This window comes from Myxocyprinus asiaticus, chromosome 28 (assembly GCF_019703515.2).
Source record: "Myxocyprinus asiaticus isolate MX2 ecotype Aquarium Trade chromosome 28, UBuf_Myxa_2, whole genome shotgun sequence".
NCBI lineage: Eukaryota > Metazoa > Chordata > Actinopteri > Cypriniformes > Catostomidae > Myxocyprinus > Myxocyprinus asiaticus.
In genome coordinates, this window is record NC_059371.1 from 32,058,146 (window position 1) to 32,634,861 (window position 576,716).

Consider the following 576,716-nt stretch of genomic DNA (forward strand, 5'->3'; position numbering starts at 1 on the left):
CACAGAATAAAAAAATGTTTAACCCGTTAAGCAGTCGTCACCTTGTTGAAAATTAACAGTCATTTTTTAGGCTACTTACTCAAAAGCATACATTTTTTGATGAGCAAAATTTACACGTGGTCCGGTGAAGACGTGTCTTGACTCACCTGTGGCGGCTATCCTGCGCTTGAAAAACCCTGCACAGCGGAGAAATAACGTACAAGCATGCACAGGTGTAAAGAAGACTCAAATGTGAAAACATCCATAGGGACTTTCAAATGTTTGGAAATCCGATTCCCGCGCCACCACCGAAGTGATTTCATAACTACTTTGCTATTAACAGTTGTTGCAACAATGTTTAGCGCCTCATTATTATACTGACTGGCATTTCTGGAAAGGTTGTTTTTAGGCTTTCAGATTGTATCCATAGAATCTAGACATATAAATCTGATGATATTTCAAATGTGTGTGTGCCCCATTTTTCGGATTGTTTCTATGACTCCGTCTAACTTCAAACTCTGCTTTGTCAATGGTTGCTGCTGCTCATGTTGCCTCAAATCACAAAATGAATTACTTTCTTTGCTAAAAAAGCTAGATGAATAGATCTAACTTCATAACGAATAGAAAAAAAAAGTTTTAAAGGTTGAAGTTACTTTTAACTTGACACGCCATCTGAAAAAAATGTTCATGCATCAAATTCTGAAAACTGAGACATGGAGCAACGGTCAAAGATGTCCTTCAATACATAGAAAAACAATTGAAAAATAGCGCAAACTGACGCAACCCCCCATCTCCATCATGAGGAGGTTATAATGCCTGGAATTTTCTATCTTTCGTCTTTCTTTTCTCTCTCTCTCTCCCTCTCTCTCTTTCTCTCAGTGGTTGTTTAAGGCACATATTGAACATGGGAGACTCTGTACAGCTCTTTTGGACATCATCAGTCTGATATCTGATTCCTTTGGCTTTCCGTCTCCCTGTAAAATCTCTATGTCTCTCCCTTTCGTTCTTTCTCCATCTCACACACACTCTCTTCGAGTGGCCTGTTCTGGAAATGATTACTCTGCCAGACCAATGAGCAGGCTTCTCTTTGATGGGTCATAGACAGAGGTCAGAGGTGAAATTCCTCTTCCCAGATGGTATTCGCTTGACATGCTTCACTGCAGAGCCTGGAGGTGTCGTGGGGATGGACTGTACGCGTGTCCTCGCACCTTAGTGGGCTATAGTGTGAGTGATTTTGTGTGTGTGCATGTGTTTGTGTGCTGAATGCAACAGTAAATCTTCTCCTGTGAGATTCTGTTGGGAGCGATAATGTTTTATGGTGCCTGTGGAAGAGTGTGTGAATGTGTCAGAGAGAAAAAGAGGCAGTTTTTGAGTATGTGTTTGAAAGTGTCATTGTGATGGAATGAGTAGTAGGTGTTCAGTCACAGTGGTGCTGGGGTGTGTGCCTTCACACCTCTCCTGACAGCCTGCATTTAACGTGTGTTTTCTGTGTGTATAGACTAGAGTCGTGTGCGCTTCACTGTTTTGAGGTGTTTTCTTTGCTGTCTCTTGTTGCCTCTCAAAGGAGCTTTTCATTGGATGCATTTTCTGACAGTCTGTTGGCAGAAAACATTTTCTAGGTAGTTTCTTATAAAAATACTAGTCACTAGACTGATTAGGCACCTTAAAGCACTCAAGGGTATATTCAGTGAGACTATTGTAATTCAAAATATGAATGTGTGGTGAATGCTAAATATGCTGCACAGTAGGATTATGTTCTCCTGTACTATATGTAATTAACATTTCTATTTGTAAAGTCAAATACTGTATACCACAATATTGCTTGTTGAAGGTAAAGCCTAGCGGCTAGCACACATGATCAAGAAATTTTGCACCTTGGTTTATTCTGAGATTTACTTCACATTTTATCATTAATAGTCAACATGGTCTCATAGGATCACGGGACTATACCCACATTTCTGCAAATTGATTTTTACGTGGCTCTTTGTAAGTATCGTGGCACTTTCCTGGTGAAATAAACACTAGAGATGCTACAACAATGACTTTTATTCCGTTTCACACAAATCAAGTGTAAAACGTCAGATTATCAGTTCATAAACACTTTTCGTCCTGTTCCTTACACATAGCTATGTCAACACATTAAAACACTTTTAACATATTTTGTGACTTGTAAGGCTATACATTTAAATGTTTGCATAACTGTGGCAGTGCGGAGGGCGGGGCCGGGTCGTGATTCCACACACCCGGCCCCTAATTAGGCAGACGGCAGTGCGAGAGAGAGAGAATTACAGGCAGCTAACCTGTATGTTTGGTTGTGTCTTTTTGTTTTAGTTAATCATTAAATATGTTTTATGTTGTTAAGCCGGTTCTCGCCTCCTCCTTTCCATTGAGAGTGTTACAGTAACCAACTCTATTTACAAGCTTAATCAAATGCGATTAAGTTGTGCGCTAGACCATAGTATGGAGTCCTGAAAAGCATGCAAGTCGATACCAAAAAATGTCATACAAGCACCACAAAATGATGTGGTTGCTTCAATAATTGCATGTTTCATCTCATATTTGCGTTTATGACACTATCGGATAGGTTTAGGATTAGGGTTTAGGGTAGGGAGGTAGTATTTGTTGCTTGTCAGAGCTTTTAACTTTAAAAACCTCATCTGTTTGGGAGTTTAACTCACTATTGGTGCCACACATTGAATGTATAATTTTATTAAACAAAAAAGTTGCCACAGTCATGCAAATTTCATGAGATCCAGCTACTAATAGTAATGCATGCCTTAGCAAATACAAAATTTACACTTTGTCACTGACACCAAAAATAGGTGGAGTCTGAATTACCATGACCCCTCCTATAAGCCTAAAGTGAAGCCACTCAACTTATTCATAAGGACAGAGACATAAGCACGTCTCTCCAAGCATCCGTAGCTGGAAATTTCTCAGTGGATGAGGGCTTTTGTGAGATGCGGCAGATGCTGTTTGGTATAAAGGCTTGGAAGAACGCTCCAGATGAATGCGAGAAGAATGAGTTGTGTTAAGAGCTGGAGAGCTGCCCAATGCAATATAGACATTTCTTCTTTTTCTCTTTATGAATGTGCTGCCATGACTGCTTCTGCTGAAATGAGATTGTGTTTATAATGTGTATGTGTGAGTGAATGTTTTATACCTGTAAGGGTGTATGCAGTGCTGTTTATTGAAGGGCAAGAGTGAGGGAGAGGAGGTTAATGGCTAGCTTTATTCTTTGTCCTTGGCAGACTTTTTTTTTTTTTTTGTGATGGCGCAAATTGTGTGTCTTTGACTGGGTCAGTGTATAATTACAAGAGTGAGCCTCTTGAGTTTGGTACTTACAGCGGCCGATGATACTTTCCCTTTCCCTTTCTCTCTCTCTCTCTTTCTCTCTCTCTCTCTCTCTCTCTCTCACACACACACACACACACACACATGTTGGTGCGGCTATCCTTATGAGGACTCTCCATAGACATAATGATTTTTATACTGTATGAACTATAGATTATATCCCCTAACCATACCCTTAAACCTAATAAGGACCGCTCAGCAGTTAACTGCCACTGATAGCTGTGTGTGTTAGCGCAATGATAGTGCACCGGTGTTTACTCATTTGATTGACTACAGGTTTGTTTGTTGAGTTCACGTGTGCATGTGTCAGTCTGAGTTTGTGCATGTGTGTTTGGACTCTCTGTTTGCCTACTGTCCATACTTAACCAGTTCTTAAAGTTTTATAGACTCCAGTGCCATTCTTTCCCCTTTTCCTGTTGAGTTCCCAATCCTGTCCAGATGAGCCAGCAGCACTGGCAGTGGGGGAAGTGCAAACAGGGATGGAACAATGGCCTGATCTTTGTGCCACTATATAGGCCACCAGACTGGAGTCATATCCAAAACTCTCTGCAGGGGAAAATACGCTAGCCCTCTCCAATAAACACTTGTAAGTTAACTGACGGAGTTAGCGCCTTGTGGGCTTCCAAGAATAGTGGAGAGGATGCATTGAAGAAGTGTGTAATTACTTTGATGTTAAAATACTTTTTCTGTTCCATCTTAATATGGAGAAACAACTATTTGTAAGCTATTTTAGGTTGATTTCTTCGAAAAGTGTTAACACTGTGGCTCTGTGATGCTATCAAAACATTCCATCCAGCCAAACATAGCAACACTGGTGCAGCCAATGGTGTGAGTTTGGGGGTGGAACTGTCTATATCTTGACCAATGGCAGATGGAGGGACTGTTCTAGAACTCTTTGAAAACAAATAGTATTTTTTACTCATTTAATGCTGATGCTTGTTGCACAAAAAATTACACACTTCACCATTCAATGTTTTTGTCTGGAAATGTAGTCAATATTGAAATGTTCAACTTTGTTCATGAAACCCTCGTTATTATTAAACAATTATAGAATTATATCTCATTACGGAGAGTATTTTACTGATATCAAGAGCCATGACTCACACATAATGAGCGTCAACATTAGCTGTAGTAAAGGAATAAGCTGGAGCTGCTCATTTGTTTGTTCATTGTTGTTTATGAGTGCACTGTATAGTGACGTTTTTATCATTTGCTTTATGCTTTTCAGATGCTTTTATCATGTGCTATCCTTTGCTTTTAAGCAACTTAAAAATGCTACAAACAGAATCGATTCATCATAAAATGCTTGAAATGATGGCTGGTGCATCAGTGGTGGAAACGTGACATAGAGCTGTTTGTCTAGACTGAAACTCCTTTTTCTCGCGAGATCCTTATCATGTATGCAACATGATTACACAGGAAGGCATGTTGTTTCTGAGAGTTGTGGTATCCTGTGATCGGCCACATTATGCCGACTGCTGCATGACTGAAAGGGTGTTGCATCAGCAGCCTGGGAGACCTGCATTCAGATCTTGCGTTTAAATCAGGAAGTAATCGCGTTCACATAATCTGTGTCGAACGCGAATCAAAGGTTGCATTTTTCCCTCTAACATTACATATTTACTCCACTGATGATGGTTAGATTAAGGTCTCGTGTTTGGGTTGTGTGGAACAGTATATAAAGTGTGCATTACTCTTCACTGTATTACGGCCTGTACAGCTGAGAACAACTCGCTTCATGACTCACTTTTGACATTACACCTGGAAAATGGAGCTTACATGTGCCCATACTCCCAACAGCATTTACCGCTTTGGCCACTGGGTGCAGTGTTTCACATTTTGTGAAGGACAGACCGATTTTAGCTAAAGGAAAGTCAACCTACTGTTTCCAATTTCACTGTGAAATCAATCTGCCCATATATACACAAAATTTCTCAGATGGAAGTGATGCCAAAAGTGATGCCAGAAGTGAGATGTATTTGTTTGTCCACAATCTGCTATGTCAAAGCTGTTTAAGTCTCCGCCTTGGATGGCAACAGCAATAAACTTCAATGACTGATCTCTTTCCATCTGACTTCCTGATCAAATCTGCGATATGCTGTATGCAAGGTGCACTGCTTTGTGCCTCAGGCTGATCAGTCTGCAGACTCAAAAAAGGATTAAGTCAGGGTTAGGTTTAGGGCTAATTGTCGACCTAAAATGTACTGTGTAAATACACAGTAACGTTTAATGCCAACAAATGAGATGTATATTAAAATTACTGAATTGAAATCAACCAAAAGTAATCACAGATTTATTAAAAACATTTAATTATTCATAAAGAAGTCTGTTCATAGATTTTTGGAAATGACACAAAGAGATGTAACACTTGCGATTTTTTCCATGCAATGAAAGTGAATGTTGACTGAAGCTTACATTCTGCTAAACATCTCCCTTTGTTTTCCATAGAAGAAAGCAAGTATTACGGGTTTGGAACGACATGAGAACGAGTAAATAATGACAGAATTTTCAGTTTTGAGTGTACTATTTCCTTAAGCGTGTTTGCTATTTTGGCGCATGCTAAACTAAAAGCAAAGGTCTTGCAAGTAGAGGACCCTCAAAACCACGCACTTGACATCTCGGCTTTTTGTTGCTCTTATATAGCTCAAATCTGCTCGTAGGTCATTATTGCTGGATTCCCGTGTGGTAAATGTGGAGCATAGCTGAAATACCTGCAGCACTCCCCCTCACCCACCGCTAATCAGTACCACATCTACACGCGCTTCCAGTTTTCCAGTGGATCCGACTCTGATCCTCCGCCCGCAGGGCTCTGACACGTTCTCACACCAACCTCAACCCTTGGCTGGGATCAGCGGGCTACCCGTCTGCCGCCAAGCCAATCGGTCACTGTCATGGCAACACATTCCTCAATTGAAAGGGGTGAGCAAAGACTTCTGTGGCTTTTTGCTGCAGTAGAGCAGCGAGCAATATTAATGGCCAAAGGAGCAGTCAGACAGCTGGCTTACTGAGGCTATTCATCATAATTGTCACACTCTGACTGATCAACTCCTTTGTAGGGCTCAGACACTCTCAGGACAAGGTGCCCTAATTGCTGACTTTAGGATCAGGTTTCTCGCTCCCCGGGCCTAATTTATAAGCATTATAAACCACAGACTTCTCTCATGTGGAAGATCCATAATAAGCTCTTTGGGAATTCTTTCACTTTGCTTAAATCTTGCGGTGCTCTTCTATAATGCTAGTTCGGTAAGAAGGTAGGGAACCAAAAAAGTATTAATTATTGTTTAAATAATACTGAAATTGAATGATTTTCGAGATATTCTGTTCAGTTAAAATTGAAGTGTTATTTTTTTGTATGATAAAATACTTTCTCCAATCATTGCTTAATATACATAAACCACTTGTAGGTGTTTCTAATATCTGTTTGGTTAATAATTACTGACAGGTTGACAGTACTGGCATATGACAATGTGTTGTTAAAGATACACAAGCAGAACATTGTTTTGTCCCAATAAATAATACTTTCTAAAAACAATATTGAAATATGTCATCAAAAAGTAGTGTTTTTCATTGTTTAGTATTAGTATATTTGTTCAGGATTTAGTTAGGACCAATTTATCAAATACAAAAAACATTAAAGGGACAGTTAAAGGTGAAGTGTGTAATTTCTGCCACTAGCCAAACTTGTTTTTACAGAGCCCCTTAGAGCAGTGGTTCTCAACCTTTTTGACTCCAAGGCCCCCCATTGTCAGAGGAAATATTAGATATTTATATTGTAAGATATATCTATTATAAGATATTTCCTTAAAACTTGTGATTCCAGAAATCTCTAGAACTGTATATTCTTCATAAAAAGCATGCTGTTGAAGAGAGTTATTACATTTTTAGCATTTTCAGTAAGTTTAATTATAATAATTATATAAAGATTATAATAATCTATCATATTTTAAATAATTTTAAGAGATCTTGAGGCCCCCCTGGAAGTGTGCTGAGGCCCCCTAGTGGGTCCCGACCCCCTGGTTGACAACCACTGCCTTAGAGGACAGGGAGGGAATTTATTTTCTGAAATAGTTTTGCGTTCCCTCACAATAAGTTTTCTGTTCCCTCGCAATTATTTTGTGTTCCCTCACAATAGCTTTATCCATCCCTTATGAAAATGAAAGGAATATTCTGGGTTCAACACAAGTTAAGCTAAAAAATTCTGCTTTTAAACCCTCTAAAAACTGGCCCCCACTTCCACTGTAAGTTCCCCTCTGTAACCAGCACAAAGGAGGGATGTGTCGAAATAAATTTTTGTGGTAATCAGCATTATGCCACAAATGCTGTCGATTGACATTATCTTGCATTGAACCCAGAATATTCCTTTAACCATGGTTTTACTACAGTAACCATAGTTGAACTATGGTATTTGTAGTAAACCCATAATAACCACAAAATATACCATGGTTTTACTACATTAACCATATTTTAACCGTGATATTCATAGTAAAGCCATTGTAATAAAACAGGAAAGCCAAAAGTATGGTAACAAAATTCATAAAAATGGTTACTTCAGTTTTATTTATTTCTTTGGTGGAATGATTATGATTTGTATTACCATGGTTTGGTTTTTTATTTTTTTGCAAAACTTAGTGTGAGGAAACCCAAAATATATTGTGAGGGAACGTAAAACTTTTGCGAGGAAACACAAAAGGATTTCAGAAATATATTCCCTCCCTGTCCTATAAGGGATTGTTGTGATTGTTTTCAAACAGGTTTCTCAAACACACCCTCCTCTGCAATTCGTTGGACAAACAGGTAGCCCCACCCCAAACTCACACCATTGGTTGATTGTATATGGCTATGTTGGGCTAGTCAAGATGCTCAAATAAACAGAGCGATGTTTTGATAGCGGCACAATGTTTATACTTTTCTGGGGGAATTAACCTACGAATAGCTTACATAAAGTTGACTATGTATGTTAGGCTTAAATGTAATAAAGGAATTTAACATTGAAATTATTTCCTTACAATTCCCATTCCTATAGGTTAACACGAGACCACCGCTATTAGCTTAAAGGGGAGAAAGTAAATAGTGCTGATTTAAATGTGTTCTTTCCTCTCTATCTCTTTCTTCCTCCATGAGCATATTTCATCAGCAGCTTGCATGCTTAATGAGGAATTTCATTTCTATTAAAGATGCAAATGTAGCCTTTAAAGGAGATTGAGATGCAGGGCCGAAGCTAGCATTCAGACGGCTTTATCTCACTGTTCTGTTCATTAGCCGAGTGTAATTGTGTTAGCACAAAAGCGTTCATCAGGAACACATATCTGACTAGAAAGGTCACACAGATGACACGGTGGAAGCGCGGTCACATGCATACACACCAAATCACACTTGGTTTCTTCTCGTGGTTGACTTCATGACTTTATCACATGATAAGTCTTTTAAAATGAAAGTGCTTGAGTGATGTTTGTTTGTGAGTCTGTTTGGGTGCAGCGTAATATGTGAACTTAGCAAAACTTAGCATAGCTCAGCACACAAATCCATGTACCCAAACATGCACGCTAGGGATGAGCAAAACTGTATGTTTTTTTTTTAAATTGATATGTTATGGGTTTTGTGTTGACAGTGATTATCTTGAAATTGATATTTAAGGTGGTTACAAATACTTTGTCTGGCTGTAGCGCTGGTGCTTTAAAGCAGCCGATTTTAGAGAGAATTTTACCATGCTAACAGTTCTGGTACACCGCTAGCAGGTTAAAAGCACAGCATGCTGTCAGCATGCTAAAACTCTAGATAATCTAGTCAACCTCACTAATCATCTAGTCAGTTGTTGGAAAACTAGTCGACCATGGCAGTGGCTCACATTATTGGTAGACTGTTAGCATGTTAAAAGCACAGCATGCAGTCAGCATGCTACAACGCTGTGAGAATTTGCGTCTCTTCATTCCCTGTATTAAATTCAGATAGTCAACCTCACTAATCGACTAGTCAGTTGGCAATGGGTTAAAGTACTGGTAGACTGTTGGCAAGCTTTAAATTTAAAGCACAGCCACTGTCAGCATGTTAAAACCTTCTCTGAAAAGTTCAAAATCTAGATAAACTAGTCAACCTCACAAATCAACTAGTCAGTTGTTGGACAACTACTGTAGTTGACCGTGTTGCCCATCCCTATTACACACTCACTTTGTGAGGGGAAAAAGGCCAGAGAATGGCCGTTGCCCAATGATGCAATCCTGATGGAATGTGTGCTAGTGAGGCCTGCAGAACATGAAACTCCATGAGCTCAGGAGCTTCTGTTATGGGATTTTAAGTCTTTATGCCCATTTTTCCTGTAGTTTAAAGTACATTGCCTCGATGAGCAGAGCATTTTACAATCTGATTCTGGCATGCCTGAGTATTAGCTTGGCACTTGCCACAGATAATTGTTGCTGGCTTAGAAATTACATCATAAATTGTAATTGTGAAATTTACGAAAAACACTTTGATTTGCATGCATATTTATCATAATTAAGTCTATTACACAACAGGTGAGAGCTAGCCAGTGAAAGAGGACAAAAAGCGATGGATGAACGTCTGCGAGGTGCATAAGGAAATAACGGAAATGCTTCCCAAGAGGGATAAAGGTTTTTTATTGATGACTGAACTTGCATGCTTTTATTGGCTCTGTGGGAGCTGTAGCCCAGACACTAAGGTGTGGTAATGGACTTGGATCTGTTAACACAACCAGAGATGGGACGAGATTTGTCTGTTTTGTCTGTGTGTGTTGTTTATGGGTGTTGTAGTTGGAAACTCTGTGATGTACACATTCCATTTAGTTACATTTGCATCAGTCATTGTACTGTACATGATTTTGAATGTGTGTGTTTGTGTGTATGTGGTACCACTAGGGCTGGGTAATATATATGAAGGTCATTAATTTGACAATTAAAGTTGTCCGAGGTGATGATAACTGAGAAATCGTGTCAAGTTTGTACAAATGCAGTCTTCCAGTCCATGTTGATTTCACAAATTTTTGAAAAACATTTATAGCATTTCCTACAATAAATTAAAATAATGACATTAAAAATGTAAAGTGGTGTAAAATGCGTAAAAATACTTTCTTTGCACCTTGAATACATGAGAGTGCACTTAATTATAAAAAAAAAAAAAAAAAAAAATTCAAAAATATTTCTCAAGGTGAACATATATATATAGGGATAATCCACGGCTAAATGAATCACCCGACGCGAAGTGCATTTAAAATCGTTTAACGCACACCTAGCCGTGGATTATCCCGCTTATACCATGGTCACTTGCCAGAATTGATCAGTTACAGCTGTCATGAATTGTTTTGCAGCGCAAATTTTGACTGGAAAAACAAAAAAATTACAGTTAATTTTATCTAAGGGTCTTTAGATCTACAGCTCTGCCTACTGAGACATAGAGAAAAAGTAGTGCGACCACACACTTAGTCAAAACTGTGAATTTAAATGCACAATCCAAAAATAATAATACCCACAGAACGTAAAGGGGTTGGCACTCCAGAGAAAATGCATTATTTAATTTTTATTCATTGTCATTTTAACATAAATGTGGAAAAACCAACACGACTGTATAAGTAGCACTTACTGTATGATAATGGGAAAACCATTCAACCATTCTAGTGGCTATAGGTGGCAGTTCAGCACATAACATACACAACACAGTACAGTTTAAATCCTATTGCATCACCTTGCTGGACAGCGAAAGACACATTTAATAGGTCATGATTTCCTTCTCTCACCCTCTGTGCAAAACAAGATGAATTCCATTATATTTGCTATGCCGATGAAAATGGTTAGGAAATGTTTTCAATTGCTATAGTTCACTCTGCTTGCGCTATAATGTTATGTTGCTAGGGTTACAAACAGCGCATTAATATCGAATGGTGATAAAAACTGACCCGAACTACCTGTACATTCAACGGTTTCAACCCAAGTATTCCAGCCAATATATATATATATATATATACACACACACATAGGATATTAACAAATATCGTGCTTTTGAGTCCAGAATATCAGGAAGTGTTGTCAAGGTTACACCACATGACCTGAACAAAATGTGCCTTTTCATAAAAATTTCAAACTATTGATATTTAATGATATATATAAAATAAAGAATTTTTTTTTTCTTGTTTGTCACAAACAGTCACGAGGGTCTAAAGGGGTGACACAAGGAGCAAATACAAAACTGGCCTACTGGTCTTTCATGGCTGATTAAAAAGTGCATTGAAATCATTGCGATACACATGATGTTGGTTCATTTTGTACTGAATATAATATTTGATGTATTGCCCAGCCCTAGTTACAACTATGTGCAAGTATATACACAGTGAAGTAGTTGGGTATGTGGTTGTTTGAGAGCATACGTGTATTTGTGTATATGGTTTAATTTGGATGACTTCACTACAGTCATACTTACTGACCATATGGTTCCTTACATTAACATTAACATCACTGAGGTATGTGTTAATATGCCATGACTAACTGCCTTTTAGTGTCCTGTGCATTTGCGTAAGACTGGTCACAGTTGTATCGTCAGGGGCGGGGTTAACGTGACTGCATCCACCCAAAGTGCTGCGGCAGCTACATTTGCAGCCATGCGAAAAGAGCCAGTGATTAGGCTTGATGGTTTTTTCCCTTGGAGTGTCTTGTCTTCCACAGTAGCTCACAATTTATGCCCATTGTGACTTTATGAGCACAGATTCCTTCTACTCTGATTTAAGATTTGTCTGCACTGCAGTAGTCTCTACTCAAGCTGTAAAACATACAAGAAAACAGACATTTTTTGGAAAAGATCTTGCAGTATGAAAGACCACCATCGTCACTTGCACTGTGCATTGTGTTTTTATAATTAGTGTTGTTCACTATTACTATTACTACTTGTTCACTATTATAAAGTAACCCAACCTGAATCATGCACAATAAGACTGGGGACATTTAGGGCCTATTAAGAAAATAAAAAGCATCAATTTTGATCTTATAATATCTTTAAAGTTAAATCTACAAAATAGTGATGACTTCTGCAAAGCAAATATAACAACAAACAAACAAAAAGGCTAGAAAGCACCTTAATTGTTAATCTAACACAGCCAGATCAGTCCTGCCCTGTTTAAATGACCACAGAAACCAGCACTCCACCTCCATTCAGGGCTTTAAACTCTACAGCACGCTCTCTCGTGCTAAGGGTGGGTATTGTTTAGGTTTGACTAATGGCCGTGCAGTGGGGAGGGCCCGGTGTCTGCAGGAGTACAGCACACTGAGGAGGTTATTGTGCAGAAAGCCTGTTGCACTGTGTATGTGCCAAAATCAGAGAACACTGTCCTCCATTTATAGCATCACTCCTTAGCGTGTGACCCACTGACACCATGACAGTCCCCACCCCCCCCCATTATCACCCCCTAAACGACCAACAACGCTCAACAATAGCCCAATATAAACAGGTGCACCTCGGCTAACATCCAATGAAATCCCGGTGGATAAAATCAGATCCTGCCCTCCATTATTTTACCCTGATGATTCTGTTTTACTTATTAAATGTGTTGCAAATGCGATTTAGTTTCTTGGACATTTTGGACACTCCAAAATGTGTACTTGGACTAAGCTAAGGAAATGCAGAAACCACAGTCCTTTAAACCAGGGGTTTTCCACAAATTTTTGATGCCAAGGACCCCCAAATATGATAACCACCTTCTTAAAATATAAAGGCATCAATATACAGTATTTTCATGTGTAAAGACCAATTTGTACAGTTTGAGAAAAATAGTAAGTATGATATTGTCAAGACAGTTATTATTATTATTTACAATTATTTTGTTGTTTGCAAAATTACATTAATAGGCTAAAGCCAAAAGAAAGTATTCAAATGTTATCTGGAAAAAAGTTACTTTTGTTTTAAATTGACATGAAGTCTTTTTTTGTCCAATATTATAGTAATGTCTGATGTATAAACCTGAAGAAATTTTCAACTCAAATGTTTTGAAAGCCGGATGAAAAATAAAAATAATTTTGGACAAAAAAACAAAAACAAAAACAAACAAAAAAATCGAATTGCGATTTATTTTGAAAAACAAACTTGCACTGTTATATCATCATTTCAGCAGAATGAAATAGGATGTCTTATGGCCTTGCCTAGCATAACAATAGTAATGTTCAAATATTTGTCCTGTGCACCATTTGCATGGATTTTATAACCTTAATCTAAGATCTTCATTTTATCTCATAAATTGGATTTACTATTCACATTTATTATAATATCCAGAATCTGTTTTCATGTTTGAATGCTTTGTAGTAGTTTTGGCAGGCATTGTTTGTAAAAAGAAGATGGAAAGAAGGGAATAAAAAGAAGGAAATAATGAAAGAAGGAGAGATAGGTGAATAGTGAAGGAAAGAAAGGAAGGAAATAAAGAAGAACATAATGGAGGAAAGAAGGAAGAAGGGATATAAATACAGAAGGAAAAGGATGAAAGAAGGAAGAAAATACTGAAGAATGAAGAGAAAAAGGAAGGAAAGAAAGAGAGAAAAAGGTGGAAACAAGGAGAGAAAAAATGAAACAATGAAAGAAAGAAGGGAAAAGAGAAAGGAAATAGAAAGACAGAAAGAAAGGAAGAGAAAAGAAAGAAAGAAAGAAATAAAAAACCCAGAAAGTAATAAGTAGAAAGAAAGAAAAAGGAAAAGAGAGAAAGAGAAAGAAAAAGAAAGAGAAAGAAAGCAAGAAAGAAAGAGAAAGAAAGTGAAAGAAAGAGAAAAAAAAAAGTAATTTATATGTGGGGGTCTGTGCGTGTGTGTGTGTTTGTTTGTGGATTAAGGCCCCTGTGTATTAATGTGTGTGTCTGATCTGCGTGCCTGTAATAAAAAGCAGATCCTGCAGAGGCTCGCTGGGTGGTTTAGTTGTGGCCATCACTGAGGCCTGCCTTCCTCCTACGCCACAATGCTCAGAGATGTGACCTCCATGTTAAAGAGGCGCTGTGTATAAATTTGCTTAAGTATGAGGTGCCGTTTTCATGGGCTGTGCTGTAATTTATGTGCCACAAGCAATAAATCACTGTGGACGCCTCGGTCCCGCCAGCCATTTCCTAAGCCAGGCAGGTTTTGCTGTACTGAAGGTGCAGTGCAACTCCCATACCTCTAACTGATTCATTCAATATCACCTTTCTCCTTGGTGTGGGCCTACGCATAAGGATGTTTGGAGCAAGTGGGTGGGACCTCCTAATTTGAGGCCCGAACTTGACACGTACCAGAGACCACGTGACCCAACCCTCTCTTTATAATTTTTCTCAAAATAATAGGAGGTAAGTGAGCATTGTAGACAACATTCATAACAGTATAGTAAGAGCAAATATACACAGGCAGTAAAAACACAGTACGGTGGCCTCTCAGCACACCAGAGCAGAGGGAAAAAAAACATTGGCTTACCATTTATCAAGCACAGAAATGTTGCCTGGTGCAGAACAATCTGGAATTGTGTGTAACAGTCACATGAAGTTCTCTCTGCAGCCTGAACTTTTCAGATTGTCAAATTTTTGTGACACATGCATGAGACAATGTGAAACCGGCAAAGATGTCCATCCAGCACATGTTCACAAAAGGAAACAATTGAACAACAGTGCAGTGCAAAACAGTGCAAAAACATGTTGGTTGTGAACAGCGTGTCATAAATGTGCGTCTGCGAAACAAGGTAGGCCAATTATTTTTTTCATTAGTTACAAACCCAAAACCAACCCGAAGTCATACTTGATAAACTTTCCTGAACCCGGCCTGAAATCCGACAGGTTAGGCTCAGGTCGGGTTGCAGACCTCTATGCAGTATTAGAAATCACAGCACGTGTATTATGCTGTAGTTTCAATTTCTTTGAATTCCTTTTTTTTTTTTTTTTTTTTTTGGCCAAAACAGTAAATGGTCCATTGAATGTGCATTTAAAACAACTTCTGCTTTCTCATTAGCATATCTGTGGCCCAGATAAGTCAAAACTCTGACAGATTTTATAGTCCTGTTATGGGTCAGGTGCAGCACTGTTGAAAGTGTAATTTGAAGTATGTTCTTGAGTTCTTTAGTTTTTTCCTTGATTATTTTTAGGCAATTTTTGTATGTTTCTTTACAGCAGGAATTGCTTTGACAATGTCCTGCTCTCACTGAGCTAAAAAGCATGTTGGAGTGCTTACTGTGAGTCAGTTTAACTGAGAAGAGCTCAGCTTTGATGATCAATATTAAGTATTTGAGAAATTTGGATAGATACTGTAGAAACTCAAAATAGCTGAAAATCGTACTTAATTCTTGTTTTCTGTTACCCTTTTTCCAACTGACTGTTTTTACATAACCTGCCCACATACAAGCATGCCACATTGTGGCCTTGTTTACAAAATTAATTAAGTGTCTTTATGCCATCACAAGCTTCCTTTGATGTGCCAGTCAGAACTTATTTAAATACTGGTAGAGAATATTGCTAGCAACTGTGAGGTTGTGGGTTTAATTCCAAGGGTTACTTGATTTCTCAGTCCCAGAACTGCCTTTTTTGGTGGAAACACCTGGAATGGGGCCAAACTGAATGCCTCAAGTTGCGATATTCTTTGGAAATATATATGTATGTGTTTGTTTGCATGTAGCTTGTGTATTTTTCCCAGTATGTATGCGTATCTGCTCTCTTGCGCAGTGGTTTCGTAGTCTTACGCATAACAGTCAGCCCACAGTGTGGCTCACAGCATTGAGCGGTGAATGAGACCCAGAGGCAGCCTCCTCGCTCAATAGTCTTGTGAAGTGAGATAAATGTCATCTGAGATACAATGATGCTTCTGTTTTAAACACTAGAGAAGGTCAGAGCAGCAGACAGTTTCTGCTGCTGGCTCAGTGAGCGGCCTGAGATTGCCCTTGTTTAAGTGGCTTTGCACTCCGAGGGTATCACTGGACACCCAAGGCTCCTCTACATCGTCCATGATCACATGAATGTCATTAGACTTTCAATTAGAAAGGATCTGATGGATAGTCTCCTCTTCCGCAGCCCTGTGGTAGAGTCAAGAGGGTATGTTATCGGTACTGTGGTATTTTAAAACCCGATCGCTTTCTCGCGGTTCAAGGAAAGTGCTCTTGTTTGATTCGGGGTCAGCTTGAATGGCTTCGCTGAGCAAGTGTGAGGAAATTAGAACATTTATTGCTGACACTTTCCAGCTTATGGCATTCCTCAAGGTGAATTGGTAAACTAGTCTACACTGTTATTGCATCTCTCCCTCATTCCTTACTTCCTCTACTCCTTCAGTCTCACTCTTACTCTTTCATTTTTGTGCCAGCTGAGCTGGCACAGATTGTGTGAAATATTTAAGGGCACAGCAGGTCTATCAGAGTGGAGTTTGCAGAGTGCACTGTTGTCTGCTAGCTTGACACACTCATTAAATGTTGTATAGGATTCCACCCAAGGCTCCACTATAAGATATTTATGTTTATGTATTATGAGTTCTTTTTCTCTTTGGCAGCCAGTACGCTTAAAACCCAGTCGAATCGATACACAATGTTCTATTCTGTTTTTCGTCAACACTCATGATGGTTTTTTCTTACCATTGCAGGGCGAGCGGCCATGGAGATTCAGATGATGGTGTAGACGACAGCTCCGTGCCAAGAGAGAGAGCAGCCGAGAGGACATTGTGTCATTAAGCCGCTCTCCTCATCACAGCCTAACAGACACTGTCCAGGTTGTTTCCGGGCCTCGGATCAGAAAGGTGAAGATCACCTTGCCTATCACTTCCTTTTCGAAAGATACAAAAAATGCTGCCGTATGGGAGGAGGCCCCTTCCCGCCTCTCTTTGCGAGGCCTTCCTCCTCCTCTTCTTCCTCTCTCTCCTTCCTCATCATGGGGGGCTTGAGGTCGACCTCTCTTCCTTCCGAACCTTCACCCCACCAGAGGGAGGGCTTACACACCTGGTCGTCCATAACAAAACGGGTGAAGTCTATGTCGGTGCTGTCAATTGGATCTACAAGCTTTCCAGCAACCTGACCATGCTTCGAAGCCATGTTACAGGTCCTGTGGTGGATAATGAAAAATGTTACCCACCACCTGGTGTTCAGTCCTGTCCTCACGAGTTGTCACAGACTAGCAACGTCAACAAGTTGTTGCTGCTGGATTCAGGCCAGAACAGGCTCATTGCATGCGGAAGCACCTCGCAGGGTATATGCCAGTTCCTTAGATTGGATGACCTCTTTAAACTGGGTGAGCCACATCACCGCAAAGAGCACTACCTTTCAAGTGTGTCTGAGGCAGGCACTATGTCAGGCGTGGTTATTAGCGGAACACAAGGTGAAGATAGTGGTAAATTATTTGTAGGTACGCCCATTGAGGGCAAATCTGAGTACTTCCCAACTCTCTCCAGTCGTAAGCTGATGGCCAATGAGGAGAATGCTGATATGTTCAGCTTTGTCTACCAGGATGAGTTTGTTTCTTCGCAGCTCAAGATTCCATCGGACACGCTATCAAAGTTCCCTACTTTTGACATCTACTATGTCTATGGCTTCAGCAGCGAGCAGTTCATCTACTATCTAACCCTCCAACTGGACACCCAACTCACCTCACCAGATGCCAGCGGTGAACAGTTCTTCACCTCCAAGATTGTCCGTCTATGTGTGGATGACCCCAAGTTCTACTCCTACGTGGAGTTTCCCATTGGCTGTACCAAGGATGGGGTGGAATACCGGCTGGTCCAAGACGCCTACCTCAGTCGACCCGGCGCCAAGCTAGCACGATTGTTGGGTATCTCTGAACAAGAGGAGGTGCTGTTTACCATTTTTGCTCAAGGCCAAAAGAACCGGGCCAAGCCACCGAAAGAATCAGCCCTTTGCTTGTTCACACTGCGTAAAATCAAGGAAAAGATTAAGGAAAGGATCCAATCCTGCTACCGTGGTGAGGGCAAACTGTCCCTGCCCTGGCTCCTAAACAAGGAATTGAACTGTATCAATTCAGTAAGTTTAACCTTACATTTGATCTTTTTTAATTGTTAAAATTAAAATGCAAAGTGTGTTGATGATTCTAGCCATGATATGCAAATTAATATTTCCTCAGGTACCTCACAGCACCAAACTCAGCCTTGTTGTTGATGTACAGTATGTAGAAGCAATCAATCAATTAAGTAACTACTAGAATGCATGTTATTTCTAGATCATTGGTGTGAAAACAGGTGGGAATGTCATGTTTATGTGCTTAGATGCAGGTCCTCAGAAGCTAGCCACTGTTTAACAGGGAAACCTCCACTCCCCAGTCACATTAACAAGCCACATCATTAGCCCATTCCATGGGATTAGCATCCTGCCATTCTATTGCTTCATGTGTTTCTTTTCTTAAGTTATAATTGATTTGAACTCTCAAATTTGTCATCTTGTTGTCACCAAAGTTCTCGTGGGACCTTTGTCCTTATGTCAGAACAATGTGGGCTGCCACAGAGAAGCTAGTGTGCAGTAGGCATGTGATGGTATCAAATTTCCATGTCACGATAATTGCTATCATGGTACACGGTATTATCACAGTATTGAATTACATTACAAAAACGGGTTGAGCGATTAAAAAAAACTTTATTGTTGTTCTCTTAATACAAAGTTTAATTTCTTTTTAATACCAAACTGGCCTTTAAATTAACAGATAACAAAGAACTTTGAAAAGAACCCTGCACATTTAAAAATCTACCATCAACACCATAGATACATAGCCAAATATAACATTTAGTTGATGTGTTAATATCTAAATGGTTATTATGCCATGGGGCCACTGATCATTACAGATCAGGACAGACCTTGTCTTGTTGAGACTATTGTTAAAGTAAGGCTAGACTAATTTTATCGAGCCAGCTACTAGGCTACAACAATAGTATGCATGTTTTTTTTTTTTTTTTTTTTTTCCGGATAGCAAGCCAGTTGCTAATATATAGCTAGGTGCTAGCTACAACTTTAATACAAGTTCACTCTCACTGTATGACAGCGTACGATTGCGTGGTATTCCAACTTGAAATTAATATTTAAATCATCATTGTGCCACATTGCCAGTTTCGCAGCCACTTTTCTCCCAAACGTTTTACACAAATGGAAACTATCTCCAACCAACAATCCCTCTGCTTTTTTATGGAACCAAAATACTTACACTCTATTGACTTAACCCTATTAGAATGTGGATAAAGGGTCGGCAGCATTCCTTCTTTAGCCACGATTCACTTCCACTCTGGTTTGTTTACATCAGAGTGTGCATGTGTCATTTGTGCCACGTACAAACAGTGTTGTGAATCTTGATTCGTTGATGAAAAAAAACAAAAACTACTGTGCAATCTGAAAAAAATATTGGCCAAAATGTTATCTAGGATTATTTACGGTAATTTGAAATGCCCATGATATCCATATCGTGCATGTTATTTACTGTGATATACCGTATAACCGAATACCGTCACATGCCTAGTGTGCAGACATATAGCTTATTGCTAATCGACAGCACTCTCAGCTGTAGTCTCCTCTCAGGCCCTCATAGGAAATAGCCAAGCCGGCAGTTTTACCGAACACAACACTCTAGCACAGAATGAGGGGATTATTCCCAGAGAACAGCCCAAATCCTCCTCCTATTGTATGTACAGCGTGTTCCTGGGTGATTCGACTGTACTCCGACGTACAAGAGAAAATGCATTTTGGCTGATGGAGCGAGTCAGAGATGGAGAATTGGAAGAGTAATAAAAGAACAGAAGGATGGAACTGGTAATTAAGGAAGAAAAGAAGATGAAAGGATGGTGGCAGATAACAACGAGATAGTGTGCAGAAGGTGTGCCGACTTTCCTTCTCGTGTTGTATTATGATATATTATGATAGTGTCTTAGTGATGCAGTTATCGTCTCACAATGCCAGTGCCGTGACATCTCATTTTGAAGTATTTTGTCATAACACTGGTGAATTATGAATTATTACATTTCACCGCCAACCTTTATTAAATGCCCCAAACGAGAAAATGTTATATTCACTTCAGTTTATAACAGCAATATTTGATCCTATCAGACATTCTCTGGCAAATACATCAAGACTCTAAAATTCATACCAGGCAGTAAGGCTCATTTTTCCATTCATCATATGCTGAACTGTAATCACCATCAGAATACATATCACAGTAGGAGAGACCTGCTTATATCCTGCTCTCATAAGCATTTTATGACTCCCTTTTTGGTTCTCCTTTTACTTTTTTCTTTTCAGGAATTTGTAAGTAATCTTAAAGGTGCACTAAGTATTTTTACAACAAAGAAATTAATATTACTTTTGACAGATATGTTTAAAATAATGTACACACTCATGAGATGAAGACTTGTTTTATTTTACATTAGGTGTGATCAGGAAGAAATTAAAGTCTTGCAATTTAACAATTAATAAACTGAAAAGATGATACTAATAAATGTGTCTATATTTGCATGCAATAGCGCACTTTGCAGCAATGCTAACAATGTAATGCACACAGATTTTTAAAAGCAAACTATCAGGACACAAACAATCAGGCTTACATACTGTAGCATACTAGCATTGAGTTTTGAATGGTCTTTTTACACGTTTCGGAATGCAACGATGTGTAAATGCAAGCTTGCGTAGCTAGCTAGAAGTGTTTTTGTTTACATACTTTGCATAGAATATGTTTCAGGGTTTACTCAGACTTCAACAGTCTTCAGCATAATTTAACCAAAACAATTGCCCTTAAAGTGCATTGTGGGTAGTGTCAGCCATATGCTCACTTCCTCATACAGAACTTGATAGCAGAAGCGACCACAGTGGTAGATTCTGTCGATGAATAACTGACATTGGCATTAACGATAATAACTGCTGCCATTATAATAGTGGGCCTGGAGCAATCTGCCTTGGTAATGATGACGGCACGGCTGACTGAATTGGATGAAAAGATAACGCTCCGAGGGTCCTCCACCGGCAAGGAGCTTCCAGCTTATGAATAATTCACCCTCACTCACCTTGTGTTATTCATTGATACCCCATCACAATCAGCACATGATCAAAAATCCCTCTGCCTCCGCGCTCTGCTTACAAGCAATTAATGTTGTCATTTTCCAATCACGAAGCACACTTTCATAATTCAGAATGCTTTGGGGGAGATGCACGCAGAGACAGACGGAAAGCCAACTGGAGTGGGAAATACGAGTAGAGATGCGGGCAGTCGGACAGACAGGCTTTGTCTCTTACAGACAGACAGTATAACTGCTTTTGACGTCTTTCTTCTTGCCCACCTGTCTCGTTGCTCATGGTAAAGCTATGCATATATGTAAATGAGACACTGTACATGATGGTACTTGATTACCATCTGTGATGGTGTGTTGCAGTCCATCAAGGACATGCCAGCAGAGCCAAACAATAATTACATACTGGCTTATCTATGGCCCACCTTATGCAGTGGCTGTCAGTGGTGCTTGGTGCTCTCTTTTACATTGTAATCCATTTCACTTGCCTCATTCTTAAAAATAAGATAGTATTTCCAAATCCAAATGTGACCCTGTTTGTTCCTTCCTTGGGGCACAAAAGGAGATATTTTGAAGAATGCACTGGTTGCTTTTTCCATGCTATCACAATAAATGGGGACTGGAGTGTTCATGCTTCAAAAAGGATGTAAAAGTGCCATAAAATGATCATAAAAATGGTCCATACTACTCTGCATTCCAAGTTTTCTTGTAAGCCATACAATACTTTTTATGTGGGAAACTGATTGAAATGTAACTTTGAGTTGATCTTAAGAACTGGATCCATCTGCTTCATTAAGTGAATCATCAAGATCCGATTTGGTTGATTCAGATCAACCGATTCCTTTAAATGATTCAACTCAAAAAACACAATGATTATGGGCAAATTATAACAGACTGTTCATTTTTGTTTAAACTATTTATTTAAGTCATTTAATACAGCAATATGATGTAGCAGCATTTTGAAGCACAATGCATTTGAGATCAGCATTTTGAGGCTGCTTTAAACTTTAAGACCTGACAGAATATGCACTTTGCTGCCAAATAGCCTATTTTGATGTTGACATGAGTCTTTTGGATACATTCAAACCTTATTGATCTGCAGGATGTAGACCTAATTCTACTAAAAGGTGTCTCTAGGTCTATTTCTATGTGGAACGCGTGCGCCAGACTCTCCTCCAACTCTTCACAATTTATGACTGCCATAACAACAGAGGAACTTTTAAAAGTTACAGGTCACCTTCTGTGCCAGATGCAAGCTGGGTTTCAATGATCTGAATTGTGCCCATAAAAAAACAAAATGGAAAAAAACAAAGAAAACAAATAAGCATTGCTAATGAGCTTTTCAATGTTCTCCGGTGATATTAAGGAGCACAACAATAGCACAGCAACACAATAACAACAATACACACAGGGTTGGAGAGTAATGGAATACATGTAATGGGATTACGTATTTCAAATACAAAATATAAGTAACTGTATTCCACTACAATTACAATTTAAATCATTGGTATTTAGAATACAGTTACAATCAAAAAGTATTTTGAGTACTGAAGAGATTACTTTGCATTTTATTGTCATTTGTTTCATTTAATATTTAGTCCTTTCAGATGGAAAACATTTATACATATATATGGTGCGATCCAAAGTGCATTTGAACAGCGGTGAAACACTTTCTTATGATGTGTTACATTCATACGTGCAGACAGAGAAGTAAGTTTGAAGTAAGTTTGGAGCACAAGAAATAGAAATAAACCTTGTGTAAATTGTCAGCTTTATGCTAAGCTAAAATGCTATTTCTAGCCATTTTACATGCACATGTTACCAGGCATGATCATATTTGTTTATCAAGAAAATTCACGTTGGATCATAATTTCTTTTTTTTTTCTAGTAAGTCCTTTGATATTAGGGCAAAAATCTTATTCTTGCTAATAATTTTTGTATTGTTTTCCTGTAAAAATATCTAAAAATCCTCGAACAAGATCAATTTGATTGATCTTTTTTTAGAAACAACACTGCATACGATATTTAGGTTTTTCAGAGAATGTATTTTTAACATGTGTCTTTTGTCTTACTGTACTGGCAGAGTTTTTATAGTCAAAACAAGTGAAAAAATCTACCAGTGCTGAAGAAGTAATCCAAAGTATTTAGAATACGTTACTGACTTTGAGTAATCTAACGGAATACGTTACAAATTACATTTCACAGCATGCATTCTGTAATCTGTAGTGGAATACATTTCAAAAGTAACCCTCCCAACCCTGAATACACACGTCTCGTTCATACATGTTTGTGAAATCACGACGTGCGAATTGTTCTCTCTGGTAAACATCGCACAATGCATCACTGTTGAGCGACTCTGTTTTCTCCATATTCTGATTTTAGCTGATTTTGTGAACGCCACTGAGACAAATCATTGTTTAACTGATGAACGAAAATACACCAGGACCAGCTCCTCACCCTTGGCTCTTTTGCATAATTGCATTTATCGCTTATCTCCATAGATCACTTGGCTGGTGATTTTGATTGCCAGCAGTTTTCCTTCTTGTGTCAAGTTCCCCTTTTTTCCGCAGACTGATGGCTGAAAGATTTTCTGTCTTGTCTTTTAATCTCAATTCTTATTGAAAACTTCCCTAATGAAAGACTTTGTGATTAAATCATGACATTGAATATCATTTGCTTGCTGTTAGTATTCAGTTTAGTTCTTCAGACTCCCTGAGGAGCTGCTCTTGTTAATGATAGAACAAGTCCATGGGAGCTCTTCACAGACAGGAAAAAAAAAGTGCTTTGGAACACAAGTTAAGGAACCCCTCCAGAGGTGTAACCATAAAGGAAGAAAATGCACAGTAAATATCCATTCATAACGTATGGATTACTAAATAGGGCTGGACAATCAAATGTTAATGCTACATTTGTGACAATTTGATTTGCTTCTTATTTGACCATTATGTTAAAGAGCAGTCTACATTAGACTAGTTTTGCGATCCCTCTTTTTGCACCATACGAGAGTGTGTGTTAACAGAGATGTTTTAATACTTGCTTTAATTCTGTTTAAACTCTATAAGTTTGATTATTGTCCATGAAGGAGTTCTGACTGTCCCAAACAATGAATCAATTTGTTTGCGTCATGACTTAGAGAAATTTTCACGAAGTCATCGTTTGGCATTTTTCATGTATTAAAAAGTTTTTGTAAAAATACATGTGGGTAAACATTTCTGTTTATTACATTGTATTGTTATACTGGTTCATAAAAATTAAAACGATTAAAATATCTATCTTCATTGTGCATTTATTGATAAACAATGTGGGAAAACCCACATTTATTTTTGTCTGTTTGGTCAATGATAGTTCCTTTGACTAAAGCCTTTTCAGAGCAAATACATAAATATCGAGACATAGATTGAATATCATCAAAAGGCTAAAACGTATCAAGTATAATTTTAATAGCTGTATTGCACTGTGTTCATGGAAACATGTTGAATGTACTTGCAGTGGTGCAGAAATTATGCAAAACTGCATGTTCTGATCCATTGTACCCTTAGCATAAGCTATTCAGATCAAATTTGGCCTTGAGAGAGGCCAAACAAAGTGTAGACAACAGTATGAGCTCACTGTGATGGTCATTTTAAATCAATAAGTCAGCCAGTTAACTGGGTGGTAAGAAAAACGACCCCTGCTCCCCCTCCTTCCCAGCCTTTCAGATGGTGACTGTGTGTGTAGGTTGCAAATCTCTTAACAGGTCAGGATTGGAGTGCTCCCCATCTAATTGTTGGTGTAATTATTTATTGATGTCTATTTGTGTGGGAGCCGTACAAAGTGTGTGTGTGGGATGGTAGGTGGTTGTGTTCAAGCATGAAGCCTATGAGTGTGTAGTTGTGTGCGGGGCTATTTGCCAGGCTGCGTGTGCAGCTGTATTTGTTGTTTCCTGTGGTGGTGGGCAATGGGATGAATCCAGAGAACATCAGTCTATTTCATTTTCCACAAAAGGCTTAAAAACAACCACATACAGAAGCTGGGATATACCTTCTCTGCAGAAAAGAGTGAATAACTTCATCCAGAATAAATTTCCATGCTGGTTCATGCAGGTTTTGGGCTGGTTGGCTGATCAGGAATTAGTCATGTTTAAAACTAAATATTTTCATGAATCACTGGTTGACTAATCAGTCTTAGGGAAGCCCTGATAATTACATGACTGTGGCGACATTTTCTGCTAAATGATATTACGTGGCTCCTTACACGCATCACGGCAGTTCCGAGGTGAAATGTCCAGCGAGTTAAATGTTTAATCAACAAACTAATCAACAAAACTGACCTTTCTACCCTAAACCTTAAAACTAAATCAAACCATCAGTGTCATTTAAAGCAAATGTGACATGAAAAACACTATTTCTGCAGCAACCACATCATTTTGTAATGCTTCTATAACACTTTTGACTCACGTTTCAACTCGGATGCATTTCTAGACTCGTACCCAAGTCCTTTGAATCGCAAGTGCAACGCTTCATCAGTTGAGCAACAGCACAATTAGATCACCCTCGAACAAACTTGTAAATGTATTTGGTTATGTAATGCAAACATTGAAATGTATCGCGTTACAAGTCATGCACTATAGTAAAAGTGTTTGAGTCATAAGATAGCATTGTGTGAGGGACATGTGTTTATGAACTGTTAATCTGCCCTTTTAATCGTGATTTGAGTGAAAGAAAAAAAAAGTCATTGTTGTTTTACCATCTCTAGTGTTCATTTCACCAAGAAACTGAAATGAGAAATACAACAAGCCACATCAAAAGAATTTAGCAAAAATATTCTTTCTATGAAACCAAATTGGTATCTTAGGGGGCATTGCATGATAAATAATGTGTTCTTGCTTTCAAAAAAGCTGGACGCTCTGTCCAAACAAAATGGAACAGAATGGAACAAAACTGAGACTTATTTTGAAAAACACAATGCTCAACAAAAAAAAAAAAAAAACAATTTAAAGTGTAAAAGTGTAGTTTTAAGTGTAGCGGTGGCACTTGAATTGGTATACATGTAAAGATGAAAATTTGAAAAGATTACAGTGACTTTGTTAGCACACTAATTCAAGCACTACTGTATATACGTATACAGTATACTGTATATAAAAGATCTAGATAAACTAGCTAACCCCTTATTGACTAGTTGGTTGTTGGACTGCTTGTTAACTAGTTGACCATCATTACCATACCTTTCAACCAATGCAGTGTTTCTAGTGAAGTTAAGCTACTTCACAAGGCTGGACATACCAGTTTACTGTGATTTAGCCAAGTTCATCTTTATTTGGGCACCACCAGCTGGAGTTGGGCGCCAATGAGGAGGCCGCCACCACACCACACTCAGCTTTCCACCCCCGCCCCCTGATAGGGGTGCCAATAGGCATCTCGCCTAGGGCGCCAAAATGGTCAGAAACAGTCCTGACTGGAACAACATCCAAATCAACCAATAAGAATGTAGGGGTGAGGGTAAAGGTCAGTCTCAGGGCTGGTGTTGGGTCTTGAACAACATTAATTTTTAATAATTTTTCATAGCTGTCAAGCTATCATTAACCTTTGATATTAGAGGTAGGTTAGGGTTACGTTTGTTTGACTGAAATGTTGTTCCAGGACCAACAAAAGATGTTAATCCAGGAGCATGTCATACATGGCAATACCACAGTTACTGGTCTTTTCAGCATGGTCTGAGAATTACAGTCATTCTTGATATTGTGCAGGAAATGTTCAGCCATAATCCTCTTCTTTCTACAGATGAAAACTTGCTTCATCATTATGAATTATGGCCAGCCACTTTTGGTAAGCAAATTTCAGTATATAACTAGCATGACCTGCAAAGAAAGATGGTGAACAACTTTTGAAAGTACAAAGCTATTTCTCATTCTTGACACCTCAGCCCAAGCTGGAGAGCTAAAGGGAGACTTGTAACACTCTGAAGAGGTCACAATTGCTTTTAGAACTTTATTTTGTTCCTTTCCCCCATAGTTAACCACTGTCCAAGACGTTTCTAGCAGGCTTTATAGCTGGAGTCCATTTGTAATGACAGGGTGTATGATTAGATGATAGAGCATTACTGGACAGTGAGGTCAGAGGTTCCAGGAAAATATCAAATGTTTTGCATGTGTAATGAGAGTTGGATGTCCCCTTTGGTCCTGTCACAATCTTGAAGGGTTTTTAGTGGGTGTATCCAGTGCAGCCAGTAAAAATGAGAAAAAATTTAACTCGCTAATGGAAAACAACAGTTACAGCTCCAAATGCCAAAATGAGACTACATTCTGATCGAGTGGGAGACACAGTTTACTTTATGATGGTTGGACTATTTGCAGTCTAAAAGCTTTGCTAATTGTGTGTTTGAATAGACGTTATTTGTGAGGCAAGTTCTTTCATCTGTTTTTGTTCGATTAAAGCACTGATATTGCTCCTGGGAGATATTTGTTGGTAACCATGATACAGTACATTTAGCAAATGAGCCTGTAGTTGCAAATGGATTCTTTCATTTATATTTTCCATTTCTCACCAAACAGATTTTGTTTGTTGTTTGGTTCTTCCATTTTCCCACCAAAGGGAGCGTGGGTTACCAGCTATATCTAGTCTATAAAATTAGGGCAGCTAGTATCACTGTGACAGCCGCCTCACCATGGTGATGTGCACGTAAAGGCATCAACTTATAAGACCTTGTGATGAAATAAATTCATGAAATAAGGAAAGGATAATGTGCAGTCAGCCGGTTGTTATCGCACAATAAACTCCAACAGGGTGATCAGGACCAGGGTGCATGTTTACTTTGTAAAACTGACCTTCTGACTCCTCATTTTTCAGCCTATTACAAGACTACTTGCCAAATAAATAAATAAATGCTCATTTATTAGCTTACTTGTAGAGATCGCACAGTGAGCTGAGAAGCAGGAGAGACAGCTCGCAGAACCCGGATGAGCGGTCTGATATGTCTAAATCCCTGGATTTGTGGTTGTTACAGAGCAATATCTGACCACTGGATGGTGCCATTGACCAATCAGAATCGAGTATTCCAGAGAGCCGTGTCATAATAGAATATAATGATTATAGTGAAGTATAGCTCTTATGTTACTGTGTTGTCGATTCTTCATGTTATAGACAGATTAATTTTGCGTTTTTCAGGGGCTATAGGATTTTCACAACAGCGCATTGTTACAAAGCTGGCCTATTCACAATGCGAGTTACGCAGCTGTGCATTCGCTTTATTGTCTGTGCAGATGTGCAAAATTTAGTACAAGCTCAGTTGTGATTTTGCTTCATTGTCTGTGCAGATGTAAGTGGTAATACATTTATGTTTTTCATTTATGAAAAAAAAGCAGATTAACCCCCTAAGCGCTTAAAGGAATAGTTCACACAAAAATGAAGATTTGCTGATAATTTACTCACCCTCAGGCCATCCAAGATGTATCTGAGTTTCTTTCTTCATCAAAACAGAATTTAAGACTTTAAGATTTCATTTCAGGCCTCCTCCTCTAAACAATGCAGGTGAATGTACTCATATGAATGTATGCATATTTAGGGTGCATCAAAATAATCCAGTCGACTCCAGTTGACAAATAAAGTTCTTCTGAACGCAGACGATTGATTATTTTTAGAAACAAAACAATACTTATATACTTTTTAACTACAAATGTTCACTTCAGTACATCTCTGTGACGTGTTCTCATAAGAGGGATGATGTAAGCTCGTTGGTAAAGTCACACGTCACGTGGAGGAGGAGTCAGGAAGTGCGTCATTGTTTACATTGTTTTTTTTATTATTATTATTTGGAAATTATTTTTATTTTATTTTATATTGTTTTGAAATGGTTTTGGACTGTTTTGGTTTATGAACAGCACAAGTTTCTCTTGTAAACAATGATGCACTTCCTGACTCCTCCTCCACGTGACGCGTGACCTTATCAACGAGTTTACGTCATTCCTCTCATGAGCGCATGTTACAGAGATGTACGGAAGTGAACATTTGTAGTTAAAAAGTATATAAGTATTGTTTTGTTTTAAAAAATAATCAATCGTTTGCGTTCAGAAGAACTTTATTTGTCGACTGGAGTTGACTGGATTATTTTGATGCATCCTAAATATGTATTTTGGACCGTCAAAAAATGGAGGACATTCACTTGCATTGTTTAGAGGAGGAGGCCTGAAATGAAATCCTAAAAGTCTTAAATTCTGTTTTGATGAAGAAAGAAACTCAGATACATCTTGGATGGCCTGAGGGTGAGTAAATTATCAGCAAATTTTCATTTTTGGGTGAACTATTCCTTTAAGTTTACCGTTGTTTCCTGCAGCTCAGATGGGGCAATCCTCAAGATACTATGACCATTGCCTGAGGCCATGTCCACACTAATAGATTTTCATTTGAAATAGCATCTTTTTCAAACACTCATTATGTGTTTGATAAACAAACATTATTTTTTTATTTTCAATGTAAAGTTAATCAAAACCTACTGTTGTTTGAGGGTGTGAGATCATGTTTGTTCTTCAGCCAGATCTTATGATGGGATTTATGGCCAGATCTTATAAATGTTCATTTAATACCCCTGACTATAATAATGTATATAAACGTATATTATTAACAGTGTTTTGTTTTTCATGTTAACATGTTGGTTACAATGAAAGTGTTAGCTAAGATAAATACAGAAAATGTTTGGCCCCCGTTGAGTTTTTATCTGGATAATCTGGCAACTGTAAGAAAGTAGTTGAAGAGCCCTGCCATATAGTATAAACCCCCAAATATATTTATTTACTTTTAAATAAACGTATGTTGTGAACAAAAGCAAAGTGTCAGAGTATAATTTATTTACCAAAATACTGAGTTAATACTAACAAGGGGAGTACCTGCACTTTTTTCTTCCACTTCAATGCATAGGTAATATCTTGCAGTGTTATTTATTTCTTGTCAGAGTTTTGTCAGTAATATGTTTTAAGTAGAATAGTTTTATTCTCATGATGTATATTTTTCAATCTTATCTTTGTTAAAAGAATAAAAAAAAAAAAAAATACCTCATACATTTTTGTAAGTAAATTCGTTTAGGAGATTAATACTGCTTTTGAACATGTATTCAGTGCGGCTGGAAACATCATAGCCCCAGTGAGGTCCTCTCAAAAATCGGACGATGTTTTTTTTTGTTTGTTTTTTTTTCTGTTGAAATGCTAAAAAAAATCAGACAATTTAAACGCTTTCTGTCAAGTAGCACTGAACCACCATTTAATTATTGTCCATCTGTTTACTGATATTTAGTCATGCTTAATATTGAAGTTTAGCTATATTAACAGATTTGGTCATTCTGGAATATATTTAGCTGTTGATGTTTAGCTACATGTTACAGTTGTGTAAGATAGGCTATTGGTGCAATAACAGACAGACATTTTAAAACCAATGCAAACTATTTTTTTATAGTTTTGTACAATTGTATTTTGGGTATTTAGTGATATTTAACAAAAGGTTTAATTTCAATTCCGTGTTCAATGACTCACTTTTTAAAGTAAAATAAACATGTAATTTGCGGCACCCCTCCCCTGCCCCCCAACCACCGTATAACACCATTTAACAGCAGAGATTGGCCCTTAACCACCACGGTGGTAAAAATTTGCCACTGCAACAGGCATAAGTATGTTAGCTTTTTTTGGTCCACATTACTTGCACTGTAAACCAAATGTGCTTTAGGTTCACATTCATTGAATATCAGATAAGTTTGGCTTGAACAAGTTACAAATTACTATACAAATTAAACCGGAGGGCAGAAAATCTAGATTTACAGTAACCCGACTGCCTCACACTCCACATAAAAGGGAGGTATTATTGTAGAATAATATAAATAATAATACATTATTTAAAGCTGAAGTGTGTAATTTTTATCAATGTTTAAATACTTTCTCCTATTTCAGCTTAAAGGAATATTCCGGGTTCAATACAAGTTAAGCTCAGATGATATCATTTGTGTCAGAATATCTTGAAAAATCAAAAAAATCTTGACTTGCCCCTCCTTTTCTTTGAAAACGCAAAAATGTGGGTTACAGCAAAGTCTTTCTAGCAAGTCAGTCCACTGTCGGCCATCTTTAGAACGGTCTCGGGAGGCTATTTCCAGTCATGCCAGTGCAGCTCCTATCTACTTGAATGGAGAAAGAACAAAATCTCAAATACGGTTGGTCAAGATTACGATCAAAGAACATGTTTCAAATCAGCAATAAAATCTGACAATACTGTTATCATAAATTGTGATTCTTAACCTCATATTACGCTAAAAGACGCAATATTCATGGCTTGTATAGTTAATGCGCATGCACATTCTAGAGTTGATTGGCTGGTGATGTTTGTATTTAAAAGGTGATTGGCTCTTTTAACTTTAAGGTGGGATTTCCTTTCACCATCTGTTGACCGTTGGGCGCTCAGAGCTGCTTGGTTGAGCGTTCCAATTTCTCCTATTCATTTTAATAGAAGTGACCTGTCTCTGCTAAATAATCTCTGGTTACAGTGATACACAATGGAAGTGAATGGGGCCAATCTGTAAATGTCAAAATAATCACTGTTTCAAAAGTATAGACTCAAGATTTAAACAATGTGTTAACATGATTTTAGTGTGATAAAATCGTCTACTAACCTTTTCTGTGTAAAGTTATAGCCAATTTTACAACTTTGTTGCCATGATGATGTAATGTCAACAAACACTAAAACTCTAAAATGACTGTAAAAAATGAAAGTTTAAACAACTTTATGGCTAAAGTAATAAACGAGTTTTAACAGAAGAATTAATGTAAATGCTTTTATAAAATTTTAAGCTTCACATTTCTGTGTTTAAACCCTCCAAAAGTTGCCCCCCATTCACTTCCATTGAAAATGCATCACTGTATCCTCGATTTTTGATTTTTTAAAGAAAAAGAGAAACGAGTCTAAATGATTTTTTGTGGTAATCAATATTATGCCACAAATTATGTCAATTGAGCTTAAACTGTATTAAATCCGGAATATTCCTTTAATATACAGTACATTGAAGACATTTGCGCAACCCCAAGTCATTTGTGCAACTTTTGAGCATCCTGACCGACCTACACGGGAACATTGACTCAACTAGTGGCGATGAGTTTGGGACAGGACCATCTGTATATTTGATCAATGGCAGACTGGGGAAGAATTCTGGAAAGCTGTTTGAAAACATGTTTGTGTTTGAAAATCTGTTTGGTGGCAATTTTGATGCAGAAATTGCACATTTAAGCATTAACAAATATTATGTTATCAAAAATAACATTTTAAGTTAAAAACCCCCCCACAAAAACAGTGTGCATTAAAAGTGAACACCAACACTACCACAACTAAAATGGACATAATATTTTGATGCAGAAATTGCACATTTAAGCTTTAACAAATATTATGTTATCAAAAATAACATTTTAAGTAAAAAAAAAAAAAAATGGACCAAAAAGTGATCTGAATCCACTTTCAAGTTCAGACACATTGTAAATGCAAAGATAACTAGGTTATTTTCATATTATAGTTCAAATAGCAACTGTTATATTCATCAAAATAACAGCAGTATGACTTTTTGACCAAATCGTGCAGCTCTACTGCTAGAATATTGTCTGTATGCTGCATAGCCTGCCAGAGGCCATTTTTAATGTCATCTCTTATATTGGTATCAGTCCGTTGAATAGCATGCTGAACATTCTGTTAAATTGATCAGGGCTATTTAGCATAGTGCTGTTAAAAACCCTTATGCAGTTTGTAACTTGGAAGCTTGCAGACACCCCATGCTGAGTCTTGGAGTGCCGTTTCCAGTCTTGCTCCTTGAACGGTCTTCAAACGGCAGACCCATATTCTCTCAACGTTATGTTGTCGTTATGGCCTTGTTGTGGAGGAGAACGGGCTCAGCGGGGCGTCTATGGCTACCATAGAGCTGCTGAATGGAAACTAATGAAATCACTCATTGCTTGTTCATGTGCTGAAACACACACACACAACAGAGGAGAGGTTGCACAGATCTCATTACTCTGTTGCTGTATGAGAATGCCTTGTGAACACATTTTTTCAGCAGGAATTGCAGCTTTGCAGCATGCCACTCTGGGGAGAAATGATGCGTCTGTGCTGTAATTGGATTAGTGTTTATGGGATGCTTAATTTTAGATTATGTAGATTATAATCTGATGCTTTTGCTGGGACAACAATGTTAAAAGCCTCAGATCGGCTTCATGATCTTATAGATCAGACTGCTGAGTGCAAAGGCACACACTTAAATTATGTAACTTTAAAATGTGTACAAATAACTATGGAAAACATTTCTGTTAGTTGAATAGCTTCTTATTCAGTTATCTGCACACTTATTTATGTTTTAATAAAGTATTTTCCCTTTTTCCCAATGCACTTATAAAAGTTTTAAAATATTAGTTTGCTTAAAAATGTAATATATATATATATATATATATATATATATATATATATATATATATATATATATATAATAGTTTTAACAACAGTATTTTATATTGTTATATATTAGATATTTTATATATTATTTATTTAATAAACATTTGTTGTCATTTTATAAGAAATGGTCTAATATTATTCTGATATAGTGTGCGATATAGTTCTTTGATGTAGTGTGCAATTTCATGAGCAAAATATGTTTTGGCGATAAACAAACAAACAACACATTTTTTATTTATATTTTTAAAAATAAACTAAGAATGTTTAATACGATGGAGAGCAACTGAGTTGGTGTCATGATTAAAATCAACACATAGGCTACTCAAATATATATTATAATTTATAATACAGTATATTATAGGTTTTAGTAAACTAAACATGTTTGGCAATCTAAAAAAATAATATGTAATGTGGCATTTAGAAAAAAGTGTCCTTCCTAGATTTTTTTTTTCTGTCACACTATTTCAGAGTTTTTTTAGCTTAGAAACATAAAAATAAAAATGACAAAACAGGGTGATAAACAAAACATTCAGTTATCACATAATTTTCTTGTTCGGTAGATGAAATAAAGCAGTAGGCCTTACATTTTTCATGTCTTGTTATTTGTATTAAGTCATTTAGCAGATGCTTTCTGGTCATCTAGCAGGTGCTTTCTTTTGTTCTTGATGGGGTTTTTTTTTTATGCTTAAACATTAACAACCCTCAGACAAACTGTGATAGCTCACATAATCACACTTGCGCACACACACATAGACCTACATAAACACATTGACTCACTCACATTGTGTGTAAGCTCATGTGTGTTTCAGCACAGGTTTAGGTTCACTGGAATCTTAAGGGGGAACGATCAGGCAGGAAGTGGCTCAGTAATGTTGAAAAATTGCCCTAAATTGCATTTCCTAGCCAGTACATACACTAAGACTAAGAGCAGCTGCTTTCAATAGAAGCTCTGAAAGGCCTGACGTCTGAGCGTGCCAAACATACGTGTGATCTGTGGTACAAGGATGCAAATCATGCAGCCTCATCAGGTTGTTTCTCATGAGAGACAGTACAGACTTTGGGATACTGTGCCAAACCTTTGTTCCGTTATTCTAATCTGAACCGCATGTGGAGGAGTAGAGCTTACTACTCTCAAATCGGCACAAAATGGGTAATGTTCCCCAAAATATATGACATACTGGGTGAATCTCATGAAGAAAATACCCAGGCCATATTTCACCCCAACAGGACGAAAGACGTAATATTGTAAATAACTGGATGGAAAACTATTACTGAAATGTGTTATGTTACTGCACAATGAATAGTGCAGGACCAATAGAGCAATCCTAATAGCCTGTTCTAAATGGAATTCACCAAGTAAAAGTTACTTAACATATTAAAACAGTCAGGACATTGTTGAAAATAATTAACAGGTAGGCTAAGGCAAATCTACGAGAGAAAAAAATGCGCTAAAAAGATGCACGAGTATTTCACGTCATGCATTAGCCATTGATCTAATATGACAGCTGTTCAGTAAAGAACGTTAACCAATAACAGTTACGATGTAAAAAAAAAGATAGCTATAGGATAGAAAAAATAGGCCTGTGATGTAGCCTACAATACACCTAATGTCACTGTCCTTTTCTACATATCGCCGTGCCATTTTGTGGCCCGTTCTGCATAACGTGGTGGCCCATTTCAGCTTATCGCGTCCCATTCGGCCCCGTTTCACGGCTGGCTTTCGGGAAAAGTCCCGGTTCTCCCGATGGCCAGTCCGCCCCTGGCCTGAGGTGAAATGAAACTTTGTATCTGCTCCAGATATCGTCTTTTTAAAATAATATTTGTATTATTAATTCTATTTAAAATGTGTAACATTAATATGACAGTAATTTAAGCGCAGCTTCTGTAAAAATATAAAGCCAAACGTAAATGTGTAAAAATGATGATCAGTTTAATGGAGAAAATATTAACCGACTAGTAATTCCAGTGTCGACTAGCAGCATCAGAACCGTTTAGTCAACCAGTCGGCTAGTCTCGCACATCCCTAATTGTAATACATTAATGAAACCCATCCTTTCTGGATACAATGATTTATTTGTGTTTATTTTTATGTTTTTTATTAAAATCAGCATAAATTTAAGCCAGTAAAACAAAACTACCATGATGCATTTAATATTTTACAATTTAAATAAATATCATTATTTGTTTGCTATATGGTTATGAGACTGAGATTTTTTTCTGTATTACAGTAAAGAGAATTTGTGTAGGAAATGTGCTGAATTGTCATGAATGTAATGCCACAGTGCAAATAATCTGTAGATTTCATGTTCTTTATTTAAAATATAGTTTCTTATTTTCTTTTTTGTATTTTGTGGGGGGTGAAATATAACTTGGACAAGTTTTTGACAGTTTCACCCAAATAAAATACAACTAAACCATTTGCTTGCATATGAAAGATTATTAGTTATTATTGTTATTATTGTTATTATTATTATTATTATTATTATTATTATTTTGCTATTTGCAGTTTCATTTTATATTGGAAGTTTGTGATTATTTAAAGATCAGTTGAAATGCATTTATCTCTTAGTCAAGTGTCAGACTTCAGTCTGGAGTTCAAAATCATGTGTGAGAACGAAAGAGAGAGTTCTGTGCATGTGTGTTGTGGTCTGTGCCAGATGCCATGGGGCCGAGCACAGGTCATGGGCAGCCTCATAATCGGGCCTCTGTGCACTGCTTGGAAATGTGTTTGCGTTTTGTGGAGCTGGTATGAGGAATGTGTACGTGTGAGTGTGGACAGGCTGTGTCTGGGGTGCGTGTGCAGTGTCAGGTCATTGGAGAGTGGATATAAACATCTGTCCCACAGCTTTAGCCTGCTGCTGGTTACATGACACAAGCACACATAGGGCAATAGAAGCACTCATAACACATTAGCACATGTGCTGAGCTAAGTTTCTTGAAATTTTGCACTTGCTTCCTTCAGTTTGCTCTTTGTTATTATACACAGCATAAAATTACACACGCCCATGGAGCATTTATGGTCTCATTGATGCATATCATGAAAATGGCACGAGCTTGCTAAAATGGCCAGTTCAAATTTGATTGGCTGTACGCAATTTCTGGAAGTCAGGTTTTTATAAAGGAAACAAAGTTGTTTGCAGGTTTCCAATCTGCTACATTGGGCACTTACGAAGAAGACTACGACTAGATTTTTTTAATTTTCGAAAGAAAATACGAGTGGTGTTTGCCCAGTTAAAGCTTGCCACTGCAATGCTTTATGTTGTGGGTGGTTGCCAAGGCTTTGCTATGCAGTTGTTAAGGTGTTCAGAGTGGTTTTAAGTGTGTTGCTATATGGTTTATAGGGTTGCAAAAATGGCTCGAATCTCTCTTATGTACAGTAAATTTGTGGTATTTTGTTAGCCCAATTTTTTTGACTGTTCTCTTAGAAAAATAGCCTAATAGCACCATTTTGCAAGATATTTCAGGTCCTTTACTGACCTGTAGTTTACTTCGAAACAGTTGCTAATGATGTTGATATCCTACCTGTGTCTGTTCTGCCGCTATCCAACAGAGAAAAGCAATCGCGCTAAAATTGCTTCAGGAATTAAATAACACCTTTACGTGCAATTATATTTTATATGTAGTTGCCAAACATGTTAATGTTCTTTAATGGAAAGCTAAATCTGTTTTTTGGTTATGAATCACAGTGACATGCTCACGGATTTCTTCTCCAAAGATCCATCTGGTATACTCTTTGTATACTGGTATACTCATAGGGAGATTGTCTGGTTCTTTGGTCTGTGGGGTCGGATTGCATATTCACAACAAATGAACCATTCCAGAGTTGAGTTGAGGTGGTCTTAGGCCGATTGCTTTGATGCAGATCTGGGTGGGATTGCAAGGTTCATATATACCTAAGCGAACCGAACTAAGGGGGAAAACAAATAAGCAGGGCTGTCACGATTATGAAATCGTGAATAATTGCAATTATGACGATTAATTGTGTCATTAAGGGCCTTCACGATTAACTGTCATATAAATTGTCATATTTTTTTTAACTGCATGTGCACTTTATACACCTTAAAAAATCATTTTTACATATTTAACTTAAAATAAATAAATCAAAAAATTAAATTATTTCCATTCAAGGCTTTAAATACGTATGAATGTCATGAAAAATAATGTTTTAAATATAAAAATCTTTCTTAATACTTAAAATATGTCTCTCTTTTTGGTCAACTTTAGGTTTGGTCAATTTTACATTTACACTTCAACTCATATATTTTATAATTTTTAAAATAAAAAATAAAATATAATTTTTATATATACACTGGCAGCCAAAAGTTTGAAATAATGTTCAGATTTTGCTCTTATGGAAAGAAATTGGTACTTTTATTCACCAAAGTGGCATTCAGCTGCTCACAGTGTATAGTCAGGACATTAATAATATGAATAATTACTATTACAATTTGAAAAAAAAATGTTCAGAACTTCTTAAACTACTTCAAAGAGTTCTCATCAAAAATCCTCCAAGTGCAGCAATGACAGCTTTGCAGATCCTTGGCATTCTAGCTGTCAGTTTGTCCAGACACTCAGGTGACATTTCACCCCACACTTCCTGTCTTGTCGGGCACTTCTCACGCACCTTACTGTCTAGCTGATCCCACAAAAGCTCAATGGGGTTCAGATCCATAACACTCTTTTCCAATTATCTGTTGTCCAATGTCTGTGTTTCTTTGCCCACTCTAACCTTTTCTTTTTATTTTTCTGTTTCAAAAGTGGCTTTTTCTTTGCAATTCTTCCCATAAGGCCTGCACCCCTGAGTCTTCTCTTTACTGTTGTACATGAAACTAGTGTTGAGTGGGTAGAATTCAATGAAGCTGTCAGCTGAGGACATGTGAGGCATCTATTTCTCAAACTAGACACTCTGATGTACTTATCCTCTTGTTTAGCTGTACATCTGGCCTTCCACATCTATTTCTGTCCATGTTAGAGCCAGTAGTCCTTTGTCTTTGAAGACTGTAGTGTACACCTTTGTATGAAATCTTTGACTGATGAGTTTATAGAGAACGCTGTTTCTTTTTGCTAAATGTCACAAAACCCGAAATGTGGTTGATGGTTACAATCAGTCTATTCCTGTCTAAGTAAGCAGTTCTTGTTTAGAATAAGCTGCAATGTTGACCAGACTTTAAGCCAATAGTCAAAAGTCTGGCTGTGCAGGATTACACCAGGCATACTACTGACTGACTTATTCAATCTATCTCCATTTCTTTCTCTCAACTCATTCTATAACCTTTCCCTTTAATCACAGTTTTAAGATCAGCACTTAAAGAGGTCTACACGTTTATTGCCCCAACATTTAAAATCAGCCCAGATCAGCGGTGCACATTTCCTCTCTGTTTTCGGATTATATTTTCCATTGCCTCCATGCAGTGAACACCTGTGCTCTCTACACGCCAGAGTCTCATGCAAGACGTTATAAAGCCAAACTATAAAGATCACAAGTGTCGTTTTAAGTGCCAGAGGATGGGATGTAGTGAGAGAGAGAAGGAAAGAAAGACTGGGAGAGGGAGAATTTTTTTTTTTTCGGAGGCAGGGAGAATTTCTTTTTTCCTCAATTGTTTTCCCAAGTATACATCAATAGTTTTACGTCCTTGACTGTCACGCCATGTCTTGCTATTTTTTTCAAACAGCAAGAACTGTTTACCCTCATCTCAAAAAGAACTTGTACCTTTAAAATTGTGTGTAGAGACAACTGTATTTTGTAAAATTTGTTGCTCATCTAGTTTTTAGCGCAAAAATGCGTTCGGTCTGAACTGCGTCTTACACTGAGTCCTACAGCAACGAGAAGCATTTACCGTTCATTCCCTGATCCTAACCCTATCATTCATAGCAGTATTAGTGCTTGTTCAAGAGTTTCAAAGTGAAAGTTAGCATCTATCCACGATACATTTAGCATCAAGCTCTACCAGTTAACCTACAGGAACGTCATATCATATTCCATAATCAAATGACAGGGTGATTAACCTACAAAAAGACATTAAGTCCGACTAAAGGACTTTGGATGGAGGGTCAATAGGATTGCTTAGTGGAATCATCTTTAGAAATAACACCATTATATAAAGCTTAACTATGGCCATGATAATATGACGTGTATTTTTAGATAAGCCTCAGATGCTGTGGGAATCTATGATGTTCGCCTGTCTAATGCTGTTAATGCCAGAGAGAGAGAGAGAGAGAGAGAGAGAGAGAGAGAGAGAGAGAGAGAGAGAAAGAGAGAATGGCAGAGAGTGCCTGAATCCTGGCTTGCTTTAGAGCGTGCACCATTAAGACCCAATTAGAGAGCCTCCATTGGCTGTTTGGAGGCAACAAAGGGCAAGCGGCTGAGCTGCAGCATCTCTGCCATCACTAATCAAAACTGGAGGCTGGCAGCCTGCCAACCCTCCACTCACCTCTCTCCCTCTCACTCTCGTTCTCTTAGGCCATGCATCCAAAGCTTTTGGCAGCCCCTCTTTATCTTTATTTATGTGCACCACGATCTACAAACACATTTAAGGACAAGCACACATATACACACACACATATCGACACAAACATATTTAAGGGAAACACCCATATGCACACACACAAACAAACACATGAATACATGCACACCTGCCTTGGTACGTATCTAAGTATACACACAAATAAGGATGAATGTTGAACACAACCTGGCATACACTTAATATACACTAAATAATGATCTTTCATTTTTGGGTGAACTATCCCTTTAATAGTTGGACTCCAGGGGTGATATACATTATAGCTAGGGGAACAGGTGTTTCACATCAGACATCTAACTATATTGTGTGTTCTAGCATGGCTGGAGCTCTGTATTGACCAATTAGCATCAAGATCCTATCCTATTCATAAACATCATTATGTAGTTTTAGGCCTTTCTCTCCTGTGTATGTTCTCTGAAATCACCTTGTCTGTCAGGTCTCTGTCTCCCTGCAACAGGCCTGCTGCATCACTAAGACACGCTGCCAAATTAACCCTTTGGGACTTGTCTTTGTCTATCGCATTCCCCTCTGCTAAACCCTGCCTCCCTGATTGATCCTCATGGGTATCATTGGACGGATGGAGAGGGAGGCAGGAAAAACAGAGAGATGGAGTGATAGAAGAGACAGGAGGATCGCGGCTGCTCAAGATCGATCAGATGGTGTAACGATAAGACATCAGGATTACATCTACTCTCAGCGGTGTGTGTGTAAGCGGAGGCAAGCTAGCATCCGACACATTCTTATTTTCCCACTGATCCGTGATGGTCTGCGTTTGGTCACTTGAAATCAGGACACATTAAGATTTGTGCTTATTTATCAGCAAAGCAGAATCAACCAGGAATTACACAGAAATGTGGATCATAGCTTGGCTCGACATAAGAGGTCCTTGTGTTTATCAGATGATACATTTCCATAACAGCCTCCTTGTTTTAAGTTTGGGATTTGATGTTTATTCTGTTTGGCTTAGAACTGGATTTAGAGGAGAGTCATTGCTTAATGGGATAGTTCACCCAAAAACAAAAGTTCTGTCCAGTTTCTTACCCTCATTTCGAATTGTCAATTTTGTGTGAAATATTTTAAAATTCAACTGGGACTGCTTTTTAAGGTTGGGCCATTTCCTTCCCCATGCTTATTGAAAATGCACTACCACAGAAGTCCATAGTTGGTCTCCTACATCACTGGGCACCGGCCAACATTTCTGGTTGCCCCCCTTGACGACAGCCCTGATTCTCATGCAACTCCTTACTGTCAAGCCTGTCAAAAGCGTTTTCAACCCCTTTCGATCTCAGCTGTCTTCCCCTTCACATTCTTAAAATATTAAAGATGACAGTCCCAATCCGGTCCAAGAAGCTGTGGTAGCACGGCGCTTGGCTTAAAAACATGTTAACATGTCTTTGTCTCTTAACACCCTGTTCTGAATCTAGAGACTTGTGGGAGGGAGTGATGAGATTCCTTCTTGGGTCAGCACACCCTTTAGTGTCACCTCCCTTCCACTACTATTGAAAACATTTATCCTGGATACACTCCTCCCTTGTGTAGCTAGTCCACCTTGCAGCCCTGTTTAGTCTCAATTGCAATGTTCGTCTCCTTTTTTCACCAAAATGAGACTGTAATTTGAGGACAAAAGAAAAGAAAAGAAGAAATTAGCAAGAAGCAGAAGGCGCCAGAAATGGAGAACCTCTGATAGATATGCATCATTAATGGTCGCGGTCACTGGACATGGGTGGCTTCCCTGTTATTTTCGTAGTTTAGGATGCAGAGTAGAAGGTGGGAGGGATACATTCCTGCAGCATTCGTCATTGCTTGGTTGACAATTTGTTTAAATGCATTTTAATTTATTGGGAAATCTGTTTACTTACGTAGGATTTCCCAAATGGTGTCTAAATGAATGTACAGGAGGCACTGCCATTCACCAGGTTGAATTAATTTACTCTGTACGTGCCATTAGCTGTAGATTGTCCCCACGACCTTGTCTTTTTCAGCATTTTTTAAGCTAGTGTAAGTGGTATTTCCAGGATCATTGGTTGGCTTACATTAAATGGCATTACCAGCATCATTAACTCTGCCATCATAGATAATGTTACCTCATCTAACTGAAATAACACCTAGTGGCAATAACTGCAAGCGGTGAGCAACAAACATTTTCTCCCCAAAGATTTTCCCTGCATGAAAAGCACACCTCTTACCTAAGTACAGACCTACTGTAATTATAGTACTGCAACCTGGCACACAATGGCTGGTATAACCTATATGGTCTCTAACCTTCATTTTCTATTTATCCAATCCCCTTCTGCTCATTCTATTTCTGGATGCAAACCTGGAAGAGCCCCCAGGGGTATAGGGAAGGACAGGCTCTCTTGTGTTGTAGGGCACAACTCTGGACTGCAATACTACAAGGCTGAGTATCCTTCCTGCTGCCTGGAACGGGTCATCCTTGGCAGTTTTGGCACCCCTGGCTGTGTGAGGAATGAGGGGCACTATTGGGGCAGAATAGTGGGGCAGTGGGGGTCATAACCACTTTTGTCTCTGCTAATGAGCCCAGTCTGTTGGCCAGAGCATGGAGGACGTCTCTCAGGACTCTTTGCGCTTTGTGTGGGACGTTTAGGGATTGTATGTTCGTAAGGCATTGAATGTGTTTTGAATTGTGAGGCATTATGTGCGTGTTTGTGTGACATTTGGTGTTGGCTGTGTCTACGTTAGCAGTATTTTTGTACAAAGGAAAAATGAGTTTAGAATTATTTTCCCTCAGGTACTCTATATTTTCAGTCAATTCCTCTACCAGCAGAAGCACTGGGACTCATCTTGCAATATGTCTGCATGAGGGTGAGCCTGTTTGAGTGTGGCTGATTCATTAGCTCAGAAAATGCAGTATATGGCCTTTAATGACCCAGAGGAATATTGAGGAATGGACTGTTATTGCAGAAGACGAAGACGAGTGAAAATGCCATATTGCCGCCATCGTAATGAAACTCTCACACTCACTAACTACTTCTTGAACTTGCATTTTTTTCTTCTCCCTTTCTTCACAGCCTTTGCAAATAGATGACAACTTTTGCGGCCAGGACTTTAACCAGCCTCTAGGGGGCACCACCACTATTGAGGGGATTCCTCTATTTCTGGACAAAGACGATGGAATGACCTCCGTGGCAGCATACGACTATCGTGGGCAAACTGTAGCCTTTACTGGCACTCGTAGTGGCAAGATGAAGAAGGTGAGTCGCATGGTACCGCTTTGCATGTGTTTCCATTGGGATACAATTGTATTTGTTTATTTCAGTTTGGACATGTGTATTCCTAAAATATTTGGAGTGATGTATTTGTTGGACATGTAATGTTGCATTGAAAAGGACAAAATTTAACATGTGAGTTTTAATATACAATGTTATATGTGTTATGGGATGGTTTGTTAAATCTTTTCATGAGAAAAATTAATTGTATAAAATGAAACGTCCTTTACAAAAAACTAGTTTGGCAGTATCATGGTACAGTGATAGCACCACATGGTAATACCATGGTACTTTGATATATACTGTGATATTGGATGATTAAAATTATGTGTCATGGTATTACATACAGTACATGATGCTTCAAGGTATCCTGTATAAATGAACATAATGGTATCACCATGATACTTTGTGTTACCTTTTTTTTGTTTTTTTTGGGAGATTACCTTTTAAAAAGTTGCCATGGGACCACCATAAAAATATACCATGGAAATACCATCTTTTGGGCTTGTTTTGAATACCATGGTGTTTTTGAAGTACTTTATAGTACCATTTTATATACCATGGTATATGAGTATGGTAATCAATTAGTACCATGATATTACCATCTGATAGCTACCATCTCTGATCTATGGTACCACCACAGTACTTTTCTGTAAGGGCATTTGTAAGAGTGTGTTGGAATCCTTTCTCGTGTCAGACAGAGGCTCATGTTCAAATTCTTGCAAGCGAAAGTTTCTGACTACATCCACACCCACACAAAACGTCTACACACACACACACACACACACACGTTGGTGCAGCTATCATTATGAGGACTCTCCATAGACGTAATGATTTTATACTGTATGAACTATAGATTCTATCCCCTAACCCTATCCCTAAACCTAACCCTCACAAAAAACGTTCTGCATTTTTACATTTTCAATAAAACATCGTTTAGTATGTTTTTTTTAAGCTATTTGAATTATGGGGACGCTAGAAATCCTCATAAACCACATTTATATCATAATACCCTTGTAATTACCAGTTTGTAACCTAAAAAAAGTCCTCGTAAACCACTTAAACCTGCCCACACACACACAAACACACACGTGCTAGTGCTGAAGTATGCAGTAACCCTGTCTCGTAGTCCTTGTATATGACCCCTGCCTTGACGTTTAAACCATTGGCTGGATATACAGTAGGTTGTACGCTGGGAGATTGGGTGGAGATGATGAGGGGAAATCAATGGATGTCGAGCGATGTCCCATGATCGGAATCACATTTCTTCTCTGAGAAGAAATCACATTTTCCCTTCCTGTTTCAGGCACCGAACTGGACAGCACTGCCTTTGTCATTAGACAGAAATCAATGGTCCATGTGCAAATAGAGTGTGTGTGTTAAGGTTCCTAATAAGGTAGAAGCTAGAAGGTGTATGTACATACAGTATGTTAGTAGCGTAGTCAAATGCACAGTAATAGAATGCTTAAGCATGTGTCAGTTAATTTAGAGACAATCATGTGTGTCTCCCTTACTAAATTTCAATGGGCAACTAGAGATTTACCGATATATGTTTTTTTTTTTACTGATAAGTGACCGATAACCGATATGCAGAACCGTTGTTTGTTTTTTTCATTTATGCTTTTTGAAACAATAACTAAGTCATTAGAATATGACAATAAAAACTATATTTATAATGAATTATAATAATAGTTTTTTTATACACAGTAATATAATTCAATATATTATTTATGCCATTATATTAATGCAATTTCTTTTGCAATCTAAATGGTAGAAATTTATTTTTAGCTTTACCTGCCCCTTTTTTCTGCTGTATCACCCCATTCACTACTCAGCAATCTCCTCTCTGAACTCGTCCGGGCTGGTTGTTTTACAGAGCTTTTGCCAAGCTCTGTCTGTGCTCTCATGGGATGAGTTATGCGAGGCAGACCAGCTCTGGGACTTGGATGTGTATTGGTCCAGGCAGTGCTGTTTTATTGCTATTCATTTAGTGCTAAAGTGTGGGCCTGGCCCTAATGAAATGTAAAGCTGTAGTCTATTGATGTTGGCTCATTGTAATTCTTCCAGTCTTCTGGTTGTGCTGTGAGGCCTTATTGATTCATCTGTATGAATATATAATCAGGGGTCTAAATCTTAGTGGCTGCAGACAGCTGGACGAGTATGTGTGTGTGTGTTAATGTTGTTTGTGAAGCAAAGACCCATGGCTGGCTGTTAGGCTGCAGCATGTGAGATTGTTTTGTTCGGTTGTAATGATGTTTTCAAGTTGTCTTCGTCAGTCTACATTTTTTATCTTTCTTTCTCAACAAATAATTTTTTTACACTTCAGGTATCATTTATGTATGCTTGACAGTTTTCAAGATGTTTATGGCTGTCGTGTGTGAAAATAAAATACAAATGATTATAACAGAAGTAGTGATAAACTGATATATTGTCCAGGCGATATTTTGCCATTATATTATTTGGCCGATACTTGGCCATTTTGAGATTATTGGTATTGTTTGAAAACAGAATTCTGATTCACTGAAGTTGTTCTGCCTTCTGTCTGTTTTCAGTATTTTAAGTGACTTTTCATTATGCAAGTACAGCAGTTTTGCATGAATCCTATTTGCTGTTGTTACAACCCCAAGATATTCTAGGGGTGTTGGGGAGTAACATTAAATGACATAAAAAAAATGTGCCAAACAAACGTATTAAACAAAACAAAGCACACTCTAGCTATACATAAACCCTCTAAACTGACTAGAAAACAAAAGAGTAAAAGAAAAGATCTTCAGCGTCCGAGGCACCCTGCTTAAACTACTCTTTCTAGCCAAACGTAAAACGTACAGCGGGTGGCACTCACTCCTAACCTAATGTGTCTAAACAGTTGCGAAAACCTGCATGTGTGCACAATGTATGTCACGTGACCTTCTTACCTGTCCACTTTCCTCAATGTAAGAAAAATAACGAAAATGATGAAACTATACACTGCGTGCCCAATTATTAGGCAAATTGTATTCCTCAGGATTAATTTTATTGTTGAACAAACACAATGCTCTCAGTCAATCCAAAATGTTACTGAACCTCAAACCTGAATGTTTAACAAAGAAAAAGTGAGTTTTGTCTTTCTCAGGGGAATATATAAGTGTGCACAATTATTAGGCAACTATTAGTGTGCACAATTATTAGGCAACTAAATTACAAAAATAATTTCTCCCAACTCAGTTGTTTATTCTCAATTTTTAGAGTAGGTGCAACAAATAAGTAACACAAAATGACAAGCATTTTTGGCCTTTCAAAAATATTCAGTGACCAATATAGCCACCCTTCTTTTCAATAACTGCCATGAGCCTTGATCTGTTCATGATCAACTTTCGCTGAAGCAGCAACCACAGCCTCCCAAATGCTGTTCAAAGAGGTGTATTGTCTTCCCTCACTGTAAATCTCACGTTTGAGAAGGGCCCACAAGTTCTCAGTAGGATTTAAGTCAGGTGAGGAAGGGGGCCAAGTCATTATTTGGGCATCTTTGAGGTCCTTGCTGGCTAGCCATGCAGTGGAATACTTGGATGCATGTGATAGAGCATTGTCCTGCATAAAGATCATGGCCTTCTTGAATGCTGAGGACTTCTTCCTGTACCACTGCTTGAAAAAAGTACTTTCCAGAAACTGGTAGTAGGTTTGAGAGTTGAGGTTCAGTCAATCTTCAGCTCGAAAAGGTCCAACTACCTCATCCTTAATGATAGCAGCCCATACCAGTACCCCTCCTCCACCTTGCTGGCACCTGACTCGAAGTGGTGCCCTGTGTCCATTAGTGATCCAGCCATGGGCCCATCCATCAAGAGTCACTCTCATTTCATCTGTCCATAAAACCTTTGAAAAATCTGTCTTCATGTATTTCTTTGCCCAATCTTGATGCTTCAACTTGTGAATATATTCAGTGGTGGTTGTGTTTCAGCCTTCTTGACCTTGGCCATGTCTCTGAGCACTTGGCATCTTGTACTTCTGGACATTCCAGGTAGTTTGCAGTTCTGGAATATGGTAGCACTGGAGGATAATGGGTTCCTGGTAGCTTCACGTTTAATTCTTCTCAAGTCTTTTGCAGTTAATTTGCGCCTTTTCTTCTCCATGCGTTTTTTGCGCCCCACTTGACTATTCGCAACAAAACGTTTGATTGTCCGGTGGTCACGCCTCAATAGTTGAGCTATTTCAAGAGTTTTGCATCCGTCTGAAAGGAATTTTACAATATTTGACTTTTAAGTATCAGTTAAATCTCTTTTTTGGCTCATTTTACCTGAGGTAATGAAGCTGCCTAATAATTATGCACACCTTGAGATAAGGTGTTAGTTACTTTTGCCACACCCTCCCTCATTACACAAATACATACCACCTGAAAAAGATTGAATCCAATAAGCATTCAAGTTTAAATGGTTTAGAGTTGGAAAATGTGCATGGAAATAATGATAAGATCAGAATACTCACTTGCCTAATAATTGGGCACACAGTGTATAACCAAGTAACAAATAACAATGAAAAGGGATAAGAAAAACAGGACAGAGAACATACAATATCAAACAAAAACAAATGGATTGAATTCTTTGCAACAACAAACTGATAGAGTACAGTAACACAGCTGGAGCTTGCACGAATGGGTTCTGGTGGGGTTTTAAAGTTGCCGGTCTATGGCAACTGGTGGAGGAGATGATGACGTCAGAGGGGACAGCGCTGTACGACACACACACACCTCATATAGACACACACAGGAGTGTTACACCTCCCACCCACAAGAACAAACATATACATTTGTACAACAGAGAGAGAGAGAGAGAGAGAGAGAGAGAGAGAGAGAGAGATAGAGAGAGAAATGAATAAAGTCAGTAAATAAACAAAGCAAAAAAACAATACACAAAACAACATTCTAAACCTGAGAAAGGGCATCAGCAACCACATTTTCAGCACCTTTCTTGTGTTTTATGTCTAGGTTGTAGTTTTGTACAACCAGAGACCAGGGCATAAGCCGCTGAATCTGGTTGGACATACGGCAGAGAAAGACTAATGGATTGTGATTTGTGTAAACAAGGACTGGGAGATTGCTGGAACCAACATAAACTTTAAAGTACTGTAATGCCAACAACAATGCAAGAGCCTCTTTTCGATAGTGAAATAGTTGACCTGATGTTTATTGAATTTACGGGAGAAGTAGCAAATGGGGTGATCAATACCAGTACCATCCTCCTGGAGAGGTACTGCAGCAACATCAACAGCACTCGCATCTACTTCTATTTTAAAAGGCAGTGCAAAATCCAGAGCGGCAAGAAAAGGAGCACTGCATAAGAGGTCTTTGACACTCTCAAAAGCATGCTGGCACTCTGCAGACAATATGAAAGGTTTAGACGGACTCAACAAGCTAGTGAGGGGGTGGACAACAATAGAGAAGTTACGACAGAAACTGCAGTAATAACAAGCCATGCTCAAAAATCTGCGCAACTCGCGCCTTGTGGTGGGAACAGGAAACTCTGTAGTGGCTATGACCTTGGCCTCCACAGGAACAACGTATGTAACCAAAGGCCATGACGGTATATTGCAGGAATTAATCTGGTGTTACAAAAACGGATATTTCTGAGGCACGCAGAGTTAATGGCACTTGCCAATAACCTTTCAACAAATCCAGCTTACTGACAAAAGGGGCAGAACCAAGGTTATCTGGTTACAGTCCTCCATATGAGGCAATGGAAAGCAATCAGGCACAGTAACAGTGTTAACTTTGCGATAATCCATGCAAAAACAGAACGTTCCACCTGGCTTGGGAACAAGAACACATGGGGAAGACCATGGACTACAACTTGGTATGGCTAAACTTTTTCTAGTAAGTACTCTACTTCTTTTTTCAAAATTGAACGCTTGTTAGCATTCACACGGTAAGCATGCTGCTTAATTGGAAGTGAGTTATTAACATTAATATCATGCTGTAATACCGACGTCTGTGTGGGGATGTCGTTAAAGAGAGTGGGGAAATATTGAATCAAATTTACAATATCCTGTCTTTGCTGACCAGATAAGTGGGTGAGATGTGGAGACAAATCTCTCAACATTTCTGAATTAGACAATCTAGCGCATTGCTGAGGGGCATTGCGCAGCACTAGACCATCCTCATCAGGACCAGCAATGGCAACAGTGACAGTAGATGCAATCTCATAGGCCATTGCAACAGAAGAGTCAATGGGCCCTGCAGTCAGCTCTGAAGTTTCTTCCTGTGGGTTTTCTCTGGCATGGTATGCTTTCAACATGATTATGTGACAAACACGAGACTGGCGATTTCTGTCAGGAGTGTCAATTAAATAGTCTGTCTCACTCATCTTTTTCTTCATAACATAGGGACCAGAAAAACAAGCAGACAAGGCTGAACCTTGAAGAGGTAGCAGTACAAGCACTTGGTCACCAGGCCGAAAAAGCGAGAGACAGCTTTCACGTCATACTGGCACTTCATGCCTCCCTGCGCGGCAGAAAGCGTTTTTTTTTTGCGAGAGAGCAAGTGTTGTGCAAACACTCTCAGAACTGGCTGACGTAGCTCATGGATTAATTTATCACATTAATCTTGAGACTCGAGTCAACTGCCAAAATTTGTTCTTTGAGGACTTTTAGGGGTCCTCTAACAGTGTGACCAAAAACGAGCTCAGCTGGACTGAACCCAAGAGACCCTTGAACGGTCTCACCTACTGCAAACAAAACTAGTGGAACACCTTCATCCCATGCATTACCTGTGTCCATACAGTACTTTTTTAACATAGACTTTAACGTCTGATGAAAGCATTCAAGTGCGCTTTGACTTTCAGGATGGTACACACTTGAAACTCTGTGGGTTATGGCAAGAGACTTGAGAACTTGGGTGAAGAGCTTAGATAGTATATTGGTGCACTGATCTGTTTGTACAGTTTTCAGCAGTCCAAATGTAGAGAAAAATTTAATCAGTACCTTGATAATTAACGAAACTGTAATTTTGTGAAGTGGGACTGATTCAGGGAACTGGGTAGCAGTACACATTACTGTCAGAAAAACTGATTACCCGTTTTTGTTTTAGTAATGGCCCAACACAGTCGACAATGACATACTCAAAGGGCTCTCCAATAACCGGAATGGGAGAGAGCGGAGCAGGTGAAATCACCTGATTCGGCTTTCCCATATACTGGCAGGTATGACATGTATGGCAAAACTGAGCAACATCTTTCTTTAACCCAGGCCAAAAGAAATGTCTAAGTATCCTATTATATGTTTTTGTGATACCTAGATGACCCGACAACACATGATCATGTGCTAAACACAGTACATGTGATATACCACATTCCAATCAACATCCGTAGCAGTATTTAAACATTAGCACATCAACAAGCCATTTTCCACAAAGTGACACTAATATAAAAGGTGGCGGATGGTGGCTCAACCACCAGAGCAACAGTAGAGACAACAGCGGTGCTTAGCTTTGCAGTAGAACCAGCAACTTTCATTTCCTTTAGCTCAAGCTGTTGCAACTTGACTTGCTTCTCAGCCTCAATCTCCAGCCTGCAGATTTTGAGACGCAGGTCCAACTCGGCCTGACGCTCTTGTGCCTTTTCTTGCGCCTCCATTTGAACACAGGCCAGGCAAACTTTCAGTTGCACCCCATCCTTAGACCAGGTGGAGACAGGAGAAAATTAATCGAAGGGCGGCAAGACAGCTTTAGCCTCGGACTCTGACTCAACCTCAGCACTAGTCTCACACTCCACCTCATCTGGTATGCCAACGCTGGAAGGCTGCTCGCCAGCAACAAGCATCAATGCCAGGCAACACAAGAACATTTTGCTCCACCAACCTTTCTAAAATAATACTCTTAATAGTTTCTTAAGAGCTTGCCTCGAAACAGGAATTTGATAATGATCAGCAATTAGCAACAAATCATCCTTTCTGCACTTGTCGAACTGTTCTAACAATGGATTACCAATAAATGCCTGTAAATCAAATAAGGCCATGCTTACTACCCTTTACTAAAAATGTATGTGCCAGACAACAAATGACAATAGACAAGGGATAATGCAGTGCAATACTGAGGTGGTTTATTATACAATTTGATGTGTGCAAGGTGAAAAGGTGGGGGTGATTTGAATGAATCCACTGTTGGGGTTCAAGGGAGTGAAAATCTCCATAAAAACTTCCCATGTTTTGCACATAAATATGCCGGCCTTCCTGATATCACCTGAAATCTCTGTATTCATGCCTTGGCTTGACTGTCTCTAAATTGGAGACAACAGCTAATAAAGAAAGATGAAAATATGCGTCAAGCGAGACCATATGCTTGCAAGCTGTTTTCCGCTCTGTCCTTACAGTACATCTGATTGAGAACTGTACATATCTGTGGCAATTGACTTCATTGCATGTGGCATAACTTTTTGGCCTGGCGGCAACCCTGAGACTACAGCACACATGGTGACTACCACTTAAGGTGCTCGCAAATAACCAACCAGCCATGTTCATGTGATGTCCACTTCCCTGCCTCTGTAGATCCAATCTGCATGTTGCAATGTATTTCGATGTGGCAAGAATATCTCCCTTGAAGAAGCTTAATGCTGGTGGAGTGCTGCAGGTCACTTATCATTTAGCACGTTAGCGTGGCTAATTAGCATGTTAGCGCAGCCACACGTGTACCCCCTCCACTGCCGAAATGTTACTTTAATTAAGAAGCATGATCTGATTTGAGCTAATTTGCGGAGTGAATGGTAATTACAGATAACATTTGGAAGCAATGAGCAAGAAGAAAGGCTGGTGGGGGGATTGCAACAGGATGTGATTTTCCTTGTGGAAATTTTGCCTGATTGAGAACGATTAATGATTGACAACATCTTGTAGTCCTCTGCGGGAATGACGGAAGTCGTGATTGGTAGCAGTGATTAGAGAGCATATGCCAAAGAACGGAACAAATCTGAAGTTTGTTGCGTGGTCAGTCACTCCATTATGAAGTGTCATGCTTGCTAGGGACAAATCGGAAGGAGACCAAGTGCAACATTTTATAATTGTGCTGTTCTTGAAAGTTGTAGATCTGTGACACAATAATTGTTGATTACATTGTCGCTGGGTAATTTTCTGATTGTGTCATGTGGCTCAATGGACTTGAGTCAGGGTAGACACATATGTTAAATTGAAAACAATGCTGTGAGGGATAGACATACAGTCAATGTTTCAATGTTTGTACTTGTGTTGTTTTGTGAAAATACATCAACATATGTGTTTTTGTTTGTCAAATTGAATATGGTATCTTCCCTGACCAGGATTTTTTTAATAGGCTATTTGCAGTTCTCACTGTTAGGGTAATGCTGTTCCTGTGCCAGTACAGGATCACTTTTCATTTGACTGTTTTTCACACACACATGCACGCACGCACACGCGCGCACACACACACACACACACACACACACACACATACATACAAACTTGTTTTTATATAATTGTGGGGACTCTCCATAGACTTTCATGCATTTTATGGATTTGATACAGATCTAACGATAATTTATATCCCCTAACCCTACCCCTAAACCTAAACCTCACAGAAACCTTTTTGCATTTTTTCATTTTTTTAAAAACATAGTTTAGTATGTTTAATAAGCCATTTCCCTCATGGGGACCACTGGCTGGGCCCGACAAGGTAGGTGATCTCAGGTTTTACTATCCTTGTGTTTTTTAAGCGATTTGAATTATGGGGACACTAGAAATGTCCTCATAAACCATATTTATAGCATAATACCCTTGTAATTACCAGTTTGTAACCTAAAAAAATGTCCTCGTAAACCACCCAAACCCGCCACACACACACACACACACAATTAGTGTCACATCCACCTTCTCTTTTATATCGGGCACTGTGCCTCATGCCTCTGTCTCTCTCTCTTCCTCTCTCTCAATCCATATATTTTCAGTGCTCTTGTCCAGGCACAAGTACAAGATCAGCTTGGTAATTTGCATACTCTATCTCTGTTCTGCCCTGACTGAGTTCCAAAACCTCCCCAAATAATTGCATTAAAGCTTCACATTTTTTTCCTTATCTGCATACTCTAACTTTGTTCCAAAAACTTGGGAGCTGCATACCTGGACAGCATTTTGAGTTATCAAGGGCATTCTTGACACAAAGGCTGTTCCAAACACTTGGCTGCAACAATATGCTACTTAGAAAGATAGCTTATTTTGGACAAATTGTAAGGCAGCAACACATATACTACAGAGAAGGTAATCCCAGAATGGATTGCGATGAGCTCTGTGAAAAAAAATAATCCAAGATGGCAGTGATTGAGTAGTATGGTGGTGGAGAAGTTCACCTTTCACTGCATGTTGAGAGTAAAAGTTTGGTTTGACTTGTTCTTTGTAATGTGTGTCTAAAGACAAGATCCAAGATCCATGTCTGTTTTAATACCCTTTCTGTTCTTTAGGCCACAGTCAGTTGTTGATCAAAAACAACAAAAAAATAACATTTTCTTCTAATCACACGATGCGGTAAAGAAGCCATTCAACTCCTCTCGTTAATATGCGCTCAACCTAAAAAGGTCTCTGAGATGCTCGCTTATCTGCCGGTATTCTTAAAGAGACAGTACAATTTTACCAATGGTTCTGCATATGAATGTAAACAATATACATGTCACAAAATATACAGTAAATAGGCTATGCACTATAATATATGCAATTTCAAGACATCATATTTATTGATGGAATAGATGGAATTTTTATAAACTTATTACACCCATTATTTGTGTGTGCTTTAATGCTTATTTGAGTATCCCACCATTAGCTTAGCTACATGCTAACATCAAACTCTTCAAGTGAGAAATTCAATTTGTGTGGTGTATGTGGTTGCTACCATGTGGAGTGTGCAAAATCAGTCACTTCTGAGGTTCCATTTTAGTCAGAGTGCTGCCTTAGAAGGCAGCTGACTATATAGACACCAGACAGCAGGGTAGCTTACTTGGATTGTGAATAGAGCTTCTGTCTTAGATGTATGTATGCATGCATATGAAGTCCTTGGCTCTGTGTGACCATTTTAAGCGCTGGCAGATGGGTTTGATTGAAAAAGCCCCTGGCTATGAAGCTCATTGGACATCTGTGTGAGGAAAGTACACTTTTAACCAGGTGCTTGCAGGTTTTTTTTTTTTTTTTTTTTTTTCAAAGTCCTGACTTTGTTCAGAAGTGCCCTTGAGAAGCACTTAACCTGTGAGTCCTGGGGGAAAATCTGTACCCATGAATGGGGCTAAAATTAGCCTGTAATAGATGTTGATAGTATATAATACAGCTCAAACTGGTCTGAGATGGTTTAAATTGTCTTAATTGGTTTAAACTGATCTTCCAGCCTGGCCAAGCTGGTCTTCGGCTAGTCAAGCTTGACTTTCAGCATGACCAGCTGAAAAGTATCTGCCAAAACTCCTCTAAAACCAGTCAACAGACCAGCCTGACCAAGCTGGCAGACCAGCTAAGATCAGCAAACCATTTAAGGATGGTTTAAGCTGGTTTCAGCTTAGTAGACTGTGGTTGCATAAATGCAGTTTCGATTGCAGTTTATACTCACTCCAAACAACTTGTGTTTATGTGGCTTTGTGTCTTTGAAAACTGGAGGCCAGTTATGCTGGACATTCTCTTATTTTCTGCCGCATTTTTTTTTATGTTGTGATGAGGTGGTCCTTTGACAACTGAGGATCCAGCACACAGACACAACATCCCACAGTAATGTACACTGTCAAGTATAGAGGGTCACTGATGTGTGCAGGCCGGTTGTGCACTCTGGACTGTGTGTGTGTATTTGTGTAATAGTTACAAGATGCCAGCAGAGAATGTGACCAGCAACATTCCTGGGATGCTGCTTGCCAGCTTTTGCCACAGCTGTGTCCAGTGCAACTGTGCGCAACCTCACCTGATACCAGGGAAAGACAGATGCCCGCCCAACGGCTAAAGCATGGCATCTCCGGCCACCCCTGATGTCACCCCCGCTGTCTGACAACTAGGGGTTATCGTAGTGCAGAATTTATTTATTTTTTCAATTATTTTCTATTTTGATCAATTTGAAATTATTATTTATTTTTTTTCACTCTGACTGTTGGCTTTAGTTTTGCCAGTACTATACTTATTAGTTTCAGTTTATTAATTTTTTTTCAGTGTATTTCTTTTTTTATTAATGTTTAATATGTAAACTGATTATCATTTAAATATATTTTAATGAAGTTGGGTTGTAAATGTTTCAGATTAAACTAAGGTGCACTTTTTGCTAGTGGCACCTAGTGGTGTGGATGCTGCATCATTCAAAATCATTAGTTTTCAGTTACAGATGCCATTGTAGAAATTCACTATTCACAATCAACCATGATTAATTTAATCCAAGTGTCCAATAAAAAGACAGTTACTGAGATTAAGCGAATAGTATTCAGCTGGTAATGAAATTCTAAAATGGCAGCCCCATGAGGGCGCCCCTCCCCCATGGAGAATAAAACAGCTTTTATAAGATTACTGATAAGACAAGAGTCTTATGTAAGTGGTCATGATTTTATACATATGTTTCAAAATTACAATCATCTCTTTAGGAGTAAACCATTTTTAATGGGGAAAAATACTGAGTGCACCTTTAAATTAATTTGTTGCCATTTGAATTGTATTTTAATTCATTTTGGAGTCATTACCAAATATTTTAGTTTATAGTTATGGTTTTTCTAGTTATGTTGTTCTTATTTTTATTTTTTTTATGCCACTTACCGAAAAAGATTTTTTTTTTTTTTATTAGTTTTTTGTTAACAATAGTAGCACTGTGACATTTGCATACATGACTCCATCCTGCACGCACAGCGAAGGGCCACAGCAGCTGCTTGCTGCTTTTCCTCTGATTGGATCCATCTGTCCATCCGTCACAACAGACATCATAATCTCATGGCAGACTGTGGTCAGTCACACGCATTAACACTGAACTCTTGATTCCTGAAGTGTGGCCTCATGCACTTGCCACACATGTAGGGGCCATGTTACAGTACACCCTGCATGACTTAGTAATATCTCGCAACTACATTTGCAGAGTGTCCATCAATCACAGAGTCAAAGACAGTTCAGTTTGACAGGTGATGGAAATAGTTGTTTATTCTTTTTATGTTAATAATAAATGCAAACGTGTGTAATTGCAAATTTTGCTGTTGGTGCCGTTTAATGAAAGCAGTAAGCCATTCAAGGCTGAGCATAACAGTGATTTGACCATGTTTAAGAACCCCTTAACAATGGTAAAATCACCACAGTTATTAATAATGCTTTAATAACTATCATCACAATTATTCACAACATTATGAACTCATTATATATTGCTTTAAACATACAGTGTAGACTCTGTGTGCTTATTCCAAAAAGTTCCTTGAGCCTAGATCTTGAATGATGGATGAATCTCTGTCTGTGCCCAGGTCTTGGCGTTCTGGAGGCCAGAACCTCTGTCACCAGGGCAGTTCTCCCCTTGGGCACCGTTGTTGTGGAAACTGAGTGTGTCATGCGTCTAATTTGCATATGTGGGGTGTCTGCCATCTCCTCTGTCTCTCTCTTTCTCTCTGTTTATGGAAGCACCTCACGCAAGCATCCAGCCAGCCTTCCTGAATTCTAATGTGCTCTCCTGTTTGTTACGTTTCATGATCAGAGGCGATACGTTTGGCCCCTTTGGGACCTCCTTTCAAGTGCTGTCTCACTGCTGACACTTGGTAGGAAAGTTCTTCCGTGTAACTTTAAAGATAATGACTTCTTAACGCTGGCAGACCCTTATTTTCTCCACAGAGCTGCTGCAAGTGATTATGGGAAAGTGCTCTCAGGTGGCATAACAAACACTGATCCACTGTGCCACCTTGTGTGAAGCTCACTGGAACTCCTTTTATTGTTCAACACCTAAAGATGGAAATGTCAAAACTTATATGCACATAGAGTGGCATCAAAGATTGTTTGGCACTTGAAGGATTCGAGACGAATTAAAATTTTTGGGTGAACTTTTAACTTTTAAAATTTAAAATGTCTGAATGTCTTTGCATTACATAACCAAATATCAAAAAATGTTTAATTTAGAAGACAGATAGCAGAAACACACTTGTCAAGCAAAGCATTTCAAACAAAGAAGTTTGTTAGGTTTCAAATGATAAGGCAATAGATATATTGTTTAAAATGAACACCTGTTAACTTCAGGGGAACTGACTTCATACATCCACTAAAATCACCTTGACACCAGTTGCTTAACAGTAATGGCACAAATGGCTAAAAAAAAGTGTAGTTAGTTCTGAGAAAGGGTCAACATCCATTTGTTTGCAGATGCTGCTTGATTTTATATGTTGTATCTAATATAGTGACATTCAGATAATTTTAGGGGTGACTTAGAATATGTCCACACTAACACATTTTCATTTTAAAATGCATATTTAATATAATGGTATAATAGATACAGTTGTGCTCAAAAGTTTGCACACCCTGGCAGAAATTGTGAAATTCTGGCATTGATTTTGAAAATATGACTGATCATGCAAAAAAAAAAAAAAAAAGAAAACTGTCTTTTATTTAAGGATAGTGATCACATGAAGCCATTTATTATCACATAGTTGTTTGGCTCCTTTTTAAATCATAATGATAACAGAAATCACCCAAATGGCCCTGATCAAAAGTTTACCTACCCTTGAATGTTTGGCCTTGTTACAGACACACAAGGTGACACACACAGTTTTAAATGGCAATTAAAGGTTAATTTCCCCACACCTGTGGCTTTTTAAATTGCAATTAGTGTCAGTGTATAAATAGTCAATGAGTTTGTTAGCTCTCACATGGATGCACTGAGCAGGCTAGATACTGAGCCATGGGGAGCAGAAAAGAACTGTCAAAAGACCTGCATAACAAGGTAATAGAACTTTATAAAGATGGAAAAGGATATAAAAAGATATCCAAAGCCTTGAAAATGCCAGTCAGTGCTGTTCAATCACTTATTAAGAAGTGGAAAATTTGGGGATCTCTTGATACCAAGCCAAGGTCACGTAGACCAAGAAAGATTTCAGCCACAACTGCCAGAAGAATTGTTCGGGATACAAAGAAAAACCCACAGGTAACCACAGGAGAAATACAGGCTGCTCTGGAAAAAGACGGTGTGGTTGTTTCAAGGAGCACAATACGACGATACTTGAACAAAAATGAGCTGCATGGTCGAGTTGCCAGAAAGAAGCCTTTACTGCGCCAGTGTCACAAAAAAGCCCGGTTACAATATGCCCGACAACACCTTGACACGCCTCACAGCTTCTGGCACACTGTAATTTGAAGTGACAAGACCAAAATAGAGCTTTATGGTCACAACCATAAGCGCTCTGATTGGAGAGGGGTCAACAAGGCCTATAGTGAAAAGAATACCATCCCCACTGTGAAGCATGGTGGTGGCTCACTGATGTTTTGGGGTGTGTGAGCTCAAAAGGCACGGTGAATATTGTGAAAATTGATGGCAAGATGAATGCAGCATGTTATCAGAAAATACTGGCAGACAATTTGCATTCTTCTTCACGAAAGCTGCGCATGGGACGCTCTTGGACTTTCCAGCATGACAGTGACCGTAAGCACAAGGCCATGTTGACCCTCCAGTGGTTACAGCAGAAAAAGGTGAAGGTTCTGGAGTGGCTGTCACAGTCTCCTGACCTTAATATCATCAAGCCACTCTGGGGAGATCACAAACGTGCGGTTCATGCAAGATGACCAAAGACTTTGCATGACCTGGAGGCATCTTGCCAAGACGAATGGGCAGCTATACCACCTTCAAGAATTTGGGGCCTCATAGACAACTATTACAAAAGACTGCACACTGTCATTGATGCTAAAGGGGGCAATACACAGTATTAAGAACTAAGGGTATGCAGACTTTTGAACAGGGGTCATTTCATTGTTTTCTTTGTTGCCATGTTTTGTTTTATGATTGTGCCATTCTGTTATAACCTAAAGTTGAAAATGAATCCCATAAGAAATAAAGGAAATGTGTTTTGCCTGCTCACTCATGTTTTCTTTAAAAATGGTACATATATTACCGATTCTCCAAGGGTATGCAAACTTTTGAGCACAACTGTATATGTTAGGGTATATGAAGGGAAGACCCGAGAGAGTGAGGATCAAAATGCAGAACTTTAATTGTAAACAACAGAAGAGGTTCAATGATGAAGGTAACATTCGAAAAAGAAGGTAATACAAACTCCACAGCAGTATGCTGGCTAGCAACGCACTACAAACAAACAAGAACCGACACAGGAACAAAGAACAATAGGGTATATATACACACATGAGCTGTGTCTCGTTTCGAAGGCTGCGTGCTAGGTAGGATGCGTCCTTTGAAGGCTGCAGTATACTGAGTGTCCTCCTTTAAACAAGCCTCGTTTAAATGAGACGGCCTTCGTAGGACAAACGGAAACGGAACATAACATGGTTGCTATGACAGCACGCCACTCTTTAACAAGCGCAAGTTTGCAAGTTTTCATTCGAAGGCTGCATTCGAAGTGTCCTACTCGCTTTTATGAAACGAGACAGCCTTGACAGCCATGGGCTAACAAGATGATGAGGAACACCTGAGATACAATCAGGAGGGAAACCAGGTAAACAGACATGACAGTGATTACAAAACACTTTCAAAATAAGAGTCCTTGGGGGAAAATATAAGAATGATGTGACAATATAATAGGTGTGGGTGAGAAATAGAACAATATTTAAGTCCTTTTTTACTCTAAATCTCCACTTTTTAGTCTTACGGATTAATTTTATGTTTCCTTTATGTGATTTTTTTGGAGCTACAAAGGTCTGATCACCATTCACTTGCATTGTATAAACCAACAGAGCTGAGATATTGTTCTAAAAAGCTTTGTTTGTGTTCAGCTGAAGAAAGAAAATCATACACATCTGGGAAGGCATGAGGGTGAGTAAATGATGAGAGAATCCCGTTTAGTTTCCAAAAGTGTCCTAAGATAGTATATTTCTTTTCTTTCAGTGTTATCTAAGTTTTTTTTTCACTCAAAAGGAATCAAACGGAAATGCTTTCATTATGAAATGCTTACCACACTAGCATATTTGTGGAAGATAACACCCTAGATATGTTGAAAATAGTCCTTAGAGCAATAAAAACGGGCCAGGCATGGCATAATGATTGGGAGTCTGTCTCTGCAGGTTTATTCTTCTTTAAAGTGGCCACCATCGTGTCACAAGGCCTATAGTGGCTAAACTGGAGCTTCTGGGATGAGATTAAGCCCTTTGAAGCTTCTTTGATGTTGAGATTTGTAGAGGGGGTTTGCTGTTAGCTAGCCACTCTGTAACAGTCAGTCCCATATTAAAAGGATATTTCACCCAACAGTGAAAATTCTGTAATGTACTCAGAAATGGCAATGTTTGCCAGAATGTCCAAGCTACCCTTTTCCCACACAACTGAAGTAACATTGTCTGGCGAGCTCTAAAAAACACCATAAAAGCTGTCCATATGACTCATTTTCTATATTATATGTGTTCTGGATATCTTTGTGTAAGGATAAGACCAAAATTTACATTATTTTGTTTTTTTGTAGCTCTCAAAATATAATTTTTGCACATTTAAATCTGGCATCAATGACATCAAACATCATCAAACACAAGGTTCTTGTCTGTCTTGTGACCAATTGTCATTGATATTGCATCTTGAGGTATAGAGTGCAACTGTCTGTTTTAGGAAGAAAAAATCCCATTCATTTTCTCCATAGGCAAATAAGTTTTTAATGATAACTTATAAATGTTTAAAGACAGACTTACCTTGGGCGTTGAGTTTGGTAATTGATGGTATATGCTTCTGTTCAAGCCATCAGTCTGCATTATTTTAACTTAATAATAATAATAATAATAAAATGCATTTAATAGCAGACTTTGTGGTAAATAACTACACTATCCATGACACTAAAAGGAAAATATCCACCAATCAGAGAATTGCTGCAAGAAAGCTCTGTAAGGACCACCCACTTCTATGATGCACTTTAAATAATGAAATAAAGTCGGTCTACCTACACTCTCAAACTACTTATATACAGTATTTGTATATATCTGAATATTTCTCAATAAACGTTTAATATATATTGTTTCTATACTTATAATCAATAAATTTAAATCAATAGTTTTATATTTTTCCATCGTTTTAAAAAAAGATTACGTCAATTGCAATGTTTCATAGGATTGTAGTTCATTTCTTCATTAATAACGTTAAGTACACAGTCTTGTACCTTTTTTTGTCAGATTTTCAAATACTAATTTACTTCAAATCAAAGTTTGCAATGTTGTGATTCACCTCAGATCTGGTTGGTTTGGTTCATGGCTTAAAACCCTTTTATGAAGGATTTTATGACATCCCTATTGAAAAAAATAATAAATTCTTCCAGGACCAAGATGGCTGAAAAAGCAGGCGGGCACATTTGCGCTCAATTGAGATCCAGTATAAGGAAAAGAGCAGCTTGAACAGTCTGCTAAATGTCTTTTATGTTTTACAAAAGAAAAAATACAGTACAAAATGGTTTGGAATGACATTTAAATTTTTGGGTGAACTGTCCCTTTAAAGCTCTACTCCAGATTTGGTTGGTTTGGTGGTCTTTACAAAGCCTGGTTACCAAAGATTCAATATTTTAAACTGAAAATACACAGTCACAAATTTTCTTTCCAATACTGTGGTTCCTTGAGATTCTAGTCGGAGCATCTTGAATTGCAAGACACTTTGAGTTGAGTTTTATCATATCAAAGATCTCGGTCTCTTGTGACCTCCGTGGCTTGGTTTCTCTTGAAGCCCTTGAGATGCTAATCACCTCACTGTAAGGGAGAGGGGGCCATTCCAGCCTAAGACAGGCTACTGGGGGCCTCAGCACTCCCAGACATAGTGATTATCAAGTAGGCATCAAGTCCCTCGAGAGGCCCCTGCAATCAGGCCGGAGAGGCCCTCTGACACGAACCCACACACAGACTCATACACTGACTTACATACACAACACATATGCATGCTCAATACCCACTCGCAATCTTGAATTAGGAGCTCTATAAGGGTGAGCCTTTCCATTTGAGTTTCAAAGTCAGAGGGGTGAAGAGGCAGTGGACACACACACACACACTTCACGCATTTAGCTTCTACAGAATTGTAAGTCTGTCAGAAAAGGAAGCTTGGGGAGATTGAGGCCACATCTGTAAGCGAAGCAGCACCGTACAATATTTCATTTGAATTTTCCTCTGCTGACTGATTAAAAAAAATAATTCTTTACAGGGATAGTTCACCCAAAAATGATTATCAATGAATAGAAGACTTGGAATATATTGCATGAGTTGTATGAACCACTTTATGATACTTATTGTGCTTTTGCATCTTTTTCAAAGCTTAAAGGAATAGTTCACCCAAAAATGAAAATTCTCACATCATTTATTCACCTTCATGCCATCCCAGATGTGTATGACTTTCTTTCTTGTGCTGAACACAAACGAAGATTTTTAAAAGAATATCTCAGCTCTGTGGGTCCATACAATGCAAGTGAATGGTGGCCAGAACCAGGTGGAGATTTATAGTAAAAAAGGCCTTACATCTCTTCCTACCAATATCTGATTTTACCCACACCTATGATATCACTTCTGAATACATAGATTTAGCCACTGGAGTCTTATGGGTTACTTTTATGCTACATTTATGTGCTTTTTGGAGTTTCAGAGTTCTGTTCACCATTCACTTGCATTGGATGGACCAAGCTGAGGTATTCTTCTAAAAATCTTTTTTATGTTCTGCTGAATAAAGGAAGTCATACATATCTGGGATGGCATGAGGGTGAGTAAATGATGAAATAAAAACAGAATTTAAATTTTTTTTGTGAACTATTCCTTTAAAACTGAGAGAGCATTAGAGAAGAATAATAGAGGCCAAAAGATGAAGATTTTGAGAGAAAAGGATTGAGGGAGAGAGAAAGCTGGAGGAAAATGGTGAAAACAAGGATCCATCTCCAAACCATCGCTGTGCCAAGATTCATTATGTCTTCATTGGAGAAAGATTACCGTGCATGATATCAGGACGTCCCTCTCAGCTCCTGAATGGATTGGATGACGGCCTCCTCCCTTGGCATAAGCCCCTGTCTTTCCTGGGCCTTTCTGCCCATTGTTGAGGAACAATCCCGGCTGCGGAAAGCCATGTGACTGGAGTGTAGTCTCCCCGTTTGGAGTGTACATGGAAAGGGCCCTGTGCTTTCATGGTCAGGCATCCCCATAATTAAAGTATACCGGCTTGGCAAGCATCCTGACAGGCATCAGTACAGTGTTTATATTTGTGTGTGTGTGTGTCTCATCCATGTTATCCACCACCATCCTCCCCTTCATCTCGGCCCTGTGCCATCTCCTCCCTCCCTTGTGGGCTACCCTGATCTTCTATGGCAGGCTGCGGTGTGTTTGTATGACTAGCTGGCTGGCTTCAGGCCCTAGAGGGAGTGTGGCTGGGGCCCACATTGCTCTACTGTGGCCCCTTGTGAGTGTGTGAAAAGGATTGGGTAGAGAAAAATGAAGTGTACTTTGAGATCCTCATTGGTTAGGACAGAGACAGATGTCCTACCATGCCTCCTTTACACCGCTAAGCCACTATAGACAGTAATGTTGTCCCTACCACACACATTGATAACCTAAAATTGAATAACCAAATTCATGGTCATGAATATAGGCTCTTTCTCATGTCCTCAACATATTGTCAGTTTTTATCTGTCTTTTTTTTTCTTTCTTTGGCTGATTGGCCATGCATTTGTGCAGTGATATTGCCAATGATAATAATGGCAATAGTAAAACCATGATATTCTTGTAAGTACTTAGGGATTCCACGGAAATACTGTGGTATATGAATAGGAGGTCATATTTGGGCTGGACGATACATAGAGTTTTTACAATACTGTTTATTGTACTGATTTAATTTAGCTGTCAATATAAAATTAACCATTATTGTGAAAATCGTGACATTGCAGCATGTTTAAATATAAAAAAAATGCACATTTTTCTGTTACTTTGGTGTGTGTGTGTGTAAATTGAATATTTATGGTATAGTCAGTATTATCTTTTTGTCAATATAAAGAAAATGTAACCAATAGTGTGAATATCATGACTTGTTGTCTCTCATTCAAACCTCATTAGCAAAATATGCTTATTTAGAAATGAATTGAATGTGGCATTTTAAAATTTTCTTAAAAAGCGTTGCATTTAAAAAAAAAAAATATGTAAAAATTGTACTGTCATTTTGGTCCATATACAGTATAAATCAAACATAAATGGCAAGTCGATATTCTTTTGTTGTCGATATAAAAAAATAAATAATTAACCAATCTTGTGAATATTGTGACTTAGTATCTCTCATTTCAACCTCAGTAGCAAAAAGCTGAAATTAATTCATTTAAAAATATTTTTGCAAAAATAAATGCAAAGTTTGCTGTCTATATAAACATTTTAATGTTATTTTGGTGCATATAAATAAATAGGTTTTTTACCATTCTTTATTTTGTGAAAACAATGTGGGAAAAGATGCCATGATTATTTTTATTTAGAGTTTTACTGTATTTTATTATGCTAAAAAAAAAAAAAAAAAAAAAAAAACTGTAATGGTATTATAGAGCACGTGTATAAAATTTGAGATATAAAAAAATATTAAGAATGTTTTTCGCTACATTGCCCAGCCCTACATATATTCATACTCTAAATTATTACTATTAATTATTGTAATAGTTAATGTTGTTATTATTATTACATTATTTATTATTATTATTATTACTGAAATTATTTTGGTGCATATAAATGAAATAATTATATATCAGTCTTTAGTGAAAATGCTGTATTGGAACTGTAAATACTATATATTTTCACTGTATTTTGCTACTTTGAGAAAAAAATGTATGTTGCCTTTTAATGAATTTCAGAGCAGATTGATACATATTGAGATTAAAATATCATGAGAGAATGCCTAGAATGCCCAGCCCTACATATAATTATATTTTACCATGGTATCAAAGTACCATAGTATTGCCTTCATCACTGTACCATGGTACACAGTAAAGTACTTTTTTTAAGGGTATCCATTTTGGGTTAAAGAGGTCAGTCATAAAGGGTAAGTCTCCTTATTAAGATTGCCACTATATACTCTTCTCTATTTATGGTCCCTTTCTTTTTGTGTATTGTATATCTGTGCAAGTGTGTTTGTATTGAGGTTAGGGGTTGTTTACATATCTATGGACCGTAGAGCTGTTTGAATATAAAGGGGCCCGCGTCTGTGTTGGTGACCATCTGAGCAGAGTGTGAGATATTTTGCCTTTGATATCACACAGGGGTCCTTTGTGCTCTAAAATGAGCGAGGTCAAAAGAAGGCCAAATATGACTACTTGTGTGTGTGTGTGTGTGTGTGTGTGTGTGTGTGTGTGTGAGACCATGTGAAATTATAATATGCAACACTTAGATCACATCCCTCTTTGTAAACATTGAACACCCTTCACTTGCTCTCTCCATGGGCCGCCTCTGCAGCCAATCATGGTTCAACTCATTCTCTTCCCTAACATGATCATAAACAATATCCCCTCCATCTTCATTCCAATCACACAGAGTCATGCAGTCTTTCCATTAATCAGCCCTCGGGGTTGGGGGAAGGAGGCTGGATCTTTAGGGAACATTTGGGTCTAAAACTCCTTTATTCAGTTCCAACACGGATTATGAACATTCATCACAACAAAGCGAATATTGTGAGGACTGAGTTCAACACATCCCAGATGACAAGAGTTATGCAGCAACCACGGCACACACACTTGCACAAATGCAATGAATACGGGGGGCAGGGCGTGACTGAGTGCAATGAAGTTTCATTACATTAAATGTCATCTTTATGTAACCTCATGGCACTGAGTTAATCAATTTAGCTTATTTCCAGCCACCGTGTGGGTTCGTGCCTGTGCCCAGATTCATCCAATGTAACTCTAGTACTCAATTGTCTTAAGAGGTGGGCGATTCTCTTGTGATATTTTGACTTTTTGACCTCGGTGTTCGTGACCCTGACTGTCTACACTTTCCTTGATGGTAATTGGGCTTATCTGTGGGACTAGATTCCATCATATAGACGCAATTCTTTTGACAAGGACTTATGGAGACATGTCTGTTTTAAATTGCGCATTTAAACATCTATTATAGTGATTTTTCTCTGAGAATTGGCTTTTTTCTTGAATCTGGCCTGCTGTGTGCCACGGCTATTAATGTACCTTTGATTTCACTGGTCTTGTTTTTATTGAAATATCTTTGTCATACAATATTTTTGTCTTGTTTTGTCAGTAAAAATAACTAAAACATATTTTAAACAATATACAGTACATTAACTTGAGAAGCAAAATGACATATTAGGTGTTGCTTTCAGAGAAATATAACAACATTTGTGAGTTTTATGCTTAAAGGTGCACTCAGTAATTTTTTACCCATTAAAAAGGTTTTACTCCTAAAGAAATTCATTGTAATTTTGAAACATATATATAAAATCATGAGCACTCACATGAGATGAGGACTCTAGTCATACCAGTAACCTTATAAAAGCTGTTTTATTCTACATGGGAGGGTCCGCACATGGGGGCTGACATTTTAGCATCCCATGATCAGTTGAATACTACTCCCTTAATCTCAATAACCATCTTGTTATTGAACACTTTCACTCTTGGATTAAATTAATCATGGCAGATTGTGAAGAGTGAATTTCTACAATGGCATCTGAAACTGAAAACTATTGATTTTGAATGATGCTGCATCCACACCACTAGGTGTCACTGTAAGTCCAAGATGACATGAGCAAAAAGTTACTGAGTGCACCTTTAAAACAAGAGAAAAAAAACCTGCAGATGAGGTAGTTTATTTTTCTTACCCTATTAGCTAATATTTTTTTTTATTTTTTGGGGGATTTCTCTAAAAACAAGACTAAATGTCATATACAAAAATCACTTTATGATGCGTGTCATCTTAACTATGTTAATAATTATACCAAAGCTATAAATGGTCAAATTAAAAATATGATAAACATTTTTCCCAATTATCTTGCAAGCTTACTTAGCCTACTAGCTTAGCATACTGCTAGCTGATTATCCTGCTAGGTAAATATGATGTTATCAATTAGCCTGCCGTTAAAATATTCGCCTCATGCAATTTTGCTTCTCAAATCAATTTTACTTGTTAAGGATGTTTAAAGGAAATTTTGACTGGAAACCAAGACAAAAATACTTATTACTTAAATTGTTATCACACGTTATATACTGCATATCCCTTATCCGCAATGCCTCAATAGACCACTATACTGAAACTCAGGCGGCAGCTTTGAGGTTTCTCTGACATTGACACTTCCTGTCTATCCTTCCTCCACTTCCTCTTTTGAAGTTTCGATTGTTTGGTGTGCACTCAGAGAGCCGTCTAGCATTAGCTTTCCTTTGATGAAAACAGCACACGGGGGTTAATCCAGCAGATTAATGCAGATTTCCTAGCACTGGAAATGAATAGATAACAGTTTGTGCTCTGATACATTTGAAAAGAGGGATTAAATGCCTTGCTTAAAGACTCTGAGATACATTAGGAGGTTAATTGTTTGCCGATAGCATATTTATCCAATCATTTGTTAGCAATCTGGACAATTGGGTTGAATTGCTATACGACTATCCTGTCCTGTGGACAAGCTTTTTTTTTTTTTTTTTTAAGCCAAGATTGGAGTTATTGACCAGAGTTTTATTGTGACAGTATTGGATATGACTCATCGAGCCAAGCCACTTTGTATGTCAAATAAACCTTTTTGGATGTATCCAAGCTCTATCCATCCAAAAAACCTAACACGACATTCTGGCCCTGTCTTAAATGCCATATGTCACAGCTGACGCAAATACTGCATTCCATTCAACTCGGAAAGTCTGATTTTCCTACTTCCTACTAGGAAAAGTGCATTAGAATGGCACTTGAAGTCAGAATTCCAACATGGAAATTTGTGTGGAAATTTTAAATTAGGATTTCGCCAAGATATAGGTGCCTGATGTCAAACAAGCATGTCTGCACCCAGGGATATATACAAACTAAGTGATAAACATTCACTTTTATTAAATAATATCAATAAATGAGTTCCTACAATAAAAGATATTGAAGCTTGTTTAACAAACGTCTGCAGAGAGTTTAAAACATGGTAAATTCTACTCTCTTTTGACTATTGTACACCTGCAGCAGAAATGCTAGTGTTGCAGCATTGTTTATCAATTGGTTTGCTAGGAGACGTCTCTGGTGACAGTCGAACCCCTGCTAAGCTAACGGGAACATTGCAGTTTTCTTTTCTTTTCAAGTAAGCATTTCAAGTAAGAATACCCCACATCTGACTTGAAGGGAACGCAGCATAAGTTACTTGGACCGCAAGGGCTGAGGTTGGCATTTGGGACAGGGCCTTAAAGGGATTGTTCACCCAGAATATGTAAATTATGTTATCGTTTACTCATCCTCAAGTTCCAAACCCATTTAACTTTCTTTCTTCTCTGAACATGAATAGCCTATATGATGACATAATTTTAATTTTTGGGGGTACTATCCCTTTAAGGGCTGTTTATATCCCCAAAAGCAACTGGAAAGTCATTTATTTTCAAAGAGAGGTGAACTTTATGCAAATGAGTTGCGGTGAGATGCCGCAACAACCAGTGGGAGTACAGAGAGGGATCTGCCTGCAATTTAATTGCTGTCAGTGTGAATTGGGCTTCAGTGTCACATTTGAAATCATCTTGACACTTGACATCTGCCCTTTCAATAACTTTTTCTTCAGTTTTTCTCACACTTTATAGTTCACTTGCTCAGGTTTGCACTTGTTTTTTTTTCTTTGACACTCTCATTCCTGTCATTTCTCATTCTCCTCCCCTTTCTCTCTCCTGTTCTTTTTCTCTCACTTCAATACAAGCCGCTAATTTATTTGGCTCTATTGACCTCTGCGCTGTGTCCTCTCCTCCCAGACAGAGAGGATGGAGATAGATGACAAGAACAAAATGGCCTCAGCTATAGATTCCTGAAATATAACGCCAGTCTTTTCCTCAGTCTGTCTGCCTCGTATTCGCACAACAGAAATCACATCCCAAACCTGTGTCAGGAAATTCACCAGGAAAAACCACAAAGACAGATGGTCGCTGTGTCAGTAGCTCTTGTTTTTGGCTTGTCTAATTAAGAGAGAGGCAGACCAAAAGTGAGGTTTCCCTTCCCCCAAGGCCATCTGGATGGACTGGGTACCTCACCTCTCAGAGCTGGCTTGGATGAAGATTCTGGTGTCTTGATTCTGTCCCCACTGGACCCTAGATCTAAAAGAACTCTGTGTCTAATTAGAAAACCTACAAAAATCACTTTATAATGCATACCATCTTAGCTATGTAAATAAGTCCATCAGTGTATTTTAAATTATATGTCATATATCATATTATATAACCTAAGCTATCAAAGGTTTGAATTAAACACTTAAACTTGTTTTTTATTTTATTTTTATTTTTATCAGTTATCTTGCATACGTCTAGCCTATACCTTGTTTGTTATCCACAATATTCTCAGTGAGTCCACTGTATTTTGCAAGGTGGGTGGAATTTTCTCTTCAGGATTCACTGCTGTGTTGTTCTTCATCAGTAATTCTGCTATTAAACAATTTTATTTATTTATTTTTTTTAATTAAGTTGAATAGCGTGGACTTGGGGTTTCAAAATAAGTATATACCATCAATTAACAACCCTGGAGCACACGGTAGGTCTGTCTTCAAAGGTTTAATTGTCTAAAAAAAAAAAAAAGAATGGGACTTTAACTTCCGGAACTAGACTGTAGCGCTCTATAACTGCCAAAATGTAACCTTTACAGGTCTTGGCTCTATGACCCTCTCTCCCCTTGTCCGCCAGCTAGTGCCTCTTTCCATCTTTTCCAACAAGCAGTAAAGCACTTGTCAGCAGCTGCAGAGTGACAGGGGCAAAGGACGCTTCAGGATGAATTGGCAAAAATATCCCCACAGGATGATAGCGTCTGCCGCAGCAGCAGGTGGCCTTCACCTTTAGGCCCGCTGCGGATGATCTTGCCAGGACTAGTGGTTCTTCCACCTTTCTAACCCTCACCTCCCTAACTGAGACCCCAGCAGTCACTTGGCTCGTCCTCCTCTGCCGCCCTTCCACCCTGCACGACGGACACGGATCCCAAATGTGTCTAACAGTGCTCATACTGATGGCTATATTAGTATCCTTGCCAAGGCCTGTAAATCTCCAAAATTGATTGCCAAGAGTCGTAACTGTGCAGGGACACCCAAGCAAACAAACATGTAAAATAGCCGTACTGATGAAATTGGCCATCTAAAATGGATTCATGGACAGTGTTGAGTGTAGCTCAGGAGGAAACTTTGTGGAAGCAATGGGGAAGTTTTTTTTTTCGTTGCTAAGTGCTAAAGGTGCTCTAAATCAGCACTGTCCAGCATTAACAAGCTTGGAATCTAAGAGATTCTCGTTCACTCCATCCCTCTTTTTCTGAAAGAGCCAGTGGCTTCCTGAGTGTGGCCTCTTTGTTTAACCTCTTAATTGGATCAAGTCATTGCTGACAGTTGGAGAAGGCTCAGTCAGTGTAGAATGGTACATCTGACACTAAACCCCTCGATGTCTGCTAGGCTTGGCAACAACTCTGAGGGTGCCTCAACCAGTCAGATCACCCTCTCCATCTTTTCTACGCCTCCTGCTCACTCACTATTAGGATCATCTCTCCATTCTAAACTGACTGTTTATGGAAGCTTTCCAAAGTTATTGACTTGTTCGCATTTAGATCTGTGGTTTGTTCCTGATGTGATCATGTGTTAGGGTTATGTTAGGGTTTAAATATGTGGCAAGCAATTTTTATAATTTGTTTAATTGGGTCTTATTTGTCTTGCTAAACAACTGATGTAAAACAATAGTTTTGGACTTTATACTGATACCTATTGGTGTGGATGCAAGTTTTCGGATACAATGCCAAAAATTCCTTAGTTACAGGCATGCTTTTCATGTATGATTAATTCATTTTGCAACAGAAATTGTCCAATAACATGGAGGTTACTGAGAAAGTGAGTGCGTGCATCAATATGCTGATAACTTCCAAAAAATAAGTTTATTAAAAAACTTTGACAATGCAAGAAAACTTTGTTTACATTACATTTTAAATATTTGGATTATTCTCTGCTTTTGCCATCAAAACGGGAACAGGAAAATGTGTACAATACATGCGCACATTGGATATGCCAGTAAGTTTGCTGTTAAATGCGTTTACATGCAATGTGAAATCGAGGTAATGGGCAAAAAAGTTTTTAAACTGTTTATGAGCTTACCCCGATAAAGGAATGCAGCTAAAGCATTTACATGACCTTACACGTTGTCGACTTTTTTTTTTTTTTGGAATGCACAATTCCCAATGTGCTTTTAAGTCGTCGTCGTCATGTAGTGATTCGCCTCAATCTGGGTGGCGGAGGACGAATCCCAGCTGCCTCCATGTCTGGGACTGTCAACCCACGCATCTTATCACGTGGCTTGTTGAGCTCGTTGCCACGGAGACATAGCGTGTGTGGAGACTTCACACCATCCACCACGGCATCCACGCTCAACTCACCACGCACCCCACCGAGAACGAACCACATTATAGCAACCATGAGGAGGTTACCCCATGTGACTCTACCCTCCCTAGCAACCGGGCAAATTTGGTAGCTTAGGAGACCTGGCTGGAGTCACTCAGCCATGAGTGGCCACCATGAGGATGGACCATCCTTATGTAGAAAAAGACAGCTTTTTGTGAAACATTTTAAATATATTTGTATTTCTTTAGGCGTGACATTTTAGTGGAAAATGTACTTGCTGCACCTTTAATGTGAAACTGCTCTTGATTTGACTGGTGCCAGCAGTGGAAGTGAACCTTGGATCTTAAAAGGATGCCTTTGGTTGTTTGCTCAATTGCTAATCACTGTTCCCAGGCAGCATTAATAAGAACTTCTTGGCCATTTCTGCAATAACTTTAATTTCTCTACCTCTCTCTCCACTTCTCTTGCTCTGTAATTCTTCATGTACAGTGCATTTTCCTTTTTTATAATTCTCTGTGATGCATTGACAACATAAATCCTTGGAGTTCAGTTTGGGCTCAAGTTCTTGTTGGCTCGTTGTGTTAAACGCACACACGTGTTTTATACACACCTTGCAGCATTCCTCATCCCAGCACGCGCCGAGTTTTACTCCACAGCGAAAGCTGTCGGGAGAACAAAAGAAAAGATGAAAAAAAAAGATCAAATTATCGTCTGCTATTAATTATAGCGAGCAGACAACCACAATAAAAGTGATAAATGTCTCTTTATCTTCATCTTAGCAGCACGGAAATAGAAGCGGTGTGTTAGCGTCTTCTTTGTGCTCTTTGGAAAACATGTTTAGCGTACTGACTGAGTAAATGAAGAGGGTTTATCGGATTAGGCATCGCTCTGATATGAATACTGTTATTTTATTTTTCACTCATTCTTTAAATGTGATTAGTGTTTACAATGCTGCCAAATAATTTGCAGCATACTACGACTGTGCATATTTGCATAATGTTGTGTTGATTTAATGCCACCAGCGGAGGCATTCATACTTTTGTCTGGTCCTTTCTCATCACTGTTTCCTTTTTTTTTTTTTTTTGCTTTGTTCTATTCATCTGTGTGCCTGTTGCTTTAAACATCTTTCTTTCTGACTTTTTTTTTTTAGTATTTGTCCACACACACACACACGCGCACACACACACACACACACACACACACACACACACACGCACACACGCACACACGTCTCTAAGAATGTGTCATTCCCAGCCTTTGATGTACATTAGATCAGTATGTTAGGCTTCAGCACAGAAATGTACTTAAACACAGGTTTACGTATATAATTACGCTTATGCATGTGTGAACTTACCTCATTTGTACTGCATAAGAGGGAGATAATAAGTAATTTAGGTGACACTGTAATACAAAGGCCCTTGCAGGGTTTGAACCTACAATCATTCAGTTTCCAGCCAATGTCTTTAACCACTATGCCACACCACATTCCTAGTTTGAGAGCATTCCCTACTTGATTTTAAGAAAAAAGAATACTACAAGTTCATGAGGGTGGATTGAAATAGTAAAGAAATATAAGAGAAAAGGGAGGGATTGGGGAGTCATCTAGTGTATCTACAGTATCATCTATCTATCTATCTATCTATCTACCTATCTATCATCTACGTATACAGTATACTGTATTTTTTCGAGATTAAATAAGGATTTAATGGTAATATCCTGCAATGAGTGCAACCAACTGTTTAGAGGCTATAAAATAAAGCTCAAGAATGGTACATGCTGTAAGTAAAATCAGTCATCAAAATATCATAATGTAATGTGGATGAAAAGGTGGATAACTGAAAAGGTAGATAACTGTTAGTGTTTTTAAAAAACATGTAATTAAGAAAGAATATACATTTTGAGTAGGAAAAAATAAGCCCTGAAATGGTCTGTTCCCAATATCTGCCCAAACACCACATCTATAGATCATTACTGAAATAGTAACCAATAAATTGTGCATCATGTTAGCGTATTGTATTATATGTTCACTGGACACCCTGCTTTGTTCTCACCCATCTAAACACACACACTGTTGTCCCTTGAATCTTACACTCAAAAAGGACAAAACTCCGCTCAGGGTCAAGATCCCAGCGGTGTCTGACTGAGTCACAAGATGTTACTGTTGCTTCAGTGGCTGACGCAAAGATGGGAAACACACACACACACACACACACACACACACACACACATATATATGTTGGTGCGGCTATCCTTATGAGGACTCTTCATAGACATAATGATTTTTATACTGTACGAACTATAGATTCTATCCTCTACCCCTAAACCTAACCCTCACAAAAAACTTTCTGCATTTTTACATTTTCAAAAAAACATTGTTTAGTATGATTTTTTTAAGCTATTTGAATTATGGGGACACTAGGAATTTCCTCATAAACCACATTTATAGCATAATACCCTTGTAATTACCAGTTTGTAACCTGAAAAAATGTCCTCGTAAACCACCCAAACCCGTACACACACACACATGCCAACAGAACGCCAGAGGGTCTTATTCCCATGAGCTATTTGGGGGGCAAGGGAGGGCTGTCTTGCCAGATTACTTTAATCAGATACCTCAGTCCTCTCCACATCAGTTAAAGGCCTCTAGCATGACCAAGTCAAGCACTCAAATATGAGTTATGTCTCTTTATCTCTCTCTTATTCTGTCTTTCTCTCTCAGTGGATGTGACACATTTCACCGTTTGTTTTTTTTGTTTGTTTTTTTCACAGAGGCTACAAAAGCTTTTCATCCTCTTTGGAAGGTGGTTACACCTTCTTGATTGTAACCTCACTGTATTTGCACCCAATTGATTTCTATTTACCTGTTGTGCTGTTAAATCTACAGAGATGGTCCACATCGAAACTTATTCTAGTCAGTAACTTGGCTAGTTAACTTGTTACTAATTGCCTCAAGCAATAAATGTGTTTCTACTAAGAAATCCACTGTGGGAGGGCAAACAGAGGAGCTGGATGGGACGGAAGTTTTTTTCCTTTCTGCTGATGATGCATAACTCCTCTCGCTTCTCCTCTTGGTTCATATTGTTATCATGATCTAGCATTCAATTTAAACAGGCCGTAGAGTATTTCCTTCCTTCCCTGGATGGTGTGGATTTCAAATGAAGGGAGAATTGACCTTGACAGAAGAGATAGGGAAGGAAATTATATTTATGTCTACATTGTGGCAAGAAGGGCAGGGATTGCTGGGGGATGGATAGGTGGCTTAGTTTTCATCCCTTTTGCAGATACCCCGAGCAGATCGATCACATACGGGCTCTGTTTGCTGGTGATGTATGGCCGGTATTTGGGATATAATGTGAAAGTCCCATTCTTAGTGCTGATGTCATTCTGTGCCTGGCCCTGCGTGTCTTGGTGGATCTTAGATGGCCACCATCTGTGATGTCATGTGTCTTCAGAACATAATTTTAAAATTGCCTTTATTGCTGGTGTGTCTTGAACAACACCCAGTATTGATGTCAACACTTTTCCCTCTACAATACAATAGTTGACTGAAGTCAGTTAAACAATTAGACAGTTCCTCTCCTCCATTTGCTTATTTTCCTTGCCTTGCCTTGCCTTGCCTTGCTTTTGCATTGCCTTGCTTTCCTTTCCCTCTTTCTCTTCCTTTATACCTTTTCCTCTTTCCTATGCATTTTCCTCTTCCTCTTTCCTCTCCCCTTTCCATCTTCCTCTTCCCCTTCCTTTTTCCTTTTCCTTTTCCTCTTTCCTTTCTTTGCCCCTCTTCCCTTTCCTTTTTATTTTACTTTCTATTCCTTTCCACTCCTTTTTCCTCTTCCCTTCCCTTCATTTTACATTTCCCTTTCATCTTAACTTTTCTTTTTTCTTTTCTTTTCTTTTCTTTTACTGTACCTTGCTTTACTTTTTGCTTTTCTTTTACTTTTCTTTTCTCCGTTCTCTTCTCTTCTCTTCTCTTCTCTTCTCTTCTCTTCTCTGCTCTGCTCTTCTCTGCTCTTCTCTTCTCTTCAAATATTTCCACTCAATTCCCCCTGCTTTGCTTTCATCCAAAGAATATGGTGATTGGCGGACAAGCAATGGGCCCTTTTCCATACTAACCCTGCATAACAGGGCTGGCCAGCACAGTGCCTGACTCACAGTGAGAAGCAGATATTTAGGTCGCTAGGTGGATCCTCTTCTTGAATGAATCCCTCTGGGTATGATTACGCCTAGTGTGGTGTCATTTGGCTGGACTTAAAGTTTCTGCTGATTGACCCACAGCTTGCTTGTAGTCTAGTGTTGTGTTATTTTTACAATGAGAGACTTGTTTTATGTTTGCAATTATGGTACTGTTGGTAAGTCCTATAGAGCCTTGAATAACACAAGATGCTTGGCTTTGGTTCAGCCTGCACCTTTTCAGGTTACATAACATCCCTTGAGACGTACACAGAACACATTCCCTGGCATTGATGAGAAGAGTGTGTTACGTGAGCAGTTTTTAAATTAATAAGTGGATGACTATCTGACATATCAGTAGCTGTTCTTTGCGTTCTATAGATCCTCTTCATCTGGGTTTTGAAATGATAAGCTTTAGAGTAAAATTCTTGTCAGCCAGTAAAACTAATTAAAATCCTTGGTAAACAGAGCTGTCAGGCACATCCTTTGGGATAGTAATATGAGGTCTGATTTTGCTCAAGCATCCTCTTTGATACACCCTCCTGACATTGTGACATATCATGATATCATAATTGGATCCCGATCCAATTGGATCCCTGTTTAACTTTAATAAAAGACAAATTTAATATGGCACAGTTCCAAGACATTTAAAGGTGAAGTGTGTAATATCTGCAAGGCAAGCGTCACCAAAATGATGTAATGATATAAAAAATTTAAAAATAATGTTTTCATCATGTTTCTCACGCACTCCCTTCATGTTCCATTAGTTGTACAAATTGATATTAACGCCCAAATCAATATTGATTGAGCAAATAATTTGATTGTTGATATGTCAGGCTGATTGGAATGTTTAAAAAAAAAAAAAAAAAAAAAATTGTTTTTAACTTAAAAAAAAAATCTTTCTTTTCTGTGACTGGCATAGACATAGAGGTAACAAGAATCCAAAATTAATAAAAACCCAGATGCAGTTTATTTTGCAACCAAAATCTCAATAATAACCAGAAAAATAATGAAGAATTAGTGTGCAACGCTGGACTTTTAGTTATAAACAAGCCTAAAATAAACCCTCTTGCGCTGTCCACAGGGAAGACATTTTCAGCGATCTATCGCAGCTGATTTTTGCCAATAACCGATAGTTCCAAAAGCAGATATTGGCACAGATTTATCATACAGGTATCTAAAGTATCAACAACATAGAGAATTGTGAGAAATGGAATTGTGATATATCAACATATGTATGTTTTCATCAGGAAGATGCAATTAGTTGGCAAAACACACGTTGGAATATTAGAACAACATTCAGCAGACATACTGGCCAAATTCATGTGCTTACTGGACAGGGGCAGAGGGAAGTCTATGGGGAAAACATGGAAAAATTTGGGGAAAATTTGGTAACAGGCCTGCATTTGGCTGGTCTGTTTTGCAGTGACTGTCGCCCTAAATGAGTTTCTGTGTCGCCCTTAAGTCCCAGGTGCCCAAGTGTGTGTCCACTCAACCATACCCAACTCCTGCATTCATTAAAATTACATTCCAGTCCTATTCCCTGCGGTCACACATACATGTGTGCACACACAGGTGCTTTTATGCATGGATATACATATGCATTCATTCAAATACATGTTATACATATATACTACTGTTTACACACTGTAGAAACCCAAACAACCACACTCACATGATTTAAAGGGCCATACTTGCTCAAAAACAGCTGTTTAAAAAAACAAACAAAAAACATACTAGTTTTCTTTGAGATTGTGTAAGACTTTCAAATTGGTCTCTAGTGGTAAGAACTAGCCAGAGAGCTCCGCTATGCTAACGCTCTGTCCCTGGAAGTTGTTATATCGCAATGGGAGGAGCCGTTTGCTAATTGCCTAGACCTTTTTGTAGACACAGGCAAAGGGAGGTAAGCTGTCTCCCCTCATTAGGTCCCCTGCCTGCAATGCCCTCCAAAAATAATTGAAAGACCCCAAACAGAAAGAGAATGTTGCTTTAATCTAATTTGCAGACAAACAATGGACCAGGGACTATGTTAAATTCATAAAATTGGCTTAATTCAATGATATTTAATGAGGTCATTTACACAGCCCTGGATAGCCTGAGATGCCATGCAGAGAGACACATACCCCACACACATAAACACACACTCATTAATTATTTTAATATGTACTCTATTTCAAATTCTTTCACACACACACACTGCCAAAGAGGCAGACCGGATGACAACATACAACAGCCCTCAGGAAACAGTTTAAACAGGGTCGGACTACTGTCCGTTTACATTTTCAAACACTGCAGAGAAAAATATCCTCGAGATACTTCGCTGCCTCACTGCAAATATAACATGCACTGACAGTCACTTTGTCCACAACAAGGCAAAAACATTCAAGCTGAAGTCTCAATATGACCCGATGTCACATCCGCAAGTGCCCACCAGAGCCACAGAATGTTCTTGCAGATTATTTGTGCATGTAAATATTATTGTACAATCCTCAGGCCATTGGAATGCATGGATGTTAGTACCAAAGTAATTTTTTAAGCAAGTCTGTTCACTTGGCGGCCATCTCTGTAATATCCCGGGGCAGCTATCTTCCTGTCATGAAAGTGCAACTCCTTTCTCTTTAATTGCGAAAAGAATGAAATCTCCAAACTATGTACTGAAATACTAATAAAATGGTATGACAAGTGTTGTTGTTTTAGCATTGGTTGGACAAACAGATAATCCCGCCCCAAATTCACGCCATTGGTTGCGCCAGTGTTGCTGTGTCGGGAGGAAGGGACGCTTGATTACCAAAACTGTACGTAAAATATAAAATAGAACACAAAGACTAAGTGATCTGCAATATGCACACCATTTAAATTAATCTGCCTGCATATCTTCACCAATAAAAAGGGAAATATATGTAAGCTAAATGATAAATGAGCAGATTGAAAATCTGATTAAAATTCTCCACCATTAAATATGTTATATAACAGGCTTGTTGTATCTGCTAATAATTTATATGCAAGGAATTTAGCTCAAGAAGGGAATTAGGCTTAGTTCGGGTAATATTGACAGAATTAATGTTTACGTCTTATCAGCGAGTTGATATGACGTACCTGTTAACCCTTTAGGGTAATACTATTCTCATGCCCATTGAAAATAATATCACAAATATGTTGAAATATTGTTTGAGCGTGTAGCGCAGATCTTAAAATTCAAGTGATTAATTTATTTATCGAAATAAACAAACAAACTTTATTGACTAAACTACAACATAAAACTAAACTAACACACCTCAGACAAACATGAACAGGTTAATGAATGAGTTTTGACAGAGAATGAATGGAAATAATCTGTAACAGGAAAATGAACTTTATGGAGTCTATAGACCTTGCCTTAAAACCACCAATACTTCATTTAGTATGCCGTGATTTGAGATCGGGTTGCTCAAATTATATATTAAAGAAACACCAGAACTTTCAGCGGAAGTCTGGAGGTTTGTACTTGCGTTACATTACGATGCTTAGCGTGTGAAGTTCTTTGAAGTCCTTTGGCTTGGTTCAGTTCAAGGAGGCCTTAGTTTGGTTCGATGGTCAGGAAGTTTCGATGAAGTTGGAGGGTCGATTTCGGCAGAAATCGTACTATACACATTGGATTTGATGATGGAAAATGATGATAACTCTCGGAACTCTGAGTTCCAAAGAGAGAGAGGTTACATTTTGGAGACGAGCAGGTGAGCGCTGAAAAGCACGGAAGAGAAGACGGAAGGAAGAAAGGGAGAGAGTGATGCTTGTACAGCAATGTTTAGATAGCACCAAAGTGTTTTCACTTTTTGTGGGAATCAATGCTACTAATGTCTTATTTATAAGCTGGGATAGGAGAAAGTATTTGAACACTGAAAAAAATTACACACTTCACCTTTAAGTACCTGCTGTAAATCTCAACCAGGACTCATTGCATTCCCATCTGCACAGTAACTTATGAGATTCTTCCTTCGCACTCATGTGGTTTCCTGTATTTGTAAGGTCACAGGCCATTCATCCATCTCCTGCTGCTTGCCAGTCAATAGTCGTAATAATCAATCACAGTGTTAATTGATGCTTCTCTTACAGCTGTTTAAGATGGATGGCACTGTGTGCAAGAAGAGTCACAATTTACTAGAGGTTGCGTCGCAATTACATGTGAGGTTGTATTCTTGTTTGCTATCATTGCACAGGCCTAAAAGTGCATTGCAACCTATTCTGAGTGCACATCAAATCCAAAAATTCACCAGGGCTCCGGGCAAGATGCCACATGTATTTAAATTTTGAGACAAGAAAAGCCCTAGTTGTGAAGTGTGATCTTTTTTTATTTGATCTAACATAGATTTCAAAAAATAAAATTGCTTATGTTCTTCATTTTTTCATCGCTTTGGATGGGAGTTTCGACTAAATGACGAAATGTAAATGGCTAAAAATTATGTTATATGTCAAAATTTTAAATATTAGTAATATAGTTAGTTATGGGTTTAGACACCATAGTGAACAAATGAACAAGTATGCCCTAATAAAGGTAAAAATGCACCTGAAATAGATTCCAGGGTGCAAAAATTGACCCTCAATAAAAAAGTTGTTTCTGACACTGGTGCACATTGATGTAGTTGCATCCATTTCAGATCAGCTGACTTTATTTGTGTTATCAGATGTTTGGGGGAGTAATTGTGACTTATTGTTGGCGCAGCCTTACCTATACTAAGATCAAGCTTTGCTTTCCTGTAGACTCTGGACAATTGATGTTTACAGTCTTCAGCCATTGTTGCATAAGATCAACTATTATCTTCTTGTAGTTGCATCATTTATTCTTGGTGCTACAGATGAGTTCAAAAGTCTGAATCAGCATTGAAAATCTGGAATTCGAAATATAATTTAAACCTGGAAATAAGCTAAAAATTAGAATTTTGACTAATAATTTATTTTTATTTATTTTAATTTATGATGCCTTAAAGATTTTGAAACCAAGTATATGTTGTTTTAAGGCCCCAAAACACAGTTCAAGCTAAAACAGGTTTATAATGCTCTTTGGGTATTTCAAAATGTTATTTTGAAGTCAGGAAACAGTTGAACAGTTTGACGGTGTACTCTGATTATATCTCTGGTATATAGTTTGTATTTATGATAAAATATTGTGTTTTGTGACAGAATGGACAACATATGTTAGATTAGATATGATGAAGTTGTTTCAGCTCATGTCTTGCGTCACATAAATTTTTGGCATTCTTTTGCCAGAGGAAACATGATCCAGACACTCATTCACTCCTGTGTAATTTATCTCAGTGGCTTACTGGAAACCAATTAGGGCCATTTATTGGATTATTTCACATCTTTGGTGTTAATTACAATGTTGCAAATCTGGAGGTTTGCACTGGGTCACTTTTTGTCTTGAGTTGGGACACAATAGGACAACTTTGGGCCTTCTCCGGGCTTGACCCAGCTGGCAGGAAGTACAGGCCTCAGTCTGTATGCAGAGCAGAGAGGCTTGGTATAACTATCCCAATAAGAGTCTAGTTTAATCCCTATCCTAATGCCACGTTCCAACTCGAAGAGTTGTGATTTCAAACTTCCTACTTGGAAAAGTGTAATAGAATGACACTTTGTGTTGGACTTCCAACTTGGAAACTGATGTGGAAATAAATAACTCGCATGGAGAAGAAAGGATTTCATTCTTTAGATTTTTGTGGCTTAATGCAAGGAATATTCCACGTTTGTATTGGCACATGGGTTTCTGAAGAAAAAAAAAAACAGAATGAATGGTCAATAGTGTGGTTAACATTCTTAACATTCTTCCTAACATCTTTTGTGTTCCCCAAAGAAAGCAGGTCAAGTAATAGGGATTTGGTACAACAAATGGGCAAGAAAAGAATTTTTGACTGAACTATCCCTTTAATTATTGCAACATACCCTTGTAATGCATCAATCAAACTAAATTGAATACTACTAAGACAATGTTAGTTTTTTTCTCACCTTCCCACAAATCAAGCCAAATATTATTACAGCGGGTCTCATCAAGTAATCGGTTTACAGAGCCGTTAGCGGCGTGGAATACTCCATCCCTGCTAGGGAAAGGTCAAGGAGCTTGTTACGGAGTGGAGTGCCTGCCGTTATCCCCCGTCAGGCAGGAATAATGGAAAGCTCCAGAACGCCGGTGCAAGAAATTAAGGGCACCGTCGAAAAAGTCATGAGACTCGCTCCATTCACCCTGTCACTCTTTAAATGGACTACTAGGTCTTTTTAATGGAGGAAGACCTGAGTCCGACCCCACTGGATGTGAGTAATGGGAATATAAGGTGCTCCCAGGATTCCAGGGCTGATTTTCATGCTGGCAGTTTGAGACGTTTCTGAATGAAGTTTGATTGACTAAGCATGATCCGTTGCGACCTTCGTCATATCAAATCTGGATAAGTCTTCTCAATTTTTGTGTTTTATATGAATCTTCTGTGTTATCTGCTGTAGCTTTCCTTTAGAAAAAAGTACCATGGTACAGTAAGAGGCTGTTAATAGGGAATGCATCCTTGAGTCTCAAAAGCTAGATGCAGCTCAGTGAATGTAACTGAATACAGGCATCTCGTGATACGAGTGTAAGTTTTTTGAAAGAAATATTTCTCCATTTATTTAAAAATAGCAAAAAAAACAAGGTTACAGTGAGACCAATTTTGGAGGGTTTAAAGGCAGAAATATGAAGCTTATAATTTTATAAAAGCACACATTAATTATGTTAACACTCTTGTATTATTTGACCTTTAAAGTTGTTTAAATCAATGTTTTTACGGTCATTTTAGGGTTTTAATGTTTACGGCGTTACGTTGTCATGGCAACAAAGCTGTAAAAGTTGTAAAGTTGTATTTTAATATTAACGGATTGGCCCCATTCACTGCCATACACAAGTGGAAATTAATTTTTGTGGTAATCACCATTATGCCACAAATGCCTTCTATTGGGCATTTCTATCTTTAACCATGTATTGAATCCAGAATATTACTTTAACTTGACACGGCATCTTCAAAATGCAGCTCTTTAAGATGCAGCACACCGGTCAAAGATGTCCATGTAACTAGGGTTGTCAACTTTCGCTACACAAATACAGCACGCTTCGGCATTTATAGCACTTTAATACAGGACATTTAGCTGTGGCGGGGTTTTCCCCTCGAGCAATTTGCTGTTTAAATATAGGAAAATACAGGCTTTGTATCCAATACTGTATCACAATGGGCGACACAACTGTGCCAGAGCACACCAGTTCATTTGTCAATAATGGATGGCACAAGGGAAAAGTCGTAAAAAAAAATGCAATTTCTTAATGCTTCCAAATCTCCACTATTATGTACAGTTGCCTATTTATTTTTTACTGTCAGAGTTTAACAGAGAAGATGGTCATAAATTAAAATTAGCCGTATTATTTATGTATTATTGCGTGGTGAGACGGATTATAAAATTTTAAATTATCCAGCCAAAGATTATTGCCCCCAAAAAGGCAATATACATTAATTACGCCAACACTGAAACTGAAATTTTCAGAGTTTGTATACTTCATTTTCTGTAAATCTTAGGATAGTTGAGCCAAATCCATCAGCCTGTTACCGTAAGGAGTTTTTCTGCTTGATATAACCCCTAAAGCTGGCTTTTTGTGGTGTAAAATAATGTAGTCAAGTTAATTCAGTTATGTTATGTATTTTTTACTTCAATCAAAAAAAGTTACCAGTAATTTAAATGTTAACACATAAAGCACATTTTTAGGTTAACTTTTTTCTTTCTTTTTTAAATGAGTCTAAAGGGGTCCCAGTCATAATTCAATTTTGACAAAATGTTGTTACTGTGTTTTGCCTTTGAAGGATAGTATTGTTGTTTAACAATATTTTTTTATTTGTATTTATTAATTTTTTACCAATTTTGTTTATACTGCATATGTAAAAATGTTTTGTCGGGTAGCTTGTGTTAGGTAAAAATGTGCTTCATATGGTTACATCTAAATTAACTGCTTTTTAAAAGTGAAAAATATAATTTAATATGACTAAATCAACCTGATAACTTTAAGTTGTATCAACAAAAGTCAGATCAGGTAGAAATATGTCCTCAATGTAAAAATTACCCCTTTTACAGTGTGGGCTATATGACATTTAAAGCTTTTTGGTAAATTAAATTAGTAAATTCCATTTTCTTTTTTTTACCCAATATTGGTTAGTACAGCAGCATAAAGTTGATTATTGACTCAACTATACTGTAAGAATATATATCTTACATACTTTATGATTGTCTTACACTAAACATTCTGTCCCCCTCACTTTTGAAATTATTGCTATGCCCCTGCAGCTAATATGGGACAGTTGGCAGCCATACTTGTCATTTTATTGTTTACATAGAGAAACAATAAAAAAGCTGTCCAGACGGATGCAAAAATATGTACATTGTAAACTGCCACTAATGGTGTCAAATTGTTATATCCAGTGGTTGACCAATATGGGTTTTTAAGTGACTGATATAATACAGATATATAATACAATTTAATGATAGCAAACACACAAAATTGTGAAATTAAATGGACACTTTTGTTTTATTATTATATTTACACAATTTACAATATATACTTAATTTTTGAAAACAGAAAATAATGCATTATCCAATGACAATGCTGTCAGTATATTTTGGACTTTACACAGCTGCGTTAATTGGCCAGGTGGGCAAGGCTATCGGTTGAGCCAATAATGTCAAAATGGCCAAATATTGGACGATAAATTGGCCTGGCTGATCTATAGCGGTATATCACTAGTAATACCATGGTACTGTTGTGTATACCATGGTATTGGATGACGACCATATTCACATACCATGATATTTCAATGGTACTCCAAAGAATATCATTTTTTTGCGCCACGTTAGCATGGAGAAATCATGGTGCGATTTTATAAAACCATTGTTGTAGCCTACCATAGTACTTTTTTAAAGTGTTTTGCATTCACTTTCCTGCTGTGGGAGCACATAAAGTATCTGTTTGTTGTTGGTGAGGTCTATTGTTTTTGTGATGAAGGTTCTCAGTTCTGTGAAACAGTGATAAAAGGAGTGGTACACTAGCAAGTGACGGAGACAAATATACAAAATTGCTAAGTGGTGGTTAGGAGGTGGAGAATAAATAAAAACGGTTACAAAATGAAAGACATTGGATGTCTTTTGTTTGTGTCAGCCTCAAGTGTTACGTTCTGACAGTCTGCATTGTTGTGTTGGCAGATAGAATCACGCGCTGGCTAATTGTCAGGTTTAATTAGCTAATTGGAGCTTGTTTTTACACTATGGCTAAATTGTTTTGCATCTCTTTACATCCGCCCCTGTGGAAGCTTTAAACGAGTTGGGGTACGAAAGATGGAGTAGGTTTTTTTCTGTCTTTTTTCCCCTTCCTCCAAGCATTTGTTGGTCTGTGTATGCATAACATCAATTAATTCTGTTTGAGTATTCATAAAGTAAGCAGGCAAGGAATGACAGACTAAAAAGGAGTTTTTTTTTAATGTGATTGCATTGTCAGTGGGATCGTCTCTTTCTTTTGTCTGCTGTTTGTCAGAATTTCATTAGCATTTCTGAGATGCCATACTGACAGGACGAGATGTGCATTGTTCTCTGAGGGGGCGACGACTGGGGTTGCGGCAGTTTGTAAGATGAACGAGAGAGTCCGGGGCTCATAAACGTCTACGAGTCTGCGTCTGTTATTCATTCCTGTGACATTTCCACACTGCTTCTTGCAAAGCCATCGGACATCACCCTCTGACATGCTGACCTAATCAACTTCCTGTTTCCTGAAAGACAGCTTCTTTTGGCTTGTCTTTGGTGAGACAGGGTAAGAAAGGTAATCATTGAAAGCGATAGAAAGAGTCCACCATTTTACATCTATGGAATATTTTAATATTTAATTAAATAAGCTTTTTTGCTCCTTTTATTGACAGAAAAATTAGATTAGGATTCAAACTTGAGTCTTCCAAATGAGTGCCAAGACTTAACATGTTGGAAGTACATGAAGTAACTTCTAGGCTCGGAATCTTGTATTGTAAAAGGATAGTTCACCCAAAAATGAAATCATCATATACTCAACCTCATGTCATCCCAGGTGTTTATGACTTTCTTTCTGCAGCAGAACACATTTGAAGAAAAGTAGATCTCAGCTCAGTAGGTCCTTAAAAAATGGATGGGGATCAAACTTTTGAAGCTCCAAAAATCTATATGACTCCAGCAGTTAAATTAATGTCTTCTAAAGTGACACAATCGCTTTTGGTGTGAAAAGGACCAATATTAAGTACTTTTTAACTATAAAGCATCGCTTCTGGTCAGCAGAAGTATGCGCGAGTAACATAATCGTGTTGGCATGTTCATACGAGAACTGATGCATATTAGTTGCATCAGTTGCATATCAATAATATTCGGACGTTTTGTTTGACATTTTAGTCGGAGGCGTGGCTGTGTTGTTTAAACGCGCTGTGAGACGCAGGCGAGGGAGACGAGCAGGCGCACTGGTCAAACTCCGTCGGCGGGGCTTTCGAACAACGCTGCCGAGCATTCATCTAGCGAATCTCCGCTCTCTCCCTAACTAAACAGACGAACTACATCTCCTCACCCACACAAACAAGGACTTTTCAACCTCTGCTGCCTTGTGCTTCACAGAAACCTGGCTGAGTGAAGCCATTCCGGACAGCGCATTACATTTGCCGGGCTTTCAGCTGTTCAGAGCGGATCACATCGCAGAGTTGACGGGGAAAACGAGAGGTGGTGGAACATGGTTTTACATCAGTGAAAGTTGGTGTACAGACGTAACAATGTTAAAGATGTGCTGTCCTAATTTGGAAGCGCTCTTTATTAACTGTAAGCCTTTCTACTCGCCACTGGAGTTTTCCTCGTTTATTCAGGTGAGTGTGTATATCGCGCCAAATACGTGTGTGAACACAGCGCTGCAACAGCTGGCTGATCAAATCACAGACACAGAACAACAATACCTGGTCTCAGTTATTATTATTCTTGGGGATTTTAACAAAGCAAACCTCATACGTGAACTGCCCAAATACAAACAGCACATTACATGCCCAACCAGAGAAATATCCTGGATCACTGCTACACAACAATAAAGGATGCATATCGCTCTGTCCCTAGAGCACACCTTGTACAATCAGGCCAGGAAAACACTGAATAAGGGAATCAGAGTAGCTAAAAGATGATACTTTGAGAAGCTGAAAAACAAGTTTTCAGCTAACGACCCTGCATCAGTGTGGAGTGGCATGAAACAACTTACGATTTACAGGACTCCTACCCCCAACCCTGTGGTGGACCAACAACTGGCTAACGACCTGAATGTGTTCTACTGTAGATTTGAAATGCCCAATCTCACACCCCACACCCACTCTGACCTTCACTTCACACAAACACCGACACCTCCTGCAACATCCCTCCTCTCCCCTCCTGCCACTCAACCTGCACTTAAGATCTGTGAAGATGATGTGAGCCACGTCATTCGAAAACAAAGGATAAGGAAAGCACAGGGCCCAGATGGCGTTTCACCTGCATGTCTTAGATCCTGTGCTAACCAGCTGGCCCCCATCTTCACACAGATCTTCAATAGATCACTGGAGCAGTGTGAAGTCCCATGCTGCTTCAAATGTTCCACTATCATCCCCATTTCAAAGAAACCAAAAATCATAGGACCTAACGACTACAGACCTGTCGCCCTGATGTCTGTGGTCATGAAGTCATTTGAGAGACTGGTTTTGGCCCACCTGATGGACATCACTGGACCCTTTCTAGATCCCCTTAAATATGCATATCGAGCAAACAGGTCTGTGGATGATGCAGTCAACATGGGATTGCATCATATCCTGCAACATCTGGACAGACCAGGGACATATGCAAGGATCCTTTTTGTGGACTTCAGTTCAGCTTTCAACACCATCATCCCAGCTATTCTTCGGACTTAATTACACCAACTCTCTGTTCCCACGTCTATCTGTCAGTGGATTACCAGCTTTCTGACAGACAGGCAGCAGCTTGTGAGACAGGGGAAATTCACTTCCAGCACCTGTACAATCAGCACTGGTGCCCCCCAGGGATGTGTGCTCTCCCCACTACTCTTCTCCCTCTACACCAACGACTGCATCGCCAAGGACCCCTCTGTCAAGCTCCTGAAATTTGCAGACGACACCACTGTCATCGGCCTCATCCGAGATGACAATGAGTCTGCATACAGAAGGAAGGTTAAACAGCTGGCTGTCTGGTGCAGTCAAAACAACCTTGAGTTGAACATGCTCAAAACAGTGGAAATGATTGTGGACTTTAGGAGGAATCCCCCAACACTGTCCCCCCTCACCATTCTAAACAGCACTGTGGCAGCAGTGGAGTCATTCAGGTTCCTGGGCACTACCATCTCACAGGACCTGAAGTGGGAGACCCACATTGACTCCATTGCGAAAAAGGCCCAGCAGAGGTTGTACTTCCTTCGCCAGCTGAGGAAGTTCAACCTGTCACAGGCACTGCTGATACATTTCTACTCAGCGGTCATTGAGTCTGTCCTCTGCACTTCAATAACTGTCTGGTTTGGTTCAGCTGCGAAATCAGACATCAGAAGACTACAAAGGACAGTTCGGACTGCTGAGAGGATTATTGGTTGCCCTCTGCCCCCCCTTCAAGAACTATACATTTCCAGAGTGAGGAAAAAGGCTGGAAAAATCACTCTGGACCCCACTCACCCTGCCCACTACCTTGTTGAACTGTTGCCTTCTGGCTGACGCTTCAGAGCTCTGAGCACCAGAACTGTCAGGCACAGGAACAGTTTTTTCCCCCAGGCTATCCATCTTATAAACAGTTAAAACTGCCCCTTTAAGCAATAATTAATGTGCAATACACAGCTTATTCTTTTTATATTATCCAACACATCCTACCTCTTCTGCCATTACATTCCCTTGCACTGTACATAACCGATTTGTATTTAGATTTGCACTACGTATGTGTATGTCTGTGTGTATGTATTTATGTATGTATATGTATGTATATATATTCATATATGTGTATATGTATGTATATGTATGTGTGTGTGTATGTATGTATGTATATATATGTATGTGTGTGTGTGTATATATATGTGTATATGTATGTGTATGTATATGTGTGTGTGTGTGTGTGTGTATATATATGTATGTATGTATGTATGTAAATATGTATTAAAATACACAATAGAATATATAGAATACACAATAGACATATATACTTGTATATATATATATATATACTTGTTGCTGTTTTTTGTATAGTTGTGTACTGGAGGCTCCTGTCACCAAGACAAATTCCTTGTATGTGTAAGCATACTTGGCAATAAAGCTCATTCTGATTCTGATTCTGATTCTGATTCTGATTCTGATATGCGACACACCTGTAAGAGCACCACTGTTTACAACTGAGTAGGAGTAACACTGTTCAGAAGCTTTGTTGGTTTTGGTTTAGATATTTATTTGTATCTGTTTCTTTACTCACAGTGGTGCGTTTGTGTGCTTATCCTGGATGTCTCAACCGAGAGAAGAATGTGAGATTATGTCCGTAACATGCTAACGTGAACACATCACACGAGAGACCGCGTGAACTCAGTGCTCTTGTGAATGCATATATATGACTGCTGACCGGAAGCAATGGCTTATCGTTAAAAAGTACTTAAATATTGATCTTTCTCACACCAAAAGGGATCGTTTCTCTTTCTAAGACATTAATTTAACTGCTGGAGTCGTATGGATGACTTTTATGCTGACTGTGATTTTTGGAGCTTCAAAAGTCTGATCACCATCCACTTGCATTTTATAGAGCTACTGATCTGAGATATATCCTATTTTCTTCCAATGTGTTCTGCTAAGAAAGAAAGTCATACACACCTGGGATGGTATGAGGGTGAGTAAATGATGAGAGTATTTTCATTTTTAGCTGAACTTTACCTTTAAGGATGAATTACAAAATCTGTTTGAAAGCACTCTTTATTTTTGCAGTTCCGTGTGGTTATGCTAGTGGCATCGGAATAACAAACTTTACCTTTAAAGGGATAGGTCGCCCCCAAAATGTAAAATGTCATCATTTAATCACCCTCATGTTGTTCCAAACCTGTATGACTTTCTTTTTTCCATGGAATATGAAAGATGTTAGGCAGAATTTTTGTCACCATTCACTTTCGTTGCTTTTTTCTTTTCTTCCTTAGAATGAAAGTGAATGGTGAATTTTTGTGTTACACAGGAAAAAAGAAAGTCATACAGGTTTAGATCAACATGAGGGTGAGTAAATGGTGACAGAATATTCATTTTTGGGTGAACTATTCCTTTAAGCAATTTACATGAAAAATCAACAATTTCTTCACACTCTTGTGAAAATTGTTAGACTATTGGCTTATTCGTCAACATGTTTATAACCCAAACCAACCACATCACTTCAAAGCAAAGTGGCATTTTAATGCGCTTTGCGGTCTGGGTTAACATTGTCCATGTGCATGACCTTTTTCACTCCCACTTGTATTAAATATCTGACATCTGTGGGCCGCTCTTAAACTTCAGTGGCTCCAGTACAAATGTCAGTAGGGGAGTTAGACGTCTCGCTGGGTGGTATCGGCCCCTTAAACTGCTCCATGTGGTCGGGAGGCTGTGTGCTGGAATGCAGGGCATGGTGTTGATAGTTTTGGCAGATTAGTCTGAGTCCCTAACCTGCATAAGACGACTGTGACTGGTGCTAATTAACGTACTGGTACTGCCAGGGGAGATCAAACACTGGCATTATTACTGTGCTTATACCCCAGATAATGCCAGGGAGGTTTATTGCCTCTATGGTTATAAATATTTTCTATTTTGTATTATTGTTTTTTATGACCTCAGATAATGATATTAAATTGAGATTAGTGGTATTAGGAGCAGCTGGCTCTTGTTTAGACATTTGAGGGGTAAGTTGAAGTTTGGGTCATCCGTTTCACTTCCTGTTTGTCATTGCGAACTAAATTAAGATCCTTGTGTGTGATATATGGAACATCCTAACCCAAACAAAAGTGGTACTAACGCTAGTCACTAAGTAATGTGCTACCCAAATCAATCAGATGTGTTTCACAAAGTTTGCATTTGTGTTGGGTACTTTCATGACTCATTTAAATCGAACTGCCAAAAGTTAGCAAATTTTACATAAACGTAGTTTAAAAAAAAGAAAAGCAAAATAATAAAAAATAGGTTACAGGATGATAACTAGATGCCATTTGCTGAATTAAACGTGTAATATATAAAAATCAAGTGATAACAATGTAACATACAACTGTTCTAAACGTTTATTGTTGCATAATGCACACTATTTCACCAACATGATCACATGTTGCTAACAAATATTCCGGTACCTTGATATCGACCCCATTCTGCCAAGTCACTGACAAACTCCCATCAGAAATCTTTGCATCAATTTAAATGTGTTGATCTTTTTCTGTGGCATGACTGATTTTTCTGCATTGCACGAGCAGCTTCAGAGACACGGGTTCTGGTCCTATGGAAACCAGGAAGTAAATGCAGTTTGGAGGTTGCATTTTCCTTCTAAGATTAAATTTTTACTCCACTGAAGGTTTATGGTTAATAAAATCATAATTCCTTTTGACTGTATTACATTATTTATAAAAAAAAAATATTTTAAATAAAAAAAAAAACTCTATTTACAACTCACTTTCTGCACCAATCTGTGGACATTTCACCTTTAAAATGGAGCTCACACATTCCCATACATTCAACAACACTTCCAGCTTTGGCAACTGGGGGCAGTGATTCGAATTTTAGTAAGCACAGACTGATTTCAGCTTAAGAACTTTCAACCTACTGTTGCCGAATTCACAGAGAGATCAGTCTGGTTTCACAGTATTCCTTTATGAACATTATTCCTCTTTCCTCCATTTTTGCTTCCATATTTCCCTCATTTTTTCCATTTATACCAGCATTTAAGAAACTGCTGATGTGCCTGGAAATGATGTCCCTGTCTGGAGAACTGTGGCAGCTGAGTGTGCTTGATATGTGTTTTATGATGACTTTGACTGTATACTGCACTCTGGCTGAGTTATGAGTGTGTAAGCATGCATGTGTGTGTGTGTGTGTGTATGGGTGGAGGGGTTCTGTAATGTTTAACAGTGAGAACTGAGATCCAAATAGACCTCACTGATCTTAGGACGCCAAAGGGAAAAGCCCTCTATGATGTCCCAGCAGTCCCATGGTGGAATATCCAGGGTTCCCACGGTTATGGAAAGCCTGGAAATACCAGGACATTTTTACATTGTGATTTTCATTCATTAGAAAGTTATGGAAATTAATAAAATAAGAAACAGCTGTGGAAAAATTAGGATATTTCTATAGTGAATATACAATTTTATGTTCACCTCAAAAATATTTCATCGGCCATAAATTGCTTTTTGACAGTGCAGTCTCTAGAAAGTGATTAAAAAAGTCCTTTTACTGTAATCACAAAAAATTACTTCAACTGGAAATGTTATGGAAATTGGTGAAAAAGTGTGGAAACCCATTATTTTATTTTTGGTCTTTTTTGCCACTTTTATTAATAAGAGGATAGAGGGAGGACAGGAAATTGTGGGGAAAAGGGGCAAACGGCATGGACATCTTGACTTGAACTCACATCATCCAGTTGGGCACCATGGCTCAAAGTTTCGATTAACCACTAGGCCACAGCACTAACAAAAAATAGGTCTTGTAGAGATTTTGCCTTGGGAGAAAGGTGGCTCAGGTTGTTCCTGTCAGGGTACTCAGCCTTACAGGATCCATATGGATAGGATTAGGGTGGGGGCAAGGTTAGGGCATCTGCTGCCTGACAGGAACAAACAGCGCCACCTTTGTACAATGGGTTAGAGATTGGCCACTTAAAATAACTTCCTGGATTTAACAGAAAATACAAAAAGCTTTGAAGAAAAGCAAGCGATTAGATGGCGTGTTTGAGATTTGTAGATTAGTTTGCATTATGCTCAAAAGTATTTTTGCCATTTCTGTGTCTGCAATTTTTAAGCAAAGAAAAAGTATGATGCTGATATCTGTGCATCTGTGGTTTAGGTTCGTATTAGTGTCAAGCAATAAGAGGAAGACCAGTGGCACTGGTCAGAGATCAGTTTGTCTTATTACAGAGCCTCATCTACAGGATGTCTCTTAAATTAAGAGCGCTGATCCCAGGTCAGGTGCCAGAAGCGGGTTTTGATCTTTGAGAGTATTGACGGATCATGGTGGAGTTTACCGAACAGATTAGCTTACAGTTCATGTGGGAAAAACAATGTCAGACCAATCAACAGCGCGGCCCAGATGTTGCCTTAAAGGTCAATCCACATGCGTGCTGTGCATGTGTGAATCTGTTGTGATATTCCAGATCCTCCTCATCCAAGTCCTGCTGTTCCATGTCACACTGGTCCCAGTTGTTTGGCGGCTTTGAGCTACGGCAGGAAATACCAGCACTGTACAGGCCTGTTGCCACCAGGACATGGTTTGGCTTAATGTGAAACTTTCATAGCTTAATGCAATTATTATTGTGGAACTTTACCATCAAATAAGGTGCATCAATGTTGCAAACCACTAGTAGAGAAGGTAAACCAGTAACACTTGTTGATCGGAGAACTTAAAAGATAGTTCACTCAAAAATGAAATTTCTCTCATTTACTCTCCATTTTGTAGAGTATATTTCAGCCTTAATACTGCCATTGCTGCAGACAAATTTGCCACGTAAATGAAGCTATTCACTTATCAATACCTTTCAACCTAACTCTCATTAAAATGCATCTATCACACTGGACACTGACCTTCTGTGGCATGCATTCCTCGCCCAGCACCCTGTACCTGTAGGTATTTTTGCAAGCATAGTGCTATCTACTCACTGCCATGGCATGGGTTCAAGGCTCATTGGCAGCCTCTCTCTGGCATGAGCATTGTGCTCAGGCCGGTCATCGAGGGCTGCTTTAAGTGTTTTTGGAGTGATTGTGGTTTGTGCTGGGAGAGTGCTAACAAGCAACTCCCAACTCCTCCTCCTCTTCCCTATTGCTCGCTCATTCCAACTGTGCTGTTGAGAGTCTTGAGTGAAGTGTGGAATGAACTGAGAACACTTTGAATGGATTCCTCCTCAAAGCATTCTTCTGAAGGGGCCATCAAGACATCCAAAGGGCTTAGGTTTGGATTAGTTTTAAGCCCCAGGTGAGGTAGTGTAGGTTCAAAGTAAGTCCAGTATGGGGGGTGACCTCTCAAAGGAATCGTTCATCAAAGTTGGGACAGCAGTGAGCACATTCTTTACAATGGTTCTTTTAGAGATGTGCAATGCTGTGTTTTCAAAGGGTCTTTCAAAGGGTCTTAAAGGGATAGCTGACCCAAAAATGAAACTTCTGTCATCATTTGCACACCCTCATTTTGTTCCAAACTTGTGTGACTTTCTTTAGTGGACCACAAAAGGTAAAATTTTGAAGAATCCCATGGCTAATCATTAAGATAAGTTTTGCGAATTGGATCATCTTGATTCATTTAAATAGGGCAGGTGCTAAGATCTTACAACTTAAGTTTCAGTTAATAGGATCATTTTTTTATGCACCTAGTAGCAAGTAATGGAGCTGAATCGATGAGCAGAACTGTATATTTGTAATGTTGGTTCTTGGATTGGAAGAGAGAACACAGGAATAACTTCAGACTTTTAATTGGAGATGCTGGAGAGGAAACAAGTATCATTCAAGGGAACAATCTAGGAAACAATGCTAGGAAAACCATAAAGTAACAACACAACATTGCAATACAAGAACTGACAAAGGAATGGACAAAACTAGAGGATATTCATACAAAAAGTTGCTAATGAGGGAATGGAGGACAGGTGAGGAAGACAAGGAACAGATGGTAATGATGAGGGCAGTGAATTCTGGGAGATGTAGTCCAGGAAAACACTTCAAAATAAGAGTCCTAGAAAAACATGAGGGAGACAGACTGTGACATAACCCCCCCCCCTTGCCCAAAGACAAATGAGGAGGGTAGGGTGACGCAGAAGGTGAAAGATCCAAGGAAGATGATCAGGAGGCCTGGGGGGTGGCTTCAGGGCTGGGAATGGATCTGGAGGCCTGGGAGGTGGCCACAGGGTAGGGACTGGGTTAGGAGGTCTGGGGAGGCAGCCACAGAGAAGGGATTGGGTCAGGAGGTTTGGGAGGCCACTTTAGGAAGGGAACAGAGTCCGGCGGTTGGGCCACAGGAAGTGGAGACTTATGCGGATCCAGAGGTGGAGCAGCTGGAATAGGAGTAGGAAGGTTAGGAGGTGGAGACCATGGTGAAGTAGGCTGAAACGTAGGAGGTGGAGATCCAGAAATTGAGGGCGGAGTCATGGGAGACACAGAGGGCGGAGCCAAGGAAGGTGGAGCTGTGAGTGGCTCGAGAGGCGAAGCCAAGGAAGGCGGAGTCGTGGAAGGTGGAGCCAGGAAAGGCAGAGCCGTAGAAGGCTCGAGGGAGAGGCCGTGGAAGGCGGAGCCGCAGAGGGCTTGGGGCTAAGAGCCGCGAATGACTGGGAACTGACTCCCGTGGTAGAGAGTACAGGCAGAGACTGGGGATCAACTTCGGCGGTCGAGAGCATGGGCAGAGACTGGGGAATGACCTCTGTGGTCGTGAGCACTGGCAGAGACAAAACGACCTCCGTGCTCCGAAGATGTCCTTTTCCTTCTCCCCCTCTTCCGGCCAGCAGGGAGCGTGGTTACGGGGACGGACGAGGCTACAGGCATGGGCGCTGGCTCGTTAACCGTGGCAGGCATGGGCACTGGCTTGTTAACCGTGGCAGGCATGGGCACTAGTTCGTTAACCGTGGCAGGCATGGGCACAGATTGTGGCCTGGGGTTCCCGCCATAATTCACAGTGTACGGGGGAAATGCAACCTCTGTTATCACAACCGCTGACTGCGGCGGGGAATCTACCACTGGAGGTTGGAAAGGATGAGTCCCCCCCAAAAAAAATATTTAGGGGGAATGTATGGAGAGGAGTTACCTTGGAGACAGGGGCCATGGCAGGCCTGAAGCAAGGAGGTGGCACGGAGTTCCTGCCACAACCCACAATGTGAGGGGAGAAAGCTGAGAGAGGGGTCACCTTCTCTGTCATACATGTCGATGCAGGTGAGGGGTAATGGAGGTTCAGCGTGGCTAGGATATAGTCCACAAAGGAAAGATTCTCCGCCTCCGGAAGCACTGTAGGTTTGCAAAAGTTTAATCCCATTCCTTAAATGGTTTTGAGGTATATGTCCGATATTGAGGTTGTAGCAGCGAGCTGGATGAACTTGGTTGAATATTTCAGGAGGGGAAGGTCCTGCCTGAACAGTTCCATGAATGCACCCGTAAGCTCCATGCCCTGTGATGTGTTTGTCGAGGTCTGGCTTTGAGAAGAGTGGGATCGCTGGAGTAGAGGAGAATGTTTGGAAGAACAGGTAAGTGAATCAGTATTCTTTATTGGTCAGTTCTTCTATAACGTTGGTTCTTGGAGTGGAAGAGAGGAGAACACTGGAATAACTTCAGACTCTTAATTGGAGATGCTGGAGTGGAAACAAATATCATTCAAGGGAACAATCTAGGAAACAACACTAGGAAAACCACAAAGTAACAACACAACTTTGCAATACAAGAACTGACAAAGGAATGGACAAAACTAGAGGATATTTATACAAAATATGCTAATGAGGGAATGGAGGACAGGTGAGGAAGATAAGGAACAGATGGTAATGATGAGGGCAGTGAATTCTGGGAGATGTAGTCCGGGGAAACACTTCAAAATAAGAGTCCTAGGAAAACATGAGGGAGACAGACTGTGACAATATTCTGCTTTTTTTAATTATGTGATAACACTTTGAAGTGAGGTTGTATTTATTAACATAAGTTAAATACAAATGAACAATTCTTTTTGAGCATTTAATAATCTTGGTAAATGTTCATTTCAACCTACTATTAATTTTTAAAGTTAAAAGTTAGTAAAAAAAAAAAAAAAAAAAAAAAACACTGCACACCTGATAGATTATAAGTTATTTCTGACTATAAATCCTCCAACTTTGACCAGCCCCAACCAGTAGGTGGCTAAATGTGAAAGTAAAAGTGTAGATTTACAGTTAAAAAGGACTTATATATTCATCTGTTTCTCACCCACACTGATAATACTGATTCTAAAGATATGGATTTAACCACTGGAGTTAATGTCTGTTTTTAACCTTCTGATGTCTGGTCACCATTCACTTGCTTTGTGAGAAGCTACAGAGCCGAAATGTTCTTTTAAAAATCTGTTTGTGTTCAGCAGAAGACAGAAAGTCATACACACAGGGGATGGCATGAGGGTGGGTAAATGATGAGAGAATTTTCATTTTTGGGTGAACTATCACTTTAGTACTTTTGGATGGACAGACATTCTGATCTACATATTTTCCATTATTTTTACGGTGTGAGTCATCAGTCTATTTTAATTTTTTTTTCTATATGGGTCTATTATTGTGGAATAATGTATTTCAGATAATCCCGCCCCTAATCGGCATGTAAAAACTAAATAAAATTTGGTTGGTTGTTGTACATGCCAGTCACAAGGTCTCTCCCTGTCTAAGTAACCGGTTCTGTGCCCTAAAAAGATGCAACGTGGATCAGACTTTTGCTGCAGGTCTAAAGTCTGGCTATGCCAGACTATGGTGAGCCATTTCTATTTCCTTTAGCCTTTTGCTAACAGAAACTGTCTTGAAGTGTCACTGGAAATGTCAGGGAGGAGCAAAACTGCCACGGGCGTCCTTCAAACCAACACTAATAATTGTAATTCTCATGTCCTTTAACATGAGCAGATCTTGAAAGCATCTGTTCACTAATGTCTCCCAGAATTAGCTCATCTAACTGCCTCTCGCCGGCCCGTCTCTGCCAGCAATATTTACACTGTTTGGTCTGTTTGGTCTCATTCAGCTATGAGGTGTTCAACCTCTGGGTGAACTGTATATTTCCTGTCCCCCCTGTGGCTGTGGACTGTCTTTCCCAACTCCAGTCACTTATTCAACTGCCTCCCTCTCTTTCTCTCTCTCACCCTAGCTCTCATTTCTGTCGCCTTGGTACTCTTCCTTGTTTCATAATGGTCCATTTGAGTTTATTGTTGACTGTAAAAACATGTTTTGTAGCATTGTTTGTCTAAGCATCATGTGCTACGTGGCCATGTTCTTCATTTTTGTAGCATGTTTTTTTTCTCTTCGCTGACAGTGTTAATCAAGATTTTTTTTCTTGCTCTCAAAAAAATTGTAGGTTAGTTTTAAATTTTCCATCTTCTCAGTGACGCTTTAAATGAATGTACCAGGTGCATTACCAGTTAAGCTCAGTCGTCAGCATTTGTGACATTATGTTAATTACCATAAAAAATGATTTTGACTCGTCCCTCATTTATAAAAAATAAAAAAAATAAAAATTTTGGTTAAAGTGAATGGGGCCGGTCCATAAATGTTTAAATACGCACTGTTCCAAAAGTATAGCCACAAGATTTAAACATTATATTAGAGTGATTAAAATTTCTGTTCTACATAATTTTAGTGTGAAAAAATCACATGTATAATGTTTATGTCTAGTGGCTATACATTTTAAAATGGTGTGTATTTTAATGTTTCACTTCAATGGAATTTGGTATATTTGACTTCAAACCAAGCATGAGTTGCCTTTATATGGCAAGATTAAATGTGCATAAGTGTGATTGAGATTTGAGAGCTTTGGCGAAGGGAAAGATTTTCAATTAAACGTTGTATGTTTCAGTCTGTTCCTCACACGTAACTCTTATATTGCATTAGAACACTTTGAATACTGTAGTGCACAAATCCTACGGACTACTTTTATTGTGCTTTTTGCCCTTTTAGGAGCTTGACAGCTCTCTTATTCGGTAAAGACCACGAAAATCCTGTTGTCCTTGATATGGTTCCTTTAAATATTACTTAGTGACCCTGATCATGCTTTATAAATGCATGACATCATGCTGTAGTGCTCACGCATATCATACAGATCTGTCGTTATGCTGCACACTGGCCTGCGGCCTCATTAAGCACAGTCTAACTGCGACGTGCACACAGATGCTGTTTCTTCAATAGCAACGCCGGTAGAATCAGTGATGGTGTCACAGACACTTCAAGCAGTGCCATCACAGCCACTGAGCCATGATATGACAAAACCAGCATGGAGGAAGCTCTGTTTGTGTCTTGCTCCAGGCAGAATGTGTGTGTACATGATTGTCAGCAAGTATAATTCTTTTAATGAAGACCTGTTGTGTTGCCCGTGCATCTCGGTAGAATGGAGTGTTGAGCTTGTATGGGTCGACCATTGTACACTGCAGAAATATATTCACTACACCAGACAGAGAGTAAACATTCAGATTTATTACCTCCTGTGCGATTAAGCCTTTTGGTTATTGCTTAAGCCTAAGAAACCGGGGTAATTTTAAATTGGGATGGAAATTTTACTCTGTTGACATATGCAAATGCACACTAGCATGCATACTCATCCCCATGTTTGAGGAATATCACTGATCCGTGCACAAGCAGCCCATCTGCAGGGTTGTAGCATTGACACCCTCAGTATTCTGCGGCTGCTGTACGTAACCCCATCCCAGTGTGCTGTATGCGTTCCCACCTCAGTAATTCTCAGTTATGTTCTGAATACCGAAAAATGCATCGCAATTCATACAGATGTTACTAGATGCTCATGAATTTCTGCTTTGGTATTTAGTGTGGCACTTGTGGTGGCTTTGATGTTAGGTTGTAGGTAAAACTAAATTTTAAAATTTTCTAAAGAAAATGTGAGTATTACATTTGATGTTGCTATGATGTTCTGGGTGGTTGCTAGTAGCTTACTGGCCCATCAAAAGAGCCCACCCCCAAGTCTCAATGATATAGATTGCAGCGGTCTGATTCCATAAGTAAACCCCATTTATTATTAATTTTTGTTTTTACCAAAGGGAATACACATTTAAAGACAGACCTTCCATGAGATCCGAGGTTGTTAATCGATGGTAAAGAAGCCACCAGTTTTCATTATTTTAACTTCCCATTTAATAGTGGAATTTGTGCTAAATAACTACACTTCCCGTGATCCTGAGAGGAAAAGATCTACCAATCAGAGAATCATGGCAAACAAACCACGGCAAAAGAGCTCTGCTGCGATCACTTACTAACACAAAGTTCTGCAAATTATGCAATCGAGTCGATCTTTCTACACTCTCAAACTACCTATATATTTGTATACATACTTATATATTTAATATTCTTTCAATATATTGATTCTTTATTTATAACCAACAACTTTAAATCAATAGAATTCTATTTTTCCAGCGTTTTTAATTTGATTGCTTCATTTATGGGATTGTAGTTCATTACTTCATTAAAGATGTGAAGTACACAGTTTTGAACCTTTTTTGCATAAAATCTAAGTTTTTAATGTTGTGATTCACCTCTAAGCTGGTTAGTTTGGTTCATGGCTTAGAATTCTTTAATGAAGGATTTTGCGAAAACCCTATGAAAAAAAACATTGTGGGCAAAAAAAATACCTTTGGAACATTTTGGTCCTTGGATGTCTCGGGTCCCTCCTTCAATGTAAGTTTTAGGGAATTTTTTCATCCATTTCATCATCTGCCAGACAAAAAGCGCAAGTCTGATTGTTTCGAAAACTAATGGCACACCTCTCCTTAAGAAGCCACATGATTTGAATCATTCATGTCAGTAGGACAAATGTGCATATTGAGTTATAAATAGTAGTTTAATACTTATGTTTAGGGGTTTGTTCAAATCCCTAATGCCAGTCATAATAACAGTAAACAGGCTACATACTCTTTTTTTTTACTGTGAAAATGTTGAGTTTGTCCTGTATCCTAAATATTAAATGATTGGACCTGTCACATGAGAGAAGGGATAAACATCATCTTGAATCAAAATGTCATAAAATACCTCTCTTGACATCAGTCGTTGATCCTTTGATGAGGATATGTGACTTGCATCAAAATCATTGTGTTAAAAGTGATAGTCTGCACTACAGCTGGGAAGATCAAGTGCCTCTCTTTGACTTTTCCATCCTTTCATTCTTCCCCTGAGAACGAGGGAGCTGATGAAGAGGGATAAGTGGAATGCCAAACATGAGGAACAATCTCTCTCTAGCATGACCACAAACAAAAAGCCTTCCGTACTGCGTGGCTAATGGGCTGTGCTGTATCTCAGTTGATCAAGACAAAGGCAGGGCTTGTCTTCGCGGGCTCAGACCTATGTCATTGCTACTACTTCGAAGCATTTGAATGTTTGTACAGTTGGTAACATCAATGGACCTTTTTGCAGACTGTAGTAGTGGTGCATTTCTACCTTAAATTAGCAGCTGAAATCTAGCAAATCTTTTAATATTATATATATATTGTTTAGTGTAAATTTTACAACATTATTCTATCCTTTATTTTTAATAATAATAATAATAATAATAATAATAATAAAAGTATTCACAAACACTGGGATGGGGTTTCAAAAACAGCTGCTGATGAAGTGACTGTAAATTTGGCATCTTTCTCTTTTCTGACTGCCGTAAATCCATCTTAATGTGTTTTGGAAAGTTGTGGTAATGTATTAGTGGATTTTTACCTTTGCTTTTGGAGGAAATGGGAATGTAACACTAATTCTTCTATGTACCTTGATAGAAGTTAACTGTGCTCTAGTTTACTTTTACGCTTCTAACACGGAAATGTGGAAATCAAGGGATGAGCAGTGATTTTTGTCCACGTAATCATGCACAAAGTCTGTAAATTATGTTTTGGTTTCATTATTTGTTCATAGACCTTTATAGAGTCTTTATAGAATAATTTAACATGGTGTGTTCATTTATTTTTTCATTAAAATTAGGGCTGTCAATCGATTAAAATGTTTAATTTTAATCGAATTAATTGCAGTTCATTGCATACATAAATATTTATTGTGAAAGCCCCTCAAATTACAATAATTCAATATATAATGATTAAATACTTATAAATAATTAAATATTTAAATAATTATAAATAAAATATATACAGTATATATTCAAAAAATAATAATACAGATAATTAAAATGCATTACAGTATTTTGGCACAAGTAAAGCATTAAAAAAGATAATACAAAAAGTGGCTTTAGAATGCAATATATTGTTTATTTCCATATTATTGAACATAAGCCTTTCATTGGCCTACAGTTCATAGCAATCCATTTTGCAATTGAATTTGTCAGTCAGTCTGAGATTTATTATAAGGGCTTGGTGCATCAATGTACACCTGACAGAGGCTTTTGGAGTGTCTCGGTTGCATCGCGTCATAAACGTACCTTTTTTATGTCATTGTGTCAAGTTAAACGAAGCTTGAAATTTAGAAAACACATCTTGAGACCCCTGTGTTCAGATTTGTGCTCCATCAAGCTGTGTTTGAACACACAAACGTGTTCTCATCTTGTGTTGTCTGCCCTTGGTAAATGCGGTTTGTTCTCTGTCTGTAGAAGCTGCGCGTTGCCTTTACAGGTGGTACTCCAAGTTTTAATTGCTCAGATATAAGGAATATTACTTATTACGGACCAGGGACATGATTAATTGTGTAAAACATTTTTACACTTTATTTTTTAGATAATTAATCTCACTGAATTTACACATTAAATCGACAGCCCTAATTAAAATACATAAAATACCTATCCCTGCTTAACATGCAGAGACAAAAACGCAAGCTGTTTATAGGTTGATTTCCTCAGAAAGTGTAAACATTGGCTCTGTTGCGCTATCAAAAGATTGCTCTGTTTGTTTAAACATTTCGCCCAGTCCAACATATCCACAGGTTTGACTCAACCAATGGCTTGAGTTTGGGGCAGGACTATCTATTTTGCCAACCAATTTCAGATTGGGAGAGATCTACAGTTCCGTTTGGTGACGCTAGTAGCACACATATTACACACTTCATTATTATTGTTCATTGCCATACATGGATAAGTACGACACGTATCCAGGCATTTATTTGTCAATTAAAAATTTCTGGGAATTTTTTTAACATTTCGTTAGCTGAACGATCAACACCCATGGATGCAACTCTATGACATATTGAATGGACTGTACTTCAAAGCCTCATTTTCACTGAGCATTAAGCATCGCTTTGAGCGCCACATTAAAGTGCTACAGAAAACGGCTTGTTTTGATTTTGGTGCTGGCATCACCCATGTAATAATGGATCATCTGTATTGTCCGGTAATCATTGGCTTATGTTTCAAAAGTTCAGCAGCAATTGGGCAAAGATGACATTTTTGAACCTTGAGTGCCGTGTTACCGGGGCGACACTGATGCTTCACTTTGTGAACCTTATACACAGTAGCACCATCTTTAATTTTTTTATGTGCATGATAACGAGGCTGAGGGATAGACTTAAAGTCTCTTTTTGGCCCAGCTTGTTTGAGTGCAGTTTTAGGTTATTCCCACGTGTCAGTTTCTCCAAGATTAATCGCGGCCCAGTGCGCATAGCCTCTGGCGGCCACCTCCTGGAGCTTCTTATAGCCATTCATATTCATTTACAACCTGTGTGTGGCACCGCAGGAGCGAAGCCAGATTGACACGAGTGCACAAAGCACACACACACACATGTACAAACACACTGCCATGTACAACTGGCAAGTTAGTGTAGCAGAACACACATACACACATACAGATCCCGAGATGTCTTGCCAAGTGTGGCAGCCGTTCAAGGCGAACGGTGAAAACAAACCGCAGGCTCTCAAGCGTCATCACCAATTTGTTTTGTACAAAAACCTTCCTCCATATTTTCTGTTAGATCTAGTATTAAAGGAATAGTTTACCAAAAAAATAAAAAATAATAATAATAATTTGTCTTCATTTACTACCAAACACATATGACTTTCTTTCTTCCATGGAAGTCAGAAGGAGCTATTTAGCACAATGTCCAAGCCATTCTTTTCCATTCAAAAGAGTATCTTAGACTTAAACACAAAATGAGTAAATTACAATTAGAATTGCATTTTTGGGTAAACTATCCCTTTTAATTTTCACCTGTGATGTAGTCGCAGGTCTTTAATGCTTGACTATAGATCATATGTTTCATTGGTGCGATGGACTTCTGAAGACATTTGTTTTGGGCGAACCCTCACGCTGGAGAACAAGAAAGATGAGGACGATGCGAGACTCTTGGCAGAGAGGTCTAGTTTTGCGGTTTTCTCTCGCTACAGGAGACCGGGATCAGGTTCCGCCTCAGATTAGATTAATGCCTGAGCTTCCTGTAATTGATGGATGGATTGATTCAGGCTCATTTGTGTCAGTGTAGCATACACTAAATGTATTGGCGAATGAGATGGGATTCAGTAGAAGCTGCTGTGGTTTCACATACACACACACACACACACACACACACACATAAACTTTATTGTATAGCACCATTATGATCTCATCCACCTGGTGGACAAGCCCCCAAAGACCATAGAGCCCATAATGCATTTGATTTAATCCATGTGTAAGTGGCCATTGAATGAATGAGCCACATCATTAGTGGTCTATCAGGTTACTTGGCTGCTTTCTTTACACTTGCACAATACATTGTAGGCCTTTGATGGTCTGGGTGGGTGTTTGCGATCTTCACTTTGTTAAGAGATACATGAGATGACCATACTGTTTGTGGAAAGCCTTTTATCCTCATGTGTTGGATAAATTAAGATGTGTAGAGGGTTTGTGGGTTGCCTCGATTGTGCATAGTTGATATAGAGGCGAGAAAAATGGGGTTGGGGGAATTGCTTTTTTTTTTTTTTTTTTTTTTGGCAGCCTCATGTCTGTTAGGACATTCCTCTCGCAAACCACAAAATGACTAGCTTTCCTTTCCTGCCTCTGTCCTTTTTTTTTTTTTTTTTCTTTTTTTTTCACTCACTGGTTGTGTTGCTCATGTTTTCCCAGGGATTGTGGCCCTCCTTGGATAGGGAGGTGGGGCATAGTTAGAGCATTGCGTGCACTTCTTATGGGTCGAAAGATGCATGTACCACTACATTCATGCATTTTGTTTGAGAACAAATTCATATTTGTAGCCATAAAAGAGGAAATTTGTTTGAATAATAGACTAAAAGGTTTATAAAGTATTGGTTTCAAGATGTTTAGCCTTCCTGTTTCCGTAGCTCAGCTGGTTGAGTATATAGCTAGGGTTGTGAGTTCAAATACCCAGGATCATAAGAGCTTATCAAATGTATATACACTGTAAAAAAAAATAAAAAATCTTACTTAGAATATTTTTGTTTTGTTTTTTTTCCAGTAAAAATTTCGAACACATCCTTAAAACAAGATGAATTTACTTATCGTGGTATATATCATATTGGACTTACACTGACACCTAGGGGAATGGATGTAGCAGCATTAAAAAACAATATTTTTCATTTACCAATGCCATTGTAGAAATTCACTATTCACAGTCAGCCATGATTCATTTAATACAGTACATGAGTGAAATTGTCCAATAACAGGGCGGTAACTGAGATTAAGTGAGTAGCATTTGGCTGGTCATGTGGTTCTAACATGAGGGGACCCTCACATGAGGGGACCCTCACATGAGTAGTCATGGTTTTATACATGTGTTTCAAAATTACAATTAATTTCTTTAGGAGTGAAACTTTTTATGAGTAAAAATTACTGAGTGCACATTTGAGAAGCAAAATCACAAGACATTTAGAGAAATTTAGAGAAACCTAACAAAATGTAGTCAGGATTATGCATAAAGCAAACAAAAACATTGGGGTTAGGAAAATGTTTCTCTTTGAATTAGGTTTTTCTTAATTTTGAATTATTATTATTTTATTTTTATTTCTTGTTTTTAACAAACCACACTAAATTTGGTTATATTTCTCTGGAAACAAAACTGAATATCTTATGTGATTTTGCTTCTGAATTAAATGCAACTAGTTTTAAGCATGTTTAGATATTTTTACTCGAAAATGAGAAAAATACTGAGTAAAAATGTTTTTTCAGTGTATCTTGGTTGCTATGGATAAAAGCATCTGGCCAGACAAGTAAAATTTGCATGGGTGTGAGTGAATGTTTTATCCTTCCAGTTCAACTTTCACTGAAGTCCCTCTTCGTTCCCCTCAGAGGCATGTTGCACCAAACCCCCTGGCCTGCTCCTCTCTGGATGTCAGGTGTGACATAAACAGCCATAACTCCGACTTCGCCTGGCCTGGACCCTTTCTCATCCTGTTCTACAATTTGAAGTGCAGACGACACCAGGAATGTGCATTGTGTAATTGTGTATGGCTGCTTTAAATGGCAATTTGAAGCTCTGGTGGCTCTGTAATTAGTGGCGCGGTCTCTCAGGAGCGGGCTTATCATTTCCTTTGTAATTACACATCTGAATACAGCGGTGTGCATGGATGCGGCAGGCCTCTCTTATCGCATGCTGATGCCCTGGCCGTGCGGAGTGAGTCTCATTGCTGCCGTATCTTGCCCTGCACCGCATGGCCATGACAAAGGTTGTTGAAGAGGAGGGGGTGGAAGAATGCAGGGGTAAGAATCGGCTGCGGCAGGGGTGATAGTGTTTACGGTCGTGCTCTTGGGTTAGAGATACGACTTTTGCCCTTGCAAGTGTTGGTTTATAGTGGTACTGGGGTAATCATTTTGCCATTTAGACGTGGCCAGATATGTTAAAAATTTTAATACAGTCTCTCAAATTAAAACATGACGTTTAGGTGGAGATGGTGAGTATTGTTTCCCTGGTTCAAGGTGGTCTTCAAGCCCTCACAGGCTTGACTAAGATGATCTCCCAAGGCAAAGCCAAGTTCAACCCTGGTAGTCCAGCTGATAAAGCATCTAGACCAGCCATAGACCATAAATGACCAGCTCGGACCAGCTAGAAACCATCTAATGCTGATACTGGCTAGATATTCCAGCAGGGTTTGTATTCCGACAGCTCATATACCTCAATCTTTAGTCTTTTCAAGGTGTCTCTTTTCACCTGCCAAATGCAGGTTATTTACGATCCCTGATCTTTGGCCTATGACCTCATCTAGCCTCAGCATTAACACAATTTATATACATCTTTATTAATTGACAAAATGCAACACTCTCTTGTCTGCATTTAACTTTTCTTTTAACCTACGTTTTCACCAACAGTACTCTTAAAAAAAATATCTCTCCCTGCCTGCAGAAATTGCTCATTTGTGGTGTCTTCAGTCACGTAAGAGCCCCTTTACATGCTGCAGTGAGTTAATGATTTAGTGTCCGTTGTAATACAGAATGAAGGCCTGGAGTAAAGAGAGAGAGAGAGAGAGAGAGAGAGAGAGAGAGAGAGAGAGAGAGAGAGAGAGAGAGAGAGAGAGAGAGAGAGAGAGAGAGAGAGAGAGTATATGAGAAAAAGAGAGACTAAAGAAATAGGTGTTTATGGGGAATGTGTGGATTAAAAGCCATAATGTTGATGGATTGTTTTAATTTGCTGCCCTGTGACCACAGAATGGAAGAGATGCTCTGAACTCCATTTCCTCTTACTCCCTCTACTGGTAGGAGGTGGCACTGCATCTAAACCAACTCGATTTCTAGAGGATTTGAAGCAATTAAACCCCCCAAAAATCCTTAAAATTGACCCCATGCATAAAATGTAAGTGAATTAATGTAATAATAGGATAGGGGAGGGTCCTGGGGAGGGTTTTATCATCTGTTTGATAGCTCTTTAAAACAAGCTATTTTGTGTACATAAAAGGTTAATGGCTTGGAGACATTGAGTGCTGGTGTCTCATTGTGTGCTTTTGACTGTATTTTTAAAACAGTTGGTCAAAAAGTAAAAGCTTTGTAATCCTTAAAGAAATGTACCATGCCAATCATAGTTTTGTCAGAGACATGATCTAGTGGGAAGCACATGTGTAGTGTTTTCATCATCATGTTCAGACAGATGAGTCCAGCGTGTGTCCCTATCATATTTCACTTTTCACACAATTCTGTCTCATTGCTCACTATCTCTGTTGATAATATGGTAAAAAGGGCGAAATTCCTGTGATTAAATCTGAAAGCTTCTTACGCTTACAAAACGTCCCATATTGATTTACTTTTATTTTAGCGTAATAGGAATATCTGTAACTAAGTTTGGCGAAAACCATGATTACCCATGGTAATTTTTGGTGAATATTATTGATGGTTACTCCTAACATTAGGGTTATTTGAAGCACTGATATTTCTTTATGCAAAATAGGACCTAAAAAATCCCATACCGATGAGATGTATCTGAGATATTTACACCTCATTAGTAAGTGGTTAGTGAACAAATATATGCTAAAGGATTATAGCAGCCTCTCTCCTATAATTAAAAGCATGTATGTGTGTTAGTGTGGCCAGCAGGACTACACTACATATGTACAGTATATGAGATCATCGCAGACCCTGCCTGACCTGTGATGCCTGTACATTAAGCAATTAGTGTCATGCTGCATTAGTGACCCTTTGTGTCCCGTGCTGTGCTAAGTGTCAGTAAGGGTTACGGGGAATACAGTAGATCCCATTCCCCAGAGATTCCATTCTGTCAGGTTGCTTCCTGTGTAGATATTGGCTAATATGACTGTAGTACTCACAGATTTACCACATTTTAGCGTATTCAGCTTTACCAGGTGAAGTATGGAATTTTTGTGCCACTTACTAAACCAAACGGAATAGCAAATTAATGACTCTTTTTTAAAGCCAGGTTCCTTGAACACTCTCCCCATCTGCAATTGGTCAGATAAACAGGTAGTCCCACCCCAAACTAACGCAATTGGTCACTCTGGACTTAGCTGATCTTTTTATATATGTGCCATATATACTCTATATGTATTTATACTGTATATATCAGCCTGATCTCACATAAAAATCGACAAGTGTGTGCCAATTTTTCTTTAGCCGAAATCGGTATACGTTGACCGAATTTGAAAACACTGCCTCCAGAGGCTAAAGCGGTTGGTTTTTCAGAGCATATAAACAAGTGTGACATCCATTTATATCCAGGAGAGGTCGCCAGTAGCCAGTTGTAAAAATAATTGTTTTCAGCTGAACAGTGTAAAACAGTGAAGAGAAATGCTTATTTTATTTAATCTACCCCCCAACGAAAACCCAAAATCTAACCTTAACCATTAGTAGAGACAAATGCAATGTTAGGGATACAAATGCAACCTCCTTATCATGCTTGTGATTGTTTATACAAACTTGATTACTTCCTCGATTGAATGGGGATTGAACTGTGGTCTCCCATGCAACTGACGCAACGTGCTGTCATGCCACGAGGGAAAGTAATTGTTGTTGAGCCATTCCAAATATGTCAGATGGGAGACAAGGCAAGTCAGTGAGTCGGCATACTGTTGCCAATCCTAGGGTACCGGAACTTTTGGAAACAGCATGTGTATATATATATATATATATATATATATATATATATATATATATATATATATATATATATATATATATATATATATATAAATATGCACCGATCAGCCACAACATTAAAACCACCTGCCTAATATTGTGTAGGTCCACCTCGTGCCACCAAAACAGCTCTGACCCGTTGAGGCATGGACTCCACAAGACCTCTGAAGGCATCCTGTGGTATATGGCACCAAGACGTTAGCAGCAGATCCCTTAAGTTGCGAGGTGGGGCCTCCATGGATCGAACTTGGTCAAGTGACTTGGAGGCCAAGTCAACACCTTGAAATCTTTGGCATGTTCCTCAAACCATTCCTGAACAATTTTTGCAGTGTGGCAGGGCGCAATATCCTGCTGAAAGAGGCCACTGCCATCAGGGAATACCGTTGCCATGAAGGGGAGTACGTGGTCTGCAACAATCTTTAGGTAGGTGGTACGTGTCAAAGTAACATCCACATGAATGCCAGGACCCAAGCTTTCCCAGAAGAACATTGCCCAGAGCATCACACTGCCTCCGCCGGCCTGCCTTCTTTACATGGTGCATCCTGCTGCCATCTCTTCCCCAGGTAAACGATGCACACGCACCTGGCCGTCCACATGATCTAAAAGAAAACATGATTCATCAGACCAGGCCACCTTCTTCTATTGCTCCATGGTCCAGTTCTGACACTCACATGCCAATTGTAGGCACATTTGGCAGTGGACAGGGATCAGCATGGGCACTCTGACCGGTTTGCGGCTACGCAACCCCATACGCTGCGATGCACTGTGTGTTCTGACACCTTTCTATCATGGCCAGCATTAAGTTTTTCAGCAATTTGTGCTACAATAGCTCTTCTGTGGGATCAGACCAGACGGGCTAGCCTTTGCTCGCATCAGTGAGCCTTGGGCGCCCATGACTCTGTTGCCGGTTCACCGGTTGTCCTTCCTTCGACCACTTTTGGTAGGTACTAACCACTGCATACCGGGAACACCCCACAAGACCTGCCATTTTGGAGATGCTCTGACCCAGTCGTCTAGCCATCACAATTTGGACCTTGTCAAAGTCGCTCAGATCCATACGCTTGCCCATATTTCCTGCTTCCAGCATGAAATTCAAGAACTGACTGTTCACTTGCTGCCTAATATATCCCACCCCTTGACAGGTGCCATTGCAATGAGATTGGAGACAATCATACAATTCAAGTGAATGGGTGCCAAAAATGTGACGTTCCAAAAATCACACAAGTCAGCATAAAAGTAACCCATACAACTCCAGTGGTTAAATCAATGTCTCCAGAAGTGATTTGATAGGTGTGGGTGAGAAACAGATCAATATTTAAGACCAATTTTACTATAAATTCTCCTCCTTGCTCAGTCAGGCTGCACTTTAAATTTTACTTTCACATCCTTCATGCATACACTCCCTACTGGGCAGGGGGAAGAATTTCAAGCAAAAATGGACTTAAATATTGATCTGTTTCTCACCTACACTTATAATATCACTTCAGAAAATATGGATTTACCCACTGGAGTTATGGATTACTTTTATGCTGCCTTTATTTGATTTTGGCACCCATTCACTTGTATTGCATGGACCTACAGAGCTGAAATATTCTTCTAAAAATCTTAATTTGTGTGCTGCAGAAGAAAGTCATACACATCTGGGATGGTATGAGGGTGAGTAAGTGATGAGAGAATTTTCATTTTTGGATGAACTATCCCTTTAATATATGTGTGTATGTGTGTGTGTGTGTGTGTGTGTGCTTGCGTGCGTGCGTGTGTGCGTGCATGCGTGTGTGTGTGTCTAAGTGAGAGAGAAAGAGTGAGAAAAAAATGAGAGTGAACACACTTGAATCTAGGTCAAGTTACAATATGTTGAGCTACAGTTTGCTGATGCCCATAGGAGACAGTATGTCGCAAGTGTTTCATCTCGTGTGTGTGTGTGTGTGTGTGTGTGTGTGTGTGTGTGTGTTTGTCAGTGTAAGTGATAGATGCCTGTGTGATCATGAGTTTCTGCTGTGTATCAGGGCTATCTGTTCATGTGTGTCTTTGTGCTTGTGTGTGTATGTGAACTTTGAGGATGCTGACACTGCATACTTTTTCATGTGCACACGAGCAATGAGTTTGTGAATCATTTCAGTTTGCAGCAAGTGCATTTTTGATGCAGCCCTTGGAGGAATGATTTTGTATGTGTATGTGTGTGTTTGTCTGTGTGATGTACAGTACTTACAGCAACCTTAAATCTTGAATGTTAAAGGGATAGCTTACCTAAAATTAAAATGACTTCCTTTCTTCCATGGAACACAAAAGGAGATGTTAGGCTGAATGTTCAGGACTGACAACCTCAGTCACCATTCACTTTCAATGTATGGATGAAAAGATGCAATGAAATTGAATGATGACTGAGGTTAATTGCCTAACATCTCCTTTTGTGTTCCATGGGAGAAATAAAGTCATGCAAGTTAAGAACAAAATGAGAACGAATTATTTAAATTTGGGGATACACTTTACTTTTAAGGTCCTAATGTTCCTAATTCATGTTTTCTAGAGTTTTTGTTAACTGTAAATTTCTTGAAAGACGTATTTTCAATGCATCACCCAAGTACACAGCAGAACAACCTATTGATCAAACAGTAACGTATGCCTATCCAGATTACAGCTTCATTATTTGTGCATCAAATTAAATTGTGTCTATAATCACATTCTTATTAAAAGCCATATGGTTTCCATCAGTTTTAATGTAGCATCTATTTCGCTAAGTCTATACAGCTAATATCCTCACTGCATTCGATTGTAAATACTTCCCTACTATATAGTATGCCAGTGGAGTAGTATGTCTGAAATACCCTGATGACCTACTATTTCTGGCCGGATTCTGTGCGGATCAGCTGGACACTTTACGATCCCATAATCCCTCGGGAGCTGAGGAGACATCATGTTCAAAACTCTGTTATAAATAAGTTCTACTGTATATAGCAAGAAAGTTGTGTCCTTGTGCTTAAATGGTGCTTGTTTAACAAAATCCGAGTAGATAATTTTCGCAATTGTTGTTATTACGTCATATATTCGGGTCACTGGTCAAAACCCTCATCCCTGGATGAAGTATGTCTAAAATCTGTACAAACTACTTGCATGCATACCTAAAGAACGTACTGTTTTACCAGCCGAGAAGGGCACCCTTCATCAAATACAGTACATACCGTGACAGTACGTGGTTTTTCCACAATCTTTCTTTTTATTAACTTTACCATTACCGCACCTAGAAAGTAAGCCTCTTTAAGTGTTTGACTTATAATTTATTTATGTAATTTCATGTCATCAATTTAAATGTATCATCTATGCTAAAGTCTACAGCTAACATCCTGTCTCCAACATCTATCTTCTTAGTAACTTTAGCATTACCAAGACAAGAAAACTGGCCTATTTAAGTTTTCCACTTTTAATTTGTTTTCACGCAAAGTGTTGTTTACATAAGGAGGTGACTGCCCCCTACATCGACATTAGTACAAATAAATGCCCATTAAGGGAGTGTTGAGTGGTCAAGTTGTTTGCTAGCAGGTTTGCTATAACGTTGTTCAATGAACAACAACTGCAGTACAGATGTGTGGCTTTCATTCTCCTCACTCCCCCTGTTTTTCTGTCTCTCTTTCCAATTTAGCATAGTCTCCCATTTGAGAACACTTTGTAATGAATCAACTGCTAACCCAAAAAGAATCACTAAATGTGACTTCACAACTACTCTGTAGATGTAATTGGGGGAAAAATAATGTTCATTCTGAAAATCAGTCCTGAGGTTTCCTCTTGCAAATGGAGAGGATGGTAAAATATCCACAGCACCTAGCGCTAACACCATTTAGCTGTTTAGCCACTGAGATGGCTCTGTGCAGTGCTGCATGCCTGTTTACGGCCTTCTGGTGTTTCACACTGCATAGAATGTTCTCTCAGGCTCCTCAGGATTGCATTTGGCATTGGTCAGTGCTGCAGAATGGCCATGTTGATAATGTTTCTGTGAAAAATATGTGCAGCTGAGTGGAATGCTATAAACGGATGGATGAGCGTCTTTGAAATGTGTTTGTTTCCTCCGAGGGGCTGCATGGAGAGTTAAGTGCCTCAATGTGCATTGACATTTACTGTAGAAGAGCAACCTAATTGGACACACACACTCACCCACCTCCAATACCATTACAGATAAACATTCTCAAATGTAATCTCTAATCCATTGGTGAAATGTATGAGACAAACAGAAGATTGAATGGCCCACTTTGGATCTATGACTTGTACTGGTATTAGTAATACTGAAATAAAGTATATATGAATATATAAGTGTAATTAATGTTCAGACATCTCCATCGACTGTGACATATTTTTCTCGTGGGAAAATTCAAGGCCGGATGGAAAATGTTCCTGGAAGTCAGTGAAAATGGATTGTAGTGCTGTTTTTTTTTTTTTTTACTGTCAATTCACTTTATAATAAATTGCTTTTTACACTTTCATAAACCTTATAGGCTAATCGATTCTGCTTTGTCCTGTTTTTTGTGAGTTGTATCATGAGTGTTTTTATTGGAATTTGCTCTGCAAGTAAATGGCCAATGAAATAAACCTTACCCAGTTTGGTTAGTAATTGGTTCCAAGCAAAAGGAACCAAATATCTGTGTGGAAACAAAGTTGGGAATAACTTTAAAACTGTAGTTTGAAAAGCTACAAGATATTAATAATTTCAAGTAGTTGAACTACAGTCCAAATACCCTTAAAAATGGTTAGCTACACTACAAGCTCCTAACAAAAGGTGCTAACTATATTGAAGTTAATGAAGACAGTACAATATTGCTTTAAATGTTAAATTATCTAATATATAATTTATTCAGAGCTGCATTTTCTGGCACAAAAAAAAAAAAAAAAAGGTTTATATTATATATTAGGTTATATATAAGGGTGCATATTCTTATTCTATAAACTATATAGTATTAGTATTATTTAGCACTAATTTATATAATATAGTATACATATTACAGAGTTGAAAATGTAGTAACAAACAGCGAATTGGAGAATCAGTTCATTTACTATCAGAACAAACTAATTCACTATCTACAATGAATTTACAGTAGCTATAATTCCCAACACTGAATCCAAAGCATGCTTCATGCACACATGAAGTGACCATGCATGCTGTATGCACCTGACTTGATAGTAATCAATTGATTATAATGTTTACCTTTTCCATCAGTGTTGAATTTTATCAGTGAAGGCAATTCTCTGCTTCAGAGAGTGAGCTCTTTCATGAAGATGGCTTCACTGGGATTATTTTGACCTGGTTCACCCTCTGTAGATTGTATCTTGCAGATCTCTCTCTAGTTTTCGAGCACCGGCTGGTTTGTCCCTGTGGAGCCTGGCCTCAAGTGATCCTCTTCTTCTGAGCTCAAACGCAGCATTTGCTGTGTGCTCAGGTATGTCAGATTGACTTGCAGGGGTGAGATTCTGAGAATGCCATGCTCTCTTTCTTTGCTTTGATTTGTCTAGTGCGCTTGCATCCTCATGAGAGAGTTTTTGTTTGGCTTTGTCAGTATTATTGCCTCACTCCATTGTTGAAGCTGGCATTTCGTTGACACTTGCTGAGAGCAGCCATTGAGGATTACAGGCCTGTGTCAAAGAGCATAGCTTGTTGCGTGCAGTGTGACTTATGGCATCAGCTGCAAATGTGATGCAGGTTTTGGAGAAATATTTTGAGAAAGAGTCTAAGTGCCTGGCTCTGTTTAATAGTACTGTTAGTGCCGTTAAAATGTAACTTGTTATGCTCCATTTGCAGTGCTGCCGCTGACCCATATTCCGTCTTTCATGCATTTTTGTTGTGTTTGCAATCATAGGGGTATTCACCCATAAATGAACATCTGTTCATGACACATTTACTTAGCTGTATAAGGAAGACTATTCTTGGAGAAATGCTGGCGCCGTGGCACTCATATCCTGACTAGGCACAGTGTGACTAGTTTCCAGCAAACATTCACAGCCAAAAAACATATTAATATACAACTATGTGGAGGGGGATTTTGGACCAATGAGATTTCATGGTGGATGGGGCTATACAGCGCAACGTCACAGAAATGAAGACCAAACAACCAGCATAAAGCATCTCTTGTAACTGCTGTAGCTGGTTAAAACAAAACTCTGATATTGATACATTTATATGGAATAGAAAATCCAGAAGTCAGTGATGTGATATTTTTTTTTATCTGTATCTATGAAATTATTCAAAAAATACATAAAAAAATATGATTCACACAAAACTTGAATACACTTCTACTCTGATAAACATGCTACAATTTCTCAGTTCAAAGTAACTTTTATATTATTTCAAAAATGTCTAGATGGTGTAACTGTCTGGAGACAATTAAAAATAAATACATAAAAGTCAAATAAATACATAAAAAACTGAAATTCTTGAAAAAAATTAATGTTGGCATTAGTTTGGAAAAAGCTTTTATTATTATTTGTTTTAAAAATAAGCAGTAAAACTGCATTTTTAATATTATTATTATTATTATTATTGATTTTTGAAAAACTTTTGTCCACCAAATCGAAGTCTGGGGGTGTAACCAACATGCAGGTAGTCATTTTGTTATCATGTAAGTATCAGACATTTTGTTTAGGTCAAATGGGAGTAACCCTTGTTATTCATGGCTCAAAAATGCTTATTTATTTAAATAAAATTGTGTACACTCATATGTATTCAAGGTGCAAGGAAACTTGATGGTTGCACCACTTGACATTTTTGAAGTCATTAAATAATTTTTTTCCAACTTAATTTGTATAGCTTTTTATGAACATTCTTGTGCATACAGTACTTACCATAATATTATTTTCTAAATAGAAAATGCTTTCAATATTTTTCCACCAAAAAAAAAAAAAAAAAAAAAAAAAAACAAAAACACAAAATAAATGAAGCCAACATGGACACAAATATTCCATTTCTAAAAACTTGATGCATGTGTTTAAAGCTGATTTTTTAAAAGATTTCACATATTTGTCATCTTGGACAACCTTACCTTTCAATGACTCTTTCAATGCTCCCAGTTTTATGCTATATTGTGTCACGCCTGGTTAGGACACCGTTATGTGCTGAACACAAGTTTGAATCTGGCTTGCAACATTTCCTAATCCCAATCCCCTCTCCTCTCCCAACCATTCCACTATTTGTTATGTGGAATTTGTTGCCACTATCTGTATTAATAAGTGTGTCAAAAAGTCCGAAAATGAAATAAAATGAAATGCTAAGAAAGCATATATTAACATCCATACTAATGTGTGTAAAGCTGCTGAGAAACCCCGCAGTGTAACTTAAACAATGCAGTCGCGACTTGATGAAGTTGTGGCATTTGCGTTCACAAATGAGCTGTTTGGAACCCCCATTTAGCATTCCGCGATGATGTATAGGCAGCCACAATCTTTAGTTAAAGGAATAATCGCCGGAGGCTTCCCTAATGACTATTGGTATAGTGGCGCTAAGCTCCATAGCATCCCATTTATTCGCTATTTTCGTCAGCGGTTTACTCTTGTCAAGAGGTTTAGAATGTATGAGAAGTGGCCTGGCAGTTCCAGCATGTGGAGCTTGTGACAAATGGAGATGACTTCGGAGTTGCTTTCATACTCACTGCAGGGCAAACTCTCATTTTTTCCACCTAGTTTTAACCGCACAGTCTGTCTTGCTTGACTGCCGGTGTGTGTCTGTTGTGTCAAGAGAACCTGAAGGAGGGCAGTCTGAGAGAGAAAGATAGAGAGAGAGAGGGAGAGGATGGCGGAAAGACGATAAGTAGGAAAATAGAAATGAAATTCGTTACAATGCTCTGAGGAGCCTCCGAACCCAGAGCCAAATCAGATATTGCTGGGGAAGTTGAACGAACCGTTGCAGTGGCAAGCTGGAATGGGCCTGAGCTGCTATCTGTTACACCAACTGTCATAATGAAACGTTTTTGACTTGGGTTGTGAAAACAGGAGCTTTGGGGCAACTGTCTTGAGACCTTCCTGATTGTCTCGTACTCCCACTGCAAGAGAGCTTTCAGGTTTAGAGCCTGCCTAGTACTCAGTACCCATGAGGTGATCTTGTTTTCCTCATAAAAACCCATCTGGGAAGATGAGTATATTTTGTCTGTAGAGCACAACAAAGTTCTCCCTCGATGTTCTGTCCTCCAAGTATCTTTGAGACTTTTGGATTCTGACTTGATGGCTCTAATACACGAGTTGTTTTTGCATCTCCAGATCTACCAGGAAGAGAATTAGGACAGCTGGACAGTTTAATTAGTGTGTCTAGCTCTGTGTAAAAGCATCTGATTGTTTGCAATGGTTTGGTTATTAAAGAGGGTATGAAGATCCACTGAAAATACAGACTTATTCACATAAAAAAAGTCTTTGTTGTTAAAGCCATGGCCAAGCTTAAGAATTTAAAGGAATAGTTCACACAAAATGAAAATTATAAATAAATGATTAGTAAATGATGACATGAATTTTTGGGTGAACTATCCCTTTAAGAATAGCTTCTTCATCAATTTGATGAAAAACAAAAGTGGACTTTTATATACAGTCTGACACAAGAACAATTGTACAAACTGTCAAGAGCAGATAACTTCACAGATGTTGTTTAAGGTTTCCATCTAGTGAGCTTGCTTCATGTTGTTTAACTCCATTTTGAAGACTTGTAGGTAAAAAAACAAACAAAAATTATGGAAAGTATATTGATTTCTTTGAACATCATTCTGATTTAAATCTACTTACTTTAATTCAAATTTGAATTGCAATTTAGTAACCAACTCGATTCAAATTCAGGAAATGAATTGAAATTTTAAAGACATTCTCAGTTAAATTCTAAATGGTGCATAATCTGGTTTTAGTACTGTTTCTATCAATAAAAATGGAATAAATAAATAAATAAATACTTAGAAAGAGTATTAGAACATAAATCTCTCTCCATCGATACTTCCGTATGGCCAAAAGAACCTATTTGTTATACATATTGTTATCTGCAATATTGAGCCTGTTTGCTTTCTTCAGTGCATAAGCTGTGTCTGCATGTCCCAAGGGTGCTCCTCAAGTCTCTTCGTCCAGGCTTGGTTGGTTTTCTGGGTTCTTCTTTGGGGACCAGCTGGGACGGACAGTGGTGGCAGCGTGTTGGGCCAGTGTAGGCCCAGTGTGGGACTTCCATCTCATTAATTAGCCAGTGATTGCGCTCAATCAGATGCAGATCTTTACTTCAAGGGCTGCATATCAAAGGCGGGAATCTGGCAGCTGCTTTATTATTCACATGGAGACCTAGTTATGTCAAGAGCATGCAAGTGGAGTTTGTAGCAGTGGCGGGGGTGAGTGGAGGAGGACATGCTCTACTCATGGAGAGCCTGAAAGATTAAAAAGGGTGGAGGCTGAGACATGCCTGCCGCTCTCCGGGGACTGAGCATTGACTCCCTCTCTTCCTTTATTATTTTCCCCCTTTCTCTCACGCTCACCGTCTCTTCCCTTATCACATAGTTGCTGAGATACGATGTAGTGCACTATGACAGAAAGACTGAACAGATGCAACATTGATCTGTGGTGTCTCCAGCTGGATTATAATAGACAAGGTGGGAAATAATACTCATAAGATATACAGTTTATAATGGATGGATAGGTAGATGGATAGATAGATACTGTGGATGGATGGACGGACGGACGGATGGACAGATAGATAGATAGATAGATAGATAGATAGATACGTAGATAGATGGGCAATCACCATCCACTGTGTCTGGTGGCAGAAAAAGTTAACTTCTGAGCGGTTTTATAGTGATGGTTTATTCAACCTTGAAAAGCATTTTAAAAAACCAGCCCTGTTCTTTAATGGCGGAGCCCACCAGGGAGTGGGCACTGGGACCCCGGGAGCTGCACAGTGGCATGCCATCATCATGCCCACTGGGACTGTCTGTCCACGCCTGCTTTTGGCTCACATCCTGCGGCGACAGCAGCAGCATGGCAGAGAAAGATGATTAATTTCACTAAGTAATCTGTCACGCTGATCAAGCCCAATGAGTTTCTGTGTACCAGGTTCTGTTCTTGCCGGCAAGACGCAGACTGTGAAGTCAGCAGGTGCCATGGGACGCCTTGGATGCCCTCCAGAAAAGGGTCAAAGAGACAGGCTGGAGACACTCGTGCTAAGTGGCTCTTCCTGCAAAACCAAGTTCTCAAGACCTTTGGAGGGTACAAGAACATTATGAGGGTGTACATTGATCGTGAGCGGTAGAGGTACACCTAATTTAAAGACTCCATGAAAATATTTTTTTTGTGTTTTTTTAGTCCAAATGTACTAGCTTTGGAGTTTATGTATATGATAGTGTACTCCTAAACATTGCCAAAATTCACTTTTAGCAGACAGCAGCATTTTAAATTTGCAGTCTTTCTCTTCTGGGAAAACAGCAAACAGATTGATGACTTATGCTGCACTGAACAGATTTTTATCCGGTCATGTGCTCTCTAGAATGAATGTGTCCCTCCCCCAAAATGACCTGCAACCAATTAGCAAGTAGCAAACCATGATTCATGGCTGTTACGTAACTAAAACCTAAATTAACTTAAGTTGTAACAGCTATCAAAAAAGGGACGAGTCCTTTTTTATGTTCAGCCCAAACTTCCTTGTTCAATGCATCAACACAGGAAAAAAAACTGTGCTCGTCAAATGATTTTCATGGGGTATTTAATATATAAAATGTATCCAAACTCATTCAGCAATTACACTTTTTTTCCTAGATTTGTGAAAAATGCTTGAAAATAATTTCACTCTACAATATTAGAGCATTTAATTGCAGCTCAAAAAACCCATTGAGAATATTTGGCCAGGAGATCAAACTCTCTTGATACCTCTACCAGAAGGAGGATACATCATCTGCACAATGTGGAATACCCTGCATGCTTTCAATACTGCATTTCAACTCAGCATCCTTTATTGATCCTTCTCCGCCATGTTGATGTCAAGTCGCGAAACGTCAGAGAGCGACCTCATGGCCGGCACATTATCTGTGGCTGAGAGGGCACTAATGAAATTGGTTTCAGGCTCATCTGGAAAGTGCCCTCCTGTTTGATTGAATTAGCCAAATGTCTCTGCTCCCCTTCCATGCTAGAGTAAAATGATTTTCAACAACAGAGTTGATGGGTCACCACAGTTCCTGGCTGAGAAATGCTGGGGTTTCGTGGCAAAACTCCTGTCAGTAAGCGAGTGCACTTACATGCAAAACAATTCACTGATACCTATAAAAAATCAGCTCATTCTGAAGATACGCCAACGAAACACTGTTAAAAGTATTTTTCTTTTAGTATTTTTGTCTTGTTTTATCTGAAGACTCATAATACAAGATACATTTAATTGATCCTTCGCTAAACCCCACCTTAAAAACGCTTCTGACCAATCCTGTCTTAGCAACTGTTGTTCCGCCAACATTACTCTGACATGCGTTTGCTCTTTTCCAATGATAGCCTATGGAAGTAATCCTGGCCGTTCTTAGGGCGGTCGCACCAGGTCCGGCAAGGATTGGTCCTACCATCCCCACCCCCCGGAGATCGCTACAGATGGGGAGATCGCTGTTGCGGGGGGGGGGGTCCTGGCCCACAAACACTACTGAAGGGGAAAGGAATGCACCCCCCCCCCCCCCCACACTGTTTTAAATCAAATTACTGTGTAATTTAACAATTTATTTACAAAAAACTTAAGATAAGTATGCTTTACAATGTCACTCTTCATACCAGCCCATTTAAAAATATTATCCATTCCGTTTATGAAAATATTTTTCCAAAAACTGTGTCTTCACTGCAATCTCCCATTCATTCCATTAGGGAGTTCTGGAGAGCTTGTCAGAATGAGCAACAGTAACCAAGGTGGGCGGAGCTTAGCGAAGGGTCAATTGTGAAGCAAAATGGCATAAGATAATAAGACTTGTTTTCAGAAAAATCTAACAAAATTTTGTGAATTTTATGCTTAAAACAAGAAAAATAATTACATTGGTGAAAGAAAACTTTATAAATATTGCTTTTACATGACCATGCATTTTTTTCGAATTATTAAGAATAGTCAATATAAGAAGCTTTTGCATGTAAATGCATAAGTGCATTTGGTCACTCGACCAAATCTCAGATGAGATTTCCTAGCCTGCGAAAGACACCCATACTCTTATTTTTTTCCCCTTAAGGCTTATATAACATAGAGCCACCGGCTCTTTAATATCTAGTGCAGTTTATAATTGTCCCGACTGTTTACGTCTTGAGGTCACATACAAATTCAGACATTTTTTATGGAGATATTGACAAGATTGAAAAGGCCAGACCTGTTTCAATTTGCTCTGAACTCGTCAAGACTGACCCTTCAATGAACCATGGTCCACCTTAATTATTGTTCATCCATATACCAGCATTAAGGAAGACTGCAGGGCTCTGTTTCTTAATTTATAGGTCTCTATTTCAGGTTATTACCCAATGTGCTCATTATACGCAGAGAGGAATGGCTACAGTAGGAGGCTAGAGGCAGTTACGTCTGTCCTAAGAGGACAGAAATTATTCTGCCATAATTGGACCATAAACATGAGAGATAATGTGAGGAGCAAGCACTGATCATATTCATCTAACATGACGGTTTGCGATTTTACATTTGTATTGGTATGAAAGAAGCAAGTGCAACACATAGAAAACTCATTGTATAGGATATTTGGCTGTTTTTAGTTTTCCTTGTTAAAGTGCAGATAATTGCAGAAACAACTATAAGTAAGCCATTTGTTGGGTGACTTCATAAAGAGTGTAAAACTTTCCAACTTATGCTCAACCAGTGGATTGGGTTTTGGGCGGGGATCGTTGATTGTACAAATAATGTGTGTGTGGTCGGGGGGGGGGGCGGGTAGCCTTGTTAAAGTTCGTTTGGATTCTGCAGCAGCCTGTATGGGGAATTTTATTTGTTTTTTGTTTGTTCTCCATTCTATCTCTCCTGACACCTCAATGAGGCTACGTGAGTCAGGGAGGCCAAAGATGCTGACAATTTTTCTGGCTGCTCATCCTCTTTCCTGTTAAGGAAAATGTGGACCATCTGCCAAGAATCTGCTATTTGAGGAGTCATTGCATAATTACGTCTATCTGCAAAGCTCTGAAAATGGGTGACTTTTGCTCAGCCTTGAAGAACAATTATTAGTAGTGATTTCTAAGGCAAGCAACACTATTAATTTTGCTCTTACATAGCGTTAGAGATTTTAACAAACCCTTAAGTATTAAACTTTGGCTTGCAGCTCATTTTGATATAGACCTTAGTGGTACCTCAAATCGTGCAGCTTGTTGAAGAAAAGTGTGATATACTATTCTAAGCAATCAGACTTAAGATGTTTGCCCAGTGAAAGATAAAACAGACAAAAATCTCCTTAGAACTGCATTGAAGGTGGGGCCTGAAATATATATCTAAGGACCAGAATATCATCGAGACTCTGCGGTTGACTCTTTTTGTTGGGCAAGTAAGCAACCACATAAGTTTCATACTACGGGGAAACTGCAACACAAGCAAGCAGGGCAAAAAATCAAAACATTGTTTACTGTCACGCATTGTTTGTAAAACTGCATGGACAAAGGGAAAGATCCTTCCTTTCTCTCAGCTTGCGTCCCACTGCAGAAATTTGGCATCTCTTGGAAAGGGTTCCAAAAGGACTGGGTGACAGAGAGGATGTGCAGTCCTTGAGCTGTTATCTGCCACTACTTCATAATGAGCCTCATCCCGTGGGAGCAGTGCTCAATGAAGTGATGGAGACAAAGACAGACAATAGACTCTAACTCCCAGACTGCTTTGCAGTCACATTACCCTCTGCTATCCACTGGGGTAAATGACTCATGTGCCTTTTGTTTATATTATTTTTTTAGTTCACCTAAGAATGAAAAATCTGTCATCATTTACTAGATCTTATTTTTTCCAAATACAAACCCATATCATTTACTTACTTTTGTGAAAAACAAACATTCTGAAGAATGTCCACACTGCTTTCTTCCCTACAATGAAAGTAGATAGTGACCAGGGGCTTCCAGAAAGGACAAGAAGTACCAAAAAAGTAGTCCATATGAGTCATTCACTGTATTCCGATTCTTCTGAAGCCACGTTATAGCTTTGTGTGAGGAACAAATGGAAAATATTGCCTTGAAAATCTTGCTCGACAGCCATGGTCACCATTCAATTTCATTGTATGAAAAAGAGCAAATTGGACATTCTGCTATAAATAACTAATCAGTGAGAGGCTTCCAAAATCATGTGGGTGAGTATATGAAGACATAATTTTCATTTTAGGGTGAACTATTCCTTTAGTGTGCCATTTCACATCAGGTCATATTGCACAGCTTTAAGTTTTGCTTGAAGAACTGCAGATTAAGTTCACTGCTACCTCTATTTCCAGAATTTCGTAGATGTAATTTTAGTAGTTCTCTTGATCCGCTGCAGGGTTTGACCCAAATAGGCTATAGGCCATGTAGACCTCTTTGAGGGAAACAAAACAGCATTACCAGCACTTGAGGTTTCGTAAGTGGGTCGTATTGTGCTACTCTGGTGTAATCTAGTGCTGCAGGCTCTCTCTTCATTAGCAATGGGGTGGTGTCAGAGGGCCCAGGTAATTCGCTCCCATGGCACTCGGAGAAGGGGATGGTCATTAATCAGTGGGACACGGCACCAAACCGAGCACATCATTAGGCCCTGAAACACGAAGGGATGCAGGGGTCACACTCCCCTGACCCTGCATCAATAAGGCTAGGGAGGTAGACTTAAAAGAAGGAGGGTATGGCTCTGGTTGATGCTTGGGAACGGCCTGAGAAAGCAGAAAGGTCCATTTGTTTAGCGAAGGTTGAGGCTGATGTTCTTTCATATAAGCATCATTGTGAAGGCTGCAGTTAAATGGTTGTATTATGTAATGCGGAAAAGCACTGACTGCTGTGAAGATGCAGACAGGGAATAGAATATTGAGCCCAAATGTGGCCCTGAGGAACTCATCATCCCCTGAACACATAGTTTCAGACCGTGAGGGATATTGAGAGACCATTCGTTCTTGTACAAAAAGTGCATAAATCCCCTGGCCTCCAGCATTTTAAAACCATTAATAATATGCTATATATTTTGTATGTGTCCGTAAAAGGAACTACAGTATATTGTTTTATGTTGCTGACATAACCTTACTGAATAAACCAAGTCATACCAGCCTCGAGTGGTCCAATTGGTCAACCAATTCAAGCTGCGTTTTGAAATATGGTTAACAAGCTCAAGCAGGTCCTTATTTGCTTAGCCAAGTTGGTACCAGAACAAAGCAGGTTGAGCAAGACCTCTCCAAATGGTAGTTCACCTTCTAAACCAGTTTGGACCTTCTAATGACCATTAATGACTATCTTCAACCTGCTTAATCCATCTAAACTAGTTTGGACCATGATCTAATGACCATTAATGTCCAGCTTTGAAGTGCTTTAACCATCTAAACTAATTTGGTTTGGACCATGTAATGACCATTATTTACCAGCTTCGACCTGCTTAAATAATCTAAACTAGTTTTGACCATCTAATGACCATTAATGACTAGCTTTAACCATCTAAAACAATCTAAACCAATTTGGACCATCTAATGACCATTAATGACAAACTTTAACCATCTTAAACAATCTAAACCAAATTGGACTGTAAGGCTGAGCAAAATGGTGAACTTTTGGATTATGCATTTTGATGTAGTTAAATTAGTTATCTCTCTCGCATCACAGAATGCCGTCATAATGTCACGATAAACTCTTTTCATACAAGTAGTGCCAGACTGGTGCGAAAGACCATTTCATATGCATATTAAGGACTGTAGCACCTCCTGTTATCAACACAGGATAATCCAATTTGGCAGAGCGGATAGGGTCACTCCTACCGCCAATCCCCTGTGAAAGCTGTGACCATGTGGCTACAGGACTAACCTTTGCCACTGTACTCAATGTAACACTACTTCTGTGTCCCGACTGAAAAACCTATCGTGTTTGGTCTCATTTAACAGCATACAAGCTGAATAGAAATGTGGTGATGTATATGGAAATGTTTGGACATTCTGTAACACTATTTGAAGATTTTCACTTGCTCATAGGTTTTGGGGAATATGGTAATATGCCTCTCCCCATTCAGACCTGTGACCATTTGCTTCTGCATAATGTGAATGTGCTAATATTTGCATTTCGAGTCGTAGTTCATCTCCATTGTCTCAGTGATCACCCCCCCACTCTGATCGCCTTATCTTTGAAATGTTAACGAATTCTTGCTCAGTGTATAAGAAAGATAACTTAAAGGTTTCTGGGAAGATGTTTGTAACTGAGCTCTCTGGCATGCCGTGGTGCATAATTTCATTTTTGGGTATGTTTCTCCCTCTTGTTGTTATATTTTAGATTTGTGTTGTTGATTGAATTACTTTGTTTGTATGAAACTTTGAGAATCTTTCTTTGCGAATGCTTATTAGGGGGCCAAGCACCGAAGGTTCTGGAACCCTATTGTATCCATTAAGATTTTCTTTATTTCTGCCCTAAAAGCGAATGGGCAGCAAAGACCGTAAGTCCTAGAGACACCAAACTTGGCAGGATCGTCCCAAACCCTGACCGCTACTCAGGCGCGTACACGCACACCCATCTGACTCTTGGTGGCGTTATAATAAACAATTTAACGTTTTGGCTCATATCTCCGCAACTGTGAGGGCTAAAATTATTTTTTCCTCTGATTCCTTGGGTCAGGCCCTACAAATAAATAAATCTCTGATTTAATTTTTGTCTATAATTTTTCCGGCATTTTGAATTTTTAAAATAATCTACTCAAACTCCTCCTAGACCGTTTGTCCGATTGGCACGGAATTTGATATACATAATCTACAGACCCCCCTAACAAAAAGTTGTTCAAAGAATTTCAATAAGTTAAATATAAAAAGATATTAGTGAAACAGTTCCTTCGGTTGAACGCGATTTGAGTAATTGATCAATATCTACTCAATGCAAACTTCAAACGTAACCAAACTTGGTATACATAGTGAGCAGGACATTTTAAAGATAAATACAAAGTTTCATACAGTTCTGCCACTAGGAGGTGCTAAAAAAAAAAAAAAACTGTCATAGCTTCGCAGCCGTATGAGTGACAAAGTTCAAATTAAATATGCATCTTCTTTGGTGACTAAATTTCAGGACCTAATAACTCATATTGGGAAGGGCCAATGTTTATGAAATTTACGATACACAAGTAGGGTGTCTACATGAATTGGTATAACAAATTTCGTGGCAATCGGCCATACGGTGGCGCTATAATTAGCGAATTCATGTTTTTGCTAATATCTCCAGAACCGTATAGGCTAGAAAAATTCTAAAGCTTTTCTGAATCCACCAGTGTCCCTAAATCATATGGTTACTTGAATTTCCATTGCCGCAACAAATGTTTTCTATGATCTAAAACCTTTTTCCGAACTCGTCCTAGACTGTTTGTCCGATTCACATGAAACTTGGTATACATCACCTTCAGACCCTCCTGACAAAAATTTTGATATGTCAAATAGTTCCAAAGATATAAACAAATGTGTTTTGGGGCATGGCCTATAATGACTAATTAGCCTGTATCTTGTGAGCGCAATTTTCAAACTTAACAAAAATGTGTACACATGGACAAGAGAACACTCTGAGGTAACATGCCAAGTTTCATTCATTTTTTTAAACTAGGGGGCACTATATCTTAAAAAATATATATATATTTTTTACAACTGTGCTCAAAGCAGTTGAATTGTCACACCAAAATAGCTGTGTCCACAGCATCCACAGGATCTTTTCTGTCAAATTAGATTATTTTGGGCATCTCGCCATACTTGATTGGCCCCTGATAATCACCACTTGCGGCTATATTTGTAAGCTTATGTTGATTCAAATCTTGATTCACTCATTAATCCCTGTAGTAGCGAGTTAATGACTGCATACATTCAGATTTCTTACAGCTTAACTCTGAACCTCTGCGTTCTACGTTCAGGCCCTTATGATTTGTAACACTGAACCTCTGAGATAGGTATTTCCTCTCCCTGGCTAATCACAGTGGCTCTGGCTCCCTATTTTCACACATTAATGCTATCTGACCGATCAAGTACGATTAAATATTTTTTAACAGTTTCTTACGAGGCATTTATCTTCATACAAATATATTTTATTAACAGTGAATCTTATTGGAGTCAGATTTATCTTAATGGAATCAGATAAATAACTTAAAGCACACCGTCCTTCAACTGCTCTTTGTTCCAATCATTGGTTCAAAATAGCAGTGTAGGGCTTCCATCCTTACAGACACAATGACCATTCATAACCAGCTTCGACCTGCTTAAATCATCTAAATAGTTTGGACCATCTAATGACTATTAATGGCCAGCTTTAACCATCTAAACTAATTTGAGCCATGTAATGACCATTAAGCAGCTTTGACTTGCTTAAATAATCTGAACTAGTTTTGATTGTCTAATGACCATTAATGACCTGCTCTAACCATCTAAAACAATCTAAACCAATTTGGACCATCTAATGACCATTAATGACCAGCTTTTAGGATCTAAAACAATCTAAACAAAATTGAACCATCTAATGACCATTCATAGCCAGCTTTGACCAGCTTTAACCATCTAAACCAATTTGGACCATCTAATGACCATTAATTACCAGCTTCAACCTGCTTAAATAATCTAAACTAGTTTGGACTGTCTAATGACAATTAATGACCACCTTCAACCATCTAAACCAGTTTGGACCATCTAATGACCATTAATTACCAGCTTCGACCTGCTTAAACCATCTAAGATGGTCCAACTGGTTTAATGACTACTAGTGACCAGCTTTGACCAGCTAAAACAATTGAAACCAGTTTAGACAATCTAATGACCATTAATGACTAGCTTCAACCATCTAAACCAGTTTGGACAATCTTAATGCATATTAATAACCAGCTAAAACCATCTTCACCAGTCTGGACCATGTAATGATAATTAATGACAGCTTCGACAAGCTTAAACCATCTACTGACCATTTATGACCAAATAAAACAATCTACACCAGTCTGGACCATGTAATGACCATTAATGACCAGCTTCGACCAGCTAAAACCATCTTAACCAGTTTGGACCATCTAATGACCAGCTTCGAACAACTAAAACCATCTAAACCAGTTTGGACCATCTAATGACCATCAATGAATAGCTTCAACAAGCTAAAGCCATCTAATCCGTCTAATAACCAACTAGAAAGCATATAAAACCAGCTATCTTCAGAAGCTTGTATTAACTGGATTTTTTTTGTCAGGGAAAAGTTCTTTGGACGAGTGTTTTGGTGAGTGTGTCTGTTTGGGTCGGGGGCATATGTTGTCTCCTTATAAATCATGCGGATATTGACTACTGGTGCATACAGATTTACAGATCTCAGATTTGTTTATTTACTCTCCATTTCAGCAGACTTCTTGATGTCTCTCCTTCAACCTGCCATGTCATACACTATTTCATTGCCGGTATTAATCATGTACTGTACCTTCTTTGTATGTTTCAGATCTTGGTGAACTCTATTAGCCAGCCTGCACTGCTGTATGAGAATGTGGTGGTGAGCGAAGGGAACACGATTCTGAGGGACATGCTCTTCAGCCCTGACCACCAATACATCTACACACTCACAGATAAAGAGGTAAGACTTTAGGGAGCATACTGTTTGACAGTGATGGTCGACATGTTTTATTTGTCTGGAAAGATCTAAAGGAGACCTACGGACATTCAGTTTGGTTTGGTCACGCACCTGATTCCCCATAGACTCCAAAGACAGAAGAAACACAATAAATGAAAGTCCAATTCAAGTTACACACTTATCCTAACGAGAGGTCCTTGAAGACTTTGTGATCATAAATTAGTGTTTCCTGGATCTCAAAGGAATATTCAGAGTTAAATACAAATTAAAATCTATCGACAGCATTTGTGGCATGATGCTGATCACCACAGAAAATAATTGTGACTTGTACCTCTGTTTGTACAAACAAAACAAAACCACTCATGTACAGAAATGCACTTGCAATGGAAGTCTGTAGGGTAGTTGTTGTACTATTGTAAGTGTATAACTGTCAGTACATTTGTTAAACACATTATTTTGTGAATAAAAACTACAAGTAGCACTGAGGTTGAGGGTTAGATTCCCAGGCAATGCACTGAGGAAAAAAAATTTAAATGGAAATTTCTGTTTCTCGTGTACAGTTTTTGGGGTGGTTTCACCTTGAATATACGTAAAAAATTCTGCTCCAATATACCTAAGAAATTAAATGTGTCAGTATGTGCATTTTTCCATGTGCTGATTTTTATTCTCATGGTGATTCACATGGTGAATTTGTTGGTGTGTGTCTGAGAGAAATCATGTGTGAAAAAGAGAGAACCAGAACCTCTTCTGAATGCCTGCATGTGATATTAGACATTGTGTCAGCCCCCTTCCCACTTTTCCACACGCACACAAAATGCGCCTCTGGTAATTCACCACTTATCAGAGAAAATTGAGGAAGGGCCTCTCTGATCTTTTCTGATGGAAAAGAAAGCATCCATATCCCCTCACCCCACTTTTCACTCAGACCGAGGGCTGGAGAATTCTCTCTCTTCTCTTTTTCTCCCTCCGTCCCGCTCATTCCTTTGTTTTGCTCTCACCTTTTTCTTCGCACTTTTGTGTTCTCCTCACTAAGGGCTGATTGGTGTGCTTCCTGTATTCCTCTCATTAAAGGGCATTTCCTTCATCACTGTAACCCCACTCACTCTCTGCCGGCCCACACCGCTTCTGATTAGAGCAGCTCACCACACCGTCAAGCTCAGAAAAAGACCTTAAACCACAATCAAACCCAGGTCCAAGGCATTTAGTCTTTTAATGTCAGAGATTAAGTGGAAGTAAATGTGACAGAATCCCTACAAACATCTGAATAATGTGTTTTTTTATTTTTTATTTTTATTTTATTTCTTCAGATATTTCACCTGAGGGAAATTTTTAGAGTCAGGATGAGGTTGGTGGCCAGAAATTTGAAGCTCAAAAAAGCACTTAAAGGCAGCATAAAAGTAATCCATATGACTTCAGTGGTTAAATCCATGTCTTTAGAAGCAACGTAATTGTGGGTTAGACAAGGATCAATATTTAAGTTCTTTTTTTTACTATTTTCTCTTCCACATTCTTCTTTTTTTGTTTTGGCAATTTGTATTCTTTGTTCATATCACCACCTACTGGGCAGGGAGGAGAATTTATAGTAAAAAAAGGACTCACCCACACCTATAATTGTGATGAGACAGGAGAGGAATGAGGATTTAAATGCAGCCTTTTTAATAAAATAAGGCAAACCAGGTAACTCAGAACATAATGAAACAAAACACAGGGAACAAAGCACAGCATAATACAGATGAAGACTGACAAAGAAACCAGGGGAAAACAAGGGCTTAAATACACAAGGGAAAATAAGGGAACAAGGAACATCTGGGGAAACAATCAGGGGAAAACCAATCATGAAAAGAAACTACAAAGGACTACAAAACTAACAGGGAACAGGAACAGGGAACTAAACCAGAATTTCAACATAAAATTCAATACAAAAAACAGGGAATATGTGACAATAATATTGCTTTTGAAGACATGGATTTAACCATTAAAGTTGTATGGATTGCTTATATTCTTCCTTTAAGTGCTTTTTTGAGCTTCAAAGATATTCTTCTAAAAATCTTTGCTTGTGTTTAGCAGAAGAAAGTCATACATGTCAGGGATTCATGAGGGTGAGTAAATGTTGAAAGAATTTTAATTTTTTGCATGAGCTATCCCTTTAAGGCTTTAAGACAGCTATTTTAAACTTTGTGCAAAGGAACTGGACTGTCCGATTTTGCCTCTGCTTTGAATTTATTCAGCGTAATGGTTCCTGTACCAACCACACACACAAAAACACACACACACACATCTGTCTAGACATGCAAAATACCTTCACCGCACCAACACTGTGATCTATCAGCAATGGGAGATAATTATATTTAATGTATCCACATCTTAAGAAGAAAGATGTTCTGTAATTGCTATAGATGTTTTTTTTGTAAACGGGCTGTCTGTAGATTGCATGTTGAGAGGGGGCAGACTTGATAACCTTTCAACACATTAACGTACCAGAGAGGAGCATTAGGGTAATGTTCTTTAGATTCTCCCTGTGTATTCGCTCAGCGCTCGGACTAATATTGATTTAAGTGAGGCTGTAAATGGATGTGCAAAATCATTTTATGGAGGGAATTTTTATTTTTTTATTTTTTTAACTATTATACAAATGAGGGGGAGGAAGGGCTTCTTGGACAGGAAGTTTGTACATAGCAAGAGCATCTTTCTCTCTCTCTCTTTCTCTCTCTCTCTCTCTATCTCTGGAGGATGAGTGCCATTGTAATGGAGATGAGAGTGGTGTTGCTGTGGTCAGCGTGTGTGTGAGAATAGAAAACCCTTAGGGTCTGATTATTGCCATGGAAAGACAGACAGACAAAAAAGAGACAGGGAATCTAAATGTTATCCGCATTCAGGATTCTTTTTATTGGCTTGTGTTGTTCCTTTCAATACAATCCCAACTACAACTTCCTCCCTTTAAACTCTGGTGCATTTTTGGGCTGCTACTTGCAGTTTTTCACACTCAAATTTAAAAGCTCACCATTCATACATACTGTGGACTAATTGCAAAAAAAAAAAAAAAAAATATATATATATATATATATTCCCCCTAAATATGTATGCATGTAATTCTGGTTCTGTTCACTCTATCTCCCTGCAAAAAGTCTTATTTATTTTGTTCTGGACATCTAAGATATAACATTGGATTATGCTCACAAGCAAGCTTATGGACAAGTAAAAAATTTTGAAAACTGCCTAAGGTAAGAGCAGATAACTGCCTAAGGCAAGTTTGTGGCTACTTGGGGCTTACAGCAGCGGTTATCGGCACATAAAAGAGATGTTTGTATTTGATGTCTTAAAGAAATCATATTTCACTTTGTGATTCTTTTGAAAATCTTTAGAACTGTGGTATTAGGGGGCCTGGGTAGCTCAGCGAGTATTGACGCTGACTACCACCCCTGGAGTCGTGAGTTCGAATCCAGGGTGTGCTGAGTGAATCCAGCCAGGTCTCCTAAGCAACCAAATTGGCCCGGTTGCTAGGGAGGGTAGAGTCACATGGGGTAACCTCCTCATGGTCGTGATTAGTGATTCTCGCTCTTGGTGGGGCGCGTGGTAAGTTGTGCGTGGATCGTGGAGAGTAGCATGAGCCTCCACATGCTGGTAGTCTCCGCAGTGTTATGCACAATGAGCAACGTGATAAGATGCGCAGATTGACTGTCTCAGAAGCGGAGGCAACTGTGTCTTGTCATCCAACACCCGGATCGAGGTGAGTAACCATGCCACCACGAGGACCTACTAAGTAGTGGGAATTGAGCATTCCAAATTGGGGAGAAAAGATATATATATATATATATATATATATATATATATATATATATATATATATATATATATATACAGGTGCATCTCAATAAATTAGAATGTTGTGGAAAAGTTCATTTATTTCAGTAATTCAACTCAAATTGTGAAACTCGTGTATTAAATAAATTAAATGTACACAGATTGAAGTAGTTTAAGTCTTTGGTTCTTTTAATTGTGATGATTTTGGCTCACATTTAACAAAAACCCACCAATTCACTATCTCAAAAAATTAGAATATGGTGACATGCCAATCAGCTAATCAACTCAAAACACCTGCAAAGGTTTCCTGAGCCTTCAAAATGGTCTCTCGGTTTGGTTCACTAGGCTACACAATCATGGGGAAGACTGCTGATCTGACAGTTGTCCAGAAGACAATCATTGACACCCTTCACAAGAAGGGTAAGCCACAAACATTCATTGCCAAAGAAGCTGGCTGTTCAAAGAGTGCTGTATCCAAGCATGTTAACAGAAAGTTGAGTGGAAGGAAAAAGTGTGGAAGAAAAAGATGCACAACCAACCGAGAGAACCGCAGCCTTATGAGGATTGTCAAGCAAAATGGATTCAAAAATTTGGGTGAACTTCACAAGGAATGGACTGAGGCTGGGGTCAAGGCATCAAGAGCCACCACACACAGACATGTCAAAGAATTTGGCTACAGTTGTCGTATTCCTCTTGTTAAGGCACTCCTGAACCACAGACAATGTCAGAGGCGTCTTACCTGGGCTAAGGAGAAGAAGAACTGGACTGTTGCCCAGTGGTCCAAAGTCCTCTTTTCAGATGAGAGCAAGTTTTGTATTTCATTTGGAAACCAAGGTCCTAGAGTCTGGAGGAAGGGTGGAGAAGCTCATAGCCCAAGTTGCTTGAAGTCCAGTGTTAAGTTTCCACAGTCTGTGATGATTTGGGGTGCAATGTCATCTGCTGGTGTTGGTCCATTGTGTTTTTTGAAAACCAAAGTCACTGCACCCATTTACCAAGAAATTTTGGAGTACTTCATGCTTCCTTCTGCTGACCAGCTTTTTAAAGATGCTGATTTCATTTTCCAGCAGGATTTGGCACCTGCCCACACTGCCAAAAGCACCAAAAGTTGGTTAAATGACCATGGTGTTGGTGTGCTTGACTGGCCAGCAAACTCACCAGACCTGAACCCCATAGAGAATCTATGGGGTATTGTCAAGAGGAAAATGAGAAACAAGAGACCAAAAAATGCAGAGGAGCTGAAGGCCACTGTCAAAGGAACCTGGGCTTCCATACCACCTCAGCAGTGCCACAAACTGATCACCTCCATGCCACGCCGAATTGAGGCAGTAATTAAAGCAAAAGGAGCCCCTACCAAGTATTGAGTACATATACAGTAAATGAACATACTTTCCAGAAGGCCAACAATTCACTAAAAATGTTTTTTTTTTATTGGTCTTATGATGTATTCTAATTTTTTGAGATAGTGAATTGGTGGGTTTTTGTTAAATATGAGCCAAAATCATCACAATTAAAAGAACCAAAGACTTAAACTACTTCAGTCTGTGTGCACTGAATTTATTTAATACACGAGTTTCACAATTTGAGTTGAATTACTGAAATAAATGAACTTTTCCACGACATTCTAATTTATTGAGATGCACCTGTGTATATATATATATAAAGAACTGTGGTATTAGACAAACGGTAGGCAATAAAATAAATGGTATAGTCTCATTCCTGAGAATGAGAGCTTTCATTTGATATCTGGCTTGTCTAGTTAAGTGCTATATGAAAAACTTTTAAATTCTTCTTATTATATCTACCACATTACCTCTAGGTGGCGCTTATTTGCTACACAGATGTTTTCAGGCCTTATTTTGTTATTTTATTTATTTTTTGGCATAAGGGTGAGTAAATGATGAGAGAATTTTCATTTTTGGGTGAACAATCCCTTTAAAGGGATTTGAAAGCAGCATAAAATACAAATGGATGCTATTTACTCTTTTTAAATGATAGTTCATCCAAAAGTTAAAATGGATAAAACCCTACATTATTTCCCATTCATTACCCAGTTTCACTCAAAAACATTACAAAAGTTACACGTGTTGTACACGCTGTTTCATGTTGTCTTTAAGTGCATATGTAAAAATGAATCATGTGTACACCTGCTTGCATTCTGGTGGTGCTAGTGGAGTGAGTTTGGATTTGGACAGGATGAGGTGTATGAGTTTCCCAGCTCTCTCTCTCTTCTCTCTCTCTCTCTCTCTCTCTTTCTCCAGTTGATGCACCCAAAGACCCAGAGGATTGAGCAAAAGAGAGAAATGGAAATTAAATGGTTTGAAGCAATTTGTTCTATCTTATTTCCTTCATCTATCTTTTCTCTTTATTTTCTTCCCTCTCTTTTAGTCCTCCTCCTATGGAGGAAAGAGTCAATGGGCGAGCTGCCCCCAGGGGTCATTTTCTTTCTTTCTCTCTCGTTTTCTGGTGCTCCCCCTCGCTTGGTCCCTGAGATATTGCCGGCTCTTTGAGAGCTGACAGCAGTCGCTGGAGATAGATTGTGATTGGATCACTCCGGCTTCCTTGAAGCTCTTTCATTAATTTTTCTCTCGCCACATTCACTTTTTCCCTGTTTATCATAATCGGAGGCATCTCGCCATCTCTCTTGTCAACAGCCGCAGCTAACAAGCCTCCTTTGCTGTCTCTAGCAAGAGTGACGTATTTTCCTCAGGTTTTATTGTGTTTGAGGGGGTGGACTACAAGCTCACAAAAGCGACGGCATTCTCTCATGTTATTGTTCCTTTATTTTGAATCTACCGAAACAGAAATATTCAAGACATTCCGTAAACACAATCACACCCTAATCCGGTATTCCGATCCACCTCACATTTTAATATGTTGGCTTCCGTACCTGGGGCTTACAGTGATATCATATGGCATTAGAGTGGAGACCAGGACCCTAATGTGCTCAGATATTGCTGTTTTTTTTCCTATTTTCGCAAAGATCTAAAGGTAAGATCCATGGCATATCGTTCACGTCAACCTGCTCCCCCCTTTCATTTCTTTCTCCATTTGTATCTCTTCATTGGATAATAGAAACGGCAGGTGGAGGCCTCATGTTGTGCCTCAAACATCAAAAACTCCATTTCATCGGCTTGACAGAACAATTTTCCATTTCCCATATTCACACACACTTAATTAAAAGTTGCTGATAGCCCCGGCATCTCTCTGTGCCGCTCTGGGCTGCACAGGAACACATAAAGCTGTCCCGTACTAAGCGAAAAGAAACTTCGCTTAGTAATAGCTTGAATTAAACAGCACTCGCTGCCGCACCATTGATACAGTTTACAAGGTTTATCTAAGGCACATTGAGGCTTGGAGAAATTTTAATCAATGGATTTGTCAGTTTTGCTTATTGCCCATATAGTTTGAAGATACATTGTTGTTTATTTTTGAAGATTGTGTATGATGTTTGGAGAATGTCACGAAACCTTTCAAAAATATTTGTATCCCTTTATTTTTTTTATTTTTTGTTGTTATTGTTACAAGCATAAATTTTACTGAACTTTGTTATATTTATCTATAAACAAACAAATATTTCAAGTAATTTTGCTTCTTAAGTAAATGTATCTTGTTTTAAGAATGTTTACTGTAGAAATTTACAAAAAGTACTCTGAGATTCTTCTTTTTTTATTTTTTACATCGCCATTTTACCCCAAAACAAAAGAAAGCAATAAGAAATTATATTTTGCTCTAACAAAATGAAGCAAATTTTCTTAAGAAAATGAAAAGAAAAATTAGGACCATTTAATCCCCCACCCACCCCAAACTCTCATTACTGTAAGGCAAAAAACAAAAAACAACAAAAAAAAAACATTATTGTAATGTGGGAAAAAATTTGATATAATTTAAATTAATTTAAATAATAGTATTTGTTGTATTGCCTTTATTTTATGCTGATTTAAATTACTGAAATAAGATGCATTACCATAATAGGAATTTGGAGAGAAGATGTGCTTTCTTCCTTTTGAAAGTTATGTTCCTTCCAATGCAAAAATCTTATTGATCCTAACAATAGATTTACTTTTCTTTATATAATTTTATATATAATAAATATAATTTTCATTTATTTGTTTTTGAGGTGAAATGTGACCTAGATTTGTATTTTAGACAATCACCCTTTTGGCATTCAACAGTGGCTATTGTCTTCATCAAGGATAAGAAATGCACAGTGTGTCCACAATGGGAGCATATGTGGGAGTGGGTATGTGTGTGTATTTATACATGCATAGCACCCCCTCTGTCAGAAGCTTTTGATCATATTGACAGTGCTTGCATTGTTTCTTCATATAGCTGCACCTCATGGCCTCTGTGTAACACAGTACAGTGAGGAAACTTTGTATGGGTCTCTCTCTCTCTCTCTCTCGCTCTCTCTCTATGAAGGTCAGTGTTCTTCTGTACAGTTCTATCAGAGGAATGAGAGGAAGTATCAGCTGGCTGTAATCTGATTTGTGTGGCGGACGTCTTAATATACTGTAGGCAACATGACAAGATGGAAGAAGAAAGTGCCAGCTCTTCAAATCAGTCCAATGTTTATGTGTGTGTGTAGTATAGAGGCAAATGTACTGTATATACTACCAGTCAAAAGTTTGGACACACTGAATTTGTTTCTCACTATAAAACTGTTTAAAACTGTAAACTAATAAAAATTGTGTTTATATCACACTTGTAATTGTGCTGTTGTACTTAAACTTATTTTGCTGTAAATTGCTTAAATAAGTTAAGTTTTGATTGTTCAACATTTTCACTACATAATTACCACACTTTCATTTGTTTTATTTAATAGATTTTATGACTTTCTATTATTCTAAAATGTGGAAAATGGTAATAATAAAGAATGAGTAGGTGTGTCCAAACATTTTATTGGTAGTGTATACGCAGGCAGGAAAAGAACACACAGCACACACACACACACACACACACACACACAAAAAGACTTAAAAATCTAACCTAGTCTCATTAAAAGTCGTAATAACAAACAAAATTGTTGTCGAGTTGCTCGGACAACTTTAAATGTACAAAAATGCCTGTATTGTATCGATTTGAAATGTATTTGTTGGTTTCTGTGGGAATAAAAGTCGTACCTTTTTGCACGAGCCAAGTCGTATGATCTCTTACCATTTCGCCATCTCTTACAAATTATTATGAGTTATCATGAGACAATGTTGAATCACATTTACACCTCACGACTGGACAAGGCCTTTTATGGCTTTCACACTCATATATCTCATTCTTTTGCTAGCTTATCTACTCTGTTAGCTACTTTTTTCCTATTTCATCATTTTTCAAGGCTTAATTTGTTCATTTTTCCCTTCTCACACTGATTTTTGTTAAGGATATCATCCAGACGTGACAGAGTGACCAAGTGAGCCATTCCAGATCCCAGATGTTGCCATGGTGATATCCATAGGGCTTGCATAAAAACCACACACTCAAAATCCTTGAATGTGTGCTGGTATTGATAAAGCCGGAGGTTTATTGAGCTAGTAGCTGGAGACTGTACTAACATGTAGCAGAGTGTTTGTGCTCAATAACAATCGTCTTTCTCTGCACCGTGAAGGCCATTTCTTCTCCTTGCATATTCGCCCTGCGAGCTAAAGGCACATGGGTGGAATTCCGAGTTATAATTAAAAGGATAGTTCAGCCTAAAATGGAAATTCTGTCATCATTTATGTTGTTCCAAACCGGTATTACTTAAATGGAACACGAGATGTTAGGAAGAATGACAGCCTCAGTCACCTTTCACTTTCATTGTCTGGAAAAAAATTATAGTGAATGGTGACAAACGCTGTCAGTCCCTAACAGTTTACCTAATCTCCCTTTGCGTTGCATATACAAAAGTAAGTCAAATAGGTTTTGAAAAAACATGAAGGTGAGTAAATGAAGACAGAATTTCCATTTTTGGCTGAACTATTCCTTTAACATTTGACAGACATTTATTGGAGGTAAAATAAAGGGAAGGAAAAGAAAGGAAAATTGAGCGCTTGAAACACCAAACATTAATTATGTTCTATTATTTGTTTATGATGTTAACAGTCAGTTGCTTTAAATAACCAGAGCAAAAGCTACAATTTAAAGCAATTATAGCATAATAAGTCTGTAACCAAAATGTATCTTAAAATATGAGCTGTAGATTATATCTGTGTCTAAGTTGGTGACAAATATGGCACATTTTAAACAGTAGGGATGTACAGTTCCGCTGAAGTGGGAGGGATATAAATGTCATTGTGGTAATAAGATGTACTATTCGTTATACTTTAGTAACAGTCAGTGCCTTATGCAGTATGTCTGATATAATAAAACTAACTTTTTTGGAGCGTTTTGCCAAGACAGAGAGAGACCACAGGAGATTTCTCAGGAGGTAGAGAAGGAATGGGATTGGGACACAAAGCAGACTGGATTTGAACCTGCCTCTCTCTCATTAACGACTAGGAAACGGCTCTGAGAAAGCAATAAGTGGGTCATCATGGTCAAATATTAGTTTTTTATTAACATTTTTTGTGAGAGGTCATGCGTTCAAGTAATTTAGCAAGAGAGATGCTGTTTATCACAGAAACCATGTCGGTGCTCTTGAGGGAAAATGCCTGAAGTGACCTTATTGCCCTGGCTCAGATTAACCAATGGACATGTACCCACAGGGTTTCCATCCAACTGATGGCTATACATAATTTATATCTGATATGGGCTACGTTCTTTGAGAAATTGAACCTGTATTAGCCAAGCTTAGCTTCTGCAGCAGGTCTTAACATGACTCTGGGCAACAAGTACTGTCACAGTGTATCCAAGAGACCACCTGCAAATGGTTTTGGCCACATGATCTCTCTTTCTTTCTCTCATTCCCTCTCTTTTTTTATCCACCGTCTCCCTCCAGGCTCTGTCTGGCTTCCTGGCCATGATCTATGGTTTCATCTGCCATTTCTTCTTTTGTGCATGGCCAAATGGTAGATAGATGAACAGGGAGAGCTCGGAAGGGGGGCGTTCAAGGAAGAGAAAAGGCCTCCTAGTTGAGAAAGTTTGCTTTTTCTAAATTAGGCTGTGTCATTTGGGGGGGGGGGGGGGGGGCAAAAGAATGACCTATTCATTTGGCGCATGTGTGTGTTTGCAGAGAAGGTGTGTTTGCTCTCTGAATTGTGTGTGTGTGTTTTGGGGATGGAAAAACAACCCATCGATCATCACAGCCTCCTTTGAGCATGACCAATTTTTGGCCCAAATTGCACAGATGGCACAATTACATGCGCTGGGTTCGTTCTCACCCCACGTCAAATAAAGAAAACACACTATCCTCAAAATTACATTTGCACAAACCCTCCTCTCGTATTCCTTTTCTCTCACTCACTCACTCACGCGCGCTCTGATTGAGATGTTTTTCATTGCGACCCAAATGCCTCGTTTGCAGATGTTATTCATATTTAATACACCCTTGGCTTCTCCACCGCCGCCTCCTCTTGTAGAGAGATGAATGGTTTCTCTTTCAGCTGTTTAAATGGAGAGGGATGAGAGCTTGAGCTCTCTCATATGAATGGTTGCTGTATAATAGTCTTTAGCCATGACTTTAAAACAAGGAGCAGAGGTAGGACACAATGGTCGCCCCTACAATTGGAATATCGGCTTAATTGAAATGTTACAGACACTAAACCCTCCCAACACCAAAGAAAAACTGCACTTTTTCATTCCGTCTTGGTCGACCCCAAAAATTAGTATCGCAAGACTCTATATCTGAGGTGTCAGAGTGTTGCATCAGTATCCTCATCAATCCATTTTTCTCTCTCTTTTTTTTTTTTCCTATTTTTGTCCTTGGCCTACAACCCTACCCTAAAAACACAAATCTTTGTTCCAAATTCTAGTGAGCTGCCTTGCTCTCTGCTGTCTACATAGGAAGCTACCTTCTAAGGCAACAGTCTAACTTGAAGTAAAACTCAATAGTGACTTCGGCCACATCCACCCTTATCTGTTTTCATTGAAAAACTCAGTTTTCAGTTTTCTAACTGAACATCCTTTTCCAAAGTATGCCATTATGAAGAGCATTTTTGAAAGTTTTTGGTGGAGGAAAATGCTGTTCCAATGAGAGGGGTAAATGTAGCAAAACCAATGCGTTTTCAAATGAAAACGTCTTAGTGTGGACATGGCCTAAAGTGAAACAGTCTTCACGGTTAACACTTTGTTAACTTTCACTTATACATGCCATAGCACTCCTCACGTAAATTTCACAGAAGTTTAAAATAATGGCTCATTCCAGTACAGCCTAATGTTAGCATGTTGATAAGCTTACAACTTTTAAAGCACAAAAATGCACAGCACAAACAAATATTTAATGAAATAATACATTTTTGATTGGGTGGAACTTTCTATCAGTGCATTTTAGTACTGAATAAAATATGTTTCTAATTGACACTAGCGTATCTGACATTGGCATTAGCATTAGCATGTTGTTAAGCTTTTAAAGCACAAAAATGTAAAGCAAAAAAAAAAAAAAAAATACTGAATTAAATAAATTTTGAGTGGGACTATTTAAAAAAAAAAAAAAAAAAAAAAAATATATATATATATATATATATATATATATATATATATATATATATATATATATATATATATATTTGTAATCGACTCTAGCTTGGGTGGAGCTATTTTCCATCAGTTCTTTTTAGTACTGAATAAAATTTGTAATTGATTCTAGCATGTCTGATGTTAGCATATTGCTAAGCTAACAACTTTTAAAGCACAGAAATACATAGCACAAAACAATAAATAAAAATTGAATCAAACAAATAATTACTTTGGTGGAACTATGTTCTATCAGTAGTTTTTAGTACTGAATAATATATGTTTGCAATCCACCATCTTGGATGAAAGTTTTCACTGATTTTGTCACAACATATGACGAGGAGGAGGGCGTGGCCGGGCTGTGATGGAGCACGGCTGGCACTGAATCAGCTGATCAGCGGGAGAGCGAGATAAGGGGCAGCCAGAGACGCCAGTTTGAGAGAGAGAGATGCACACGGCCGCGTTGTGTATGTCTGTGTCCGTTTATGTTATATGTTATTTTAAGTTAATTTATATCATTACAGTTATGTTGACTGTTCTGCCGGTTCCCACCTCCTCCTTGCCCATCCTTTACCTGTTCCAGTGGTGCCGAAACCCAGGAGGGATGCACTGTCGCAGAGTCCTCGCCGCTGCCATCCTCCAGGGTTGCAGCCGCGGCTGTCTGCCTGGGGACGGAGGGGTCACTGCCAGCCGCAGAGAGCCGGAGGAACCACGGCCGTCTGCCGAGAAGGGGAGGAGTGGTTCCGTCCATCAGGGGCCGGAGGACTCGCTGCCGCCCACTGGGGGAGGAGCGAGCTGGCATCCTCCAGAGGGTGGAGGAGCGGTTGAGGACCGGGCGACAGTGCGTCCGGGACCCGGCGAGCAAGTTCTTCTCTCTCTCTCTCTCCTTTCTCTCTCTCTCTCTGTGTGTCTCCGTTCGCCCTTTCCCTCTCCCCACGCCTCCCCTCGTCTCTCCCCCAGGTTCACAGGAGACGGGGTGGACCACCGGCTGACAGAACGGCCGGAAGGGCAGCGTCTCCCCGCCAGAGATGGGGGTGAGTTAGTCAGACCGGTGGCGCCCCGGCCTGAATCGGGCGGGAGAGGAGTGTGATGAGGAGGAGTGCATGGCCGGGCCGTGATGGAGCACGGCCGGCGCTGATTCAGCTGATCAGCGGGAGAGCGAGATAAGGGGCAGCTGGAGACGCCGGTTCAAGAGAGAGAGACCCACGCGGCCACGTTGTATGTTGACTGTTCTGCCGGTTCCCGCCTCCTCCTTGCCCATCCTTTACCTGTTACACCCTATCAGCAAAGGACACATATAATTGGGCCAAAACAAGGTATCTTTCAAGACAACTCAGTTTTTCTGCCTAGCCTGTTTGGAACAGCTTTGAACGTTGGGAGCTTGCCCATGCTATCTAAAAAAGCTGTCTAGGTTTGGAACAGAGCCACTGAGTCACCTGAGAGCTGATTAAATGTCAGTCAAGTGCTGTCATCATAATACCTGAATGACACTATATGAAAGCAGACGTGTGTAGGTGGTGTGCAATATTTCACTATGATTTCGGACAGCTGTTCTCTCTGCTTGACATTTGAAATGCTGATTGTGCTTTAGACTCCTGTAGCTCAACTGGTAGAACATGGTGCTAGCAATGCTAACATACCAATCAAATGTTCATCTTGGATGCACCGTAAATCGCTTTGGATAAAATCGCGTCAGCTGTGTTGGTGATAGTGAAATTAGCAACCTCTGTCCACATTGCTCAGATATTACATTGCACTCTGAAAGTAGGTTCATCATCAGATCTTTCTCTAATCTGTCTGCAGGTAAGCAGGGTGCCGGTGGAAAGCTGTGAGCAGTACAGCACCTGTAATGAATGTTTGGAATCTGGTGATCCACACTGCGGCTGGTGTGTCCTACACAGTGTGTGAGTATCTGCACATAGTGACCACACATCTGCTCATACACTCGCATGCTTGCTTTGCTAAATTGAGACATACTATAGACTTCTATTATTTTTATGTAAAGCTAATTATAATTAATTTTTTGTGCATTTTTAGAATAAAAAATTAACATGAAAGTATTTTTATTTTGTTTACACTCCTTCAAAAAAAAAAAAAAAAAAAAACAATTTGTTTATTTATTCATTATTTATTTAGTAATTTCTTTTTTTGTTCCCTAAAGTCCCCAGAGGGATGTTTGTCAAAATTAGCTCACACTTGGAGACAATTTCTTTTTCAAATGCCTGAACCCATGCCTCTGACCATGTGACCAACTCGACTGGTACTGTCAAATGAAATCGCTCACTCTCTATACTAAATTTGTTTTGGAAAAAAACATTGGTATACTGTTTATAATGCGCCAAAACTAAAACTATACTGAAAAACAGTATGGAATCATGTGCAACAGTCACATGAAGTCCTCTTTGCAACCTGAACTTCTTCTTTGTTAGACCTGCACTAAATAAATCTAGTCCAGCCAACATGTTCACAGAAAAAAAGAAGCTGTTCACACTGAACGTGTTTTAGCATGTGTCTGAAAAAAGGCACAGACGCATGCTAAAACACGTTCAGAGTGAACAGCTCCTAACTCGTAGTTATTACTATATATAGTAATAGTAAAAGTAGTTTTTAATAATAATGATAATAATAATAATAATGTATGTTTTCATTAACTACAAACCCGTACCCAACACAAACCCAAAGTTATACGGTTTGTTGGGTCCCGGCGGGCTCAGGTAGGGTAGAAGACCTCAAGTTCAACCTACAGATAAACTGTGCTTTGAGCTATGTTGTTGGTTTTAATAGTCCCATTGCTCCTACTGATTGATATTTCTGTGTGTGTGTTCAGTTGTTCTCGTAAGGACCGCTGTGAGAGAGCTGATGAGCCTCAGCGCTTTGCTTCCAAACTAGAGCAGTGTGTCAGTCTGACGGTCCAGCCCAACAATATTTCAGTCACCATGTCTGAAGTTCAGGTATGACTATATGAGTGTGTGTTTTTGTACAGTAAGTGAAATATTATCACAGTATTTGCACCTTCATGCTGTTAAAAGTGTTTGATAGGTCTCTGTTTTCTGACCTCTTTCGTGACCTCTGAGTCTTTCTGTCTATCTGTCATTTTTTAATTGCCATGTCTGTCTTTCTCTGTCTTTCTCTCTCTCTCTCTCTCTCTGTTATTTTCTCTGTCTTTACCTTTTTCCCATGTCTCTGTTTTTCTTTCTGACATTGTCTCTCATTCGGTCTTTGTGCTGTCCCACAGCTGGTTCTTCAAGCTCAGAATATCCCCAGTCTGGTGGCGGGTGTTAACTGCTCATTTGAAGACTACACTGAGACAGAGGGACACATCATGGGGGGACACATCTACTGTCTGTCCCCCTCCGCCCGGGAGATCGCTCCCATGACTCGCAACCAGGGTGAGACACTCACACATATACTTTCAAACACTTCTCCTGCTTGTTAGAGGCTGCCGAAGCTCACTGTATGTCTGCTGGCAGGTGACAAGCGAGTGGTGAATCTCTATCTGAAATCCAAGGAGACAGGGAAGAAGTTTGCCAGCGTGGATTTTGTCTTCTACAACTGCAGTGTCCATCAGTCGTAAGTCAACAAGTTCTTGTCTCACTAGAGAAAACCAGCTGCTGCCATATAACTCTCAACTCTTTCTCCTATATCTCTACATTTCTCTTTCTTTCCAACTCTGACAACTTGGAGTTTATTTACATTGGACAGCACTGTGTGTGTGTTTGTGTGTACATGTGTGGTTGTGTGTGTACATGTGTGTATGTTTACTGCTTTGCGAGAGAGTGATGTTATTTTTGTGTGCCGTTAACAGTTCTTCGCTGAGATCAGAGATGAGATCAGGCTGTTAATGTCACTTCATTAATGACTCTGAGCATCTCTGACTTCAGCCATACAGTTTAACTGCTCATGAGTTATTTTCCGGCAGTTCTTACATCACTCACTCACTCTCTCTATCTGTCTCCTGCATATTCCTGTGTTTAACTCTGAGGATGGCTGGGATAATGAAAAGGAAATATAGTGTTAAAAAACAGTTTAAAATGCAAATGCAGAGTTCTTATAAATGTAAATGTGCAAAGATGTAATCTAGACAAGTGACTATTCTGAAGAAGCTAACATTTTGCAGACAAGGTAATCTGCATACTTCCATTTGTATTTTTATAACGTATCAATGAATATCATTCAATATTAAAGAATGAATAGGTTTGCCAACCTTTTTATTTTACTTCTTTTTTTATTACAAAAATGCCTTGTCATTCACAAAATAAATTTTATATTTTATATTTAATACTGACCTTACTGACATTTAAATACAGTCTAATGAGGTAAATATTAATAATATTTTAAAACTAAAATGCTTCCCTGCATATTTTTTGTTTAATTTATATAAATAGTAATATAAAGGTACTACAATTATGCTATAATTCTAAAATGTGGAAAATAGTGATATTAAAGAATGAGTAGGTCCGTCCAACATTTTTACTTTAGTTTTTTACTTTAGCTTTTTTTTTTTTTTTTTTAGTTATTTTCATTTTTGAATCAAGTTTTTTTTTCTTGGAGTTATACCAATTTGACGACCTGAACAAACTTTGCCTTGTCATACAGTAAATAAGTCAACTAATCAATTGTTTTTAATATGTATTTAATTTATATTTAATAATGACCTTACTGACCTTTGAAAACTTTGAAAAGTTTAAACTGTTTGAGGATATTTTATTTATTAAAAATATAAGATATACATTTTTGATATAAAATAGTAGACTTGCCACTGTCATACATTGAAATGAAACAGTATATATATATATATACAGCTCTGGAAAAAAAATAAGAGACCACTGCAAAAATTTACTATTTATAGGTATATGTTTGAGTAAAATGAACATTTTTGTTTTATTCTAAAAAGTACTGACAAAATTTCTCCCAAATTCCAAATAAAAATACTGTCATTTAGAGCATTTGTTTGCAGAAAAGGACAACTGGTCAGAATAACAAAAAAGATGCAGTGTTTTCAGACCTCGAATAGGCTAATGCAAAGAAAACAATTTTGCAAGTCATTTTTAAACAACACAATGTAAAATTTTTAACTTAGGAAGAGTTTAGAAATCAATATTTGGTGGAACAACCCTGATTTTCAACCACAGCTTTCATGTGTCTTGGCATGTTCTGTACCAGTCTTTCACATCACTGTTGAGTGACTTAATGCCACTCCTGGCGCAAAAATTCAAGCAGCTCGGCTTTGTTTGATGGCTTGTGGCCATCCTTCTTCCTCTTGATCATATTCCAGAGGTTTCAATAGGGTTCAGATCTGGAGATTGGGCTGGCCATGACAGGGTCTTGATCCGGTGGTCCTCCATCCACACCTTGATTGACCTGGCTGTGTGGCATGGAGCATTGTCCTGCTGGAAAAACCAATCCTCAGAGTTGGGGAACATTGTCAGAGCAGAAGGAAGCAAGTTCCCTGTCTGTCACTCACTCGACGTTGTGTTGATGTACTGACACTAGGGGTTCGATCTTGAGAGCCCTAATCACCTTTGCTTAAAATAGAAAAAGCCAATGAAAATTGGGGAGTGGAATTTGCATGCCACTCTCCGCCCCGAACATATGAGTATAAAAGGAGATGGCGTGCATCTCTTATTCAGATTTTTTCTTCGGAGCCGAATGCTTGTGTATTTGTCCTCTCACCTCTTGCTATGCTGCTGGATTTTTTATGGCACATATCAGCGGTCACCCTCGCACAGTCGAGTGTTGTGCTTCCCCTGGGCACTTCGGCAGCCTGAGTCTGCGGGTGCTAAATGAGTATATTCAAAAGAGTATATTTTCTCTAAAAGAGCTTGCGCAAACCCTTAGCGTCTTTTTAAAGATGTCCTTCCACGTTTGCGCTACTGGATGTGGCCGTTATCTCTCCCCTCCGGATACCCATGAAATCTGCCTCAAGTGTCTGGGGCGCCAGTCTGGGCCAGACGATGTTGACCTGTGGCTCAACCTTGCAGAGATGCATGATGCCGAGAAAGTCCGCTTTCTTGTTATGCCCATCTCCCAAGGGGGGCTTTTTGGCGACACCGTCGAGGATTTTGCCCATCAGTTCTCGACGGTGAAGAAGCAGACTGAGGCGACTGTATCCTGCCGCGGCACAACCCGGCCGCCTTCAGGCCACCGAGGTCCCGCACCCTGTCTGCTTCTCGCCAAAGCCGTTCCCCTGCGGTGCCGGCCCCGGCTCCTGTACCATCGGAGCCTGCACGCCGGCCTCAGAGAAAAAGATCCTCCCATGGGAAGTCGGCTTCGAGGCAGTCCTGACATGGGCCACCCAGGGATGAGGCAACTTCTCCTGACCGGTCTGGACCGGGGCATCTCTCCAGCCCCACCATCACCCCGGGGCCAGCGCATGGTATTACATCGCCGAGTGCCCTCTGGGCCTCGGCACCCACATGGTCAATAAAAGAGCAGTTTCCTCATTCCCTGGGCCAGCACACTCGCAACGGCCAGGCGCTGGAAGTCTTTCCGGTCAATCAGGCAAACGCTAGTACCTCGTGTTCCCTCATTCTCCGTCGAGAGACAGCCGGTGAACAGGTAAGTGTGCTGGTCTCTGGGGCCGCTTGCCCACCCCAGTCACCGGCCACCATTGCGGGCTTATGGAGCAGCATGTCCCCCCTGGGCTGTCTTCCAGTTGGGGCGCCTGCTCTGCCTTGCTGCGAATCACCCTGCCCGGGCACGGTAAGTCCAGTCGTCCCCCTGGTGCCACTGTCGCGGAGGCTGGAGGCCTGGTTAGCACTCTCCAGCCCCTCGCGGTGGCTCGTAAGTACAGTTCACCTCAACTATGTGATCCAGTTCGCTAGAAGCCCGCCCCGGTTCAGTGGCATCCTCTCCACTACGAGTCCTCCGGGCGGAGGTTGCCACCCTCCTGGCGAAGGGAGCAATAGAGCCCGTCCCCATAGCCGAGTTGCGCAAGGGCTTCTTCAGCCCTTATTTTATCATGCCCAAGAGGGGGCATGCCCTGAACAAGGCCTTACACAGGCTTCTGTTCAGGATGTTAACGCAGAAACACATCCTGGCGTCAGTACGACATCAGGATTTGTTTGCGGCCATCGACCTGAAGGATGCGTGTTTTCACGTGTCGATCCCTCCTCGACACAGACCCTTTCTTCGGTTTGCCTTCAAGGGACGAGCATACCAGTACAAGGTCCTCCCCTTCAGTCTGTCCCTGTCTCCTCGCATCTTTACCAAGGTCACAGAGGCTGCCCTGGCACTGCTGAGGGAGAAGGGCATACACATTCTCAATTATCTCGATGACTGGCTAATCCTAGCTCACTCATGAGATCTATTGTGTATGCACAGGGACCTTGTGCTTCAGCACTTCGACTGACTCGGGCTTCAGGTCAACTGGGAGAAGAGCAAGCTCTCCCCTGTGCAGAGCATCTCTTTTCTCGGTATGGAGTTGGACTTGGTCACTCTCAGGGCATGTCTTACGACCGAACGTGCTCAGTCATTGCTGACCTGCCTGAAGGCCTTCAGGCAGAAGGTAGCGGCACCAGTGAAACAATTTCAGAGGCTCCTGGGGCATATGGCATCCTCGGCGGCAGTTCTCTCCCTCGGGTTGATGCATATGAGACCACTTCAGCACTGGCTACAGACTCAAGTCCCGAGGTGGGCATGGCCCCACGGCACTCAGTGTGTGACCATCACGCCACAGTGCTGTCAGACTTTCAGCCCTTGGTCGGACCTTGCATTTCTATGGGCAGGTGTTCCCCTAGAGCAGGTCTCAAGGCGCGTCGTGGTCATGACGGATGCCTCAAACTCGGGCTGGGGCGCCATGTGCAATGGGCAGGCAGTGTTGGGGCTCTGGACGGGGCCCCAACTCCAATGGCACATCAACTGCTTGGAGTTGCTGGCGGTATTTCTTGCCCTGAGGAGGCTCCGGCCATTGATTCAGGGCAAGTATGTGTTGGTCCGAACCGACAACACAGCGACCGTGGCATACATAAATCGCCAAGGTGGCGTATGCTCATGTCGCATGTCGCAACTCGCCCACCGCCTCCTCTTTTGGAGTCAGCAGACCTCGAAGTCTCTGCGAGCCACTCACCTTCCAGGCGTTCTCAACCATGCAGCGGATGCACTCTCATGGCAGGTAATGCTCCGCGGGGAGTGGAGACTCCACTTCAGCTGATTTGGGAGAGATTCGGGGAGGCACAGGTAGACCTGTTCGCCTCCTAAGACTCCTCTCACTGCCCCCTGTGGTACTCTCTGTCCGAGGCCCCCCTCAGCACGGATGCCTTGGTGCACAGCTGGCCTCGGGGCTATGCAAGTATGGGTTTACTCCTGTGTGCCTCATTGCACAGACTCTGTGCAAAGTCAGGGAGGATGAGCAGCAAGTCTTGTTCGTTGCGCCGTACTGGCCCAACCGGGACCAAGCAGGTCTTCCGCCAGTGGTGGTAGACACGATCACTCAGGCCAGGGCCCCCTCTAGGAGGCAGCTGTATGCCTTGAAGTGTGTCTTTTCGCTAACTGGTGTTCTTCCCGTGGGGAAGACCCACAGAGATGCGCTGTCGGGCCTGTGCTGTCTTTTCTTCAGTAAGGGCTGGAGAGATGGCTGTCTCCCTCTAACCTGAAAGTGTACGTGGCTGCCATAGCAGCTCACCACGATACACTGGATGGGAGACCCTCACGACAGCGTGACCTGAACAGGTTCCTCTAAGGCGCGAGGAGGTTGAATCCTCCTAGACCGCGTTTGATCCCCTCTTGAGATCTCTCTGTGGTCCTACCTGCCAGAGAGATCCCAAGAGGGGATCAAGCGTGGTACCCTACAACCCTACAGAAAGCCCCTTTGAGCCCCTGGAGCAGGCCGAGCTCAGCACTCTGTCCCTGAAGACAGCCCTCCTGGTGGCACTCACTTCCATCAAGAGGGTGGGGGACCTGCAGGCGCTCTCTGTTACCAGCGAATGCCTGGATTTCGGGCCGGCACACTCTCACGTGATCTTGAGACCCCGGCCCGGTTTCGTGCCCAAGGTTCCCACTACTCCTTTTCAGGACCAGGTGGTGAACCTGCAAGCACTCCCTTCAGAGGAGGAAGAACCGGCCTTGTCGTTGCTGTGTCCAGTTCATGCCCTGCGCATCTATCTGTACCACACGTAGAGCTTTAGATGCTCGGAGCAGCTCTTTGTCTGTTTTGGAGGACATCAGAAGAGGAAAGCTGTCTCCAAGCAGAGATTAGCCCATTGGATTGTGGATGCCATTTTCCTTGCATGCCAATCTCAGGACTTGCTGTGCCCCTTGGGAGTCCGGGCTCACTCCACTAGAGGTGTTGCGTCCTCCTGGGCACTGGCAAGGGGGACCTCTCTAGCAGACACATGCAGAGCTGCGGGTTGGGCTACACCAAATACCTTTGCGAGGCTTTATAACCTACGCATAGACCCGGTTTCAACCCGAGTGTTACGCGGTAACAGCAAGTAGACTGAGCGGCCGGTTGGGTGTACCGCTTGCATTGGGCTTTTCCCATTTTTTTAAAGGTGATAATGTGTGCTTTTTTGTCCACAACAGTTCCCTGTACCAGTGAACTCTGGACGCCTCTTTAATTCCTTAGCACTGTTTGGTGACGAACTCGGCGGATGAGTAACGCCACCAGGCCCAGTACTCGTGGTATTCCCCTTTTCAGGTGAGCCCGTGTGCTCGGGCTCAGTGCTCCATGCATGGTGATTCCCCCTTGGTAATCCCGTATGATGAGTTTCCTCTGTTCGGTTTCCCCCTTAGGTGAAACCTGTGTTTCCCCTCGTCAGAGCTTTCTCTGTCTCGGCCACTATACTGCATACCCTCTCTGTAGATAGGGTCCTCCTGTGGTATCATTCCACATGTGTACTTCCCCGTTGGTAATTCCATGTGAGGTATGCTCCACATGTTGACCTCCCTCCGGTAGGATGTGGTCTCCGTAGTGCTCTCCTTCCTGGAGAGTGAAGAGCACTTCCCAGCGTTATTCTAGAAAGTGCTCGGCGGGAGATTGCTTAACAACAAATTAAGAAAGGCACCGCCAGTAGCCTACTTGGGTAAGTGCCTCCTCTCCCCTTAACGGGATTAGGGAGACGCCTTGCCTAACTCGCTGTAAGGTCACGACGTGGTTGAGCACTCGCTGCGAGGCACGCAGCAGCTTGCCCATGTCCACTCTTCCGTGCCTCGTGACACGGTTCAGTGCCTGCGGTGTTTCCTATAGGAAACCCTAGTGACACTACATTGACACAACGTCAAGTGAGTGACAGACAGGGAATGTCTTGGTTACTGATGTAACCTCTGTTCCCTGATGGAGGGAACAAAACGTTGTGTCCCTCCTGCTGTGGTGCTGAACCGGCCGCTGACATGGCTGGGACTCTCTATCGGCTCCTCAGCTTAAATCTGAATGAGTGATGCATGCCATCTCCTTTTATACCTGTATGTCCGGGGCGGAGAGTGGCATGCAAATTCCACTTGCCAATTTTCATTGGCCTTTTTTTATTTTAAGCAAAGGTGATTGGGGCTCTCAAAATTGAACCCCTAGTGTCACTACATCGACACAACGTCTCGTTCCCTCCATCAGGGAACATAGGTTACATCAGTAACCAAGACGTTTTCTTCCAGGATAACCTTGTATGTGGCTTGATTCATGCGTCCTTCACAAAGACGAATCTGACCGATTCCAGCCTTGCAGATGCACCCCCAGTTAATCACCGATCATCCACCTGGTCATCTAATGGTTAGAAGGAGACCTGGAGAGGCGTTCAAGTCACAGTGTCTTGCACCCACTGTGAAATTTGGTGGTATTGTGTTGTTTAAAAATTAATATGAACTTGTTTTCTTTGCATTATTCGAGGTCTGAAAACATTGCATCTTTTTTGTTATTTTGACATGTTGTCATTTTCTGCAAATAAATGCTCTAACTGACAATATTTCTATTTGGAATTTGGGAGAATGTTGTCTGTACTTTATAAAATAGAACAAAAATGTTCATTTTACTCAAACACGTACCTATAAGTAGTAAATCCAGAGAAACTGATCATTTTGCAGTTGTATGCCTAAATGTTTGAAATTAGTTTTGAAGACAAATATATAATTGTGCCAACATAATAACTGATTTCATTACAGAACTAACATTTTATTTAAAAAAATAAGTTTTTGAAATGGATGATTTGGAGAGAATAATAAAGAAAAGTAGCCAATAACTGCCCTGCATAGATGATGGAAACTCCTTCAATACTGTCTAAAAGCATCATAGTGTGATACCTCATGAAGTTGGCTGAAAAAATGCCATGAGTACATTTCTGCAAATTCTAGATAAAGGGTGGCTACTTTGAAGATGCTAAAAAAAGAACATAGTTTAGATAGATTAGTCACAACATAAATTCCCATAGTTCCATATCTGTTATTCCATAGTTTTGATGACTATTCTAAAATGTGAAAAACTATATATGCTATACATATATGCTATATGCTTAGATTTGTATTTAATAATAATTAATACTTTTCTTAGTTTTTTTTTTAATTTTTTATCTTTTGCATCACAAGAGTTCTACCATTTGACAACCTGAACAAAACTTGCCTTCAGACTTTTTGAGACTTTTTTCTTCATTACGACCTTAGGACAATTACACCACCTAGATATCTATTTTAAATATATATATACTTTATACCCTCCAAAAATATAAAACTGATTTTATTGATAATGTCACAAGCTAGTTTCAAAGTTTGAAGTTCAAAAATACCAATGCCCATGCTCTTCCCTCCAGTCCACTTCTCCAATATCCATTATTTGTATTTATTTTTTCGGACTTTAGAAGACTTTTGGGATTTAAGTATTCACTACATTGAATGTATTTTGGAATAGAAATAATAGGAAAAAATTGCATCACGCCATTGGCTATCTTTGAAAACCGACCTGATTGCTCTACCAAGAGTACCCTGTTATTCTGTTGACCTTATTTTCAGTCTCTCAGTCTCTCTCTCTCTCTCTCTCTCTCTCTCTCATGGCTCTTGTTATCTCTGTCCACATTCATCTCCTCGCCCCTTCTTTTGTCCCTGCCCCTCTTTGGATGGACAACAGGTTGGACTCCAAGCGAGAGAGTGTCTCCAGATGTTCTCTGCTCTAGTGTCTCTTGTCTGCCAGCGCTCTTGTTCATTAAGTCAAGCTGTGTGCTCTTCTGTACCTCAGCGTGCTTTACATTAGCATAGGACTGTGCATCCCATTACCAACACAGCCACTTCAGCCAAAGGTGGACATGGTGAAGTGCTCACCTGGTGCTCCATGTGTACTGCCACACTTTGCTTTGTTTGTGTGACTGAAACACTTGTATTTAGCCCTTGTGATCACTGGGACTGTTAGAGTATGTGTACATACTAAGCTTTAATCTAAATTTTCAATCTAAATGGTAAAAGTGTGTGTATATAGGTGGGCCAGGTTTTGTGTACATTTTGGGGACCACATGAAAGCAGCCTAATAAACATACAAAAAATTACTGACCTAAAAACGGAAAAAGATTTTTGCGAGGCTTAGGGGATAGAACATATGTTTAGCTTAATATCAAAACAATAGAAGTCAATGGAAAGTCCCTACCATGATAGAGAAACAAAAGTGTGTGTGCGCTCGCAGAGGAGAGAGGTGTCTGCTTGGCACTGCAAATCACCCTGCTAGCTATTCACATGCAGCGTAACAATATTAGAGTTTAGCATGAGACAGGGGGAGGGGACGGCTTAATTGAGCATGCGAGGGGCCCTATGCATTTTTAACAAGAGGAGCGCTGTGAATGAGGAGGCGAAAAAATGGAAAAAGGCGGCATGATGGTGGCTTTTGTTGCACTGATAAAGTACTCGCGAGGCTGAAAGGTTAGCAGAAGCTCGGGCATTTTAATATGAAAGGAGCCCATGTGTGTGGCACAGGACACACACTTGAAAAGACAGTCTCATCTGTGAGTGCATATGTGTGTGTGGCCTAAGGGTTGGCACCATGCAGTAGTGACGTCTGTTAAGCTGGTTTCCTGTCTTGTGTGCTTCTTAATTTTCATTGTTGGGGACAGTGGGGTTCAAAAGTCCATATTGAAAATCTGGGATTCAAAATCGAATTTAAACATGTAAATAAACAAAAATTCAAAACAAAGAAACCTTATCCTGTAAAATGAACAGGAAATATTTGTATGTACAGTTGTGCTCAGAAGTTTGCAAACCTTGAAGAATTGGTAATATATGTACCATTTTTAAAGAAAACATGAGTGAGCAGGCAAAACACATTTCTTTTTTTCTTCTTATGGAATTCATATTCAACTGTGGGTTATATCAGAATGGAACAATCATAAAACGAAACATGGCAACAAAGAAAAAAATGAAATGACCCCTGTTCAAAAGTCTGCATACCCTTATATCTTAATACTGTGTATTGCCCCCTTTAGCATCAATGACAGTGTGCAGTCTTTTGTAATAGTTGTCTGTGAGGCCCCAAATTCTTGCAGGTGGTATAGCTGCCCATTCGTCTTGGCAAAATGCCTCCAGGTCATGCAAAGTCTTTGGTCGTCTTGCATGAACCGCACGTTTGAGATCTCCCCAGAGTGGCTCGATGATATTAAGGTCAGGAGACTGTGATGGCCACTCCAGAACCTTCACCTTTTTCTGCAAACCACTGGAGGGTCAACTTGGCCTTGTGCTTAGGGACATTGTCATGCTGGAAAGTCCAAGAGCATCCCATGCGCAGCTTTCGTGCAGAAGAATGCGAATTGTCTGCCAGTATTTTCTGATAACATGCTGCATTCATCTTGCCATCAATTTTCACAAGATTCCCCGTGCCTTCAGAGCTCACATACCCCCAAAACATCAGTGAGCCACCACCATGCTTCACAGTAGGGATGGTATTTTTTTCACTACAGGCCTTGTTGACCCCTCTCCAAACATAGCGCTTATGGTTGTGACCATAAAGTTCTATTTTGGTCACGTCACTCCAAATTACAGTGTGCCAGAAGCTGTGAGGCGTGTCAAGGTGTTGTCGGGCATATTGTAACCGGGCTTTTTTGTGGCATTGGCGCAGCAAAGGCTTCTTTCTGGCTACTCGACCATGCAGCTCATTTTTGTTCAAGTATCGTCGTATTGTGCTCCTTGAAACAACCACACCGTCTTTTTTCAGAGCAGCCTGTATTTCTCCTGAGGTTACATGTGGGTTTTTCTTTGTATCCCGAACAATTCTTCTGGCAGTTGTGGCTGAAATTTTTCTTGGTCTACCTGACCGTGGCTTGGTATCAAGAGATCCCCGAATTTTCCACTTCTTAATAAGTGATTGAACAGCACTGACTGGCATTTTCAAGGCTTTGGATATCTTTTTATATCCTTTTCCATCTTTATAAATTTCCATTACCTTGTTACGCAGGTCTTTTGACAGTTCTTTTCTGCTCCCCATGGCTCAGTATCTAGCCTGCTCAGTACATCCATGTGAGAGCTAACAAACTCATTGACTATTTATACACAGACACTAATTGCAATTTAAAAAGCCACAGGTGTGGGAAACTGTGAGTGTCACCTTGTGTGTCTGTAACAAGGCCAATCATTCAAGGGTATGTAAACTTTTGATCAGGGCCATTTGGGTGATTTCTGTTATCATTATGATTTAAAAAGGAGCCAAACAACTATGTAATAATAAGTGGCTTCATATGATCACTATCCTTAAATAAAAGACAGTTTTTTTTTTGCATGATGGGGCATATTTTCAAAATCAATGCCAAAATTTCACAGTTTCTGCCAGGGTATGCAAACTTTTGAGCACAACTATATATTGTATATATATATGACTAATCTAATATGCAATTTTGGGACATTGACCATGTTAACTTCTTTCGACAAAAGGTCAAATTTCTTTGCTTCTATTGAAGCAAACAAGATGCTCTTTGGAAAATTCTCAAATCATGCTGGGAGAACATGAATCATCAGGTTTCGGACATGCTTGAAGAAATTAATTTTAATTTTTCAATTCAACTTTTCACTTAAATCTTTATGTTGATAGCATAATTTGTAATGAACAAATAACTTAAATTAGACAAATGCAAAATAAAAGCATTTTCAGAAGAGGACTTCTGAAAGACTTTCAACCCCGCTGTACGTCAAATATAAAATGTACAGATTACATCTATCCTTGGATGTATTGAGTGTACTCTTTATAAACATATGTACCATAGTATATCATAGTATAGCATGGCATAGTATGATATAGTATGGCTTAGAATAGTAAGGTATGGCATGGTGTAGTATGGTATGGTGTAGTGTAGCACAAGCATTACTTTTCATAAACTGAAATATATCATATTCAGAATTAGGGGTGTGCAGCGGAGCTATTATCTGTATTCGGATTGAACCGGGTGTGGGTGGGGCTTAAACTGGAAGTGCGTCAAAACTAAATGAAATGCCCATTTTTAAGTATTACTCTTACATTTATAGTTTCTATTAATAAAATATGCCTTGTATATGCCTTTTCATAATAATAATAATAATAATAATATACAATTATATTAATAATAATAATTATATATACATATATATATATATATATATATATATACACACAGGTGCTGGTCATATAATTAGAATATCATCAAAAAGTTGATTTATTTCACTAATTCCATTCAAAAAGTGAAACTTGTATATTATATTCATTCATTACACACAGACTGATATATTTCAAATGTTTATTTCTTTTAATTTTGATGATTATAACTGACAACTAAGGAAAATCCCAAATTCAGTATCTCAGAAAATTAGAATATTACTTAAGACCAATACAAAGAAAGGATTTTTAGAAATCTTGGCCAACTGAAAAGTATGAACATGAAAAGTATGAGCATGTACAGCACTCAATACTTAGTTGGGGCTCCTTTTGCCTGAATTACTGCAGCAATGCGGCGTGGCATGGAGTCGATCAGTCTGTGGCACTGCTCAGGTGTTATGAGAGCCCAGGTTGCTCTGATAGTGGCCTTCAGCTCTTCTGCATTGTTGGGTCTGGCATATCGCATCTTCCTCTTCACAATACCCCATAGATTTTCTATGGGGTTAAGGTCAGGCGAGTTTGCTGGCCAATTAAGAACAGGGATACCATGGTCCTTGAACCAGATACTGGTTGCTTTGGCACTGTGTGCAGGTGCCAAGTCCTGTTGGAAAATGAAATCTGCATCTCCATAAAGTTGGTCAGCAGCAGGAAGCATGAAGTGCTCTAAAACTTCCTGGTATACGGCTGCGTTGACCTTGGACCTCAGAAAACACAGCGGACCAACACCAGCAGATGACATGGCACCCCAAACCATCACTGACTGTGGAAACTTTACACTGGACCTCAAGCAACGTGGATTGTGTGCCTCTCCTCTCTTCCTCCAGACTCTGGGACCCTGATTTCCAAAGGAAATGCAAAATTTACTTTCATCAGAGAACATAACTTTGGCCCGCTCAGCAGCAGTCCAGTCCTTTTTGTCTTTAGCCCAGGCGAGACGCTTCAGACGCTGTCTGTTGTTCAAGAGTGGCTTGACACAAGGAATGCGACAGCTGAAACCCATGTCTTGCATACGTCTGTGCGTAGTGGTTCTTGAAGCACTGACTCCAGCTGCAGTCCACTCTTTGTGAATCTCCCCCACATTTTTGAATGGGTTTTGTTTCACAATCCTCTCCAGGGTGCGGTTATCCCTATTGCTTGTACACTTTTTTTCTACCACATCTTTTCCTTCCCTTCACCTCTCTATTAATGTGCTTGGACACAGAGCTCTGTGAACAGCCAGCCTCTTTTGCAATGACCTTTTGTGTCTTGCCCTCCTTGTGCAACGTGTCAATGGTCGTCTTTTGGACAACTGTCAAGTCAGCAGTCTTCCCCATGATTGTGTAGCGTACAGAACTAGACTGAGAGACCATTTAAAGGCCTTTGCAGGTGTTTTGAGTTAATTAGCTGATTAGAGTGTGGCACCAGGTGTCTTCAATATTGAACCTTTTCACAATATTCTAATTTTCTGAGATACTGAATTTGGGATTTTCCTTAGTTGTCAGTTATAATCATCAAAATTAAAAGAAATAAACATTTGAAATATATCAGTCTGTGTGTAATGAATGAATATAATATACAAGTTTCACTTTTTGAATGGAATTAGTGAAATAAATCAACTTTTTGATGATATTCTAATTATATGACCAGCACATGTACAGTACTGTGTAAAAGTTTTAGGCACTTCAGTGTCTTCAAAAATAATTACATAAATAGTTTTCATTTATCACTTAATGTCATACAAAGTCCAGTAAACATAAAAAAGCTAAATCTATATTCAGTGTGACCACCTTTGCACCAATTCTCCTAGGTACACCTGGACACAGTTTCTCTTGGTTGTTGGCAGATAGGATGTTCCAAGCTTCTTGAAGAATTCGCCACATTTCTTCTATCTAGGCTGTCTCAATTGCTTCTGTCTCTTTATGTGATCCCAGACTGACACAATGTTCAGTGGGGGGCTTTGTGGGGGCCATGACATCTGTTGCAGGGCTCCCTGTTCTTCTATCCTAATCTTTTCTATTTGCAAAAGTAATGTTTGGGAGTCTAACATTTATATTTCCTATTGACACACTAAAGCTGAAGATATAAATAACCATCATAAGACAAATGCTTTTGTGAAACATCGTATGTGCCTAAGACAGTACTGTGCATATATTCTTACCAGATGAAGCTGAATTTGTAGGCTACATTAACTGTGGAATACGTTTCCAGCTGCATTAAACAGAATTTTCGTTTGTCTGTGCATGTATAACAACATTATTCTAAAGGCAAGAGGTGTCAAGCAAAGTGTGAAATGTCAAGTACACATTTTTGCAGTGAATAATAAATACAAATTCAAACATTAAAATAAATTAAAATAAAATCAATATAGCCTACAAACAGGTGAAAGTCCCATAAGTCTATCAGGATTTTTTACGATAGGATGCCATTATTTAGTTAAATAATAATAATAATAATAATAATAATAATATAATACTAAATATAATGTTAAATTTATATAGTGCCATACCAGAGTTCAAGAACACTTAACATTTTCAAATTTAGCACAGTTTAAAGAAGAAGAAGAAGAAAAGCATGTTTCAGTTTCTTCATTTTACATAAGGAGGAATATTACTGATAGATGAATACTCTATGGAGCATTTGAACCTTTATGGAGCATTTTAACCAGTTAATTACCTTAATCGTGGATGTGAATATAAATGTGGTCAAATTTAAGAGATGGATAGACAAACTCCGGCATGAAATCATCACTTCAGGTCAGGAATTTAACATTGCGCTCAGGTTTAGGCAATAAATACATGATAATCACGTATTACATTAACATAGACATTTCAAGAAGTGGAAAGTGTATATGATGTCGTATCTTAATGTTACACTTGATAAGCTCTAGACACGCACAATTAACAGAGACCGCAAATGGAGTCGAGACTGCGGCCATCCAATCTGAAATCACAATGTGCACATTTTCATTCATAAGGTTTACACTTTAGAAATATTGGCTGCATTTATAAATTAGTTATAATTTTGGATATGTTTATTTAAAATGTCGCTTTATCCTTGTGGTTTTTGGATAATCAGTCATATGAATATTTTTTAAATTATTCGGATGAATCCATTATTCATTTTGAAGTCATTATCCGTGACTTTCCGAGTAAGGTATTCGGCTTTGGGTACATCCCTATTCAGAATATTAAAGGGGCCTTGTCATGGAAACCAGGATTTACTTTTTTTAATGTACTGTGTTTTTGATGTACCATATAGACATACTTCTAACATTCACAAAGCAAAGCTCCCCCTCAGTTTACCTAAACTATTTATTTAAACTAAGCTGCAAAAATTGGGCATTTAAAATTGTCATGGTTATGGCATCACAACACTGAGCTCATTAACATATGACCGCCCACTTTACATATCAACGTCCATTGAGTATTCAGTAACTTAGCCCGCCCTGATGAACGATAATGTTATTTGCTGTTGTGCATAGTTTAGTCAATCATAACAGAGTACTTTTGAATATTGAAGTCTTAAAGGAATATTCCGGGTTAAAAACTATAATTAGCAGCATTTGTGGCATAATGTTGATTACCACATACAATAATTTTAACTTGTCCCTCATTTACTAAAAAAATCAAATCGTGGTTACAGTAAAGCACTTTCAATGGAAGTGGATGGGGCCAGTCATGACAACGAAGTTGTAATATTGGTTATAATTTTACACAAATAAGATCTTTAAATGCATATATTACACTTAAAACCATGTTAACACAAACAATGTTTACATCTTGTGGCAATAGTTTGGAAACAGTGTGTATTTTAATGGTTATGGTCTGGCTTTTTTTTTCTAGAATAAATGAGAGATGAGTCAAAATTATATTTTGTGGTAATCAACATTATGCCACAAATTCTGTTAACTGAGCGTAACTTGTACTAAACCAGAGACTATTTTGCAGAGATGGGCCACTTCTATTAAAATGAATGGGAGAAATTGGAACGCCCAACCGAACAGCTCTAGTGCTCAAAAGTCAACTGATGTAGAAAGGAAGTCCCGCCTTACAGGTAAAAAAGCTAATCACCTTTTAGATACAGACATCACCTATCAATCATCTCGAGAATGCAAATGCGTATTAGCTATACAAGCTGGGAAAAATTTTTTTTTTTCTTTTTCTTTTTCTTTTTTTTTACCTAATCTGAGGTAAAGATGCACAATTTATGATACCAGCATTGTCAGATTTTACTGCTGATTTGAAATGTGTTGTTTGATCGTAATCTTGACCAACCATTTTGGAGATTTTGGTCTTTCCCCATTAAAGTAGATAGGAGCTGCACTGTCATGACTGGAAATAACCTCCCGAGAGCGTTCCAAAGATGGCCAATAGTGGACTGACTTGCTAGAAAGACACTGACTAAACCCAGAACATTCCTTTAAAGGTACAGGAGACAAATAGCCTGTTTTAAGGAATATTCCAGATTCAATACAAGTTAAGCTCAATCGACAGCATTTGTGGTGTAATATTGATTTCCACAAAAAATTATTTTGACTCGTCCCTCGTTTTCTTTAACAAAAGCAAAAATCGAGGTTACAGTGAGGCAGTTACAATGGAAGTGAATGGGGCCAATTTTTGGAGGGTTTAAAGGCAGAAATGTGAAGCTGATAATAGTATAAAAAGCACTTAAAATAATTATTCTGTTAAAACGTTTTTTGAGCTGTAAAATTGTTTAGCTCGTCATTTTTACAGTCACTTTAGAGTTTAAGGGTTTAATGTGTTACGTCGTCATGGGAACAAAGTTGTAATATTATATATAACTTTACACAGAAAAATTATTTTATCACACAAAAATCATGTTATAGCATATTGCATATAGTTTACGTCTTGTGGCTATACTTTTAAAACAGTTATTATTTTTAATGTTTATGGAATGTCCCCATTTACTTCCATTGAATGTGCCTAAATGTAACCCAGATCTTTGCTTTTTTAAAAGAAAAGAAGGGTCGAATCAGAATACATTTTTGTGGTAATCAACATTATGCCTCAAATGCTGTCAATTGAGCTTAACTTGTATTGAACCCGGGATATTCAAAAATGGTCATGCAAACTAAATTATGGCTGTTTTTGCTGTGGTATACCTCCATTAAAATTCCTGAGGGGACCTCAGGAGCAAAAAATGCTACCAAAGTGTAGAATATGGCCCTTTTAAAAAATAAAATTCATAGATTGAGATTCCCAGAATAGTTTGTTTGTTTGTCATAGGATTCACATTAAGGAGGAATCCAAATGTGAATCCAAATGTGACATTCATTAGTGGATACATTCCTAAGCGCCTCTCTCTCTCTCTCTCTCTCTCTCTCTCTCTCTCTCTTCTCCTCTTCATTTCCCTCTCTTTCTTTCTCACCCCTTTTTCCCACCCTCTGCCTGTGTTTTGCTCTATCCTCCTCCCCCTTTCCTGGTCTGTTCTCCATTACATTTTGTTGTTTCATGCTTTCTCTAATTGTTTTCTGTTTTTTACATCCTCTTTTTCTCTTGCTTTTTCTCCAGAATCTCTTTATGTCTCTTCCTCGGGCACAGCTAGCCCTTTAATTCACACACTCTTTGTCTCATATAGTCAGGGCAGAATGAGGAGAAAGCTTTGTCATGCACCAGCAGTGGACACGAGCGTAAGCCTTTGAACATTTGGCACGGACAGGGGGAGAGTGGTAGAGTGCACTTCTCGCCTTTTTGTAATGCTGTTGCTGACCGCAGAAGCCCTTTCATGATATTTGAAAAGTGTTGGGTGTCTGAGGAGAATTTGGGTGTGGCGCACTATATGGAACCTGCAGAGACTGTCCTTAAAATACTGTGAAAGTGCTATTCTGTATGGTTTATACTTAATAATACATAAGCCCTAATAATACCCTGCAAAGCCAGAGCACAGTAACTAAATTGTAACGTTGTCTAAATTGATTTATTTCCAAAATTAGGTCTCTTAGACTATGATCTGTCCTGTGACAGATGAAGTTTGTCTCAGTTATGCTTAGAAAAAACCGTGAGAGGTTATTTTATAATCCACAATTTGCTCAACAATCAAACATTTTGAAGCCATTTTTCTCAGTTTCAGTGTTGTAGTTACAACATTTTGACTTTGTAGGGTACCATACTATACTATTACTATACTACAGTACACCATATCATACTGGGACATTCTATATTACACCATAATATGCAATATTATACTATCCTATACTGTCATTCTATACTATACTAAACTTGAAAGTTTATTAATAAATGTATGTTGTCCCCTGTGTAAGACCATTTAATTATACGTTATGTACAGTATATTGCATTAAATCATATTGCATAATGTACTGTGTACTACGATTAAGCAATATCACACGAGCAAGATTGCGATATGGCCCTACATCAGCACTGCTGTGATTCGGCCGCAGGCACAAGACCGCAGGCCGAGTGCCGAAGGTAATCACAGCAGTGCTGATTTAGGGCCATATAGCATGATTGCGAGTGTGATATTGCTTAATCATTGCAATTAATTAATTGCTTATATACAATAGTTCAATGAACAAGTAAATTTTAACGATCATAAAAACACATTTGTGCTTGGAACTACTTTCTTACGCGGCGGATCAGAATCTGCCGTTGCTGGTTCAAACCAAATGATGCGTCCAAGCCTTTGTTAGTAATTCAAAAATGTCACTTCAGAAATAGTATCGGGGCTTATGCTGTTTCTAACAAGTTATTGGATAAACAAGGATGGATATGTGTGTGAGAGAGAGAGAGAGAGAGAGAGAGAGAGAGAGAGAGACAGAGCGTGTGCGATCACCTGTTGCCACACCCTAGCAGAGATGCTGTCAGCTTTCTGAAGGTCAGCTTTCTCAGTGATAAAATAGCCGTTAAAGTGGTGTATTCCGCTCTATTTCGTGGTAGCTGGTGCGCAAGAGTCATTCACTATAGAAACCGCAATCTCCTCCGCCATTTTGAACAGTATTTTCTCTCCAATGTGGAAACTCCGGTAAGAGGTAAGTGCCTTGAGTTTGTGTAATCAATCAGTCTGTTGTGTCTCTCAGCTATGATGAGCCGTAATGCTGAAGTTGTTCATTTAAAGCTATTCCTAGCTTTAGTAGTGTAGCAGCGATCACGGAGCGCTGTTGTATGTAAACAGTGGCTGACGTGGATTCACTTCACGTCACCAACTGGCTCATATTACACACAAAAATTATCTTTTGCCACCACCTGCTGGCTAACATATGTAATGTAAAAAAAAAAATTGATGTAAAAAGAGACACATAGCCTACAGTAGCTCTTAACACATCTGCACTGCTCTTACACTTTAGTTTAGAACGGCACGAACACAAGCGGAGTGATACACACAGTGAAGAGTCCGAGTGCTGTTGGTGTCGGACCATCAGTGCTCATGGAACGTCTCTCGTCCAATCACTTTCGAGGACCGGAACTAACTGTTGTATGTTACATAATATTACATAATGTGTCATTAAGTGCTCTTACGTAATATGTAATAGATATATCTGTAAATTCTTAAATACTACATAAAACGGCATTTGCAACACTTTTAACTTGCATATTGTGATGTATTTCCGAGTGAAACGATATTCACCTGCAAATATTGTTGGGTGGGACTTAATTTTAAACAATGGGATTTGATTGAATCTTGAAAAGTAGGCTAATATTTTATTGTTTAATAATAGTTGCCACCACTCATGTAGTCTTGGTTACATCAGCTGAAAATAAATTTTGTTTCAAAGGCAGAGAAAATGAAAGATAATAAAAAGAACCTTTTTTTCTCCAGAATAGCATGCAGTGCAATTATGAATCATAAACTATCAGACAGGCTACATTTAATTTGAATACAAAGGGTTAATTGTGTTTTTATCTTTGTCTTTATATGTTCTCCTGTCCACTGGCTTTGAAAAAATTATGCAAACTCTGTTATTCTGTTTTGGAAGATGTTTCGACCACTTATGTCAAGCTCAAGTCATTTTAAAAGTTTGTGTTGAATACATGATAACAGATTGCTCCTATGCAGCTCCTCAGTTATGACTTTTTGAGACATGACTGTAAGACTAGAGTACAGATCAGCATCCTTGTCCTCCCCTACCAAACTGCAAAAAAACTTCCTCCGTAACCATAGCAACGGATCCAACCTACAGCTTTGTTTAAGTGCAACATGTTAAAAGTTGACAGATCAGTGACGTGTCTGGCATTCTTGTTTTTTTGTTTTTTTTTCACCTTGAGGTGCCAACTCAAAATGTGGGCACAGTTGTTAAATGTCGTGGACAATTCACAGCATAATTGATGTAAATGAGTCATGTTGTAGAGTGTTTCTATAGTGATTCAAATTTGAAACTTTGCACATTGGTCATTTTCTTGTGTGATAATCATAAATAATCACCCTTTTTCTCTCCCTTTTTCCCTTTGTAGGTGTCTCTCTTGTGTGAACGGCTCCTTTCCATGCCACTGGTGCAAATACCGCCACATGTGTACTCATAATGCCAACGACTGCTCCTTCCAGGAGGGCCGCGTCAACATGTCTGAGGTGTGTGCTTTCTAATGTTATAATACACATTTTTACACACAGCTTTCTGTGCATGGCCCTTTCTCATTTAATAGAAAATTGCTTTTCATGTTTTGCAACCCATCACCAACAAATACACACCCAAGCAAGCACACGTGCACACATGAGCAGTCATGTCCCATTTGTGAGCGTTGTTCTTTCGCGTTGGCTTTATGCGAGCAGCTGTTCTAAGGAGAGCAGGGCTGGATTAATGCAGTTATAAACGGCACTGACTGAATGACTATGCAAATTGAATCGTGTCCTACATTTACAAATGCTACATTTGCATAAAAAAAAATATCAATCAGATCTCCCTTTCGCATGAGCGCTGGAACTGCGCAAGTCTGCGTTACGTGTGTATAGTGTGTTATGATTACCGAAACATACACACACACACACACACACACACACACACACACACACACACACACACACACACACACATCAGTCCTCCGCACTGCCAAAGTCGTCTCCAGGGAGTATTTGTATCTCTAACTATGTTGAGTCAACCGGGGGGCTTCACATACTCTGCAGCTGTTAAACCACGCAATTTGTGCTGAAAGGGGCATTTGAGGGGAATGTACACAAATGTTTACCCTTTTCCACACACCCTTATCGCCCAGACACCTTTCTGCTGTGCTCAGATTTCCACTTGCTGGTGAAATAAATTGAGCATGGCAATCCCAGCTCAATCCAGTTACCATGTATGCATTCATATCATACCTGAGCTGGCATACACAGGCTAACTGGATGCCTTGAAGGAATGAGTCGTTTTCTTCTTCCATTTTTATTCATTCATAGATTTATGTATCATTTAACTACATGTCGAAATGTATATTGATAGTTTAAATTGATAATTTGTTTTTATTTACAGGCTTTGCTTTTGCTAAATAACCATATTGACATACTAAGATAATGTGTCAGGTCTTTATAATTTGTTCTAAGGGGCTGTTCAGACCAAATTTGTTTTTCTTCTAAAAAAAAAAGCTAGACACTGAGCAAAAAATAAACAGAACGCTGGTGTCTTGAGACATTTTACTTGACACTGTATCTTAAAATATGTGCTGCTCCTGTGCGAGACGCTGAAAAAACAGAAAGATGCCTAGCGCAATTTACGTAGAAAAGCAAATGAAAAATAGTGCAGATGATAACAAAAACACTTTTGATGTGAACAGCCCCTGAGAAGTTCTCAGAATACTTCAGCATGATCCAACTAGTTGCAAATAAATAGTTTGTTTATTTTAAGGAATATTCTGGGTTCAGTACAAGTTGAACTTAATTGATGGCATTTGGGGCATAATGCTAATTTCAAAAAATGTAATTTCGACTTGTCCCTGCTTGTCTTTAGAAAAAGCAAAAATCTGGGCTCCAGTGAGGCACTTACAATGGAAGTGAATAGGGCCAATCCATAAAAAGTAAAATACTAACAGTTTCAAAAGTATAGCCACAAGACGTTGACAATATGCTTGGTGACACGATTTAAGTGTAAAAAAATTGCTTGCTAACCTTTTCTATGTGAAGTTATTTCCAATTTTGCAACTTTGTTTCCATGACAACGCAAACCCTGTAATTCCGCAAAACGACGATTTAAACAACTTTACAGCTCAAATAATACACAAGTTTTAACAGAAGAATTCACTTCCATTCACTTCCATTGTAACCTTGATTTTTCTTTCTTTCTTTCTTTAAAGAAAAAGAGGGACGAATCAAAATAAATTTTTGTGGTAATCAGCGTTATGAAACAAATGCTTTCAATTCAGCTTAACTTGCACTGAACCCGCAGAATTCCTTTAAGAAATAATGTACAGTATGCCATGCTATAGTGTAAATGTAGTCTCGGCTACAGGGCGTTGTTAGGCACGGCGCACAGTAGACCTTACACATTATATATTTATATCAATATGGTTTAAAGCATACAGCCTGGAGTGCCTTATTGCTTTTATGAAACAGTAACTATGTACAGCAATAAAAATAGTTTTCATTAAAAACATTTATCAAGTGCAATCCTTCCGCCAGAAGTTATAGTTCCTGTTGTGTAAACTAAGGTTAATAGTTGGGCTAGGCAGGTGCTGCACAGTAATACACACAGTATACAGGTGAACAGGAATTTGGTGGCTTAACTGTTACTATAGTGTGTATTTTTAGCACGGATTAAATACTATGAACCAAATTTGAATCCAACTGAAAAACTTTTAATTGCAGGAAGCTGTAGAATGCAAAAAAATACTAGAATCTTGATTTGCATGTGTGATGAGGAGGAGGGCGGGGATTACCCCCAATCGGGCTAATCAGCCGAGGAGAGGGATAAGTTCAGTGGGACGTGGCAGTTCGAGAGAGAGAGAGAGCCACATGCAGCTGCCATGTGTGTGTTTGTGTTTTGTGTCTTTTTGTTTAATTCAATATTATTTTGAATGTTCAGCCGGTTCCCACCTCCTCCTTTCCCAACCTTAACCTTGTTACAGCATGACTTGTTTAGACAAAGCAAAACAGGTTTTTAACTGCTTTTACTTCTACTTTTCCTGCCACTGTTTCTTGATTGATGGAACAAACTTGAATCTATCTGTCTTCAAGAAGAATTAATACAAAATGTAACTTCCTGTACAATCAAGCATCACTGTGCCACTAAAGAAGCTCCCATGATGTGCTGAGACTAACAAGTGCTGGAAAAGATGCTCTTGGCATGGAGGCTGGTTGTTTGTGGTGTTTATTGGGTGGGGGTTGAGAGTGAGACAGTGGTGGGGTTTTAAGGGTGAAGGTGTGGGATTGAGGCAGGACAGTGAAGGAGATAGGTGTTTGAGATCTGCTGTCTTCAGATCGGGTGGTAATAACCAGTAGATTTCGAGATGGCTTGTCATTATTCTGAGTGGCTGAATCTTTGCCAGTCCACTTTGAAAAAAAGTGGTGTTTGCAAGGTAACAGTTGCTTCTAGGGATGGGCGATAGACCGGTTCAAATTATAAATGCCAACCGGTATAAATTTTCGAGTATGCAAAACACTGCTGCATTGGAACAGACTGTGCGTTCCAATCAGAGGTTGCACTGCGAATATTTGTTACTCGTTTTATTATTTTTATTAGTTTTTGAATTGTTGTTATGAATAAAAAATTGCATATTGTGAGGTATACCTGACGAAGGTCGCATGAACGAAACTTTGTATTAAATAAATGGTGCATTCGCAAGCAGCAGCATGTGTGGGATTTTGTTTCTTGTTTACTTATCTCAGATATTTTTCCTATGTACCTGTTGATAATTTATCAGGTGTGCTTGTTTTTGTTTTTTTCTGTTTTAAGAATATTGTTATATAAAATTGTGAAGTTTGTCAGGTTAGTGGCATCAAAGGTTTAAAAGATAGTCAAAGTTTGGTTTGAGGCACTTAGTAATACTGTAGGTGAACTAGGTATCTAAAAGCAGACATGGATATTGGGGATGTTTTTGAAATAATCACTTCTTTGTTCTTTTGAATGGACAGCAATTCTGATTGTTAAATTTACACACATTTCAATCAGTACAGCCAGTCATGTAGCTGTAATGCTGCGCTATTATTCAAATTATTATTATTATTTTTTTCCATGACAGACTATTATTGTGGTATCAACTGTTTTACATAAAAATTACCGCTAAACAGCACATAAAAAACTAAATGAACCATGGTTGGTTGCTTCATATGTCAGGCAATCAATCTTTTCCTGTTTAAGTGAGGGTTATTGGCCACAATAAGCTGCAAACTGGACATTTCCAAGATCTTTCCATGATCCTTCCAGCTGAACCTTAACTACTTGCTTAATGGCATCCACAAATGCAGTTACCACATTCCTCTTCCAAATGAATTTATCTCTGCCATTATTACAGCACAGCCTCTGAAGAAACTTACCTTAAAAAGTAATGAAACATCCTCACAGAGACATGAAAGATAAACTGCGCAGCCACCATGCGTAATAAGTCACATTTGCAAATCAAATGTATATAAATCAACATTTGCTTGACAGCGGATAAACAGGAACACATTAAATCTGACCAGGCGGAAAATTGCTTTAGTAAGCCACACTTGAGGAATCCACAAGGAGAAATAAACAAATATACATAGAAACAAACAAACAAATAGCGTGGCTAACACATTTGTTCCAGCAATGGTTATTTGTGAGCCCAGCTGTTGGCTGGTATCTGTAGTTACACTTGGACAGCAGTTTTGCCCTTTGCTAGTGCCATACTGTACCTGTCTATATGTTACATAGTTATGTGTGCAAACTTGTGCAGAGCTGAAATTTTGAGATCTCTCCTATATTCCAACATAGGTTTTGGAATAATGGTCAAGACACCAGGGAGGATGTGCAACATGGTGGAGTAGCCCAAAAAATATTTGGACATTTAAAGCACACTTGAAAATATCTGAACGTCTTTGCATTATATAGCAAAATATATAAACAAATAGCATTTATTTTAAATCACATACATTTCACAAATGTAAAGATATTATTATGGATGGATGGATGGATGGATGGATGGAAAGATGGAAAGAACTGACTTCAACTAAAAAAAAAATCACCTTTAAACATAGTGGTTAAAATTAACTGGGGAAAAATGGCTAAAAAAGTTACTTATTTTGTTATCTAATTCAATAACATTTAGACAGTTTTAACTGTGACTTAAGTATCAAAAAGTGTCCAGATATTTTTGGACACTCAGATTGCCCCAACACTGATTGCCAGCAAATGCACCACTGAGACTGGTTGTAAGCTGTTGACCCACCTTGGGAATCCAACACTGCCTTAGTATCTCTTTTGCTGTTTTCGGTAGCTTCCATATAACATTCATCCAACCCTATTAAGATACAACCATAAGCCCAGTCCATAAACGTAATGAATGGAGTTTGTTGTAAAGATGATGAAACAGGCGTTACGGCTGCGTTCTCTCGCTCATTTGAGACTCATTAGTGTGCGTCTCCAAAGAGACAAATGGGGGTTTTGATAAATAAGTCATGGGGTAGTGTATCACCAAGGAACTCCTCGATGCTCCCTTGGGAAGTGCATGATTCAGTAATGCTCTGCCTTCTGTTTGCTCTCATAAACAAAGATATGTCCCCTACAATAATAGCAGGAATAGCAAAGAACTGCTGGTGTATATACAGTACAGTATGTGATATCAAGACTTGTAGTGCAAATAGGGGTGACTTAAACCATAGTTTATAACTCTGATTTACACAGAGCTGTTGGCATTAAAATCTTTAGTAATAAAATAACAACAGTACTTTCTGCAAAAATGTTATCCATGGAATATCAAATACATTACACTGTAATAGTTGTCAGCAGGAAGACAGCCTACACAGAGACCAAAACACAAAGGTTTTTTTTTTTTTTCTTCTTGAAAGATGTGAGGATTCTCAGGTTCCACTGCCTCAATTATAATCAGCAGAACTAACATGCTGCTGATGCCAAATTTGGAAACTGAACAGTTTGGTTGAGCTGAGATTTATTTTATATTTATTTTTCATTAGTGCATCATTGTTTTTCAACTTCTTTTCCGCTTTGAGAGAGTAATTAAAAATTAAATACGTTTTTCATTTCATATCTTTAGATTGTCAAAAATGTCAGCTACTTTCGTTTTTAGATACATCATAATGTCTATGGTTGATCCATTAAGCTAGACAAGGATTTCAAACTTAGTAGAAATTTAAGCCTTGTCTGTGTAGTTGTAAATGTTTGTGAAGGTACTTATGAAATCTTACAAAACCAGTCAAGAACATGTCCACCAACATTTTGCATGTTTATATTATTTTTGAGATTATTTATTTATTTATTTATTTTGCATTACGGCTCACCGAAAGTGGGTTGGGGGTGCTTAATTGTCATGAAAAAAAAAATTATACAGTATTTATATACATGTATGTGTATGTATGTGTATATGTACGTGTGTGTGTATATATATATATATATATATATATATATATAAGTATTCAAACCCCTTCATTTTTTTCACATTTTGTTATGTTCCACAGGGTTCCCGCGGATCCTTAAAAAGTCTTAAAATGTCTTAAATTCAGTTTTCCAAAATTTAAGGTAATAAAAAGTCTTAAATATCTTAAATGATACAGCACAATTCTTAATTATCATTTAAAGAGGTCTTAAATTTGGGGGCGGAAAGATGGGAATCGTGATATGAACTAATGTGATTATCAAACTTCAAAAGAATACGATTTAATTAAATAAATGCATGCACTGCTTCTTTAAGAGTGTAAACGTGGCACTGTATTTTATCCATGCACGTGAGGGCTTGTGAGTGTTTCCAGCTGTTGCAGAGCAGTTTGCAATCTTTAAGCTATTTTGGAAATTTATGACAAGCTATCACTAATGATCACCTGTCAATGATGATGATATAATGTTGATGAAATATGACAATGTTTACTTTTAATTGTTTATATTGTAGTACATTATAGATTATTGTAGGAGTGCACATTTTATTTCCCTTATCAATTTGAGTGAACAGCTGGATGTAGTGAAGCACAAACATTTCAAAACAAGAGTCCCCGGTGTATTTCAGCTTTTAAACTTAAAAGTTCTGCACTATGAATCAAATCAAAGGAAAGCCCAAGAACATTTCTTATAGGCTTCCAATTTTAAAAACTATTGGCAGATTAATTGCCGTTCTTTCAACTCATTATCGTATCAGCAAAATCCAATATTGGTCAACCTCTAATTTGTATTTATTTATATAATGGTACATAAACCAATTTTAATGTGATATATATGTGGAAAACATGTCTTAAGTATTTTAAACTAGCATATATCCTACCCTGTTTTACTGATAAGCAATGTTAAGGCCATTTTGAATGTGTACCCCTGCCTGCTTAAGTAAGAGTCTGTGATAAATGATTTATTTTGAGATTATGTGGGTTTGTTTTGGTATGGTGATACGGTATTAATTTTATTTGTTCAGGTCTTGAAAAAGGACTTAAAAGGAGAGTCTTAGATTTGATTTAAAAAACTCTGTAGCAATGCTGTTGCTGGCTTAGGCTAAAATGCTTTAAATAATTTTTTCCCCACATCAATCTACACTCCATACCCCATAATGACAAATCAAAAAACAGATTTTCGATAAATTTGCAAATTTATTAAAAAGAAAAAAACTGAAATATCACATTGACATAAATCTTCAGACCCTTTGCTATGACACTTGAAATTTATCTCAGGTGCATTCCATTTCTCTAGATCATCTTTGAGATGTTTCTACACTTTGATTTGAGTCCACCTGTGACAAATTCAATTGACTGAATATGATTTGGAAAGGCACACACCTGTCTATATAAGGTCTCACAGCTGAAAATGCATATCAGAGCAAAAACCAAGCCATGAGGTCAAAGGAACTGCATGCAGAGCTCGGAGACAGGATTGTGTCAAGGTACAGATCTAGGAAAGGCTACAAAAAACATTCGGCTGCATTGAAGGTTCCCAAGAGCACAGTGGCCTCCATAATTCTTAAATGGAAGAAGTTTGGAACAACCAGTACACTTCCTAGAGCTGGCCGCCCATCCAAACTGTGCAATCGGGGGAAAAGGGCCTTGGTAAGAGAGGTGACAAAGAACCCGATGGTCACTCTGGTTGAGCTCCAGAGAACATGTGTGGAGATGGGAGAAACTTGCAGAAGGACAACCATCACTACAACACTCCACCAATCCGGGCTTTATGGCAGAGTGGCCAGATGGAATCCTCTCCTCAGTGCTAGACACATGAAAGCCCACTTGGAATTTGCAAAAAAGCACCTAAATGACTCGCAGACTGTGAGAAACTTGATTTTCTGGTCTGATGAAACAAAGATTGAACTGTTTGGCCTCAATTCCAAGTGTCATGTCTGGAGGAAACCAGGCGCTGCTCGTCACCTGCACAATGCCATCCCAACGATGAAGCATGTTGGTGATAGCATCATGCTGTGGGGGTGTTTTTCAGCGGCAGGGACTGGGGGACTGGTCAGGGCTGAAGGAAAGCTGAAAGCAGCAAAATACAGAGATATCCTTAATGAAAACCTGGTCCAGAGTGCTTAGGACCTTAGACTGGGTCAAAGGTTCACCTTCCAACAGAACAATGACCCTAAGCGCACAGCCAAGACAATGCAAGAGTGGCTTAGGGACAACTTTGTAAATGCCAGAGCCCGGAATTGAACCCAATCGAACATTTCTGGAGAGACCTGAAAATGACTGTCCACCAATGGTTCCCATCCAACCTGACAGAGCTTGAGAGGATCTGTAGAGAAGAATGGCAGAAAATCCCCAAATCCAGGTGTTCAAAGCTTGTCGCATCATTATTAAATTATTAAATTAAGTTACATTTTCAAAGTTATCAAATATCTGGTTTTTCCTTTGTCATTATGGGGTATGGAGTGTAGACTGATGTGAAAAAAATAAAATAGTTTCAAGCATTTTAGCATAAGGCTGCAACATAAGTAAATGTGAAAAAAATGAAGGTGTCTGAATACTTTATGAATGCACTGTACATATACATATACATGTATGTGTGTGTGTGTGTGTGTGTGTGTGTGTGTGTGTATGTGTGTGTATATATATATATATATATATATATATATATATATATATATATATATATATATACAGTACTGTGCAAAAGTATTAGGCACATAAGATGTTTCACTAAAACATTTTTCTTAAATTGTTTTTTTATATCTTCAGCTTTAGTGTGTCAATAGGAATTATACATTTTAGACTCCCAAACATTCCTTTTGCAAGTAGAGTAGAATAGAATAGAAGAGCAGGGAGCACTGCAACAGATGGTATGGCCCCCACAGAGCCCCCACTGAACATCAAGTCAGTCTAGGATTACATGAAGAGATAGATAGAAGAACTGTGGCAAATTCTCCAACAAACTTGGAACATCCTATCTGCCAACAACCAAAAAAAACTTGTGTCTATGTGTACCTAAGAGAATTGGTGCTGTTTTGAAGGCAAAGGTGGTCACACCAAATATTGATTTAGCTTTTTTATGTTTACTTGACTTTAAATGACGTTAATTGATGAATGACAACTATTGATGCTATTATTTTTAAAGAAATTCTCACTATGCTACATTTTTTCACAACTTTTGCACAGTATTGTGTGTATATATATATATATATATATATATGTATATACACACAGTATATATAAAACTCAGCAAAAATAGAAACGTCCCTTTTTCAGGACACTGTATTTTAAAGATAATTTTGTAAAAATACAAATAACTTTACAGATCTTTATTGTAAAGTGTTTATACAAAGTTTTCCATGCTTGTTCAATGAACCATAAACAATTAATGAACATGCACCTGTGGAACGGTCGTTAAGACACTAACAGCTTACAGACGGTAGGCAATTAAGGTCACAGTTATAAAAACTTAGGACACTAAAGAGAACTTTCTACTCTCTCTGAAAAACACCAAAAGAAAGATGCCCAGGGTCCCTGCTCATCTGCGTGAACATGCCTTAGGCATGCTGCATGGAGGCATGAGGACTGCAGATGTGGCCAGGGCAATAAACTCTAATGTCCGTACTGTGAGACGCCTAAGACAGTGCTACGGGGAGACAGGAAGGACAGCTGATCGTCCTCGCAGTGGCAGACCATGTGTAAAAACACCTGCACAGGATCGGTACATCCGAATATCACACCTGCGGGACAGGTACAGTATGGCAACAACAACTGCCCGAGTTACACCAGGAATGCACAATCCCTCCATCAGTGCTAAGACTGTCTGCAATAGGCTGAGAGAGGCTGGACTGAGAGCTTGTAGGCATGTTGTAAGGCAGGTCCTTACCAGACATCACTGGCAACAACGTCGCCTATGGGCACAAACCCACCTTCGCTGGACCAGACAAGACTGGCAAAAAGTGCTCTTCATTGGTGAGTCATGGTTTTGTCTCACCAGGGGTGATGGTCGGACTCGTGTTTATTGTCGAAGGAATGAGCATTACACTGAGGCCTGTACTCTGGAGCAGGATCGATTTGGAGGTGGAGGGTCCGTCATGGTCTGGGGCGGTGTGTCACAGCATCATCGGACTGAGCTTGTTGTCATTGCAGGGAATCTCAACGCTGTGCATTACAGGAAAGATATCCTCCTCCCTCATGTGGTACCCTTCCTGCAGGCTCATCCTGACATGACCCTACAGCATGACAATACCACCAGCCATACTGCTTGTTCTGTGATTTCCTGCAAGACAGGTATGTCAGTGTTCTGTCATGGCCAGCGAAGAACCCGAATCTCAATCACTTTGAGCACGTCTGGGACCTGTTGGATTGGAGGGTGAGGGCTAGGGCCATTCCCCCCAGAAATGTCTGGGAACTTGCAAGTTCCTTGGTGGAAGAGTTGGGTAACATCTCACAGCAAGAACTGGCAAATCTGGTGCAGTCCATGAGGAGGAGATGCACTGCAGTACTGCAGCTGGTGGCCATACTAGATACTGACTGTTACTTTTGATTTTGACCCCCTCTTTGTTCAGGGACACATTATTCCATTTCTGTTAGTCACATGTCTGTGAAACTTGTTCAGTTTATGTCTTAGTTGTTGAATCTTTTTATGTTCATACAAATATTGACACATGTTAAGTTTGCTGAAAATAAAATCAGTCGAAAGTGAGAGGACGTTTCTTGTTTTGCTGAGTTTATATATATTTCATGACAGTTAACCCCCCCCCCAACCTCCTTTCGGTGAGCCGTAATGCAAAAAATCTCATTTTCAATATAGTAGTTAAAAAAATAATAATGTTATGAAGTATGGATTGATTTGTTGTACTGCCTTTGATAAAAAAAAATTATGTAAAAAAAAAAAAAAAAAAAAAAAAAAAGCATTGTATTCTACTGTAAAAATGACTATTATACAGTAATAAGAATCTAAAGATCACCACTGAGAAAATGAAAACTCAAAAGTTAATTACCTTGATGCACTTCATTAATCAGAATTTGGGGAGTTGTGCTGAATGGTAATGGGGAAAAAAATCTTAATGGTCCTAACACATGCTTATTTATTTTTGACTTTTGACATGTTTTCTTAGGATTTTCACAGTCCTGACAGTTTAGATAAGAAACATTTTGAATAACCAGTATATTTATTACAAACATAGTGGACGACACAGTAGTTTTGTGGCAGACGTTAATTTAAACTTCAATTTGTATTAATGTTTGACGCGTCTTTATAATGTGATTCAAAGAGTGCTATTTGATTTTATAAAAACTTTTTTCATGGACACTCTAATACGTATTCCACACTTTTGGCACCAAACCGAAATATGCTTGCTCAGTTTAGATCTGTTCTTTGTTTTTTATTACATGTGGAGAGCAGAAGCTACTTATGGCCTCCAAACTTCATCCAGCTCTGATTTACCAGCTGTCTCATTTGGCTATCAGGTGTTACTTCTTCCCTGGCACTCTCTCTCTCTCTTCTCTCCCACTCACTCTCCCTCGCAAATCTCTGCCCAGCTCTTGCAAACACACTGCAAATTCTCTGTCTCCCTTGCCTCTAATCTGTCCACTGCTTGGGACAGCCCTGCACTGCAAACCACAGAAGGAAGAGTTCTGAGGAATGCCAGATCTCTGTTCAGTAGATCAGTATTCTGCCGTCTGTGCCAAGAACTTGTGGCTCACCCTTTGCCATTTCTGTCTCTTAAGAGACTCAATATCAAATGCCACCTTCATCCACCCAACGGCAAACCTTCTCGGGATAACAACAATGGCGGTTTACTGTAATTAATCATTTAATCAGAAAGGCAATTAGTAGAAACGTGGACCCTGGCGTGCACCCTCACCTTTGTTGTTTGATGCCAGTCCATCCCGCTGCGTTGCGAGCGGGTTTCAAAGCCCTGAAGTTCTCATTCTCTCTGGCACTGGGCCTCTCGTAGGGATCTAAGGCTGCCACTGATCTGTGTCTTTAATTATTCAGAGTGTATTAAATCTTAATTTCCAGATGCCTCCGTGTCTGTCTGCCTAATGGAGACCAAAGAAGAATTTTACATTCAGGAGACAAGAAAATGCTGTGAGCACTTGCAAATTATTGGGTAGCGCCCAAGGATACCAGGCCAGGACCGGGTTTCTTATGCTGTTTTAACTCAGTCCAATTTCAGGCTTTTCTTCTCACAAAATGGATTTTTGACTCCTTATTTGTATCGCTTTGCTTTATTTAATTTTATATTTTACATTTTATATACTTTTGTGCTTAGAAAGCCAAAACCTTGCTAACTTTTGCAGGTGAAGTCTATAATTTTTTGCCTCTAGTGGCAACAAACGGAATTGCAAAAATATTGACTGGCCAAAACTCATGACATTGGACTGGTCTAGATGCTCAAACAGAGTGATGTTTTGTTAGCACCATTGTCCCTTTTCAGTTTTTGGGTGTCAACTTAAAGATGGCTTACATATAGTTTTGTGTGGATATCAAGTTGGAATAGGAAAATATATTTTAACATTCAAAGCTATATAGTGATATACAGGGCATTTTTCTAATTTAATGAAATTTTTTTCATTATACAAATTATATTATAAGCATATCAGTTTGAGTAAAAAAGTTGCATTGAAATAAATCACATTAACAATTCCCCTTTTTACTTAAAAAAAACATGCACTCAAGCTAGCATGGACTTCAGAAGTTTATGCAAAAACCTGATGATCCATGTTATCCCAGGATGGTTTGAGAATGTTTCAAAGAGCATCTTATGTGCTTCAATGGAATCCAAAAAACCCTGACCTTTCATACAAAGGAGTCAACATGGTAAATCTCACAAGTTTGTTTATTTGACTAGTTTTTTTGTTTGTTTGTTTGTTTGTTTTTTTCATTTACATTTTTTTTTTCTTTTTTTTCCCCTCAAAATTCTAACAAGTTCTGCTTTCACATTTAAATTAGATTTTGAATCCGATAAATTTTATGTGGTCCCTTTTGGACTCCCCTGTATTTAGCGTGGCCGTTATCATTTTTAAATTGATTTTAGAATCTGTATTAATAAGAGTAATAAGTCTATAATTTTACTAACACATATTACTTTGGATTATGCCACATCTTCCTAGGTTTTGAGAGCTACTCTATTTTTAAGACATGTGGGCAGACACTCTAAAGCCCTTTTAGACTTCAAAGTCCCTTTCATTCGACATCAGGCTCCTAGAGTGGGTAGATCCACACGTTGTTTCTCCCTCACGGTTTGGACCATGCTAGTCAACAAGCTCCAGACTGCCTAATTAGATGGCAGCTCTGTTCCTCATCTGTTACCCTGATGAGACTTGCCAGAATAAGTAATTAAAACAGCAATATGGTAGGAAAGGATTTAAAGAATTTTGGTGATTCTGGCCTCAAATTGTTGATATCAACTGGTTAGAATTAAGAACAGGATTGTCAAATTTTTTAGCTGCTCATTTGATAGAGATAATGCATAAATTGGCAAATGAAGCTTTGCAATTGTTCTTACCAACTGAAAAATGGATATAATGTGGTTTAGTTCTGAGACTTGGTGGCTTATCTTGGTGCTTGAAGTACTTTTATCAAGGCTGGAAAACTGAAGAATTGAAAACATAAAAACCACTAAATCTGCTACATCAGCCCAGTGCTGGCCTAATAAAAATGACAGGGCATTTAGAATTTTTACAACACAGCTCTGGCTGCAAATATGCCTACAGTTCAACTTAGTGTGCTTAAGAGAATTCAGAGGGGACAGATATTGGGTTTTGTAAGGGTAACAAATCTTGAATGAGATCATATCTATCTCTAAGGAAATGTAGTCATTATACCAGGCTTTTTGTTTTGAATCTACAGTTCCCTTCCACTGTAAAGTGGTGCAAAACCAACTGACAGACTCCTGCTGGCCCAGAACTACCTCCTGGTTTACTGGACAGTCTTAGTAATCTTAAGGCTTCTTACGTGGTGTATCAAAGCAAGTCTTGGCTTCAATTGGTTAGATGAGCATCCATTCATCAAACACGTATGTCCTGGAAATGTACCTTTGAAGCTAAATCTGAATGTGTAGGTCTGGATCTTAGAAATGTAGAACTTAGAACCTTCATTCTTATAGCAGTATCTATAGAAATAAAGGAATGGTTTGCCAAAAATGAACATTTTGATGTCAGGTTTGATGTCAATGATGCTGAACGCCTTTGGTTCTCTTGTGTCATGTGACTGATCACTATGTGGCAAGTTTAAATATATAGAATTGCGAATGAGATATGAGATCCATGGCAGAGGAGGGAATTTTGGTTGGGGTCACCAAAAATCTCTGTTCAGAAATGAGGGAATATGAATGACCCAAGTGGGCTGCATTTGCTGTGTTTGCAGTGTGGGCTTTACTTTGAGTCTCTGCATCGCCCCACAGGTTCTTTTAAACTGAAGGGAAGGAGAGCGAGAAAGATAGAATGCAAGCGAGAGAGAGGAAGAAAAGATCAGTTGATATCATGTTTTGCTTGCAGTGGCATTGCTAGAGGCAGCATTTGAGCAAAACAAACAGCAGACTAGCAGAGCGCTGCTGCCAGCTAGCAGAGCCAAAAAACAGCCCTCCACTTTCCCTTAACACTGCTTCCCAAGTGTTGTGCTACACACTGCATCTCTCAGTGTTTCCTTGTACAACTCGCACCAAACATCAGGTTCTTATAATCCTGCATATATTTAAAGTGATAGTTCACCCAAAAATAAAAGGATTTGTCACCATTTCCTTACCCTCTTTCTTCTATGGAGTTCAAAAGGATTTTTTAGGCAGAATGTTCGACTCAGTCGCCATTAACTTTCATTTTATTAGGGAAAAAAAATGCAGTGTTAGTTAATGGTCACTGAAGCTGTCATTCTGCCTAACATCTCTTTCTGTGTTCCATAGAAGAGAGAAAATCAAATGGGTTTGGAACAACATGAGGGTGTGTAAATGATGACATAATCTTAATTTTTGGGTGAACTATCCCTTTAAAAACTAAATCAGCAACTGCGTCAGAATGCTTTGATATAGGTATAGTTGGAGCTGTGATAGTGTTTGGATTTAGAGCAGTTTATACTTTAGGTGTATCTCTCACTTGTTAACATGTGAGTTTGCTCGGAGTTCATTCCCGCCATGTGATTCATGGCTGTGGGGGCGCACACCACATGCTAACCTGGATTCCTGGCTTACTGGAGCCACAGTAGTTTCAAAGCAAATAAAGGCAGTACGAGGGAGAAAATGTGAAACACTTCAAAGCAATCCCAGCGGTACACCATTATTCCATTGTGCTCGGCAAGTGTGCCATCTGATCTGCTCTTTCAACTCTGTTTTGACACCTGTCAGGATGCGTAATAAATTAGTTTCCCATATTTTCACTCACACATTCTCCATTATTGCTTGAGCATTTGTGTTATCTAACAGCCTGATTGGAAATTCACTCTTTTGTCTGTCTCTATTTCTCTTTGTTTCTCTTTCTCCCTCTCTCTGTCTCTCTCCTTTTTATTCTGTTCTTTTCCACTTTTCTTTCATTTAAATTTTTTTCAGTTTCCTTTTCATTTCCTTTCCTTTCTTTTTCATTTTCCTGTCCTTTCCTTTTTATTCATTTCTTTTTTCTTTCCTTTTTTCCTCTTCCTCTTCCTAGTCATTTTCCTTTCATTTTATTCCCTTTTTCTTTTTCCTTTTCAGTTTTGATTTTCTTTACCTTTGCTTTTCCATTTAATTACCATGTCATTTCTTTCTTTTCCCTTTTCCTTTCCTTTCATTTTTTTCTTTTCCTTTTGCTTCTTCCTTTCCTTTCCATTTCTTTACCTTTTTTGCTTTTTATTCCTTTTCCTATTCCTTTTCACTCCTTTCTTTTCCCCTTTCCTCTCCTTTTTCCTTTCCTTTTCCTTTCCTGTTTTATTTTCCTTATCATTTCCTTTTACCCCTTTCCTTTCCTTTCTTTGTTTTGCCTTGCCATGCACTTAACTTTTACTTTACTTTTACTTTTATCTTCTTTTTCTCCCTCATATCCTTACAAGCACAAATGTACACACACATACACTGTAACCATTTTTCATGAGTGGAAGTGGACTCACATCCCTTCCAAAAGGCAGTTCTTATCAGATGGTCGGAGCATTTCATTAAATGCATAGTTTACAGCTATCTGTTCACCACCTGTGTGTTTTGATTGCCGAAATGAATGGCTGAGCCACAAGCATCTCTTAGCACCAGTCAGGTGGCTTAGCGTGACTGATACTACCTCTCTCCTCTCTGATTGGCTCTCGGGCTCTTTTATCATTTTGCCCTATGCCTTGCACAGTTGCTGAATAAACATTGTTAAATTGTATTCTGTCACATTTGTGGATTATTTTCCAAATCAAGGCAAACTAATCAGGTAATTATATTTCATGGCAGTTTAGTGAAAACAACCTGTCAAACTTAAAAACAAACTAAGTATAAAGAGATAGCAGAACTGATGATGATGAAGGAGCCCGAACCTTAATGTTTCACTGTGCAGACACACCCATTTTGTCTCTAAGTGACAAATATAACGCTAAATGATGCATATTCTAACATTTGAGTGCCCTTTTTGTATGTAATATACACAACTGTTATGTCACTAACAGAAAACAGTGTAAGCCTTCCATGGTACTACCATGATTGGCGAATATCACAAACCCTGACTAAAAGGTGTCTTTCACCAGATTTTCAGAAAATGACATTATTCTGTTACTGTAATATACTGTAGTAAGCTATTTACTTAATTATAGGCTACCTGTTTTTTTTGCAACATATAATTATTTGGACATGCATCATGGTAGTGCCATGGCATTCTTTGAAGTACCTTAAAGTACCATGTAAATGTGATTGTAGGTGAGTATGATAACCATCCAGTACCATGGCTAATGTCAAAGAACATAATTTTACCATCACTACACCATGGTACTTTTTATTTTTATTTTTTTTTATTTAGCATGCAGACACCATAGCAAGCAGATCATAACTGGATGTTACAAGCCATGTAAACAAGTTTCCTTTTAAACCTTTTGCTCTGGGCAATGAACCTAACATTTCGGGTTTGCAAATTGTGTTCTTGGGAAACTGATAAGGCTTCTCTGTGCTCGGCATACAGGTCTTTATTGACTCTGAACAAATTGCAGCTTTTCATTAGCAGTGAAACCTTCACCTTTGTGTACCACACAGTAATTGAACACTAACACTGGCTCGCTCCATTGAGAGGGGGGGAAACTGCATCACAGTCTATTTATTCAGTCACAACTGAATCGAGAGAGCGCAGCGCAGTATTAATAAGGCGACTGCCGCCCGAGGCAATTAAACTGGCAGCCCAATGGAACTCTGCAGAGTCACAGAGCTGCATGTGGCTTTCCCATCAGGTTTGTTTACAGAGCCCTCAGTGTGGCAATGCTAGCTCATATCTCTTGTAGATTTTAATAACGCCGCTGGTGTTCCGTACCCCTCCCGTTCAATTAGAACCAGAGGCACTGTAAATGGGAAATGAAGGTAACAAGTTTAGATGCCTTATCTGGCTCTGATGGGATGGACTGTGGTAAGATATAACCTGTGATTTTTCATATATCTTTTACAAAAAGTATTATAATTTTTCATAAAAGGTGCCATGGTAATATCACAGTATTTTTGGAGCACCATGGACTATGTAACCATGGTAAATATCAATGTACAATGAAATTACTGGTTAAATTGTACAGTAAAAAGTACAGTAAACGTACAAATGTACAGTAAACATGTCACCCTAAAATTAAAAGTATATTTTGCATAAAAAATAAGTCAATTTTTAGCACCATTAATATTTTGTGCAATGTGATTTTATTTCCATTAGGTTTAATGCAGTATATATACTGTATAACACTGTTTTATAGTCTTTATATATATATATATTTTTTTTTAATTTTTATTTCATTCAGCAGTTTAAAGTTTTTATACTGCCATGATGTATAAATATTAAAAAAATTAAAACATGCAATTGGATTTATTTATTTGTTTTTGCATTAAATCAGAATATGCTAAATTAAAATTAATGACAGTAATGTCACAATTATAAATGTCTTAAGGGTCCTAAAAAGAGGCTTCAGTTTTTTTGTTTTGTTTTTTTGTTTTTTTCTTTGGGGGGGGAAGTGGCCAAGATGTGTTAATTGAGAGGTATCATGAGATTCGAGACCTGTGTCTCTGCAGAATAAAAATAGGCGTTTACCAATCAGTGGGCATTTTCAAACCGAGATGGGCGATTTCAACTGCTTTACATGAATTGCCTACTACATTGAGATTCCCTACTTTCATTGGATAGTTTAGAAACGCCCATCCTGGTTTGGAAATGCCCACTGATTACTACATGAGATTACCCACTTTCATTGGATAGTTGAAAAATGCCCATCCCAGTTTGATAACACCAATAGACTGAGAAACATTACTGAACGCAATATTATTGTTCCACAGAGACCTATACTTCAGATTCACCTAATCATCTGATACATGGTACACTGTACCATGATACCATGTACCAAGTAGTTTTATAAAGCTTTTTTTTTTTTTTTTTTTTTTTAATCAAAGCATCAGAAGAAAGATTGATGCTTTGAGCTAGTAGCGTGCCTTCGATTATGGGCTGCAGAGCTCCAATGTTTTGGGTGCATTTCAACTTGTTCTTATGAAAAAGCATCAAAATAGTCATTTGTAATCTCTTTGTATGAATGTATTTATTCTAAAAGACTGGATTTGGTGTATTTAAATCTGAAGGCAGTTTTTGACAATAGGTCTTTCGGGGGTGAGGTCTCATGCCCATTGTTATGTTGCTGCTTTTCTAAAGTGCACAGTTGGCATCATAACTCGGGTGCAGATGCCAAGTTTTTAAAATAGCACACACCCCTAAAAAGCTTAATTGGATCTTGCTCTGTGCCCTGGTTTCTCAATCTGTTGGCATGACAATGGTGGCAATGGCCTTGAAGTCCTCCTAGCATCCTTAATATCCTCGGTTTCATTGCTTCTCATTTTAGCAGCATCACTGAAAGGGTTACAATATCTGAACAGTCACATTTTCTCAAGTAGTAGATCAAAAGTGTTTTTGATCTTCTTTTTGTTGCATCTCAGTGCTGTTATTTGAAGCTCTCGAAATTATAATGACAAGTCATTATGTTTTTCTGTGAAACACTGTTTCATACATTGTAAATGTGTGCAAACATGAATAAAACCTTTGTACCTCTGAACAAGCCTGACAAACAGAAACCCCATATGTTATGGTACAATCTACCAATCTACAATCTATCAAATCCTGTGGCTTGAGGAGAGGTGTGCTCTTTACTTTTCTAAGTGGATCAATTTTTTATTTTTATTTTTGCCTGACAGATGATAAAACCTGCAAAAAATAGTATTGACTTACATTGAAGGAAGCAAAATCTAGGGACCAGTCTACCTAGGGTGGGCTATTTTGAGTTGGACCAGTAAGCAACCACTTTCCAATGTCCTTGCAAGCAGCCACCAAGAATTCCCTTGGAATCATCTAGTAATTGACTAACATCCAGCCAGGACACTCTAGCAACAGCATAGCAATGTCTTGGAAACCACCCACAACACCCTAACAATCTAATGTGCAAAATTATATAGTTTTTCTTCATTTTGCAGGAGTGTCCTCAGATTATGCCGTCCACCCAGATCTACATCCCTGTTGGCATCATGAAGCCCATCACCCTGTTGGCCCGAAACCTTCCACAGCCCCAGTCTGGCCAGAGGAACTATGAGTGCATCTTCTATATTCAAGGGAAAGAGTACAGTGTCACGGCATTGCGCTTCAACAGCACTAGTATACAGTGTCAGAAGACCATGGTGAGTTCAAACCCTTGTTTTTTGGGTGTTCTTTTTTTTAATTCAAGAAAACCCCATTGGATTTTTTGGCTCCGTTATAGTTCTGGAGTCTTATGTAAGTACTAACTTTGTCTCAGATTTAAATAGACTAAAAATACATTCAAATGAGCCAGTTGTAGACATACAGTAAAGTTATAGAGCTATAAATGTAATCGGATAGCTCAGATAATATAGTCTTGGAACAGCTTGAGAAATGTTCGAAATCACTTACTTTTTCATTGCAGACTTTGTTATCTTAGAAAAACTGAGCACTGTTTGAGACATTGTTTTGATCTCTTTTGAAACTCTAGATTAGACATGTGGGATTGCTGAGGTATTTTTCTTAGAAACATTGGAGGTTGTAGACTTTAGTAAAAGTCTAATTGAGCGACAGCAAACTGATTTATTCTGATAAGCTAAGACCTCTTGGGATGCCCTGCTTTAAGGAACTGTGAGTTCCTTAAAGGTGTTCCTGTCACTCAGCCTCATGTTGTTCCAAACCCATATGTCTTTCTTTCATCCATGTGACATGAAATGACATGCTAGGCAGTATGTTCATCTGAGTCACCATTCACTTTTATTGCATCTTTTTTTTTTCCATACAGTGCAAGTGAATGGTGACTGAGGCTAACATTTTGTCTAACACCTTTTGTGTACCACAGAAGAAAGTAAGTCATACAGGTTTGGAACAACAAGAGGGTGTACTATCCCTTTAAGGGCCATTATTGGTGGAGAAAGTCAGAATGGCTGGGCATTTTCTTACAGCACTGATGACACGCTTTCTTCTGGCCAATCAACATCTTGTCTGGCTATCATAATTCCCACCAGGCACTGGGCAGAGACTGGTAGAGCATTAGGGCCTGACAAAAAACATTGTTCTTGTTATCTTTGTAACAAACTGCTTTGCGAAGGCTGTCATTAGTGACTGAGAGTGGAAGCTTGTGTAATCGAAGGCACCATTCTTAATTGACGGCCGTTTTAAGACGCTGCCTCTTTCTTCATTTTTCTCTTGTGTTGAAGTTCCTAGTGTATCTGAAGGGAAGCTAATTATATGGCTAAGAGTGTGCAGAGAGCTGTCTCGCTAAAGACTTTATCGACTGTTTGCTGTCGCAGCCATTTGAAATCGACAACGTTTGCAGCGTTGTTGACAAGAAGCTATTCCTCTGTCTCCACTAGAAGGATGCATCCGACAGAGTGACGTTAACTTTAACCATCAACGAGAGAGCAAAAAAACAGTCTGTGTATAAGCACTACCTCTCTTCTAATATTACAAGGCAGTGTGGATGCTTTTTGTATGGGGCATTACAGGTGTTGTTTTTGCCCAAACATGAGTTTTGAAAATCCTGACTATCCTAATTCTAATCCAACCTTGTAACCTGCTTTACCTTGTTCTTTCTCTTTTACAATTCTGGATATTAGTAGTTCATTTGTATCTTAGTTGAACTTCTGAAAATGGTGGTTTTTCCAAAGTTCATTCCTTTTGCATGGTCGCCTGCGGTTTATGTCTGTGACGGAACCATGCCGGGTTTGGTTCTGTGCTGCTGGGTATTCCGACAGTCTGTCACTCCTAATGAGAGCCGCAATTACAGCCATGTTAAGAACCACACTGCAATTACACCATTAAATGGCAACAATTATCAGTTACTTAGCGTGCAGTGATTTTAGCTTGAGTGCTGTGTAGCCCTGCATGAGAGTTCCATTACTAGAAGTAGGAGCATGTTTAGAATGACAGGCTTTGGCACAGATCAAGAGTCACTATTGTTTTAGTCATTCACTAAGTCACTCCTTAGAGATCAAATGACTGTTCATCAATAGGGTTGAATTGAATTGGTCCCGGAACATTCCCAACACTTCTGCATTAAAGCGGGTTGGCTAAGGTGCCAGACGGCAGGTCGGAGTTGAATCACCTGCTCAAGTCCTGCTGTTCTTTTCATTCATGCCACAGAAACCTTCTTCATCTGAGTGATTAATTACAGCGCAGACTAATGGTTTTTGTTGAATTCAAGGGTTTTGAATGATGTGCTTTGCCATAACACCACAGTTTTTCCAAAGTTAAATTTTTAGGTCATCGTCTGCAGTATTGGGGGAAATTCATTACATAATATGAGTAAACTAAAGTAACATTTTACTCTGAATTTGCACCGTAATACTGGATTTACTTTTTCAAAGAAGTGACACATTATTTTTCTGTTTATTTAATATATTTACTGAGGAATAAAAAAAAAGAAGAAGAAAAAAAAACTAGATGACTTCTCATAGAAAATACAAGGTTGTACAGTATGTTAACATTAGTTAATGCAATAGTTAACATGTATCAATGGACAATACTTTAACTGCTTTTATTAATCTTGGGTAATGATACTTTGTAATATGTTTTAATATTAAAAGTTGTAAATGTAAAGATTAATTTATGCATTACGAAGTAACATTAATCAAAACAATAAAACATTTAATATTTATAAATGAACACTAACCAAGATAAATAAATGCTGTGAAAAAGAATTGTTCATGTATAATGCATAATAGCTAATGGTTGTATACATTATAAGTTAATGTATACAACCTTATTGTAAAGTGTTATAAAAGTAACATAATTAGTTATTTTAATTTGGACTATGCAATAATGATAATTTTATAGTTTGATACCTAAAGCATTAACTTTTGTTAACATATACAACCTTATTGCAAATTTTTTACTAAAGTAACATAATTTGTTACGTTTAGGAGTAATGCAGTTATGTTAATTTAAAGTTCATGATACCTAATGCATTAACTAATTTCAACATATACAACCTAATTGTAAAATGTTACCAAACTAGTGTATTTTTTTACTTTTATATGGAGTAACACAATAATTTTCATTTATAGTTCACAATATCTACTGCATTAACTATTGTTAATGTACACAACCTTATTATAAAATGTTACAAAAGCGATGTAATTTGATACTTTTAAAAGCAATAATCCAATGTTTATTTAAAGTTCATGATGCCTATTGCATTACCTTATTTTAATGTATACAAAATTATTGTAAATCATTACCACCTTAACAGAATTATTTTACTTTTATTAGTAGTAATTTTTTATTACAGTTCATGATATCTAATATATTAACTATTGTTAACATTTACAAACTTACTGTAAAATTTTACCAATGTAACTTAATTAGTTTCTTTTATGAGTAACACAATGATGTTTATATATACTTCATGGGAGCTAATGTATTAATTAATGTTAATGTACACCATATTATTATGAAGTGTTACCAAAGTAGTATATGTTATTTTTATTAGGAGTAACGCAATAAAGTAGCACAATACTTTTAACAGTAAAGTTACCCAACACTGGTCATTAGCGGTCAGTTACATGCCAGGAAGATATAAGGAAACAGCTGGCAGGTGGGATCTCAGCTTAAAGCGGGCAGATGGTGTGTGCAGTATGATTAGGTGTGGGGAGCTGATTGTGTTTGCCTGAGATTGATCAATTCGATCCTTTGTCTCTCTGCTTAAGACAATGGAGAGACAGGTTAATAAAGCACCACTGAGTGTTGGGACGCAGAGGGAATCGGGTAGTCCTGACTCGATCGATTGAGTAAACAAAGGATATAAAGCTTGAGATGAGGTGTGGAGAGAAGGAAAAACATCACTGAGCATTAGCAGGTTGATACAGGGAAGAAGAACTTCTTATCCTCTGGTTTAAAATGTTATGCTGTCAAATTGAGGGCCAGCTACCTGCTAAGAACATACTACATGGTACAGATACCATAGGATACTATGGTGTAGACAGCTTTGTTTATTATAATGGAAGCGAATCATTTTTGTGTAGGGATGCACCGATCAGATACCTGGATATCAGTATTGGCTCCTTTACTGACCTTTTTTAATTTATAGGATATCGATCCAACAAGACTGACCCAAATCTGATACTGCGTGCTAATCATGGTCATTACTGTGAAGTTTCAAAAATGACACACACACACAAAAAAAAAAAAAAAAAAAAACTTTAAAAGCAACATTAAAGTAGTCCGTATTCCAAGTATCCTAAAACTATGCAATAGCTTTGTGAATGGAAAAAAGGCTGTGATTTAATTTAAATAAATACAAGTATAATATCCATGCACTATATGATTCAGAGTGAATGAGCGAGCGGCGCTGTCACTACACGCATTCATGCATGCGCAGGGATTATTATGTTCTATTTTCAGCACTCTCAGAAGAAAAAAACACTGGAATACTGGTTATGGAACGGTATCAGTAGAGAAAAGTGATATCGTGCATCCATAGTTTCAGTAGTTCGCAAGTTAATGTAATCCTATTTAGAGGATAGTGTAGACGTTTGTGGCTCGCTGTCCTGGGGGAAGGGCTTGAGGCTTGAGGCTTGACCTGAGCACAAATACCCCCCACCCCTGCATTAGTGCCGGGTTACCCCGGACGGAGGTGAGAATCCTAGCCACCCAGACCGAACATTAAGTCTCCCTCCAGGCTTGGTGAGTTCGAAAGATGGGTCCGTGCATTGAGCGGGCGGACCCCGAGGGACGGAGCACTGCTCCACTCGAGCAGGCGAGCCCAAACTGTGATCAAACGGGGGCTCTCACTGCATTCGACCGGGAGAGTCCTCCGAGCTTCGAACGGGAGAGCCCACGAAAAAATAAACATGAATAGCTCACTCAGCATTTGGAATGGGATAACCTCGCTGTGGTTTGAATGGGAGAGCCCTTGTGGAGAGCAGAGGCGTGAATCCTAGCTGCTAGGGCAGGTCACCCCGAGTATTGAAGTGGATCCTAGGCTCTTGTGATGACCTCAGCCTCTCCTCCTGGCAATGATGTGCCCTCATGGCATTTTGAACGGGAGAGTCCTCACTGCGCTTCGAACGGGGGAGCCCACGATACAAATACATGTGAGTTAGCTTGCATGGCACTCAAGTGGGAGAACCCCCACTGCGGTTTGAACGGGAGGGACCTTGAGTGCTTTAGGTGGGCCCGTCCTGCATTGTGGGATGGGGGCTTCCAGACTGGCCGGGGTGGACCCCTGCAGCGCCGAACGGTGGGGCCGGCATATTGGAAAATGAGAATGAAGCAAGCATCCCCCTGACCCCGGATGAGAACTTGTAACTAGTTAATCAGGGCTTGATGGGCCTTCCTGATATGAAGACGGTTGGTGCGGATGATTCAGAGATATGCGTTGGATGGCCAGTGGCCCCATAATCGTGTTTGGTGTTCGGGCAGGCCTTTGTGGGCTGCTATGGTTGCGGCACCAATGTGAAAGAAATGGCTTGAGTATAGTTTATCTGAGATGCCGGAATTGAGCAGGGCAGATCTGATTGTGTTGTTGTCTAGAATGTGGAGGTCCAAAATAGTGGGATGGATTCTTGGGTCGAATTTTGTCATGGTGGTAAATTTGGAGCAATGGAGGCAGTCAAAGAAGGCAAGGATGATGACATATGAGCAGTCACAGAGAGCTGTTTCACATGTATACAGTGCCGAAGCAGCCGGTTTGTGGAAGTAGCTTCACACGGCAGGCCACTCCGGGTTGAAAGTTTATAAGAGAACATATGAGCAGTCGTAAGGGGCTGTTTCACATGTATACGGTGCCGAAACAGCCAGTCTGTGGAAGCAACGTCACGTTATAAACTGCTTCAGGGAATGGAGCATAGAAAGAAAGAGTAAAAATGTAACACTTAACATGGTAGCAGTCAGTACTGCGAAAACAAATGAGCTGCTGTGACAGCTTCTGCTGAATGATGAGATTGGATGGAAGAGCTGTTCTGGTGAAGGCGAATGCTTTACTGCGAAGTTGCATCCGATGATCTGAGTCACTGCATTGGTCTGTTCGTGGGCAGTGGGCGGGGCCGAATGCCGGAAGATTCAATGCCATGTAGAGGTAAGCGGCTGTTCATATATGCTTACTCTAGCAATGTGATTGGTTAAATTAAATGACTTTGCTCCTCCTGAACCTTGTTTATAAAACAAATTTATGTCAGTCTTACCAGATGGAGTTGTTGTTTTGTGCAGACATTATCCCGCACTTAGGCCTCTGATGTAAGCTGTACCTTGTTCAAGACCAGCATATTTTAGGGGCCATCCCGAACATATTGTTCTAGACATGAACGGTCTTTACTGTGGAGAAAATGTGCAGAAAGTTTCCAGATTAGACACAGTAAAAAAGGGGCTAGAAAAATCTGCAGATCCCCCAACTGAGAACCAGCTCCAGCACTAGAACCATTTTTGTAAATAAGGGGTAAAAGAGGTAATCAAAAGAAGGAGAGAAATAAAAGGTTGAAAAAACGGAATAAAAGAAAAGGGACCCAATATCCCTTTCCTCTACAGAGCTCTCTCTCTCTCTGTCTGAGCGCCACAGTCTAGGACTCAAGAGATGAACAGAACAGGGTGATGGTATCAGACTCTGCTTTACAACATTACCTTCAGCTCAGATAAATGACCAGACACAGAGAATGAGAGACTGACAGAGGAAACACAATGATGGAGGGGAATGGAAGGGGCAGAGGAAGTAAAATCTCATCCAGTATCTTCTCTACAGTGGCTAGCAATTTGTGCTGCGAAATGAGGACTATCGGGAGAGTTTGATAGGATCCAATTAAAAGTCATTGCAGATAAAATGATGATGAATTGCAGCTGCAAAGCAGAGAGATGATTTGCTTCAGACTTGACACAGCAGATCCTTCCTAAACACTTTGGGGGTAAAAATGGATGATGAACAGGAAGTGAGCCGAGGTGGAGGAGGGTCATCATTTTGAATTAAGGGAAAAGGGAGGCAGTTTTCTTATGTGGTTGAATTGGGAAGTTTGATTTTACCAAACTGATTCATATATATATATATATATATATATATGGCAGAAGAGGTATGGTTTGTTGGATAAATATAAATAGACTAAGCTGTGTATTGCACATAATTATTGCTCAATGGGGCCGTTTTAACTGTTCATGAGATGGATAGCCTGAGGGACAAAACTGTTCCTGTGCCTGACGGTTTTGGTGTTCAGTGCTCTGTAGCGCCGTCCAGAAGGCAACAGTTCAAAAAGGTAGTTGGCTGGGTGAGTGGAGTCCAGAGTGATTTTTCCAGCCCTTTTCCTCACTCTGGAAGTGTACAGTTCTTGAAGGGAGGGCAGGGGGAAACCAATAATCCTCTCAGCAGTCCGAACTGTCCTTTTGTATGTCCAATTTCGTAGCTGCACCAAACCAGACAGTTACTGAAGTGCAGAGGACAGACTGAATGACTGCTGAGTAGAACTGTATCAGCAGCGCCTGTGGCAGGTTGAACTTCCTCAGCAGGCGAAGGAAGTACAACCTCTGCTGGGCCTTTTTCACAACGGAGTCAATGTGTGTCTCCCACTTCAGATCCTGTGAGATGGTAGTGCCCAGGAACCTGAATGACTCCACTGCTGCCACAGTGCTGTTTAGAATGGTGAGCGGGGTCAATGTTGGGGTGTTCCACCTAAAGTCCACAATCATCTCCACTGTTTTGAGCATGTTCAGCTCCAGGTTGTTTTGACTGCACCAGTGAGACAGCCGTTCAACCTCCCTTCTGTATACAGACTCATCGTCATCTTGGATGAGGCCGATGGCAGTTGTGTCATCTGCAGACTTCAGGAGCTTGACAGAGGGGTCCTTGGTGGTGCAGTCATTGGTATACAGGGAGAAGTGTAGTGGGGAGAGCACACATTCCTGGGGGGCACCAGTGCTGATTGTACATGTGCTGGAAGTGAATTTCCCCTGTCTCACTAGCTGCTGCCTGTTCATCAGAAAGTTGGTGATCCACTGACAGATAGACGTGGGAACAGAGAGTTGGTGTAATTTAGTCCGGAAAATAGCCGGGATGAACTGAAGTCTGCAGAAAGGATCCTTGTATATGTCCCTGGTCTGTCCAGATGTTGCAGGATATGATGCAATCCCATGTTAACTGCATCATCCACAGACCTGTTTGCTCGATAAGCAAATTGAAGGGGATCTAGAAAGGGTCCAGTGATGTCCTTCAGGTGGGCCAACGCCAGTCTCACAAATGATTTCATGACCACAGACGTCAGATCGACGGGTCTAGTCATTAAGTCCTGTGATTTTGGGTTTCTTTGGGACAGGAATGATGATGGAGTGTTTGAAGCAGCATGGAACTTCACACTGCTCCAGTGATCTATTGAAGATCAGTGTGAAGATTGAAGCTAGCTGGTTAGCACAGGATTTTAGACAAGTGGGTGAAACACAGTCTGGGCCCTGTGCTTTACTTGTCTTTTGTTTCTGGAAGACACAGCACACCTCCTCTTCACAGATCTTAAGTGCAGGTTGAGTAGCGGAAGGAGGAGGAGGGGGGTTGCAGGATGTGTTGATATTTTTGTGAAGTGAAGGTTAGAGCGGGTGTGGGGTGTGAAACTGGGCCTTTCAAATCTATAGTAAAACACATTCAAGTATTCAGCTGTTGGTTCCCTGCAGTGTTGGGGGATGGTATCTTGAAGTTATGTACGTGCAGCATAGTTCTAGCGGGAAGACTAGCAGCTGCACATCATCACACCATTAGCTAGGTAACTCCTAACCAATCTCATGTAAGCCATTGCTTTGTAAGTCTGCTCACAATCTATCACATTGCTGTTTCAGTGTGCTAACACAGCAACCTCCACCACCTCACTGCCACCAGTTGAGTCCCGTCCTGCACGGGGGTAGGCTTTTCGCCCCTGCCTCCTATCTCCGGCAGGATATGATGGTTCCGAGTACAACAACTTCAGACCGCCAGACGGGGTTTACGCCAAAGAGAGACATTACATTCCTGTTTTATATTCATCAAATAAATGTAATCTAAAACTTTACTCAAATCTGCAAGTCTTCCTGATAGATTTCAGGCCACTCCACACTGATGCAGGGTCCTTAGCTGAAAACTTGTTTTTCAGCTTATCAGAGTAGCTTCTATTAGCCACTCGTGTGTTCCTGGCCTGAATGTACAAGATTTTATCCCCACTTCTGTAAGCATCCTCTTTTGCCTGAGGAAGCTGCCTGAGTTTTGCTGTAAAGCACGGGTTGTCATTGTTGTATGTTAAATAAGTCCTAGTAGGAATGTACATGTCCTCACAGAAAGTGATATATGATGTCACAGTATCTGTGAGCTTGTCCAGATTGGTGTCTGCAGCCTCAAATACACTCCAATCTGTGCACTCAAAGCACGCTTGTAGTTCCAGCTAATTAACAATGACATTGAAGCTATCTCTCTGTTGAAACATAAGAAAATATATTGGATGTCTCCACTGCAGTGTTTATGTTAGGTATCTAAAATGGTTTGGAAGAAATGCTTGTGTGCCTTTTGTGTGTGTTTAAAAACCCTGATGTGTTATTTTTACCAAGGCGCACAGGTACGCTATCAAAATGACTAATTACATAAGATTGACCCACAAAAAAGGCAGCGTTTTTTCTTTCCTCCCTCCTCCCATTCCAGCAGCTGTTCTGTTTTGTTAACATCGGCACTTTCCAGCCCCATGGACCTGGAATCTCCTGCAGCACCCACACGTATCCATACGCTCCCTCCTTCCCCATATCCCCCTGATCAATGGGCTTGCCATCAGAGGACGAGCACAGGCTGGGGAGATGCCCGGTGTGGCTCTCTATTTCTGGGCCCATTTATTTTCCTCTGTGAGGGTAATTAAGCATTTTGTCCATGTTGGTGGAGAGAGAGAGAGCACATATAGAGCTTGTATGTTGCTGTATTCTCAGTCTCTCAGGCATGCACAGCAGCTTGCACCTTTAGTTGGTTTATTATAACTGTTAGTGGAGTTCTACTTTCTTTTCACATGTTTAGAATTAGTTTTGTGTGCTATCTGTTCTCTTGTAAGGTCACAGTAAATCTTAGCCTGCATTCTGCAAAGACGTTTTACTTTCAGTCTTTTATGGGCAAAGAGTTTTATATCATGAAAACAGTGTTCAACACAGTAATTAGTTATTAGTTTTCTTCAGTGTGGCCAGTCATAAGCCATCTTTATATTGCATTGGCAGGGCAAAATGCAAATTTGAAATGACACTGAAACATTCCAGTTTTTAATGTGCAATAGAGGTGGCACAAATATTTACACTGGAAACTCAATTGTGCAAAACAATGCTCCAATATTGATTATTTTCTAAACTTTCAAAAGTTGTTTATTATTCTTTTGCACAGCCGATAGAAAATGAGGCGCATACTGATTGTCATGGCAGCAGAAAAGTTGTGGGTGCGTCTGATGCGGCATTTCATTTTCACTGAACCAAAACCCAGCATTCTGAGGCCACGTCCATGCTAATACATTTACCATTTGATAATGCATTAATTCTGCTAGGTTTACACCTCTCATCCACACTAAAACGCTGTTTTCCTCCACTGAAAATGGAACGTTTTTGCTCTGTTACACCATGTTTTGAAAAGCTATGAAGTTTATTTAAAACAAACTTTTCAAACAAAAACGGATTAGTGTGGACATAGTCTAATTCTCATGACAACGAAAACGTTTACAGTGTTGCGGCATTAGGGGCTGTTCAGACTGCAACTAATAAAAAGTTAGATGCGACAAACAGAATGCAAGTGTCTCAATACGTAAGTTCTTTTAACTTGACTTGCTATCTGAAAAAATGCGGCACTCCTGCAGCAGATGCTGAAAAAATATTGTGATGTGCCGCAGTGGTCAAAAACGTCCGTCTAGCACGTTTGCATAGAAAAACAATTGAAAAATTGTGCTTACGGTGCAAAAATGTGTTCAGTATGAACCACCTCTTATATTTTAACATAGCTAAAACCCAATGTGTTGAATGTCATGACAACGGCAAAGTTTAAGTCGCATCATATTCTTCATTTTGTTTACACTGAACCAAAGCACCATCAGAGCAGCCTCTGATACTACAGCATGAGGCAGGTCAGAGCAGGCATATTTTAAATGGCTTTTATGTGGCATTGTGTCTTTACATATAATTTGGAGGCAGTACAGAGCCACTTTACCACAGCAGGCACTTTTCCCATGGACATTGAGATGTGCTGTATCACAGAGAGACAAAGATGTAGAGAAAGACACAGTGTAGTAGACATTGACATTTATCAACACCTGCCATGTCAGCTCATTGCCTGAGGCACTTTTTTTCATGTGTGTGGGCTGGTTTGGGTGGTTTATGAGGACATTTTTTTAAGGTAACAAACTGGTAATTACAAGTGTATTATGCTATAAATGTGGTTTATGAGGACATTTCTAGTGTCACCATAATTCAAATCGCTTAAAAAACATACTAAATTATGTTTTTTTTTTGAAATTGTAGAAAGTTTTTTGTGAGGGTTAGGTTTAGGGGTAGGGTTAGGGGATAGAATCTATAGCTCATACAGTATAAAAATTATTATGTCTATTGAGAGTCCTCATAAGGATAGCTGCACCAACATGTGTGTGTGTGTCTGTGTGTCTGTGTGTCTGTGTGTGTGTGTGTGTGTGTGTGTGTGTGTGTGTAAGGTTTGGTACGTATGGAATAAGTTAGTGGATCATGGTTATTCTTAATTAGGTCATGTGCATGTTTCTCCTCACCTTGTGTTTGAGGCCTCCATCATTCTCTCGGGAGCTCACACTTGCACATGCAATTAATTACCCTCCGCTACGTTTGTGTGATGACCACGGGCTGAATAATGAGCGTTATTATTCATCCAGTCTCAAGTAGAGGAGAGTTCTCCCCAAGCTCCCTTCCCTCACTAAGGGACGCCCATTGTTTTCAACCAGCTTTCCAATAAATTCTGCATATGTGATGAATGCTGTGTGACCTTTTGTAAGGAACAATACAATTTTTAGTTGTTTCCAGCCATTTTGTGACCTTAGTCACAGTGTTAGTGCGCTGATTAATATCATTAGATAAGCGTGTAAGCTTTTTTGACTGGGGCCAGTAAACAACCACCTAGCAATGCCTTAGCAACCATCCAGAACACCCTAGCAACTACATAGCAGTGTCCTTTAATCACCCACAACATCCTAGAATTCCAACTTTTGCATGGGCAAGCATCACTCACATTTTCTTCAGAAAATGTAAATATCTAGTCTTATAGTAATTAATACTTTGCAGTTAATGTAAGTAAATGTTAATTAGAAAAAAGAAAGATTTTTATTTCATTGTACACATTTTATTTTACAGAAAAACCCCTAAGTTACTATTTATTGATCCTTACAAAAGTACTTATTGAAGGTACCATGGTATGGTGATGGAGTCAGGTCATGGTAATGCAATGATACTTTGATATATACCACGTCACTGAATGGTTAACATGTTAATGTACAATTGCATTTACATAGCACTCCAAGGTACTTTAAATAATGACATGGTAAATGTAAAAAAAACCCAAAAAACAACAACAACATTGTATTGCCATGATACATCACTAACAAATAAAGTACCCAAAAAAAAACAGTGCTACTACCTTGTTTTTTGTGCATGGTACCACAATAATAAATGTTTTGACCTGTATCATGGTAATGAAATGTTTTTTGGACATGTACCATGATAATACTGTTTTTTTTTTATTTTATTTTTTTATATGTGTACCATGGTAGTACCATGTTTTTGGATATGTACTATGATAATACCATGTTTTTGGACCTGTACCATGGTAATACTATGTTTCTGGACATGTACCCTGATAATACCATGTTTCTGGACATGTACCATGGTAATGCAATGGTTTTTGGACATGTATCATGGAAAAATTCTGTTTTTGGACATGTACCATGGTAATGCAATAGTGTTTGGATATGTACCATGCTAATGGAATGTTTTTTGGACATGTACCATGGTAAGGAAATGTTTTTTGGACATGTACCATGGTAATACCATGTTTATCTGGACATGTTAGATGGTAATACTATGTTCTTTGGAAATGTACCATGGTAGTACCTTGTTTTTGTACATGTACCATGGTAATACCCTGTTTATTTGGACATGTAATGTACCATGGTAATACCATGTTTTTAGAAATGTACTATGGTAATGCCATGGCATTCTTTGATTTCTTTGGTACTTTTTTGCTAATGGAATTTTAGCAGAAAACTCTTCTCAAACAAACCTTTGGTCCTTACATAAAAGAGCTTGTTGTATTCAAACACCTTTCAGATAAATTCTGCATTTGTCTCAAATGCTGTGTGAATTATTGTGAAGAATAATGCACTCTTTGGTGGTTTCAGGTTATTTTGTGGTTACCAAAAGTCACGTTACCTTAGTCACATGATCTCAGCATGACGATTAGTATTGTATATGCTGACTGTCTGGCTGAGGTGAGCGTGTTGTGTAATGTCAAAGGCATGTTAATAGGGATATGAATAAATCATATCAGTGTTTTTGGATGGTCTTTAGAGAACAGGGACGGCTGTTGTTGAGATGTGCTGTATGTGTGGGTGGACTGCTGGAGCTCTTTAAAGTTTAATGGAGCTGGGACGCTGATGAGGAGACGTAGGCAGTACGAGTGTGAGAGTTCACATGTCTACTGCTTAGGGAACAATGTTTGTAAGTGTGGAGGCCATTTGTGGTTGGTGTGGAGGATGTGTCTGATCAAATTGGAGCTCTCATTGAGAGAGGCTGTCTGTGATTCATTGTCAAAGGAAAGGCCTTGTGACTAGAGGGTGTTCAGTGGTTTACCCTTGACCTTGTGCCTTCCAAAGAGTTATTATGTGACTCTTTGTCTTATGATCTGCAAATTAAATAATCTTTATAGGAATATATTCTTATTACTCCTTAATGGATTTTTTATTGTATTTGATCCTTTTTATGGTAGTTTCTTTTAGTATTTAAATAGTTGTTATTTTTAGAGCTGTTGAAGTTAACCCATTGATAATGCATTAATGCAATATTCTTTTAACGCCACTATTTTTTTTAATGCCGTTAAAACACATTCTTATGTGACCCTTTTAATAAACCATGCATTGACCGTCGTGAAAGCAGATGGTGGGAGACATTATGCTGAGACCTGTGCCAAGCGTTTTATCAATGTAGCAAAGCAGGGGAACATTTAGAATAAAGTAAGCACACAAAAAACACAGTTAGATGATTGCAGCGGCCATTTGAACACCTGCCTTGCACTACGCACCAAAGTTTTAGTGCTGGCCAATGTGTCCAGGAATGATAAAGTTTGCCAGATAAAAAATCCGCTCATCTCATCTTTAAGCACGCACATTTGAAGCTCTGTTAATTCAGGTATTACACTAAATTACTTTGAATTCTGCTCATAATATCATGTTTGTGCTTAGATTAAATGCAAGTATAATTAAGAGAAACGGTGTGTGTTTTAAGCACTTTCTTTTTCTTCTTTTACTTTTGTGCTATATCATGCAATAATACACTGACATAGGCCTAATGAGTAATGTGCCATCATTATACTTGAGTCTTTCCCACGAAATCCAAACATAAGCGGTCCAAAAAAAAAAGAAAAAAAAAGCATAATACGACCAGTTATAATGGTGATGTTTCTTGCTTGTCCACTTCTGATTGAATCACCCCAAATGGGTGTGAGCCATTCTTTTATGTTGTTTGTTTACATGTTATCATGAATTAACTCTCCTGCTGAGTTTGTGCATTAATTTCGTGACTTACCTGTTAATCAACCACTGCACTAAAGGAAGAGTTTTAAACTGGCATGCGAGACGGGAATATGCAGGCTGCTTTTGAACTTCACAAATTGTCGGACAAGTCCTCCATGGCAGCGCAGCAGAAATCATTTTTACATTTTTCGGACATTTCCAGCTAATGGAAACCCAGTCTCCAAGGTTCTGTCACAGTGTCTCTGCGTAATAGTGCGGTTGATAGTGCACAAGCCGCTGTAGAACAGCAGAAGATGCTGGAACCCTGCAGGTAATCTACACTGTCATTAGCCCATTTAATCCCACCGAACGGGGTGAAAGGGCTCTAAAAGGAGTTGTTGATGTATTTTACACAGAGCTGTCAATTGTAAATGACAGTACAGACTTTTTTCACATGAGTGGTGCAAATAGTCACAAGACCAGTGCTTGGTAATTCTACCGTGCTCCTCTAAGCATTATGTCTGTTAAAACACCATAAAAGAAGAAAATATGTCCTGTCATAATACACATACAACTATATATATATATATATATATATATATATATATATATATATATATATATATATATATATATATATACTGTATATTGTCTCTCTTCACTGGCTACCGGTTGATGCACATATCAAATTCAAGGCTCTGATGCTGGCATACAGAACAGTCATGGAGTCTGCTCCAGCATACCTAAAATAATTTCTGCAGAGCTACATTCCCACCAGAAGCCTGCGGTCAGCTAAGGAACGGCACCTTATTGTATCAACACAAAGAGGCACCAAAACATTTTCCCGGACTTTCGGTTTCATCATACCACATTGGTGGAATGACCTTCCCAACTCCATCCATGAAGCTGACTCACGGCTAAAAACACATCTTTTACATGAGCACTTAACCAGTCACAAAAAAAAAAAAAAACACAACATCTCATTCCCTCCATCAGGGAACAGAGGTTACATCAGTAACCAAGACATTCCCTGTCTGTCACTCATTCGACGTTGTAATTAATAATTATAATTAATAATTTTCTTTATTTATCACACATTATACATTTGCACATATACAGTGATATATTCTTCTTTTCACATATCCCAGCTAGGCTGGGGTCAGAGTGCAGGGTAAGCCATGATACAGCGCCCCTGGAGCAGATAGGGTCAAGGGCCTTGCTCAAGGGCCCAACAGTGGCATCTTGGGGGTGCTGGGGCTTGAACCCCCGACCTTCTGATCAGTAACCCAGAGCCTTAACCGCTGAGCTACCACTGCCCTCAATGTCGTGTCGATGTAGTGACACTAGGGGTTCCTATACGAAACTCCGCAGGTGCTGAACCATGTCACGAGGTATGGAGGAGTGGACATGGGCAGGCTGCTGCGTGCCTCATAGCAAGCGCTCGACCACGTCATGACCTTCCAGCGAGTTAGGTAATGCGTCTCCCTGGTCCCATTAAAGGTGGGAGGAGGCATTTACCCGAGGCGGTGGCCTCGCCTGATTTCGGTGAAGGCGGTGGCCTTTCCTGATTTCTGTATTAAGCAATATCCCGCCAAGCACCTGCTAGAATAGCGCTGGGGAAGTGCTATTCCCTCTCCAGGAGGGAGAGCACTACGGAGACCACATCCTACCGGAGGGAGGTTAGCATGTGGAGAATACCTCACATGGACATACCGACGGGGAAGTTCACATATGGAATGATGCCACGGGGGAGGACCCTATCTACGGAGAGGGTACACAGCAAAAGTGGCCGAGGCAGAGCAGAGCTCTGTCGAGGTGACACAGGGTTCACCTGTGAAACCGAAACCGAGGGGAAACCGAACAGTGGAAACGCATCATACGGGATTACCGAGGGGGGAATCACCACGTATGGAGCACTGAGCCCAAGTACGCGGGCTCACCTGAAAAGGGGCATACCATGAGTACTGGGCCTGGCGGCGTTACTCCTCCACCGATTTCGTCACCGAATAGTGCTTAGAAATTAGAGGCGTCCAGTGTTCACCAGTTGCGGGGAACTGTTGTGGACAAGATAGTGCACATTATCACCTTGAAAGGGGAAAGGCGCAAATGCAAGCGGTACACCTGACCGGCTGCCCGGCCTACCTGTTGTTACCCCATAACACTCGGGTCGAAACTGGTTCTATGCGCAGGTTTTTGAACCTCACAAAGGTATTGGGTGTAGCCCAACCCGCTGTTCTGCATATGTCTGTTAGAGAGGCACCCCTCGCCAGTGCCCAGGAGGGTGCAACACCTCTAGTGGAGTGCGCCCGGACTCCCAAAGGGCACGGCAGGTCTTGTAATTGATAGTCACATGCTGGGTGCCGTGGCACCATGCCCACCTTGGGACTCAAGTCTGTAGCCAGTGCTGGAGTGGTCTCATATGCATCAACCCGAGGGGGAGTACTGCCGCAGAGGGTGCCATATGCCCCAGGAGCCTCTGAAATTGTTTCAGTGGCACAGCTACCTTCCGCTTTAAGGTTTTCAGGCAGGCCAGCACCGTTCATAAGGCGTGCCATCATGGTGACCAAGTCCAACTCCATACCGAGAAAAGAGATGCTCTGCGCAGGGGAGAGCTTGCTCTTTTCCCAGTTGACCTGAAGCCCCAGTCGATCGAGATGCTGAAGCACAAGGTCCCTATGCACACACAGTAGATCTCGCGAGTGAGCTAGGATCAGCCAGTCATTGAGATAATTGAGGATTCGAATGCCCTTCTCCCTTAGTGGGCCCAGGGCAGCCTCTGTGACTTTGGTAAAGATGCTAGGAGACAGGGACAGACCAAAAGGGAGGACCTTGTACTGGTATGCTCGTCCCTCAAAGCCAAACCGAAGAAAGGGTCTGTGTCGAGGAAGGATCAATACGTGAAAGTACGCGTCCTTCAGGTCAATGGCCGCGAACCAATCCTGATGTCGTGCTGACACCAGGATGCACTTCTGCATCAACATTTTGAACGGAAGCCTGTGTAAGGCACGCAGACCAAGAATTGGGCGCAACACCCCCTCCCCCCCCGGGCATGATCAAATAAGGGCTGTAAAAGCCCTTGTGTGACTCGGCTAAGGGGACGGGCTCTATCGCTCTCTTCGCCAGAAGGGTGGTGACCTCCGCCCGAAGGACCGAAGCATCCTTGCCTCGCACTGCGGTGGAGAGGACACCACTGAACCTGGGTGGCCATCTGGTGAACTGGATCGCGTAGCCCGTGAAGCGTGTACGGGCAGAGAAAGGTGCCTTCCACGACTTCGTGAGCTCCTCGTGCACTTCCGGGAAGAAGGACACCGGGGCGGGGTGCAGCCGTGAGGTGTGTTCCATGCCCAGAAACCAATCATCCAGCCACGAATGCTCAGGGCAGGGCGGAGGGTTCCACTCAAGCCCGATGTTCGCAGCCGCCCAAGAAAGCGTGGCTGCCAGCTCAGCGTCTGCCTCATCCTGAGCTCTACCACCTGAGAGCGGAAGATCAGAAGATTCATCCGCTTCTGAAAGCAGAAGCCCACTCTCCGATGCTGCGACCAATAATTCATCCTCGTCACGAGCCCCGAACGAGACATTAAATCCGCCTTGAGACAGACCGCCTGCATCGCTCGTGAACTCTACCGGGCAGAACGAGTGTGCCGGAGGATGGGAGGACTGCAGGGACTGAGCTGGTGGAAACGCTCCCATATCCACATCCAGATCGCCTGCGGTGCTCGCCGACCCAGCCGCCTGAGTTTCAACCCAGGACGGACCGGGTCGGTAAGCAGCCACGGTGGTTCTCCGCTTCACGAAGAAGGAAGAGAGCCACGACCACAACGTTCTCATGGGCATGTTCTCACAGTGAGAACATGACCCCTCCACAAAAGCTGCCTTGGCGTGCTGCGACCCAAGCACTCGGGGCCATCCGGTGGGGAGAGATATCAGCCACACCCAGTAGCACAAAGGCGAAAGGACATCTTTAAAAAGACGCCAATCGCTTGTGCGAGCTCTTTTAGACAAAATATACTCTTTTGAATATGCTCTTTTTACACCTGTGGACTCAGCCGCGAAGCACCCAGGGGAAGCACAACACTCGACCGTGCGAGGGTGACCACTGATATGCTCCGTAAATCCAGCAGCAGATAGCAAGGTGATGGGACGAACACACACATGCGCTCGGCTCCGAAGAACAAATCTGAATGAGTGGTGCATTCAGTGGAGCATGCCATCTCCTTTTATACCCGTATGTCCGGGGCCGAGAGTGGCATGCAAATTCCACTCACCAATTTTCATTGGCCTTTTCTGAATAAAGCAAAGGTGATTGGGGCTCTCAAGAGCGAACCCCTAGTGTCACTACATCGACACAACGTCGAGTGAGTGACAGACAGGGAATCGCAATTAACTACAAGAAAACATGATTAATCGCGATTAAAAAATAAATAAATTTGTTTGACAGCGCTAGTTATTTTATAAAATTATATTTTGGTTTATAAAATAATTTTTTACATTCACTGGCACCTTTATTATCATTATTATTATTATTATTATTATTATTATTATTATTATTATGTAATGTCTAGTTTGTTGGATTTCATCCCTCTTTTAAGTACTTCATTATTACATATTATAAAACACTTCAATATTATATATTTTTTTTCCAATTTTGAATATTTTCTTTATGTTTAACCATCATTGGCATCTTTTATTATTATTATTGGTGTAGCTGTTGTTATTTTTTAAATTGTATTATTATTATTATTATTATTATTATTATTATTTTAGGTATTTCATTATTATATATTATAAAATATTTTTTATTTTATTAAATGCTTTTTTAAATTTTTAATATTTTTTTATTGTATTTTTTTACAATCACGGGCACCTCTATTATTATTTTTATTCTCTTTTTGTTTGTTTCTGTATTTTATTCATATGATTCAATATTAAATATTTTTTAAATATTTCTATTTTAAAAATTTTATATTATTATATTTTTACCATCATTGGCACATTTATTATTATTATTAATATTATCATCATTTTATTTTATTATTTCATATTATAAAATATTTTTATTTTATACTTTTGTTTTATATTTTTAACACAATGTTTTATTATTATTATTATTTTAATATTTTTTTTTTACAATACTGGCACCGTTATTGTTTTTTTTATTTTTTTTTTATGTCTTGTTGAATGTCTTTGTATTTTAGCCCTTTTATGGTATTTCATTGTTTCATATTATTAATATTTTTATTATGTTTTTACAATATTTTATATACCATCATTGGCACCTTAACAAATTATTATTATTATTATTATTATTTCATCATTTAATCACTTTCATGTTGTTTCAAACCCACATGACTTTTTCTTTCTTTTCAGTGCAAAAGGAGATGCTAGGCAGAATGTTAGTGAACAACAGTCTCAGTCAACATTCGCTCTCATTTTATGTAGAAAGAAAAATGCAATGAAAGTGAATGATGACTGCGGCTGTTAGTCCCTAACATTCTGCCTTTTGTGTTCCTTGGGGTAAGAAAATGGTGACAGAATTTAACTATAACACTGGCTGGTCTGGCGATAAACACTATGACATGTATTATGAAGGTAAAATAGTGCCTAAATGATTTGCATGAACAGAGTAAGATTGCAAGCGTAAAAATAAATTGCATGTGCATAGAATGTTTTGTAAAGGTGTAAATCAAGTTGCAAGCATAAGAAAAATATTATCAATACTTTAATGCTTTGCATAAGTGTAATTCATCTCTTGTGAATCTGTAATTGCATGTTAACACAAAGTAAATTTGGTGTGTATTCTTCTGACTTCCTTTTTTCACGCTTCCACTTTTGGCACTGTTTTTGCACCTAAAAAACATTGCAAACCTGCAAACAGTTAAGTGTAAATTAATGGCTTCCACTCTGTAATTTAGATTTTTAAGGTCTTTCTCACACCCTTTCTCTTTCGCTTGCCGTCTTCCTCCCCGTTTCTATCTCACTTCCTCTCTGTGCTCCATGACCCCTCCTTTCTTCCAGAAATGGGTAGGTGCACATAGACAAATCTATGAGCCTGTTCTGAGTCAGTAGCTTTGCTGATGAGACTGTTCCCCTTCTGTCACTCACTCGACGTGTTGTCGATGTAGAGACACTAGGGGTCGCACTTGGGAGCCCCAAACACCTCAGATCTTTGAGAAAAGGCCAATGAGAATTGGCAAGTGGAATTTGCATGCCACTCCCCCGGACATACGGGTATAAAAGGAGCTGGCTCGCAACCACTCATTCAGATTTTTTCTTCGGAGCCGAGCGGTTGTGTGTCAGCAAGCTGTCTTCCACTACCGGTCCATTCACCTCCCAAGAAGCATTTGCTGTTGGATATACGGTGCATTCCAGCGGCTTTTCTCTCCTTCTGCACAGATCTGTGCAGATTACGCCCCTGGGCGCTTCGACAGCGCTAAGAGAGTTTATATTCCTGCAAAGAGTATATTTTCTCTATTAGAGCAAACACATTGACGTGAACGTCTTTTTAAAGACGCATATTTTTCAAGATGCCTTTCTGTCTTTGTGTGATTCCTGGATGCGGTCACTATCTCTCTGCTTCCGATGGCCACGGGCGCTGCCTCACGTGTCTGGATCGTAATCACACTGAGGCAGCGTTCGTGGATGGTTCATGTTCTCATGGAGTCAGCGGCAACTGAGGTCACTGCAGACCACTCACATCCCAGGCAACCTCAACGCCACAGCAGAAGCACTGTTGTGGCAGGTGACGCTCAGAGGAGAGTGGAAACTCCACCCCCAGGTGGTCCAGCTGATTTGGAGTCGGTTCGACAAAGCACAAGTAGACCTATTTGCCTCCTGAGAAACCTCCCACTGCCCGCTCTGGTATTCTCCGACGGGGGCCCCCCTCAGCCCAGATGCACTGGCACACAGCTGGCCCCGGGGGCTGTGCAAGTATGTGTTCCCCCCAGTGAGCCTACTTGCACAGACCCTGTGCAAGGTCAGGGAGGACGAGGAGCAGGTCACCCTCGTGGTCCCGTTTTGGCCCAGCCAGACTTGGTTCTCAGACCTCACACTCCTTACGACAGCCCCTCCCTGGCGAATTCCCCTGAGGAAGGACCTTCTTTTTCAGGGACGGGGCACCATCTGGCACCCGCGCCAAGACCTCTGGAACCTCCACGTCTGGCCCTTGGACGGGACGTGGAAGACCTAAGTGGCCTACCACCAGCAGTGGTAGACACGATCACTCAGGCCAGAGCTTCCTCCACGAGGCAGCTTTATACCCTGAAGTGGTATCAGTTCGCGAATTGGTGTTCTTCCCGAGCTGAAGACCCTCAGAGATGTGCAGTTGGGTCAGTGCTTTCCTTCCTGCAGGAGAGGCTAGAGGAACGGCTGTCCCCCTCCACCTTGAAGGTGTATGTGGCCGCCATAGCGGCACACCACGATACAATGGACGGTAAGTCCTTAGGGAAGCACAACCTGATCATCAGGTTCCTGAGAGGCACCTGGAGGCTGAATCCTCCTAGGCCACGCCTGTTCCCCTCATGGGATCTCTCCATGGTCCTCCTGGGCCTTCGCGAAGCCCCCTTTGAGCCGCTAGAATCAGTCGAGTTGAAAGCCCTCTCCTTGAAGAAGGCCCTCCTGATTGTGCTCACCTCCATCAAGAGGGTCGGGGACCTGCAAGCGTTCTCTGTCAGCGATACCTGCCTGGAGTTCGAGCCGGGTGACTCTCACGTAATCCTGAGACCCCGGCCGGGCTATGTGCCCAAGGTTCCCACAACCCCCTTCAGGAATAAGGTGGTGAACCTGCAAGTGCTGCCCCAGGAGGAGGCAGTCCCAGCCCTGTCGTTGCTGTGTCCGGTGCGTACTTTGCACATCTACTTGGATCGCACGCAGAGCTTTAGACGCTCTGAGTAGCTCTTTGTCTGCTTTGGCGGACAGTGGAAAAGGAATGCTGTCTCCAAACAGAGGTTTGCCCACTGGATCGTGGATGCATACCAGACCCAGGCCATGCCCGCCCCTTCAGGAATACAAGCACACTCCACAAGGAGTCTGGCATCCTCGTGGGCACTGGCCCATGGCACCTCTCTAGCAGGCATCTGCAGGGAAGCGGGCTGGGCGACACCTAATACCTTCATGAGATTTTACAATCTCCGGGTTGAGCCAGTTTCGTCCCGTGTTCTGTCAGGTACGAACAGGTAAGTTCGGGAATACGGACAGCTGGCCGGTTGTATCGCTTGCGTATAGTGCATTTCCCCTCCAAAAAGGTTAAGATTTGCGCTTCTTTTCCCATGCGAGTTCACGAACCCATGAGCCCTGGATGTCCTTCCTCCCTAGCCCTGTGGCTTACGAATTCAGCAAAGGAATTCACAGCCGGAACCATTACATGTGCTAATATGCCCTTACTGTGGTAGGTGCTTCACAGGTGCCGGTTACTCCGGTAACCTCCTGTGGTGTATTTTCCGCAGTACAGTCTCCCTGTCGGCAGACCTGCGTCTACCTTCGACAGAGCCCTCTCTGTCCCGGTCGCTTTGTTTGAAGAGCTCCTCCCCTTTCAGGCAGGACCTACCACCGCGCCTCTTCCATGTGTGGCTCTGAGCCCACATGACGTGCTTTCCACATGTTACCTCCCCTCCGGGCAGGATGTGGTCTCTGCGGGGTCTTTTCCCCCTGAAAGAATAGGATAGGAAAAGAACACCTTCCCCGGCGCATATATTGAGCGTTAAAATGGCCCCAGCCGAATAACTGAATACTCTGTGGAGAGAAAACAAAGAGAGAGAAGGCCGCGGCTGGCGCTCCCATATCTAGTATGGCTGCTCCCATACTAGATACGTCTCCCCCCCCCCTCCCCCCCAGGGCTGTGGGGAACTATACGATGCTTTTTGGGGCGTTGGGGGAGGCTACGTGCAGACCGGTGCACCTGCTACTATGCACGCAGCAGCTTGCTTGCACCTGCACCGGCAGTCCACGTAACATGGTTCAGCTAGTTGTGGCATTTCGTATAGGGACCCCTAGTGTCGAGTGAGTGACAGAAGGGGAATGTCTCGGTTACTGTTGTAACCTCTGTTCCCTGATGGAGGGAACGAGACATTGTGCCCCCCTGCCACAATGCTGTACTACCCGCTGAAATGGCTGGGACACTGTCTCAGCTCCTCAGCACAAAACCTGAATGAGTGATTGCGAGCCAGCTCCTTTTATAACCGTATGTCCGGGGGAGTGGCATGCAAATTCCACTCGCCAATTCTCATTGGCCTTTTCTCAAAGATCTTAGATGTTTGGGGCTCCCAAGGGTGACCCCTAGTGTCACTACATCAACACAACATCTCGTTCCCTCCATCAGGGAACGGATGTTACGACAGTAACCGAGACGTTTCTCACAGTCCTAACAGTAGAATCTTGTCTGCTGGGTCCAAAATTGGCATTGCCAAGTGCCAAAGATGAGTCAAAATTGGCTTTGCCAAATAAAACGATACTCACCAGTGGCTGTTTTATTAGGAGATTAATACATATTTTAAAGGTGCTCTCAGGAATTTTTTCCTTATTAAAATATTTCCTTTTTTTTTTTTTTTTTTTTTTTTTTTTGGAAAAATATGTTTAAAAACATGTGCACTTACATGAGATAAAAAAAATGAAGTCCACTGGGGTGGTTAAGGTCACATGACCAGCTGAATACTACTCACTTTTTCTCTGTTACAGCCATTTTACTGTACTCTTTTGTTTGCTGAATAAATTAATCATGCTGAAAATAATGCAATTCTATATTCCCATCTCTAACTTTAAAGCTAAACTTTAACTTCTGCGTTATTCTGTACTCATGCAGTGAGGTGGAAGTCGAAGATGACTGCTATATCTGTTTGAGCAAGTTATGCAATGTAAACCAATAATAAAAAAATAAAAAAATCAAAGACTTACATACCATCTATCAAAGAAGACATCTGACATGACTTGCATGTCTATTTAAGTCTTTTTAAGTGCTAAATTGTCCATAAAAAAATGTATCTAGAAGTTTCCTCCAGATGTCATTGTTGTGAAATATATGTGGAATATTCCTCGCATTAAATCACCAAAGTTTTGGGTTTATTATGAACAACATCACGTTTTTGTGACAGGTGCAGTTTTACCAAGACTAGCTTGCCTGATGTTTTGATTGCCACTTGGGGGAAAAAATAGCGGCTTCTTTTGTAATGACAAAATTATTATTTTTTTTTTTTAAATAACAAAAAAGAGAAAATAATTTTCTCAAATCACTCGTCATTGTCAGGCGAATGTGGCAAAAAGTTCATTTTAGATTGCTTGTCTGTAAACGGGTTGTTCTGTAATTTTGCTGCTGTTTATCAGTGCTTGTAATGTTGTCTGTATGTATGTGTGTTTATGTGTGTGTGAATGAGAGGGGCTGTACTGAGGAGGCTGCTGTCAGGGTGGAGTGTTTTCACCTCCCCCCATATTGATCTGACAGTCTAACAATTGCGTGATGAGAATCCTGACTTGTCTCTGTCTCTCTCTGTCCATCTCACTCTGTTGCTCTCTCCTTTTCATTCGTCTCTGTCTCTATCTTTCTCTCTCTCAAGGATACACACTTAAATGGCATGATTTACATGGGGTGAGATAAGCTGGCATGTGACATTCATTCTTTGCCATTTCAGCAGGGTTGTGCAGGAGTTGCACACTGGAACACGGTTTACGTGAATTTCTCAGAACCCACTTTGTCTCAGTGGCCCCCAGAATGTCAGGATCAGTGCAGTAAATCACTGATGCACTACACAACAGCATGGTCATGTTGAATTGGCGTGATATCCTCTTAAGATTTTTGTGAGGGGTTTGTTTCTTGTTTTGTCTTGTGTAGCTATTTTTTTATTTTATTTTGGGCCTAAGACCTAGTGAGCTGCATTGCTGTCTACTGCCTAAGGGGCCGCTCAGGCCAAAAAAAGCTAAACGCAACACAACGAATAGAACAGGTGTCTTAAGACTTGTTTTTAAATATTTCAATTCTTTTTAATGCTCAACTTAGCACACCACACAAGTAGCGCTCCGCACAGGAGACTCGACTCCATTAGATTCCTATAGAGTTTGATGTTACCCAGATAGCACACATACATCTCTGAGATGTCTGTTTCAGAACTTTTCATTTGGAAAGTACACTGCCTGGCCAGAACAAAAGTCACATACACTAATATTTAGTTGGACCGCCTTTAGCTTTGATTACGGTGCGCATTTGTCATGGCATTGTTTTGACAACCTTACGCAACATCACAACATTTATTTCCATCCAGAGTTGCATAAATGTTTGGCCGAGATCTTGTATTAATGTAGGGAGAGTCTAATCACTCCGTAATGTCTTCTCCAGCACATCCCAAAGACTTTCAATGGGGTTAAGTTCAGGACTCTGTGGTGGCCAATTCATGTGTGAAAATGATTCCTCATGCTCCCTGAACCACTCTTTCACAATTTGAGCCTAATGAATACTGGCATTGTCGTCCTGGAATATGCCCATGCCATCAGGGAAGAAAAATTCCATAGATGGGATAATCTGGTCTTTCAGTACATTCAGGTAGTCAGCTGACTTCATTTTATTGCCGCATAATGTTGCTGAGCCTAGACCTGACCAATTGAAGCAACCCAAAATCATAACACTGCCTCCAAAGGCTTGTACAGTAGGCACTATGCATGACGGGCACGGTGCTTCCCTTCTTACTCTGACGCGCACATCACTTTGGAATAGGGTAAATCTGGAATCATCAGACCACATGACCTTTTTCCATTACTCCACAGTCCAATCTTTATGCTCCCTAGCAAACTGAAGTTGTTTTTTCTGATTAGCCTCACTAACAAATTGCTTTCGTGTGGCCACACAGCAGTTTAGTCCCAATCCTGTAAGTTCTCATCGCATTGTGCGTGTGGAAATGCCCTCACTTTCACTATTAATCATAGCCGTTTTTTTTTTTTACGATGTGACTTCACCAAGCGTTTTAGTGATCTCCAGTCGTGATCATTCAAGATTTTTTTCCAACCACATTTCTTCTGTGAAGCTGACAGTTCACCACTATCCTTCCAGGTTTTAATAATGCATTGGACAGTTCTTAGCCCAATTCCAGTGATTTCAGCAGTCTCCTTAATTGTTTTCTTTGCTTGATGCAGGCCAATAATTTGCCCCTTCTGAAACACAATAACTTATTTTTCATGACCACGGGATACGTCTTCTGACATGGTTGTTTAAGAAATGAGAAGCTACACACTGCATCAGTTAGGGTTAAAAGAATTGTTGCCAGCTGAAACATATTAATCACTGCAATAATGATCCAATCATAGGCTCTAAAGTATCTGCTTATTTAAATCCAAACAGTGAATTTTATTTTTTTATTTTTATTTTTTTGCCAGGCAGTGAATTAAAATATAATTAGCATCTGCTAAACATCTTTAAAAGATAATATTTACAAACATTTTAAATCACTAACATCTCAAAAATATCTGCTAAATGTCTTATTGACATCAGAGACATACTTATTGATCTACGTCTTGTAGATGTATTGCAGATGAGCAAACAACGTAGAAAATAAATTAAAAAAAATGTCTTCCAGATACAAACACACACATCAAATAGACATCTGGGTGATGTATGCATGCTATCAGGGTAGCATGCTGCAAAGCTTGCAACATTAAAATGCAAAGCACACACAACTATTGGATTGTTCTATGTTTGTTAGCATGATGCCTAGCTTATTAACATTAACATTCATAGCAAACACAAACATTTTTCATATTTAATTGAATTTATGCCATTTTTGTTAGCATGCTCCTAAGCTAGCAACATTAAACAAATATTGGATAAAATAGTCCATATTTAATTTAATTGTACTATATTTGTTAGCATGCTGCTAAGATAGAAACATTAACACCCATGGCACACACAAATATTGGAGTTCATATTTAATTGAATTTGTGCCATTTTCGTTAGCATGCTCTTAAGCAAGCAACATTAAAATACACAGCTCATACAAATATTGGGGAAAATAGCCCATATTTAATTGAATTGTACCATTTGTATTGATACTTTACAGTATTAAATGAATAGCCTACTGTATATTGTGTGGCAGCTTTTAAAATAAATTTTTGTGGTTAAGTCAGGAATTCTACATGATGGAGGTGGTATTGTACACACATTTTAAAGAACAACTTTGTTTGTGTCTCTACAGTATGACTATGAAGGAAATGACATCAGCGACCTGTCTGTGGACCTCTCGGTTGTGTGGAATGGAGATTTCGTCATTGACAACCCCTACAATATCCAGGGTAAAACTCACCTCTCACCATTTCCTGACACAAGGCACTTACTTCCCTGACTCTCTCTACTTCATCCCCTCTTCTAAAGTTACTCTTTCTGCAGTATCCACACCTTTCTCCAGTGCTTCTGTGAAGAGGAATAGGGGCTGTTTTATACCTGGCTGCTTGCCTTGCCAGGCTTTACTGCTCTTAATATAATTTAGTTTATCTGCTCCTCTCTCCTGTTACCACAGCTCACTGCTGCTAAACAATGAGAGACTACACGAAGCACTGCTTTAGAAAGAACGAAAAGGTAGTGTGGCATCAGAGAGTCTGGGTATGGCTTCTCATCCACAGCCCTTGATGGCTATCAGCCTCTCCAGACAACTTGAAATGGCCGTTTGGTTTCTGCTGAGCTTGAGTCCTGCTTCATTGAGATGGGAGGGGGGCGGTAAAGGACATGTAGTGTCAAACCATGTTTAGAAAGTAAAAGGGTCTATTTGCTGCTAATATTTCAAGTATCAGGCTGGTAAAGAGCTATTTAGTGAGAGTGGTGAGTGAAAGGTGACTCCGGAGGCCTCTTCGGTCCATCCTATAGATCGCCACACCTGGGCCACATCATGCTCTTGACACCTTGAGTGATGATGAGACATCCCATGCTTTCCCATTCATTTTCTATTTTTTCATCTCTCTGGCTGTTCAAAACCTGAAAAATGCTGCCTTTGCTGACATTCTACCATGGTAGGAAGGCATCAAGACACATGTTTTTGGGATGTTTGCCTCTATTGTAGATGAAAGTAGAATGTACAGTCATTGGCTGACTGGATAGCAAGACAGCAGGGGTTTTTTCTCTCTCTTTTTCAGCTCCTTTCTTTATAGCACAATAAATTTATCCATCTTCTCCACACTGCCAGAGAAAACCCCCAGCATTGCCCTGCTGTAAAGTGGAAATGTTAATGTAATTAAATCATTAATTTGGTTCAGTTTAATTAGCGCGGAGCTACTTTTAAGCTTAGCCATGGCTAATCAGATTAGCATGAGGCTGAGACGGATGGATATGCCGTATTCTTTGAAGTACAGCGGCAGTCTTGGACGCCCAGCCAACAGAACATTCACATAGTCCCCTCAAGTTCCAGGGACCCCAATAAATAAATAAATAAATAAATCAGCCATCTTTCACTTTACAGTGTGAATTTTACAAGTATCATTTGCTAATTGTTAACTGTCGCTGAGGTTATACCTTGTTTCACACCTCAACTCATTTTTAATCTCTCTTTCTGTAAATTTACAGTTAAAGAGAAATATTTAGGCTAAACTATTTAGAAATATTTTTTATACACTCTAATGTTGTGTTTTGCAGTTAGCTTCATTAGCAGTTAGCATTTGTTTGTTGTCTATTTGAATTGTTTAGGTGTTCGGCAGGTTGGCCTACTTTTTATAGACCTTCAGCTTCATCCAACATTCCTTTTTCATTCTAGCAAAATATTTGTTTTAATGTGGTACAGCTACCAAAAATTACTAAAAAAAATATCATGGTACTACCATGTTTTTTGAGACATGGTTTTGTTTTGGATGTACTGTTTTTTTTTTTCTTTTTTTTCTGGAAGTACACTGGAGTACTATACCATACAAATACTATAGTATCCCTGCTAAAGAAAAACAAAACATCTTAAACCTGTCTGTTGGCTGGTTTTAGAGGGGTTTTAGGCTGGCAAGTGTTTTTTTTTTTTTTCCCAGTAGAGATAAATGTGGTAATCATCCATTACCATATATATTTATATCAGTACCATGGTATTACTATCTGATACCATTAATCTACCATGGTACTGTAGAGTGTACTGAGCACAGTACTTTTTTGTAATAGACATAAAAGGAATAGTTCACCCAAAAATGAAAATTTTCGGGATTGGAACTGGAGAGAATATCCTTTTGTTAGAGTCGCCAAGACCGAAGGGTCTGATACTGTGTCTCTCTAGTAACTCAGATGATGAGCTGAGAAGCGTCCGACTACCGGCCCGAACACTTCAGGCCTTGAAAGTCTGGGGGCGGGGTGCTGACATGGTTCCCCTGGAGTACGGTGAGAAGTGGGGCTACCCTGGGTATGACGCACTTGGACATCGTCAGAGCCACGAAATCTCTGCTGAGTGTCAAGTCTGTTGGTGGGAATTTGACGGGAGCATGGCTGTGTAGGTGTGTATCAATGATGAGCAGGTGTAGTTGGCACCCTGAAATTTGGGGCACGTTGCACCTGTGTTAGTTGCTGGGTGGTCCCGGACAGCTTCACATGCTTTTCCAAAACTTCAGAGACGTTCAGACCAAAAAGATGTCCAGGAAAGGTGGGTAGGTCCCTCAAGGTCTTTTTGCAGTCCTCTGGTAATCTGGCCTGAGCAAGCCATACCTGCCGGCGAGCTGTTAGAAGTGTTGCAGTGAGAGAGCTCAATTCTCGTGTCATGTGACCCATGGCCAGCAAGGCTGTCTGCAAGAACTGTGTGACAGAGGGGTCCACTTTAACAGACTCTAAAGAGCTAGTGGCCACAAGGATCAGTTGGCAGATCGGCATGAGTGATATAGGCAACAGACTCGTATGCTTTCTTGAGAAAAGAATCCGTGTGGCCACACTGGGCACTAGGGCACCAGACGTTCCCTCCAATGCTTCATACGGAGACACCACCAAGGCGGCGACCGGCTGTTCAACTTCTGACACATTTTGCACCCCAGTGAACTTCGCCTCAGCCATAGAAGCTAAGGTATGTGCAGTTTTGGATTGCCTCTTGGCCGTCCCTGATCCTTTCAGGGCACTAGAAAATTATGCCACAAAGTCTTTACATGCAGGCATAGTAAAAATATCTGTAGGTAGAGACTTGCAAAAGAACACATTAGACTGAATAGGATGAGCAGGGTGCTCATCATGTCCGAGATGAGCCACTGCCATCTGAAGCAGTGTCAATATGTCATCCACCGGAGGTGGAACAGTCCCTGAAGAATGGCATGAGCCTCCAGAGCCACCCAAGTCAGATCCAGCTGGCACATCCTGTGGATCATAAGGCCCGGCAGATTCAGAGCCATGGTGCTGCTGAAACTGTGTATCAGAAGCACACATGGACATAGTGTCAAGGTGGGAGCTATGAGGAGGATAAGGAGAGGAGGTATCCTCTTTGTTTGATAAATGTGATTAAGCATCCTCAGTGGAGCCCGTAGTAGCTGTAGAGACATATATAAGCCTGCTGGTTGAAGTGACTGCAGGAGTCGCTTCATCTCCGCCATATCTGAGGAAAGGTCAGCAATCTTTTTTGACAACAGATGCTCTGCCAAACGACTGTCTTTAGAAGTGGATCTTTTCTTGTGCCAGCAGCTGCAGAGGCATGGCGCTTTTGAGGTCTCTGCTATGAAACCGTTTCCAGTTCTAGAAGATTAGCTTCCCGGTTGTGGTCCAGATCAGCCAAATGCAACTGTCTCTCAGACAAAAGCAGCAAGCTAAGGTGTGGGCACGGATCCGTAAGCGCTTCAGGCAGGTGTTGAAGTCCCAGGCATGATGAGCATGATCATGCCCATCATCAGGAAGGAGCTCATGAGGATAGAGTCTAAAATTCAGGGGATAGGCAGGAAAAAATGAGCTGTAAGCCATTTCAACTGTCAAGTAGCCCTTCAGATAGATCCACAAGGAATGATTGCTATATGCAAATGCATCACAACCTCCGGATGAACCACAAGGATCTGTGGAGGAAGGATACCAGAGTGACAGACAGAGAAGGACCAACAGGCGTAAAGAGAAAGAAAAATAAACACACAAAATTAGCGGGAAAAATGCGTGATAAATGCAAACATGGCAGCTCGAGTCCAACGGCTTATTAATTCAACAGATAGTTATACACTAACAAAGATACGGGCTAAAGGGGAACCTAGCCCGAAGCGCAGATGACACCCCCCAAGATAGAACCGAGAGGCACAGTGACACCGACGATATAAATGAGCTCCGTATGAATAAAAAAACTCACTGATCGAAGTCTGTAGAAAACAATCCAATCCAAACCAAAACCGTATCGTCACTGCTTGGGAGGATGAGTCTTCGCTGCTCCGAGAAAAATCTGTACTAGACGTTGAACACTATATGACCAAATCCAAAGGTGAAAAACAGAAGAGTCTGGATGCCGAGCTGCAGTGTCTTATATTCCCTCAGCTCGGTTTACGTCACTATGTGACTTCGTTGGTATACTTTTTTTTTTTTTTTTACCTATGTGGCTGTCAGGAGGAATGTAACAGAACTATATCTTCTGAAGTGATATGATGGCTTCAGGTGGGTGAGAAACGGATTTATATTTAATTCCTTTTTTTACTATAAATCTACACTTTTACTTTCACATTCTTATTTGATTGGCAATTCACAATCTTCATGCATATCGCCACCTACTGGGCAGAGAGGACAATTTGTAGTAAAAAAAAAAATACTGATCTGTTTCTCACCCACACCTTTCATATCGCTTCTGAATACATTAACTTAACCACTGGAGTCATATGGATTAGTTTTATGTTGCCTTTATGTCCTTTTTGGACCTTCAGATTTCTGGTCAGCATTCACTTGCATTGTGAGGACCAACAGAGCTGAGATATTCTTCTAAAAATCTTCATTTCTGTTCTGTAGAAGAAAGAAAGTCATACACATCTGGGGTGGCATGAGGATGATTAAATAATGAGAGAATTTTTATTCTTGGGTGAACCTTTAAAGCCACTCAAGGTTGTGTGTGACTTAGGCAGTTAGGGGGTGTTTGCTCAAGGCATAGGTAAATGACTATAACAAATTTCCTCGAGTGGCTTATTGCTTTTATGAAATGGTGCCAATAGGAATATGAGAAACATAATTAAATTTATTAACTACAATAATCACTATAAACGATTATTCTGCAGAGTAATATTGTTCATTAGTCTAACAGTAGGCTGTTCACAGTTGCTAAGCAACTTGGCGCATTAATGTAGAATTCAACTGATGTACAATTTTTGTCCCTATCTGTGCCTGCAGATAATGCAGATATTTATCTGTCTCTCTTGATCTCTCTTTCTGTCTTTAGCACACCTGTACAAGTGTTACGCCATGCGGGACAGCTGTGGCATGTGTTTAAAGGCAGACCCTCGCTTTGACTGTGGCTGGTGCATTCAGGAGAAGAAGTGTTCACTGAGACAGGAGTGTGCTCCTCCAGAGAGCACCTGGATGAACCCCAGCGCGGGAAACAGCCGCTGTGCACACCCCAAAATCACCAAGGTAACACCGACCCATTCCCATTTAGTCACACCCCATTTAAGTCTTTGTGAATGCATCTAACACACAATTCACAAGGCTGTAAAACACACTAATATTTTACTGTTTGAGCTTTTAGCAAATGTTGATTTAGTAGAGCTACCCATATGTGGTCTTCCACACTCTTTAAAATAATGGTTCTTTAATGGTTCTTTACAGTATTTCTTGTATAGCAAATAACTTATCCTTTGCTATTTATGGTTCTTGAGAAACTTTATGGTTTGTTGGTGATTAAAAAAAAGTTATTGATGTTATATCATAGGTTCTTCAGATAAGCATAAATGTCATCTGTTAACAGAGGAAAAGTTAACAGATGAGCGCAGTTCGCAGTGCTTGTGTACCTCATTTAGTAAGTCACTTTGGATAAAAGTGTCTGCTAAATGACTAAACGTAAATGACAATACCTTACCATTCCTCAGTTTCTATGACACTGACGCTCTCAAACTAAAACAATGGACCGTCATCCCTCTCTCTTACATATTCTGCAGTGACACTGCCAAACAAATCTGTTGCCGTGCTTTTATTGGTGTGCAGCAGTGGATTAATGCTAATATACTGCCGTGTGCCAGTGCCAGCAGCTAGCAGTCAGAGAGACAGCAGTGTCTCTCAGTAAGATTAGCTCCTGATACTGGGTAATTGCCAGTGGCACAGTTACTAATCCGTTAGCTCATGCCTGTCTCTCTCCTTACTTATCACTTTATAACCAGAGTAGAAAGCCTGAATGGAGGGAGAGACAGAGAAGGAAGACAAAGAGAAAGAATGTGATTGGTGTCCGCTTGTTTTTAGTTCCTTAACAGCTAGTTTGGAATCGGTTGACCAGGGACAAGTTTGAATAGTTTTCATAATGACCACATGCCCAAAGCCAGCCCTACAATGGCAAGTAATTGAGAAAAGTTTTTGTTTAGAAAAGGTCAAGGGTTTGAGGTGTATAGAGATATGAGGACTTCATTATTTGGTGATCTGGTGATGGCAAACATGGATGTAAAAACATGGCTTTTGATCTGAAAGACTGGATGTTGGACAGAAAAATCCTGAAAGCATTTATGTGCAATTACTTTTCTGAGCAACTGGACTTGCGATTTTCACCTAGCGGACAATAAAACGAGGTAAAATGTCCTCTTTACTTGTGTTGAAGAAGGGGTTGAATGTATATTTAGAGGTGAGAATATCATACATTGACTTTTAAGAACATTTACCCATCTGCAAATTGTCACAATGTTAGAATGTTAGCACAATTTGATTTCGAATGTATGTCAATTGCTATTTTTAAGACATTTTTCTAATGTTTGTGCAAAAATATGACCCTTCAAATAGAAGTTGATGCTTTCTAGATTATGTTCCCTTTAAAGGAATTGTTCAACAAAAATTAAACATTTCTCATCATTTACTCATCCTCATGCCATCCCAGATGTGTCTTTCTTTATTCTGCAGAACACAAATTAAGATTTTTAGAAGAATATCTCAGCTCTGTTGGTCCATTTAATGCAAGTGCATGGTGACCAGAACTTTGAAGCTCCAAAAAGCACATAAAGTCATCATAAAAGTCCATATGACTCCAGTGGTTAAATCCACTTTTTTTTTTTTTTTAAGAAGTGATATGATAGGTGTGGGTGAGAAACAGATCAGTTTTTATATTTATATACTATGTAATTACAACAACTACAGTAATTACTAGGTAGTAACCTTAAACCTAACCCCAACCCTGACCTTAACCCATATTAAGTACATGTAGTTACCTAATATTACTCAGTACTTTCTTGGGTAAGTACACTGTAAGTATACTAAAAGTACATGTACTGTAAAATAAAGTGCAACCTATTTTTTACTTTAAATTTCCACCTTTGACCAGCCCAGACTAGTAGGTGGAGATATGCATGAGGAATGTGAGTCGCCAAAAAACAAAAGATGAAAGTGGGAGTTAAAGTGAAAGTGGAGATTTATAATAAAAAAGGACTTAAATATTGATCTGTTTTTCACCCACACCTATTATATCACTTCTGAAGACATGGATTAAACCACTGGAGTCATAAGTATTACTATTATGCTGCCATTATGTGCTTGTTGGAGCTTCAAAGTTTAAGTCACCGTTCACTTGCATTGTATGGACCTACAGAGCTGAAATATTCTTCTAAAAATCTTAGTTAGTGTTCTGCAGAAAAAAGTCACACATCTGGAATAGCCTGAGAGTGAGTAAATGATGAGTGAATTTTCATTTTTGGGTGAACTATCCCTTTAACTGACATCTTGGTGTGATGTGTCAGTTAAAGGGATACATGTTAGAGGGACTACATGAGGGGTATGCACATAAGCTTGTGCTGACTTTCCTTTATTCGAGATTATATAAAGCTTTAACTCCCCATATAATATTTTAGCACAAGTATTGTTATTTTATACCTCTGCATTCTGGCATTTGCAAGGTCATTTGTGCACTTTATCCTTTCCTACCACTCTCATTCCCTTATTCCTCCTTCTTTCACATCAGAGCTGTGTGACTTTGTATATTAGCTGCTGGATAAGCTTCTAATTTCATTTGGAATAGACTCCTTCCTTAACTGGGATTATTCACATTCTCTCTCTTCTGAGAAACCCCTGGGTCTGAGTAGTAATTGAATTCGCTTTTTTCTGGCTTATTGTCTGCTGTTTTGCATCTCAGTTGAAATGGTTTGTTGATGTCAAAATTTTTACTCTTACTCTTGCCATCCGAGGGCCACACAGTTCCGCCTCACTTCCACCTGAAACAAATGGTGATGGAGACTAACATTCTATCTAACATCTCCTTTTGTGCTCCACTGAAGAAAAAAAGTCATAAGGGGTTAGAACAACTTTCAGGGTAAGTAAATGATAACAGAATTTTCAGGTGCAACTGCAGTTTCTTAGGCTGAGAATCCACTACCTTTAGCTTAGAATTATTATCTTTTTTTTGCCTTTCTCTTTCACACGCACTACCTTATCAGGCCTCTGTCAACAGTAAGCAGCCATGGTAAGCTTTGACACTGATAAAGAGGTAGTGGAAAAAAAATCTCTGCCTCTGATTGCATCATTCTACATGTGTTTTTCTCATGTAGGTAGCAAATAAAAATATAAACCTCAAATCCTTTAGGGAGATGGAAAAGGCAAATCTTTGACTACCACCCATCCTTAAGTCTGTCTGTGATTGGATGCCACCATGCTACATGTAAAACAACCCCTCTGAAACCAATTACAGACCACTTCTGCTTGTTGTTTCATCATTCTGTATTCTTTATTGGCATCGCTCTGTACAAAAAGCCAATTTTTGACTCTATGGTCTACATGAGGCTCTAAAATTGGCTTAGGGGAAGAGGGATTTGAGAACATATGCTACAAACTAGCAATATTGAAGTGAAAAAAAAAATAAAAAGAATCTGAGGGGAAAATGGAGGCAAATTAGGGCCCTGGAAAGCTACAGAACTAAACTGCCAGATACGAGGGAACTTTGACGCTTTTTCTGTTCTTCAGCAGATTTGTAGAGGCTCTATAAATAGGAGGTTTGTTGGGTGAAGTCCCAAGTGATGCTATTGTACCCCTAAGCAAGACAGTTAACCTCAATTACATCAGGAAGCATGAAGCTGTAGACCAGTGGTTCCCAAACTTTTTACAGTGGCGTACCCCTCCAAACATTCAACATCCTTTTGCGTACCCTCTTGCTAACGCATAGATAACATTCACAGAAGGTATTTTGAAAATATGTATATTTAACACAATTATCTTTGCAAAACAACTCCCTTATATTAAACATTTTATATTTGTACATGTTTTATACATGTTAAATGAATCATATACATATTGAATAAATGGCTTACCAATTGAGATGGGTATGCTAGATATGATATAATTGCATAACGTGAAAACTCCACCCTCATCGCATCGTGGTACGCAAGAATAGTATTTGGCTCTGTGCCTGGTATTGCGCATCATTGCAGGGACAGCATTGCCAGCTGACTTCGAGCATTGCCTGTAAGTATCTCTGCAATTGTGCAGTCAGCTCAAGGTGCTTTTTTATGTCACATATGACAGTGTTAGCAAAGTTGATCTCATCTTCTGAAAAAACTTCATGCAACATGCAAAAATGTAAAAACAGGTCTTTAGCATGCAAGCAAATGTGAGTGAAAATTACTGTGTGTGAATGTGAAAAATTATTTGGCCACACTGGATGTCTGACATCTGTCATCAAAGCTTATGAACTTATACAATCAGAATGAAAACTCCCTATGCATCTAACCTTAAATACAAATTATGTTTTAAACTGCGAAAAAAAACAACAAAAAAAAACAGACAAACTAAAATTGTGGACGACTGACATGTGTGAGTCTGGTAAAACAGTGAAGTATCAATTTTACTTGCTATCACTAAGCTACGTCACCTAGGAGTGTGCTGGGCTGGTGAAAAAAGATACTTGTCCACACGCACGACGCATGAGTAGGCCTAGATGCATTTTTTTTTTTTTTTTTTTACTACAAAAGATAGGGTTATTTCATTACATATTTATATGACCTTTATGACACAACCATTTTGGTGTTTCTACACTAGAGGGCTCACAGAATTATTTTTGCCAGTGAGAAATACATGAACTGGGTTTGAATGTTATTTTAGACTGTGATGAAATTAAAAGAACGGTAAATCTCAGAATTTTATTTGCGTACCCCCAGAGGTACGCATACCCCAGTTTGGGAAACAGTGCTGTAGACGTACAGAGAGGGGGTGCCAGACATAATGCCCCTTTTACATATCTGAGTGTTGTTCTTCCATGTACAGTAGATATGGGCAAAGCATAACGGGATGATCCGACAATCAAATGTATGCTTTAAAGGAATAGTTACCCCTAAAAACAGTCATTTTCTCACCCTCATGTTGTTCCGTGTAGAACACAAAAGGTGATTTTTTTTTTTTTTTTTTGTTATATCCTGACTACACTTCCATACAATGAAAGTGAATGAGAACTGTTCCTGTCAAGTTACAAACAGACAAAAAGGCATCATATAGATATCATAAAAGTGGTACATATGACTTATTGTGTTATTTTCAAGTCTTAAGCCATACGCTAGCTTTATGTGAGGAAGAGAAAGAAATGTAAATTATTATTCATGAATAATTTTTCCCTCCGTTTAAAGGAATATTCCGGGTTTAAGTTATGCTCAGCCGACAACATTTGTGGAATTTGTGACAACAAAAATTATTTTGACTAACACTTCATTTCTTTTCTTTAAAAAAAAAAAAAAGAAGCAAAAAATCCAGGTGACAGTAAGGCACTTTCAATGGAAGTAAATGGGGCAAATTTTTGGAGGGTTTAAAGGCAAAAATGTGAAGTTTAGAATTTTTTTAAAAGACAGATTAAAGGGGCCTGGGTAGCTCAGCGAGTATTGACAAAGATTACCACCCCTGGATCGCAAATTCAAATCCAGGGTGTGCTGAGTGACTCCAAATTGACCCGGTTGCTAGGGAGGGTAGAGTCTCATGGGGTAACCTCCTCGTGGTCACGATGATTGGTTCTCGCTCTCAATGGGGCGTGTGGTAAGTTGTGTGTGGATTCGCGGAGAATAGCATGAGCCTCCACATGCTGTGTGTCTCCGTGGTTTCATGCACAGTGAGCCTCGTGATAAGATGCGCAGATTGACGGTCTCAGAAACAGAGGCAACAGAGACTTGTCCTCTGCCACCCGGATTGAGGTGAGTAACCGTGCCACCACGAGGACCTAGTAAGTAGTGGGAATTGGACATGCCAAAATTGGGGAGAAAAAGGGGATAAAACAAAAATTGACTGATTAATTCTTCTGTTAAAACTTGTGTATTGTTTGAGATGTAAAGTTGTTTAATTTGTCGTTTTTGTGTTTACAGTGTTACGTTGTCTTGGCAAATTGTAAAAGTTATCAAATTGGATATAATGTTACACAGAAAAGGTTAGTAAGCGATTTAATCACACTAAAATCATGTTAACATGCATAGTGTTTACGTCTTGTTGTCATACTTTTGAAACGGTGAGTATTTTGAAGTTTACGGATTGGCCCCATTCCCTTTCATTGTAAGAGCCTCACCGTACCCAGATTTTTGCTTTTTTTTAAAAAAAAAGAAAAGAAAAGAAAAAAAGAAATTTTTGTGGTAATCAGCATTATGCCACAAATGCTGTCGATTGAGCTTAGCTTGTATTGGACCTGGAATATTCCTTTAAACTCTGAAATGGACTGCAAAAATGGCGCCTTGATGCCATTATTATCAAACAGGGTTGGTTTCTCACATGCCTTGTGACCGAACGCACCATCTTTGATTTGAGAGTTATATTTCGGTCAATTCCTCACACAAAGATATCAGATGGCCTCAGAAGACTTGGGATATAGCATGCACACAAGTCATAAAGACTACTTTTATAACATTTTTGTTGTTGTTGTTTTATTTTATTTTAATTTTTTAGACCTTGTTCACTTTCATTGTATGAATAAGAGGCGCCAGGATATTCCTCAAGTCAGCTTTTGTGTTCTATGGGAAAAAATAACATAATACTGGTTTGGAAAAACATGATGGTGAGTAGATGATTGTAGAATTCTCATTTTTGGGTGAACTATTCCTTTAAATCTGGGATCCTCAGCCATTGTGTTTCCGAAGTCTTTAGATGGGGTCTTTGGAAAGATTTGACCCAGTTTACACTTATACGTTTGCCAAAATTCTCTCATGTCCTCCAGCCAAGATAAAAGACCACCTTGCTAATGAGGATCAGGAGGATAATGGGAGACAGACAGACAGACAAGACATACAGTAGAAAAACACAAACAACAGAAGACATGGAACGTCAGGAAACTCTGGTTTGTGGGCAGATGGGATCTGGAAGACGAGGGTCTTCAGCAACCCCAATCTGCCCCTATTCTTTTCACCCCCCGTCTTTTCCAAATCCTCCCACTCTCCCTGTATTGTCATCCTACTACCCATTATCGAAGGGGAAATGGGGGAGACACACAAACAGTAATAATGTTGCCAGTGGAAATCGGCATGGTGCTTCTTGCATTCCAGTGCACTTTAATCGCAGTAATTGCATACATTTTTTAAATGTATCGTTACCCAGAGCTGATAATGAAAGGGAGATTTACTTAACTGTGTATAATTTAACAAGGTCCTGGGGGAGAACGTGTCTGGATATTAGCATTCTCCCATTTGCGTTGAGAGATTTTATTTTAATCTATCATTTTTTCCCTCTAAGGCTGATTTAATTAGAAATGTATAAATTGTTTTTTAACATAATAAAAGACATCTAATGAAGGTTAATTTTAGTGTAATCCCAGAGCGACAGTCTTGCTTCCAAATCCTGTGGTTTTCAGGTCAAGATGCATTGGTTTACATGGTTTGTCAATAAAGCTTGAGTTTGAAGTACTACTCAGGCTGTTTTACTGACAGTGCTGTCACTTTTTTCCATTTTAATTCTTAGATTCATTCTTCTGTTAAAAAATGTGTATTATTTGAGATGTAAAGTTGTTTAATTTGTCATTTTTGTGTTTATGGTTTTATGTTGTCATGGCAACAAGGTTGTAAAATTGGATACAGTGTTACACATAAAAGGTTAGTAAGCAATTTAATCACACTAAAATCATGTTAACATGCATAGTGTTTACATCTTGTTGCTATACTTTTGAAACAGTGAGTATTTTAAATTTACGGATTGGCCCCATTCACTTTCATTGTAAGTGCCTCACTGTAACCCAGATTTTTGCTTTAAAAAAAAAAGAAAAGAAAGAAAGAAAGAAAGTTTTGTGGTAATCAACATTATGCCACAAATGTTGTTGATTTAACTTTACTTGTATTGGACCTGGAATATTTCTTAAAACTCTGAAATGGACTGCAAAAAAAGTTACATTTCAGTCAATTCTTCTATCAAAGCTATCAAATGACTCCAGAAGACAAACGTGGCTGGTGTCTGCATCTAAGCCTCCATAATTTTACTGAACTCTACTGCAAGTTACATGTGATTACTTTATTCCCACATACAGTAGCCCAACTTTTGACTTGCGGCATTAATTATGGTACATATTGCACTGTATTCTGTTATAGCGTAATTCCTGTAAAGCTGCTTTGAAATAATGACTGTTGTGAAAAGCGCTATACAAATAAATTTGACTTGACTATTCTGGCCAGGTAGATTGTTAAAAATAAGTGTTTGTCCTTATTCCTGGAAGTTGAATAAAGCTAGCCAATCCAATTGCAGCTGGAAATTTCAGCCAGCTCTCATTTTTGTGTGCAATATACATCAGATGGACTGTGGGCTGTTTTCAGGCTAAGACTAGGGTTACTTTGGCCATGAACTACCAAAAACATAAGAAACTGCCTCAGCTATAGCAGAATATAAACAGACTTTGAAAGCAAACATTCTCATTTTCTATCTCATAACAGTTGAGAGTACAGTTAGGTATGCAAGATAATTTTTACCAAAGGTGTCCCCCAAGGCCCTGTGTTAGGTCTTCGCCATTGTGGCAGTGAGGCAGCCAAGGCCCAGCTCCAGGTTGCCGTGGAGACCTTATGGTCGGAAGATCAGGCATGGAGAGTACCTGTAATTACCTCATGATGGCTGTTACAAGGTGCCGTCCTGCTGTTTCCCCTGCACATCATTCACCATATTTGTTTTGTCATGCCACACCTGTCCTCGTTACGGAGAATAATCCGGCTAAATAAATCACATTATCCCACCGTCTTGCACCACGCAGCTCTCAAGCTCGGATCTGGGAGCCTAGGTAATAAGTTTCAATTAGAGGATGGATGGAGGGGGGGTTGGAGGGAGGTGTCTCACCAAACCCAGCATTAGGGGCTTCTGCTCCCCTGTGCAGAGGGGTGATTTGTCTCCATTAAAATGCACAGTGTCTGACTTGGTTTGGGAACTGTGAGAATAGTTAGCTAGAGGCTTCAATGCCAGAACTTCTCCACTGACCAGAAGTCTGTTATCTGGTCTTCAGATATCTCAAAGGTGTTTTTAAATGGAATTTAAAAAGATGTTCTTATAGCACAAAAGTTAGGAATTAATCTTAACGAGTGCTCTCATATTCCTACAATGACAAATATTTCAGACATTCTTTATGGCTAATGGAGTTTAAAAGTAAAAAAAAAAAAAAAAAAAAAACTGGTACATAAAATATATCCTGGTTAGCATGTTCAGAGTTAATTTAGTTAAAATGTTTAATTTAGTTTTTATTTCTATTTTATTTTCAGGTTGTCCATTCAATTTACTTTTGTTCTCATTAATGTTCACTTCACATGTTTTTCCAGTATATTCAGTTTTTATTTTAGTTTCAGTTTTAATAATTTTAATGGCTGCTAAAGTTTATACACTGATCAGCCACAACATTAAAACCACCGGCCTAATAGTGTGTAGGTCCCCCTCATGCCGCCAAAACAACATTATATCAGAATAGCATTCAAATCACTGAGATCACATTTTTTCCCCATTCTGATGGTTGATGTGAACATTAACTGAAGCTCCTGACCCATATCCGAATGATTTTATTCAATGAATTGCTGCCACACAATTGGCTGATTAGATAATCGCATGGATGATTGTTGGTGCCAGATGGGCTGGTTTGAGTATTTCTGTAATTGCTGATCTCCTGGGATTTTCACACACAACAGTCTCTAGAATTTACTCATAATGGTGCCAAAAACAAAAAACATAAAGTGATGGGCAGTTCTGTGGATGGAAACGCCTTGTTGATGAGAGAGGTCAACAGAGAATGGCCAGACTGGTTCAAACTGACAGATTCTACGGTAACTCAGATAACCCCTTTGTACACTTGTGGTGAGAAGAATATAATCTTAGAATGCTATTCTGAGATGCAGGTTGGTGCTGTTTTGGCGGCACGAGGAGGACCTACACAATATTAGGCAGGTGGTTTTAATGTTGTGGCTGATTGGTGTATGTTAACTTAGATATTTAGACAAATGTATTTAAAGCAATTAACATTTTACCTAATTTGATATTAAAAGTTAAAATTATGTTCTTTGTGTAAATTCTGCAGACTGATCAGAATTATATATTTTTTAACAAAGTTTCAAATATATATAAAAAAAAAAAATAAAAATAAAAAATATTTACAATTTATTAAACTAAAACAAAATTAATTTGTGGTAACTTTTTTTTTTTTTTTTTTTCAGTTGGATTTGGAGCCATGAAAATGTATTTTATTTTTTTATTTTTTTATTTTTTAGTTGATGATAATTGATAATGTTTACATTTTGTTTTCATTTACAGAAATACTACTCTGACACATTGACCCATGGCATTCATGCAGGCGATGCAAGTTTGAGTCCTGTTGCAACATCCCTGATCAAACTAACCTCTCTGTTTTCCCCGTTTCACAGCTGTTTCCTGAGACCGGTCCACGACAGGGTGGAACCAGGCTTACTATCACCGGAGAAAACTTGGGTCTGCAATTCAGAGACATCCAGACTGGCGTTCGTCTGGGAAAAGTGCCCTGTATTCCTATTGAAGAGGAATATGTTAGTGCAGAAAGGTGGGTAAAACTCTACTCGCATTTCTTTGGCTTTCCGATCGATCTTGGATTTCCAAGTTTCACTGTAAGTGCTATCAGACTCAACCCGCAAACCGTCCTATATCCTCACTATATTATTAATTAATCAATAACAGATTATTTACAGTAATAATATTTACTGGTGCTGTGTCATGTAAATATATAAATTTACCTTCCTTCCCTGTGGCCTTTAGTAACTGAGCAGTGCTTTTGACCAAAAACCCTTAAGAGAAGACTGACATTTATTTTTTACACAGGATTGTATGTCTACTGAATGACGCCACAGGATACCGTGTACAGGAAGCTCAGGTGGAGGTGTGCGTGCGAGACTGTGTGGCCGACTATAGAGCTCTCTCACCCAGGGCATTCACCTTTGTGGTAAGCATATATGAGTCTAGAGAAACTTTAACCTAGAGATACATTCCTGTCTTTTAATAACTGTAATGCAAATTCAATGCATGTAATTCCAAACCTGTTGTGAGGCAAACTCGTGTCTATAAATATATCAGCATTGAAATTTCAGCATTCGCTTTGTGAATAGTACATAGAATGAACTGTGGGAATAAAGAGAAAGCATTTTATTAAGTGGAGGTGCTGTGCAGAATTACAATTTATTGCTTTGTGGAATATGAAAACCTTGACAGGAACCACAAAACACAGTTAGGTCTCTTTCTGGTCAACTACTGTCATGGCCAAGAATCTTGCTGACCAAGTTAAAGTTAAACTGTCTACTTGTTTATTGCAAGTCTACTTGCTTAAAACATACCTTGGTCAATGGCAAAAACATTTAAAGAATGTTGAGTAAGGAGGTTGTTACCGCTGCATTAACGCAAAGAAGCATGTTAATTATGTACAACGGGGCTGCACAAATACAATGCACTGGCCATCCACTTGGTCTTATACTTGAAAACCACTTAAAATAGTGGTAAAATTAATACAATACACAGCGGTGTGGTCATGACTATATCTTTACTATAACATTTCCTACTTCAGACACCGTACTTCACACGTATCCAGCCCGCTCAGGGGCCTCTCTCAGGTGGAACCAGAATCACGATTGAGGGAAACCACCTCAATGCCGGCAGTTTTGTTTCGGTCAGCATTGGTCGTCACCCATGTCACTTTAAAAAGTGAGTACTATTTTGTCATTGTTCCAATTTGTTTGTCTATTTCTTTGGCTTTTCTGTTTGAGCCATGGCATAGTATTTAGCACACATGCTTGTGACATGTTGAGCCTTATATATAGTATATAGGAGGGACCTGAAACACATCTACAATATTTTTTGACCAGGATTAGTAAGCAACTACCTAGCAGCCACCCAATACACCACATCAGCTGCATACCAATGCATTGAACACAACTAAGCAACTGCATAGCAACATCCTGGCAACAACCCACAACCCCCTGGCACGAGCCAGCACATTTTCTTTCGAAAAAAAAAAAAATTTAGTTTATCTTTTTGGCAGCCTTATATCTGTCTTTTTATCCCTCAGTCTGTCTGGGTTTCTTTCTAACTGTTTTTCTGTCTGTAATAGAGTTTCTGTTTGTTTGATTGTTTTATATTTTTTCATTGGCCATGTGCCGGTCATTTTGATAGTTAGCCCGTTGGCTGTTTTGGTGCAACATTTGCCAATGCACAGCCTCTCTCTGTCTTTTTCTTTCTCTACCCTCTTATTCATCTGCCAAGTTGTCATTCTCTGTCTTTATCTGTTTCCTTCCAAAAAGCTATCTCTTGGGGCTTCTCACCTTAGTACATTTACCTGTCATTCCGTCAGTCAAAATAGCCAGACCCATTTTTTTTTCTACCCCTCGGCATGTATATACCACATAAAGAGACACATTGAAGGCAAGAACATCAGCCACGTTATGGCACAAACAGTCCTAGTTGATTGTGCACTTCCGTTTGTGGAGGGGGACGGTGAAAGATTATTCCTCGCATCCGCCTGTCTATCTGTAGCGCCAGACCACTCTGCATTGCAGCTGAGAATAAAAACACTGTCTCTGTGCCAAGTCTGAGACAGGAGAGAGGGGGAGAATGAGGATTACTGCAGTTCTCGTTGACTGATACATCAGCTACACCTGGTTTGAGGCCAGGGTTCACTCCAGATAGAAGATTCACCTCCTTTGAACCTCTGTGGTGTTTTTCAGTGGTTGTGTCCGAAACTTAAGGCATCTGCCTTTCAGCCTCGCTGCCCAGTCAGTCAGTGACTTAACAGCCAGCATTTTGTGTATGAAGGTACCTTGTAAGGAACTAGATTCAGACTGGCTTCCAAGACACCTTGTCACCAACTTATTGATTTAGAATAAATTCAAGAGTGCTTTAGCAATAAAAATGCATACATTTAGTGACTGCAATGCTTATTTCTCAGTAGAAGTGGTTAGAAGTAAAAAAAAAACAAAAACAAAAAAACAGTTGGCAATTTACGAAATAATGGTTTTACTGTTGATTTACATACAACTTTTTTCTGCTCATGTGTCATAAAAAAAGGGCCAATGTTTTTCAGTTAGCTTGCAAGCTATCCGGTTAGTCTACTGATTTAGCAACACACTAGCAGATTGGCTTAAGATAACACTGATTGGTCAGACACTTGTCTAGCATATACCCTACACAAGTTATTACAATCCTAAAAAAATGAGTTCAGTAGGGCAATTGACACAAAATGGTTTTACTATCGATTTACACACAAATTTGTTCTGCTCGTGTTTCATAAATAAGGCCCTATTTTTCATTTAGCTTGCAAGCTAACTGGTTAGCCTACTTGCTTACATACTGCTAATCAATTGGCCTGCTAACTTAGTATACTGCTGACTAGTTAGCCTGCTAGCTTAGCATATATCCTATGCAAGTTATTACAGTCGTAAAAAAAATAAATCAGTGGGGCAATTTACACAAAATGTTTTTGATATTTATTTACACACAAATTTGTTTTGCACGTGTTTTATGAGTAAGGCCCAATGTTTTTCAGTTAGCTTGCAAGATTAGTTATCCTAATAACTTAACATACCACTATCATATTAGCCTGCTAGCTTAGCATAACACTGACTAATTAGCCTGCTAGCCTAGCATAGTAATAACAGTTGTAATCACAGCAATTTTACTACTTCTTCAACTATGTGTAAGTGATAAATAAGCTTTCGAACTTATCCATTGTGTAATTAAGTCAAAAAATTCCCTTTTGCTTCAAATTATAAAAACAAAAAACAAATATGAATAAAATATACTATTAATTTATATTACTATTAATTATCCTATTAGAAACAAGCTACCATTAATACAAAAAGATAAACAGAAAGGCTATTCTGCGATAACGCAGGTATTGCAAAGTGCTACCTCTTTGGGTACAAGGGGGATATGATTCTGCAAGGTGATAAAATCATGCGTGACAGCGGTGCGATTAGGGCGTGCGTGAGTGTGTAAGTCTGTTTATATGCCCTCGTTTCTTTATTTTCCCTGTGTGCTTTGTGTCTTCCATTCATAATATCCCGTGAATTTGTATTACATTTATTCCACATGTCTGTAATACAAATTACACATTTAAAATGCAAAATCTTTGCAAATATCCCAAAGCAATTTTTGCATTTAATACGTTTCGTTGAATGTCCATATATTTTACCTTTGAGGAAATTCAGTAGCTTATCCTTTCCACTCGCTTCCATCTTATTTTGTTTGTGACAACTGCCTTGTCAAAATATGTGCAGCCTTCTGAGGATTTCTGGGGTGTGCATCTTAAAAAGGGTTCCCATGGCAACATGCTAAGGGAATGTGCATGGAGATTGTAGCCATGTCTCCAGTAAGGAAGTGAGAGAGAGAAGCAGACAGACAGAGATAGACAGACCCGAAGTCTTTGAAACTGTATTGTGTCCCATATGGCTGTTAACACACATCCTGAAGCTTCATCAAACATACTTAACTCTTATTGAGTACAGAATCTGTGTCACGTTGAAATATGAATTTGATGACACTTTAAAGACACACACGTTTGATTATGATGAGCATTGTAGTAAACATTCTTGTAACGCTTTTGTCATTTCCTCCATAACTGTAGACGGACTTCTAAAGAGATTGTGTGCGTGACCCCAGCCGGCATGAACTCTGGAAGCACTCCGGTCATGGTGGACATTGACTCCGCTGAGCTGAGGAATCCTGAGGTGAATTTTAATTACACAGAAGACCCCTCTGTCCTGAAGATAGACCCGGACTGGAGCATCGCAAGGTAGATGACCACACGACATCATAAAACTTTACTAAGTCAGAATTTGTGTGTTTGTATTAGTAACCATAACCATGACCAGTGGCAAATTCTCAGGGCCAGCAAAGCCTTCTCTGCTGGGCTAACATGCCAAAAAAATAAATATTTTTCATCCTTTCATTCTCAATCTCCTTTTTGCCTATGTATTTTTAATCGCTTTCCACTCTTAATTAATCTACAAACAAACAGAGAAAAACTAAAAGTTTATCCAGTCAGAATTTATTCCTTGATACTTACAAGTGAAGCGTGACAACTTTTTTACAAATCATATGCCCGAAGCTGAGCACCTTAGCCGAAGCAGCGCGTGAGTCTGAGCTCCATCCCCTCAGGCCTTCAGAATTTCTACAGAATCCCTCAACAGTGCAAATGAATGAGCAACTAAAGTCAGATTGTCAGATTCATCAGCCAATCAGATTGATTTATTTGTTCTTGGTGGGTGTGATCTTTAGGATATGTCCTGGTCGAGGCCTTCTAGCTGGCCTTGAGTGACACAATCACGCTTTAAGTGACATAATTTGAAAGCGAAGAGCGCGAGATCTTGCTGACGAGTCGACTGTCATTACTGCCACTATCGCCATTGAGAAAGAGATCCTTATGGATTTAAAAATATGAGATGTTCTGCATGACCGTGTGATTGCTTAATTTATTAAACAGGAAAGAAGGACTGATTTTCACTTCAAGCAAATTTGTAAGTGCTTTTTGCATTGTTATAGCAACATCAGGAGTTTTCTAAATGTGAATTAAGCTGCTTGAGAATTCAGTGTCGGATCAAGTTTTGTAAAGTAGTGCTGCGTTCCATTCAACTTGGAAAGTAGGATTTTACAATTTCTAGTAGGAAAAGTGCAACGGAATGCATATTGAAGTCAGAATTACAACTTGTAGGCTTGTGCAGAAATTCTCAACTCTGATTTCACCGAGATGCAGGGGCATGATGTCACACAAACATGTCGACACTCAGGGAGATATACAAAGTGAGAGATAAACATTCACTTTATTAAGTAATATTGATAAATGAGTTCGTTTCCACATTACATGATTTTAAAGCTTGTTTAGCAAACGCCTGCTGCAGAAACAGGTGTATAAAACATTATAATCTCTTTTGATAATTGTACACCTGAAGCACAAATGCTAGTGCTGCAGCATTGTTTATCAGTTGGGTTGCTAGGAGACATCTCTAATGAGAGTCAAACCCCTGCTAAGCTAACGGGAGCATTGCAGTTTTGTTTCCTTAAACGTCATCTTCCAAATTTCGGGGAATGGAATGCATTTATGGTCGGAGATATCAAGTAAGAATATCCCACTTCCAACTTGAATGGAACACAGCATAACCGTGTACCCTGACGAAATGAAATTTATTACAAGCAACATTTAAATCGCAAATATTATTAGATAGATTTTTCCAGGTATTATAGACCTCCTTGGTAGATTCATATGAAAAATTATGATTTTTGAATGTCTGTTTGGAAGAACAGCTGCAGTTAAAATTAGGCTTGCTTGAGCATTAAGTGTCATTTCAAGTTCTGACTTTCGTGCGTGGACATGTTTTTAAAATGTCAATTGGTATTATTAGTTAGCTGCGACATAATGTATGATGCCCAAAGGCATATAGTGTCTTATTCATTGTGAAACTGTGTTTTTTTAATGGCATGAATCACACTGAAGGCCTAGAATTTAATGCACGGCCTGCCACTGACCATGACACCAGAGAAGAATGAAAGATTGATGACAATGTTGGAACCATGGTTTAGCAGTAGGCACATGTGCTCAGTGGTGCTCATGTAGATGACACAAGTTCAAATTTCAGCTAAACGCATTGCATTATGGAAAAGAGTGATAACTTAAATCGTGCAACTTGTTGAGAAGAGGTGTGCTGTTGGGTGATTCTCACGAAACCTGTCAAGATAATATTCTGGTTATATTTAACACCAAATAATTTCATTTTCATTTAATGTATTTATTTATTTGTCAGGGACAATACACATTAATCAAACATCTCACTCATGTAGATGTGTCAGATTTAGCCAATACCTAATTTTCATCTGATGTCCCTAATCAGTGCAAACTAAACAAATCAATACAAACAAAAGCAATTAAATGATATTTTCCATAAAGAAAATGAAGCCTATATTCAGGACGATTAAATTGTTTTGCATAGTAACACTATTTTCAAGACATTTATATTACTGCAATGCGTCTGGATGTTTTTTTTTTTTTTTTTTACAGTTCACATTGTTTTCAATTATGTTTCTCATTACTGTAACAAATTTTTTTTTTTTTTTTTTACTGTATTACTGTAAAAAAAGATGACGTTGTACATTTTTAAAATTTTAATTATTTATTTAAATTTGTGAAAATAAAAGTCAGTACCAGTGGTGCACTAAGTTCTTCTATGATGGATAAATACTGTAAAATGTAAAAAAAACCGATATAATTGTTTGCACATTGCGGTAATGAATATATCATAATGACCATCTTTTTTTTCCACTGTGGTAATGAAAATTGGTGGGTAAAATGTGCGTAACTGTCATGAATTAATGTCACGATGTAAACAATCTTCATGGCGCTAAAACTTGGCTTCATTTTCTATATGCAAAATTACATTTCTTATTTTTGTTTTATTTTTATTTATTTTTTTATTTTTTATTTTGGAGTAAAAAAGGACCAGGACATTTTCTTGACAGCTTTCGTGAGAATCACCCTATTAACTTAAAAACTGTTTAATAAGATCAGATTTACAATTTGAATCTGATGGACGATAAAACAGGCGAAAAACCCATAGACTAGGGATCCGAGCAATAATTAGGGAAGAGAGTGTCATAGAGAATTGAGGGTGAGCTATTTTGACATGAGCAAAAAAGCAAACACCTTGCAACCCCCTTAGCAACCACCCAGAACACCCTAGCAACCGGATGCATAGAAAATGCTTTAAAACCACTCATAACACTTCAGCAACCACATAACAACATCCTTGCAACCTTAGCATAATTTCTAAAGAAAATGTAAAAAGTGTAGTTGTTTCTTGGGAAACATGGGGAAAGCTAGAACAACAAAGAAGTAATGGAAATCGATACCAAGTTATTTGTGTTACAGCTTCTGTTGACACATGAGAAAAACACATTAAGAGGGTGAAAAATGAGATTGTTTTTGGCATTGCTCCCTTCACACTGTGAGACGTCGCCACCTGCGAGCAGAGCTGCTGTCAGGACTTTTTTTTGCAGCTTTCCAGAGAGGAGCAGCGACTTGCACTAAAACATGTCTGGCCTGTTGGTGTCAAGGGTGAAACATCAACATCAAGTCTAAAAAAACACCATCACCGGTGTCAGATGAGGCAGGCGGGACAGAGCACTTATCACCTGCGACTCTACTACTCCTGCGGGCTGTGGAGTGAAGTCTTTAAAAGCCTGTAGCTGAAAAGATGCTCTCAACACTCCCTCTCTTTCTTTCTCTCTCTCACCATTACACTACCATAAAGCACAAAGGAGAAAAATGTAAAGTTATACTGCGAAGATATTGACTTTATGCACTATTTGATGTTACTTTTTGTTTGTATAACAATATTTGAAGATGAAATTGATGATTTTTGATAGAGAATTATGGTCTGGGTCACACAGTGTATTAACCAGGCTCAATATGGCAAAGCAACAATCTCTAAAATCCGATCTCTAAATCCGATCCGACAAGTGACAAGAAATTTGTAGTTCACTAGGTTTCTTTGTTGTAGCTTCATGCGGGGTAGCACCGCCCACAGTGAAATCTGATTAGTCCAAAATTCCACAGTAATACACATCAAATATGGTCTAGTTAGCTGTAATTTTGTCAATTTGTACTTCACTTTCAGTGTGAAAAATTACTTGACACTGGAAACTTCTGAAAGCAACTGGTTAGGAGAAAGTTTTAAGGGGTGTTCAAATTACAGTTATCTACCACAACAAAGCCTACTGGAAGTCATTAATTTTCAATGAGAGTTGCCAACCTGAGGCATCGTGACTGTTCCGAAACAATAAAGTTAAGCAGAGTTTTCATAAACTTTATGCAAAAGCACCCAACTACCTATGGGAGTGAAGACAGTGAAAATCATGAAAAAATCAAATCAATATCGGAAATGACTGCGTCTGTACAAAAGTTGCCCCCAGCTCAAACAGACATAACTAGAAGCCAAAAGTTGTGGCCCTAAAGCCTGTTAGTGCATGCTGAGGGAAGCTGTATTGATTTGAGCTGAAAATGCCCTTCAGGGCCACGGCACAGCAGGCGTCACATAGGCAAACAGGCAGAGACATCAGCAGTGGTATGGTTAAGGACTCAAACTCATAAACCGTCTATGTCAGCAAGCTTGTGAACACAAGTGGATTTTCTGAGGACTTGGGAATTGGAAACCTTAGGCAAATTAGTGTCTTTAGCCGATTCAGCATTTAGATAAGGCAGAAAACTGCAGCTAAAAGAACATACAGCAATGTCAAAGAGCAAGAAACTAGATGAATGCTGAGACCAAAAGATAGACTGAAAACAGTTAGGGCTTAGCTGATGTAATTTTTCCGATGGTAAAATTTTCTAGCATACCAGCTTAATATACAACTATAAAAAAGCCATTTATGCATTGATTTCACCTAAAAGTGTAACACTGCACCTCTGTCACATTTTCAAAACTAGTGGTCGACTGATATATTGCCAAGACTTGCAAGGCAGACAAATCGGCAGATATTTAGTATTTTTAAATTATTGACTTATCCAACCTAACACGGAAACAGTGGCTCAACCAATGGTGTGAGTTTGGGGCAGGACTATCAGTTTGTACAAACAATGGAAGATGGGGAGTTTTCGGGAATCTGTGTGAAAATGGCGATCATTACCGGGGCCTGGGTAGCTCTGTGAGTAAAGACGCTGACTACCACACCTGGAGTCACAAGTTCGAATCCAGGGTGTGCTGAGTGACTCCAGCCAGGTCTCCTAAGCAACCAAATTGGCCCGGTTGCTATGGAGGGTAGAGTCACATGGGGTAACCTCCTCGTGGTCGCTATAATGTGGTTCGCTCTTGGTGGGGCGCGTGGTGAGTTGTGCGTGGATGCCGGAGAATAGTGTGAAGCCTCCACATGCACTATGTCTCCACAGTAACACACTCAACAAGCTACGTGATAAGATGTGTGGATTGATGGTCTCAGATGCGGAGGCAACTGAGATTTGTCCTCCGCCAGCCGAATTGAGTCACTATGCCACCACGAGGACTTAGAGCGCATTGGGAATTGGGCATTCCAAATTAGGGGAGAAAAAGGGGAGAAAATCAAAAAAAAGAAAAAAGAAATAAAATGGCAATTATTTTTGTAATTCTGTTTGGTGACACTAATGGCACAGAAATTACACACTTAAGCTTAAAAGAATATGCAAGTACATGAATGCAAACACTTCTTGCCATGCAAAATTGATTTAACCTTGTGAGACCCCGAGTCCTTCTTCGCGGACATTGTGTTTTGGCTTCGCTAGACGCAACGCCTAATTTTAATTAATTTAAACCGACTGATCTCAGTTCAGAAGACTCTGGGCTGTCAGTAAAGGGTTAAACTTTCGACGTACATAGTCATGTGACATCACTAGTTTCATCCGATATGCCATTATTTAAATTTGAGCGATTTATCACGAAACAGCACGCTGTTAAACACAATGACCACTATAGTGGGTAATAGCGCTAATTTTTCATTACAAATCCTATATTTACTGTACATTTTCACATTGAGAAAAAAAAAAGGTTACTTTCAGAGGCTATTTGTGCTTTCACCAATACAAATTGTTCCAAAGCAGCTATATAGAAAATCAGCTGTAATGTCTGTAATGTCTCAAAAACATGAATAACCAACATCTATAGCTAGTTTACATGAATAATAACACCTCTGGTTTAATGACACAGACATTTGAAGGTAACTCTATTGCCCTCTTGTGTACGGAGGTTTGTTGCTGCAACAAAAGAATGCATGTTAAGTATGAACAGCTGAACCGCTTTGGACAAGCATCACATATGCATTTACACACTTGCGTAGGGAATGTTTCTGGCCTTATTGCACGACTTTTCTTGAAGGCAGAGAGGGTTGTATCTGACTCGGGTGAGAGATCCTTCTAGATAGAGGAAGGTCTATTTGAAGGCAGTGCCTTATTTCCTGTTCCCTGAAGCTTGTACCTGAGTTAAGAGGGATTTTTTCGCTGAGACATACAAAGAGATACAGTAAGAAACATTGAAAGGAGAGAAATTGAAAGAACTCCACACATGTATTGTGTTGCAGGCAAGCAGGTTCCCACAAATGTGGTAGGATGAGCCTGATGTACAGGAGTACACTAGCATAGTATAGGTGCTGACAAACATGGACTGAAAGTCACAGTCCCACAGAAACTACAATTTTGATTTCATGGGGTTTCTAAATAAGCATATCACCTTATCTCAGCATCTGTTACAACTTCCGTATGACTCTTTCATTTAATGGATGCCACATATGTAGAGGGAGAACTTGATTTTGAATGCCTCTTCACAAAAACCCTTTGTTTCTCATCGCCAAAGTGATGATGGGATATATTACCTCTGCTCTGTTCTGCATCCCTTTGGGATGAAAATCGTGATAGAATGATATTTCCTCAGATTTAAAGGTGGAATGTTGAGCTAGACTGTATCAGCGTGTTTGTGGCTATGTTCAGAATAACATACTAACAGACTTCTCTTACTATTGCTGCATTATATATCTTGAGATATTATATGATCGGATTTGCAAAAGTGAACATATTTTTACACAAAATTAGATTAAAAATGCAAAATAACCATTTTAATTTCCAATTAATTAAACGTGTGACATGATGAGGTCATGTGACAACAATATAGCATGCAATATAGCATACTTCTGTTTACTAGAACAGCTTACTACTGAAATGTTTATCATGGAATAATGCCAATTATAATAAATAAAAAAAAATAGCAGGCATTATACAGTCCATTCCATTCCAAACATAGCCAATGAGTGAAAGTGTCGCCCAAATCACCTGTTTTGACAATGGCTTCCTGTTTCTCTGTCCAGTGGTGGGACTCTGTTGACGATCAGTGGCACCAACCTGGCCACCATTAATGAGCCCAAGATCCGTGCCAAGTACGGTTCTGCTGAGTCTTTCCATGTATGTATCTTTTTCCCCGTCCATTTCTGAGATTTCTGCCTTCCACACCTCTGGCACTGTTCTTTTTCTGTGTGTTCCTGTTTTTATTTTATTTATTTATTTCAGTCAAAGGTTCTTCCTCTTTCTGTTGTAGATCATTTGAACTCCCTCCTTCAGTCTCTTCTCCTAAGGTTTCCATCAAAGGAAACATCTGAATGTCTGTTTTACAAAAGCTCCCATGCTTTTAGCTGTTTTTTCAGCATTTTATAAAAGAGCGCAAGATTAGAGTTTGATGTTAGCATGTTGCTAAGCGAACAAATTGAGATTTTAACAAGCATAAAAATACATAGCATACACAAATGTTGGGTAAAATAATTTTATTTATTTTTTTTATTACACAACTATTTTTTTATTATTTAAATTTTTATGCTGCCTTAGAATTTGTCCAAAACAAGGTATTTTAAGATGCTTTGTTCTTTTATGCTAACATCCTTTGCGCCCAAATTGCCTACGATGCCTTAAAATAATACCTCCGTAGGCAGCTCACTAGGGTTTTGGAACAGAAAATCTATCTCTCTCATTCTCTTTTTTGTACATATTTCTCTCTGTCTTACAGAGGTTTTTTTTTTTTTTTTTTTTTCAGTCAAAGGTTCTTCCTCTTTCTGTTGAAGAGGTTAGAGCTCCCCCTTCACTCTCTTCTCCTAAGGTTTCCATCAAAGGAAACATCTGAATGTCTGTTTTACAAAAGCTCCCATGCTTTTAGCTGGTTTTTTGTTGTTGTTTTTTTTTCAGCATTTTGCACAAAAGTGCAAGAGTAGAGTTTGATGTTAGCATGTTGCTAAACTAATGATTTGATAATCTTACAAGCATAAAAATACATAGCACACATAAATGTTGGGTAAAAAAATAAAAAAATAAATACACGTAACTTTTTTTTTATGCTGCCGTATAATTTGGCCAAGATAGGGTATCTTAAGATGCTTAGCTTTTTATACTAACAGACTTTGCGTCCAAAGTGTGCTTATGATACCTGAAAATAATGCTTTTGGTACAGAGAATCTATCGCTCTCATTATCTTTTTTTTTTTTTCATATTTCTCTCCATCTTACCTTTTATCTCTCTATCATCCTTTTTTTCTCAGAACTGCACAGTTTTTAACAACTCCATCATGGTCTGTTTGGCACCGTCGGTAGCCGACTCTGAGAGAGGGTTTGCGGAGACTGGCAGTGGACCGGACGAGATCGGCTTCTACATGGACAACGTCCACGCTCTCGTGGTTGTCAACGAGAGCTTCAGCTACTACCCAGACCCTGTCTTTGAGCCGCTCAGTCCTACAGGCATTTTGGAGCTCAAACCAACATCACCCCTCATTCTGAAGGTAAATCAGGAAGTGGTTGATGGATTTATGGGTATATAGGAAGTGAGGTTAGCGCCAGTGTAACCTAACCTAGTTAGTCCCTGCTGGTCAATGCAATAACTACACCATCTGTTTCCTTTAAGCATATTTCTCCATTGACAGCCATTCAGAATTAGCCATGTATTCCAACGAAATATTTTTTTTGGCAAGCAACATATACAGTGTATCAATAATATTTAATAAAGTATTGTGGTTGCACTTTATTTTACAGTATGTGTACATTCAGTATACTTACAGTGTATTTACCAAGGAAAGTACAGAGTAATATTAGGTAACTACATGTTATCTTCAGCCAACCAGTCAGGACGTGCATGACGTGCTGTGTTTTTAAGACACTGTGTCAAGTTAAAAGGACTTCAACTTTTAAAAATGCCTCTCAAGATACCTGAATTCTGTTCTGTTCATTGCGCTACATCTAGCGTTTCTTTAACGCAAGAACGCGTTCGGCCTGAATGACCCTTTAGACAACTTTTCTGACATACAGTAACTATGTACTCCTTGCCCTTCATTTCTAAACTTCAAAATGCTGATCACAGACACCAGCTGGTTTCACCAATTATGAAAGCCTCTCTTTTCTTTACACCCACTGAGGTGTGAGTCTAACCATGTCAAGTGATATTTCTTTGTTAAATGGAAATTTATTAACGAAACCTTTTTACTTAATGCCTGATCCCCCGCCCGGCTTATTGGGAGGGAGAGAAAACAACTCGGTGCATTAGCAAAGTGAAGGAATAATACGAAAATGCAATTTGGTGAAATAATCAGAGATATTCTGGAGATGCATCGCATTCTCCATGCAATTAATTTCTCATCTAATTTGATCTGGGGTTGGCGGTGCGGATGAGATGAGAGAGTGAGAGAGAAAGAGAAGAGCGAGCAGAATTTGCATTAAAAAGCATCATGCCGTGCCTCACTTAAATGTTGATGATGGAGAGATGGGGGTTGGAGTGTCAGTGCTTTATTGTTGTTCAGCAACATTCCTACTATTTTCTTCCTTCTGTCCATGTGGCCAGAGAATATTTCGGCCATTATTTTCCCTGTTTATCTCCATGGAGGAGATCAGTCGCGAGATACGTTCATATCTGTTAAAGCCTCTGGGTGTTCATATCTGTTAAAGCCTCTGGGGTTTGTCTTTTCTCTTTTAAATCAATATCTACATGACCTTTACATGTCCTAGGTTGTGTGATGCTAAATTTATCTCTGACAAGAAAAGACCATGACTATTATGTGTATATTCTGTGTTATCTCATTCCAGTGCCTTAAAGGAGTATTCTGGGTTATTTTTAATGCAATGTCCATGGATAGGATCTGTGGCATTCTGTCGATTGCCAATAATTTGTCGAAAGTACCTTTAAAATAATACGCTCATATTGGAAGCCTAGCAGTCAAGAGAGCAGCATCGCAAACAAACAATAAAGAAAATATTTAAAAATAACGCTTTAAAATAATCACGTAATAAAGGTAAATTATTAATAAATAGTAAAATAGCATGACACAAGTCATGTGAAAAGGACTTTAAAGTCAATGTGAAATCAGAATTGACACTATTTACTTTCCTAAAAGAAAAGTTCACCCAAAAATTAATGACATGAGGGTGAATTTACTCACCCTCATGATGTTCCAGATGTGAATGACTTTCCTTCTTCTGCAGAACACAAAGATTTTTCTCATATCTCAGCTCTGCAGCTCCATACAATGCAAGTGAATGGTGACCAGAACTTTGAAGCTCCAAAAAGCACATAAATGCAGCATAAAAGTAATCCATAAGACACCAGTGGTTAAATCCATGTCTTCAGAAGCGATAAAATAGGTGTGGGTGAGAAACAGATTAATATTTAAGTCCTTTTTTACTCTAAATCCACATTCTTCTTCTTTTGTTTTTTGGCGATTCACATTCTTCGTGCATATCGCCACCTACTGGTCGGGGCTGGTCAAAGGTGGATATTTATAGTAAAAAAGGGCTTAAATATTAATATATTATTAAATCTGTTTCTCACCCACACCTATCATATCACTTCTGAAGACATGGATTTAACCATTGGAGTTGTATGGATTACTTTTATGCTGCCTTTATGTACTTTTTGGAGCTTCAAAGTTCTAGCCACCATTTACTTGCACTGTATGGACCTGCAGAGCAGAGATATTTTTCCAAAAATCTTCATTTGTGTTCTGCAGAAGAAAGAAAGTCATACACATCTGGGATGGCATGAGGGTGGGTAAATTGAGAATTTTCATTTTTGGGTGAACTATTCCTTTAATGCACGGTCCTGGTCATATTGTGCTGTTATTCAAAGTTTATCTACGTTATCTTGCTCCGCCTCTGAAGCTTTACAACTCATGTCACGGATCCCCCTTACTTTTTAACCCCTGCCCTGCAACCACCGGGTTCGATTCTGGTATGTAAAGCCCACTTTACACACTACCATCACTTTCCAATCGATACAAATTTTGCACATTAAATATCCTGTTTCACGCAAAAATACGTTAGATAATGGAAGTGGGTTTCAAAATGCGTTTCACATTGACTTTTCTCATGTACTGTACAAACAATGAATGTCTTGGAATCTTATGTTTTCTGTTCAGTTCTATCTAAGGATATCTTTTCCTTTTATTTTAGGGTCGTAATCTGATTCCAGCAGCTCCAGGTAACTCCAGGCTTAACTACACTGTGTTTATCGGAGAGACACCATGTGTTCTTACACTTTCGGAAACCCAGTTGCTCTGCGAGTGGCCTAACCTCACTGGCCAACATAAAGTTACGGTACGTATATCACTGTATCTAGTTCACACCAGTGATGTGCAAATATTGAATATTCATGATTATTCAATATAATTTGTGATTCATTTGATGTTCGCTGATATTGGTATACACGACAACACTGTCAATATTGTGATGATTTAAAATACCTTTTTTGGCTTTTAGTTTCATAAAGACAATGTCATTCGACTAGTTGTGTGATCCTTCCTTCACAGTGTTAAAGATATTCTGTCATCATTTAAATGACCTCATGTTGTTCCAAACCTGTATGAATTTTCCTTCTCAGGAACACAAAAATCCTTTCCTTTCCACTCTTTTTGTGTTCCACTGAAGAAGGTCATATGGATTTGGAACAATATGAGATCGAGTAAATGATGACAGAATTTTAATTTATGGGTGAACTGTTGCTTTAAGACAGAGATAATAGTCTCTGATGTTAACTTCAGTTAAATTTCTGAGAATCAGTTTAAGCTGCCCATTTCAATGAATCGATTCAGAACTCTAATTGAACAATTTGTTTGCATCATGACTCAGAAATGGTCATAGAATTTTTCGCTGTAATGCCCAGCCCTAGTTCACACTGACCGACTGTCTAAAGGTTGAATATGCCATCTCACTTAAAAAAATCAACCTAACACCAACTGAATGCTTAAAAAAAAAATGTCTTGAAAGCACACTCTTTATCTTGACAGAGCGCATCATTCGTTGTGATGGCTCTTAAAGCGAAATGCTCCGAAAATAATATATTTACCATTGTATTTGTATTATTTTCATGCAAAGCTGCAGGTGTCACATTGAATTCAGAGAAATTGTATGGAATAGCTGTTTGTGCAGTCGTTTTTTAAAAGATGCTGGTTCAAAAATAGACATGTCTCTCTGCGTTGCCGTCCTCGTGTGGCATTTTGGGGCAATGTGAGGCGAGGCCAGGGAGAGGCAGACACAGCTGTGCTCTTGTCCCATGTACAGTGACCTACTTAGGGGTCGCCCAAGTAGGCGTTTGCTACATTGGATCACATCTGGGGGCAATCAGTGTGTGATTTTGTATGTGTGCACATGTTTCTGTTTTTGTGTTGGCCAGTGTGAGAATTAGTCTTTATTTAGTGTGTGTGAATGCATGTGTGTAGTGAATGTGAATGTGTCTGCTGTGTGCCTGGTCTGTCACACAGCTTTGTGTTGACTGCCATGACCCCTGTTAGAGCGAGTCTCTCTAGGAAAGTTTGTATGGCTTGGACCTTTGACCCGTGGAGGTCTCATGAGCCCCTGCAGATTTGAAGACAGATCACAATGCCTACAGTGCAGTGTACATACAGTATTACAATATGTGCACTAGAGTTCACTTGTAGTTTAGTCCTTAAATTAAAAGTTCACTCAAAAATGAAAATTTTGGCATCATTAACTCACCCTCATTTTTTTCCAAATTAATATGACTTTGTCTTCCATGGAACACAAAAGTAGATGTTAGGCAGAATGTTACTTTCTTTGCATATTTTTTCCTAAAATGTAAGTGAATGGTGACTGAAAATGTATATGTAAAAAATTATATATGTATGCATATACAGTATATATATATATATATATATATATATATACATTGGTGGTCAAAAATATTGGCACCTTTGGTGAATATGAGCAAAGAAGTCTGTGAAACAAATCTGCATCGTTTATCCTTTTGAACGTTCATTAGAAAAGTTCAAAAAAATCGAACCTTTAATTGAAGTAAAACAATTGAAAGAGGGAAATATCTCATTATTAAATATTTTTTTCTCCAAAACATGTTGGCCACAATTACTGGCACCCCTAGAAAATATTATGAGTAAAATATATCTGAAGTATATTTCCATTCATATTTTACATTTTTTAGTGCACCTGGGTGACTAGGAACAGGAAATTGTTCAGCCATGACTTCCTGTTTCACAAGGGTATAAATATGAGGTAACACACTGGCCATATTCCCTTAATCATCAATCACAGTGGGTTAGACTAAAGAATATAGTTCTGATGTGCAGCAAAAGGTTTTTGAGCTTCACAAAATGGGAAGTGGCTATAAGAAAATAGCCAAAGCATTGAAAATACCCATTTCCACCATCAGCGCAATAATTAAGAAGTTCCAAACTGGAGATCTTAAGAATCTGCCCGGAAAAGGACGTGTGTCTATACTGTCTCCACGCACAGTGAGGAGGATGGTTCAAGTGGCCAAAGAATCTCCGAGGATCATAGCTGGAGAATCGCAGAAATTAGTTCTTGGGGTCAGAAAGTCTAAAAAAAAAAAATATCAGACATCAACTATATCACCACAAGTTGTTTGGGAGGATTTCAAGAAAAAAATCCTCTGCTCTTATCCAACAGCAACCTCAAGCATATTCAGTTTGCCAGACACTACTGGAACTTCAAATGTGACCGGGTACTATGGTCAGATGAAACAAAAAAAGAGCTTTTTGGCAGCAAACACCAGAGATGGGTTTGGTGCATACAGAGATGAAGAAGTACCTAATGCCCATGGGTAAATGTGGTGCTGGATCTTTAATGTTGTGGGGCTGTTTTTCTTGTTCGTATACATAGCATCATGGACTCCCAACAGATAAAAAAATCAAAACCTGACTGCCTCTGCTAGAAAGCTTACAATGGGCCCTGGTTGGATCTTCCAGCAGAACAATGATCCAAAACAAACATCAAAATCAACACAAAAATGGTTCACTGACCACAAAATCAAGGTTCTGCCAAGGCAATCCCAGTCCCCTGAGCTGAACCCCATAGAAAATGTGTGGGGTGAACTGAAGAGGAGAGTCCACCAACATGGACCTCTGAATTTGAAGGATCTGTAGAGATTCTGTATCGAGGAATGGTCTCAGATCCCTTGCCAGGTGTTCTCCAACCTCATTAAGCATTATAAGAGAAGACTCAGAGCTGTTATCTTGGCAAAGGGAGGTTGCAAAAAGTATTGAATAAAAGGGTGCCAATAATTATGGCCAATGTGTTTTGGAGAAAAATATTTATTTAATAATGAGATATTTCCCGTTTCAATTGTTTTTCTTCAATTAAAGGTTAGATTTTTGTGATTTTGAATGAAAGATCAAAAGGATATTTTGATCTAAATGTTTTTTCAATCCCTTTACTTGTCCCACAAATGTGATGGGCTCATAAAGTTTTAAGTAAGGTGTTGTGTAAAGCTGGTGCTGCATTCTTAATGCAGAGGTTGATTCTTCACAAATGAATTACCACAACAAAATTATTAATGCTAATCACATATTTGTCAGTACCAAAACTTTCCTTACTGTTGGTTATTGACCCTTCACTAAGCTCCACCCCCCTTGACTACGGTTGCATGCTCTGACAAGCTCTTTCGTAGTGATGGGAAAATCGGATCATTTTACTTTATTACTCTCCTGGGGCATATGGCATCCTCAGCGGTTGGTCCGAGTCTCGTTTAGCAAAATGAACGAATCTTTATTCAAGTCATTTCGTTCATTTGAGCAGAATATATTTAAAATGTTACATTTTCAATAGACAAATTCCCCCCAACACGTCTACTTATGCAAACTTTGATTATAGTCCAAATAAGGAAAAATTTATAATGTAGCCAAGGACAAATTTTGAGAAACAGAAATAGTTAGTTCTTCTTGCCCGAGTCGTCCATTCTTTTGTCACGTGACAGCCGTATGTGCATAGCGTATATGGCTGTCACGTGACAAAAGAATGAATGACTCGGACCAGAAGACTCGAGAGGTAAACTAATCATTTCTGTTTCCTTTGTGAACAATGCATAGCGTATATGGCTGTCACGTGACAAAAGAATGAATGATTCGGACCAGAAGACTCGAGAGGTGAACTAATCATTTCTGTTTCCTGTGTGAACAATGCATAGCGTATACGGCTGTCACGTGACAAAAGAACAAACGACTCGGACCAAAAGAGTTGAAAGGTGAACTAATCATTTCTGTTTCCTGCACAGCGCCAATGCGGTTTTCACGTAACAAACGAACGGAGGTTGCGCAATGCACATGTGCAGCCAACATAAAATGAACTAATCACTCTCTGAGACTACTCGTTCTTCTGAGTCACATAAAAGATCGTTCATGAACGACCCATCACTGCTCTTCAGAACTCCCCATAGGAATGAATGGGAGATTGCGGTGAACAACGCGGTTTTTGGCCAAATATTCTCATTAACGGAATATATAATATTTTTATGTGGGTGGCTGGTATGAAGAGTGACATTGTAATGCATATTTATCTGACGTTTTTTGTAAGAGATATTGTTAAATTACACAGTAATTTGATTAAAAACTGTGGAGACTTTGAATCAGAATCAAGGCAAACGATTACAGTCACTTGTAAAGAGAAAAACGTAATTGAATAGCAATTCCACATGTAATATCATTAGCGTATATGAACAGAGCTGTGTATAACATCTCATAACACACTAATTTTGATGCTGCTAACTATTTATTTACAATCGCTTTAATTATGACTTGAATCAATTCATAAATTAATAAATGTTTAGTTGTTAGCTTTAATTTACCTTGTAGCAAATGTAGGTGTCGTTGCAGATGTTATATGTTCATTTGGGAATGACGGATGACACAGTTTAGTCCATAACATGCTCTTCTCCAGATTATTATTGTTTTTTTAAAGATTATATAAAAAAAAAAAAAAAAAAACACTGCGGGTATCCTCTCTGGGTAATTTGTCACTATTACGAATGACCCGGCAATAAAGTTTTATTTTTTAATTATTATTATTATTATTATTTGATTCTTTATTATTATTATTTTGATAAAAAAGTCAGAAGTACTCGATTAAAAGTACTCAATCACACATCACTTCCATAGGCTGCATTTGAAAATAGCAAACGTGTGTCAGAGTAATGGCAACAGTTGCTAAGACAGGATTGGTCAGAAGTGCTTTTAAGGCGGGGCTTAGCGAAGGGTTAGTTGATTCCGTTCTGTGCGGCATTGTTCCTGAAGTAGGGATGGGCGATACTACTTATTTTCTTTTCGATCCGATACCAAGTACTTTTAGGCCAATATCACCGATATCGATAAAAAATAGCGTTTTTTACAAATCCTTTGGATAAAATTAGTAACTAAAATTACTTATTTTATATATATATATATATATATATATATATATATATAGGCCTAAGCAGAAAATTATTAGGCTGCTTTGTTTACCCTTAAAAAAATAGTAAGTATAAGCCATATATAAAACCACAGAATTAACCATAGATATTATAATATGGTTACAATTACTAAAACCAAGTTACCATATGGATACTACAGTAATGCTGTAGTAAAACCATGGATAATTGTATCAAAACCTTGGTTACTGCCAAAAAGAACAAAAAACGTCCTGGTTACTTTCGTAACCTCCGTTCCCTGTTGGAGGGAATGAGACGTTGTGTCGATGTAGTGACACTAGGGGTCACTCTTGGGAGCCCCAAACACCTCTGCTTTTTGAAAAAAGGCCAATGGGAATTGGCAAGTGGAATTTGCATGCCACTCCCCCGGACATACGGGTATAAAAGGAGCTGGTATGCAACCACTTATTCAGGTTTTGTGCTGAGGAGCCATTTCAGTGAGTAGTTCAGCATTGTGGCAAGAGGGACACAACGTCTCGTTCCCTCCATCAGGGAACGGAGGTTACAAAAGTAACCAGGACGTTCCCTATCTATCACTCACTCAATGTTGTGTCGATGTAGTGACACTTGGGGTCCCTATACAAAACGCCACAACTAGCTGAACTGTGTTACATGGACTGGCGGTGCGAGACGGGCAGACCGCTGTGCGCCTCGTAGCCAGCACACCAGGCTGTCACGTAACCTCCCCCAACACTGTTATGAGCGTCGAACGGTCCTTCGGGAACAAGTCGACTGCCCAAAAAATAGGGACAGGCTAGCCCAGTCGTGGCCTCTTTTCCTCTTTTTTCTCCCCAAAAAGAGTGGAATTTGTTAACCGACTGGGGGCCATAAATGTCTACATCGGGGGGGTGTCAATCCCAAGGGGAAGACCCACGGAGACCACACCCCGCCGATGAGTGGAAACACATCACATAGTCTTACAGAGTCTTTTCGGAAGTATGTCATGTGGAGAAATCCCATGGTAGGTCCTACCCGAGGGGGGAGGAGTTTCTACAAACATGGTGACCGGGGACAGAGGGACCTCTGCCCAAGGAAGACGCAGGGACAGGGAAATGATTTAGCGAAAGATATCACATGGGGTCACCTACGGGGATCCACCACATGTGGGGCACCTACTTTAGTACAGGGCCTAGTTAGCACACGTACTGGGCCCACAGCGAGTTTATCCACAAACTCGTCTGTCACAGTCCTAAGGAGGAAAGTCATCCAGGGATCACAACTTGTGAACACAACTAGGAGTCAAAAGCGCACGTCTTCACCTCATGGGAGGGGAAGGGCGCTATGTGCAAGCGGTACACCCAGCCAGCTGTCCCACAACTTACCTGTTCGGACCTGACAACACACAGGACAAAACTGGCTCAACCCGGAGATTATAGAACCTCACAAAGGTGTTGGGTGTTGCCCAGCCCGCTGCTCTGCAGATGTCTGCCAAAGAGGTGCCACTGATCAGGGCCCAGGAGACCGCTACACTCCTAGTAGAGTGGGCTCGTAGCCCCACGGGGGGGTGGCACGTCCTGGGAGTGATATGCCATCACAATGGCGTCAATGACCCAGTGGGCGATTCTCTGTTTGGAGACAGCACTTCCTTTCCGCTGTCCACCAAAGCAGACAAATAGCTGCCTGGACCTGATGATCAGGTCGTGCTTCCCCAAATACTTACCATCCACTGCCTCGTGATGTGACAAAATGGCGGCTACATACACCTTCAAGGTGGAGGGGGACAGCCACCCCTCCAGCCTCTCCTGCAGGAAGGAAAGCACCAATCTGACTGCGCATCTCTGGGGGTCTTCGCGTCGGGAAGAACACCACTTAGCGAACAGACACCACTTCAAGGCATACAGGCGCCTCGTAGAGGGAGCCCTAGCCTGAGTGATCGTGTCTACCACCGCGGGTGGTAGGCCACTTAGTTCTTCCGCATCCCATCCAAGGGCCAGACGTGGAGATTCCAGAAGTCTGGTCACGGGAGCCAGATGGTGCCCTGTCCCTGAGAAAGAAGGCCATTCTTCAGGGGAATTCGACAGGGGGAGCTGTCGCGAGGAGCGTGAGGTCCGAGAACCACGTCTGGGTGGGCAAGTAGGGTGCTATTAGGACGATCTGCTCCTTGTCCTCCCTCACCTTGCACAGGGTCTGTGCAAGTAGGCTCACTGGGGGAAACACGTATTTGCGTAGTCCATGGGGCCAGCTGTGTGCCAGCGCATCTATACCGAGGGGTGCCTCGGTCAGGGCGTACCAAAGTGGGCAGTGGGAGGATTCCTGGGAAGCAAACAGGTCTACCTGTGCTCGACCGAATCAACTCCAAATCAGCTGGACCATCTGGGGGTGGAGTCTCCACTCTCCCCTGAGCGTAACCTGTCATGACAGCGCATCCGCTGTGGTGTTGAGGTCGCCCGGGATGTGAGTGGCTCGTAGTGACTTGAGGCGCTGGTGACTCCAGAGGAGGAGATGGCGGGCAAGTTGTGACATGCAACGGGAGCGTAGACCGCCTTGACGGTTGATGTATGCTACCGTCACCGTGTTGTCTGTCCGGACCAACATGTGCTTGCCCTGGATCAACGGCTGGAACCTCCGCAGGGTGAGCAATACTGCCAACAACTCGAGGCAGTTGATGTGCCAACGCAGCTGCGGGCCAGTCCAGGAGCCTGCGGCTGTGTGCCTGTTGCATATGGCGCCCCAGCCCGTCTTGGAGGCGTCCATCGTAACCACGATGCGCCTGGAGACCTGCTCTAGGGGAACCCCTGCCCGTAGAAATGCAAGGTCGGTCCAAGGGCTGAAGAGGTGGTGACAGATCGGTGTGATGACCACGTGATGTGTCCCGTGGTGGCATGCCCATCTCGGGACTCAAGTCTGAAGCCAGTGCTGAAGTGGTCTCATATGAACCACTGTCTTCTGTCTGAATGCCTTCAGACAGTTCAGCACCGACTCTGCGCGCTCGTTTGTGAGGCGCGCCATCATCGAGACTGAGTCCAACTCCAAGCTGAGAAAAGAGATGCTCTGAACCAGGGAGAGCTTCTCTCTTGGTTCTTGGCAGCCAGCCGTGAGACGGGTGGCATCTGCTTCCTGCGGTGGGCTCCACTCCGGGGCCGGGCCATGGGGGCGGGCTGTGGCGGAGCTGGTGCTGTTGCTGCAGGAGGACGCCCTTGGCGACAAGCAGACGGGGTGCGGGGTCTTGAGCCGTGCTGGGGCAGGATGTGTTGAATGGCCTCCGTCTGCTGCTTCACCGCCGAGAACTGCTGGGCAAAGTCCTCGACGGTGTCGCCGAACAGGCCAACCTGGGAGATGGGGGCGTCAAGGAACCGTGCCTTGTCAGCCTCTCTTATGTCGACCAGGTTGAGCCAAAGGTGGCATTCCTGGACCATCAGGGTGGACATCGCCTGCCCGAGAGACCGCGCCATGACGTTCGTCATCCGGAGAGTGAGATCGGTCATGAGCGCAGTTCCTGCATCAATCCCGTGTCAGAACTACCCTCGTGCAGCTCTTTTAGCGCCTTGGCTTGGTGTGCCTGCAGGAGAGCCATGGCTTGCAGGGCGGAGGTGGCTTGTCCAGCGGCACTGTAGGCCTTAGCCATCAGAGACGATGTAAACCTACAGGCCCTGGACGGGAGCTTCAGGCACCGGCGCCAGGTGGTGGCGCTCTGCGGGCACAAGTGCACCGCGAGCGCCTTATCCACCTGGGGGATCACCGAATACCTCTTGGCCGCCCCACCATCGAGGGTAGTGAGAGCAGGGGATCTGAAAAATCGGGACCGGGTAGTAAAAGGTGCCCCCCATGATCTTGTAAGTTCCTCATGCACTTCTGGGAAGAAAGGAACCAGAGCGGGGTGCGGCCGTGAGCAGCGCTCTGGGCCCAGGAACCAATCATCAAGCCGCGAGGGTTCAGGGGAGAACGGAGGGTTCTGGCTGCCCGGGAAAGCATGTCCGTTATCTCCGTCTCGCCTGAGACTGGGCGAGCACGCCCAAAGGGGGAAGCCCAGCCGAAGCCTCCGCGTCAGAGCGGACGAGCCCGCTCTCCGATGCTGCGCTCGATAACTCATCGTCTTCCCGGGCCCCGAATAAGAGGTCAAACTCGCCCTGAGACGAGCCGGTGGTCTCATCCGAGAGCCCAACCAGGGCAAGCGAGCGTGCTGAGGAATGGGAGGTCTTTGGGGGGTTACCCGGCGGAGGTGGTCCCATTGGGGTCCCCAAATCGCCCCCAGTGCTAACTGACACGGCCTCATACCCGTAGGTAGAAGGACCGAGGCAGGGAGCCGCTGGGGTGGCTTGCTTTCTTACGAAGGCAAACCGCGACCGCAACATTGCCATGGTCATGTGCTCGCAATGAGGACAAGACCCATCCATGAATGAAGTCTCCGTGTGGGCAGCGCCTAGACACGTAAGACAGCGATCGTGGCTGTCAGAAGCGGAGAGATAACGACCGCAACCAGGAATAACACACAAACGGAAAGGCATCTTTAAAAAGACGTTCCGTGTGTGCCGCTCTTTTAGAGTTTGAAAATATCTTTTGATGTTCTGCCGAAGCGCCCAGGGGCGATCTCTGCACTCCACGGGTGCAGAGGGGGAGAAGCCTCTGAAATGCGCCGTGAAGTCCAGCATATGAGGTGAATGAACTCGGCGGGTGAATTCAGCTCAATGAATAGAACCGCTCTGCTCCAAAGAGAAAATCTGAATGAGTGGTTTCATACCAGCTCCTTTTATACCCGTATGTCCAGGGGAGTAGCATGCAAATTCCACTCGCCAATTCCCATTGGCCTTTTTTCAAAAAGCAGAGGTGTTTGGGGCTCCCAAGAGTGACCCCTAGTGTCACTACATCGACACAATTTCGAGTGAGTGACAGATAGGGAACATGGTTACTATACAGTCATGGTTACTAGTCATGGTTAATACAATATTACTACAGTAAATCCATGGGTAGTTTTCATAAGGGTATCATTAACGAGGATTACAGATCATTATCAATGTTTTAACAACTCAGCAATTTAAATAAGCCTGTAAAAATGGTCACACAAGTATTATAATAAATGTCACGTCTAAGTTTGTCATTACTTTGTGTGAATAACTCCAGATGCTGTTTTTCTGTCATTACATCAGGAAAGCTCTGCTCCCTCTTTGAACGAGCGCTATGACTGAAAGGGTGAGCGCTGTCTGACTGCTAGTGTATTTTAGCATTTCTGCTAGATGAGCGGAAGTAAAAATAGTTCTGGTGCCATGCAACAATTCACTAATATAATTCTTTTTTTCCACTTCGAAGCTTATGAGATGCATTAATATTCATGTTATATAAATAATAAGCTCATTAGTTAAAATGTGAGGAAAAATGTGTTTTTATGTGAGGATAGATATTCTTGATATCACATCAGTATCGGAAGTATCGATATTTTAGTATTGATCCACCCATCCCTAGGGGAGAGCATGGCACAAATGTTTGCAAGGTTATGGATCCGGTTCCCAGGGAACACATATACTAATAAAAACTTTTGGTAACACTTTACAATAAGGTTCCATTAGTTAATGCACTAGGTATCATGAGCAAACAATGAACAATAAATGTTTTGCAGTATTTATAAATCTTTGTTAATATTAGTTAATACAAATACAATTGTTCATTTTTAGTTCATTGTGCATTAACTAATGTTAACATATACAACTTTTGATTTTAAAAATGTATTAGTATATGGTGAAATGAACATTAACCAAGATTAATAAATGCTGTATAAGTATAATTAGTTCATGTTAACTAATGCAGTTAATTAATGTTAACAAATGGAACCTTACTGTAAAGTGTTGCCAAACTTTTCAGTGTTGCTAAAATATTAAAAGCAAATCAGATAAAGAAATAAGTGGCAAACAGTGGCAATGTTCCAGTAGCTAAACTGATAAAGCATGGCGCGAACAACAGCTATGTTTATGGGTTCGATTCACATAAAATAGACAAACTGATAAAAGGATATCTTAAATGTAGTTTAAGTTGTTTTAGATAAAAGCTACCAAATATGTCAATGCAAAATGTAATTGTTACAGATCCGGGCAGGTGGGTTCGAATACTCCCCTGGTACGCTGCAGATCTACTCCGACAGTCTTCTCACCCTGCCTGCTATCATCGGGATTGGAGGAGGTGGAGGTCTCCTCTTGCTGGTCATCATTGCTGTGCTCATCGCCTATAAGCGCAAATCCCGTGACGCCGACCGCACTCTCAAACGACTTCAGCTACAAATGGACAATCTGGAATCTAGAGTCGCTCTTGAGTGTAAAGAAGGTGAGATTGTTTGAATTAATTACTTGTAATTCATATATGTCTTTAGGTTTACACAGACTAGTCGATTAGTTCTCCCACTAGTTGACGTGATGTGTCTGTGTAGCACATGTTTACAGAGAAAAAGAATTCCAAAACAGCGGAGACTGGTGCAAAAACACATCCTGTTTGAACAGCCCCTTACTACTTTCCTGTAATGTGAAAAAGAGTGTTTAGAATGGATCTCCATTCTAGAATTTAGAACTTTGGAATCAATTAATCGACTAGTAAATTTGGAATGCGGAATTTGGAATGTGGAATTGACTACTTGACTAGTAAATTCAGAATGCTGAATCAACTTGTTGACAAGTGAATAAAGAACTGGAATTCGGAATGTGGAATGTGGAATCAACAGTTGTTTAGTAAATTCAGTATATGGAAACGACTAGTCGTCTAGTAAATTCGGAATGTGGAATTTGGAGTGTGGAATCAACTAGTTGACTAGTAAAATCGGAATTACGGGATTTGAAATGCGGAACTGACTAGTTGACTACTAAATTTGTAATGTGGATATTTGGAATGCAGAATGGAATAGTAAACTAGTAAGTTCAGAATGTGGAATTTTTAATGTGGATTCAACTAGTAAATTCAGAATGCACGATTCGGAATGTGAAATCGACTTATCAATTAGTTATCATATATATATATGTATATATACAGGTGCATCTCAATAAATTAGAATGTCGTGGAAAAGTTCATTTATTTCAGTAATTCAACTCAAATGGTGAAACTCGTGTATTAAATAAATTCAATGCACACAGACTGAAGTAGTTTAAGTCTTTGGTTCTTTTAATTGTGATGATTTTGGCTCACATTTAACAAAAACCCACCAATTCACCATCTCAAAAAATTAGAATACATCATAAGACCAATAAAAAAAAAAACATTTTTAGTGAATTGTTGGCCTTCTGGAAAGTATGTTCATTTACTGTATATGTACTCAATACTTGGTAGGGGCTCCTTTTGCTTTAATTACTGCCTCAATTTGGCGTGGCATGGAGGTGATCAGTTTGTGGCACTGCCGAGGTGGTATGGAAGCCCAGGTTTCTTTGTCAGTGGCCTTCAGCTCATCTGCATTTTTTGGTCTCTTGTTTCTTATTTTCCTCTTGACAATACCCCATAGATTCTCTATGGGGTTCAGGTCTGGTGAGTTTGCTGGCCAGTCAAGCACACCAACACCATGGTCATTTAACCAACTTTTGGTGCTTTTGGCAGTGTGGGCAGGTGCCAAATCCTGCTGGAAAATGAAATCAGCATCTTTAAAAAGCTGGTTAGCAGAAGGAAGCATGAAGTGCTCCAAAATTTCTTGGTAAACGGGTGCAGTGACTTTGGTTTTCAAAAAACACAATGGACCAACACCAGCAGATGACATTGCACCCCAAATCATCACAGACTGTGGAAACTTAACACTGGACTTCAAGCAACTTGGGCTATGAGCTTCTCCACCCTTCCTCCAGACTCTAGGACCTTGGTTTCCAAATGAAATACAAAACTTGCTCTCATCTGAAAAGAGGACTTTGGACCACTGGGCAACAGTCCAGTTCTTCTTCTCCTTAGCCCAGGTAAGACGCCTCTGACGTTGTCTGTGGTTCAGGAGTGGCTTAACAAGAGGAATACGACAACTGTAGCCAAATTCCTTGACACGTCTGTGTGTGGTGGCTCTTGTTGCCTTGACCCCAGCCTCAGTCCATTCCTTGTGAAGTTCACCCAAATTCTTGAATCGATTTTGCTTGACAATCATAAGGCTGCGGTTCTCTCGGTTGGTTGTGCATCTTTTTCTTCCACACTTTTTCCTTCCACTCAACTTTCTGTTAACATGCTTGGATACAGCACTCTGTGAACAGCCAGCTTCTTTGGCAATGAATGTTTGTGGCTTACCCTCCTTGTGAAGGGTGTCAATGATTGTCTTCTGGACAACTGTCAAATCAGCAGTCTTCCCCATGATTGTGTAGCCTAGTGAACCAAACTGAGAGACCATTTTGAAGGCTCAGGAAACCTTTGCAGGTGTTTTGAGTTGATTAGCTGATTGGCATGTCACCATATTCTAATTTTTTGAGATAGTGAATTGGTGGGTTTTTGTTAAATGTGAGCCAAAATCATCACAATTAAAAGAACCAAAGACTTAAACTACTTCAGTCTGTGTGCATTGAATTTATTTAATACACGAGTTTCACAATTTGAGTTGAATTACTGAAATAAATTAACTTTTCCACGACATTCTAATTTATTGAGATGCACCTGTGTATATATATATATATATATATATATATATATATATATATATATATATATATATATATATATACCAAACATACAAGCTTTTCCACCCCTACCTGGAGGATTCACACATTTTAACTTTAGAAAGGGCATTTTATGTTTATGAAACTTCCTGTGATTTCCTGTGACTTTCTAATGAGACAACGTGAATTTCATATATAATTCAAATCAATGTTGAAATTAAAAGAAGGCAGGTCCAACTATCAAGCTCCACATTAGCATTGTTCCATTCTCTTGTCACCATGGTGACACCATTATGTTTGTTAACATGTCTTGGTAACAGGTTGGTGTTAGTTGGCTAGAAAGTGGAAGGATGTAAAAAGTGGCATTCCGCCTCCGCCCAGTTTGAAATGTATGTGCCGTGTGTCGTAAAGGTTCCCAGTGCCAAAACTCTAACTGGATGCATTGGGTCTAATTGGCCATTATCTTAGGACTGTCGGCCTTCCTGGTCATGACCCTGTCCGCGGGATGAAAAACCACACCAAGGCTGGCTAGCTAACAAACAGCGTTCATCACTGCAAAAATGGAGATGGCTGAATGGCAGAAAGGGAATGATGAAAGGAATTTGCTTCTTGCCCAATGGATGAAGGAACTGGCAGGCACTGATTAGCCATCACATTCTTGGGTCTGATTGTTACTGACTGGCTGGTTGCCTTCATTAGCAGAGAATCTGAATGGTTTGTTTTCATATACGCTGACATTATTTACAACCTCTGCAAAATATTTATTAAACTTAGGTTGTTGTTTTATCGTTTGGGCTTGGATCTGTTTTTTAATGACCCAACCTTGGTTTAGATGAGTGGTTCTCAACTGGTGGGTTGCGACTCAAAAATGGGTCTGTGGTCTGTTATGGCTTACGGAGAGTAGGGAAAATAACAATGGTATATGGAAATAATAAACTGCAACTAGCAATATAATTGTGCATAGTTTGGATAGTAAAATAAATAGGCCTATATCATTTTCAGTGGGAGGAAAAAGTTTCCCATTTGTTTTATCAGTTATGTCAATTACGATACCAGTATGGGTTTTTGGTGCAAATCCATCACTTTATTGAAGGTTGCCAAATTAGGCAGATGTCAACATGGACAGGTTGCCCATTCCAAAGTGTTTTGAGCAGTACGTTTTTGGCTGCCGAAAGCACAAAAGCATAACATTTCAAGAGACGTTTAGAAACTCCAGTTCATCATTTCTAATGTTTGATTTTAAAGAAATTTTATGTGTGTTGAAAGATAAGCAATTTTGGTACCAAACTGGGTCGCCATTTGATGTCCAATGAAAAATATAGGTCCTGAAGTTAAACCAGTTGAGAACACAGTGAAGTTGTGGCAGAAAACAACTGCAAAAACACCCCTTGCCTTCGATCCCAGCCCTCAGAGCCCATCAACATAAATTTCAGCCATATAGCATACAGAAGGGTGGCAGCCGTCGTGGCGCTTTACGCCCCAATTACGGGGCGTGGACAAACGAGCGCAACCGAGGGACATGCGATTTGCCATGTGCAGGGCTTACTGAGCCGTGATGCAGCCCATCAGAGAACACATTAAAACAAACAAACAAAAGCACAGCTAATGGCTAATTAGCGAACTATCCAACACTGGTTTAGATACTGGAATCGCTCAGTGGGGATATCAGCTTCGCCTCTCTGCTTTACATTAGCCGAGAAATGTTAGTGCAAGCATGTGTGGACATCACGTTAATTGAAATTGTTTCACTCCGCGTGCTTTTGCCACTAAAGGAACTGTTTCAGAAAGGAACGCATTATCATCAATGCATGAAAACTTTTCAAAGTTGTTTTGACAAACAACTAATAGAAATGTTTTGCTAGCTGACCTTGCCAACACATCAACTTCCTGAGAGGCAAAATGTTTTGCCCGCTACAATAAGCAAGGCTTTAAAAAATTCACATTCAAGCGGTCTGTAATGCCCCCTTGCGCTTTGCGATCCGACACACCGCTCTCCAAATAATGAAGCCAAATTGAATTACAAGGCCATCCCTCATGTTGGAAATCTTTGTGAGGCCTTTCAAGTGCACTTTTGACAAGGAAGAAGCATTGAATTAAAAGCTCTTTAGGCCTGTCAATTTTTCCCGTCAGAGGAGACTGAAAATCTCATCGGGCTGTTCATGTTGAATAATATTTGTGTAGTATTTTTAAGATGAAAAACCTTCACTTAGAGTTGGAGCTTCTTGCTTCACGATTCGTATCCCAGTGGACGTCACAGAGGAATAACAGCTGGAGGAAATTATGCATGAAAAGCTCCACTCCTTTATTTATTACCCACTCATGCAATTAATTGACTTTCTTTTCCCGTGAACTTTGTGTCTCTTACGTCTCTTCCCTCCCGCTCTTTTCAAATAGCAAAACCAATTAGTCGTAAACCAAATAAACAAACAGATTGACAGACTTAGCTTTGCTTCTGTTCACCAAGCAAGTGCCTATTATGGGATGAGGCACCTGTTGACTGTGTTTTCATAAGTTCCCAATCAATTGCTTTGTTTTCAAAGCTATATTTAAAGATAATTTTTATTCTCTGTTAGGGAAGGATTTAAGCAAGTTAAACTCCTATTTTCAGACATTTTAATATACACGCAACTGGTCTAATTTTCTTTTAGCATTCTCTCTACTACAGAACATTATCCAACAATTTAGCATAGCATTTGGTTTTAAGTGTATAGACCTATTAGCTGGTTATAATTAGCCTAAAAAAAAAAAAACATTAATTTTGTTTTTACACAAGTCACACAACATTAAGATTGGGATGGAAATCTTAATGAAATTAACATGGTGGTTCCAATTCCATTTAACGATTTAGGATCCTTAACTATTCTAGTAACCATTCTTTCAGGGACTAAGAATGAAAATGTTTGGAAAACAGTTCTTATTGCATTCAATTTAACTTTTCAGCAGAACAGTAATAAATAATCAGAAATAAACTGTATTGTATTATAAACTGTATTGAATTCAAGCAATAATCTGTTAACAAAGATCTAAAGCCATCTTTCCACTTTCCAAGCACACAAAGCGGCATATATATATATATATATATATATATATATATATATGCACTTACATGGTTAATGGTGGAAAACAATGATCATCCTCATCCACAGACAAAAATAAAATAAAAACATATTTCAATAAAATCACATGCTTGAATTAACTTCAGCCTTTGATACAGTTGATCATTCAGTTTTAACTGACACATTGAAGAGATGTGTGTGGATATCTAGGGTGGCTTTATACTGGTTTGTTTCCTATTTGTCGAATAGGAAATGTGTTGTATCTGTTGGAGATGAGATGCAAGGATCCCTGTTAGGGCCAATATTGTTTTCTCTATATACTGTATGTTACCTCTTGGTTCTGTGATTAGAAAGTATAACATACATTTTCATTGTTGTGCAGATGACCTACAGTTATACTTGTCATTGAATCCCAATGATCTGTCTAGTTTAATTCTTCAAGACTGTATAGCAGATATAAAATTTGATGCAAGTACTTTTCTGCAGTTAAATTCTGATAAAACAGAGGTTGTTATAATTGGTCATGGTTTTAAAACAAAGTCAGACTGAGTCGGCACTTAATCAAGTGGTTCTGAATATTCCACAGGTGGTGAGAAATTTGGGTGTCTATTTTGGCACAAATTAAAATTTTGAATATCATGTTGGTTCATAAGTAAGGAACATTTTTAAGGTGAGACAGGTTTTAAGTTTATTATCATAGTACTCCAGTTTTAGCTTCCTTGCATTGGTTACCAATTCATTTTAGGGTTGATTTAAAGATTTATTTATTTTTTTATTACATATAAAGCATTACATGGTTTGGCGCCAGACCTTACGAAACAGTTAGACCTCTTAGATCTTCTTGTCATGAACTGTTGGCCATTCCAAAATCCAGATACAACACTAAGGGTGATAGAGTGTTTGTAGTGAAGGCACTACGATTATGGAACAGCCTTAAGTCTTGTTTAAAAACTAATTTGTATAACTTGCTTTTACTACTTTGTAAATTGTATTATTACCTTGTGTTTTACCTTGTGAAGCACTTTGTGCTATATTGCTGAAAGGTGATATAGAAATAAAGTTTTATTATTATATACTTATCATCTTGACAGTGGTGGCACTGATGCACATATTGTCAATTTTCTGCATATTTTTTACAATCAATACCCTCCAGAATCGTTAACAGAACCGAACACCATGGAAATTGTTTGGTTTCTGTATTTTTATTAAAATGGAACCAGTTCTCGATGCCCAACACTGTTTATACTGTAGGTCTACTTTCCAGCACCAAAAACTTTGTTAAACTCATTTTGAGGCACCACACCCTAACCAGTTCTTTTTTTTTTTCTGACACATAGCATTCGCCGAACTCCAAACAGACATCCACGAACTGACCCAGGAGTTGGATGGAGCTGGTATCCCGTTCCTGGACTACAGGACCTATGCTATGAGAGTGCTGTTCCCCGGCATTGAGGACCACCCAGTGCTCAAGGAGATGGAGGTACGGGTCAGTACATCGCCGTCACCATGGTAACTGTAGAGCAGAACTAACAATGCAATCAAAAATCAGTAGACCACTGCTAATACTGAAAACAAACCTCATCAGGTCCTCATTTAGTGCTTAGATTGTATACACAATGTAATGTGTACTCTATTTGAAAACATTCAATGGATTTGGTCAATTCAGTTACCAGTTTATTTGCCATCTCTTATTTCTTATGAATGGGGTCAGCGACTCTCTTTGGGGATTGGTCGACTGACAAAAAATAATGTTTGAATCTACAGTTTGTAGTTGAGAGGGTTCAATATGTTACAAATTGTGACTCTTTGTACTATAAAGCCTGACACTTATGGTGGCGTAATAGTGCGAGTCAAAGAAAACAACACAACTAAACCAGAGTAATCACAAAACATGGTCAGCGCGATTAAACTGTCCATTACTTCTACATGCTACGTCCATAGGCATGCATATGGCAGGTCATGCTGTTCACTTTTGGAGGGATCACATATTTATTATTTCATCTGGGGTTTTCACTGTATTTACCCCCGAGTCCCAGGCGTAATCAAGTGCCTATACACACGTCTCAGCCCCTTATTGCTCTGTGTAGCTTCTCGCCCCAAAGCAACCTACAGTACAATCGGCCTTCCCAGGAGGCTGCAAATTTCATTCGGCTCAGCAGAGAAGAATTGAGGCACTTTATTAGTCTTTGTTGTTGGAAAAGGCCTTTGTCAGGTTACATGCTACATAAGGTGCTGTAGGGGACAATAACAGCCGTTGGTTTGGTGGTAGGGAACAGCTTTCCTGCTTTGAAGTCTGATTCTACCATTTTTGCCCAGAAATTGTATTGGTTCTTTGTTATAGTTTGTTTTGGTTTTCATGATTTATTTAGATTGTGACACTGTGTTCTAAACAGGCATGACACGACAAGTTTCCAGCAATTCGTAATTTTTCTGCGAGCTATCAGTTTAGTTTCACTTTAAGTTTTTCATTTATTCCCTATTTGTTCTTCGTTTTAGGTTTAGTATAGGATAATAACCCTAATTATGTGTTTACAGACAGGATTATATGTTTATACAACCACACGGGAAATTTACATGTTATTGCCGATTGTTCATGTACCCTCAAATCGACCCCTTTCTGCTGAATTACTGGCAAGTGCCATCTCCCATTTGACATTTTTGATTTCTTTTACCTTTTGTTTACCTCTCTTTTTGGTGCCACTAATAGTGTAACATAGACTCAGGAGAACCAGAAGTTAGATCCATTTGCAGCTTTACTTGTAAAGTCACAGAGAATATACAACAGGCAGAGGTCAGTATTCAGAATATACAGCAACGTTGGCCAATCCAATAATCGTGGTCAAAAAACAGGCAGAGGGTCGAGGCAGGCAGAAAACAATCACAAAGAGTATATCCAGGAACAGATCAAAGTCACAAGGCAGGCAACAGTGAATCAGAATGACAATAACAGGCAGAAGTTCAAACACAGGCAGACTGATATGGAAAACCACTCAGAAATGTTAGCCGGGGCAAAAACAAGACTTCTCACTGAACCCAGTGTTTTCAGTGCTTAAATAGTCCATTAAATAAGGTACAGGTGTGTAGTAATCAGTCCCGCTGAGGATGATGGGAATCGTAGTTCGTGAGAAACAGTTAATACTCGGGTGACGGCCCCAAAGAGTATAGAAGCACAAGAGACGATGGCTAATAGGACGTTCCATTGCAACATATGCGTGCAGCAGCAGAGATATGCCTCTGCCATTTTGGACTGTGCATCCAGTGGTGCGTTCCAAATCGCACACTTGCTCCCTACACCCTTTGACAAGTGTACGCTTTGTGTGACGTTGTGCTGACAGTACAAACAAAATTATCAATATTTTATTGCCATATATTTATATATATTGCATCCCATTTCAATCCAGCATGGCTACAAGATAATCAAAAAGATAAATTGATACCCTTTATTGGCAGATTTTTTTTCTAAAAGCATTTTCTATTTGATTGTGATATTTTTTTCAGTATATACATACACATTAGATGGCCTCTTGAACTGGCTAGGGTGAAAATGTGCACTGCATACCCTGTAGCTCTGATGGAGCCGCTGAGAGCTTATCCCCATCAAAGATGCATTCCTGAGATTCTGCACCCACCTTGCACACCCGTAAATTGATTCATTCATTTAACTTGTAGGCTACATTACAATTTCGATATTACAACTAACAAGAACTACTGGGAAGAAAAAAAACAAGGCTACATTAACATTATCTAAAGCAGAAGGGGAAATTTAGGCTAGACTATGTCATCTCAAATTTTTTTAAGACTGATTTTGTACATTTGGATACTGTAAGTTATCATTCTTTACCACCTTATAACAAAGTGGTGTCCTCCCGCCATAGCATGTCTTACAGACAATAATAGGTTATCAATTAATTGAATTCGGCCACTGTATTTAATTTAATAACCCCATTCTTACTTAGAGGCATATCCATATAAATCGAAATGAATATGAAAATGCTTTCTACACTTTTGTGAATAATTACCTGTCAGGGTCTTTAGGGAAATGGTGAAAGGCAAGACTATATTTACTGTCGAACTGATAGTTGTTGCAGTTAATTGATGAACATAACTTTCTGTTGTTTTTCCACTTCGACTTCGCTTTTGAGCTCATGGTGTCAGTACTAGGTTGTGTGCTATGTAACTGTTGTCCCACAGTCCAAAATGGCAGCAGCGATACTGCTGCGCCATCTAGTGGCGGTTGTCAAAAAAGCACCAGAGCGTTGTCTCTTGTGCTTCTATACTCATGACGCCGCTCTCTGGTGGTTATCGAGGGGAGTGTTCGTAACAGAGCCCCCCCCTGCAAGTGGCGCCCGACGCGAGGAGGCACACGTTGCCGGGGTCTTCCACGGGGTCTGGGGGCAGGTCTTTGCAGATGAGTCCTGTGGAATTTTGTTATGAGGTTGGGGTCAAGAATGTCCTCAGCATTGACCAGGAATGCTCCTCCGGACCATATCCCTCCCAGTCTACCAGATATTGAATTCCCCGACCCCGCTGTCTGGAGTCCATGAGTTCTTGAACCTGGTAAGCTTCCTCGCCGTCCAATTTATGGGGGGGGGGCTTTACAGTATTGTCCTCCACTTCCTCCCTCGGACCAACAGCAGGTTTGAACAGCGAGAAATACGATAGTTAACGGGCAGTTGAAGATGGAATGATACGGGAGTGATTTGTCTTATGATTTTGAAGGGACCCACATACCTGGGATTGAGCTTTCTGCAGGGCAGACGAAGGCATAGGTCGCGAGTGGAGACAGACCCATTGTCCTGGTGTATATTGGGGACTCGGACGACGATGCCGATCGGCCTGCTCTTTCTGTCTCCTCACGGCTCGCTGTAGATGGACATGCACCTGGTTCCACACTTCCTCGCTCGGCCAGAGCCAGTCGTTGATGGCCAGTAGTTCCGTGGGCTCTCCTGACCAGGGGAACGAGAGTGGTTGAAATCCCAGCACACATTGGAATGGAGTCATGCCCTTGGATGTTTTTGTTGTGAGTTTTGGCCGTATTCTGCCCACAGCAGGTACCGGCTCCAGTCGTTTTGGTTTTGATGGCAATACATCCTGAGGAAATGAGTGATCTCTTGATCAGACGTTCGGTCTACCTGTTGGATTGAGGGTGGTACCCAGATGTGAGGCTGATGTTGACATTTAATTGATGGAAGAAGGCCGTCCAGACCCGAGCAGTGAATTGTGGACCTCGGTCAGATATGATGTCATCAGGTAACCCATAGAACCGAAATGCTTGATGTAATCTCGAAGGCTGTGGGGAGTTTAGGAAGAGGGATTAATCGACATGTCAAAACGTGTAAAAAATAGTGCCCACCTGGCCTGCCGTGGATTCATTCTCTTTGCTGAGCACAGATATTCAAGGTTCCGATGATCTGTCAGCACAAGAAATGGATGCTTTGCCCCCTGCAACCAGTGTCGCAATTCCTCCAGGGCTGCTTTCATGGCGAGTAATTCTCGGTTCCCCACAACGTAGTTTTGTTCTGCCGTGGAGAGTTTTCGGGAATAGAAAGCACAGGGGAAGAGTTTCGGAGGTGACCCATGGTGTTGTGAAAGAATGGCTCCAATCCCGGTGTTCTAGGCATCCACCTCGACTACGAATGGACAGTCTTGATTAGGATGATGCAGAATGGGAGCGAAGGTAAAGCGGGCTTTGAGATCCTTGAAGGCTTGTAATTCTGATGCAGACCAACATAGTTTGGTGACCCCTCCTCTCTGCATGGATGTAAGGGGTGCAGCAATCATGCTGAAATTCCTGATGAACCGTCGATAGAAGTTAGCGAACTCCAGAAACTGTTGTAGTTCCTTCAGAGACGATGGTTGAGGCCAGTTTAAGACTGCCCGTACCTTGTTGTCATCCATGGCGACCCCCTCAGAGCTAATGATGTAGCCCAGGAATGATACAGATGTTTGGTGAAACTCACATTTCTCGGCCTTGACGTAGAGCTGGTGTGAGATTAGACGCTGGAGAATGGCTCTGACATGTCTGATGTGTTCCTCCAGGGTATTAGAATAAATCAGAATGTCGTCAATGTATACAAACACCCATTGGTTTAACATATCTCTGAAGACTCCGAAGACACAGAGAATATACAACAGGCAGAGGTCAGTATTCAAAATATACAGCAACATAGGCCAATCCAATAATTGTGGTCAAAAAACAGGCAGAGGGTTGAGGCAAGCAGAAAACAATCACAAAGTGTATATCCAGGAACAGATCAAAGTAATCAGTCCCGCTGAGGATGATGGTAATCGCAGTTTGTGAGAAACTGTTAATACTCGGGTGACGGCGCTCTCTGGTGGTTATCAAGGGGATTGTTCATAACAAATAGCGTGTGTCTACATCTGAGACACAGGTTCTAGTCCCAGTGAAGTGGCGATTCGGTTGCATTTTGGCACAAAAATTTTGTTTTTACTCCACTAAATGTTAGGCCTAGGGTTTGGGTAAGGGTGTGTGGTTAATTAAAATGCATTCCTGTTTAACTACATTACATAATTTACCACTAAAAATGCAACTTGCTTTTGGCACCACTCTGTGGACATTTCACCTGGAAACTGAAGCTCACACATGCCCATATGTTCAACAACACTTCCAGCTTTGGCCACTGGGAGGCAAAATTTCAGTAAGCACAAACCGATTTCAGCAACAGAACTTTTTACATACTATTGCTGAATTCACATTGTGATCAGTTTAGCTTGCGTTTGATGGGCCTTGTGACATATGGGCCCCTTGGTCCTTTGATCTGGCCCTGCTGAAAGCAAAAATGCTGTTCGAGGCAACACAATCTCAGTGAATCAGAACATATTAGATTTTTTAAAAATACAGTTATATGGAGCAGAATTTAGAACCAATGAGATTTCACTGTGGGCTGGGCTACCCAGCACACATCACAGATAGGGCTGAAAAGATTAGTCAATGTTATCGACAACGTCGACAATAAAAAATTGTCGACAAAAATTTCCGTTGTTGAATAGTCATTTGATGTCATTAACGTAACATGAGATCATATGAAACTCTAATGATGGCACGCAAGAGGAGCACTGCAGCTCGTGCCTGACTGATGAGAGGAAGAAAACACATGTCCAGATGCACTCTAAACTTTCCAAACAGCTTCAGGTGATGTAGATCACAAAGTATGAGATAATTATAATGCAAAAATACAAAATAAGTAAATACAGAAGCACTGTCATCTTGAAATAAAGCAGAGCCAGATCTGGCATTCTGCTTAAGCAAAACTTGCATATCAGAGCGTCTAAAAAGCAAACAACCTGGCTTTATATCTTTAATGCATCTTTGATTAAAGTTCAAATAATAAGTAAGTGGGTTATAAACAAACTCCGAAAATGGCATTTCTCTGTGCGGTCAGAGCCACTTCTATGAGTCGCGTGAAGGGGGAGAGATTGAAACTGCACCCAGCTGAGGCACACTCTGGCTTGGGGACGCTCATCCCACGAGCGCGCGCGCTTGCTGCAGCTAGATTATAACGTGATGGCTTGCGATGTATTGAATCATAATATACTGTATATGTCATGGTGTGTATCTTATTGTGAAGAAAATCAGTTATACGCAGCTCTATTAAGAAGAGAGAGTTTGTTTTTGTGAGCTAAAGATGGATCGAAGTGAACATAAAGGTGAGAGAGTGTAGTCTTAGCCACATTATTCACTGCAACAAAATAAGTTTTTGATTAGTCTTTTTTGGCTTGTTTTCCAAAAATAATATCTAACACTCCTTTAAAACAACGTACATATACTTTAGGAGCTATACTGCAGAAGAAAAGGGTTTTTATTGGAGAATGTTGAATACAATATTTAATATTTAAATATTTTAAAATATCTAAAACTAGCCTACTTAAAACAAGATACATTTACCTGAGAAGCAACATGTAAGATATTTAGACTTGCTTTTAGAGAATATATCTTGTATATGAGTATATTTTTTCTTTACTGCACTGGTAGAAGTATGCACAAGTGAAAAAATACACTTATATACAAAATACACTTATATTCAATATACATTCTCTGAAAGCAAGTCTAAATATCTAATATGTTGCTTATCAAGTAAATGTATCTTGTTTTAAGGATTTTTAGATAATTTAAATGGAAAAGAAGACAAAAACTCTTGATTACAATAGGATTTTTTTGCAGTGAATTTTTTACTGAATTAAACTTAAAAAAAAACAATTTCCCTTGGAATTCAGTGAATGTCATTTAGATGATTTTGTCCTCTTTATTGTTAGTAAGCACGTTTAATTCAGCCTTTTAAGTCGAGGTACAAGCCGAATAGTCAGTTAAGAGCTAATGATTAATCATTGCAATAATCGACCGATTATTAAAATGTGTGTGTGAGAGAGAGTAAGATGAAAAATGACAGATGCCACCCTGTGGATCATGGAAGGACACATCTTCACTACCTTTCGCCCCTGGACTCTGAGGTCACGTCTGCTTCCTTATACACTCCTTTTCTTTCCATCTCTCTCTCTCTCTCTCTCTCTCTCTCTCTCTCTCTCCTCCTCTCTCTCACTCTGTCCTTGCTCGACTTCACCTCACTCTTATTCTGCATTTCCTACTGTTGTTTTTTTGGGCTTCTAGCATCTTGCATTCCCTTTGATTTCAATCAAATGCTGTGTGTCCCTCATGCAGACTTCTGCCTCAATAATTTTTGCTTTACTAAAGGGCTTCAACAATGACATGTTTGAGCTCTCTGAGCGATAGATAGATAGACAGACAGACGGACAGACAGACTTAAGTGCATTACAAATTTCATTACAAATCTTTAATGACTGCCAATGCACAGCTAAAGGGCAATTTTAAATTAATATTACTCAGATTGGACTGTAATTGATATGATAGATTTAGTTTTAATAGATCTTTATTGATTTTTACCTTGGCAGTATATCTGTTTGTCATCAAAACATAATGTAGCTGTTTCTGAGTCTCTATGTATAAGGAATTCATTCTAAATGGCTTTTGTGTGTTTTGTCTCAGGTGCAGGCTAATGTTGAGAAGGCCTTGACTCTGTTTGGTCAACTCCTTACAAAGAAGCACTTCCTGCTAACATTCATTCGAACACTTGAATCTCAGCGCTCCTTCTCCATGCGTGACCGTGGCAACGTGGCCTCACTCATCATGACAGCTCTACAGGGAGAGATGGAGTATGCTACGGGAGTCCTCAAACAGCTGCTCTCTGACCTCATCGACAAGAACCTGGAGAGCAAGAACCACCCCAAACTGCTGCTCAGGAGGTGAGAAAAAGGGACAACACACAGACTCTTGCAAACACTTCTTACAAACACTCAGGAACACAAAATGTATTTAATCCTATACCTCAACTCTCTCTCCCTAACACTCATGTAAGTTCATGTAAGTCAGAATCCTCCACTTCCAACCTACTGTCAGTCCGGATCTAGTGCACTTAGCAAAGTCCTCTAATGAGCTATTTGGGACACCTCCCCCTCATGAAACACCTGTTATCCAGCTCCATTCACCTTACCTCCCCTTCACCGTTTTATTAATGAACATATAATTTAATAATAGACCCTTATGTAAGGAAGTAATGGGAGTTGGTAAGTCTTTGTGAATGCATTATTGAACAGGAGAAATGGCTGCTGGTGGGCCTGAGGGAGGAAAGAGCCGCAGTTAGCAAGCCGTGCTAGCAGTCTCTCACGTTTGCCAGCTACAGATGAATTAGGAGCATTCGAGTCCATTAATTACAGAATGTTTTAATTACTTCTGTTCTGGGGAAGCTTTTGGGGGGTCTGCGGTTGGCGACAGGTTGGCCATTAATGGAAGACGTCGCCCAATTACTGTAATTGTCTGCTTCTAATGAAGATTGGTGGTTTGTTGTGAAAAAGTGTGGGTTTTTTTGTGAGTGGCACATTGGAAGGAGTTTTTTGTTTCCTTAGAAGAGTTTTCATTCTCTTTTGGATAGTTTTATATATATTATATGAATTTGAATTCATAATTCATATTTTTTCTCTCTCGCGCTCTTCTTCTAGGACGGAGTCTGTTGCTGAGAAGATGCTTACAAACTGGTTTACTTTTCTTCTGTACAAGTTCCTAAAAGTAAGTCTTTACAGCATGTACAAACCTGTATGCACACACAAACCAAGAGATTAACAATTTCAATAATTTGTAACAGCTATGCTTTTACTGAAACTACTGGGGTAAGCCTAGCTTTAACAAAAGTACCATAATTACTACATTGATATATAAAAATACTTTTTTCCCCCCTTTACAAATACCTTGACATCCACCAAAAAACATCATAGTTATTACATTTATTGTCTTAAATTTAAGTATTTTCTTACTTTCCCCCCTTAACATCCACTAAATTACCATAGTTGCTATATATAGTGTTATTTTAAGTATTGTTGACTTTTTTCCCTGCACAGTTACTACATTTAGTGTTATTTTGATGATTTTTTACTTATTTTGTACTTTTTTCCTAGTTCAAATAACTTTACATCCACTAAAATACCATAGTTACTACATTTAGTGTTAAAGTATTTTTTTTTTTACTTTTCCCTAGTACAAATACCTTAACAAACACCAACATATCATTGTTACTATACACTATATATATATATATATATATATATATATATATATATATATATATATATATATATATATATATATATATATATATATATATACGTATACACACACACCGATCAGCCACAACATTAAATCCACCTGCCTGATATTGTGTAGGTCCCCCTCGTGCTGCCAAAACAGCGCCAACCCACATCTCAGAATAGCATTCTGAGATAATAATAATAATAATAAGTTTAATTTATATAGCGCCTTTCCAGAGCTCAAGGACACTTTACAAAAGTAACACAATAATACACAAACAAAGAACAGTCACAAAAACACAGTTCAGATAGCATTGAGAAACAAAAAAGTTTTAAGTTGAGATTTAAACTCAGAGATAGAAGAGATGCTGCGAAGTGTCAGGGGGAGTGAATTCCATATATTGGGTGCTACTACGCTGAATGACCTGCCACCCATAGTAGAGAGGCGAGATCTAGGGACAGAAAGGAGTCTGGATCCAGAAGACCTAAGCGAGCGGAATGGGTTGTAGGGGAGAAGCAATTCACTAAGATAGTGAGGTGCCAGACCATGAAGTGATTTAAATGTAAGCAGGATTAGTTTATATTTGATGCGAAACAAAACTGGTAACCAGTGAAGTTCAAACTGGAATGGAGTAATATGAGCTAAATTACATTATATTCTTCTCACCACAATTGTACAGAGCGGTTATCTGAGTTACCGTAGATTGTCAGTTTGAACCAATCTGGCCATTTTCTGTTGACCTCTCTCATCAACAAGGCATTTCCATCCACAGAACTGCCGCTCACTGGATGTTTTTTGTTTTTGGCACCATTCGGTGTAAATTCTAGAGACTGTTGTGTCAGAGAATGCAGAGGCAGGACCCAAACGCAGAGTTTTAAAAAGCAAGAATTTATTAAATATAAAAATAAAGGGAAAAAAACTCAGCCAAAACTCCAGCAAGGGGGAAAACAAACAATCCAGGGATGAGGCAGAGGGAAACGGGGAACCAGGACCATCCGGACCAGACAGGGATGGGATGAAGAACAGCACCAACAAACAGGCAAGACCGACTAATTAGACCAACTGGAGACACAAGACCGACTGAGTAACATAAGACACACAAGACAAACTGGCACCGGACAGCAAACACGAGGAGACTAAAATAGGGAGAGAAATCAACAGGTTAACAAGAAAGGGCAGGTGTGACTAATAAACTAATAATGGGCAAACAAGGAGGCGTGGTATGACGCAAGACACAGAGACACGTGGCGATACAGAAACAAAACAAAGCCACGTGTTCTCACAAGACAACAAAACACCCGAATGGCATGAGTGCACATCGCCAATACAATAAGGCAACATACGCCCATGCCAACCAACAAACAAGATGAGAGAATGCATAGCAACGCCAAACAAATTGATGCCACGCATTCTCACACTAAATGAAACCTGAGCGTACATCGCGAGGCAAACCCCACAAGACAGGACACCTGTGCAAGAGTTCGACCACACTCACACCCGACACCTTAGACCGAACCTCAGCACAATATGAAGCTTGCGACCCGGGCGTGCAACGCGAGTGTGAAGCGAGGTGCACCCGTGTTCGCGAGAAACAGACAAACTATTGACGCGAGTGCATTCTGCCAAGATGACATAAGCGCAATGCACCCATGTCAATAACACACAGACATGGAGCATGAGTGTCCAGATCCCGACACAGACTGAAGTGCGCACGGCAGGGAATACAACTGAATACAACGAAACACAAGACAGACATGGGATGATGATGCCACGGTCCTGTCAGACAAAAACACAGACTGACAGAGTGACAGGAACATGACATGTTGTGTATGAAAATCCCAGTAGATCAGCAGTTACAGAAATACTCAAACCAGCCCGTCTGGCACCAGCAATCACCCATGCGATTATCTAATCAGCCAATCGTGTGGCAGCAGTGCACTGCATATAATCATGCAAATATAGGTCAGGAGCTTCAGTTAATGTTCACATCAACCATCAGAATGGGGAAAAATTGTGTTCCCTATCTGTCACTCACTCGACGTTGGTGTCGATGTAGTGACACTAGGGGTCACTCTTGGGAGCCCGAGACACCTCTGGTCTTTGATAAAAGGCCAATGAAAATTGGCGAGTGGTATTTGCATGCCACTCCCCCGAACATATGGGTATAAAAGGAGCTGGTATGCAACCACTCATTCAGATTTTCTCTTCGGAGCCGAACGGTCATGCTTGCTGAGCTGAATACTACTGTTCATTCACCTGCTGGATCTGACGGCGCATTTCAGCGGCTTCTCCCTCCTCTGCACTGGTGCACTGCAGAGAATGCCCCTGGGCGCTTCGGCAGAAAAACTAGTGAGTATATTTTCTGAAAGAGCATTTTTCCCCTCTAAAAGAGTATATATTTCTCTAAAAGAGTGCACACACGGAACGCCTTTTTAAAGACGCGTCTTTTTAAAGATGTTTTTCCGATTGTGTGTTATTCCTGGTTGTGCTCGTTATCTCTCGCCTTCTAACGGTCACGATCACTGTCTTTCGTGTCTGGGCACTGCTCACGCGGAGACAGTGTTCGTGGATGGTCACGTTCTCATTGCGAGAATATGTCCATGGCAACGTTGCGGTCGAGGCTCGCCTTCATAAGAAAGCGAGCCACCCCAGAGGCTCCCGCCTCGGTCCTTTTACCCACGGGTTTGAGGCCAGCGCGGCTAGCACTGGGGGCGATTTGGGGACCCCAATGGGACCGCCTCCGCCGGGTATCCCCCCGCGGACCTCCCATTCCCCAGCACGCTCGTCTGCCCCGAGCGGGCTTCCGGGTGAGTCCGCCGGCTCGTCTCACGGCGAGTTCGACCTCTTATTCGGAGCCCGCGAAAGTGATGAGCTCTCAAGCGCAGCATCGGAGAGCGGGCTCGTCCAGTCGGAAGCCTCAGCTGGGCTCCTCCCTTCGAGGTCGATCGCCCAGTCACAGGCTGACGCGGAGATGATGACATGCTTTCCCGGACAGCCGCGAGCGTCGGTTAGAGTAGATTTCACCGCTCTTCCCTGAACCCTCGCAGCTCGGTGATTGGTTCCTGGGCTCGCGGCGCCGCTCAAAGCCACGCCCCGCCCCGTTCCTTTCTTCCCGGAAGTGCATAAAGGGCTGACAAGGTCGCGGGAGGCACTTTTTACTGCCCGGTCCCGATCTTTTCAGCTTCCCCACTCTCACTACCCTCGATGGTGGGGCGGCCAAGGGTTATTCGGAAATCCCCCGGTGGATAAAGGCGCTCACGGTGCACCTATGCCCGCAGAGCGCCGCCACCTGGCGCGGGTGCCCAAAGCCCCCGTCCAAGGCCTGTAGGTTTACGTCATCTCTGACGGTCGAACCCTACGGTGCCGCTGGACAAGCCGTCTCTGCCCTGCACGCCATGGCTCTCCTGCAAGTCCGCCAAGGCGCTAAAGGAACTGCACGAGGATAGTTCCGCCCCGGGATTGATGCAGGAACTGCGCTCGGTGACCGACCTCGCTCTCCGAGCGACGGAGGTCACGGCGCGGTCTCTCGGGCGGACGATGGCTACACTAGTGGTCCAGGAGCGCCACCTTTGGCTCAACCTGGTCGAGATGGGTGAGGCCGACAGGACACGATTCCTTGCTGCCCCCATTTCCCAGGCGGGCCTATTCGGCGACACCGTCGAGGACTTTGCCCAGCAGTTCTCGATGGTAGAGCAGTAGATGGATGCTAGCCGGCTTATCCTGCCCCAGCGCGGCTCAAGATCCCGCACCCCATCTACTCATCGCCGAGGGCGTCCCCCTGCGGTGACTGCACCGGCTCCGCCGCAGCCCGCCCCTCCGGCCCGGCCCCGGCGTGGAGCCCACCGCAGGAAGCCGACGCCACCCGTCTCACAGCCGGCACCGAAGAACCCACGGAGGTCTTCGAAGCGCCCCTGAGACAGGTGACCCAGGGACAACGAAACCTGCTGCTCTGGAGCTGGAATCTCCATGTCTGGCCCCTGGATGGGATGCGTTCACTAAGGCTAGGGCTCCCTCTATGAGGCGCCTGTATGCCTTTAAGTGGTGTCTGTTCACTAAGTGGTGTTCTTCCCGTCAGGAAGACCCCCAGAGGTGTGCAGTCAGATCAGTGCTTTCCTTCCTGCAAGAGAGGTTGGAAGGGAGGCTGTCCCCTGCCACCTTGAAGGTGTACGTTGATGTCATAGCAGCACACCACGACACAGTCGACGGTAAGTCCTTAGGGAAGCGTGATCTGATCATCAGGTTCCTAAGAGGTGCCAGGAGGCTGAATCCCTCCAGGCCGCGCCTCGTTCCCTCATCGGACCTCTGTAGTTTTTCAGGGTCTACAGAGAGCCCCCTTTGAGCTTTGCAGTCAGCCGGGCTTAAGGCACTCTCCTTGAAGACTGCCCTCCTAACTGCGCTCACTTCTATCAAGAGGGTAGGTGACCTGCAAGCGTTCTCTGTCAGTGAAACGTGCCTGGAGTTCGGTCCGGGCTATTCTCACGTGATCCTGAGACCCCCGACCGGGCTATGTGCCCAAGGTTCCCACCACTCCTTTTAGGGACCAGGTGGTGAACCAGCAAGCGCTGCCCCAGGAGGAGGCAGACCCAGCCCTGTCGTTGCTGTGTCCGGTGCGCGCTTTACGCATCTATTTGGATCGCACGTAGAGCTTTAGAATCTCTGAGCAGCTCTTTGTCTGCTTTGGTGCACAGCGGAAAGGAAGCGCCGTCTCCAAGCAGAGGATCGCCCACTGGCTCATTGACGCCATAACTATGGCATATCTCGCCCAAAACATGCCGCCCCCGGTAGGGCTACGAGCCCATTCTACCCGTGGTGTAGCGGCTTCTTGGGCCCTGGCCAGAGGTGCCTCTCTAACAGACATTTGCAGAGCAGCGGGCTGGGCAACACCCAACACCTTTGCAAGGTTCTACAACCTCCGGGTGGAACCGGTTTCGTCCCAGGTAGTGGCACGCAACACAAGCGGATAAGCCCGGGATAGCCATAACTGTGTTGGGGGAGGTTACGTGTCGACCTGGTGTGCTGGCTATGAGGCACACAGCAAGTCTGCCCACCACACACCGCCAGTTCACGTAACACAGTTCAGCCTTGTGGCGTTTTGTATAGGGACCCCTAGTGTCACTACATCGACACCAACGTCGAGTGAGTGACAGATAGGGAACGTCATGGTTACTGGTGTAACCTCCGTTCCCTGATGGAGGGAACGAGACGTTGGTCCCTCCTGCCACAACGCTGAACTACCCGCTGAAATGGCCGGACCTTATATCGGCTCCTCAGCGTAAAACCTGAATGAGTGGTTGCATACCAGCTCCTTTTATACCCGTATGTTCGGGGTATATGCAAATACCACTCGCCAATTTTCATTGGCGTTTTATCAAAGACCAGAGGTGTCTCGGGCTCCCAAGAGTGACCCCTAGTGTCACTACATCGACACCAGCGTCTCGTTCCCTCCATCAGGGAACGGAGGTTACACCAGTAACCATGACGATCTCAGTGATTTGGAGTGTGGCATGATTGTTGGTGCCAGATGGGCTGGTTTGAGTATTTCTGTAACTGCTGATCTCCTGGGATTTTCACGCCCAACATTCTCTAGAATTTACTCTGAATGGTGCCAAAAAACATCCAGGTGAGTGGCAGTTCTGTGGACGGAAATGCCTTGTTGATGAGAGAGGTCAACAGAGAATGGTCAGACTGGTTCAAACTGACAAAGTCTATGGTACAAATGTGTGTATATTTATATATATATATATATAATTATTATTTTTATTTTTTTTATTTATTTATTTTTTTACCCCTCCAGCAAAAATACCTTAACATCCATCAAATTATCGTGGTCACATAATTTATTGTTATTTTAAGTATTTAGGCTTATTTTGGACTTTTTCCCAGTACAAATAGCTTAACATCCACCATAGTTACTTCATGTATTATTTTCCTAGGATTTTTTACTTGTTTTCCTGTAAAAGATTTCTTAACAAATATATGTTTAAGATTTGTTAGATAAAAAAATAAAAAAAATCTAACAAAACTTAGTGAGGTTAATGTGTAAAACAAGACATAAACAATTTGCCAATTTGCTAAGATAAATTTAATTCAAGATATTCTTTGAAAACAAGTCTTATTATTGTACGCAATTTTGCTTCTGAAGTACATTGGTCTTGTTTTAAGGATGTTTAGATATTTTGTTTTGGTTTCCATGGTAAAAAACAAAAACACACAAACTCATACACACTCTTTTACAAGAATTAAGCAACCAGAGGGTCTTCCCACTAGGAAGTCCTACATGATGTGACAAATCAAGAGATAGAAGCTCAGTGTCCTTCAGTGAACATGTGGGTCAGAGGACTTTCTAAGAGGCATCTCTGCATCTGAGCCCTTATCAGCTCTCATTTTTAACTCCCTCTCCTTTTATATACTCTTTAACTCTGTTCTTCTCCTCCATTTTGCTTTGCACTCCATGACGCCACTCACAGAATGTGATTGAGCTGCAGGACATTGCTTTGTCTTTCTCTCTCTTCTCTTTCTCTTGCATTAGAAGCTCTCTGGTTTTATTAGTTTAATCATGCAGGGCTCAGCACGCAATGAAATAATTTTAATTAACACAAAACAGGAGTCCGGACCATTGTCACTTCATAGAGATTCACAATCGAGTTACAGAATAGAAAAGAAAAACAGAATTACGTGAGTGTCATTTGAAGAGTAAAAAAATAATAAAATGTAGCATGTGTTTGCATTTTTCAAGAGTGCAGAATACAGTTGCTTTTAAAGGAATAGTTCACCCAAAAATGAAAATTCTGTCTACATTTACTCACCCCTCATTTAAAATCCATATTACAGTGTAACACGAAAGGAGATGTTTAGCAGATTGTCCCGGGTGCTCTTTTCATACAAGGAATTGGGATGGATCCAGTCTATCTAAATTTTTTTTTTAAAAAAACATAAAAGTAATCCATATGACTTTTGTGCTATATTATAACTATATTCTGAAGCCATACAATAGCTTAGAGTGAAAAACAGGCTGAAATTTAAGTTGCTTGCCCTCTGCTGTAGCTTTCAATTCCATGTATCTAAACTGTGTACACTGTGTTTGGTTAAGAGACAAACTATTGGCATTTAGCATCACTGACGTCAAACTTGGCGCAACACGTCTTCATGCTCTTTATTTGAATATACACAAATGAGATTTGGTAGCTACGACAAAGGCATAGATTATCTGTGAAAAACAATTTAAATTTAGTCCTGTTCCTCAAAAAAAAAAAAAAAAAAAAATGGCATTTGTGTAACTTTTTCAACCATTCACATTCATTGTATGGAATTGAGCAGTGTGAATATAAGTAATTAATATTTTTTAGGTGAACTTTTTCTTAAAGACCAAATATTTGCTCATTTGAAGTCCATTTCAAGCTTTAACTTTTTATTTGCTTCATTTGGCTCCTCTAACAGCTGACAAAAGTTTCAAAAAAAAAAATTTTGATCATTAATTAGCATTGGGCTGTTTTAGCCGAATGAGATTGTGCCGTGAGTTATTAGAACCGACAAACCGTTTGGTTTGAAATATCACACATAAAGACAGCAGTGTTGAAGAAAACTGACAAGAATCCAAACCCTTCCAGAAATCTCTAATGAAGTGCAATTTTTATCAGCATTCTGGCCACACTGGTGCTTTTGAACAAGGTCTGCTCAAGGCTGTCCTGTGGAATAATTTATCTGCTAGCTCTATATTTCAGCAGGATATTTTTTCTGCTACTGTTCATTAGCCCTATGGGTGGATGAGGTCTGGTTATGTGGTCTTCTCTCTCTGTCTCTTTCTTTAATGAAGCTGGATTGTGGGATTGGGTCTGGTCTCTGTGCTGTGCATGCTGCAGTGGGGATCTCAAAGAGTGATGTATTCATGCTCCCTCTCGTTATCAGCTGTCGGCTTAATTAGTGCAGATGCTAACGAGACTTTAACAGCATATGGTGGGAGGGTGGGTGGGGTGAGAAGGGATGAAAAGATGGAGAAAACTGGAGGATACCGTTTTGTGTGGGTATATGAGAGGCGGAGAGAGACGACGGGTTTCCTTGTTTCACCTTGCCCAACATAATCACTGCGGCTGGGGGTTGGTTGTGGAAGGTTTCAACCTGATGAGTGCGTGCTACGAATGTCTCGCCTATGACAACTCACCATATCCTGTTGACAAAAAGGTGATTTGCTGGTCCTAGCTGGCCTCCAAACTGGTTTCTACTTGTGGATTTAAAAGGATTTTGGGAACACCAGATTAGCAAGTCTGGGAGACCAGCTAAACCAGTTTAAACAAGCAAAGACCACCTTAAACTAGTTTAAGCTACTTTGTTCAGCAGGATGATTCTCATATTTTAGATGTTGTTCAGGACCAACACATTCTTGCATTAAAAAAGCTACAACAAATTAAAAAAAGACAGCACAAAGAATGAAACAGAATGCAGGTGTCTCAAGATGTATTTTTTAGTTCTTTCAAAGTGACACAGCATCTTAAAAATGCGTGAGATGCTGGAAAAACAAAAAGATTTTAACCAAAGTTACAGTATGTACAATTTCATGTTTACCTACCCTTAACCTTAACATAAAAACTAAAAAAAAACTAAATCTCGTTGGTCAGTTTGCATGTCATCAGATGGCCTTTTCCTGTCTGATTGGGCAGTTCTTAGCTAGAATAAGCTGCAATGTGGGCCAAAGGTTTGGCAAAGCAACACAAGCTAATAGCTAACAGAAAAAATTGAGAACAAACTTAGAATCTGAAAAATAACTAGGTGTTTGTGAGTTATCAGAAGCTGTTAATGCTTATGTGGAAAAAGAGCGAGATCCAGCAAAACGGTCATAGTGCACATGCAGATGCAAAAACGCATTCAGTATGAACATCCCTTCAAAAGTCACCTGCATTAGAACTGTACCGATCTTTGGGCATTCTCACAGTCTTGTCTACGATGGGTTGAAAATCGAAAAACTTACCTGAAGCTAAAATTAATAAGCTTAATAATTGCTAGTTTCTACATCAGACCACCCGCCCATGGACCATCTAATCTAAATTGCACACAAAAATGTCAAAGACTGGCTAAAATTGCATGGTAACCTGATTGACTGGCTTCCACACAATTTCAAAAGGCATGTTTACAAGTTCCCAGGCAATTACAATGAGCTCTTCGGAGGAAGAACTAATAGCTGGTTTTAGCAAAGGTTGCACGATTCTTTATTTTCATTTATTTATTTATTTATTTATTTATTTTTCTTTTTAAGATTGACATTTTTATTGGTTGCTCCTCAAGCATGACACATAACACAACAAAACATTCATGTACAGAGTCAAATATTATCCCCCTTAAACCCCATTAAAACATGGGTTGTGTCCCCATCTTCTGATTGGCATCTCCAGCAGGTGGGTGTGTCTTTAAGACCAAGCCTATACAATGTAAAATCTTAAATTGCATAAGGCGCACCCTTGTATCTCTAGATGTAGACTTGATGTCTTTTAGAATCCTAGCCACACTCCCTCCTCCAATACCAAGTTTAAATCTTTCGCCCATAATCTCTTGAGAGAAGTTGAAGCTCCATCCCCCAGACTCTGAATTAGCAGGGAGTAATAAACTTATGCCTCATGACCTTTTCCAAAAACAGTAATCACCACTCCCAGGGGGGGGGAGCGTGTGCATGCTACTCCCAAAAATAGTATAAAGCAGGTGGCGCAGCTGTAAATACCTAAAGAATTGAGACCTGGGAATCCCAAAATGTTTAACCAGATTTTCAAAGGATCTCAACACCACTCTCATATAGGTCACAGAGCATATTAATCTCCCTCACAATCCACTCTGTCCAACAGAAAGGGGACTTATTAATACATAACTTTGAGTTCAGCCATATGCTCGAAGCAACATTTAAATAAATGTCTGAATTAAACACTCTGGACACTTTTGTCCATACCACGTGCAAATGCGAGATAAGGTCTCAATCAAGATAAGGTCAAAATGTAACTTAACTTCTCTGGTTAGTTTGATAGAAAGGCTTTGCAATGGCAAAATAGGGGCAAGAACTTCCTGTTCAATACAAAACCAGGGAGGGGCTCTCTCAGGTGGAAGTGACTAATGAGCCAAATGTCTGAGACCGAATGCATAATAATAAAACAAAATCTTTGGTAGGCATAGCCCACCTTTGTCAGTCGGACTATGCAATTTACTGAAATGTAATCTGGGACGTTTACCATTCCAAATGAAGGACTTCACTATACTATCAAATTGCTTGAAATAAGAGAGGGGGACCTCTATAGGGAGAGATTGTAGCAGGTAGTTTAATTTTGGAATACAATTCATTTTAATAACATAACCTTCCCAATCATAGATAAATGTAATTAAGCCTACCTGCTGACATCGCTCGAAAACCTTTTTATTAAAGGGTCAAACTAAATCACACAAATTTGCTGGGAATAAAATACCCAAATACTTAATGCCCTGTTTGGGCCACTGGAAGGTGCCCAGCTGAAAAGCCGTTACCGGGCAGTATGCTGTCAGAGCCAAAGCTTCGGATTTAGACCAATTAACTCTGTATCCCAAGAACTTAGAAAAGGAATTAATAAATCTGTGGAGGCAAGGCATAGATCTAGTAGGGTCAGAGACGAATAATAAAATATCATCTGCATAAAGCATAAGCTTATGCGCCACACCTCCTACCACCACCCCTGGAAAATCATCCTCCTTTCTTATTGCGGCTGCTAAAGGTTCCAGGGCAAGACAGAACAATAAGGGGGAAAGAGGGCAACCCTGCCGGGTGCCCCTATGCAGAGTAAAATAATCTGAAATTAATCAATTTGTTTGTACCGCTGCTACCGGGTGTCTATAAAGTAACTCAATCCATCCAATAATAGTATTCACGAACCCACACATTTCCAGAATCTTAAAAAGATAATCCCATTCTACCATATCAAATGCCATTTCAGCGTCAAGTGAGATGGCAGCGACCGGAGTCTGATCGTTCGCCATTGACCACATGATACTGATGAAATGCCTAATGTTATCAGAAGAGCTATGGCCCCGAATAAACCCCACCTGATCTATGTGTATAAGAGATGTCATAACTTAATCGGTTAGCCAAAATTTTTGACAATATTTTAACGTCTAGCTGGATCAGGGAGATTGGACGGTAACTCTTACACTCACTTGGATCTTTGTCCTTTTTAAGAATCAGACTGATTCGGGCTTTTGTCATGGTTGGCGGACAATTTGGAATGCCCAATTCCCAATGCACTCTAAGTCCTCGTTGTGGCGTAGTGACTCGCCTCAATCTGGGTGGTGGAGGACGAAGACCTCAGTCTGAGACCTTCAATCCATGCATCTTATCAAGTGGCTTGTTGAGCACGTTACCGCAGACACATAGGGAGGCCCACACTATTCTCCACGGCACGCACCACGCAAGAGCACGAGGAGGTTACCCCATATGACTCTACCCACCCTAGCAACCAGGCCAGTTTGGTTGCCTAGGAGACCTGGCTGGAGGAAGCTTTCCATTCTTTAATGATTCTGTATAAACTTCTAACAAAAGTGGAGCCAGTTCTGTAGCATAAGATCTAAAAAATTCAGCAGCAAAGCCATCTGGCTCCGGAGACTTGCCTGTAGGCAAGGCCTTAATTACCTCGCCAAGCTCCTCCAAGGTTATCTCAGAATCAAGATAATTTTTTTGCTCAGTCGTCAGTTTAGGAAGTTCTAATGGTTCCACAAAGTTTCTAATATCTTCATCAGTAGACGAAGACGTGGAACTGTAGAGATCAAGATAGAATTCTTTAAAAGCATTATTAATATCAATGGCCGAGGTAAATATTTCACCACCAGCAGATTTCACTGAGAGAATGGTAGAAAAAGACTCTCTCTGTTTTATATATCTAACCAGAAGCTTGCCTGCTTTGTCCCCCGACTCAAAGTATGACTGTCTTACCCTGAATAGCCAAAACTCCACCTTCCGTGACAAAATAGTATTATATCTGTATTTCATTCGGGTCAATTCTCTGAGTCAATTAGACGATATTTGGCACTTCAGCTCTGCCTCTGCACTTTAAAAAAAATTATTAATGTTTAGCGAGAGGACAGTGGAAAGGTGACAGGAAATGATAGGGGAGACAAGTGGGAATGGGATTGGGAAAGGACCTCATGAGCCGGAACTTGTACTATGGTCACCTATGATGCATCAGCATTATATGTCATGAGCACAGCCCGCTAGGCTATGGCTCAGACTGTCTCTGCACTTTTAATATTCACTTCCAATTCCACGAGATCTTGTGCTTTGGATTTTTTGGTGAATGAGGCATACTGTATGATCAGGCCCCTAAGAACTGCCTTAAGTTCCTCCCAAGCCATGCCCACAGAGGATACTGAGGACCAGTTGGTCCCATTTAGACATTGATTTTAGCTTTTAGCATTTGTTGGAATTCTGGATTTTGCAAAAGGGATACATTAAAGCGGCAACTATATGATTTATTTTTCTTCGTATGTGGCAACACCTCTAAACACACCAGGGCGTGATCTGAGACTAAAATGTTTCCAATTGAGCAATCAACAACAAAATGAGGGACTTACATATATATATATATATATATATATATATATATATATATATATATATATATATATATATATTCTAGAGTAAATCTTATGGACTGATGAAAAAATGTATACCAGATGGGTTCAAATGTCTCCAAATATCTGTAAGACCAAGATTTTTACACATCCTGTGAAGTGTCACTGTTGCTCTAGGGGGCTAGTTGCTCTAGATTAAAGTCTCCTCCCAGTATTATATCATGAGGGGTGCCAGCGGCTTGCAACATCCCTTCAAGATCTATAAAAAAGCTCTGATCATCGACGTTAGGTGCATAAATAGTAGCCAAAATAAGACTTTGTCCCTGAATTTCAGCTAAAACAATAATGACTCTTCCTAATTTATCTTTACTCTGTTTGAGACATTTGAATTGTAAATGTTTCCTTATCAGTGTAATGACTCCCCTGCTCTTACTCGAGCCAGCACTATAAACAAAATGCCCACCCCATAACTTTCCAAATTTTTCAGCTTCCTGCAGAGAAAGGTGCATTTCTTGAAGAAACACTATATCATATTTCATACACTTAAGAAGATAAATAACATTCCTTCTTTTTATGTGGTGCCCCAACCCATTCACATTCCACGTGGAGAAAGACAATCCACCCATATTAACATCTGACTTTTTGACATATAAGAAAAAAATTGATTGTGTGACAAAGACAAGATTATAAAGATCACATTCCAACATTAGTGCAACAATCAAACCCCAAACATCCCCAGAACAAAAAAAAACAGAAAAAAGAAAAGCGTGCGCATCAACCCCACGCACGACAGCGCAAACTGCCGTCCGTCCCTCCAAACTCAAACAGTCCATGTACGCCTACGAGAGCCCCCGCTACAACCTTGTCATCGGATTGCTCAAGTCCGGTGTTTCAATCCAAATTTTGTGAGATTTTTACACAGCAAAAGATAATCTATAAAACAAACTCCAGCAAATAGGCAGAATAAACACAAAGAACGTGTAGCTTCATCGTCCTGAAAGTGTGTTATTCTACTAAATAAACTCAAGCCGCTAGGCGGAACCAGCACAAAAAGAGCGCGCAGATTCTTCAAACAGTCAAATTAATGTTCAGTGAGCCGGTCCACTCGGCTGCAACATGAGTGCAAGCAAATTACTTACTCCAATGACTTTGCAAGAAATACTCCACAAAATAAACTCCAGCCGATTGGCGGCACCAGCACAAAATACAAAAAAAATGTGCAGGTTGCTCAGACTGTCAAATTAATGTTCAGTGAGCCGGTCCACTCAGCTGCAACATAAGTGCAAGCAAATGACTTACTTCAATGACTTAGCCAGAAGTACTCCACAAAATAAACTCCAGCCAATAGGTTGAACCAGCACAAAAAGAGTGCTTGGAATCTTCAAACAGTCAAGTGAATGTTCAGTGAGCCAGTCCACTCAGCTGCAGCCTGAGTAACACAAGATGACTCACTCACTACATTGACTTTATAAAGGACATCGCTTGCTGTGGGCATGTGAATGTTTTACGGCCATCCTTAGCATCTATTCTCAATTTGGCCGGGAATATCAGTGCAAAAGCGACCTTCCATTGATGTAAAAGTTTCTTGCATTCCTTGAATCTTATCACGTTTCACAAAGTTCGCAAAGTCTGGGAACAAGAAAATGCTGTGGTTCTTCCAAGAAAGCCTTCCTTTACTCCTCGCCTCATGTAACACAAGATCTTTATCAGATGATCTCAGAGATTTGACCAGAATTGATCGGGGCCTGTCTCCTTCCGTGGATCGCCAAGCCGGAACCCTGTGAGCTTGCTCGATTTCCAGCTTATGGCCTGCTATGTCGTGCAGACTCGGACGGAGCTCATCCAGGAATTTCACCATATCCTGATCCTCTTCTGCCTCAGGAATTCCGACAATATGGATGTTATTCCGCTGGCTACGGTTCTCCATGTCTTCCAACTTCTCCCAGACATGCTCCAAATCCACCTTGGTTGCTAGTGGATTAGCAGATAATTCCCTCTCCAATGACTCCAGATAATCGATCCGTTTCTTGACATCACCCACTCCCGTGACCACATCAGATCGATTGACGTATCACAGCAAGATTGCCGCATTTCCTGCATCTCTCAGACCAAATCGACTCCCGGACCCTGAGCACGTAAGTATCTTTTAATGTCTCCAGAGCCCGAGGATTTTGAATTCTTTGACATATTGTCCTCCTAGTACAGTTATGGAACAGAGTGTTTATATCATAAAAAGTATTAAAACTAGCAAAGTGCGCAGAGCTCACCATTCACACGCCCGATCCTCGCATGGCGTCACCTATTTTCAGGTTTTTGACACTTTATAACAATTAAACAATACATACTTGAGCACACTTTGTTCGCATGTCCATATTCGCATTTAGCTGACATGCCATCAGATGGCCTCTTCCTGTCTAAAGCCTAATTTACACAATGGAAGAAGGCAAACTTTTTTTCCTGAATGAACTAAACCACCCTATGCGAACAAAGCCTGTGTTTACACTGTGCATCCTTTTTAAATTAGTTTGTTGAGGGAGACGTCACAGAGGGATGTCAACTCTTAGGCAAATGACACATCAGTGGGTTAGCCAATCTTGAGTGTTCTTTGACTAGCCGAGTTCTCCTATGTCAAGAAATATCACCAAATGAACACCTTAAAAGAACAAAAACGTCAGTGCATTTCTTCATAACTTTAAAGAGAACTAAAAGAAGCCTGTTTGCCCAGTAAGTATGAATTAGACTTAAGTGAGCGGTTCTGCCCAAAATAATCTTGCAATGGGAGAAAGGTGTCTTGAGTTGTTCCTGGCAGGCTACACAGCCTTACAGGCTCCACATGGTTAGGATTAAGGATGGGGGTGGGGTTAGGGCATCTGCTGGCTGCCAGGAACAAACCCAGAAAACTTTGTACAATGGGCAGATAACCTACAACACTGGCCAAAAGTGAGCGAGACTAGCTAAATGCTAATGGAACAAAGGCGAACAAGCTTCAGACCTAGAAAATGAAAAATAGCTTAGTGTTTTTGAGTTACCAAAGGGCATTAATGCTAATGAGGTGTCTACTACACCTATCAATACAAACCTCAGTCTTTTCTCTCTCTCTATTCTGCACCTTTAGTTTGTTTCACAAAGGGCTTTAAGTGCTTCCTCCCAATCATTAACCTCCTGTTAGCTTCTCCATCAGTATCCATCGCCCTTCGTTTAAACTGTTTGTCTTTTTCGAGAGGGGCTTTTTGAGGGTGTGTGAGGCTAATGGTTGTATTGATTGGAAAGTGCTTGTGATTATTTGAAAACGGTGCCCCATTATAGCCACTTGTTTTTCAGATGTGAAGTGACAGTTTGTCAGTAATCAAGTTTTGCTCAGTATACATAGGTGAAATGCATTTTATGTCTACAGGTTACTATGAAAGGAAATACAGTTTATTGATTGCATTGTCTTTTTGCTTTGACTTTTTTATGACGTGAAAATCAAAATCACAGTACATATATCCATGATTATGTGCAGTCCTAAAAGGCTGAGGTTGTTTCTAACACTCTCGCTTTTTCCCCTGTAGGAGTGTGCAGGTGAGCCTCTCTTCATGCTCTATTGCGCGATCAAACAGCAGATGGAAAAAGGCCCTATTGATGCCATCACAGGAGAGGCCCGATACTCCCTCAGCGAAGACAAACTCATCCGACAACAAATCGACTACAAGACATTGGTCAGTGTGATGTTAACATCTATTCATATACAGTATACTCAAAATGCTCAATGTTAGCTCACAAATCTGATAGACTTCAGTTTCTCCATTTTAGATTCTTCATCAAAGACAACATGCAATCTAAATTTACTCTGTTTAGCTGGTCTCCTAGCCTGGCCATGCTGGACTTCAGCTGGTTTAGGTGGTCTCCCAGCCTGGTTGAGCTATTTAACTGGTCTAGCTAGTCTCACAGCCTGGCTCAGCTGGTTTTTTGAGGTCTAGTTGGTCTCCCAGCCTTGGCAAGCTGGTCTTCAGCTGGTCTACGTGGTCTTCCAGCCTGGCTCAGCTGACTTAGGCTGGTCTAGCTGGTCCCCTAGCCTGGCCTAGCTTGTCTTCAGCTGATCTAGGTGATCCCCCAGCCAGGCCATGCTGGTTCAGCTGGTCTAGTTTGTCTCTCAGCCTGGGCAAGCTAGTCTAGGTGGTCTTCCAGCCTGGCTCAGCTGGTTTAAGATGGTCTAGCTAGTTGCCCAGCCTGGCTAAGATGGCATTCAACTGGTCTAGGTGGTCTCTTAGTCAATCTCAGCTGGTTTAATGTGTTCTAGCTAGATTCCCAGCCTGGCCAAGCTGGTCTTCAGCTGCTATAGGTGGTCTCCCAGCCTGGCTCAGGTGGTTTAGCTGGTTTTGGTAGACTTCCAGCTTGGCTCAGCTGGTTTGGCTGGTCAGCCAGGTCGTCTCCCAGCCTGACCAACTGAAAAGTGTCCTAAACTCATATTAAACTTGCAAATAGACCAGGCTGGGAAATCAGCAGGTATGATAAGAGTATTTGCAAGAGTAGATCTGGCGCAATTTTACCCATGATATCATGGATATCAATGAAAGCATAGACTAACATGTTTCCATCCAATCCAGTCCACCCTCCAATACCCAGCAATACGCAATTTTACTTTACTTCAGTGCATTGTGAATGCCGTTTCATGGTGTCTTTAATGCTTTCTTCAAACTTGTCTTTACAGTACTGAATGCTTTGACTGCTCAAACTAATACTGAATTATCTTAATTCTGATTTTTGTATTGTCTCCTGGCAGACTCTACACTGTGTGAACCCAGAGAACGAGAACGGCCTGGAGGTGACGGTAAAATGCCTGAACTGCGACACCGTCACCCAAGTGAAAGAGAAGCTTTTGGATGCAGTGTATAAAGGAAGTCCCTACTCACAGAGACCTAAAGCTGGGGACATGGACCTGGGTGAGAACTCCTGAGAATTAGAGATGTTGAATAAGTTGTGGATGGCTGTTTGGATGAATGGAAACATTAATTAATTTACATTTGAATTTATACATTTGGAAGATGCTTTATTTAAAGCGACTTGCATTTTAGCAGTTTATGTGCACTGGAATTCCACTATATGCCTGGAATTCAAACCCTTCACATTGGCATTGCTATCACCATTCTCTACTAGTTAAGCTACAGGAGTATGAATGAAGGGGAAAAAAATATTGTAATCAAATGCCGCTATGGTTAAAGCAGGTGCTTTTAGCTGGTACTCTCAATGTGTGGATTATCAGCAACTTGATATAAATGGATGCTGAAGTCACCCATTTGTGCACCAGGAAGACAGACACTGAACCATATCATCCACAGCAAGATCCCATTAGCTAGTGCAGTTCCCAACATGATTGTCATCTGACTCAGACTGAGTGATGCTATCAGCTGTGTTGAGATCTCATCTGTGTCTGCTCTGCTCTTTGGCAGTTGTCTTTCAAAGCCTGTTTCGAAATAAGAAACTGTGGCTTCTTCTGCAACAAACAAACATGACCGGGGAGGTTTTTTTTATTTTTATGGATTACTTGTAAGAGGCTCAGAATAGTCATATACACAACCATGATCAGATCTGATCTTGAGTTTCACCTCTGACCAACTTTAGTAAGCACACGTTTGTGTGTTTTCAGCTAGTAAAACTGTGATCCCCTATCTGTCACTCACTCGACGTTGGTGTCGATGTAGTGACACTAGGGGTCACACTTGGGAGCCCGAGACACCTCTGGTCTTTGATAAAAGGCCAATGAAAATTGGCGAGTGGTATTTGCATGCCACTCCCCCGAACATACGGGTATAAAAGGAGCTGGTATGCAACCACTCATTCAGATTTTCTCTTCGGAGCTGAACGGTCATGCTCACTGAGCTGAATACTACTGTTCATTCACCTCTGCTGGATCTGACGGCGCATTTCAGCGGCTTCTCCCTCCTCTGCACTGGTGCACTACAGAGAATGCCCGTGGGCGCTTCGGCAGAAAAACTAGAGAGTATATTTTCTGAAAGAGCATTTTTCCCCTCTAAAAGAGTATATATTTCTCTAAAAGAGCGCACACACGGAACGTCTTTTTAAAGACGCGTCTTTTTAAAGATATTTTTCCGATTGTGTGTTATTCCTGGTTGTGCTCGTTATCTCTCACCTAACAGTCACGATCACTGTCTTTCGTGTCTGGGCACTGCTCACGCGGAGACAGCGTTCGTGGATGGTCATGTTCTCATTGCGAGAATATGTCCATGGCAACGTTGCGGTCGCGGCTTGCCTTTGTAAGAAAGCGAGCCACCCCAGAGTCTCCCGCCTCGGTCCTTTTACCCACGGGTTTGAGGCCAGCGCGGCTAGCACTGGGGGCGATTTGGGGACCCCAATGGGACCGCCTCCGCCGGGTATCCCCCGCGGACCTCCCATTCCCCAGCACGCTCGTCTGCCCCGATCGGGCTTCCGGGTGAGTCCGCCGGCTCGTCTCACGGCGAGTTCGACCTCTTATTCGGAGCCCGCGAAAGTGATGAGCTCTCGAGCGCAGCATCGGAGAGTGGGATCGTCCAGTCGGAAACCTCAGCTGGGCTCCTCCCTTCGGGGTCGATCGCCCAGTCACAGGCTGACGCGGAGATGACGACATGCTTTCCCAGGCAGCCGCGAGCGTCGGTTAGAGTGGATTCACCGCTCTTCCCTGAACCCTCGCGGTTCGGGGACTGGTTCCTGGGCTCGCGGCGCCGCTCAAAGCCATGCCCCACCCCGTTCCTTTCTTCCCGGAAGTGCATGAAGAGCTGACAAGGTCACGGGAGGCACTTTTTACTGCCCGGCCCCGATCTTTTCAGCTTCCCCGCTCTCACTACCTTCGATGGTGGGGTGGCCAAGGGTTATTCGGCAATCCCCCGGTGAATAAAAGCGCCGCCACCTGGTGCGGGTGCCCAAAGCCCCCATCCAAGGCCTGTAGGTTTACGTCGTCTCTGACGGCCAAGGCCTACGGTGCCGCTGGATGAGCCGCCTCCGCCCTGCACGCCATGGCTCTCCTGCAAGTCCGCCAAGGCGCTAAAGGAGGACGAGGAGAAGGTCGTCCTGGTAAGCACCCTACTGGCCCGCCCAGACGTGGTGCTCGGACCTCACGCTCCTTGCGACAGCTCCCCCCGGGCAAATTCCCCTGAGAAAGGACCTTCTTTCTCAGGGAAGGGGCACCATCCGGCACCCACGCCCAGACCTCTGGAATCTCCATGTCTGGCCCCTGGACGGGACGCGGAAGACCTAAGCTGTCTCCCACCTGCGATGGTAGACACGTTCACTCAGGCTAGAGCTCCCTCTATGAGGCACCTGTATGCCTTTAAGTGGCGTCTGTTCGCTAAGTGGTGTTCTTCCCGTCGGGAAGACCCCCAGAGATGCGCAGTCAGATCAGTGCTTTCCTTCCTGCAAGAGAGGTTGGAAGGGAGGCTGGCCCCTTCCACCTTGAAGGTGTACATTGCTGCCATAGCAGCACACCACGACACAGTCGACGGTAAGTCCTTAGGGAAGCATGATCTGATCATCAGGTTCCTAAGAGGCGCCAGGAAGCTGAATCCCTCCAGGCCGCGCCTCGTTCCCTCATCAGACCTCTGTAGTTCTTCAGGGTCTACAGAGAGCCCCTTTTGAGCTTTGCAGTCAGCTGAGCTTAAGGCACTCTCCTTGAAGACTGCCCTCCGGACTGCGCTCACTTCCATCAAGAGGGTTGGTGACCTGCAAGCGTTCTCTGTCAGCGAAACGTGCCTGGAGTTCGGTCCGGGCTATTCTCACGTGATCCTGAGACCCCGACCGGGCTATGTGCCCAAGGTTCCCACCACTCCTTTTAGGGACCAGGTGGTGAACCTGCACGCGCTGCCCCAGGAGGAGGCAGACCTGGCCCTGTTGTTGCTGTGTCCGGTGTGCGCTTTACGCATCTATTTGGATTGCACGCAGAGCTTTAGAATCTCTGAGCAGCTCTTTGTCTGCTTTGGTGCACAGCGGAAAGGAAGCACTGTCTCCAAGCGGAGGATCGCCCACTGGCTCATTGACGCCATAACTATGGCATATCTCGCCCAAAACATGCCGCCCCCGGTAGGGCTACGAGCCCATTCTACCCGTGGTGTAGCGGCTTCTTGGGCCCTGGCCAGAGGTGCCTCTCTAACAGACATTTGCAGAGCAGCGGGCTGGGCAACACCCAACACCTTTGCAAGGTTCTACAACCTCCGGGTGGAACCGGTTTCATCCCAGGTAGTGGCACGCAACACAAGCGGATAAGCCCGGGATAGCTGGCCGGGTGTATCGCTTGCACATAGCGCCTTCCACCTCCTTTTGAGCTGAAGACGTGCGCTGTTAATTCCCAGTAGTGTTCACAAAAGTTGTTCCCTGGTTGACTTCCTCCGAGCCCTGTGGCAGTCGAGTTTTCGGAGAGACTCGCTGCCGGCCCAGTACACGCGCTAACTAAGAGCCCGGTTCTGGGATAGGTGCTCCGCATGTGGTGGTTCCCTGTAAGGCTAACCCCATGCAATCTATATCTTCCGCTAATTCATTTCCCTGCTGGCAAACTCCGTCTTCCTTGGGCAGAGCCCCTCTGCCCCAGTCTCCATGTTGTAGTAACTCCTCCCCCATTGGGCAGGATCTACCTTGAAGGCTCTCCACATGGTTGGAAAGACCATGTGATGTATTCTTCCACTTAAATATCCCCCCCTCTCTTGGGGCGAGGTGTGGTCTCCGCGGTGTCCTCCCCTTGGGAGGGACACCCCCCGACTAGACCTGGCGGCCCAGTTGGATAATCCCCCTTCTTTTTTAGGGAGTGGAAAAAGAGAAGGGGAAAGAGGCCACGACTGGATTAAGCCTGTCTCTATCTCTGGGTAGTCGACTTGTCCCCAAAAAGGGCCGTTCGACACTCATAACTGTGTTGGGGGAGGTTACGTGTCGACCTGGTGTGCTGGCTATGAGGCACACAGCAATTCTGCCCATCACACACCGCCAGTTCACGTAACACAGTTCAGCCTTGTGGCATTTTGTATAGGGACCCCTAGTGTCACTACATCGACACCAACGTCGAGTGAGTGACAGATAGGGAATGTTATGGTTACTGGTGTAACCTCCGTTCCCTGATGGAGGGAACGAGACATTGGTCCCTCCTGCCACAACGCTGAACTACCCGCTGAAATGGCCGGACCTTATATCGGCTCCTCAGCGTAAAACCTGAATGAGTGGTTGCATACCAGCTCCTTTTATACCCGTATGTTCGGGGGAGTGGCATGCAAATACCACTCGCCAATTTTCATTGGCCTTTTATCAAAGACCAGAGGTGTCTCGGGTTCCAAAGAGTGACCCCTAGTGTCACTACATCGACACCAACATCTCGTTCCCTCCATCAGGGAACGGAGGTTACACCAGTAACCATGACGTTTTATGGTATTTGGTCTGCACAGAGAGATTTTGGACCAGGTCAGCATAAGGTTATGTGCTGTAAATGAAATAGACCTTTATGAAGGGGAAATCCTCCCTCAAGTGGTTAGTTGTCCTTGCTGTGGACATGATGTGTTTGTTTGTGTTTATGTTTGTGTGTATAAACACTGTGCTCATCTTATTTTCTCTGTTGCAGAGTGGCGGCAGGGACGGCTGGCTCGGATCATTCTACAGGATGAGGACGTCACGACTAAGATTGACAATGACTGGAAACGCCTGAACACACTGGCACACTATCAGGTACAGTCACTGTATACACCTGCGCTGCAAATAAGGGGCCATTCACACTGCGCACATTTTTTGTTTCCGTCTGCACTGTTTTTCAGTTGTTTTTCTATGCTAGACAGATGTTTTTGACTATTGCGCCACTTCTTGTGTTTTTTAGATGGCAATGTCAAGTTAAAAAAGAACTTCAACTTTCTAAAACATGTCAAGACACTAGCATTCTGTGGTATTCTTGCGCTGCATCTAGTTTTTCTTTGCGCAAGAACATTTTTTGTTCAGAATGGCTCCTAATAAGGTTGATAAAGATTATTCGGTCAAAAATTTCAGGAATTATGTGGTATTCTCTAAATAACTTTTATTATTCAGCAATAAAAGTGAACTGTATAATATTACCCTACTTAAGAGTTGTTTTATTCTTATTTAGTCAACATAAGCAATCTTGTGATTTTGCATGACTAACACGTTAATATGACGTATTCTGTCTCTGACTGCGTGCTTTGAGTGTAGTGCAGTATGTGTCTGTGATTGTGTACTTTACAGAATATAGTACAGTAATGTTGTGATACTCACTGTCCTCAGGTAACAGATGGGTCAGTCATTGCCCTGGTGCCAAAGCAAAACTCTGCGTACAACATCTCAAACTCCTCCACCTTCACCAAGTCCCTCAGCAGATACGGTGAGTCTCAACTCTTCCTGTTTAGATTTTCTCCTCAGAACCCTCCGTATCTTCTTTCTCCTTCAACAGAATTTGACATCATTTTCATTTTTGGGTGAACTACCGCTTTAAACCGAAGGATTTTGTTTATATATTGCACCCAGAGATCAATGGCCTCTATTTTCCCCTTAACATGTGACTCAATCATTTCTCAAAAAGCCAGTGGACTTGATGTCTTTTAGCTATTCTTTGTGATGATTTTGTTTTGTTTTCAAAGCACATGTGGTGTTTGTGTGAATAAGAGGTGATGATAGCAACATCTGTCAGAATTGAAGATGTTTTGTTCCTCAACAAAACAGAAAGAGTATCAGAGAGAAAAGGCTGTTTAATACCTCCTCTGGAGTGAGTATCTGTGATTGCTGCAGTATTACATGCACTCAAGCCATGGCTCTCTCATGGCAGATGTCCATTATGTTTCCCTTTGAGAGAGGCTTCATGTCTCTGATTATTCTGTGAGTGCTCAAACAGTGGACAGACATCCGTATTGTTGTTCAAGTCATGTTCCAATCGTTGCCATGGAAATGGTTACAGCAGTCATAGTGGTGTCAGAGTGACAGCGATTCCGACTGTGGTCATTGCAGGAGCCGGCTCATACAATTTTTTCCTTCATGGGTTTTGTTCACGCTACATATTTAAAGGGATAGTTCACACAAATATGAAAATTTTCTCATCGTTTACTGACCCTCATGCCATCCCAGATGTGTATGACTTTATGTCTTCTGCGGAACACAAATGAAGATTTTTAGAAAAATATTTCAGCTCTGTAGGTCCATGCAGTGCAAGTGAATGGTCGCCAGAACTCTGAAGATTCAAATATCACATAAAGGCATCATAAAATGTATCAATCACAAGACTCCAGTGGTTTAATCAATGTCTCCTGAAACGATCCAATTGGTTTTGGGTGAGAACAGACCAAAGTGTAATTCTTTTTTCACTATAAATCTAGAAAGCAGTCTCTTTGGCGATCATTATTTCAAGCTTGTGTCAACCGGTTTATTCTTACACTATTTCTGACCTTACATCAATAAAAGAATGCGTTTTTTTTTTTTTTTGCTGCATTTTTTAACTCAAAATTTGAGTTGGATACACCAGTATCTGAATCTGTTTAAATCAAATAATGAAATGAAATGAAAATGCCTTTGAACTCATTGTTCCAAATCCCTTTACACCCTGGTAAAAAAAAAAAAAAAAACCATTCATATCTTCAGTACCCCAAGGAACTTCCTCCCCAAACTCTGGAATGGACATGCAGATAAGAACAATGGACAAATATGAATCTTCCTGGGCCTCTGTAATGAAGTCTGACACTCATACATGCATTAATAATGAATGGTACATTCACAAGGGTCTTTAGAGGAAGAGAGGAAGTCTTAATTCGGACTGCTCAAAGGGTATTTTTATATTTCACATCTGGCTTTATTATACTAAGCTGCACATTATATGCATATATATTTGTGTCACATTATCAAACAAATGGTTCCGAAACAGTCGCACGTTGGGGAAAATGGCAATTGGTGTGGATGATATGAGAGAAGATACAGGCCCCTTATTTTCTCTATTTTTTACACACAGACATGTGAATAACCCTACCTGATTAAGGGGCCGTTCACGTCTAGACAGAGCGTAGTGGAATGGAATAGAAGGCAGAAGTTGATCAAATTTTTACTTGAAACATTTTTGTGCAAAGACAATGCTCATGGCATAAGATGCTGAAAAAACAGGCTTATTAAGGCTAATTCATACTTACAGGGCAAACAGGCTTCTTTTAGTTCTCTTTAAAGTTATGAAGAAATTCAAACCCTGACATGAATGCTTGACATGCATCGAGTTGCTGTGGCAGTAACAAACCTCCTAACAATCAAAAAGGAGCCAAATTAAGCTTACAGTGACTGTTTCTTTCAAGCATGTGGGCCTGTCAGCATGTGACTGATTAACTAGACTCCAGGTGCAATAGAGTTGCCTAGGTAGCTAGCGATAAGCGGTCGACAACTAACTAACTTGCTCAGTAACATTCACTTTAAACTGTTGCTTCACCATGACCGTATTTGAAGTGAAAATTGACTGTTTACGCTTGATGTACTCTATAGCGCCACTTGTGGCAGTGCTGAGAATGCAACATACACTTTCTTTGCATTATGAACTGCATTCTGACAAAATGCACCAACGCTTGAAATCAAGCTTGTGTGTGTTGTGTTCACATACTTGCATAGATTACGTTGTACCCGCCTCGCCCTTGGACACGGCACAGGTATCAAACACAGGGCACATCGATGCGGTTCAGGTGGCAGACAGTACACACAAATGTTAGCAAGGTTTTTCCCTTCTTCAAGAATGAGCAACTCTAAATAATCTATGTGCTTTATTAATGATTTGGGTCGAATTTAATGGAAAATATGCGAGTTGTGCTCAGTGGCAGGGCAGAAATTTGAGCAGCCTCCAGAGGTGTAGCTGGACACCGCAGACAGATGCCAAGTGGCGGCGGTGTGCGTACCTTTATGAAAAACTATTATTTTGAAGTTTTGAACGCACAATGTCATCCGCCAGATTCATCCTGTGTGCGACCCCCTTTAGTCTGTAGGCCTTCATTTTTGTCTCTTACAGTTGTGCTCAAAAGTGTGCATACCCTTGGAGAACTGGTAATATATGTACCATTTTTAAAGAAAACATGAGTGAGCAGGCAAAACACATTTCTTTTATTTCTTATGGGATTCATATTCAACTGTAGGTTATAAAAGAATGACACAATCATAAAACAAAAAATGGCAACAAAAAAAAAATTGAATGACCCCTGTTCAAAAGTCTGCATACCCTTAGTTTTGAATACTGTGTATTGCCCCCTTTAGCATCAATGACAGCATGCAGTCTTTTGTAATAGTTGTCTATAAGGCCCCATATTCTTGCAGGTGGTATAGCTGCCCATTCATCTTGGCAAAATGCCTCCAGGTCATGCAAAGTCTTTGGTCGTCTTACATGAACCACACGTTTGAGATCTCCCCAGAGTGGCTCGATGATATTAAGGTCAGCAGACTGTGATGGCCACTCCAGAACCTTCACCTTTTTCTGCTGTAACCACTGGAGGGTCAACTTGGCCTTGTGCTTAGGGTCATTGTCGTGCTGGAAAGTCCAAGAGCGTCCCATGCGCAGCTTTCGTGGAGAACAATGCAAATTGTCTGCCAGTATTTTCTGATAACATGCTGCATTCATCTTGCTATCAATTTTCACAAGATTCCCTGTGCCTTTAGAGCTCACACACCCCCAAAACATCAATGAGCCACCACCATGCTTCTTTTCACTATAGGCCTTGTTGACCACTCTCTAAATATACCGCTTATGGTTGTGACCATAAAGCTCTATTTTGGTCTCATCACTCCAAATTACAGTGTGCCAGAAGCTGTGAGGCGTGTCAAGGTGTTGTCGGGCATATTGTGACCGGGCTATTTTGTGGCATTGGCGCAGTAAAGGCTTCTTTCTGGCAACTCGACCATGCAGCTCATTTTTGTTCAAGTATCGTCGTATTGTGCTCCTTGAAACAACCACACCATCTTTTTCCAGAGCAGCCTTTATTTCTCCTGAGGTTACCTGTGGGTTTTTCTTTGTATCCCAAACAATTCTTTTGGCAGTTGTCGCTGAAATCTTTCTTGATCTACCTTACCTTGGCTTGGTATCAAGAGATCCCTGAATTTTCCACTTCTTAATAAGTGATTGAACAGTACTGACTGGCATTTTCAAGGCTTTGGATATCTTTTTATATCATTTTCCATCTTTATAAAGTTCCATTACCTTGTTACACAGGTCTTTTGACAGTTCTTTTCTGTTCCCCATGGCTCAGTATCTAGCCTGCTCAGTGCATCCATGTGAGAGCTAACAAACTCATTGACTATTTATACACAGACACTAATTGCAATTTAAAAAGCCACAGGTGTGGGAAATTAACCTTTAATTGCCATTTAAACCTGTGTGTGTCACCTTGTGTGTCTGTAACAAGGCCAAACATTCAAGGGTATGTAAACTTTTGATCAGGGCCATTTGGGTTATTTCTGTCATCATTATGATTTAAAAAGGAGCCAAACAACTATGTGATAATAAATGGCTTCATATGATCACTATCCTTAAATAAAAGACAGTTTTTTTGCATGATCAGTCATATTTTCAAAATCAATGCCAAAATTTCACAATTTCTGCCAGGGTATGCACACTTTTGAGCACAACTGTATCTTGTGGTCTCTCTTTTACTTGAAAACTTTCTTTCCCTGGTTTATTTATTTATTTATTTATTTATATATTCCTTTATTTGCTTTTTTTACTATTATGCTTTTCTTAGCCTTGATATTTTATGCGCTATAATATAAAACTGCTGTGAGGAGCCAAATTAAGCTTACAGTGGCTGTTTCTTTCAAGCACGCCGGCCTGCCAGCCTGTGACTGATTAACTAGACTCCAGACATGGGACTCTATCTCTCACTCCCACTTGCCACTTAAGGATAGAATAAACCTGAGGGAGTTTTTGATGGATTCCGCAGATGCAGTATATTCATTGTAGTTTAGGGCATCCACAGGAAATGATCCTTACCAGGAATGCCTCATCCTCAGACAGATTACTGTGCTTAACCATCCATTAGCCAGAGTTAGGCTCCTCTCTGCTCCTATCTTTGATGTGTAACTCCTGGGTATTTAGCAGTCGACTGCTCATCAGATAGAAGAGACTGCTGGACCTGATTTACGACCACCGATATATCTGTTTTATGCTGTTTAGGTTTATTTTATATTTATGAAGGTATACCTACTGTCGGTTCTATAATTTTTGAGATTTCAAAACCATATTGATTGCACAGACTATGATGAAATTACTACAGTTTTACTACAGTAATGGTGTGTTTTGAAGCACAACATGATGCAAAGGGCCTAAACCCCCTTGACCGTAGTAAAATCATTGCAGTGCTCAGCCTAAAGCTTTTATAAATTGACAGTAACAGCAATACGATGAAGACACCAATGTTTAATATATAGTTAAATGTGAAGTGTGGAATTTCTGAGCCACTAGCGGAACTGCAAAAATAATAACAGGTGTCCAAACACTCCACCCCATTTTGCAATTGGTCGGACAAACAGATTGTCCCGCCCTAAACGCACGCCACTGGTTGAGCCAATGTTTGCCTGTATGGGATGCTCAAACAAAGAAAGCAATATTTTGATAGTGCCACAGAGCATCATAGTTACTTAGAGTTTACACTTTTCAGGGAATCAACCTTAATTGTAATGTCTCTGCATGTTAAGCTTAGTGCATATTAAGATGATTTATTTTACACTGAAAAAATTACACAGACCATTTTTTTTTTCCCTAAACATATAGTCAGAATAAACATTTCTTCCACCTAGTAATATAATTCCCTACACTAACTAAAGTCTGTTTACGGCACTTTAATATAGAATTCAACTGATGTGTGGCAGTGTTAATTTAAAGTTTTTCATTTTAGTCATAATTGTGTCTTTTGCGAAAAATTTCCTTTAAAATTAGTCAATATTTCATCTTGTCATATTATCTTGTTAATTTGACAAATATATTATTGACATTTTTCAATAATGAAACTTGTTACAAACATGTATCTGCACAGTACGTTTTTTTAACAGTATGTTTTAATTAAAACCATTTGATTACTGTCGTGATGCATCTTTTTCGTTTCGTCTTTGTTATCGTTGACAAAATCAAAAACCTTTCCACAGCGATCATTTTCAAAGAGATTAACACTGGTCTCAGGTGTGCGTAAATCTGCTGTTTTACTATGCTTTGAACACGCCTTATCCAATCAGAATTCAGAGTCTGAATTGCCTGTTTTAATAAATGCTATATGTAATACTGTTATAGGGATCAATTGATAATCCACTGACTCTTATATTCTCAGAGAGCATGTTGAGGACGGCCAGCAGTCCAGATAGTCTGCGGTCCAGGACACCAATGATCACTCCTGATCTAGAGAGTGGCACTAAACTCTGGCACCTTGTCAAAAACCACGACCATGCAGACCAGCGCGAGGGCGACCGCGGCAGCAAGATGGTGTCGGAGATCTACCTGACACGACTGTTGGCCACCAAGGTGGGGCTGCGGGAAGTTTTCTCACATTCCATACTGCTAGTTTGCATTTTACTATAAAGGACCCCATAAATCAAAATTCCTGTCTTGATGTAACTCCTGTTAAAACAAGAAGTTGGGGTGACCTATCGAAGGACTTGTCCCGTTTTTTAAAGAATAGTCGTCAATAAATGTTAATATTAGTTGAGTCGTCAGTAAAAGTTAAATGAGATAATCTGAGTAAATTAGCATTTACAGTAGATGACCTCAAAGCGAATAGACATGGACTAAAACATTTTACTATTAACATTTCTTCCCTGTATAATGTATGTATGGTATTCTTACTATGGAAAGTCTCTTGTTTCTAAATAAGCAGTTCAGATCTCTACATATGTTGTTTCTGCCTGACTGTTTGTTGAAAATTTAGCCTTGCAATTTAATCTTCCTGCCATCTCCATCTTACATCCACCTCCCCATTCCCCCTTACCCCTCTCTCTCCCTCCTTTCTGAGCTCTGTAGCTTATGCTTTGCCTGCTAATTGTTAGAAATGAAATCAGAATATGTTTACAAGCCTCTCGGGTGGTCAATTTTGATACATAATAAAAAATGATTGATAAATGTAATACTGAAGCGCAGAAGAACAGCAGGAGACAGGTAATTTGTTGTGGATCGAGAGCTTCATGGTGCGTGGTGACAGAATGCTGAAAGGATGCTGGAAAACCTCACTGACTGTGTCTGTCTTATACACACACACCAGCATCCAAATGAACACAGTCTGTATTTTCCGAGGGACACTGTTTTTTTCCCCCCTGCTCTTACAACATCACGAATAAACCGAACATCTCTAGTTTGGCTTTTCGAAGGTCTTTAGCGATTTTAGGCCTTTTGACTTTTTGCAAGCAGAGATTTTGTGCAAGTAACCATTGCAATCAGTTTAAAACTGACCAGAGTTCAGTGTTTGTATTGAAATGGTTATGATAGCTTCATATTTTTCAAGGGTAAAGAGTGTAATTTCTGCACCACTAGCAGCACCGCTTGGCATTGCAAAAATATGACTGTTTTAAACAGGTTTCCCGAATGCTAATCAAACTACAACTGGATTATTAATAGTTGCCTCTGACATACACTAGTCTGTGGGTCAAATTTCTATAATTTAATATTTTGTTTATGGAAGAAAGGGTCGTCACGTGTTAGACACATGCCAGTCATATTCATTAAGATTCCCTCATAGATTTTCAAGACATTTTTTGTCTTTCACCACAGGGCACGTTACAGAAATTTGTAGACGATTTGTTTGAGACGATATTCAGCACGGCACATCGCGGCAGTGCCCTCCCTCTCGCCATCAAGTACATGTTCGACTTCCTTGACGAACAGGCGGACAAACACTCAATAACAGATTCAGATGTTCGACACACCTGGAAAAGCAACTGGTGAGGAGTAGCACTGCTTTTCTTTAAAGGAGTTATTCCATCAAAAATGAAAATTCTGTCATTATTTACTCACCGTTCCAAACCCGCATTATTTTTTTCTTCTTAATTGAAATAGAAAGGGCATGCACTTATGAACGTGCAATGGAGGAAGATTTTTTTTTTTTTTTTAAATGACTTAAATTTTGGGTTGTTTTTCAACAAAACCTATTGTATGCCTTCAGAAGACTTGGAATATGACTGAGAACATGGACTTTTTTATGATACTTTTGGGTCCTTTTTTAAGCTATCAAATGCACTATCTATGCTATAACAATGCTAATGTCATGAAAATTGACAAGATGGACCGGAATATTCATTAAAACATCTTTTGAGTTCCACATAATGTTGTACAGGTTTGAAATGAAATGTGGGTGAGTAAATTACAGAATTTTCATTTTTGGGTGAATTATCCTTTTAACATCTCATCCAAATATTGTTATTTAAGGTGGTGGTTTTGCAGAATTCACTTTCTGTTATCAATCCTTTGTTTTTATCCTCTCGTTCTCAGTTTGCCATTGAGGTTTTGGGTGAATGTGATCAAGAATCCTCAGTTTGTGTTTGACATCCACAAGAACAGCATCACTGATGCCTGTCTCTCTGTTGTGGCACAAACCTTCATGGACTCTTGTTCCACATCTGAACACAAACTTGGCAAAGACTCTCCTTCTAATAAGCTGCTCTATGCTAAAGATATCCCCAACTACAAGAACTGGGTAGAAAGGTAAGCAGGCTGGATTTCAAGCAATTTTGTGGGAGTTTCAGCAAAATGGAAACTTCTTTGCACTTTTAAAACATACAGAATCTTAAAATGAGAAAAGGAAAGTTTGATAGCTATGACCAGGGTTCCACTTTTAGTTTCTAATCATAACCTTCCAAAGTCACAAAACGTATTGTAAATCAGAGTGCAATCATGGTTTCCACCATTACCCTGATGGCCATGTCTGTATCGCCGCCCTGCAGGTATTACTCAGACATTGCTCGCATGCCTGCCATCAGTGATCAGGACATGAGCGCGTATCTCGCAGAGCAGTCCAGACTCCACCTGAGCCAGTTCAACAGCATGAGCGCCCTACATGAGATCTACTCCTACATCACAAAGTACAAAGATGAGGTGAGTACATCACAGAGAAGTTCTACTGTATGTTTGAATTATAATACTGGTGAACTGCTAACTGCGCAGTATGTACTTGCATCCTGCATATATTTTATAGCATGTGAAACAGTATTCAACAAACTTTTCAAATATTAGTATGCTACATTGTTGTTAAATTACCTCACAAATTTGCAAGTTAAATTTGGTTTCAGAGTGCTGCCGGAAATGTGTTCTTTTACAGCATTTGTAGCATAATTTGATTACCACAAAAAAATATTGCAACTCGTACCTCATAAAAAAAGAAGCAAAAAAAACGTGTTTTCAGTAAGTCACTTACAATTAAACTGAACGAGGCCAGTCCTTAAACATTAAAATAGACACTGTTTCGTAAAGTAAACTCTCATGTTAACATGTTTTATTGTGGTAAAGTCTCTGCTTTACATGATTTAAGTGTGATAAAACACTTACAGGGTTTACCAGCATCATCATGGCAAAAAAAAAAGTTGTAACATTGGATATAACTTTACACATATAAGGTTTGTAAGCAATTTGATCACGCTAAAATCTTTTGGCTATACTTTTGAAACAATGTGTATTTTAACATTAAGAATTCACTTCCATTGCAAGTGCTGTACTGAAACCACGATTTTTGCTTTTTTTGAAATAAATGAGGGACTTATGCCTCAAATGCTGTCAGTTGAGCTAAAAGCTGAAATATGTAACTTTTCCTGTGTTAAAATACTTTCTATGAAGTTAATTTAATGCCAAAAACATTTGCCTGCACAGAGTAAGTTTTGTGAGTGTAAATAATTTTGCAAGCACCGAATGTTTTGTAAGAGTGTAAATCAAATTACAAGTGTAAGAAAAATAGATTTACAGCATTTCAATGCAAACATAAGTGTAAATCATGTTTTGTGAATCTGTAACTCTATTAACATGAAATAAATTTGATCTGTATTCTTCTGACTTTTTTTTTTGTTTTGCACTTACACTTCAGGCACTCTTTTTTCGTCTAAATATGGCCAAAAACATTGCAAACCTGCAATCATTGATATGCAAGCAAATAAAGGGTGTCTTGAACAGCAAAATGGATAAACCGCGTAGAATCAGTCTTTATGTGTACAAATAAACTATTGCAAAAGTGTAAATGATTTGTGTTTGTGGCGAAAATATTTTCCAGATATTAAACAGATAACGATGCTGAGCCATACGATGAAGAAGCTGTCTGTCATGTTACTTGAACAATCAGATCAGAGTAAACTGGTCAATGAAAATATAATTTGATTGGTTACAAGAAGCAGGTAGACCCGCCTTTCCCCTAGTGCTTGCAAAACACTTTTAAGTGTGAAAGTTATGCCAAAAGTGTGAGTGCAACAAAAGGGAAGACGGAACAGTGTATATCAGACTATTTCTGGGAAATGTTTTTGCCGCAAACTCAAGTCATTTACACTTTTGTAATAGCTTATTTTTACACATACAGACAAAAAAACAGTGCCATTTCACATTTATTTACTTCCTTCCTTTAATCGCCTTCTGGCAAGATATGACAGTTCGAGCAAGTATCTGAACGCTGAACCGTAGGACGGGGCTTTCGCAAATGATTTAAATATCTCTACATTCGTATTAATTCTAATCATCCAGAGTCTTTTGTGAAAGAAATGAAAAGAGGCATTGAAGAACCTTCATGGAGGAAAAGATGAGACAGGATAAAAGATACAAAGAATATTACTTCCTTGCTGACTAGGATGTCAGAATTCAAGCAAAACAAGCCAGATTAGGCTGTTAAAATGACAAAATCTAAAGTCTTGCACTTTTAAAACATGGACACTTAGATACAGTATTATCCATGCAGCCCTTCGCACGTAACACCAACTGACAGCGCACACACGAGATCATGTGTCAAAAGCAGTGACTCATTCCAGCCAGGCTGGATAAATGGAGGGATAATGAGCCGCCAAAGGAGACCATTTAGTTCAAGCTCAGACAGAAACGAGCGAGTGTGTATGTGTGTGTGCGAGTGTGTCTTTATTTTAGTGAAAAGAAAAGAACTGGACACAGTAGGTCTGCTTAATTGTTCCTCCATTTACAAATGTGTTTCTTCACCCATTAGGCAGATATAAAAAGGTGTCCGCTGTTAGCACCTACCGTAGCCCTGTTTCTTTGCCCGATTTCATTTTCGTCTTCCATTTCCTTACCTTCGGGAGAGTTTAGTCTAACACGACTCATCAAATGTTGTCTCGGCTCTCTATGAATTCTTTCTCTTTCGCTGTCTGACATTAATACACTGCAGCTGGTTGCATTTTAAACAGCCATTTATGTTCATTAGTCTTTATTATCCAGATGCACATGTGTCCACATGAACACCCTCACTGAACCTGTGTGAAAACAGGAGGGAAATTAGCAGTCCATTATCCAGCGCTGAGGGTGTCGGGGATTCTTTTCTTTCACATTTCCTTTAGTTTTACACACAGAGTCTTCGCTTTGACCTCGCAGATGTACGTGCAGATGTGCTTTTGCATGTAATGCTGGTTGGAAACCAAGTTGCAAGAGGTGTGATTAGCACAATTACACTTCCATTAGCAAACAAACCAGAGTGGAAGTGGTGGAGAAGTTTCACATCTGGGCTGGTAACCAAAAGGTTGTTGGTTCGAATCTCACAAAGGTTGATGTCCCTTTAAGGCACTTATGCTGCCTTTTAAAGGTGCTGTACACAATTTTTCATGGATAAGTATGCAAAAAATATTCCTATTCCCTTAAAGATATTAATGAAATAAGGGTCCTGAGATATCTCACTGGTCTCTGTGACAGCTCTAGAATTTGTAAACAGCAAATAAAAATGTGTCCGCGGACCGCAGACATTGACGCTTTTCACCTGTCAATAATTTTGCTCATTCTCATAGTGTTGCATTCAAAGCGGATCATTGAGGCTATGATTCATAATGTTTGTCAGTTGAGGGCGCTATTGTGCCACTGTTGAATTTGACAGCCACAGGAACAAAGAGTGCTGCTCTTTTTCTTGGTTTTGGTCTCAAAATTATCTTTGGACGGTGGGGTTTTGGAATGAGTCACGTCACGTGAAAGCTTCAGAACGCTAAAATCGCTAACACCACCTTTAAGTCCTCCTGGGAAGTTCCTGCTTTTTTGTTATTACAATGTGATGAGCGTTCAAGTGATTTTGGTTAGAATAAAATGGACGTGTTGGGCAATTTCTAGTGCTGAAGAGCTAGTTCAACAAAATGAAGAGCAATTAGCTGTGTAATTGATGCTTTAGCTATGTATGTTATCATTCTCATGCTGCCATAGAGAATTATGGATCTTGCAAACCTGATGTAAAGCTAAATTACTAGTATTTTCTGCCAAACTTTTACTGCTATTTCTCATCAACAGCACAAAAATGCATACAAACTAAATTTTACAGTCAACATTCAAAAGACTTATTTACATTCATTTACAAACTTAACATGACCAATACCAATTAGCTTTCACCATAATTATTAAACTGACACGCCCCCCCACTTGAAGCATCAGGGCTCAAATAAAATTCAGAATTTCTTACTGTAAATTACGACACTATGCGCTCATTTCGTAAATACGATCATTTGGACATGACATGAAGGATGAATTAACCTGAGGTTGTTCCAGGCTAACTGTACTTGTAACTTGACATAGAAATATTGTGTGAAAGTTGGTTGAATGGTTCACTGACGCTAAGATATTTTGTGGACCCTTTTCACAGCCTGTGATGACACGTTTCAGCCTTATTTAGCAGTGTCAGGGGCCGTTCACACCGAAAGTGTTTTGGGTGCATCTGCACTGTTTTCCACTAGTTTTTCTATGTAAATGTGTTAGATGGACGTCTTTGACCATTGATGTTTATTCAGTGTCTCACACAGAAGCAGCATGTTTTTAGACGCATATCAGGTTAAAAAGAACGTCAGCTTTCATAAACGCTTCGAGACACCTCTGTTTTATACTTTTTTTAAGCGCAAGAACGTTTGTTCCGAACAGCCCTTAAATCTATAATTTTTAAAAATTATTATGATAATGTATAATTGTTCTTTCTGTGAAAAATTACAATACAGCTAGTGAGAAATTTGGCCTCTTAGTGTCTTCTGACTGCAGTAATCCACCACTTTCTACTCCCCACCACACCACCCCCTATCTTTTATATTTTTATTTTGGAAAGTTGTGGAAACTTAATAGTGGACTTTGAGAATGTAAAAATAGCATTTGATGTGGTCTCCCATTCACTTATTCTCGTTTACCGCACTGTAGGTTAAAGTCGGTCGTTTAGTGTTGCTAGTCTAATCTTATGTCATTTCCTCTACAGATCCTGTCCGCACTACAGAAAGATGAGTTGTCCCGGCGACAGAGACTCCGCAGTAAACTGGAACAGGTTATCGACACCATGGCTCTGACAAGCTGAGGACCCCTCCCCTTCTCTCCACCCACCTGAGCTCCACCCCCACCCCCTGGCCCAAGCCCCTCCCATACACACATGCTCACTCAACACTAAGCTGACGGACTGCAAGGACAGAAGCAGTACACTGGAGACCCCTCAGCCCAGGGTGGACATTCTCATTTATCACTTCCTTTGAACTCAACACGTACCAGAATGTCTCCCCGAACGTGATGTCCAACCAATAGGTCTTTGTGACTGACGTTTAGTTTAGTTGTTTTAATTCTTATCGTTTCAGTGTGCATTGAGACACAGTTGTACATGCTTTTACTCACCAAGGATGTCTTGTATTATGAGCCAGAAGACCTTAAAGCCAACGAAGGATAACAGTGGTGAATTTTTCATGAACGTCATTTTATTTAGCACATAATTTCACAATATTTTTTTCCCTTTTTTCTCTTTGGGTTGATTTGAACAACTCGCTCACTCCAGTCTCCTGCCACTTGTGTTACTGCTGAATTTGCACAATTTCCAGGAACTACAACAAATGAAAATGATATATATAATATATATATATATATATATATATATATATATATATATATATATATATATATATATATATAAATGTGTATAGATATATAAATACAACTGCATTTTTATACAAAAAAGTGAAAAGAAGCGTACAAAGTTTTCCATTTTAAAAATAGAAAAGAATAAAAGATGAATTTGATATGTGAAACAAAGACTGAACTATGAAAAAATATCAAAAAAAAAAAAAAAAACGTCCTGTGCCATGTTTTATTTGAATGTTGTTTTGTGCAAAAAAACTATTTTATTTAGATAAAATGTGCTATGATTTAAATGTCGACTTCCCTAGTGACAGAAAATCTGAGAGTGAAATGTGCAAAAAAAGAACAAAAACTCAAGACAAATGTGTTCCCATGTGATACTGTCTTTTTTCGAGGGAACTCTCCTCAACAAAAGGGTTTCATTGTTCTGTTGGTGGATGAATCTGTATTTAGTTTGATACACCTTTTTTCAACCTTTATTGCTATTATGATTTTAGTCTGAACGCCAACTGAGGAAAATTGTTTGCCTTTACCTGACTCTTGAAGAAACAAACACAAAAATGTCGATAATTAATAATTGGCTCTTCTCATATCTTGTTCATTTCTCATCGTTTGTCACCCCACAGACAGAGAAAAAAATCTAAGCACTCTAAGGCCCGAACCATATTTTACGCAAGTACGAAAAAAATGCTTTTACCCAATCAAGCTCGATTTTATGAGTCTTTGCATTCTGAATTTTGTCATAACGCAATACAAGTACCACAAGTTGCCACAAGGGATGCTATAGCGGCCATTTTTGTAAACTGTCATGTTCTATGGTCAGTTTTCACTATCAGGTCTTCTATTGTCATGGCAGAGCTAGTTTCATTATAGCTAGCTGTCTAAAAACATCCAGTTTAATGGCACAGACATTTGAAGGTAACTATCTCGACCCTTTGAGTACTGAAATTTGTTACAGTGACAGTGACACAAGAACGCACCATGTATAATGTCAACGTGTACTTGCATTTGCATAACCATTTGTACACTTACGTACAGTATGTTACAGGCCCAAGCCTTGAATGAGACCAGTAACTTTTGCACAAAGCACATCAGTTTAAAATGAAGGAAAACTTGAGATTAAAGAACTGACGAATGTGTTCCCTTACTGTTGATGTCACACTTCGCAATTTGATACTATTGTACATTTTGAGAAGGTCCTGTGACAGTCAACATCACAGTAAAAGCAGCAAATGTCAATTCCATGCAGTTCCTATGTTACTTTACCTCTATCAGCTTTTTAACAGCCTCCATTTTTAAAAGTGTTTAATCAAACTGTGGTACAAATAACTTGATGAATGTGCTGATTTTACATATTCCAAGGAAGCAGGTACTTAAGCTAGAAGTTTATTTGAATTCAGCTCAGAAGGATATAAACTATTGTACAATGTTTTTAAATGTGGTACGATCAAATCATGTCAGCACTAAATGCATTATATTTTGGGAGGGAAACCTTTGAGGGTTTTTTATTATTTATTTTTTTCTTTCATTTGAGCTCATACGCTGTTTGGCTTCATCATGCCATTTTGTTTCATTGTTTTGTTTAATTGTTGTTTTTTCTTGATTTCTACAGCCCATTATGCCACAGTTGTCAGTTTCCAACAAGAACTACAAATTTCTATGAGCTTTTTAAGTTTGATTGGTGATTTGCAATGTTACATATACAAAGCATTTAGAAAATGCAAACATCTGTACAGGGGCATCAAGCCGAATGAAGTCAAGCCTCTACTTTTCTTCGCCATCTTGGTTGTTTTGCAGTTTCTCTTTATCTTCTCTCTTGTGAACACCAATAACATGTGAGGGTCTGTATTGCAGTGACTTCCTTTCAAGTGCTGCAGCACTTCTCTTAAAGTCAGTCATGTTCAAACAAGAGAAAGCCTCTCCTTCTTTGGCTTTCCACTGAGATTAAAGCAGAAGTAGACTTTTTGAGATGTGTTAGAAATTTCTTTGAAAGATTTAGGTCAGAAACCCCTTTGAGAGCAAGAGTGAGTCACACAAACCGAAGATTTGACGTTTTCTTGTTTGCTTTACCTCAATACATCTATACATCAGGGTTCATTCCGGCTAGGAAAGTAATAAAGAATAACTTTTTACAGATGTTTTTATTTTTAGATTATGGTTTATGTTATTGATTTTATGCCATTTGCAATTTCTTTTAATCACCCGGGAGCAGGTCTCCACAACTTCTATAGTAAAGACAATCTCCCTGTAGACTCGACATGTTCACCTGGAAGAATCGCCCTAGTTTTGATGCAAGGACTTCACTGTTTGCACAGATATCTACTGAAAATTGGTAGATCATGACAAATAACTTACTAAGCTTTTTAATTTGCACTGCAAAAACAAATCAGTATTTTTGTCTTGCTTTCCATCCATATATATATATATATATATATATATATATATATAATAGTAAATTTAGGAATATTCATGCTTAAAACAAGAACAAACTATTTGTAATGGAGATATATTGGAGATATATTCTCAGAAAACAATTCTTAAGCAGTGTTGCCTCTCAAGTATGTCATTTGAATGTGACGTTTGTTTGTTTTTCAGGAAAACAAGACAAAAATGCTGATTAAAAAAAAATGCAGTGTGTGTTTAGCTATTAATCATATACAATATATACAATATATACTATATATATATATATATATATATATATATATATATATATATATATATATATATATATATATATATAACAATTTCTGCATGTCACTTGAAATGACTTTCTGAAAATGAGATGATGAAATATATATACTGTATATATAAAAATTTCAATCTCATTTTCGGAAAGTCATTTCAAGTGACATGCAGAAATTGTCAATTAAATAGACTGTTTAAAAGTGATTATGAGCTGTTAGTACACACTACTGTTGGACGTACTGTACGTCTTCATTTTTAAATTAGTCAGAAGAACAGTAGAGGGTCAGATGTATAGCATAAAATATAGGGTCAGATGTATAGCATAAAAGAGTATAAACACTTTTGTCTGGCTGTCTTTATATTGGGTAAACCTCTGTCAGCTTTTTAATTTTATTTACAGTAGATTGATTCTGCATGCATAGCACTACAGTTGCAGCCACATTATTTGAGAATACAAGCATGCTATTCTACTTGCGTTCCAATGGCTGATGATATTCATTCTATATATAGACATTTATGTTGTGGCCATTTTTTATTTTTTTTATTTCTATTGTTGTTTTCCTGATGGGAAATATCTTGATGTGCTTTGTTTTGTGCTTTGTTAGCGGGACTTTGGTAATGGTGATTGTAAAGCAGCTGGTTGCATTGTAATGTCTCAGGACATGTGTTTCACTTTGATGTTGTCTTTACTCTTCATTTGAAATAATTTTTTATGGAGAGTGCTATCTTTGGTTTTCAATCATTTTTGATGTTTAGGATGATGAGTTGTGAAACTCTTTAGAGATACTCAAAAGATTTTAGTGAGTAAAGTATTTAAGTGATTGCCTCCTATTTTACGACACTTGTTTTGAGAACTGTAACTTGGTTTGAGTACAGGAACAAACAAAAACTTTCGACTTCAGTTGTAGAGAGAAAGAAGCCGAACAAAAAGTGTTTCAGAGATCACAGAGCTTTTGTTTTGCACAGAGTGCCTTGTCAGCTCCTCTTGGCCATCTCTGACCCTTCCATTACCCGCAATCCATCTCTTTCCATCCATTCCTCAGTCAATTACTGTCTGGCCACGCCCTCTATCTTACACTCCTACTCTATACACAAAACCAACCTCTTAATCTCTGGTTTTTAATTTCTGCTCATGGTTTTCCCAAACTAAAAGATCCTTTTTGAAGGATGAATTAACTTAAGGAACAAAATGTGAGCATGTAGATTTCAAAGAGTGAGAGAAAAAGAAAAACACAATTTTAATACTTTATTAATTCTGATACCTTTTGAAGAGTTTCAGACTTGAATCAACTGTGACAGGTTGGCAGTTAAAATGCTCATTGTGTAAATATTGTGCTTTTTCCTATTTTGCAAATTTATTATGTGTAAATAAACACATGCATCAAGGAGAGATTAAACATTTTTCGCTAAACTTGCTCTTGTCACTGTTTTTTTTTTCCTTTTTTTTTTTTTTTTTTTCTTTTTACCTGTTATGTTTTTACCTGTTACCTATGTTATGTTCTCTTCTGCTGTACTGCATCAAGCTGTTTTTGAATGCAAGAACACTATGTGAATGCCCCTAAGGCAGCATCATATGTATCCTTATGGGAGAAAGCAATCACAGACTGCATTGCGACTAGATAAGAAAAAAAAAATTATAAATCAAGAGAATTATAAATCAATTATAAAAAAATGTTTCATCATATAAAATATCAATGAAATCCAGACTGATCTCATGAAAATTAGGTGACTGTGGTGGCTTTTGCAAAATGATATTACCTGGATCCTTACACGTATCATGGCAGTCCCAATGTGAGATGTCCTCTGAGTGGTGCTAAAAGTGACTTAAGTTTTCTCCCAAAGAGATGATGTTTGTACATTAATGCTCTATCAAGTTTTAAATCAACAAAACGTACCCCCCTACCCTAAACCTTAAACCGAATCCAGAGTAATGTGAGATGAAAAATGTAATTGCTGAAGCAACCACATCATTTTGTGGTGCTTATATGAAACTTTCAGCTCACATGTCGGCGCGTGCTCTTCAGGACTTGTAACCCGGTCCTTTGCCTCACAAGTGCAATGCTCTATCAGTTGAGCTACTGAACAATTTATTTGCACTTGGAACAAGCTTGGAAATGTATTTGGTTATGTAATGCAAACATTGAAATGTATCGACTTACAAGTCATGCACTACAGTATGTGATAAGATTAAATTGCATGAGGAACAGGGCAAAAAGTAAATATTTATGAACTGATAATCATCCGTTTTACTTATGATTTGTGTGAAAGGAAATAAAAGCCGTTGTTGTAGTGTTCATTTCACCAGGAAGTTCAGTGATACGTACTGTAGGGCCTAAAATGAGGCATGTAGAAATAATTTTGCAAAAATGTTGGTATAGTAACATAATTATACAGTATGACACCAGGTTCATGAAAACATAATTAAATCAAATAAAAAAATATTTGAATTCTTTTTTTATATTTAAATATTTGTTTATTTTTAGTTTGTTGTGCTAATTAGAGTATTGTGTTGATACTTGTTAGCTTAGCAACATGCTAATGTCAAAAGAGCGCTATTTGTGAAGAGTTTAAAGTTGCTGCCTATGTAGAGTGTTCCTAATAAGTAATTTGTGTATAATTTCAGCTGCCTATGTAGGCAGCAGACAGCAAGGCAGTTCAGTATGTTCAAAACAAAGCTTCAGTGAATGGAATTTGCAGATGTTTATCTGATACCGTCATGACATTCAAGTCGCAGTAATGACAGAGGGACTAAGATTTGGCTCTTTAAACAGCTCAGTTAGCCCCGCCAGATGAATCTGCCCCCATTAGTTTGGAGAATATAATTGCTGCGACTAATTCAATTAAAACTCTTTTTGAAGGAAGGCTCAAATTGCCCTATGATTGCGAGCCCACCGAGTCTTTAAATGATCCTGTCAGACTCAACTGTTCATGTCCCACTAAAGCTGTGATTTATGGCTGCCTGGCAGTGAATGTGATTTTCTTTCCTCTAAGCAGTTACAGTCGATGATGGCTGCTTTGAACAGTGAGAGCAATTAAAGCTCCATTCCACTTTTGTTGGTACTTTAACATTTTGCATGACACAGTGATGCACTGATACTCAGTGAATGGATTTGCATACATCACATCTTATTAGGCACAATTCCCCTTTTTTCTTTTCTTTTGAAGAGATATTCTGTGTCTACTCATGTTTCTATTCAGATATTTGCAGGTTTTCGGACTGGTTTTTGCGTAGGTGGAGTGATTAGCTTTGTTCCAAAACCTAGCGAGCTGCCTTTTTGTCTAGCTGCCTAAACAGACAGCTGCAGGGTCCAAAATTAATACTTGCTAAGTGCCAAAAGCGAGTAAAAATTGCCTTTGTTGAGTAAATAAAACTGTTACTTGCTGGTTGGTCGGTAATTTTATTAACTGCAACATTGCAGATTTATCCCTGCTTCAACAACAAAACATCTTAAACCAGCCTTGTCTGGCTTGCTGGGCTTTCAGCCTGGTAAAACTTCTTGAGTTGTTTGGAATCCTCCTTTTTCTCATTGGGCCTCATTCATGAAAATTTTGTAAATATACGAAAAATTGGGAGTAATTTACGTGTAAAATGGAGCATCCCGAAAACTTTCTGCTGGATTCACAAACACTTCATATTCCCCAGATATGTTAGTTAAATGTGTGTATGTTAGTGAATTCCAAACGTTCGTAAATAGAGCGCGCGTGCACGTTCATTCACAATTATCATAATCCATGCCCATGAAAACGGCATATAAGGAAGGCTTCAGACTCGCTAGCTTTTAACATGCGAACAGAAATAAAAGTTTTTTGTTTTTATGGCGGGCATTCACATCGTAAAATATTGATTTAGCAAACACTCGCATGCTCGTTCTAACAGCCTGAGAGATCAGTAAAAATGGTTTGAACTTTTTTTCACACTAGCTTTAATTTCAAACCATTTTTATTGACCTCTCAGGCTGTTTCATTCACAAACAATCCTCTGATGACAGCAAAAGCATGCGATGACTGTAAGTTCCTCACTTTCTTTTTAGAACGAGCATGCGAGTGTTTGCTAAATCAATATTTTACGATGTGAATGCATTCTCGAGTAGGCTAAATCCAAGACTTGCAACAGGAAAAATAGAAATTGTAAAAGAAATTGATAGAATGACTGAAGAAGGTATTTGACTGAAACGCTGTAAGATATTACAGATTTGCAAGTTTTAGCCCTGTTGTATTGTGTCTGCACCTGCCTGCGATGTGTTTATTTATGGGTATAACAGCAGTACCATTGACCATACGTTATCAACTGAACGCAATTTACCGATGCCTATACTAAATTATGAAACCTAAATTAGAGCTCATATCAAATCAGCCAGTCACGTTAAAGTTCATTATTTTATTTTATTTTATTATGATTTACACATGGTCGGGAGCAGGTGTAAATTTTGATCGTACCGACTAACGTTTTGAAAATATGTAAACTTTCATGAATCCAAGAATTTACATCATACTGATGTCCTGAAAATATATGCTACCTATCAGGATGTGCTACCAACGCTATATTCGCACAGTTTTAGGGTTGGGTTTAGGGTTTGGCTTAGTACAGCCTCACACCTTATCACACTATCTGATAGTTATGCTGGTAACACATCCTGATAGGTATTATCTGCCTGACAAGATGTGCTGTCTAGGTTTTTAACACATTTCATGTTGTTGTTGTACATACCGACACGTATGTACAATATACAGTACGTGCCTCCCGACATGTGCTACCCATGTTTGAACTTTACATATCACTGTTTTTACTGCTGGTAGCACATCCTGTGTAGGTAGCACAGATTGTCAGAACACAGGCTTTACAAATGATTTACACAAAAATTTGGTGGTTGGGTGGCACACAAAAAAAAAAAAAAAAAAAAAGAAATGGTGCAAAATATCATGTCTTATTTTTCGTCTTTTGAGTTTGGGATGACATATGACATGTTCTTTTTGACAAATTTCATACGATTAATTTCCTAATATTTCAAAGTCACTTTTTTTCTTCTTATCTTTATTCTCCATGATCCCTAATACTTGATCCTTCTTGCCCTCATCTCTCTTTCCCTCTTTCACAAATCTCTCCTTCTCAGGGTCTCCTGCTGATAGACAGATTTTTCATTGGCTGATGGTCAGAATACAGCGACACAGATGTGGACAATTATCTCCAAAGCTCCTCACCCCTGGCTCTACACGGATCTCTGAGGAGAGGGGCTGGTGATGAAGCCGCGGGATTGCCCCCTGGAAATCATCACACCTGCGTAGAGCTAATAAGATGGCGCTTTGCTGAGAGCTGGTTTGATAACCGGGCTCAGAGCCAGAGCGCGTGATTGGCAATGGAATGTAGACAATGTGATTGGAATTTCGAGTGGAATCTCGCAGGGTCTTTCTCATGGTACAAAGGTATATAGCATTTAGATGTTAGAAATATGTCTAAGCATCAGTTCTAGCGGAGTCAGTTCGAAGGGGTGTTCTAAATGAAAATGAGTAACTCAAGCCCCGTACGGAGGGCCGTTCCACAAGGCCGTTAGTGAAGGGTACATGCAATGGTCACTTCGAGGAAGTAATTTGACCGTTTATGATCACGTGACCCTGGGTGGTGTGTCATCGGGATATATTTTAAAGCAAGGTTGTCGATCAGAACATACTACATGTTCAAACGCTTGGGCAAGTGCTATAGCCCTTTTATAACGTCATGGTTACTTGCGTAACCTCCGTTCCCTGATGGAGGGAACGGGACATTGTGTTGATGTAGTGACACTAGGGTCATTCTTGGGAGCCCGAGACACCTCTGGTCTTTGATAAAAGGCCAATGAAAATTGGCGAGTGGTATTTGCATGCCACTCCCCGGACATACGGGTATAAAAGGAGCTGGCGTGCAACCACTCATTCAGGTTTTATGCTGAGGAGCCGAGACAAGGTCCGGCCATTTCAGCGGGTAGTTCAGCATTGTGGCAGGAGGGACACAACGTCTCGTTCCCTCCATCAGGGAACGGATTATGCAAGTAATCATGACGTTCCCTATCTGTCACTCACTCAACGTTGTGTCGATGTAGTGACACTAGGGGTCCCTATACAAAATGCCACAACTGGCTGAACTGTGTTACGTGAACTGGCGGTGTGTGACGGGCAGACAACTGTGTGCCTCGTAGCCAGTGCACCAGGCCGACACGTAACCTCCCCCAACATAGTTATGAGTGTCGAACGGACCTTTGGGGACAAGTCGACTACCCAAAAGATAGAGACAGGCTAGCCCAGTCGTGGCCTCTTTTCCCCTTCTTTTTTTCCACTCCCTAAAAGCATTAGTTCTATACCGAGAGGTGCCTCGGTCAGGGCGTACCAGAGCGGGCAGTGGGAGGACTCTTGGGAGGTTAACATGTCTACCTGTGCCTGTCCGAATCGACTCCAGATCAGCTGGACCACCTGAGGGTGGAGTCTCCACTCTCCCCTGAGGGTAACCTGCCATGACAGCGCGTCCGCTGCAGTGTTGAGGTTGCCCGGGTTTGAGTGGCTCGCAGCGACTTGAGGTACTGCTGACTCCAGAGGAGGAGACGGCAGGCAAGTTGTGACATACAACGAGAGCGCAGACCGCCTTGGCGGTTGACATATGCTACCGTTGCCGTGTTGTCTGTCCGAACTAACACGTGCTTGCCCTGGATCAATGGCCGGAACCTCCGCAGGGCGAGCAGAATTGCCAGCAACTCGAGGCAGTTGATGTGCCAACGCAGCTGCGAGCCCGTCCACAAGGCAGCGGCTGCATGCCCATTGCAAATGGCACCCCAGCTCGTCTTGGAGGCATCTGTTGTGACCACGACATGCCTGGAGACCTGCTCTAGGGGAACGCCTGCCCGTAGAAACGTGAGGTCGGTCCAAGAGCTGAAGAGGCGGTGACAGACCGGCATGATGACCACGCGATGTGTCCTGCGGCGTCATGCCCATCTCGGGACTCGAGTCTGAATGCAGTGATGAAGCGGTCTCATATGCATCAACCCGAGCGGAGTGGCCACCACTGAGGATGCCATATGCCCCAGGAGTCTCTGAAAGAGTTTCAGTGGAATCGCTGTTTTCTGTTTGAACGCCTTCAAACAGGCCAGCACCGACTGTGTGCGCTCGTTCATGAGGCGCGTTGTCAACGAGACTGAGTCCAACTCCAAACTGAGAAAAGAGATGCTCTGAACCAGGAGGAGCTTGCACTTTTCCCAGTTGACCCGAAGCCCTAATCGGCTGAGGTGTGAGACCACCAAGTCCCTGTGTGCACACAACATGTCCCGAGAGTGAGCTAGAATTAGCCAATCGTCGAGATAGTTGAGAATGCGAATGCCCACCTCCCTTAACAGGGCAAGAGCTGCATCTGCGACTTTCGTGAAGACGCGAGGGGACAAAGACAGACCAATAGTGAGGACCTTGTACTGATACGCCCAACCCTCGAATGCAAACCGCAGGAAGGGTCTGTGTCGAGGTAGAATTGAGACGTGAAAAGTATGCGTCCTTCAGGTCTACCACCGTGAACCAATCTTGATGCCAGACGCTCGCCAGAATGCGTTTTTGCATCAGCATCTTGAACGGGAGTCTGTGTAAAGTCCGGTTCAGTACTCGCAGGTCCAAGATTGGCCGCAACCCACTGCCTTTTTCAGTTCGATGAAGTAGGTGAAGTGGATACTGCTGAACCTGGGCAGGCGCCTGGCGAACTGAATCGCGTAGCCAAGTCGGACGGTCTGGATCAGCCATCGCGACGGATTGGAAAGCGCAAGCCACGCATCCAAGCTCCGTGCGAGGGGGACCAATGGGACAATCTCATCGGACATACCGGCAGGTGGGGCCTTGCGGTGGGGTGGAGCTTGAGGTGCCACAGCATGTCGTGGCCGTGCTGAGTCTAGGAACATCGATGCACTTACCTGGCTCCTTGTGACCACCCCCAGATTTGTGCCACAGCTGGGCGCGCAGGGGCGGGGAGACCACCTCTGGAGCGCCAGACCTGCAAAAAAGGAATGGTGGACGGTGGTCGTGATGAAGGCCGTGCACACTGGGTATGTGATCCAGGGAACGAGGAAACCGCTCTTTTGATGAACTGTTGGGTACCGCAGCCACTTGGGCATGCTGCAAAATCAAATGAAAAGACAACAAAAGATTCTCCTCCCGGCCCTCCACTGGGGGATGGAGTGGTCTTCTTACCAGCTCCAAGGCAGTGGGTTTCGTCGACAATGGGTCGCCCGTCTCAGGGGCGCTTTGAAGCCTTTCGTGGGTTCTTGGCGGCCGGCCGTGAGACGGGTGAGACGTCTACTTCCTGTGGTGGACTCCACGGTGAGGCTGGGCTGAAGGGGTAGGTTGTGGCGGAGCCGGTGTAGTCACCGCAGGGGAACGCCCTTGGCGACATGCAGGCGGGGTGAGGGATATTGAGCCGCGCCGGGGCAGGATATGCCGGATAGCCTCCGTCTGCTGCTTCACTGTCGAGAACTGCTGGGCAAAGTCCTCAATGGTGTCGCCGAATAGGCCAACCTTGGATATAGGGGCAGCAAGGAAACGTGTCTTTTCGGCCTCACCCATCTCGACCAGGTTGAGCCAAAGGTGGCGCTCCTGGACCACTAATGTGGACACTGCCCGCCCAAGAGACCGCGCCATGACCTTCGTCACCCGGAGAGCGTGGTCGGTCGCCGAGCGCGTTTTCTGCATCAGATCTGGGGCGGAACTACCCTCGTGCCGTTCTTTTAGCGCCATGGCTTGGTGGACCTCCAGGAGAGCCATGGCATGCAAGGCAGAGGCAGCTTGTCCAGCAGCACTGTAGGCTGTGGCCGTCAGGGACGACGTGAACCTACAGGCCTTGGACGGGAGCTTTGGGCGTCCGCGCCAGGTGGCGGCACTCTGCGGGCACAGGTGCACTGCGAGCGCCTTATCCACCGGGAGAATCGCCGAATAGCCCCTGGCCGCCCTGCCATCGAGGGTAGTGAGGGCGGGGGAGCTGAGAAATCGGGACCGGGCAGTAAAAGGTGCCTCCCACGATTTTGTCAGCTCCTCGTGCACTTCCGGGAAGAAAGGCACTGGAGTGGGGCGTGGCTGCTTTGAGCGGCACCGCGAGCCCAGGAACCAATCTTCGAGCCGCGAGGGTTCGGGGGAGAGCGAAGGGTTCCACTCTAGCCTGACGCTCACGGCTGCCCGGGAAAGCATGTCCATCATTTCCGCATTAGCCTGTGACTGGGCAATCGTCCCCGAAGGGGGAGCCCAGCTGAGGCTTCTGCGTCCGAATGGACAAGCCCGCTCTCCGATGCTGCGCTCGAGAGCTCATCAGCTTTGCGGGCTCCGAACAAGAGGTCGAACTCGCCATGAGATGAGCCAGCGGACTCATCCGGAAGCCCGATCAGGGCAGACGAGCGTGCTGGGGAATGGGAGGTCCGTGGGGGGATACCCGGCGGAGGCGGTCCCATCGGGGTCCCCAAATCGCCCCCAGTGCTAGCCGCGCTGGCCTCTGCGAAAGGAAGCCGTGACCGCAACGTTGCCATGGTCATGTTCTCGCAGTGAGTACATGAACCATCCACGAACGCTGTCTCCGTGTGGGTCGCGCCCAGACACGTATGTCTGGGGGAGTGGCATGCAAATACCACTCGCCAATTTTCATTGGCCTTTTATCAAAGACTAGAGGTGTCTCGGGCTCCTAAAAGTGACCCCTAGTGTCACTACATCGACACAACGACGAGTGATAGGGAACTGACATTTCTCCTCTTCCGCAGTTTACATTCATCCTCATACATAAGATAGTAGACAGCCATAAGCAGAAAGATCCTCCAAAAAAAAAAAAAAAAAAAAGGGTCAATTTTTTCCTGTAGGCTAGTCTAAACCCTGTGGTTTATTATTATTTATTTATTATTAAGACCTCTTGTGCACCAAATAACTTTCAGCAGGAAATGTTCATTAATGTATTGTATATAAGACACAAAAGGCAATGTTTGAAAAAAATAAAAATAAAATAAAAATATTACAAAAATTATATTTATTTGCAACAACAAATTAACAGCAATAAATAAGAGATTCCTGTTAGAACTGCTGTGCTCCGTCATCATGGTAATGTTTCAGGCGAAGATAAAGTGGAAGTGACATATGTCTTTCATTAATTATGAAGTTACACGCGGCGCTTCTCATCCAGTGTGCGAGTGGCTTCAATATTAAGTACAGCAAATGTTATATCACCCCTTGTGGTCTCTCAAAGATATTCTGCCAGACTTCATTGAATGGAAGGCCAACTGTCAGTGAATTGGAAAGCACACAAATTAGGCTTCCAATTTAAATGTTGATGATGTTAATATTTTGATGCCTCAAAATGTAACGAGAAAATAACTTGCTGACCAATAATCAGTGTATCGATATTTTATGACATTCCTATTGCCAGGGCATTGCTATGCAGTTGCTGGGAGGTGGTTGCTAGAGTTCTCTAGTGGTTGCTGAGTGGTTCATTACTGACCCAAGTCAAAACAGCCCACCTCAAATTTTGTTCTCTATATACGGCTCAAGATCCTCCTTCAGTGCAAATTTATAGGATTTTTTTTCCACTTGATTTATCATCCATTATCATTTTATCTTATACATCATTTCAAACCTCCTGGCATGAGTGCAGACTTGTTTGTTTACTTTAATACAACACTTTAGACAAACAGTGAAAGTGTTTGGTGACATAATTTGGTTGTATACTGCTTCCCAAATATTCTTTCAGCACTGGCTCTGTTTTCAGTAACAGGGTCATTTCATCATTAATTATATGGCAGTCATTTTAAACACTCAAATATTATCCACTTAATGTAGTTTAAGGGCCAGACACACTCAAACAAAGACATTTAGCCAGGACATAAAATCCATTACGCCTCACCAAAAAGTGAGTCTTACGAGTAACAAGCAAAATAAGGTCATCTAAAACAATTTGTTTAAAGTTTTAAAAGTTCTTGTATACATGACTTGCATGTTGACTTTTGAGTGCAATACATAACTAACAAAAGAGAGGAGAAGATGCAAATGAACCGTACTTAATGAGTGCAATGACGACGAAAATAAAAAGTGAGAGGGCACAGCATTTTGCAATCTTTCAATTTATCAACAGGGGATTTACATGTCGTTTCTTTATGGTTTGCAGAGATAAGGGAAGCATTGCATTTTGGAATGTGAGCACACCAAACTGCATCTTTGAAGCAACAGAGAACCTTTCTGTGGGTCCAGAGATAGTATACATGCATTCGCGTGTGTACGTGTTAGCGGGGAGGGGGGTCTCGCACACTCTAAATCCTTCAAAGGGTTGATAAAAAAGATGGAAAAGCAGAGTGATTTAACAACAGAAAGACCGGCCCCTGCGACCAGCGAGGTGTCAACATTGATTGCAGTTATGGTGATTTGATGTGTGGAATTCAAATGCATGTCCTCACAGCAGTCCGTCTAGACAAAGTTACAGTCAATGGAATGAAGGCCGCAGTTTAGAGGACGTAGAGCACAACAACTCCCCCACCAACAATACAAGTATGACATTTAAAAACAACAGCCCTCACATGTCATGCGACTGCCCATATCCATTGCTTTTGGCAATTCATAGCACACATTTATCTTTTATATCAAAGCACAAGTGGTGCATATAATTAAAATGCATATATTTAATATGCATTAGAAATATTTTTTAAGATACAAGTTATGACATTGCAGATGTTGCAATTAAGTTGCATTCTGTGTGCCACAGTTTGGTGTACTTTTGCTAATGAAACAATACACCAATCATTTTGTATCTTTACTATGCATATGGTCCATATGGCAACAATGCACTACATTTTTTCATAATCTTTTAAGATGCGAGTGTCAACATTTAAGATGCTGAATAAAGTTGCATGCTATGTGCGCTGTCAGGGGCGATTCAAGACCATTTTGACTGGGGTGGGGTGGGGGGGGGGGGTGTTTGGTCAGTGTGGGGCCGGGTGTGCTTGTAGGGGGGCAACTGTATAATAACATAAATGTCCCTTGTACATATATAAAACATTATTTGCTGTTTTAATATTTGCAGACATGCAATTTTTTAAAGATAACCAAACATTCACCAAATTTGAATAAAAATGTTGAAAATATATAAACAAACAGGCTCATGACAAATGTTTCAATAAGAGAAGAAGGAATTGTTGCACTCAAGACTTGTATAACTTCAGGTGCGTAGAGACAAAAAATTTATCCAAAACCCAAAACCATGCTCTGCACTAAAGAAAGCTATGAGCTGAATTGTTTGTTCGCTGGTCTGTTTTTAACTTACACTTAGCACTTTTTCCACTATGCAAGTCTAAAATAATTGTATTTTTATTTTTGAGCACATTTTTAAATTCACTGGTTCATTTTAAATGGTCCAGTGTAACAAGTTAATTTTTAAATGTATGTATCTATCTCAATTACTATGAGTTTAAAAAAGTTGTATGCATTGTAATTATATGTGACCAATAAGATGGCTTTAATATGTTTTTAATCATTATTATGTCTGCCAGTGTCTATGCGCATTCCTTATTGAGCGCGCTTGGTGTGCGCCTGTCAGGGCCGTGCACAGACATTTCGGGGGGCAGGTGCTCAAGTGAAAAAATAAGGGAAACCCCTCTCATAATTATTTATAAAAAAATAAAGTTACATACACTAGCACGTCTTTTACTTACATATTTTTTATTGCAATATCCATACACTCATGCAAATGTTTAATACTCAACAGATTTCTACAAAACTATAAATTCACACAGTGACGATGGTCTTTAGCATTCGCTATTATCAGTGTTTCCAACACACTCTCACGGCGAAATCGTCAGGATTCGTACGACTTTTCTAAATTTGGCTAATTCGTATGATATCGTGTGACTGCACTCGTCTGAATTCCTATGACTTTCACTACAGCCAGTGACGACGCTGGACATCATTTCCATCTAATATGCAACAGTTACTTGCTTCTGTCACACACAACAGCTTCCTATCATGTTTACACACTCTACTGATTGGTTAAGTTTAGATAAGGGGTTTGGGTAATGGCATAATATTAATCTGTCCTTATCGCCTCGTGTATGGAACTCACACTTACTTCCGCATTAGACATCCAGTAATTTGCACGTGATGAAGTCGTACGAGTTTATGTGAACAACATCGTGCGATACCATACAAAATAGCCAATTCGTAAATTATGTACGAATTTTCATGAGATCGGGTTGGTGATTCCCAGAGGATTTTGTGAGACTGTGGTGGGTGGACCTCAGACTCTAGGGGGGTCCAGGGGCATACTCCTGTGGAAGATTTTTATTTTTTATTTTTATGTTACATGCATCAATCTGGTGCATTTTTGAGAGCAAAATTAAGAGCCTAGATCTATGAAGAACTTTGTGCCCTTGTAAACAGTTTTGTGCTCTAGTAGTAATTTAATCATAAACACATTGGTTGTATAGATATGAATGGTGATGACATGGCAAAAATGTCACACCCACAAAGCATGGTAAACGAGACGGATTTTAACGCAGTTCACAAATTGTTAAAACACAAAATCGACTGCTAGAGCATACATTTGAGCCATCAAAGAAATGAAGCAAAAGTGGTTACCTGTGTTGAACTTGCTCCTCAGATGCTGACTGGGAGTGAGAGATGCTTTGCCGAAGCAATGGCGCAAAATATAACGCTATAGATCTTATATGTTATTATGAGAAGTGTAAAAATATTTTCGGTTCATTATGAACCTGTGGCGGGCCGCCACTGTCTAGGTAATTAATGGGACACACAGTTATTTCTACATTTATCAAAACACATACAGGCAACAACAAAGAAAACAATGCCACATTGTGCATGCTTTAGTGGTCTATAAAATAAACAACCATTCAAAATCAACAAATCTTTACACAAAATTGAAAAAGGCTGTTCTCTGAATAAATAAAATAATAAACCAACCAGTCTACTAGGGATGTGCCCGAAGCAAAATTCCTTATTTGGAAAGGCAAGGATAGTGACTTCAAAATGAATAACGATTCATCTGAATAATCTAAAAAATATTTGTTTGAATGATTATCCAAAAAGCGCAAGGATAAAGCAACATTTTAAATAAACATATCCAAAATTACAACAAATTTATGAATCTGTGCAGCCAATACACAGATTCATAAATGAATGAAAAGGTGCATGCTGTGATTTCAGATTGGATGGCCGCAGTCTCGACTCTGTTTGTGGTCTCTGTAAATTGTGCGTGTCTAGAGCTTATCAAGTGTAACATTAAGATACGACATCATATACACTTTCCACTTCTTGAAATGTCTATGTGAATGTAATATGTGATTCTCATGTATTTATTGCCTAAACCTGAGCGCAATTTTTAATTCCTGACCTGAAGTGATGATTTCATGTCAGAGTTCGTCTATCCGTCTCTTAATGTTGACCACATTTATATTCACATCAGCAATTAAGGAAATTATCTGGTTAAGACTTTATTCCAAAAAAAAAAAAAAGTTTAAATGCTCCGTAAATGTTTAAATGCTCCATAGAGTATTCATCTATTAGTAATATTCCTCCTTATGTAAAACGAAGAATCTGAAACATGCTTTTCTTCTTCTTCTTTAAACTGTGCTAAATTTGAAAATGTTAAGTGTTCTTGAACTCTGGTAAGGTGCTATATAAATTTAACATTATTATTATTATTATTATTAGTAGTAGTAGTAGTAGTAGTAGTAGTAGTAGTAGTAGTATTTAACTAAATAATGGAGTCCTACCGTAAAAATTCCTGATAGACCTATGGGACTTTCACTTGTTTGTAGGCTATATTGATTTTATTTTAATTTATTTTAATGTTTGAATCTGTATTTATTATTCACTGCAAAAATGTGTGCTTGACATTTCACATTTTGCTTGACACCTCTTGCCTCCAGATAATGTTGTTATACATGCACAGACAAATGAAAATTCATGTTTCATGCAGATATTAATATCCGAAATACCAGGAGAAACCACAACATATTCCACAGTTAATGTAGCCTACAAATTCAGCTCCATCTGATAAGAATAAAATCTATTTTTTTAAATAATAATTGTATATTATTATTATTATTATAAGGCTATTATTATGAAAAGGCATATACAAGGCATATTTTATTAATAGAAACTATAAATGTAAGAGTAATACTTAAAAATGGACATTTCATTTAGTTTTGACGCACTTCTGGATCTATCCGAATACAGAGACAGATACAGACAATTTTGTCATATGAACAGATACAGATACAAATACAGATAATGGCTCCGCTGCACACCCCTACAATCTACCCTCCAAACTACAAAGTAGGCCTATGTTCAGTTGCAACGATTAGGCTAAGTGCGTTCCGTGTACTGAGGTGAAGGGAGCAGGATCATTCTCCTGCTTTTAAAATTAAAATTAGATGAACAGTTAAACTTTCAAATCTGACCTTGTAAAGGCCCTGGACTATTGTATTAAAATGACAATCAGTTGGCTTGCCTACAATTACCAGTAAATTTTGTGTTACAGGAGTAAGAATTGATAATTTACTAGGCTATATCTTAAAGCTTTTGCTAATCAGTATGAGCATGTCAACAGTGGACGAATCATATGTTTGCACATTTCCTTGTGACGGGTGACAGGTCGGCTAACGTTTCTGAAATCCAAATATGATTGACTATTAACCACGTAGCGTAATGCATATTTATTTGTTTCAGTTGCCTGACAGAGGAACTAGCCTTCCGGAGTTCACACGTTTTTAATTGATGACGGCATCACAACGCTATTTTTCGTCAATGCCAGACTAGCTTGCTTGTTGTTATGCTTAATGGAGGGCTATTGCCTAAGTTAGTCTGGCTGTATTGAGATGTTTTGATAGTGGTTTAATTTCACAACAGTGTCAAGCAATGCTGAAGATTAGGGCAGACACTATCTTTACCTGGCTGTCACCAATGACGGCAGGTCAGAGGGACATGGATGCTGCTCAGCAGGGCGCTCGATTTGCGTCCATTAACTGTGGTGGCTGTGACAAGGGAAGTCGAAAAGGGAGGGACAGGGGCTCGTGCGGTCTCGCAGAATTAGAACTCAAATGCAGTTGTTGGGCATTACAACACGCTTTTAATTGAGAATTGATGCCATTGGCCAAATTTAGTTAGTTTATGGCTCGTTATTCATTTGACATTTAGTTTCTCCTACCTGTGCTCTCTGGAGCTGACAAATTTACAACGATTTAATTAACACAATCAGGTTAAAGAACAAATGACTATATCATACAGGCATAGAACACTAAGCGGTTTACGCTTGTTGTAGCTGGATAATTATGCCTAAAAATGCTACTATGGGCTTTCACAGCGCTTGTAAGGGACTGTCTGAAAATTCCACCCACAGCACTAAAACGCCTGAGGTGTCCAAGTATTCATTTATTTATTCATTCAATTAAAGTGTAAGTTATACATAAAATTTACAGTCTTTATGTTGTGATAGTGTTGCATGCAGTTCACCACAGTTTGGTGTGAAGTTATGAAACCTTATATCAAACATGTTATATCTCTTTTTTTATCTTTTATATTAAAGTACAAGTGGTCCATATGGTAAATATTAAACAAAATTTGGTCATAATCTCTTTTTAAGATGCAAATGATTATGTTTTAGATTTTGCAGTCAATTTGTGTGCTATGCACTGCAGTTTGGTGTAAGGTTTCCTAATGAAACCTTATGTGCCTTATGTATAATCTTTTGTAGCAAAGAAGTGTTCCATATATTAAAATTGCAATAAATGTTGTCATAATCTCTTTTAAGGTGTGAGTGACAACATTTTAGATGTTGCGATGAAGTTGCATGCTATGCGTTGCAGTTTGGTGTTTGCTAATAAAAGTTTTTTTTAATGAAAGATTACACCAAACATTACTTTTCTTTTGTTTTTAAAGCACAAGTGATCTATTGGGTAAAAATGCACAAATTTAGTCGTAATTTCTTTTAAGAAGTTGCAATTAAGTTGCATGCTATGTGCCACAGTTTGGTGTGAGGTTTGCTAATGAAGAGGTCTATCAGAGTGAGGAAAGCCTCCCTAGTGCCAAACACAACTCACAAGTCAGAGCGCTTCAGTACATGTGCATTCACTGCAGAGTGTGCTGTAGTAAACTGACATCGCAACTCAATGCATCTTACATGAGGTTTGTTGCCTGTCGAGGCCTTTCTCTCTACCTCGCTCTCTTTCCTAAGCTGTTCCACAGCTGCACTTCTCAGACAACAAATTTGAAAGGGGAAAGAAATGAAAGAACTGCTTCATTGTCTGATTAAATCAACCTTGCATCATGTACCTCACCGACAAAACCCAGAATTCATCATGATCACAGAAAAAGAGCTGGCATATGCTGTGTTTACAAAGAAAATTACTTTGAAGTGGCTTTTCTTGTTGCGCTCTTTGTTTTTCTCAAACACTCATATTTAATAGTACAAGCAGCATTAAAAATGAAAGCTCATCATTACCTGTGGATGTTCAAGAAATCATTTTCTACACTATTAGCCCATTCATCCATGGGACCCATAGGATAAGCAAACTGGATCCAGAGAACTGTGAAGAACAGTCCATTGTGTAAACTAACCTGTTTGTTTTCATTTCAATTTGTCATTTCAATTAATTTTCTTCAGTTTTCATTCTGACTGTTTTAGTTTAGTTTTAGTTTCTGGTTTCAGTTTAGTTTTAGTTTTAGTTTTTCAGTATGTTTAGTTTTTAGTATATTTTAATTTTAGGCTGACAAAATTAATGTGTTCACTTAAATCAATTTAGATATGTTTAAGTGCATAAAATTCTCAAGGCTGTCTGCTGTTGTAACTATGTAGTGGTATTTTTGTGTTTAATCAAAGCAGGTTGTAATGATTTAAGAAGTTATAATATAGGGTACCACGGGGCTAAAGGCACACCTTAAGGAAAAATTAGTGTATCAAGATTCAAGTAATACATTTATTTGTATTGAATATTGATGGAGCAAAATAATTTGTGTGAAAATAATTTAGAACAAAATTCATTTTTAAAAAAAACAAAGGTGGCAAGGGGGCCTTTTACCCCACACCTGGGGTAAAATGCTCCCTCACTTGGGGTAAAAGGCTCCCTAGGGAGGTTATATTGATATAGTGTACATACCGGGACAATAGTTATAGGGTGCCATTTGTCAACTTATGCAAATACTTTAAAGACAGCAATATGCTTTTTTTTATTTACAAATTAAAGGTGCTGAAAGCGATTTTTTTTCATGGAGAGGAATGCAAAAAATGTTCCTACTCCCTGAACGATATTAATGAAATAAGTGTCCTGAGATATCTCACCAGTCTCTGTAACAGCTCTAGACTCTGTCTCTGACGCTTTCTGCCTGTCAGTCATTTTTCACATTCTCATAGTGTTGTAGTTGCAGTGAATTACTGAGGCTTAAATGCCATTTTTATGGCATGTTTCTCATAACAGTTGTCAGTTCAGGGTGCTATTTTGCTGCTGTTGTTTTTGACAAACAACTCGCTTGGTATCTTTGGAGGGAGTGGCTAATGCAGCGGCTCAGTTTGTGGAAATTCTAGAACGCCCAATATCGCTTACAGCACCTTTAAGATAAAGATTATTCATTGCGATAAAGTCATTGCGAGCCCACATTGAAACAGGAACATTTTGCAGTTTATAGTGACAAACAGGTGTTTAGGAAAGTCCTGAGGTAGTTTTTGATGCTATTTAGTGTTTTGGGAGAAAATAAAATCAAAGGAGCCTTTAGCCCCGTTGTACACTACCATGTTTCTGAAACTTAAATTAATTTGTGGTCATTTTTATTTTACCTTAGTTAGTTTTGGAGTTCCACCTAATGAAACTTTGTTTTATTTAGTTTTCATGTTAGTTTTTGTCAATAACAATGCAAAAGCTTGTGCCGTTGCGATGTCGCTACCGGCCATCCCACCCCTAGTGGTCATTATTACGGACACATCTTTTCTGAATTCAGGTCAGCTGCTGACAGAAGCATTACTCACATCTCATTTCCCCCATCTATGCTCACCTGCTCCTGGGTCAGCGGCTCCTGCTGGTGTTAGTAACAATTCATTTACCCCGTGTGGCCTGGTCTGATCTGGGGTCAGCAACAGGTGAAGTTGCTCACATCTCATTTTCCTCTGGCTCCCCGCGCTCTGATCCCTGGTCAGTGAATCCGTGGGATCAATAGCGTATCTGTGGTGAATTCATGGAGCAATGAGCCAGTGAACAAGATAAACATTTGTTTCCACTGTGACTGACCTCAGGTAAACAAACTGACAATTTCTTTTTATAGAATTATCATTTTACATCCACCCTTTCAAAATCTGAACTCAAGTCTGCAACAGTTCTCAATGGTCCTGTCCTGGTAACCATTATATAATTTATGGCCATTATCAAAGGAAATACTCAGTGTGGTATAACCGTAACAGTAATCACTCTGTTGCCCAGCAGACCCTAAAGCAAAACCTAAAATCTGATTGGTTTATAGAAATGTTGTTCCAGGTCCAACAAGAATCCAGGAACACATCCTACTTGGATAAACCATGTTAAACTTTGTGACATAACAGTTTGCAATGATGCACATCTTAGCAATAGTTACACTATGTTCAACCCTTGTACCACAGGCCAAATCGAACAGTTCCTCTAATCCCCAGATATTAGCTCTGGTTAAAGTCTGGTTATCTCTGCTGAAAGGCTGTGTGCAGCATGGACCAGCTTGGTCCACTGCCTCTCCCCTGAAAGAATGGTACATCTTGCTGTACAAAACATGAAACATCTGTGCTGTCTTGTCATTCCAGATCAGTAATGCCTCATACTACTGTAATCCTGGCCTCTGAATTATACTAATATCAGTCTAAATAATCTATATACAGCATCGGGAGGCTTGTAAAATGATGTGGGTGTTGGTGCTTAACCACAGCCTTATTAGAAAGATTAATTAGATGATAATTGACACTGTATTTGTCAAGGAAGGCCAATATATATAAAAAAAGCAATGTAATTTCAATTTTATAACAAAGGCACTGTGGGGACATGGCTTTAGTTGATGTGATAAATGATACAGGCATGAAGCCACTAACAACCAATTACATTGATGTGCTCACAACCTGGTGTATCAGTGTAGAATATTCCAATCCAGATTCCATAGCCTCTTCAGCCTTTAATATTTACGCTATCGGATCCTCAATTATATTAGAGCATGTCAGTTCAGGTATTAATGCAAAGCACACACTACAAGACTTGCTTTTCCAGAGTGTATACTTGTGAGACATGCTGTGACATCCTCAAAAAGGTTGCAAAAACAAGTTCTGTTTTTAGTTGGGTAACACTTTATAATAACTACACGGTATAAAGTGTTTGTAAAGCATTAGTTTATGGTCAATTGATCATTTATAAATTATTGTTCCTACATTAATAAACTACATACAAATAGTTTGTTATTTGTTTATATTCACTGCGGCAAATTTTTTTTTTAATTATTGTTTAATAAGTTAATTTATAGGCAGTTTGATAATGATTTTCTTTTAACATGAACAATGCATGAATTCATAATAAATAAATTATATATGTAATTAATTTGATTTACATTTAAAGGTAATTAATGTATTTGTCACTGTTTTAGTAACACTTACTATTAGAGCAATTAATACTTAATATATATAGGTCGTAATAAAGCATTGACTAAGTGCTAACTAAGCATTTTGCATGACCTAATCAAAACTGAGAACTGTATATGCCAAAATAAACATTTATTAATGATCCATTACTCTGAAAACTTGGACGTGAAATAACCATCTCCACAGCATCTCAAACACAAAGGCTCAAAACAGACACTAAAGCTTAAAAAAACAAAACAAAAACAGACACAACACAAAAGTACAGGAATAATAGTTTTCTCAGCGCTAGGCCGGATGGAGCAATAACAGTAGTTTGTGGTTTCTGAATAGGGCATTTTATGTAATAATTTTCCAGAGATTGCAGGGGCGTATTTTTTATCTCAAGTACCAATCCTTGTAGTAAAATGATACAAGCACAGTATTTAATGTACAAATGTCTGCAGTATGACAAAAACGTCCTAAGATTTGAATGTTGATCAACGAAGAATTCAGGTTTCAGGATTCAGGCCCGGGAGGCACCCCCTTCATTCGTCTCGTAGAATTGTTTTTTTAGCCAAATCACCACTTTGATGAAAAGTTTCAATGAGCAAAATTAGATATTCAATACATCAACAACTTTTATTACTTCAAAGAAAATGAAAATGTTTAAGTTTGCAAGACATAAAAAATAGGACCCGGTGAAATATATATATATATATATATACACACACATATGACTAACCACATGAATTCTTAAAGAGATCATCAAATGAAATTATTTTATCAAATAAGGTGCTTCAATAACATATTCACAGCAGAATCTAAAAAAAGTTATTTTTTGTAAAATAACGTGAACACAACAGACAATCACTGTATAAATTAAAAACTTACAGTACATTCAGTACAACAGCACACTTGCTTGTGAAATTTGCTTAAATATAATTATTCCTGACATAATAGTAATAATATTAATAATAATTATTATTATTATTAAAATGAATATTACATTTTTACTATGCAGTAGTAATATATTTTTTGTCATCATTTCTTCAATTTCAAGTGTCCATTTAAACCTAACTTTTATTTTGATGGATCACTGTGTCAGTTTCTGCGTCTGTTTGACGGAAGTTTCACACAACTGGATAAGCTGTTCCCTTCGTGTTCGTTTGATTGTTACACCATAAGCCGGCTTTTCACTGTCTCTGACATTCACAAACGACTGTCGTATTTCTCCCCCTAGTGGCAGTCATGATGAATTGTAATTTTGCTCACAATGGATTTTGTTCACTGAAGGAGAAGCTAACAGAGGTTTACCTCAGAATGACATTACTGCAGGGCCGTAACTACCATATACTTTGAGGGGGAAAAGTCCCCCCAATCAGTGGCGGTTCTAGCTAGTATGGTGCCCTGGGCGAAACCTGCTTCAACACGCCCCCAAAGTTGTTGATGGGGGGGGGGGGGCGGCGGTGGTATGTGTGGGTGCCTCGTGCCGCCCCACCGCAAGATACCGCACTGGGCAATGGCACGTCGCCCATGCCTAAATCCGCTACTGCCCCCAATAATCAGACATGGATGTCCTTGTTGATGTTCTGCTGCAGTTCATTATGCACCGCTGTCTAATTGTCATTAAGTTGTTGCAGGAATAACATAATGGTTTAAAAAAGTTAAATTTTTTTACCGCGCTCAGTAGTCTAACACCGCTCGTCAGTGTCATATGAGATAGCCAATCAAATCAATGAAGGCGGGACTCAAGTTTAAGACGCTAAGCGGGAACCTTGTGGATTATTCCAGCACCGCGTATCAGTAAGCAGTTCAGGTTAAGAGTGTTTGTGTCATGTGAGATGTAAGTATCTAACTAACCATGCAATATTTGACCACTGTTGATTTAAATGATGTACCTACCAACATTAATTTCCAAGGGTGCAAACTATTCACCATTTGGCGAAATTTGCCGTTTTGAATTTAAAATATGTCACGTACAGTGCATGATTTGTATGTCGTTCATAACTGTGAATGTGAACACATTAACAGAGTAGTTTTCAGCGAATCAGGCTTAAGACAAAGAGCGAATGTGTGTATATTGTAAAGGAATTGAATGAATGAGGTAATCTGGCAGGCTTTTGAAGTACAGTGGTGGCCAAAAATATGAGCAAAGAAGGCTGTGAAAAATATGTCTTTATTGTTTATCCTTTTGATCTTTCATTCAAAATATTCACAAAAATATATCCTCTAATGGATATCAAACAATTGCAAACACAACACAAGTTTACCAAAAAAATAATATTTTGGTCAAATATATGTGTGCCACAATTATTGGCACCCCTAGAAATTCTTATGAGTAAAATATATCTGTAGTATATTCCCATTCATATTTTGCATATTTAGTACCCCTGGGTGACTAGGAATATGAAATTGTACAGCCATGACTTCCTGTTTCAGAGGGGTATAAATACGAAGTAACACACAAGCCAAATTCCCTTGGTCATCTATTACAATGGGTAAGACCAAAGAATGAAGTTATGATGTGCGGTAAAAGGTTGTTGAGCATCACAAAATGGAAAATGGCTATAAGAAAATAGCTAAAGCATTGAAAATACCCATTTCCACCATCAGGGCAATAATTAAGAAGTTCCAATCAACTGGAGATGTTAAGAATCAACCTGGAAGAGGACGCATGTCTATATTGTCTCCAAGCACAGTGAGGAGGATGGTTCGAGTGGCCAAAAATTCTCCAAGGATCACAGCTGGAGAAGTGCAACAATTTGTTGTGTCTTGGGGTCACAAAGTCTCCAAAACTACAATCAGGCGTTACCTACAAGAAAAAAGCCTCTGCTATCATCCAACAACAAACTCAAGCATCTTCAGTTTGCCAGACACTACTGGAACTTCAAATGGTACTGGGTTCTATGGTCAGACGAAACAAAAATAAAGCTTTTTGGCAGTAAACACCGGAGATGAGTTTGGTGCACACAGAGGGGTAGCCATATGGAAAAGTACCTCATGGCCACGTTTAAATATGGTGGTGGATCTTTAATGTTGTGGGGCTGTTTTTCTGCCAAAGGTCCTGGACATCGTGTTCGGATACATGGCATCATGGACTCTATCAAATACCAACAGATAAAAAAATCAAAACCTTTGCCTCAGCCAGAAAGCTTAAAATGGGCCCTGGTTGGATCTTCCAGCAAGACAATGATCCAAAATACACATCAAAATCAACACAAAAATGGTTCACTGACCACAAAATCAAGGTTCTGCCATGGCCATCCCAGTCTCCTGAACTGAACCCCATGGAAAACCTGTGGGGTGAACTGAAGAGGAGAGTCCACCATGTGGACCTCTGAATTTGAAGGATCTGGAGAGATGCTGTACGGAGGAATGTCTCAGATCCCTTGTCAGGTGTTCTCCAACCTCATTTTGCATTATAGGAGAAGACTCAGAGCTGTTATCTTGACAAAGGGAGGTTGCACAAAGTATTGGATCAAAGGGTGCCAATAATTGTGGCACACATACGTATATTTGACAAAAAAAATAGTTGTGTTTGCAATTGTTTGATATCCATAAGAGGGTATATTTTTGTGAATATTTTGAATGAAATATCAAAAGAATAACCAATAAAGACATATTTTTCACAGCCTTATTTGCTCATATTTAACAAATGTGCCAATATTTTTGGCCACCACTGTAGCTTTTTAGAAAATTCTCTTGACATTGTCTAAGAAACTTATCTATAAAAAACAAAAAAACAAAAAACAAAACATAAAGTAGAGCATTATCACCCTCAGATTAGAACTAGAACATGGTAAGACCTGTGACTTGTGACTTCTATTGTGCTTTTAGGTTTTGGCAAGGACAGTGTCAAATATTCTTAATGCAAATATTATTAGGTAATAATTTAAAATCAATTTAAGATTTTCTAAATAATTTCTTTATGTCTTTAATTAATTCTGAATTTTGTACAGCATCTCCTAAGAGTCTACTTTTAAAATAGACAATTTTATTTTGAGTATGTCTTGTCAGGTTTGTGCTCAAAAAATGAGCCACCAGTTAAAGGAGTAGTTCACCTAAAAATGGAAAATTTACTTTTACTCACTCATTTACTCACTCTTATGTTGTTCAAAACCCATATGCTGGGGTTTTTCTTGGAACATAAAAATAGATATTTTAAGCAGCTCTATTCCATAGAATAATAGTTTATAGTGAGCAGGAGCTGTCAAGCTTATAAAGGACAAATACCATAAAGTACTATTATAACAGTAGTCCATATGACAAGTGCACTATATTCCAAGTTTTCTGGGGCCATATAACAGCTATGTGTTGTATGGACTACTTTTATGGTATTTTTATAATGATTTTCATTCTCTTTGTACCTTGACAGCAGTGGTCAATATGAACTGTTTTTGTATGGAAAAGAGCAGCGTTAGGATTCTTGAAGAAAATATTGTGTTAAGATTCTACTGGGAGGAAAAAACAATGAGGGACAACTTGAGGGCAGTAAATAATTTTGTGTATTTTCTTTTTGCTAGCCAGCTGACACAGTCTTGTCATTATGAAAAGAAATTCAAATTATATTCATCTTTTCTTTGAGACAGCACAAAAAAGAAAGAAAAGATGACTGAAACAGGCAAATTGCTAGCAATGCAGACACAGTGTTTGTCTTGTACTGTGTGAACTTTTAAAATACATGTATCTTTTAAAACCAAAAATTATAAAATTTTGGGCCTTTGTCGCATTTCAAGCCTTTTTTCAGAAATTACTGCATTCAACGCCTTTACTATATTAAAGGACCAAAGAGGACCATTATATTTGTGACCTAAACACCCGTGACCCCCCACCCCCAAAATGGTTTGGTCCCCCCCAATTTTCAAGACATGGTTATGGCCTTGCATTACTGTGTGTGATTTTGTTAAGCAGATGAATGAATTCAATAAAATGCAGGATTAATATTCTCTCAATATTTATTATTAATAGTATTATTTATCATTATTACTGTTTTAATAGTTAATATTATGATAATTAACAGCAACAACGACCTTAATTCAGCAAATATGAATCAGAAATTCATAGATGTGATTTTACACATGTAGGTTTTGCGTGTGCAGAAATAAATGTCACATGTACAAATTTAATCACTCATTTACTGTCATTCTAAATGCTTTTTGTGATATTTGCAATGCAAACAATAATTTCTTACTTCTACATTATTAATTGTCCAAAATACAGAAGTAGCAGGCGTTTAGAAAAAAGTTTAGGTCAAAATCTATTGATATTTTTCTTCACGCTGATAGTTTTGCATGAATACATCACTTCCGGTCGGGCGGTCACATACGGTCTAATTGCACGAGTTGAAATATTGAACACAGCCGAGGCTCAAATCGGATCAAAAAATGTCACATCCAGAGACAGTTGGAACCTCATGCAGCCCCCGTGCGACTCTCCATTGGAAATTAATGACTTCTGGTCTATCATTTGTCATTTGTCGGATGCAGTGAAAAGGCAGCTGCAATTTCATTAAATAAATAGTCTGTAATGTGCTGCATGCTTCGCATTAAATGAGCATTTCACTTTCTGTAATCTAATACACAGATTACAGAAGTCATTATGTGATGTTTTTAGCAGGTCAGTGCCTTCACACATCACTTTGAAGCATGCAACACAAGAGAACTGGATATTTCTTATATGAAATCGCAGGCTGCTGTGGTTTAATAATCAGACTAGGACACATGTGCAACACATTTACAAGATCTTGACAAGGAAGATTTTGTGACAACGCAGTACTGGCCCGAAAGGGCGAAACTCTCACACTGGCCCCGGGCCAGTTGGCCATACTTACTCTTGAACCATGTTAATAAATGCTTTATTAGGCATATATAGTTCTCACTTTAGATTAGGTCACGCAAAATGCTTAGCTAGCCATTAGTAAGTGCTTTATTACAACCTTTATTAAACATTAATTGATTTAATAGTAAGTGTTCCTAAAACACACTAATTAATCAGAAATGTATATCCAATTCATTACATATTTAATATCTTTATTAACTATGAATTTGTGCTTTCTTAATGTTCTCATAAACACTTTTTACCACTGGTTTGCATCAACTAAAATACATCAGTTAGGTATGATTAACAAGTTGTTTACTAAGGATAAAAAAACACTCTTTTTATACTTATATTTTATACTTTTTATATACTCTTATATCTCACACCGGACTGTCATAAATTATATTATTATTATTATATTATGTCTCTCTTAACAACTGACTATCAACCGACAGCCTGAATGTCAATACAGTACAATACTGTACATTCTATATATATATATATACTTTTTTTATATATATATATTTTGATTTTTAATTTTTATTGAATAATGTGTATCTATATAGTAAAAAACAAAAACAAAAAAAAAACAGCGTATTGTATACTGTACAGTGTATGTTATTATTTGTATATTGTTGAGTGTAATTATGTGTATAACAGATGTTTAAATTGTGTTGTGTTAATTTGATGTTTTTGTAAATTGGTATATGTCTCATCACTGTCACGACTGCTATGTTGATTGGAACTGCACCCAAGAATTTCACACACCATTGCACTTGTGTATATGGCTGTGTGACAATAAAGTGATTTGATTTGATTTTTTTTTTTTATTTTTGAACATTATCAAACTGCCTATAAATGAACTTATTAAACAATAATAAATAATTTGCTAAAGTGAATAGAAACAAATAATATACTATGTATATGTATCTTATTAATGCACTAATAATGTAGGAACAATAATTTATAAATGGTCAATTAACTATAAACTAATGCTTTACAAATACTTTATACTGTGTGGTTATTATGAAGTGTTATCTTTAGTTGTAAATGATGTTATACAGTCAACAGAAATGCATGCATGGTGTGAACTACGTGGGGCTCAGACCCCCGGAAGGAATCGGAGACCCCCGGAAAGAACCGGAGACCCGCGCTTCAAGCTCCGTATCTTCGCGCTTCTAGTCAAGCTTCAGTACTGTAGTGTGAACTTGGCTTTAGGTGCAAGTCTCGTCTCCTGCAAATCCCCACACATACTGCATGCTCGTAACAAAGAATAAGAGAGTAAGAATGAGACTGAAAGAGGGAGGAGTGGTTAGATAAATAATAAAACAAAGATCCTGCTGTTTTGTCTGAGAGCAGAGCAGTTCGCTTTAATGCACACATGTGCACACACACAACGTGTACACTGACACAAACACACACTTACTTCCAATGTCAGCAGAGCTGAGCTTGGTGCTGCAGCTTCTCTCTAATTAGTCCCAGGGCAAGCTCTCCAAACACAGACAGAGATAGAAAGGTGAGAGTGGGGTGAGGGGAAGCAGAAGAGAGACTTTAGTGAGTTGAGCCTGGCCGAGGGAAGGGGAAGTCAAGCTAGTGTCATCAGGCACTATGACAGACACCACAACACAAGGGGACAAATTCACAAAACAGTTGCGCCACTTTTACATACAGCATTACAGCACAAAAACCTGCATCTTATTCACTAACAACCTGAATTCCAATTCAACCAGGTGCTGTATGTGATGGTATAGTGCAATGAAGTTAAATGTGAAGTGTGTAATTTTGGAAATGTTGAAATACTTTATTCTGTCTCAGCTCAATATGCAGAGACAACCATAATTAAGCCATTAGTAGGTTGGTTTGTTTGAAAATTAATTTGAATAATCTTACCTTTTTGTATGCAACCATCAAGTTCCAAAAAGAAGCAAAAAACTAATCAGAAGATAAAGAGTAACTTTCATTTTAATAGTTCTTCACATGGCTATTAAAATATAAACTTGATTTTTTAGTGGATTTCTAGCAAAAATATAACATACTGTTACCATAATATATAATTATTACAGTAACACTTCACAATAAGGTTCCATTCGTTAATATTAGTTAATGCATTAGATATCATGAACAAACAATGAACAGTATATTTTTTACAGCATTTATTATTCTTTGTTATGGTTAGTTAATAAAAATAAAATTGTTGAATGTTAGTTCATGTTAGTTCATAGTGCATTAACTAATGTTATTACACGGCTCTCTGGAATACTCGATTCTGATTGGTCAATGGTGCCATCCAGCGGTCAGATATTGCTCTGTAACAACTGCTCATCCGGGTTTTGCGAGCCATCTCTCCTGCTTCTCGGATCACTGTACGATCTCTACAAGTAAGCTATTAAAATAATTTCAACTCAATGTTTCATGTGCATTTATTTATTTATTTGGCAAGTAGTCTTGTAACAGGCTGAATAATGAGCAGTCAGACGGTCATTTTTACAAAGCAAACACCAACAGAACACCGACACAAACAGGAGGTGGATTTCAGTTGTTCAGCTATTTATTTCTTCTCACATAATTACATAATTTCAGCACAAATCAATGTTTCATGTCCATTTATTTGTTTATTTGGCAAGTAGTCTTGTAATAGGCTGGATATTGAGGAGTCAGGCAGTCAATTTCTCAAAATAAACACCAACAGAACTCTGATGCAAATTGGAGGTTGATTCCAGCTGTTCAGCGATTTCTTTCTTCTCAAATTACAAACTTTTAATGCAAATCAATATTTTATGTCCATGTATTTATTTATTTGGTTAGTAGCCATGTAATGAGTGGGATAACGTACAGTCAGCTGGTTGTTATCGCAAAATGAACCCCTTCAGGGTGATACAAGACCCCTCCGCTTCGCGTCGGTGTCCTGATCAACCTGTTGTGGTTTATTGTGTGATAACAACCGGCTGACTGTACATTATCCCTTACTTATCCAACTTTTAATTAAAAAAAAATGTATTAGTATATATTTTAATTAACATAAACTAAGATTAATAAATGCTGTAAAAGTATTGTTCATTGTAATGTTCATGTTTACTAATGTCATTAACTAATGTTAACAAATGGAACCTTATTATAAAGTGTTACCATTATTACTTCTGCAATAAAATAATGTGGTCATTTCGCCCACCCTCAATACAGCGGAACAGTGCCCACCCACTTTTTCAGTCGTCTTGATTCCACAAGTATTTTTCCCATTCAGTTTTTCCAAAGAGATTTAATAAAAGTCTTCATACTATAAATGCAATCTAAGTTGTGAACCAAATCAATCAGCTCCGAGGTGAAGCACAAGATTACAAACTTTGATTTGAAGGAAAAACGTATTTGCAAATCGGACAATAAGACAACGGTACAAGACTGTACTTAACATCTTTTGAATGATGCATTGTAATGCAATAAAAAAAACAATGGAAAATATAATGTAAAACTATTGATTTAAAGTGTATTGCAAAATATTTAGATATATACAAATATATAAGTAGTTTGAGAGTGTAGGGTGACCGACTCGACATTTGCAGTGCTTCATGAAAGCGAGTGGTCACTGCAGAGCTTGCTTGCCATGATTTGCCATGATTCTTTGGTGGATTTTCCCACCAAGAATCATGGGTAGTGAAGTTTTTCACCAGGAATTCCACTATTAAACACGAGTCTTTAAAAATTAAGTTGAAATAATGCAGACTGATGGCTTCAACAGAAGCATTTACCATAGATGAACAACCTCGGAGGAGTCAGACAGTCATTTTCTCAAAATAAACACCAACAGAACTCCGAAGCAAACCGGAGATTGATTCCAGCTGTTCAGCGATTTCTTTCTTCTCAAATTACAAAATTTCAACGCAAATCAATATTTTATGTCCATTTATTTATTTATCCTAGCTAATGGCAGGTCTGTCTTTAATGGTATACATCGTCCTAAGCAGCTGATGTAGGTATGCCACCTCTGGGTAGCCTCTTGGCCTGTTAACTGTCATGCCACAGGAAAGAACTAACTCCCTTCATTGTCTACATAGAGCGAACAACTTCATTTGAGGAGTTTTAAAGAGAATAAGCTGAAAAGAGAGAATTTAGAATCAAACAAAGCCTTTCATGAATGAAATATGCTCCCTCTACACTGTCCATAGACAGATACTTTTTAAAGGGGGGCAGTGGCATCAGCTTCAGACTGAGAATCAAGACTTGTGTGGAAAATTTTACACCATCAGAGGCTTCCATCCCTTCGACTCTAGTCTGGTTAATTTATCAGAGCATTTTTCGAACCCAGAGAGAAAGAGAGATGTAGACAATTCCACATTGCTGTCAAATAACTTTTTATGGAGAATAGTTTCAAAACACTTTCTTGTGCTGAAGTTTCAGTTTCAAAACTCTGCGGAGAAGACCACCTTACAGAAGCATGTACTGTAGTTTAATGCTGGTTTAGGTTGGTCATCATTGGTGTAGTCTTAACCTGCCAAACTTTTGACAAAGTTCTCACAGCTGTGTCCCTGATTTTTGTCAATAACATTATGCGTTTATTTATGAAAACATTTAAAAAATCAGTTTATTTCTAAGTCAGTCTTTATCTATATTTTACCTGCTATGAGGACTATGAGTTCGCAATTTATTCATTTCTTGAAATGAGGTTTTTATAAAAGCATTTTTGTTTTCTGAAATTTACATTTATTCACATCATAACTCCCATCTACTCCATCAGACACACTAATGAGCATGCTATTTAAATTTGATCCATCCAACAAGAGTGTAAAGTCTTTAATTATCTAATAATGGTGTTCAGTAAAGGAGTTAAGTGATAAAATACATTCTATCCATTTTTTTTTTCTTTTTGTTTTCCCACTATTCTGGAAATTCTGACGGAGTTGACAAAATTGAATATTTTTCCATCATAACCATGTGTTGTACACTGGAGCCATTTAGTTTTTTCCTCCGTTAAAGCTGCCTCTGTAACCTAACCTAAAATGCCAAAATTATTCCTTAACAGAATTTATCACAATAGTATGATGGTGTTGACATGTTGAAGCTGTGACCGCAGAGACTTCAACATTGTTTGTTTAAAATATAAAAAAATATGAAACTCACCAGACCATGTGTTGCATCCACTATAAACAGGAAGTGGGAAAGGGGTACTTTTATAGCTGACCACGCTATCTGATTTATTCAGGAATTTAAAAATATCTGACAGAGTTGATGCAAAGTGAAGACACAACTTTGATAGGCAGTTGTTTTTATTGAAAATATAATAACGCTTTTGTCTGCTCATGCGCACAGTCTATCAGTGGAAACGTACTTGAGACTAAATTCTTCCAACATTTATGGGCCTCTTTCACATCAAAGAGGCTAAACAGCAGCTTATAATTTCGCAACAGGACCACCTCTTGCTGTACAGGAGTACATTATTTTGATTTGGACATAACTGACATAATTTAGCATGAAATGGCTTCAGCGATTGCATTGATTGATGATTTAGGTGACCATTTCTGTCAAAGTCAAAATGTGTATTTCAAACAAACAGTTCCCAGTTAACAGAAAAAGCAGATTGGCCAAAGGATAATGAAACTGAGCCACAAAAATTCTTTGCCAAATATTTTGTCATTAAGATTATAATTTATGTACAGTATTAACAAGAGTGGCAATAAAGGTATTTTGGAAGTTATGTTTAAGCTAAAATCGTTGTAAAAAAAAATGTCTAATTTGAGTTTCTTTGTTTACATTTACACATGGGGGGAATACAGAAAAAGTGGGACACTTTTGCCATTTATCTCAATAACAAAAAGTGTCCCACTTTACCTGTATTCATTCTTCAATTTCTTTTCAAATCTAAATCTTTCAGGCTCTGAAAACATTATTCTATTTAAAATGTGTAATTAAAAGTAAATTACATACTGTACATAGAGAAGCTAATAGTCAACATGAAAAGCCTTTCACAACCCATTTCGCTTCCATAATCCGATGTATTTCTGTGTGAAACAGGACATTAATAAAAAAAAAAAAAAAAAAAAAAAAAAAAAAAAGTAGGACGGGACTTCATTTTATGATCGAAAATGTACTGTATGTCTTCGCCAGGAGTCAGGTGGTTGGATGGGAGGGTTCTTTTTTAAAGTAAGTGATCTGTGTACAGTGTTGGGTGGAATCTGATTACAAAGTAATTAATTACTGTTTTCTAATTTAAATTTAATTAAGTCAAAAAGAAGTGTAACATTATTATTTAAAATTTTTGTAATCAGATTCTATTCTGACTAATGCAGTTTAACTAATTAAATAACTTTTAACTACATTTCTTGGGTACACACATTTCTAAATAATATTATTCATGTAGAATACACTTAAAACCTGAATATGTTCAAATGTACACTGACGGCCAAACGTTTGGAATAGTGTACAGATTTTGCTCTTATGGAAAGAAATTGGTACTTTTATTCACCAAAGTGGCATTCAACTGATCATAATGTATAGTCAGGACATTAATAACATGAAAAATTACTATTACAATTTGAAAAAAATTTTCAGAACTTCTTAAACTACTTCAAAGAGTTCTCATCAAAAAAATCCTCCACGTGCAGCAATGACAGCTTTGCAGATCCTTGGCATTCTAGCTGTCAGTTTGTCCAGATACTCAGGCGGCATTTCACCCTACGCTTCCTGTAGCACTTAGATGTGGCTTAGATGTGGCTGTCTTGTCGGGCACTTCTCATGCACCGTACAGTATAGCTGATCCCACAAAGGCTCCATAAAGATCCATAACACTCTTTTCCATTTATCTGTTGTCCAATGTCTGTGTTTCTTTGCCCTCTCTAACCTTTTCTTTTTGTTTTTCTGTTTCAAAAGTGATTTCAATCATTGTATAGCCTTCATTCCTCAAAACAATGATTTATTGATGAGTTTCTAGAGAAAGCTGTTTCTTTATTTGAACATTTTTGACCTAATATTGACCTTAAGACATGCCAGTCTATTACATACTGTGGCAACTCAAAAACAAACACAAAGACAATATTAAGCTTCATTTAACAAACCAAATAGCTTTCAATTGTGTTTGATATAATGGAAAGTGATTTTCTAGTACCAAATTAGCAATTTAGCATGATTACTCAAGGATAAGGTGTTGGAGTGATGGTTGCTGGAAATGGGGCCTGTCTAGATTTGATCAAAAATTACTTTTTTTCAAATAGTGATGGCGCTATTTTTTACATCAGTATGTGCTGACTAAACTTTGTGATCAGTTGAATGCCACTCTGGTGAATTAAAGTGCCAATTTCCTTCCAAAATATCAAAATCTGTACATTATTCCAAACTTTTGGCCACCAGTGTACATCTGTTTGCGTTTCTGAGACATCTGAAAGGCATTCATAGACATTATAATATAATTGTTAATTTTTACTCTTATCCCTTATACCACTGGTTGGTGAGAGGCCCTCATTACCAAAGACAATTCGTAACGGTCAAGTCAACGTTCCAATCCTCATTAGTGCATTGCCAGATAGATGCAATTAAACATATGGTGACTCCACAGCTATACGGCTGACAGCATGTGTGGCTTTCTGCCACCACAACCATTAGACCAAACTTAAAACAAGAATCCTCGAAATCGAGGCAAGCATCAACAGCAGTCACACTCTACCTTCATTGTTCAGCTTTCACTACATATACAATCTCAGCACCTCCTCTGACGGCTTCCACAGGTTCATGTATCACTTATTAAAATGAGATCTGCAGCAAGAGAGGAAAGGTACAGGGCGAGGTTCGAATGAACATGCGGCTTTTCTCAAACCCGCTCTCATGTTGTCAGTGTCACTTCCGTCTGTCTAACACCTTATTTGCACCCTTATTCTCACCTTCGATTTGAAACAGTTGTGTAATGAGCTTTCAAGAGGAGGCTGTGAACTATAGACAAGGGTTTGAGTCCCCCTACTTCTGGGTTAAACATGTCTAGCGTGCTGATTATTAGATGTATGCTCATTCTCGGTTTTATGGTCAGTCACCATGAAGGTAGATTCTTGCAAGAGGTTATTTTTAGCATGCAGAGCAGATGATTTTGAGGACAGACAATTCATTTGGCCTACTATAGCCAACTTTTGATATACAATATGTCTTTTTCAGTCACTAAAATAAAATATTTCTGCGCAAAAATTTGGTGTACATGCAGATAAATTTATTCTTACCCTCATTCTAATGTTGATGAATCCGGATTATTCAAAATGAGTTTTTTCCATGAGTTAAGTTCAGTCAGCAACATTTGTGGCAGAATGTTGATTAATTAATACAATTATTTTGACTTGTTTATTTAATAATAATAATAATAATAATAATAATTTTGGTTACCTTATGTCACTTACAATGTAAGAGATTGGGGCCATTCCATAAACAATAATTTACATGCTGTTACAAAAGTATACAGGACATAAATATTATATGTGTTAACATGATTTTTGTGTGATAACCTCGCTTAATAATCTTATAAATTAGTATATTTAATACTACAACTTTGTTGTCATGACGACATAACGGCGATAAACCTTGTAATCTGGTAAACGCCATAACACTGGAGAATCCCTGATTTTATCACACTAAAATCATGTTTACACATATGATTTTTATGCTTTTAAAATATTATTTGAATTTCATTTTTAATGGACCGGGCCCATTCACTTCCAATGTAAGTGCATTACTGTAACCACAATTAGTTCCCTATCTGTCACTCACTTGACGTTGTGTTGATGTAGTGACACTAGGGGTCACTCTTGGGAGCCCGAAACGCCTCTGGTCTTTGAAAAAAGGCCAATGGGAATTGGCGAGTGGTATTTACATACCACTCCCCTGAACATACGGGTATAAAGGAGCTGGTATGCAACCACTCATTTAGATTTTCTCTTCGGAGCCGAAAGGTCGATGCTCACTGAGCTGAATTCTCACGACAGTCCATTCACCTCTGCTGGATCTGACGGCACATTTCAGCGGCTTCTCCCCCTCTGCACTGGTGCACTGCAGAGAATGCCCCTGGGCGCTTTGGCAGAAATAAAAGAGTATATTCTAACAAAGAGTATATTTCTCTAAAAGAGCGGCACACACGGATCGTCTTTTTAAAGATGCCCTTCCGTTTGTGTGTTATTCCTGGTTGCGGTCGTTATCTCTCGCCTTCTGATGGTCATGATCGCAGTCTTTTGTGTCTAGGCGTTACCCACACGGAGACAGCGTTCGTGGATGCATCATGTACTCATTGCGAGAACATGACCATAGCAACGTTGCGGTCACGGCTTGCCTTCGTAAGAAAGCAAGCCACCGCAGCGGCTCTCCGCCTCGGTCCTTCTACCTATGGGTATGAGGCCAGTGCGGCTAGCACTGGGGGCGATTTGGGGACCTCAATGGGACCACCTCCGCTGGGTATCCCCCCACGGACCTCCTATTCCCCAGCACGCTCGTCTGCCCCAATCGAGCTTCCGGTTGAGTCCGCCGGCTTGTCTCACGGCGAGTTCGACCTCTTGTTCGGAGCCCGCGAAGGTGATGAGCTCTTGAGCGCAGCATCGGATAGCGGGCTCATCCAGTCGGACGCGGAAGCCTCAGCTGGGCTTCCCCCCTCGGGTATGGTCGCCCAGTCACAGGCTGACGCGGAGATGACGGACATGCTTTCCCGGGCAGCCGCGAGCGTCGGGCTAGAGTGGAACCTTCCACTCTCCCCTGAACCCTCGCGGCTCAATGATTGGTTCCTGGGCCCGCGGCACTGCTCACAGCCGCCCACGTTTTGGGAGGCACCTTTAACTGCCCAGTCCCGAACTTTCAGCTCCCTCGCCCTCACTACCCTCGATGGTGGGGCGGCCAAGGTGTATTTGGTGATCCCCCAGTGGACAAGGCGCCCAAAGCTCCCATCCAGGGCCTGTAGGTTTACATCGTCCCTGACGGCCAAGGCCTATGGTGCCGCTGGACAAGCCACCTCCGCCCTGCATGCCATGGCTCTCCTGCAAGTCCACCAAGCCAAGGCGCTAAAGGAACTGCTAGAGGGTAGTTCCGCCCAGGGATTGATGCAGGAACTGCGCTCGGTAACTGACCTCGCCCTCCGGGCTATGAAAGTCACGGCGCGGTCTCTCGGGCGGGCGATGTCCACCTTGGTGGTCCAGGAGCGCCACCTTTGGCTCAACCTGGTCGAGATGGGAGAGGCCGACAAAGCACGGTTCCTTGGCGCCCCCATTTCCCAGGTTGGCCTGTTCGGTGACACCGTCGAGGACTTTGGCCAGCAGTTCTCGGCGGTGAAGCAGCAGACGGAAGCTATCCAACACTCCTGCCCCAGCACGGCTCAAGATCCCGCACCCCGTCTGCTTGTTTCCAAGGGCATTCTCCTGTGGTGACTGCACCGGCTCTGCCGCAGCCCGCCCCCGCAGCTCAGCCCCGGCGTGAAGCCCACCACAGGAAGCTGACGCCACCCGTCTCACAGCCGGCCGCTAAGAACCCGAGAAAGGCTTCGAAGCGCCCCTGAGACAGGCGACCCAGGGGCGAGGAAACCCGCTGCTCTGGAGCTGGTAAGCAGACCACTCCATCCCCCGGTGGCCGGGAGGAGAATTTTTTGTTACCTTTTCATTTAATTTCGCCGCATGCCCAAGTGGCTGTGGTACCCAAGAGTTCACAAAAGAGCAGTTTCCTTGTTCCCTGTGTCACATACCCGGTGCGCACGGCCGTCATCATGACCACCGTCCACCATTCCATTTTGGCACCCCTGCGCGCCCAGCTGTGGCACAAATCCGCCCCCGATGTGGCGGTCTCCACGGGTCACGAGGACAAGCCTCTTCCTCCCCCATCCCAGGATGTTCCGGGGGTGGTCACAAGGAGCCAGATAAGTGCTTCGATGTCCCTGAACTCAGCACGGCCACGGCACGACATGGCACCTCAGGCTCCGCCCGGCCGCGAGGCCCCACCCACCAGTACGTCCGTCGAGATTTTCCCCTTGGTCCCCCTCGCCCGGAGCTTGGACAGGTGGCTTGCGCTTTCCAACCCGTCACGATGGCTGGTCCAAACCGTCCGACTCGGCTACGCGATTCAGTTCACCAGGCATCCGCCCAGGTTCAGCGGCGTCCACTTCACCTCGGTGAAGGGCGAGAACGCCGCTACCTTGCGTGCGGAAATCGCTACCCTCCTACGGAAGGTTGCGATAGAACCTGTCCCTCCGGCCGAGATGAAGAAGGGGTTTTACAGCCCCTACTTCATTGTACCGAAGAAAGGCGGTGGGTTGCGGCCAATCTTGGACCTGCGAGTACTGAACCGGGCTTTACACAGACTCCCGTTCAAGATGCTGACGCAAAAACGCATTCTAGCAAGTGTCCAGCATCAAGATTAGTTCACGGCGGTAGACCTGAAGGACGTGTACTTCCACGTCTCGATTCTACCTCGACACAGACCCTTCCTGTGGTTTGCATTCGAGGGTCGGGCGTATCAGTACAAGGTCCTCCCTTTCGGCCTGTCCTTGTCCCCTCGCGTCTTCACGAAGGTCGCAGAGGCAGCCCTTGCCCTGTTAAGGGAAGTGGGCATTCGCATTCTCAACTATCTCGACGACTGGCTAATCCTAGCTCTCGGGATGTGTTGTGTGCGCACAGGGACCTGGTGCTCTCACACCTCGGCCGACTAGGGCTTCGGGTCATCTGGGAAAAGAGCAAGCTCCTCCCGGTTCAGAGCATCTCTTTTCTCGGCTTGGAGTTGGACTCAGTCTCGATGACGGCGTGCCTCACGAACAAGCACGCACAGTCGGTGCTGACCTGTTTGAAGGCGTTCAGACAGAAGAAAGTGGTTCCACTGAAACTGTTTCAGAGGCTCCTGGGGCATATGACATCCTCAGCGGTGGCCACTCTGCTCAGGTTGATTCAGGTGAGACCACTTCAGCACTGGCTCCAGACCCGAGTCCCGAGATGGGCATGGCGCCGCGGGACACATCACGTGGCCATCATGCCGGTCTGTCGCCACCTCTTCAGCCCTTGGACCGACCTCACATTTCTACAGGCAGGCGTTCCCTAGAGCAGGTCTCCAGGTGTGTTGTGGTTATGACAGATGCCTCCAAAACGGGCTGGGGCACTGTATGCAACAGGCACGCAGCCGCCGGCTCCTGGACGGGCCCGTGGCTACATTGGCACATCAACTGCCTCGAGTTGTTGGCAATTCTGCTCACCCTGCAGAGGTTTCGGCCGTTGATCCAGGGCAAGCATGTGTTAGTTCGGACAGACAACACGGCAACGGTGGCATACTTCAACCGTCAAGGCAGTTTATGTTCCCGTTGTATGTCACAACTCGCCCGCCGTCTCCTCCTCTGGAGTCAGCAGCACCTCAAGTCGCTGCGAGCCACTCACATCCCGGGTGACCTCAACACTGCAGCGGATGCGCTGTCACGACAGGTTACCCTCAGGGGAGAGTGGAGACTCCACTTCCCGAGAATCTTCCCACTGCCCGCTCTTTTACGCCCTGACCGAGGCACTTCTCGGTATAGATGCGCTGGCACACAGCTAGCCCCCTGGACTATGCAAATATGCGTTTCCCCCAGTGAGCCTACTTGCACAGACCTTGTACAAGGTCAGGGAGGACGAGGAGCAGGTCATCCCAGTAGCACCCTACTGGTCCACCCAGATGTGGTTCTCGGACCTCACGCTCCTCACGACAGCACCACCCCGGCGAATTCCCCTGAGGAAGGACCTTCTTTCTCAGGGACGGGGCACCATCTGGCACCCATGACCAGACCTCTGGAATCTCCATGTCTGGCCCCTGGACGGGAAGTGGAAGACTTAAGTGGCCTTCCACCCGCGGTGGTAGACATGATCACTCAGGCTAGGGCTCCTTCTACAAGGCGCCTGTATGCGTTGAAGTGGCATCTGTTCGCTAAGTGGTGTTCTTCCCGACACGAAGACCCCTAGAGATGCACAGTCAGATTGGTGCTTTCCTTCCTGCAGGAGAGGTTAGAGGGGCAGCTGTCCCCCTCCACCTTGAAGGTGTATGTAGCTGCTATAGCGGCACACCACGACACAGTAGATGGTAAGGGAAGCACGACCTGATCATCAGGTTCCTGAGAGGCGCCAGGAGGTTGAATCCCTCCAGACCGCGCCTCATTCCCTCATGGGACCTCTCTGTAGTTCTTCAGGGTCTACGGGGAGCCCCCTTTGAGCCCCTGGAGTCAGCTGAGCTTAAGGCACTCTCTTTAAAGACTGCCCTCTTGACTGCGCTCACTTCCATCAAGAGGGTAGGAGAACTGCAAGTGTTCTCTGTCAGCGAAACGTGCCTGGAGTTCGGTCCGGGCTACTCTCATGTGATCCTTAGACCCCGACCGGGCTATGTGCTCAAGGTTCCCACGACCCCATTTAGGGATCAGGTGGTGAACCTGCAAGCGCTGCCCCAGGAGGAGGCAGGCCCAGCCCTGACGTTGCTGTGTCCGGTGCGCGCTTTACGTATCTATTTGGATCGCACGCAGAGCTTTAGGGTCTCTGAGCAGCTCTTTGTCTGCTTTGGTGGACAGCAGAAAGGAAGCGCTGTCTCCAAGCAGAGGATCGCCCACTGGGTCATTGACGCCATAGCAATGGCATATCATGCTCAGGACGTGCCGCCTCCTGCAGGGCTACGTGCCCATACTTCCAGGAGTGTGGTGGCCTCCTGGGCCTTGACCAGTGGTGCCTCTCTAACAGACATTGGCAGAGCAGCGGGCTGGGCAACACCCAACACCTTTGCGAGGTTCTAAAATCTCCAGGATGAGCTGGTTTCGTCCCGTGTAGTGGCAGGCACAAGCAGGTAAGTCCGGGACAGCTGGCCAGGTGTATCGCTTGCGCATAGCGCCTTTCACCTCCCCTGAGCTGAAGACGTGCGCTGTTGACTCCCAGTAGTGTTCACAAAGTGTGTTCCCTGGATGACTTCCTCTGAGTCCTGTGGCAGACGAGTTTGCGGTTAACAAATTTCACTCTTTTTTTGGGGAGAGAAAAAAAAGAGGATAAGAGGCCACAACTGGGCTAGCCTGTCCCTATCTTTTGGGCAGTCGACTTGTCCCCGAAGGGCCGTTCGACGCTCATAACAGCATTGGGGGAGGTTACATGTCGGCCTGGTGTGCTGGCTATGAGGCACACAGTGGTCTGCCCGTCTCGCACCGCCAGTTCACGTAACACAGTTCAGCTAGTTGTGGCATTTCGTATAGGGACCCATAGTGTCACTACATCGACACAACTTCGAGTGAGTGACAGATAGGGAACGTCCTGGTTACTTTCGTAACCTCCATTCCCTGATGGAGGGAATGAGACGTTGTGTCCCTCCTGCCACAATGCTGGACTACCTGCTGAAATGGTTGGGACCTTGTCTCGGCTCCTCAGCACAAAACCTGAATAAGTGGTTGCATACCAGCTCCTTTTTATACCCGTATGTTCAGGGAAGTGGTATGCAAATACCACTCGCCAATTCCCATTGGCCTTTTTCCAAAGACCAGAGGTGTTTCGGGCTCCCAAGAGTGACCCCTAGTGTCACTACATCAACACAATGTCGAGTGAGTGACAGATAGGGAACTAACTGTGGTTACAGTAATGCACTTACATTGGAAGTGAATGGGCCCGGTCCATTAAAAATGAAATTCAAATAATATTTTAAAAGCATAAAAATCATATGTGTAAACATGATTTTAGTGTGATAAAATCAGGGATTCTCCAGTGTTATGGTGTTTACCAGATTACAAGGTTTATCGTCGTTATGTTGTCATGACAACGAAGTTGTAGTATTAAATATACTAACATAAGATTATTAAGCGAGGTTATCACACAAAAATCATGTTATGTTAATATTTATGTCCTGTATACTTTTGTAACAGCGTGTAAATTATTGTTTATGGAATGGCCCCAATCTCTTCCATTATAAGTGACATAAGATAACCAAAATTATTATTTTTATTTTTTTTTTAAATAAACAAGTCAAAATAATTGTATTAATTAATCAACATTCTGCCACAAACGTTGTTGACTGAACTTAACTCACGGAAAAAACTCATTTTGAATAATCCGGATTCATCAACATTAGAATGAGGGTAAGAATACATTTATCTGCATGTTTATCTGCATTCCCATCAGGGAATGGAGGTTACGAAAGTAACCAGGATGTTTTTTAATTTTTTATTTATATATATTTTTTTAAATAAATGAGGGAAGAGTCAAAAAAAATGTTTTGTGGTAGTCAACAGTATGCAACAAATGCTGTCGATTATGCTTGACTTGTATTGAACCCAGAATATTTCTTTAAATCTAGAATAAATTAAACCATGAACATAATTGATAAATCATGATTTCTGTGTTAAAACATTCACACACAGACTGTATGCACAAATACGTGACTATGTACTGTTAGCGAATGAGAATCAGCTTCAGGCGTCAACTTTAAACAAACCAGACTGTGAATGTGTCCAGTTCCTTTCAACATAAGAAGAATTTGAACACAGAAAACAATGGACATGATGGATGATGCAGAGAGGGTAATTATTTATAATGCAGCAGCCCTACAGAGCAGCCAAAGCAAAGGGCTGCTGAGGTGTGATAATCCTTTTGGACAAAATATGTTGGAGGACACAGATATATTATATTTTAAATTACCTTTCTTTCTTTTTTCTTTCTTTCTTTCTTTCTTTCTTTCTTTCTTTCTTCCATTTTCTGTCTCACCATCCATTTTATTTTCCTTCAAACAACATATACTCACATAACACACACACACACACACACTCACAATATAAAAAGAGTTTTACTAACCTAGAGCTAGATTTTAACATTATTATTATTATCATTTTTATTTATTAAAAAAAAAGTGAGAGGTCTGATTTTCACACTCATAGACATGACTCAGGTCCCTCCTTAGTAAACACCACTAATAATATATGACTATTACTGACATAATCATATAATTTTTTATTTTATTTTATTTTTTTAATGTATCCTCTCAGTACTTTTGGCTTCCAACCAGACAATCATTTTTTATAGTGCTATCAACTATAGGCAAGTAATTAGTAATTAAAAAGATAAACAGTGTTAAAGCAATTTTTCTCAGGTGCAAGAGGTGAGTGATTGTGTCAGAAGACAAATTAATGAGCTATAGAAAGTGTGTGAGAGAGAGGTGTGAAGCTTGTCTTTTTCAAGGTGTTACTCAATATATGTAGTGTGAGTCTCTAACTCGGACGGACAGATTGAGGTCATTCACTTGTGCTTGTAATGAATATAGAAGCAGACAACGAGAGAGAGGAAAGTGAAGAAGAGAAGGGAAAAAAGAGAAGACTGAAGAGAGAAAATGAAAGAGGATTTGTTGTGTATACACACATTGGTTCTGCACTGGGTTATTAGCATTATCCTAGTAAAACTAAGAAAAAAAAATATTTAAAAACATCTTCGTAAACCAAAATAAAATGATTAACACAAAATAAATCTGAACTCCATTCTAGTCTTTAAACGAAAACAGATTAGTGTGGATGTGGCCTAAAATGAAACTAAAAACCGTGGTTCAAAATCTAATAAAAAATAAACACCAAAAATATTTTTCGTAATGATTGAGCTGTTATCACATGACCGTAGACATGTTTGGGCTCTATCTGTGTGAGACCTCTTACCTGCAGATAATTAGATTCCTTAACTATAGTTACTCAAATTAAAAATTTAGTTCCTTTTCAAGTCGCTCACTCGATATTACATCGATGAGTCGATGGTAGGGGTCGCTCAAGAGCCCCAATTGTTCTGAATGGTTTTTGAAGTCCGACCTTCCACTCTCAGCGAGCTTATATATGGCAGATCGGAAGACAGCCTCCTCAGAACTTCTCATTCAGAGTCGAGAAACGGATCTCTCTCTGTGGATCTTGCCTTCTACCTTCGTTGAGAGTGTGCACGATGAGTCCAGCGGGCAGAGTCTTCTCTCCTGCTTAGCAGAAAGATCTTCTGTTCCCTGTGTGCCCGACGAGAAGTGTTTCCTTACATTTATTATTGTATTTTGTGTGTTTTTCCAACAGTCAAAAACAAACTAAAAGAGAAACACTCTTATCTATACTGTACATCCTTTTAAGGATGGAATAAAACAAGCGTACAGTATTTCATGTGGAAGACACATCCCAAAGCAGGACAGGCACGATCGCTGTCTTTCATGCCAAGGCATCCTTCATGCTGAAGCAGTGTTCGAAGATGCACAATGCGCTCACTCTTAGCATATGAGCATCAAGGCGCTACATTCACGGTTGGCATTCTTCAGCTGTGGCTCTGGCTGGAGCACAGGTGGGTGGTGCGTGAGGCTCAGACATTGAGCATGGAGAAATTGAAAAAAGTCTCCCACTGGCACAAGCTTTGAGGGCTTCCTGCTCTCCAGCGTTTTTGCCCATGGAATATGCCCACGGATATCTCCATCCCTCTGTTGAGATGGACAGTTTGATTTTGTTTGGCATATCTCCAGACGAGGATGTGGTGTCTATCGTGGCATCAGAAAGCAAAGCATGGTACCGTTACACTGATGATCTGAACGACTGTCTGGCAAGTGAAGAAGCCAAGAGAGTTAAAAAATCAGAAGTCAAACTGGTACGCATTGTCTCCAGGGCAGTTGAGGAGCTCGGATTCGAATGGTCTCCACCATCGGAGCCTGAGCACTCACGACTGGATGAATGGTATCTGAACACGGGCCGGTGTCAAGCCACTTCCCAGTGTAAGGTGCCATTCTTCCCAGAGGTGCATGCTGAGCTCACCAAAACATGGCATGTGCCCTACTCGGCTCGCACGCACATTTCAGATGTGACCGCCTTTACCACGCTGGACCATGTTGAACAGAAGGGCTATACACCACCCTTCCACAGGTGGAAGAAGCAATTGCGGCACATTTATGCTCCACTTCTGCACCTGGCTGGAAGAAGTGCACTTCTCTCCCATTCAGTACCTATCAGAGATGTGCCAACTCCTGCCAACTTGTTCTACAGCTCCTGGAAAGCCGCTTCATGCACGATCATCATCAGGGCTCTGCCATCCAGGCTCTGCCAAAGCCAGTACTCTTCCAGCCTCAAGTCAAGCGACACCATCAAGCAGCACAAAGCCAGTGGTGAGATCACAGCGCCCATGGCCGAGACACAAGACACTGCTACCAGGCCCTCGCCACGGCAGGAAGAACCCCCCCAGGCAAAGAGGAACCCAGAGCTCCAACCACTATATGCCCCCGCCCAGAAGAAGGCTCAGTTCACGTCTCTTCTCTCCGCAAACATTGCTGGGTGAGATTCTATTTCATGTGCGAACAAAAAATAAAATGTATGTATATCAAAGCCGTTGCAACGAATGCAATTACATTCTAAAAATAAGAGCTCTTTCCTCCCATATGTTCTCGGTTAGAGACCGAGATTTTGTGCCCTCTCGCGCTCAGATGCCTGGAGCGTGCTACTGGGCATTTCCAAATGGGTTCTCAAAACAGTAAAGAATGGTTATACAGTCCTTCAACGGCATTCTGTCCTCCACAGTTTCAGTGCGGGAAGCGCCCATACTTCATTTGGAGGTGAAGAATCTCCTTGCCAAACAGGCAATAGAGGGCATTCCACCGAGCGAAGCCCGGAGGGGCTTTTACAGCCGTTATTTTCTCATTACAAAGAAAGACGGTAGCCTAAGGCCAATCTTGGACTTGCGTCATCTGAATCGGACCCTAGTAAGATTTCCGTTCAGGGTGGTCACGCAGAAACAGATTCTTGTGCACATCCGTGAGAATGATTCGTTTATGTCCACGGTTTTCAAACCGGGATGTGCCAGGGCATGTCAGGGGAGGTGCTGACAATTATGATAAATTCACCAAGTAAAATCAAAAGATAAATAAATAAATACAATAAAAATGTATTGTGAAGATAAATGAAAATATTTGGCTTAATAAACCATAGTCCCGCTTAATATACAGTAGCTCTATGGCATTGTAATTCTGCTAAATGTCATGAATGCATGCATATCATGCGAGAGCGCATCTGTAAATGTTGCGTGAGTGCGAATCTTTCCGCTCGCACATGGAATTACCTAACGCTGCTCTATGAAATCTCCCTGCTCTCTTTCAGAGTGTGCGTGTATGCTCAAAACCGGTCATGTGCACTCACAAATCTTTTATAAAGCTATATAGCTCTGCCTTTGTTTATTCATCCAAATATTCTACATCTGTAGACATGTTGTTATGTTGAGGAAGAAACAAACTGGAGTTTGAGAAATTTCGCCATTTGGCCGGTAACGATTACAAGAAATGCAGTGTATAATACATGGTTACATTTGTATTGAATAAGAATGATATTCTGATGATTGTTAATGAGACATGAGCGAATCAAATGAACTAAGAACATCTGTTGCAACTCACGTCTTCTGTCACCACAGTGGAAAACATAGCTGCACAAGTTTATCTAGGACACAGAAAATCAGAAAATGTGGAACTAAATTATGACGTTCAACATGATATCGGGTCGACGTGTCTTCATGTGTTTGTGTTTGATTAACATAGAAACGGAGACTGGATCATGTGATGTAAATTTATCACAAATATAGGTGAAAAAAGTTAAATAATCCCATTGTCATAAGGACAAACAGGTAGGCTATTTAATTTAATAAAAATAATGCTAAATACTGTTTCATATTTATAAAATATGTATCGCCAAATATTTATCACTCATCCGGTTACTGTTTAACACTTTGAAAATCTCTGGTTTATGTCACTGGACCTGAAAGACACATACTTTGATATTCTCATTCCCCCTCAACACAGGCCGTTTTTGAGATATGCCTTCAAGGGGATCTCATACCAGTTCAAGATCCTCCCGTTTGGGATATCCTTGGCTCCCCGCACATTCACAAAATGTGCAGATGCAGTACTTGCCCCCATCAGAATGCAGGGCATTTGCATTCTGAATTACCTGGATGACTGGCTAATTTTAGCACAGTCGGAGGCTCAGTGTTACAAGAACAAAGACATCTTGCTTGCACATCTGCAGCAGCTGGGGCTGAGAGTCAACTAGGTGAAAAGTTAAAGCTACACTATGTAAAAAGTTTTGTTAGAAATGAAAAAAAATTCATTAATGAGCAAGTATATCAACAATCTGTCTTCCAAACCATGTTTTTTCCTTACCCCGATTCACTATGGTAAGCCTGTAATAATTATTTAGATTTTAGTGCTGTCTGGATGGATTTGGCATTTTGCATACTTCCTTCAGTCGTCTGTGCCTGTTATGTCATTTCCGTAAATAAATAAAAGAAGGTCCGGAGCTACTACAGCACGTGTATATGTGCGATGATAGGTGTGGTGGTAGTTTGAATCTGACAGCTTGTAGCCACAATAAATGAGCAGCATTAACCATGGATCGTTCCAAAAGGAAACACTCTGGGGAATTACCCATTTTCAAAATAAAGAGACTTCGAACCGAGAACAGTCTGCAAGCAAAAAAGGAAAGTGACAGAACCCATGATAAAAAAACTTTTCAACATCGGCTTGGCTTTTCAGAGGTGGCGACAACTCCGAGATCTGAAAAGATTTAAAACCAACCCAGAGATGGCTTTTTCTTGCTCGACAGGTAAGATATTTTATTGGACCGATAGTTAGCCAATAAGCTCTCTTAGCATGGTAGTTAGTTGGATAGCGTTAGCCACTCTAATAGGGCATTTTATTATGATTGTGATACTTCAGTGCTTGATTTAATTTTCGAGGAAGGACAATGGGAAAAAAACCTTATGCTGGTAACAGTGCCAATCTCTAAACTAGTTACTACCTCAGTATATTTGCCTGCTAGCTAAGTTATAATAGTTTCCACCGTTTGACTTTATGTGATATGACTAGCAATCGTTATGTCTAATGTCACCTTTGACAACTTCTGTAACGGTATTTCTTTTGAAACATTTGTTATCAATAAGTAAAAATAACAGCAGAAAATATACTACTTACCAGCTCATAAGGCTTTTTCTTACTTTCGTTATTTTTTTGAGGGGAGGGGGTGAGTTTTGTTGTTGTTAGTGACATTCACTCTGATAAGTCGATAACCTGTAACCATGGTTACAACAGTTCTCCTCAAACCATCAGATTCATCTGCACAGAAGAGCAGAGCCTAAGCCCAGCTCATGTAATAACCAAAACAGTGCTCATCTGCAAGTATCTTGCAGTTCTACGCTTCAACCGCTAGAGGGCCAAAAGTTACATAGTGTAGCTTTAACCGACTCAGAAAGTTTCCTTCCTCAGAATGGAAATAGATTCGAACACAATGAAAGCATGTCTGACAAACAACACGTCAGTTTTGGCTTACAGTACATAAACCATCAAGGGGGAGTTTGGTCCCGACCAGTGTCTTCTTCTCTGATGTCAGAAACACCTACAAATGGTGAATGAATTACAGGGCCGATCTGCTCTCACGTCAGAGGGTTCACCCCAGAGAACTGCTGGAAGCTCCACACAATGCTTGACACCATCGCACACGCCAGATCCCCTTCTACCAGATGCCTTTATGCACTAAAGTGGCAAGTCTTTTCAGACTGGTGTTCATCATGAAACAAAAACCCAGCATACTGCTTGGTTAAAGTGATTCTTCACTTCCTACAAGAGAGCTTGGATGCGGGTCTATCCCCATCAATGCTGAAAGTGTATGTTGCAGCTATTGCGGCGAATCACGCCCCGTCATGGGCATTTCCATGAGCAAGCACGATCTTGTCACAAAATGTTTATGTGGTTAGAGACATCTCAAGCCTTCTCACCATGTCACAGTCCCAGTGGGGGACCTGTCCTCAGTGCTGAAAGCACTATTCGGCTCTTCATTTGATCCACTGGACACAGTAGAATTGCATGCTCTCTCGTTAAAGACTGCATTATTACTGGCCCTCACTTCTGTGAAGCACATGGGAGATCTCCAAACTCTATCAGTGGAAAATTCCTGCTTAGAGTTTGGTCCAGGCTTTTCAAAAGCTGTTGTGAAGCCTAAGATTGGCTACATTCCTAAGATTTTATCTTAGACCTTACAGGCTTTCTCTCCCTCTCCAATTCAGTTGGAGGAAGAACGTTTATTACACACACTCAATGCCCAATGAGAGTGTTGCACATTTACACTGAGCTACACACCATCTTTAGCTGTTGAGTCAGCTTTTTGTGTGTTTTGGAGGCTGATCCAAAAGCAGAGCAGTCTCTAAACAGAGGCTGTCTCACTGGGCAGTAGATGCTTTTCAGTTAGCATACAAATCACAGAGCCTGAAGTGTCCTGTGGGAGTTAAAGCCCACTCCACAAGGGGTGTGGCTTCCTCTTGGACATGAGTAAAAGGCCTGTCCTTATCAGACATCTGCCAGGTGGCAGGTTGGGCTTCCCCAAATACAGCACATTTGCTAGATTTTATAATTGAGATGTTTCCTCCTTGTCTTTCTGCTGTCTGTGAAGGGGTATTGAGATCTCATCACTAATGAGTAGCGCAGAAGTAATTGCCCTATGACATGAATTTTGTAAACTCCCCATAGTGGTTAGTTACAACATGAATGTCTTTTAAGGCTTCGCTCTTAAACCGCATAGAATGCTGTTTTGGCAGTTCAAGGTGGGCACAAGGGGCATGGGGAGCAGAAGAACAAGGCAAAGACAGCAGGCTTGAGACCAAGGCAGAGCTGGAGGGATGGAGAGCCAGGGTGACACTGCAGGCTTGGAGGACCAAGCTGGATCCAGAGGTTCAGAGGGCTGAAGTGGAGCTGGGGGCTCGGAAGACTGAGGCAGAGCAGGTGGGAGTGAGGACCAAGGAGACCAGAGCAGATCAGGCAGACGGCCAGGAGACCAAAGCAGATCAGGTGAGCGGCCAGGAGACCAAAGCAGATCAGGTGGGCGGCCAGGAGACCAAGGAGACCAGAGCAGATCAAGCAGATGGCCAGGAGACCAAGGAGACCAGAGCAGATCAGGCAGACAGCCAGGAGACCAAGGAGACCAGAGCAGATCAGGCGGACGGACAGGAGACCAGGAGATGGTGGGGACTGGGTCAGGAGGCCTGGGAGGTGGCCACAGGACAGGGACTGGGTCAGGAGTAGTCACTGGTAAGGTGGACGGAACCGCTGGAGGAGGAGTCTCTGGACAAGCGGGCGGAGCCGCTGGAGGAATAGTCTCTGGGGGAGCGGGCGTAGCCGCTGGAGGAATAGTCTCTGGGGGAGTGGGCGGAGCCGCTGGAGGAATAGTCTCTGGGGGAGCTGGTGGAGCCATGGAAGACTCTGTGGGTGGAGCCAGGAGAGGCTCGACGAAGGCAGGTGGAGCCAGGAGAGGCTCGAGGGGAGAAGCCATAGAATGTGGAGCCATGGGAGGCTCGAGGGGAGAAGCCATAGAATGTGGAGCCATGGGAGGCTCGAGGGGCGAAGCCATGGAAGGCGGAGCCATGGCAGGCTCGAGGGGCGAAGCCGTGGAAGGTGGAGCCGTGGCAGGCTCGAGGGGCGAAGCCATGGAAGGAGCCGTGGGAGGCTCGAGACAAAGAGTCCTGGATGACTGGGAAACTACCTCCATGGTCGTGAACATGGGAAAAGACTCGGGAATGACCTCTGTGGTTGTGGGCATGGGCAGTGACTCGGGGACGGTCCCCTTGCTTAAGGAGCAGAATTCGGACGGCCACTAGATCCATTTTTGGTCAGTCTTTCTGTTACGAGGCAGGCGATGAATGAGGATCTAAATGCAGCTTTAATGAAACAAAAGATAAAGTACTCGGGAAAAACACGGGAAACCAAGCACAGAACATGACAACACATGTGAAGACTGACAAAGAAAACAGGGAAAACAAGGGCTTAAATACACAGGGGCAAACAAGGGAATGAGGAACACCTGGGGAAACAATCAGGGGAAAACCAATCATAAAATGAAACTACAAAGGACTACAAAACTAACAGGAAACAGGAACAAAACAAGAAAAGTGTGGAAGCAGGCTTTCTGCTAACTTTCTACCACATTTTTTTGGTAGCAAGCACAGCCAAATCAGTATTGTGGCATTGTGGTATACGGACCCCTACTGTCGACTCATCAATGTAACGTGGAGTGAGCGACTTGAAAGGTAACGTCTAGGTTACAATTGTAACCCCAGTTCCCTGAAAGGAGGAAACAAGGCAGTACTTAGCCTTGCCACAATTTTGATTACTGCTGAAAAGGTTTAAGAGATACTCTCTCTCCTCTTCAGTTGAATGTCCTGAGGAGGCTGTCTTCCGATTCACCTTATATATGATCACTGAGCATGGAAGGTGGGACTTTGAAAGACATTTGCCAATGTAACTGGTGATATGGAAAAAGATTCAAAGAGATTGTGGCTGTTGGGAGTGACCCCTACCGTTGATTCATCGACGTAATATCTCGTTACCTCCTTTCAAGGAACCGGGGTTACAGTAGTAACCTAGAATTTTTTGTTTGTTGTTGTTGTGATGATAGCTAAAACTAAAATACTATTTTACTACTTTACTTCTACTTTAAGTTTACTTCTACTTACTAAAACTACTCTGACATTAAAAGTAAAATAGAAATACAATAGTATTAAAGGAACATTCTGCATTCAATACAAGTTAAGCTCAATCAACAGCATTTGTGGCATAATGTTGATTACCACAAAAATTAAAAACTCCAAAAACTCCATCCTTTTCTTAAAAGATATGGATGTTAACATGATTTTAGTGTGATAAAATCGCTTACTAACCTTTTCCATGTAGTTACGTGCAACTTTGTTGCCATGATGCAACTTTGTATGGCCCTAAAATGACCATACACATCATGATTTAAACAATTTCACAGCTCAAAAAATTTGAGTTTTAGCAGAAGAATTGATGTGTGTATCTTAAAAACATTTTTTGCATTTCTGCCTTTAAACCCTCCAGAAATTGGCCTCATTTACTTCCTTTGTAAGTGCCACATTGTAACCTCGGTTTTTACTTTTTTTATGCTACAAATTCTATCGATTTAGCTCAACTTGTATTGAACTCAGAATATTCCTTTAAAGAAATAGTTCACCCAAAAATTAAAAGTATATCCTAATTTACTCGCCCTCTAAAAACAAGTTCTTGTGTGAGCGAATGCCACTGTGATGAGGAATGAGGAAGAGAATTAAGAAATGTTTTTGTTATTTCTCATCAATACCTGTTGTATTTACATTCAAAATACTCGGAATATGACGCATGAATTGCATAGACTATTTATTTGATACTTTTGGGTCTTTTTTTAAGCTTCTATCGGCTGCCATTGTATCGAAAAGATGGCCCGAAATATGAATGAAAATATTTACTTTTGTGTTCCGCATAAACTAGAAAGTCAAATAGGTCTGGAATGATATGAGATGTGTCAATGTTACAGAGGGGCCTCGGGGGGCAGTGCCCCCTCACCTCAACCATTGTGCCCCCCTTTAAAAATGTCATAAATATAACTAAATAAGCATAATAATAAAACATATAGAAAATCTGAAAAGGTAAATCTATAATAACTTTGTTCACAACCACGAAGAGAGGTACAAATAAGGGAATGACGTGGGGGCCAAAAATACAAGGTAAAAAGAAAAAATAAATGGCAAAGAATGTCTTTCAGAATAACAAAAGTGCGAAGATGAGAGTTTGAAGTGGAGTTGAGTGGGAAAGGGCTGGTTTGTGTGAAAGACCTGAAAGACGAGGTGAGGGCTTTCTTCCAGAACACAGAAGAAAGCTCACTCGACTTGTAGTGGGGGACGGCCGTTTGTACATTGGCAGGTGCAGGGACAAAATTAAAGCATACAAAGAGAGAGAGGGGACCTGCCAGAGCAACGTTTTCACTGAAAAATGAAAGGGAAAAAATTGTGTCTCCCCGAAAGAGGAAATATGACTTGCCAGAGCGAATACATGCTGACTCCCAATCGCTGTCAGATTGTGTAGATTCCTCCATCCAGAATCCACTGCAGCAGTGCATGTACCCCGCTGATAGCGCTTGCGGCGAGAACTCTTAAGTGTGTTTCTGTAGAGATGTCCCCATTATTTAAACAGAGCCACTGTAATGAGTGGAGTGGAGAGGAAGAGAGAGAGAAATGACACTAGAAGTTGGAGAGAGAGCTAGTGGGTGTTTAACTGAAGTCGTGCTGTTGGCTTATCGCATGTGATGATACATTCTCACCTACACTACACTCAAAAACAATCTCAGCATATCCAGGAACAAACCTTCTATTTCTATGCCAGCTGGCTCAGAGTAGGCCTTTGTTACAGATTTACTATGGTAAATTTACCACAGTTACCACACAGTTTTCAGTAAAATACTAGTCTGAGCCTCAGACTGCATGCTCATGGACTGCCCACAGTTCATTTGCTAAACGTTTGATGCATAATGCAAAAAAAAAAAAAAAAAAACAACAAAAAAAAAAACTGTCAATTACTGTCTAAAAAGCTTACAATCTGATTGACTGGCGCTACGTAACCTGGAAACTTAGGGGCCTTTCAAATTGAATGTGTTTTTGCACCTATCCACACAGTTGTTTTCCTATTTATATAACTTGATAAATGTCTTTGACTGTTGCACCACATCTTGCTGTTTTTCAGCGTCTCGCTAAGGAGCGTCACGTTTTTTAGACAATTATAAAGTTAAAAGAATGTACCAGAATGCAGAAAACCAAATTATGCTTTGGCCTTGATGTGTGTTTACAAGGTACAGTCTTGATACAATGAGCGCTTTTGAGAAAGAACTTGTGGCAGGATTTGCCGAAGTTAGTTTTCCAGGTTAGCGGCAAATGATTTGTTTAAGGCACTTAGCAAGTAAAGAACTATATATTCAGCTTTGTTTGTCTGTGAAATAATCTGTACTATTACTTTTGGATGAACAGAAATTCTAATGATGCGACACTTTTTTAAATTCTATTTTTATGTATGTAAACTGTGCGGTTAATTTTATTATATAAAATTATTATGGCTTTACAGTAGTGATGCTGTAACTATGATATTTTTGGGCAGAAACTTTGGTTACAATGGTACATTTAGGAATAGGGATGCATTGTAAAGGTGCCAATATAATTCTAATGAAATAAAAGAAAGAATAGGTGTGACATCATTTTGAACAAAATCTTTGTTGTTTTTAGTTTGTTGCGGTGGTTCAAAACTCTCAGGAAAACTTTGTACTGGCTGTTCTTACTGCCATCGATCAACATTATAGGTGTAACCCCAAGCTCCACCTACTTTGACGCCAACATCTTTATCTGGTTCATTTCTACACTCAGTCGAAATCTGTCAACATGAACACACTGGACTGCAGAATTGCCACAGTTTTAAACACCTATCTTTGCAGTAGTATCAATGTCTTTCTTTAATAAACATGTATAAAAAAAAACGTTCATGATCTTATGTGGATTCTTTCTACAAGATTCATCGTAAAAACCACAATAACAGATGGTAACTAGTACAAATTATGACCACATTTAGCATGTTAGCGTTAGCGTTAGTGGCAGTAATGTAGAATGTAAACATGACAAATTACACATTATCTTATGCATCAATTCAAGGGTTCAAAACAGCTTCTTTTACTGATTTCATGTGGATTCTACTAATAGAACTAGGCATGTAGTCTTTTCTAACACATTTTAATGTCACAGTATTGGTTGTAAACAGTATACTGTTGCTCACCTGTTTCAGTATTTTTTTAAGCTCTGATTAATGAACAAAGAACTTTACTGTGAGTGTATTGGAGCCTTAAGGATATGTGCAAATTACACAGTGTAATTATAGTTTCTATAAAATACTACTTGTAAATTAGTCAATAAATACAATAATCATAATGTTAAAAAAGTAAATATACTCTAGATATAGGGAGACTTAAGGACTAGCCATGTTGGTCATTTATTTAAACCTTTGTTAACAGTTTATTTTTCAGTCACAGAGTGAGAGCTTGTGTTTTTATATATATATATATATATATATATATATATATATATATATATATATATATATATATATATATATATATACAGTGTTGGGTAAGTTACTCTAAAAAAGTAATTAATTACTAACTACTAATTAACTACTTCTACAGTATAATTAGATTACTGTACTAATTACTCTGTCTGAAAAGTAATTGCATTACGTATTACTACTTACTTTCTAAAACCCATATCAACTTTGTCCAGATGAACAGTTTCATGTATATCCTTGTATTGTTCTTTTAATTTTTTCAAATAAATCATGTAAAATCAAATAAATTATTCTTGAACTGGCCAAAGAATTTAAGGGGGCAGCGTTAAATTAGAAAACATATATTTTAACGTTAGACGTTAAAATTCGATTTTAAATTCACAATGGTTTTATATTGAATTGTTCTATAGTCTGTACAGTATTTAATCCAATTACATTAGAAGTAACTGTAATTAAATTACTAAAAAAAAGAAGAGTAATCCCTTACTATTTAATTACAGTAAAGCATTGCTTAGTAATGCATTAAACCCAACACTGTATATATTTATATATAATTTTTTTGTTCTTTTTTTTTTTTACTGGGGCTCAGCTTCTTTTTCTGTATGTCTGAGTCAAGCAAAGGTTATACAGATAATGATGTTGCCATGCTATCCTCGGATATCCATCTTATGGTCATAGTTCACCACACCTGAAAAAAAGACTAAAGAAATCAATAGAAAGGAGCTGTCAAAGAGCCAGTGTCACAGAGTCTCACTTCACAAGACCAGTATACTGAAAAAAACAAATGGGTGCAGGAATTCCAATGCACTTATCTGGAGCAAAAATAAACAGAAGGTGAAAAGGTTGTGCTTGGTTCAGTTTCTGTTGATTTTTAAAGAGCATTGACTGTGCAAACTGAGAGTCACATTAAAGAGCTTCTAAAGGGATTATTCACCCAAAAATGAAAATTCTTTCACAATTTACTTGCCATAATGTTGTTCAAAACCCATATACCGTTGTTGTTGTTTTTTTTATTTTATTTTATTTATTTATTTATTTATTTTTTTTTACCTTAAAAGTGGAAAGATGACTGTGTAAAGATTTTTCAAAAATCTCTACTGTTGTGTTCCATAGAAAAACAAAAAACAACATACAGTTTCAGAACAACATGAGGGCGAGTAACTAAAAACTTTAACTCCCTTGAATTATACTTTCATGATGTTCTCTCTATCATACTCCCTCCATCTCATATGCTCTTTCTCTTTCACAAGGTAATTCCATCGTCAGAGTGTGTAATGCATGCATCATGGCACTAATTTGCTTGTCCATAATAAATGAAAGTGCTCACTTTCTGCGGTCTCTAATCTGTGTAGTACGGTACGAGACCGAAACTCAATGCATCATGGGCAGTCATGGGAGAGAAGCAGCCTGCCTTAACAGTACTCACTGAAGAACTGCAGTCCCAGGGCCCCCAGCGGCCCCCATACCGACAGCAGCAGTGCCCGCCCTACATTGTATGTCCTCTCATTATCCCAGGGCTTATTCATCACTATATGGCAGGGATGCCAGGTGGGACAGGAAGATCACTGCGAACGGTGAAGGACTCATATGTGCAGTGATTTTGCGCCTAATAAATGGTCATATGTTGATAAATGTCAGTCCTCTGTTGAGTTGAGTCGGGGGTTTTTATGTATTGGATGATCCGTGAAACCGTAAAACTTTTCGTCTACGCATTAAAAAATATCTGACAGTGAGTGTAGGGAATTGCTTAAAGTGGGCTCTTTAAAGTTGTAGCAGTCGGCATCACATAAGACCAGGAGTGTGGAATAATAAGCCAGTTATTCTGGGAAAGCTGACCTGTTTTAGAATAAATCTATAATTTATTGCAAGTCCATATGATTTCTAAGCATGTACCTGGATCACTCAGGTTACAAACTGTCCCTTTAACTTCATTTTAGGAATAGTTCAACCAAAAATTAAAATCTGACATTATTTACTCTCTCTCTCTCTCTCTCTTTTGTCATTCCAAACCAGCATGCTGTTTTTTTTTTTTTTTTTTTTGTGGAAAAGAAAACATATATGTTGTCTATTAACAACATTGTATGTAAATGCATGGCCAGAAGCTTGACACAGTGTTATTTTCAACACATCTCAAATTCTGTATAGTGTTTAATAGAATTGTGTGGTGGAAATGACATTTTTAACATTTTATTATTATAATAACATTGCCCCCTTCCCTCCCCCAATTACAGCTTGATTGGAAATTATGCCCAAAGAAAAATGTTCTGCTGTCAAGTGATATTTACCGTGATTTTTTTTTTTTTTTTTTTCAGTCATCACAAACATCACAATATCTTATATTTAATCTCAAGCATGCTCTTCACTGACACTTTTGTTGACTTGGTAAACAAATACAATAACTTCAAAAATAAATAAATAAAAATTAGGGGAAAAAGTTTTATTTTTATTTTTAAATAAATATTGAAATGGTTTAATATTCTATTCACACTTTGATTATATTAGCATAGTTTTAAACATATTATAATTTGTATTAATTAAAATTGAAAGTTTGGGTCTTGGACAAGGCAAAAACTGTAAAATCTGTGCATAAAAGACGTGAAAATACAAAAATAAATGTTGAAGGCCTAGTAAAAAGTTGCCCATTCATATTTAATGAGACCCTCATATAATAAAAAGAAAAAAGTTGCAGTCTGTTTGTTTTAATGAAAATCAACATCTGGGACACTAAATGGCCTGAAGTTGAAGAAATGAAAATTTGAATTGCATACTTGAAAATTGCATGACAATATTGATGGCACTGTAGTCTTCCTATGCATTTGTCATTTTCTGCCTTTTGTTAAGCCCCTTGAATCTAATTAGACTGGCTAAGCCTGTTTGATTTGGTTCTTATAGATATTCACTTGCACGCAAATAAGGCAATTTCCTGCTAAGTTCAATGTAACCTTAAGAGATCAATGATTTAGTTATTGGCAAACTACCTAGATTCCCCTTAGGCTAACCTAGTTCAATGAAATGAAGCCGAGTGATATTTTATTGATATTTTTTTTCCCTACACATCATCTCATAGGACTTTAAATCACCTTATGAATCTCATTTTCTACTTATAAATAAGAAATGAAAATGAATTGGAAACTGCAAAAACGAGTCAAATTCAAATTTCAAGCGAAAATTTGCCCCAAACATAGAAATAAATGATGGTGGTATGTTTATTTTACGTTCTTGTTAATTATGAATGCATGTTGCCTCAAAAAAGTTAGGTCACATTTAAGAATCATAAAGTCATATGAAGTCACAAATATCAGGCTTATAGGTTTTTCGCTTATATATATAATGTACATATATGCAAAAACCTATAAGCCTGATATATATAGGCCTATATATAAAATTGGACAAAAGACAAAGGTACATGACTGTGTACTTAATGTCTTTAATGAGGGCATGAACTACAATCCCATGAAGCATTGCGAAGGACATAGCCAAATCAAAGCCTATGAAAAAATATAATAGTATTGATTTAAAGTTGTTGATTATAAGTATAGAAACAATATATCTTAATTTTATTGCAAAATATTTTTAGTAAGTAGTTTGAGAGTAAAGGGAGATGGGCTCTTGTGTCATTCACAGTGTGTCATGGAAGTAGGCGTTCACTACAGGGATCATTTGGCGAGCTTTGTTGGCCACAATTTTCTGATTAGTGAATCTTTCTCTGCTGGATCATGGTGAGTGTAGCTCTTCAACATGAATTCTGCTATTAAATGTGATTTTTAAACATTGAAGTTGAATTAACATGGACCGATGTCTTCAACAGAGGCATTTACCATCAGTATACAACCTCGGAGCTCACGGTAGGACTGTCTTTAAAGGTCTTGTTTCACAGCTCTAAAAACAGGATAAACTGTACCACACTAATTTAGGATTAAAGAACTATGTGGGTGTGGCACTTTGTTTGTTGTTTTCAGGTGGTAGTGTGGATTATGATTTAGGATGGTAACTGAAGGGTTGTAGGTTTGAATCCCAAACGGACTGACCCATCACCAAAATCCAGGTTGGTCTGGTTGAATAGTTCCAGTGTTCCAGTATGTTCCAGTAAGTTGTTTTGGATAAAAGTGTCTGCTAAGTGAGATTTTTTTATTTTATTAATTAATTATTATTATTTTAATTATTATTATTATTATTATTTTATTTTATTTTTTTGCCAAATAGTGCTGCTTTTCTATGTTTTCTATTACATTTGTCACGGATTCACCTGACTCTCCCGCCACACACACACAACCTTCCTTCTCTCCCGAATACTAATCACCTGCACCTGCCTTCCATCACCACGTCAATCAGTTCCACAATATAAGCCCCACTCACTTTGTTCAATTGACGTCTGGTCTCACTTTGGAATACATACTCACTTACCTGCGACTTAGCTGTGCTCCCATGAGTCTCCTAAATTCTACTCCAACGCCATTCAGTGATCTTTCCAAGTTCACTCTCCAACGTCTCCTTCAAATTGTGTGTGTGGGTCCTCAAGGAAAATCACTCCCTACACGGCCTACGGGTTCAAACACCATCTTCGAGTCTGGGTTTCTGTAACAACATTATCTATCAGAATGCTGATTTCTCTTTAGAGTAATTTATATGTAACTCAATGTGTAATTTACACCTAAATCTTGATTGTGTTTATACAACATAAACGACTCACTATTTTTGCAAGGATTTTCTTAAATCACTAACTTTTGTTTAGGTTGTGCATGTTGCCCACAACAGCAGTTATTTAATGCCTATGAATTACTAGTAGTTGTCTTTTCTCTATAGGGATCAGTTCACTCAGTGGTTCTTTGCTCATTTCAACCTTACCAAAAGTGATTACTTTCGAATCAGTGACTTAATCGATAATCATTCTGAATGATTCTGACTAATAACTTGAGTTTAACTTGGACCAATTTGGTTCAAACAAGCCATTGAAATTCTGTTTGCTAAAAAGAAAGGGAATAGTTTTTTTTTCTTTGCTTTTTTTTTCTTTATTTACTTGGCATGACAGGAGTTTACTGTCACAACAATCACCACATACAGTAATCAAGCCACATTCACAACATAATTGCATAGAAAACGGTTTCATTTTTCAACAAAGTGTATATCTGCAGTTATAAGTTCTGTTTTAATAAAACTGCAACTAATTAAAAAACAAAATAATTAAAAAAAAAAAAAAAACAATCAGCAGCCCCTGAAACAAAATATATATTAACAATTTTGCAGAGAGATTTGAAATGTTCTAAGTTTGATCTTCCCAATTATACACCTTGGTCAGTTGTGGTCAAACTTTCTGAAGGGGGGATAGTTTACAAAACTCAGTTTTATAAAGTTCGCAGATCATTAAGAATGGAAACCACAATTACTGCATGAACTTAGAGAATTCTCTGGTGTTTAGAGCTAGTGTCAGACTTTCACAGGCTGAACTGTAACTACACGCATCGCTTAATACGAGAATTATCCGTATTTTAGTAATAAGATCAGTCACATAGACCCAGCACTACTTTCTGCACTGATTATGGAGCCAGTTGTTAGAGTTCACCCAAAAATTAAGTTCTGTCATCATTTAGTTACCCTCCTGTTGTTCCAAAGCTGGATGTCTTTCTCACTTCAGTGGAACATGAGTTTTCTGAACAATATCCTGGCCACTACTTTCCATGTACAAACCCAATTCTGAAAAAGTTAGGACACTAAGACAAATGCTAATACATCATTTTAAAATTCTATTCACCCTGTGCTATATTGAAAGTACAAAAAAAAAAAAAAAATGTTTTCCATATGATTTCTGCAATGTGGAAAACGTGGATAGAATCATGGAATCTATTTATAAAAATGGAAATATCTATAAATGTGAAATGTCACAAAATTTTACATATCTGGGATAAAATGAATGTTTGAATGCACAATGAATCAAATTATAATTGTGATATGTCCTGGTGTGATTATTAAAGGACAAAAGGCTGTAATTTAATTAAATATGTAGTCTGCATGTGCTGTGCACTTCAATTTGAATCAAACTGAAAAAAATAATGCAATGTTATGTTAAATGAATTGTTCTATTTTCATTTGCATAACATTTTTAAAATTCATTTTAATAGACACCATTTGATTAAAAATGTAATTAAACTGTCGAATACGAAATTCAGGAAAATAAATCATCAAACACCAAATTCAGGAAAATAATTAAATGGAATTTGAAAAAACATAAAATAAAATTAAACGGATTTCATAGGGCCCAATAAGTGTAATAACTTGCTCCGCCTCTGAAACGGCTTTCAGAGATAGATTGAAAGGATGGTTTGACAGAGAGATGGACAGATAGATTGAAAATTTGCCACCCTACTTTTTTTTCTCATTAAAAAGTGAGGGGTAATCAGAAATGCATCAAATTCTGTAAGTAAAATGTGTTGCCAATGACATTTCATGCCAACTTTAAAGTTAAATGTGATAAGCGGGTTATTTTTCAGCTGTGTTTCAGTGATGTACTTTCTCTGCTTAAGTCGGGACGTCTTGTTTTACAAATTACCATTAAGTAAAGCAGCAAGAGGCGAGGGGATACCTTACCTGTGTTTCCATGGTTACCTCATCATGTTCACACATCTTTTCACAGTGATTATGAGTTGTTAGATGTGAACGTGACATGGTCTTTGCGTAAAAAGAGAAGAGTTCGGTCTCACCACAACTCGTGATTTATCTCATTTTATATGAGTCAGAAAGATTAACTTCCAACTTTATTACGCCCATAAGTTGTTGCACTTCTCTGTGGGGATCTAATGCCAGTGCTGCCGAGATTCAGGGTATGTTTGTTAGTCTCTAGAGCTGGAGAACTGGTAGCCCAGTGTTTGATATGCTTTAAAGGATGTGAGTGTGTCAGAGGCTGCCAGATGAACTACATCTCAAAGGAAGTTTGCCTTCTTCGGTGTCCCTCGTACCCGTATACCTCACTTCATGCAATGACTGGTTCAAAACCCACCTTTGGTTTTAGTCTTTCATGGTATTCTTTTTTATTTTACTCTCTGGCACCCAATTTAAAGTTTGGAGTAACACTTCATCTTGATCAACCCTCTGGGCATGAGCCACAACATGGTGTTATGAATCTCATGTAATGATAAATTACATTATACTTTCCTTTCCTTTATTTTTTATTTCTTTTTTTTTCTGAAGAAGAATATTGGTCTAATAGAAAATGTGTGATATCAGCCTTTATCTTTCACACCTCTCAAGTTAAAGATAGACCACATAACAGTTGCTCTTGCAGATTCGACTTGTGTATAAGTGTTGCAGTGTCATGGAGTTTGTTCACACAACAACTTTCAGGACACAGCGTTTAACGTTTTCTTTTACAGGTACAGTGGGGTCCACTAACTAAAATCTGTTTTGATATTCACATGAATTTCAAAATTGCTTGGGATTAGGTGTGTTCCCCTTTTGTTTTATTGACAGCATGCACTCGAGCTGGCATTGACTCCAAAACCTGATGATTCACGTTCTCCCAGCATGATTTAAGAATGTTCCAAAGCTTCAGGTGAAGTGAGGAAAATCAAGGACCTTTTGTGCAAAAGCGTAAACATTGCCATGATCATGTTGCAAATTTGCTTACATTTTATTAACGAAGTAATGCCAAATCTTAAATATTTTTCATGTACGTCATAGCATTTATCCCCCCCCCCTCAAGTTTAAATCCTTAAACTTTGTCTTTTTCCAGGTTTAAATAAAAATAAATAAATCCCAGATTTTCAACGTGGTCTCACATTTTCACGTGTGAGAAATAGGGCTAGATATTGATACAGATTTCCTGATTTGATACGATTCTGATCCAAAAGCTCTCAATCGATTTTATTTTTTATATGATTTGATTGGATTCTTATTTATTTGGGTACATTACAGTTATAATATCCAATTTGCTCACATATGAAAAATTCTCTCTCAGCTAATTCTGTAAATTATACAGTGAACCTTCTAACTTGGTACATTACGAAAAATATTAATTAAACAAATTTACGACAGGGCCAAAACTATGCTGTTCTATTTGTGTATGTGCTATTTATTTAACAAATATCATACTCAACAAAATGAAAACTGAAGTAAAATTTAAAGTAAAAGATCTATCTTGGAATTTTAAGAATCTATATCGGGATTGTTCAAATGAAGATTGGGAATTGGGATTAATCTGAAAATTTATATTTTTACCCAGCTGTAGTAAGAAAGAGAATTTAAACTTTTACAAATATCTGAGGTTTTAACAGTTTTTAAATAAACCAATCAATCTTTGAATCAATGAATGAATTAGGCCTACACATGAAAATGATTGAAAATACATGAACAAATATGTCAGTACTCCAACTGTATTTCCTGCATCTCTGAAATATTAATGCGCTCTCAGTCATGAATCTATAAATCCATACATCCGAAAAGTTCTGCAGTAACCTTACTTTCACCCAAACATTGAAAATATAGACTGGCTGTCTTCTTCAGGAAACATCTTGTGATTGACAGCCCACCCTATTACCAAACACTGCCTGCAGGGAGTGTCAGTCTTTTAGCTGTATTCCCTGTTAGTAGGCAGGTCTCTGAGAGCACTAATACAAACAGTTCTAGAAAGATGGCTTTCTGTGACTGTTGCTTGCTCAGAATAATAGAGCATTTTACAAGAAAATGCAATGTGGCAATTGAATAACAATTCCAAATTCTTGAAAATTTAAGAGAGTCTGTAATGCTAGATTGTTGCTCAGTTCTTTCTCTTTTAGTCTAAGTGAACTTGGATGAACTTGTAGAATGTCTGATTCTTAAAATGTTAATAATTTATTGATCATCCTAATCATTCTCTTTAAAAAAAAAAAAAAAAATATATATATATATATATATATATATATATATATATATATATATATATATATATATATTACATTCTATAGATTACATTCTTTTTTTCATTCTAAATAGCACACCGCTGATATACATTCGGTAAATCTTTGAGTGTTTTCGGAAGAGAAGGGGAGGGTCGTGAGTATTGCACTCCGAACTGATACTCGCTAATAGCTAGCCAGGTGAAGATGGAGCGGTCTACCTCAGCATTTAACCACTGGAACTATAGAGATAATTTCATTTTTAAGAATGGAATTACACCAGTGGTGTGCAGCTCACACATTGAACTGAATTGCTTAGAAGAATCTAGTGGATGCCATCTCTAAGGGTCCTGCCCACAGGGTACACAATAGCTCAACTGCAAAATGTGCAGCAATAGTATGAAACAAAGCCCATCGCTCTACTGTTGCTGCTGATACAGTGAAGTTCACAGCATGAAACTTGACAGTTTTAAAATATTCTGCTCTTTTAGAATATTCTTGCTTTTCAAAAGATAGTATCTTGCACCTCAACTTTGGAATAGGACTATCAGTAAGCAGTAATGTTTAAAAGTGTTTCAGTGTTTTTAGATGAAAGCTTTGACCTAGCAATGTCATTGCTGTTGATTTTATGATAATTAATGTTCGTGAAGTTGCTATTGTTTTATGCACTTAAAATGAACTTGATGTCTCAGTGTTTGGAATTATAAACTTTGGCCATGCCATTGCTGTTAGATTTAATGTTTATTTAATTCATGCAATGTTTAATTAGTTTTTTAAAATATCATAAGGAGCTCTTTTTGTGAGGCTCTTTTTGTTAGTAATAAAGAATGGAATATATTTTCTTCCTCTATGTGCTTCTGTTAGAATATATAATGAATATCCTATTCAAATGCATGTGACATAAAATAAAATGGAATTAGGTTGAAAGTAATACAAAAGTAATCAGATTAGATTACCCCAAAAAATTTAATCTACGAGATTACGTTAATGATTGCATTTTTTGTCATGTCATTTGAAATCAGTTCCAATTCACAAGTAATCTGCCCAGCATGTCAACTGTTCATGCAACTTGATCACACACGAATCAGCTTGTAAATGTAGTTGGTTATGTAATGCAAACGTAAAAATGTTGACATTCTCGGGAGGGCACATATGTAAACATATTCCGCGGGTGACGCTGATGTAAACACAGAGAGGGTGCGCAACGGCAAAGCCCGTCCGTGTAGTGCATGTTTATCGTGATAACGTTCTGGTTGCATGTTTAATTACTTTATTGGTAGTTAAGGAAATAAATGTGATTGTTTTGTAATTTTATTCAAAGTTGTATTTTCCAGGGATTTCACGCTTTCAGAAAATTTCCATTATATACAGGAATTGTACAGTCGTTGTTGTAAAATATACCAAACATAGCCGATGTTGTTTAAATTACGTTTTAAATTGCTTCCTGGTCAGTTTGTGCGGCCAAATCAAGCACATTGCATTGTGAAATAGATCATTCCTCACAGTGTTACTGCTGTTAAAGTTGCAGTTACTGCACATTTTGGCAAATGTAGTAGTATGAATGTGGGTATTCCATGCATGCATACAGATAAGTTGCATACGGTGCACAGTCTTCATCATATTACTTTGGAAACATAATGTAGAATGCTATTTGGAATTTTTTGCATTTTGGAATTCACATCTTGCTTTCTGATTTCACTTGATACCAAATCTCAAACCTTCAAATCAACCTTTCCATCTTGTTCTATGCTGCTGTTTCAGAGGATGAAGTAGAGCGGATGTTGGACTGTATTTGTGTGTGTGTGTTTAAGGCAGAGATGGACAGAAAATAAAAGAGAACTAGACAGACAAAGAGAGTCAGAGGGATATAGAGAAGGCACTAGTGAATCTGCAATAGTAACCAATGCAATGTGATCCAAATCACAGATTCTCAGCAGTAGACTACACTCTCTCTTTCTCTTTTCGTTTTTGTGGTTATTTAGCTGTCCACGGGAGTCATCGGAGCAGAGAAATTGCCTGTTATCTGGGGGGTCGATTTCTCATGCGCCCTTAAATTGCTTTGTATTGACACTCTGTCATCGTGAGGATCTTGCCGTTAGCCCCAACAATCTTCCCTCAGGTGTGAACTGCACCCCTCATTCAGAGAGAGGGAGAGTGTATGTGTGTATTCGATTGTGAGTGTGTGTGTGTGTGCGAGTAACTAATGCATGTCTAATAGTCTTTAAAATGATTGGGTATCGTTTGTTGGATTGTTATTTAGCCTATTGTGAGGAGGTGCATGAGCCACTGGACCTATAAGAATTTGGCATGCAATTGTGAATTCCATATAAAGAGGTTTCCTTATTCACTTTACGTGCAGATGCATTTTACATGGAAATTCTGCAGTTAAGTAAAAAGCTCTGTTCCAAAATTTAATGAGCTGCCATGCCTATCTAGACAGCATTTTTAAGCATAGGAGTGCTCCCAACGTGAAGGCTGTTGCAATAAGTAGGCAATTTATTCTGCTTTCTAAGGCCACTTCCACATTAAAATGTTTTAGTTTGAAAATGCATTGATTTTGCTACATTATTGTCTCTCATGCACACCGGAATAAATTTTTCTCAGCCAAAAAAAACAAAACAAAACAAAGACTTTCGATTACTGTTGACATGGTCTAAAATATTCCTTCATTTGGCCAAATTTTGATGTATCTTTTGAGAGAAAAGTCAATCACAGAATTGAAATTTCAACAAGCTCAGTGGAAAATTCCTTCAAAATGGTGGACAAATCGAGAAAAATGTAAATTATAATAAACCGATGTTTAATTCAGTACTGGAAATTATAGATTGAACTTTATTGCATTGTTATCATAGCAACATGCCAACATCAAACTGTATTGGAATCAACTGTTGAATCAAGCATCCCGTGAGGTGCGTCTAGTGTTGCTCCAATTGAGAGTGTTCCAAATCAGTCACTTATAGGGTTTCATTTCAGTTTGGATATTGCCTTAGGCCACGTCCACACTAATATATTTTCATTTGAAAATGCATTGATTTTGCTATATTTACGCCTTTCATCCACACTGGAACAGCATTTTCCTCCACCAAAAATGGAGACTTTCAAAGATGCTCTCTACAACCACAGACTTTGTGAAAAGGAGAACGGTTGAAACAGAAAACTAAAACAGTGTCTAGTGTAGACGAGGCCTTAGGCCATATCCACAAAAATCCACTCTCATTTGAAAACTTTTTTCAAACAAAAACAGATTAGAAGTGGACGTGGCCAAAGACTTTTGAAAACACTCTCTAGAACCGCATACTTTAGAAAATGGAGAACATACCAAACAGAAAATGAAAACATATTAGTATGGACGTGGCCTTGGGCCACATCCATTCAAATCCATATTCATCTGAAAACTCAGTTTTCAGTTTTTAACGTCATCATTTTCCAAAGTGTGCGGTAATGTAGAGCGTTTTTGAAAGTCTCCATTTTCTGTGGAGGAAAACCCCGTTCTAGCGTGAATTAGAGTTGTAAACATAGCAAAATCAATGAGTTTTTAAATGAAAATATATTAGTGTGGACGAGGCCTTAGAGTGCAGCAGCCTATACCGCTGTACAACAGCTCAATAGATTTTGGAACAGAGCTAACTTGCCATGTTTGAAATGTTAAAATGTTGAAAGGCTGCTTTTGAGCTATAAAACACACCAGCCACATTGCAAATTGGCAAACGTTGTGGAGATGTCAACAGTTTCAAAGACAGAGCTGAATATTTCCACTTGCAATTTTTTCTTTTCAAACCCTGATGTTCCCCATCACTTCATTGCCAGCTTGTGACTTATTGTTGGCTGGCTGAAGAACATTGCTGATGAATGTTGTCTAATTGTAAACTTAAGATGATGGTCATGTTGTGGAACACATTGTGGTAGTGGTTTCTACTTCACTGTGCATTTGCTAAAGTTTGAGTCAAAAAATGACAACAAATAGAATACCACTAGCTTCAAAACACACCAGCCACATTGCAAAGTGACAAACGTTGTGGAGATGTCAACAGTTTCAAGGACAGAGCTGAATATTACCACTTGCAATTTTTTCTTTTCAAAACCCAGATGTTCCCCATCGTTTCATTACCAGCTTGTGACTTATTGTTGGCTGGTTGAAGAACTTTGCTGATGAATGTTGTCTAATTGTAAACTTAAGATGATGGTCATGCTGTGGAACACATCGTGATAGCGGTTTCTGCTTCACTGTGCATTTGCTGAAGTTTGAGTCAAAAAATGACACTGAATAGAATACCACTAGCTTACAGCGGTTCACTTTTTTTTTTTTTATTTTATTTATTTATTTATTTTTTTTTACATCTACGAATAAAATGTGAGTGGTGCTTACCCATGTGAAATCAACTCCAGAGTGTTGTGGTTGGTTGCCAAGTCATTGCTATGCAGTTGCTAAGGTGTTGGTGGAAGTCAAAAGAGCCCACCTCCAAGTTTCTATAATATTCTGGTCCCTATATGGCTTGGATCCCACCTTCAATGTAAATCTGTGGGATTTTTGCCTGTGTTGTAGCATACCAGACAACAATCTTTAAGTCAAAACACAAAGTAATAGCACACATTTCCTCAACAAGCTGCAAGACTTGATCATTCTTGTCAGTGGCACAATCCGGGTTATGAGTTATTTACCAAAGTTCAATACTCTTGGTTTGATCAAATCTTTAATACCCTATGTATGAGCAATAAAAGGCTGATGTTAGCTAAAGTGGGCAAGTTTTTAGTAAATCATTTTGTACAGAATTAAAATGTCTATGCACATTTTCCAGACTGTGCTTTGTTTTTATGTTCAGGTCTCTTCCATCATTTTATGTTTAAAATATGTTACAAAAAACAACTGTTTAAGACCAAGATCTATTTAAATGTGAAAATTTCTATTTTCTATTCATTTCTATTTGCACTACATTGCATTACAAAATATGTATTATGGCATTAATTATAAATGCGTTAAAAGGTGTGTAGTGGGTGAAGTTGAGCTGAGAGAGATTGAGGTTGATATGTAGGTGTTTCAAAAAGAAAATATATATGTAACATGTATGTGACTCCTTTGACCAGATAACTAGGTTCGTGAGGAGAACAAATTGGGAAACTTAAAAAAAAAAAAAAACGATATACAGACCTTTTAATGAACAATGCTCAACTTATACACATTCACTCACAATACTGACATAAAAAGAATCACCCCATATAAAAACATAACTGTCTTCTTTCCAGAATTAATAAAATAAAATATAAAACAATCTCTGTCTTTCTCTGTTATTATTTTGCTTATATATATATATATATATATATATATATATATATATATATATATATATATATATATATTAGTTTTAGTTTCAGTTTCGTTTTAGGTTTTGGTTTCAACTTTTATTCGCTCATCCTAATTTTATTTAGTTAAGGATATTATTTGAACATTCCGATTTAGTTTTAGTTATCAGGTTTTTTAGGTTTCAACTAAACTGGTTTTCTTTTTAGTAATTTTTTTCCTAATAAGAAATACCTTTTTCACATCAGTGAATCATAGCCCATAAACCTCAAATTCAAATATACCCAGTAAACAAAAGAGACGAAACAAAATAATATTAAAACATCAACAAAATAAAAAATACTCGGTTCAGAAGAACTTCTCAGTAGACTCAACTGAAATACTTAGTTCAGTTCCAGTGGATGATAAAGAATTTCAGAGTGTGGAATTTGTCTCTTAAAAGTCCCTTAATCCTGCAAGAGTAAGTACTCATCGCAATCACAGGCCGTCTGCTCTCAATCCGTCGTCTGTAATCACACTCGTTCCGTTTTCTCAGGTCACACTCCTTGGGTGTCCAAGTTACACTCGTGGGTGGCTCGCCATCTTGGTTTCACGGAGTTTCAGTTCACATGTTCCAGTGTCACGGAGTTTCTCCTCTATTCGCGATCCAAACATAATACCTGACCTGTTTTCCTTCACCAAAAACAGTGTCATGAACATCAGTCCAACTAAAATATACATTTAAACAACATTTCTTTCTCCAAATTATATTCAGCATAATAGCTGTCACTCAATCTGCACATTGAGCACAGTTAGCTTAGCATTACGGCCAAGTGAACCATTTGCACCGTCACATACATAAGTAAACCTTTTCACATATTAACATCCTTATGAAATGACAAAATAAAATACATTTATTTTAAGAAGACAATTATATCGTAAACTCACCAAGTCAGATGATTTCACATTCTAGCTAATACCTCACATAGACGTGATTCCGCAATCGGTTCGCATCCACTTCCATCTTGAACATCATCATTCTACAAACAATCTTATGTTGTTAATCCAGCATAATGTAACACTCTTTGGTTACTTTATTTAGTAATTTAAAGAATTAATTACTATTTTTCCAGTTTCGCTCTCTCGTGTTTCATCTCGTGTTCACTGAAACATTTCACTCTCCACTTCCGCATTCTTTGTGTGACTATGTCATACGTAGGTTGTGTCATCTGTATCTACATCACAATCTCTTATTTCAGTGTTTTATTTATTTTCCAAATTCTTGCATAGTTGTATATCAATTTTAATACATATTCTAATAACTTTTGATCAGTTTTGACAAAAATACAATTATTTAATTTCCACACCTATTTATTTCTCATTTAGGAATTTAGGGCTTATTTAGAGTGTTATTTCCAAGGCTTAGTTTTTTTTTAACCTGGGTTACATATAGCATTATTCAAGGATATAATTTTAAAAGGCAACTTCACTCAACATACTGTATTGTTACCATTCTGTGTGAAGGTCCTCCTATGTGTGTGTGTGTGTGTGTGTCTGTGTGAAAGATAGAATACTATATTGTTCTATTAAGACTTTACATAGCATCAGCATGGCTGATAAATAGTCTTGACTATTCTAATAAAGTAAATTATTTCTTTTCAATTGTCATTTTATGTGTAAATGTATTTTATACTAATGATATCTGTGATAAAATGGGCATGAGTGTGTGTGTGTGTGTGTGTGTGTGTGTGTGTGTGTGTGTGGAGAGAGAGAGAGAGAGAGAGAGAGAGAGAGAGAGAGAGAGAGAGAGAGAGAGAGAGAGAGAGAGAGAGAGGTTGTTGTGTGTATTTACAACCAGGGTCTGAAATGAACAACCGCCAAGCACCAAATGCAGGTACATTTTCTGGCTGGTGAATTTTGTGGTGTCATATTCCACTATGGCGGGCACTTTATTTCTGTCAGTTTGTGTAAGGTTGTAAAATAATGTCACATGTTCCAGTTTTGTCATCAGGGGGGCTCTGTAGGCCTGCAGTCAGTAAGGTTGCAGGTGTTTACATGGAATGGCACTCATTAGCTAGTCCTGCTGCTCATTGAAAGTCTCAGTTAGCAGTAGGGATACCATGCTCATATACACTGGCAGACAAAAGTTTGGAATAATGTACAGATTTTGCTCTTATGGAAAGAAATTGGTACTTTTATTCACCAAAGTGACATTCAACTGATCACAATGTATAGTCAGGACATTAATAACGTGAAAAATTACTATTTCAATTTGAAAAAAATGTTCAGAACTTCTTAAACTACTTCAAAGAGTTCTCATCAAAAAATCCTCGATGTGCAGCAATGACAGCTTTGCAGATCCTTAGCATTCTAGCTGTCAGTTTGTCCAGATACTCAGGTGACATTTCACCCCACACTTTCTGTAGTACTTGCCATAGATGTGGCTGTCTTGTTGGGCACTTCTCACGCACCTTACAGTCTAGCTGATCCCACAAAAGCTCAATGGGGTTTTCCAATTATCAATGGGGAAAACACTCTTTTCCAATTATCTGTTGTCTAATGTCTGTGTTTCTTTGCCCACTCTAACCTTTTCTTTTTGTTTTTTCTGTTTCAAAAGTGGCTTTTTCTTTGCAATTCTTCCCATAAGGCCTGCAGCCCTGAGTCCTGTCTTTACTGTTGTACATGAAACTGGTGTTGAGCGGGTAGAATCCAATGAAGCTGTCAGCTGAGGACATGTGAGGCATCTATTTCTCAAACTAGAGACTCTGATGTACTTATCCTCTTGTTTAGTTATACATCTGGCCTTCCACATCTCTTTCTGTCATTGTTAGAGCCAGTTGTCCTTTGTCTTTGAAGACTGTAGTGTACACCTTTTTCTGAAATCTTCAGTTTTTTGGCAGTTTCAAGCATTGCATAGCCTTCATTCCTCAAAACAATAATTGGCTGATGAGTTTCTAGAGAAAGCTGTTTCTTTTTTGCCATTTTTGACCTAATATTGACCTTAAGACATTCCAGTCATTGCATACTGTGGCAACTCAAAAACAAACACAAAGACAATGTTAAGCTTAATTTTTTACGAACCAAATAGCTTTCAACTGTTTTTGATATAATGGCAAGTGATTTTCTAGTTCCAAATTAACAATTTAGCATGATTACTCAAGGATAAGGTGTTGGAGTGATGGCTGCTGGAAATGGGGCCTGTCTTGATTTGATCAAAAATGACTTTTTTCAAATAGTGATGGTGCAGTTTTTTATATCAGGAATGTCCTGACTATACTTTGTGATCAGTTGAATGCCACTTTGGTGAATTAAAGTACCAATTTCCTTCCGAAACAGCAAAATCTGTACATTATTCCAAACTTTTGGCCGTGTACTCGTAAAAATGCTCCGATACCATCTGACGAACGAATGTCATTCCGTAAACATTCAGCGTACAAAAAAAATCTCCTAGTGTGATTATTAAACCATAAATACTGAAATTTAATGAGATAAATAGATATAGTTTGTACGTGCTGTGTCTGTGTGCTTCAAATGTGAGAGTTTATGAATGTGCGGCTTGGCTAACACTTGCGTGCTTTGATTGTAGCAGATGACCGCGAGCAGAGCGCTAATTCACTTCATCCAGACTACATACTATTTATTTAATTAAATAGCAGCCATTTGCACTTTAATAATCACTTTGAGTCACGTAGCGACTGGCTTTTCCGGAGGTAAAAACTTCAGTTAAAACACACAAACAGAAAGGGAATCAAAATAAAAGCTCAATTTAAATTGACAGAAATATATCACTACTGTATAGTTAAAAGAAGCCTTTAATTTTGTTACACATTATACATTTGCACATATACAGTGAAATTCTTTTTTGCATATCCCAGCTTAGCTAGTGTCAGAGCGCAGGGTCAGCCATGATACGACACCCCAGGAGCAGATAGGGACATAGGGCCTTGCTCAAGGGCCCAACAGTTGTATCTTGGCAGTGCTGGGGCTTGAACCCCCGACCTTCTGGTCAGTAACCCAGAGCCTTAACCACTGACTAATGTTCACTGTAGTACTACTAATGCTACTACTAATATTAAATCAATAGTAATTGTATAATATTTAAGCAATATCTCACATCTGTGATGCTCTGTTATGCAGCACTTTATTTGACGAAAATAACATCAGTATTGTATTTTGGATTATGCTGTGACTGAGGTTCTGAATAAAAGCACCACATTTGATAAAAATACAATATTATGTTGAAAATTAATAGTTCTATTTTCATTTTATTAAAGGTGCAATATTTAACAATTTTCATGTAATATTTGTCTTTTTTTGCCAATGTGTGAATGGCTTGTAACGCAATTTAAACAATGAGCCCTTCCCGGACTTCCTAGTTTTCCTATTAATGCCTGTAGACTGATTTTCATGCGAAGGGAGTGGGTCACTTTTGCCTGGAAAATCCAAAGGATGTGACATTTATGCGCACTCCAGAGAGCCTTGCCTGAGTGCATCTCTTCCGCTATTCAACAGCGACAACAAACTGCAACACTAGGTAACGTTATCTTAGGGATTGAATCCAGCAAACGTCCGGCTCCCAGCACAACACCGACTCCTACACAAACTCAGAGTAAGCCTAAAAAAAAAAAAAACATTTATCTACTGAATCCCATCTGGCTAAGCGGGAACGTGATCGTGGACGAGCGAAAACTAGAGTGAACTTCGGCAGGGCATTTGACTCCTGGAGGGACCTTCGTTCGGTTTTGGGGATCAAAACCGACCCTGAATTGGCATTCTTCTTACATAAGTAAGCAAACATAACTGCAAAGCATGTGAAATATAGTGCCATAAGGATTGATCTGTGTAATTTTAGCTAACTTAATCTTGCATGCACAGTAATTGTCATAAACAATGTTAATCTGTAATTATTCAGCAAGGTAAACTACAATAACACATGAAATGAATGTTAGACAATGTTCAAGATAATGGAAAAAGACCCATTCATTAGTGTAACGTAACTTGGTTATACAGAAAATATATAAATGTATTATTATAAAACAATAGCGAATCGATATATCAAAATGACAGTTGTGATGGAATCACATCAATACTGAATTGTGTCATTATATTTATAATGTACAGTCTGTTTTAAAAACAGCTACTGTCATCATCCACCAAATTTAGCTAACAGCTATTGATAAAGCTGGCTAGCTAGCTAACACCGACATAGGCTGTTGTATAAATGCAGTCAATGTATCATGCAAAGAAAAGTTATTACTTCAAACTACATTCTCGCATAGTCAGACCTATATCCACACTTTGTTTTAGCCCTGTTCTAGCACTGGAGAGTCAAATATAATATACAGTATCAAAGTTTGTAGTAAAACAATCATAACTGTGTAATTTTAATTATGCTACCTCATCTGTCAGCATGATGTCGGTGAATCACGTTGTCTCTTTGTACATTACGTCATTGTTTTGGCCGATGCTCATGTCCCTATGGAGTGTGTGCACGAGCGTGAGCACAAGCAACAGGTAGCTGGCTGCAGTTCACTTAACAGCCACAGGTGTCATTAATAACAAGGGTTTCTGAATCTTACATACTGCACCTTTAAAATTTTAATTTATTTAGATCAAATTGATGATAAAATTGAAATAAACTGTTGATATGAATTTCAGAAAAAATTAAATAAAAAATAAAAAATCAGGTATCAGCAATATCGGCTATCAGGACATCCCCAGTTAGCAGCAAATCTATGAGCCGGCTCTTTTTAGTGAATCAAAAACACTTATGAATAAGTTGGAGGTGACTGAATTAACTGACTCACTCCAAATAAACCAAGAACTTTTACTCTCTTTAATTTGTTGCTTTTCTTGGTAGACACTCGATGGATGGAAACCGTCCGTAATATAAATGTAATTTCACTATGTGATGAAAGCACTCTCCAACAATAGACAGTCTCTCTGCCCGTGGATGTCATGCTTCCCAGTCGCTCTTTCACCCACACCGACGCTCTGGTGTGCCTTTTCAGGTCTCCCTCCGCCATCACTATAAAGACAGGTGTTAGAGTACTCACAACCCAGGTGACGAGCCTTACCACTCTTCCTCTCTCGCAGACCGACACAGACCTAACCCTTAATTATGTATATAGTTACACTGTCAACCTTATCCCTAAACCTAACCCTATCTCTACCCTGACCCTATACCCTAACCCCTACTCCTAAACCTACCCATACCTCAACCTCAGTAGCAGCAAATGTGAATCTTGTGAGAATTTTGCAGAACAACATGTAGTTACACAATAAATGCATTGTATTGTATGTATTTTAATGTTAGTACATAGTAGTTAAAGACACCTAATATAAAGCTGGAACATAGTTTCCTATGAATAAATAAACCTAATAATTAGGACTGGGTAAAAATATAGATTTTCTGATGCATTGCATCCTTCATTTAAATGATCTCGATATCAATTCTTAAATCCCAAGACCATTCTTTTATGCTAGAGGAGAGGAAATCACTCGCATTTGCAACTATGCGACTAAAAGTGGGTTATTTACACTTGGTCACTCCATGCGTTTTTACTGATCAGATTACTATCTGATTGAATAAGCACATCCCATTTACACTTAATGTGTCACCGCAAAACGGATATAAATCCGGTCTTCATTTCTTGTGCTATACTGTATATGCTAATAAAACGGAATTCACTTCCTTGGTTATGCTAATGTGATTTATTATTTGATTCCAAGTGACTTTGCACTGTGTGTGTGAATCCATGTGTGTGCACTGTATTTTTCCCCTCTGGGCTTGTTGTAGGTAAGATATGTCCATGTGCGTCAGCTGTGCTCATTGTCAGTGTTTAGTTTCAGTTTTGTCAGCAATCTGCAACAAGTTCTGTCTCTCCTACAACGTGCATCCATTTCTTAATTTGGTATTATTTATTGTGCAATGCGAGCCCTCTGAAAATACTCTGTTATGTTTCATATTTTCCCTATGCTGACGTAGCGCTCTTTTGGCAGAGTTAACGTTTACATATGTGGCTTGAACAGCCAGATGCATTTACACTTGACCAAGTTTTGTCTGGAATGCGGAGGTGATTTGAGTGATCAGATTTATGTCCATATCGAATCTGTCTTTCACTGTGTGTTGAGATTAAAACTTTGGTTTATCTTGTTACATCACCATGTAATGTTTGTCCATAGATGAGATCCATATAATACATTTTTCGTTTAATAATGTCACTTTTTATACCCTTTTTGTTCTTTACCATAAGTTGTTAATCAGAAATAAAAAAAACAAATAAACATTTAATTATAGACACGCATAACACGGATGAGGTAAAGCCATTGGAGTCCTCTCTCGTTAATATGCGCTCATTTACAGACGCTATTTACAGAAATACCGGTTTTCTTAAAGAGACAGCACTGGTTTTTAGCACATAAAAAAAAATCATTGTATAAAAAAACACTTGAAAATAGTAGAAATTATGCATGCAAACAATAAACTTGTAACATAATATATGCAATATAATATCATATTTTTTGGTGGGATACATGGATTTGTTCATTTTCAAAAAGCTAAAATGTGACCAAAATGATGAAAATCTAATAAAAATACTATTAGTAACATTTATATTTTCATAAAACATACCTAGTAGAGGGCCTGGGTAGCTCAGTGGTAAAAGATGCTGGCTACCACCCCTGGAGTTCGCTGGTTCGCTAGTTTGAATCCCAGGGCGTGCTGAGTGACTCCAGCCAGGTCCCCTAAGCAACCAAATTGGCCTGGTTGCTAGGGAGGGTAGAGTCACATGGGGTAACCTCCTTATAGTCGCTATAATGTGGTTCGCCACCCAGACTGAGGCAAATCACTACACGACCACGAGTACTTAAAAAGCACATTGGGATTTGGGTATCCCAAATTTGGGGGAAAAAAACAAAAATAACTTACCTAGTTAGAAGGCCCCCTGTATAATTACCAGCATTAGCTCAGAGAGTGTGAGTAAAATGGACTTTAAAACTGAAAGACACCCATATGAATCAATATTAAAACAAATTAAATCCAGTGCTTGTGAATTGGAATCAAATTGAACAGGGAAATCATCAATTCCCAGCCCTACTTATAAGTTTACAGCTGCATTTAGCATGCCAGTGCAGTAATCTTAAGTTTTTCCCATCCAGTCTCTGTGAAATGTTTCCCCACTTTCTACCTTACTGAACTTAGACCAATGAAATCAGTTGAAACACGTTAAGTACTACAGTTTGCAGTGATTGGATACTGAATGTTAAAGAACTACACTCAAAACTTATCAGGCCCATTTCACCTGATGGCCCCATTTTAGCTGACGTCACCCTAATAGTGGTGCTTGCAGAGGCATAGTTAAAATATTTTTTTTTTTATTGTTGCAGTTGATTGGTTGAGAATCTAGGGATTATCTAAGACAAAAACTCTCTTTATATTTGCAGGGGGGCTACACAACTGTATCTCATTTTCTAGTGCATTCCACCAGAACTCCACACACCAGTTTATTCACTTTCAGAACCTCTCCATGTACCTCAATATGTTGAGTCTGCCCTGCATTCTGAGGCCAGCAGGACTGTTTCTGATAATTAAATCTAGCAAAAATAGCAAAAAGCCTGCAAATATTTGTTGTAGTATAAAACTTGCCATAGATTTCATACTAAAAGTGTGTGTACGCACAAAGGTTTTCAGATTTATAAAGCTGTACGTACACCAGAACCTGTGCAAATTTCCCTTTATAAATCTCGGTTATCAGAAGATTGTGCACACATGCACCATGTCTCCTTCCCGAAATAACCTTATAGGGAGCTTATAACACCTGTTTTAACTATGAATAACCTCATCTGCATGTAATAACCATATGCATATCACCATCCAGACACAAGATACTGCCGTATATAGTGGTACAAGGAACTAGAAAAATAGATAATACAGACTGAAGCCTACACGTTACATGTGAATAGACACATGATTTGACTCTTTTTTTTTCACTTTTGCAATCACTTTTATTCACTTTCAAACAAATCACGAGTAAAACGGCACATTATGAGTTCATAAACACTTACTCTTTGCTGTGTTCCTCACACAGTGCTATCTTAGGACATCAAAACGCTTTTACTTGTGCATGATTGAAGGTTATGAATTTTAACATTTTCATTATATAACCACATACATTTAGAAGCTTGGTCGAATGCTAACAATTTGCATGGTAACTCACAAGTTGCTAGTTGCGAAACAGAGGACCGGAAGTCCTGGAGAGCACGAACGAGTCAACACATTAGCCAAAAGTGCCATAGAAGCAGCACAAAATCATGTGGTTGCTTCAGCAATTGCATTTTTCATCTCACATTTGTTGATTTTGTTGATTTAAAACACAATAGAGCATTTTCCATAAAAACATCATCATCGGTTTGGGAGAACATTTAACTCAATTTATAGTGGACATTTCACCTCGGAACTGCCGCGAGATAAGACCACATAATATCTTTGCAAAAGTGTCACCACAGTCACAATTTTCATGAGATCAGGCTGTCAATGGCAGCAAACTGTGCAAAGAATGTTGTGTTGACCTTTGCAAAAAATGTTTTATAAAACACAGCTCAGACCAGCACAAATTTACATGCTGGACCAAGCAGGTTAGTTCTGTTTTTTTTTTTTTGTTTTTTTTATGGTCTAGTTGGTGGTGGACTAGCATTATCCTGCATGACGGCATGGATGGACCAAAACTTGGGCTGGTCGACTTGACCAGCATTATCTACTTAAGGAGCCTGATGTTGGTGATCAGCATCCACAACATCTGCTGGTGAGAAGCAATGCTGATCTTTTCAGCTGGGCAGGTTGGTGTGTTGCTCACTAAGAAAGGAGCTGCCGTCTGGGCATTAGTGCAGATTTGAAGTATAGGTGCCATGATAGAGAGATAGAGTCCCAGGTTGACGCCGCAGTTCTCCCAGTGGGAGAGTCTGGTGAAAATCAAAGATGGCTAGAGCCAACTGGAGTGAATTGATCTCTCTTGCGTGGGCTCCATGCCAGCCTCCTGTGTTTCCTTTCTCCCTCTCACATTAGCATACCAAATAAGCCGCCGTTTCTCTTAGTATGCCAGCTTTCATTTGTCACACCTGGTATAATGCAACACCCGTGTCCCTCAGCACACAGCAAGAGGTTCACCTGCTGAGAAAACCACTCTATGTGTGTGCTTATGTGAGAGTGTGAAACATCCATTGATTTTGGCACACAAAGGGTGTTTCTCCACAGGTAGAGAAGGCTGTGAGCATGCCTGTTTATGTTTTTACTTCAAAAGCAGAGAATAATCCAAGGCTTTTTAAATCTCATGTAAACGTTGCTTTCTTGTGTTGTTGCACTTTTTAAATAAGCTGATATTTGGAAGTTATCAGTGCAGGGCTATAAAGTGTGACAGTTTTGCTTGCATTTGCAATTAAAAATTATAATATGCAATAACAAATTTTAACCCATTCGCACATGTGCGAAAAGTGCCATTTCGTTATATGACGTAGTGCAATTATCAAACCGCAAAGGCTGCGGTTTTATTTAATAAAGAAATAGTCTGCAGGCACTGCTTGCTGCGCTTACTCTATGTGCACAGCTCTGTTTTCTGTACCATATTTACACATACTTAAAGCATGCAGGAGGATAATGAGCTGAGAGATTTATATTTATAGTACAGCACTCAAGATTCACTAACTGCACATTTACTTAATTCCAAATATGCTTTGCCACTAAAAGCTGCTATTCAAATCTAAAGTAACCACATAACACCGGGTTTTTAAACACAGAAGAGTGTAAGAGAGCATTTCTCTGCATTAAAAGGGCATTGTCAACTCTACTACAAAACAGAAATGTCTTCCTTCAGTATACACCAACCCCCCCCCCCCCCCCACCCCCCAGCGGCTTAAGGGTTTATCAGACCATATAACTATATCACATGACATGTAGGTTAGGAAAATATTACATAAATATGGTACTGTTTTATGATAATAATAATAATAATAATAATAATAATAATAATAATATCAATGATAATAATAATAAGTATTATTATTGTTAAAAGAAGAAGAATTGTTGTTGTTGTTGTTATCATCATAATTTCTTAACTTAATAATAACCTCTTATTGGGTTCAAAAACAATAATGATGAAAAGTGGGCTGAGACCCTATCACAAAGTGGACAAAAACAGATACACAGTGAAAAGTTACAATATAAGATTTTTTTTATTTCTTTTTTTTTTTTTGATAGTGTAGTTCTTTTTAAGAGGACTGAAGTGTGAACACCCATTCTTGAATAGTATTTCTATTGGCAGTAGTGTCCATGACTAACTTATATACACGTATATAATATATCTTATATCTATATATAGCATGACGGCATGGACGGATATATTGGCTACTCAGGGTCCCAAAGGTGGTGTTTTTATATCATTTTAGTCTCGTCCCTGCATCTTTAAACATGTTTTCTTTAGCGCAAGAACATCGGGAAACCACATTGAAACATGTCTGCGATCGCCAATGCCTTCTGGAAATTGGTAAGCAAGTAAACATCCAGAGACTTTGTTTACTGCAGAGGCCAGACCCTGAGACCGCAGCCTCACCCACCAACGCTGCCTGCACAAGGAGGCGTTGCAAGCGGTGTGAGAGGGGACGGAAATGCAGCAAGTGTGGAGGCATCCGGGCAAGGCTGAAGACTAACCCCACCAGACCAGCTCTTCTGACACTCCAGCTCTCAAATATACACTCACTGGACAATAAACTGGACTTTACTCGACTCCGATGGACTACACAGTGTGAGATGGGGGATTGCTGTGCATTTGTTGTTACCAAAATGTGGCTAAACAACAATATCCCGGACTCTGCCATTTAGCCTGAACAGGCTAACCTGCTACCAAGCAGGCAGAGACACAACACTGTCTGGTAAGACTCGCGGAGGTGGCTTGTGTGTGTATATTAACAAAGAATGGTGTAACAACACTGTGGTAGTCTCCAAACACTGTTCATCACTGGTGGAGTTTATGTTTGTGAAGTGTCGACCCTTTTATCTATCTCTTTATTGTGGCTGTGTATATCCCCTGTGTGCCAATGCCAGGGATGCTCTTTGCGAACTGTACAGCTCTATCAGCGAGCAACAAACAATCAACCCCGATGGATTTTTCATTGTATCTGGCGACCTCAATAATGCAAACTTAAAGACAGTTTTGCCAAAGTTCAACCAACATGTGAACTTTGCAACAAGGGGGAACAACACATTGGACCTGGTTTACACAACTGGGAAAAATACATACAAGACTGTCCCCCACCCCCACCATGGGTACTCTGTATCACATCACTGTAATGCTAATTCCATCGTACAGACCACTTCTCAAACTCACTAAACCAGTTCAAAGACAGATCACAGGATGGCCAGAGGATGCTACTTCAGCACTTCAGGACTGCTTCCAGGACACAGACTGGAACATGCTCAAGGAGGCAGCCACCTACGACAATCACACAGACCTGCAAGTATACACTGAAACAGTGACTGCTTACATCAGGAAGTGCATTGATGATGTGACAGTCACTAAGACCATCACCACACGTGCCAACCAGAAGCCATGGCTGACAGCAGAGGTCCGTGGGCTGCTGAGGACCCGAGATGATGCATACAGATCGAGGAATAAAGCAGCCCTCAGAACAGCGAGAGCCAATCTGTCCCGTGGCATCAAGAAAGCAAAACAGCTGTATGCACAAAAAAATCAACCATAACTTCACTGACAGCAGAGACGCACGGACTTTGTGGCAAACCATTCAGACCATCACTGGCTGAGGGTCCCGACAACATACCTGGCCTTATACTGAGAGACTGTGCTGAACAGCTGACAGATATCCTCAAAGACATCTTCAACACCTCACTGAGACAGGCAGTCGTCCCCACGTGCCTCAAGTCCACCACCATACCTGTCCAAATGAAGTCACTCGTGACCTGCCTGAATGACTACCATCCCATGGCACTGACCCCAATCATGATGAAATGCTTTGAGAGGTTAGTTATGCATCACATCAAGACCAGCTTCCCTAACACACTTGACCCGTTCCAGTTTGCATACCATCAAAACTGTTGTACGAACTATACAATATCCTAAACCATCCACCTGGCCCTGACCCACCTAGAACACAAAAACTCATATGTCAGAATGCTGTTCATTGACTTCAGCTCAGCATTCAACACAATAAATCCCACATCAATAAGCTGAACCTGCTGGGCCTCAACACCTCCCTCTGTAACTGGATCCTGGACTTTCTAACTGGAAGACCTCAGTCAGTCCAGGTCAGCAGCAACACCTCCAGCACTACCACACTGAGCACAGGTGCCCCCCAAGGCCGTGTGCTCAGTCTGCTGGTCTTCATGCTGCTGACACATGACTGTACTGCCAAGTCCTGCTCCAACCACATCACCAAGTTTGCGGATGACAAAACTGTGGTAGGCCTAATCAGTAACAACAATGAAACACTCTACAGAGAGGAAGTGGCACAACTGGCTGAATGGTGTAGTACTAACAACCTGTCCCTCAACGTAGAGAGGACAAAGGAGGTTGTGATGGACTTCAGGAGAAACTCTGTTGACCACCTCCCACTGACCATTATAGGCTCGACCGTGAGAGAGTCAGCAGCATTAAATTCCTGGGGGTGCATATCACAGAGGACCTCACCTGGACCACCAACACCACATCAATCTCCAAGAGGGCCCAGCAGCGCCTCTACTTCCTGCGCTGGCTGAAAAGTGCAAGTCCCCCTACACCCATCCTCACCACATTCTATAGGGGCACCACTGAGAGTGTGTTGACCAGCTGCATCACTGTCTGGTGTGGGAACTGCAGCGCCGCAGACTGCAAGACCCTGTAGCAGACAGTGAATACAGCTGCAAAAATCATCTGTGTCCTTCTACCCTCCATCCTGGATATTTTCCTTGCACGGTGCTGCAGCAAAGCCACTAGCATCCTGAAGTACCCCACTCATCCCACCCAGTTCCTACCGATGGTACCGGAGCATTCGAGCCAGTTCTGCTAGACTGCTAAACAGCTTCTTCCCTCACCCAGATGTCTCTACATATGGCGGAATGACAATAAAGCTTAACTTGAGACTTGATTATATATATATGTACAGATTTTGCTCTTATGGAAAAAAATTGGTATATATTGGCCTTCATTCCTCAAAAGAATGATTGACTGACAAGTTTCTAGAGAAAGCTTTTTCTTTTTTGCCTTAAGACCTTAAGACATGCCAGTCTATTGCATACTGTGGCAACCACAAAGACAATGTTAAGCTTCATTTATGAACCAAATAGCTTTCAACTGTGTTTGATATAATGGCAAGTGATTTTCTAGTACCAAATTAGCAATTTAGCATGATTACTCAAGGATAAGATGTTGGAGTGATGGCTGCTGGAAATGAGGCCTGTCTAGATTTGATCAAAAATTACTTTTTTCAAATAGTGATGGTGCTGTTTTTTTACATCAGTAATGTCCTGATTATACTTTGTGATCAGTTAAATGCCACTTTGGTAAGTTAAAGTACCAATATCCTTCCGAAACAGGCAAAATCTGTACATTATTCCAAACTTTTGGCCACCAGTGTATATATATATATATATATATATATATATATATATATATATATATATATATATATATATATATATATTGGCCACTTTATTAGGTACACCTTTACATCTACTTATTCATGCAATTACCTAATCAGCCAATCATGTGGCAGCAGTGTAATGTATAAAATCATGCAGATATGGCTCAGGAGCTTCAGTTAATGTTCACATCAACCATCAGAATGGGGAAAAAATGTGATCTCAGTGGTTTCGACCTTTGCATGATTGTTGGTGCCAGACGGGCTGGTTTGAGTATTTCTGTACCTGCTGATCTCTTGGGATTTTCACACACAACAGTCCTTAGAGTGTAAAGAGAATGGTGTGAAAAACAAAAAACATTCAGCGGGCAGCAGTTCTGTGGCGAAAACGGCATGTTAATGACAGTGGTCAGAGGAGAATGGCCAGACCGGTCCAAGCAAATTTTATAGGATTTTCCAGGTGTATTGTGCATGGAGGGGCGCCAAAAGCAAGTTGTGAAGCGAGGTGTTTTCAGCTGAACAGGCTGTAATACTGTAAGGAGGAATGCATATTTTATTAACTGTACTCCTCAATCCAAGCCCCAAAACTAAACCTAACCGTCAGTGGAGTAAAAATTTAATGCTAGAGATAAACCTCTGAATCACGCTCTTTGCTGATTATGCGAACGCGATTACTTCCTGGTTTCAATGCGGGATCTGAACCTGGGTCTCCCACACTGCTGATGCAACGTAGTTCTGGTCATGCCACAGGGGAAGATAAAACCACTGGAGCCGATGCAAAAATGTCTATAGGAGATTCCGCTTGTTGGTCAGCATAATGTGGCAAATCCTAGGGTACAAAAAAACATGCAGATTTCCTGTGTGATCATGTTGCACCAACCTAGTTCACCTGGTGAACAGTAAGCTATATTGATGCAACAGCTGGACCAGCAACAAACCAGCATAAACCAGCCTGAATTCATGCTTGTTATTTAAGTCGGTCTTTTCAGCAGTAGGTTGCGCTGTACACACTCCTTAAAACTCTTGAAATCCCCTTAGAATAACTGTTTCAGTTCAACCTTTTTGTTTGCAATCACTTGGCACTCACGCCTTTTGATAATGAGACATTCCATCCTTGAGATGAGGTTAAAAACTGAAGGTTCTTTGACCTGGGAATCATTAAAGTGGTTTTCTTTCAAGTACACCCTTGCTACTGCCTAAACTTTCAACATCACCCCTTGAGCAATGGAAGTCACAGGCTGCTCAGTGTCACTGAAGGTTCTTTGGCTCCCTGCAGAGCTCTGGAGATGAACGGGGCTGGCTGTACTGGACTTATCAGCCCACTTGCAGAGCATTGTGCATAGGGAGAAGTTGGAGAGAGACTTCCTTCTGCATTAATGAATCCAGTCAGGCAGGGTCATAAGGGACTTAAAGACTGTCAGGCACTGAGGGGACAGAAGTTGTTTGGCATTTTAAGAGTTGGAAAATGATTCAGAGAGCCTTCCAAAGGTTGTTAAACATGTTTCCTACAAGGTGCTGACTACACAAATGTAATGTAAGGTTGCTTGTTGAAAATCGCCTGTTATATGGACTAATATTTAAAGGAATATTTCACAAAATAATGATACTTCTATCATTATTTGCTCACCCATGTCATTCCAAACCTGTATTCTGTATTTTTTTTCTTTTTTTTTTTTTTTTCTGAAAAACACTAAAGGAGAATTTTGTAGAATCTTTACCCAATGCTTTTCCATAAAAGTACAGTTCATGATGACCACGTCCGTCAAGCTCCAATAAATTTGTGTGAAAAATGAACTAAGTCTGTCATTATAAGTTATTATTCAGAGAAAACCTTCCCTTCTGCTTCTGCTCTCAAATCAACTATGGCACCATTTGACATGTTGCGTTATAGGGTCGATGTTACTGGTGTTTGGTTGACGAGACACTCGAGAACCAATGACGTTTGATGTCATTGCTGCACTAGAGGTGTCATGACTTCAGAGTTACAGCGAAGGAAAAGATTTTGATATTTTTAAATGTTTTTTTGTTCAGATTATTAGTAGAATGCAATGCACACACCAGTCTTAAGGACAACTTTTATGGTGATTTTATCAATCTGGACTTATTGAGAACCACATTACTTTACCAAAACTTTTACGTGGCTTGTTGTATGTATCGCAGTAGTTTTCCGGTGAAATGAACACTAGAGGCCCTAAAACAATAATTACTTTTATGACCTTACTTACATTTTAATCATTGCATTACGCAATCAACAAGATTTCTAAGCATGTTCTGTCACAACCAATTTGCGCAGTAGCTCAACTGATAGAGCATTGTACTTGTGATACAAATGTAGGAGTCCTGAACAGCATGCGAGTTAATGGCTAAGCCAAAAGAATCATAGAAGCCCCACAAAATGATGTGGTTGATTCAGCAATTGAGCTTGTCATCTCACATTTGCATTTTATGACACTATTGGTTTGGTTTAGGTTTCAGGTTTAGGGTAGGTGGATAGGTTTTGTGGATCTAAAACTCAATAGATCTTATAGACCTTATAAACCTCATCTGTTTGGGAAAAATGTAACTCGTTTTTAGCGCCACTTAGTGGACATTTCACCTCAGAACTGCTGCGATATGTTTAAGGAGATTGCCACAATAAGTTTCCCATGAGATTAGGCTGGCTTTTATAGTGTTGTTGTCCATTTTGAAGCTAGACAGTAGTCACGATGAACTGCTGTTGTAGTAAAAGAGCTGTGTAAAGTAAATACTGACAGTTTTCTTTTTTGGATGAACTGTTCCTTTAAACTGAACAAAGGGAGCTGTGACAGGTAAATAAGAGCAAATACTTTGCAAATGGCGTAAAAAAGTTCAAACTCTCTCTTAACTTTTGCCTTTTGTTGTAGCTAAGCAACTTCAAAGCAGCTGGGAGCTGTGAAAATCAGCCGTTAAATTTTCCCTTTACTCTGAGCTGCTTAGAGTGATCCACCTTTCTGTGGTAATTATTTGCAGCATCATAAACTTGAGGGGTTGTTTTTTTTTTTTTTTCTTTTCTGCCTGCTATATGCAATGATCAAAGGGAGGAAGAAAGTGACTTTTTACACAGCTGAATGTGCCAGAAGTCTGTACGAGCATCTGCTTTTGTGGGAATCTGAGAGCTGGGGCTCTCGCTTTGAGTAAACATGATTGCAGGGCTCCAGTATGAGTTTCCCAGAGCTGTGTAACAACACAGGTGGTATTTAGGGCTTGTTAGCTGATGGACACATGTCTTAAGAAGAAAAGATGCTAATTATACAGTCACAGTGACAGAGACCAATGACCTCATATTATCCATTTTGACTTGAGAAATATTTAAGTGTCAGTGCTAACAATGCTTTATTAACAGTACTGCCGCTCCCTATATGCATATTACACAGTCTGCGTAGGGCACCAACTCCCTAGGGGGGCACCAGAAACTCCACTGCCCTTACTCGCACATTATACATTATTCAAGGACACAGTAGCACCACGCCTCGCAACTCACATCACCACCTAGCTGCACACAAATCAGAGAAAAGAACTTACTAAATATTAGTTTGTAGTTGAAGAATAAATGCATTTCTATGCCCAGCCTTTACTTGAAACAAGGTTCTCAATCAAACTGAGAGAGATAGACAGAGGAGGCTGAAGGCAGCCACAGTCACACCGTGTCCTAACCTGATGGCAAACGACGGGTATATTTTCTATGTTAATCAGAGTTTTTGTCCTAACCGGACTTGACAAGCGACAATACATTCTGTAGATCACTTGGTTTCTATTTTCGGCATCGTGCCAGGAAACCCCGCCCACTATGAACTACCAATGGTTCAAAAACTTTTTCAAAACAATATATTGAAGCCAGCATCTCACTACGGGTTTAAAAACTACTTGATTTTGGCCAATAATCTTTCGCTGAGGTATTGCTCTCTTCAGTCAGAGGTCTGTCACAAAAGCTCACTGGTTCAGAATGGAGGAGAGTTGACTGACATTCTCGCCTCCTCTATTGACTGAGTACTCTGTTTCAAACAAATTGGGCTGGGCATAGAAATGCATCTATTCTCAGACTACAAACTCATCAGACATATTTAGTAAGTTCTCTGGTTTGTGTGCAGCTGTTGTGTTCTGTTGTTTCTATCGCAGTGGTGGACCTGTTTTTAGATAAACAAAATGGGTTTTTGCTTGTGCACCCCATTTTGCGAGCAGGGGCTGCTTGAACTTGTTCTCATGCAGTCTCATGACCGTGCAGAGGAGAGGTCAAGTTTCACAAAATAATACATTAGATTGCAGTTTGTTTCTCACCAAACCTTATCGTATGCTTTCATAACAATCGTGAGCCTCATGAAATAATTTATTTGACTTCTGAATTATACTTTTGCGTGCTTTTGAAGCTTGAAGAGGTTGTCACTATAAACTACAATTGTATGACAATGACATCATTGAGCACAATTTTTTTTTTTTCACAATTTCTCCCTTTGTGTTAAGAAAAAGAAAGAAAGTCATATGGGGTTATAACAGTACAGGGTAAACAATGACTGAATTTTCTTTTTTGGTTGAACTAACTCTTTAACACTTACAATATTGTTGTGAAGATTATACAGTACTTATTGCACTAAAATAGACAATACAGAAAATGAATAAGGTGAAGGAAATAAAGAAAAAAGGTGAAAAATGAAAAAGTACCTAAAATAATTTTTTTTTATATATATAAAAAAACTAATATATATATATATATATATATATATATATATATATATATATATATATATATATATATTTTTTTTTTTTTTTTTTTTATGATTACGTATTAAAAATGGAAGTGAGTTGCGGTTGGTCTGTGTGCTCCAACACAATGAGCTTTGGTGTGCATGTGGGAGATACAAGTTCGAATTCAGCATTCAATATTTTATGATCAAATGAATTAGTTTTTTGTTAAAAAAAATTGCAAAACTATGCCGCTACTATGCTGTAGTGTTGTGAATGGTTGCCAGGTTGTTGCTAAGCAGTTGTAGCTAGGGTGTTCTGGGTGGTTGCTATGGCAATGATAGGTGGTTATTAGGGTATTCTGAGTGGTTGCTATGTGGTTACTGGCCCAAGTCAAAAGAGCCCACCCCCAAGTCAATAATATTGTGGTCTATATTTATGGCCTGTGCTCCTCCTCCAGTGTGTGTATATTGGATTTTTGTTTCCACACAATTTGTTGTCCACAGGTGAAATTCTTAAGTCAGATCACTTAGAAACGTAATATCACACTCTCCTCAGCAAACTGCATGATTTGAGGTATCAGTCATGTCCGTAGCACAAACAGGATGAGCAGGATGAGTTACATCCCTAAACACAAGTATGTGAAATAGTAATGGTGATGCTTGCTTAGCACATACTACTAAAAAAAGTTAATTAAAGCACATTTTTGAGTGCATCTTACTACTGTTTTCAGTTAGGTTATGAGTTTTTTTTTCGCTACTAAATATAGAAGTGAAATCATCTCCCACAGAGGTACAGTATATTACATCATTAAAATGTGTTTAAATGAAGAGTACTGCTTATGTTGAATAGAACATTTTAAACACTTATATTTAATCATTAAAAAGTTAGATGTTTTAAAAAAAAAATGATTTGTTATATTTTTAGTTGAGGTTGTGCTTGCTGATGATAACATGTTGGTTATTTGAAATATGACACACTTCACAATTTGCACAAAGAGGATATTGATTCAAACTGGACTCAAGTGAGGTCAGATAGAATAATAACAAGCTAGACTGCGATTTGAACCCAAGGCTCTGAGCCTGTGGAAATGTATTTAATTCATCTCTATCAGTATGTCCTTTATTTAATATTTACAGGAAGGAAAGCTGCAATACCCACTTTGTTGTGAATGCAAATATAAATGTTTTATCTCATGAATATGTTTCCTCTCCATACTGTTTATTCATGCATTTATTCATCCATTTTTCATGCTTATGAATCTGCAGAGATCTTGTTGCTGCCGTTGCATTGTGAGAGTACTGCAGAGATAGATACACAGAGCACTCATGATAAATGTATGTACCTTTGCAACCCTACAGAGAGAGAGTCTTTCACCTCTGTTCTGTTGATGAACAATGAGAACATGTTGGTGTTAGAAATTACTCCACTATAGGGAAAGGATATGGGGAAAGTGACATTCCTTTAAAATAAAAACTGATGATTTTTTATTGTGTGTCATTTGAAGTGGAGTGCAGTTTTCATGGCGAAAGTCGAACTGAACCAAACACTAGCATCTTTGTTCATTATGCTCAAAATGTTGGAAAGGTGCTTTTTGTTGCACTTGGAAGTAATATAGATGAGATCATTGTTGTCTTGTATATTTGCAAACTTTCCTACTGTATGTGTCATAATAAATAGTGAGAATAAATTCAACATGCACAGTATAGAAGTTTCCAGCAGTAATGACAGACACTAATTCGATATGGTTTTTGACTTTAATTGGTTGTTCACCCAAAACAATTCCATGGAAGATAGAAAGTCATACAAGTTTGATACAAAATGAGGGTGAGTAAATGATGACAGAATCTTCATTTTTTGGTGAACTCTTCCTTGTACAACATTGCCAAATTAAACTTTTCCCATATGTGTATACCTGCAACCTCCTTTTATATTTTGGGGCCACGGTTTTTGCTCATTTTTATAAATGTGTACTTTTTTTTCTCTCATTTCAAATGCATCACTCTAAATCCTCATTTACTCCCACCTGTGGCTTCTGAAAAGAAACCATGCAATTACAAAATATTACAGTCATCACTAAATCACAAAATTCACCAACGGTTTAAAAGAAATAAGCCATAAAATGACAGACTGTATTTATTCTGTGACACCTGGCCTTGTAAAATTGCCATTTGCAGTTGGATTAAAGATTTCTCAATAAATAAGCTTCTTTTGGTTTGCCTTTTTCAAATGGCAAATCGAGAGGGCAAAAAGCCTTATAAATTGGTAGATCTCACCGAGCAGTCATGGCAACAGGAGGCAGCACCAAAGTGCAACAATCTGTGGTTTATTCATAAAGAAGAATACTTGCCTTTTTCATTCCATCTGATATAAAAAATAGGGGCAGAGAAGAAAAACCACAAGCGTTTGTACTCGAAACAGCTTTGCCCATGGTTGATCAACATTAAGAGCACTTTTTATTCTTGACAACATTAAGTTTCAAAATTTCAGTGGTTCAAATGTCATTGTTAACATGAAGGTGTGCCTAGTATGTGTTTGTGTTTATTATGGATTTTATATTGTCTCTGACAGCAGAGGATTGTGTGTGAGCATTTGCACAGATAGACAGAAGGACAGGGCAGGTGGGGCGGTAGACGTACAGATGGGACATACACACATGCACATACCAACAGACTGCCTTGTCATGAGGCTTTTTATCCCCCCAAATTCTTCAACACACAGATTATTACTCTTTATTATAACTCTCTGGAAAATTTTATTTTGTTAATTGGTTAACGATTGGTAACTCATGGCATTCTGCGGTCAAATACTGTATGTAAGCAAAACGTGCTTTGTTCCGGGGTCCTGATCACCCTTTCAGGACTATTTTGTGATAATGACTGACTGACATTATCCTGCTTATTACATAGCTACTTGCCACATAAATAAATAAATTGACATGAACTATTGATTTGAGTTTAAATTATTTTATTACGTGTGTAGACAAATGAGGAGCAGAGTGCTACCAGAGACATATAACTAGTAGTTTAGGCGAGAGATTGCCAGGGACATTGGTGACATAAAAAATGTTGTGGTCATAATACAAAAATATTTGACCACAGAATGCTGTGATTGACCAATCAGAATCAAGGATTCCAGAGAGTTGTGTTATAATTTTGTACTGTATAATGAAAGCTACAATGTATCCAACTTTTTCCTGAATGAGGAAGTGTTCCACGATTCATAACGGAAGCCTGTTTTTCCGGTCTTGAGTGTTTTCACTAGCATCTGCGTATGTTTTTGGTGGATAATGTGATGTTCAGCGTATTCAATTTGTACAGAATACCAAATAAATATATAAAAACATTTGGCTCCATAGTGATTCTTTACAGAGTCACAATGACCATCTTTTGACAATGCCTCACCTGTCAAAGTTTAAGGAGTGGGTAAAAAACATGAAGTAACTACTTTGAGTTGTTATGAAAGCCAATCACTGCAAAAGTTGAGCATGAAATTCATTTTTACTCCAACTAACACTTAAAATGCCTCTAGTTATCTGTTAGGATTGATCGTTTCGGAGTCCAGCAGCAATTAAAATCAACATGACACTGCACAGTGGTTGATCAGGAAAACTGTGCATGGATGGATGGATGGATAGATACGCCGACGGAAAGAATGATAGTTACATTGAAAGATAGAAAGAACTATGGATAGAATGACACGACCGACCGACAGACAGATCGATAGATAGAAAGAAGAAAAAAGAAAGAACAGGAAAGAGAAAGCAACTTTAAACAGAATAAAGGTGCGTTCCAATCGACCATTAGAGTCCACCGAAGTGATCTTCACACGGTATTCCGCCATCTTAAAGGTGCTGTAAGCTATTTTTGACGTTCTGGAATTTCCAAGCTGAGCAGCTGAATAAGCCGCGCCCCTTCTTTCCAAAACCCTGCACATCAAACACACAGTTGAAACTGGTACCGAGCAGAAGACCACAATCCTACGGTTGTCAAACACAACAGTAGTGAAATAGCACCCTCCACCGACAACTGTTATGAAAAATGTTGCATAAAAATGGTATTAAACCTCAATAACTGCTTCAATATACATCACTATGAGAACGTGCAAAATGATTGACAGGCAGAAAGCGCCAGAGACTGCGCCCACGGACACATATTTGTTTCCTTTTTACAAAGTCTACAGCAGTCACAGGGACTGGTGAGAAATCTCAGGACACTTATTTCATTAATAACTTTCAGGGAGTAGAAAAAATGTTTGCATACCTTTCCTTGAATAAAATCGCTTAGAGCACCTTTAAGGAAGATTCCAATCCGAAAGGAGCATTTAAGTTAAGTTGGAGGGGCTCTCCAAACGGCATAGGGAATAAGTGTACATCGATACATTTAAAAAAAAAAAAAAATTTATACTGAATATTGATGGAGCAACATAATTTGTGTCAAAATAAATAATAACAGAAAGTTGTTTAGATTAAAATTCAGTTTTTTAAAAAAGGTGGTGAGGGAGCCCACACTTGGGGTAAAAGGCTCCCTCGCTTGTGGTAAAAGGCCCCTAGGAGGTTTAATGTGATATCGTGTAGATATAGGGGTAATGGTTATAGTGCAAAATTTGTCAACTAATGCAAATAATTTTGAGACACCAAGACTTTGTGAGTGACAAATTAAGATGATGCTTACTCAAAATAACTACTTCAGAAAAAGTCATCCATTTCCTGTTAATTTCAAACGCATTTGGTATTTTATTACATCAAGTATTCTATAAACCAAACCAGATCAAATGACCTAAAAATCAACCTTTAGACACCACATGCAGAGATCTCATGGATCAGGAACATTTTGCAGTTCATTGTGACAAACAGGTGTTTATGAATTTGCTGTGGTAGTTTTTGTTGCTATTTAGTGTTTTGGGAGAAAATAAAATCAGTGGAGCTTTTTATCCTGTGGAACCTTTAGCCCTGTTGTACCCTACTGATGTAGTATGGCTTAAATAAAAAATAAAATGAACAAAAGAACTTTGAGATGCAGTTGTCTTAATTAAGCTTAATTTACCTCAGGTGTGCTTTCTATGAGGTTGTGCGTGAGTGAAAAGTGCACAAGATGTGACCGTTACATCCATTATCATGACAATTGATCATATAACAGTAAAGAAGACACACATATTATAAAATAACCACATAATATTTATTTTATATATTAAACAGCAATAGTCATTTAACTTAAACTTACAGGTTACAGGTCTGGAGAAATATATTAATTTAAATATATAACAATACGTTTTTATAAGTATCCCTGTGGATGTATTATATACATTTATATACAGTATATGTATTTAAGGTTATTTATTGTACATTTATATGTTTTTACACAAGTATATTGTGTCATCTTACTTGAACCTTATGATCAGTGCGAACCAAGCATTGTCTGTGTTTGATGACGTTGCAGGGTATTGCAAATGAACACATTTTTCAAGTGAAGTGGACTTCAACAGATATCCCATGCTCAGTGAGTAGGGAGCAGTGAGAACTGCGTAGGGACACTGCGGATTGAAACACACCTCTAGTGTGGGTTTGTTTACATTAAAATTTTCAACAGTTGGAGTTTGAAAAGTCTTGGCCTTTGAACATTCCATCAGTGTAAGTCTCTGGGATTTTTCAGAGATTTGATCATCTGCTGTGCGAAAACCATAATTCCGATCTGTTAGAAAAGTAAAAGAAACCTAAATCAGAACAGTCTGAAGGTCTGTGACAAATTTGGTGGATGTAACTTGAAAGCTCCAGGAGGAGTTACAATTGATAATTTTGGTCTTGGTTTAGGGATTTTGGAAAAACCTTAAATCATGTCTGTAGAAGAACAGTATGTTGGCTTTGTCAAGCCAACATAAAAAATATACAGTCAGCCAGTCATTATCGCAAAATAATGACCGGTTTGTTACATTATCCCTCACTTCTTGTATGCATGAACAAGCATAAAAGATTTTGTATTCCACCTGAATATGAACCGAAGTGGGCGGCAATATAAAACGTGTCACTGACAAAACATTAAAGCAATTTTAAAGAGGACTTCAAAGATGTACTCTCATTAATGAAAACAGAACGAGACACAAGTTGAACTCATCCCGTGTTTACCATTTTAAACGCCAGGCTTTGAGGCTCTTGTACATGTGTAGACGGCAGGCAAACATATCTAGCCTCTGTGTGACAGCAATTACTGTGTGTTTTCCTATCATAGGGTTCTGGTCTGCCTTTGCAGGGGGCTTCTCGATGGAAAACGGAAGAGAGTGTAGTGGAGATGAGTGCAGGAGATGAACTATCCTTGAAAAGGTTAGTGGATGTGCATCAGAGTAAAAAACAATCCTCGGTATGTCTTCCTGTCTTGCCGCATGCTAGAAAAACATCTTCTGTATATATTTCATGAAATTCCATCGTTTTCCTTGAATAACATCAAGGCAGGGTGGGAGTACAGCATCTTCGCACTTGTCTCCGAGACATCCCTAGGGTGCGTTGCTGTGGAAACGGCCCCAGGTAAATCAGCCTCCTGAAGGTGGTTTCTTGTGGTTCCATTCCGCTTCAATAGGCCAGCGACTGTGTATTCTCCCAGCGTGGGAAATGGAACAGGCTAAATGAAGTCGACAGTCGAAAGGCCCCAGGGAAGCCTGCAGGCAGACTTGTGTACCAAACTCATTGGGCTGATCAGCTAAATGCACTCCATTAAGGTGTGGATGATGTACTTGATAGTGCTACTATAAGAGTGTGCTGATTTGAAAACAGATGACATAAGAACCATCCACTCAGGTCAGAATTGAACCTTTCTTAATACACATTTACTTCCTGCATTCCAAACTCTTATATATCAATAGGGTCCATCTGGAAATGGCTTGAGCAGAGCCTCAAACTCATGTTGCATGAGCACCACTACTAAATGTGTCATGTGCCCTAACCATGAAGCCAAGAACTTTGCAATTAACTGCCTACAAGGCTGCAAGGTATGACAGGAACCTATAAATGTGCTTCTTTATAAAGGCACAGTGGCTGAATGCAACCCTAGGCCAATCTCCTTAACCGAATGCATGGTGTCTTATTCTACATGGAGAGTATGTCTGTCAGCCCTGTCACTTTGGCCCTGCAGCTGTGTGACTCACTGCCCTCACCAGCACCTCTCCTGAGACCCCCGCATGTCAGAACAGTCAATAAAGCCAGCACCGCAGAGCCAAAAGCCTCCGGGGCTGCCCATGGTGAAGTCATTAATGACCCTGCATTGGTAACGTGGATATGTTGGAGATTTGGTTGTACATTCATAAAGGCCTCCTATGAGGATTTTGAGGAACCCAGTGCAGGTACATGAAAAAAAGAAAAAGAAATTATGAATCCACAAAAATGTAAAAGATAACACAAATATTGAACTTTTTGGAGAGAAGCCTAAGATGGTTTGTGTGTGTTTTTACATTTATATTGGGATCCACTACTGGTACTCGAGGAACTCCTGTTGTCATCCCTGAAGATGATGTTTTGACCCACGATTCATTGCTCAGTCAATTCCCACACTACAGATCGGCTTTTGTCTGTTGTGCCACCACAGCTCATGACTCAGTAGTGCACTTCATAAGGTTGTTTTTCATCTATACATTTCATCTTTTGTTTTGATCACTTTTGACTATGTAGCTGGTGGCGGTAGTGTTGCAATGGCGATCTTTGGACGTGAAAAAAGACAAAGTCACATCGCCACAAGTGCATTTGTGGAGATAAAAAAAGGGGTTGTGGAGGGTGAGCACGGAGAGAGATGGATGGGAACAGACAGAATAAAAAAATTCAATTTCATCCCCTGTCAAACGAATGCTTCCTTCATCCTTTTTTTTTTTTTTTTTTTTTTAATTCAGTGTTTTTCAAACACAATTTCAGCTAGTTCTTTGGAATGCATTTTATTTTGGGTTTTTTTGGTCATTCGTATCCCAGACCTCAGCTTATTGTCCTTGTGTGTAAACTTATGTTATAGCATCAAGTCTTACATTTACATTTATGCATTTGGAAGATGCTTATCAAAAGTGACTTAAAAAATGTATAGACATGTTCATCAGTGAGTTCAATGGGAATCAAACACTTGACCTTGCCATAACTAGTGCCATGCTCAACCAGATGAGCAACTCATTATAGTCTGCAGTGGTCTATACATACACAAAACAGCCCAATTCATGAAAAAAATAAATAAATAAAACAAAATACTTAGCACAAATAAGTCACAAATGAAAACTTTTCTTAGGGTTACTCTTTTTGACCTTAACAAAACATGCTTTTTCATAAAAATGAAAGCATCTGATATTAAAAAAAAAAAAAAATAACTGCAGTCATGAGGGGTGTTTACACCACCTGACTTTGATTTGGTGGGCAAAAGTTTTTAAAATATTAATAATATATTAAAACAAAATAGTTTCCCAGCTTATAATTCTTAAGCTTTTAACAAGACTTATTTTTTATTTATTTATTTGTTTTCTTTTACTGACTATGGAAAGCTACACATTTTTTACTTTAAGCCCCAGAAAAAATATAAAAATGACTTTGAAAAAAACTGTTCCTCGCCTATTGTGGGCAATATTAGCCCAAAAAGCATGCAAGGATGCACAATTCAAAACTCCCCTAGAGAAAACACATCATCCGGTCTTTTTTTTTTTTTTTGCATATTTATTTATTTATTTTTTCAATTGGGATGCACTATTTCTAAACATGCATACTAGGTTGGATAGTAAACATTTGGGATGCTGCTATTGTCTGTATTTGGGCATTTATATGGGAGGTCTCATTAGCCCCTGTGCATGGCTGAGTCATCATAACTGTCTGAGTTTTAGAGATGTAGTCTGGGGCACTCAAAGATGTGTAAGGGTACAGAAGTGTGCCAGCAAAGATCAGTCAGCGTGAGTGTGCTGACAGCAGTTGTGAAGGACTGCCTGTGAAACTCCAGAAGGGCCAGAGATGAGCTCAGATGTGCAAAAGGTTCAAAGAAAAAGGGAAAGTGACACATCAGGAAAGTTCTGTAGCCTGTAGGCTTTATTTGTCTACTGTAGATAGAAATCTAAAAATATTATTTGTTTGTGACCAAAAAAAAACCAAACAAACAAACAAACAAACAAACAAAAAAAAAACATAACTTTTAAAGGTACACTCTTTTAATTGTAATTTTCTTATGTATGTCATTCTTGACTTGCACTGGCACCAAGGGGCATAGATGCAGCATCATTCAAATGCAAATGTTTTCAGCTACCGAAGTCATTGTAGAAATTCACTATTCAAAGTCAGTCATGATTAATTTAAACCATGAGTGAAAATGTCCAATAACAGGGTGGTTACTGAGATAAAGTAGTATTCAGCTGGTCATGTGATCCCAACATGGCAGCCCCCATGAGCAGACCCTCTCTACGTAGAATAAAACCACTTTTATAAGGTTAATGATATTACGGGAGTCTACACCTCATGTGAGTGCTCATTATTTTATATATACGTTTCAAAATTACAGTTAATTTCTTTAGAAGTAACACTTTTTTAAACAGGAAAAATGTACTGAGTGCACCTTTAAGAGTAAGCTCTTACAGTAAGTACTTAAACATTGTTTTTTTGTTGTTGTTGTTTTTACTGATAACCTCCTCTTCCTCGCTCACATTTCTTTAATCTCTATGAGCCTAAATTCCACCTGTCTGAACATATATGTATTTCACTTAATACTTTTATTTAAATACTTCTTAGTTCTACTTATATTGTTCCAAACCTCTTTTTCTGACTTTTTTATCCTGTGGAACATAAAATGATAAGTTTAGCAGAATGTTGGAGCTGTGAACAGTCATGCTTCAAAAAGGACAATTAGCACAATAAAAGAAGTCCATACAACCTGTGTGCAATATTCAAAGCAGGGCTGGAATGGGATTCATATTGAGCCTGCGAATTTCATGTCCAAGTCAACAGAGAATGTTGCATTTTAAAGCATTTTTGGAGGAAGTCAAACCACTCAAACTGCTAGACAGCCCTGACATTATAGACAGCACTGACAAGGTAATGAGGATTTTGTTTGTTTGTTTGTTTGTTTGTTTTTAATTGCAGTAACACTAAATGGTAACTAATACATATTTATATTAAATCTATTAGGGTGAATCTATTAGGCTTCATATTTATTATAACTGTGAAAGTTGTAGTTAAAGTTTCCGAATGTGTTTAGGCTGTTATTTTAAAAAAATTTTTTTTATAACAAATACTATACTTTATTTTTTAGCAAGACTACCTACATTGATCTAACCATGGTAATGAGGAGCAATCCACGGTTTTACCTGTGGTTATGGCCTTTTTGTTTTGAATGCTACTGTTGAACAATGGAAGAACAATGGTAAACTGTCATAAAGGCAAGTACAATTTAGAATAAAGGGGTTAAAAGCTGTTCTTCTATGAATTATGGACAAATTATTGACAAAGTTTTCCTCCTGTTCTATCATACTCCTGCTCTGACTGGTCATGTTTGCCTTCAGATATCCCAGGCAATGGCTGAAATCATTAGACCTGAGTCCTGCTAAACTCATATCCTTCTCATAAAATGTTCAAACACATGGATGCAGTTACAGTCTCCTGTTACCTTCATTACTTTTTGTGAGACAGGGGATTTTGGCTAGTGAAAATGCTGAGCAGCAAGTGACTTTGGAACAGCCCTAGCCACAGTGGCTGGTGAGCCAAAAAGTTAATGTCAAGCCCTGTACACAACAATGGCATTCAAATCATTGATGTCAAACATGGCTCAACGTGTTTTCACACATATTTTATTATTTGCATATTCGCAACCTCAAATGAGATTTCAGATTTCAGTGTCTGATATCTCCGTCTGTTCATCAGACAAAGTTGCATGGCTTCAGAAGAGATGAAATATAATGCACAGGTCATACTGACCAATTTTAGGGTGCTTTTATGATGCTTTTTTGTCCTAGTTGGAGCTCAACAGCATCTGTCCCCATTAATTTTCATAATATCGAAAAGAGCAGTGTGAACATTCTGCCTAACTTCTCCTTTTGTGTTCCATGTAAAAGAAGTCATATGGTTTAGAATGACATGAGAGTGAGTAAATGATTGCTACATTTCTGGGTGAACTAACCATTTAAAGATGTTCTGATCATTTTGAAACAAACCAATGCATAAAAAAACAGTTTAACCTTAAGAAATATTAAAATAGTCACAAACAAATCATGTATAAGTAATTTTCTCTATTATTTCTATCACTGCGTACAAATTTACAAACTAATCTGAAATCAGCAGTTCTTTGCACCCGGTCTCGTTATGGCATCCATATGTGTAGAAGACAGTATTACCCCTTCCTGCTTCTGTCTAGTCAGCATCCTGTTCATTATATTCTCTGTTTCTCTGAATCTGTCTCTTCACAGCTAAACTGTTTTCACTTAGATGGTTGCTTTGTTGTGAGCAAACCCAAAACTGACCCTTTGATAATTAATTGGTATGTTAAAAGATTTTTAAGCACATTAAAGGATCTATCACATGCTACCTTGCACTTAGTCCTTCTCTCTCGTTCTCTCATGCATTTGCTCTTTGTCCTTGTCTTTTTCTCTCTTTTTGACATACAGACTGAGGGTGGCAGGCATCAAAGGGCAGGAAGAATAGAGAGTCCGCACCCACTGAGCTAACATTTAAACTCCATCCAACCCCACCAGGAACCAAAGGCATGGCTCTGAAAGACAGATTAAACCCAAATTCTTTTATTAAAAACTACTTTCTCCTGCTTTCAAAGGGCTTCAAAGGGACAATCAAACATCATCAAAGCTCTTGTGTCCTCTCTTTGCCCTCACGTTTACCAGCTGGAAGGAACATGGACCCAACAACCTTCAGTCTTCGAAGTTTTATGTCATCAGATGACCAGTGGAAAACTTTCAATCTATCTATCTATCTATCTATCTATCTATCTATCTATCTATCTATCTATCTGTCTGTCTGTCATTCCTTCCAATCTATCTATCTATCTATCTATCTATCTTACATTCTTTCTACCTATCTATCATTTCTGTCAATCTATCTATCTATCTATCTATCTATCTATCTATCTATCTATTGTTTCTGTCATTCTATCTATCTATCTATCTATCTTTCTTCCATTCTTTCTTTCTACCTATCTATCGTTTCTGTCATTCTATCTATCTATCTTACATTCTTTCTACCTATCTATCATTTCTGTCATTCTATCTACAGTGGTGTGAAAAAGTGTTTGCCCCCTTCCTGATTTCTTATTTTTTTGCATGTTTGTCACACTTAAATGTTTCAGATCATCAAACAAGTTTAAATATTAGTCAAAGATAACACAAGTAAACACAAAATGCAGTTTTTAAATGAAGGTTTTTATTATTAAGGGAAAACAAAATCCAAACCTACATGGCCCTGTGTGAAAAAGTGTTTGCCCCACCTGTTAAAACATAACTTAACTGTGGTTTATCACACCTGAGTTCAATTTCTCTAGCCACACCCAGGCCTGATTACTGCCACACCTGTTCTCAATCAAGAAATCACTTAAATAGGACCTGCCTGACAAAGTGAAGTAGACCAAAAGATCTTCAAAAGCTAGACATTCAGGAACAAATGAGAAAGAAAGTAATTGAGATCTATCAGTCTGGAAAAGGTTATAAAGCCATTTCTAAAGCTTTGGGACTCCAGAGAACTACAGTGAGAGCCATTATCCACAAATGGCGAAACATGGAACAGTGGTGAACCTTCCCAGGAGTGGCCAGCCGACCAAAATTACCCCAAGAGCGCAGCGACGACTCATCCAAGAGGTCACAAAAGACCCCACAACAACATCCAAAGAACTGCAGGCCTCACTTGCCTCAGTTAAGGTCAGTGTTCATGACTCCACCATAAGAAAGAGACTGGGCAAAAATGGCCTGCATGGCAGAGTTCCAAGACGAAAACCACTGCTGAGCAAAAAGAACATTAAGGCTCGTCTCATTTTTGCCAGAAAACATCTTGATGATCCCCAAGACTTTTGGGAAAATACTCTGTGGACTGACGAGACAAAAGTTGAACTTTTTGGAAGGTGTGTGTCCCATTACATCTGGCGTAAAAGTAACACCGCATTTCAGAAAAGGAACATCATACCAACAGTAAAATATGGTGGTGGTAGTGTGATGGTCTGGGGCTGTTTTGCTGCTTCAGGACCTGGAAGACTTGCTGTGATAAATGGAACCATGAATTCTGCTGTCTACCAAAAAATCCTGAAGGAGAATGTCCGGCCATCTGTTTGTGACCTCAAGCTGAAGCGAACTTGGGTTCTGCAGCAGGACAATGATCCAAAACACATCAGCAAGTTCACCTCTGAATGGCTGAAGAAAAACAAAATGAAGGCTTTGGAGTGGCCTAGTCAAAGTCCTGACCTGAATCCTATTGAGATGCTGTGGCATGACCTTAAAAAGGCAGTTCATGCTCAAACCCTCCAATGTGGCTGAATTACAACAATTTTGCAAAGACGAGTGGGCCAAAATTCCTCCACAGCGCTGTAAAAGACTCATTGCAAGTTATCGCAAACGCTTGATTGCAGTTGTTGCTGCTAAGGGTAGCCCAACCAGTTATTAGGTTTAGGGGGCAATCACTTTTTCACACAGGGCCATGTAGGCTTGGATTTTGTTTTCCCTTAATAATAACAACCTTCATTTAAAAACTGCATTTTGTGTTTACTTGTGTTATCTCTGACTAATATTTAAACTTGTTTGATGATCTGAAACATTTAAGTGTGACAAACATGCAAAAAAATAAGAAATCAGGAAGGGGGCAAACACTTTTTCACACCACTGTATCTATCTATCTATCTATCTATCTATCTATCTATCTATCTATCTATCTATCTATCTATCTATCGTTTTTCCATTCTTTCTTTCTAGCTATCTATCATTTCTGTCTATCTATCTTCCATTCTTTCTACCTATCTATCATTTCTGTCTATCTATCTATCTATCTATCTATCGTTTTTCCATTCTTTCTTTCTAGCTATCTATCATTTCTGTCTATCTATCTATCTATCTATCTATCTTTCTTCCATTCTTTCTTTCTAGCTATCTATCATTTCTGTCTGTCTATCTATCTATCTATCATTCTTCCATTCTTTCTTTCTACCTATCTATCGTTTCTGTCATTCTATCTATCTATCTATCATTTCTTCCATTTTCTTTCTAACCTTCTATCTATCGTTCTTTGATAAAATTGCTTAATCTTATTTGTATAAAGATTTATCCAATATTATAACTTTGTTGTCATGATGACGTAATGCTGGCAAACCCCTGATTTTATTACACTACAATTATTTTAAAACATATAATGTTTACGTCTTGTTGCCCTACTTTTAAAGCTGTGTAATTGAATGTTTATTGATTGGCCCCATTCACTTCCATTGTAAGAGCCTCACTGTAACCACAATATTTGCTGTCTCTTTATATATATATATATATATATAAAGAGACAGCAAATACACATACACACACATTTTTTTTTTTTTTTTTTTGAAATCACAATTATGCCACAAATGCTGTTGGTTGAGTGAACCTGGAACTTTCCTTTAAGTGTCCTTTTGGGGCCACTGTATGCTGCGATACCCACCCTGAGATTATTTTCCTTTTCTCTCACACTAATTGCTAAATCTTCACTCACTGCTAGCCAAAGCTTTTAAAGCCCTCAGCCATGTTTGACACATCTGGTTTTGTGTTCTGTGTCCAAGTTAGTGATAAATGTTAAGTTCTACACCACCCAGACAAGGATGAGAAATGATGGTCCTAATTGATTCTCATTTTCAAAGGATCTGATTACAGTGATAGGCTCACAAGTCAAGGCAGCTGCTTTAAAGGGCTAATGAGCTTAATGGACGACGCTTGATGATCCATTTAAAGCCTTACCCCCCCTCCCCTCCCAAACTCATCCCAAGCATTAAAGTGTTAAAAGAAAGGCTTGAACTTGACAGGCAATTTTTTAATCTCTGCAAATCGGACTAATCCTGCATTACAGAAACGCAAGCTTTAGAGAGAATGCCTTCTTAAACCCACCACACTGTGCATAGGTGTTGCTTAGTGCATCTGAAGGGGAGTGCACTCTGTGTGTGCCCATTCATATGTTTATGTGTATTGAGTTGTGCATTTAAAGGGATAGTTCACCCTAAAATGAACATTTTTTTATTTTTATTTTATTTATTTTTTTTATTTATGCATACACATGTTGTTCTAAACCTGTATTACTTTTTTTCTTCCAGGAAACACAAACTGTGTTTTTTTTTTATTTTATTTTATTTTTTTTTAGAATATCCTGGCTTCTCTTCCCTATAATGAAAGTGAATGAGGGCTGGGATTTCAAGCTTCAAAATGACCAAATAAATAAATAATATATATATATATATATTTTTTTAGATATATAACATTGGGATGATATTTAATTCTGCAAACAGTTCTGAGGGCAGAATTCAATTTCACCTAAAGGTGACAGTTTATATTTAATTTGGGTGACATTACGACAACCATACTTTAACTTTGGTATTTATAGTAAAACCATAGTAACCACAAAATTCACCATGGTTACTACATTCATGGTTACTACAAAATTATTATAGTAAAACCATGGTTAATTTTCACAAGGATGGTAAATTGTGACAAAATTATATTGAACTGTATCCAAGTGGAGAAATTTCATGTAAGTTAACTCTAATTATAAATTGGACGTGGCCCCTTTTAAACCAGAGTTTTGCGACACCGGAGTTTTCGGCACTCTCTTGTGTTAGAAATGTGAGAACATACGTTGGGCAAGAGAGCTCCCGGTTTTGTTCATCGGTTGATAATACTTTGGGATGCACATGGACTGCATGTGTGGAGTTTGACCACGTTTTGCATACATGTGAGTACTGGCCTCTACCGTATTTCAGTTTTTGTATTCTCTTTATTTATTCTTTAAAATACAATACGGCTGTTTTTTGCTTTTTTTAAATGGCCGTCAGAATAAAACCCCCCAAAAATATTTTTGTATCCTGTGTTGTTTCTTTACAACCTGCCGACTACAGAACATAATTGTATACTTAAAGGTGCACTAAGTCACTTTTTGTTTGTGTCATCTTGGACTTACAGTGACACCTAGTGGTGTGGATGCAGCATCATTCAAAATCAATAGTTTTCAGTAGCAGTTGCCATTGTAGAAATCCAGTATTCACAATCAGCCATGATTAATTTAATCCAAGAGTGAAAGTGTCCAATAACAAGATTGTTACTGAGATTAAGCATCAAGTATTCAGCTGGTTATGTGATTCTAAAATGGCAGCCCCCATCAGGGTGCTCCTGCCCCATGTAGAATAAAACCAATTTTATAAGGTTACTGATGAGTCCTCATCTCATGTGAGTAGTCATGATTTTATACATGTGTTTCAAAATTACAATTAATTTCTTTAGGAGTAAAACATTTAAATGGGGAAAAAAATTACTGAGTGCACCTTTAATATACACTACTAAAATATAAAACACATTATTTTATATAACTTAATTGAAATATTGTTATATAACAGCAGCAATACACTTAATACTTTAAGGCTGTGCAGGGCTCTATTGAATCAGTGAATCATTTATGTGAACTATTTCATCTGTGAAAGAACTGATTCACTAAAATGAATCAGATCTCCCAACACTAAATATAAAGGAATCGTTTATTTTAACCGTTCATTTACATGAACTGACCGAAAGAACTGTAAGCGTGTTTGATTACTCTCAGGGCTCCATTGCTGTTTTTGCAATACAATTTGAGAAACGTAGCATTTTGTGATGCTACAGCGCTTCTTGTTGGAACATTTTGTTTGTTACTGGAAAAGCTACACTATTGTGAAAATAGCTGTACTACTGTGCTACTGTTATTAGCGTCACTACTTTTAGTGTCATTACTACCCAACACTTGACTCACTGGACAGGAAAATTTTTCAGTGAATTATGACTTAAATTTCAGCCTGCTCCTCACAAAAAGCTATCATATGACTTTCAAAGACTTGTAATATGTGTGCAAGTCATATGAACCACTTTTAAGATACTTTTTTTTTCTCTCACTTTGGAGCCAGGTTGGTAGCAGTATGTGGAAAAGAGAAGCCAGCATATTCTTCTAAATGCACCTTTTGTAATCCACAAGGAAAATCAATGAAGTTTGGAACAACACGGTCTGTAAACGATGACAGAATGTTCATTTTAGGGTGAACTGTTCCTTTAAAATCACAGTTGAGTGTATGAGAATGCAAAGTTTGTTTCCATTCCTCCTTTTATCTCTTTTTCACTCCATTTCTATGTCTTCTGCCTCCTCTGTGCCCTCCGGGAGGCCAGTGTTTATTGACTGCCTGAAATACACCCATCTTTCCACCAGCCCCCGGCTAGCATTGTCTCAACAAAGCCTGTTACTTGATGGTTCAATAGGGGCTTTTTGGGTGTGATTTCCCTACTGTGCCTTGCACTCTCTCTATTGGAAGCTGCCGTCTCGGCTCGGGAGCATAGCGAATGGGATCAGAGGCAAACAGCCTCACTGATAAAGATGAAGGGCAAATACTGAAGCCTAATTGTTTGTTTTTCTAGCTCCCCTGCTTTGCATCTTTTGCGTTCTGATTTATATTCACCTAAACTCTGACACAAGCACACACTTACTCTCATTTCATGCTTATTTTCAAAGCCAAACCTTATATATGGAGACCATATATTATGCTTATTAATACAGAATGCCTTTAGTGCACTTTAAACAGATGATACTTTACATTTGGTTCTTTATATATGGCTATATTATACTGAACTTTGTACTGTCCATCTTGGATCCATTAAAGTGTTTTCTGTCATGTCAAAGGGTCATATCATATTGTTTTTTTCTCCCCTTTGGTGCAGTTATAATGTTAGTCAAGGTTTTTTTTCTCCCCTGCTAAAAGCGTTAATAATTTAGTTTTTCATGACCATTTCATAACCTCTTTCTCACCTTATAAATCAAACAGGAATTTTGCTGCCTTGACTATTAAGACATCTTTTTCAACGCCCTCTTTGCATGTCAAATGAGAAACAGTGCTTTGCTGTGCTACTGCACATTTAATGTCCGTTTGCTGTTGAGTCTAATATAGTTTGCCCTGGCCCAACCAGTAGCTTCTCTGCAAAGCTGGCATTACACTAGGTTCAAATTATGCAATTTAAAATGTTCAAATTAGACTGAAATTATCAGCGACCTTATTTAAAATAAATTTCACCTGTTTTTTTCTAACATTAGGATCCTTCAAAAGGAAATGCAGAACGGCAGGTGCTACACAGCCTGGAACGGCTCAAGATTTGGTGGATTTTCTCAAATTTTACTCTCATTTTTAGTTTTTCAGATGTTTAGGAGTAACAGTATCTATCCTATTTACTCCTTATTACCTCATAGTCAATACATTTACATGCACTTTTAGATTTCAGTCAGTCTAAAACAATAAAATGTCTTTTTAAAAATGCCATGTAAATGATTTAAAGGGATAGTTCACAGAAATTATTCTCCCTGCCCAGTAGGGGGCAATATGCATGAAGAATGTGAATCACCAAAAACACAAGAAGAATGTGAAAGTTTAAGTTAAAGAGGAGATTGACTGAGCAGGGGGGTGTGACGAGGCAGGCGAGGAATGAGGATCTAAACGCAGCTTTATTAACAAAAGGATAAACAAAGAAACTCAGAATATAAAAACAAAACACGGGAAACCAAGCACAGAACATGACAACACATGTAAAGACTGACAAACTAACCAGGGGAAACAAGTGCTTAAATACACAAGGGAAGACAAGGAACACCTAGGGAAACAATCAGAGAATGAGGAACACAAGGGGAAACAATCAGAGAGAACCAATCATGAAAAAAACTACAAAGGACTACAAAACCACAGGAAACAGGAACTAAACAAGAATTTCAACATAAAAGTCTAAGCAAAAACACAGGGAATACATGACAGAGCCCCCTTTTAAGGAGCAGATTCCAGACGCTCCAAAAACAAAACAAAAAACCAAATTGTCCATGGGGTGTGGGGGAAAACAGGTAGTTCAGGGGAGCACAAGGGGCAAGGGGAGCAGAGGAACAAGGCAAAGTCAGGGAGGCTTGGAACCAAGGCGGAGCCAGAGGGCTGGAGAGCCAGGGCGACGCTGCAGGCTCAGAGGACCAAGTAGAACAGAGCAGATCAGGCGGGTGGCCAGGAGACCAGGGAGACCAGAGCAGATCAGGCGGATGGCCAGGAGACCAAGGAAACCATAGCAGATCAGGCAGACGGCCAGGAGACCAAGGAGACCAGAGCAGATCAGGCGGACGGCCAGGAGACCAAGGAGACTAGAGCAGATCAGGCGGACAGCAAGGAGACCAGAGCAGATCAGGCAGACAGCCAGGAGACCAGGGAGACCAGAGCAGATCAGGCGGGCAGCCAGGAGACCAGGGAGACCAGAGGAGATCAGGCAGACAGCCAGGAGACCAAGGAAACAAGAGCAGATCAGGCAGATGGCCAGGAGACCAGAGCAGATCAGGCAGAGGGCCAGGAGACCAGGGAGACCAGAGCAGATCAGGCAGACAGCCAGGAGACCAAGGAGACCAGAGCAGATCAGGCGGACAGCCAGGAGACCAAGGAGACCAGAGCAGATCAGGCGGAAGGCCAGGCAACCAGGGAAACCAGAGCAGATCATGCGGACGGCCAGGAGACCAAGGAGATCAGAGCAGATCAGGCGGACGGCCAGGAGACCAAGGAGACCAGAGCAGATCAGGTGGGTGACCAGGAGACCAGAGCAGTTCAGGCAGATGGCCAGGAGACCAAGGAGACAAGAGCAGATCAGGCAGACAGCCAGGAGACCAGAGCAGATCAGGCAGAGGGCCAGGAGACCAGGGAGACCAGAGCAGATCAGGCGGATGGCCAGGAGACCAAGGAGACCAAGGAGACCAGAGCAGATCAGGCGGGCGGCTAGGCAACCAGGGAAACCAGAGCAGATCAGGCGGATGGCCAGGAGACCAGGGAGACCAGAGCAGATCAGGCGGATGGCCAGGAGACCAAGGAGACCAAGGAGACCAGAGCAGATCAGGCGGACGGCTAGGCAACCAGGGAAACCAGAGCAGATCAGGCGGATGGCCAGGAGACCAGGGAGACCTGAGCAGATCAGGCGGACGGCCAGGTGACCAGGGAGACCAGAGCAGATCAAGTGGATGGCCAGGAGACCAAGGAAACTAGGGCAGATCAGATGGATGGCCAGGAGACCAGAGCAGATCAGGCAGACGGCCAGGCGACCAGGGAGACCAGAGAAAATCAGGCGGACGGCCAGGAGACCAAGGAGATGACCTCAAGGTGGGGACTGGGTCAGGAGTCCTGGGAGGTGGTCGCAGGGCCGAGACAGGGTCAGGAGGCCTGGGAGGTGGCCGCAGGGCCGAGACAGGGTCAGGAGGCCTAGGAGGTGGCCGCAGGGCCGAGACAGGGTCAGGAGGCCTAGGATACGGCTGCAGGGCCGAGACAGGGTCAGGAGGCCTGGGAGGCGGCCGCAGGACAGGGACAGGGTCAGGCAGCAGAGCCGTTGTAGGAGGAGTCTCTGGGGGAGCAGGCAGAGCCGCAGGAAGAATGGTCTCTGGGGGAGAGGGTGGAGCTGCAGGAGGAATAGTCTCTGGGGGAGTGGGCAGAGCTGCAGGAGGAATAGTCTCTGGGGGAGCGGGCGGAGCCGCAGAGGAATAGTCTCTGGGGGCGGAGCCGTGGCAGACTCTGGGGGCGGAGCCGTGGCAGGCGGAGTCCTGGCAGGCTTGACGGGCGAAGCCGTGGAAGGCGGAGCCGTGGCAGGCTCGAGGGGCAAAGCCGTGGAAGGCGGAGCCGTGGCAGGCTTGAGGGGCAAAGCCGTGGAAGGCGGAGCCGTGGCAGGCTCGAGGGGCAAAGCTGTGGAAGGTGGAGCCGTGGCAGGCTCAAGGGGCAAAGCCAGGGTTGGTGGAGCCGTGGCAGGCTCGAGGGGCAAAGCCAGGGTTGGTGGAGCCGTGGCAGGCTCGAGACAAAGAGTCCTGGATGAATGGGAAATGACCTCCGTGGTCGTGAACATGGGCAGAGACTCGGAAACAACCTCCATGGTTGTGTTCATGGGATGAGACTTGGGAATGACCTCCGTGGTCGAGAACATGGGCAGAAACTGGGAAACAACCTCTGCGGTCGTGGGCATGAGCGGAGACTCGGGAACGACCTCTGTAGTCATGGACATGGGCAGAGACTCAGGAACGACCTCCGTGGTCGTGTACATGGGAAGAGACTTGGAAACGACCTCTGTGGTCGTGGGCATGGGCGGAGACTTGGGAACAACCTCTGTGGTCGTGAACATGGGCAGAGACTCGGGAATGACCTCTGTGGTTGTGGGCATGGGAAGAGACTTGGGAACGACCTCTGTGGTCGTGAACATGGGCGGAGACTTGGGAACGACCTCTGTGGTCGTGGGCAGAGACTTGGGAACGACCTCTGTGGTCGTGGGCATGGGTGGAGACTCGGAAACGACCTCTGTAGTTGTGAACATGGGCAGAGTCTCAGGAACGACCTCTGTGGTTGTGGGCATGGGAAGAGACTTGGGAACGACCTCTGTGGTCGTGAACATGGGTGGAGACTTGGGAACAACCTCTGTGGTCGTGGGCAGAGACTTGGGAACGACCTCTGTGGTCGTGGGCATGGGTGGAGACTCGGTAACGACCTCTGTAGTCGTGAACATGGGCAGAGACTCAGGAATGACCTCTGTGGTTGTGGGCATGGGCGGAGACTTGGGAACGACCTCCGTGGTCATGGGCATGGGCAGAGACTCAGGAACGACCTCCGTGGTCGTGTACATGGGAAGAGACTCGGGAATGACCTCTGTGGTCATGAACATGGGCAGAGACTCAGGAACGACCTCTGTGGTCATGGGCATGGGTGGAGACTCGGGAACAGAAACTATTCTTCTCCTCCTCCTCCTCCGGATGGCCGAAGTTGACAATGCTGGCTCTGGGATGGACGAGGCTGGCAACGCTGGCTCTGGGACAGACAAGGCTGGCAATGCAGGTTCTAGGACGGACGAGGCTTCTAACTCGTTGGCCGTGGCAGGCGTAGGTGTTGGCTCGTTGGCTGTGGCAGGCGTGGGCACTGGCTCATTGGCAATGGCAGGCTTCGAGACAACTGAAGCCAGGGTCAGCGTTGGGAGAGGAGAATCCTCAGATTCCAGAGTGTCTTGGGTTAACCTCACATATTCCCTCCATGTGTAGTCTCCCATCTCAGGCAATTCCCTCCACCGATAATAAGTTAAACCTATTCAGTATATTGCCTTGAGATGGGAGTCCTCAAAACCTGTGAGGCTGGCAATGGCGCAGAAGAAACGGGAGTATTCCCTAATGGGTAAATCTGCCCGGCTCAACTGAGTGAACATGGCTGCTAGATCCATTTTGTGGTCAGTCTTTCTGTGACAAGGCAGGTGAGGAATGAGGATCTAAATGCAGCTTTATTAACAAAAGGATAAACCAAGAAACTCAGAATATAAAAAACAAAATATGGGAAACCGAGCACAGAACATGACAACACATATAAAGACTGACAAACTAACCAGGGGAAACAAGGGCTTAAATACACAAGGGAAGACAAGGAACACCTGGGGAAACAATAAGAGAACGAGGAACACATGGGGAAACAATCAGAGAGAACAAATCATGAAAAAAACTATAAAGGACTACAAAACCACAGGAAACAGGAACTAAAGAATTTCAACATAAAAGTCTAAGCAAAAACACAAGGAATACGTGACAGGAGGAGAATTTATAGTAAAAAAAAAAAAAGACTTAAATCTTGATTCGTTTCTCACCCACACCTCTCATATCACTTCTGAAGACATTAATTTAACCACTGGAATTTTATGGATTACTTTTATGGTGGCATATATGATTTTTGGAGCTACAAAATTTTGCATTGTATGAGAGCACGTGAATTGTTCAACAGGCCAGGATATGCTTCTGGATTTAGTAAATAACACTTCACAAATAACAAATAATGTTATATTAAAAATGTAAAAATATATTGTCTACTCACTTTCCAGCAACAATAAAAACATGAAGCTTTGAAATGCGTATCCTTTTAATTGAACCAAGAGGTCAGTGTGTGAAATTTCGATCTTCTGTTGGTCATGCATCCTCCCGTCATCCAGATTTACAGTTCAGAGTTCACCAAGCTTGAACTTTGGTACGCAGCGTTGTATGAAATTTATCCGCAAGAGCTTGCACTTCCGATCTCCCACGTTCGGATGCGTTTGAATGGAAGTGAATGGAGCACAAAGTATAGTATGACCATGTCGAGTCTGAATTAAATCTTACCAGTCCGATTTTTGCGAAGTCGGACTAACAGACCTTGCGAATGTATCTAAGCTTTGTCCAGCATGTACAGTATACACGTTACTTGGACCACAAATGGCCTCTGCATTTTGAGCTTGCAAAATACAAAGGTGACTGTGACTTGTATTTAACACTTCCTCAGCTGACATCCTTCCTTCAAATATCTCTGAACAAGCTGTTTTTGCAGCTTAGTTTAAGTAAGTGCACTTTTGGGACTGGGGAGGATGTTTTCATTTAGAAAATGACTATGTTTTCATAGTAAAAGTTTGATCTCAGATCCTATATGACCACCTGAACAATTGCATTAAACAAGCAAGTTTTTTGAAAACATAACCAACAAAGGCAGCAGACTTATTTTTTATATTTAAGTCATGATCCTTTTCAAATTGTTTTTTTCTTCAGAGATTATTACGCTCAACGGAGTAGGGCTGAGTTACCTTTCTGGCCCTTTTCGCTTGGCTTTAATTGTCTATCCAGGTCATGGGCTTCTGTCTCCACGATGAGATGCTCACTGGTCTGAAGAGATCATCCTCAGGCATAGGTTGGAGCCCTGATAGATGGTGTCAATACAGCCCTGCTTATCAAGAGAGAGCGAGAGAGCAACAGAATGAGACAACAGAGAGTGAGGGACACTTGTTTCGGTGAGTCACAAACGATGGACACCTAGGACGTCTGACCTTGGTGTGTGATGTGAGTGCTGATTGGCTCTGACAGGCCCTTTAGAGTGGGCATCGACCTCAGAACTGAAACTCAATTGGTCCAGGCTGGATGGGAGGCTAATCTGTTTCCTGAAGTCATCGTTTTCCAAAGTATGCTGTTACAGAGATCCGATTTTATTATCTCCATTTTTGAAGGAGGAAAATGCTGTTCCAGTGTGGATGAGAGGCGTAACTTACTGGAGTGACAGTTTTCCTGTACAGGACAGGACAATAAAAAAAAAATCTCATAAATCCCATAGACAGAATGATTAAATGGGCAACGAGCTAAAACACCACAGCAATGCCTACCAGCCAGCCAGAAATCCCTTGCAACAAGCTAAAAAAGCCTATCAACCAACCAGAACACCCTAGCTAAAGCTAGCAATCAGCGAGAACACCCTAGAAATGCCTAGCAACCAGCCTGAACTCCCAAACAACACCAAGCAACCAGCCAAAACCAGCCACTCAGTCAACCTTAGCAACCACTTAAAAAGAATTTTGTCTTTTTAAGTTTCTGTCTTTCTGTCTGACTTTTAGGCCTGTATAACCTTCAAAATGCAATCTTTTAAAACTAATTTAAACTTTCAGTTTAGGTCTTGGTCCTTGTTTTTTTTTTTTTTTTTTTTTTGGAGTTTGACAGCATCCATCCCCATTTGTTGTAACTGCATGAAAAAAGACTGGTATGGATGAAAGGAAAGTCATGCTTTTTTGTTGTTTTTGGAGCTTCCTTTCCCTCCATTCACTTACATTGTATGGAAACAACTCCTTATCCTTCTGTATTCCATGGAAGACCGTAAGTCATTACTTTTCTTTTTTGGGTGTACAATTCCTTTAAAAAGTTTATAAGTCCTATTTGTCTGCATACATCGACATCTAAAATGATCTACTGTAGATGTAAAGTGTCAAACCTATGCGAGACTCTCTGAAGGGTTTGTCAGTAAGCCCGCCTCAGGAAATATTCCCATTTCAAGTTACCCATAGTCTCAATCACTCCAAGATAGCTGTGGCATTGCCTCGTAACCTGCTGACTGCACAATTTCAATCACACACATTTAGAAACATGCCGCTCATAAATCAAAATGATTGACAGTTCACTCACCCTGTTTAGATATATTTATTGCTACCTCTGTGATGTACTGTATGTGTGATGTTTGTACGATACACAGCTGACATGAAAAGGATATGGATATGAAAAATCGAATTACTCCCCGTTAGATCTAAAATGTTTGTATGTTTGTTTGTTTTCATAAATACCAGAATAATGTTTCCCAGGAGACCCAGGTGATTTTTGTCATGGTGCGAGCAGAATTGTGAATTGTTTAAAAACTCTGGAGATATGCAGAGTAATTAGGCTTTTTAGCATGCAGAGAGAGAGCGCAGCTGACAGCGTCCACTGCCGGCCAAAAGAGAGATGTTTTTAATGAGACACACACATCCTTTTGGGCACATACCCACACACTCGTGCAAACAACATACATGCAACCCTCCTCTGAGGCTCCACCCCCACAGCCACGTTGCCCTGGCTACAGTACATGGTTGTCACCTCTCCTATTCAAAATCAGCGGAGGTGATAATTATGCCATTATCATTAATAGCTCTATTTCAGGTTGAACATGCTTAAATGAAATATGTTTAAGACTAGCGAGTGAATATTTCAGTTTCAGTTATGCACAGAGGATTGTGGAATTCAGATGATGTCATAGTTCTAGGGCTGTCACGATTTTGAAATTTGGCTGACGATTAATTGTCAAACAAATAATTGTGATTATGATGATTAATTGTCTGTTTTAGGGATTTCACGATTAACTTGTATAAATTGTCATATTTTTTAAGGTATGTTTTTTTCCCCTGTATGTGTGCTTCATACACCATAAGAAGTAATTTTTACATATTTAACTTCAAATATATAAATAAAAAAATAAAATAGGTATAAATTATGATTTCTTTTTAAGGCTTTAAAACCTTATGAATGACATAGAATGAATGACAACTTATGAATGAAATAATGTTTTAAATTTCAGAATATTTCTAAATACTTAAAATATTTCACTCTTTTTGGTCAACTGTAGTTTTGGTCAAATTTAGATTTACACTTGTTTTTTTTAACTCATATATTTTATAATTTTTTAAATAAAAATAAAATATAATTATTATATATATTTTGTTATATTTATAAGTGACGCTCCTGTTCTACCCGCTCCTTACAGGACTCGAACTGGCGTCTCCAGCATGGGAGGAGGGTGCGCTAACAAGGAGGCTATAGGCTACAGCCGCTAGTGTCAGTCGCTAGCGTCAGTCGCTAGTGCACCTCTTGAGGTCAAGAGAGTGAGATTTATACACATTGCACAGCTGTCTGTCAGCTGGCTCCCGTTACACTCACCCCACCTAAACCTTACTCCCATCCCAGAATTTTCCGAAATGTTAATACCTCAGCTTACCAAGACACTTTGGAAAATTCTATGCTTCCAACTTTGTGGAAACAGTTTCCTAGTAGCCCTTTTCTGTTCCAGCATGACTGTGCCCCAGTGCAAAAAGCAAGGTCCATAAAGGCATGGTTGGATGAGTTTGGTGTGGAAGAACTTGACTGGCCCACACAGAGCCCTGACCTCAACCCTATCAAACACCTTTGGGATGAACTAGAACGGAGATTGCGAGCCAAGCCCTCTCGTCCAACATCAGTGTCTGACCTCACAAATCCCAGAAGAGTGGAAGCTGTTATAGCTGCAAAGGGGGGACCAACTCGATATTAATGCCTATGGATTTAGAATGGGATGTCATAAAAGCTCCTGTAGGTGTAATGTGTAGGTGTCCCAATACTTTTGTCCATATAGTGTATTTTTGCTGGAGTTTGGCGCGAGCCGAAAGGGTTACAACTTAGCCTAGTTGTGGCGTAAATGGGCACTAAGTCGCAATTTACACACTACTAAATATTTGAGCATTTCACCATTAAATTTAGGTAGGATGTAACCCTATGTATGAACTAAATATTTATGGAAGCCTCCGACCAGGAGTAACGGTTGGAATAAAAAAGCAGACTGATATTTTATGACATCAATGAGCTCATGTTTTGCGTGACAGGCATCAATCATTTCGACATACAGTATGATGTTGACATTTACGCTCGTTTGCATTTACGAGTGAGAAAAAAATACTTTTAAGCAGCTCTTCAGCATGAAACCGATCTAACGGTGCAGTTTTCAGGGTGAGTCGCCTGGTGTCAAGTTTCAACACATTCAAAATATATATAGGATATTAAAATCAATAAATGTCTATTTTTCAAGCATGTTGTATTAGTATTTATTTATCACACCTTATTTATTTTAGATACCAGTTCCTATATATTGTTATTTACACAGGACAAATGTACTATTTACTAAATCTACATTTATTATGGTATCGTATTTTAATGGGGATATAATTTATTACAGCTGACAGTTATGTGAGCAAACAAGGTTTGAACATCAACCGTAACTAGATCAAATTGAAGTTCACGGCTTTTTAACACTTCTGTGTACAAATTTGAAGGCTGTTTATTGGATCAATACAAGTAAACGTCATATTATGCAACTACACTTTACGGAGAGCTTACGACCTACTAGTTAAGTCTTGCCTTAAGAACAGGTGGTGCAACCAAATTAAGCACTGACTTAGTTACAAACTAAATAGTAGTTACTAAGCCCTTAGTGTTAACTTTATGTCACAACTTACGTGAGACCTTACGCACAGCTGGTGCAACCCTACCCAGAAGTGCAGCACGAGCGATTCACGGCGGGTTCACACATCCTCCGTGAGCGAGGTGTGAGTGGTGCGTTTTCATTTCAGCACCCATATTAACAGATGACACCGTTTACACTGCAAGCATGAGTCGCAAGGTGACACGTCCCAGACGCTGCAGTGAGTGGATAGTTTCGGCCTTGAGCCTATTTTTGTCGCTGCTCACGCTGAGCTCAGCAGCTCTGGGTACAGTACAACACTAAAATAATCAGGAGATTATAGAAAAAACACAAAAGCAAATCAAATTTATTCAAACTGAATCTATAGTACACTACGATTTATATGTCTGCATGCAAGTAAACTGACTAAAATAACTTAATAAAGGAAAGAATGAATAAACTGCCAGACATTTTGCCATGCTGTACATATAGGTGTACAGTATAGATACAACATTAACCAATCAAAATGAAGTGCACATGACTGCCCGCTGTTGTCCTTGAAGCAGCAATAACCTGCTTCAAGGACATTATTATGACCATATTAAAGAATACATTTGGTGTAGGATCCCATAGATAACTTTATTTCCTGCGCAGAGGCACTGCTGTTTCTCGCGGAAGAGACAAGGCCAATGTGAACGTCCAACGCGTCCACCCCGCTCATGCTCACGGAGGATGTGTGAACCTGGCGTCATACAGACATGTCCGAACCTGAACCTTTATTTCCGCCGTCAAAGTGGTTTAAGTTAGGGCTGGGCAGTTTTTCAAATTTTCCGATTAATTCGAATTTGCATTTCGACACGATTTTTTATTTTTTTTAAATCGAGAAATTGAGATTTTGCTAACAATATTGCAAACGCTATAGTTAGATACATTGTAAATCCACAAAAGGTTGAATAAGGAAGAGAAAAAGAATTCATAGCACTTGTCTTAATGCCGCTCCTGATCTGATCAGATGCACGTGTGTGGCGCGCTCCAAATGAATGTGACAGGTTAACAACACGGAGACTGATATAAAAGACAGCGGTAATTATCCAGTAAGATTGTACACATTGTAATTGTGGTTGAAAGGTCTCTTTTCTTTTCTTTTTACCCATAGAAAACATTAGTTACGTGACAGTTTTGGGCGCTTCATTTCAAATCATGGAGAGGCTATATATGGGAGAATCAAACATCCGCTGCTCCTTTTGCCATGATGATTCAGATAGATCACTTATTATTGCTTTATTCTGTGACGTGTTTCAAGTGTACTGCATCAATAGCCAACATTTGGCAAGCGGTCATTTAGACAAACTTTGCTAGTTGAATTGTAATGATAAATTATTTCGTATTAATGAGCTGCTCAGCGTGAACCGCTAGAGGGCACATCTCTATCTGCAGGGGTTTATGAAAATACACACAAATTGTTTGATATAAAATGAGTACTTTCTAGATAAACTTGATAATTTATAGATATTGATTTCTAGATAACTTTCTAGATAGACTTGGTTTAGATAAAATGAATACCTACACTGGCTAAGAATTATTTTGCAGTTTTCTTATTCTGTTATTTCTGAATATCTGGGTTTATTAGATTTTAAATGATTTAACATTTACACTCTGTTGACAACTTTCCCCTGTGGTGCATTTGGTGCATTTTTCTTGCACATCTTTGTTTCCTGTAATGAAAAGAACTTGCATTCTAATAAAGAACATGCAATTTGTATCATGTTGGAGTACATTTAAAAGTTAAAAAAAAGAAAAAAAAAAAAAAAACGAATCGTAAATCGTAAAGTTTGATAAAAATCGAGATTTTATTTTTCTGCCATATCACCCAGCCCTACTTGAAGTTTGCTGTCTGGAATTACGTTGGGTATGTTAAAGATCCATGAGGCACCATCAATGTTGATGGTTACCCAGTCTGTAAAGTTTGTCGCAAAAAAGTACTGCTCAGGCGGGAAAAACTTTAAACCTTAAACACCATCTCCATGTGCACCGTCCCACAGAATTTGCGGAGATGAACGCAAGTGGAAATACAGTATACATCATGGACGCCGCCGCCAGTATTACCAGTATTGCGATGGCAATACTACTTTTAGTTTAAGTATTGCCCAACAATAATACTTTTCTCTGTTATTTCGGCTTCATTAACCTGCATTTTTAACTCTGGTAGTTCAAAATAGAATCCACATATGTGATCCAGTCCTGACTTTACCTTTCGCGTTGTGATTGGGATTGTGATTGGTCAAAATCAATTGGTTGCCCTGCTGCTTAACTGAATGTGCTGCTTCAGAATGGCATATTTCCCGCCTGGAGAAGATGAGAAGCATGAGCAACAAATGTGAGAGAATAAAATAGCTATCTGTAATATATATTGATTATTTGTTTATAGCGTACTATAGATTTAGACTTTTCGAATAATACAATGTTAAAAATGTAATGCTAAAAGACAAACATTTAACCGTACATGTGTATAGCATGGCTGAGTGTATTAGCCAACATACTCACATTTAACTTGATAACCAGTGAAAATGTGTCAGGAGTAATAAAACAAAATGTGGATTATCACATTTAGCATTATGTAAATTGCTTGCATGTTTAATTTGCTTGCTAGCTTGGCAAATGTTGGCTACTGATTAACTTTTGAGTTTTTGTCTGTGCAGGAGTGGATAATGCTAGCTAGCTAGGTTTTTGTGAGCCATTTCCAAAGCTACCATGAAGTGTGCATGTGCAGCTAAAAATAGCATATTTTATTTCTTCAAAAGATTTATTAAGGGATGTGGGAGGCTAAAAGATAATGTCAAGAAACAATTTTAAGTGACTTGAGGTGGGCGATATACCGATTAGTTCGATATACAGACAGAAATGTGTCAACCACAAGACATTTTTTGTGTATCCTTGCTATCGTGGTGACGCAAAGTGCCACCGTTTGGTAGGGAATGTGCATTTGTTGCCATCGTTAGTTGGCTGTGCGTTATTTTTCATTTAAATGTGCATTTTTCTCGGCATACAGCACGGGGAGAGTGACAACACCTAAAAATGCTAAAAACTGACTGAAATTTAAAAATGAAAGCAGACATTGATAGTATTTTATTCAACAATATTTAAATTTGTTCTGTAAATATTGAAACAAAGTGCTTGCTAACTAATTATTAAAAACAATATTTTATTTAAAACCTTTCATTGGACATGGTGGATATCGAACTTCTACCATTACTCTGGACATTGTTTTAAATCAAAAAGGAACTTGATTCTTTCAGAAGTTTAATCACTTTCCATAAAAAATTTGTATATCGCGATATTTGGTTAACCAAATGTGTTAAGAATTTCACAGTACAATATTTGTTTATATCGCCCACCCCTAAAAGTGACAATTACAGACATCAAACTTAATGAGTGCAGTAACATGTCAGGTCCAAAAGAGTAAGTGGTGTTTTTGCAAACAGACAGAAGCAACAAGTGGAGACAGCTGGTATCTCATCACCCAGCAGTGAGAGTTTGAACAGGTTAGTAAATAGTTTAGTAAGTTAGATGAAGTAAATGTCCAAAACAAGTAAGTTAAGTGATGATTAGAATCATTAAACCTAGTGAGTGAACATGATAGGTCCATGATAGTAACTATATATGAGTAATTGGTGTTTTTGTAAACGGATATGAGCAGCAAAAGGAGACAACTAGTACCTCATCACCTATCAGTGAGAGTTTGAACAGGTTAGTAAATAGTTTAGTAAGTTAGATGAAGTAATAGTTCAAAACCAGTTAAGTGATGATTAGAATCATTAAACCTAAAAACACCTTAAAACAAAACGTAGCAGACAGTGAAAAAATTTCACTTTTATGATCCCCTCAAAAAAAAAAAAAAAACTTGAACCGTTCAATTATCTATATTAATATATGATTTTATGTTGCTTGCAAAAAAAAAAAAAAAGGTACAAATTTGGCAATACTACTCTGTGGCATGTGCTGGCACCCCTGGAATAAATTATAGCCTCTGTTTCTTAAAAACACCATATTCAGTTTTACATAATTTGTAATGACTAGGTAGGCTAAAGTTGTGTTTATGCTTTGTCACATTCACAAATGCAGCAAACGGATTTAAGCATTTGTTCAACATTACGATGTGCCAACTGTTTGTTAATTTGCCTAAGTGCAGCGCAACAGTAGGCCAACAATGTGTTTGATACTACTGATAATACTGTATGTTTTATTTGTAAAACATAGTACTAAATAGGGTTTACAAAATGCATGGCTTTTGGTGTGCAGAAAATTGACATTGAAACTGTGGCAGAAAACAGACTGTATTGGACAAAATGCCAATAAATAAACTGCAGATAAATAATATATTGTCAGTAGGTATTGTTTAGAATTAAACTAAATCACAAATGCAACAAATTACTGAATGCATACAAATGCATTTCTTAAGTGTTAACCTGGGCAATAATCATTACAAATTATTACAATTCAATTTCATAAATCATAAAATAACAAAATAGTTTTTAGTTATAATCATCTGACTACTGTACATGTAGCAAACATTTTTTGTTTTTGTTTTACCTGTTTGTTTTTTTTTTCGCTTTTTTTTTTTTTTTTTTTTTTTTTTTTTTTACCTTTTCGGGTTAAGAGTGTCCTGATGTTCAAGATGAAAAGTTAAAGGATTAAAGCTGAAGAAATCCAAAATAAAGTTCAAGAATTGGTTATAACTGAAATATTTCTGTGTGTTTATCAGACATATTTCATAACCAGATATTAAACTGTTAAAAATATTATCAATGTACCTTAATACCGTGATACCGTAACACCGTGGTAATTTTTGTGACGATTATCATACTGTGAAAATGTCATACCATTACACCCCTATCACCCCGCAACTACTTTATGAAATCCCTATTTAAAAAAATTAATGGCAAAAATATCTACAAAACCAAGACAGCTGAAAAAAAGGTGTTCTTCTTTGCCGAATTCTGCTGAAGGGATTCAAAATGGTAAAATGTGTTATCGTTTGAAAACACATTGATTTTTCTGTGTTTATGCCTCTCATCCACACTGGAATGGCATTTTCCTCCACTGAAAATGGAGACTTAAAAAACGTTGTCTAGTAGCACATACTTTGGGAAAATATGAGGTTAATGTGCATGTGGCCTTATTGGTAGCTGAAAGCTTTCCAGTTAGCTAATTAGCCCAAATGTTTAATAATGGAATAACTTCGTGAATGATGGGCTCCCAAATGTGTGGAGATTTTTATGGAGTCTTGCTGACACAGATTCCGTGTGGGCCTGCTCATAAGTCTTTGTTTTAACGTAAACAGTTTCAGGTAAAAAAAGAAAAAAAAATATGCACTATATTCCAAGTCTTCTGAAGTGATACGATAGCAAATTAAAGTTGTTATTCACTCCAATCAAATCAAATTAATAAAGCACTTCAAGTCGATAACATCAAACCTCAGAGGTTGCCATCCTGCCATGTGACCAAACTTGCAACATGATATTTGGTCATGAGACTTGATGAGAAAAAATTTGTTTTAAATGTTATCGACGTAGCTGCCATATTTGATATAAGCATTGTATTTATTTATTTTGGTTACCAGCAGATCCAAAAAAGTTATTAATGATATGATTTAATTTGAGAGTGAATAATCTAATCATCACTCAAAGTGATCTCATCACTTCAGAATACTTACAATGTACTGTAGTGCATGAGACTTATCGATTACTTTGACCATGATTTTATGGTGCTTTCTGTCCTTTTCAAGCTTTGAGTCACTATTCCCTTGCATAATGGTAAATAAACCCTGTGAAGACTTTATAATATCCCCTTTTGTGCTCCACGGAAGAAAGCCCAGTTTTGAGCAACATTATGGTGAGTAAATATTAATGTCAGTAATATTCTAAATTTAATTTTTTGTTGAAAATTCCTTTTAGAAAAACAGTTCCAGGTAGAAAATTGGTGAATGATTTTGCCATTTTTAATGAGGGATTTGTTCAGCATATTTGTGTTAGATCCAAGTCTACGGTGTTAACGTTGTGTATCAGACATAATTTCACCCAAATGCCATCAGAAAACAACATCACCTGAGATTATCCCTGAACTCTACAGTCACCTTGAACAGAGAGGCTCATGGGACGTAATTGTGCTCTGACAGAGCCTATGGTGCTACAGATGAGAAACCCCCTCTACACACTCACATACAGTACACACACAAATATACAGATCTCTTGCCTGTCATTAAAGCAAGGAGCAAGAGCCCCCCTCAGGGACAAAGATGGATGAGGTGTCAGCCCTGAACCTGTCCACCGAGACACGGGGACCTGTCAGCCCAACCAAACCACTCCACAGCCAGTCGTGAGAGCTTTATGTACACCCACAGGCCCCTGCCATCAGCACAGGCCGAGCTTCAGAAACCACACTGAGCACCAGAGCCTCTCTTTCAGACAGAGCAGAGCGGCTGATAGACTCGGACAAAAGAATAGACTCAACAAAAGTGAGCCATCAGGGAGGACAATAGGAAGCCAATTCATCAATTTCAAGAGCTGCTTCACCTTTAGTGCAGTTTAAGGTAAACTTACGATAGAAAAGGAGAAATGGGAGACATAGACTAAGAGACTTAAAAGCTTTAGAGAGATTTATTGTACAGACAGAGCTCGCTGGCACAATTACTCGCTTTTACTCACTGGTACCTCTTTGTCTGGATATACCATTGTATTTTTAACACCATACAAAAAAAAGAAAGAAAAACTCACTTTTTTGAAGGAATAGTTAGCCAAAAATGACATTTCTGCTATTATTTACCCACCCTCATGTCGTTCCGAACTTGTTTGCTGCAGTTTTCTTTTCATAGATCACAAAAGGAGGAATTTTGAATAATGTTTAAGCAGCTCTTGTCCATACAACATAGTGACTATGTCTGTCAAGGTTCAAAAGGTCTAAACATTTTTTTTATGAATAACTAACTCAAACAAAGCTATTGTGTGATTTCAGAAGACTTATGTCACATGCTTTCTTTGTATGCTGTTTTTATTAATGTTTTTGCTTTTTTGGAGCTTGACTGTCGTGGTCACCATTACTCTTGAGGGCGCCAAAAATTGCCTGCTTGCACATGAAGCGACTGAGACATGTAAACGTCCAGTCAGTTTGTTTTGTTGTTACATGCTATTGTGTTACTACAATAATAGACTGGTGTGCGACACAGTCTCATTTAAACAGTCCGCATATGAGAGCTAAGGCAGACGTGTTTGAGCTCATAATGTTAAAGTGCTCACCTGTTTCATTCTCCCTCTCTCTCCTCAACAGTTCCCTGTAACTTTTAACTGAATTGTCTAATGATAAAAAGGCAAATATCAATAAAAATAATATTATAAACCATTTGCAAATATGCAGATATCTCATTTACTCAGATGTAATTCACAAACCTCATGAAAATCCAGTGTTTCCTACCCATCGAGTGCTCATCTAAAATCTTCCTCTGAAGTGTGTATTCTATCAGCCAGAATCAAAAACTTGAGGATCAGGATCAAAAGTTCCTCTGATTCACAAATCATGATGGTCACTCCATGACAATCCAAGCAGGCGATCCAAATGCGATTGCTAACGTGGACATGCCATCCATGGTTGCTGGACTACTGTGTGTACTGTTATTTCCTTCTTCCTAATATATTAACAATTTCTTAATGCGCAAATAAATTACTAAAATTTACTGACTGAACAGAAATCGGAAGAAACTGCTATCTACCATTTAAATATGATTTGTTTTTAGATTCCTTTTTACAAAGTTAAAGTTTTGTGTGAAACTGAGCAAATATAGTGCTAAATAAAAGTTAATTTTTTTACATTTTATTTTTGGCAATTTTATGTTATTTATTATATTAAATTGTGATAAATCGGCATTGTATCGGCCACCCTGCTCCCTGGATATCGGCATCGGCCATTAAAAAACCCATATCGGTCGACTACTACAGGTTACTAACAGAAATTTGCTAATTACATAGAAGCAGTGTTGTATAAAGAATCCAGTTGTCATACGTAAGTAAACATATTAAAGTAATTGATATTACATTTACTGAAAGGTGCTATATGTAAGATTGACAACAAGCATTTGAAATTGGTACTGCAGTCCAAATTCAAAATATTGGAGAGTTGTCTGCCTCGCCCTAGACTCGAAATTCATGCAGGTTGCCAGAATGTTGACATGCAAATTAGCCAACTCAGCATCCGTTTTAAAGGATTTCTGGGCTTTAAGCTATCTCCATCTTCCAAAGGCATCTCCAATATTTATCCTTGTTTTACTACGCCTCTGGTCATGGTGGTTTTTAGACAGATGAGAACGAGGCTTTTTGTGGAATCTGTTATCTCTGATCCAGTTCGTTTGCAGGCGTCCATGGCTGTAGCAGGCAGTGTTGTTTGCCTGCAAATTTGTTCAAATCAGTGTCTAAATACTATTGGTGAGTGGGTAATGGGTAGTGGGCGGGATCACACAGGCCAAAACATCAACAGAAATTCTGGCCCAGAATTGAAACTTCAAAGTAGAATATACTGGCTGTAGCATTGTTATCGGAGAAGCCAGTATTTCAACTTAGCATGTTTCCTAATTCTCTAATGACATATTATGGTCATTTTATGATTTATTACAGTAAAAATATTATATATAGCACCTTTAAATATTAAAAGGACAAGTAAATTGCATAAATTATGGAACAGCTAATTAATCCCATGGCAACTTATTTGATTGGCGGTGCCGTACTGGAGTTTATATTAGGAGGAGTTAACTCAAGAACTGCTCTGACCAATCAGTCAGTGAGTAAATGCACTCATCTGGTGCAAAATAACAAAGTAAACAACATGAACAACATACGAAAATCAAGCAAATTTGTGTCTGTACAGTTTAGATTCAATGTATTTCATGCTACTGATGAAGAATAAAGCTTGCCAGAAAATAAAACTCATTTAGCTAGTTTATATGAGGTGACAGGCTTGTGCAACAAAATAACATTGCCCATCAGTACAGTATATGGCCACACAACAATGACAAAATAAGACACACCTAATATGTTGTTGCATTGGTGCTAAATAAGCGTCCTGCTTTTTCAGAGAGTGGAAAAAAAAAGGGAAAAAAAGTGAAACAGGCCCTGTCACTTGAATGCTCACAATTACAACTTCTAACCTTGAAAGTATAAACTTTCCAGAAGGACTTGAAGGCAGTTTAAACCACAACATAACTGTTTATATTGGCTATGTGTTAAACATATGTGGATAAGACATAAGAACAAAACTGTTTGGATGGAATAAATCTTACAAATGTTGATATTAAGATGAAATATCAAGATTAAGAGGAGCACAGACATTCAATAAAGGTGTTGATGAGATTTAGTGCCATCTGTGGTCAAGAGAAACAGTTAAAGAGGGGGAGTCATCTTACCAGAATGGAATGGAAACTTCAGGGGCATATTCTCTCATCTTACCCTATTTGTACTTCTTTACTATACACCTCTGCATAGAAGTGATTTAAAGGTGCACTAGTAAGCTTTTGCTTTTAAAAAAGTTTTCCACATATAGACATAAATAGCTTTCTATATATATATATATATATATATATATATATATATATATATATATGTTGAAAATAATGTACACTCACAAGACATGAAGACTCCAGTCATATCAGTAACCCAATAAAAGCTATTCAATTTTACATGGAGCAAGTTGCTCCCTCATGGGCGCTGCCATGTTGACAGCACATGACACCGTGTCATGCAATTGACTGAGTTACTACTAATAATGATAATAATAATAACATGTTTACTTTACAGTAGATTGCACTTTCAGCCAATGTTTAAACATAGAGGTACATCTAAACAAAACAAGCAAACCAAACCACAAAATGACAAACACGGTATACTTACTACAAACAACAGCGGAGCCCAAGTCAACAGTACAGTCCAGAGTAATCGTATGGGATGGTACTGATCAACAGGAGTGTGATCCACCAGACAGTCAGAGCAGAATGAGTGCAAGTGGGAAGATAAAATGTTCAAACAAGAGGCCCCTGTGGAGTCATGAAACAAACCGTTACTACCTGCAGCCCTCACTGCACGGATCATAGATAAACGGTGCGTTTAAACTCAAGCACGAATATAAGGTGGTGTTCAGCTGGTGCACAGAGCTCAAGAGCAGCAGCAGCACTTTGTAAACAAACTTCCAGTATCCAGGACAATGGATGTCAATATGGAGTCCAAAACAACAAGCACTACTGGGACCGATGGGACGAGCAAGAGCCAGCTAAAATCTTACATAGTGCACCTTTGAATATAATTGAAAAAAATAACAGCATAGTGATTTGGAATGACATGAAGGTGAGAAAATGATGATAGAATTTAAAATTTTTGATTACAGTATGCAGCTAAAAAGTTGAAACCTTTATTATGGAGACAACTGTTACTATTGCTTACGGTGTCAATAGTGGTTACAAATTTGTGTTTTCTTTAAATCAGCTTAGAATTCATATTTATAATATAATGATTGTTTACTTATATCTAATACATGCTGAATCAATCTGTATATTGTGTTTAACAGAGTTATATAATTTTATTTAGAATGTCAGTCCCATCTATGCAAAATGTTGCACCTTCACAAATTGTTATTATGAAACTAATGCTGTAATTTTCACACAGTTTAGAGTTGTAAATTGGTTTTAGCATATAAAACGTTGAACCATAAGAAGCAATTGCTGCTGTAACTTTCAGCAGATCTCTCTGGAAAATAAAATAAATAAAATAATATTATATATATATATATATATATTTTTTTTTTTTTTTTTTTTTGGTACAGTCCCAACAAGCTACAGTATCTGGCTTATTCTTAACTTTTTTTTTCTTGGCCAACTTTTCAATTAAAATGTATGTCTGACCCATTAAATAAAATTGTGTAGAATTCATTTGATGCCACCAAGAGAATAAAATGTCTTCAGCGTTATATAATATCCCTGCTATGGTTTCTACTAACTTCTCAAACAAGCTCCAATCACTTATTTTTGGGATATTTTTATTGTCTTTTGATATGCAAGAAAAAAGAATCAATGATACTCTTTCTTTTTAAATGTATTTTAGAAAATAGCATTTTAGTTTTAATTAGCATAGTCCAGAAACAAATACTTGAGGGTCAAAAAACTTGTAACAATGATGACTGGACTGAGCTGGAACTGCTTCTGTTATAGAGCTATCGATTTGCTAATTGCCCTCAGCCCCCATTCTTTGTTCCTGAGGGTTGTACTTAAACTGCATGACTCTCTGAATTTCTTTGGACGCAGCTTGTTAAAAAGAAACTCCTACACTTAACGTCTGAGAATACAAAGTATTGACTTACTGTGCCCCTCTGGAAAAGGTTTTCTATCCAACTTCTTTTATAACTACCCAAAGGATGTGACATTCTTGGCAACAATACTATGACTGCTGGTCTCCTTGATATTGTGTACAGAAGACTTTGATAGCTGTGTGTATGTGGCATCTCGAGAGACTCTGCTGCGCCATGGCAACCATAAAGCTTGCAGCAGGTTGTCTCGATTCTGGATCTGTAGGGTGCAGTTGTGGTCCATAAGATCATCTTGGACCTTTGGCGACCAAGATTGATCTTATTCTGGCCAAAAACTGCCCACATATGGGGCTTTTCCACTGCACGGTACAGCTCGACTCTGCTCGCTTTTTGGGGGTTTTCCACTGTGGATAGTACCTGGTACCTGATACTTTTTTTAGTCGAGGTTCCAAGCGAGCCATGCCGATACTAAATGTGACGTCAAAACCCTTCAGATCACTGATTGGTCAGAGAATCATCACTACCAGTGTCACTGGATTTGCAACACGGTACATCAACCCGCTAGTTTTAAAGTTAGCAACAGCGATAGCAGTATCATTTGTTCACACGACTTTCAAATTGTTAAAAGAAATGGCTGTGCCCAAAACCATGCCATGGTCAATAAATGAGGTGCAGACGTTCCTCTCGTTAAAGCAGATGAAACGACGTGAAACGAAAAAGTCTTTCAGGAAGTGTCTCAGCTGTGTCACGGCTACCAATGGACCTACCAATAGTGTAGGGAAAAGTTAAAAAAAAATTAAAAGTGACTACAAAACCATCAAGGACCACAACAGCCGGAGTGGTTCAAACAGAAGCAAGTGGAAGTGGTTCGACCAAATGGATGCTATCTATGGCAATAGGCCAGTGAGCAATGGGAGGGAGAGTGCCCTGGACTCGGCATTGTTGGAGTCCACGATGGAGGATGGTACGTTTTGTTACGTTAACTCTATATTCTGCTTGAAAGCTTCACTTTATTTAGTTGACCAGCTACTGGAAAGCTTGCTTCTAAAACAACCAGGCCAATTTAACTGTTATACTTGTGTAAAATCACCATGCAACAACTGATTTATGCAGCACAATGAGCTAGTAGCTAACAGATAGTGGTCATGTTATTGTTTATGGTCAGTAATGTTTGTGTCACGTTTAAGATGATGTCACGGCAGTAGAGGCGGCGCAACTACGTATGATGATCAGCCTATAATCCCACGCACTAAACTGCAGTGGAAAAGCAAGCTCAGAAAAGTAAAGCGAGCAGAGTCGAGTCGAGTCGAACCGTAACGTGCAGTGGAAAAGTGCCATTAGACAGAGAGAGCTGTCTGACTGACATGTTAAGACAAGTGATCCATCAGAGTTTAGATTGTTTTTACATGCCGTTTAGGGGTGGGGTTATCCGAGATGGATTCTTCGATTGTCCATCGAAATCCGATGATGACATCCACTCATTTAACGGTGAGATCTTTGATGGATGAACAGTCCTATCTTGGACCCACAAGCTCTATTGCAGGTGGGGCATATATATGTGGTAGTAGTGATGGTAGTGATGGCAACCATGGCTGTGTGTCTCCCGGCTCTCTCCTGTTGTCTTCTAGTTGTCCTCTCCATCTCCAGCATATGAGCCTCATCCCTACAAAGCTGTTGCCAGATGGTACGATCAGCAGCAACATACTCCAGGTCCTCGGGTCTGATCTTACACTTCCTCAAGGCAATCTTCATTTGATACTTATAGCGATTCTTCGGCCCTCCAGCTGAGAGTCAACCATGATGTAGCTGGCCACATAGCACTCTGCAGGGTAGTCGACATGGGGGCATCCTTATCACGTGGCCCAGCCACTGCAGCTGGCGCTGGGTGATCATGGCCTCAATACTTCTGCAGTTGGTCTTTACAAGTATTTCAGTGTGAGGCATACACTCACGCCATGTAATTCCCAGAATGCGCTGAAGGCATCTGATAGGGGGTTATCTGAGATGGATTATACCACAATAAAAACTCATTTAAATGATCGTCTCTGCCAACGATTGTTCAGAAAACAAATGGAAAAATTTGTAGAGACTGCCTGATGTACTAATGGTTTGTGTGTATAAAACACATGCAAATTTGATAGCACACACAAAAAATGTCCAAGCTAATATACTAATATAGTCTACTGAGGATTGTGCCTTTCAGATGCGTAAAATAGTGGATCTTGTCAGTGTTTGCAGGTTTACATTACTGAATATGCAGCACATCTCAAATTCTGTATTGTGTTTAATAGAATTCCTTGGTGGAAAAGACGGTAATGGAAATGGGATTTTTAATGTTTTTGAAATATAGCCAAGTCCTTTGTCTTGCAAGGATTATTTCATAGATAATAAATTCTGTATTGTAAATGCAAACAATTAAACAATATTTTCACACTTTCTGCATAATTTGGCAAATTGATTGGTGCCCAATAAAAATAAAGTGATATTTACCATGAATTTTCTTTGTTTTCTGCAAACATCCCTTGTCTCATATTTCATCTCAAGCATGCTCTTCACTGTTACGTTTGCTGACTAGGTGAACAAGTACACTAACTTTTGTAACTTGTATGTTCATAGTTTACTATTTAAAGTCTGGCTCTGGAACAAGGCTAAAAAAAAAAAAAAAGGCAATCTATACATAAATTACCAAAAATCAATTATAAAGTCCTGGTAAAAAGTTTTAATGTGACCTTCATTTAACAAAAAAAAAAAAAAAAAAAAAAAAAAAAATATATATATATATATATATATATATATATATATATATATATAACTTTTGTTAAACCAAGAGTATTCCTATAAAACTGAGCACTTACAAAAAAGTAAGTACCATTACACATGTACCATGGTAATACCATTGTATTATTTGAAGTACCTTGGAGGACCATGTAAATGCCTTGCTATATGATGGTAAACATTTAGTATTATAGTATATATCAAAGTATTTCCATTGGGTACAATTATTGTACCATGGTATTGCCAAAGTAGGCCCAGTTTTTTGAAAGGGAAGCCACAAGTGTTGGCCCATTTATGCCTGGCGGTAGTACACATTCTCTGACACGTTTCTTGGTGGCACTTGTGTTCAGGTGACATAAGTTTGCGTCCAGCTCCTGTCATTTCCCGAACCCCTCTTCATATAATTTTCTGTCGCCTCTATGCTATCCAATTCAATTTAACTCTGAAGCAAATGCAAATACCAAGTGGTGGTGGCATAGTGGGCTAAAGCACATAACTGGTATAACATAACATAAGGTTGCTGGTTCAATCCCAACAGCCATCACCATTGTGTCCTTGAGCAAGGCACTTAACTCCAGGTTGCTCCAGGGGGATTGTCCCTGTAATAAGTGCACTGTAAGTCACTTTGGATAAAAGTGTCTGCCAAATGCATAAATGTAAATACTAATAAAACATTGTATTCACATTTAATGAGTGCTTAGATCACAAAACTCCCCACTGCCTCTTGCTGCTATAATTCAAATTTGGGTCAGTATGTTATCTGTCTGAGACGAACAACAAAAACAAAATAATGATTAAAAAGGCCTGTCCTTAGACTGAAAACAATTCCAACAGAATCGGATTAAAAAGCCCGTCGTCCTTTAGTCCACAATAGCAGAGCTTTACAAATACACTGAAAAGCAGGTGGAGACAGCGTCCAAGCCAATTCATTTACACAAAGCCGAGTCTTACTTGCCTTGATGAGCCATTGTCTTGGTTACAAGGGAATATAAAAAACAGGACGTAACTGGCAGAAACGGTCATCATGATTCTTAGCGCCTAAAATCCCCAGCTGGTCTGCGGATCGCCAGTTGGGTGTGTTAAAAGGAGCAGATATCAGAGTGTGGGTCGCTGCCAGTCTTCTGGCTTTTTGAGTAATTAGCCACTCTTCACACCATTGCTGAGCTCACCAGAGGAACCAGCAGTGGGTCTGGAGGAATGCATCATATACATGCTACACACATGTACATGTGCACACACGGTTCTACCTCGCGGTTTACTGTGATTTCACCTTGTTTGAGGGTGGAATGCAACACTTAAGTAATGATAATTTAGGCAATTAGCCAAAAGTTGTGGCTGAGTGTAAATAACATGCCTAAATGCTTTCTTAAAAGCTCATTGCTAGCTAATTAGCTAACTTTCGGCACTTGTAAGCCAGTATGCCTACTTTTTTACCTCGCAGTTTACTGTGACTTTCCCTCATGTAAGTGCAGAACACAACACTTTACTAATGATAATTTAGGCATTTAGCCAAATAACCTGCCAAATTGCTTTCTTAAAAGCTCATTGCTAGCTAAATAGCAAACTTTTGGCACTTGTAAGCCAATATGCCTGCTTTTTTGTACGTTGCATTTCACTGTGATTTTCTCATTTGAGCGCAATTTTTTGCTAATGATAATTTGGGCAATTAGCCAAAAGTTGTGGCTGAGTGTAAATAACATACCTAATCGCTTTATTAAAAGTTAATTTTTCTGGGGCCTTATGTATAAAACTTGGCTTAGATTTCATCCTAAAGTGTGACGTATAAAACCAAATGTACGCCAGAACCTGCAATAATTTCCTTTATATATCCCAGTTAGTGGAATATTGTGCATGCATGCTCATGCTTTATTCCCCACCCTGTCTCCTCCTCAAAATAACCATATATGGAGCTTACAGTGCCTGTTTTTACTATGCATAATCTCATCTGCATTTAATTGCCATTTGCAAATTGCCATCCAGACACGTGATAGTACCCTTTATTGGTACGAGAAACTATAGAAAATGTACATACTGAAGCCTACATGTCGCATTTAAAAATATCTAAGCATCTGTTAAACAAGATCAATTTACCTAAGAAGCATAATTATATATTAAAACTTATTTGCAGAGAATATATATATTATATTATTCAAGTTTCTTATTCTCACACCACTGGGAAATTATTTTTGACTGTATAAAGCATTTTACCTCACCTATGCAATTTTGCTTGTCATGTAATTTTTAAAAATCGTTTAAAGGATATTTTATAGATCCTTTAAAGTGAGATTTGTTCTGGAAACAAAACAGAGATAGTGATTAAGAAAAATATTTTTGCAGCGTAAAACACTGTCTGACATCATCAGCCTTTTTTTAAATAAATAAAATGTGCAATGAGTAAGCTTATTTATAATCAGTCAGTTGAGTTCATTACTTAGCCAGTTGGAGTTGGCAATTCACACGCACCGGTAAAAGAGTGCATACGAACAGTCAAGAGTGTGCGGACGGTGCGCACATATTTATGGAAAGTTTATTTTTGATAAATTCCAATGTGTAAGTTGGGAATTGCATACACACGTCAATGCACATATTGTGCATATGCAAGGTTTATACATCAGGCCCGTCTTAGTTGGTCTCCTACCCTGTTCAGGCTGGTCTGGATTTAGAGGAGTTTTTTTTTTTAGAGCTGAGCGCAACACTTTGCTAATGATACGTTGAGACAATTAGCCTAAAGTAGCGTCTGACTTGGATATGGAATTAACCAAACAATGTAAATAACATGGCTAATCATTTTCTTAATCATAGTTACATAGCTATTTACCTTTATTCTTGTAAAAAAATTTTTTTTTACAAGAGTTTGGATTGGTAACTCTTTGTCTGACTTGTGACAGATTTTGTGTCCAAGATAGACTGTGCATGAAATAACAAGCTTTCCCCACAACAATTTATTTTTATAATTTTTATTTTTTATTTTTGCTGTACCCTCTGCAGTACCCCCTCTACAAATTAGTGTTTGATCCACCATTGGCATGTGCAGAGATAGTGAGAAAGAGGAATATGTTTCTTATGTAGTTAAAATAGTTTAAGTCTCTTGCACCTGCATGCCAAATCTTACACTTGCAGTATTCCTTCCTCATATTCGCAACACTTTAATAATGCTAATTTAGGCAATTCGCAAAAAGTTGCTACTTAGTGTAAATAACACATTTGTTTTCCAAAAGCTCATCACTAGCTGTTTAACTTGACTTTTTCCTTGGTTAATTTCGACATGTGTTTGTACAAGGTAGACTTTTGCTCATAATTATCATGCTTAAAGGAATAGTTCACCAAAAATGAAAATTTGCTGATAATTTACTCACCCTAAGGCCATCCAAGATGTATCTGAGTTTCTTTCTTCATCAAAACAGAATTTAAGACTTTTAGGATTTCATTTCATGCCTCCTCCTCTAAACAATGCAAGTGAATGTACTCAAAAAAACGGAACACTGTGAGTGTTTGTTGCACGTTGAACTCTTAAAATGACAGTACCATTTTGGAGCTTGTTATACAAATGAATGTAAACTCAATGTTATTGTAAATTGCACACATTATTTCAAACATTGACAGCTCATATCATTATTATATATACAATTTCATTATATAATATTAATTGATTTAATGTAGAATTTTATATTTTTAAAAAGTTAAAATGTGATTTTAATAATGATTATAAACAAATTATAAAATAAAATAAAAAAAATAAAAAAAAAATATATATATATACATATAAATATATATACACACACACACACACACACACACACACTTTCACATACTTTATCAAGACATGTTCTGTCCAGTTCTATTGGTTGTTCTGCACCTGATCAGCCTGAATGTAGCCCCCTTTTTTTAAATGCTCATTTGTTTGTGTTCTTTTCTTGTGGAGAACGGTATAAAAGAAACTGTTATTATTCAATAATTTTAACTTTGAGCATTTATACTGTGCATCAAAAAAACTTCAATGCACAAAATAGATGAGAAATGATAATGTAGCAGTGACATGGTGCTCGGACCTCACGCTCCTCGCGACAGCTCCCCCCTGGCGAATGCCCCTGAGGAAGGACCTTCTTTCTCCGGGACGGGGCACCCTCTGGCACCCACGACTAGACCTATGGAATCTCCATGTCTGGCCCCTGGATGGGACGCGGAAAGGTAGACATGATCACTCAGGCTAGGGCCCCCTCTATGAGGCGCCTGTATGCCTTTAAGTGGCGTTTGCTTGCTAAGTGGTGTTCTTCCCGACGCGAAGACCCCCAGACATGCACAGTCAGATCAGTGCTTTCCTTCTTTCAGGAGAGGTTGGAAAGGAGGCTGTCCCCTTCCATCTTGAAGGTGTACATTGCTGCCATAGCAGCACACTATGACACAGTCAACGGTAAGTCCTTAGGGAAGCATGACCTGATCATCAGGTTTCTAAGAGGCGCTAGGAGGCTGAATCCCTCCAGACTGCGCCTCGTTCCCTCATGGGACCTCTCCGTAGTTCTTCAGGGTCTACAGAGAGCCCCCTTTGAGCCTTTGCAGTCAGCCGAGCTTAAGGCACTCTCCTTGAAGACTGCCCTCCTGACTGCGCTCACTTCAATCAAGAGGGTAGGTGACCTGCAAGCATTCTCTGTCAGCGAAACGTGCCTGGAGTTCGGTCCGGGTTACTCTCACGTGATCCTGAGACCCCGACTGGGCTATGTGCCAAAGGTTCCCACCACCCCTTTTAGGGACCAGGCGGTGAACCTGCAAGCGCTGCCCCAGGAGGAGGCAGACCCAGCCCTGTCGTTGCTGTGTCCGGTGTGCGCTTTACGCATCTATTTGGATCGCACGCAGAGCTTTAGAATCTCTGAGCAGCTCTTTGTCTGCTTTGGTGCACAGTGGAAAGGAAACGCTGTCTCCAAGCAGAGGATCGCCCACTGGCTCACTGATGCCATAACTATGGCATATCTCGCCCAGGACATGCCGCCCCCGGTAGGGCTATGAGCCCATTCTACCAGGGGTGTAGCGGCTTCCTGAGCCCTGGCCAGGGGTGCCTCTCTAACAGACATTTGCAGAGCAGCGGGCTGGGCAACACCCAACACCTTTGCAAGGTTCAACAACCTCTGGGTGGAACCGGTTTCGTCCCAGGTAGTGGCACGCAACACAAGCGGATAAGCCCGGGATAGCTGGCCGGGTGTATCGTTTGCACTTAGCACCTTCCACCTCCTTTTGAGCTGAAGACGTGCGGCATTAATTCCCAGTAGTGTTCACAAGTTTGTTCCCTGGTTGACTTCCTCCGAGCCCTGTGGCAGTTGAGTTTTCAGAGAGATTTGCTACTGGCCCAGTGCATGCGCTAACTAAGAGCACTGTTCTGGGGTAGGTGCTCCACATGTGGCGGTTCCCTGTAAGGCTAACCCCATGCGATATATATCTTCCGCTAATTCGTTTCCCTGTTGGCAAACTGCGTCTTCCTTGGGCAGAGCCCCTCTGCCCCAGTCTCCATGTTTGTAGTAACTCCTCCCCCATTGGGCAGGATCTACCTTGAAGACTCTCCACATGGTTGGACAAATCATGTGACGTATTTTTCCACTTAAATATCCCCCCCTCTCTTTGGGCGAGGTGTGGTCTCCGCTGTGTCTTCCCCTTGGGAGGAACACCCCCTGATTAGACCTGATGGCCCAGTCGGATAATCCCCCTTCTTTTTTAGGGAGTGGAAAAAAAGAGGGGGAAAAGAGGCCACGACTGGGTTAAGCCTGTCTCTATCATTTGGGTAGTCGACTTGTCCCCAAAATGGGCCGTTTGACACTCATAACTATGTTGGGGGAGGTTACGTGTCGACTTGGTGTGCTGGCTATGAGGCACACAGTAGTCTGCCCACCACACACCGCCAGTTCACGTAACACAGTTCAGCCAATTGTGGCGTTTCGTATAGGGACCCCTAGTGTCACTACATCGACACAACGTCGAGTGAGTGACAGATAGGGAATGTCATGGTTACTTGTGTAACCTCCGTTCCCTGATGGAGGGAACGAGACGTTGTGTCCCTCCTGTCACAACGCTGAACTACCCACTGAATTGGCCGGACCTTATATCGGCTCCTCAGCATAAAACCTGAATGAGTGGTTGCATACCAGCTCCTTTTATACCCATATGTCTGGGGGAGTGGCATGCAAATACCACTCGCCAATTTTCATTGGCCTTTTATCAAATACCAGAGGTGTCTCGGGCTCCCAAGAGTGACCCCTAGTGTCACTACATTGACACAACGTCTCGTTCCCTCCATCAAAGAACGGAGGTTACACAAGTAACCATGACGTTCTTGTGCCTGTTGGTTCTGGTGCTCAGTGCTCTGTAGCGCAGGCCAGAAGGCAACAGTTCAAAAAGGTAGTGGGCTGGGTGAGTGGAGTCCAGAGTGATTTTTCCAGCCCTTTTCCTCACTCTGGAAGTGTACAGTTCTTGAAGGGAGGGCAGGGGGCAACCAATAATCCGCTCAGCAGTCTGAACTATCCTTTGTAGTCTTCTGATGTCCGATTTCATATCTGAACCAAACCAGACAGTTACTGAAGTGCAGAGGACAGACTCAATGACTGCTGAGTAGAACTGTGTCAGCAGAGGCTGTGGCAGGTTGAACTTCATCAACTGGCGAAGGAAGAACAACCTCTGCTGGGCCTTTTTCACAATGTAGTCAATGTGGGTCTCCCACTTCAGGTCCTGTGAGATGGTAGAGCCCAGGAACCTGAATGTCTCCACTGCTGCCACAGTGCTGTTCAGAATAGTGAGCGGGATAAATGTTGGGGTGTTTCTTCTGAAGTCCACAATCATCTTCACTGTTTTGAGCGTGTTCAGCTCCAGGTTGTTTTGACTGCACCAGACAGCCAGCTGTTCAACCTCCCTTCTTCTGTATGCAGACTCATCGTCATCTTGGATGAGGCTGATGATAGTAGTGTCGTCTGCAAACTTCAGGAACTTGACAGAGGGGTCCTTGGCGATGCAGTCATTTGTGTACAGGGAGAAGAGTAGTGGGGAGGGCACACATCCTTGGGGGATGCCAGTGCTGATCGTACAGGTGCTGGAAGTGAATTTCCCCATTCTCACTAGCTGCTGCCTGTCTGTCAGAAAGCTGGTGATCCACTGACAGATAGAGGTAGGAACAGGGAGTTGGTTTAATTTAGTCCGGAGAATATAGCTGGGATGATGGTGTTGAAAGCTGAACTGAAGTCCACAAAAAGGATCCTTGCATATGTCCCTGGTCTGTCCAGATGTTGCAGGATATGATGCAATCCCATGTTGATTGCATCATCCACAGACCTGTTTGCTCGATAAGCAAATTGAAGGTGATCCAGAAAGGGTCCAGTGATGTCCTTCAGGTGAGCCAACACCAGTCTCTCAAATGACTTCATGACCACAGACATCAGAGCGACGGGTCTGTAGTCATCAAGTCCTGCGATTTTGGGTTTCTTTGGGACAGGGATGATGGTGGTGCATTTGAAGCAGCAGGGAACTTCACACTTCTTCAGTGATCTGTTGAAGATCTTTGTGAAGATGAGGGCCAGCTGGTCAGCACAGGATTTTAGACAAGTGGGTGAAACACTGTCTGGGCCTTGTGCTTTTCTTGTCTTTTGTTTCCGGAAGCTCGGCACACATCCTCTACACAGATCTTAAGTGCAGGTTGAGTAGCAGGAGGGGGAGGAGGGTGATTGTAGGATGTGTTGATGTTTGTGTGAAGTTGATTGGTGTCTGCAGCTTCAAAAACACTCCAATCAGTGCAGTCAAAGCAGGCTTGTAGTTCTAGCTCTGCTTCATTGGTCCATCTTTTTATAGTCTTTAGAAGATGAACCAGACAGTGATCAGAGAGTCCCAAAGCTGCTCTAGGGACAGAGCGATATGCATCCTTTAATGTTGTGTAGCAGTGATCCAATTTACCTCTGTCTCTGGTGGGGCATGTAATGTGCTGTCTGTATTTTGGCAGTTCACGGGTGAGGCTGGCTCTGTAAAAATCGCCATGAATAATAATAAGTGAATCCGGGTATTGTTATTCCGTGTCTGTGATCTGATCAGCCAGCTGTTTCAGTGCTGTGCTTACCCACGCTTGTGGAGGAAAATAAACACTCACCAGAATAAACAAGGAAAACTCCCGTGGCGAGTAGAAAGGCTTACAGTTGATAAAGAGTGCTTCCAGATTAGGTCAGCACATCTTCTTTAACGTTGTTACATCTGTACACCAACTTTCATTGATGTAAAAGCATGTTGCACCACCTCTTATTTTCCCTGTTAACTCCACAATGTGATCTGCTCAGAACAGCTGAAAGCCCGGCAGATGGAACGCACTGTCCGGAATGGCTTCACTCAGCCAGGTTTCTGTGAGGCACAAGGCATCAGAGGTTGAAAAGTCCTTGTTTGTACAGGTGAGGAGAGTGGAGATTCGCTAGATGAATACACGGCAGCGCTGTTCGAGCTTGACCAACACGTCGGCTCACTTCCCTCGCTTGGGTCTCATAGTGCGCTTGAACAACACAGCTGTGCCTCCAACTGAAATGTCCAGCAAAACGTCTGAATAGTCAAAAACCGGGAAAAAATTGTCTGGTATGTGCTGCTGAATGTTCAGCAGTTGGTCTCTGGTAAAACTGATTGGAAAAAAATTACTACACACAGGACAAACAAACAAATGCAACAAAAGAATTGGAGAGTTCCACACCGAGGCAGCCATCCTGTATTGTTTTTTATTATATAAAATCAAAATGACAGCATATCGAATCGTGAACCTCATATCGTATATCGAAACGAATCGTAAAATAACCATATCGTCCCATCCCTACTTTAAGTGCCACTCAGTGGATATTTAACCTTGGAACTGCCGCAAAACGTGTGAAGAACCTTGCAATATCATTTTGCAAAATTATTACCACAGTCACATAATTTTCATGAAAATTCCCTGGGAATTAAACCTGTGATTTTGGCATTGTCAACCATGCTCATCCAGTTAAATCTACAGCAACACTACATCTTGTATTTTTACATTTTTAGATTATTGGTGTGCCCATTATCATGAGGAAATTGTATGGTTCCCATGGCAACAAAAGTACACGTTCCTAAGCAGAAAGATAACACAATACACACATGATTATCTTCTTCCAAAACCTAATTTGAGTCAGAATCTAAACCCAAGTCTGTTAGTTGAGAAGAATTGGTTTAGGCTTCTTTGTTTTAGATATTTCTTTTCATCATTGGATTCAAATTGCATAACAAAGAACACCAATTAAGAGTGCAGATAGGATTTGACTTTGCTCCTGTGCTGTGTTCTGTGAAAGAATATATGAAAATATTTCTAGCTTGTATCTGTTTATTATCTCCTCTCTTTCTCTCAACTCACCCTCTCTTTTGCTATGCTCCTCAATCAGTCATTACCTCTTTCTCTTTCTTTGAAGAATAGAGTTTACTTACAGAGCATGCTTAGTTAAAAAAAGCTGCTCAAGCTTTTTTGATATATTTTGTGAAAATTCTGTCATTATTTATGCACCCTCATATTGTTCTAAAACCGTTTGACTTTCTTCTGTGAAAAAACAAAACAAAACTCAATCACCATTCACTTACATTGCGTGGTAAAAAAAAAGAAAAAGAAAAAAAGATGCAATGAAAGAGTATGGTGACTGAGAAAGTCAGTCCTGAACATTCTGCCTAACATCTGTTTCATAGGAGAAAGAAAGTCATATGGGTGTGGAATAACAAGTCTCAGAATATAGTGCATGGACTACTTTTATAGTGCATTTTTGTAATTTTTTTTAGCTCCATAGAAGAGGTCGACCGATAGTGGATTTTACAGATACTGATAACTAAGTTGGGCAGTACCTGCCGATGACCGATTAATCAACCGATAGTTTTTAAAATTGATACTGAATGAAAAAATAACACTCAAAATTTAAATAGTGCTGAACTTTATTACAAAAATAAACAGTACTAACTGAACCATGAAAAAGTATTGTACTTTTTTAAATGAAATAAATATATAAATATTAATATCTGCTGATTTTTAAATTGACGTTGTTTCCTTGGTCCACAAGAGGGTGCAATAAGTAAATTAACCATGTAGCACGGTTATATTATTGCATAGAACATTCCTATCCTCACTGTAAAAAAAAAAAAGAGCATTTCATTTTCAACTAATGTGCATAAAATAAATAAAACGTTCCATATTCTCAAATGTTAAGCCAAAAGAAAAATTAGGGGGGAAAACGCTTCAATAGACAGTTCACATGGTGTTACGCTTGCACTGATTCCTACTACTCCAGACTCAAGCTTCATAATAAAGGTGAAATACAACATTGTTTTTTATTCAGTACAGTTGTATGTAGAGTAGCAATATTCATAGATAGCAGTGGTATTCGGCTGAACTCTGTGGTGAAGCAGCTCATACTATGAACCCAGGCCAGGGGCTGTTCAAACAGATGGAAAACAGCAAACTGGAACCTAACGCGAGGATCTCGAAAATACATTTCCAAGTTGAACATCTTTCCTGACAAATCATTTAAACAACTCATTGTTTAGTCTGAGAAACACTTATAAGAGATCAAGACGCAATTGCCAAAGACCTCCACCAACTGTAAGGGGCTGTTCACACCGAACGCTTTTGCAACCATCCATTTGTTTTGTATGTAAACACGCGCTAGACGAATGTCTTTGTTTCCCTTTGTTTTTGTTTATTCAGCATCTCGTGCAGGAGCACTGTTTTTTTAGATGATGTGTCTAATTAAAAAGAACTTTAAAAGCATATTGAGACACCTGCTTTCTATTAAACTGTATCTGTGTCTAGCCTTTTTTAGCACAAGAATGTGATCAATCTGAAGTCATCGTATTACAGTGAGGATAAAAAATTTAATTGAAATCAGATGTGTTTCTGATTTGTTTATATGTTTCTCTTGACTGCATGAAGATATTAATTTGCTTTCTCACGTCACTTGCTTTAAATATGCAACTTAGCTGGCTAACAAATGCATAAATGTGACCAGCTGGATATAAACGAATGCAAATAGATGGTAATAGATAGTAACAATCGTGACATTTAAACATTTGGGTAGGACTTGCATGTATTTTTGTCATATTGTTCTAACCGCTTGAGGTTAGCTTTAATGTTAGTGTCCTCTCAGCCTTGTTGGCAAACATACTGCTGTTCTATACTAATGCAGCATCTAGTCAACAAATTAATTGCTTTATAATGATATGACAATGAGTACTGTAGTGTATTGTATACATACCTTTTCATTGTTGATATTTTAAATCTGAATCTGAAGTGTTCTGCTCCATGCAGAGTGTAGTCTCACGTGTCAAAACAGACACCACAAGGCATCAGTGAAGTGATAGTTTTTATTTTACCTCTAGAGGCCACTCTCATACTGAACAATGAGAGCGGACCCTTCCCAGCTGCTCCAGCGCCGGATGCAATGTGGAAAAATGGTGTAGATTTTTGCAGATAACCGATAGCTCCAGAAATCAGTTAGTGCTGATTAATCCGCAAAACCGATATAGTGGTCAACCTCTACTCCATAGCACCAGTCCTCATTCACTTTCATTGTTTGAAAAACAGAAAAACAGCAAAAGTACTAATTTTGTGTACCACAGAAGAAAGAATATATGAGTTTAGAGCAATATGAGGGTGAGCACATAGTGACAGAATTTTTATTTTTGGGTAAACTATTCCTTTTTAACTAGGTTTGTAGACCACACACAGAAATAGCCATTGGTGCACACACACACACACACACACAAACACACACACACACAAGCTGTCCACAATGCATTTTCAATCTCATAAGCTTTGAATCTGACAGCTCACATCTGACCACCCATCCCCCCCAATCGACAGAAACCCTTTCCCCCCTGAGTCCTCATTGCCTCCATTAAACCCTCAATGCACCTGTGTAATAATGCTCAAACATGTCTCATATGCACATTATCAGGGTTACAGAGGTGTGAGAACGGCTGAACGTGCCCCTCCCTTTTTGTTGTACCTAATCTCCATCCGTTCCCTGCACTCCAGTATGAAGTAATGGGGTGCTATTGAAAACGCAGACTTTGATGTGAGGAAGCAGATGGGCCAAGGAGGAGAGCTGTGTGTTGACAGGTATCTGTCTCATCATAGCTGAAGTCCAGAGGGGATCCAAAGCTCTTCAAGACAAAAACTAAAAGAGATTGCACATATTTTTCCGTCAAGTGTTATTGTCTCATAACCTCAGTTCACCTAAAATTAAAAGAATAGTTCACCCAGAAATGAAAATTCTGTCATTATTTACTCACCCTCATGATACTGTTATAGTGCTTTTGCATTGTTTTAGAAACACAAAAGCTCCAGTCCCCATTCTTGCATGGATAACAATGACAGGTAAATTGTTTAAATTTTCTCCTTTTGTGTTTAAAGGGAGAATGAAGGATAATGACAGAATTTTCATTTCTGGGGTGAACTATTTCTTTAAACACTGCCAAAGAGACATTTAGACAAGTGTTTCGACAACAAGCTGAATACCAATTTCCATATTTCTAGTATGTATGAAAAGTATGTACTGCACTTCCAGAGGTGCTTAATGCTTTGAAGTATGAAGTCGGCATGTCAGTAGGCTATTAGGAAATACTATCATGTTATAAAATTGTGTTGCAAAAGCACAGACCCCTTTGTCACATAGTCGCATGCATTTGCATAAAACAATCATCGCAAACTCCTCCTCTTGCATTTTTTCTTTGTGCAATTAGTTCATTTCTTGATGCAATTTGGGGGTAATTATCCCAAAAATAATGCACAGAGACATACTTTGAAAATCCACTGGAAATAGTATGGCATATGAACACCTTTGTCTTACTGTTTTTAATGCACTATGATTTGGGATGCACATACTGTTATTCTACAGACATGGTTTAGGTTTTTCCAAAATCCAAAGACCAAAATTTGCAAATGTAACTCCTTCCAGAGCTTTCAAGCTACATCCACCAAGCTCGGCACAGACCTTCAGACTGTTCTGACTCGGATTGTTGTCTTTTCTAACTGTTTAGAATTATGGTTTTCACACAGAAGACGATCATAGAACTAGGAAAAATCCCACAGTCTTAGGCCACATCCACACAAATCCATTTTCATTTGAAAACTTTTTTTTTCAACATGAAAGTGTGTCTTGACAAAGTACATCTGTCTATAGTTTTGTTCTAGCATAATATATGGCTTGGTTTCATTCAATCATATACAATAAACGGCACTGACAAAACCATGTAACAAAAATGATTTGCATTCTGAAGACAAGCAGACCCTGTCATTCCTCCTCGAGCTCAGGATGGTGATGTCAAAAGCATAGACTAGATCCATACAGGTCCTCCTGTAGTCAGTCAAACACATAATACTGCATATACTCCATACACATTCGATCGTATTTATAATATCTATTTTTATTTATATTTATATCAGCATTTATAATATCAATAATCATGTGTCTGCAGTAAAGTGGGTTCCTTGCATGGCACGGGTATAATTAATGGAGCACTGTAGAATGAGGGCTTTAGCCAAGGCTAATTGATGAATAACCATTACCTCTCAGCACGACATGCTACTTTTGAGTCCTTGGATGTTTATGCGGGTCCGTGTCGGTATAGTCATCTATTATATTCAGAACTGAGTCAGCAACTTTATTTCCGATTCCTGTGTACTTAAGCCTGAAATCTGCTGATTTCTCTTCAAAATGTTGTGAATAATACAATCTTTTTTTATGCTAAAATAAAATAAATAAATAAATTAGCTGTTTTTTAGATTATTGATAGTTTGTTCAAGCCTGGTCTTGATAGTTGATTAGGTAGACTACCAATTGGTGGACTTAGTTTTTCTTTGAAATGTCCTTAGAATACTGTTAAAAAAAATCATGGTATATGAAAATAATAATCATTCAGGACCTTTCATATATCATATGTCAACGGTTTACCTTGGTACCGCCAAATAGTCTATTTTTTTATCATTTTTATTTTTGTAAGGGGTGTGTCACTGTGCATTTCTGTGAGTTCATTCTGACAGAATTGTTCCAAATCAGAGACAATTGTGCTTCTGAAACAAGCCCTGATCTTTGAATATAAAAGTTTGAAAGACATCTGATCAGAATTCACTCAGCCACAGAGAAAGGTTGAAGACCAACACAACCCCCACACCCCCCCAAAACCCACGTCACATTTCACCTGTCCATCATCCACTCTGCCAATCAGCAGTCGAGATGAAAGAGAGAGGTAAATAAAGGGGATAATGAAGAAAGCTAATCGGATTGATCAAATTTCCTGTCACTAATGAAAGGAAAGTGTGTCTGGTTTCTTGCCTTGTCTGATAAAGATGATTAAGTGTGAGCATCTGATAAACTTCAGGCTCCAGCGAACGCACATGAGATATACCGTAGAGGGAGAGAAAAAGAGAGCGTGAGAGAGAAAATCTCTAATTTGAGGATTTGTGTTTTTGTATAGTCACTAATTTTGTGGTTTGTGGCTTATTAGTGCATTTGAAGTGGTAGAATGTATGTTTTGTCTCAGTGTGTGTATGAGGTTTAAAATTGTGTATAAGTGTACACTTAGTATAAGTGTGATAGATTTTAGTTTTAGATTTGTTCCAAAACCTAGTAAGCTGCCTTCCAAGACAGCATTTTCAAATGAGAAAAGTGCACTCTTGATATGAATGCTGGTCTACAATGCAAAATGATGCTGCCTTCTAAGGCGGCATCGTATGTGTTCTTTGCAATTCCGGAATGAATTGCCCAAGCACTTTGAAAAACAATCATCCAAGATGACAAATGAGTTGAGAGAAATTATCATAATTAAGTAGCTGACACATAACATCAAGATTTTAAGTTAAAAGTTTGACAGTATTATTTTATGTGAATAAATAAAGGTTCTAGTTTCAACATTATTTGTTCTTCAGCTAGCTTCACTGACCTTTGTTTTGTTGGACAAGAAAAACTTACTTCATACCATATGACCACTGATATTGACCACTGATGTGTATATATATATATATAAAACTGGAATGCTAATGCAATGGTAAACTGCCTGCAGGAGGTGAAGCCACCAGAAGTGTTCAAGCGGCCATCTTGGTATGCCCTAACTGTCATAGAGCATCAATGACTGACAGGCAAAAACACCACCATTTCACCGTCTCCGACCTGCTGATACGACCTGTTGTATTTTGCTCTCTAGTGACATCAAGTTTAGTTTTTTATTTGCTCGTTATGGATAATATTTGTAAAGAGGAAGAAGATAATCACGGATTGCAATGTCAGAGCATTCACCAGAGCAGTCAATCAGTGCAGCACAACAATCACCAAAGGAAGCAGCAAAACTGTGCACAAGCTGTAATGCAAGTAGGAAAAGCTGTAATATCTGCTTGTTAAGGGTGACAATACGTCCTTTCCCCTGAAAGGAACATTAAAAAAGTCAGATCGGTATTTCTAAATCGCCTTAAATACCCAGGATTTGCTTGTTTTCATATTGAAGTGCTCTCTGTAGTCATACATGGATACATGTCATAAATACATGTTTGTTTGCCATTTAAACCTAGCATAATAGTTTAATTTGAACCAACTTTCCTTTGCGTGTCTCCCTCTCTGTGTGCTGGCTGCGCGTGTGATAGAGGGAGAGAGAGCGTGTGCTCTTATTCAAGTGACCGCAAGAACAAGGCACTTTTTTATGAAAACATAAAACAAGTAACTCTGAACAAACACTTCGATGTTCACAATAAATAAGTCTGAAAATGTCTGTTTGTTTCTTACCTCAGTTTCAGTGAACTTGTTTTCATTCAGCTGATCTGTTCACTGATGAAGTTTGTTAGAGGTGGATACTGTTTGATACAGATATACATAATTCGCTTGGGCTTTCAAGAAACAGGAAAAGTTCCCGACTTTAAATAAATAAATAATTACATGTGTGGGACGTTGGATGAGCAATCCAGTTCTATATTATATATCAGTGCATGTGACCCACATTTGGTTTTCAACCACTGAAATTGACATATCCCAAAAATATATTTATATTTCATTCAGTATTCAAAAACATTGATTCACATAGCTTAATCTATTTATAAATGGACCGTTTTACCCAATATTTGTGTGTACTATGTATTTATGCTTATGTATGCTTTTTAAAGAGTAACACCGTCAGCTGAGCAACATGCTAACATCAAAGTCTATTGGAATCAATATTTAGAACACTATTTAGCCTATATGGTGCTGCCTATGTAGAGTGTTTCAAATCAGTTATTTATAAAGTTCCATTTCAGTTTGGATGCTATATTTGAAGGCAGCTGCCTATGTAGGCAGTAGACACTATGTTTTTGAACAAGCATTTGCGTCTCTATCATGGTTTCTCCTACATGATATTGGTGACAATTAGAAGTCTTGGTTGATGTGTTTCAGATCTAATGCTGCGTCCTCATTTGTTTGGTGTCTGCTGCCCAATTTCTATTGATTCTGAAACTTAGATGCAGTTTAGAGTTTGTTGCCATTGGCTGTTAGGGGGAAAAGAAGAGCTAGAGGCCAACAAAGCTGTTTTCTCTGTATCAAAGGTAGTTTGAACAAGGGAACAGATTGCTAACTTGCCTCAACCAATAGCTGAACAAATGATCCAAGGCTTTGTGTAAATTGGGTAGATGTCCCTCTGTCATACAGGTGGGCAAGCATAACATCACTCAGCTCACACAGATAATTTGTTTTTAGCTGGGCTTTTACTAGAAAAGAAAAGAAACACTCCAAAGAACTTTTTTTGTGCTCATAAGAAAGGCTTTTTCAAAAATGTTTTTCAAAGAAGCTTTCAAGATCTACAAGTTTATGGAAAGATTTTTAGAAGTTTTCTTTTTAGGAATCTTTAAATGTGTCAAGCCCAAGGACATAGAAAGGTTCTTTTGGACTGCTCATGAATGTATATGTGTATGATAAAACTTGAGCTTAGAGGCTTCGAAGCCAAAACTGACTGCCTTGAATTAACAGTCTGAAAGAATTACTGATGAGTAAGAGGCCATTCAATCAGGACATGTTCTTGAATTCAAAAACAGCAAGATGCAGCACAGTGGAAGGGAAGAGAATGCGGGCATCTCGAAACACACTTTTGAAAGCTGAAATATTTTTAACTTCACACGATCTTGTAAAAACGTGGCTTTCATGGCGTGAGGTGCTAAAAAGCAGTGAGATGCATCGCAACAGTCAAAGATGACCGTCTATTGCATGTTTACAAATAAAACTAATTAAAAGGCAGTGTAGTTGGATGCAAGAACATGTCCTATGTGCATATTTATAAATATTGTGTTTAATAGCTCAAGACAATGGCCACATTTACATACAAAAGAATATTCTAATATTAAATGTAATTTAGTCATATTCCAATTTTGTATGTGTCATGTAAATATGTTTGGGATAACCACAACCCGATTAAGATAATATTTCAGTTTCTAGAAATCAGAGGAAGACAAGAATTAATTGAATAAAATGTCTGTATTGATTAAAATTTTGGGTCAGATTAAACACCTTATTTCCAATGTACACTGAAACAGAATACTGCAGTGTACTGAAAATCAGTAAATGGAAAATTCATTGTAAGGCCAACATATCAATCAAATCAAATCCCTTTATTGTCACTCAACCACACAAGTGAAACAGTGGGTGAAAGCCTTGGGTGCAGTTCCAAGCAACATAGCAGTCATGACAATTACAATAAACATCTAATTTACATATAACACAATTTATACATCTTGTTTACCCAACAAAACCCAACATTTAGCTGTATTACGTGTTGTTGGTTAGGACATGTATGAAACTTAATAAGTTGATTAAATTACTATGCAAAATTACTAAAATAAGACATAACAAATGGCAAGAGGGCATCTCTAGTATTTCTAGAAAAGAATACTGAGTAATGAACATGCGTGTATATAACTTTAGTATAGTCATTGCTGTATAAATCTCAATAAATGTCTCAAAAACAAGATGATCTGCACTCCTTTTTCTCAGTTTCTTATGTTTTATTCATATCTTACAGTACAGGAGAACACAGGCATTTTGGCCTCAGCCTTCTTCAGTGTGTCACTGAAGAAGGCCGTGAGGCCGAAACGTCTGGAAAAAAATATAGTCTAATCTTAATGGAAAAAAAGATGCAATGAAAGTGAATGGTAACCGAGGCTAACATGATGCCCATGTAAACATGCTTTCACTCTTCTTCTGATAAAAATACAAACACACCTGTGCCAACACAGGCAACAGCAGGAGGTCAAAGCTTTCTTTCATGAACAGACACATGAATGTTCATAGTGCATTTAGAGGCAGCATCTTACGTCTTTCCATACAGCACTAATGGAATTACACCCCAGAGATAGTGTACAATCTGCCTCTCCCATCGAAAATAAGATCTGCTTGCCGTGTCTCAAAGCAGCCCTTGCCATTTTCGTGTAATTGGATAGCTGTGGTCCATAATGAAACAGCTGTAAAGCCGGAGAGCTCAGATAGGGCGAGTGTTCACACACACAAAGAGAACTGCTGACTGGAGAAGCGCAGGAAGGTTGTATCCTCATTGTGAGCGTTTGATGCAATTTCCCCCTGCCACTGGTAAAACACATTCAAAATAACTTATAATTAAACTTCCAATTAGGGACAATCTGATAGTGGTCCTTGCACTCTCTGTCAAATGCATTGTGGTCTTTGTAGGACTCTGAATGTCTTTTCTTCATCTGGTCCCTATTTTGGTGCAGGAAGTTCCTTGCTGTTCCTTATTAGTGGTGTCTGCTTAGCCACTATTACTACTTATGGGAATTCATCCTGGTCTAATCTGGTCTTTTCAGCAGGATTTTTCAAAACCCCTAACACTAAGTATTAAAGTTTGTATATAATGGTACCTAATTCGTGAATTACTTGTTTGCCTGGTAGACGATAAAAATGGGTGGGAAATCCAATAGATGTACAGTTGTATATTGAAAAAGGGACAAGAGACATATTTAGGGACCAGAATATCATAGAGATTTGAGAGTGGGCTCTTTTGACTTGGGTCTGTAAGCAACCACCCAGAACACCCTAGCATTCTGGCAGCGAGTTTTGTATGTGTCAGCATCACTCACATTTTCTTAAAAAAATTTAAGAATTTAGTTTTGTATCAACTAGCTTTCTCTTCGTTCTCCCCACGAAGACTTTTATGTGGCCTCAAAACGTTTTGGGAGCATTGAGGCCCTGTCGACATATCCTTGTTGAATATGATGAGAGGGCCAATGCTGTAAGTCTCGAAGAGGCCTCTGTACCCTCAGGATATGGCTGCACTTTTAAAATCTGTACCATGTTAGTCAAAAAATTGTCAGAAAACAACCAGCCACAGTCAAAAGTGAAATACCCTTTTCTTTGACAATTTGCCATTTATTCCTAGTTGTGTCTGCCTGGATTCCCCATTTCTAAGATTTTTAATTTTACAGTCCTTGCAAGGCAGTATTGTACTTTTTTTTTCTCAAACATTCTATTTTTTATTACTATACCCAATTTCTGTAAATTAATTCAGCTCAACAGACTTCAGCTTTCACTGAAACACCAACAGACATACCCTGCATCTCGATTGGCCTATTTATACTACGCCCTTAGAGTATGTATTTTTTTTATTTAGAAAAAATTTACACTTTTGAGTGTGTAGCTAAAGAGTGTGCAAGTATTGAGACATACTATCATGTCATAAAATTGCATCTTGAAACACAGACCCCTTGCTTGCATAGTCATGTGCATCCTGCGACCACAACGACCTGTCAATCATCCTGTTACAGTTGTCATGACATACACATTCCTCATTGAATTTTTACTATCGTTCATTCATTATTTAATTTAATTTAAATTTATGCAACCCCACAAGTGGCGTTGAAGATCGCGGGTCTTTCATGCGGAGATCCGATGATGTTTTACAGTTCATATGATGCATGTAGTATTCAATGCAAGCCAAAATGATATATTTTGCCATCATTATCGCCATTGAATGTGTTAAGTTCACAATGTGTTGCAGATTAAATCTAATACGTAAAATATGAAATAAATATTTCTTAAAAAGTTAACAATATGATCTTATGATTAATAATAAAGTATAAAATGTAGTTGTAGCTATCATATATTGAATGTTAGAACCAATTCAGAAAGACAGAACAATTGCATGACACTGTGCTGGATCACTTTATTTAATGTTTTTATCTTTTGAAGTGTCACATACGGTTACATCATTCAACAGTCCATTGAAAGGGAATCTCTGCTATATTTCAGTGTGATACAATAAATGGCAAAAATAAAGTGAGAATATACAGTTGTGTTAATTTGATTAATGTTTCTACTCCTACCATGTGAACAAAATTTATTTTCACAGCATTCAACATGATGCTTAAGATGTGAAAACGTTTACGAACTGATGAAGCGCCGTCGTCACCGCCATATTTGTAGTTTTTCATGTTTCACAGCTGTAGTTCTGAAGTGAACCATCAAACTCATCTTCCGTCGAGCAAGGGATTGTGGGTAATATTAGCCGAAAAAGCGTGCACGGATCCACACTTCACAAATCTACCGAAAACAGTAGACCATCCACGCTACTTTGGAACCCTTTTCTAGACATACTACCATTTGAGACATTCTAATTGTTATCTCATATACCATTTAGGGTGGATAGTGTCCACATTGAGATGCAGTCATAGGCTCTCAACAGACATATGTTTGTAGCTGATGGGCTAAAAAAAGATTTAAAAAAAATTAAAATAAAAAACACACATGGATACAAAAATATGTTTTGGGGGTTTATCTGATGGCCATTTTTTTTTAAATTATATATAAACAGCAGTTGATGGGACCAAATTTTAATAATAATAAAAAATAAAAAAAAACTTAGGGCAAATACAAAAATGAATTATGGTTAAATGAAATACAGTAATGAAATGAGGTAATGAAATACAACAAATTAAATATGGTTCAACGAAAAGCAACAAATGAAATACGGCTGAGGCTAACGTCAAAAGAAAACACAAACAAGGCATTAGCCTACCCATATGCTTCAGCATACATCACCTTAATACATGCTCAAATCACTCAAAGCATTTTATGCATTTAACACAAGCCTAAACTCACAGTATTTTACTTATTTTCAACCAGGCTTTAAGGACATGTATTGCAGTTTAAAACAACTGAATTCTCATTACACGTTTTCACATATAATACGTATTACAGCTATTCACTAAACTGGAAAACACTCCGGGCTATAAATCATTAAATACAATATTATTAATACTAAATTTACATACCCAGTTCTCACATGTGTGCACAGAACGTGGTCAAACTTCACACATACAATCCATATGCATCTTTCAAAAATAACCCAAAACAAACATTCAGTTTTAACATACAACTCTTCCGAACACATATTTGATGCAATTTGACAACATGTGTAGAATTTTATATTTACCCAAAGAATTATCAACTGATGAACAAACCGGGAGCTCACTTGTGCAATGCATGATCTCAGTTCTTAAAGGGGCGATGTCCAATTTATGACTAGAGTTAAATTACATGCAATTTCTCCACTTGGCAACACATTATACAAATTATACATGCATTATACATAAATATTATTTTAGAAATGTGTAGCCCAAATAATGTACTTAAAAGTAATTACCTAAATTGACAGTCAGAAACTGTAATGTAACTGCAAGAATTTAAAACGTTCAAATGCATTACACAACTTTTTGACTAAAATATATTTGGATTACAACAACTCATTACTTTGTAATCAGATTACACCCAACTCGATTGATGCTCACTTGCATCCGATCTGATGAAAACGTGCCTTGCAAGTGCTGGAATTTCATTTAGGTAGTGTAATTCTAGCTTTGTTTTTTTACCTTTATGAAGCAGCTTTGCGCCAATGATCTATATTTCTTGTGTATCATCTTAGCATGTATATCAAGATGGAAAGCTGGGGGCTTTATGAAAGCCATCTGTTAGCATGGGAGGCAAAGCAATGAGATGTGTCCCTGGAGCTTTGGGTTCCATTGCTGTGCTGTCAGGGAGTCGAGACAGTTTGCAGAGTTTGAGGGGGTCCCTGGAGTGATGACCATAGAGAACACTACATAGACGAGAGCAGGTCTGAGCCCTCACTGCTAATTGAGCTAATTAAACTCGCTCAGAGGGGGTCCTAATGAGCCGCTAACGAGGGTTCTCTAATTACATATTTACTCATTTACCCATGCAGTGACTAGAGCTCAGTCTTGCTATCATCAAACAGTTTGATTTTTCTAAGGGAATGCAAAGGTTTGCCAAATGATGTTGGGGAGACCAGGCACAATTGTAATTTTTTTTTTTTTTCTTCACTACCTGCCATTTTTTGGTATATGAAACATTCTGTATATGGGCCAAAAGTATAGCACTCTTAAAATATTTACACTGAGAAATGACTGTTTTGAATTTAATTTTATTGTTATTTGAATAATAATAATAATAATAATAAAATAGTGGCAACTGTAACAATTGGATGCAATTGTATCACTTGAAAAAAATCACTGTATAACACATATTGTAAGAGCACACCTAAGAGTAATAATATAATTGCTTTAATACTTAATAATTAAACCATGAAAATATATTATATGGTAACTACCAATTAGATCGATAGCATCTACTGTTCATGTTAACTTATAACCAACAAACAAGAGATAAAAATAGATATTAGTTTAAATACAACAGTTTTTCTGTTAAATTTCTTACAAAGTGATATGATATTTTTCTCTCAGGCAGGGAGAAAAATTTACTGAACATATGCTGAATATGTGTGATCACTCTAGCTTGTTTGTAATATAAGACACGTAGGGAATTTAGGTGATATAAATATACACAGTATAGATTAAAGTGCCCACGTACCTTCACCAATAATATGTAGGAAAATATATAATGGAATTAGCCACATTCGACCACTATTATAAGAAGGATAAATGAAAATAATCAGATTAGAAATCTAAATAAAGATTCTCACAATTAATATGTAAGGAATTAGCTTAAGAGAATTATGTTTAATTTACTCATTGAAAGAATTACAGTATACCTCTAATCAAGAGTTGATATGACGCAACTGTGAACTCTTTAGAGTAATACTGTTCTCATGGCTATTGAAAATAATATCACAAATATGTTTAGATATGGTTTGAGCTTGGGAGTGCAGATCTTTTAAAAAATAAAGTGATGAGATTATTAATCAAAATATACCAGTCAAAATAACTTTGAATACAAACAAAACTTTATTGCAAATCTAAACACATAGACAAACATGACAAACAGGTTGGTGAGTAAACTGTAACAGAGTAACTTAAATGGAAATGATCTGTACAGAAAAAAATAACTTTATGGAGTCTATAGACAATGCCTTGAGAACCATTCGATACTTCTTTTAGTATACCTCGATTTGCAATCGGATTTCCTGAAGTATTTAAATAAAACACCAGCACTTTCAGCAAACGTCTGGAGTTGTATTTGCGTGCTGTTGCGTTTCCTTCCATTGCTTTGGTTCTTTGGCTGTGCCCTTAGAATGTTCTGGTTGTTCTGTCGATGTTTTGGACCTCTGTTAAGATCATGGACAGTTTGTTGAAATGATGAGGTGGCTTTGAAGTGAGTACAAAAGCACACACAAGGTCAGGACGCACTGATTTAAGATGGAGATGTTTCTGTTACTCTTGAGTCAAAAAATTATTGTAAATTGGACAGATAGTAAAATTATTCCATTAAGTGGTTTAGTTAAAAATATTTGATATTTTCGAGCCAACTATAGAGGAAATCATGTAGTGTATGATGCTCCGCGACTAAATTCTAAAGTCATTTGTTGAGCAGCCAATTTAAATCAGGCGCGCACAGCCACACTGGACCACGAATTGAGATAGAAATAGAGATGGTGAAAAGCACTCAAAATGGAGAAAACATTTAACACCATTCACCTCCAACTAGTGTCATAGTCTCCATCTTTCCACCAAAGCCTGCACCCAAATGCGCAAGACCCATTTCTTTTGAGACAAGGACCAGAGAAGCAGTAACATCAACGGCAGCACACCTGTACATCCATGTTTGTTTACATCTGTAATGCGTCTCATAGAACAGGGGCATATGCTTTCATGTGAGTTTGTGATGGGATCAGCTTAACAGATGGATCACCTCAGTCGTTTAGTGAGTAATGCCCAGTTTTTCTCTGTAGCCATTTACATAGTGGTAAGTGTACAGTATGAATGATACCTAGTATTTTTAGATTCTGTTCAAATTTTAGAAGTGGTGTAGTGTAATCTAGCCTAAAAAGCCCTTCTCTTCATCCGAGCAGATAAAGAAATTTGTCGACTGATAAAATAACTAACTTCATCTCAGTTTAATGGCATTTTGGTGCTGATTTGTGAATGGTTGCAAAACAGAAAAAAGATGGAAACTGTTGCATGTGTGAATAGCAGATACATGTACCAGTAAAGGTAATTGTAACAGGTTCGAGGAATGGGGAAGCAGGTGATGGCGAATCCAACTCAAAGGTAAATTTATTAATAACACAAAACACGTTCGATTAACAGTGTAACGGTAAAGCTTCACATAGAAACACTTAAACGTTCTGGGAATGGCAGCGGCCAACACACAAGACTTGTCATCTGGGTTCTGTCTCCCACTCTGAAGTCTGGCCCCTTTTTATTTCCCCCCATCTCTCACTGTGAGCATAGAAACAGCAATTACCAGCAATTCATCTCAGGTGAAAACACTTACCGCTTCCGCTTTCCCCAGACGAACGCTCAACCATGACCTTGCCTTACATATCCCCACAACCCAACTTAGGCCAGGGCAACCCCCATATCAAGCATGGCTTTTAATTCTTTCCATACTACCTGTTTTTTATGTTCGGGTAAGTGGTATAGACGACTACGTACTACTACCCCTGGGGTTGTCTCAATGTGGTGTTTATGAGATTAGTGTGCTGGGGAGAGGCGAGAACACATCAGAGAAATTATTTTGCAACCTAACAACCTCCGCATGTTGTGACAGCAAGAGGTGGTCTCCACAAGGGACAAGAGTGAAGTGACTGGCTTTTAGATTCACCTCCGGTCCGAGCTCCTCCCTCTCCGGAACAACCGTCACCAAGGATACGGGTACCACCTCTCTCCATGGTTTTAGTAGGTTGAGATGGTAAATATGACGTGCCCTGCCCCAGCCATACACACTACCTCATAACTGACTTCCCCAACTCGCTGTGTGACCTCAAAGAGCCCTATCACTTTGCGAGTAATTTGGAGCTTGATGTGGGCAGTAATACAAGTAATTTATCTCTCTGTGCAAACTCCCCTAGCTGAGCTCCCCTGTTATACAGCCTGGAATGACGTTCTTGCGCCTGTAGAAAATTCTCCTGTGATAGTCACCCCAGTGTGTGGAGTTTTGCTCTCAGGTCAAGAATGTATTGAATTTCATTTTTGCTCTGTGAAGGTCCCTCCTCCCAGTTTTCCTTCATGACGTCTAACACACCATGGGGCTTATGCCCATATAACAAATCAAATGGGGAAAACCCCGTGGAGGCTTGTGGGACCTCTGGCACTGCAAATAACAGTGGTTCGAGCCACTTATCCCAGTTCAGAGCATTTTCGTGCACGAACTTACGAATCATATTCTTTAAGGTCTTATTAAATCGTTTGACCAAGCTGTCCGTTTGGGGATGGTACACGCTTGTCCAAATCAATTTAATACCCAATAATTCATAAAGCTCGTGCAGTTTATATGACATAAAAGCCATGCCCTGATCAGTGAGGATTTCTTTCGGAATCCCCACTCAGGAGATAATTTTGAAGAGTGCTCCACAACACTATGTGCTGAGATGTTGTGCAGCGGCACTGCTTCCGGATATCACGTTGCGTAATCCACCAGGACTAATGGAAAGCGATGCCTGCATGCTGTCCATTCTAATGGCCTGACATGGTCCATGCTAAGTCATTCGAAAGGAACCTCGATCAACGGAAAGGGGCACAATGGTGCTTTTGAAGTGGCTGGCGGATTCACCAGCTGACATTCACGTATGTTGCATGCCACTGGCGAACATCCTCGTGAATGCCTGGCCAATAGAAATGGGCCATGAGACAACTTAATGTTATCCCCTGTCCCAAGTGACCTGCCATCGGATTATGATGAGCTGCCTGGAATAACATTTCCCAACGGTTCCTTGGTATCAACAATTGGGTTGTATTTTCATTTGTCCAAGTGTCCCTGTGTCACTCTATACAACCAATCTTTTATAATTGAAAAATATGGATTTGTGAGTGCGATGCTCTGCTGGAGACATTGACCATCAATCACTTTCACTTGGTCAAACGTGTGTTTCAGGGTTTCATCTCGCAACTGCTCTAGTGGGAAATACCCTACTGGGAATTCCCTAAGGGTGGGGGAGGATGACACCTCCCCTTCCCCAGCGTCAGCCTGACGCTGAGCAGCCACAGATGGCCCAGGCCATGCTTCCCCAGCCAGCGCCTTGCACATCCCACACCGACTTACTTTCTCACGGGACTCATCAACTCACAACCCCTTCAATAATGATCAAAAAGCCAGCCAATTAGTTCCCAAAATTAGCGGATGGGTGAGGCAAGGACTAACCACCACCTTTGTCCCCGGAATATTACCATGATGGTCACTGTAAAAAAATCTTGAGTATCCCCGTGCACACACCTCACCTTCACCCGGTTATTTGCCTCCAATGCCCCATTTTGAATGGAGCATTGATGAATGGAGGTTTGATTACAACCTGAATCCACCAAGGCTAGGTATGTACCCCCTTAATACTCACGGGTATTTGGTACGTCCCTGCCCGATCGGGGGTGTCTGTGGGGTGTCGGGGATCTGGATCAAGGCCCCCACCTCCATTACTGGGCACTGCTCTCGAACATGACCAGGCTCCCCGCAACTCCAGCAGACTGGCCCAAACTTCCCGCCCATACTCGTGGCAGTGGACTCCTTCACCTGGGTTGAAGAGAGGGGAGAGACTGGGTTTGTGAAAGCAGAGAACCCCCATGACAGGGCAGCCGGTCTTGGGGGAATGTTCCCCTGTTTCCGGGGAAACGGAACAGGATGGAATGAAGGAGGGGGAGAGAGAACAGGGGAGGAGACATTGGGGGGGGAGGGCGTGGGGCACTCCGGCCCCCGGATATGCTTCCAGATGGTCTTCCACCAGCTGGAACGCTTCGTCCAGCGATGCTGGTTGGTGGCATTGGACCCACTTGGCCATCCCCTTCGTCAACCGGGAGATGAACTACTCCAGCACCACCATGTTGATGACATCTTTAACGTTGCTGTCCTCCTTGGCCAGCACCCACTGCCGGCAGACATCACAGAGCTGCTGGGCAAAGGACAGCCAAACTCGCTCAGCGTTAAAGAGCGGAAACTCTGGCGGTGTTCTTCTGGGCTGCGGCTGACCCATTGCAGGATGGTCTTCTTCCCCGGTCAGTAATGGCAGAAGATGGACCGCCCACTGTTCCGGCGGCCACTTCAGAGATTCGGCAGTGTGCTCGAAGAGCTCAAGGTAGGCCTCAAGATTATCTTGATGCCCCAACTTGGTGAGCAACACGTGGTGGTGCGCTGCTGCCGGGGATGTGGCGGTCGCCCATTCCAGGGGTAACAAGCTCTGCAGCACCCTCCTGTTCTCCTCCTGGGCCCGAAGAAGCGCTGTTTCTGCTCTCTCCGAAGCTCCAGGATGATTCCATTACAGCGTATCCTTCTTCCTCTACTCCAGGGTTTCGGCACCAGTGTAACAGGTTCGAGGAATGAGGAAGCAGGAGACGGCGAATCCAACTCAAAGGTAAATTTATTAATAACGCAAAACACGTTCGCTTAACAGTGTAATGGTAAAGCTTCACATATAAACACTCAAATGCTCTGGGAATGGCAGCGGCCAACACACATGACTTGTCAGCTGGGTTCTCTCTCCCACTCTGAGGTCTGTCCCCTTTTTATTTCCCCCATCTCTCACTGCGAACATAGAAACAGCAATTCATCTCAGGTGAAAACCCTTACGTTTTTACTGTGCGTTCAAAACAGTCTGCAAAGTGAAAATACATAGTAAGAAAACTGCTATTGATGCGTACCGGCAACAAGGTTAATTGTGTGCTGCTTATTGTGACCAACAGAGGGGGCTGCTCACTATAGCAGCTTTTAGTCATTCATACTGATTACTTGTTGTGCCAGTTTTGCCATTAAGAACTGAACCAGGCAGCATGTGCAATTGAAAAGAATCATCATTATCAGCTTCGAGGTGAGGCACATACTAGTTATGTTATAAATAAGTTAGATTGTTATGTATTATATAAAATGTATGCATTTAAAAGAAGAATACAACATTAATAACATGGAAAAATAAATTAAATGTATAATAAATTATCTGCAAAGAACAACAATAAATTTAAGTCAGTACATTACAGCATAGATTACATTGCACTTTTCTGGGAAAGAATTCCCCCTTCAGAAATTAATTTCAGGCCCTGATATTGTCCATAGTGTAAGTGTTTCATATGATTTCAGTTGTAATGCTGAGGGAAATGGTAGTCAAGTGAGCTAATTTCTTTTGAAATTTCTCTACCTGCCAGTTTGCCAGCAAGCAAGTTAGTAGCCTACCGTCTTACTTTTAGGAAAGTGCCAGGTAAAGGTGAAGGAAAAGAGGAGAAGAGAATGAATTTTAGAGGAGAGTAAGAAGAGTGATGCAAAGAGTGTGTCCAAGTGCAGGTGTCCCTGTGCTGTGGAGTCATCTGCAACAGTTCCTTTATTCATTCATTGTTTATATATGTTTGTTTAGTTCAATTTTATGCCACAATGTCATCTACTGTATACAGTGTAGAAAATAATTAAGTTAGTAGCCTACCGTCTTACTTTTAGGAAAGTGCCAGGTAAAGGTGAAGGAAAAGAGCAGAAGAGAATGAATTTTAGAGGAGAGTAAGAAGAGTGATGCAAAGAGTGTGTCCAAGGGCAGGTGTCCCTGTGCTGTGGAGTCATCTGCAACAGTTCCTTTATTCAATCATTGTTTATATATGTTTGTTTAGTTCAATTTTATGCCACAATGTCATCTACTGTATACAGTGTAGAAAAGAATTAACTCATATGTAACAGAAACTATCATCTTAACCTCCGTATCAGAATTTCATTAAGACATTTTCAACATAGTATGATACAGGTGCATCTCAATAAATTAGAATGTCGTGGAAAAGTTCATTTATTTCAGTAATTCAGCTTTTCAAACAGTGTGGGCAGGTGCCAAATCCTGCTGGAAAATGAAATCAGCATCTTTAAAAAGCTGGTCAGCAGAAGGAAGCATGAAGTGCTCCAAAATTTCTTGGTAAACGGGTGCAGTGACTTTGGTTTTCAAAAAACATAATGGACCAACACCAGCAGATGACATTGCACCCCAAATCATCACAGACTGTGGAAACTTAACACTGGACTTCAAGCAACTTGGGCTATGAGCTTCTCCACCCTTCCTCCAGACTCTAGGACCTTGGTTTCCAAATGAAATACAAAACTTGCTCTCATCTGAAAAGAGGACTTTGGACCACTGGGCAACAGTCCAGTTCTTCTTCTCCTTAGCCCAGGTAAAACGCCTCTGACGTTGTCTGTGGTTCAGAAGTGGCTTATCAAGAGGAATACGACAACTGTAGCCAAATTCCTTGACATGTCTGTGTGTGGTGGCTCTTGATGCCTTGACCCCAGCCTCAGTCCATTCCTTGTGAAGTTCACCCAAATTCTTGAATCGATTTTGCTTGACAATCATAAGGCTGTGGTTCTCTCGGTTGGTTGTGCATCTTTTTCTTCCACACTTTTCCCTTCCACTCAACTTTCTGTTAACATGCTTGGATACAGCACTCTGTGAACAGCCAGCTTCTTTGGCAATGAATGTTTGTGGCTTACCCTCCTTGTGAAGGGTGTCAGTGATTGTCTTCTGGACAACTGTCAGATCAGCAGTCTTCCCCATGATTGTGTAGCCTAGTGAACCAAACTGAGAGACCATTTTGAAGGCTCAGGAAACCTTTGCAGGTGTTTTGAGTTGATTAGCTGATTGGCATGTCACCATATTCTAATTTTTTGAGATAGTGAATTGGTGGGTTTTTGTTAAATGTGAGCCAAAATCATCACAATTAAAAGAACCAAAGACTTAAACTACTTCAGTCTGTGTGCATTGAATTTATTTAATACACGAGTTTCACAATTTGAGTTGAATTACTGAAATAAATGAACTTTTCCACGACATTCTAATTTATTGAGATGCACCTGTATACTATAGTTCATGACATTACTACATTCACCATGGTCAAAATACATAACATCCGAGTTGTCCCCGTTTTTTAATTCATAGATAAGTAATGTGAATTTTCAATGACATATTTACCACTGAACTAGAAATGTCCCCATTTTTCATTTCATAAATCTGGTTACCTTATGCTATGTGGTTTCTTGGCTGTTCTTGGTGGTTGCTAGTTGGTTACATACTGGACCAAGCCTAAAGAGCCCACCCCCGAGTATCTATGATATTCTGATTCCTAGATATGGCTTGGGTCCCTCTTTAAATGTAAGAGAAAGTGAAAAAGAAATAAGAAATTAAAAAAAAAAAAAAATGTAGATACAAGCTTCTTAAGAAGAGTAGAAAATGTTCCTTACAGCATAACTACTCTATACAGTATTTGCATGTTTGCAAATATATTGTGAGAGAAACATAAAACAGAAGGTTAATGTAAAAAAATATTGCTAATGTGATTTCATCGACAAGACTGAAATACAAGAATATCCCCTTGCCGCATCCACAAACATGCTTGTAGCTTCTGATCCATTGGCGTCCTTCTTTCAGTATTTCTTTATTTTAATGTCAGCCCTGTTCAATCAATGCCGCTAATAAACAAACGCTAATAACACACAGGGCTTGGAGCTTGTGAAGACAGAAGCTTTACTTTGATAGTCAATTAAGCTGGGTTTGCTTTCCTAATTTCATTTGTCACAAGACTCCATGAGTCAAATAAATATCCAAGGTTGCCTGACACAATTAAAGCCGGGAGACAAGCGATAATGAGTCAAAAGACTTCAAAAGTAAAAGTATCGGTTGTTGTTCCGATCAGCATGGTCTTGATATAATCATATTCACAAAATACAATTCAAAAATTCTTATTCTCAGAATAATGTGAAAATATTCACAAAATGCGGTATGGTTCACAAACCTGTAACTAAAGCTACATTCACAAAATACAATTTGCAAATCATAGCTGTACTATGACTGGTTGGGTTAAAAACATCTCAACAAGGACATACTTCTATAAAAACATTTTGGTGAATCAAAATGGACCTTGCAGACAAGTTTTAAACCACTGACACTCAAATCTAAGACGATCCACAGAAGTGTGCCAATTTGCAGACTGTTTGTTAAACTGTTCCATGGAATGTTCATTCTCAACATTCTCCATTTTAAAGTATGTCTACAGACCAGCAACGTGCCTGTTGGATGTCTGTTAGAAGGTGAAAGTGTTGCAAAACTTGAGAGCTTGTAAATTTTGAATTTGAGAATGTGTGCAATAAATATCTGTACAAGCAAGTCATACACATCATACAAGTAAAAGTTTCCTTTTGCTTTTTTCCATGTATTTTGAATCCAAAGACGAGTCCCAGTCACCCCGTTTTCATTTCATGTCTCTTTTAAAATCCTTTCTGTTATTTACAATCCATTTGTTTGGGTTTGTTTGGCCCCATTTCACATCCAGCCCACAGGGAAACTCTCGGTTCTCTCTATCGCCAGTCCGCTCCTGGGCAGGATCATGACAGTCTCCTCCACCCATTGGTTATTTTTGTACATGTGCTTGTGTTTTCTCTCTCCTCCCACAGGTGCACAATCATGGCAACGCTGGTTTGCGTTGCTCGTTAATAGATCGGCGGCACCTGTCATATCTCCTTTTCCCTTTTTTAAACCCCTCTCATTTTCAGTCTTGTGCCAGATTGTTTTTGTGATAGTCAGTCGGTTCCTGTTCAGTCCTGTCTTCTTTAGTCGGTTTATGTTTTTGCTTTTTGTTTGTTCTCCCCTGAGAGTTTTTGTTTTAGTTTTCTTTCTTGTTGGTTTTGTTTTTGTATTTTCAGTTTCCCTCCCTTGTAAGAAGTTTTGTTTATAAAGCCCATTACACTTGCCTCCTGCATTTGGGTCCTTCCTTCACTTCATGCTTTGGTGCAACGTGACATTATTAAAAATGCAATTTCACAACATCAAATAAATTCATAGAATGTGAAATTTTTACATTTGTACACAAGCTAAAATGTGATTTATAGGATCAAAAGCAAAATAAGAAAATAAAATGTACAATCTCGCATTCTATTCTGCGTGAAATCATATATATGAAAACTAATATATACAGTTATATATGAATTATATATATATATATATATATATATATATATATATATATATATATATATATATATATACATGCACACACACACACACACACACACAGGGGGCAAATGTTTGGAATAATGTACAGATTTTGCTCTTATGGAAAGAAATTGGTACTTTTATTCACCAAAGTGGCATTCAACTGATCACAAAGTATAGTCAGGACATAACTGATGTAAACTGATAAAAAACAGCACTATAACTATTTGAATAAAGTCATTTTTGATCAAATCTAGACAGGCCCCATTTCCAGCAGCCATCACTCCAACACCTTATCCTTGAGTAATCATGCTAAATTTCTTATTTGGTAGTAGAAAATCATTTGCCATTATATCAAACACTGCTGAAATCTATTTGATTCGTTAAATGAAGCTTAACATTGTCTTTGTGTTTGTTTTTGGGTTGCCACAGTATGCAATAGACTGGCATGTCTTATGGTCAATATTAGGTAAAAAATGGCAAAAAAGAAACAGTTTTCTCTAGAAACTCATCAGTCAATCATTGTTTTAAGGAATGAAGGCTATACAATGCTTGAAATTGCCAAAAAACGTCTTGGTTACTGGTGTAACTTCTGTTCCCTGATGGAGGGAATGAGACGTTGTGTCGATGTAGTGACACTAAGGGTTCGCTCTTGAGAGCCCCAATCACCTTTGCTTTATTCAGAAAAGGCCAGTGAAAATTGCCGAGTGGAATTTGCATGCCACTCTCCACCCCGGACATACGGGTATAAAAGGAGATGGCGTGCACCACTCAATCAGATTTGTGCTGAGGAGCCGAGAGAGTCCCGGCCATGTCAGCGGTCGGTTCAGCACTGCGGCAGGAGGGACACCACGTCTCGTTCCCTCCATCAGGGAACAGAGGTTACATCAGTAACCAAGACATTCCCTGTCTGTCACTCACTCGAGATTGTGTCGATGTAGTGACACTAGGGGTTCCTATACGAAACGCCGCAGGCGCTGAACCATGTCATGAGGTACGGAGGAGCGGACATGGGCAGGCTGCTGCATGCCTGGCAGCGAGCGCTCGACCACGTCGTGACCTTCCAGCAAGTTAGGTAAGGCATCTCCCTGGTCCCGTTAAGGGTGGGAGGAGGCACTTTCCCGAGGAGGCTACAGGCGGTAACCTTTTCTGATTTTTGTATTAAGCAATTTCCCACCGAGCACCTGTTAGAATAGCACTATGGAAGTGCTCTTCCCTCTCCAGGAGGTCTATGGAGGAGGTCTATGGAGACCACATCCTACCGGAGGGAGGTTAACATGTGGAGAATACCTCACGTGGACTTACCAATGAGGAAGTTCACATATAGAATGATGCCACTGGGGAGGACCCTATCTAAGGAGAGGGTACACAGCAACAGTGGCCGAGGCAGAGCGAAGCTCTGTCAAGGGGAAACACAGAGTTCACCTGAGGGGAAATCGAACAGTGTAAACATATCATATGGGATTACCGAGGGGGGAATCACCACGTATGGAGCACTGAGTCCAAGTACGCAGGCTCACCTGAAAAGGGGCATACCACAGGTACTGGCCTGGCAGCGTTACTCCTCCGCCAAGTTCATTCTCCACCGAGTTCAGAATAATGCTTAATAAATTAAAGAGGCATCCAGTGTTCACCAGTTGCGGGGAACTGTTGTGAACAAGATAGCACACATTATCACCTCGAAAGGGGAAAGGTGCAAATGCAAGCGATACACCCGAATGGCTTCTCGGCCTACCTGTTGTTACCCCGTAACACTCAGTTCAAAACCGGTTCTATGCGCAGGTTGTAGAACCTCGCAAAGGTATTGGGTGTAGTCCAACCCACTGCTCTGCAAATGTCTGTTAGAGAGGCGCCCCTCACCAGTGCCCAGGAGGACACAACACCTCTAGTGGAATGAGCCCGGACTCCCAAAGGGCATGGCAGGTCTCATGATTGGTAAGCCAGAAAAATGGCATCCACAATCCAATGGGCCAGCCTCTGTTTGTAGACAGCTTTCCCCTTCTGCTGCCCTCCAAAACAGACAAAGAGCTGCTCAGAGCATCTAAATCTCTGTGTGCGGTCCAGATAGATGTGCAGGGTGCGAACTGAACACAGCAACGTGGAGCCTCCTCATGGAGGGGGGCTCTGGCCTGAGTGATCATGTCTATCACCACTGGAGGAATGCCTGCTAGGTCTTCTGCGTCCCATCCAGGAGCCAGACGTGGAGGTTCCAGAGGTCTGACCACGGGTGCCGGAGCGTGCCCTGCCCCTGAGTGAGAAGGTCCTGCCTCAGGGGAATATGCCAGGGAGGTCTGAGAACCAAGTCCGGTTGGGCCAGTACAGTGCAACCATCAGGACTTGCTGCCCATCCTCCCTGACTTTGCACAACGTCTGTGCAATGAGGCTCACTGGGGGAAATGCATATTTGCGCAGCCCACGAGGACAGCTGTGTGCCAAGGCATCCATGCCGAGGGGAGCCTCAGACAGGGATTACCAAAGGGGGCAATGAGAGGACTCTCGGGAGGCGAACAGGTCCACCTGCTCCCAATCTCTCCCAAATTAGCTGGACTGTGTGGGGGTGGAGTCTCCACTCTTTGCGGAGCGTTACCTGTCATGAGAGCGCATCCGCTGCATGGTTGAGGATGCCTGGGAGGTGAGTGGCTCGCAGAGACTTCAACGTCTGCTGACTTCAAAAGAGGAGAGAGGGGGTGAATTGCGACATGCGACGTGAACGTACACCACCCTGGCGGTTTATGTACACTGTGGCTGCTGTGTTGTCCATGCGGACCAACACGTGCTTGCCCTGAATCAATGGCCGAAGCCTCCGCAGGGCCAGAAATACTGCCAGCAACTCTAGGCAGTTGATGTGCCGTTGCAGGCGGGGTGCTGACCAGAGGCCCGATACTGCCTGCCCGTTGCACATGGCGCCCCAGTCCAAATTCGAGGCATCCGTCGTGACCATGACATGCCTCGAGACCTGTTCTAAGGGAACCCCTGCCATATCGACATATCCCTTGGCTGCCCTGCCATCGAGGGTAGTCAGGGTGGATGAGCTTGTGAAGCGTGTATGGGTGGAGAAAGGTGCCTTCCATGACTGCTTCACGAAGAAGGAAGAGAGCCGTGACTGCAACGTTCTCATGGGCAAGTTCTCACAGTGAAAACATGACCCATCCACAAAAGCTGCCTCAGCGTGCTGGTGACCCAAGCGACCCACACACACAGATTTCGTGACCATCTGGTGGGGAGAGATAACAGTCACACCCAGTAGCACAAAGGCGAAAGGACATCTTTAAAAAGACGGCAATCATTTGTGCGAGCTCTTTTAGAGAAAATATACTCTTTTGAATATACTCTTTTACACCTGTGGATTCAGCCACCGCAGCACCCAGGGGAAACACAACACTCGACCGTGCGAGGGTGACCACTGATACGCGCCGTAATTCCAGCGGCAACAGCAAGGTGACGGGACGAACACACACATGCGCTCGGCTCCAAAGAACAAGTCTGAGTGAGTGGTGCATGCCATGTCCTTTTATACCCGTATGTCCGGGGCGGAGAGTGGCATGCAAATTCCACTCGCCAATTTTCATTGGCCTTTTCTGAATAAAGAAAAGGTGATTGGGGCTCTCGAGCGAACCCCTAGTGTCACTACATCAACACAATGTCAAGTGAGTGACAGACAAGGAACTGAAGATTTCATACAAAGGTGTACACTACAGTCTTCAAAGACAAAGGACAACTGGGTCTAACAAGGACAGAAAGAGATGTGGAAGGCCAGATGTACAACTAAACAAGAGGATAAGTACATCAGAGTGTGTAGTTTGAGAAATAGATGCCTCACATGTCCTCAGCTGACAGCTTCATTGAATTCTACCCCCTCAACACCAGTTTCATGTACAACAGTAAAGAGAAGACTCAGGGGTGCAGGCCTTATGGGAAGAATTGCAAAGAAAATGCCACTTTTGAAACAGAAAAACAAAAAGAAAAGGTTAGAGTGGGCAAAGAAACACAGACATTGGACAACAGATAAGTGGAAAAGAGTGTTATGGATCTTAAACCCATTGAGCTTTTGTGGGATCAACTATACTGTACAGTGCATGAGAAGTGCCCGACAAGACAGCCACATCTATGGCAAGTGCTACAGGAAGTGTGGGGTGAAATGTCACCCGAGTATCTGGACAAACAGATAGCTATTATGCCAAGGATCTGCAAAGCTGTCATTGCTGCACGTGGAGGATTTTTTGATGAGAACTCTTTGAAGTAGTTTAAGAAGTTCTGAACATTTTTTTCAAATTGTAATAGTAATTTTTCACATTATTAATGTCCTGACTATACATTGTGATCAGTTGAATGCCACTTTGGTAAATAAAGGTATCAATTTCTTTTCATAAGAGCAAAATCTGTACAATATTCCAAACTTTTAGCCCCCAGTGGATATATGAATAAATGTTACATTTATTTAGCACTTTTCTAACACTACACTCAAAGCGCTTTACACAGTGAACAGGTGATTCTCCTCAACCACAGAATGTTCACATCAACCATCAGAATGGGGAAAAAATGTGATCTCAGTGATTTAGACAATGGCATGATTGTTGGTACCAGATGGGCTGGTTTGAGTATTTCTGTACTGTTGATCTCCTGGGATTTTCATGTGAAACTAGAGTGTATAGTGAATGATGCGAAAAACAACCAGTGAGTTCTGTGGACGGAAATGCCTTGTTGATGACAGAGGTCAACGGAGAATGGCCAGACTGGTTCGAGCTGACAGAAAGGCTACAGGATCTAGATAGCCCCTCTTTACAATTGTAGTGTGCCGAATAGCATCTCAGAATGCACAACATGTTGAACCTTGAGGCGGATGGGTTACAACAGCAGAAGACCACAGTGGGTTCCACTTCTGTCAGCCAAGAACAAAAAATGAGGCTGCAGTGGGCCTGCCATTTGTGTACCTCAGCAGAAAATCCAGTTCCCTATCTGTCACTCTCTCGACGTTGTGTCGATGTAGTAACACTAGGGGTCACTCTTGGGAGCCCAAGACACCTCTGGTCTTTGATAAAAGGCCAATAAAAATTGCATGCCACTCCCCCGGACATACGGGTATAAAAGGAGCTGGTATGCAACCACTCATTCAGATTTTCTCTTCGGAGCCGAACGGTCATGCTCACTGAGCTGAATACAACTGTTCATTCACCTCTGCTGGATCTGACAGTGCATTTCAGCGGCTTCTCCCCCCTCTGCACTGGTGCACTGCAAAGAATGCCCCTGGGCGCTTCGGCAGAAATAAAAGAGTATATTTCTCTAAAAGAGTATATTTTCCTAAAAGAGTGGCACACACAGAACGTCTTTTTAAAGATGCTTTCCGATTGTGTGTTATTCCTGGTTGCGCTCGTTATCTCTCGCCTTCTGACGATCAAGATCACTGTCTTTTGTGTCTGGGCACTGCTCACGCGGAGAGAGCGTTAGTGGATGGTCACGTTCTCATTGCGAGAATATGTCCATGGCAACGTTGCGGTCGCGGCTCGCCTTCGTAAGAAAGCAAGCCACCCCAGAGGCTCCCACCTCGGTCCTTTTACCCACTGGTATGAGGCCAGCGCGGCTAGCACTGGGGGCGATTTGGGGACCCCAATGGGACCACCTCCGCCGGGTATCCCCCCGTGGACCTCCCATTCCCAGCACGCTCGTCTGCCCCGATCGGGCTTCCGGATAAATCCGTCGGCTCGTCTCACGGCGAGTTCGACCTCTTATTCGGAGCCCGCGAAAGTGATGAACTCTCGACCGCAGCATCAGAAAGCGGGCTCGTCCAGTCGGAAGCCTCAGCTGGGCTCCTCCCTTCGGGGTCGATTGCCCAGTCACAGGCTGATGCGGAGATGATGACATGCTTTCCCGGGCAGCTAGAGTGGAACTCACTGCTCTTCCCTGAACCCTCGCTGCTCGGTGATTGGTTCCTGGGCTCGCGGCACCGCTCAAAGCCACGCCCCGCCCCAGTTCCGTTCTTCCCGGAAGTGCACGAAGAGCTGACAAGGTCGCGGGGGGCACTTTTTACTGCCCGGTCCTGATATTTTCTGCTTCCCTGCCCTCACTACCCTTGATGGTGGGGGGCCAAGGGCTATTCGGCAATCCCCCGGTGGATAAAGGCGCTCGCGGTGCACCTATGCCCGCAGAGCGCCGCCACCTGGCGCGGGTGCCCAAAGCCCCCGTCCAAGGCCTGTAGGTTTATGTCGTCTCTTGCCCAGCAGTTTTCAATGGTAGAGCAGTAGATGGATGCTAGCCGGTATATCCTGCCCCGGTGCGGCTCAAGATCCTGCACCCCATCTAATCATTTCCAATGGTGTCCCCCTGCGGAGACTGCACCGGCTCCGCCGCAGCCCGCCCCTTCGGCCCGGCCCTGGTGTGGAGCCCACTGCAGGAAGCAGATGCCACAGGCCTCTTCCTGCCCTGTCCCAGGCTGTTCCGGGGGTGGTCACAAGAAGCCAGGTAAGTGCTTCAATGTCCTTAGACTCAGCACGGCCACGACGTGGTGTGGCACCTCGAGCTCCGCCCTGCCGTGAGGCCCCACCTGCGTCCGATGACGTTGTCCATTTGGTCCCCCTTGCGTGGAACTTGGACGCATGGCTTGCACTTTACAATCTGTCGTGATGGCTGGTCCGGACCGTCTGACTCGACTACGTGATTCACTTCACCAGGCGTCCGTGCAGGTTCAGTGGTGTCCACTTCACCTTGGTGAAAGACAAAAACGCTGCTACCTTGCGTGGAGATCGCTATCCTCCTATGGAAGGGCGTGATAAAACCTGTCCCTCCAGCCGAGATGAAGAAGGGGTTTTTCAGCCCCTAATTCATCGTACCGAAAAAAGGCGGTGGGTTGTGGCCAATCTTGGACCTGTGAGTTCTGAAGTAGGCTTTACACAGACTCCCGTTCAAGATGCTGATGCAAAAACGCATTCTGACGAGCGTCCGGCATCAAGATTGGTTCGCCGCGGTAGACCTGAAGGATGCGTACTTCCACATCTCGATCCTTCCTCAACACAGACCCTTCCTGCGGTTTGCATCCGAGAGTCAGGCATATCAGTACAAAGTCCTGCCTTTCGGACTGTCCCTGTCTCCTCGTGTCTTTTCGAAGGTCGCAGAGGCTGCCTTGCCCCGTTAAGGGAGGTGGGCATTCGCGTTCTCAACTATCTCGACGACTGGCTAATCCTAGCTCATTCTTGAGACATGTTGTGCGCACACAGGGACCTGGTGCTCTCACACCTCAGCTGACTAGGGCTTTGGGTCAACTAGGAAAAGAGCAAGCTCCTCCCAGTTCAGACGGCGCACCTTACGAACGAGCGCGGCCAGTCGGCGCTGGCCTGTTTGAAGGCATTCAAAGAGAAAACAGCGGTTCCACTGAAACTTTTTCAGAGGCTCCTGGGGCATATGGCATCCTCAGCGGTGGCCACCCAGCTCAGGTTGATGCATATGAGGCCGCTTCAGCACTGGCTCCAGACTCGAGTCCTGAGATGGGCATGGCGCCACGGGACACGTCGTGTGGTGATCACGCCGGTCTGTCACCGTCTTTTCAGCCCTTGGACCGACCTCTTGTTTCTACGGGCAGGTGTTCCTCTAGAACTGGTCTCCAGGCGCGTCGTGGTCACGACAGACGCCTCTAAAATTGTCTGGGGTGCTGTTTGCAATGGGCACACAGCCACCGGCCTCTGGACGGGTCTGCGACTGCATTGACACATCAACTGCCTCGAGTTGTTGGCAATTCTGCTCGCCCTGCGGAGGTTTCGGCCATTGATCCAGGGCAAGCACGTGTTAGTTCAGATAGACAATACGACAATGGTAGCATATGTCAACCGCCAAGGCGGTTTACACTCTCATTGTATGTCACAACTCGCCCGCCGTCTCCTCCTCTGGAGTCAGCAGCACTTCAAGTCGCTGCAAGCCACTCACATCCCAGGCAACCTCAACACTACAGTGGATGCGCTGTCATGACAGGTTACCCTCAGGGGAGAGTGGAGACTCCACCCTCAGGTGGTCCAGCTGATTTGGAGTTGATTTGACAGGCACAGGTGCACCTGTTCGCCTCCCAAGAATCCTCCCCACTGCCCGCTCTGGTACGCCCTGACCGAGGCCCCCTCAGCATAGACGCACTGGCACACAGCTGGCCCCCTGGCATGCGCAAAATGCGTTTCCCCCAGTGAGCCTGCTTGCACAGACCCTGTGCAAGGTCAGGGAGGACGAGGAGCAGGTCATCCTGGTAGCACCCTACTGGCTCACCCAGATGTGGTGCTCGGACCTCACGCTCCTTGCGACAGCTCCCCCCTGGTGAATTCCCCTGAGGAAGGACCTTCTTTCTCAGGGACAGGGCACCATCTGGCACCCGTGCCCAGACCTCTGGAATCTCCATGTCGGCCCCTGGACAGGACGCGGAAGACCTAAGCGGTCTACCATCTGCGGTGGTGGACACAATCACTCAGGCTAGGGCCCCCTCTACGAGGCGCTTGTATGCCTTTAAGTGGTGTCTGTTTGCTAAGTGGTGTTCTTCCCGACGCGAAGACCCCCAGACATGCGCAGTCAGATCAGTGCTTTCCTTCCTGCAGGAGAGGTTGGAAGAGAGACTGTCCCCTTCCACCTTAAAGGTGTACATTGCCGCCATAGCATCACACCACGACACAGTCGACGGTAAGTCCTTAGGGAAGCACGACCTGATCATCAGGTTCCTAAGAGGCGCCAGGAGGCTGAATCCCTCCAGACCGTGCCTCGTTCCCAGATCGGACCTCTGTAGTTCTTCAGGGTCTACAGAGAGCCCCTTTGAGTCTTTGCAGTCAGCCGAGCATAAGGCACTCTCCTTGAAGACTGCCCTCCTGACTGCGCTCACTTCCATCAAGAGGGTAGGTGACCTGCAAGCGTTCTCTGTCAGTGAAACATGCCTTGAGTTCGGTCCGGGTTACTCTTACATGATCCTGAGACCCTGACCGGGCTATGGGCCCAAGGTTCCCACCACCCCTTTAGTGACTAGGTGGTGAACCTGCAAGCGCTGCCTCAGGAGGAGGCAGACCCAGTCCTGTCGTCGCTGTGTCCGGTGCGCGCTTTACGCATCTATTTAGATCGCACGCAGAGCTTTAGAATCTCTGAGCAGCTCTTTGTCTGCTTTGGTGCACAGCAGAAATGAAGCGCTGTCTCCAAGCAGAGGATCACCCACTGGCTCATTGACGCCATAACTATGGCATATGTTGCCTAGGGCATGCCGCCCCCTGTAGGGCTATGGGCCCATTCTACCAGGGGTGTAGTGGCTCCCTGGGCCCTGGCCAGGGGTGCCTCTCTAACAGATATTTGCAGAGCAGCAGGCTGGGCAACACCCAACACCTTTGCAAGGTTCAACAACCTCTGGGTGGAACCGGTTTCATCCCAGGTAGTGGCACACAACACAAGCGGATAAGCCCGGGATAGCTGGTCGGGTGTATTGCTTGCACATAGCACCTTCCACCTCCCTTGGAGCTGAAGACGTGCGCCATTAATTCTCAGTAGTGTTCACAAACTTTGTTCCCTGGTTGACTTCCTCTGAGCCCTGTGGCAGTCGAGTGTTTGGAGAGACTCGCTGCCGGCCCAGTACACACGCTAACTAAGAGCCCTGTTCTGGGGTAGGTGCTCCGCATGTGGCGGTTCCCTGTAAGGCTAACTCCATGCAATTATATATCTTCCGCTAGTTCGTTTCCCTGATGGCAAACTGCGTCTTCCTTGGGCAGAGCCCCTCTGCCCCAGTCTCCATGTTTGTAGTAACTCCTCCCCCATTGGGCAGGATCTACCTTGAAGGCTCTCCACATGGTTGGAAAGACCGTGTGACGTATTCTTCCACTTAAATATCCCCCCCTCTCTTTGGGCGAGGTGTGGTCTCCGCGGTGTCTTCCCCTTGGGAGGGACACCCCCCGACTAGACCTGGTGGCCCAGTCGGATAATCCCCCTTCTATTTTAGGGAGTGGATAAAGGGAAGGGGAAAAGAGGCCACGACTGGTTAAGCCTGTCTCTATCTTTGGGTAGTCGACTTATCCCCAAAAAGGGCCGTTCGACGCTCATAACTATGTTGGGGGAGGTTACGTGTCGACCTGGTGCACTGGCTATGAGGTACACAGCAGTCTGCCCACCACACACCACCAGTTCACGTAACACAGTTCAGCCAGTTTTGGCATTTCGTATAGGGACCCCCAGTGTCACTACATCGACACAACGTCGAGTGAGTGACAGATAGGGAACGTCATGGTTACAGGTGTAACCTCCGTTCCCTGATGGAGGGAACGAAATGTTGTGTCCCTCCTGCCACAACGCTGAACTACCCACTGAAATGGCCGGACCTTATATCGGCTCCTCAGCATAAAACCTGAATGAGTGGTTGCATACCAGCTCCTTTTATACCCGTATGTCCGGGGGAGTGGCATGCAAATACCACTCGCCAATTTTCATTGGCCTTTTATCAAAGACCAGAGGTGTCTCGGGCTCCCAAGAGTGACCCCTAGTGTCACTACATCGACACAACGTCTCGTTCCCTCCATCAGGGAACGGAGGTTACACCAGTAACCAGGACGATTTGTCAGACCAGGCAATGTTATTCCAATCGTCTACTGTCCAGTTTTGGTGAGCCTGTGCCCACTGCAGCCTCAGTTTCCTGTTCTTAGCTGACAGTAGTGGTACCCAGAGGAGTCTTCTGCCAAAGGCATTGCTAGAGCCTATTTAGGTGGGCTTCAGTCCCCCCAAATTTAATCTCAGCCCCTCTAAAACTCTGTGACTGCAATCAGCATGCAAATCTGTGATTGCACATTGTGAGCTCTAGTTTGCAGCACGAGACTGTTTTGGTGACTTTTCTTGCCTGTAAAAACTGACTGGTGTAAAAAACAAAACACCAACAGGTTGGAAAATCCTACATTAAAAAGGCACAACTTAGTGTCATTGGAGCTGAGCCCCCAAAGATTAAAATCCTAAAATTGCCTCTGTCTTCTGATGCTGTAGCCCATCCGCCTCAATGTTCGACGTGTCCCTTCTCGGTTTTCTTCATATCTGTTTTTTTTAGTTGCATTACGCTTACATGTTGTAAAAAGTCTGGCGAGTAAAAACAAAATGTACGTACTAAATTTTATTTACTAAATGTATTCTTTATCCAGCGTGTCCTTAGAGGGTTGATTTGTAAATGTGACTGTTAACACATTTGTGTATCATATTTGCTGAATCTATATTTATATTGAGATTATTCTGTCTCAATAGGGTTTTGTTTGGTCATTTCCAGGGATATACAGTACATATCTCACAGATAATTCTTCACTGTACATTTTTCTTGTTATCAAGCAGTGTTTAGCCTTTGTAATGAGGCCTTTCCAACTGCAATATAGAAGCAAATAAACATAAATTCCATTGTGAGCACAATGGTATGGATTTATAATGTACAAATCCCACAAGTCAATATCAATAAGCAGCTTAATGGCGCTGTAGCCTTTGATGTAAAGATATCTGAACACACCAGGAAACAAATGACAGGGTCTATCAAATGAAAGCCTGTATAATGAGATTTCCTATTAATTAGGCTGAAATACAGTAGGTCTGGTTGGAATAAAGGTAGTGTCTGGGGACCAAAGGGATCCCACAAAAGTCAGCTATACCAAGTTAATAAGGTCTTGGAGAAACCACACTATTTGGAGGGACATAGAAGCTCTTGGAAACATTGGGAACAGGTATACACTAGTCTAAACAATAGATTCATGGCTTTACTCCTATCATCCATCAGTGTTAAAAAGCTTTATGTGATCAATTGTAATGTCTTGCCTTTGTGTTGTAATGCCAAAAACTATGTTAAGGCTCCTTTCATAAAACCATTTAGAAGTAATATATTTTATTTGTGAAAATTTGAAAGTAGGGTGAACCTTATGAAAACATGTCCAGATCGCATTTCATGCCAAAATCAAAATCTGAAAGTATGTTTTGAATGAAGCCTGAAAATGAAGCCTTTTATTTATTATTTTGGTGACAAACACATTTGAGATTCTCATTATAGTAATACAATAATGAGATACTATTTTTTAATACTATTATTTTATATACTGTATGTGTGCGTGCGCGAATATATATATATATATATATATATATATATATATATATATATATATATATATATATATATACACACACACACACACACATACATACATACAGTATAAATACACACACACACACACACACATACTTTTTTATTTACATCAGCATAAATTAATGGTATTGCACTATAATTATTATTTATAGATATTATAGTTAAATTATAATTTAATATATAAATAAAATATTTATATATAAATATATTCAAAAAATAATAAATTTATCTGCATAAATTAACGGTTATACAACAAACAGAGCCATAATGTATAAACAATTTTAAAATAATAGTTAAAATTATATGTACCTATTTTATTATTACAATAATTAAAATAAAAAACATAATTTCTTATTTCTTTCTTTTGATTTTGGGGGGAAATATGACCCCATATAAAATATACTGTCTATTCTTGACTGGTTTCATGAGATTTACCTAATAGTGCACAAACCGTTTGTATCATCTGGCAATGTAGAATGAGATGTTATTGGTTTCGCCAATAGGTTTTTACACTTTGGATTTCAGCCAGGCAAACTTTTTTATTGAAAGTGCATTTTATAAGTAACTGCACTTGTTTACTTGTCTGAATGTACAGTACCACTTGACTCTTGAGGAATTCACACACAGTCTGCCTTGAATCTTTGTGAAGAATCACTTGGTTAATGAGAAAAAATATTACTGCCAAATCCAAAGAATAATCTATTTGGTAAACAATTCAACAGGTTTGCCCTTAAATAACAATCATGGTTTTACAACAGTAACCATAGTTTAACCATGTTATTTGTGGTAAAATCATAGTAACCACAATATAAACATGGTTACTGTCATGGTTACAATATATAGTAAAATCATGGTTACTATATAGAAACTACAGTATTGCTGTTTGTGGCAGGGTGGAGGGCGGGGCCGGGCCGTGATTCTGCACACCCTGCTCCTAATCAGGCTGATCAAGCCAGAGAGGGATAAAGGTGACCGGAGACGTAAGTTCGATAGAGAGAGAGTTATGGGCAGCTGCCCAGCATGTGTTTGTCTTTTTGTTTAAGTTAATCATTAAACTATCGTTTATATTGTTAAGCCGGTTCTCACCTCCTCCTTTCCATTGAACTTCATTACACTGGTGCCGCAACCCGGGAAGGAGGAGGGATGCGCCGTAGTAGAGTCCTCGCCACTACCATCCACCCCAGCGGAGCAGCCGCTGTCATCCGCTGGGGGACAGAGGAGCCCGGCTGCCTGAGAGCAGAGGAATGGCTGCTGACCGCGAGAGGAGGAGGGGCTCCTAGCCGACAAACCTGGAGCAGTCAGGGCAGCTACCCCTTCCATCCACCGAAAATGTGGCGGGGCATTAAGTCCACCAGGGGCCGGAGGACTGCCTCCGATCCACCTGGGGAGGTGCGGCTGTCATCCACTAGAGGGTGGAGGAGTGACTGAGGACCAGGATACGGCGTATCAGAGAACCGGCGAGTAAATTATAATTTTTTTTCTCTCTCTCTCCTCTCTCTCTCCCACTGCCACTCCGCGTTGGCCTTTCCCTCTCTTTTTAAATATTAGTATTGTGTTTTATATTGGTATCATCACCATTACGGTGTACAAGTACCACATTTTTTTGTTTTGTTATTATTGTTTCCCTCCTCTTGTCCCCTCCCAGATCCAGGAAGGCGGGGATGACCTGCCGGCAGATGGGGCCGGAAGGACACTTAATTTACTTAATTGAACTTAATGCCTGCACTAATACGCTACATGCATCAACATAAAGTACACTTCAAATTCATCTCAACATATATTCAGTATTCGGAAGATGTACATCACTATAAAAGGAATAACCTTGCTATTAAAATGCATACGAAAAGGGATGTTGTGATAATGCTGCTTTTTTATTAAAAGTATTTTAATAACACGTGGAAATCCCACATGAACACCCCAAGCGCTTTAGGTATTGTTTCATGTCCGTAGCAATGAGTGTCTGCTTAAAAACCGAAGGGAGTGTGTACAGTTTCAGCTCACCTGTGGCTTTCTCCCTGGGTGATGTCGGCGTAGAAGATTAATTATGTATCAAGGTATTAATATAAAGGCATCTTAATGCCATTAATCAAAGCACATTATTGACACTCGCGATAGATTACAGCCATGTGAGGAAACAAGAAGAACTTGCGTGTGCTTTTAAACCCTCATGCGCATTATTGACATATATAACCAGCAGTGGCGGGCCATGCATTTAAAGTCTAGGCCTTCAGTGTGATACATGCCATTAAGAAAACACAGTTTCACAATGAATAAGACACCCTATGCCTTTGGGCATCATACATTATGTCGCAGCTAACTAGTAATACCAATTGACATTTTAAAAACACATCCACGCATGAAAGCCAGAACTTGAAATGACATTTAATGCTTAAGCAAGCCTAATTTTAACTGCAGCATGACTGTTTTGTGAAATGAATATCTCCCGAACAGACATTCACAAATCTGAATGTACCAAGGAGGTCTATAATACCTAGAAAAATGTTTTTAATAATATTTGAGATTTAAATGTTGCTTGCAATAAATTTCGTTTCGTCAGGGTACACGGTTATGCTGCGTTCCATTCAAGTTGGATGTGGGATATTCCTTCTTGATATCTCCGACCATAAATGCATTCCATTCCCCGATATTCAGAACTGCAACACTCCCGTTAGCTTAGCAGGGGTTTGACTCTCATTAGAGATGTCTCCTAGCAACCCAACTGATAAACAATGCTGCAGCACTAGCATTTGTGCTTCAGGTGTACAATTATCAAAAGAGATTATAATTTACCATGTTTTATACACCTGTTTCTGCAGGCGTTTGTTAAACATGCTTTAATATCATGTAATGTGGTTTCTGTGTAATTCTGATTTGCACTTGCATTCCATTGCACTTTTCCTAGAAGGAAGTTGTAAAATCCGACTTTCCGAGTTGAATGGAACGCAGCACTACTTTACAAAACTTGATCCGACACTGAATTCTCAAGCAGCCTAATTTACACTTAGAAAACTCCTGATGTTGCTATAACAATGCAAAAAGCACTTACCAATTTTCTTGAAGTGAAAATCAGCCCTCCTTTCCTGTTTAATAAATTAAGCAATCACATGGTCATGCAGAACATCTCGTGTTTTTAAATCCATAAGGAGCTCTTTCTCAACAGCAATACCAGCAGTGATGACAGCCGACTCGTCAGCAAGATCTCACGCTTTTCGCTCTTGAATTACGTACATCACTTAAAGTGTGATTGCGTCATTCAAGGCCAGCTAGAAGGCCTCGACTGTGACATATCCTAAAGATCACACCCACCAAGAACAAATAAATCAATCTGATTTGCTGATGAATCTGACAATCTGACTTTAGTTGCCCATTTATTTGCACTGTTGAGGGATTCTGTTGAAATTCTGAAGGCCTGATGGGGTGGAGCTCAAACTCACGCACTGCTTCGGGCATGTGATTTGTGAAACAGTTGTCACACTTTGCTTGTAAGCATCAAGGAATAAATTCTGACTGGATAAACTTTGTTTGTAGATTAATTAAGAGTGGAAAGTGATTAAAAATACATAGGCAATAAGGTGATTGAGAATGAAAGGATGAAAAATATTTATTTGGCATGTTAGGCCAGCAGAGAATGCTTTGCTGGCCCTGAGAAATCGCCACTGATTACCAGTATACGGCACTCGTGTCGAGCGATGTCTGTAAACAGTGCCTGTTTTGTAAACGTCTTTTGACAATTGCTGTTGTAATTGACTGCAAAAATGTTCCCAGAATGGAGAAACACAGAGGGCTTCTCTATCAGCGGCTTGTTTTCCACGCTTGCCATTTTCAATTACACACGATGTGTGCAGAATTGTGATGTCATCAAGTTGACCCACGTGAAATACAGGCGGAGAGTATCAATCTACAGATCCATTCAGGTGCATTAGCGGAGGTTGTAACTTTGCCTGTCTGTTTGATGCTTTGTTTTCTTGACCAAAACTTGTGCTTCAGATGCGTCATTAAACTTGAGGTGAACCAACCGCGGTGCCAATGCTTCCCGAACCGTGGGTGGCAAACCGTATGGTTCGTTTTTTACACTCCTAGCCCTCATCATGAAGAGGTTCTACAATCAGGTCTTTATCTGTCAAGGAAATTCTCAGCAACAAGAGTACACACTAATGAGAGTGCATTGGGGTGAAGGCTTTGTCTTATAGATATATGGCTTTATATATTTTATAGTTTAAAAGAAACCTACAGCAAATAAGGGACTTCTTTTTGCAGGATAAATATAACTAAAGATTAACAATATATATCTCTGAGTTTTAAAATGTTTCGCAATTTGCACAGAATATAAAAATACACAAGTCTGTTACTTTTATGTTGCTTTGGAAGGTCTAAGACATGGAATCTTCTTTAGCTTGAATGTCTATTTCAAATGAATGTCTATTTCTAAATTAATAGCTGAATCTAATTATTTTGTAAGGTTAAACAAACAATTTCAGAAGCATGAAAAACTTTGAATTGAAAAGCTAATGGGTGGGTTGAAATGTCTGGTTAAATTACATTTTTGTAATTTACTGACAAAGAGAAGGAAAATGAATGTTCATACAGTAATAAGATTGAGTAAATGATGACAGATTTTTCATTTTTGGATTATGCAAAAAAAAAAAAAAAAGAAATCTCCAAACCTAGTGTAGTCCAAGTCTTTTTCAGGTCTCTGCTGACATTTAACCATTTTCCCCATTGCCACTTGGACAATCACATCAATTATAACAATTAGCTTGGTCTAGATTGTGTTACGGCTAAGTGCCATTTAGCCAAACAATGCATTGAAGTCAAATCAATAACCAAAGAGAAATCGCAGTGATCTTGAAAACGCAATGAGAAAATGTCTCATCTCGCAAAAACACCATTGTGTTTAATGGTGGTCAGGTTTAGCCTCTGTGGACGCAGGCACAGTGCGTGCTGGCGTTGCACTAATTTTGTCCCTTTCTTACCTACAGAGATGAAGCGATTGAGTCTTTCATTAGGTAAATGGTACCCAGAGAGTTTTAATGAGGGAGGACAACTGCAACTATCTGTCTAGTGACCCATTATCATCTATTATTGCGCAGAAATCTCATTTGACTGGATTTTTAATTAAACAGCCGCTAAGTAAAAGGGCATGTGGATTCTGCGGCACAAGTCAGGGCACCCTCCGGTAATCAGAGATTGCAGGTAACTTTTAATCATTCCTGGAGCCTTATGGGATCTGAGCTGAAATGTTATAAATAGAACGCTTATTAAGTCAGACTTTGTTGAAGAACCCCAATCAACCTTTGAATACATAAACTGGTATTTCATGAATTTATTCTTTGTTTAACAGGGTTCAGAAGGCAATTAAGAGGGGGAGGGTAATATTGGAATATTGCACACAAGTATTGTGGATTACTGATTGTGCTTTGATTTTTGTCCAACATAGATTGGACAAAAATAACAGAAATTGTCATTTTGGGTGAACTATTCAAGGTTGGTTATTTTTCAGTCATGTCAACTCTCTGAAAGATTTAGCACATTAATGTGGGTACTTATTATTGGGATATTGGTCTTGGTGGACTAGATCTGCTGCTGCTGTAGAGAAAGTATGGAGACTTGCTACTGCTAGAAAATACACATACTATATGTTGAATTAAGTATGTGGACATACTGCTGCTCCTGCACATTTAGACAAAACGCAAGACATGCTGCATCAAGCATGTATGGCATGCTGTTGCACAAATATACATTACAAACAATCCCCATGTAGCAGATCTAGACCTGTGAAACTCAGGTGGAGGTGGGTTTCAGAGAATAAAACCCACACAGCGCGCTGTAGTCAAACTGGCTTACCTGCAAAACTGTGCAATTTAAATGTTAGAAAAAGAGAGAGAGACACAAGTTGATTGGCTACACGATTACATGTCAAATGTCGATAAGGACCGCTCCACTTTCATGGCTGTCATTTATGTCCTCTTCAACTCTGAGGCATTTTTGAGCTGCCCCCAGCAATTTTTCACACTCAAATTTAAAAGATCACAATTTACACATATTGTGGTCTAATTGCCAAAAATTGGTCAAATTTTTTGGTCACGTAATTCTGGTTGTTTTTACACCGTCTCCCTCCAAATAGTCTTATTTTATTACACTAGATGGCAGCAAGGACTAGAATTTTTATTTTTCTCTATTACCTTCCATCACAAAATGCTGATCTGAAATGTAGGCAGCACTATAATGCATTTTAGCCCTCGCAGTTGTGCTCGTCCATAGACATTCAGTATAATTTTCACTTCAAGCACCACCCTTATTTTTTCATTGAATATCTCAGCCTCTGAGTAGAATAGAAGCTCAATCTAGGAGTCATTAGAAATCCTCCCCTTTGTGGTGATGTATAACATTGTATCATCGATAGTCGCTAACATATTATTGCAATGATTTGTTTAGCATGCTTTTCCTGCCCTCTTTTGAAAATCTTTTAAACTGTGGTATTAGAGCAACAAAATGAACTGTAAACTGTTACATTCCTGAGAATGAGAGCTTTCATTTGATATATGATTTGTCTATTTAAGTGCTATTTTTAAAGATTTTAATATTCATATTAATAGTTCTACCACATGACCACTAGGTGGTGCTTATTTGCGAAGCAGATGATTTAAGGCCTTATTTTGACATTTTAAGTAACATAAATGCAGATGTTATGTTATCTCTGAAAATTTCACATTCTGAGCTTTCAAACATTACCCCATATGCCTGACTTATGTATACGATGACTTGAGTGTTTTAAGCGTAAACTTTTTTAATGATATAGTGCTCCATTTTGGACCCCCCGGCAGGTCCACATAGTTGAAAAGGCCAGAATTTAAAAAACAAAAAAAAAAACAAAAACAGTATTTGTTGAATGTTGACACTTTCTTTTACACAAATGTTTTACTCATTGTACTCAAATGTGGCCGTGCTCACTGACGGCCTGAGAGAACACCTTTATTTCTGTCAACTTGCTTAAAAAGATTAAAATATTCAAATTATCCCTCTGAGAGGTACTTTAGTGACAATGCTTGTGATCTCAAGGTAGCATTGTCTCTTAGATGCGGGTTATTTGCAGGTTAGTGCAAACTTCAAACAGACACGTGGGGCACTAGGGAGTGCTGCTCCCCCAAACTGACACCAAAGTCAAATTTTCTGCTTGCTTTTCAGCTGCCTGCACCACAGGTCTCCTGCTGTTTGCAATCAGGAGCTCGCAAAAGCCCAGAAAGGCTTTGATCTGTGTGATGTCTTCTTTCGAGATTTACTTCCATTCTGTTCACCATCTTTCTCTCCTCCTGTCCTTCAGTGTGGGCATGGCCATGAATAGAGCATATTTATATTCTCTCGCCTCTCTCTCTCTCTCTCTCTCTCTCTCTTGTTTTGTATATCGAGAAGCTTGGTTCTCTCAGACAAAAAGATTTAGGTGCAATATTTGAGGAAAATGTGCAGATGTAAAACAGTTTCAGTGCATGTCATGACTCTTGAGGTTGACTATGAGTGACCACTTCCCTTAAAGAAAGAGTTCACAAAATAAAAAATTCTGTCATCATTTACTGACCCTCATGTTGGTTCAGATATCAAAGCAGTTCTGAGGTGAAATGTCCAATGAGTGGCACTAAAAGTAAAATTTTCTCTCAAAGAGATGAGATTTTTTACATTAATGCTCTATAAGGTTTAAAATAATAAAACCCCACCTCCTTACACCAAACCTTGAACCTAAATCTAACCGACAGAGCCATAATAAGCAAATATGACATGGAAAAATGCAATCTGTGAAGCAACCACATCATGTGGGTCGCATGTCGATTTGCATGCTGTTCAGGACTCATACCCCGGTCATTTGCATTGCAAGTGCAATGCTCTATAAGCTTCTGCACCATTTGACCGTACTTGAACAAGCTTGTAAATGTAGTTAGTTATGTAATGCAGACATTTATATGTGGTGCCTTACAAGTCATGCACTATAGTTAAAGTTTTTTTATGTTATAAGATGGCATTGTGTGAGGATGAGGGCGAAAAGTGTGTTCATGAATGGATAATCATCTTGGTTACGTACGTAACCTCGGTTCCCTGAGACGAAGGGAATGAGACATTGCGTAGTTACGCATATGGGGAGTGCCTTCATACACAACCTATTTGAAACCTCTCTACAATAACACCAATATTCTAATATTGGCTATGGTGTTTGAGCCCCGCCTGTTCTGGCGCGAAACTGACCGCTATAAAAACAGGTGCACAGACACCATTTCCTCAACGATTTCTTTAGGAGTGAGTTGAAGAAGTCCACAGCAAATCCACAAAGTTACTTGAAGGTAAACACTGCCAGAAGGTTAAACTCAAGAGGAGAGTTTTGGAGTGTGTTGGTCTCAAGAAGAAGAGTTTTTGAGTGATGATTAGTCTGCGTTCTGGAGTTTTAATAGTTCATTGCCGCACCCACTTTGTGGGTGGAGTGGCCAATCAGAGGCATGCATTTTGAGCGGGAGAGACATCCTTTGTCTCCGTTTATGGCCCATTCGCATTTTATTGCTGATCTGGACCGCTAGTGCAGCTTTTAATTCAAAACATAGTAAGAATTGTTCGATGCATTTCACGATCACATGGTGTACATTATTGTGTGAGAAATGGTGAGAAGATCATTTTGATACCAAGAAGGTAACCTCCAGACGATATTAACGCAGAGATACACTCATACACTTGAATATAGGCATTTAACGTCTAACTAATACAAGTAAAGGGTTTTAACTAAGTTAATATAATAGGGGAATATACATACGACACATGCATATAGCAGATACATTTATAACTGCTTACTATGGCCTAAATAGAGAAAATGTCTTTAGGTGTGTGTGTGACGTGTATTGGAATTACTGGAGACAGACAACTGCTCTGGTGCCTGGCATGGGGGTCACCCCCCTTTCTGTGGAATGTGTTTGAAGCTTGATGGAGACACTCCAGAGGCGACCTGTTTTAGCATCCTTTTGATAGTGATAAAGACCATCTGCAATTTAGCACCCATATAAATGTAAACGCGGAGGCCAGGTCAGTAATTTATATGCAAATGTCAAAAGGCTAAAAGGGTTTTTTTTAAACAAAGTGTAATTTAGCCATCACTGATCTTACACAGACGTTACAATGCCCATGAGGAGGCCAATCCTCTAGTTGAGTGTGCTTTAACACCAATTGGGCAAGTCTGACACTGCGACTCGTAAGCCAGGGTAATTGCATCGACAATCCAGTGAGAAAGTCTTTGCTTGGAGACGGACATTCCTTTTGTGCATTCTCTATAGCATATAAAGAGCTGATCAGACAGTCTGAACTGGCAAGTACGCTCAATGTATGCTTGTAGCGCCCGCACAGGGCATAACAAATGCAATGATTGTACCTCATCTGAATTAAATGGAAGAGGGAAGAAGGCCTGAAGGTGAACCACCTGCACTTTGAAGGGTGTGGTCAGGACCTTGGGTACATAGCCTTTCCTGGGTTTGACAGTGGCACTTGAAAGACCAGGGCCAACTGTGCGGTCTTAATGGAGAGCATGCACAATCAACAGAGTCCAAAGGCTCGAAGGGGGGCCCTGCGAGAGCTTTTAGGACTAAAGTTAAGTCCCAAGTCAGGACTGTAGCTGGCCGAGGTGGGTTTAATTGTCTTGTTCCTTTATGGAACTTTATGATTAAATTATTTTTGCCTATAGAGGTGCCAGTTTCATGTGCGTGATACGCAGATATAATTGCCACATACAGTTTGAGCGTTGACAGGGTGAGTCCTGCGTCTAATCGCTCTTGAAGAAATTTCATGTATGGGACAGTTTACTGGGTCCTTGCTATGTGAAAGACACCAATCAGTGAACACCTTCCATTTTAGTGCATAGAGGCGTCTTGTGGACGGTGCTCGGGCTTGTAAAATGGTGTTCATGACGGATGCGTCAGTTCTGGCGTGTGTAGTGCGTCCCGTTCAGGGGCCACACATGCAGTTTCCACAGCTGGGGCTGGGGATGCCAGATTGTGCCTTGCGCCTGAGAGAGAAGATCCCTCCTCAGTGGTATTTCCCATGGTGAGCTGTACAGCATCTCCATCATTTCCGGAAACCATGGCTGGTTGGGCCATTTCGGCGCAACTAATAGAACCGTTTCTTTGTCCTCTCGAACTCTGCATATGACAGAGTGGATTAGGCATACCGGAGGAAATGCATATTCGCATTTGCTGGCCATTTGTGTGCCATTGCATCCGTTCCCAATGGGGCTTGGGACTTCGAATACCAGAGGGGACAGTGGGTATTCTCCACTGAGGCAAATAGATCGATTTCTGCTTTGCCGAATATTTCCCAAATCCTCACAGTTTGAGGATGAAGTCTCCATTCACCCGGTATCACCACTTGGCATGACAGTAGGTCCGTGCCATAATTCAGGCGGCCTGGGACATATGACGCTCGCTCCATAGGAGGAGGTGACGCGTCAGTCTCAACAGTGGCAGTGAATGAATTGCACTTTGGCAGTTTATATATGCCACAACTGTCATGTTGTCTGAGCGAACCAGGACATGACAGTTTGCTATTTCCGACTGAAAAGCCTTTAAGGCAAGAATTACAGCCGATAGCTCTAGGCGGTTGATATGCCATGCCCTCCTCGCACCTGTCCAGGTGCCGAAAGTCGGGTGTCCATCGCACACCGCCCCCCAACCTGTGTTGGAAGCATCCATAGTCACCACTTTCTGCCTGACAACTTGCCCCAGCGTGACACCTTGCTGGTAAAACACAGGAGCTGTCCATGGTACTAAAGCAGCTATACAGTGGCGGGATATTGTGATGTGCATGCGCCCTTGGCGCCAAGCATGTTGTGGCACATGGCACTTCAGCCAGCACTGAAGAGGTCTCATGTGTAAGAGACCTAATGGGATGATGGCTGATGCCACTGCCTTAAATCCCAATGCTTTCTGAAACAGCCTCAGAGGAAGTGTTCTCCCCAGTTTGAACTGAGACAGACACTGTAGAATGGCCTGAACGCGCACGCTCATGAGGTGCGCGCGCCCTCTTGTGGTGTTGAGGCGGACTCCCAAAAAGGAGATTTTCTGGCTGGGGGAGAGCGTGCTCTTTGCCCATTTTACATTGAGGCCCAAGCTGTTGAGATGCTGAAGCAGTAAGTCTCTGTGCTGGCATAACAGAGCCTCTGATTGCGCCAGTAATAGCCAATCATTGAGGTAGTTCAAGATGCGTACGTCGCTCAGTCTCAGAGGGGCGAGAACCGCATCGATGCACTTCGTGAATGTGCGAGGAGCCAGAGACAGTCCGAAGGGCAGGACTTTGAATTGATACACTGTTCCCTCGAACGCGAATCTCAGAAACATCCTGTGATGTCGTACAATTTGGATATGAAAGTAGGCATCCTTCAGATCTATCAACGCAAACCAATCGTGTGGGCATACATGTGATAAGATCTGTTTCTGAGTAATCATTTTGAATGGGCGCTTTATAAGTGCGCGATTTAAATGTCTCAGATCCAGGTTTAGCCAAAGTCCGCCATCTTTCTTTGGGACAAGAAAATAATGGCTGTAAAACCCCTTTTGTGCTTGACAATTTGGCACAATCTCTATCGCGTTTTTCACGATGAGATTGTGTATTTCGGCTTGTAATACGGGCGCGTCTTCGGACGAAACCTTGGATGATAGATTGCCGTTGAAACGGGGTGGCCGGCGAACAAATTGGATTGTATAACCATGTACGATCGTTTTTTGCACCCATTCTGTGTACCTGTTTTTATAGAGGTCAGTTTTGCAGCAAAACAGGTGGGGCTCAAACACCATAGCCCATATTAGAATATTGGCATTATTGTAGAGAGGTTTCAAATAGGTTGTGTATGAAGACACTCCCCATATGCGTAACAACGCAATGTCAAGTGTACTGAGTCGTAAGGGAACTCCAGTTATACTCATGATTTGTGTGAAAGAGAATAAAAGTCATTGTTTTAGTGCCTCTAATCCATTCGCGATACATGCAACGAGTCACGTAAAAGTCATGATTTCGCAAAAATTTAGGTATAGTAATATAGTGTTTATGAGACCAGGTTGTAAAAGGACTAACATCGTAAAAGCAGTCCATACAACACTTTCTCTGAAGCCATACAAAAACTTTTTGTGAGGAATAGACTGAAATTTTGTTGACTGAAATTTGTATTTCACTGAAAACATTCAAATCTTGTTCTTTTTTATCTTTTTGTAGATTAACAGTTGATGAAAAAGCTGAGTGAAGATTCTTAAAAAAAAATCTTCTTTTGTGTTTCAAGGCAAACTTCCAGGATAAAGGTGTGGAATGACATGGTGAGTAAATATTGACTTTTTTCATGATATGGCAGGATATGTATTAAACTGAATGATGCTAGCTGGATTCAGTGCTAATAGCCAATTTGTTTGGTATTATTCAGTATTTTGTGCCAATGCTGTCACATTTCAGTTTACTATTTACCTGTAAATGCAGAAAAAGGTTGCTCAATGCCTAGCAGAAGCCATTATGCTTTTAATGACCTGCAATTCCTTGGCAATTCCCCCTCTTTGCTGAAACAATTTCAGCTTTTGCTTGGGTTACTGCTTGAAAATACAGTATAACTGGCTGTTGTCTTCTGCCCCAACATTCATATTTTGTTTTTCTTTGTGCCCATTAACCCCCCCCCCCCCCCCTTTCACATGCAGCAGTTCAAAGTTTATTATTTCAAAGCAGCTTCCTTTTGAAGGGAAGGGAATCTCTGAATTATGCATTGGCGGTTTAGAGCGAGCTAAAGTAGACTGGCTCCAACCAGGGAGAAACAGAGGCTTCAAAAATGAGGCAGTTAATGAAAAGAACCATGCTCTCTCTCTTTCTCTCCCCCATCACTCTCGCCTTGCTCTGAGCTTAACTAGGGGCTGCTGCATCTATGCAATTATTTTATTTTTATTTTTTTTTTGCCTGACGAAGGCCTTATGGTCTAAACATTGCAAGTTAATGTAAGCCAATAAAGTACTTCTAGAGAAATAAATCAGCCCAGCAAACACAGAACATGTGCGGACACTTACCATTTTTCCTTTTTGCAGATAGCCTGTTTAAACAGATCTAAAAGCCACTATAGGTACAATGTAGATCCCCATAAATGTATGCTCATCTCAAGTTGTTTATAATGTACCAATTTCATAGCACAGTAATGTACTATATATTAATTTGATTAGCATGTTACCATCTCTCTATTATAACTTTCAAATAAATGATGAAACATTTATTATTTCATTGTTATATTGCATATTTCTGCATATTATTTTATTGTTCAATAAAATATATTTTATCATTATTAAATCCTCATTTTGTGTTTTTATATTACAGTCTTATTGTGTGCAGTGCAAAGACCTACTGTTTTAGTATTATTGTTCACTTGCATTGTCCACTGAGGCTGTAGATTGTAATTTGGTAAATTTAGTGTCTTGAATTGAACTCTTATCAGCCATTTCACAAGTTTCTCCTCTTAAATGTTTATATGTAGTACAATACAAACATTAATGTGTATTCTGTAGTGGATCAAACACTTGAATAATCATATTGAAATATACTGTAATTCAGAGTGTTATTTATCTTTCTCAAAGTAATATATTGGTTATAAATGTTTAAACAAATAACAAAATATCAACAAGAAAAGAGCATATCATGATTTTGCTCTGCAGGTAAATCTCCAAGTCCTCCCTCAAACCAAGAGATTTTTCCAAGCAGAAGAATACTGTACTATACTGAATCACAACTCACGTAAAGTGTTCCTCTGCAAGTAACTTGTAGTTTTATGCTTCAAATGCTAGAGGGCCAAAAGTTACATAGTGTAGCTTTAAAGACCCCATGAAATCAAAATGAGAGTTTTGTGGGAATATTTATACGCTGATGTACTCCTAAATTTTGACAAATTCACATTTAGCAGATATAAACTGTACACTTAAAATTATTCTTTCTTTTCCAGGAAACAGACCAAAAATACTGATGACTCAGTCATGTTGCACTACCAGACTTTGTCAAATCAAATGCTTTCTAGAATGAAAATGCCCCTCTTTCTGCAACCAACCAGCAAGTAGCAAATCATGGTTTATGGCTGTGATTTAACTGGATTGAAAACAATTGAAAAAATAAAACATTTGGCTATTTTTAAAAAGGGGGACAAGTCATAACCAAATTTCCAGTTTCAATACAAACTGTCAACAGTGCAGAGAACTGCACTCATAAAGCGATTTCAAGGTTTTTTTTAAAGATAGTAAGTGAAACTGTATGCATTATTCTCTTATTCCACCAACATTTCAAACAGTAGTATGCCTTAGGGGTGTTCACTCCAAACAAGTTATTACATCCATCTATGCTGTAGAATATCATTCTATGTATACATGTGCTTGACGGATGTCTTTTTGCCACATCTCGCAGGTTTTCCAGCATCTCATACAATATAAAAAGAACTTCAACTTAAAAAAATGGTTTCTCAAGACACCTGCATTTTGTTTTATTCATGGTGCTGCATCTAGTTTTTTGTTTGTTTGTTTTTTAGCACACGGATGTGTTTGGTGTGAACGACCCACTATTGTTGTCACACAACTTCATGATGTTGTATGTTTGTGGCATCCAGTTATCTACTTGAGAATAAAAGTGTTATTTTGCCTTTTTTTAAATACCCCATTAAATCATAATGAGAGTTTTCTGCATTTTATCTGTACGCTTATGTACTCCAAAACATTGAAAAACTTTATTTTTAGCAGATAAACACATTTAAAATGTACTGTCTTTCTCTTTCAGGAAAACTGGAAAAATTATTGATGACTCATGCTGCTGTAACGGGAGCCAGCTGGTATGTGAAAGCAGTGGTATGTATAAACCTCACTCCCCTGGCCTCAAGAGGCACAGTAGCATCTGACACTAGGAGCTGTAGCCTTTAGCCTCTTAGTTAGCATGCCACCTCCCATGCCGGCTGATACCGGTTTGAATCCCACTCAGAGCGGGTCGAGCAGGACTGGTTACAGTGGTGCCGTGACCCGGATGGGAGTAAGGTTTAGGGGGGTGAGTGTAACGAGAGCCAGCTGGTACGTGATAGCTGTGCGATATGTGTAAACCTTACTCCCCTGGCCACAAGAAGCGCACTAGCGACTGACACTAGAGGCTGTAGCCTATAGCCTCCTCATTAGCGTGCACGCCTCTTTTATAAACTCATTTTGAGACACCTGCTTTCTGTTTTATGTGTGAATTTGTGTCTACAGTGAATTGTAGCACTAAGATGCTAAATGGACCCTTATTGTTGTCAGTTATCTACTTGGAAATAAAATGGTTATTTTGCATATTTTAATTCAGTTTTGTGTAAAAATGTTGTCTAAAACCCATAGGCAGTCCTATCAAATAATAAGTAAATAAAGAAATGTAAAAATCACGGCTGTAATCACATTGGAAATGGGAAGTGAAGTCATGTGCATAGTATTATTGTGTGATATGGTGTTCCTTGCATTTTGCTTTGTTGTTGGCTATACTGCACATTTTAGTGTATGCATACAGAAAATATGCATACTATGCCCAATTGTAACGTTCTGTAACGTCTGTTGCTGGCACTGTCAATGACAAAGACGATGACCATGAAGTAAAGAACCCAAGTGCAAATTTATTCCAACGTGTAATCCAAAAACCCTAACTACAAACATGAATGAAACATAAACATGAACTTGACTTAGACATAAACTTGGCTTGACATAAACTAGACTTAACATGAACTTGAACTCACAACCAAAGTTACATCAACAAACAATACCTGACAATGGACCATGGAAAACATGAGGGTTAAATACACAAGATAACCACTAAACACTAAGAACTCTAAACAAGATAACAAGACAATAAACCAATGAAAACAAGACACATGAACATGGAAGGAAACATGAAGTCACATGACAAGGGAACCACATGGCATGAAACAGGACCTAGATTTTCAAAATAAAAGACATGAAAAACATGAACCAACAAAATACACATGACACCAATATACAGTACATACTAGGAATAGTAAGAATAGTATGGTTGTTTCACTTTATACCTTTACAGTAACTGTGCATCTGTGTTTGTGTGTGAATTTTGTGAACATGCACACCTGTGTATCTATGTGTGCACAGCACACCTGTGTACGCAAGATGTGTATACAGTATGTGTGTGAAAGTGATAATTATTTTTCACTCAGAGAATAATGCTGGGGAGGAAAAGAGGAGAGATATGAGTAAAAAGGATGTTGAATTCCAGCTGAGAATGAAAGTTGTCTGTCTGATGTGGCGTTTTGGGAGGCAGGGTTGATTTGGTGGCGCCTCCACCTGGTGACATGGCCATACTACTACAAACCCTATGGTTATCAAGCTGTCCTGTCCCCCAGCGGTCTGAATGACACCAAAATGTCAGCAAAATGTCATCCAGACCAGTTTTAGAACAAAAATATGGGTTCTTTTAGGAGCTGTGGTGCAGCAGTTAGTGCATATGCTCCAGCAAACTGAGCCATGATGCTCATTTGAGTGACACTGGTTCAAGTCTAGCCTACGGGTATTTCACTGTATTTTTTATTTTATTTTTTTTCACAAAAAACAGTCATATATTTGTAAAACAAATAATTTTTCACACTTATTCTGACGCTGTGTCAGAAACGCTTGGTTTTGGTGCTGCTCCTCCTTTAAGACTTGACAGTAAACGGCCACTGTTTTGATTTGCTCTCTGCTCTTGACTGACCTGCTCTCTCACTGCTCACCGCTGCTGTGCATTTACATATAAATAATTTACATTTAGCAGACAGGTGAATTCTAAAACTTACAGTATGTTTTTATAGCATAAATGACCTCTTTTATGTTAAAAGATCAAGGAAAATTGTATTCCTCATGTCATGAAGACCCCTTTAAACTAGGTTGGTAAAGTTTGTCTTGACAAAGCTCTGTCTGAAAGTTTAACACTAATAAAAAAAAAAAAATTAAAAAAAAGTTTGAAGGTTACAAATAGATAGATGGTTAAAGGGAGAGAGAGAGAGAGAGAGAGAGAGAGAGAGAGAGAGAGAGAGAGACAGTGAAAGTAGATTAACAGCCTAGTTTACATTTGAATTTTAGTTTTTTTGATGGTTAGAGTTTGAATAATCTTGGCCCGTCTGAAAATTCTGTTAATGTAAGTCCATGAGAATTTTGATCACCGGCTGTTCAAAAACAGTAATGGGCACTTTTCACACTCCTGGTTTTTGGAACACAAAAGTAAACAGTTTCAGAGTAAACTTCGATAGCAATAAATGGGAGTGAATGGGAGACCACGGCAAATATCTTGAATGTTCATGAACGTTCTGCTGGCTAAACGAGAGGAGGAGCTGCATGTCGTTCATTCAGTTGTCTCGTTAAACAAGAAAAGGGGCCAGACGAATTATGAATAAAAGTGAGTAATGACCACACATTACAATGACATTCGAATGTTATTGACACCAATTTTTTTTACACTAGTATTGTTGTCTTTTTTTGTATGGCTTGATAAAAAGACATATTAGCATCGGAACATGATAGATATGCTTTGTTGTCATTTGTGGAGAAATGCTTATGATGCTTAAAAACTGCAGTGCTGAAGTCTCTTAGTAGAATTGTAGACATGCAAATTTTAATAAAGGATAATTAGATTTGTTCTGGTCATGAAAGACTGCTTTTGGTTCAATGCAATTACTTAAAAGACTGTCACTTGGCGCCATTTCCAGGCACAATGGTGTAACTTGAAGAAATGGTCAATGAACTAATCAATGAATGGACCTGAACGAATCTTTTTTGTGAATTGAATCAAAAGATTTGAGTCATTGAAATGAATCAAAATCAACACCACTTACTATTACTTTTTCAAAACTTTCCAAGTAAAGAAAAAATAAAGAGCGGTGAGTTACGACCAGCAGAAGAGAGAAGATGGCAAACGAATCTTCGAGCAGGTGTGCTAGAAGCCTCATCGCATCGGTGGTAACTCCGATTAGTTATTTTACATTAAATAACTAATTTAATGTAATATAACACAAAGTATAAAATTGCAAGTATAAAAATGTTTGCTAGATTTACGCTGCTAAATAAGGTGGGAACACGTCATCACAGTCTAAGAAAAGGGTCCATTCTAATCAGTTAGAAAAGTCAGCAATCCGAATCAGAACAGTCTGAAAATCTGTGCCAAGTTCAGCGGATGTAGTTTGAAAGCTCTAAGAGGAAATTACAGTCAGAAAGTTTGGTCTTGGTTTAGGAATAATAATAAAAAAAGCTCTGAAACCATGTCTGTAGAATAACCGTATGTTGGCTTTGTCAAGCCAACATATTTATGATCATGCAAAGATCGTATGTCTTCAGAAGACTAGGGATATGACACATGGATTACTCTTATGACACTTTTGGTGCTTAATTTGAATTAAATGGTGTCCTTATGTAATTTATTTGCACATATTTGCACTTATGAACAAATAAAAGAAGAATATATTGGATATCTCGACCTACAATCCCTTTCTTGTGGATGAATGAAAGTAACTTTATCCATTTGGACTACAGTATATTAAGATTGAAGCATTTGCAAACATGTCATACACTCAGTGACCACTTAATTAGGTGCACCTCTCTGATACTGGGTTGGACCCTCGTTTGCCCCCAGAACGGCCTGGATTCTTTGTGGCATCGATTCAACAAGGTGCTGGAAATATTTCTTAGAGATTCTGCTCCACGCTGACATGACAGCATCACGCAGTTGCTGCAGATTTGTGGGCTGCACATTCATGCTTTGAATGTCCCGTTCCACCACATCCCAAAGGTGCTCTATTGGATTGAGATCTGGAAGGGAAGCACATGGTCAGCAACAATACTCAGGTAGGCTGTGGCATTTAAACAATGCTAAATGGGTATTAAGGTGCTTAATGTGTGCCAAGAAAACATTCCCCACACTATTACACCACCAACTCTAGCCTGAACCCTTGACACAAGGCAGGATGGATCCATAGGTTCATGTTGTTTTCGCCATTTTCTGACCCTACCATCAGAAATCGAGATTCGTGAGATGAGGCGATGTTTTTCCAATCGTCTACAATCCAGTTTTGGTGAGCCTGTGCCCACTGCAGCCTCAGTTTCCTGTTCTTAGCTGAGAGTAGTGGTACCCAGAGGTGTCTTCTGGTCAGTGTTCGACGTGTTGCGTGTTCAAAAATACTTTTCTGCATTGCACTGTTGTAACGTGTGGTTATTTGGGTTACTGTCACCTTCCTGTCAGCTCGGACCAGTCTGGCCATTCTCTGACCTCTGTCATTAACAAGCTGTTTTTACCCACAGAACTGCTGCTCATCTGGATGTTTTTTGTTTTTTGCAGCATTCTCTATACACTCTAGAGACTATTGTGCATGAAAATCCCAGGAGATTAGCAGTTTCTGAGATACTCAAACCACCCCGTCTGGCACCAACAATCATCCCAAGGTCAAAGTCACTTAAATCAGATTTCCTACACATTCTGATGTTTGGTCTGAACAGCAACTGAACCGCTTGACTATGTCTTCACATTGAGTTGCTGCCAGATGATTGGCATCAATGAGCAGGTGTGCAGGTGTACCTAATAAAGTGGTCACTGAGTGTATGTTGTCGACCAAAGCACAAGACCTTTTTTAATGATATTAGTCCTTATGTAATGCCATTTTTGGGTGAACTATCCCTTTAATATTGGACCATAAAAACTGCATGCATATTAATTATATAAGAATTAGCAAAATGCTGTTTAAAATATATACAGTTGAAGTCAGAAGTTTACATACACTTAGGCTGAAGTCATTAAAACTAATTTTTTAACCACTCCACAGACTTCATATTATCAAACTATAGTTTTGGCAAGTCGTTTAGGACAACTACTTTGTGCATGTTGATTTTTCCAGCAATTGTTTACAGACAGATTGTTTTACTTTTAATTGACTATATCACAATTCCAGTGGGTCAGAAGTTTACATACACTAAGTTAACTGTGTCTTTAAGCAGCTTGGAAAATTCCAGAAAATGGTGTCAATCCTTTAGGCAATTAGCCAGTTAGCTTCTGATAGGAGGTGAACAGAATTGGAGGTGTACCTGTGGATGTATTTTAAGGCCTACCTTCAAACTCAGTGTCTCTTTGCTTGACATCATGGGAAAATCAAAAGAAATCAGCCAAGACCTCAGAAAAAACAATTGTGGACCTCCACAAGTCTGGTTCATCCTTGGGAGCAATTTCCAAATGCCTGAAGGTACAACCTTCATCTGTACAAACAATAGTACGCAAGTATAAACACCATGGGACCACGCAGCCATCATACCACTCCAGAAGGAGACGCATTCTGTATCTTAGAGATGGTGCGAAAAGTGAAAATCAATCACAGAACAACTGCAAAGGACCTTGTGAAGATGCTGGAGGAAACAGGTAGACAAGTATCTATATCCACAGTAAAACGAGTCCTATATCGACATAACTTGAAAGGCTGCTCAGCAAGGAAGAAGCCACTGCTCCAAAACCACCAAGATCTTACTTTTTGGAGAAATGTCCTCTGGTCTGATAAAACAAAAATTTAACTGTTTGGCCATAATGACCATCGTTATGTTTGGAGGAAAAAGGGTGAGGCTTGCAAGCCGAAGTACACCATCCCAACCAAGAAGCATGGGGGTGGCAGCATCATGTTGTGGGGGTGCTTTGCTGCAGGAGGGACTGGTGCACTTCACAAAATATATGGCATCATGAGGAAGGAAAATGATGTGTATATATTGAAGCAACATCTCAAGATATCAGCCAGGAAGTTAAAGCTTGGTCGCAAATGGTTCTTCCAAATGGACAATGACCCCAAGCATACCTTCAAAGTTGTGGCAATATGGCTTAAGGACAACAAAGTCAAGGTACTGGAGGGCCATCACAAAGACCTGACCTCAATCCGATAGAAAATTTGTGGGCAGAACTGAAAAAGCTTGTGCGAGCTAGGAGGCCTACAAACCTAACTCAGTTACATCAGTTCTGTCTGGAGGAATGGGCCAAAATTCCAGCAACTTATTGTGAGAAGCTTGTGGAAGGCTACCCAAAACATTTGATCCAAGTTAAACAATTTAAAGCCAATGCTACCAAATACTAACTAATTGTTTGTAAACTTCTGACCCATTGGGAATTTGATGAAATAAATAAATGCTGAAACAAATAATCCTCTCTACTATTATTCTAACATTTCAGATTCTTAAAATAAAGTAGTGATCCTAACTGACCTAAGACAGGGAATGTTTTCTTCGATTAAATGTCAGGAATTATTAAAAACTGAGTTTAAATGTATTTGACTAAGGTGTATGTAAACGTCTGACTTCAAATGTAGATAGCATGGTACACTGCAGGACATCTCAACTTCCCAAAAGTGTTTCATGTTGAAACCCCAAATGTAAAAAGCCCCAAAAAGTGGGTTCTTCAAAATGCACAGCAGTCACCGCATCACACTGATTCTGTTTAATCACCACAAGAAAGATGTAACCTTCAAAGCTCACACTCACAGCCTCACTCTAAATGGGTTATGTCTTTATCATTAATAAACAGACTTCAAAAGGCTCTAAATGATAGGCTGGAGGTTGGGGAGCGGGGCACATTAATTATTCTATGTTACCAAATGGGTATAATGGACTCCCTTTCTGATAGGATGACTGGGGGTCTTTCTCTGCCAGGAGAGGTGTATACATCTTACAGTAATGTGTGATATCTTTGGGAAAGATCAGTCAGGAACCAGCTGAATCTCAGCGGGGGGGGGGGGGGGGGTTGTTTTTTTCTGTCTTGCCTATTTTCCACAATTTCCATCTCCCACTATCTTCCTGAATACTCTTTTTAAGCTCAGGCTTCATTATCCACACTTATTATTAATCAGAGGTTTTTCTTGCCGCCTCGGTTTTGAGTGAGGGAGAAAAGCGTAGATCAATAATTCGTGAAGGAAAAAAAATTCAGTTCTAGATATGCTGCTCAGATCAGAGGTTGCCCTTAATTGCAAATGCAAGACACAGATACTAACCGCTCACCTGCAGTGGCAATCGATGATGAAGCGGTGTACACAAGTGGAAGAAAATGTGATCACTCTCCTTCTCCCTCGCATCTTCTCTCAGTCTGTCGCACTTTGTTTGAGGTTTTGATTCATTGGATTTCAGAGCTGTGAAATGTTATTCAAGAGGAGAACTACTAGGTGAGGGAGTTAATAACAGTAACTTCTCCTGAGGAACCCAGTGAGATGCATGCAGTCAAATGTTTTGACTGTTAACCTTTTCATTCCTCTGTAGTGCCCCCTGGAGTGAGTTATTTTTGCACGTGAAACTGCACAGCCGGTAGAGGGGGGCAGAGTGTAGAGGAGTACTTTTTTTATTTACTTTATTAAAATTTTTAATTTCTTGTCATAAAAAAATACTGTATATAATATAGTAAACGTGAACAAATGGGTTATGTCTGCTGTACTGTTTTATTTATTTTCATTTTTATAGCTGTAAAAACAAATGAACAAATAATATCAGCAGTCCGGTTTGCCTATGCACTGTTTGACATCTCAGACATTGTGTGTGTGTAATCGCACTCGATCAGCATGTTTTCACTGTGAGTATATGAGTTTTTACCTGTTATCGTGGTGCTTTTGTGGTAGTTTGGCTGTCTCTTTCAGAAAACAAATGTATTGTATGCCTGAAAAGACTGTTTGAGTTGCTGTTTGTGTGAATGAAACACATCTGCACCTAATAAGTAGACATGGCTGCGTGCATGGGAAAATCGTGTTTAGAAATTAAGGCTGTGCATATACAAGCTCTTAACTGTTATCGTGGTACTTTGGTAACAATTTGGCTGTTTGTTAAATAAATTAAACATATTATGTGCTTGAAAAGACTCTTTGAGTAGCTGTTTGTTTGACAAATGACAACTGCTACTAATGTAAAAAAACAAGGCAACATGCATCGGAGGAAGATCGCGTTTGATGTACTGACTGTGCGTATAAGAGCTGTAAACTTTTTATTGTGGTACTTTGGTAACGAGTTGGATGTATGCATATAAAATAAACGTATTCTGCGGTTTAAAAGACTGTATGAGTAACTGTTTGAGCGAATATAAATAACAGACGCTTGACCAGCGCAGCCTGTGCGGCGCGAAAGCCGATTTGAATCTGACAGCTTGTAACGTAACTGTCTGTAAACTGTTAATTTAGCTATAAATTAAATTAATATTCCAGGCTCAATACAAGTAAAGCTCAGCTGCTAGCATTTGTAGCTTTCTAATTATATACATTTTATTTTTCAATTTCCTGACATTATCTGACAGATTTAAGTTTAAGTAAAATTTAAGTAAAATTAAAATGTAAGCATGCATTAATTAAGACATAAAAACAGTTATTGAATTATATTATATTATAAATATAACATATCTATTTGTACATAACATCAATGCAGGCTCACAAAGCATACTTAAAATATATTTATGTACACACACACAAACACCTCAGAGCTATTTATGGAGGTTGCGCATCCACAAGGAGGTCACACATACACCGGCTTGAAATTTGTTATATCCACTCCGCATCTGTTGTCCCATCTCTGACAGTGATGATACTGAACATTTTGACAATACTGTATGCTCTACTTTAGAGTTAATTTTTTTAAGCTAACTATGGACATTGGATAACTTTCCTGAGGTCCATAAGAGACAATATGCAGTGCTCCCATTCAAACTGACAGCAGCAGAACTGATTTGACACACAGTATATATATATTAAAAAATGTATAGTTTGATTTTCATTTTAACATTGGCATAATTTGAAAGCTTGCGAATTGTTTGTTTTATTAAAAACAATAGAAAATCCAAAAACAGTCAAAAATTATTTTTTCACCAAATTTCATGGCCCATTGCGACTTACGACTAACTTTGATGGAGCGTGCCCCTTATGCGTGTTAACTTGATTAGTGTGATAAAACCACTACTTTGTAAAGTTATATCCAATATTACAACTTCATTGCCACAATGGATATAATGCCAAAAACCCTGTAATCTCACAATTATGCTGATTTAAACAACTTTGTGCCCAAATAATACACAAGATTTATGTAAGTGCTTTTATACTATTATAAGCTTCACATTTATTATTTTAAACCCTCCAAAAATTGGCCCCATTCACTTCTATTGTTAGTGCTTCACTGTAACCTCAATTTGTTTTTGTTTTTTTGTTTAAGTTTTTCATAGAAAAGGAGGGACAGTTCTAAATTAATTTTTGTGGTAATCAACATTATGCCACAAATGCTGTCGATTGAGCATAACTTATATTGAACCCAAAATATTCCTTTAACTGTGCAGCACCATGCTATGTTTCTTTCATGCCTGTAACATACTGCAGGCCATTTCAATTACATACAATGTTATCAGTTGCTTTTCCATGTTTGCATTTTTAAATGGTTAAGAAAGTCATATTTTTATGGATAGTTAAAGACCATGAAATGGAAACTGGTCGCTGTTTGCTCTGCCTTGATTCTGTAATGCACGAGTCTGCAACTTATTAATATTTGGGGTTTTAATTTAGCACTGACGGTCAATTTAATTATTGGCTTATTTCAGTAGAAACCTATTTGTCAGAATGGGTCATGCTGGTTGTATCACTTGCTGACATGTTAAATGCAAAATTAAAGCATTGTGCAAATGGATTCCAGTAATATCAAAAGTGTCATGGCGAAATGAAGAATTTAAAGTAATGAACTGACTTTTCTGACTTTGTGATTTATGTCAACAACAAATACAAAAAGCTCCATAATTAAATTCATGACAGAATAGTTCTCACTACCAATTAATTAAATTGCCTGAGCTCAATAGCTGACAGGCAAATAGTTTAAAATGGACATAATAGACGAGGTTACAGTGTTACTGTCGACTTGTAACATCTAATTCTAGTAAATCCTTTGTAGTTTTCCAGTTCTCCAAGTTATTTGTTGTTTTTTAAATGCTGGTGTGCTGGTGCCCCTACCAGGCATGTTAACTAGCCTACCCAACAAGACTTCCTTGATTAACCATCTTAATCAGAAAAACCATCCCCTGAGAAAAAAAAAAAAAAGAAAAACAATCTTAAACTAGTCTCAGTTAGTTTGGTAGTCTTAGGTGGTTTTAGCCTGTTTTCAGCTAATTTAGCTGGTCGGCCAGCTGGTCTCTCAGTCTGACCATCTGACAACAAATGCGCACATCATTTAAAACCATTAAACTACATCCACCTTAGGCTGTTAAGATGTGGTTGTAGTGGTTGTAGTTGTTGTTGTAGGCACCAGGCCAGGACTCCCTGCTGAAAAAAACCCCCAATTATCTTAAACCAGCCTATGCTGGTTTGCTGGTCTTAGCTGGTTTAATATGGTCTGCCAAGATGGTCTCCTAGCCTTGCTAAGCTGTGGTTCAGCTGGTTTAGCTAGTCGGCCAGCTGGTCTACTAGTATGACCAGTGCTCAAACCATTTTAAACCATCAAACTACACCATCTTTGTAGGTTTAAGAAGTTTTTTTTTTTTTGTTTTGTTTTTTTCAGCAGGGCATACTGGTTCAATAGCAAGACCAGCACCAGACCTGGACTCCCTGATGAATAAAATAGCTTTAATCAGCCTAAGCTGGTTTGCTGGTCTTAGCTGGTTTAAGATGGTCTCTGAGCCTGACCAGCTAAAAACTGTCCTAAACCACTCTAAAACAAGCCAACAGACCATCCTGATTAGGCTGAGACCAGCAAACCAGTTTACACTGGATTAAGATGTTGTTGTTTTTTTAAATGGCTAAACAGCATAAACCAGAACAGAAATTCATGCTGGTCTAAGCTGGTCTTATCAGCCAGGAACCCTCATCTACTCATCTAATAACAGTTTGAGAGCCACTGAACCCACAGAGCAGCCATTGTTTAACAGGCAAATGGCCATGCATGTCTGCCGGGCAGAAAGGTCAGGGTTATTGAATATCTAACTTCCTGCCCTTTCCCCATGCCACTGCACAACCAACAAGATGGAAACATTAAAGAAGATTTCAGCACTCTGACAGGCAAGGGTCACGTCACCCGAGAGCGGCTGCCAATTTTCCATTTGAAGAAATCCTCGAAGCCTTCATCTGCCACTGAGGATGTGAAAGCAGTTCTATGATTCTGCTTGTCCCGAAGCACTGCCATGTCTTTAAAACCTGGAGGCGTGTTGACGTGTTTGGTCAGGTGGATGGAAAATGTTAGACATCGCTGTTGCTTGGATTGTTTGTAGGAGTTTGTTCCATCCAGAGTGCTACAACCAGGGTCCACAATTTTTGCCACACCTGCCAATGGCGAGTGAATTGAGAGAATTTAGTACACAAATATTTCTGTGTTATTAATTATTATGTTGGCTTGACAAAGGCAAAATACTGTTATTCAACAGACATGGTTTAGGGCAGGGAAGCTCACACTTCAATGGCATGAGATCTACATTTTCATAATGCTAATATAATAAGATCTACCATGCACAATTTAAATACACATAGTAGGAAGTGTTGTCATGATAACAAAATGTTAGTAGTCGGTACCAATACCAGTTAAATCTGATGATTTTTCTCGATACCAAAACTAATTCTAAGTAATTTGTTAATTAGGTAAACATTGTTTCTAGTTCTCAAGTAATTATTCAAGACAAGGAAACAGTATGTGTTAAAATAAGAACAAAGGAGCAATTTAAGTGCCAAAAATTTTTAACAGCAGTATCAAGTATTCAAGTAAACATTCAGAAATTGGAGGAAAAAAGTAGGCCTAATGAAATGTAACAAAAAACTACATAGATCACTGATCTTCACTGTATGACTATTATAAATTAATACTTTTTAATCTACTAAAGCTACTAAAGCTATACAACCAAGAGCAATGAATGGTTCTAATTTTCTTGTTATTGTTGTTTGGTTAATATAATATCGACATAGACTGTGGCAGGTCTATTAGGCTCCATTTACACTGCAAGCCTTTATTTTTTGTCCCAGTGTTTATGATTACTTCAGACATAACTGACTTGGTTTCTATTAATACCTCAGCAAGACAAGCTTTTTAAAATGTATTTGACCTTCACGCAGGTGTGTTTATGCGTTACCGTGAGCGAGCTCACAGCACACACACATTCAAAAGCATGCAAACAAAAATAAACCACCCGTCAGTCAGACAGTAAGCGTGGAACGAATTTCCGAAATGCAAGATGGCAGGGGAAGAGTCATAAACATTCATAATGTAAGCGATACCTGATTGGACAATTCAATAATATTCATCAGGAAAGCGCTACCTGATTGGTCAGAGAAACTATAACCCAACACTAACTCTACTCCCACTGTCAAAAATTAAAATGTAAACAAACCTATACAAGGCCTTTAATCTGCTCTAGATCTCTCTTTTCCTCTCTCTCTCTGGCTTTTCTATCTACAGTGTCTATCTATCCATACATCCATCCATTGATCCATCCATCGATCCATCCATCCATCCATCCATCCATGATTTCTTAAACTTTCAGACTAGGCTTTGAAAAACCAACATTAAAGTTTGTCTTGAAAAACTTTACTTATCTAGCTATTATTTTAACTTTTTATTTTATTTTATTTTGGCTGTTTATATAGACACAACAGTGGAAATATGTCAATATGGCATGACACTGAAAGCTAATTCTGCAGTTGCAATCAAAATTATTTTTCTATTTTATTTTTAAGGTAAGGATTTACAAAGGTAAGCTTTTCTGATGACCCATAAGTTTTAAACTTTACATCTATATCAGTTGAGTGACACATTCAAAGTCGTGGTGTGAATATATAACCTAATATTTCTAAATAGCAAGATTTTATTTTTAAATACAGCCATGTCATAATTATTCAACCCCTATTGCACGTAGCTGTTTCTTAAATATGTAAGGCTACACAAGTAATTGTTTTAAAACTAAATTAAGTCAGCAGTCTGCAATGGTGCTTATTTAAGTTTTAAAATTTAAGTTTAGCGTTGTAAGCAAAAATGTATTTCTATGCAAAAAATGCAATTAAAAATAAGCTGTCTCAAAAGCTAATAGAGGAGATTATTTCATTACACAAGAAAGGTCATAGCTAAGAGTACATTTCCAAGGTACTTCAATTTCCAATAGACAAAGTTGGCAGCACCATTCATACATTTTTTAAATATAGTACACATGGGCATCTAGAGAAAAAACATCTTTAGACATCCAACAAATTTTTTTCCCTGAAGTAAAAGTTTTTAGAAGACTGTAACAAGGTAAAAGGGAAAGGAGGCTGCGAGAACCGGCTTAACAATATAAATAATCATTTAATGATTAACTTTAACATAAAGACACAAACATAAACACATACAGGGCAGCTGCCCTTAACTCTCTCTCTCTCTCGAACTGCCGCCTCTGGTTACCTTTATCCCTCTCGAAGGCTTGATTAGCCTGATTAGGGGCCGGGTGCGCAGCATCACGACCCAGCCCCGCCCTCCTCCCTGCCACACTCCTCCCTCTTTTCCTTCAGGCCAGGGAGCCCCGTCTGCCAGCAGGTCATCCATGCATCTTTGGACCTGGGAGGGTGACAAGGGGAGGGGAAAAAAAAAAAAAAAAAAAAAGAACGAGAGGGAAAGGCCAACACGGAGCGACAGCGGGAGAGAGAGAGGAGAGAGAGAGAAAAAAAATTACTCGCTGGTTCTCCGATATGCCATAGCCTGGTCCTCGGCCACTCCTCCACCCTCTGGTGGATGACAGCCGTGCCTCCCCGGGCAGATCGGAGGCAGTCCTCCAGCCCCTGGCAGACGGAACATCCCGCCGCATTTTCGGTAGATGGAAGGGGTCTCCCCCGCCCCTGGCAGCAGTTCACCCGCTCCAGGCGGTCGGCCAGGAGCCCCTCCCCGCTCGCGGTCAGCGGTCCTCTCAACCCCGCCGTATTTTAGCGGCTGGTAGGGGTCTCCTCCACCCCTGGGAGTGGCCCTGACTGCTCCAGGCGGTCGGCTAGGAGCTTCTCCTCCCCTCGTGGTCAGTGGCCGTTCCTCTGCTCTCAGGTGGCCGGGCTCCTCCGTCCTCTGGCAAATGGCCGCGGCTGCTCCGTTGGGGTGGATGGTAGTGGCGAGGACTCTACTATGGCGTAGACCTCATCCTTCCTGGGTTGTGGCACCAGTGTAACAAGGTAAAAGGGAAAGGAGGCAGTGAGAACCGGCTTAACAATATAAATAATCATTTAATGATTAACTTTAACATAAAGACACAAACATAAACACATACAGGGCAGCTGCCTGTAACTCTCTCTCTCTCTCTCTCGACTTGCCGCCTCCGGTCGCCTTTATCCCTCTTGAGGGCTTGATAAGCCTGATTAGGGTCCGGGTGTGCAGCATCACGACCTGGTCCTGCCCTCCTCCTTGCCACAAAGACATGCAAGTTTACTGTAGATTGTTTGCATGTCTTTCATTTAATCTGTGCTCTTATCTTTTATTAGCAAGGGTCAAAATATCTTTCTTACAGTTCATTTGAAATCATGAAGTGTTTCAGTTCCTAATAAACTGTTTGGTAACTAGTTTCATTTGCTTGCCAAAGTAATTTATTTATAGCATATGGCACTTTTACATCTAAGTTTTGGAACCTAGCATATTTGGCACCTATGGGTAGGGTTAAATTTTACCCTTACTTCAATCACTGGTATGCATCATTGTGGTTATAAATAATTACAGTGTAATATAATAAGGAAACTCAAATAATTTGACAGGTTTTACACAAAGCCGTTAATTTAGTTTTAAACACTGGTACGCTACTGTGTCATTTTATTTTCCTCTAATTACCCTTTAACCTCCAGACCCCATTTTAAACAGTGTAATACCTCAGTATAGTTAATAAACTGCCATCAAAAATGTGTTCACTGACAAACTAGCACTCATTTGTTGCTTTTCTGTAGTTGAATGAAAATCGAATCAGTCATTTGTCCAAAGCGAGCTCTTTGGATCCATAGATGTGTTTTTATTCAAATTCAGATCTTATGAAGTGGTTGTTAGATATGACGAATGATCTAAAAAGAGGGTTTGCTAATGAGTCTGGTCTCATTTAGGTGGCTCTCACAGTTAGCACTTCACGACAGTGTTTGTTTCACTCTCGAGTGTCAATTAAACCGAGTGAAGGGAACTTCTGAAATTTTCTTCCCTGGATTAGCTGATAAGGAACTTTTCACAACTACTACACTTTGCCATGTATAGTCTAATTCTGAATATAGTTAATGAGAAATGAGAAAAACTCATCAGAAATGAGTTTATTTTTTTTTTTTTTTTTTCAGAAGCTTTTTTGGGGGTAATCCTAAACTAAAATTGATAACAGTTGTGACTAGTATTGATTCTGATATTTTCATTATATTTTCATTTTAGTATAGATTTGCTCAGACCTCAGTGGTAATGATGCAGAAACCGCGAATAATCCCATTGCCATGTACAGTATCAAATGCTATCTAAAGTCTTTTGCTAGTCTTTAACCTAGACTACAACAGAGTCAATGGGTCATCATTCCTCTAAAAGCCTCCATCCATTCTCATCCCCCACCATTCCACAAGACACCATCACAGACACTTACTTTCACAACCTGCATTGGTAACCGCTGGCCCATACTTGATAGAGGTGACAAAATAGAGAGAGGTCAGGAAAAACCGGAAGGAGAAAATGAGAGGGGAGGGAGAACTTGCGAAAAAAGTTGTTTGGGCATTCACCCTTAAGCACTTCAGGTTTTTCTGTGTCCTCCTCATTTCAACATTTTATATTATACATCCACCTGCCTCAGAATCATAATTTAAGGGGATAGTCCACCCAAAAAGGAAAAGTTTGTTATTATTTACACATATCTTGTTCCAACCCCCTATTTTGCTCTTTTCCATGCAATTACAGTTAGTGGGAACTGAGGCTATCAAGCTTACAAGTATCATAAAAGTATCATAAAACTGGTCAATATTATTCATGTGCTATATTTTAAGTCTTCTATAGATATGATAGCTTTCTGTGAGGAACAGACTGAAAGTTGTTATTCAATGAAAATCTTGATATTCACCCTAGCTCTCTTCGGCATGTTGAGGGAGGTGGTGATGTGTGATACTGAAACGAGTTGTTCTTTTGAGTCCGATATTTTAAAGACTCTGTTGACAGTTCACAAAATCTGATTCGTTCAAACAGATTTGGTTCTCAACTCAATGATCCAGTCGCAGCAGTTAACAGCCTATTGGCAAGGGAGACTGTCAGTAAATCATTACTTACATTTTGCTCTGTTCCTCACACAGAGTATCTTTAGGCTTTATGGCTTCAGAAGAATTGAAATATACACACAAGTCAATTAGATCACTCTTATAGTGCTTTGTGTCTGTTTTGAAGCTTGAAACTTGTGTCAATTCATAGTAATTGCATGTAAAAAAGCAAATTTCTTCAAAATTTCTCCTTTTATGTTCCACAGAACAAATACAATCATACAAAAGAATTTTCCATTTTTGAGTGAACTACCCCTTTAACAGTTCCCATCGCACTGAGCTTGAATTTCAAGTCTTTTCCCACAAGCACAATTATAATTTTCCAAATGAAAATGGATGAATTGCTTGTCCGGCTGGATTAATTGCTTGTCCAGCTGATGTTTGGATGTATTGGACATATAGTAAATCCCTAGCATAGTGCTGTGATCTTGTATGGATCACTTTGACAAGAAATGGTGGATTTGTGGTCGGTATACAGGGAGTGAACAGCACCAGACCTCTCGATTGTGAAAAGTAGATTTGTGACACCTCAAAACTAGACTGTCAGAGTCCTGAGAGAGAAGTACCCCTCACTTAATATGTGTGAGCTCCTTTGGAAGTGAAGGCCAATATTCTATGTGTCCACAACATATACATGAGGGAGATGGAGGATCACAGTGGCTTGGAGATCTTGGGAATGCTCCCAGGAAGCTATTTTCTATGAATACTGGCATAAAAGTACATATCTCATCTAACTGAATGGGAAAAAAAACTCATCAATAGAGTCTGAAAAGGGTTTCACAAATTAATTAGGCTAAAGAACTGTAATATGTTTTTCCAACTAATGTGAGTATGCATTCTACAGCGAACAGACCAGGCAATGCCTTTGCTAATAAGGCAATTGGTGGAATTTCCTTTTCTACAGCTAGTGTATTGAGAAATGTAATTCTATCCATTCATATTTCCATGAGTGATCTAAATTTGAAACCTGTGTCTCCCACATCAGAACATTTCTGGAGCATGTGAGCTAATTGTTCAGCCACAACTCAGAATCTGTTGTTTTTGAAAATGTTATGTGATTAACTTGTTGAAACAGGCATGTGTGTCAAATTTTGGATTTTAAAATATCCCATATCTTAATGTGCAGATGTAACGGGAGCCAGCTGGTATGTGATAGCTGTGAGGTATGTGTAAACCTCAGTCCCCTGGCATCAAGAGGCGCACTAGCGACTGACGCTAGGGGCTGTAGCCTTTAGCCTCCTCGTTAGCACACCCGCCTCCCATGCTGGCTGACGCTGGTTTGAATCTTGCTTGGAGCGGGTCTCTGCTATAAGATATTTAAGACATTTGTTGATTTCCCTAAAGATTTGTAGCTTTGTAGTATACTTTTCAAAAAACAGTTCTCTGTTTGTTTTAAGGAAAAGTTCACTTAAAAATTAATTTATTTTCATAATTTCATAATAGCCCTTTTCAGTAAAATCTTGACGTCCATTCTGCATTCATGGGGAGCTCACATGTTCATGCAAGAACTTGAGCTGTTTAGCGCTTCAAACAAAACAAGTTCTCGTGTTATCACGTGTGGCGCTTTGAATATACTTTTCTCATGCGCTCATGAACGCTCAGGGGATGTCCAGATTTTCCAGAGAAATTTCGAGTTGTTTCTAATATGCCTTCAGAAGACATGGAATATGACACCTGAATCACAAGGACTACTTTTATGATACTTTTAGGCCCTTTGTTAAGCTTTAAAGTAAGCCAATACTATCAGCTGCTATTTTATTAAAAAGACGAATGGGATATTCATAAAAATGTTTACCTTTTGTGTTTGACAGATGAAAGAAAGTCATACAGGTTTGGAGCGAGATCAGGGTGGGTAAATTATGACAGTATTAGCATTTTTGCATGAACTATTTTTTTTTTTTTTAAACATTCTGATATAGCAGCATTAGCTGAATCAATGGGAATGATAGACTAAAATGTAAAATGCATAGGATATGTGAAGTATTTTGATTCTGTTAAATGCTTCTATAATATATGATAAAAATTATCTTGTACCTGAATTGGATTTGCACATTTGCTTATCAGAATATAATGTAATAATTCAAAAATTCTATCTCAATAATTGAGATAGAAGATCCAAGATGGCGCCAGTGTGTTTGTCAGCAGGCTGTCGTCTTGTGTTTACGTTTCATGTATTGTTTATAGTCGCTCTGTTACTTTGTCTGTCTGCACAAGGAATTACCTCGCTCTTAGTCTACGATCACGAGTTCCTTCTCAATATTCAACACTCTACGGCAGATCTCTGCAGTTGGAATCCCGGAGGCCAAAATGCTTCTGATCCTCCTGTTTTGGCATTGCTGCCGGTGGATATCTGCTGCATACCAGACTGGTCGTTGCATAAAGGAAACACAATAGGAGACGAGGGAAGCGTGGCAGTGTCTTGGTTCTTTTGAGGAGATCGCACCGCGCTTTTGCTGCGAGGAATGTTTGTCTTGTTCCTGTTTTTCCAGAGCATTCGGTACAGACATCAAAGTCCGAATCAGAGAGATTTTACAGTCGTAGTAGGAGAGGGGTGAATTTCGCCAATCACCGTTCTCTGGGTTATGTTCCGTTGTTGTCATCTCAACCTCGTGGTTTTCCTTAAAACGATTCTACCACTCTGAAGATGGCTTTATTAAATGTAAGATCTCTCCTTAACAAAAATTTCTTAATCAGTGATTTTATTTCAGCCCCTAAGCTGGACTTTCTCTTTATGACTGAGACTTGGTTAAGTGTTGGCGAGTTGAGTCCTTTAGCAGAAGCATCCCCTGGTCACTGTGAATTTATGAGCTCTCCAAGGACCAGGTGGAGGGGTAGCCTCAATTTTTTAGAAATTATTTCAATTGCCATCTGTTATCAGCAGAACAATATTCTACTTTTGAGGTTCAGCTGTTTAAAGTGGACCTGTTCTTTGTGCTCTTACATATAGACCTCCTAAGTATACTAAGGATTTTATTGCTGAATTTTCAGAATTTTTATCTTGTATTGTGCCTCATTCTGACTGTCTCTTAATCTTTAGTGATTTTAATATTCATGTTTGTTGCCCGAGTAAGCCCTTGGTTTCATTGAGTCGTTTAATTTTACTCAGTCTGTTTTAAGTTCCACACATAGGCAAGGTCACACATTGGATCTGATTTAGTCATTAGGCTTTCCAGTTTCAAATGTGGTTATTGAAGACGTCCGTCTTTCAGACCACAAGCCTATTATGTTCGATATTACTGTTTCTGGTATTGTCTCTAATCATAAACCATCAGGTTGCTGTGTTCATTCTATCAATTCTACCACAGCTAGCCATTTTCAACTGCTTACGGCAGTTTCTCCATTCCTTTGCACCATTGAATCTCCACCTCCAGGCCTGGGCATAGACGAATTGATCTTCTCGTTCAACTCTGTATGCACTGAGATTCTGGATGCTGTAGCTCCTTATAAATGTCACACTTCTAAACCTAGGGTACAGCCCTGGTTAAACGAACATACTCAGGTGCTCAGAAAGAAATGGAGGAAAGCAGAAAGAAAATGGAAAAAAGATAGGCTTCAAGTGTCGTATGAAATTTTGAGAGACTGCATGATTGAATATCAACGTTTTGTCAAGGCATTTAAACATACGTTTTTCTCTGATTTAATTTCAAGAAATTCACATAACCCTAAAGTTTTATTTAGTACAATTAATGCAGTATTAAAATCTACATCTACCACATTTCCTGAAGCTATTTCGGGAGACTGTGATAGTTTTCTGCAGTTTTTCATTTCTAAGATTGAGGCCATTAAATCTGGCATCACTACTCCTGAATTAGTTCCTTTAATTTCTCTACCGTGTTCGGATCACCTTTCAATGTTTGAATCTGTATCCCTTTCTTATTTAGTAGATGTGATTCGGCACATGAAGCCTGCTGGCTGTTCACTGGATGTTGTTCCCACTCGCATTTTTAGAGAGGTTTTAGACATTTTGGGACCTGGCCTCTTGTCAATAATAAATAGCAGTCTTATTAATGCCGTTGTTCCATCCTGTTTTAAACATGCTGTTGTACAACCTCTGCTTAAAAAGTCGAGTCTTGATTCTTCAGATTAAGAAAATTATCTCCAAACTGTTGTTTTTATCTAAAGTCCTGGAAAAGGTTGTTTACAATCAACTTTCAGGATTCTTGCAGAGAAATGGTATTTTAGATAAATATCAGTTGGGTTTTAAAGTCAAACATAGCACAGAGTCTGCTCTTATCAAAGTGTCAAATGATCTGTTGCTGGCAGTTGATTCAGGTAAAAGTGCCATTCTAATTCTCCTGGATCTCAACACAGCCTTTGACACCACTGATCATGATATTCTTTTAGAGTGGTTAAGAAATTGGGTGGGCCTTCAAGACACTGCCCTTGAGTGGTTCTCAACTTATCTTAAGGGGAGAACATTTTCTGTTGAGATTGGGAATCATTCTTCTGCCTCTGCTTCCATCACCTGTGGAGTCCCTCAAGGCTCGATTTTGGGATCACTCTTGTTCTCGTTATACATATTACCATTGCAGTCTATCTTTCAGAACTACAAAATCGATTATCATTGTTATGGAGATGATATTCAGTGCTATCTTCCTTTAAAATCCACTGATAATTCTGCTATAGAATCTTTGCTGGGTTGTCTTAAAGATATTAAAAGATGGATGGCTAATTTTCTCCAGGTCAATGATTCTAAGACAGAAGTTTTTTTTTTTGGCAACACTGATCCTTTAAATAATTTAACTAAACATTAAGGCCTTTGGCCTCTTATCTTCATACAGAGGCACGCAACCTAATTAAAATTCGATAAACAAATAAAGGCTGTGATTAGAGGTGTTTTTTTTCCAACTCAAAATTAAAACCTTTACTGTCTTTGAAGGATCTGGAGATTGTAATCCATGCTTTTATCTCTTCTAGACTTGATTATTGTAATGCACTGTATTTAGGTGTATCTCAAGCCTCACTATCTCGTCTTCAGACTTTGCAAAATGCAGCTGCAAGGCTCCTGACTGGAACTAGGAAATATGACAGTGTTTCTCCGGTCTTGGCTTCTTTGCACTGGTTACCTGTCTCATACAGGATTCAGTTTAAGGTTTTATTGTTGGTATATAAGGGCCTCCATGTGCTGGCACCACTTTATATTTCTGAACTTCTCCACCAATATCAGACTCCAAGGTCTTTAAGATCATCTCAGAGTCTACTGTTGTGCGTTCCAAGGACTCGTCTTAAAACTATGAGTGATCGTTCTTTTTCTGTCATGGGCCCTCGCTTGTGGAATGCTTTGCCGCTATTGATTAGGTCTTGTCCAAACTTAGATCTTTTTAAGTCTAATCTAAAGACCCACCTGTTCTCCCTTGCTTATGAGTCATTGTAACATATTGTGCAGTATCATTTTATGGTGTTATTTTATTTTATTCTTATTTTGTTTTACTATTTATTACAAGTTGGTCAGTTTTGTACAGCACTTTGGTCAACATTTGTTGCTTTTAAGTGTGCTATAAAAATACATTTTGATTGATTGATTGATTCCCTTGCTTATATGTGCTCAAGTCTTTGGTGTTAAGAAACTGGATGTACACTAACACAGACTGACGAAACTTTAAAAGATAATGAAGAGTTGAACATTAATATCCAACATGTTGCAGAATCAAGTCACAAAAAATAAGCATAAACATTTACAACGGAAGCAATTAGGATGTGCAGTGAGCCTAGTCACTTGCCTTTGATGTGAAGCAGACAGCTAATGTCTCTCTGTCTGCCTCAGGCTTCACACATTTAACTATCTCCACAGATGAGCCCTAACTAGAGACTCATTTTCATTCTGCAGCTAAACGAAACTCCGTAACAATGTTTTTCTGTTTAAAAAAATGTCGTTATCACAGCAGGTAGACATATTTTACATGCCAATTAATTTGACAGACGGGGGGGGGGGGGGGGGGGGGGGGGGGATGGACTGAGAATAGAGACTGAGAATACACTGTTTTTGAGAGAATAGAATGAAATAATTGCTTGTGTTACTTCCAGTTCTTTCCCAAAAGTTGTGGATAGTGAAAAATCAATGCAGAAAAAGCTCTAGATAAAGAATAGAGACTGAGAATACACTGTTTTTGAGAGAATAGAATGAAATAATTGCTTGTGTTACTTCCAGTTCTTTCCCAAAAGTTGTGGATAATGAAAAATCAATGCAGAAAAAGCTCTAGATATAATGTTCTTTTACTTTTTTGCCGAAGATTATGACCTTGAATATGTTTCTATGAATAATTTGTTTCTCAACTTTTGGGGGAATTGAAAAAAAAACTTGAAATATTAGAGTGCTGGTCTCTGAAAATCCTCAAAAATCGCTTTTTTATTTCAATGAACCTTCTCAAAATGTACAATTAAATGCAAGACCTTGAGTTCAATAGTAAGAAATACTTCAACTCTTAAGCTGCAGTTCACAACACACACAATGTGCAAATACTTCACGATTCAATAAACAATCTCGTACATTTATTCCCTGATGCTTAACAAAAGGCAATAGCAGTGCGTGATGTTGGACTTGCACAGTACATTAACATCTAAATTAAAGCGGTACACACAAATGTGTTCTTTTATTAATATTAGCTGTGTTCAACCTTGGTTGCATACTTTGCTTTATATGAGAGTCTATTCAAACAGAGTTGAACTTAATTGACTTTAATTTACAGTACAGTTATAAGATTCTTACAGTCAGAGTCATAAAAACAGGCATGCGGCACACATGAAAGGTTTAGATCTCACAACTATGTATTGAATCATATATATGAATCATAATGTAAACAATTCACAATTATATAGTAAAATAGGGGCAGTGGTGGCTCAGCGGTTAAGGCTCTGGTTTACTGATCAGAAGATTGGGGGTTCAAGCCCCTGTTGGGCCCTTGAGCAAGGCCCTTGACCCTATCTGCTCCAGGGGCACCATATCATGGCTGACCCTGCATTCTGACTGCAGCTTAGCTGGGATATGTGAAAAAAATAATTTCACTGTATATGTGCAAACATATAATGTGTGATATATAAATAAAATTAATTAATTAAAAAGAAAAGAGAATTTCAAGGATGTTTAGGAGTAGCACATATTTTCAGCAAGGCCGTCTCAATCTTACAATCAAAAGTGTTGAGACTGAATCCTACTTGAAAAGGTTAGAATGGAATGGGCCATACAATTTTGACAGAATGCATACAAAAATAATGAGACGTGCTTTAAAATCTACAGTGTGTTTCATGATACAAATATCGGGACCTTGGCTGTCTTTTTCGCAAAGGTTAAGTAACAAGTTACTCACCGAGCGCAGAAGTGCTGTGGTGTGTTTTTGAGCTGAACTGTGGTTCTGCTTTTTTATTTAAAGGAAAAATTCATCCAAAAATGAAAATTCTCTCATTTATTCCCCCTCATGCATCCCAGATGTGTGACTTTCTTTCTTCTGCTGAACACAAACAAAGATTTTAAGAAAAATATCTCTGCTTTGTAAGTTCAAGTGAATGGTGGCCAGAAGTTTGAAGCTCAAAAAAGCACACAAAGGCATCATAGAAATAATCCATATGACTCCATTGGTTAAGTCCACTTTCACTTCCAGATTCATCATCTTTTGTTTTTGGCTGCTTGCATTCTTCATGCAAATTACCACCTACTGGGCAGGGAAGCGAATATATAGTTAAAAAATAACAAATAAAAAAATAAAAATATGTATCTGTTTCTTACCAACACTATAATAAAGCTTCTGAAGACATGGATTTTACCACTGGAGTTGTATGGATAACTTTTATGCTGCCTTTATTTGCTTTTTAGAGCTTCAAAGATCTGGTCACCATTCAGTTGCATTGGATGGACCAACAGAGCTGAGACAATCGTCTAAACATCTTTGTTTGTGTTCAGCAGAAGAAAGAAAGTCATACAGTACACATCTAGGATGGCATGAGGGTGAGTAAATGATGAGAGAATATTTATTTTGGGGTGAACAATCCCTTTAATGTTTACTAAAGAAATAAACAAACTAGTATGAGAAGTATAACAGGCTAGTATGAGATGGCGGAATCGTACGTGTTGGCTCAATTTTATATTACGACCCACAGACAAAAATAAACCAGCCAAAGAACGATGTTTTTACTAAGTTTAACCACTAACCTAAACCTAACCATGATTCTAACAGGAAATGATGTACCACAGAAGAAAGAAAATATTGGGGCTTGGAAGCGTATTGAAGGTTATTGACATACATCAATCATTTGTATTGCATAAATATACAGTATATGGAATGAGTAACTTAATTTGTTCACTGACATTTCCTTTCTTAAAATAAAGTGCTGGAGAGGAGGGTGGCTAAAATGTTATGCCTGTATTTTATCAGTCTGAAATTTTGTTTATTACTTGGTTGGTTTAAAAGTCATACCTTTTGTACAAGCCAAGTAGTAAAATATCTTATGAGTTACAATATCTGAATTTACATAAGATCTTTCTAAGACATTTTAGATTTTTTACTTTATCTAGATCCAAATATCTTTATCTAGATCCAAAAGTACAAACAAAAGGATATTTTAACCTTTGTCAGCTGAACATGAGTCATGTTTGCATTGGGCTTTCAGTATAGACAGCTTTGTCGATTAAATGGGAGTGATCTTGTACAAAAGTACAATATAATTTTGTGTCAGTCTGAGTTGTTGTTGTTCTGGGAGCCTAACATGGTAAAGACATCCTGGTTCAAGATCAGCAGTTTGTATGGGCCATTGCCGAGCCAGTGGAAATGCCCAAAACGAGCCCATATTGGGCACCGTCTCTGCAAAGAGTGACCCTTTTCATCTATTTAAAGATATGACAAGACAGCTACATATAAATCACTCCTCCAGATGAAGAGTGCTACGTGTACAGCATATTAAACCATCTGTAGTCAGCAGATCTGTTGTGTCAAATCTGAATCACTGTTTGATGTGTCACAGTTCTGGGATTTCAATGGGCCTTACTGATGTTTGCATCATCTTGTCGTGATCAGAACAGTAATGGGACATGAATGAGAGTGAATGTATACCTGTGCCTTGCTGCTGTTTTTGTTGTTGTTTACATCCCACTGAGGCTGATGTCATTAGATTACATTTTTTGAGCATATTTAAATTAAAACTGGGGTCATGCAATACCTTTTGAAGTCTGTATCTTTTTTTAATTAAATGTGTCGTTATTGATGGAAGTATTTCTGCACACCAGAAATATAGAACAGTTTGAAAATAAAGACCTTAAGGGAATAATTCACCCAAAAATGAAAATTCTCTTATCATTTACTCACCCTCACGCCATCCCAGATGTGTATGGCTTTCTTTCTTCTACTGAACACAAAGATTTTTAGAAGAATATCTCAGCTCTGTAGTTCCTTAAAATGCAAATGAATGGGTAAACAAACTTTGAAGCTCCAAAAAGCACATTAACACAGCATAAATGTAATCCATATGGTTTAATCCATGTATTCTGAAACGACATAAGTGTGGACGAGAAACACATCAATATTTCAGTCCCTTTTTTTTTTTTTTAACTATCAATCCTTTTCACATTCTTCTTTTGTTTTTGGCGATTCACATTCTTTGTGCATATCGCAACCTACTGGGCAGGAAGGAGAATTTATAGTAAAAAAGGACTTAAATATTGATCTGTTTCTCATCCACACCTATCATATCGCTACTGAAGATGTAGATTTTCCCACTGGAGTCTTATGGATTACTTTTATGCTGTATTTATGTGCTTTTTGGAGCTCCAAATTTTGGTACCCATTCACTTGCATTGTGAGGACCTACAGAGCTGAGATATTCTTCTCAAAATTTTCATTTTTGTTCTGCAGAATAAAGAAAGTCATACACATCTGGGATGGCATAAGGGTGAGTAGATGATGAGAGAATTTAAATTTTTGGGTGAACTATCCCTTTGATGTAGCCATTGCTTGGCAAGGGATTGAGAGTTTGCTATATGAGGATGTCAACTTGAAGTTATTTTTGATATTTTTTAACAATCTTTTTGACATTTTGATATTATCATAGAAGATGGAATGTTTTAGAGTGAGACAAACCAACGAATACCACGATACATCATAGAATTAATCCAACCCACTGTAAATATTGTTGTTTATGCTGTTGTTTTCCCACCAAAAGTGGATCAGTTCCTGGAGGATGATGTCATTAAGGAACAGGCTTTTGTTACTTAGTGATATTACAAAGGACTTACAGGATGAAAAGTGATATTGAGGACAATTGAAAATACAATTAAACAATTAAAATTGAAAACCAATTAAAACAATATTCACAACAAAAAAAAAATCTTTTGGATACATTTAAAATAGAGAGAGGAGTTGGCTACATTAAGATGTCAAATTAAAGTTAATCTTGATATTTTTTAACAATCATTTTAAATGTTAATATTGTCATAGTGATTTTCTAATTTTCTCGAACAATATGTATTTAGAGTGAGGTAAACCAAATAATACCATAAAACATCTCAGAATTCATCTAATTCATTGAGAATGTTTCTGCTGCTGTTTTCACACCAAAATGTCACTTCCTGGAGCATTATGTCATACAGTATTTGTTAGTGAAAGGGATATAACAAAAGACTAATTGGATGAAAAGTGATATTAAGCACATATGAAAATACAATTAAACAATTACCACATAAAACTAAATCCCTAAAAAAAATAATTAAACAATTGTCTGAAACATTTCGATTCAATTTTTGAAAAAATAAAATAAGAAAATAAGATGGTGTTTATTTTATAAATATATTATATAATTTTTTTAAATAAACTTTGTATTTTTATCCAATATAAGGGCTAGTTTACCCAATAATTAAAATACTATTATTATTTACTCACCCTCATGTTGTTCCAAACCCATATGACTTTCTTTCCTCTGCAGAACACAAAAGGAAATAATGGTAGTACATAGGGACTGATATCTTCCAAGGAACATTGTTAGTTACACGTTAGCTAGAATTATCAGTTTCAGTCACCATTTAGTTTTATTGTGTATATAGGCCTATGTATATATATATATATATATATATATATATATATATATATATATATATATATATATATATATATATAAAAATACAAAAATTCCAATGAATGTGAATGGTGACTGAGGCTATCAGTCCCAAAAAATCTGTCTAATATCTTATTTTGTTTTCCACTGGTTTGGAACAACATGAGAGTTAATAAATGATGACAGATTATTATTCTTTTTTTTTTTTCAAGATGTGTATGAAAATTAAGCACGAATAACCCACAGGTGTCAGCCATGCGAGCCCTGATGAAATAAATTCTTTTAAAGTTTTTAATAAAGAATTAAATGGGAGAAATTCACTTTGATTGACTTGTTGAGGACAGAGGGGTCAGGAACTGTGCTGAATTTACAATCAGCTGCTTCAGCCCTGTTGCTGTGGAGACTAGAGTGCACCAACATGTGAATGTGCTAACTTACAACGGAAGAGCGAGAGACCTTTAGGGATGTGGGAGGGCTGATGTCAGTGACTACTGACAGTGCACATCCTGAATTATACCTGCATCTGTCTGTGCAGCATATCAATAATTTATATCTCCGATTCCCTTGGACTCTGGAATAAGCCAGTGAGCACCATCCAACTTCATTTGATTCGCCGTTCAAAGGAATAGTTCACCCAAAAATAAAAATGATGCAGTCATTTACTCACCCTCGTGTTTTTCCAAACCTGTATGTTCTTTCTTCCATGGAACACAAAAGGAGATTTTATGTAGAATGTTAGGAAATGACATCCTCAGTCACTATTCACTTTCATTGCATCTTTTTTTTTTTCATTTAATGTGAAAACAATTGTGACTGAGGTTGTTAGAATAACATTGGAATGATGGAGGGAGAGAAAATGTTGACAAAATCATAATATTTGTGCAAACTATCCCTTTAATTAATTGCAGCATAGTTTAATTCAAAGAAAAACATACAGACAACACCATTTAGTTGATAAACCTCTCTTTAAGCCCTTAACGTTGACAGATGTTTTCTGAGGAATCTTTGGATTAGTTGAACATTTCACTCATGTTTTGTTTTTCTCTCATACGCATACACTGAAAAACAAAGGAGCCACAGACAACATTAATTCAACATGTTTTTCTCACAGGCTGTGAATAATTAAAAGCTCAATTCTGACACACAAAGCATACTAATCCCAGCTCTGTTAACGTCAGACTCATTTACTTGGCGTTTTATCTGCTGTGCCTCTGTGATGAGGAGGAGGGCGTGGCCAGGCCGTGAGGACGCACGCCCGACCCTGAATTGTTCTAATCAGCCAGGAGCGGAAGACGAGCCAGAGGCGCCAGTTTGAGAGAGAGAGACACCGCTGTGTGTGTCTGTGTGTTTAAGTTGATTTAAGTTGATTTATGTCATTAAAAGTTTCGCTGACTGCTCAGCCGGTTCCCGCCTCCTCCTTGCCCATCCTTACCCATTATATTGCTGCCGAAACCCAGGAAGGATGAGGGATGCGCTGTCGTGGAGTCCTCACCACTGCCATCCGTCAGGGCAGGAGCCGCGGCCGTCCGCCAGGGGACGGAGGAGTTGCTGCCGGCCGCTGGGAGTCAGAAGAACCGCTGCCGTCTGCCAGGAAGGGGAGGAGCCATTCCGTCTGCCAGGGGTCGGAGGACTCTCTGCCATCCACCAGGAAAAGAGCGGCTGTCATCCGCCAGAGGGCGGAGAAGTGGCTGAGGACCAGGCGACAGTGTGTCCGGGGACTGGCGAGCAAGTTTTTCTCTCTCTTTCCTCTCTCTCTCTCTCTGTCTCTCCCCCTCGCTCTTTCTCTCTCCCCTCTCCCTCCCCTTGTCTCTCCCAGGGCTCCAGAAAAGCGGGGAAGATCTGCCAGCAGGAGGACGGTTGGAAGGGCAACATCTCCCCTCCAGGAAGGGAGGGGAGGGGATTACGTCATGCCGGAGGTTTCCCCGGCCTGAGTCGGGCAGTGGAGGAGTGTGATGAGGAGGAGGGCATGGCCGGCCGTGAGGACGCACACCCGGCCCTGAATTGTTCTAATCAGCCAGGGAGGGGGATAAAGACAAGCCGGAAGCGCCAGTTCGAGAGAGACACACGCGGCCGCTGTGTGTGTGTCTGCATATTTAAGTTGATTTATGTCATTAAAAGTTTCGTTGACTGCTCAGCTTGTTCCCGCCTCCTCCTTGCCCATCCTTACATGTTACAGCCTCGTATTTCAGCTAAACAAAAACATGTAGACATAGATGTAGATAGTGGACACTATGGGGAATGATTTTCTCATAGGCTTAAGATATTTTCAAAGAGAATCAAAGATAAATGTCTTTATATGAAGCAAGTAAGAACTTAAGAGCTGTTCAAACATTCTAACTCTCTTAGGCTCAGTGGTTATGTATTATCTAAATCAGTGCAAACTTTTCTTTACTCTGACTTTTCAATCAATATTTGAAAACAGTCATTTTCTTTTCTACTTGATAACAGGCATGATTCCATAAACAAGTTTTCATTTAACATTAAATTAGCTCCTTTTAAATGAAAGCTATTGAAACTGCTATTAAAGATGTTACTTTTATTTTAATTATTTATTGAGTTCAACAAAGAATAAAATGATTCAGTCCATCTTCTAAGATATTTAGCTCAGAAGTGGCACATAGTAATAAAATTGAAATAGTAATGGTGGCCTATGTATACATATTAGAGGGTTATCAGTAGGTTTCCATTAAGCTTCTCTGTTAGCCAACCAAATAAACTTTCCCTTGAGCAACATGTCACCCCAAGCGAAAGTGACCTGTAGAAGATAGAGAGAGGAAGAAATCTTTGGGAGAGGGACAAGGCAAAGAAAGAGAAGTTTCGTTTTAGCAACACACATGCACACATACATCACACCCACACATTTAAAAGAGATTAAACCTTAAGTTCCTTAGAATTAGTTTTGTTATTGTCCTAATACCACTTGATGACTGAGACGCCATCATTTAAAGAAGGGGTAGATGTAGGGAATATGTTATAAGGCTTCCACCCTCTAGGGGGAGCTGTAATTTCTTATGTTCCAAATTGTGTTACTGAGCCCTTCATTAGAGTGTTTTGTGTTCCCTCTGGGAAGGTGAGAAGTGTGCTCTTTATCTCAAAGTTAATCTAATTAATTTCTTTATCAATATTGCCCATCCATGTTCTACAGTACAATTATTCACATGCTGAAATGTTCTTAGAAAGGTAGATGGTGTTATTTGTGGCAGATGAGTGTTCAAATTCAGTATTTTTGTACTTTGAGTAATTCCGTGCGGCTGATTGAATTTCAGTATATTTAATCCTGTTTCTGAGACTCATTTAACTATTACATCTGTCTTTATTTTTGTATGTTAGACTATTAATCTTTGGTTTACTTTTATGTATTTTAATAGTTTTGTGAAGCATATTTAATTGTATATCATATCCAATGCACATACTACCACTTTTATTTACATTTTTTTATGGAAAAAAGGTTTATTTGTTCTATTACCATTAATATGTGAACTAAACAGCTTTGTGTTCCCTCTGGGAAGCCTGCTGTTCCCCTTATGCCTGATGTGGAGAGAGAGAGAGAATAGAATAAAAGAGAGCTGCCCTACTTCAAACACAACAACGCCTGGTGTCCCCTCTCCTTTCTCACTCACACCCTAACACAATGGAGAGACTAAATTAGTGAAGAAGAGGGGGCCTATGGTGCAGATATCGCCGAACAAGGGTTACATCTTTGGTGCCGTGACCCGGATGCTGGTTTCTATGTAGACTGGTGTCCGCTCTCTGGCTTTGAAGAAGTGTTAAAATCAGTATATCCTTTTTGATCATTTTAAAGTGAAAGCGTTAAATATTAATGTGATTGCTGAAGTGAACTGGGTTAATAACTTTTGAAGTGTTACTGTGTTTTAAATTTTGATATTGTGATATTTGACATTGGTATTTTACTGTGAGAAATATTTGAATTTGTGTCTTTGAAACTATACTGATATTTTGTTGTCTGAAAAAAAAATCAAACTAACTACTATAATTGAGACATTTTTTTTATTATTATTATCATTGAGAAAGAGGGAGCAAAACAAGAAAGATACATTAATTTACTAATTATCTACAACTTCAAATATTTACATATCTACAGGTACCTTTATGGTATATTGCAGCTCAAATCTACAAACACTACACATAGTACACATTTGAAACAGTGTGTGTTGCACAGGCAAAAAAAAAAGAATAACACCAAAAGAAAATAGAAAATAATGCAGAGCTCTCACGAAGACACTCCTTATCGATCACCTCCCCTCCCCTTATCAACACTGAGATCTTTCCATGGCACTCCGTGGTTACCTGCAGATCAGGATTGATGTCAGATATATCAAATATTGTCTGATGATCAAAATAAAGAACCTGTTGCTCAGGCTGCTGACAAGCTTTCCCTGAAACAGTCTGTGAGGCCAAGGTCGTTTCAGACAATGACGCAAACGCAGTCTGTGCCACCCTCAGCAGTGAGTTGGTATCAGATGGGCACAAACCCCACCCCACATATGCAACATCAGCCCTCAGTCCATATGTAAGCTTCAGCAAACTCCCTATGGGCTGCAAACTGACATGTCGTCTTATCAACCTGACTCTCCACCACCTCAAGTCATTGCTGAATCACCCCCTGCTAGAATACCTCCACTTCCAGCAAAAAAAAAAAAAACAACCTACAACCAGGTTCAATTTTCCACTGCAAGCTGCCAACAGAGTGCAGAAAACCTGAGGACTGAGAAAGGAAATAGAGTTAACACAGATCTGTCTGAACTCACAACTTTGGTAAAGAAACTGGCAAGCAGCCAGGAGGAGCAGATCAACAGGCTCACCCAGCTAGAGGCTAAAGTTGGGGCACCACCAAACACTAAAGCTAACAGACTAAAAGTTAATGGCGAAGTCAGAGGCATAGTGTGCTAACCTGGGCATATTGCTCGTCTTTGCAGGACTATGCTGACAGATGATACTGACCAAGCTGAAAGTGAAGGTCAGACTGGGCAGGCTTTAAACGCTTGAGGCCTGTGGTGTCTGGGGCAACCACATGCATACAACAGGATCCCCAGCCTAATGAATTGAAGTCCAAACAAGCTGACACACCCCTGGTAGGTCCTTGTAATGAAGGGGAGGTTGAAGTAAATGGGGAAGTGTGTAAGGCTCTAATTGATTCTGGCTCTCAAGTAACCACCATTACTGATGAGTTTTGGTGCAGGCACCCTGTCCTATGCTTTCAGAAACTGCAGCCTTCAGATATCCCCATTGAAGGTGCTGCCGTCCAACCTGTATCTCATGTTGGTGTGCTCCTTGTCAACCTCAAGTTCCTAGGAACGATGTACACAAATGTCCCTGCATTTGTTGTGTCTGTGACAGAATATCGCACCAATGTTCCACTGCTCATTGGGACTAATGTAATCAGGGCTTCGAGAAACCAACTCCAAGCATCATATGGCAGGCAGTATCTCACCAAAGTGAAGCTGACTAATCCAGAGTGGCACAACACCCTGCTGAAAGTAAGCAAAAAGGACCCTGGTGGAGCTGAAGGCAAAGTGGGTCCTGTAAAGTATGCTGGTCACAGAATATGAGTACCAGCAGGTAAAGAGTTGGGTGTTAACCGCAGGATCATGGGTGGACCAAAGAGCACACCTTACACAGTTCTTATTGAGAGCCAGTCCTCCAAAAGGGTTCCAGAAGGCCTTGTGGTTGCAAGGCTGCTTGCTAATGTAAAAAAGGGGTGTGTTCCAGTCCGCCTTCTGAATCTGTCTGAAAGGGAGGTGGTTGTCAAACCAAGAACTTACGTCGCTGATGCCTTTTTGATTCGGAGTGTGGTTGAAAGTAGGGATGAGTGCCAAATGTCCAGCCATAACCAGTTAACACGGAAGAGACAGTCTGGGCAGAGTACAGGGCCTGGGTCATGCCAAAATCAAGAACAGATTACAAGTGTTGAGTCTGAAAATGGTTTAACATGTAGGGTGGATCTTAATGCTGCAGCAGTGGAGAGTGAAGAACAGCTTTTGATGTTAAAGGATTTAATGAGAAGGAATTCTGATGTCTTCTCCAAGCACTTCATGGACTATGGACGCACCACCACTGTGCAACATGAAATAATTCTGGTAGATCCAAAACCATTTCGCCTGCCTTACAGAAAAATATCCCCCTGTCAGTACCAAGAGGTTAGAAAGGCCTTATCAGAGATAGAGGAAGCAGGTGTTATTCGTCAAAGCAAAAGCCCATATGCATCACCCATTGTTGTTGTGACTAAAAAAGATGGCTCACTGAGGATATGTGTGGACTACAGAAAACTAAATTCTGTAGTACAAGAGATGCTTTTCCTCTGCCAAGAATAGAGGATGCATTGGAGGCATTAGAACAGGCAAAATACTTCTCAACTCTTGATCTTACTTCTGGGTACTGGCAAGTTGAAGTGGCTGAACATGACAAGCACAAAACTGCTTTCAGCATACCGATGGGACTATATGAGGCCAACAGGATGCCCTTTGGGTTACAAAATGCCCCCTCAACCTTCCAAAGGTTGATGACATGCTGCTTTGGTGATCTAAACTTAGAGCCTCCTAATCTACCTCGATGACATAATTATTTTCTCTTGGACCTTTGAAGAGCACCTGGAGCGGCTGCAAGTTGTGTTCGATCGGCTCCGCAAACATGGCTTGAAGCTGAAACCTCAAAAGTGCAGTATACTGAAGAAAGAAGTTCAGTACCTTGGCCATGTGGTATCCTCAGAGGGTGTACGGACTGATCCAGAGAAGATTAGCAAGGTCAAAGACTGGAAACGACCATCAAATGTGAAGGAAGTGCTGAGGTTCCTTGGCTTCTCGGGGTACTACAGGCGATTAAATGAGGGTTATTCAACACTGGCTGCAGCCCTGTATAGACTCACCTCTGGAGACCCTAGGAGGAAGAAAAGAGGTGGTAAAGCAACATTTCAACCTGTAAAAACATTTGAGTTGTCGAATGAATGTGAGACGGCATTTGAGACCCTGAAGGAGAGGCTCACAACAGCTCCAATCTTGGGCTAACCGAATTACATTCTGCCATTTGTGTTACAAAAAGATGCATCCAGGGAGGGTCTGGGAGCTGTCCTTGCCCAAACTCAAGATGGTGTTGAACGGGTCATTGCCTATGCAAGCCGAGGACTAAGTTCACCTGAAACCCACTATCCAGCACACAAATTACAGTTTTTGGCTTTAAAGTGGGCAGTGACGGAAAAATGTTGTGACCACCTATATGGCCACAAATTATCTGTCTTAACTGATAACAACCCACTAAAATATGTGATGAGCACCGCCAAACTGGATGTAATGGGCCAACGGTGGGTGGCACAGCTTGCCATGTTCGACTTTGATATAGAATATAGGCAGGGGAAGTGCAACGCAAATGCAGATGCTCTATCAAGAATGTCTAGTCAGGAGTGAAAGGTGCTGTCTGAGGAAAACCCCCACTTCAGGCATCAGGGCCCCACTGGTAAGCATCCATATTAATGCGCCCTTGGAACTTGTTTGTATGGACTTTCTCATCTTGGAAAAATCTAAGGGAGGAATTGAAAATATCCTGGTGGTCACTGACCATTTCTCAAGGTTTGCCCAGGCCTACCCCACGAAGGATCAAAAGGCTGTCACCGTGGCAAAGGTGTTGTGGAAGAATTTCTTCTGTCACTTTGGTTTCCCAGCTAGACTCCATGCAGACCAGGGCCACAATTTTGAGAGTGCAGTAGTGAAGGAGCTGTGCAAATTAACTGGGATTAATAGGACCCATACCAGTCCCTACCATCCACAGGGTAATGGAACCACAGAAAGATTCAACAGAACTCTGATGAATATGCTGGGTACTCTTGATCCTGATCAGAAATCCCGGTGGCATGAGTATGTTGATGCACTGACACATGCCTACAGTTGTACTCAACACGATTCAACGGGTTACTCGCCATTCTTCCTCAAGTATGGCAGACATCCAAGACTCACTGCTGATTTAGTCTTTGGCCTGTCCACTGCCAAAGAGCCAAGTGAATACAGTGAATATGTCCAGAAACTGCATGAGTGCTTGACTTATGCTTATGATCAGGCAAATAAGATTTCAAGGCATGCTAAAGATCTCCAGAAGAAGCACTATGACCATAAAGCAAAAAGCCCTATGTTCCAGTCTGGTGACAGAGTGATGGTGAAAGTGTGTCACCTTGAGGGTAGACAGAAGCTGGCTGATCGGTGGGAGCCACATCCATATGTAGTGGTGAAGAAGCAGCCAGGAATTCCGGTGTATGTGGTCCGTTCAGAAGATGGAGACAAAGAGAGAGATGTCCACCACAATCTCCTGTCCCAGTGCATGTTTTTTCCCTTGGAATCCAAGCAGCCGATCCAAGAAGAGTCTGATGTGGAAGAATCTAGTGAAGAGGAGGCTACAAATTCTGTTGTAGAAGTAGAAGAGGAGGAGGTTGAGACAGCAGATAGTGAGGAAAGTGTCTGCATAACACACTGTGTCAGTGCAGAGCAGTCAGGTGAGTTGGGACAAGGGAGTAAAAATTTGAGCCCATTGAACGAGACAGTGAGTGAAAAGGAGAAACATAAAGTGCAGACCCTGATAAAACACTCAGAACCGAAGCTGGTGGGACGAAGATATCCTGAGCGGAAAAGACACCAACCAAATAAACTTTCCCTTGAGCAACATGTCACCCCAAGAGAAAGTGACCTGCAGAAGATAGAGAGAGGAAAAAATCTTTGGGAGAGGGTCAAGGCAAAGAAAGAGAAGCTTCATTTTAGCAACACACACGCACACGCACATCACACCCACACATTTAAAAGAGATTAAACCTTAAGTTCCTTAGAATTAGTTTTGTTATTGTCCTAATACCACTTGATGACTGAGACGCCATCATTTAAAGAAGGGGTAGATGTAGGGAAGATGTTATAAGGCTTCCACCCTCTAGGGGGAGCTGTAATTTCTTATGTTCCAAATTGTGTTACTGAGCCCTTCATTAGAATGTTTTGTGTTCCCTCTGGGAAGGTGAGAAGTGTGCTCTTTATCTCAAAGTTAATCTAATTAATTTCTTTATCAATATTGCCCATCCATGTTCTACAGTACAATTATTCACATGTTGAAATGTTCTTAGAAAGGTAGATGGTGTTATTTGTGGCAGATGAGTGTTCAAATTCAGTATTTTTGTACTTTGAGTAATTCCGTGCGGCTGATTGAATTTCAGTATATTTAATCCTGTTTCTGAGACTCACTTAACTATTACATCTGTCTTTATTTTTGTATGTTAGACTATTAATCTTTGGTTTACTTTTATGTGTTTTAATAGTTTTGTGAAGCATATTTAATTGTATATCATATCCAATGCACATACTACCACTTTTATTTACATTTTTTATGGAAAAAAGGTTTATTTGTGCTGTTACCATTAATATGTGAACTAAACAGCTTTGTGTTCCCTCTGGGAAGCCTGCTGTTCCCCTTATGCCTGATGTGGAGAGAGAGAGAGAATAGAATAAAAGAGAGCTGCCCTACTTCAAACACAACAACGCCTGGTGTCCCCTCTCCTTTATCACTCACACCCTAACACAATGGAGAGACTAAATTAGTGAAGAAGAGGGGGCCTATGGTGCAGATATTGCCGAACAAGGGTTACAGAGACAATTGTAGGTAATGTTTACAAGTTATAAAATCAGATTACTTTTCAGATGTAATGAGTTAATTATTGAATTTACACCATACTTTTTCAAAATAAGTAACATTCAATACCTTATTTATTTAATTTACTGACAATTTTTCATTTGCTTTACTTTTTAAATTTAATTGACTGAAATCTCCCTGAGATGAAGGGAATGAGACATTGCAGTGAAACGCTTTGGGTAGTTCCTTTTCCACTACCTAGTTGAAGCCCTTGTATCATAACAGCAATCTTATGTTTGGCAATGGTGTTTGAGCCCTGCCTATTTAGGCACACATTTTGCCTATTTAAGTGGGCGCTCAATCACCATTTCTTCAGAGTTTTCTGACTGAAGAACAAGAATGCATCGCTCATACCTCAAAACTCTGAAGTAGTAGTGCGGCCAAGTTTTGCAATGTCTTGTTCCCTTAATCTCAGGGAACCGAGGTTACATGTGTAACCGGAGATGTTCCCTATCAATTCAGTTCACTTGACATTGCAGTGAAATGCTTTGGGGGTACCGCCCCCCCAGGGGGCTTTCAAAGGATGCCAGGGGGTGCTGAGAGCAAATCAGTAGAGAGGGGGGCTTTAGGTCACAAATGGCGTTTATCAGTCATATTAATCGTTTTTTGTTGCGTTGGAGAAACATCAAAAGTAGAGCCGACCGATATGGGATTTTTGAGACCGATACCGATTTTAGAGAAGGAAAATTCGCCGATTACCGATATGGTGGCCGATATAGTAAATATTTTATCTGGAATGAAAACAGACCTTTTCTATGTGGATTTTTCACCAATTTTGCACCGATATGACTATGCAAAGGTACTCAGAAGGCTGCTATCTTAAATATTTTTATCAAAGAATATTTGACATTATTATTATAGATTGTCAACAAATTCTAGAAATGAACACTGAGAAAATAAAGAATAAATAAAAATACAATAAATAGCTTAATAAACATCAGTACTGTATGTTTAGTATAAGTCAATTGCTGACCATTTAAATAAAGAATAAATACAAATACAATCAATTATATATATATATATATATATATATATATATATATATATATATATATATATATATATATATAATTTAAAAAATCCAATGTAAATTAGTTTACTAATGGTTCATTTAATAATAAAAAAATAATAATAAATCAATAAAAAAAAAAAATGTTTAAATGAAAGATGAGAAAGTCGCATTCAATGTCACTCTGTCAGACCAATGGACAGCAGCACATGAGTGCTGTGTAGAACAAAATGTCGGACTCAGAGGAGCCTCTTTCCCCCCACCTAAGCGGGTAAAGTCTGCTGTGTGGGAGTATTTTGGTTATTTAAAAGACACAAGAGGCAACATCAGTGTTGACAGACACCCTATTTGCAAAATGTGTCAGACAAAAGTGTCAGCTCAGTCAGGAAACACTTCAAACATGAAGCACCATCTCCGAGAGCACCATCCCACAGAATTTGTGGACATGACTGTAAGCAAAAACTCTGTGAATTGTCTGGTAATCAATTAAAAAATATAGATCGCCTTTCACAGAATGCATAAGCAGATGCAATACACATTTACAAGACTAGTTACCCATTATTTGGAATTGGTTTATAAGTGTTGCATTAGTGCTTCTGCTTTCTAAGCGCTTATCTGTAACATTTTGTAAGACTAAGGCAATGATGCATTTGCAAAATAATAAAACCCACAGAAAATCACATTTACTGTGGTAAAACATTAATATATTACCTACAAATGTGACCTGATCCATCATTTTGGGTCATTTTGACCACAAAACGCATTTTGAATGAACGAGAAAATTCTCAGCCATCAATAACAGATTAAGAAAAAATCGACACTACCGGTCAAAAGTTTTGAAACACTTACTCATTCTTTATTATACTTTTTTTTTTTTTTTTTTTTACATTTTAGAATAATAGTAAAGTCATTAAAACTATGGAATAACAAAAAGAACTATGGGAATTATGTTGTGACTAAACAAAATCCAAAATAAATCAAAACTGTGTTATATTTTAGCATCTTCAAAGTAGTCACCCTTTGCCTAGAATTTGCAGACATGTACTCTTGACATTTTCTCAACCAACTTCTTGAGGTATCACCCTGGGATGCTTTTTAAACAGTATTGAAGGAGTTACCATCTATGTTAGGCACTTATTTGCTGCTTTTCTTTATTATTTGGTCTAAGTCATCAATTTCAAAAACTTTTTTTTATTTTTTATTAAACTTTAGCTTTATAATGAAATAAATTAATATGGTGGCACAATTATATTTTTGTCTACAAAACTAATTTCAAACATTTAAGCATATGCCTTCAGATCAAAAGATTTTTAAGATCATGGGAAACATTTCAGTCAAGTGTTTCAAAACTTTTGACCGGTAGTGTATAATTTACATATACAAATTAATGCACAAATGTAATATTATATTTAACATTTTGGCAATATACTCCTCTCGAATTTATTGTTCTAGTCAAATAATGAACTATGGGCATTAGATGAGGTAAATGTCACTCGTTAGATGACAAGCCGACTCCCCACGGTTGAAACACAGATTTGGCATGCAGATTAAACATTTTAATAATGTATACTGTATCTTTTAAAATCTCCATTTTGTGCTACTTGTAATAATGTACATACAATGATATACCCGTGTGCCGCGAGTGTTGCTCAGTGACGCTGCTCGAACTTGAGGCAAAAGCAGTGATTGGTGGTCATGGCAAAGACTGTCAAAATACAATTTATTTTGTGAATTTCATGATTTAAAAAAAAATTAAATAAAATGAAAATCCTTATGTCTAATTTTGTTGGAGCAGGTTACAAATGTATCTTGTTTGGCTCAATTTGATTTCATAAAATTTTTACACTGCAAAAAATATTTTTCTCAAGATATATTAACTTGATTTCATTTACACAATATAAAATAATGTTGTGTTTTCAGGGTAATTTATCAACAATCAACAAGGTTTATGCTTAAAACAATGCTCCCGCCTCAGCACAGATAACACAAATATGCTTACTTTTTTGCATCACAACCCTGACTTGATATAGGGTATGAATCTGATTTGACATATATTTTACATTGTTCAATTATATTAAAAACCATTTGACTTATTGCAAACATTTTTTTTTTTTTACTTTTTTTAAACTTGTTTTAAGATTATCTTATATTTATGTTTATGTCATGTGATTAAGAAAGTGTTCTAAAGAAATAAAAAATAAAGTTAAAGAACTTGTTATAACTAAAAATTATTTCTGTGTGTTTACCAGACATGTGCCAAATCTAAAATTAAAGGTTTATAAGATAAGCACTATAATACTGTGATACCGTGATACCGAGGTATTTTTTGTGATGGTTTTCATACCATGAACATTTCATACCGTTACATCCCTACTGCCGAGTCAAGATAAACAGCGGCAGCCGTGTTACACCGTATTCTGCTATACAAGCTCAGGGGAAACTTTCAACGGTGGAAAACCAGACTTTTAAATATTACATTTTGTAAATGCAACGACTGGAATTGTTCAGTTGAAGGGGGTACCAAATTGTGAATCCTGAACAAAACAGTTTGTTGAATACATGTTTACTCATTAGCTTCCACTCAGCTGACAAGCAATGAAAGTAGCTACATGATTAGCTAGTTAGCTATAAGCTTGTTGTCACGGAGAGTAAAAGACGGATGTTGTTTATTTTACTTTCCAGCATTGTGTCTCATCAACTAGGTAATAACATAGCGTGAAATCAACATTCAACAGACGCAATCCACCACCGCACCGTTGTCTGCTGAGCTGCAAAAAGATGCTCTGATGTTTACCTTCCAATCTGCTACATTACTTACTGCACTGACAAACTATAACTGGCTAACAGCAAACAGACATGAGTGACATGGTTGTCAGGGACAGGGTTAACGTTATATTAGTAATATTGAAAAGGGAAAATGATGGGGTCATTGTTTATTAACTTTCCAGTATGTATTTCACAAACTAGTTAGCAACTTACCGTGAAAACACACAGCTCAACTCCGCCCTGTCTGCAGAGCCACCGTCAGCTCAGAGTCAGCTCTGTAAACAATGGAGATGGAGCGCACTCTGCTGGACAAACTACGCTATGATACCAATTCTAAAGCATTGTTTTCTGCATTATATGTTCTGAAAAAAGTTTTCATATCGGCACATATCGGTAAACATACACACCGATACCGATATATCGGTGAAAGGCTAATAATTAGTTAGGTCGGGAACTAATCAAAAGGCATGCGTTCCAAAAGTGAAATTAAACATACCTGGACCTGGTTAGAGAGATCAGAGCACAGCAGAGCACGCGAGTGGCAGATACTCGTGCCTTGCAGAAGATCTCAATGTTTCCATGCAGCTCTGATCATCAAAAGTGCAGCGCGGGTTGCGGAAACCATTTGAATTCGGCACTCCGTTGCAAAACGTTATGGACATGTCTCATGATTAAATAAATTTAAAACATTATTAGATAAAAGAAAGCTTCTTGGAATGCTACTTGCTTCTAGAGTATAGTTTAAAACATTATTTAACAGTCCCGCCATTCTTAACAGTACTGAAGCTGTGCACCAAAGGCTTTGTAAAAAATATTCTTCTTGAGAATCCATTCAACTTCCTTGCATTGTTGTCTGCTCTCTCTCTTTCTCTCTTCATCCCTTTGTATTTTGCAGAAATGTGGCATATTCATACTAATTATATTTTGTAAATAGCTCCATTAAATACATTAGGGGAGTGAGGGAATATAGGCTAATTTTCGGACCAAGGACCCCTTGGTGGGTAGAGAGACGGAGTCGGGACCCCTGTTCAATTTTGTATAAAATAGAGTGTTGCCTATAAAATGCCTATAAAAACGTGTTTGGTATTATTTTATGTTTATTTTCATGTTTAATATTTTTACCATATTATTGTATGTAGATACTTTATGATGTTTATATTGCAAAGCCTTTGAAATAATCATTAAATAATGTACAGCAGGTGTCTGCAACTTTTCTGACATAAGTGACATTTTACATTTTCCTTGAAATTTCATTTCCTTGTATACTTTTATAAGGAGCCTTCATCTCATGTGAGTGATCAATTTTATACATATATTTTAAAATTAAATTTCATTAGGAGTAAAACTTTGCTATGAGGAAAACAATGACTGAATGCACCTTTAATTAATTTGATTTGAGAGTCACCGTCTTGTGTGTGTGTGTGTGTGTGTGTGTGTGTGTGTGTGTGTGTGTGTGTGTGGGCGCGCGTGTGTGTGTGTGTGTGTGTGTGTGTGTAAAATAAACTGTAGGCTCTCATCTGCTCAACCGCACAACACGACCAATGCAAAGCAGACACATTTACTCACGCGACACTCTACTGCAGCGCTGCTGAACCTGATGTGTGTCGAGCTTTGAGCGGCTCGTGATGAGCATGGGCGTGTGAATGGTTTGTCCACGCTGTGCGCTTCTGCTGAGTAGCTCAGTTTCGTCACAACTGTTTAGCGTTCCAATCAGTTCATAACTAAATACAACAGGATGCGCGAATATGGGCAAGGATTAAAAAGAAAGAGGAAGTATTGGCATGCAAGTGCAAGGAACTTCAACATGTCGATGGATTAAAATACGCTTATCTCTAGCTATTGCTCATGAGTGAGTGATTATTACAAGTGCCAATGGTGCATCAAACAATAATTTGCAGACCCCCTGCGGTACCGACCCCCTGTTGAAGACCCTTGTCTTAAGGTCAATATTAGGTCAAAAATGGCAAAAAAGAAACAGCTTTCTCTAGAAACTCTTCAGTCAATCAATGTTTTGAGGAATGAAGGCTATACAATGCTTGAAATTGCCAAAAAACTGAAGATTTCAGAAAAAGGTATACACTACAGTCTTGAAAGACAAAAGGACAACTGGCTCTAACAAGGACAGAAAGAGACGTGGAGGGCCAGATGTACAACTAAACAAGAGGATAAGTACATCAGAGTGTCTAGTTTGAGAAACAGACGCCTCACATATCCTCAGCTGACAGCTTCATTGAATTCTACCCGCTCAACACCAGTTTCATGTACAACAGTAAAGAGAAGACTCAGGGGTGCAGGCCTTATGGGAAGAATTGCAAAGAAAAAGCCACTTTTGAAACAGAAAAACAAAAAGAAAAGGTCAGAGTGGGCAAAGAAACACAGACATTGGACAACAGATAATTGGAAAAAAGTAGGGTTGCAAAGGGGCTTTCCAGAAACTTTCCATGGGAAGTTAAGCTGGGGAATTTTGGAAATATTGGAAAAAAACTTTGGGCACTTGGCTATATGCTGCTGCATCTTTGTGGCATTCTTAACATAGGTCTTTGCACAGTATTTGCAAATGTACACAGCCTTTCCTTCTACATTGGCTGAGGTGAAATGTATCCACACATCAGATGGCACACGTGGCATTGTTCTGTAGAATAAGATTAGAAAAAAGCTTGTAAAAAACACTAATGCAATGCCATGCACAGATATATAAATAGTTAGCTAAACAATTGGAATATTCTGGAATGGTAAAAATATTTTACAATTGATGCTGGACAAATGAATAGAAATAGGCTAGATGAATAGATGAACACACCTCAATCAGCATGCTAAATCAAACTATAACCTATGTTCTTGTATGATAACAGAAAACTGGCTAGCAGAAGGCAGAAGAAACAGCATCACAGTTGAGCTAGCTAGCACCATGAGAGCTAGCCTCTTAAATTGTCAATGAAATGGTGTTAGCTAGCTTACATTTAGCATATCTGATTTACTGGCTAGCTAGCTACTGTATAAACACATTTTGATTTAGTATTTGCTAGTTAAACTTTAATACCATAGATCAAATATATTTACCCTAGTAATATCATCAAAACTTACTTGACTGGATGTAGTCCTTGGGTTCAAATGCAGTAGTGTGGCTTCAATAGTCCTGCTGTAGTAAGTAGCCTGCAGTAAGTAGTGTGCTGTGTGCATGTGATTGAGGAATGCGCAGGGTTGAAATTCAACTGAATTTGCTTTAAATCTGGTTGTTTTAACCAAGATTATGCTGCAAGATGTTTTTTTTTTTTCAACTACATTTAAGTTCCCTGTTATAGGCTAACTTGCAATTTTGCAAATTTCCAGTTTATTCCCATTAATTCCCGTTAATTCCCATATATTTCCGTTTATTCCCATGGAAAGTTTCCAACTTTTAAAATTCCCGGAATTTTGCAACCCTAGAAAAGAGTGTTATGGATCTTAACCCCACTGAGCTTTTGTGGGATCAGCTAGACTGTAAGGTGCATGAGAAGTGCCCGACAAGACGGCCACATCTATGTCAAGTGCTACAGGAAGCGTGGGGTGAAATATCACCTGAGTATCTGCACAAACTGACAGCTAGAATGCCAAAGATCTGCAAAGATGTTATGGCTGCACGTGGAGGATTTTTTGATGAGAACTCTTTGAAGTATTTTAAGAAGTTTTGAACATTTTTTCAAATTGTAATAGTAATTTTTCACATTATTAATGTCCTGACTATACACTGTGATCAGTTGAATACCACTTTGGTGAATAAAAGTACCAGTTTCTTACCATAAGAGCAAAACCTGTACATTATTCCAAACTTTTGACCGCCAGTGTATATGAGGTCACGGGCCCATCGGGCGGTGACTTATTTTAATATGTCTTCAAGTGTGTATGAAAATGAATAACCCCATATGGTGAAAACCAGACGGGAAATTAATCTTAATCTGAGGATCTATAAGAGTATATAATACACATAGAATAATTTAACCCCTTCATAACCAGAGATAGGGAGGGAGGTTTTATTCTATTGGAAGTGCTTGTGACTTCTAGTGGGAGTAAATTGGACAGCAGCCTACACAGGCAGCTGTATTAAAATTTTAACAGGTTGCCCGCACGGGGCATAATAAAAGCGTTAACTGCTCCTCATCCGAATTAGACGGTAGAGAAGAGAAAGCTTGTAGGTGGACTATCTGAGCCCTAAAGGGCGTGAAAAGCACCTTAGGCACATAGTCTTTTTTGGGATTGATAATGGCTTTCGAAAGCTTGGACTGAATTCCAGATATAAACTGTCAACCGACAGCACGTTTGACTGAGGCCAGAGCCAACAGCAGTCCAGTTTTTAGAGAGAGCACACGCAACTCAACGGACTCCAGTGGTTCGTACGGGGGATTCGTGAGCACCCTCAGCACCAGATTTAAGTCCCATGTTGGAACTGTAGCAGGGCGAGGGGGGGTTCAAGCACCTCGCTCCCCTAAGGAACTTTATGATCAGATCATGTCTGCCTATAGAGGAAATGCAGAGATGGTTGCTACATAAACCTTATGCATTGACGGAGTAAGACCTGCATCCAACCGTTGGAAGGAAGCTGCATGAAGAGCACCAAGCCACAAACACACGCCATTTTAATGCATAGAGGCGTCTCGTAGACGGCACTCCAGCCTGCAAAATGGTGTTTATTACAGACTGAGACAATTCAGGCTCGTTCGCTGTGCTCCGTTCAGGGGCCGTCTAATATCTCCATCATTTCCGGAAACCATGGCTGGTTGGGCCATTTAGGCACAACCAACAGAACTGTTTCCTTGTCCTCTTTGACTTTGTTGATGACAGAGTGAAGGAGACATACCGAGAGAAACGCATATTTGCGTTTCGTCGGACACTTGTAGGCCAAGGCATCCACCCCCAGTGGGGCTTGGGACATGGAGTACCAAAGAGGGCAGTGGGCTGTCTCTGAGGAGGCGAATAGGTCGACTTCCGCTTTGCTGAACATTTCCCAAATCCTCAGAACCGTCTGGGGATGAAGTCTTCATTCCCCCGCTATCGGTACCTGGCGCGACAGCATGTCCGCTCTCCGCAGTTCAGACCAGTGTTATTATAGTTTTGGATTTTAAATTTAGTTGTTATTTCTATTTTATATCAATCTGTCATCCCAAATTAGTTTTAGTTTTCATTAGTTTGTTAGTTTTAGAATTAATTTTCTCAGTTTCAGTTTAGTTAGTTTTTATTTTAGTTTTAGTTATTTTAGTTTTAGTATTTTTCATGGCTGCCAAAGCAGAAGCATTTACTGTATCATTTAAAAATGTCATTAAACTTCATTAAATTTCTCAGGGCAGTCTTGTTGTTACCTCTATCTGTTTGTATTATCATGTTTAATTTGGATTATAAATGTTGCAAATTTTATAACAGGGTGACATTTAAACTTGATCCCCATTGTATCCATATGAATTTCCTTAGATGATGATTATAAATCATTTCTTAAGTAATCTTTGGGAAGTAATCAATTAAAGGGATAGTTCACCCAAAAATGAAAATTATCTTATAATTTACTCACACTCATGCCATTCCAGATGTGAATGACTTTTTTTCTTCTGCTGAACACAAAGTAAGATGATTTATAGAAGAATACCTCAGCTCTGGGGTCTTCAAATGTTCTACTTATCAGTATTAAGAATTTCTTTTCACTTTTGCTTTTGTCTAAGGTAGAAGAAATCCTAAGCTTTCTTCAAAGGTATAATGTTAGGTTATGTGTGTTTGGAGCATAATTAAAAGTGCCAAGAAATGTAAAATTTCCCAAAACTAAAACTAAACTAAAACTGAAATGAATCCGAGATCATTTTTATTTCAGTTAGTTTTGGAGTTAAGAAAAAGTATTTTAGTTTAGTTTTAGTTTTTTCAAATAATTTCATTTTTTATTTTTATTTTAGTTAATGAAAATGGTTTTAGTTAGTTTTTACTTTAATACAGGCACGTCCTGTGACGGAACCGTCGAGGACAAAACGCTGTTGAAGCGAGGCGGTCTGCGTGCAAATTGGATCAAATACCCGTGTTCAATCATTTTTAGCACCCAATCTGACATGCCAGTAAGCACCCGCCACGCATTCACGTAACGGGATAGTGGCGCTTTATATTTTACACTAATTGTGATAGCGCTATGCTCACCATTGGGAAGCGGTTGTGCACAGTGTGTAAAATGGGGAAGCAAGGCAAATTTTCAAGAATGGCCTGAGCAACAGTTAATAAGTACACTAAGGTATGGTTTATGAGCATGCAAACATATAAGAGAGATTTGTTTATATGTGATCATTATGAACAGAACCCAAAGAAGGCTCAATTCAAATGTCACAGGTGCAGATAGGCCGGAGGCCACCGTCTTTCTGCATTTTGATGAGAAAATAACGGCTATGAATAACATTCTCTCTGTGCACCGTATGGGGAATGACCCCATTGCGTCTCTCACAAAGAGATTTGCTAACTCGGAGCACAGAATGGGCTTGTCCTACACTGTAACATGGAGGATAGAATGCTGTTGAAGCAAGGTGGCCGTGTCGCGAACCGGAATGTATAACTGCATACTACCGTTTTTTTTTTAACACACTGACAAATGCTCGGTAACATCGCCACATGACTGCGTAATGCATGGGTGGGTGCTAAGTTTCGGGCGTGTGTTGAAAGGAACTGCCGTTTATTAGACAGGAGCATTTTGTGTGGAGTGTGGGTTGATTTTTCTCTGAGATGCCCGGAAGCGCGCCATGTGATCGCGAAATGCGTGAGTGGGAGCGGATAACGGGTACAGATAGCTGCCGCTTATCAGATGAGAGCTTCTCACTCAGAGCATGTCACGCATCCGTGCACACCGTTAATAGTGTAAAGGTTGGAGCAAGCTAACAATAGACACCAACCACCTGTGGTTATCATGGCGAGTAAGTTTGGTTGGAGAGGAATAAAGAGCTTTTTCAGCCTTCAGCACATGTCGAGCAGCCGCTACGAGGTAGGCGCGCTATTCAAGCAATGCAAGGAAGCGTTGCAATAAAAACTGTTCCCGGCGAGAATAGCAGGGAAGGGCGAGTCAAAACATAATAGAAAAGGCATAAGCTCTAGATTTCTATAAATGCTATATTTTCAGGGGGATTCTTCCCGCTGGGGACTGACAGCGCTATTTGCGTCACAGTACAAATATGCTAAAATATGCCTGAGGACGGCAGCCCCTCCAATCTGGGCGTGTGCAGAGTTGGGCACAAGCCATGTCTCAGTAAGCTCCATGTGAACCTCAGGGATGAACGATACTGCTTTCCAAACAACAGTCTTTTGACAGCAGATGGTGTGCAGGAATCATTCATTCAAATGAGACTTTTCCGGTTCAAGGCGACCACACAAGGCTGAGCTCCTTGACCGCCCACGCAATGACGTGGAGTAACTCGTATCAATGGCCAGTGCGCGCTCCTCACCCTCGTTGGGGGGTGTACTATATATATCAAAGGATACAGCTCCTGCCTGGATACTGCGGCAAGCGGGTAGATGTCCCACTGAAGCGAAGAACCGATGCCGGCGGTAGGGTTGCGCGGTATACCGGTACTAATGAAATATTGTGATACCAAAAAATTTAAAGAGGTACGCTATCATCTTTTTGTTAATTTCAGTACCATATAAAAGTATGCTGCCATTAGCAAAATGTAATGTAATGTAAGAGTTTTGAGATTAAATCAAAGATCATTTGAAAATAATAATAAAAAAGCCTCTATATGGCCAAGTGTGATGCACACACACTACGAATGCTTAATTTTCATGCAGTGTGTCCAATAGTATCCATCTTCAGATCCACAGATCAGTGTGTTGAGTGTATCAATGGCTGTGAACTTTCAAATGAACTCTTTCTCCGTTGCAGCTCGGAAATTTCAGCTTGCGAGTTGTGGGAAGCTTGATATAACGAACTCTTAACAAATAGGAAGAACTTCAAAGATTTTTCTAAATAAAAGTCCCGCTGAAATGAGAGCACTATTCAACTGATTGCGTGAAATTGAAGACATTACGACAGAAAAATATTATTACTGTATAAAAGTGTAATATTCAAAGCAGTCGCAATAATACTCATATTAACAATAATATAATATTAAATGGTTATATTATTAGTATTATTATCTGTAAGCAATATCACATAAGCTAGTGTACTGAATATCAGCATGTGGTGATTCAGCCATGGCAGCCTTTTGCCTCAGGTAATCAGATTGTTTTCATTTAATGTTTTCATTAATACTGCAAAGCTCTGTTGTGCATCTTTTTTTTTTTATTTTTTTTATTATTTGTATTTTATTTATTTTTTACCAAAAAATTATATATATATATATATATATATATATATATTGTTGAAAAGTATTATATTTTAATTTGCTTAAAGCTTTACAGTATGTGTTTGATTAAACACATTTTGAACATAACATTTAATTAAAACATTTAAAATGGAATCCAGAAAAATTTTAACAGAAAAGGTATAATTTGTATCTATAAGACTTTATGCAGTTCTTTTTCTGTGTAATTTCATCAAAAATCTGAGGGTTTTTTATTTGTTGCCTAAGGGAACAGGGCTGGTATCATACCAAAGCCAAAATTTTAGTATTGGAGCAACCCTAGCCGGCAGCGAGGTGGAGAAACTCTTTTTCGGAATACTAGATTACCCATAGTAATAGAACCCCATTTAAATCAATGGCTACATTTACATGCACCCTCATAATACGATTATAATGCAATTAAGGCAATACTGTGATTAAACTGTTGCTAATGTAAACAGAATATTATGATTATGATATTGCGATTATGCTAATAATCAGAGTAATGATAATCGAGTACTCCTATTTTAATCGCTTTACACAGGCATGTAAACGCTTTAATCGTATTTCTTCCACTGTGACCAAAGAGCTCCTGCGCCAGTGCTGCAGACAGATGATGTTCCAGTCAAGCACAGGTTAGAAAACATCGCGAAACAGAAGAAGCTGCACTTCTCTGCTTCACATGTAACGGCAGTTCCTTGCACCATTTTTCAGCAGTGGTGCTCCTCACTGCAGAATGTACAGCCCCACTGTCTGGTGGCAGTCTGAATAGAATGTTGGTGAGATAAAAAAGACCATATACCGCAAAATAATGGTAAGTACGTCTTTCAAATGAGTTCGTCCTCGCGGGCGGAACACAACAACATTCAGCGCATGTATTCCGATTCACAAACAAAATGACTCGTATGAACCGAATCTTTTTAGTGAATCAAAACTGACAGCGCATCCAGTGTAGTCGAAAATTAATCTTATGAAGCGGTTCTTTTAATAGATCGTTCAAAAAGAATTTTCCTTATCCCAAGCTGTTTTTAAATATACATATTTTCAACAAGATGTTTTTTGTAATAAATAGTTATTTATAAAAAAGCATTAAAACATCACATTTGTCAGCGAATAATCATTGGCAAGTAGCATGTAAACAGGATTGAAGAGGTTTGTCCAAATCATGTAAACACCTTAATCTAATTATTCCTTATGCTCTGATTATTGCAATAATCAGAGTATTGGTGTACATGTAAACGTAGCCATCGATGCTGTCTACACTGGAAGCATCCATTGTGGTGCGTTCGTCGCGCCGACAGTAAACGAGTGTCGCTTTCCATTTTGTGCTGCACAAGCTGGCGCTAGTACACAAATTAAATGGTTTAGAATGTTTGTGTTGACACGTCCAGTGTAGAGAGCCTCAAGCTGTTGCGTTGCATCAATGGACGTGCCCGGTGTAGACAGGGTGTAAGAGACACAGGTTCTGTGGAAACCAGGAAGTAATCACTTTCACATAATCAATGATGAGCATGATTTGGAGGTTGCATTGACAACGATTGAAAAAGATTATGATTAGGGTTGGGGTTTTGGTTAGGCGGTATGGTTCTTAAAATGTGCATTCCTCTTGACTGTTGCATCATTTACAACTTAAAAACAACTCACTTTAAAAATCGCTTTTGATGCCACTCTGTGGACATTTCATTCGTAACCTGGAGCTCACACGCGCCCATACGTTCAAAAACACTTCCAACTTCGGCCACTAAATTTCAGTAAACACTGACCGATTTCTGCTAAAGAACTTTTAGCCTATTATCACTGAATTCACTGTAATATCAGTCTGATGGGACAGAGAGAGCATCAGCCAACTGAAGGAGTGACAAAAAACTTAATACTTTCTACAAAAATTAAAAATGTTAAATAATTTGTTGCTCTTATTAGCAATAATGCAGTAATCTAATGTTTTAGGAATGTTTCCCAACCCTGGTCATACCGACTGGCCTCATCCACACAGTTAGCAGTTTAGTCCATCCACACAGTTCCAGCATCTGTGCCTGCAGCCATCACCACACACGATTATCTGGATTTATTTATGATGTTTTCCCCTTACTGATGCCCTAACAGCATCATCAAACAGTCCATTATAATAAGGGCTTCTTATCCATGATGTATGCTTGTGGTACTGCTTTTTTGGTTGGGAGGTGTACATCCCGTTTCGCCGTCCAACTGGGGCCATGCAAATGCATGGTTTGCATTGTGGATAGCAACGCTACTGCGAGTCACGTTGCTATACCTACATTTTTGCAAAATTATTTTTACGTGGCTCATTGTATGAATACACTTTCCATGTAAAATAAACATTAGAGGCACTTCAACAACAATGACCTTTATTAAATTTCTCACAAATCACGACTAAATGGGCAGATTATCAGTTCATAAACCCTTATTTTTCACCCTTTTCCTGAAGTATATGTCTCTGCGGAACAATAAAGGGCGTTTCTCTATCTGTGGGTGTTTTCAAATCAGGATGGCCGTTTTTCAACTATCCAGTGAAAGTAGTAAATCTCAATGTAGTAGGCAAATTGTGTAAAGCAGTTGAAAAATGCCTATCCCAGTTTGAAAAGGCCCACTGATTTAAACATTTTTGTTCTGCAGAGACACAAGTCTCCTTTTCCTCAGACAAAGCTATCATGACATCAAAATACTTTTACTGTAGCGCATGACTTGTAAAACGATACATTTGAACGTTTGCATTACATGACCAGCTACATTCACAAGCTTATTCAAGTACAAACAAATTGTGCAGCAGCACAACTGATAGAGCGATACACTCGCAATGCCAAGGACCAGGGTATAAGTCCCGGATAGCATGCAAGTTAACATAGGAGGCAAAAGTTTTATTTACAGAAGCACCACAAAATGAAGCTGTTTCTTCAACAGTTCGTTTTTCATGTCACATTTCCTTTTTATGACACTATCGGTTAGGTTTAGGTTTCAGGTTTAGGGAGGAAGGTTTTGTTGATTTAAAACTCGATAGATTATTAACCTTAAAAACTTCATCTGTTTGGGAAAAAAAAAAATTTCTCTCTTTTAGTGCGGCAGAGTGGACATTTCACCTCAGAACTGTTGCGGCATATGTAATATTTTGCAAAAATGTTGCCACAGTCACATAATTTTCATTAGATCAGACTGAGATATCCCAACTTTTCAACCTGGTCTCATGAACATTACATGACCATGGCAACATTTCTGCAAAGCAAAATACTGTAACGTGCCTTATTACACATTTGGCTGCAGTTTCCCAGTGAAATGTCCAGCGGGGGGGCACCAAAACTAAGTGAAATGGTGTCGTAATCACAGAAGAAAGAAAATCATGAGAATTTTCAATTTTGGTGAACTATCCCTTTAAGCTCCACTTGTAAATCACTAAATTTTCACTTTTTTTTTTTTTTTTTTTCAGGAATATTTGAATATCCACATTATCAGAGGAGAGGGCCGATCTGTTAGCATTGACAATGTCCCCTACTGTTGAAATATTGTAAATATTACAGTGCACAACAGCGAAAGCCGCTGGGTAGTGCAGGTTCACGTTGATGGAATAACTGTCCTGATGCAGCGAGAGGCTGCTTGAACACTGTGGTGAGACTAACTTGCACAGGCTGTTTATGCTTTGCTCCCGTAGGCTCAAGAAGCACATCTTTTTTTCATTTTAGTTCTACTCGGTTTGTGTTGTTTGTTATATGTTGTTTTAATATTGGTTTCATGCATGCTAATATATGTAATAATTTGTGTGACTGCATGTAGGCCTACCGCACTGAAGGCCCTGTGTCCGTTCGATTCGGCATTGATACATGTACCGTTGCAGCCCTAGTAAATGCACATTGTTCTTAATGGGGCAAATGAACACTTTCTGCACAACTACCTTTTACTCAAATTGTTATTCTGATAAAATAGTTTGTAATGAAAACATTTGCATTAAATTATAAAAGAGTTTAAAATTCACTAGTGCACTACTGAATCCCACTGTATATTTGCTAGAAAACATTTTAATGAAATTAAATACAAAACAAAATAAAAATAAATAATGAATCAACAAAAATGGAGTACACACATATAAATATATACATAACAGTGAAACCTTTTACAGTGTATTGGTCGAGTGGTCTTTTGATCTCAAGTTGTTCAGAGTATTGATCTACAGTATGTTGATGTTGCTTCGGATACAAGTGATTCCAGATTTAAAATCCCTTTTTGTATACAGCTCTTTAATAAACTTCACTAAAATCGCTACTGCATATCAGTGGATCTAAGAAATGGATGAGCAGTGATTCCATATTACGCGATTTCTGTAGAGATTAGACCACGGCGCGATACAGAAGCGGAACATGCGTCTGTATGCGGGGGCACGTTGTCTCGTGTTGCTTTCGAATATATTTCCTCTACTAATATTTTTGAATAATTACACTCACTTAATAGAGATGGAATGTTTCAAATGGATCAAACAAAAACTGCATCAGAGAACACAATAAATGGAACAGATTGACAAACAAGCATTTTTTTGTAATCGAAGTACCATACCTTTCCAATTTAACCCCTGCGTGCACTATACAAAACATAAATACGGAAGCTCTAAACATGAAATAACATGAATATGAAATCACAAAACGTAAAAAATTATGATTTTTTTTTTATCTTCACACACTAGTGAAGGAAGTGTTCAAGAAATTGCAGCTACAAAGATTTCCGCAAACACCTATGACCCTCCAACAATAAAGGGCCCTTGCCAATCTTTCTCCTGTCATTACCTAGATGAATGTTGTGGCTAATAACAATCCAGTGTATTTCATTATCCCGTCTAGAAAAAAATCAGGAGACGAAGAAGAGAGAGAGTGAAAGAGTGAGATGGATCTAAAAAGGGCCCTACCTCCATCCTCACGCCACCCCCCCCCCCCCCCAACCCATCCACCTTTTCTGCACTCTCATTTATTTCAATTTGTCATGCTTTGCTCCCCCCCCCTCTGCGGAAGAAGCAGGCATCAGTGGCGAAAGATGGGGAGAGAAATTGGTATCTCCGCTCGCCCCGTAATGAAACATTTAGATGCGAGCAGAGCTATGCCTCCGCATTAGCACGGCCGATGAAGGGAGATGGCTCACGGCGCACAGCCCACTCCACCTAATACCTCTCTAATCCAGGTCAAAGTGGGACACTTCTTCTCCTTAATCAGTATTGGCACCTTCTTTTGGAGGATATATTTATGAAATGAAAGGTCCAGCTTTGGTGGCACTGCACCTGATGCCGCAAGCAGCTCTTTTCTGACTGGGAATGGAAAAATAAATTATGACTTTGCATTTGTATAGGGCAGAAGATCAAGGACAGGTGCTGAGATTGAAAATCCTATTGGTATTTTAGAGCCATCACGTTTTGTTGAGGATTTACGGTATAAAATGTTTGAGAGGAAATGGTGAAAAGGAATTGAACGTAAATAATGACCTCTATTATGATTGTTTTTGCCCAGTTTTATACCAGTCATAGTTATTGATGTTGTATATGTGTTCTAACCAGAAATGGAAATGTTCTCTCAGGCAACCTTTTTGACATGGAGTGCCATTTTTTATTTTAACTGGTCAATGGCTGTGCCAAAATCCTAAAACTTTATTTCCAGGTTTAATTTATATTTTGAATAGACTTGAAAAGATTTTTGAATCCCATGATGTGGGTTTATGTTTTCTCTTTTAACCATTTAATGTAATTTTGAGTGTGACCATGGTTTAAGGAGGGTGTACTTGTATGCTGGGTTGGAAATCTCAAGGATTAATAGTGGAGTTTTCCTTATTACATCATGTGTTGTCCTGAAAGCAAAAAGAAACAAATGAAACAGGGAATGTAGGCTGTTCCACAGGTGCGGAATTTATATAAATAAAATAGTCCACTCCTCTCTCGCTGTTGCTGGCATGCCAGTGATTACCCCGTGCCATAGGTTGCCAACCCCTGATCTATGGTCTCCTATGAAAGGTTAGGGGGCGTCATACCACCCCACAATCCTTTGTTTCAGATTTCAGAGTTTGATTCACTATAATCCAAACTTGTTTACTATAAATACAAAAAATCCAAGCTGTTCGTTCCATAAAATATATATTAAAGCAGTAAGTCACAAGAGGCAGTGAATTATAGTGGATTAACCACAGTTAAGGGATGTAGTTAAGCACGTAAAGCATAACTGCATAAAATACCTGTAATTCACTGCCTCTTGTGGTTTAATGTTTTTATGAAACTACGGAAAAGGCAATATGATAAAACACACACATTTTCAATAAGTAATTGGTCATGGTGTTGATAACAGTGAGAAGTCTTTTAAAAAAATCTAGTTTAAAACACGTGTCAAGTTTGTGGAAATGTAATTTTTTCCAGTTTTCATAAATTTTCAAAAAGCATTTAGCATTTTCTACAAAAAATGGAGGATATTTAAATTAATATTGACTTTAAAAATATCATATGGCATGAGTGTACATGAGTGTACACAGCAAAAATTCAAACATATTTTTCAAGGTATTTTTTATACAAATATTGTGATTTTTTTGAGTCAATAATATCAAGAGAATATTTTCTCAGGGTTACTCCATATGACCTGAACAAATCGTGCATTCTCATAAAAATTGTAAAATATCTGTTGTTGTTTTTTTAAACTTCACACACAGTTCCGGCATTGATTTTGAAAATATGACTGATCATGCAAAAAAACTGTCTTTTATTTAAGGATAGTGATCATATGAAGCCATTTATTATCACATAGTTGTTTGGCTCCTTTTTAAATCATAATGATAACAGAAATCACCCTTGAATGTTTGGCCTTGTTACAGACACACAAGGTGACACACGCAGGTTTAAATGGCAATTAAAGGTTAATTTCCCACACCTGTGGCTTTTTAAATTGCAATTAGTGTCGATGTATAAATAGTCAATGAGTTTGTTAGCTCTCATGTGGATGCACTGAGCGGGCTAGATACTGAGCCATAGGGAGCAGAAAAGAACTGTCAAAAGACCTGCGTAACAAGGTAATGGAACTTTATAAATATGGAAAAGGACATAAAAAGATATCCAAAGCCTTGAAAATGCCAATCAGTACTGTTCAATCACTTATTAAGAAGTGGAAAATTCGGGGATCTCTTGATACCAAGCCAAGGTCAGGTAGACCAAGAAAGATTTCAGCCACAACTGCCAGAAGAATTGTTCGGGATACAAAGAAAAACCCACAGGTAACCTCAGGAGAAATACAGGCTGCTCTGGAAAAAGATGGCATGGTTGTTTCAAGGAGCACAATACGACGATACTTGAACAAAAATGAGCTGCATGGTCGAGTTGCCAGAAAGAAGCCTTTACTGTGCCAATGCCACAAAAAGCCTGGTTACAATATGCCTGACAACACCTTGACACGCCTCACAGCTTCTGGCACATTGTAATTTGGAGTGATGAGACCAAAATAGAGCTTTATGATCACAACCATAAGCGCTATGTTTGGAGAGGGGTCAACAAGGCCTATAGTGAAAAGAATACCATCCCCACTATGAAGCATGGTGGTGGCTCACTGATGTTTTGGGGGTGTGTGAGCTCTAAAGGCACGGGGAGTCTTGTGAAAATTGATGGCAAGGTGAATGCAGCACGTTATCAGAAAATACTGGCAGACAATTTGCATTCTTCAGCACGAAATCTGCGCATGGGACGCTCTTGGACTTTCCAGCATGACAATGACACTAAGCACAAGGCCAAGTTGACCTTCCAGTGGTTACAGCAGAAAAAGTTGAAGGTTCTGGAGTGGCCATCACAGTCTCCTGACCTTAATATCATCGAGCCACTCTGGGGAGATTTCAAACGTATGGTGCATGCAAGACGACCAAAGACTTTGCATGTCCTGGAGGCATTTTGCCAAGACGAATGGGCAGCTATACCACCTGCAAGAATTTGAGGCCTCATAAACAACTATTACAAAAGACTGCACGCTGTCATTGATGCTAAAGGGGGCAATACACAGTATTAAGAACTAAGGGTAGGCAGACTTTTAAACAGAGGTCATTTCATTTATTTCTTTGTTGCCATGTTTTGTTTTATGTTTGTGCGATTCTGTTATAACTTACAGATGAATATGAATCCCATAAGAAATAAAAGAAATGTGTTTTGCCTGCTCACTCATGTTTTCTTTAAAAATGGTACATATATTACCAATTCACCAAGGGTATGCAAACTTTTGAGCACAACTGTATATATATGCTATATTAGGTATATATCCTGTATGCAGCTCTTCTGTCTCTATGTTCTCTCCTCTGACTGACACTGAGGTCTCTAAACTCCTCTCCAACCACCCCACCACCTGTTCCCTTGACCCCATTCCTTCCCACCTTCTCCAAGCCATCTCTCCGTCCATCCTACCTGCACTCACACACATAATTAACACATCTCTACATACAGGCACTTTTCCCACTACATTTAAGCAGGCTCAAGTAACCCGCTGCTGAAAAAACTTGCACTTAACCCCACACAAGTAGAACACTACAGACCAGACTCTCTCGTCCCATTCATGGTGAAAACACTTGAAAGGGCAGTTTTCAATCAAATCTCTGCCTATCTCTCACAGAACAAGCTGCTAGATGACAATCAGTCAGGCTTCAAAAGTGGACACTCCACCGAGGCTGCCCTGCTGTTTGTTACTGAGTCCCTGAGACAGGCGAAAGCTGGATCCAGATCATCCGTTCTGATTCTGCTGGACCTTTCTGCAGCCTTTGACACAGTCAACCATCAGATCGTACTCTCCACCCTCTCTTCTCTGGGCATCACAGGAACTGCTTGACTGGTTTAATTCCTATCTCTCAGGTAGGTCCTTCAAGGTAGCCTGGAGAAGTGAGGTGTCCAAGTCACATCAGCTACTTACTGGGGTACCTCAGGGTTCAGTGCTTGGGCCACTTCTCTTCTCTATATACACAACATCACTGGGACCCATCATTCAGGTACATGGTTTCTCTTACCACTGCTACGCCAATGACACACAGCTCTACTTGTCTTTCCAGCCCAACGATACCACAGTGACTGCTCAAATCTCGGCCTGGATGAAGGAACCCCACCTGCAACTTAACCCAGCCAAGACCGAACTTCTTGTCTTTCCAGCCAACCCTGCTGTTGAACACAACATCACCGTGCAGCTGGGTCCAACTACAGTAACGCCTTCCAAAATGGTCAGAAATCTAGGGGTAACCATCGATTACCAACTAAATTTCACAGACCACATCTCAAAGACAGCACGATCATGTAGATATACACTCTACAATATCAGGAAGATAAGACCCTTCTTGAACATGCCACACAACTTCTTGTTCAGTCACTTGTCATAACTAGACTGGACTACTGTAACACTCTTGTTGCAGGCCTCCATGCATGCACAATTAGACCCCTGCAAATGATCCAGAATGCAGCAGCATGTCTGGTCTTTAATGAACCAAAGACAGCGCATGTTACACCACTCCTTGTCTCTCTTCACTGGCTGCCGGTTGCTGCATGTATCAAATTCAAGGCTCTGAAAATGGCATACAGAACAGTTACTGGGTCTGCTCCAGCATACCTTAAATAATTTCTGCAGAGCTACGTTCCAACCAGAAGCCTGCGGTCGGCTAAGGAACGTCGCCTTGTTGTACCAACACAAAGAGGAACCAAAACACTTTCCCGGACTTTCGACTTCATCGTACCATGTAGTGGGATGACCTTCCCAACTCCATCCGTGAAGCTGACTCACTTTCTGTCTTCAAAAAATGGCTAAAAACACATATTTTCCATGAGCACTTTACCAGTCACTAAAAAAAAAAAAAAATCTTGTGACACTTTAATCTGTCTTGAATACTACTATTCTGATGCTAGTGAAACTCTGTAATATGGCACATTTCATACCACTGTCTCCTTAAGATGATTCACTTATAATGTATTCCTCTTTTGTATGTCGCTTTGGATAAAAGCATCTGTCAAATGAATAAATGTAAATGTAAATATATTTTAAATGGCAACCTACATGTTGGTTAAACCACATGACTGATTTTGTGGACAAAATAATATATAAATATTTTTTTTTTTAATTCACTGCTTATTATAATAAATACTAAAAATAACAAAAGATTCTGCACTACTTTTTGACTTTTTTGGTTCAGCTTTTCATGAGACTATAATTTTTTGAATTTATTTATTTATTTTATTTTTTATTTATTTTTTACCATCTCCGGATGGTTACACCAAATGACATTTTTTTACTTTAAGCTCCAGCAAAAAATCAGTAATTGAAAACATGTTTATCGTAGAAGAGGTGCATTCAAATAATTGTTTTGTGTGAATTGCATTTTTAATGTATTTTTGAGTAACTTCACAGAGCCAGACAAATAAAAATTGAGCATTACATCATTGACCATTATATATATATATATATATATATATATATATATATATATATATAGATATATATACATATAATTCTCCTATTAAGTAATATAATTAGCTAATTTGTGTTTGTTCATTTTCATATTGTAATATTATATTATAATATATTTAACTATTCATACATTTTTAAGTGTGACATAAGAGTCCAAATACATTCTGGGGACATTTTAGAATTCAGTGTTTATGGCTGTTTTACAACAACTATTTTTATATGTCTAAAAAATATATTAATGTTTTCTATTGCACAAGCTGACATCAGCTGGCATTTTGCAGCTTTTGTTTTTCAAAAGTATTTTTTTGTAGTATGATGAAACACCGAAGCTTCACTTCTTGAATGCATTCTTTTTTTGACTGAAGTTAAAATTCTGAAGTTAAAATCCATTTCTCTGCAAGATATAAACTTTATCATACTTCAGTCTTAAATAATTACTTTAAGAGAAAATGACATATGTGTTCTAATGGCATATTGTCATGCTGAATGGAAAATTATACACAAAGTATGCCTTTGACAGTTTTTAGTCTCTTTTTATGGATTTACTTGCGCTAAAGTTACATGGGCGTGTTTTTACTGAAAATAATGCCTTGCATTTGGTTTTGATTTATCGAGATATGTAATAAACTTCACAAAAGACTCAGTGAAATAAATGGCCAGACGTGGCCGACAGAACATTAAAGTTTTGACAAAGTTCAATTAGACTTGGGGGTGAAATCAAACAATGGTCCGGTCTCTTATAACGCAGCATTTGAGTAAATTGTTTTTTAATGAATGCCTTTTTAACAGCTTGAATCCTTTTTTTCTGTCATCGCTGGACACATTTTATCTCTAGTCTAATAGCCACGAGTGCAGAGTGCTCGATATAATTCCTCTGAAGCCGCCACGGCTCCTGTCATCACCGAATGGACTTTCATTTATTCCACACTGAAATCGATGGCTCCTCTTGTCACTGCTTTGCAATCTGCCATTTTTCCTTTTTTTCCCCTCTGAGTCTTTGCAAGTTGGTAAATGAGAATGAGTAGAAAAGTGACAGAGGGTTCAGTCAGCCAAAAGCAACACAGTCTTTTCCTTGAGTGAAGTGTGTGCACTAAAGGGAATCTACCTTGTGTTGCCTTCAGCTAGAGTCTGACCTCCGCACACACTCTTGCCATTTCTCATTACTGTCATGGTCGTTTTGTCATGGGAAAGGCTGAGGTTGAATGTAAAAGTTGTACAGAGTGTGTGCTGATAGTTGATAGAGAGGGATTCAGTTATCAATTAATTATAAAGCAAACCAGACATATTGGTCATTTTGTTGAAATACATTTGTTATTTTAACAGACATTTCATTTGAAAGTGCTTTTCACTGTTCCCATAGCTGTAGTTAAGTTGTCTTGAAATTAAAAACAAGTAAAAACAGTAATCAGAGAAATTGTGATGTTTTTAAGAAATTAAAGAAACGCAGAACATGTATTTTAGCATCTAATTATCAAGGAAAGTAGTCAGGGTGAATGATTTACTACAGTTGTTTTCAACTGGTTTTGCTTTAGGACCTATATTTTACCATCCCAACACCAGAACTGTTTATTTATGGTACAAAAGTACTGCAGTTTCTGCATATCGCTGCCCCCTTCCGCATATTGCAGCGCCGTTTTGTAGCGCGTTCTGCATAACGCGGTGGCCAATGCGGCCCCATTTTGCGGCCGGTCCCGGTTCTCCCAATGACCAGTCCGCCACTGCACAAACTATAGATTCTATTCCCTAACCATAAACCTAACCCTCACAAAAAACTGTATGCATTTTTACATTTTCAATAAAACATCGTTTAGTATGTTAAGCGATTTGAATTATGGGGACACTAGAAAAGTCCTCATTAACCACATTTATAGCATAATACCCTTGTAATTACCAGTTTGTAACCTAAAAAAATGTCTTCGTAAACCACTTTATACACACACACACACACACACACACAAACACACAAAGTATACAGTATTATATACACTCAAGTAACACACTTATACACCCTCTTGAGTGTGTGTATACATGTATACACTCAAGATTTAGAATACACTGTAAAAAAAAAAAAAAAAATGTAACAACAGTAATTTTCTGGTAGCAGGGGTGCCGGAAAATGTCTGTTGAAAAACAGAAAAGTACTGTCGGATTAAAAACATAGATAAACTGTAAAAAACAAAACAGTAATTAGCATTACCATAATTAACATCTGTTACTGTAATTCTACAAGAAATCTCCCTATAATTACATTATCTTTTATATCTAATAATCTTTTACTTTTAATATATATTAACTGTTAGAATAGAGTCATACACCTCTAAAACACTTATCTTTAAAAGAATGATAAAGAAAATCTTAAGTACAGATAATTACTATTGTTATATATATATATATATATATATATATAACTGTAAATCTAAGACCATTTATATATAAAACACACACACACACACACACACACACACACACACACACACAAAAAAAAAAAAAACATGTAATTTTACTTTGCAAAACCCCAATTAACTGCCAGAAGTGTTGCAAAAAAAATCAGTCTTTTTTTTTTTTATTAAAATACATTAATAAACTGTCAAAATCAATGCATTTTCTTTCTCTAAATGTAGGTTAACTGTACTTTTGCATTGTGTCATTCTTCTTTTAAAAATATAAACTTCAAAAAACTAAGTATCTTATTGAAGCAGGATAAGATTTGTCTGCATAATACTTTAACATTTTTGCTGTGGGAACAACAACTTTTGTTTTCCGCCCCTGAAAAAAAAAAAATAATATGGCCTTTTTGCCTTAATAATGTGAATTAAAACATGATATCAAACACACACACATACACACACACACACACACACAAACTTGTTTTTATATCATTGTGGGGACTCTCCATAGACTTCCATGCATTTTATGGATTTTATACAGATCTAACGATTATTTCCATCCCCTAACCCTAACCCTAAACCTCACAGAAACCTTTTTGCATTTTCAAAAAAACATTGTTTAGTATGTTTAATAAACCATTTCCCTCATGGGGACTGCTGGCTGGGCCACACAATGCAAGTGGTCTCAGGTTTTACTATCCTTGTGGGGACATTTGGTCCCCACAAAGTAGTATAAACACACACACACACACACACACAAACACATTCATACACATATCCACACATTCATACACATATATTTAAAATAATAATAAAAGCAGAATGAACCTGCAATGGAACATTTAAACATTACAAATTACACACACACACACACACACACACAAAGCATTTTGGCTGAACATGATTCAGTCATGAACAGTGGTTCCACATGATTGAAACAAGTTCTCTTAACAAAACGTAATCAATTTAAACCCAATAAAACAGACCATGTAAAACTAACTTGAATGAATGGTGTTCATTTAATTTGAATGAATGGTGTTAGTTTAACATGAATGAATGGTGTTTATTTAACTTGAATGAATGGTGTTAGTTTAACATGAGTGAATGGTGTTCATTTAACTTGAATGAATGGTGTACGTTTAATATGAATGAATGGTTTTCATTTAACTTGAATCAGTTATGTTCTCCTACATTTAAGCCTTCTTGTCTTGTTTAGCCAACATGTTTATATCACGTTAGATGAAGCTGATTAGGTCAAGTTACTAGAACTAGGTATAATGCCAGTTATAAATGTCAGTTCTATTTTCTCACTCTTTAGTTCTATTAACTTAAAAAAAAATTGAGGCAAATGATTGCCTTTTACAAGTATCAAAACTTAAGTCTCAAGTATGCATAACTTTTTCTCAGAAACAAAATATGCAGTTACTAATGTTTATTTTAATTAACCACAACTCAAAATGTAATGTTTTTGAAATCATGAATATGCTTTGTATTAACTTATTTTTTTAAGCCATGTAAACTTAATAATTAAACTATATAATTTTAGGTGACTTGAAATGTGCTAGTAGTATTACTTAAAAATGTTTTGCAACTGCCTTGTTTTTTATTTTATTTTTTCAAGTTTCCTTAACTTAAATGTGAAAATTTGCAAATTAAACGTAAATTAAAAAAAATAAAAATAAAAAAAAAAAGCAAACTGCATGTAGTAAAGATATTTAATATAAAAAGACAAGGTACAATTATTGACAAAACATGAGGCACAACACTGAAAAAAAAAAGAAAAAAAAGAAACACATTTGACAGCGACAGAATAAATTGTCTACAGCTGCATTAGTGTTGCACATCCTTCAACGTTAAAACCTTATAAAGTCACCTGTCTTTAAAACTCTTTTGGGTAACTTGGATCCAATGCATAAATCAGTCCAAACGTAAAAAGAAATCCGAAAAGCCTGGGCAGGTGGGTGATGACTTCACTTCTGACCAGATTGTAGTGAAGTGCAGCATCTGTGAGTTCTCTGACCGCTGTTAACAGGGCAACTGGTGAATATCCAACACTTGGCTCTTCTGAACCTTCAGCTCTGAAATTCAGAAATAAAAAAGTGGCAAAATTAAAGAACAATTTATTAAAATCTGTTTCAAAATACACACCTACATAAAAGAATAATTCACACAAAAATGATGTCATTATTTACTCACTTGTTCCAGACCTGTATGACTTTATTTCTTCCATGGAAGACAAAAGCTTTGTTTTGTTTTATGTTTTTTTTTGTTTTTTTATAAATCATCTTCTTTAAAAGCATAGTTCCCCAGAAATGAAAATTCTCTCATCATTTACTCACCCTCATGCCATCCCAGATGTTTATGACTTAGTTTCTTCTGCAGAACACAAATGAAGATTTTAGAAAAATATCTCAGCTCCATTGGTCCACACAATGCAAGTGAATGGTGACCAAATCTTAGAAGCTCCAAAAAGCACAAAAAGGCAGAATAAAAGTAATCCATAAGACTCTTGTTTTTAAATCCATATCTTCAGATACAAATAACAGATCAACAAATCAATTTTTAAGTCCTTTTTTATTACAAATCTCCACTTTCACTTTCAGATGTGAAAGTGAAACTAAACAGGCTTTCAGATTTATAGTAATAAAGGACTTAAATACTGATCGGTTTCTCACCCACACTAATTATATCACTTCAGAAGACATGGATTTAACAACTGGAGTCGTATGGATTACTTTTATGCTGTTTTTAACTGCTTTTTGGAGCTTCAAAGTTCTTACACCCATTCACTTGCATTGTATGGCCTAACAGAGCTGAAATACTCTTATAAATATTTGTTTGTGATCTGCAGATGAAAGTCATACACATCTAGGATGGAATGAGGGTAGGTAAATAATGAAAGAATTTTCATTTTTGGGTGAGGTATTCCTTTAAGTTTCAAAAATGGTTAAATGATTTAGAAATGTGTGAATAAAGTAATTTACCCCGCATGTTTTGAAGAATTTTGAGGCGACTTCTCTCAGCAGCACAGGAAGTGCACGAAGCACCGTGGTTCGACTTGTGTGGACACTATGTTGACCCTGAAAGTACATTTTTAATCTAGTGTTAAATGTTGAACATGTTGAATGCGTTATTCAGCCTAAACATTGTGAATTATCTAAAACCCTTCAGTTCCCAACCCAAATTCATAGCTTTTGTAACATTAACAATAGTCTGAAGATAGGAAACCTTAGGCCCAGATGGAATCTGTAGACATTTTTGGCTCTTTCCAAGCAGATGTTTTGGGAAAATCTGCAGAATTTTGTGGATGGGATTTAAACATGGTAAAATGTGTAAAATGAACCTGAGAGTACTGTACTCTTAATGGTTGCTAAAAGCATCACACAATTAGCCAAACTATTTCACAAACAACATGCAAGTGATGGGGAATTTGTAGAACATTTAAGAAATGAGAAATGTTGCAATTCTGCTAGAGGTCTGCAAACCAACCCCGAGTTTCGGGCCAGGTTCGGGTCAGTTTTTCAAGTAGGTCTCAGGGTACGGGTTTTTAATTAATGAAAAAATAAACAGGCTTACTGATCTTGTTTCGCGCACACACTCTCACTCACAGACACCCGTGAATGGACGAGTTAGAGGCCGTTCACTCCGAATGTGTTTTTGCATGCATCAGTTCTGTTTTCCCATTGTTTAAACACATACTGGACGAATGTCTTTGACATTTGCACCGTGTCTCGTGCAGGACCGGCACATTTTAAACACCATGTCAAGTTAAAAAGAACTTCATATTTTCAAAAACACATGTTGAGACACCTGCACTCTGATTGCTTTCAGCGCAGTTGTCACAAAGATTCAACAATCTGAACAAGTTCAGGCTGCATCGAGGGGACTGTTGCATTGTTTCATATTGTTCTGCACCAGGTGAAGTTTCAGCACATAAACAGTAAGTCAGTGTTTTTTTTCCTCTTTTGCTCTACTGTACTAAGGGGCTGCTGTGCCTTGTTAAAAATGTGTATGTTTACTGTTTCAGTACTGTTACAAATGTTGCCTATATGCTTACATAATATATAGCCTATTGCTACAGTACTTGCTAGGAGAAGAAATGACATAGTAAGCGATTTCGGGTTCAGACTTAAAATCTGACGGTATCATTCGGGCCGGGTAGGGTTGGGCCACGGTGTCTCGGGTATGGGTCGGATTTCATTTTAAGGCTCTTGTAGACCTCTAAATTCTGCTGAGTTTTCTGCGTGCACAGATTCTGTCTGGGCTTATAACATAAACATATTCTAACATAACATGTGAAAACAACTTTTCAGTACACTCACCATTAAAGTGAGATAGATGACCCAAAAATGAAAATTCTCTCATCATTTACTCACTCTCATGCCATCCCAGATGTGTATGATGTTCTTTCTTCTGCTAAACACAAACAAAGATTTTTAGAAGAATATCTCAGCTCTGTAGGTTAATTCAATGCAAGTGAATGGGGACCAAATACATAATATCAAAAAAGCACATAAAGGCAACATAAAAGGTAATCCATACGACTCCAGTAGTTAAATCTATATCTTTTGAAGTGATCCAGTTGGTTTTATTATAGGTGAGAATAGAACAAAATATAATACATTTTTCACTATAAATCTCCTTGGCGATCATGATTTCAAGCTAGATTACACTTCCTATAGCGCCATCTAGCGCTGTACAAATGCATTAAGCACCAGGAAGTGTAATCGAGCTTGAAATCATGATTGTGCTTAGAGATTGCAATGGCAAGATGTACAGTGAAAAAGGGGTTTTATTTTGGTCTGTTCTCACCCAAAACCAACTGGATCACCTCAGAAGACACTATTAAACCAATCGAATTGATTACTTTTATCAACTATCATTCATTTGAATTGAATGGACCAACAGAGCTGAAATATTCTTTTCAAATTCTTAATTTGTGATTTGCAGCAGAAAGAAAGTCCTACACAACTAATCTATATGACTCCAATGGTTAAATATCTTCTGAAGCGATAGTTAAAAAAAAAGACTTAAATATTGATCTGTTTCTCAACCACACCCATCATATTGCTTCTGAAGTCATGGATTAAACCACTGGCATCTTATGGATTACTTTTATGCTGCCTTTATGTGCCTTTTGGAGTTTTAAATTTTTGGTATCCTTTCACTTGTATTGTATGGACCAAAAGAGCTGAAATATTCTTCTAAAAATCTTGTGTATAGGAGAAACAATTCACACATCTGGGATGACATGAGGGTCAGTAAATGAGAGAGGTTTTATTTTTGAGTAAACTATCCCTTTAAGTTTGGGACAGGCTCAAATTATTCTGTGTAAAGTCAAGGTTTGTTGAACCACATTAAACAACTAAGACCACAATACCTTTAAGTAACAAATCAAGAGAATCTCAGCAAGTTCACCATAAGTCTTTTCCGACTCCAATGCGTTCTGACAAGATATAAAGTCATCAGCGAAGACTGTGCCGATCAAGTTCTGCATACGTGTGTTTGGTAGGTTCTGGTTTGTAAAGTGCTACTCAGCAAACACCTGAAACAGAGAGATAAGAAAGGCTAGTTACATTCACAACGGATTGAACAGTTTATGTTGCCCATTTAGATCAAATAAAGTAAACACACACACACACACACACACTTGTTACTTACCTCGGAAACTTGTGCCATGCGAACAACAAAATACATCCACCTTGTTCAAACAAGGGCGGGAAGCTAGTCCAAACAAGTCATTTGAGCTCTCAATATTCTTTAGAATGGGGAGAAAAATGAATAGCACATAAGTCTGTCACTTAAATTACACAACAGTAACCTTAAATTTAAAAAAAAAAAATGTAATTTGTTTTTTTTTTAATCTAAATCTAAATCGTCTCGGTTACTGTCGTAAACTCCATTCCCTGCTGGAGGGAACGAGATGTTGTGTCGATGTAGTGATACTAGGGGTCGCTCGAGAGCCCCGAACACCTCAGATCTTTGAGAAAAGGCCAATGAGAATTGGCGAGTGGAATTTGCATGCCGCTCCCCCGGACATAGGGGTATAAAAGGAGCTGGCTCGCAACCACTCATTCAGGTTTTGTGCTGAGGAGCCGAGACAGGGTCCCGGCCATTTCAGCGGGTAGTACAGCGTTGTGGCAGGGGGGACACAATCTCGTTCCCTCCATCAGGGAATGGAGGTTATAACAGTAACTGAGACATTCCCCTTCTGTCACTAACTCGACGTTGTGTCGATGTAGTGACATTAGGGATCCCTATACAAAATGCCACAACTAGTTGAACCATGTTACATGGACTGCCGGTGCAGGTGCAAGCAAGCTGCTGCGTGCGTAGTAGCAGGTGCACCGGTCTGCACTTAGCCTCCCCCAACGCCCCAAAAAACGTTGTATAGTTCCCCACATCCCTGGGGGGGGGAAGAGATGTATCTAGTATGGAAGCAGGCCGTGCCAGCCGGCCTTTTCTCTCTCTGTTTTCTCTCCATAGAGTATTCAGTTATTCAGCTGGGGCCATTTTAATGCTCAATATATGCGCCAGGGAAGGTGTTCTTTTCCTATCCTATTCTTTCAGGGGGAAAAGAACCCGCAGAGACCACATCCTGCCCAGAGGGGAGGTAACATGTGGCAAGCACATCATGTGGCCTCAGAGCCACATGGACAAGAGGCGCGGTGGTAGGTCCTGCCTGAAAGGGGAGGAGCTCTACAAATATGGCGACCGGGACAGAGAGGGCTCTGTCGAAGGGAGACACAGGTCTGCCAACAGGAAGACCGTACGGTGGAAAATAAATCACAGGGGTTACTGAGTCCTTCAGGTCTACCGCCGCGAACCAATCTTGATGCTGGACACATGCCAAAATGTGCTTTGGCGTCAGCATCTTGAACGGGAGTCTGTGAAAGGCCTGGTTCAGAACTCGCAGGTCCAAGATTGGCCGCAACCCACCGCCTTTCTTCGATACGATGAAGTAAGGGCTGTAAAACCCTTTCTTCAGCTCGGCTGGACGGACAGGCTCTATCGCGCCCTTGCGCACAAGGGTCGCGATCTCCGCACGCAAGGTGGCGGCGTTCTTGCCCCTCACCGAAGTGAAGCGGACGCCGCTGAACTGGGGCAGGCGCCTGGTGAACTGAATGGCGTAGCCGAGTCAGATGGTCCTGGCCAACCACACGTCCTGGCAAAGCGCTAGCCACGTGTCCAAGCTCCGGGCGAGGGGCACTAAGGGGATGATCGCGTTTAACATACCTGTGGGTGGGGCCTTGCGGCTGGAGGGAGCAGGGGATGCCACGTTGAGGAGATCCGCTTCGTCTCGAACTCGTGGCTGCGCTGAGGGGACCCTCGAAGCACTTACCTTGCTCCATGTACCCGGTGTCGGGGGGGTCGGCGACAGGGGAGGAGGGACTTTTAGACCGTCCTCATAGTCCGTCACAACCACCTGGATGTGGGTGTGAGTGTGGTGCGACCAGATGCGCGAAGGCGGGGGGCCCGCGTTCACGGCATCTAAGTTGCAGGTGCTCAGTGCCCATCCGTCTCAGGGGTCATCCGTCTCAGGGGTGCTTAGGAGCCTTCCGGGTCCTTGTGCCGGCCCGTGAGGCGGGGGGCGTCAGCTTCCTGCGGGGGGCTCTACGCTGGGGCCAAGAACTGGGCTCGGGCTGAGGCGGAGCCACCTGGGCTTTCGCCACCACAGGGGGACGCCCTCGGCGAGCAGACGGGATACGGGATCTTGAGCCGCGCCAGGGCAAGATGTGTTGTATAGACTCCGTCTGCTTCCTCACTGCCGAGAACTGCTGGGCGAAGTCCTCGACGATGTCACCGAATAGGCGAACCTTGTCCGCGTCCCTCATCTCGACCAGATTCAGCCACAGGTGGCGTTCCTGGACCACAAGGGTGGACATCGCCTACCCGAGTGCTCGCGCCATGACCTTCGTCACCCGGAGGGTGAGGTCGGTTGCCGAGCGCAGCTCCTGCATCACATCGGGATCAGGACTACCCACGTGCAGTTCCTTTAGTGCCTTGGCCTGGTGTACTTGCAGGAGGGCCATGGCATGCAGGGCAGAGGCGGCATGACCAGCGGCGCTGTAGGCTTTGGCCGTCAGACACGACATCATCCTACAGACCTTGGAATGGAGTGCCGGGCGATCCCGCCAAGTGGCTGCACTTTGCGGGCACAGGTGCACCGCAGCTGCTTTATCCACCTGAGGGACCTCCGTATACCCGTGAGCCACCCCGCCATCGAGGGTAGTGAGAGCAGATGAGCTGGCAGTCCAGTCGAGTCCTCGGTGTCTGACATCGCCAGTACACTCTCCGATGCAGCGATCGAGCACTCATCCCGCTCCGGAGCTCCAAAAGGGACACTAAGCTGGCCCTGGGGCGAGCTGGTCTCCTCTCCGAACTTGCCGGGGGCAAACAAGCGTGCTGGGGAATGGGAGGTCCGCAGGGATTTACCCGGCGGAGCCACGCCCATTGAAGCCCCCAAATCGCCTCCAGCGCCAGCTGGGCCGGCCTCGTACCCGGAGGTAAAAGCGAGGCGCGGGGGACGGATAGAGTGGCTTTCCCCCGGAAGAAGGAAAGCCGCGACCGCAACGTTGCCACGGTCATATTCTTGCAATGAGAACATGAACCATCCACGAACGCTGCCTCAGTGTGTTCGCTGCCCATACACGTGAGGCAGTGCCCATGGCCATCGGAAGCGGAGAGATAGCGACCGCATCCAGGAATCACACAAAGACGGAAAGGCATCTTTATAAAGACGCGTCTTTAAAAAGACATTCAACGTCGATGTGTGTGCTCTAATAGAGAAAATATACTCTTTAGCAGGAATATACACTCTTTTAGCGCTGTCAAAGCGCCCAGGGGCGAAATCTGCACTCGTTGTGCAGGAGGAGAGAAATCCCCTGGAAATGTGCCGTATATCCAACAGCATACACTTCTTAAGAGGTGAATGGAACAGCAATAGTATTCAGCTTGCTGATAGTACAACCGCTCGGCTCCGAAGAAAAAAATCTGAATGAGTGGTTGCGAGCCAGCTCCTTTTATACCCGTATGTCTGGGGGAGTGGCATGCAAATTCCACTTGCCAATTATCATTGGCCTTTTCTCAAAGATCTGAGGTGGTCGGGGCTCTCAAGAGCGACCCCTAGTGTCACTACATCGACACAACGTCGAGTGAGTGACAGAAGGGGAACTAAAGAATCACAGGCTAACTCCACTAAACAAAAATTCCTCAATGTTAAAATGCTTGTAAAATGTAGAAATTGTACCTCTGTCAATACACCGAGGAGCTGCTTAAGTTAAGCATGCACTGCATCATTTAAAATACTGTCCTGTAGACAGACAAAACAAACACTTTTTAGATAACTGTTGCTGTTCGTTTTGTATTCTACATATCCTAAAATATCATAATTAAACTAAAGTTAAACTAAGAGGTTACTTCAGTTACCTAAACCAGCAACTTGCTGTATGTCTCCTTCCAACATTAAGTACTGTTTGGGATATTTATGTAAATACATCTCAATTCAATATTTGTGTAGTTCCCCTATTACAAAAATAATAATAGAAGTTATGATTGAACTTGAGATTACTTACTTTTGAATCCACTTGGACAGCAGCAAACATCTTGATGGAGGAAAAGTGCGCACTCAGAGACAGCATGTGTTTGAACAGAAGTATATTCCTTCTCCAAAAGAAAACTCCATATTTTCTTGCAATTATACATTTTTAAATGTATTATTAACAGTATTTTTATGTATTTGACTGATATATCGCAATAACAAAAGCAATTTTTGTAAAATTAGAGATAATGATGCTACTTTTGTCAATAAAGGATACTTTATTTTTATGGTTAGTTTTGTAAAAATTGTCATTTAAAAGCTGTAAAAAAAACAGATATTTAATGTATTCCATTTATACAGAATTTTTTGTTAAATCATGTGACATTTCGATAAACAGTTTATTCTTGTAATTTTAATAAAATTTTCCTGTCATTTGAAAATACAGGGGGGAAAAAAATTAATGTATTGGTAAAAACTGTATAAAAAGAAAAAAATTATTTAAAAAAAACAAATATATATATATATATATATATATATATATATATATATATATATATATATATATATATATATATATTTTTTTTTTTACAGTGTACACATTACAATTTCATAACAAATTTCTATCAAATTCAATTTTGTAAACTTTGACAATATATATATATATATATATATATATATATATCATTATTATTATTATTATTATTTTTTAAAAAAAGATTACACAATTCAATTTGATGGAAACATTTTATGAAACTGAAAAGCACATATCTTAAAATTACTTCATTTAATATTCATAGGAATGGGGAAAAAATGTAATCTCAGTGATTTAGAACGTGGCATGATTTTTAGTGCCAGACGGGCTGGTTTGAATATTTTTGTAACTGCTGATCTCCTGGGATTTTCATGTGCAACAGTCTCTAGAGTTTACTCAGGTTCAAAGGTTGAAGGTTGAACTACTCAAATAATCAATTATTCATTTATTAGAATTACTCGACTACAAAATTATTCAGAATGCCCATGCCTAAGTGTGTCACGTTTCATTGGTTTTCAGTGTCTCGATTTTTATTTTATGATGCTTTGTCAATTTAAATTTATTTTGAAACTTTGAAAAAATGTGTCTCGAGGTTTGTTTCCTATATAGCTGTGTGTTGCCTGTACAGCTGGAGCTTACTACCCCCTTGCTGATTGAGACTCACAAAAACATGTTTTTTCAAGTTTGAATTGCTCTGTTGGTTGGAAAATTCTTTATTACAGAACTTATATACAGTCAGGGGGGCATGATTAATTGCATTACTTTTTGAACGTGTTATATTTTTATATAATTATTCTCAATGATTTAACATGTGAAATCGACAACCTTAATCATTTGCATTTAGCAAAGACCTGTGACCCATTTTTGAGTTGCAACTGATCAATTGAGATCCACTGATTTAGAACACAACAAAAGTGTAAAGCTGTTTGGGGCAGTGAAAGCGATAGAATGAACGAGCAAGAGACAGGAAAGAGAGAAAGAATGCAAAGTGTAATTTGTCAGCTGTTACACTCTCATTCCGTTTTGATGTCACCCCATTACAGTATTTGTCAGTGGTATTGTCTGTTCGTGACAAATCCATAATTTCAAAAGAACGATCACGCAGAATGCCTGATCATTCTCTCTCCTCTGGTCTTTCTCCATGCTTAACGGACACGCTCAGCCAAACTTGCAGCATTAGCGCCTCTGTGTCTCGCTGATCATTCATTAGGATGGTATTATGCCAATTCAGGGTCAATCTAACTCACCACAAGCTATCAGGAGACTCGATCAATGTGTAATTATATCTGACCACCGTCATAAATAACTCCTCTTGCAGGTTCAAGGTTGTCCTTAATTGTGTTATTCACATAGCTCATATGCTATTGTACAGAGTCTCAAAGATGGTTTTTAAAGTGATGTTTTCCCGAAAGCAATGGATTAGTGAATGGATGGATGATATTTGTAGCCTGGAGGACTGAAGATAATCTCAGTGGTATAGTTTGATCTGTCACCTGTTTTATTATAGATAACTGACTATAAGCTCTAAGACAGAACGACCATTGTGCATCATGTCAGACAGACACATTGAGCGAACAAAGCCATTTTATTGCAATACTTACTGTATATGACCTGCCTGAATCAATTAATCTTTACAGGGGCATTTACTTAAATGCAACATTTAATATTAAAATGTTCAGAGAAAATGGTTTGAACACAATTTATTTTTTGCAATTCGGTTTAGTTACGCTTGTCACACAGAAATATACCCACTTCAGCGTTAACTTGCAAGGTAAATGGCTGCATTAACTAGAATAAATCAAGCAGAATTGATTTTGAGTACAAAATAATCAAGTCATCTTTTCTTAAAATAACATTTAATCCTGTACATTGGTACGACTGGATGCATTATGGGTAGGAAGCATTGCGCTTACCAAGGACACAGACTGAAGTGCTCTTATGCAAAGCACTAATTCACAAAATTGGTTTAGCCAAAAAATAGGCATTCAAAAGCAATTTGTAGTTTTATCTTGTCAAGTATGGAAGAATGTAAAACACTAAAGTCTAATTAATATAATTTGTACCTGTTTACCCGCAAAAATGTGACATAACAATTATTTCAACCTGTATTATGGAAAATGCTAATCATGCTATGCAAAACTAAAGGCATTGCTACAGTTACCTGCAATATATATTTTTTTACATTATTCTATGAAGAGAAGTTGTTTTATAACCTGTTTGGAATAAGTTGCGTAGCAGAGATTGTTTTACTCGTTTGGTTTGTTGTGTACATTTATCTTGTGTGCTCTGCTAAGCTAAATATTATCTGTGGTCCTTGAGAAGGGGTTAAATGTTTGAGTTTTTTTTATTTAGCCTTCCTGTCTAGGTATCATAGGAAGGAATTTATTTTCTGAAATAGTTTTGTGTTCCCTCACAATCATTTGCATTCATTCACAGTGTAACGAATGAGGCTGGTATCCATTCAGCCGACCGCCAGAGGGAGCCCTCTCCCGAATACTAGCCATGAACTGTTTCTTCTACATTTACTTCCTGTTAGCGCTGTATAAATAGCCATGCCTTATCATAGATACTTTGCGAAGTATTGCCAGTCATTTCACTGCCTTACCAAGCGTTTTTCCATTGCCTGTTTCATTGCCATCTTTTTATAACCATTGTGCCTGTTTTACTGGATTACCGATTGTTTGATTACTGTTTTTGCTTTGTTTGCCTGATTGGACTGATTACTTGTCACTGTTTACTTTGCCTGCTTCATCGACTATGTCTCTGCCTTGTGTTTTGGATTTGTTTGCTATTAAACTTCCTGCATTTGGATTCTATCTTCGCCTCCATGTCGAGTCCAACACAGAATACTTCACCACCAATGAATCCAGTGGAAGTTTCTCAGTTCCAGGCTGCCTTCGCTTACCAGAGCAAACTTCTCAAGGGTTACCGAGAGTAACTGAGCAACTTAAGAGCTGCAAATGAGAGCCTCACCCGTTACATCCGCTTGCTTCCATCCACTCAAGCTACACTGGTAAGATTCACTCTTCCTGATAAGTTTGATGGCTCACCAGAGAAATGTAAGGGATTTCTACGTCAATGTAGAATATATTTCTCCAATCAACCAGAGTCATTCAGCCAGGATTCAAAGAAATGTGCATTTATGATGACATTACTTACTGGAAAAGCTTTAGACTGTGCCTCTGCTGTTTGGGAGAACGATATGCAACTCCAAACATCATTCGATTACTTTGCTTCACAGATCCATGAAGTGTTTGAATATCCAGAGGGAGGTAAAGATGTATCTGTTCAGCTGCTTCATTTATGCCAGGGTTCACGTTCTGCAGCTGATTACGCCATACACTTCAGGACATTAGCAGCTCAAAGTGGATGGAACGATATCGCTCTCAAGATGGTTTTCAGAGAGGGACTGAACCACAACCTGCAGGCTGAACTTGCATGCAAGAGTGAGGATTCCACTCTCGCAGAATTCATTTCGTTGGCTGTAAAGATTGACAATTTATTGTGTAATTCACCACGCTCAAAGATTAGCCCCAAGTCACAACCATCAGTCCATAGTCAAGTCCAGGCATGCCCTGAAGCCCCAGATCGCCTACGCCAGAGTTTCTACTGAAGAACGTGATCGTTGTCATAATGAGGGATTGTGTTACTACTGTGGTGAAAGGAGTCATCAAAATCATGTTTTCTGAAGTGTTCAGCAAAATCAAGCCCGCAGTTTTTTTTTTTTTTTTTTTGTCATTTTTTCTCCCTTATTTTTCGCAAGCGTGCTTGACTGGCTTAATCGGCATTTCCATGGGAATGTTCATTTTTCTCAGGTTGTCGACGATCATGCCACTGATTGCTTGTCGAGCAACACCTGTTCCTGCCTGATTGCACTCTCTACATATGCCCTCATGTTTCTCCATTTCTTTGCCAGATTGTTATGCTAAGTTGAGTACTAACCTCGCTCTCCTTGTCCAGCTGGTTCTGTCTTGTCACTCTGTTGGTTTGCCCACGTTGTTCGGGTTGTGGTTTGCCTTCCAGTCTTCGCTGAGTTCAGCCTGGCAATCCACAAAGGAATTCTGCTCTATGCCCACATGCCGGGGATCTACACTTCTGCTGTTGCTTGCATTGTCCACTGGACATCTCTCTCATTGCTAAGCTTCTGTGGAGGATTCTTCCAAGCTCCTCCTGACTTCCACGATGCACACACTCCACTGACAAACACACTACTCTCTACTCTGCACAGTGGTGCATTACTGACTTTACCTCTGCTCCTGGGTCATTCTATGCAGCACCTACACGTTACAGAAGGCCCACACGTACATCTGAGAAGTTTTAGATCTCTTCACCTGAAAAGCTTCACCATCTAATTAACATCTGCTAAACATCTTAAAAAGATCATAATTACAATCAGAATCAAAAATGTCTCTAAGACATCTCTGAATGTCTTATTGACATGCGTCTTATAGACGTATTGCAGATGAGCATACAATGTAAAAAATATGTTGTCATATACATGTCTGGGTTATGTACGTGTGCTATAACCAAACTAAATTGATTAAACAATTTTTTTTTATTTAGTCTTGCAAAGATTACTCAATTCAATTTGATGGAATTGGCTATGAAATTCAAATGTGTAAATCGTAAAAATAGGCATATATATATATATATATATATAT

At 39.7% G+C, this 576,716-nt stretch overlaps 1 protein-coding gene across 1 annotated transcript; it reads left to right on the plus strand.

Annotated features, from left to right (window-relative positions):
* The first annotated feature begins 3,782 nt into the window (after positions 1–3,782).
* On the plus strand, positions 3,783–308,407 carry LOC127419296 (plexin-A1-like). The gene is made up of 32 exons (XM_051660595.1): positions 3,783–3,919; positions 16,890–18,276; positions 43,278–43,460; positions 129,171–129,302; positions 143,484–143,584; positions 144,508–144,631; positions 144,916–145,069; positions 145,151–145,250; positions 165,603–165,717; positions 185,277–185,477; positions 213,149–213,245; positions 218,279–218,469; positions 228,849–229,000; positions 229,276–229,396; positions 230,012–230,148; positions 233,066–233,233; positions 240,316–240,409; positions 241,530–241,766; positions 244,423–244,566; positions 255,715–255,949; positions 262,619–262,767; positions 270,304–270,560; positions 271,314–271,380; positions 288,015–288,161; positions 289,226–289,385; positions 294,032–294,135; positions 294,700–294,796; positions 300,735–300,925; positions 302,165–302,334; positions 302,882–303,094; positions 303,334–303,484; positions 307,797–308,407. Exons 2-32 carry the CDS (start codon positions 17,089–17,091, stop codon positions 307,890–307,892), a joined length of 5,676 nt encoding a protein of 1,891 aa, XP_051516555.1. The 5' UTR covers positions 3,783–3,919; positions 16,890–17,088; the 3' UTR covers positions 307,893–308,407.
* The last annotated feature ends 268,309 nt before the right edge of the window (positions 308,408–576,716 follow it).

What these genes read in the sequence shown, in the direction of transcription:
- LOC127419296 (XM_051660595.1), top strand. Translation starts at nt 17,089, where the DNA reads ATGCTGCCGTATGGGAGGAGGCCCCTTCCCGCCTCTCTTTGCGAGGCC. An exon ending in TCACCATGTCTGAAGTTCAG is followed by an intron (nt 144,632 to 144,915) that starts GTATGACTATAT and finishes GCTGTCCCACAG; the next exon opens with CTGGTTCTTCAAGCTCAGAA. An exon ending in CACCCATGTCACTTTAAAAA is followed by an intron (nt 230,149 to 233,065) that starts GTGAGTACTATT and finishes CCATAACTGTAG; the next exon opens with ACGGACTTCTAAAGAGATTG.